The 552,165-nt window shown below is 40.0% G+C and overlaps 2 protein-coding genes across 13 annotated transcripts; one reads left to right on the top strand and one right to left on the bottom strand.

Annotated features, from left to right (window-relative positions):
- Positions 1-97,076: 97,076 nt before the first annotated feature.
- RUNX2 (RUNX family transcription factor 2) lies at positions 97,077-312,977 on the bottom strand. 8 transcript variants are annotated; one of them, XM_038132843.1, is made up of 8 exons: positions 312,836-312,977; positions 312,510-312,627; positions 253,629-253,912; positions 246,499-246,655; positions 240,385-240,489; positions 199,534-199,707; positions 190,571-190,732; positions 97,077-97,949 (listed from the first exon to the last, which is right to left on the bottom strand). In XM_038132843.1, exons 2-8 carry the CDS (start codon positions 312,565-312,567, stop codon positions 97,270-97,272), a joined length of 1,620 nt encoding a protein of 539 aa, XP_037988771.1. In that variant the 5' UTR covers positions 312,568-312,627; positions 312,836-312,977; the 3' UTR covers positions 97,077-97,269. The 8 variants fall into 8 exon arrangements, with proteins under 8 accessions (XP_037988771.1, XP_037988770.1, XP_037988774.1 ...); XM_038132842.1 differs by having other exon boundaries at positions 312,510-312,963; XM_038132845.1 differs by lacking the exons at positions 97,077-97,949; positions 312,836-312,977 and adding an exon at positions 162,070-165,234 and having other exon boundaries at positions 312,510-312,582.
- On the top strand, positions 273,185-529,261 carry SUPT3H (SPT3 homolog, SAGA and STAGA complex component). Of its 5 annotated transcripts, XM_038132856.1 has the most exons (13): positions 273,185-273,404; positions 283,509-283,603; positions 399,660-399,744; positions 442,934-443,020; positions 444,198-444,288; positions 445,953-446,089; positions 470,616-470,691; positions 473,338-473,450; positions 474,141-474,248; positions 474,721-474,909; positions 477,326-477,436; positions 525,355-525,440; positions 528,145-529,261. In XM_038132856.1, the coding sequence occupies exons 2-12, from the start codon at positions 283,509-283,511 to the stop codon at positions 525,394-525,396; spliced, it is 1,134 nt and encodes a 377-aa protein (XP_037988784.1). In that variant the 5' UTR covers positions 273,185-273,404; the 3' UTR covers positions 525,397-525,440; positions 528,145-529,261. The 5 variants fall into 5 exon arrangements, with proteins under 5 accessions (XP_037988784.1, XP_037988782.1, XP_037988779.1 ...); XM_038132854.1 differs by lacking the exon at positions 528,145-529,261 and having other exon boundaries at positions 525,355-527,097; XM_038132851.1 differs by lacking the exons at positions 525,355-525,440; positions 528,145-529,261 and adding an exon at positions 510,549-511,911.
- Positions 529,262-552,165: the final 22,904 nt, after the last annotated feature.

Raw genomic sequence — 552,165 nt, 5'->3', positions numbered from 1 at the left:
AGCAGGAAAATAAGAAAGTTACACCTCTGCTCCCAGTATACTTGAGAGTTGCATGTTTCATATCCTGCAGTACCAAGATTCCTTGTTTGGTACTTGCTTTCTCTTTCCCATCACTCAAGATCTTTGCAGCTTCAGAAGGAAAGATGTCTCATTTTGTTTTCCTCATAGCTACAAAACCAAAAGATTTCAGAGAAAAGGTGGAGCTCACTTTAAAAGAGGGTTAAAATTGTTCCCCCACAAAGGAGAAAGTATTGTGACATTTGAAAGATTATTCTTCCTGGGACTCAAGGTTTTTACCAGTGATCTACATCTGTAGCCTTTCCCAAAATACTCTGTCATCAAATGATTCAATGTCATCATCAAAGAATTTTTGGCTACTGACTTTCCTTTAATGACGGTTGAGAAATTTAATGAAAGGTCTGCAGAGATTTCTTCCTAAATTGGATGAAATCCTGCATTTTTTCTTTTTTCTTTTTCTTTTTGGTAATATTTCTGCTCAGAGAAAATTATAGCCTCTGGTGCCAGTGATGTGCTCTGTATGTTTTGTTTATTACAGTGGTTTTAACTGGAACCATGGGTGAGGGAGTATCATTATAAAATTCTTGATACCCCTCATATATTTGTGCAAACATAGTTGTGGGCACCGAAGGCAGTGGTGGAGATGCCAGTTCCAAAGCATTCTCTCCTTGTTTTAAAAATGTGGTGCATGCCCACATGCTCTCTAGGCAGGGAGAAACCCAGGTCCTGGCTCAGACCGGACGCCTGACCCCGCGTGTCCAACCCCGCCTGGGTGAAGCTGGGTTTCTGCAGCTGCCTCTCCAGCTGGGCCGTGGCTTGGTGGTGGCACCCAGTGGTCAACCCCTTCCTGGTGTTTGCCATCAGGAGCATCCTGAGGTGCTGTGTGGCTTCTCACAGAAGGGCAGCCTGGAGTGGTACTGACCAGGAGCTGCTGCATTTTGTAGTAAAAACATCTTGGCTGTGCAGGTTGCACACATGCAGTGGCTGAGAGGAGCAGGTGGTTACCCAGCTTTGTGAATAGCAAGTGCTGGGTCTCAGGGAGCTTCAAATTGATGCCATGTGTGCAGTACCAGTGAAGAGCTCTGAAAATAAGGCCTGCTGGTTCTTTCTTGGCAAGTATTTCTTTATTTACTACCTCCTAGCACTGAATTGCTTCCGACTCCCTGTAGGACTGCAAGAGGTGACAGCTGTAGAGGAGATAAACAAGAAACCATTTGAAATGCAAGGGCCTGGGTTTTCCAAAGATCCAGGAGTGAATTTATTGCCATTTGCTATCTACAGGCTGGGTCAGATTTTCCAATTAATTCAGCCAGCAGCACTGGATGTCTCCCACCCGGACAGTGGTATCCCACTCTGCAAAAAGCTTAAATCAGAAAGTTGTTAAACTGTCTTAGAAACTTTGTACCTGTGAATCACCAGTCTTCTAATTTATTTGTGTTACTTTGTTATCAAACCCTGGAACAGCCTGGCTAGGAAGTGATGGAGTCACCAGCCCTGGAGGGGTTTAAAAGACATGTAGGTGTGGTGCTGATAGAGGTGGTTTGGCAGTGCTGGGTTGATGGTTGGATTTAATGATCTTAGAGGTCTTTTCCAAGGTGAATGATTCTATTATTCTGTGAACCTTGAGAATCATTTAGTTAAGGGAGATGTGGAGCAGGAGGGGAACTAAGGTTTTCATTTATCTTTAGGAACTACCATATCAGTAAGGGCTCTGTGTGGCCTCTGCAGAGCCCAGTGCACCTTGGTGTGGCCCTGTTGAAATGAGTGCTCACACCAAAACCCTGGGGTGGGCTTGTCCTCATCTAACGTTGGCTACCTCACACCAAGGTGTATCTGCCATCAATGATGTGAAATGAGCACCCCCACAAAGCTGTTTGCCTTTCTTGTTGTAGAGATATTCCCCTAGGAAGGGAGGCTCTGTTCTTTTCCAGAGGAACATCTCAGGACCATCTCAGACTAGACATTTAGCTTTATGATGGATGGAGTTGAGTGAGAATTATCTCAGGTGCACACAAATGGGGGTAGGGGTGGCCTGAGCTGAAGTACTGGGGTCACAGGCTTTGCTGGATTGGGCAGTCAGCAGCTTTTACAGCCAACTCCCAGGAGTATCTGTGCTTCCACTCACTGAAACACCCTTCTAACAGGCACAAATTTTGCTCCAGTCCCCCAAAACCTCCTCTCATTGCAGTGCCATAGGCCAGTGATTAGGAGATAACTGATAACACATTTGTCCCTCCAGTGGCAGAGACAGCTGCCAGCAAAATGGGAAGAGTAGGAAGCAAACTGGGCAAGAGCTGTAGACATCCCCACTGGAGCCTGGAGAAAAGCTATCAGGGCTGAGCCAGATGAAAGCTGTGAAGAGAGAGCTCTGTGTTCTGTGAGGTTGTGTTGGTCTGCAACCAAGGAGTGGAATACTCTGTAGTCTACAAGAGCCTCCTGGGCAACACCAAGAAGAATTTTTCTTTCATCAGCATAACTGGAATTAATATGGGCTAGTCCTGGTGCAAAAAAAAAAAAAAAAAAACAACAACAACAAAAAATCATATTCACTCTGTAAAATTTCCCTTTTCTCTCCTTCCCCCACACCCTGAATATGCACTGAAAATAACTCCTGAGTTCTGAACTCAAGAAATTACAACTTATGATGCACATGCTGAGAGTGTTTGGGAAATGTTTATGCGGCAGGGTCGTCTGATACAAAGAGGAGATGGGGAGATAGAACAAAACTCTCATGAAGGGCAGGAAATCAATAAAAAATTGGTCATTCAACCCTGGAATAAATATAGAACAAATTAGTGAGAAAATACCTTGTTGACTCAAGGCATCCTGGTAGGAGGGGTTCTGAAAGCAAAATGTGGATGGAGCCCACAGTGTCTTGGGAAGCAGTAGCGGGTTTGGTTGATCCAGATTTTTATGTTGCTGGTACTATTGGTGGGATTTTTGTTTGTTTATTTCTTGTTTTGTTTTATTTTTTGGTTTGTTTGTGTTTGTTTGTTTTTAATGAGAGACTCAGTATCTTCACCTATTTTGACAGATTAACCAGTGCCAAGGAGCATTTCAAGTGCAGCCCCTTTGTTCTCTCTGCTGTTGAATTGCCTGAATTTTCCCCAACATGCTTCTGTCCTGATCCCAGCAGGGCCCAGGAGCTAACAGAGAGCTCAGACTGTTCCCAGCAGCTGCTCAGATGCAGCTTCCCACTTCTGGGGAGAATTTAGCAGTGTAGACATGGACATCCAGGGAAGCATTGCTTCCATATTTATGTACTAGTATAGGTGTCATCAGTGCGTTTGTGTTCAAAATAAAGAAAAATATTTAATCATATTATCCATCAATATTTATCCATCACAAAAACTATTGGCACATTTTTGTTGGTAGTGGGGTGGAATCCACGGGACAGCCAAGCACCAGGGTCCTGCAGTCCTGCACGTTCCCTTGGGTGGCTCCACTGCATATCCAATGTCTGTGTGGTAGCTGAGCCACCACTGTAAAATGGTAGGAAATGGCTAATTTCCACACTTTTTTGTTGGATGTATCTTTTGTTACTTTAATGAGCTGAGCTAGCTGAGCAAAAAGTCAGCAAAGAAGGCCTGAGACAAGAGCTACAAGGCTGAGGGTCAAGGAGAGAGGGCAGTGATCCAGCACAAGAGGGATTTTCAAGGGTCTCAATGGGCCTTGAGCCTGAACCATCAGTATCCCATTGATGCTGTTGAGATCCCACACACAGGCTTGCACACCTTCCTCCCCTGGGACTCGCCATCCAAGAGGTTCCTTTTGCTGTGTTTTGACTTTTCTCTTCCCTCTCACAACTTATATAATATTCCCTTCCCCCTGCTGTTCTCTGTTGGGCCTTTGCCTCTGTTTTCACAGGGAATGTGTGTATTCCATGAGTGTTCAGTCTTGAAAATGTGTTGTTCATGCTAAGTATGAGTCATTCTGTATCAGGAGCAGTCATTTATGGGGCAAGAAGAAGTCAAAACAAATTAATAGTAAACTCTGTCATTTGGCAGTGAGTTTTCAAAATCTTTGGATGCTGGGAGCATATAATTCATAGCAACAGCCTCAGACTCACCCCCATGAAGAAACCATGTTTTCATAAAATAAAAAAAACCCCTATTCTTAGGTTGCATCCTATGTATTTTAAGGGATTTTCTGTTCCAAAAGACCAATTATATAAAAAACAAAGGTAGGAAAAAATGCTTGTTGTCTGGTGTCTCATAGCCATTTCTTATCACAGTAATGATGGGGAAAGATAAGCACTTTTCATGACAAGTGACCAATTCAATGAAAAAATACTGGAAAGGGAAAAGCAAAATATGTTAACCCAAAACACAGACCTTATTCAACAGAAAAAAAATACTAGGAATAAACAAAACCAGGGAAATTACCAGAAACTTAAAAAAGTCTGTAAAAATATGGTTTAAAATCAAAGGGAAAAGAAAAAAAAATTATTTATTCCCTTTCAAACAACACCCAGTCCACTATTTTGCAGTGTTTTAGTCCTTTAGGGCATTCTTGAAAATTCAAATTAGACTTTCATGCACATTTACTAATGTTGAATAACACTTCTGTTTTGGAATTTGCTGAATAAACAGAGCTGATTAATTTTACTGTACTACCTTGTGTTGATAATACCTCAGGATGCATTAATGCTTAGGAATAAGGGACCTGAGGCACAGAGAAATATTAATAAAACAAGTCCTTAAATACAGACTATCTAGAATATATCTCCAGCTTCTTCATTGATGAAATCTCCATGGGACAACACCACCTACTTAAATTTACATGTTTAAGGAAACATCTTGTAAATGGATGTAGATGGAAAGTCACTGTCCTTCTCTTGTGCACTCCAAGTAAGTATTTGACTACTGTCAGAAGCTGAACAAATTTAAGTAAACAAATACAACTGTGCACTGTGGGAACAGCATGGCAATCATTTCATTTCCATAATCCATGTGATGTTGTTACTTATGCATTCAGCTGAAAAAGAGGATTTGTTTTCTTTGCCCAAGATATAATGTAAAATGAATATTCTCCTAGAAATTTAAAAAAAAATGTTGGAAGGCGGACAATGTCAGTCCAAATGTGGACTTAGGGGGATTTGGTCACTTAGGGGAATTTGGTTACTTAGGAAGCTCAAAATGTCATTCAGAGTCTTTTACTGTCATTTGGTAGATCTTGCTCTGCCCAGGGGGTTCTACCTTCTTCCTATCCTTCTCGATAGTTCCCTCCACACCAGGCACTAGTCTGTTATTTTTATGAAATAAATGCTTTTAATGAGCTTAGTGCCTTTGCTCTATGGATCCTCCAACAGAAGCATCCTGATTTTCTGTGTGTGTTAGGGAAAAAAGAACCATGAATTGATGTTCAGCATGAACATCAACAGAGATTAAAGATGAGGTAGCAGGGACACCTTCCGATAGATCAGTTGCTCCAAGCCCTGTACAGCCTAGCCTTGAACTCTTCCAGGGATGGGGCAGCCACAGCTTCTCTGGGCAACCTGTGCCAGGGCCTCACCACCCTCACAGTAAAGATCATCTACCTAACACCTAATCTAAATCTCTTTTCTTTTAGTTTAAAGCCATTCCCCCTTTGTCCTCTATCTTTCCAATTAAAAAGCCAGTCTCCCTCTTTTTTTTAGGCTCCCTTTAAGGACAAAAAAGCTCCAACAGGATCTCCCCATAGCCTTTGCTTCTCCGCATTGAACACACACAGGAGGGAAGGGTAAGGTCCATCCCCACCAACCTACTTTCAGTGGCCTTGTACTTAGACCTCTCAAAAAGCGTGGAATTAAAAGTTTTGGGAAGCGCGCTGTCTGCAGAGAGCGTGCAGTGCTCTGCGATGCCCAGCGCCTGTGGTTCTGGCACCAGGGGAGCTGACTGCTGCATTTTTACCAGCAGATCACTTAAGGCAATGGAGAATTCAATTCAGGGAGAATTCAGGGAAATTGCCTTTTTAATAACAGGGCAGGAGTGTTCACCCACCTCTTTCACCCTAGCCTGAGTGCTGCAGAGAGTAGTTATCTGTATGAATTGGCTTCCTCAGCCAGTCTGAGTAATTTTTCTGAGTCTTAAGTTTTAAGGGATTCTTTGTGGCTGCACATTGACTCTGTTTTCATCCCTGGCATCCCTACAGGAAACTCAGTCACACAGTTTTGGTGTCAGACTCAGCAAAACAGCCCTAGACTGAGTGGGAAGAGTTGGACCTTCTGGGAGAACAGAGCATGCAGAGGCAGGGTGAGGAGAGGTTGCCCTGCTGCCCTTGTTATTCTGGTTCTGTGGATAACCAGAAGGTTACAGCCTTCAGCACTTCTGCCAGTCAGAGCTATTTTTGATTAAATATAAAGCCAGGAAGTTTTTAATATGGGCAAACCAATAATGGGTTGTGTCACTGGCAAGTTCTAAAAATTATTATGCTGAGTCTTTGTTAGAAGACAGAAAAATTTGCCTATAGTTTTCTTTCTTTTTTTTTTAATATTATATCTGGTTTTTTTAGATTCATTCACAGGCTCAAATATTAAAAAATACCTTTCTTGATAACACATTACCTATAAACTTGTTTAGAAGCTGTCAGCTTGTTCTGGGACACTAATGCAACTCAGACTTTTAAGCATAAACTGAACATGGTCAGCAATATGTTCCACACTAAATAAGATTGTCCTGTTATTACAATGTGTTTGTATCTTGCTGTGTGCTCCCAAACCTCCACAAGAAGTCAGAATACATGTGGTGACTCATCAGTGATCAAACATGAACTAGCTGGAAGATCTGTAAGGAATCAGCTCAATAGAAAGAAATATTGAATGCCGTGAGAAAAGTTATGTGTTTGGCTGGAAGGAGGCTACTGGATCAGATTTTTTTTCCAAGTGTTATGTTTGTCACTGACCATTTCTTAAGAATGAGCACATTTAATATGGCCATTGATCATCTTAGCATAAAAACCTGTAAATCTCCCAGTCTGCTCTTGTGAGACTCCACCTGGAGTGCTGCATCCAGTTCTGGAGCCCTTAACACAAGGGGAGTGGGTACCTCTTGGAATGAGTCCAGAAGAAGCCATTAGGCTGATCACGGGGCTGGAGCTCCTTCTTTATGGAGACAAGCTGAGAGAGCTTGGGGCTGTTCAGCCTGGTGAAGGGAAAGCTCCACAGGAACATTAGAGCCTCTTCCAGTACCTGAAGGACCCTACAAGAGAGCTGGAGAGGGACTTTTCACAAGGGCATGGAGTGATAGAACAAGGGAAAATGGCTTTAAGCTGAAGAAGGGTATGTTTAGATTGGACATTAGGAAGAAATTCTGAGTTTGGCGAGGCTCTGAAGAGGTTCCCAGGGAAGCTGTAAATGCCCCATCCCTGGAAGTGTTCATGGCCAGGTTGAATGGGGCTTCGAGCAACCTGGTCCAGTGGAATGTGATCCTGTCCATGGCAGGGGCTCAGAACTGAATGGTGTCTAAGTTCCCTTCCTGCCCAAATCCTTCTATGATTCCATAATTCTATACTTTGCTGATGTCACAAAGAGAAGGGTTATCATGCAGAGAGATCTGATGTCCTGAGGGTGAGAAGAGCAGAAATAGTGCGATTTTCAGCAGAGCGAAACACAAGGATTTCACTTCAAAATTATTTTTTATTATTATTATTATTATTATCATCATCATCATCATCATCATCATATGCTTTAATATCAGACCTATCACCTGGAAGGAACTGAGACATGAAAGACATTAGTTTGTTAGCTGACAGCACATTTATTCAGAGCCACCAATGGAATGGAATCAGAATAGCACAAAAGTCTTCCCAAAATGGAAGATGTCCCCAGCAAGGAAGATGTTTTCCACTGCTGCAAAAGATCTGCAATATTGCCTAATGCCTGAGTCCCTGTTGTTGTGTGTCAAGACTGAGCAAACCAATCCTATGAGATCAGACTCAGGGATTTCACTAAATGGGCCTGGTTGGGGTGCTAACAAAGCCTCACCATATTTGCACAAAAATCTTTTCCAAGCCAAATTGGCTTTCACCTGGCACATGATGGGATCTGAAGTACCTCCTGCAGAGCCGTGAGAGCAAATCAGTCTCCTTGAAGGCTCCTCTCCATTAACACCTGGACATATGGCAGCACATTTCTGGTTCTGCTGCCCTGCAGCTGCCCAGGTCCATGTGCCAGCAGCCTCTTCTGAAACATCTGATACCAGTCACACTCTGAGATGAGGCCATGGTAAGATGAGCAGCTATTTCCAGTTTGGCAGCCTGGCAGTTCTTCTTTCCCTGGGAACTGGCAACTGCCCATATAAGCTGAGCCACTGTGTAAGAATCCATAATTAATGTCACATTTGCTCTACCATCAGTCTAGACACATTTGTCTAAACTATTGTTTTTAAAAAAGAAACAAAAATATAAAAAATGTCAATCCCCAACAGACAGAGAGTAGAGAGTAAATAAAGCCTGGCAGGCTCTTTTGCCTTTGATCACTTTTGCTACATTCCTAGTTGTCTTTTGAAAGAGTCTGGCACAAATTTGAAAAAGTGATTTCCTTTATCCTCTTTGACTTTACAGTTGCCCTGCATTAGTTGGCATCACATAACAGAAATGCTGTTGGAGTAAAACAAAGTAGACACCATTTTCAAGGTTTAACAGAGGTATGTTGTATATTATTTGGGCACCTTTTGCTGTTGTGTTTCCACATTTTCGTCAGCCTAAAAATGTCCAGAAACATTCAGAAATAGTTTTAGTTATCTCTGAAGTTTAGTCATTTGTGAAGTGTTATACTGAAGGAATAATATTACGGAGGCTTTTGGTTCAGAAGTATATCATTAAACATCCAGATGAAAGCACAGGAAAAAAATTCCATTTATAGGATCCTGATTTGATATCTTGCCTTATAGCACATTATGATTTGTTCTCTAAAAATGCCAGTAAAGATCACCATATAGTTTCTTAATACATCATGCTGTTTTCTAATAAAAAACCAAAAATTAATTTAATTTTCCCTTCCTTCCTTCCTTCCTTCCTTCCTTCCTTCCTTCCTTCCTTCCTTCCTTCCTTCCTTCCTTCCTTCCTTCCTTCCTTCCTTCCTTCCTTCCTTCCTTCCTTCCTTCCTTCCTTCCTTCCTTCCTTCCTTCCTTCCTTCCTTCCTTCCTTCCTTCCTTCCTTCCTTCCTTCCTTCCTTCCTTCCTTCCTTCCTTCCTTCCTTCCTTCCTTCCTTCCTTCCTTCCTTCCTTCCTTCCTTCCTTCCTTCCTTCCTTCCTTCCTTCCTTCCTTCCTTCCTTCTCTCCCTCCCCTCTTTTTCCCCCTCTTTCTCCTCCCATCCCTTTTCCCCATCCCCTCTCATCTCATTGAATTTGAGTCCTCTAAAGCTGTGTGGTTTGTGTAAATCACTCAAGCAGGTTTTTTCAGAATTTAGTGGAGTGTGACATCCTACCTGTTACTTTACAGTTACCTCTTAGAGTGAAATGAGGAGCAGTCCTCTCCATCTCTTACACAGGGAACATAGGAAAGCTACTTAGATGCCACCTTAACTCATCATTTCAGGTGTCTACATAAGTCAATATCTGCCAGTGAACTATTTGTCTTGACTCCCACTATAGTAAAAACCTTATTGCTCTGGTTAGAGGAACCTTGGGTAAAGAACTTCTGACCAGCTGTGAGTGCCTACAGCCAGATGAACCCCACTGACTGTTGGGGTGAAACCTGCTGAGACTAAAACAGAGGTCAGATGCCCAGCACAGGTCTAACTGTGTGCTGAAAGCACTTTGGATGTGATTCATCCCACCCTTCATGCCTACCTGTGGTACTGATCTGCCCCTCTGGAACAATGACCCCTCTTACTGTGCTAGCTGCTTGCCAAACGTTATGTGATCTGCAAATGTTGCCTGCAGTGAATTTTTTTCTTGAGATGGATGAGTTAGAATGACCTCAAACACATTCTTTAGAGATCCTATCTACCTATTTATAGCATTTCAAAGTTCTTATCAACATGATATCACCACAAAAGCCTTTTAACTGGAGACAGAGAAGAGCTGCATTTTGGGTTTAATGCATCCAAGCATTTATGCCATACTCATTCACATAGTTTCTGAGCATTTAACAGAAGGATGCAAACAGTCTGTATAATTACTGTCTCCAAGTTTTATCTCCTCTGACAAGAAATACAGATCTAGGAAGCAGTCCACAAAGCTCTCATAACTATACTCTTGTAAATACATGGTAGAATTAATATTGGATTAAAGAGAAGGGTACACCAACAGCAAGTGTCTTGCAAAAACTTGTCTTGAAGTGACAATAAGGCAAATAAAGTAAAATTAGGGGGAAATCTATCATAAACAAAGGTTGTGCCTGTTTTTCATGGCAATTTTTTTCATTTTGCTATGTGATGGCAGCCTTTCTATATTTCTGTCTGGGTGGAGGCAGTATAGAAAATAAACTATTATAAATTTTAGTAACTGACAAGGTGAAGGAAGAAAAGGCATAAGAGTGAGTGAATGGCAAGAAACAGTGTGAAGAGGTAACATTTTGTGATTCAAATAGTGCAGAGCACACCTAAAGAGAGGGTCAGCTGGAATAAATTAAGTTTTCCTTATTAGAGTAGAGGTTTTAATAAAAGCAATGATTCAGTTCTGTTCAAAATTTTTACTTTGACTGAAGAGCTCAGATTTCTTTAGACTCAAAGTCTGTTTGTAGATTTTTTGAGGCATTTTTTGGGGTAAAACACCCTCAGTGTGAGTGCAGTATCACATAACTGTTGCAAACAAGTGCTTGACATCACTTTTACACCATCTTTCCAAAAGCAGAGCTCAGAGAGTGTGCTGAAAGGCCTGGGCCTATCTTCTGAAGCTCAGTACAGCAAAAACCTACAGCTGTACACAACTTTCATCCAGGAATTTAAACATCTCCCCACTCTTCAGCCTCATGCACACATATGTGCTCTGGACTCCTGTTCCTTTATCCTGAGTGAACATCAACAATCAAACAATGACCTGCAAGGAATGAGACACACAATTAGCAGTGAAATACAAAACAGCTGGTGCAGCTGAATAGCTGTTATTCTGAGCACATGAACCTGAAAAGATACTGTTTAGCTTATAAGACAAACAAAATTTCCCTTCTGCTTGATCTCAGAGACCATCTACCATCGGGAGCTGTCCATTTTCATTTAGTCTTTCTGATGCCAGGGCCAACTGTGCAGGGTTATAAACAAAGAGCAGAAAGTATCACTTTCCTTGTTAATTTGACAGTAAACAGTACTAATTTGACCATGCAGCTGTTTATTGATACCACCCCCCAACAATTTATTATACAAAACAGTAGCCAGTGTGCTGAGACTGCACGGTTTACAAAATTCTAGGGGCCAGAATGGGCACAATCTCTTGCTGTAAAGCAGACATCAGGAGGGATTCCCATTTGTGCGTTTCACCTTGTGCCAGGGAAGGCTATGGAAATCACAGAATCATAGAATCATGGAATCACAAAATGCTTTGGGTTGGAGGGAACTTTAAGGATCATCTTGTTCCAATCCTGTGCCATGGGCGGGCCATTTTTCACTATACCAGGTTGCTCCAAGCCCCATCCAACCTGGCCTTGGACACTTCCATGGATGGAGAATCCACAGCTTCTCTGGGCAACAAATGTAAAAAATGCATTACTGAGAACAAGATGAGCAATGTTTTTCTTCATGGGTGTTTTCAAGATGGTGTTTCCAGAAGCATTTCTTATTAGTCTCTGATTTCTGTGAGGTCATCAGGAACACATTTACACTGCCATAGTGTCTGCTCAGCTTGCTCCAAGTGTGATGATGCTGAAAATAGATCTTAAATGCTTCTTTCTAAGACATTCTTAGTACTAAGTGATGAAATGCTGTATTACATGAAATAGTAACTGGAGACATCTACAAAGTGTAATATCCTCGTGTCTTTTTCATGCCCACCCCAACTTACCTGCCAGCTTTTTTCATTCATGCTTGCAGTTTTGACCTGCAGCTGCCAAATTCTGAGACAGATCATTGGCTTCTCCAGGGACAGAAGGGAGAAATTCTACAGCAATGCTATCTTACTGGTTTTATTTCTCAAGAATTGTCTAGGCATGGCTTTTATTCATATGACCAGAGCCCTGTGACACACTGCCAGGATGCAAAGTGTCCTGCTGAAAAGCTCATGAGCCCAGCCAGAGAATACTGAACCTACACAAGTCTGAGTAAACAACATCAGCTGACATATTTGAAGGGCAAGTACAGCAAAAACAAAGTTAACATTTTTCTTGCCCCATTTGCATGATTTTCAATAAGAACTTCTTGCTTTTGCCTTTTCTTGTACCTCTTTTGTTAATGCTTCCTGGGAGTGATGACTGATGCTGTATCAGCTTTTTTGGATGAAGGATTGTTTTAAATATTGTAATGAATGTTTGGAACAATTCATACCACTTGATTATGCCAAGTTTTGATTGGATCACTCTGACTTGGCAGAAATGGTGATATCAGCTTTGATTTTTATTTTTTAATCACAGTTACCCAATTTTCAAATTCAACTGAGTATTAATAAAAAAATACATGTATGGTTTTTATTGGGCTGAAAGGGATTTTAAGTGTGTAGATAACACATTTATGTGCATTGGTAATTCCAGGTGTAGCAGAGAGATGAAAACTGCTTGCCACAAAATACACAGAAATCATAAGAAAAATATGGGTGTACCCACAGCAGAAATTCTGTGGCTCCATTTGCTTTCAGATTTTACAAAGGATTTGAATAAAATAAAAGGCGTTCAATGTCCATATTTCCTCCTAAAATATCAATAAAGACCTAGATATTTGAAATGACATCCCAATACTCTTTTTGATTCTCACTGCATGCAAAATCAGGAGCTGCACATATCTGTGGTGCTCACAGCTGCCTCATGACAGGTAGCTACTGAGATGTTCCTGGGTTCTGTGTGGTCAGGATATTAAAACGTTGCCTCTTGTGACATAGTTGGTAGGAACTGCCAGTTCTCAGGGTGATGGAATGTTTGCAAACAAGTGGGGATGAACCTTGCACTATACACACGCTGGGCATGGTTTCCATAGTGGTGTAAAATCTACAAGTGCTGCTGGGAATTGTTCTCCCATATGGGCCTGAGAAATGTTGTTTCACTGAGCTCAAGGAAGCTCAGTTTGGGGAAATGCACTTCCTTCCTCTTCTGGGGTTTGTATTTGAGTGGTACCAACAGCAGCCATACTCAGTAAAGAATCCTGTGTCCAACACATCCTGAGCTGGCATGGAATCAGAATCTCAGAATGACAGAATGGTTTGGGTCAAAAGTGATCTTAAAGACCATGTCATTCCAACCCTCCTGCCATGGACAGGGACACTTTCTACCAGACCGCGTTGGTCCAAGTGACATCCAACCCAGCCTTGAACACTTCCAGGGATGGGACAGCCACAGCCTGCCAGGACAGCCTGTGCCAGGGCCCCACCACCCTCATATAAAGAATTTCTTCTTAATATCCAATCTAACCCTGCCCTCTTTCAGTTTAAAGTCATTCCCCCTTGTCCTATCACTACCTATCCTTGTAAAAAGTTCCTCTCTGACTTTCACTTGGCACCACCAAGTTAATTTTGTGGTTTTGTGTTTTCCCTATATGATACCACAACTTCAACAAGGGAGCTGTCTGAAAGGCAGAAAGTTGCCTACAGCCACAAGCTGCTGACTTGCTCTTTCATGTCACTTTGTGTGTCATTGTGCCTCTGCTGGGCTGAGGTAAGTTTAGTACCAGAAAAGCCAAGAAGCGGCTGTAGGTGGTCTGGTAGTGCATCTAAATAAATCCCTTGTGGATAGCAATTAATAAAAGTCGGCCTGAAAGAGTGGTACAGCGCTTCTCTGAGACAGTTGCAGAGCAGCCCTTGCACATCCCTTTCCCCTCGTTTTTTGTCTGTGTATGTTGGCCCCTCTGTTGGCTCCAGACACGAAAACCAGTGCTTGCACTTGGTGAACCTGGCTTGGGTTTGCTTTCTCTCCAAGTTTTCATAGAAGCCAAGGCCTCTTGAAGGTCTTAAAGATCCTTTCAAAGGATAAATGACATGCTTTGTTTCAGTGCTTTGTGGTCTTGAGCCCAGAACAAAGTTTGCAGGTTTCTTGAGTTCCTGTAGATGGCAACTTCAGGACAGTTGTCCCTGGCTCTAAAATAATGTCTTAATGGTGAGATTTAAGCTCAGGGACACAGAAACAGGAAGGGTCCTCCCAATTGAAACTAATTGGATCCATGCTCTGATATCCGTGCCTGTTTCCAAAAGGGTATAATGATTCCAGCCAGACTGTTTGCTCAGTGTCAGTCTGAATTTAACTTCATGCTACTTCGCTTTATTTTAATTTGACATTATTTTTGTATTTATTTTACCTAATAAGTGAATCATTTAACTATAAAAGACTCATTTTGGAGGGTTAAGGGTGGAATCTGGAATGGGTGAAGCTTGAAATAACCACTGACCTGCTCGATTATGCTGGAGTAGGGCATGAGCAATGATGTCACGTCAGGGAGGCAAGCCAGACACGCAGGGGTGAGCAGGCCTGCCATTCTCCCTTCCTCGTCATTGGAAATGTCAGCAGACTTGCTTGAAGGACAGATGTGGTTGAGTTTGTGATAAAGACACACTGAACACTCCACCAATCAGAAAACATTGATGTTATTGTTGAAATTTACTTTGACGAATTGATTCTAAGAGAAAACTGATGGCATTACTACCACAAAAACACCGTTTCACTCAATCTGCAATATCATGATGCAAATGAAATATGAGGGGTACACAGTCTGTGGTTCAAAAAGCACACAGTGAAACTGGGAAACTGTTTTTGAAAACTGGACTCTTTTATCATTTCTCAAACTATCTTCCAATATAAGTTGTCATTTTTTTAACAGTGAATTGAGGTATTCCTGATTTATGCGGTTCTGGAAGGATAATTTAGTATATGTTCATGTCTCATGACTTAGAGGGAATTGTTTCCTATGTTCTCACCTGAGGTGGGATTTACCTTGTATAACTTTAGAAAGCAACATTGAGGATGCTAACCCAGGCATCTACTATAAAGAAAGGAATGAAATAAGATCCTTTGGGGATTGGTTAATCTAGTCTGGTTTTGTCATCTATATATGGAAGAGATACATCATGGGTTTAAAATGCATCTCCCCCTGAGAGAGCTGTGGTGGTTCAGCTGGGAGAAGAGAAGGCTCCAACTTATTGTGTCCTTTCAGCATCTAAAGAGGGCTAATAAGAATAGTGGAGAAAGACATTACCAGTGTCTGTGGTGTGTCTACAAGGGGCAGTGGTTTTAAATTGAAAGAAGGGAGATTTAGATTGGACATAAGGAAGAATTTTTTTTTTTTGTGATGAAGGTGGTGAGAATCTGAGATCACTTGCCCAGAGAAGCTGTGGATGTTCCATCATTGGAGGTATTCAAGGCCAGGCTGGATGGGGCTTTGAGCAATCTATTCTAGTGGAAGATATCCCAGCCCAGGGAAAGAGTGTTGGTCTGGATGACCTTTGAGGGCCTTTTTCAACCCAAACCACTCCATAGTACTATGACTCTTTGATTATAAAGTCCAGAGTGACTACTTCTGTGCAGAAGTGTACACTTGTCATCAGATTAACTTGGTTCTTGTGATCCAAACCTGAAAATTTGGAAATAATGTGATCTGACCCACATCTTGCCTGGACAAATCGTAACTTTAATGTAACTACCTGTATGTTCTAGAAAATCATCCATTGCTGGTCTGGAGATCTTTTGCACTGTTTGAACCACTTATTTCTGGAGCTATACTTCCATTTGTACCTGCCAAAACATCTCTTGTTTGATTGGGATGAGGTTACTGACTGATCCAATTCATTCAGTATTGAGGCTTAGTCTTCATTTGTTATTTAGCCACCTGGAAAACTTTGTGCAATCTGAAAACTTTATGGACAGCAATATTTATACTTGTTCTCAGAACAATGATCAAAGCGCTGGATGACATGACACAATACCAACCCCTGTAGGAGCCCAGGGGGTGTACCCTATTAAAAACTAATTTCCTGTTGACATTCCTATTTCTAACATCTCTTAGCTAATAATTTCTTAATTCATTTTACTTCTGTGCTATTGAGACTGTGCAAAGTTCATGGTTGCAGGAGAGTGACGACACACCCAGCTGACCTTGCAAAAGCCTATGTACCTCATATATCTCAGAAGATATTTTTATAGACCAAATGTGTTTGTTCAAAAGAGAATCAGGTTAATTTGAACTTACTGAGTGGCCCCAATTACATGTTAGCTCTAAATTCTTTGCTTATTGAATCACTTTACTACATTCCTTTAATTTTGCCATGAATTAAGTCACCTCAGTCAGCCATCTGCATCATCTCACTTCTCTGCCTTGGAAAGCTTGCATAAGAATTTTGATCTTCAGGAATTTTGAGCTTCTGTGGCTATTAAAAATAAGTATGAACTTACCAAAATCTCTCTTGGGTAGTTTTTAGGTGCAAATTACCAAAATCTCTTAAATTAAAAATTGTTAATTCCTCAGATTTCCAGAGCATGTGTCTTGAAGGCAGTTAGGCTGGAATCCAAACTCTCTCCTCACCCACAAACCACCTGAGCACGAGGAGAACCTCTGTATGTGGGTTTCATGCAGGCCTTGGCTGAAACATGTGACTCTAAGATGAGACACATGAATAACTCTTAACAATATGCAGCACTTCTTATAGTAGTGAAGGTGACGTGAGAGGAGTACATTTGAGGAATGACTGACCATGAGATTGAGCTCCTGGAAAAAGAAATGCACAAAAAGACTGAGTAACTGACATGCACAAATCCATATCCTGACCATCTTTTTCCTGTTATCCCTACCTCTCAAGCACTGCATACTGAAATCCTTTTGTGGGCCAAGTAGCAGAAGGGCAAGTGCTGCCCTCATTAATACCAGTTCAAGCCCACAGAAACCATCAGGATTGGAAGCCAGCAGCCCACTGGCTGCTACTTTTAGCCCAACGCTGATGCTTTTCTGCTTGTGCAAAACCTCAGTGATGAGGTTTGGGATAACCAAAACCAAATGCAACCAATTTAAGAGAATGATGATGTTGTGGTCAAGGCATTGGAGTTGGGTATTGGAGACATAAATTCAGTTTCTGGTCATCTCATGGTTTTGCTCTTTGATCATGGGTAAGTAGCACTGTAAGAGTAATACAGTAATGGATGATACACAGGGGGCCTGATTAGCTCTGGATCATATTTTAATTGAGATAATGATGATCTAATTCAGCTAATTTAATTTAATACCTGTTACAGATCTGAAAGATAATTTCTTTTTACTGAAAAGAAGTTACTCAAAGGATAAAAAGGTAAAGAATATAAAGTATTAGAGCACTACTCTTGTCAGTACATGATACTCGAGTAATAAAGAGCTGAAAAATATTTAGTCATTCATAAAACATCTTTCTCACAAACATTTTTTGCAGTATTCTTTCATATTAATAGAAATATACTGTCTTAAGGCAAACAAAGATTTTGCTACAAGATTCATTCTGTTGAGCTGAAATACCACCATATAATTTTCTTGTTATTAAGAAACATTATTTTCTTATTGACAGGGAAATAAGGCTTTGTGCAATTGTACAACCTGTATCAAATAAACTGAGTTAGACAGATTTGTCTAAAGTTGCCTTGGACTCGCACCCTCTCTCCACCACAGTAATCTGATCCTGCAAAATTTCACAATGAGTTTTTGGCAATTGTTCCCCTAAGGTCCATGACTCTTCCGATAAAATCCTAGGCACTGATCAGAAAAAAACCCCTTCAAAGCTAGAGAGAGCACATTATTACAGTGGTTGACATAATGTCATCTGGAGGAAGACATTACCACTCAAAATTAACCATGGCCATGTGGTGAGCACTGTGGCTTCTCCTGACTTCAAAGCTCAACATGGTAGTTAACAGATGACAATACCCACTTCCTTGGGCCTTACTGAATTTACTTACTAGGCTTCTTGAAAATTATCTTCCCCACCACATGAGTGACCAAAAAGTAAACCTCTACAGAAAAAAAAGTCATGAACATCTGTACAATGGAGTCAAATGTGCCCATGTTGACATGGGGCTTTGATGTGTGTGAACAAGTGCTGACTCCAGATTTTGTAAATTTAGTATAATGCATCCCTAAATATTTTTAATGCAGTTTTTGGACACAGTGAGAATATGAAATCTGAGATCAGATATTTTGCAGGTCAAACAAAAGCATACCTCTGCTTGTGCTACATATTTAAGAGCTTTTATCTATTTCTTTGTCTCTCTTGCTGTTCTTCAATCTGTCCATCCAGGGAATCATTAAATGTCCACATGCTTAATTTGACTCCTGATATTTTTCTGCTGTGAGATGAGCAGCTGTTTTTGAGTCTGTCTAGCATAGAAGTCTGGGATTAGGTATACTCAGAAGTAGGAAGGAGACTGGGAGAAGTAAGAGAGGAAAGGGAAGAAGGAATGAGCCCTGGTTTTGTGCTCACTGCAGTCTGGATGACTCCCAGCATTTCTATTGCTCATTATTCCTTTGAAGTCAGTAAATGTCTGTGAAAATTGCTGGTGAAGTTTTCTCACCTCCACATAACTCTGGTAGAAGAGGACAGCTTAGTCTCACTGCTGCTTTCTCTTTTATCTTTAATAGAGGTTGGTCCACAGTCTGCGTCAATAGAGCCCAGTCCTTCCCACGTGAATGTTGGCATGGTGGCACCTAATGAGCCATGCAGGGGAAGGGAAAATGGGGTTTTTTGAGATCTAGGATATTACATTTCAAAATAAATAAATTAATAATCCAACCAACCTGAAAGAACATTTTATAGTTGTAGAATCAAATGCTTAAAAGCTGATAAATGGCGGAATTAAAGGTGTCAATCAAGGTCCAAATATTGCCTTCTGGCACTGTAAATTATGATAGTCTTTAGTTATCTAATCATATGCATTTTTTTTCTCAAGGTTCCTGTGTCTAGTACTGCACATGTAACATTAAGGAGTAGAAAAAGGAATGGAGGATTTTCTTATTAAGTTTGCATCAAATGAAGCAGAGTGCAGAAATGGAGCTGCAAAAAAAAAAAAAAGGAGCTAATAGCTGCAGAAGGGGAATCAAACCACTAATTCTGAGATCATAAATTTTTGACAATTATTATGATGTCTTCTTCATCTCTGTATCTGGGGAAGTGTTGACTCAGATTATAACCAACCATCTGAGCAGTCATCACTTTGACAAAGTGGTTCCTCTGAGGCATTACAGATTCTAGCTGGTTGTGAAACCATAAATGCAATCTTCACACACATTCAAATTTAGAATATTTATAGAGATGTACCAGAATTGCTATGGCAGCTTTACTGTTTTGACTGAAACAATAGTGATACATGATTAAACTTTCTAAAGATTTTACCCAGCAAACTGGTAAGTCCTTCAAGATTCTGTAATCTCATTTATTCCTCTCTTGCTGGTAGAAAAATAAAAATTAGAAGTTCTACTTTTGAAGGCATTTTATTTTAGACAGTCGAGCAAATCTGTGTTCTTACACATACAAGTTATGGACATAGTGTCTTCTTGACCTGTCCCAAAGCAGGCATACTCATGGTAGAACTGGTGATCCCTGCCTAAGCTCTGCTGAAGGAGACCCAAATCAAAGACTACTTAAGCAAAAGGTCTACAGCATCTCTTTGGTTTCTTTATATCATCAAACACCTCTGGTCTCACCATTATCAGCAAGGAGGTGCAGCACAATTTCACTTGTCTCAACTCCAAAACTGGTCTTCAATCCATCCCACTGTAAAATCCAGCGGAAAAACGCTGATTTGGCAGCACATCCAGAACAGTTGTTGGTAATGCACTGCAAAAGTCAGTTTACCCTTCAATTATCACTTAGGTCTGGAATAGAAAGACACGTGGTATTTAGTCCCCATGCCTGTCCTGTCCAGCCACAATGCCACTGCTCCTGATGAAAATGGCAGTCAGGCAACGATAATGCTGCTAGCCATCTCATCACTCCTGTGTGCAGGGGCAAAAGATAGGAAAAGCATAAATCCTAATTTCTATGAACATTTTGAAATCTGCTTTGTAACCTTACTGGCGTCTTTTTAATGTAGTTTTACATGTGTGCATGTGACACACCAGAATTAGAGGAATATTAAGGAAGTCAGGAAGTCTGGAAAAGACTTCATGAAGATGTTGAAGACATGAACATCATCCATGTTGTGCTCGACATTTTTGCATGTTCCAAAAAACAGCCTGTGATGACAAACTCAAATTCCTAAGCAGTACACTTTCTTATCTTTAAAAGGTTTATTCTCTAGTCAAATCTAAATTGTTCTTGTTGAATTTCAAGCTTATTGCTTCTTGTTTATCCTTCCTTGCTCCTTGTCTGCACCTTGTGTGTCCAAGCTCATAAAACTTCTGAACTGTCCAAAGTAAAGGTTTTAATTTCTCTGTCTCCCAAAGAAAGTTTTAACTCCAGTTATGTATCCCTGTCTAGGAAGATGCAGTTTAAAGGAATGGGATTTTCACTTTGACCTTTGACTATTATTTTGGTTTAACCTGGTTTTCTTCATTGAATCTCTAGAGGAAGCTTTGGTATTCTCCAGCTGTGGAAGAGCTTCTCTTACTCAGTAACTCAAAAAGCAGCCCTGCACAGCCTGGTGAGGAGCTGCTTTTGAGGCGAGGCAATGGTGCTACATTCCTCTCCCAATTACCAGGAGTGATTTTTGAACAAATCCTTTCACTAGGGATCTCAACAGGCAAGTCTATCTCACATGGTGTCCAACACAAAATCTTTTACCTTCACAATTAGGAAGGACTTCAGACACTGTGTCTTCTAGTGGTGAGAGATACTTACCTAGAAAACCACTAAAGTGAAATTCAAAGTGAATCCAGCCTTCTGCCACCCTATGTTACAACTATGTATAATAAATGTGTTCCCTTCAGGATTTGCTGAAAAATTTCAATTATGCCCATAATAAATTTTATGACATTTCAGACAGGTTTTTTCAGTTCTGTCTACTGTCCCCATTTCTAAAAATGCTTTTTCATTGCTTGATAGGTTTTCTTCTCTTTTTTTTTCATTTCCCATCTAATAACATTACTGAAAAGTGATGTGAAATAGATAAATCCGTCAGTTTCCTCTTTCATTCTCAGACTCACACACGTATGAACCAGAGGATGTGCATGAAGTACAGGAGATGGAATGAAAATTTAGAAAATCATGCGCATGCCTTTTTTACTTCTGTGGTGTACGAAAACCTGAAGACCTGAAGAATCAGAGTCCTGCAAGACTTGCAAGGCCAGCACACTGCTGCCAAGAACATGCTGTCATTTGTGGCTCCTCACACTTCCTTGACCACAAGAGAGCCTGGAGACAGGAATCCACCACTGAGGCTTTGAAAAACTGCATTAGGTTATTGAGCAACTGGATTCACAAAACTCTCCTTGATTTCCTTTTTGGGGTTTCTCTCGGCTTTGCAGCCCATAGCCAAATGCCAATTTCTGACAGCATTTTTTACCTAGGATATTGTACATTTTCACACCAGATAGTCTGGTGTCTGTTTTACTCCAGAAACAAATTAGCTGGGAAAAATGGGTATTACATACAAACACATGAATACATCTATCTATTCTTCAAGAGCTTTAGGTCTCAAAGGCAAGCAAGAAATTAGGAAAAGCCACAGTTTAGGTAGCTTTTACAGTTTTCTTTCCATGTGCAGAAGATCTATGCAGGTATTTAAAAGACATGTAGACTTGGTGATGTGGCTTAGTGATGGGCTTGGCATTGCTGGGTAAACTGCTGAATTCTAGGTTCTTAGAGGTTTTTAAAATCTATAGAATTCTATGACTCTATAATGAAATGATCATATCCTGTCTCCCAAAGCATCTTGGTCTCATCCAGTGCTCGGGATCAGAAGTCTCGGGACCCAGGAGATGCAAGGTGGCAGTCCCATAACTCTCAAGAGGATGTGGAGAAATGGAGTAAGGGACTACAGGGACAGAAAAGAGAGGCATAAGAGGCCCTATCTGCTTTCTTGCTGAGATCCCTGCTCTTGGTGCTGGGAACACTTGTGCTTACATCTCCCCATGCAATTAGAATTACTTCTTTTCATTCAGCTGACAGCATAAAAAGCTTGCACGGAAAGTACATTTTTCCTTTAAAAATCATGCAAATTGCCAATTTCAGTAATTGTGGGAAAAGCCTTAATGGACAACCCTTTTCCCTTGCCCTAGTTATACCCACACAGCTGGTGCTTTACCCATCTCCCTCCCCAGCAACCTCCCTCATGCTGCTCAGCTCCAGCAGGAGGAGCAATGGGAGCACACGAGAAGCATCCCCCGTCTCCGTGCTCCCCCAGCATTACCAGCATCCCTTCCACAGCCAAGAGCAGCAAATTATCTAGAAACTCATATTTGGCTCAGGACTGGAGGAAACTCCAAAGCTGTTAAACTTGAAAAAAAGTCTCTGTGGAGTGTGTGCGACCTCAGAGTTCCCAAAGGCTCATTTCATAGGATAATTTCACCGGGTAATTTCACCAGAGAAGGTTTTCGCAGGAAAAGGCATGTCTCTGACAGTAGGGTAAGCCCCTTGCTGAATTCCAAATCCCTGCTCTGGAGAAGAGGGACAGGAGAATTTTTTAATGAAACACCTATTTGTGTTCTATTGAGTTTTATGCTGTGAGACAATGGAACTTTTTTCCTTGGGCTCTGTTTTGTAAACAGGTGAACCACTTTTGCAAAACTTCAGCCCGAATGGTTAAGTTCACAAAGTTATGAAGATGTATAAAAGAAGTGTCATGATGGTGTGAAAGCCACATATAGGACAGTGTTGTCTGAAAATTAGTATGGAGTTAAGGTCTCATGCTGCTCTGCCGAGGGCTGTGCTCCTGCCAGCTCCTTCCCAGTGCTGTCACAGAGGGCATATCCCACATCAAATAGTGTTAAAGGAGAGCTAGAGTTTCCTTATTCACCTGTCCTCTCCACTGTTAAAAAGTTTCCTGGATAGATACAGCTGTACCCTTAAAAGGGGATTGGCAGCATTTAGAAATGACACACATGTTAGACTGTTTGCTTTTTAGCAGTGCCAGGAGGAAGGATTTGTGGCAAATGTAGGGAATACAGCTGATGGTGCCTTGGAGGCACCTCCAAAGTTAGGTGGGAGGTAATTCAGGGATTTGGATCTTAGAAGGATAATTAGGATAAGTTAAGCACCCAAGACTTTTTGTGGCTCTTGGCCCCAACATCTGTGCAATGAAGAGTATTGTAAATAATCACAAAATCACAGAATGGTTTGGGTTTGGAAGGGACCTTAAAAATCATCTGGTTCCAATCTCCCTGCCATGGGCATGGGCTTCCATTAGATCAGGCTGCTCCAAGCCCCATCCAACCTGGCTTTGGACACTACCAGAGATGGGGAATCCACAGCTTCTCTTGGCAACCTGTGTGAGGGCCTCACCACCCTCACAGAGAAGAATTTCTTCCTCACATCTAATCTAATTCTCTTCTATTTTAGTTCAAAACTATTTCCCCATTTCCTATCACTATCAGCCTCTGTAAAAAATTTATTTCCCTCTTTTTAATAAGTCCCCTTTAGAAATGGGGCATTTGAACTGGAAACCACTCTTAAGAAAGCCAAGAGAAAGGCCTTGAAAAACGCTGGAGAATACCAAGCTGTCAGAAAGTAAGAAAACACATTGGTGTTGTCCTCCTGGCTTTCCAGTGCTGTGTTTCATGGTGGAGCAGTACCATGCAGATGACAAGTCCATCCTCAATCTTGGTGCTGAGCGCGGCAAGAGGTCCATGATGGAGGGTGATCCAAAGTGCATGGCTCTCACCCTTCTGCAAGTACACTGCTATTCACCTAGAAAGCCACAAGGGCCAGCTGGTCATCAATTATCCAGAGATTCCTGAGGCTGGAAAAGGCTGACGGGGCTGAGATCGAAGAATGCACTGCGACTCTTCTCCCTGCTCCACTGGGAAAACAGCAAGATTGGCTTGGTACAAGCCACTGTGAAATGGCAGGACGTTCTTGTGGTTGGCTCCATTGTAATTTGCTTTGGAAATATTTTGGACATCTCTCTTCTTTGTTGAGCGGGGTAGGAAGAAGTGTTTGAACCTTTAAACCCAGTGTGTCTGGCTCTGTTCCTATTTACTGCTGTGTGAGAGGATGAAGGCAACACTTGAGCTTAGAAGATGAGTAGAGCTGGTTGAGTGTTTCCTACCTGCTAATTGCTTTTCTTAATTTATCTGTCTAAATTGTTTGTGCCTATGTGTTCCCTATTTCACTATCTCTGAGGAACAACAGTTCTTGGGATGGTTAAGCAGTTTAAAAAAGGCGAATTGCACTCCTAACTGATACTGCTCCATTTAAAAACTTATCCTGCTTTCTTTTCGCCTGCTTTTTTCTCTCACACAGCTTTGGGCACAAAACAATATTCCAATAGCAACTAATTGTTTTCTCTTCATCACAACTAGCCTGAATCCTTTATATCACACATAGAAGATATATACCCACGAATATCATACATAAAACATTGAAAAGTCATTGGAGTCTATAAAGACATGAATTTAGTATCCGCTCATCCAAAATGTGGATTTAGCACTGCCAAGAAGGCAGTCTGGTGTGCAGGGTGTTCAGATCTTTGACTGTGAGTCCTAATGCCAGAAATTTCACCTCTCTGTGCCTCGAATTATTATCCTATAAACTAGAGTCAATTTTACTTGTCACTTTGTAAAATACTTTGAGGAATATTGGCCAAAATTACCATCTAGGAAAAAAGTGTTATTAATGTTATTAGGATTGATGACACAAAGTTAAGCTGTTCCAATTTCATCCAACGGCCAAACACACGCTCAAGTTTTACAAATTACAGTATGGGCTATCCAGTTTCATGAGCACACTTGCCACTCGGTGCCACAGCTTTATACCTCTGGCTCCACAGTTAACATGAACTCAGCATAATCACCATAGAATTTATGTCAGTTTTGTGGAAATGTTATGATTATTCACAGCTGAGACTTCAAAGGCATCTTAAAGCACTTCACAGCCATAGAGCTTCCCGTCATGAATCTCAGGGGATCTACCTGCTGCACTCGCCACCGAGCCTGGAAATCTGCCCACCAAGCTTCAGCCTGTGCCCACACAGGGAGCCCGGCTCCTGCATTCATGGAGTGAGCCTGGGACAGGAACATTCACCTCTGCTTCCATTAATTGGCTCAAAAATGTGCATCTGTGTGCACAGATGTGCACAGATGCAGAAAATCTGTGATTTTCTGCATCTGTGCAGGGATGGACAGGGAATTGTCCATAGCTGAGGTATGGAAAAGGAAGCTCTCTGGATTATCAGTCTAGGATTATATTTTATTCAATAATGTAAACAAGCACAAATCCCCAAAAAGGTGAGAAACTGATCTTTGCTAAACCTCTGCACTGAAACTCAGCCTGTGCCAGGTGCTCACCTGGTCACTCAGCTGGTCTGTGCTGGCTGCTTCATGGTGTTCCTGAGAAGCACTGTAGGAAGTGACACATTGGACATTTTTGGGAATGAAGGAGAACATATCCTTCATTTGGGAATGAAGAATTTTTGGGAATGAAGGAGATTATATCCTTCATTTGGGAATGAAGGATATGATCTATGCTGTGCATCTGCTCTTAGGACCAGAGAAAGGGGCTTGACCCCATTTAATTTATTTTAAGAAATGTAACTGTTCTGAGCAGGATCCTTCAGCCTGTCTTGTAATGCACATCTTTAAAAAGCCATTTCCAGGATGGGAAAATTAGCAAATTGTTTAAAATTAGCAGAGTACCTGAAAACAATAGAGGGAATTGTCTCTCATGTGGATGTAGGCCATATTTTTAGAATCAGAAGTGTCATCATTAATATCTAGTCAATCATGTTTCCTACAGTGACCAAAATTTCTGTGCACAAACTCTTGAGATTGGATGACAAATATTTTTGTTAATTTGTTGGCAGAAATGAGATATTTTTAATTATTATTATAGATGTTGTATATTATATTATAGATGCTTAGGGACATAATTTGGGGGTGCACTTGACATTTTTGGGTTAATGGTTGGACTTGGTGATGTTAAAGGGTGAGTAAAATGGGCTGAGAACGCCTAAGATGTTAGAAAAAATGTTTCAAGACAAAGGCAGTGCTCATAAAATAATTAATCATATAATATATGTAATTTAGGTGAAACACTTTATGTTTGAGGAGTAGCTATTTGCTTTTGATACCATTTTACTACCTATATGAGAAATAAAAAGTGAAATTCTGTTGCATGGGAACTTGCCTAAAGTCTCAAAATAACTTTTTTTTCAGTTCCATGGCGAGGAAATGAGAGGTCTGAGTCAAAAATCAAGGTCTTCTTATAGTACATGTTGTACAGAAAGAGAGGAAGAAGCAGGCTCTGATGCTGAAAGATAACTGTCTGGAGAGATGAGATTACAGGCACCAAAATGCAACTACTGTTTTCCTGACATTATAAAAGGGGAACTAACAGCTACATGCATCACGCAGAGGTTTGCATATCAATTTCATCTGAGATGAGAAACTTCCAGCTTGGAAAGAAATCTGTTCCAAGGAACATCAACCTCTGTAGACTCTTGAGTACGATCTGATCTTGCACTGGAAGGTAGAGGGGTGGAGATGACCTTGTGGTTGTGCCCAGTCACTGACACTTTGATGCAAAAATGGCCATGGGCAGGGTTGACATCTTGTGGGTTTGAGGTTGACTTCCAGTTCTGGTCCAACACTCTGCTTTCACCTTCCTATGATGGAGAGGGAAGCAAGCAACCTGCTGGGATCTGTTTCCTCTTTTCCTTCCAAGCGTTTGCTCAGTGCTCCCTGCTGGCAGCAGCTGCTCCCTGGGGCTTGTAAAACTGAGGGTGCTGCTCCAGAAATGGAACAGAACAACCACCTTCGGGTCTGAAATCTGTGTGGAAACTGAGCTCCTCATCACCAGGGATTGCATTCCCCCTCTGCTTGGAGAGAGCTCGTCTGCAACAGAGGTCTGAGGCTTACAAGTGTCAGATGGGTCCTGCTTACCTGACACGTCAGGGTGCAACTCAGGAGACTCCAGAGCGCAAAGCTAGACCAGGAGTTGTAATAACTCATATCCTCTGTGGGCTGGTGGAAAGAGGACCTGAAACTCAGGGCCTTGCACCAGCCACACACGGTTTTCAGTGCCAAATTTTGGTCCTCATGCATCACTTGGGGTTTTGCATGAGAATTAAGGTTTGGTTCACTAAGCAAATAAAATTTCTACCTGTCGGGTCTTCACCTGCATTTTTTTACCATTTTTGAGCAGCAAAATCATGGCTTATGCATTTGCAGCTATGTAAGGCTTCAAGAATAGGTAAGCATGGTAATAACGTGTTATGGAAATGCAGTGACCACAACTCAAAGTCACAATGCAGGAGAATGCACATGGTTGGGGGTTAGGTTTATAAGAAATAAAGATCTGAATGGTGCTCTGCTTGAGAGTCACAGGCTTTGTGTTTTCTTAATGCCAGGAGTGATTTATTTCTTGTAAACAGCTTTGCTCAATTGGGGCATCCAGTTACTACAGACCTTGTTTGGTATAAAAACTAACGGCATAGAAAAATATTGCTCTAGCAAGGTTTAACTGGTCGTCAGCCCAAACATGTGGCTGAACATGAATTCCACTGCTTGAAATATCCTCTGGTCGCTCAGCAACATCTTAATGTCAAGAGGAGATTATAGTCAGCGTTCCCGTTGAGCCGTGACTCAGAGGTACTGTATGGAAAGAGGACATTTCCAGCAAAAGCGTGATATGGAAACTAAACACAGTGCTGGAAATCTTCCCTCCCATAGAAAAAAAGAAATGCGAAAGGCTAGCTCTTCTGAAGTGGAAGTTTGGCTGCTGCTGGGAACGTTATGAAAACACACATTACATGCCTGGTTCCTCATCTATAACTGTGTTTCACAGCACGCTTCATCATCCACCTTTGCCCTTCCTTTTTTAATTCAGAAAAGGTGCAGGAAGGTACTTTACTTCTCAACAAAAATAAGTGAAAAACTGTGTAAAGGTGACAGTTTTGCTAAGCAGGAACTCTGATAAGTTGAAATGGTGTCGTTTTGCTTGTGTTGCATAAAAGCTGGCTATTAACATACCTTAGATACTTCAAGAGGTATGGAAATATTTTAAAAAAACGTGGACTGAAGAGATTGGCCTCAGTGAAATTTACATTAAAAAACCCAAGGAGACACTTAAATATTCATAGTTTCCATTTCTAATCTTTCTCCACATAAGTTTCCTGACATACATAATTCTTAGCTATGTTTGTGAGAAGCCCAGCATCCTGAGGTCAGATGCATATTTCTTGTTGGGATCCAGATTGGTTTTTTTAAATGTTCTGATCCTGTGCAGACTTGCATACAAGAGTAACTATAAAATGATCAGGACTACGTGTAGTTTCAAAGCCAGCCACATAAATGTGATTATTTATATTTTTAAATCAATATATATACACACATATGTATTTTCAGGACTGTGTGATAGAAAATTTAGATCAGAAAAATAAAAGTAGCACTGTGCAGAAATGCTTGGTTGAAGGGGCTAGGGGGAAAGAAGGCAGAGCCAGTCTCATCTCATGGAGCCCAGTAAATGAAGAAAGGACAGTGAAACACAGCAAATTCCACTTAAACATAAGAGAAACCATTTCCACTGGGAGAGTGGTCATGCACAGGATCAAGTTTCCCAGGAAGGTTGTGGAATCTCCATCCCTGGACATATCTAAAACCCACCTGGAAAGAGTCTTGGGCAACTTGCTGCAGGTGACCCTGCTCTGAGCAAGGGCTTGGACTGGGCAATCTTCAGAGGTGCCTTCCAGACCCAGCAGCTCTGTGATTTTGCAATTCTGTTGAAGAGAACACAATTACTTGGATTTATCTGAAGAATGATTTCCTCACTTGCTTAACTTCATTAAAACCCATAAAAGTAAAACCCATAAATTTCTTTTTAGAGAAGTTGAATGATGGCTTTTGTTCCAGGATAGATCTGTCCTGCTCATATATAAGATTTCTTTAAAATCAATTATTTGTTTTAGATCCTCAGGTGTACTTGGTAATCTTATGTAAAAGTAATGAATTTTGCGGGCTCATCATTCAGTTTGTTAAAAAATTCTTTCCTGATGTTTGTTTGGAAAAACTTTGTTTCCATTTCCTTTATTCTTTTAGTTCCTTCATTATGAGGAAGAATACATAGCAAAACTTGATTTTGTGTTTTATCTCAAATATCCTCTTATGAAATAGTACCTGTGTAAAACCAGCATGTGATATATTTCACTAGCACTGGAATAAAAGTTGAAAAAAATAGGGTGAAGCAGCCCAAAGGGTTATGCATGAAGTATCTAGGTAGCAGCCTTTGCTGAAGGGGTTGTGCATTAGCACTTTTTTCAGTATATTTCTCTTCACTTGACAATTTTCCAGTTTTCTATGTGCAGTGATTCAGTTCCTAGCACTGAATGGCCTAGGTCCAGTTCTGACACTGGCCTTAGAAATGATTTGCCATGAGAATCTGAGCTGAATTTCACAACCAAGAACAAAGTTTATGGATGTTCAAATCCTGAACTGGATATGAATTTTGTGGTTGGGGTTGTCTGAAATATTTGTTGATGTTGCAGGAGATCTGGACCACACTGTTCTCACTGCATAAACTGCATTACAAGTGGTTTCTTCCACTTCAAAACTCAAAGTTTTTTAAAAAAAACCCCAATTTTCTGCATTCAAAAGCCAGCCATTAATTCAAATACTCTGAGACTGTTCACTCCTGAGTTGTGCCAATGCAGTGGGAGTGTCTGGTGTCTGGAGCTGGAATAAATCATCCAGTGGGATAGAGCTGACTACTGGCCACCCCCTGGATGAGAATAACCCAGCAGGTAGCCCTGGAGTAAAAGTCACTGAGGCATTGCTGGTCGGTATGATAAGGACTAGGATAAGATATTTTTTTCAAGTTGGTCATCTTTAGACAGTGTGGCAAAGGATGTGTTGAAGAAGGGAACCACAGTAATGAAAATAGGCAAAGTTTAGGGATATTTATGGTAAACATCTTCCAAACCCAAGGGGGAAAAAGGTGTGAATATATTAGGAAAAAACAGCAAATAGACAACAAAGATTAAATTCACAGGCAGCTCAGAGCCTCTACTTCCTACCAGGCAAGGAGGTGCATTGAAATGATGCTGACTCTTGGAGAACTGTAATTTGATTTGTTTTGCTGCAGTTCAGAGGAGAACCCAGGCTCTGGTTACTGTAGCTCTAAAGATCCTCTTACTGCTGGCGTAAACAGGAACCTCTTCCAAGTGCAGATAAGCAGCAAAGGATGTAATATTGAATTATTCTGCCAGTCTAGAGGTGACCCTTCTGCTTGGGCTTGGGGCCCACATGTGCATGGCAATGCAGTGAGGTATATCCCATTGCTGCTTTCACTGTGTCTTTTCTGTGGCTGGGAGGGTGCTTTGGTCCTCAGGGCTGTCAGCTGGGAGTCTTTCCTGAGCTCTACATTTATTTTAAGAAGTAAATATCACTGGGCTGATGTGTGCACTTAGCCTTGATGAAGTCATTAATGTGGTTTCCAGCATACTGTTCATAAAATTCATGGCTGTACTTAATTGGTACCATGTTCTTCCTCCTCACATATTCTTATATTAATAAGAAAAAATGTTGAAAGGCCTAATAAGCTGCACACAGTAGAGGAATGCTTGAACTGCTGTTAGCTGGTCACATCACCACAGACATGCAGGCCAGTTGTCAAACAGGGGATTATGTGTCACTGAGTAACAGCACAGCCAGCAAGGCAGCTCATCCCTGTTCTCCCAACCCAAGTGTTGCCAGCAGATGCACAATGCTGGGTCTGATGGGTGGGTGGGGAGAGGAGGAGGATGCTGCTTATTTACTCTTAGAGCTCTGTCACCCTTTTGGTTGGCAACTCCTGTGATGCTGAGCTGGGGGCTCACTGAAGAAGGCAACTCTGATATTCTAGGAAAAAATAGAGTTGACCCACTAGGGACAGCTTTTCTTCCTGAGAATTCCTGTGTGGTTTTTCTGAACTTATGTCTTTCCAAAGGGCCAGGAAATTGCCTGGGTTCTGCCCAACCTGCCTAATTTGGGGCTTTCTTTTAGGAAAAGGAGAAAAGGTGAGTAGGATGCTAACTAGTTGTTGAACGTATCAAACAATTTCAGATATCTTATCTAATTTTTTGCTTTTAGCTTGCTAGAGATTAAAAGAGTTGCTTTAGCTCTTTAAATGTTAAATTTATTTTCTAAACATGTTGTTTTTTGTGCTTTGTGGCTAGCACCTTCACAACTTATTAATCCCTCCTATTTAGGGATTTTATCCCTCAGTAACTTCTGCCTACTTCTGATGTTAAAGGTCTTTCCCAACCTAATGTTTCTATGATTCTAATCCCCCTCTGATCTTTTCCTCCTGTGTTCAGAAGGAGTCTCAATGGCTTGCCTGGGTTAGGTCACTAATTTTTGGAGGGTCAAAACTGAGATGAATCCCACTGCCTGTGATCAAATCCCAGCTCCCTAGCTGCTCCCTGGCCCCAGGCAGCATTGCAGGGAGGAGCTGTGCTGTGCAGGGTGGCAGTGCCTCACACTTTTAGTCCTGTTTCTCTAACCCAAGTCTCCAGAGAAAGTCTGAGCAATGACTCTCCACATCAGCATTTCAAGGGCATTGCCTTGATACCATGCCCAGTAGAGAACAAAATCTTTTCCTCTGTAGACAAATCACAACACAGTGAGGTCAGTGGAGTTACACCAAATAGGCATCCAACCTCAGCTACCTAATTTAGGCCAACACAGAGGTTGAAGGACTTGGTCAGGGTGGCAGGATCCTCCTGCAGCCGGGTGAGCTGCGCTGTGCTGCAGTGGACTGATGGCTGCAGAACTCAAACTGCCAGAGTGGTTTTCCTTTGAGCCAGCCTTTCACACTGGCCTGAGGTGTTGGCTCTGTGGACAGCCCACTCCTTAATGACTGGGGAATTTGCCACTCTAAGCTGCAGGAATTGTTAGGTCCACTACTGAAGTGTGCCTTGGGAAGCACCTGGGTGGTGTGCATTACAATATGTCCCACTTCCAGACAAGACTGGAATTGTGCTTTCCCACCGGCCACAGTGGGTGAAACAAGTTGCAAGCAGAGTATAAATATCCTGATCAGGATTTAGCCAGAAGATGGTGAATAGGACCTTCAATTTTAAGTGCCCTGGCTGTAGCAGAACCAGGAAAGAAGCCCCTTTTGTTCCCATCTTCCTGTAGAAACTGACATTCAAAGCTTAGGAAGAAGCATTGTCAAAATATTTGAGGGCTAAACGTATCACCATCTGGAAAGGGACTGCCAGAAAGAGAGTGAGAGAAAGACTCCTTTTTCACATGTAACTTGTTTAATAAAAATAAAATTCCTCTTGCGTTTCTGACATGGGACTGTAACCACTCCACCCTAACTCGCTTTGTCATGCTCAGATCTATGAAGTAAGAGGAAATTATGGAAATTTATCATGTCTGGGTTCTCAGGATTGATTATGACTCGCTGCTTTTATCTTCCAAACAGTCACTAAATCTAATTGCCTTGTTGTAATGGATTAACCCCTGTGGTCCACAGTAGCATTTATATTGTGTTCAAAGAGACTGTTACAGAGTTAGGGTACTTTTTTTCAACAATGTACTTTCATAACATGTAGGTGCTCTATGGACATAACTCACCCTTTGTGGGTCTTGGGGGTCTAATTGGCTCATTGTTCTGCCTTTCTGCAGGGGATGAATTTCACATCACTTTGGGAGCAGGTATAGATGGGTCAAAGGGCCTTCCACAGCATAACCATTTCTTTTAAATTACAATGCAAGCAGATTTTGAAACCCTGTGTTCAAACACCAGCATCTGCTTTGTAATCAAAAACATTCCCTTGCGGATATTTGTGGGATTAGTACTAATATTAGTCATTGTGCCTCAGCCCCTGAGGAACCTGAACTCTGGGGTCAGGTCCCCAACTAGGAGCTGTATAAATACAGACCCTGTGTTAATAAAGTTCCCACTTTAGATGTCTTACACCGTGTTTGCCAAGGGCTAATGGCTCACACACGGGCTCTCCTGGTGACTCAGTGAGCCCTGACGACTCTCCAAGTGTTGGTAACAAGGTCTTGTATGTGTGAGGCAAGGAACAAGAGGTGGCTGTGGACAGCAAGGGTGGGGTAAGGTGATGACTGCTGCTCAGCGTGACAATCAGCAAAGTGAGCTGGCCCCCTGAATCCTGACCAGTATCTCTGGAGGTGCAGTGGAAGAACGATGATTGAAAGAAGGATATGAAATGCAGTAAAATTGAAAAGAAAGTGAAAAATTTGGAGGTAAAAAGGACAGGATCTGACAAGGCACCATGTGGGGTAGGGCTGCCAGCGCTAAAGCAGGAACATATATGCCCCTGTTTGTATCAGAAAGAGGGAAGCAGAGTGCTCTGAGACAGAAAGAGAGCAAAAGAAATGGCACCAAAGACCAGAGGAAGGTGATGCTGCAACTTTAAAAGCACTGGGGAGATCTGACTACGTGAAAGTTTAAGAATGGAACTCCAAAGTGGAGATGGTGAGGCAAAAGTGCGGCAGAGGAAAACTGCACTGAAGGGTTTGGTAATACTATGATGTAGAGTTGTCTGGAAATAACTAAAAAATTTAGCTAGTCGACTAGCAGAATTACAGGAGAATATACTGGGTAAGAGAGAAATCGGGCAAATCCTGGCACGCCAAGAGTCTCTGTACCCAACAGGGGTGGTAGAGAAGCACGGGGGGTGAGTTCCATTTGTGGGAGGCAGGGCAGGCATGAAAAGAGAGAGGAGATACCAAAGTGAAGAGTAGGAGTGAGGAAGTTGGGGCAGAACCAACCACCACCAAATCAGAGACCAGCAACAGAGATGATCAGGAGAGTATGGACCATGCTTGAGGAATCCAGTTTAATGGGCAACTGCTGGTGGAGCAGGAATCTGACAAGGGGGGTCAGGACAGAGGATAGACATTGAGATATGCTTTTGTAAAACACCCTATAACTGAGACTTGAATTAGGTTTGAGGCTCATAAAAGGATTTTTAAAGGAATAATTTCAGATTCATTCTGGAGTGAATAGGAAGCAGTTGTGATCCAGGCTCCCCAGTCAGTAAATCTAATCTAACACATTTCATCACACCAGACATGATCGCAATCTCAGATCAGTGTAACTGAATGTTTAATAGCTTCAAGCAAAAGAGTAGAGCAGGTGAACAAATGTCTTTAAATTGCTTGCTTTAAAGAAGGGGAAGTTGTCTGGTACATTTTTGTGGGTGCACAATTGCCAATATTATTAGTTTTATTGGACTATTTACAAGATATGTCTAATTAAAAGTATTATGAAAATTCTTGTCTTAATCATTAGCAAAATAATTGCTTTTAGAAATCTTATTCTCAAGTTTGTTTTATACCCTGCTTGTCATACTGATAAGTGCTTAAATGAGTTGCTTCACAAAAATTGTCATAGAAAAATGGAATCTGTTTGAAAGCCGTTAAATGAAAATACTTTTTAATTAGAGAAATTGCTATGAAATGCTTTCCTGCTGTCTGTACAGCTTGAACAGCACAGTTTAGGTCATGCTGAAATGGCTCAAGATGAACTTTTGTTTCACCCCTGAATTTGGTAAAAGCGCTTCCAGAGGTTAGTTCAGGGGACTGAATTGCTGATCACTCACTTGACATCTTCTGACCCATCTTTAACTCTGATATTTTCCCACTGTAGCAAGTCATGAGGATTCACACAAGCAGGCTGAGATTCCTGTGTCTAGGGATACATTATTACTGTGGGTAAAACCATGACATCTTTGCAAACAACAAACCTTTCTTATCTGGGATGAGCTTAACTGTACTACTCAGAATCTGTATTGCAGAATAATTTATAGCAGTTCATTGGGACACAAGCTGATACAGAGAAGGAAAACAACGTTTGTACATTTTTATGCACAGTTTCTACAGGGAGATGTTGCTTTGGTTAACTGTTTCACTGCCTTTTAAGGCAATTTGTTAATGAGTATAGACTGTAGAAATTTGCCTGTAAGGAATGTAAATTCACTGCTGCTTTCCCTATGCACATATTTTTATGCAAGCTAAGGTACTTCTGGATGTTTCTGTGGTGTTCTTTAGCAGCCATATTTTGAATAGCACTGCCACCTTGGTTTCAATTCTGTCTAGTGGTGGTGAGTTCCCCAAATTAATTGTGTGTAGAGGCTTTTGGGACAGTGTTAGCCATGCTTGAGAAATCTGCTTTCTCTTCAGAGCCCAGGCAAGGGGGTTGTGGCCTCTCCACAGCCTCCCTAGAGAGAGTCTGGAGCCCTGTTCCAACCCTTTCAGGTGTGCTCCCACAGTGAAGGTGTTCACATCTAGACCTACAGGCTCATGGCCTGAGGACCTGACCTCCTCTTTGGCACGGGGCCACAATATTGTTTCATGATCATATACATGTGTGTGCGTTTCTGCATGTCACATGTAGAAGGCTGACTCCAGTGAAGAGAGTAAGAAGATTATTTTAAAAAATCAAGAATAAACCAGAACAACCCCACCAACAAAAAAAAAACAAAAAAAAAAACCAAAACCAACAAAACAAAATAAATGTCTACTCTCAAAATGAATTTGACATCAGAAATCTTCTCTCACGTTCAGACTTCTGCAGAAGGTCCAGGCACCAGCAAGATTAGGATTTAAGCAACAAACTAAATAGTACAATACTGTATTTATGAGGGAACAACATGACAGACTCCATTTAGGTTTTATACCAAACGCTTAACCTTTTGCAGTCTGTGGGTTTGAGCTGCACTAACAAGAAGCAATTACTGCGGTGCATTATTTTTTTTTGCTTATGGTGTACAGCCCCAGGCTTCTCAGTGTGGCTTTTCTCAGAGCTGGCACACAATAGCAGGGGTATATGCCAAAGCTGCTCTCACTTCTCCAAGGCAATGAATCAGAAAGGGCTGTGGTGTTCTAATCAGAGCACTTTTTTTTTTTTTCCTAGGCTGGGAGTCCATTGCTTTCTTAGAAACCAGGCAGACATAGCAATCCCTCCTGCTCTCTCTTCTGTTCCCCCATAGATAGCTCACTGGGGGCATATATGCACACATTTTGGCTGAGCAGCATGATGGATGAGGAGCCTGGTGACATACAAAGTGCAATTTTCTTTATTTAGATGTCTGCACCTCTCCCGTAGAGAGGGGATTACAAGGATGGGCAGAGCAATCCTTCCTTTCATGCTGGTTGTTGGCTCCCAAGATGTCTCAACACAGAAAACAGCTCCAAGCGCAGATTTAGGGAAAGAATAAAGGCCAGAGTTGACAGAAGTTCAGATTCAACAAGTTATTAAGAGCTGCTAAGTGTGTCTGGGCTCCTCACTTTCCCTTGCAGTCTCAGGGTTGACTGGGTGCCCTGAGATTTCATGATCTTCTGTCAACAATTAGCCAGAAAATTAAAACTCATAAGAGCGTAACTGCATGTCTTTACACGGCAGGGAAGTCTGCTTCCATGCCAAGAAACAGAACTGGGGATTCTGTGGGAACACTGCCATTTGGAGGCACCTGCCATAAAACTATTTATATGCACATGGATATGTGTGTGCACGTACCTGGCTCTGTGCATGCGTGCAAGTGTGTGTAGGTACACACATCTACCCATGAGGTGGGCTTGTGGGGATGCTTGCTACATTTGAGGCAAAACAATATATTTTCTTCTCCAGATTGTATCTTTGTTCAGTGTTTGCAATGCCCTGAGATGATTGGTTCAATGTATGTTTAAAAAAAATTCCCTTTTGTTTGGCTTCATTTCATGGATTGATCATGACCACAAGGTCTGATCTAATATTCCATCATAGGGAAGTTTTTCATTGGAGATATTGCCTAAAGACTAAGGGCCCTGGAATGCCAATAATCTGATTGTTGAATAGGTGAATGGGCAACACGTGGAGTCAGAGCTCTCTCATTCAGTAGCAACAGGGTAGCTGAAAAACATCAATAGAGGCTTGAATTGTTTTCACAAAGATAAAATCAGTTTGAACAGCTGGAATATTCACTATAGGTCAGGTCTATCCTAAGACTTATTTTCTAAGAAAATTAGTTTCTTTAATAAGATATATGTGCTATTTGCAGACTGCAAGCTAATAATTCACAAAAATATGTAACCAGTAAGTCCTATCTCATTTTTTATAATGCCCATAATTCCCTTGGAATTATTCCATATTAATGATTACTTATTAAACAATTTTTGCAAATTATTCTGAACTTACTGTTCAGTTATGGCCAGGTTTTTCAAAGGGAGTGTCCACAATTTACCCAGTTCAGAACATCTGTTTGCATACATTTTTACACTTTTCCCTGCATCAAATATTCTGCAATGAAAATGTATCTTTAGGGGTTTTTTTGGGCAGTTTAGGCTTTTTTTCCTGTCATGATTAGTATCTTTGCTTAGCACAACAGTAAGTATTGTAATGGCAGTGCACATGCTCTTGCAACCTTCACTTGTTTTACCCTCCCTGGTGCAGAGGAAATTCAATAAATAACAATTTTTTTCATGGCCAGAGAGCATGGAAGTCTGGTGTAGCTCAAATGCTACACTTATGAAAGAGGCTGAGTCCCAAAACCTCTTCTGTTGCCTATTCAGAAGGAAGCTTTTTCAGCTTCACTGAATCACAGTCTCTTTTAGGAAAGTATTATTTTCTTATAGTTAATTTTATGGCCCTAAGGATGAGCGGTTGCTATTTTGTGGAGCTGAATAGGCAATGGATCTGCATTTATAGCTCATACCTGACTACTTTCCTGCTATCTTACAAAATAAGAACTCCTGTAATTTAGCTGGGAAGACAGTGCTCTACAGGGGGAAGAAATCAAGTACATGTTGATGCCTAAACCCAGAGTATTTTGTACACAGCAGGCAGGGCCCAGCCAACTCCTCATCCAGAAGCTGCAAGGCAGCTGGCTGGGGAGAGCCCTGACCCGCTGGCTGACAGGTTTGGAGCTGTCTAAAGGCTTGAGATGAGGAGGTCAAAGCCAAATTTGGAGGATGCTGAGTGAGGAGGCACAGGACCCTATGGAACCCTGGGAGTTTTCACTTATGGGAGCAGAGGGAAATGTGTTCATATGTGGTGGCTAAAGTAGGAAAGTAAATATGTTCCATGGACATTGCATGTAAACAGGAATATATGGAAGATACCTTCAGGAGCTGCTGCAGGTTTATTGTCTTCTTAAAAATAGTTCTTTCATTTTTTTTTTCTCCCAGACCAGGTTTTCTAGCCCTTCTCCCATCCTCAGGTGAGTTTCTCTGCTGCCCTGGTCAGGGTATGCTCTTCCCTAAGAGATGTGTCAGAACTGGATGCTGTAATCAGCTGGGGACATACTGATACCGAAGAGAACAGGAGGGGCTTCATGGTCTTGTGTTTGCCTTTTTTTTTTTTTCTCAACAGCATGACAGCATTGATGCACCTTCACTCAGCCTCTGATCCACTGTAACACCTTGACACTCTCCAATAAAACTTTCAGTCCTCATCTTGTGTTTGTACAGTTGATTATTCATCCTTCAGTCTGGAATTTTGCATGTGCTGCTATTTGGTCTTTCAGACCATTTATCCACTTTGATCAGTTCATCCTGATCCAAATCCATTCCATACTGAAAGTCCAAGACCAGGGGAGAAGACCCCTCTGTAGGTTTTATCTACTTACACCTCAATTTTTATGGAGAAGTTAAAAGAATTACTGAGTTCAATAGCACTGAACAACCATCATGATTTCCTTAAAGAGATGCAGAGAGTTTAGCTGAAGACTGAGTGGATGTTGAAAGTGCAGAATAATTTAGAGCTGTACATGCTGCTGGACTGACAAATACTGCAAGAGAATGCACAGGAGCAAGATACCTCCGGGCATCTTCTCTTTTTTCTCTCCCTACCCATACACACTGCCTCTAAGTGACCAGATGTGTTCAGAACTTCATTTTGTGCCAAGATCTACTAGAATTTAGAAGCTGAGCCTCCAGATTCTTCATTGTTGCAAATCTGCAGCCTTTGACATTAACAAAGTTAAGCTGGAAACTGAATTTCTTCATGCAAACCCAGAGAGGTACCATATGTGACCTTGTCCTTCTGAGGATTTTTCTTATTTATGTGTCAGAAAGAATTAGGGAGGTCACTTTATGTAATAAAGTAGAAAATTTTCACCTGCAGTATTCTTCCTGGTTTGATCCTAATACACACTGTATAATTCAATTAAAACAAAAAAAAACAAACAAAACAAAACAAACCCAACAAAACAAACCCCAAAAAACCAAAACCAAACCATAACAAAAAAACCCCCAAAACCCCCAAAAAACCCAGGCTGTTAAGAGTGGTAGGGGGAGTATTTAGAGGGGAAAAAAATCTCCATTTTGGAAGTGAAATGGAAACTTCAAGTAAATGCTTAAGACCGCATTAAATGTGATCCTGAGAAACTTTCTATGAAAGTTGAAATCCTCGGAATTTTTAGAAACATGTTGATGCCTTGTAGCAAGTGATCAATGTAAAGTTATGAACATTAGTGTAAATAGGGTCTTTTAATGGTTAAAACCCCCTGCTACAGGAAAATTTACTATATTATATTTATATGTGTATTTGTGTATTTCATAAATGGTTCACTGTAACATGCAAATTCCTTGGCTCTAAACACAGCTTTTCACAGATGGTGAACTTTAGTCAGTTAAATAAGTAGAACACTTCACTTGAAAATTTTCCTTTTATCTTTCACCTTTCTCTGCTGTTTCCCTCCCATCTTTTCTGCCAGCTACTCCACAAAGAAGCCTGGGAATGACTGTAAGGCAGTCTCCTTAGATCCCTTAATATTCCTACTATGAAGACAGCCTGAATTCAAAGGCTCCATGTGAGGGACTGGGAAGATCTTAATTTCTCCCTTGGCAGTTCTTTCATGCTGATAAATCGCAGTTTGCTCCGCATGTTTCTGTTCAGAGGGAAGATCTGCACAGGCTGCCATTAACAGCCTTCTCCAGCAGCTGAAACCCCTTTCACCTCATTTGGGGCATCATATACATGAGCTGTATGAATCCTGCATCGACTTTTAAACTAGATACATGCAACTTACTTCAAATTTTAACACCATAATCATAGAATCACAGGATGCTTTGGGTCAAAAAGCATGTTAAAGACCATTTATTTCCAGACCCTTGTCATGGGCACGGACCTTCCACCAGACCTGGTTGCTCCAAGCCATGTTCAACCTGGCCTTCAATACTTCAGGGATGAGGCATCTCCACAACTTCTCTGACAAACTTGTTCCAGTGCCTCACCACCCTCAGCTGTGCCAAAGCACCACAACCATGTGCTCATTCTGCAAAGATTTGGTCTGTGGCTTCATAGATGTTCAAGGCTGGAACTGGGGACACCACAAGACTAATTTAGTCAGCAAATTTAGAGCCAGAAGGTGATGAAAAGACATTTAATATGGAGATGCATCTATCAGATTATCCAAACTAGCCTGGATAAATACTCCAATAACTTTTGTTCGATAAAGCCATAATATTGAATTGGTGAAAATATATCTTTGACAATTTTAGAGCCTATTGAGAAGTTCCTCAGGTGAATATATCATTGTTTTCCTTGTAGCTTGTAATTGTGAATAATCACTTCCATTGTCATATTTCTATTTTTAATTTTACAAATTTTAATGGGCTTCCATTCCCTTTACCCCTTTCTCTGATTGATTAAAGACTGATTGTGTGCTGTGGTTTTCCTCCTTGAGAGCATTTTCACAGATTTTCTAGTGAAAATTTCTAGTTGCATCACTGCTCAATTATCTTTATGATAAACGCCGTGGACTGAAGAATTTTAACTGAGATTGAATTCCTCACTGAAAGCCATTTCTAGTAATTTGAGTTTGCCTCCCAATTTTTCAAAATTTCATTAAATATGAAGTCATTAGGAACTTTTGTAGGAAATATTCCAGAATTTTGTGATCAAATCCAATGTGAAAATCTTTAACCTCACCTGTCAAAGCTGGAAACTTATCTCATTTCTAATAATAGTAACAGAAAAATAAATCTGTTTTGCTCTCTACTGTCAAGGGAATTTTAAATATAAATAGGCATAGGCTATAAGTTGTATCTAGATTTGGATGCAAACATTCATATGGCCTAAAATAATGGATGGAGAACTTACTCGGAGTCATCAGATGGTTCGTCCACCTCCACTGAGGTGGGACTGCCATAGAGCTGGAGGTGAAAGTCCAAGAGATCAATATGTCTAACTGCTGCTAGCCTGAGTGAGGCATCTGCCCGTTTCCTCTGCCCTGAGGAGGCCTTTATGTTAGTAAGCAATTTCTGTTTAGAGAAATAAATTTTTCTCATTTCCATTTTTTCCTTCTTTTTACAATAGCCTTGGGTATGTTTTCCTTTTTCTTTGGCCAATGGGTCCAACTCCTTTTCTTTTACTCCCCTGATTTCAATAGCCTGATTATTACCAGTTGTTTGGTACTCTAACGTGTATTGTTTTATCCCATATACTTTATTGAGCATGGGTTTTGAACTCCGGGTTTTGGGCTGGGACTGACCAGCAGAAAGAAAGGAAAGCAGGTCTGTTATTTCACGATGAAAAGATGAACTTTCCCAGGGCTGTGGGTTTTGTTTAAAAATATGCTCCCTCCTATGTGTGAAATTTACATTAAATTTAAAATCAAAGTCAAAAAGGAAAGATAGCAAATCAGTTTCTTTTATGATATCCTTTGCAATATTGCTGCTTTTTTTTTTTTCTTTCTCTGCCTCATGTTAATCCCACAGATGCTCAGTGCAATGGAAGACTCATAAGGTCTACTGATCCCTTCATTTGCCTTGTTGGAAAGAAGTGCACAGTGAGCGAGGTGCTAACCCTAATTCCTGCCCTTTCCTTTCTATTGTCCTCAGAGAAAAATGTTCATTTCATATTTCCCAATCAGATGTGGTATTTCCCTGCTTTTGGATCACTGTTTCTGTCAGTGAGCAGAACAGCAAGTCAGTGAAATGAAAAAATACTGCCCAGGTGAAAAGATGGCTGTTTGTGATTCATTATCACAAAATTTCCTTATCACCACATGCTGAAATTAGGCTAAAAGTGACAAAAGTTGCAGAAGGAGGCATGAGGCCTGGTTCATGCAACTACATAATGCCCAGGAATGCGACTTTCCACCAGTCTCTCTATCTTTGCTCTCAGGTTCCATCAAGACACACTCTGAACCACCTCACCCCAGAGTTCTTATTTTAATTGTTCTCGGTTTAATTTTTCACCAGTCTTGTTAAGGTTCTTGTCTGGTCTAAACTCCCCTCCAGTCACTCTCTCCTTGTTTTTCTTGACAGGAGTAAATATTTTTTCTGTGCTCTGTACTGGCAAGGGGATTAAATATTTTGATGACACTTCCAGAGAAACCCAGCTTGAAGGGCAATGAGTGGCGTGGAAAAAGTTCTGATAAATATTTATGGACAAACTGAATAATTACACAGGATCTTATGATGAAAATACCATGCAGCATTATGGTAAGCAGAACAACCCTACAAACCAGAAGTTAAAATCTGCTTTATAGGACTTATGGACGACAAGGTACATCTGACAGTAGTTGACAAGGTGGTGATTGGTCATATGTTGGGCTCAATGACCTCAGAGGTTTCTTCCAACCTAGTTGATTGTGTGATCTTCAGGAAATGCTGTACCCCTTCCTCCTTAACATCTTTTCTGCTATTGACAGAAAAAATGCTCAAAAGACCCTCAGGTGATCCCCCTCCAGCTACCTTCTTGGCCACCTAGAGTCCAATCTAGCTGTAGAAAGAGCTGAGAGAAACTCAAAACTCATGGACAAACTGAGACATGATCCTATCCAAGGTGGATTTTCAAATGCCAGAAGTCAACAAGTCCAAGGCAACTGCTGTGAAGCCAGTCTGCAGCTAATCTGCTTTAAGGGCTAATCTACTTTAGGTACTTTGAGAGATACTCTGGTGATGTGCCCCAACATAACACCCTCACACTGATAGCCAGAACTTTATAAATGATGAGAGCTGCACACTGCCCTGAGGTTAGCAGAAGTACAACATGCTCAGTTTTATTGATGTTGTGTTTCTTTTCTTTTCTTTTCCAGCAGTGAATACTGTTTAAATTACAGTAGAAATCTCTACCAGTCCTGATAATAGGGGCAGGGGATAAACCTGGCTTGTAGATCTGAGTAATATATACCCTTTACCCCAACATTGCATGATACTAGCTCAAGGCTTGTCAGCCTCTTGGGTTTTAATTAATGAAGTTCCTGTTAAGGACATTTTTTTCATCGCTTGCTCTATTCCAACACATTTCTTTCATTTGAAACCTGAGCATTCTGCCAAGCAGGCCCACAGTGTCGGGAGGGGAGGGAATGCCTGTCTAAACTACAGTTGTCTCTCTGTTCAACTTGATTCAATTTAGTAGAATTTCACTTTGTCGAATGACAAGATGCTGTATTTTGACATTTGTCTATTTATGCTAAAGTAGAGGAATAATAAAATCAGTTTGGCATCTGGCTTGCTCTATCTGTAGCTTTTACTTAAGAATGATAATACTTTTTTTTTTGACTGACATTACTGTTTAGTTTGTCATTTGTTGTATTGGACTGTTTACCCATGAACCTGTTGACTTTTGTTTTGGTTGGTGTTTGGTTGTTTTGTTGTTAAATAAAAGCTTTCCTAACAAACTGGCATTCTCTTCCTTGAACACACCCTTCCTCAGCTGCAGATCTAAAAAACGGAGACAGCTTTGTTAAAGGGAAGGAATTTCTTGTATATTTTTTTTCCTTTAAAGCTTATTGGAAAAAGTAAAATGCAACAACCAAAGAAAAATCATCTAGAGTTTTAGAGCAACAAATGCTGAGGCTGTGAGTAAGAGGCATCCTGTTACTGAGGCAGAATCCCCTTGTGGCTTTGGTATAAAGCTGGGGTGGTGCTGCGCTGGCAGACCCTGGAATAGTATGTTTGAATGTTTTTTGTGTTGGGCTCCTCACCATAATGCATGACCGCCTTCCAGGAGCCCACTGAGAGATGTGACTGGCATTTGTCATCTGTTCTGTGTCACCCCTTCCCTCCTTCCCCAGCCAACACCGGTGTGCAATAGGGGATTTTGCTTTCCCAAGGAATATTTTCAAGTCCCATGTCAGAGGGGGTACCACAGAGGTAGATGTCTTGCATTTCACCAGAGGACAGTGAGTCTTGTGATATTCATTAATTCCTGGGGAAATTCATTCCACAATTTCACCCAGGAAATAAAAAAATCTTTCTTACCCTTATCGCAGAAAATTCACTTGAGCCAGGAAAGTTGTTTCTTTGGATAGGGAACCCTAAGAACACAAAAACCCTGCAAGTCACACCTGACAGGATACACTAACAGCAATCATTTTCCTTCCCCCACATACCAATATTTCTGGCAGAAAAATGACACAGCCTTTGATCTCAAGCAAACCCTGGAACACTCTACATTGAGCCTCATCACAACATTTGCAATCCCAACTCAGTTTGTGGACTGAACTGCAGAGTACTTGTGTCAGAACATTTCTGTCATCCTCTCTCTACCTGAGGGTGGGAGGATTTTGAGAAGGAAGATTGAGTGACATTGGTTCTGGCTTAAGTCACAGCAAGACCTGCCGGATAATGAAGGTTTCCACAGGGTAGAACCCAGAAAGATGGACTGTTGAGGAGCTGTGCTGCTCTCTCCTTACATCTCTTACATGGAAAGCCAGGGCATTGGCCTGGGCACTGAGGCTCCAGTAGGCTCCTGCTCCTCACTCTAAGGGCATTGGCTTTAGTCTCAGCTGTCCTCAGTAGAACCAAGCTTTGTCCTGTACACACACAGAATGATTTTAAGGCATTTCTGCAATTCCATCCCTGTGTTATTCACACTGAAGGTAGTTTTGGATGTTGACCTTTCCTCTGGGACATTCTGAAGAATGTGTCTCGGTGTTGATGCACATCAAATACAAAAACAAAACAAAAAGCCAAATCAAAAGCAAAGTTGAAAACCCACATTTAAAGCCTATGATCAATAACCTGCTTTATTAAAAAAAAAAAGCCATGTTTTGTTATCAATATATGAATTCCACTGCAACACTGAATAAAGTTCAGTGAACTTTGTTCCTTCTGAAAAAAGTAGTTTGTCACAGCCCTAATTAATTATGGTCACCACAAACCCCTATCCATTCCTGGCTACCTCGTTGTCCCAGCTCTCATAATAAGATTTTCTTTCAAGCTGAGCACTCAGATGCAGCCCTGTCACATGGAGGGAGAACAAGAAATGGTCTCATGGTCTCCTGCTTGTTTTCATGCCAGCCATGAGGAGATCCCACCCTCCATCCTTGGCTCTGCTCTGAATTCTCCCTCTGCAGCAAGGGACAGCTCTTCCCCATGGATCAGTGTTGAAGCCCTTAACAGGATGGTGGCTGCTATAAACTGTAGTGGGAGCCTATAATTTCTTAAATATATCACCTATCTTCATTGAGCCCAGCATTAGAATCTCTTTAAATTTCTTGTTAGTTGTCATTTGTGCAGTTTGCCTTATGTTAGATGCATTTTTCCAAGAATTATGAAAACAATTTTAAGCTCTGACTTCAGGCTCAGCTATCTCGGGGGTGTCAGACTGCAGAGCATCACCTGGGTAACAGAATCTACTCCTCTGTGAGCAGATGTAGCAGATGCTTAAGCCTGGGAGGTCCCCCAAGGGCCTTTTCTCTGCACAAATACAAATACCATTGGCTACATTGCCCAACACTCAGGAAAAAAACAAGTTAAAAATTAACTCTATAGCACAAGAAAGGAAAACACCCTTAAAACTATAGTATTGAATGTCATGAGACCAGAACAGACTCAAATCATCACCACTGATTTTGGCACTTTCAATTGCAGGACACTGGCCAGGTGAAAATGCCCAAGGAATCCACCCAAAGCACAAAATTGTTGCAAATCTGATATGGAGAAGATTTTCCTGGCCCAGTAACTGATGAGCAGTTCAAACCTGAGCATGGGAGCAAAAAGAAATCAAGAAGGAAGAAGCAGTCCCCCTGACCTCATGTCCCATGTCAGAGTGCCGGCAATCTATGATGAATCTGAGTAAAATAGGGAAAAAATAAACACCAAAAATCAGCAGCCAAGTTGTTCATCAAAGGTGGGAAAAAAAATCTTCCTGGCTTCTCTAGGCCTCCAGTGGAAACCCTGAAGCATGGAATTAATTAAATACAAAGAAACATAATTAATTTAATTAAATGCAGTCCTTTTAGAAAGGGTTGCTCTGATTAATGCCTGCTCCTGCAAACATTTTTGAATATATTTAGCCCCATTCCCAAAGACAACATTTGCAGGATCTTGATTAGAGCAGCTAAGAGCTCACAAATATGAGTGCAAGTGGATGCCTTGCACTCATAGTGTGAAAACAGACACAAGAAATAAGTTTTAAACAACAGAGAGATCAAAACATCCCTTGGTTTAATATCTGCTGGAGCCAGGAGGCACCATTCAGATCACCTAGACTGACTCTCTGCATAATTCCAACCACAAAACCTCACCATGTGATTCTCATATTAGGTCCATCAGAATCTGATCCAGCCAGATCCTGCCACCCATTTCCATAACACAGCATTTGGTGGGGCTTTTTGGTGCATTGATTTTACCCTCTGATAGCACTTGGCAGTGGCTGAGCTCAAATTCATTAAGTCAAACCATTTCTCAATTAAGTGGCAGACCTTATCATATCATGGGTGTTGATCAGTTCCCACAAAACAAAACCCATGAAATAAAACATCCCAGCTGAAAGCTTTAGAAATGAGTCTCAGTCACCTCCAACAGAGTTTGGGAAACTAAGGCTCTGAGACAGACAGTTTATTACCATTGTGTGGTCATGTATTCCAGGATTTAGTAGAAGTGCTGTATTTTCTAACCTTCACAAATCTCATGGAAATAGTTGTTCTTTATTTTTTTCCCTGACAGATATCTTAGAGAGATGTTTTCCTAAAGACTGTAGCTCTTCCTTGGAGAGCTGTGTTAAGTTTTATGGAAGACTGATTAGCTTGTCACTAGTTATGTGTATTTCTGCTTTTACTATTCCTAGCTTGTCTCCTCAACACAGTGGATGTGCATCATCTGCTGCTCTCAGAACTTTACAGTTCTCTGCATCATCAGTTACAGGGCCAGGAAAGTTGTCTCCATGTCAGATTTGTCCACGCATTTGGGTGTTATTTTAGCTGTTGCAACCAGTAAATATTACTGGAGCAGAATTCTTAGCATTTCCCCACTTCACCACATTTAACAACAGGAATACTTTGAATTCTTTTTTTCTTTGAATGGGATTAATAAAGGTTTAAAGAATGAGCGTTGTGATTCTCTGGAAATATTGACAGTTTTATCAAGAGTTTACTTCTATGTAAGAGGTACTATAAATATGAGGAGATTTGTTATTTTTAATTCAGGTTTATATTTTTGGTGCTAATTCATCTTTTTTTTTATCATAGTCAAAAGTAAAACAAAGTTAATAACCACTATCTCCAGATAGGAAGCAGATGCAGGAGATCTTAGCTGTTCTTCCCAAGGCCTGTTACGAGTTTTGGCTCAAGTGTCAACACGAGTCAACGTTTTACTTTCAGTGACAGGGTGGTTCAGCTTCCCATTTAGTATTGGTTGAAACACTGCAAATCCCCCTTAGAGACAAAACATTGCCTCCTAAACAGAAAATTGTTCTAAAAGCCTTAGTGACATTTTCCAAAGTATTTTGTGTTTTCTCCCCATTTCCTTGAAATTGCAGTGAGAAGGAATTTTATCATCAAAGTGAGCAGAACTGGCAAGGCATGAATGAGCACAAACCAAAGAGGCTGCTGGTCGTGCCTGTCTTTGATGAGATCCATACCCTGCACCTTCACTCCGTCTGCAGGGAGATCCCAGCTGTCAGGAGAGTATTTCTTCTGCAGATTTCAATTTTTCAATTCCCACCTTTTTATGAAGCCCTTCTTTTTTGTTGTTGTTTTTTGGGGTTTTTTTTGGGTGGTTTTTTTTTTAGTTTGGGGGTTTTTTTTGGGGGGGGGTTTTTTGGGGTTTTTTTTGGGGTTTTTTTGTGGTTTTTTTTTTTTGGTTTTGTTTGTTTGTTTGTTTTTGTTTCCTACTGGCCATGTGAGCAGCTGTTGTTGTATGAGGACTAACATGTACATAGGTACTTCAACAGAAGGGCACTAACTCCAGTTAGGCAGATACAACTTTTTGATGAAAAAAAAAAAACAATTAAACAGATAGGAAACTTTCCAGAGAAATGGGAAAGTGCAGGTTCAAATCTTAATTGTGAAGTGGGCAGAGCATGGGTTTCAGCCCAGCTTTTGCACAGCTCAAGCCGTGGTGTGAGCACTGGACAAACATCAGTTGACTTCACCTATTTGTGGTCAAAAGGGACATACTTCTTCTACTAAAGCACTTTAATTTTTGAAGAGGCAGGACTTGCTGATGCAAAATATACTTGCTGAAAATGGATCAACCAAAAATCATGATTGATCAGCAAACCCTTGACCTCTGCTTGGCAGTGGGGAAAGGACTGAGTCCCTGATTCAGCCTACCCTGTGCTTGTCTCACCTGAACTAAGGTGGTACCAACTCCAGGTATTATCTCTAGGTATCAAACACATGACAAAATAACAACAGGCTCTAGAAACACCAAACAGGCCATTATAACCTTTCTTAGACATCTACATTTACAGGACACTGTGTAGTTACTACTGAGGCATGGAGAAATGCAGACTTCTGTCAGGTGGGCTCAGATGTGTGAACACCACAACACAAATTAATCCCATCAGTGAACTAATGCAAATTCCCTCTGCCCACATTTCTCCCGAGCTACATTTCATAATCTGTTGACTCCCTGATGCCAAAGGCAATTTTTTGCATATCTGCCCCTGCTATCTTGTTTCACTTTCCCCTCCCTCCAAATGGGTACCAAATACTGAACCCTGCTCTTCTAAGTTCAGGCATTCTTGGTGCTTCTTTCTGTCTCGTTTGTTCCAAAAGGACCTGGAAAATAGTGTAGAAGAATTATTTAATCAGTCAGCCTTTCCTATCCATGTGACAACAGGGACAGGGATTTTCTGGGTTGAGTCACCAAGGCCAACCTGAGCTGAGCATCCTCCATTAACACGGATGGGGAAGGAGATATGGGTGTGCCAGGTGTCCTTTCAGTCAGTGCAGGGTGCTCCTGGAATAGACTCTGGCATCATTCGCCTGCCCAAAGCCTTGAAGCTTCAATTCCTCAGATGAGAGACAGGCTTAAAAGAAAAGAGAAGTCATTTTCCATCTAGCTGTCAAAGTCCCACATAAACTTTCATTTCACAGGAAAAGCATTCTGTTCCTCTGCTGAATTTGATAAATTCTTATTCTTTTTCCAGAACTTCAGTGTTTAGTGAATTCTCTTCCTGGGTTTAAAAACAAAACAAGGCAGAAAGCAGGACATAGCTGTGACATAGGACAATAATTTCACAGAATATTGCAAGGACCATGATGTACTGTTTCACATAGGCACTGGAAATATCATATTTATAGCCAGACTTTGCCAACAGGATGGCAAGACCTTAATTTTGGACTCCAATGTACAACTGAATATTATCACAGCAAACAGCAGAGTGGTGAATGCAATTTATTTGCCCTTGCTATAAATTCAGAGGCTTCTCTGCACAGGGCAGCTGCTACGAAGCAAATTCAGGTGTGAGTTTACAGCACACGCTCCCTTTTGCCCTTCCATCCCATCCAGACACACTTCCCACAAAGCAGGTGTGGATCTGGTTGTTTTACTGCACTGGGCATTGGGAAGATACTTTCAAATCCCCAAAGGTTTTGAACAGCCATGATACTTGTGCATGCAAACTGCCTCGGGTTAGGCACCTCACTCTGTTTATGCCAATGAAAACCTGTTCCAAAATCTCAGCTCTATCCCTCCCTGATCCAGTGCTTTTTTAAGACAATGGAAACATGGGATAAACTGAATACACAGTATAAGGTTGCTGTAAAGACTGTACTGGGATTCAAAACTTGACATGCTTATGCTATATGAATAAAAATCAGATTTGCCATTGAATTGGCTGTGATGAAAATGCAAGAAAGCTTCTGAGAATATTTGGAAACTTTCCCTCACTAATATATAGCAAGCAGATACTGATTCCTAAATAATTACTGAGACGAGAGGTACTTTTCAGCTGGAAAGCACAAAGCATCTGACTGCAAATATGATACATGGGAAGAATGACTCACATACAAAAGGGGATGATTCAAAATGGAATTATTTACTCTTGAAAGTGTCTGTTTTTGGGATGACTTGAATGAAATATTGAAAGTAAGGATTATAATGCATTTAAGTGAGGCAGGAGGTTCAAGGACAGATGTTCGAAGGCAGAGGGGAAAGTATTACATAGGGGAGGGAAAGTGTTGTATTACTGCTATAAAATGGACTTGAAGTCCAGAGAACAAATAATGGCTCTGTTTGCTAAGGCCTTCCACTGCTAAGACTGTATATAGCTGTCTTTTGGGTAAAGAGAATTTTTTTTGCTCCATCTCAATTCCCCACTCTACCAAGTCAGAAACATAATAATTCTCTGTTTTCCAGGGTCATTGTGAGGTTTAATCCATCAGGTTTTGTAAGCACATCCTGAATGCCTCAGATGACATCAGCATAAGAATTGAAGGAGGCATTGTTTTAGGCAAAGAATAAATAGCCAGGGAGAATTTTGGTTCAAAGGATCTGGAGGCAAATAGTATGAGCATCCTTAAGCAAAATTTAGATGACTTCACTCCTGATGATAAGGGAGTATTCAATTGTTTTACTCTTGAGAGCAATCAATATGTTGGAGGAAGACAGGACTTTTTTATTAATCAGAAAACTGTGCTGGGTCAGTATTATAAATGAGAGTTAATTTTTGTAGAATTTGCATTTTAAAAAAGAGTGGGTGCCTTTCTCAAGCACAAAAATGTTCCATGTATTCCAGAGATGACAAGATCAGCATCAAGATATTGCAGCCCCAAACACCTGGCTCCTGGTCCCCATCCTACATAATCTTGTGTCCAGCATGAATACACATTTTCTTCCAGTGGAGAACAGCTTTCAAAAGAATCTTTTCCTTCTTACAGCTGGTAGAGAAGGTATTTAATTTATGGCAAGGGTTTTGCAAAAGGATAAGCCTTTAGAGGCAATACAGAAGCTAAAGACAATGGGTCTGAGATGTTATTTCTTATTTTAAACTACAGCATCTTTCATCTCTGGCCACGGTGGGATGTCATTTTCCCCCTTGGTCCTCCTTGTATCTGTTAAAGTATTAAACTAATCAAAATAGTAAATATTAACAAATCACAGGGGCTGTCATATCTTAAAGGCATTCACCACTAGGGAAGAGTTTCTTTCTATGATAAAATATTGCATGACTAGTAAAAGCATTACAAGCTCCTCCAGAGAATTCCTCTAAGTCTACTTCAGAGAGACAGTAGCATCTGTAGTGATTGCTGCCCCATCCCTGGAAGTGTTCCAGGCCAGGATGAATGGGCCTTTGAGCAGCCTGGTCTAGTGGAAGGTGTCCCTGCCCAGGGTAGGGGTTGGAACAAGGTCCTTCCAACTCGAACCATTCCGTGATTCCATTTCTCTCAGCTCCTAGTTGGGTTTTCAGTTGCACAGGTATTACATAGGTATGTCCATCCTACCTCTATGATGTGTTGTATGTAGGTATTCTCCTTCAATGTTTCCTAAATCATCTATAAAAGAGGAATAATCTGACAGCATCAGAGAGCCTGATCTAACTGCCTACATACCTCACCTTCACAGGCTTGAGGGTCAGGTGAGATGGTCTAGACCTATGAGCACTGGTTTAATGAAATTCTCACAAGGGGGGATATGTTCTGATAGGGCCTGATCCCATATTCAGCAAAGTCAGTGGAAAATGCCTGTGCTGACTTAAAAGCACAATCCCAAAGCCAGCAGGATCTACAGCCAATACCTAAGGCAAAACAGGGGGCATCAAAGTGGTGCTTATGAAAAACAGCAGCTGAACACCTCTAAGGTCTAGGAAGACACTCAAGGTGAGGTTCATTTTGGGGTAGCACATTCTGAACGATTTATTTTCTTTGAAATGTTGTTTCAATGCTTTCTGCTCTGTCCCAAAGGATATAGGGGATTCCTGCAACATGCTGCAATAACAGCCAAGGAAGATTTTGGTTTATCCTCCTGCTTTGTGGTATGCGTCCCAAAGATGAGGCTTTTCAATCCAACGAATTGTATGGAAAAATTTCTGCAAACATGGGGGAAAAAATCACCCTTATCTTTATTTCTTGAGATGATGTGTCATAGTCTTTCTAGTTAAAGTGCTTTCACTAGCAATTTGCTAAGGAAAATATGAATTGGAATATTAAAAAGTGGAAATTAGACATTTGCCTTTTTAGATACATATTAAACACTCAAACTTAATTAGTTTCAAAATGCATGCTAACTATAATCTACCAGTACTGCATCCAAAATGAAAAGAAAGCAGGGAAAAGATCTGCAGAGCAATGTGTTTGGCATCCACCCTGCTCCTCAGAGTCACTCCTCATAACTGCTCAGGGCAGGACATCTCTTTCTGTTTGCACAGCAATCAGTCACTCAAATATGCAAGCAGTCCTCAAGAGGAGAGGAAGTTAATTTATGGCATGAGCTCCAGATCACACAGAGAAGGACCATATTCAGCTCATCCAAGGAACATTGTCAGATACCAATGTTCAACTAAGACATATCTACATATATATATATATATATAAAGTATTTATATATGTACAATACTAAAGTCACTCCCTGTTTAATATTATAAAAATGCATTGCCTTTTGCATTCTATACTTCTGCCAAGGACTGCAAAAATCTTGGGGTACTTTGTCATGGTTTTGTCCTAGCTTGTGGGTTGAATCTTCTTTCTTCTGTAACTTATTATATTGACTTAGCTGCTCCGACACAATGAAATTTTCAAGTGTTCTCTATGAAATAAGTTGAATTTTCAAGACGAGAGACTGAAGGACTAAGCAATGTAATTAAAGACATGAACAGTATTATCCAGGAGCTAAAGCTATTCTTCTTAACTAGAATATTTTAGTGGAAGAGCTGTCTTAAGGGGGAAGGAGATGAAAAAATCCTTAGTCTTCATATAAAGTTGTTATTCAGGATAGTGGGGATTTTAAAAAATGACAATCATTTTCTGCTGACCCCCTCATGCTACTTTATGCCCTAGCTGATAGCTCACTAACCCATATAATTGGCTATATGAAAACCTGCACAGAAGAAATTTTTGAATCAAAGATACTTAGAAGTATAATACAATAACTTAGAGGATAACCAATTAAAATTTAAGGAAGATTATTGTGGAAAAAGAAGTATTTTAATCAAGTCACATGTTAGAGGTATAAATAAGGATATTAGAACTCTGCTCCATATTTACGGTGCTGTCGTTCACACATTACAGCTTATTCCCCTCTCAAAATTGTAAAAGGATGGAAGGAACCTTGGAAAGTCATCTAGTCTATTGTGGGAAACCATCCTTAGGTAAGTGATAGCTGTATTATTCCCAACAAATGCTTGTTTTACTTGTTCTTGAACACCTCCTGTACTGGAGATTCCACAGCCTTGCAAAACAATCCATCTCAGTACTTAATTACATTTATGTTTACATTTTTTCCCACAGGCTATCCTAAATCTTTCTTGTTGCAATTTAAACCTATTGCTTCTTGTTCTACCTGCACTAGGATGTAAGGATATTTTATTCCCTTCCTCTTTACCTTTAATTTCATATATGTGAAGAACCATATCATATCTGCCTGCAATCTTTCTATAAAGTAAAGTCTGCATAATCGTAATTCCTTTCACTTACATGTCACATTTTCTAGCCTTTTTACTGTTCTTGTTGGACTTTAGTGTGTCTTCTGCCACTGGACTACATCTCTCTTAAATTGAACAGAGTAATTCAATTTAAATTTAGCCAAACCAAGTAGAGCAGGAATATATCACATTTTATTAATAAGATTCCTTACTGTCCTTGTCAGATAACATCCTATTTTTTACCAGTCATTTCTTTATTTTGTGAACTTTATTTTAATTCTACTTTGGTCCTTGAATATACTTTCAGAATTCACTTTTGGATGCCTGCATAATTTATTAGCCTTGTACTTAATGAGTTTTCTCTCTCCTCTATCACCCTCTAATTCATGAGGGGATTGGATATTACCACAGGAGACTACTGCTCTTGACATATTTCTTGGGAGAGAGTGTAATATTGGCAGCCTTTAGTTTCTCAGCAATCTCTCCTCTCCAATTTATTATCCCTTTGACTTGATCCAAAAAATAGTGTTTAAAACAATATCAAAAGCTTATTAGAGGCAAGATAAAACATCTATGCTTCTCCCTTATCCAAAAGGTGTGTTGCTGTGCCAGAAAAAGTTTAGTTTGGTTTGGCAGGATTTCTTCTAAAAAAGTCCACAACAGCAATTTTTCCTCTCATGCTGTTTCACAGGCACTCAAATTCCCACTTAACAACTCTGGCCCACAGAGTTACCTGATTTTAGGATGTGATGGGAGACCTAAACACCCTGATTTCCGGAGGAAGGTCCTGAAGTGCACAGTTTCCTGTCCCTGCCTTATCCACCTGGGCTGTAGCAGTGTGGGCAGACTGGAAGCCTGTGTGCTCTCCTTATTTGTCTACAGACGATGATTTGGATGTTGTTTCAATATCAACTGCAGCCCAAGCTCAGAATCCCAAATGTGGGATTAAAAAAAGAGTATTTTTAGAGTTTATTTTCTGCTTTTCACCTAGACCTCAGTAATGTAGGGTTGGAAGCAGCATCTGTGCTATTGTTGCCCCAGCAGCTGACCTGGATTATGCATCACCTTGGATGCTGAGAACAAGGTGGCTCCTGTCCCTGCTCCCACTCCAGGAGCACCAGCTGTGGGGTTTTCTGCACGGGCTTCTACAGGCAGAGCTGCAGTGGCTCAGCTGGAGAGGAGCCAGCCCAGATTTGAAATCCGTGCCTTTGTTAGATCCTTAAGTGTGCTGAAAGTGCTGGGCTGTCCTCAGAGAGCCCCTTGCTGTTTTGGCATCAGAGCTGCTTCAGGCACAATCATTCTGGAGTCCTGCTGTCTGTGAGGGGCCATGCTGACAAGTTCACTTTGTAATGCATATTCTTCTCTTTGGAGACAAAAAAGGATCTGTACTCATCATTTCAGTACATTATAGAATCATAGAATCCTAGAACGGTTTGACATGGAAGGGACCTTAAAGCTCATCTCATTCCAACCATTTGTCCTGGGTAGAGACACCTTCCACTCAGAGCTCCATCCAATCTAGTCTTGAACACTCCCAGGGATGGGGCATTCACAGCTTCTCTGACCAACCTGTGCCAGTATCTCACAACTCTCACAATAAAGAATTTCTTCCTAATAATCCATCTAAATTTATACTCTTTCAGTTTAAAGCCATATGTAACAGGTCTATTTAAAGCTCTTTTTCTAATGTTATACTTTAGTGTTCCACACATCCTTTTAGGCAATCAAACAAGTGTTAAAATATTTTGGTTTTTTTTTTCCCTAACAAATGAAATCAGTGAAGGGAAGTAGGTCTTACATTGCAGGGTGATTTCCAGCTCTGATCTTTCATCAGCTACTCTACAACAGGCAACTGCTGGAATCTGGGAGAGACTGAGCTATTAGAATAACCCTGTGTGGTTGACAAGAAAAGGAGAAAGCAGAGGGAGACAGCCCAACTAGCCTGTAGATATGTGCAAACTGGGATACTCTTGGATTTAACCTATATTTAATGAGCACGCCCTAAAAGTCCATGTTACCCACCACAAACCCAGTACAATAAGCCATTCCTTTCCAAATATCTTGACCCAAAATCCCCAAAGAGCCACCAGATATTTATCACATACTTTAGAAAGCAGAAAGTACTTTCCAAAAGTCCTTTAGGAGGTGGAAAAGCCAATGGCTCCCAGATGTCCCAATTGCTTCCCTGCAGAACAATCTCGACTGGGTGCTCAGAGGGCTCTGGGGTAGTAATTTTGGGTCCCTTGGCATCAGTGTATGAAGGCAACTGCCCACCACATGCAAGGTAGAGGATCCTCACCTGGGAGCTTGCAAACTGCATGTAAATCAGTAGGCTGCCCTGCCACTAAGACATTGTGCAATGTGTCTCTTCACTCAGCATTATTGCTGAAAGTAACTCCCACTCTTTGTATTTTACATTCTCACCTCATATATTACTGCTTGACAAAGCCCAAGAACAGGAGGGTGAGAGGTTTGTGTCCATCCTGTAATGGCTACAGAGGTGGGTCTGTATTAAACTCATTATTATTAATCCTGGGATGACTCCTGTTTAATTCTCAGAATGTTAAAAACAAAGATTTAGTTCACGGTACATTTGCAAAAAAGCTCAGACTATACAAATAATCATCTTGCTGCAACTGCAAGTAGAGGCAAGTTCCAGAAAGAGAAAAAAATCCAGTCTGATGCATGTCATCTTGTGGTTTTTTGGTAGATTAATGAAAAGCCCACACAGCATAATTATGTTTACAATAAGCTTACAGGAGTTTTCCCACAAGGTAGAGGAGAGTCATAGAGGGATCAGGTTAAACCAATTATTTAACCTTTACAGAGCTAAACTTGCAAGCATTTCAGAGGTAGGGAAAATGAACTATCTTATTGGTTGCTTATAACCATGTATTAAAACAGTGGGGTCTTTCTTGTTTTTTAATACCATTACTTTTCAGGAGCACATCTTGGCAGATTCAATTCAGCTGACTGGGAAACAAATTGTTTGGTGCCTAGATGACTTAAATATTCCACTGCTAGCACAAGATTGCTCTTTAGTACCATGAATGATTCTCCTCACAAATAATCTAACAGTGTAGTAAGACTCTTCACAGAACGTGGCATCCAGATTGAGGGGTTGTAATTACAGAGTGACTAAATAAATCATCGAGCACCACTGGAAGATGTTGCATTCACTTACATCAAGATTTCCTTTTCTGGAGCTGGTCTTTAGGGCTTGAAGCAAGTGGGCAATGGTGGAAAGCACTGAAAAGAAAACAATATAGTATCATTTATCAGGCCTTTTGCAATGTCAGCTCTCCATTGTTCGTGCTTTAAAAAACCATACTTCTTGGATTTCCTAATCCATCAGAGAGACTGCAGTTGTTCTGGGTTAGACATTAGTATTTGTTTTGTTTATTCCAGTTCCAGTGGGCAAAAATCAGGTAAACCTGATTAATTTAGTGGTCTACCTATGTTTTTTCCAAAGGATATTGCAAGCTATGATATAGCAGAGCTTGAGAAACAGAGATAATAACACCCTAGGGGATAAATTCTATGGATGTTGTTGACAGAGCATCTATCCAAATGATCTCCCATCTAGTACTGGGCAAAATCAATTTTTTTTTTTTTGCTTGGCTTCAACTTGAAAACGTGGGGGGAAAAAACCCATTACTGCTCACAATTCAAATGCTTTGGCAAACTGCATCATGGGGAAAATATTCAGAACACTCGATGTGTTTAATCTGAATTTGTGAGTGTTTTATTTTCACCAAGATAAAAAAAAGAGATTTTGTAACAAATTCTCATTTATGTCACAAAATACCAAAAAGATTTCTTTAAAAAATGCCCTCTAACCACACCCAATTACCAGCCAGCTGCAGCCAACAACATGCTTTACATACCCAATAATAATCAGCTGGCATATGAGAACAATGTAAATGAAAGTAATACCCAAATGGTCAACCTGGGGCTCTCCAGCTACTCACTCCAAAGCCATTCCCAGGTGACTTCCATGCTGGCACTGCACACAGGTTTGGGAAAGCCACCCCTCCGGCTGCAGAGAAATCCAGCAGAGGCACCCCAGCCTGTGGTGGGATTGAGCACTGTGTTCAGAAACAAGCAACAGGACCCCACAGGGAGATGTTAACCTTTTCCACCTGCAAATACCTCCTGGCACTCCTCTGCTCCCTGCTGTGTCTGCTGTGTGCAGGTAGGTCTCATTTGTATGGTGATTTTGGCAGGCAGCTGACAGGGTAAGGGAGGTGCTGCACCTGGGCGTGCCTGGACTGATCCTTGCTCCGTGTCCTACAGCAGGTGACATTTGCTCTTTAAAGGAATCCTAGTGGCAACAACCGACAATGAATGAGCCCCTGACCTACCATAGAGCTGCCTGGCCAGGCATCAAAATGTACTTGAACTCCTGATTGGCTTTTGCGCAGTGTAGACAAGATAATGCCTTGAACATCTCAAAAACAGATCAAGCATTTATAGTCACGGTGTTTCCAGTTCAGCAACTCAACTCCTATTTGAGCAGCAAAGATGTGTGATTTTCTAGTTGTGCTAGTCAAATGTGAGGGAATTGTAATCTTTTCACACCTCTGAAAATTAAACCAATTACTAGAAACCATAAAGAAATTGGCTGACTCAAGGTCTCAGCCAGGAGTGGGAGTGGGAATAGATATAGTAATGATCTGAGGTTGTTGTTGAATGTACTCCCTCTTAACATTTTAACCAGACAAGCCAAAGTACCACAAAGTCAAGTAGAGATACTGAACCACCTGATAAATGCATCACATTTTCTGATTCATCTGCATTGCTTCAAGCAAACAAAGCACAGGTAAAAGATGTGACATATCACCTCTCAGGTTATGTCTTTCCACATGAAAGAAAAACTTACAAACATTCTCTGTCACAACAACTTTTATAATTGCACAACAAATACTATTAAATCAGTCTAATTTCCAATTATTTGTGTCTTGCCCAAGACTCTGTGTTGGGACCAAAATTTTCCATTTTGTTGTTAGTTTATATTTGATTTTTTTTTTCTTTTTTTTGGAGAAGTTTAGGGTGAAATAGCCATTTGCAAGAAGACTAAATTATTTTTTGGCAGTAAGTTCTGGACATAATTGCCTTTGATTTCTAATGGGAATCTCAACTTTTACAGCTGGCTGGCTGCTATGGTTGAGATGAGTCTTTTGCATTCCCTGTGAGAATCTGCCCAAAATTGGCAAAGTTTCAGGCTTTTGAAAACCACAATTCACACAGTTTTAAGACATTAAGCAACCTCCCCAAAGTCTCCCTCTGCCCAATTCTTCTGTTATCTCAAGTGAAGAAGTCCAAGAGGGTGCTAGAGAGGCTCCAGCCCTGCTGATGGCCCTTGTGGGTCCAGGAGCATAATTCCTTCAGACAAGTCGATTTTTTTTAAACCAGCTTCTTAAAAACTTAGGAAATATGACAGTAAATGTTAACTGCAGGATGATGCAAAGATTAGGAATCACTGAATTTTAATAGGTTTGCACAACTTCAGTTTGGTTTCTTGTGTCTAAGCGATGTTCATGCAGATTTTATTGGCTTAAGGACTTCCTGCATTTCTCACTGCCCTCTGCCTCAGTGCAAGGAAGGTCTGCTCTGGGACCTGGCATCCTGAATGATGGAGACATTTTCAGTCCTGCTCTCAGTCCTTTCAAAGCACAAAAAGGGTGAGAGAAGACTAGAAAATGAAGGGTGCAAGACAAGAATGGATGGTCTCTTGTTTAAATTAGTTGAGTTGGATTCACTTTTATCCCGGTGTTTGTTTAACCCATCTTTGGTCACTGAAGCCAAACTCTTCCTACAAGTCATTAACTTTGCATTTCTCATCTTCCAGGTATCTGATAAGATCATGGATTCTGACTTTGCAGCAGCAGCTGTCATTCCCAACTGCAGCCAAGATCAGGGCATGTGTCTCATACTCTGTCCCCCCTAAATCCCATTTTCTATCCCCCTGTGCTTTGTTTCTCCGACAGACCTGCAAGGATGACAGCATCCCCTCCTCTGTTTTGGGAAGAGATGAATGAATGTTTGTAAGTCTCTTGGATCCTGTGGTGATGAGCCCCACAGGAGAAGCCACAAGGAAATTAATAATTCTGTCTTCAGAATGAGATTTTTACTGTAAATAAGGCCTGGGGTCACACCTCAGATAATAAGCAGAGAACAAAATATTGAATTAGGAGAGCACCATCCACTCTGAATGAGGTGGTGGAAAACATACAAGCTGTTCATTTAATTAAAGAATTATATAATTCATGCACACAAGGAAAATGATTTAAGGTTCATTTTTGAGTTAAGAATTGATTTGCAACCTTAATAATGCTCTTTTAAAACAGTGTGTGGGTGGCATGTATGTTTGTTATAGCCTGCCAGCCAGGTAATTCAAGGAAAGAGGGAAGCTTTGAGCTTTCAGCCCCTGGTCATTTCCATGGGTAATACACTACCTGCACATCCTTCCTGGAAGCTGCTACATGTATGTTACTGATGGCTTATAAAAACAAAACAAAACCAGAAAGAGGTAATGCAATATTTATTTAAAATCCCTGTTTTGGGAAATCATTGAATCATGACTGTCTTGAGGCATTGTGGTTCCTTTTCTAAATACTTCTTACTGGAGATATTTCACCATGAAACAACCAGTCTTAGGGCTGCCCGTTCCAGGGCCAGAGAAGAATTGTTTGAAAAGCAACTTTGAGCCTTTCAAAATTAGAAATTCTTTGTTAGAACACCTTTTATTTTCTTTAAGATAAAACCCGCACTTTGTTTGAGAACACCAGTTATTATTGCAAGGGATTTAAAGAACATGTCCTGAGCAGACTAGTGTGGATCACTTGGGGCTTTACCTATGAGGGTGGGGTTTATTTTAATTATATCAGCAGGCATCTGGAGCCTGTCAGGGCTTTTACCTGAACCCAGCTACATCTGTCATGCTGACCGCCCTTCCACTTCAGACGTGGTCGGACACTATGGGAGCAGAAAATTCATGCTGCACTGAAGCTGGCATGCTGGGAAAATTTGTTGGCTGGAAATAGGTGGGTCCCATTTTAGGGACACCTACAAGGACTGTAACATTGATCAGAATGCTCAGGATTTAACCACTGAGGACATTTGGGGACAGGGCTGAGGGAAGCAGAGAAGGAAACCCTCACTGAAGGATTAAAACCTTACTTGTGTCACAGAAGGGAAGGGTCAGGTCAAGGCCACCAGAATGGGACTGCTTAAGATGAGCATATTTAGCCAATATCTGCTAGTCCAGGTGTCCAATTACCATCCCTGTATCGTGTGCTCTGTGTTATCTGCACAGTTCCAAGCCACTATGGGGTAGACACAGACAGCTGGGGCAGTAACAAAGCAATGGTTATTGCCATTCCCAATTCCTATAACTGCGCACATTTCAATGAAGAAAAATCCCCAAGAAGCACAAGTCAAGAGCATCTCTAGTGTAAGTGGCTGGAAGCCAATAAAATGAAACATGTTTTCACAGTAGTCAATCAATTTGTTTGGGGACAGGATTGGTGGGGTTTTGCAATCACTGGTGCCTCATGTCAAGCACGTACACCTCTTTTGTGAACATATAAAATTAGGGCAGCCTGACAAAGAAAAGGATGCAGCAGAAGTCACTAAAATTCAAGATCTGACCTGACAACCTTTGACTTTATCCACCCAGGTCTGTTTAATTTTCTCTACCAGGAAATTAACACTTTCTTGCCTTGGTGATGCAGTTTGAGATCTGGGGAAATTTTTTTCAACTGACAAATAAAAGAGTCAGAAGTCACATTAGTGAGGGGAAGAAGCTGGCTGCTCACCCAGACATAGTGCCCCCAAGTCCAAGAGCTCTGTCTTTCAGGAGGTGAGAGGGGAATTCTCATACTCCCTATTCACTCATTCTTGCCTCTTATCTTCTTTTTTGTCTCTCTCTTTTCCTCTTACTAAACAAAAGACAAGGTTGCTTTCCTGAACCTCACAGGAGACTTTAAAATAATCCTAAGAATGCCACCAGAAGGACTGTAAACATATTTCTCCCTGGGATTTAATTAGTAGAAAGAGCTGAACAACCACCAAAAGTGTATTTAAAGCAATCTAATAGCCAGTGCTGTTATGAAGTTTAACAAGCCAGTTTTTGTGTGAAAAAGAGAAGGGGTCTGAACAACACCTTCTCTGTCAAAAAAAAAAAAAATTCAGTGAAGGTAATAAATAATATTTCCTCTGTTACCAGCTCATCAGTTGTTATTTAACCAGCCAATGCAACAAAAGCTTAATGCAAACATGTATTGCAGTCTTCTTCTATCCTTCCCTCCCTCTTCTGCTCTCACTGTCCTCTCTCTCTCTGTCTCTCTCTCTCTCTCTCTCTCTCTCTCTCTCTGGGATTGGCTTATTTAAAAACTATATTTCTGCCTAGGCATTCAAAAATGCTGAATGCCTCAAGCAAACTAGTAGAATAAGCATGTTTCTCTACTGTTTCTTGGCAGGGTCCACCGCCTGAGTCCTGCTTTAAATTAAAGCACATGTGGCTTGAGTTTAACATTATCATGAAAATGAAATTACCACTTTAGAAAAGTCAAGTTATTTTGGAAGTGAAAACTGCAGGTCAGAGCCCACCAAAATTCCAAAACCTTGCTCAAAAAATGTCTTGTTGAAGGATCAGAGCTGCTGCTGTGGACAGTGCATCCTTCTGGATCCTGATTTATAATCTCCCCCTTCATGTTTTCCTATATTTGTTCCATGCTCTTGGGAAAACCTTACAGACTTTGGCTCTTTGTCACTGGCTCCCTCTGCAGCTCCTCCCCTGGAAAGGGGAGAGACATAAAAGTTATCTATCAGAAATCAGCTGCATTGACCCGAGGCTCATCCTCCTGTTTTGAAGTGCTTTTGAAAATTGCCCTGGCACTGATAAACACAACAAAGCCATGTTGAAGTGCTGCTTGTTTGCCCAGCTAAACACCCTCTGTACTATTAGACTCATTTTCTTGCCATCAGATGAAGTCTGTGTGGAGAGGAGGAAGGAGCCCAACACTCTCCCAGCTTGGAATGGGTTCTTCTGTGCTCCTTTTCATGCCCAGAGGTTTCAGTCGGTGGTAAATCTCATCTGCAACATGGTGGTTTGAACAGGCTTTGGAGTTTATGTTTAGAGTGCACATGTAAATCTCTATTTTACCTGTAACATAATATTTAGGTTAACTAGATATATATTTTTCTCTTCTGGGCTTGTTATCACACAAAACTAGATAAATCAAATAAAAAAAGCCCACAGGTATGTGTCAAGTCCCATGGCTGCTATTGAGAAGTGGGTATTGACTTGTCATGTTGTGGTAATAATGAGCCATCTACAAGCTGTCACTTGCCAGAACTTGAACTCTACCAAGTGTGCAGATTGTTAAAGAAATATCATCAGATGGGCTTGATTCTTCTGCTCCACAACAATGTTTTTTATTTTATTGTAATTCCATTGGCTTCAGTGTAGTGAAGCCAGTCTCTGGGATGTTTGGGAAAAAGGAGGAGTCAACCATCAACATGCCAAATATTGCAGCCGGGTTGGAATGGCCAGTGTGTTGTATAATCCTGTGGAAACATGTACAGTGATTGTGCAAATGGAGCTGGTGATCTGGCTAGGAAATCAAGCAACAATAACTCATCCTGTTTCCTACACACACAAGCATGGACACTCACACTCACAGAGAAAACCATGTCTGGAAGAAAATAATTCTTCAGCCAAAATTTAAGAGGAAGGACAGGAGAAGGGTGAGTGCCAAGAAAGTTTTCCCCAAGTTAAGAGTTAGTAACATTGCCTTGCCTGTTAAAGTTTGCCAACATGACTGGAATTGAGGGTGAAGTGACTACTGATTTTCAGAGAATTTGAAGCCAGCCTTCAATGGAACTTTTAGAATCAAATAAAAATGAATGGAATGGAATGGAACAGAAAAGAATAGAATGATTCTTTTGTAAGGGGTCTACACTGATCATTTAGTCCAGCACTGAAGACTTTTAGTAGGTACCTACTCCTGACTTAAAGTCAGCCCACCTACAGCCCAAAGAGCTGGTGTTTGGCCCAATGCCTACTGTGATTTGGGAAGCAATCATGAGCAGAGCCTCAGGCCCAAGTTTTTTTGTGTTGCACTGTGAGACTTTGCCCTTAGTCTCATCAGGTGATGCACAAGGAGCCAAGGATTGGTCCTGATGCTCCTGTAGACCTAAATTCAAACACATCTCTTTTTTCCTCCTACCTCTATCTCTTCCAGAAGGACTATTCATAAAAGCAGTCATGACCAGGCTTTCCAAGCCATCACAATGAGCAGAAGGGGGATTTTGTTTCTATGAAGACATCCAGGGCAAGAGGTATGGTTTTGTCAGTCACGGTGCCTCAGGGCCTGGGGGTGAAGAGAAAGGGACATTGATAGTTTGGGGTAGAGGACATGAATTCAAACCCACAAAGAAGTGCAGCAGCAGTTCTGGATCAACAGCAGGCTGGGAAGAAACTGACTGAGGCCGGAGGGTTCATGGAAAAGTGTTGATGGGCAAGTGGATTGTAGTGGATGTGGCAACCAACCCCACAGAAGCAAAGCATGGCTGTACTTGATTTTGATCAGATCCTATGGAAAACACCTCTTCAAGTTTAAAGGGGATGGGAAAGCAAGGGGTTTAGGCAAGGGGTCATTTCGGCAGGGTGAGGGTTGGCAGGGAGTGAGGATGCAGCTGCCCGTGAGGGGCTCTGAAAAGGGAGGAAGGAAACACAAGAAGCACAGTTTCATGAGGCAACTGGGATAAGTACAAGGTAAGGGAGAGACCAGAGGTTCACCACATTTCTTCCCTCCATCTTTCTTCCTGATCTTTTGTAATCAAACTTGAATTTGTACTCAAGATATGCTGGTGCTGCTATTCCTACAATTAATCCATATGGGACCCTTCCAACTCGAGATATGTTGTGATTCTCTGACTCTACCCCAACATGTCTCTAAACTCTCACACATGACTACCCCCTCCCATCCCATGTGCCAGCATATCCTAGAGTCAGCTGAACACATTTTGTACCCACTATGCAGCTTTCTAACACAGGTTAGTTCCAGGTAGGTGTCACAGATCTTTTACTGCCAACACAGAACTTCTGTCAATGCTCATAGGATACAAAATGTGCAGCAAGTGGACACCTCTCAGGTGTGCTTCCAACCAAGCACCCTGATTCTGCAACAAGGAAATAAATTAATTTTTAAGAAAGGGGCTTAATTTTTATATCTGAATATATGATTTTCACAGGTGAAGTAAGGCATCTGGTGAAAAATAAAGCAGTTCTTGGTGTTCATAAACAATAAGAGGCTCTAAACAGGCTATTGTTGACTCAAGAGAAAGCTCCTGGAGTCACTCTTTGAAAATATGAGCACAGGTGTCAGCAGTCTAAAATGCAAATAGTTATAGACAATTAGTTAGCAAAGAATAAATTATAAATCAGAAAAGTTACATTTTAATAATACTCATGTCCCTTGAGCCCATTTCTTGAAAATTGTGCCGATCTGCATAAAGCAGGGGATCAGGAATAGTGAAGAGAATAGTGGTCAATGACGATCAGATGTATGTATGATAAGGTATCTTTAAAAAGGGAAGTTAAAAAAGAGACAGCTGTCAGTGTTTGTAGAAATGGAGGGTTATGGAGAAAGTAAACAGAAACATTTGCTTTCCATTTTGTAGAAGATAGGCTGTGGAGAACACCATCATCAGTCTCCAGGTTTAGATCAAAATGAAGTATTTTTTAATCGAAAATGTAATTATGCAGAGGAACTCGTTGCAGGCCTGTCACAGTAGCCAGAAGTGTGAATAAGCTTAAGGTGAGACTCAAAAATCCAGGAATAATAATCTGTGTACCGGTGAACAGACTGTAGCCTCCAACCCCAAAAAAACCCTCTGCTGAACAGTCTGTGGGATAATGAGTGGGCACAATACAAAAACTACCCCTATTTTCACCTGCTAATCATGAGCCTTATCATTACTCTATCTCAGAAATTACGAGGGAGGACTTCCTTTAATATAATTATGCTTGGGTTGGTGCATTCGAGGTTAATGTGGAATGCCCCACATTTAAATCCCCTCCTTGGCTTTCGACCCAGACCTTTTTCTTTTCCTTCCTGCAGAATGCTACATATCTGCTGACCCATCCTCTTCCCTGAGTGCATCTGCACCATCATGTTGGCTCATGTCTCGAGTCTGTGCAGAACCCTGAGTTCTGATCATCAGTGCCAGTGTTAAGCTTGTTTTCTGACTCTCGTCTTCACTGAGCTAACTGGCTCTCCAGGCAGAGCAAATTCAGGAATCCAGAAGTGGGAAAGTAGGTGGGAGATGATCTCGTCTAGTGGTTAGCACATGCATTTGAAACACCTACTGCCAGTTCTGGCCCATGTATACACAGGAATAGATACAGTTTTATTTTCCTATAATACACACTCATATAACATAAACATGAGAAAGATTTGTGTTATATATTATTTCTTAAGTACATGTCTAACGAGAAGAGTAATAAACCTGAGGGAGGGCAAGAGAAGGAAATTCTGTCTGAATATCCTGTAGACCTTTTCTGCATCAAAAGAAAAGTGGTTCAGCTTTGGATTCTCATTACAGATTATGTAAAATGTCACTAAAACAAAAATAGACCCTAAACAGCCACACTGCAAAGCAGATTTTCAGCCTTATTTCCTTCTCCCACACTGACCTGACTCAAACTTCAAAGCCCCCATAAAGCCAGAAGGGAATCACTCAGCTGGTGAGAGTCAAGTTTTAGGCTACCACATGAATGTAGTTCATTGCCCAAAGATCTTGGGGTGTTCTAGAAGATTCTAGAAGGTAGCATGTCTGCCAGGATGTGGTGGAGGTTCAGAATAAGACTCATAATGTAAATGAGGACATCCTCATGTAAATAAGGATGAATACCTGCGAGTTGCTGTCTAAGCTCCAGGTGTACTTCATGAAGTTCTAGCTGGCAGAGCTAGAGAGGTCTTTACACTGATTCAGATGACCAGATTAAGGTGTCTGGACCTGCAAACTGCCTCCCATCCTGGCTTCCTGTGACAGTGAGAATCTACATTTCTGAAGGGAATATGTATATTTCTGGCACTAGATTTTCAGTAAGACGCTCAAGAATCTAGATTTTCTTTTGTAGACCCTAAAAATGCCAGTGGTGGCTCATTTATAGATCGAATGCTCTCTGTCCTCTTTGACTCTCTGTAATTCCCCTATTTTCAGAAGGTGAAAAGGTTACTTCCTTTTTTCTATAGGATATGGCAAAGATAAATATAGCAAAGGTTTTTAAGCTTTCACATACTGTACTTCACCACAAAATAATTTAACTAGATATATGCTAAGTAAATAGAGTGTATAGCAGTTCTCATTTACAAAGATAAGAAAAAGATTTTTTGTTTAAATTTTTTTATATATTGCTCAGAATTCCACTGCCCTATCTCCATACTTACTGTGAAAGTGTGAGAAAGAAATATGTGTTTAAAGACTCCAGTATCTCTTATTTGGTTAATGTCCTACAAGTATTTAAATGAGTCATTTGATGGCTCTGCACTTCATGATTGGTTAAGCTATTTAACATACTTTATTGCTTCTGTGATTTATTGCCTGATGAGGACACTCAAGAAAGTCTGAGAACCTCTTTGGGGTTTATTGAGCTGGTACATATTTTATGCTGATTTCAAATAAATCAATGTCTATTATAGCATAAAAAATGGGAACATTGGAAAGAACGTTGAAGAGAACTATTTCCGGAGCTTTGTGTTCTGCTTCATGCATAAAGCATGAGGGCTTCATTAGCATGGAAGTATGTGCATGTGAGCCTTTGGGTCCTTATTAATCATTTTGTGACTAATACATGAAGCTCAATGATTCCCATAAGCTTCCCTAAAAGAAACCATAACATACACACTGTGTGAGATGGTTCCCCAAAGGAGCGTGTAACTGTAATGTCTCAGACACCGCGTGTCGGAATCTCTTGATAGATGTGCTGCTCAACGTGTCCTTCCCTGCCCTACTCATTGCTTTTCAAACAAGACCATCTAGAAATACAGCAGAGCATCACCAGTCCTTGTTTTGTTCAGCTGGCACCTTGGTCATTCACAGCCCTCAGGAGCTCTGTCACTGATTAAATGAGAGCAGGGCTGAATCAGAAAAAATCCCCGACCATGTAAGTTTACTGACTGAGCGACATAAGTGCTCGTTTGGATGGAGTTGAGGTTTCAGGATGATTGAATCATGACTCTCTTGGCAGTTGTCTGTGGGCTGTGAGGTCTTCTTTGTGCACCATCCTGAAGCTGGAGAAAAACAAGACTCCTTGAGTCTTTGTGCTGTGCTAAATGAGAGTAGTGGGATAAACTAGAAGATTGGTCTCCCAATGTTTCCTAGGGTGGTAATTCCCAGTGGAGGACTAGAAGGACAATGTCATAGTAGTGCTGAATGGTAATTCTTTCAAGAAGTTTTTGTGGTCTCTTCCAGCCTCATGCCCTCTGCAATTTTAATATATCTACTCTCCACTTCATGAACTGACCTCTGTGAAAACTTTGTGACAAGTTGTATCTTCTGATTTTGGCAGATTTCTACCTGCTCACTGGATATAATAATTTGGTCAATTTTTCACCTAAACTAATTTCACCTGAACTGTGTATCTTTAGTTTGCTTATGAGAATGGCGAGTGAAAAAGCATCAATTGTGAAACTCTTCAACTTCCCCCAAACAGAAAGACCTGTTTTCCTCTTTTCAAAGAATACTAGATTGGTTTATTCTTGGCAAATTCTTACTGGCTGCTACTCATGTCCTTAGTATTTTCCAGGTGTAATAATTTGTTCACTTGTTCATTCCAGAGTTTTTCTGGGGCTATAATATAAACTCACTGGCCTACGGTTCCTTGGCTTCTTTTTCTGCCTCTTTTTATAATGGACACTATTTCCAGTTCCAGCTTTTCACCTTTCTGCCAAAGGCTTGTCAAAGATAATTGCTAACACTTGTAAGTCTGCTTTGCCCTGTTCTTCTAGGCTGTGTCTGTGCAACCATTGTGCTGCAAGGGCAGTGGATCAGTCCTAAGAAACATTTACTCTCAGTGACCACACTCTGCTTATTTGTTTTTTTTCCTCAGACTGGCTCTAGTTTGGTCCTAGGGACTTCATGCCTGTTAGCAGCTACCAATTAACACTCCCAAAGTGTGTCTTCCTGTTTAGTTTCATTCTGAGGTCTAAGCCTGTCTGTAAAGAAAACCAGAGCACATTAAATGGAGCTGATTAGGAGATCTTCTATAAAAGTGCGTTCCCCAACCAAACTCAAGGGATGTGGAGCTGCACTCTCAGCACCCTAGACCAGAGTCCATCAGTCTCAACCAATCTGAGAGCAAATAAATCATGGAGCCATTCATTGTTCATGATGTTGATCATTTTAGGTCTTTAAATGAAAACTTATTGAAAAAGGTGTTAAATGTATCCTTGTGTCAGCTTCGTCTGACAATAGCTCTTCCTCTGTTGGTAATAGGCCAGCTCTCCTTGGTTCTCTTCTTACTGCTGATGAATCTGTGGAATGATTTCTTCATACACTGTATGTTTATTGAAACTTTAATTCTATTTTGTGTTTTGGCTTCTCTGATTTTATTCCCTCATGTGTTTCTGCCCTTCCCATATACTCATCCTGGTAATCTGCCCCCTATGTTCACTCCCACTTCTTGTGCTTGAGATTCCAAGGGTTCATGCTTTAGCCAGGCAGCCTCCTGTGCTTCCTGGTTTTGCCTTGCACAGGTGAAGAGATAATATCAGAGCATAAGCTTGGACACAATAACCCCTTAAGATCTGAGAGGACAGGCTGAGAGAGCTGGGGTTGATCAGCCTGGAGCAGGGAGACCTTTTTGTGATCTTGCATTACTTAAAGAGAGCTTTTTAGAAAGTTGGGGACAAAGTTTTTATAAGAGCCTGTTGTGACAGGATGAAGGGTAATGCTTTTACCCTGAAGGATGGTCAATCTAGATTAGGTATAAGGAAGAATTTTTTTAAAGAGAGATTCAGGAAACACCGTCACAGCGTTGGAGTTGGTGGATGCCACATCCCTGGAAACATTCAAGGTCAGGTTGGAAAGGGCTCAGAGCAACCTGATCTAGTGGAAGGTGAAGCCCTCATGGCAGGGATATTGGAGTAGATGACCTTTAAAGATCCCTTTCAATCCAAGCCATTCTATGATTCATGATTCTGTGATCCCTTCCAGCCCCTTATTTACATGATGATATGACGTTTTTCTTTGTGATGCCATAGCAATAACTTATTAATATTGCTGGAACATTGCTCCTTGGAGAACCACAATCTGTTCCAGTAAGACTGTTGCTTCCATGCATAAGAAAGGAAGAAGAACATGACCTTTGTCCAGACCTGAAACCAAAGACTATCCAGGATTTTCAGGTCATTTGGGAAGAAGGTAGGATGGCACATACAGCCACAAAGCTGTGTTTGCAGAACAGCACTTCGTAGCAGGTCGTGAATAGACATGAGAGAAATTTAGCAACTGGTCTGGCTGAGGATTCAAATTTCTATGAGTCAACAGACTGGCTTTTAACCAGAGGCAGTCATGTCTAGCATCCTGCAGGAGTTGAAAACCTACTGTAGCCTTGTAAGTATCCAAAATGTTATGCAAAAGCAGTGACTTTTTTTGGTGGTGCTCTGTGTGTTTGGTTTCTTCTCTTTTCTTTTTCTTTTTTTTTTTTTTTTTTGCACAGAAGTTGTTCTGAGGACACAAAGTTCTCATCCAGAATCAAAAGTCATGGCTTGTGTTACAAGAGTACAGGAGAACTGGCAAGAAGCATGGAGCCCATGAGAACAAACTAGCAGCACAATGGATTTGTAATATTTAATCAAATTCTTGATGATCACAAATCTTGCAACACATTCCAAAACTACTAAAAATGCTATACAGAAACCAGCTGAGCCAATATTTAAAGCCTTTTTAATTTAACAGAACCCATTTTTTATAGTATCCAGGATATGTTTCTGGCTTTCCTACTTGTCACATGATCTCCTGTCCAGATGTGCTGGTGTATATCTAGTAGTGGACCAGCCAAACCACAGCTCTTTCCTCTTGCTTGTAGCATGTTACTGTAATTCAACCATACTTCTCCCAGCTACAGAAGCACTACATTAATATGTGGTGTAACAACAATAACACAGGAGGGGATAAAGCTAACCATAACTTTAACTACGTATCTAAAAATAATAATAATAATGGAGTGACCCTATTCAAAGAGGTTAATTTGTGTGCAGGGTATAAAATCCAAATATGCAGTTGTTTCACAAACTTTCCATTTTTCTCACCTGCAACAGAAGATTTGTGTTGAGGAGAAGATTTCCTGCAGTTTTCTACAGGAAATTAGCCTCCTCCTTTGTTTAGATCCCACAGATTGTGAGGTGTGCTCATGGGCAGCCAGCTCAGGTCTCCTACATTTTTGCTGCCTTTTTTTTCTCAGTGGTGGCTGCCACACAGAATAGGAGAAGGGAATTCCGGGCTTGTGGGTTAATTATTAACACGGTTAAGCCTGGCAGCATGCTCAGAATTAGAAAGGAAAAGCCTGAGGGCTGATTCTTCCCTCCCATTCACGGGATAACCCCACAGGGCTGACTGCGACCTCCCAAGGCAAGGGCCATATCCACACTCCCCCATGGAAAGTTAGTGGGATTCTTATGAATGGCTCCATTAGGAGCTGGGTGGGCTGGATGCCAAAGAAATCAGTGGAGTTGCTTCTGATTTACACGGGGATAAGCATGAGGGTGTATTAAATCCATAATCCTCGTCCCCACCGCAGCCAGGACACAGCAGCTGGGTCGTGCAAAGTGCCACAGAGAGCCCTCGGGTGTCACAGGGCACCGAGGGCCCCATCCATGGCAAAGAGCCTTGAGGGTGCTGATTCAGGGACATTTCAGGCATCTCAGGAGATATGAAAAGTGGGCTCAGCCAACTCAGTCCTAAACAGTGACTTCAGCTCTGGTGTCTGTTCAGTCTCCACCACTCCAGGACCCCAGGACTTCATCTTGCAGATCATTATTGTACCCTTGGAAGGTGGAGTTATTTTAGAGAAAATGAGGTCCAGGCTCTTCCTGCCTTGCTTGGCATGTGCAGCTTAGGTGGCAGATGAATCTAAATGAACCAGACATGACCTGCAGTCAGCACAGAAAGGAGGCCACCAAGACCTCACTGCCTTCTGAAGGTGACCTAGAGCAACTATGCTAATTTATGTCCCTTAATTTAGATGGCCTGGCTCTAGCCCAGAAACACAGTGGGCATATTTTAAGTGTTGTGAAGCATTTCTTGAAGAAGATTTAAGAACTAATTCCTGCTGAAAACTGAGTCAAACCCATTTGGGTGATGTTTCAAAGCCCAGTAAAGATTTCCTCACTCTTCCAGAGCTGCCTGCTTATAATCTGGCTCTGTCATGGGGGTGTCTGTGGCATACTGGGAGACTGAACAGAGCTCCCTGGACATCACCCTCACCAGTGACCTCTCCCTGCGTGATCACAAAAGACAACCAGTGGCTCCCACTGCTGCTGGGCCCAGAATTAACCCCACTGTACAAAAACTCCCCTCCCCGAGCCTGAGTCAGTCTAGCACCTCACTGGCTTTGGTGATCTTTCCACTTATTTCTGAAGCTGTCCTGACATGGACTTGAGCTTCTGCCTACTGAGCCAAGGAGCAGTAATATTGGAAAAGCTCTGGGTGTTTATTTCCCCACTAATACAAATGACATCTCATCACCAACAGAAAATATAAAGTTCTGCAAACCAGGGACCAAAGGCTTTCTAAGCCCCACATATCCAGAAATACACATCCACTCCCACATAGCATCTGTGTGCTTCATTTAACCTCTCCTCTCCTCTCCTCTCCTCTCCTCTCCTCTCCTCTCCTCTCCTCTCCTCTCCTCTCCTCTCCTCTCCTCTCCTCTCCTCTCCTCTCCTCTCCTCTCCTCTCCTCTCCTCTCCTCTCCTCTTTTATCACTGCCTCTTCATCTTTCCTGACTGAAATCCATCTGATATCCTAGTTCTTGATTATCAATAAGTTCCTGGCTGAGCACTGACAAGAGAAGATTTATTTCTCTGTTTTCCTGTGAGGAGGACTATTCTTAACATGGAGTTGTTTTCTAAAGGAGGAAAAAAAAAAAGAAAATAGGACAACAACTAGATAAAACAATGACTAGGTTTTCTGTTTGTTTGGGTTTTGTTTGTTTTTGTGAAGTGACTGACATTTGGACACCTCCTGGTTCCCATTTACTCCCTTAATAAAACAATTTTTAAGAGTCTTTCACTCACCACACAGCATTAAACTTCAAGAAGGAAGGGGACTGATTGCTTTTATTGTTTTCTAGTGTGGCCAGGCAGTTATTGCTGAGAGGGTGTGTGTGTAAATATACATTATAATCACATTACAAATCACTGCCAAGCAGAGCAAACGCAGACTAAAGGATGTTTGCAATCAAAAAAGGGATTACAGAGTGTGTTCCTGCAGCCCCAGAGTCAATGGGAAGGTACATTCAAATTGAATTTTTAATATGTTTTATGGAAAGGTGACAACTTTAAGGTCAATGTATCCTTGCCACTGTGCCAGCACAGTGATCCCTATCTAGCTGGTAAATTCATAGAGTCACAGAGTATGCTGAGTTGGAAGGGACCCATCAGGATCATTGAGTCCAACTCCTTGTCCCACACAGGACACCTCAAGAGTCACACCATGTGCCTGAGAGAATTGTCCAAACATTTCTAGAACTCTACCAGGGTTGGTGCTATGACCACTTCCCTGGGGAGCCTGTTCCAGTGCCCAGACACCCTCCAGGTGAAGAACCTCTTCCTAATATCCAACCTAAACCTCTCCTGACTCAGTGCCAGCCATTTCCTCAAGTCCTGTGATTGGTCATCACAGTGGAGAGATCAGTGCCTGTCCCTCCACTGCTCCTTGTGAGGATGTTGAAGACCCCAGTAAGGTCTCCCCTCCTCTCCTCCAGGCTGAACAAACCAACTGACCTCAGCTGCTCCTCATCCTGCTTCCACTCCAGAGCCTTCACCAACCTTGTGGCCTCTTTTGGATGTTTAAGCTGTATTGATAAAGAAATCTTTATTGTTGCATATATTACAGAAAGAACATTACCCTGGGAATGTAAACTGAGGCAAATCTTTCCTTGTGCATTGTCCAGTAAGAATTTAAATTCCTAAATCAGAGTCATGAAGTTGATGCCATCTGTGTAGGAGAGTCACAGAATGGTTTGAGTTGGAAGGGACCTTAAAGATCATCTTGTTCCAGCCCTCAGCCATTGGCAGGGACACCTTGCACTAGGCCAGGTTGCTCAGCCCCCCATCCAACCTTGGACACTTCCAGAGAAAGTGGCACAGTTATCTAGATATGGCCAGGTTGCTGGTACCTGGAGTCATGGGGGAGCACTGAGCTCTCCCAGCAATTCATCTTGGTTTCCTCTTGGTTTCGCCCACTTCAGCAAACATGAGATAATGCATCAGACCTTGCCAGTAAATGATTGTTATTTGCACAAGGAAAAACCTGGCAAGGCACCGTACCGACTCCACTGTTTGCTCAGCTCTAGATGGCAGAGAGTTAGGCAAAAATAAACACACACACCCCAAAAGCACATCAATATCTGTCTTCTTATCACATTTACATGCTTTTGAAGAAAGCTAATAATGCAAAAAGACACTTTCTACCCTACCTTTCTTTTCAGACAGAATGGATTTTTTAAATGATGGGAGTCACAGGGTTATTAATGAATATTTAACAATTTAAACACAATTTGTAATACCTTGCCTCAGTTCTCAGTGCTAAAATCAGTCTTTGTGCCTAGATGTCTTGTTCTAGATTTCTTTACATGGAACCATGATGCTAATAATCAGTATGCAACACCCATGGAAGCACATGTCTCTGCTCTGTCTAGGCTTCCTGAAGCCTGTTTTAATATCTCAGTTCATCTGAGCCATCTGTATTCTAAGATTGCTCATGTAAAAGGCAGCTGAAATGGAGATATGGGTGGTTCAGATGTGCAGAGCACATCTGGTTTCAGGTGCCAGTGAAGGAATTTGTCACTGAGAGCCAAGGCCATGATAAAAGATCTCTGTTGCTATTATGTAACAAGTGCTTCATAAAAATAGCTAAAAAGGCGGCTCTTTCCCCACACATGTCATGGTCCAAAATAGGATGTCCACCATAAATGTACATTAGGGGCAATGTACAGGGAAAAGAGACAGCAGTTAATAACATTTGAGACCCTGAACGCGTCTTTTATTCATAATTTGTGAAGAAACTGGAATTAAGGGTATTTTCGCATGACTACAGTAAGGGAAGGCAGCCTTTTCTGAGATTTTAGGAGGTCTTCAGCTCTGCAGAGTAGGGTATCTTGATATACCAGGGCTAGGAATAAGGGCAAAGCAAAGAGGCAGCCTGGGAAGCAGCGTCAGTGGAAGCCTGGATGTTGCTGTCATCTGCAGCTGCTTTGGTAAGATGAGGAGGTTACTTCAGAGAGAAAGCCAAAGACCTTCCTGTAGAAGTTGAAGATGATTTTTTCAGCTGTGATTTTTATTAGGATAACATTTGCTCATGAATTTAGACAAAGCAAGCATTTTATAAATTTGATCTAACAAAGTTACCTCTCATAAACACAAAAATAAACTCTCAGTGTGTTCCCTTTTCCCTTCTCATCCACATTCTCACCTCACTGTCTGCTCCAGATCCATCCCCGCTGATCTCACTGGACGTTGCTCAAATCACAGCATCTTTCTGACAGTGGGACACAGATAGTGATGCCTTCTCCTGGCAAAGCAGGCCCCTGCAAACAATGCTGCTTTTGTTAACACAATTTTAACTTCCTAGATCCTCTTAGTCTATAAAAGTGAAGATGGGCCCTAAAGGTATTTCAAAGACAGCAGTCCTTCAGAGGTATTTCCTTCTGCTGAATGAAGGATAGATCCAGCGAGGGTGTGAATGTGTTTTGAAGGGATTGAAGCAAGGAAGTTATGTAAGGCAGGGAAAAGGATACCCCCACAGGCTCCCTGGCTGTTCCCTGAAATTGCCAGAGACTCCAATCAAAGGAAGACATCTTAGTAGAAGATTTGGGAATATTTTATAAAACTTGACTTACTCATTTTAGATTTTTTTTTCCTTGTAGCTCAAACTACTTATGTGTGGTGATAAATGATCAACCAGTGTCTCAAAGTGACCTGAAAAATTACACAGGCTGGACTGGTCAGGCTTTCTGAACTGCTGAGTCTGTTTTGTTTGGGCACATGATTCAGATCCAGAAAAGAGAAAAAACAAGAGCAAGATCCCAGACCTGCCACGGTTTTGACTTCTGCAACTCTTTGCTCTCTGCAAGTTGTAAGACATGGGGGAATTGTGGCTGCCGGCAGACGATGCTCTGTTTTACCAATCCAACACAGAAACAGCAGCCCTTGCGAGTTTGTTTTTCTGTTTGTTGAAATCCTATCTGCTCAAACTTCTGAAAGATGTTTTTAAAGGGTTTTCACAAAGGCCTTTCGCATGGGAGTCATTTTGTATTTTGTGGGCATCATCACATTCAGAGGTATTTTCTTGATTAAGTGTAAGTTTTATTAAGCTCTCTCACTAAAGGATATTCCTTCTTCTTCCCCACATTTCTTTTGCACTATGATCTCACTTTAGATTACTAATGCAGCCAGATGCATCCTGGATAATTTGGCTCCATGCAAAGTGTCATTTCCCTGTGATCTCTCTGTTGATACAGTCGTTGCTACAGTTCAACATTATCCAATTATTAAACCAGGACCAAATAACATCTCTGCATTTGAGAAGGACAATTCTGCTATGAAGAGCCATCATGTACAAGAATGCCTCCATCATACTTGGTAGATACCCTGCTCTGATCTTGATGGCATTCCCAGTTCCCTTCAGGCATGCCCTCGAGATACTGGCTAAACCTGGCTGGAAAATCCTTCTTGACACAAGCACAGTTTGAGGAACTCAGTCCCACTGACTGTTCAGGGTGTTCAAAGCTTTGCTGTTGCATTGGCAGATGGTCCAGATAAAGTAGAATTTTTAAAAAGTGAAATGGAGTTGTCATAATGGTATGATTAAAAAAGAAACATAGGGAGAGGGGAAGTGGAAAGATTAGGAAGTGTTAATATCATGATATGGCATGGAGTTTCAGTAGGAATCAGAGATTCATGCTGCTGCATACAGGTGGACCACAAGCATGCCATCAGTTCTGACTCACATCTGCAGTGATCCATGTCTTATGCCAGAGTTTTTACCACTTGTGGTGAACAGAACAGTTGATACCACAGTGAAGCGACTGCGCAGTTTTTAAATGGCTCTTTTTTCCCTCCTCACTCTACATCATGGATTTGTCTGCAGCAAAAAGCACATGTTCTTTTAATTGAGTTCAAAGTGGGGAAGGAACCAGCAAAGGTTTAAATTACAAGTGGAAAGAGAGGAGTTTGCAAAGCGAGGCCAGTTCTGTGAACCACTCTCCCAAATCCCCCACTCACTCAAAAAAATGTTTGAGTTTTTCTTGCCCCAGACTTTGCAAAGTTCAGCCCTTCCTAATTTAATCACTTAAACCCTGGTAAACTGCAAACTCCAGCATGCTCACAGCTTTCTGTAGATAGCTATCACATCTCCCTCAGTCCTTGTTTAGCCAAGCTGCATACATTACATTCTTTTAATCCTTGTAAAATCAAGGCAAACCAAGCTATCAGTTTTGAATGTACACAGAAATGCATCTTCTCCCAAATCTGTCAGTGACCCACAACCATTTATTAGCTGCCTTAGCCATCTCCATAAATCCAGTAGAGGGAGGCATTACACAGATGTGGTTCTACAGCTGAGGAACTATCTCCAGATTTTGGGGTCAATAAAATGAAGCAAGGTCACAAACAACCAAAGCTCTGTCTGCTTTAGTGGCCAGGTAGATGTGAAAAAGAGAGGAGGTTTGTAAAGAAGGGGAAAGCTGTTTCCTGGGATGGCAAAAAATTAATCTCCCAGTGCTCAAGGTGTTTGAGAGAGAGATTAAATTACCCGGAAGGGAGGGCACTAGGGGAAAAACAATCTTTGAGTTAGATGTTCTAGAAAATATGTGGAATAAGGCTTTTCCATTAAATTAATGCATGAAATCCACAGTGTCTCATGTTGATTTAGCAACTGTATTATATGAGATGCAACTCATATAAATCCACGTGTTATTTTCTCATCCATTCAGCAGAGGCCTTAAAAAAATAAAACATAGCCTTGTTACCTATTTTGCATGTTCTTATTTCTGCTCTACCAGTTTAGCCACAACTGTGGTAGCAGGAAAAGTTGTTATAAGGCAGGACACTTACCCAGCAACTTGTATGCTCCCACTGGGAGCCCACAGAATCAAGTTCTCATTATGAACTCTATTTTCACCTCCCACATAGTGAGCACTAAAATAGAGGGGAAAAAAAGGCTTCTGGCATGTAAAAATATAGAATTTCTTCCTTAGGAGAAATGAATTGAAAACTAATTTTCAAGGAAGCAAAGCTTTCTATCAGCAGTACTGTTATTTCTTATTATTGGTTTGAATTGCTTTAGCACCTGGAACCTTCATCTATGCTGAGGATTGTGCATTGCTGCCTGCTACAGGTTAATCCAGGGGCAAAAATCCCTCTCTAAATCAGCAAAGGAAAGGAGCATGGTTTGCTCCCATTTTACAGATGGAGACCTGGTAAAAGAAGATGTAAAGGCATTTGTCCACGTTTATTCTGCCAGCAATGCAACCCAGATCTCTTGAGTTTGAGTCCAATACTTTAACCATAAAACTCTCCTCTTTCCAGTTTCAGTGTTTAATTAATGATGATGATGTCTGCAGCTTCCTCTTATCAAGCCATCCTTTCATCAACGATAGTATTGTGGTTATTTCCCTGCCATGTGTATGGCTGTCTTCCAGTTATTTTACCAGCTCCTGAAATCATGTTCACAAGTGTAGAATTTGCTAATCTTTCCCAAGTCCCTTCTTAAATGTGAAGCTGAACTCTGCTTTCGGAGCACACCAATTTTATGTTACTGATGAATGTAAAGCAGTGATGGTAAAAACCTTCTGGGATACACGGATTAGCTGAGGTTTCCAACACCATTTGTGCTGCCACCTGAAGTGGGAGGTATGGTTCTTTCTTCCTACCATCAGTAAGCACCTTAAATTATTTTACAAAGGAAACTGAACATCTTTAGAATAGCCTGTAAATATCATTAAAATGGTCCTTCATGCCATTTCTAGTTGAATTTGGAAACAAACATAACTTGGTCCTAGTTTTTCAGGAGTGGGGGCTTGAGGTTTTGTCCCCTCCTATGGCAAGCCCCCTTATTCCATGGTTCCATAATAGTTACCTTTCTCCTTCGTGAGCATCAAGGGAAGAGCTTTGAAGGGTTTATTTGCCACTAGCACCACTTTCCTCTTGTTGAAACAGGATTAGGTTCATGATGACCCAGAGCTGACTCAGGACCAGTTGTAGGCCCTTCCATCAGCTCTGCATCAAGCTGAATGAACTATACAGGATGTCAACAACATTATTTTTACTGATCTTGCTTGGAGGTGAGCAAAAGATATGGCATTATCATAAGTGGCTTTGTTTCATTGTCCACTTTATCTTATTTTAGCTGACCTTTTCTTGGATCAATCTGCATTCTGAGGATCTGGCAAGAACATGCCTCTGTCAGGCAGTTGGATTAGAAGGTTGCTGTAGATCCCTTCTAACTGAAATATTCTATTCTATTCCATTCCATTCTATTCTATTCTATTCTATTCTATTCTATTCTATTCTATTCTATTCTATTCTATTCTATTCTATTCCATTCCATTCCATTCCATTCTGTTCCATTCTATCATTTCTTGGTGAAATTAAAAATAAAAGGAGCAAGCATCATTCCCACTTATGATGTGTTTTCATAGGAATGTTTTAGCTTGTAGCTGACATTAACTTCACGTGCATCACCAAGATGTTATTCTCCATGTTCTGTGATCAAAAAGAAGCAGAAGAGGATTTAGAATTATTGAGTGAAGTCTCCACAGCTGCTCTATGAATAAAGAAAACAGGGCAGGACTCAAGTTCAGTGGAAGATGGCACAATGACACAACTCAACTTACATCCAGAGCAGGGTGGCCACATCCAGTCTCTTGGGACACATCCTTGATCCACACCAAGAGCTAGGCCTAAATGCTCCTTGGCACAATGCTAGGTGGCCTGGACAGAAGTAATTCTGCATTATACACTGAACAATTTATCAGTCTGAAAAGTCATAGGCCAGGGTTTCTGCCCATTCCCTGGCTCTTTCCAATTACTTTAAGGTTACATCTACCATGATCTAGGGAGATCTGGTTTATTGGCCATTGATGGTTAGTTTAGGCAGGTAACTCAGATGGAGCCATATGGATCATGTGCATTGCTGCCTTCGTGCCTGGATTACAGGTAGAGTGGAAGCAGCAAAATGTGTGATATCAACAATAAACCAAGATAGGGAGAAGTAAAGAGAGGGGGCAAGTAGCATCCTATGGAGACATTTGTCCTCTGGAGATGTTTGGATCCATTCTGTAGTCTCCTGGCCAAGTCAGTGGGAAATCCAGTTTTCTCTATCAACTCATGACTAGTAGGCTTTTTTTTCCCTTTTTTCCCCCCATAATTAAATGGAATTAATGCCATTTAATTATTAGATTCTCTGTTCATTAATGGGAAATACTGTCTAGGGTACCTGTAGAAGGTTTCTGAGCTATTTTTTCTGAGCAATTTTGTGTTGTAATTTTAAGAAAAAATAAGATACTTAGCCTGGCCTTCATTGCTGCCAACAACACCTGGCAGGTAACACACCCAGAAAGTCACATCTGTCATCAGTAAAATGTCAATCCTGCAGTCCATACTGGGGCAGAATTCCCACCCAAGGCATTATAAAACCCTCAGGAATAAGGAAGACTGAACTGGAATCTTGTTTTGTTCAGGTTCATCTCTTATTTTGTTTTGATTTTCATTCTTTTTGACAGAAAATAACATTCACTATAGTTGACCATTTGAGCATCAGGCTTTGTTTAGGTCTGAGACTGGCACACGCCCAATGTTTCAATCAAAGCCAGAAGACTAAAGGAGAGGGAGATAAAGAGCAGTCCTTGTAAAGACCCTGTCATCCAGTTTTGCAATGTTCCAGAGAAGGAAAAAGTTACTTACAGACACCCATGGTTACCAGCATATACCTTGAAGCATGACATTTTATTACCTTTCTCCTCTAACTGGTCATCAAGTAATCCTACTGTTTTTTCCCTTCACTTCTACAGAATGAATCCATCAGTCTTGCTTTGTCCTTCATATGGTTTTTTGCATATCTTTTTGCTTTTGTTAAGAGTCCCAGTTTAGCCTTAATGCGCTCCCGCTCAGCAGTGCTCACAACACTCGGACATGCATTAATTGATCTTTGGATGTGCTCTCCTTCCCTATCTGCTTCACTGGTTTGTTCCGTTCAATTTCATCCAACACGTCTCGCATCGAACTGTGCTGTAATTTCCTCTGCTGAATTTCAGCATCCTTTGTGTTTAACTTCTGGGTCTCTCCATAGTTCTAATTACAAACCTGGAGGATTTAGTTGGAATTTTAATGGCAATATAATAGTAAGCCTAGAGCCAAAACAAGTACTCAGTATTTTGGGACTGCCATGAGCTGAGAGGCAGACCAGGCAGCAGGCTTTAAACACAAATGTGCAAAAAACATTTAAGGAGACTTAACTTAAATTCCTTCTTTTCTCCTTGACCAACTCATTTTATTAGGGAAAGTTTAATTTGTTAAATTGAAATGCTCAGACATTTTAAAGAGAAAATACTCCAAAAATGTAGCATGTATTTCATGCCAAAATGTTATTCCAGAGTTTGCCACCCATTTGTGTTTCAGTAGAAATACTTGCCTCCTACTCCTTGGCACTGGCTCAAAACTCTTTTTCTCAAAGGAGGTGCTGAAAAAGCATCTGAGTATTAATTTGTCTTTTGTGGGAGGTTTTAGCGTTGTTATAAATCACTATAAATCACAAATCAGGCTTTAAATGGGATACTTCATAAGCCAGTCTCACAGAGTAAGGCTGTGAAAATGAAAAGCTTAAAGCAAATGTTATCTTGATATGTTGTATTTAAATCGCCTCTAATGGACTTAGTGGCCTGGTTTTGCCAGTGTCTGACCTGCTCTTCCAAATGGTGAAGGGAAATGTGGTGGGCACCTCCTCTTCCAGTGATTAATATGATTCAAAGCTCCATTTGTCAAAGGAAGCTTCTCCAGGTCCCACTTTTGAATTTGTGGACAGACTCTTCTCTAAGGATCTCATATCTTTGCAAGCATTACCGGTAACTTATCCAGTGCACAATCTGAATTTAAGATCTTAAGCACCAAGACAGCACTTCTTGTTCTGATAAAAAATAGATGTGATTCCATACGTACAGTTCTGAGTGTTTCAAAACCCCAGCCAGAGACTTAGTAACACCCTATATTTACATGACATTTTTCATGCTGAGGTATTTCTCTGAGTCTGGTACACCAACCATGTGTAGGTAATTATCAGTAATCATCGCTAATTGTTTTTACAATTCTTTTTCCATTTTGGCATCAACTTTGAAACGGCAGCTTAACATGAGCTCATCTAAAGGTAGGCTTTGAGAAGACAACATTTCTGAATAGGAGCTGTATAGGGAGTCCAACGAGACAAAGCATTCCAAGCTGGAGCGCGGCCAGGACACCAAAGTCATTGCTAGAAGTCATGGGATCACTAATGCCCACAAAGTGGTCAGGACCTCCACTGAGTTTTATGAGTGTAATGTCTCACCCTAAGAACAACTTCTTCAGCAGCACAGTACCCCATTGTACTGCCCTGCACTCCTTCATGTGCAAGGAGAAGAGTCCCATTCACTGAACCCCTCGTGCCAGCGCGCCCGGCTGACCAGACTGTCTTAGTGCGTCTCCCAGCCCAGCAGACCACCTGTCTTGGCTCACCACACGTGGCTGGGTGCCAGCGGGACATGGCAAAGCTCTCAGCATTCCCAGATAAAGACATTTTTGGGGCCTCATGGGATTTGTCCACGTCTACTGAATTTTCTTCATACCTTCGTGCTTCAGCTCAACAGTTTGCAAAGCAGAGGGGAATCAACTTGGAAAGCTCCTCCTTTGTGTCTGCAGCAGCCCGGATTGGTATCCCAGCGCTCCGGGCGGTCCAGTGAAAATAGGCTACTGAGAAAACTCACTGAATCCACACGTCCTAGCACTGCCCAGACCAAACTGCCTTTTACCACATGGGGACATACTTCAGGTGACTTAAATACTCTTGAAAAGCTGTTGAAATTGCAACTGCCTTCCCACCTTCTCTGGTAATGCAAATCCATCTCTTTCTGTCAATGTGTGGACCCTGCTGTGAGTTTAGCCAAGCAACGCTGAACAGGCACGATTTCCATACAACAAGAACTCTATGCAGCCCAGCAGAGATTAAAATATAGGCTTTTTCAGTTTCCTTTGCCATTTACAGTTAGCTACAGGACCCTGCTCCTTGGTCCTGTGGCTTTTGAACATTTCTCTGGCTTCATCGACCAGCCTTACAGCAGCTCTGTGCAGAAAAGAGGAAGACAAATTGAAACCTTTAGGTATGTGGGGAATCTGTTGAGTTGTTTTAGGATGCCAAGGCAACTGTAATAATTACATGACCAATTTCACCACTGAAAGTTCAACTCACTTTCCCAAGTCACTGCTCATGTAGCTTGTCTAGGCACACCATCCGTTGGTGGGACAAAGAGTGAAGGCTGGGCCATCATTTTCTGCAAACAACAGGGTTAAAGGTTACCTTTTATTTATTTGAATAAAAACAGCTTTTAAAGATTTCCTGGGGGATTACACAAAGGCTAGAGGCCTGTGTACATAACCAAGTTTTCACTAACACAGATCAGTCACAGGTCCTGAGAGCATGAATATCTGAGTAGCTGTAGCTAAAATCTAAGGAAGTTTCAGGCCAAAAAGGTGTGGACAGTAGAAGTAGAAAAAATAAGCAGATAGGATGCTAGCTTGGTCTGAAATTGGAATTTAGATATCTAAAGCTTACTGTGGTTGGGATTTAAACTGATCCAATCCTACCCAAAGAATATAAACATCATAAAACATGGATGGATCTGTCTTAGCAGGCATTGCTTCCACATAAGGTCTGGAAATCACAGAGAAACATCTGAACATGAGCTAACCATGATACAACACAACAAATAGACTCAGAGCTTGGATTTAAATAAGAAAATTGTGAGTAAGAATAGGAAGTGTACTTACTAGTTCATGGTACAAATCTTGCAGGTTGCCTTGGCTTTTTGTGTCTGTATCTGGTCTCCACCCTTTGATAGTGAAATAGAATTTCAAGAAATAATCATATGTGACAGGCAATTAGCTTTTAAGACCTGTGATGGGACTTCTTCACTGGAAAATCAACATTTGAGTATCATTTTTTTCAAAGAAAATCCTTACCTCAAATACAGGTCTGAATTAGAAAAACAACTAAAAACTCAAGGGGCACTATAGGCTGTAGAGATAATTTCACATTTCCATGTCTCCAAAGTCCATGGAAAAGAGAAATCTTGGCTTTTGCTCTGTTAGATGACTACAGAAGTTATGTATAAGTCTTTTGTATAGTCATGCACTTCACTAGTATGAAAAAGAGAATTCTTAATATGAAAAAGGGAATCTGCCTTGGACACACTGTCAGTGGTATGAAAACAAGTCCAAAATTATGGTTTCGCAGCATCAACTGAACATCCATGCTGCATGTCATCCATTTATCCAGTCATTTGGAAAGAAATCCTGGTAGTTGTGGAAAGGAGGGAGTAGAGAATAGAGAGAAGAAGGAAGGGAGGGAGGGAAGTAAAATAAGGTTGATTTTAATTTTTGCTATGGTTTGTTAATTTTGGCATGTGGGAGGTGGAATAGCTCCTGGCTTTTCTTTAATTGTGATTTTTAATGTTGGCAAACACACCTGGAGCTGACAATAGGCATTTTTCAGTAGCACATTGTTATGAATAAAACTAAAAATAAAACAATGAAGCTAAACAGAAAACTGAGTCTGTGTTTATCTTAAAGTGACACCCTAAGGCCTTACTGTTGTACTCTAAAACTGCATAAGCCTGTCACCCTGGCAACAAACAGATAAAAGAACAAAGATATAGATTTACCTCTTGGAAGGGGGGAAACCATTTGTAGGGCTAATTCCTGTGGTCTTTCTGCAGGTAGAAGTCCTGAGCAGTTTTATCTGAGTAGGATCTAAGTAAAGACATCAGGGTTTGGCCTGCCATTATATCCTGATTCTTTTCTTTCATCTACCACTTACAAAACAAGTCAAAATAAATGCCTATGGAATTATGATTGCCTAAAATAATGTACAGGAAGTAAGAGTGTAAAACAAGGAATGCTTTTGGTTGATAAATATGCTCTCGAATGGTACACATCAACTAAACACTGACATAGGTTACCTGTTCAGAGATACAACACTGAGGCTACTGTTTTTAATTCCATAAACTTATGTCTTTATAAGAAGTATTTGTGTAATAGTTGTCTATACTTTTATTCATATATTCATGCACACGCTAACATACACAAGCACGCACATTAATAAAATGTCATTCCTCAGAGGCTAAGGCATCTTTGCTTAAGGATTTTCAAAGGAAAAAACTCTGAGTGTTTAACCCATGGACAGATTCAAAAGCAAACTCAAAGACCACATTGTTTTTTGCACTGGTTTGTTAAAATCTATGGGTCTCAGTTGGTTATTTCATGGTAGTAACTCAAGAACCAAGACAAAACTGAGTGCATGTACTCATTGATTTGGAAGCTGTCCCAGACTTGATGAGTATAAAAGATGAAAGCGACTTTTCTTCTTGCTTTCTCTCAGATTACTATTTCTACAAAAATTCCAGGTTCACTCATAAGTCCCAAAGATGTGGGGGCACTTCATCTCAACAGACTCACATTGCATGGGCTGTGGCTGTGTGCAAGGGGTGAGTATTTTATTTGTGTGGTTAGAAGTTACATCTATGAGAATGGTGGATGAATGCAAATTACCAACTGCTGACTCTATGCCAGCTGTCTTTTCCAAGTGTGCAGGCTGTCACAATTTCATGTTTTCAGTCATTACTTCAGCAAATAATTCAGGATATGAAGAAAGGAGTTAGAGTGACACTAGAGATAGAAGTCAGTCTTCCACTGGACGTGCTTAGTCTTCTGAGTTTGGGTAGGCTTTATATAAGACAGAAAATGTGCCTGAATACACATTGATAAAGATGAATTTGAAAGTTATTTGACTCATGTTCAAACAAAAAAAAAAAATTACTACATGGTTTGTTTCCTTAAAATGAATTTTATTTCATTAGAGGTGAGTAACAGCAGTGATTATGTATCTGTGAAGGTAATAAATTTTAACATTTTGGGACTCCTGAAAGGTGGGCACTCATACTTTTGATATTTATCGCTTTCCTTAGGAAATTAATCCTGAACAAAGAGTGTCTGATTCCGAGCAATATCCTGAGTCAACCTCTATCTTCATATTCATTATTAGCAGGTGGCATCTGGCTCAAGACCACAGGAGAAGAATTTAGCAGGTGGTCTTTGAGGGGACTCATATCACTTCTGCTTTCTGTTTGTAAGAAGAGGGAGGGAGGTTCAGCAGAAGAACAGCTCCTACCTTGTTGGCTGTGCCAACAGGAAGCTGTACCAGCGGCTCAGTGGGTGGCACACTCTCCATCTGAGCTGGTGCTGCTCCCAGTCATCACCTCAACTGTGTAGAAGAGGCTGAGAAGTACAGATAGCATCTTTCAGACACAGATAGTAACCTGAGTCCTCATGATCTGTTTTCCTCTCATTATGATTTTTCATCTTATTTTACAATTAATTTTGGGAACTGATGCTTTCTAGACTTAAGATCACTGACAAAATCAAATTTAGCTACAGAATCTAGCAAGCTACACAGGGAACATCACAGAATCACAGGATGGTTTGGGTTGGAAAGGTCCTTAAAGATCACCTTTTTCTACAACCCTGCCATGGTCAGGGATGATCTTCCACTATCCCAGGTTGCTCCAAGTCCCATCCAACCTGGCCTCAGACACTTCCACGGAAGGGGCAGCCACAGCTTCTCTGGGCAACCTGTGCCAGTGTCTAACTCCTATCACAGTAAAGAATTTCCTCCTAAATCTGTTCTAAATTGTCTCTCTTTAAGTTTAGAGCCATTACTCCTTGTACTGTCATGACACGCCCTTTTAAATATCTTCAGCTAGACCAGGTTGCTCAAAAACCTGTCCACTCTGACCTTGAATGTTTCCAGGCACAAGACATCTACCATCTCTCTGGGCAAGCTGTTCACAGATATCCAGATATTCCTTTCTTTTCAAGAGGCCTCTACACTGTATCATGACTATTTACATATATATACACACCACAATGGAAAAATGAAAATATATCATTCAGAGCCTTGTTGAGATCTCTTACGAGGAGGAGATCATATTGAAATGTGTCTTTTCTCCTGCTCTTTTATTCCATTAATGGCTTTTCAATATCTAAAGGGGGCTTTAAAGAAAGATGGGGCAATAGCAATTCAAGGGGTAATGGTTATAAAATAGAAGACAGCAGATCCAAATTAGATATAAGAAAGAAATTTTTTATGAGAAGGGTGGCAAAACACCAAACAGACTGTCCAGAGAGGTGGACAGTCCCTGGAAACACTGAAGGTTGGGTTGGACAGGGCTCTGAGCAACCTGGTCTGGGTTAAGACACCTCTTGTTCATTGCAGGAGAAGAGTGAGTGTAAAAAAAAGCCTAAAGATGAAGTTTAAGACAAAATAGTCCTTTGCATGAACACAATAAAAAAAAAAAAAAATAGTACCCAATTAAAAAAAAAACACAAACATTTATATATATGAATTATTGTGCTGGAATATATCCAAACTGTTTTTTCTTTCCAGAATACATATCTGGGATATTTTTGTTCACCTATCTTTATAGTTTTTATTGGGCGATAATTTGTAGGCCAGCTGATGTCAGCATAATCAGAATTTAGTATGATTTCTTCTTCTTTTTGCTCAGCAGTGCTGTATTTATTTGCCTGTTAAGTTTCATTTCAGTGAGGTGCAGCCTGAGCCAAAGGAACATAACTTTGAAAAACTCTTGAAAACAGGGTCTCTCCCTGCACTTTAGACTCCCCTCATGCTTTATATTCTCATAATATATTAAAGGATTCTAGTGTCACCTTCCAAGAAATATCCAACATTTGTTCATAAATAATTTTTAGCAGTTTTGACTTTTCTAAATATTTGTGGGTTTTATTTTTTTTTTATTCCCACTTTGCCTGACAAAATGACAAGTTCAGGGGCAAAGCCTGATTGACTGCCCCACATTAGACATTTCACAACTGTCTAAGCATAGTTTAGATGTCACCAAACCCAGCTGAGAGGCCTCTACGGAGTTCAGCAGGTTATCATTTTCCTACTGTTTGATTTGTGGTTACTCTGCTTCAGTAACTGTAAAGAAATTAGTTCCCGGCTAGACAGGAACTGTTAAAACGAAAGTGGTGTTGATAGAGGTGTTACTGACATGGACAGGATTTTTCCCCTGTAAACGATATTTGTCCTGTCTTGTCCCAGTGCATTTTCTAAAATCATTACTTCTAATGTCTCCACTGGCTTTTTTTTTTTTTAACATCTATAGGTAATCACTTTGCCTAGAAGCTTTTAAGCTTCTTTCAGCCATTTATTCTTTGCATTTTCATATCTATTTTCATGGTCTGCAGTCAGCTCTCAGTGAATACAGAGCTGGTTTGCTCTTCTCTTGCCTGAAGCTGCTCTTTCATTGTTAGACATCCTTGCATTCACACACACACACCTCGCACAGAGAGGAAATAAATGTGAACTGAGGCTGCAGAGATAAAAACTGCTGAGGCTGACAAAAAGAAAAACTTAATCCAGCTTGCACAAATGAAGTCTGTGTCAGAAAGTTACACAGCTCCTCCAGCCTCATTCCAGCCTCATGGTACACTGAATTTGTCTTATAACAGGACTATTATTTTTTCAAAACATGTGTTTTCAGGGCCATATTTAAACTAAGAATAAATACAGGTTTTCCTGCAAAGGCACAGAAAAAAAGGCCTTTCATTATCTTGCCTATATTTTCAACCAATTCCTGCTCAAACAATAAATAAGCCAAAGAGGGAGGTATTTTTCTCTTCTATGAAAATGTTGACATTTTGAACTTTTTCAGGAGATAAAAATACTCAGACAAAGCTCACTGTAGTTTGGGCATATTAAACCATTCTTCTGAGAGGAAAAAAGCATCAGCTCCCTGAATTGTGGCAAGATTTCTTTTTGATTTACTCTAATTAGTTAAAATTTGAAAAGACAGCCTGCTTTTAAACCAAATCAGACCAAACAAAACCAAACCAGCCCAAACCAAACAAAACCAAACCAAAACACCCTTATGATATTGCATTTTAAAAAATGGCAAATGATGCCATTTGGAGTGTGAACACCTTGAAACTGTGGGCAAACTTGTAATGAAACTGGCCCTTCCTGCATAAATTTACGGCTGCCAGTGAATCAACTTTTTTTTTTTTTTAGAAGATTTATATAAAAACTTTGAAGAACTCTACCCAAAGACCACTGATATTAAAACATAAAGGATTCAAGGATAAGAATAATAATTCTTCCTCATTACTAGGAGTTACATTTGTTTTGACCAAAGTAAACCCTTTCATAGCATTCAACTATTCCTTGGCTCATCCAGACCAATTCAATTGGGAAAATGAGGACCTGAGAGTTGCATCATAAGCTGATTTGTCATCTAAAGTTCAGCTTATTGTTCTGAAGACTCCTGGTTTGGTGCTGGTGTCTGCTACTGTGACAGCTGTCACATAGGCATCACTGGGTGTTCACAAGATCCACCTCTGTGTCAGGTTTCTGTGTAGCTTGAGCTTGTCTCTGAAGAAACTTAGTGATTTCTGAGCACGAAAAGCTTTGTCATATAAGAGGAAGAAGTCAGGGGGAAAAAAGCAAAAAAACTGAAGTTGAAGAATGAAAAAAGTCCAGTCAAAAATGACCTGAGTCCATGCACCCTGTGGTCCCTTGGGCAGCCAAAGGCCCCAGCAAGAGCAGCCTATGCCTGGCAGACCTCAGTGGAAAAGCCTGGAGGTCAGAGCTCTGCTGTCCTTTGCATCCTGAGGACTGGCTCTGTGGGAAGTGCTCCCAAGAGCACTGATGTGGCAGAGAACAGGAGTCATATACTCTACACCGTACCCTTGCAGTGATTGAGTCAGAGAAATTGGAGATGGAAAATGCACTTAGGTCACTTGGTCCATTCCCCAACTGTTTAAAGGTTGCCCCCTACAATGTGTTCTTCATTGCTTTGTCTAGTCAGCTTCCCCCTTTTCCCTGGGGGTGCCATTCCACGTAGTAATAGACCTCGTTGTTAGGAAAATTTTCCTGATGTGCAGCCTAAATTTTCCTTGGCTCACGTTCATCCCACTACTTCAGTTAAAACCTCCTAGTCAGCTCTTAACTTCTCTCCACCTCAGGCCCTTTTCTTCCATCAGAGGAAACAAATGAGTCTGATGGAGTAAAGCCCTGTGTGTTTAAAAAATAATGACATCCTTACCTCCCAAGAGTGATAGTCCATACAGAATTAACATTAAATGTGCAAATTGCCTTATTTTATGCAGAGTAAATGAATGGGCCCCTGAAAGCTTTGATCACATCTCTGTTGGCATGGCTTGAAAAGTCCAATGTCTACTGCCATTTACTGAAACACATGGAGCCAGGTCCCACCTGGAACAGATCAATCTGCCCTGGTTGGTCAATCCAAGCTCAAAGTCCCACGGAAATTTGTATCAGCCAAAGCCCTGTGAGCTCCCTTCCCAGTCAAGGCTGGGAACAGAACCGTTTGCCACCTCACTGGTGACATATGTCATGGACTGTGGGACAACAGGCTGGTGTCACCAACACTTTCACTACTTTGAAGAATCTGGGAGAAACTGTGGGGTTTGCATTTTCACTCACAGATAGCCAAGTTAAGCTAAGAATCCTCTGTACTTTCCTAGCAGACCCACATGAGCATCTGATGTTTTGATTCTGCTGACAGGGAGAAGAAATGTCATTTTCTATCGACCCAAAATAAATACTGTCCAAAAAATTTGGGGAAATGGGTAAAGTAGCAATGCAGAAGAAGCAAAATGCTTCAATTGTTCCTTGAACTACTGGCATGGCTTGATATCTTTAATAAAATAGATATTTAGAAATAGAAACAGTCTTTGGCATTTTTCATACTTTTTCAGGACCCTCTTATTTTTGTTTTGTGACAAAAACAATTTGTTGCCATCACCATGAATCACCAAGGGCTTCAGTGGGTGGGGATCCACAATTTTCTGCTCAAAATATGTTTTGAATTACATTTATAAGCAGTAAGCTCTTCTAGAGGGCTGTTCCAGTAAGACCTGTCTCTGAATAAAATGAGATTTCAGCCAAAGTTCAAGATAAATGGGAAGCTAGGCTGAGTGGTAGATGGGAACGATGTGGATCAAATCAGATGTTGACATTACACGATGTACAGCAATTGTCTGGGAACCACTTCCACAAGAAAAAGCAGTAGTGAGAAGTTACTGTTTCATCCTGGCTTATTTTAGAGAGTCTGCAGCAGAACCTGGCAAAGGGTTGTGGTGCACTTCTGTCTTCAACTTCTACATAACTGAATTCCTCTTTGTTGAGAGGAAGATTTCGGTTTCATACGTCACTTGTTATTAATAATTACCTTGTGCTGTTACGGTGTTTAAAATCCCTTTCCATGCTAAGCTTTGCATGATGGTAGAACAAAAACCTACTCCTTGCTCTGAAAATGTAAAGGCTTAGTGTAAAATGGGAGGGACAGAGAACAATCAGTGTTATAGAGGAGCAGATGGACACCTTTGCTCAGTGCTGCAGTCCTGGCACGCCCAGGAGAAAGGACAGAGTCTCATCCCTTCATGCCAGGCTGGATGGGGCTCTGAGCAACCTGAACCCATGGAAGGTGTCCCTGCCCATGACATGGAATTGGAACTGGGTGATCTTTAAGGTCCCTTCCAAGCCAAACCATTCTGTGATTCTGTGACATCTGAAAGCCCAGAGTATGTCACATTTATTTCCTGTAAGACCAGTACTAACTGCCTAATGTACTACAGCCTAACTCTGGCTAAGCCAAGAGCAGGGTTTCAGTGTCTGTCAAGAGGAAGAAAAGTTCCATGTGGAAGATGACTGGAAACACCTGAGCAAGTACAAAATATGCTGCCTTTTAGCATTGAAAAGCAGTCTCCCAACCCAGACATGGCTGGGAAAGCCCTTAGGTCTAGCCTTATTTAGCTCCAGAGAACTTTGGGAGCAGTGCTGCCTGCCTTGGTGTTCCTCTGGCACAATGGGCTCCACAGCCAGCTGGGGGTGGGCAGACCCTGCATTTCTATTGCATCCTTGGGTGATGAGAGCAGAGGCTCCCCAGCCCATGGGATGAGAATGGAGTATGTGGCTTTGGTCCCTGGCTGTGTGACTCAGCTGTCGCCTCCCAAGCACAGCCATGACCCGCACAAACACTGCACACACAGCCCAGGACAGGGACAGTCAGGGCCACAGGGTATCCTTGCCCACACTGGTGGTGCAGCATCTTCTGCCCCGTGGCATCCAAAGAGGATCTTTCACCAGGCTGGCAGCTGTGGGCTCAGGATAAAGCCCTGTGGTTATGGGTGCCAGCCAATCCCTGGCACAGGTGTCCTGGTTAGTTGTTCATGGACTGAAACACTGAAGAGAAACCCAAAGAACTCTGCAAAATGCTGTAGTGAAAGGTTGGGGAGGAAGCTGGAGGCACAGTCCCTATGGCTTTGTGGGCAGAGTTGGGTGTCCACTGGGGCATGTGGCAGAGGGTACCCGCTTTGTGCTTCCCAGACAGAGCTGTGATGGAAAACCCTCTTGTCTGGAGGAGGGAGCTCAATCCCAGGCTCTGAGCTGCCAGCTCGCAGCTGGGCTAATGGGAAGGAATGCACTCCCCAGCAATGATTCTTTATAAATTATTTTTACTGGAAGATTTGAGTGTCGTTACGGTGATTGTGTGTACAAATATTGGAAGAACAATGTGTGCTAGGGAAAACAAAGTGAAAAACCACCCGGCTTCCTATTTCTCCTGGGTAAACCTGTGATTTCTCCCACCTTCTTGAGTTGCAGTCTAATACAATATTGTACAGCCTGCTGCCTCCTTAAATAATTCCTGCTGGAGTAGCAGACACTGAGTACATCACTCAAACCCCATGAAGTTGTTTAGCTTTCCGTTCCACATCCTGAGGAGTTAATTCTCTGGGAGAATGGAATGACCTGGATGTTCCTCTGGGTGCTCTCCTGGCACAGGATAACTCCTGGCATGGAGCTGGAACTGGATATTTTGGGGGGGCTTCCAGTTTTACTGTCAGTCCTATTCTCCTGAGTTCCCATTTCCCCTCTTCCTGTTCCTCACACTGCTATTGTGATTCAAATAAATGTGATATATTAATGTTTCACCGGTTTAAAATGAACTGCAATTACTAACAGAGGATTTATTTCATTTACTTCCAGCCACCTAGAAGTCAAGCATCTGGCTTACAGGAGTCATCTATAGTCTGGGGTGACCCATGGGCATTGCCAGAAGTCAAATGCCTTCCTACCTATTTTAAATACCTTTTTTTAGGCTGAGATGAAAGCCCATGGCTATAGAGGAACTACAAACCCAAGATTTAGACGATTCAGGTGTGGTGACTTGAAACCCACCTTCAATATTTGTTCAGAAACAAACTGTGAAAGATGAGATCAGTGTGTTTGGGATTTTGATAGGGAGGCCACAAGGGGCTGTGTTGATCACAATGCTGACTCTAACAAACTGGCCTCCAGCCTTTACATTTTCTCATCCAGAATGTTTAAGGGTGTTTCAGTAGAAAAGCAAAGCAGCATCTGCCAATTTTAAAGTAAATCTTTCCCCATAAATTCCTGACTTGGAAAATAACAAGGCTGTGGAAGAGGAAGAAGAAGAGGGAGCAATAGAAGATGTCACAAGAGAAAAAAGGCCAGCAGGGGATTTTTAATATTTTAACAGCCCCTGGAGTGTGAGATGAGGTTATTTCTACACAGGACTTTGAACACTCACCAAGGCACTGTAACTTTCAGCCCCTCATGCTTTGAGCTGAATCAAAATGAATAATTGAGAAAAGAAAGTCTCTTGAACTCTTTGCCATGGGTTGTGTGGATCTGTCACGTTGTCATTTCCACAGGTGCTGGGGAACTGTGAGGAGACAGGGCCAGCTCCATTGGAGTTTCAGTCTTTCTTCAGCCATTCTGCTGCCACTTTTAGGGGTTTTAGGGACCTTTTTGTGGAAAGCTGTGCTCTGGCTTTTGACTGGCAGCATAGCACATGTGGAGCAGCAGCTCTGCAGTGCCAGTAAAACTGCTGAGCACACACAAAGCAGCAGTGGGGCTGGGAGCACCAAGCTGGATGGGGATGGGGACAGATGAAAGCCAAGAAGAGCAAACAAAACCTGAGATAGAGTCAAACTTTTGCCAGCAAGGTGATGCTGTCAGAACAACCACTTGTTTCTTGCATGTTTAAGTGGTTTAATGAAGTTGAAGGAGTAATTCCCAAAGGACACGAGTGTTGAAGGCACTGAGTGGAGAATAATGCACTTTGTTGAATGAGGAGCATGTGGGCAGGACCCCTCTTAGCATGGCAGAGGAGCCCTTTTGGGCCATGGTGGTGCTGCCCAGATGTACCTGAGCTGGGTTTTAACTCACATGGGCTGGGCACACACCCTGCAGAAGACTCTGCAGATGAGGACCTGTGGCATTAGAAGAGCCCTGGCTGAGCTCAAGCTGGCTCGGGGTGCAGGGGCTGCCCCTGCCCACAGCCAGCCTCCGTCTGCCCCACTGGCCCCACCGCCAGCTGCTGTACCCTGTGAGGGCCAGCAGTAGTTACCAAGTCAATCCAAAAGCTGCTGCTTCTGGCTACAGGCTCTGGTCCTGCTTTGTTGTCAGGATGCTGCAGGACCAGACAGCTCGGAATCTAGACAGCAAAGGTGTTCAGCATCTAATAACGTTGGCTGTGACACCACAGAAATCTTGTTCCTTTAGGAAGAGACTCAGGAACAGCACTTTTACCTCCCTGCCAGCCAGATTATAGTCATAGCATCTTTGAGAACGAAGAACACTGCCTTCACAGCTAAATATAGACAACTTTTTTGGTCTAACCTTGGTTGGTAAAGCATCAGCTGCTGCACAGTAATACTTTCTGAACTTATAGCTGTGTGCCTTGCACGGATCTAGAAAACTCCAGTGACATTTTCATCAACATTAGGCCATGAAAGGTTACTACTGGAAAACAACAGGATCAATCAAGATAAACTATCAACAGTGAGAGAATATGCTATTTTTTACTACTTATGCTAAGATGCAAAAGGAAAGGTGGTAAAAAAGAAAATTATTCCTTTTAATTTTTTAATCTTGGAGCTTTTCCCTTTCTTTCCTGTCCTGTATTTCATAAGGAAAGGAGGAAAAGTGATAAACTGCCTTTATTTTTGCTTTTTTTAGTCTAAGGAAATTGTAATGGACAAATCAAAAACCAGAATGTTTTAAAGATACTCCTTTTATCTCCTTTAGTTGAAACACAAACTTAAAAGGTAGTGTAGGACATCTATGAAATGATTGGGGTTTTTTTTCACCTTTTTGCTAAACACAGCAGAGAAAAAAAAATGTCTGATCAGACTAGAAAAAAACCATGATTGAGCAGGACAATTCCATTGTCTTTCAGGCACAGACTCAAAAAATATGGATAGGTTTATATATAAATACATATGCAGTAACCAAAACCTCAAATTCAAATACACCTGAGCTTTGGGGAAGTTTGTATATTGATTCAATCTTTGTGGCTTAGGCTCATCTGTAACAGAAATATTTGCAAATAGACAGAATACTTCCTCTTTAATCTTATCTAGTGATCTGTCTGTCTGGGATTTTCCTAGAGATGGCCTCAGATCCTGATATCTGAGGGCTGTGTAGCTAAATTATGGCGAGATCATACGCAGCTTCACAGAGACCTTTACTTTCTTCTCTTTGCCATGAGCATGTGTTTTGTTTTAATCCACTGGGATGAAAGGCAGAGCAGCAGCATAGCCTGGCTCAGCCACCACCAGGATTGTGCTTGGCCCACATTTGGGAAAAGATATTTGGACTGCTGGTTCATAAAATCATAGAATGATTTGGGTTGCAAGGGACCTTAAAGATCAGGGACACCGTGGACAGGGACAACCTGGTCTGGTTGTTTGCACTATGGGCAGACTGCAGCTGAGATGCACAAAACAGCTCTGCAAGAGATGTTAGTTCTCTTTCCAGGGGCTCTTCCAGAGCTCCAAGCACATCCCAGTCTTCATCTCCAGTTCTGGTGCCTCCACCTGTCCAACTGTACCTCATCAGCTGCTCTACAGGTCAGATGTTTGGGAGGAGCAAATACTGGATTCATGTCCAAGAGGTTTTTCTCCATCTACCAAGAGGATTGTTTGAGGTTTCACACCTTCAATGTCACCTTTAGACAAGCTGCTGCACCTTGGCAATAGGGAAAGATTGTGCCTGGCTGATTGTTTTAAATTAGCTTGGTCTGTTTATGCCCTTGAAGAACCCTGGGCACCACTGGTAACTCAGACAGATAGACTTGAGCTAAGCACCTTCACTTCTCTCTCTTGGAGGGCAGGATGTGGATGAGGCTGTTTGGTAGCTGTTCAGCCCCACTGCTGCTTAGACAACTACCCTGCTTTATATTTTGAACAATTTATCATGGCTTGTACCTGTGCTGGTAGTTACAATTACCCTTGAGATTCAGCGCACTGGGAAGGGCTCCAGTTTCAACAGAGCTGTGCCATTCAACATAGATGAGGATAAACATGGAAATTTTTCAGAGTTTCATTGTGTCCTTTCCTTTCTGTGTCCCCCCACATTGCCCAGAGTGGTTTTGTCACCGCCTTGAGCATTTTCTCGTGGGTAACTTCTCACCACTTCAGATACCCAGCATTTTGTGTGTGAGACCTCACCGGCTCCTACCAGTGCTCGTGTGGTTTAATGGGTGAGAGGAGGGGAGTGAGCACATCCAAAAGGAACGCGAGAAACATAAACAATTTTATTAACAAGACCACAAAACTATTTTTTAATATATGCAGCCATTTACAAGGGGCAAACAAACAATCTGACAGAAAAACCCACTGGGGAGACATGGTTGATGTCTGTGACCGCAGCAAACTTGCTCCAGTGGTATGGGAAGGTTTGGGGAGGGTCCCTTTCCTCTGGCCAGCACCACTCCCTGTGAAATCTGGCACTAAGGAGGTGGGGGGCCACCAGCATCCTGCTGGGGTGCCAGGGTCGATGCCAGCTGGGTGAGGGCTCGGGCAATAGTGGAGAGGTGGCTGTTCATGGTCCGCAGCTCCGCCAGGATGTCGCTCACATTCGCTGCTGCCTCGGAACCCACGGGTGCAGCCTGAGCAGCCGGCGGTGGGGACGCAGTTCCCGGAGCTCTGCTTCCCATAGGTGCTGCCTGGGGATTTTCCTCTTGGGAAGAGTGTGGGGCTGGGCTGCTGCAGGGCTTCATGCCTTCCAGGGAGCCTGTGCTTATGGGCGGCTGGTCTTCCTCCTTGCCTTGGATGGTGGCAAGCGTTGCTGAGGCGAGGAAAGGCAGCCAGTTGATGAGGTGGGTGGCACCACTGGGTGGGACAACTGGCAGATAAATGCCAGGGTGCAGGGATGGAGTAGAGGCAGGTGGGGCAGGAAGAGAAGGAAGTCCAGGGTGAGCAGTGGCAGCAGAAGTGGATATTGATGGTGAAATAGGAGGTGGTTTTGGATGTAAGGCTGCAACACATGCGGGTAACGGTGGTGAAAATGATGCAGTGCCAGTGTCAGAGGAACAGGAGGGTGATGCTGGAGCTGTGAAAGGTCCTGGCTCTTCAGAAGTTGGTGGTGAGGTGGCAGCAGGTGGAGCATCAGGAGTGCAAGGATCTGAATCTGCAAGGAAGATACACCATGAGCCTTCATTCACACATGCACTTACATATAGACTGCTGCCTGCTGTCCCCTCAAGGGGACCTAGCCTTCTTTGATGAAAGGGGAAATTTCACCAGCTGGCAGTGGTACTCTCTGTAGGCCCATTAGAAAAGAACAGATGCAATCTAAGACAAGAGTCTATTGTAGGTAAGCATGAACTAAATATTATAAAGCTAAATTATCTTTCCACTCTAATTCTTCATAAAGCCTGTGGACAGGCCTGAACATTTTTTTGGTTGGCATCTCATAGCTATGAATTAGCTGGTGAATTACCTACTTGTTTTCCTGGCCAGCCATGGAACTGTGGTAATGTTCTAAGTGACTCAGATGTCCTGTGTAGATGAAAGGGCTGGACAGCCTCCTCCTGAGCTAAATCTGCTGCTTTACAGAGGGTCCCAGTTTTCAGCATTTTGGTTTGAACAGACAGCTAAACACCAGACAAAATAAGGGCTACCTAATGGCTTAGACTCTTCAATATTATTTTTTTTATGTGTGGAGACATGGCAGAGTTCACACAATCAAAGTTTGATGCATATCCCTGCCTAAATCCCTTCAGCAACTTCAGATATGAAAATCAAAAAGAAGAGACAGAAAGAAATTGTTGACACTGTGCATCCCTGGCTGACATTTGTGCCCTCTTGTAACTAGTTCACTGGACCTCATCTGATGTCCACTAAGGTCATTAGAAACCTTCTTGCTTGGACTGAGTTCCTCAGATACAGCATAGGAAGAAAAAGCAGCCTCTGGATGATATAGAGAGGCTTGGCGACTCACATGATAGTCTAAGGTGCTCTACCCACAATGCCCAGTTGCTAAATACCATATGGTAAGGATAATCCTATTTCTACAATCATTCTGAAAGCCAGAAGTATAATAGAAAATTTTACCTTTTCAAAGATTTGCATAGGTGGATTACAATTTCACACTGTACATCTTTATTTTAGCATTGGGAACACATTATACAAGAGGTGGTGAGATGCTACAGGAGAGGTCAGTGTAAAACAGATGGGTTTTAAAACTGCTTTTGCTGCAATTAAGTGCAAATTTTAAGGCACTGCTGTGGATAAAAAGACACAAATTAATAAATTTATCTAGGTTAAAACAACCTAGAGAAAGCCAAGTACTGAGGTGTTAACACTATGCTATTATTATTTCTGGCATCTAAAAAATCTGATGTGAGAATCCATTTTCATTGCTGGCTGCTTTGGTATTCCAGATAGTAAACTGAAATTCTGACTCAAAAGCAAAGGTTTTTCCCTGTCATTCCTAAAACCAAACCAGCTGGACATGCAGCCAGAAAAAGTCCATCTTTGTCCCACATGGGACTACTATGTTGTTCTTAACCAGACACACATGTTGCTTGGAGGGGATTATGGCACAAAATTGAGTCTGCCTTTATGTTCCTGAGATTTTTATGGAGAGTTACTGCAGGTTCCTTGAAATGGTTTCCTTTCTTTGTGTATTGGCTTTCTTCCCAATACGAGGTCCCTGCCTACACAGGCACTCAACCCCTGTCCACTGGAGGTGGGCTGAGGATGCTGGATTTTGGGCTTCCAAAGTGCTATTGATTTGCCTTTGGGTTTTCAAAACAAAAATAAAAATAAAGCACAGCTCAACTACAGGTTCCTTTTCCATCCAAACCACTGAAGTTTGCAAGGACTGAGATGAAAGTTTCAGGTTTGGCTGCACTGTGGTGTTAACCAGAACAGTGTTTATGGTCCATATATAGCATGGCTAATCCCTGTCCACACTACCCAAGCAAACCAAATTAAGTGTAATGTTTTTCCATACATTAGAGAGCAGAGAAAGCTTGACAAACCTTAATGTAATCTGTTTTATAATCTGTGGCAAACAACTGTCACAACTGATTCTTCAATAGCCAGAGATATGGAGGTTAATATACAAAGAGTAGCAACTTATACAGACAAAAACAGAGGCAAAAATCTGGACACCAAAGGCTCTTCCATTTGGCTGAAACCTTTCCAAGCAATGTGGTTTCCCTATCAGAAGCCACAGCTTTGTTATTCCCCTAATCCCCCTTTAAGATTTATTTATGCCATGTAGCCTTTAAGCACAACTTGCTCAGCTTGATCGGGCTCCCATACTTCCATCTAAGAAATTCCACATGGGTGTCTGGACACCTGCACACGGATCCTTGTGTATCCAGGACGTGTGGGAGCTGTTGCAATGCTCAGATCATAGAACACAGAGTGACTGATGGTTGGGGTGGGTCCGACCCAGCTGCTCAGCATCCAAAGACTGCAGAATCACAGCATCACTGAGGCTGGGAGGGACCCCTGCAGACTGCCCAGTCACAAACCCTGCCCAAAGTCATTTCTCCAAGGTCAGAATTGCTGGAGTGTGTTTGAGAAAGCCCAGTTATATGGGAATTCTGAGTAGGATGAAATCTGGAGCAAGCAACTACTGTTGTGTATGAGATACAACAGGATTATTCTCTTTATTTCCTTCCTCTCTAGTGCTGTTTTTTTTCTCTCATTACAACTCATCATAACTTTAGTGCCTGGTATTTCTACATTTTTTGTACAGCCCTCACAGAAAGAGAATCTTAACTGGAGCATCCAGGTGCACTGTCACTGCTGGGGGTGTTCGATCCACATCTAGACAGAGCTGGAGCTAAGGGGGGCTGAATGGATGCCTGCAGAGAAGAGAGATGTTGAACACAGAGTGCTCAGACAGGTACAGTTACCTTCCCTAAAGATGTCAGCCACCTGTTCCTGGTCATTCCCCCAGTACACCCAGTCCACAGAAGCTGGGTGGATGCTGCAGCCTACCCCCACATGCAAGGACTGACTGCTCAAGGCAAGCTTTAGCTTAGAATAAAACTTATATCAGCAGTTGGGGGAGTGAATCCAGGGCTGGGATCAACTTCATCTAAACAACTGAACTAAAAGTGCTTGGTGAAGAAATTCCTTGGAAGACCCTGCACTTCACATGTTGTGCATAGAGGGAAAGCCCCCTAAATGAAGGCTTAGACACATAAGAAGTATCTCTCTGAGCAACCTCAAGAGTCACTTCTTTTATATTGAGAGCACAGGCAGCTTTGCTGCTTCCTTCAGGAGGGCTGTTTTACTGAGATGGGATTCCAGTCACAGAATCACAGAATATCCAGAGTTGGAAGGGACCTACAAGGCTCATTGAGTCCAAGTCCTGGTCCTGAACAGATCCACCCCAAAAATCACACCATGTTTCTGAGAGTGTGTTGTAGTTTTTCTTGAGCTCTACCAGACTTGGTGCCATGACCACTTCTCTGGGGAGCCTGTTCCAGTGCCCAGCCACCCTCTGGGTGAAGAAACCTCTCCTAATATCCAACATAAACCTCCCCTGATACAGCTCCATACCATTCCCTCAAGTCACCTTTGGCTTGTCTGTCTATACACAGTCACAGCCTACAGCATATCTGTCTACATCGTGTCTAATTCCCAAGCCTTTCTTTGCATTCAGTAGATAAAATAAGTTGAGCATCACCTCTTTATTGCTAGAATGAGAGATATGTCTTCATCACTTTGCTGAGAATAATGTTGGATAACTAAATTGGATGTGAATGTCATGATCTGAAAAAGCCTACATAGCAAAAGAGAACTGTACCAGTGCATAAAAATGACTGCCCAGCTTAAAAACATCCGCTGCCCTCCTGATCTACTATGGATATCCCAAAAGGAAAGCCATTGTACATCCTTGTTGTACCTATTTGTAAGTAGGAGGGAACTCTTCTACTCTGCCACCTCCAAGAGGATCTCAGGGAGTCCCAAACTCATGGGACTGCAGATAGGGTAGGTAATTCAGTACTGAGAGGGACCAGAGGAGCACCTCCAGGAGGGGATTTCCTAGTACTTGTCCTGCTCATGATGATGGATGTCATCAAAAGATTAATGATCTGCCTTGTGAGAATGGCCAACTAAAATTATTTTAAATGCATTCAGCTGTATGAGAAGATCATGTACTTAATTTTTAAGTCAGCCTTGGCTATCTAAGCTGCTTTTGTTTGACTACTGATTTTGTCTGCCTTGCAGCTAAATTGCTGTAAACTCTGATTTCTTAGTCTATTGTCAACTAACAAGGGAAAGGTCTGTGAAGAAGAAACCTTGAGGGAAAAGCAGGAGCATGACTTTCCACAGATTCAGCTAATCTAACATTAGCCCTTTAGATGGCATCTAGAGTGAGGCAGTCGTCTTGGCTCCAGTCAAGAAAGAAGCACCTCAGGGATAAAGCCACTCCAAGTTATCAAGTCCCTAAGTGGGGTAAAGGATCGTGCTCTGAAGTGTCCCTGCCCACCCAGAACTTCAGTGGCTGAAGTTGGGTCAGCTGGATTTCTCACTTTATAGGTAGATGTAGCAAGAAATTTCACAGAATCACAGATTGGATCAGGCTGGAAGGGACCACAGAGGGTCATCTTGTCTATGCCCCCCATTTAAGCAGAGATATCCCAGAACACAGGGCATAGGATTTTGTCCAGACATTTCTGGAATATCTCAATGAGCAAACTCCCCACCCTCTCTGGACAGACTGCTCCAGTGCTTGGTTACTGCCCAGGAAAGAAGTTCTTCCTCATGGTCAGATAGAACTTCCTGGGCATCAGTTTCTGATTGTCACTTGTCCTATTGCTGGGCACCAGAGAGCAGAGCTTGGCTCTATCCTCTTGGCACCACCAATTTCCTATCAAATCTCAATAGCAGATGGGTAATGCTGCTTCTGTGTTCCTGTGGAAAGCACAAACCATAGAGATAAGGTTTAAGATACAGGAGAGTAGAACCTGAAGCCCCTAGAGTTCAAGGAACAAGCTTGTGGTTGAGAAGGTGATAATCTTTCAAGTGAGTCAGGACTGAACAAGCAATCTATTTCAATTGTGCCACTACTTTATTTATTTAAATAACCAGTGCTTCAAGGGGGCTTATAAAAGTGAGGCAGACCAACTTTTAAAGAGGAAAGATAGTCATAGAAAAGGGGGAATGATTTTAAACTAAAAGAAGAGAGATTCAGACTCAGCATCAGAAGAAAGTTTTTACTCAGAGGGTGGTGAGGCACTGGAACAGGTTGCTCAGAGAAAATGTGCCTTCCCTGGAAGTGTTCAAAGCCAGACTGCATGTGGCTTTGAGCAACCTTGTCTGGTGGAAGGTGTCCCTGCTATGACTAGAGAGGTTGGAATGAGAAAATCTTTAACATTCCTTCCATCCCAAAATGTTCTATGATGCTGTGATACTGTGATTCAATGATAAGGATATTGAGATGCTGAAATGAGTCTCTTTGGTGAGACAGTGACCTGCAGGAGGCCTCTGTGCTGTGTCCTTTCTGCTCAGGTTTATGCAGCTGCTCTAAAGCTGTCTGTGTCTGTGTGTGTGCTCGCGGGACCGAGTGCGTGTGCTCTCCCCTTGCATTTCACAGCTGCTTCCCAAGAAAGTCTAAATATACGTCTGCCTCCGCTTTCTGGTGAGAAGTGAAACTCAAGTCCCAACAGCTTGTGGTAAATGAAAGCCCAAGAGCAGCATGTGCGTCACTGAGGGCGGTGCTGCTTTTGCACGGACAAAATCCATCTTTGGGACCTGAATCTGAAGCCAACCCTCCTGCGCTGTTCAGGTGTGATTCAGATGGAGTGGCATTGCTTCCCACTGCCAGGCTAAGTGAAGTTTAGAAGGATTTCAAGCAAGTTTAGAAGGGATTAAGTCACCAGCTTGGGCGAAGAGGCCATGGGACATGACCCGTGGAGTAGGTCTGAACAGCGAGCACCCCAGGACTGGTGTTTGCATACATGTGATTTCAGAAACAGAATCTTGCTCTAGATATTATTTTGGCTCTAGTCTAGCCTTAGTTAATTAATTAATCAATCTAAACTAGCTCTGAACACTGGCTTTTGAGTGAGCAGCTTAGAAATGCATGGAAAATTTGTAAAAGTATTAGGCAAGCTTATTGTTAATCACTTTTTAGATAAAGCAAATCACATATGTGTCCTAGGAACCCACTCCTCTCTTCATAGGTAGAAAAATCACAGAATATTTTATATATCAAGATGCTGCTCCCTTTAATGACAGGAGTATTTTTATGTATTTAAATATGTCTGTTCAAGCCAGGAGTTTTGTGCAAAATACTGTTTTGAAAAAAAAAATAGATCACAGTATTCCAAATCATCCCTATTCCTCTGGTTTGTGGCTTATTTTTAAAGAGATTTTGCAAATAATTGCAAATAATTGTCGTTTGCGAGAACAATGCTGTAATGGAGCACATGGCAAAGTCTCTTCCAGGGTCCATGGCATTTCACCAAAAACACCCCAACTCTGTCTCTGTGCTGTCAAACTGGTTGAGTCATTTCAGGAAGGCTCCTTCCTCTGGCCTCTTGCTTTTTAAGCAGCCTAATAACAATTGAAGACCTACTCTACATAATTAATGTAAAAAATTTTCTGACTTCATAAACTTGTGCATCTCTTTGGAACTTGTTTCTTTTTTTTTTTTTTTTTTCAATTGTAGTCTGTTTTGGGGTCTGTTTCTCTTCTTTCAGGTACAGTACACCAGGCTTAGCTGGACTGAGCTTTATGTGACTAATCCCATTATGACTCCTGTGGAGTTGTGCTCTTTCAAAATTTCTTGAGTAATAGTCTGTTATGAGTACATACTTATTCCCATGTCATGCGAACAAATTCGTTCTCACAGTTTGTCATGGGCCATCTGCTTTTTCATCTTTGTCCCTGGCTTAATTTCAGTGAGATTTTATTCACTTCCTGACAAAAATGTGTGTTTTTACACTCATTTGGGACCAGATTTTCCAGGAACCTGAAGTCCTTCTTTGACACCTAAGGGACAGAGCCAGACTTTTTGAAGTGCTCTGCAGCTCCTGTGATTTCCAAAAACAGAAGAGTCCCTGAGGATGCCCTGACATCTCAGTGTAGGGAGGGAATGGGAAAAGAGGAGGTAGGCACGTCGGAGAGGTAATACTGTTGGGCAGCAGGCAATTCCTCATGACACCGCTCATTGCCCAACACATTTGTCCTGCTGTGCTCAAAGCACTGCACAGAGGAGTCCCACACTGGCTGCACTTTTTGGGGGCCAGACTGAAGCACATGAAAAATTAAATGCCTTGACAGACATCCATTACAGTGCCAGGAGCAAAGGCCACTCTCATCTTCCCCATCAACCAGCATTGTCAGTGATGGCTCCTTTGCTCAAAGCTTCTATTAACACAACTTCTTAAACGGGGGAAAAATTCTTTCCCTCCCCTTTGCAGTACAGAAAAAAGGCACAGCAGAAAAATCTGTTGTGTGTAAGGAGACTTCCAGCCCAGCCCTCCCATGGCCACACAAGAACATCTCCTCCACCCACATATGCTCCCTTCCCAGCAACTTAGTGAGGATGGCAAAGTGACGGGAGACTTTTTAGGTCTTCTGAAACTAAAATAAGACTGAAAACTACTTTGGGAGAGCCAAAAGAAACAGGAAGAAGAAGAAGAAAGTGGTATAATTGTTCAGACCATTTTGTTCAGACTGCCTTGTATTTTGCCTCTGTCAATGGTCAGTCAATGCTGCCTCCAAGGAAGTATCAAAAAATCTTCAATAACAACTATACCTCAGTCCATTGTAGGAAATTTTCCTGATGTTCCATTAATTAATCAGGTTTTTGGCCCAGGACACATGTTTACACTATCAACAATCACCTTTTATGAAGGCCAACAAATTTGATTTAAGATCAGGCTCAAAATGAACTGCAACTGCATGGACTTCAGCTGAAAGAGTTTGTGTGTAATTACCTCTCTGGATCTGGCCATTAGCTACACCAAAGGGTTTTTCCTGTTTTGAAACAGACAGCTTTTCCAACACGTGTAATTCTTCTGAGACTCTTGTTTTCTTTTCCTAATAAGTACTATTGTCTTTCTAAATGCCCCTATTATGGTCTTATTGGCATTGTAAACAACACATAATTTTTTTATTATTTTTCTTTTTCCTGTTTCTTTTTTCCATTTTTTTTTTCTCATCCTTTGGCAAGGTTTTGGCAATCAACTCCTACAGCAATGAGTTTCTCAGTTTGGTTTTGCATTGTGTGAGGAAATTTTTCGATTTATGAGGAAATTTTTGATACTGATCAGCCAAGAATATTTTCTCAAAACCACCTGTGTTCCTACTTTTTGTACCTTTCTCAATTGCACTTCCTGCCATGCATGGCCCTAGAAAAAAATCCATGATCCCATAACATTCAGCAGGAACGAAAAGATACAAAAGAGAGTAGAAAATATGTGTATCTTTTACCTTTAAACCAAAGGGTCATAGAATGATTAAGGTTAGAAAAGATCTCCAAAATCATCAGGTCCAACCATTAACCTAAATGTGTCTGGTCCATCTCTAAACCATGTCCCCAAGTGCCACATGTAAACATTTTTTGAATGCTTCCAGTGATGATGATTCCACCACTTCCTTGGGCAATGTTCCAATGCTGGACAACCCTTTCAGTGAAGAAATTTTTCATAATATCCAATCTAAACCTCCCCTGGCACAACTGAGGCCATTTCCTCTCATCTTACTCCTTGTTACCTGGAAGAGGAGGTCAATCCTCATTTGGCTAAAACCTATTTCAGACAGTTGCAGAGAATGAGAAGGCCCCACGGAGCCTCCTTTTCTCCTGGCTCAGACCCCCAGCTCCCTCAGCTATTCTTCATCAGACTTGTGCTCCAGACCCTTCACCAGCTCCGTTGTCCTTCTCTGGACATGCTCCAGCATCTCAGGATGAGGCAACCAGGAACATTCATAGAAACAAATCTTGATGGTCCAGATATTTTAGGTTTATTTTTCTTTGCTGGTTTGAGATTGGTTTAATTTCTTAACATATATTCTCTGAAGGCTTCAAAGGAGATTCAAATGTTAATTAACCAAAGATACATTTTCCTGCTGGTTTTTCCCCAGGAAAAATATGACACACACCATGCAATCTTATGGTTTTAGTAGCCAGTGAGTCAAGTCTGGAAATTTGGTTCACATGAGTCAATGAGATTTCAGGTTGCTACAGAGAGTCCAGCAAGGACAATGTCCAGCCAGCAGTGGACAGGCCTCCTTTGGAGACAGCATATGGCTTTTCTTGGGCTGATTCATGAAACAATCTACATCCAGGCTGGGTTACCTCGAACCTCTTTCATGTTCTGCTTTTGGGTGGTTTGTCTCTCTCAAAGGCTTGCCATAGTTGTGTTCCCCACTGAAACACAGGAACTCTGTATTTTCCTGGGTATTTGCCATCCAACTGCCCCAGCACAAGGCTTCTCCTAAGCCGTAGAGTCTACATAGCAGAGCAGTGGTCTAACAGTCCTTATCTTGTACCATCTTTCAAGCTGTGTAAACTCATTACTGAAATGGAAGAGACAGTGAGAAAGAGTGCAGAAAGTCTCCTGTCCCATCCAGAGCACAGCCAAGGTTGTTGGTTCTCCTCAGTGAGCAACTTTTAGGCGAAATAAAGGCTGAGTAGGAGGCCATGATTAGACACAACACAAAAGACTGTCTCTGCCAGATGAGCTTGGCTGTTGTTCTGCCTAAGAGTTTGAAGGCCAAAACCTGCTTGTCAAGCTAAAAGTGGACACCTTGACTGTACAATAAAGAGCCCCTCAGTGATCTGAGGATGATCTTGCCATAAGTATGCAAGAAAAGTCGGAACTAACTCTTGTAATTGATTAAATTTTCATATATTTCCAAGTATGTTTCATCCCCAGAGGCATGGTGCCTTTTTTAGGAAAATAATCTTGTAACAAAAATCCCCTGAACTGCACAACCTGAGGTGATTTTTATCATCTTCATGCACCAAGGAACCACAGAGACCATATCTGTTCTGCAGAGTTAATATGGGTGGGAGACAGTTGTATCTGAACACCTGAGCTATGCCAGTCTGGACATGAATTATTTCCCTGAATGACCCTATGACTTCTTTGCTGTCTGTGAACTTTCCTGAGTGTACCAGGACTTTCAGACTGGAGGAGGAATATCTCATGGTTTTTTGTGTTTAGATACTCTGGGATGTTTTCCCAATCTCTTGTGTCAGATGTGGGAGAACTTGTTTACTCCAAGGAAAGGCTTTCAGGAAAGCCCTGAAAGACTCAACTCATTTGTGATCAAATCTGAGTCCTTACTACAAAAAGGGTGAGTACCAGCCCATGGCCAGACAGGACCCAGGCTGCTTATCCCCTCCCTCAGAGCTCCCAGCCTGGACTGAAACCACTTCCCAAGCCTGAAAAAAGCTTCAAACTTCCATGGAGTCAATGCCTTGGAGATGTACCTTTTATCCTTTTTCACTTCAACTGCTCGATATGCCCAGGCAATTGTGGCAGGCATCATGGAAATGCTGTCTTCACAAAGACATTTTGTCTCCAATAACATTTTCATTTTACACCCAAGTCTAGCCGGAGGTGAATTCTTTTGTTTATTGAAGAGCCACAGCTCCTTTGGAACAAAATGTTCTCCTGTAAGCCGGGTGAGACGCTGGTTTTATTGAAGAACAGTCCTGCAGACCAAGACAATGCTGTACTTCACTACCCCTTTTGAATTACCACTCTGTCATTTCCCAGAGGAGCGTGATCGGCCGACCACTAAACTCTGCTTTAAGATCTTATGCCCGATCTAAATGAGACAGAATGAAGCCCTGGAGAGATTTCAACCCTTGCTTTGTTGAAACAACATTGCTTTGTTTGGAATGTATTTGCCTTTGTACTGGGGAATGAAAATGTAGCCCAGTGCCCAGTTTTGAAATACATAAATACAACATTTTTGGTAACGTAGCGTATGTAAAGAGATCCATAGCATATGCTTTTTCTTATGCATCCTTTTTCTGGGAGATCTTCAACCAGTTTTTAAACCATCAAATCCTGAGCTCTGTGACATCTCAGTGGAGGAGGAACATATAATGCCTGTGTTCCAGGCTAGCATGGTGACCCAGTTAGGAAATCTGTAGCAGACATGAAATGAAATCCAGACCTGTGCTTGCAACAATGAACTCAGCCTCCCCTTGTATCCAGTTGGATTACACAAGCTAGGAGCCACCCAAAAGTTCATGACACCCACTCACAGCTCCAGTCAGTGGTCACCACCATTTGTCTCCCAGGTCTTTCCTGGGCTTTATTTTAATACCCTTAGATTATAAAGAGATTTAGAGTTATGATCCAAATCATCCAGCCCAGGTTGAATCCTGAGCTGGAAACAGCGGGACAACTGAGACAGTTGGACTTTTTCCTACCCCTTTCTACAAATTCATTGTTACTTCAGTGCACCTTGGAGCAGAGATTTCATGAACACAGGCCCTTGCTGTACCATTAACTGGTTTACGAAACCACACCATCAGCAGCTGTGGAAGGGCAGTCAGAGAATTTGAGAGGTGTTGCATGTGATAAGAACAGAAGAGCTGCACTAGGGGGCTCCAAGGCCCTCATCCCTCCACCTATCCATCCTTCCCACCATGCGTCCTCCTGAATAACTTAATGGAGGAGGCATTTGGCCACTCTGAGAGCAAACAAACACGTCAGTGCTGCCCAAACAGAGGTGCTCTGTCTCTCCGTCTGAGTCCATGTCCTTTGATCACCATGGGCACCAATTCCTGTCTGATATTTTGGGCTGTGCAGGGTGGGCTTGTTCACTCGCTGGGCAGAGGGAAACACCTTGTTAGGATAGGAAGGAGTGATTCAGCCACTCCTCTCTCTGAGTCAATATTTACCCAGTGGCTCTGGGTTTGGGGGAGGGATGGTCTCTCTCCAGGGTCACATTCCCACCCTCCTGAGTGAGATGGCTGGAGCCACCAGTCTAAGAGGGTACTAGCAGCCTTCTCCTGGGAGCAGAACTGCTTTTTCTAGGCTGCATTTGGATGCAAACTGGCATGCTGTGGCTATGTCTCTTTTTCTTGTTTTTTTTCTAATTGTAGTCTGAAGCTTTCCTTAATGGGACAGAGAAGTCTTTGAGACTGGAAATGTGCTCTTCTCTTTGTTTCTGGTAAGACATAACACTGTCCTCATGGGACCGCACTCCAACAGGGATATTTTAGTTCTGCCTGGCTCCACTTCTTGCTGGCCCGCGGTCTGATTGCTGTTTGTCACTGGGACTACAACACTGGGGAACAGAGACTGCCCTCACTGCAGCTGCTCTAGTAGGCTGGAGCCCTGAATTTGGCTGGGCTTCCCAACCATTTCCACGAGGCAAATAGTAACACTAATTTCAGCTGGACACTGTATTCCTTGGGCCCATTCCTAAGGGGCCGTGTTGTGCTGCCTTTGCCTTTTCTCCATGTTAAATGCATTGTAGATTTCACCCTGGGGGTTGTTGTGTCCTGCTGGTGGATGAATATATTCCCCTATTTGAGACATTGAAGATGAAAGAGCAGTTTGAGATCCCTTTTGATAGATGGAGATACCCTTCTGCCCTAATATAATTTTGTGAAGATGTTGAATATGTCCCATCTTTCAGAACTTGGTCTCTTTTATACTGGTGTAAAACAGGAATAATTCCATTGGCACCAATGTCATTTACACCAGTGTAATCATGGGAGAAGGAGAAGAAATAGGCCTGCAGGGATTTTTTGTTTCTTTTGGGGGGAACCATGCTGACTGTAAAACCACAGCAAAATTATTTTTAAATGAGAAAAATTTCTTTAAGACAGATCAGCCTCTTAAAAAGAGAGACAAATGGAATGAAATGCTGCAGTTCAGAAAGTCCTGTGGTATTTGGGAAATGGGGCAGTTTGCTGTAAAGGGAGTAGTAAACAGCCAAAGCCAGGAGAGTTGCAAAAAGAGAAAGACACAGAAAATGCATCTGCTTATGGATTACATTATCAAAATTTCTCAGAGCACAAGAGATGAGATGGTAGAGGCAAGTTTATTCTCAGTAAATGCGTGGAAAAATGTAAACCTCAGTAAGAACCACTGAGTAAACCTGAGAAAAGAAAATGACTGTGCCTGGAAATGTTTGGGGGATGGTGTTTGTCAATTAATGAACTGAGAGGCCACCGTTTGCAGCTCACTACACAGCAAAGGCATGCACAAACTAAGCCCAAAGAAGGAGATTTTTTCTTTTTCCCCAATAAGAGGAATGCAGGGACATTTTACTCTGTGCTTCATCTGCAATTCGTTTGTTTCCTTTCATAAAACCTGGTGATTATTGAGTAGAGAAAGTTTGCTCCAAGTGGCTGGGCAAGGGGTAATGATTACTCACACCACCAGGTTCCCATTTGCCTTCAGGTTTGTTGATTTTGATGACAAGCCTTCACCACTCAGTTTCTCAGTTGTGTCAGCAGCTTCCCCAACAGCCCAGCGATGCTTTTTGTGTTAGGCTGTGCAGACAGCAGAGCGGCTCCAGCCAAAAAGTACACATCGAGTTTGTACTCCCTACTGTAAGGAACCTCAGAGTTTGACTAAGTTTAGATCCAGCCTCATGGCTTGTGCTCATCTCTAATAGAAATACACAGATATCCCCAACAACATGTTTAAATGGGAAGAGGAAGTTTTCCAAGGACGCAGTACAAGTACCTTGTTAGGGAACAGCTCTTCTGCTGGGCAAAAAGCTTCTCTCTATCCCAGGGGAAACCTGGCAGCATTGGGAATCTTCAGCATGCCAAAGGAAGAAATGCCAAAGGATCTGCTGCCTTGTAAAAGGAAGGCTGCTTGATTAACTTTATGGAAAGAAACTGAGCTGTAAAAAGACAGCATTTTGTCTTTAACACAGACTGCAAGTGGGAGCACAGCCAGCTGGGTAGTCTGAGCTGCACCAGGACTATCAGGAGACCAAGGTCAGAAGGACCCTGGATGCCACCAGGAATGCAAGAATAGAAAGGGTGGTGAAGGAGGGATGTGGAGGAGCCAAGGTGCAGCAGCTGAAATTCATAAATGACTCAACAGGGAAACAAACTCATGCAGGATCCTGAATTACAAGGGAAAGCATTAAGTCTTGCGAGGAAAAAACCCAAAACAAACCAACACAAAACCACTGTATGTCCATCTATACATCTGTTCCATAGGCTTAACTGAATCACCGCAGAGAAAGAAGCCCATTTCAAGACAGCATCTCTGCTCAGTCTTTCTGTACCTTGGGAAAGTGGTCATGCCATCAGAAATTATCAGAAGAATCCCAAATAATCTCTGCATAGCTCAGACTACAGGTAATGCTCTCATAACGGTAGCAGAGGCTTGGATTGAACTACACAGCCCAACACACTCTGTACAACATCAGAAAGAGGTACTGCACTTGGCCAGTCCTTGTGACATTGTAGTTAGAGATGGGACTTGAATCAGCACCCAAATGTGGAGTGGTGCTGTGAGTCAGGTGAGCTATGTCCACCAACATTGTCATTATTCTGAATTCTGTCATTTATAAAAAAATCCAAGCACTGCAATCTTCGGGGCATTCACAATTTAGTGGAGCGAATGCCCCACATTTGGTACTCATCTTGGTTCTCCAAGGCCCAAAATCAGTAAATTGTTAAAAGACATAGATGGGAGACATGTAATTTTGGGAGCTGCCTGGGTGAAAAAGCTGCCTGAAATTTTAGGACACCTGAAATGAGCACATGACCCTAGTTAAAGCATCACTAACTTATCCCTAATAAAAAATAATCAAAGGTCCATGTCTATCTCTGACTAGAGTGGGTCTGATAAGAGAAGGAAAGTTAATGTGTCACAGAAGAAAACCAAAAATCCAAACAGCAAATAAAAATCTCAAAGAGGAAACTGCTTAAAGTGATTTTAAAATACATGACTGCACCAGGACAGATGCCAGTGAAACCAAGCACTTTGAGGTAAGATCTGCCAGTCCTGTTGAGCACATCATGTATTAACAGCTCCCTTTTTCATGTTGCTGGAGTAATCCCTGAACAGCAACATGAGTTAAAGTGAGTTTTTAATTGTAATCTGAAATGTCCTGGTTCAAACTTCACAGCTTCTTACTCCAGGTCTAGCAGATCTTTGGGTTTGATGCTTTTCAGTGTAAGTAGGTGCATCAGCATTTGGCCCTTGCACTTCTTTATCCTGAATTTTGCCTCCTGCTTTGAACCCTCAACTCCAGCTGTTTTATGGACAAATTTGCAAGCACAGTTTTACCAACCTTTGCCAATATAGAATCTGCACAGGAGATCAGAGGAGCACACATTCCCACAATTCACACAATTAGATTCATTTAGAGAACTTCCAAGTCAATTTAAATGCTTAGTAAAATCTACAAAAAGATAGGTTTTTTTAATCCACTGTACAGTAGGAGTGGGATCAGCTGTTAAAATAACAAATTTTAAGAAAATCCTAAAAGATGTGTTGATCAAAGATGGACCCAAAAATTATCTTAGGACCAATAACCTGAAACAGTGGTGCTTTAGGTTGTGGGGACTAGTTTCTCCACTTACTAATGCAGTGAATAATCTTGACAACTCTACCATCATCTGCTGATTGATTAATAGCTCCATGGCCATACTTAGCCATCAACTACACTTGCAAGTTCAAAAAATGTGCTAGAAATACAGAAAGGTCAAATTCAACCAAGGGTCGATAAGACTGAGGGTAGCATTTGGCTTCTAGATGAAGGCAAAACATTTCCACAGAACACCGTGCATTGCCCAGGATTCATTCTCCCTGAAGAAGGAATGTGTGTTTCCATGAGTTTGAAGATAAATTCAGTTTCATCTTTCTGATGATGTGAAAATGCAGAAGGGTCATTTCTCTGTGTTGATTCACTTGTATTTTCTACAGAATAAAAAAAACAACTTAAAATCTGCTGCTGATACTCTGCTATAACAGAACCTCCTGCCCACTTGTAGTTCACTTAACTATGGTATATCATAGAATTGTAGAATGACAGAATAGTTTGAGTTGAAATGGGCCTTTTAAAGGTCATCTGGTCCAATCCCCCTGCAATGAGCAGGGACATCCTCACTAGATGAGGTTGCTCAGAGCCCTGTCCAACCTTTCTTTGAATGCTTCAGGGAGGGGATGGTGTTCATGCTATCTTACAGAGGAAATAGGATGCAGTATCCATTTATTCTGGAAGAAATAGTGAGGCTGACAGGTGGAAAATCTTGAGCTATTGTATACTTCAGTGCTTAAAAGGCAGATAAAAAGACAGTCAGGAATATTGATTTTAATTCCTGGCTGTCTAATTGATTTGGTTGGATGGTCTTCGATATCTCCATTGGAGCCAACGTCCTCAAGAGCTTTGTCTGAATGAGAATGGGGATTTGCTTCCTAATTTCACTGTCTTTCAAATTCTTCCTCTCAAGTACAGTAAGGATAATTGATAATTCTTCCCTCCCACTGGTATCACAATTCTTAAATCCATGTTTGCAAAACTCATTACAAGTTTTGGATGAAAGGTGTTTGAGGGGTGCAAAACAGACTTGACACCTTTTTTATATAGAGACCTTTTGAGGTTTCCTGTGATTGTCCATGTTTTTGAAGATTAGTCAGCTTTTCTACAGGATTATGCAAAGTGAAAGCCTGCAGCAGCAGGAGGTTGGGATTAGTGACCCAGAAGGCCCTTCCAGTCCCGTGGAGGATTTTCCAAGCTGTACCAAAGATGTTAAAGCCTACTTGTGTGGTCTGAACTTAACACCTTCAACACACAAGCCCCGCTGATATTTTTTGTTGCATCCTTTTAGCAGAGTGGATGCAGGGCTAGGGGGGGTCTCTGTGTGAAGGTAAGAGAAAGCACCTGCCACAACAATGATGGAGAGCACCTACAAGCTTACTAACAGCTCAGGATGGGAGGGATCAAGAAACACCTAAAGAGACACAAACAGCCTCATCTCTCCAGCCCTGAGATGCCACCTCTAGAACCACCACTTGTGTTACCACTGCCCAGGCACTGCTGGACCTCCCTTCTGAAACCCATAGCAGCTGGCAGCAGTTGTGACTGTGGTTTTGTGGTGCAGACACCTGTCCATGTGAAACTAATCTGGGACCACCAAGCTCATTTTCTTGGGGCAATTTACCAGCTTCCCATATGGTAATAATTTTTGGCAGTCATGGTCTTGGGCTGGAATAAAATCAGTGATCCAGTTGATGGAAGCTGCTTTGGTCATGCTCTTAGCCAAGACTGTATTTTACCTCACTGGAACGTGGGCAGTGGTGTTGCTTTCCCGTGTTGGGGCAGGTATGTGTTAGAGGTTAACTCAGATAGTCTCAACCCCCCACACCTCCAAGCCTTTCTGAGGAAACCAACAGTTTCTGATGTTCAAATGTTCTTTGCTAGCCAAATGTCAACCGCATGCCACCTCCAAGGCAGCCACAGTTCAGTGGTTGCACATCAGAGCCACTGGTCCATATTTATAAAGTGCTTTGATATCCCAGATGAAAGAACAGTATATAAATGCCCCATTCATTTAGGTGACATACAGGAGCAGCAAGCAGAAAAATCATAACCCACAGGTTTAGAAAGGCGTATTCCTGTTTATTAATTGAAGACCACATAAAGAATGCTTGGTTAAAGTGTTCCTCTTGGAGTGGACATTTTAGTGCTGGTCGAGTGAATGAAAATAATCCACATGGGCAAATGGCATAAAGATCAAGTTTGCACAACTCAAAACAAAATTCTCCTTAGAAATACAGCGAAAATCTTTTTATATGGAACTATCTTTATGCCTACAGACCAATGGGAAGTGAGACAATCAGTCCTTTGCCAGGTCAGGACTACAGTGAAATTATTATCCTAGCGAAAAATAATCTAAGTTAGAAAATGAATAATCATTACAATGTGAGCATAAGATGTTCTGCAGCTTACTATGTGTAAAATTAAACCACCTGTGGGTTCACCAGTTCTCTCTCTTTTATGCATATAACAGAGTCTTTGGATTTCTAGACCTGTATTCTTCACTTCTTTTTTTATCTTTGAGATACATGACCCCGTTGCTTCATTCAGAAAGTTATGTTAAATAAAACCTTTTCTGTCTGCCATCTCAGTATTCAAGTGCTGAGCAGATACCCATTCACAGTCCCTGGGAGCTTACAGAGTCTTTCATATATCATAACCATAAAAATAAATAAATTACAAAGCAGAAAGGAGATAAGGCACAGGTTTAGGCTGCCTTTTGAAGATTTATTAAAACAAACCGATATTTCTTATAATGTGCATGTAACCAGAATATATAATTGACAATGATAATCATTAACAGGTACTAATGTTATTTCAGAAGAGAGGATGGAACGAGACAGACTAAACCTCCATGCATGCAGTAGAGGAAATCCAAACTGTGATAATTAAATGCAAATAAAGCCTGGGGGCAAAAATTCCTGGTCTCTCTAAGATAAGAGAAATGTATTTCTACCATCTATAGTTCATTTATTTCTCTTGAAGACTCTAATTTGTTTTTAAGCTAATAGATCAAACATTCTTGTCACAGTTCGTACAACTGTCTCAAATATGTGAGAAGTACCCGCCAGGCGAGGACCACCAGCAATTTTTATGATTTCTTTACACTACAAATATTTGGCAGAACTGAAATCACCCAATAAAATAAACCTGTGGATTCATCTGCAGTTTTAGACTCTCTCCAAGTATTTTTTGGACTCCTTCCCAAAATAACTGATGCTCATGATATTCCAATATCAAATGAAAATATGTCCTAATTTTCATGTCTCACTACCACCATCTGTTATTAAAGAGAAAGTCGTCTTTTTCCTAGTGGGCCAGGTGGTTTGGAAACACCCATGCAGTGATGAGAAGAGCTCTCATCCAGCAGCTCTTCTGCTCCTTCACATTGCTGGGTTGGTGGGATTTGGACAGAACAAAGGGCAGAATGATGGAGCACTGTTGGTGGAATATAATTTCATCCAGTACCAGCACCATCTGTCAACTGGTTCCCAACGAGCACCATGACTCTCCATGTCTCCAGAGGAGAGGAAGATTGAATTTAATTGTGTGCAAGAATGCTGTAAGGGAAGGGTTCAGGATCCTCTTTGGGAAAGCCTTTAGCAAAAAGGAATAGATTAAAAATACCAGGTTTGAAAAGTCAGCTCAGCTGTACTGACATGGCAGACATCTCCAGTGAAAGCCACTCAGCAGTACACAAATTTTGCAGTCACTTCTGTGAGGCTGAGATGAGCTGACACTTCAGAAAATCAGTCACTGAGCTTTGTAGACATTCAGCCCTTCTAAACATTACATCCATGCTTCAAGCATAAAAGAGAAGTCTTCCTCCTCCAAAGATGAATTAAGTTATAAACCACCCCAACCTTCTGCCTCTACTGCTGCATTTGACAACCAAACCACATCACCGCTTATTCACCCCACCAAGGCATCCCAGAGAGCCGTTCCTAAACAGCTGACACTGCTCTTCCCCATTCCTGCAGATATTTTTCTTTCCAGACATCTTGAGCTGTAGTTTTAGCAAGTGCTACTTGCAGCATGTCTTGTAAATCCTGCAAACCACTATAAAATCACACAGTGTCAATTTTATGTGTCTTCCAAAGGAAAGATCCATGGTTTTTGTTTCTACCAGTCTCTCAACTGTACAGTGTCTTGTAAGTATTAATTTTTGGGGTCATCACCCACTCTGATTTTTGTAAAGCTCTCCAGTTTTACAAGGTTTGTCTCACATCATGCTAGACTAGCTGTCAGCTGGCTAATATTGACTAGGTGGTGGAAAACAAACCTCTTTATTATTGTAATGCTGAATTCAAGCACTGCTGTTTCTGTAGATTGAAATAATATTCTTTTAGATATAGTAGTGTAGCAAGTAGAACCACTGAGAAATTTCCATTTTATTTGTTTCTTTTTTAATGCCAAGTTTGTTTTTTACAGAGACAGAGTTGCCCCAGGAAAAGCTTGATTTTCCTGAATTGTTTCCATTTTCCCTCAGGAAAGCCAAAGCAAAGCACTCACTCAGGGTCAACACGATCTGAAAATTGTTCAGGTCAGGTCTAAACAAATTAAAACTGTTGTAGGTCAAGTCAGCCTGACATGGATCTGCTTTAGCTGGAGTTACACATACATGTTGGGATCTGCATATCTGCTGTGAAGCAATGGAGATTCTCTCTAACAAGGAAAGCCGGCCAGCAAGAAAATGACAGGAAGAAAACAACTTCACAAGGTGAATGGAGAAAAAACTGTAAATACAGCTGAGTGTTGAAACTGCCCAAAACCCCAAAATATTTCAAAATACTTCCCGCATTCACAATAAAATATTTTTCTACAAGTATCTCATTATACTGGAAGTTTCCAACAGTTCAGCTTGGGATCCAAATCCAAGATGAAAATGAGTCTTTAAAGGCAGGACACAAATCTAGTACTTTGTACGGACATGTCTGCTCAGAGACATAAAACTATTTTGTAAACTGGCAGAGAATACTGGATCACAGTGGGATTTGCTGTGTTTCATAATTCCATATGCATTATAAGATATCATATACTATCATTCCCATTCCACAGACAGGAAACTGGGACTGCGTGAACACTGCCACATGAGCAATACAGAAAACAGTACGAGGACATGGGAGGGTCTCTAACCATTAGAACGGAAAACCAATCAAGAAAAACTCCCTTTGAGGTAAGCTGTCCTCCAGAACAAGGCCACAAAGGCACCACATGAATCTACAAAGTGGAAAATTAGCAAAAAAAAAAAAAAAAAAAAAAAAAAAAAAAAAAAAAAAAAAAAAAAAAAAGAAAAGACACGGTTCTTCACAAAATATGTGGTCAGCCTGTGGGGCTTGTGCAGTGCAACGCTGCACAATAGAAAGTTTTACATGAGGTCAGAAAGCGATCAGCTATTGGCAGCTTGTGTAGGCAGGGGATGAAGAGGAAGGGGGACAATTTTTAAAACCAGGGTGTTCTTCATGATCCTCTGACTGAACAAAGATCTCTTCAGAGAGGGGAAGGCTGTCTGAGAATCCCATCTCTCTAGATCTGGCTATCTCACCGCTTCTGTGCTGTTCTTGACCCAGGCCACTGGCAGACAACGGAGTCTTTCTTGTTCTCCGTCTGTGACATGTTTCAGCTGCTAATCTTGATCATTAATTACAGGTCTGTGGATGGCTGTAGGGAGCTGGGAGAGGGGATGTGCTGTGGGCTGGGCCACAAACGTTCTGCAGACACATTTGGACTTACCACCAGTGTACATTTGCCTGTGATATGGAGGACTAGAAGTGATTAAATACTCTTTTCTAAATTTATATTTCTACTCTCCTGATCCCACAAATGCAATATTGTTCACAGAGGTCCACACCAGGACAGCACTTGCTGAAAAAAGGGCCCTTCTCAGGCCTGGCTAAATGTTGAAGGACCTGCTTCCTAGAGGATATTGTTTTTCAGGAAAAAAAAATCTCACTGTTCCCTCATCCACTGTCTACACAAGATGTCTGTGTTTTCTTCCCCATGTGACTCAAATAATATGTAACAGAAGTCTGACTCTACTGTATGCAAAAGCAAATGGCTTTATGATAGAGGAAAAGCTCAGCCATGAAGGGACAGTTCAGAAACACATGAAGAGCTGAGGAAAACTGAAGAAGTACAGAAAGGGACAGTATGAGCTGAGTATCCTGCAGGTCCAGAACAAAGCAAGCCTACACATTTCAAAACAACATCCCAGTTCCTCTACTGATTTTTGAGGAACATCATTTATTTCAGTGCCAGCACCAAGACAGACTTTTCTCCACAACACAGACATCACAGGTGAAGATATAACCACCAAGTACCCACCTGGACCAGCTCACTGAAGACTGGTCTCCTGCAGATTATCTGAAAAGGCAAAACCTGCTGTGTGGGAGTCAAGTCTCGTATCCTCGACATGGCTGCAGTAACCCACTCACCATTGGGTTAAGCTCCTATTGAACATGAGCAGAGCTCCTTACATGTTGTGCAACACAATGGAAAATTGAGACCATACCATAGATGAGGACATAGGAGTTACGTGGTTTGCCTGAGGCCACACAGTGAGTCAGCGGCTAAATTATAAACTTGGGAGTCCCTGGCTCCAAGTCACTTATTCAATCTATGCTGCCTCTAAGGCATATTACATTGGGGGTATTGTATGGAAATGACATTAACTTTAAAGAGCAGTGTACAGTAGAAACAAGCAAAATAAGTGGGCTTTATTGTGGGCTGATTTAAAAAAAAAAGTATGAAAAAAGTGACACGAGCAGTTTTGCAAGCATACAGTGTAAATTAATTTTGCACAATTTGATTTTGAAACCACCCTCCTGGATTAAAAACCTAAACACCAAGTTTCATCCCATAATGGAGTCTCCTTTTCCACTCTTTTAATTTTTTTCTTTTTCTGGCAATTCTGTTAACCCCTGAAAATAGTGGTTTAATATGGAAATGCTGACAGCTCCTTAAAGTAGAGCATCGCATTTGCAACACTGTAATTATGCCTACTTCAAAATGCTCCAAAGAAAACAAGATTTTCCTGTTCAAACAAATCTTGAATGGCTTTAGCCCCAGAACTAAATCATTCAGACCAAAAAGGGCCGTGTTAAGCATGCTGAACCAGGGCTGTACCAAGGACATGTGGAAAGAGATAAATGCAAACTGATTTTACAATATTTATGTAATTAGATCCACATCTCTGCTTTTCTCCACTGAATGAGTAAAGACCAGATTAACCTTATTATTATGATGTTTATTTGATTGACTTAGGAATTCCATCTGGATAAAAGAGCGCCTAGATGTCTTTCTCCATGCATGCCCAGCGTGAAGCCAATCAACATGCCTCTCTAAGTAACAAATTTGGTTTATGTCATCTATCAGCAAGATACTGTAATATTGGATATAGCTTTAGTTCAATGGATGACTGCTCCTTAAAGACCATGCAGCTTAGAGGTTTCCATCCTGCATTTTTATGTCCCCACAGAAAATTACTTGTCAGATTTTCCACTCTTGTGATGAGGGTGGTAGGGAAATGTGTGGTGCAGAACGCGTGCATGGCACATTTAAACAAGAATGCAACCAATAGCTCAGCGCTGCCTTTTTGGTGGAGGATGTTCGACTGTTTTGCAAGACTTCCTTGCATGCCTTTTCTGCCCTGTAGAACAAAGGCAAAGATGTGGTAGATACAGGATTCCTGCGCCAGTGATGAGAGAGCAAGAGAAAAGGGAAAGGTTTCCTCTACCGCTCATCACTTCAATTGTTAGGACTGCTTCATGCAAATTTTCCTTCCTTACAATATTTAATACATCTCCATTTGGCATAAGTAATATTAGACCAAAAACTGGGAGGAATTTGGTGTAAGTCTCATACGGGGAAAACAAAGTTTTGCGTTAATAGAAGTCCCTGCTGATGGATTCTTACTTCCTTTGAAAAGTATCCTACTGGCTAATTAAAAAGCGCTGTCAGGAACCTTCTTGTGGTAGGAAGCCTAACTTTCCAAACAAGAGAATAACACAGCAAGCTGAGGCTGGGACAGGTTGGATTTATTTTCCAGCTTTGCGTAACCACGACAGACCCACACAGTCAATCTTTACCATCTCCAACCATCAAAACAAAAATACTAATTTATTCTCCATTTTGTATCAGTCTTGTTTACTAAGGTTGCCATCATTTCTGGGCAGAGTCTTCTTTTGACTTCATGCAGGTACAACATCCAGAGTTCAGACTGCTCAGTGCAACTCAGGGGTGAGCAACTAATCCAAAGAGATCACAAAATCACAGAAGCACAGGATGGGTCAGATTGGAAGGAAACACAGTGAGTCATCTGGTCCAACATCCCTGCTCAAGCAAGGTCATCCCAGACCCCATGGCACAGACAGTTTGGAATATCCCCACTGAGTGAAACTGCACACCCTCCCTGGACAATCTGGACGCTTGAATCTGACCAAGAACTTTTCTGTCATCAAAGTGGCCATATTGTAACTGTAAATGGACATCTTGCAAATATTTCTGTTTTATCTGACTTCTCACTTCTTGCTGTAATAGACACACAGGAATTTGCCATCAGGCTGCAATCTGACACAGTTGGGGTACAGGAGACTCTGCCTGTTATCTCACTCACACCACACAGACTTGCTCTTGACTTCCTCCCGTGCATTATCACAACAGACTCCAACTTGTGCTTCACTTTTCTGTTGGGAAAAGATTGTGCAACCTCCAACACTCACCCAGAAACCCTTCCCCCACAGGGAAGGAAGCCTCCAGCCAAACGAAAGCTTTGATATTAAGAGCACAGTGATGTGTAAACCCATGATAATGCACTTGGATGGCAGCTCTCCTTCAGGAAAACAACAAAACAAAACACTTCCAATTAAGTAATTGGCTCGGAGGAGGTACCGAGTCCAAAATTATTTTGACTCCATATGGAATTTTTATGGAATGCAACATGCAATAAAAGCACCAGTGCACCCAGATGTGGATGCTCCCCAGCTGTCTGTCTGCCCCCTTTGATGGCAAGCTACAAAGATCATTCCTGACACAGCCATCTCTGTGGGAAGCAAGAGGTGACTCCTCCATCCTCTCATATCAAATTGAGCAGTGGAAGGGGCATTTTAGAAAGGGAAGGTTTAAGTTTACAAATATAGGTTACTCTCAGCTTGTCTTTTCTGTGTGTTCACAACAGTGGGCTCTTGAACTTGGTGATGCTTGTGGGTCCCTTCCAGCTCAGAATACTCTGTGATTCCGTGGTTCCTCCCAAACTCAGGGATAGGTCACACAATGCCAAGGGAAGCTTTTGGGAAGCACAGCCTGGGGATCCCCAGGGTTTCTGCTTGGGGCTGTGGATTAAGATGTTGTTTTTCCCTGCAGCTGTTGGGGGCAGTAGAAAATCAATCCTGGGCTTCTGTAATCTGTATGACCTGGGTGTGGATCACATATAGCCCTGGTGCCAAACAGATTTGCAAACCACCTGGCATGTCTGAGAATATAGGTAAAATGTAAGACCAGCCTTGAGAAATGGCTGTTTTGGTGGTCCTTGAGACTATTGTGCTCCTCATCAGGGCCAAATTCTGCTATCATAAATTGCAGTATGATTTAGCAAATGCCAATTGATTTTGGCTAGAATTTTCCCATTTGCATGCCATGAGTATACTTATTTTAGATGTAGCTGAATTTCCAAACAAGTTGCAGGAAATGAGTAGTTTAAGCCCAAGAGCCAGGAAAACAGATTTTCTTTGGACAGAGGCAGGAGGCAGATTACAGGCAGAGGCCAGCAAGACAAAATTTTGGAGGCTTTTTTTACACTAATGGTTACCAAAGGTCATGTTTTACCCAAACAGTCCCCTATACAGCCATAGGCATGCCGGGCATTGTTACTACCACAGCATGAACTAAGGTGCATGTTGGGCTGCATGATGTGGGAAGGCCACAGCACTACTTGGAGCTAAATGATCTTTAAGGTCCCTTCCAATCCCAGACATTCTGTGATCCTATGACATGCAGCAGGAGCAAGAAGCTGGGTTCAAATCAGCCATTAATTATTTAATATTTTAGCCCATTGTAGGATTCCCTTTTCTGCACTAATATGTCCTAACTTTTAAATAATTCAGAAGCCTGAAAACAGAATCTCCACCTTAGACCCCGGAAATGAAGAGCCTTGTCTCCATTATAAACTCTCAGTAATCCATGGGGAGGGGGGCAGCATCCTGATGGACAGCTCAACACAAAATCTGAGGGCGCCAGAAAAAGCAGCTTCTTTTTCTGAAGGACACCAGGCAACTTAAACAAATTTCCCTGGAAGAGTGGTTGGACACTGGAATAAGTTGCTCCAGGAGGTGGTAGAATCACTGTGCCTGGAATTTTTCAAGAGATGTCTGGATGTGGCCTTCAGGAGGATTATGGTGCTGATGGGTTTCTAGTTGAACTGAATGATCTTTAAGATCTCTTCCAACCTTGACAGTTTAGTGATTCTGTGATTCTGTTTGTGATGTTTCAGGCACTGCTTCTTCCAGCCAGCGAGCTTAACACAATGAACAGTGGGGATCCGCAGGGCAGCTGTAACAGGCTCTAGTTCAGGTTTACAGTCAGTGGGAAGAAACATGAACATTTAGGGTATAACTCAACTTTCCTAAAAGAAATGGCTAAAATAACTCAGGTTTCGTGAAATATTCATGGTTTGTAGGAAGCATTAAATCCATGTGCCTTGGCTTGACCCTCTGCACTCGCTTCTGTTGGAAAGCTCAGGGATGGGATTTTTATTTTTATCTCTAGGCTACTCCTATTCTGAAAAGTGAGTTCTCTGTGGCATAGTGGTCCCTGCCATACTGGCGAGCAGCCAGAACAGCTCCAGCTGCCTCCTGGCCTGGGTAGGGACAGGGAGGTAGCTGGTGCACATCAGGGTCTTTCCCCATATGGCACTGTGCCGTGGCCAGGTAATTGTAGATGTCTGGAACACCAGGTGTCAGAATGATCCTTTAATAAAAATCATTGCTTTTAGTAAGAATAAGGAGGAATGCCCAGTAGCTAAAAGGCTAAGCCTTGATCCTGAAAATACATGCTCCCATGCATAATTATGTGCACTTAGCAGTCCTCCTGCAGTGCTCTGAGAACTTCAGAATGGGCTGCTCCAGTTCCCATGGGCTGTAGCAGGAACAGGACACTGCTGATCTCACCACGGAGGAAGTGACAAGTGTTCCTAGGTGTACTGGGACCAGACCCCCTGCCAAGCTGTACCTCAGATATACCCCTTTTTCAGTAGCAAAAATGGAGTTTTGGCCCAAATCAGGATTTTATTAGTTAACAGGACATGGTTCAAGATTTTCACATCCTGCAGCTTCCCAGGTTTCACTGACCTGTGTGATGCTGTGAGGATCGGCTGTTTCTCAGGATATTTAACAGGGATTAGTGGTTCCCATGTTAGAGCTATAAACACAGTCCTGCCAATCACTTTCACCCTGCCTATTCATGCCAGGAGAATAATACAAGGTCCTGCTCACTTTCCTCTTAAGTTTCACATTCTCATTTAGAATATTTTTCTTTTTTGAAAGATCATCCAGGGATATGTAGATAGGGGATTATTTTAAGAACTGAGCTCCAATACTGGACCACTTACATTGCTTGTTTCCCACTGACCTTCTTTTTTACAACAGACTGAAATGGTTAATTAAAATTAGTAACATATGATATACCCAGGTGTTTCATACAGTGGCCATATTTTTTCCCCAGTAATTATTAGGTTACTACAAACAGCACTGAAACGGTTGAGTATCTGTATCAGAGAACTTTGAAGACTGGAGAGATTTGGCTGAAGGAAAATACTCTAACAAAGGTTTTCCTGTACAGGCAGTTGCCCTCTGACACTAACACAGCTCCTTATAACTTAACATTTTTAATGATGGTTTTGTGAGCAAAGCTAAGGAAATCTCCAGCCTGGAGAACTAATATTGTAGGGAAGCTCACAGGGTGGTTTCTCCGTTCCACCCTGGAGGTAGCTGCTTTTCCTCTCAGTGACTAAGTGGATGAAACATATTCAGAGCTAGAAAGGTTTATTTTTCCCTCTTACAATGTCAGAGGAATTCCTCAGCCTGCAGTGGAGGTACCAGAGAGTACAGGAGAGTAAGTGGCTCACAGTGGGTAAAGGACTTCTCTCTTGACTTAGTGAATACATATAATTATATATAGAAACATATGCTGCTGCCTGGTCCTTCTGTTTCTCTGCTAAACAGAATATTTTCATAATTCTCAGTCCTCGGGATGGTGACAAAACGGATGAGGGATGTGAGAACTTTTTGTGAGTTAAATGTACCCATCCTCTTATTCTCTCAGCTTGCTTAATAAAGAAAAACAGAACAAAATAAATCAAAAATCTCCAAGATGCTACAGAGTCTGAGGGGTGTTTGTGTAAGTGGAGGATGTGAGTTCATGGATTCCACCTCTCCTTTTCCTTATGCCTCAGGATGCTGAATGCTTGAGAGCAACCCAGATGGGCTCCAGCACAAGAAGACAACCTTTCCACTAGAATTAATGCTGCTGACTAAGTGAACAACAAATTTTCCTGCTAATTAGGGCCCAAGGTAAAAATTATCATATATTTTCATTACAAAAAGCAGAAACTCCTGGCTTATACCAGCTCTGCAGCACTGACAGAGAATTCCCCTGAACAGGCAGCTCATAGTAGCCACATTTCTTGCACACACACACACTTATCCATCTTATAATCAATACCAAGAACAAGTTGCCACTTTAAATCATTTCATTCCTATTTTCAGAGCTGCCCAGCATGAAGGATTTCTTAGGAACAGCAGACAGTGACCCCCATTGTTGCACTGCACTTGGAATCTCAGCAAGTGCTTTTGCAGCATCCCTTCCCCACGGGACTAAGCTCTCACCAGTGAGGGATGTTTGCTCTCAAGTGAGTACATTTGGGACAGATTTCCAGCTTGCTGCAACTCCCTTTGTAATTCATCATACCCTAGAGGTCTGCACACACGTCAGCATCCTGCTGAATGGGTGACTGCAATGGCCACATGCTTTTAAGATCCTTCAGCACAAATCACTTTAGGAGAAGTCTTGATATTTAGTAATATTTTTGTTTGGTTAGTTCCACCTGAGGATTCCTGCAGTGTTTCTAAGTCCTTCTTTGGCAAATATCCATTTCCACATGTCACTGCCTATTGATTTCGATTTGTGCCAACTGACACAAATATTACAGGTGTCAGAAAGGTACCTACAACTTAATTACATTGAGTGAAAGGAATAGGAATGGCCCCACTGCATATCCATTATCCAGTTTGGATTTTTTATACAGAATAAGTCTTTGTTTCTCTACCCATTCATATAATTTAGTTAGAATTGCTCTTCTTCCCATTTCTCTGCTCTTGGTGTCAAAATTACCATCAAAGAAGCTTTGGTTTACTTCCCAGCAGAGGTGTAGAAGGGCTGAGGAGAGAGGAAAAGGAAGTGACACAGACCAATATTTGCCCCTTAATATGAAGACTCAGGCCTGGGTGGTTGAGAAGATGCCTTCCAAGTCTGTGTTTCTGTGAAGAGCCAGCTATAAAGACATTGTTCTACCTCTGGACTTTACTCACAGATAAAGCCTAGAGGTAAGGGCTCAAACTGCTGTAGAAAGTCAGACCTACAAGGAGGGCCAAGCCCTTGTACTAGGGGCATTTTTTACTTTTGCATTTACTCTTCAAAATAAAAATGTCTTTTTCCACCATTTCATGGTGTACAGCCATTGCCTAGTCACTCTTAACCATCACTGTTCACTCTTTTAGAACATCAGTGGGCTTTTTTTTCAGATCCCTTACCCTCCTATTAAATATCTGGGTTTTGGATTATTCTTCTCAGAATTATTAGTTTGCCTTTTCCCAGACAGAATCTCATTCTATTTCCTGCTCATATTTCTAACCCCTGGTTCCATTAGTGTTATTTCTCTGTCTTCACTTGGTTTACACTTCTTTCCAGCACAGTGTCATGTGCAGATCTAGTTAATGTGCTTGGTTACACCTCCTTCCAGACCATTAATAAAAGTATTAAATAATGTTGCTGCTAGTACAAATCCATGAAGCACCCTGCTGTTCACCTCCATCATCCTCAAGACCACAGCCATCCATCATGAGCACCATTTATCACAGGCAAACACACTTTGCAAGCTAGAGCTGTTCTGTTTGAATTGTGTCGCTAGCTCTGGGTGAGGAAAAAAGGAAGAAATGTCAAGTGTTAGTGGTGGAAGGAGGTGGAACAAGGGCTGATGGTGTCACTCAAAGTCGCTCCTTTATCAAGGAAACCAAATGGACCAATGGAGAGAAACGTGATCCCTCTCTGTATCCTGCCATGTCCTGCAGCAGAGGTTTGCCTGATGCATTGGTCTGGCAGTACCAGAGACCACATACTTGAGGTAGGAACTATATATTATCCCAAGAGTTGCTCCACCAGCCAGTGCACAACAGGAATAGCAGTCGCTGGCAGAGGGGAGATACTCTGTTCCCACATAACTATGTCCGGTAAGAAATAATCCCCTATCCAGACATGAACTAAAACAAGGAGAATTTCAGAGTCCCTCTGCTTGCTGCTGGGAATCTATGACAAGCTGGTAAAGATGAATATCAAAAAAATTCAGGGCTGGAACAGGCAGTTGACTGAGGGCTTCTGGGCATCTACACCGAGAAGAAGGTTGCAAGGAAGGGAGGAGAGGTTTTTTCCATCCAGGCTTCCTCCTTAGAAGAGCAACCTATTCCCTGTGCGCCTGTCTAGACATGTGGCATGTACCGGAACATAGGTGTCGCCACACCAAATTGAAGATCTGAGGTCCAAGAAGCTCAAAATCCTGCCTCAGAGAGTGGCCAGCACCACGTTCCTCTGGGATGGGGTGATGTGAAGCACACAGAAGTGGCCCAACTCCTGAGAGCTACCCCAGTCCTCCTTGCAGGGATTCAAGAGGCTTCAAAGAGTAAAGACTGTTTTAATCCCTAAAGCATGAGGTGTTTGATGCAGCTGCAAGAACTCTGAATTCACCAACTAAAACAGAGAAATGTCCTAACCTCATGTGTAGGATAAGACCCCAGAAGTCCTGACAAAGGCAGGGGGAACAATGAGGGTAAAGCAAGTGAGAAAATCCCATCCAATGACAACACGAGTTAACTGGGATGGCTGCTCTGGCCTGACCAGTTAGTTCACATCTTGACTCCTGCACATCAGTTTCTATTAGAAGAAACTGTTCTGTTTCTCAAGTGGAATTCTGCTTAACTAAGAAATGGGCCCCCAAAAACCCTGTTTCACTCAATGCAGTAGGAAAAAAAAGGTAAAAGCATCTATTTTGCTTCAAAATACTCAAACCTGCTCCTGTAGATATATCTGTGTCCCCAAGCCCATTTTCCTCAAGAAATCATTTAACAAATGCAAGTGAAATAAAGAAGTGTATTAGGTAATGGAATTAGGTAATGGAATTTCACTTTGTCTGGACAACAGGTAGCAAAAAGCACTTAAAGGGAATACCAAGTGAAATTGTAGTTGAGCATACACACATCTTTAGCTGTTAAGTTGAATACACTGATGAATTTTAAAGGAATTGGCTCAGCAGCTTACCAAAGCACAGGGAGTTCAGTTTTGAGCAGTTATGGGAAATAGAAGTCATAGGACATTCACAAGTGGAAATAGGAGGGAAAATATTGTAATTATTGTGTATTTTTAATTAAAAATAACAGTTTGAACAACTTACAATTCACTGCTCAGATATTGTAATTATGGTTATAAGAAGCAAGTCTGAACAGAAAAGCAGAGTAGGATAGGTAGCAGAGCCTAAGGTTGAAAAGGGGATAATAAAAATATGAGCAATAGAGAACATAATTTCAGACAGAGAACAAGAGAATTTCTTCACTAAAACTTCAGAACTGCTGAGTACAGAGCTACAGTGACTAGAGTAAATATAATGAATTTTAGCACAACAGTTTCAAAGAAATAGATAATTTCCTGCAGCAGGTCAGACTCTTCAATTTACATTTGCACTGCTGAACCAGTTCTTGTTTCTTTCACAGTGTCAGGCCATCTGTCTGCTTGCAGATCCTGTGCTGTGATAACATCAGATCCCAGGGACTGATGTGCCACACTACTCACACTTCACTAGAAATCCTTATCCCACATGTGTATGAAGTGGCAGTCATCATCTGGAGTCTGCACGGAGCTTTTGTGCACCCCAGAATGGTGCTTCTGATGGCTCAGTGTTTTTGGATTGGGCATGATGGCTTAATAATCAAATAATAATTTTTATCTTTAAATATTTCCTTTGCTCACAATACTGACCAACAATTTAAAAAAAATAAATTGTTTCTTTCATAATTTTAGGTACTGAAACTACCTGTGAGAGAAAAGTTTTAAGTCTGATGTGCTGCCCATATTCCAGAGGCCCCTTCACCTGCCTGACAACTGCTTCCAATTGCTTGATGGCTAAATATGCCAAGGGAGCAAGTCACTCACTCAGCCCACCCTGGGATGCTGAAACATCGAGTGCCAAGAGCAGAGAGAAACATTTCGTCTTGTTTTTGCATAATACGAGCTTGTGGCTACGGTTTGCTGGTGCTGCTATCAATGATGGGCACAACAACAGCTCTTCAGGAGTGAAACTGCTGTGGAATTTAGATGCAAAAGTATTTGTTTGCATTAGGACAGACACCAGGGCTGGGCAGGCAGGGCAAAATGAGTAAGCGCTTCCTGTGTTTTCTGGTGCTTTTCTCTGTTTAAACAGGCCAGTACACAGGTGTGACAAACAACAGTGTTTTAACCACTAGCAAAAGGAAGCATTTACTGCTGCCCATCTGCCAGGGGTATGGTTTTCTTCCATGCAAAATTGTTTGCAAAATGTAATGTTTTGTGCAGGGAATCATGGATAAGTCCACTTCTTAATTCAAGTCATGCAAAGTGAGGTACAGATGTGTGTGAAAGGGCCCGGGCAGTTGTGTGAAGAGGAGAGAAGGTAAAATAGCATTTCCTAGAGCCAGGAGAAAATTACTGCAGTCCTCCAGCAAGGAAGCAGGGAAGCCAGGGACACCCTAATCATCCAAAATGAAAAGGTTGTTCAGACAGAAAGGTTATGTCCTGTTCAATCAACAGCCCAACGAGAGGAAATTGGATTTCTTTAACCAAAAAGCTGTCTGGACCTCTTCTCACTGTTAGGAAATGTAATGAAAGGTGTGAACACGCAATCTAATACAGAATTTCCTGCTCTTTTCTTTATTCCTAACTCCTTTCGGCAAAAGGCAGGGTTAAAATTATAAACTGAGAAACACCAAAATTTTACACTCTCTAGAGCAGCTGCAGCTGGATTGCACTACTGTGCATAAAAATTCTCATTTGCACAACTCACATTGAATTCACTGTGACTGTTCAGGAAAATTCATTAACAATGCATAAGATGCAAGATCTGGCTGCTGTGTAGGGTGTATGCTCCAGCATGTTCCAGTAAGAGTTACACAAGGTTATTTACAAATACACATTATAATTTCTAATCTTAAGATATACTGCCTTTGAAGTTTCAGAAGCTGCACAGGACCAGATCCAGAATTATGTGGGCACCTAATTCCCATTTAGATCCCAATTGATAAAACTGGAGCTCAATGCCTGGATGCTACTAAGGTATGAACCTTAATAGTAGTATTATAAATTTCATGGTAACAAATCATAGAATCACTGAGTCAGAGAGTCATTAAAGTTGGAAAAGCCCTCTAAGATCATCAAGTCCACCCATTAACCCAGCCCTGTCTATCCATACCTAAACCATGTCCCCAGGTACCACATCTAAATAACTTTTTAATACCTCCAGGGATGGTGACTTGAACAGATCCCTGGACAGCCTCTGCCAGTGTCTAAACACCCCTGCCATGAGCACATTTTTCCTAATATGCAATTTAAACCTCTCCTGGTGCAACATGACACCATTTTCTCTTATTTATTGCTTGTTACCTGGAAGCAGAGCTCGACCTCCACCTGGCTGCACCCTTCAGTCAGGGAGTTGTAGAGACTGATCAGTCACCCCTGAGCCTCCTTTTCTCTAGGTTGAGCCCCTCCCAGCTCCCTCAGCTGTTCCTGGTGCTCCAGACACACCACCAGCTCCACTGCCCTTCTCTGGACACACTGGGAGTGTAAATGTCATCTCACTGCAGTGCAATCTTTACCCCAGTCATCTTATACCCTTTTTAGTGGAAAGAAGCTGGCAATGCCCAATTTACCTAATCCTAAAGCAGATACCTACATTAGGTAGAAAATTCTATCCAAAAGTGATTGCTTTGTTCCACTGAATATTCAGGCAGCTTGGGATCACCAGCTCAGCTGTGCCCACCTGGGCACAGCCTCAACCCAGCATTTCCAGTTTCGTACCAACCCAGGACAGAAAAGATGGTTTTGGGGGAACAACAATGTCTTTAAATAGCTCCAGAAACAAACATGACACAAAAGGCTCCCAGAGTTACGTTTGTGGAAATGCAAGCATATGTTTCTGCATTTGTTTTCATATTAATGTTATTTTAGTATCTATTACATTACTAGCATTCAAAAGGACTTAATGATACACTGATAGCGCACATTACAGTCCTCCCACATGAATTGTTCCTGAACACAGCGATAATGCTCTTCCAGCACCATATGCATCAGAAATATTTATTCATTTGCCTTCATGGGAATATAAGGCAAAGCCTATTAAATCAATAGCTATGCAGAGGATTTTGTTTTTCCATTAAGTCTCCAAAATAAAACTGACAAACTGATTAAACGGATCACATCTTGCAGTTCCCAAAGTCTGCTTTATGGGCTGGTCCGTGATATTAATCAAAAGCTGTGCCAGAGGAAAACATTGATCAAACTCTTTTAGAGAATAATAGAGTCAGACCCTTCAGTGGTGTAAAAGGGAATAATCCAGTATCTCTATCTCAGTTTGTATTGGCCGAATGTCTAGTCTACAGGCTTTATGCCGACAGCTATTTTGAAAAAATCTGTGTATTAGACACAGTGTATTTTCACTTTTCAATTCACATCGTAGTAAAAGATTTAGACAGCAAGTTCTTTGAGGCAAAGATTTCCCCAGCTGTCCACCACAGGCTGTGTGAATATGTAACATCTATACATTGGAGGAGCAGGAGGTTTTCCCACCCCCAAAAAGGGTCATTCTTCCTGAAGAGTCCATGCACCTGCTTTCCATTGTGCTCTCAGCGCGAGGTGCTCATCGCTGACTGTAAAAACACAACTTTGGGCTCCTCAGAATGAAACTGCACCAGAGCTGTGGCTGGGGAGGAATTTCCCAGAGGTCACAATGATGGGGCTTTTTTTCTTTTCCTTTGTGGTAAGTGGCACGGTCTGCTTTGAGGATCACCTGAGATTTTGCTGATCTCACCAGCTCACAAGCACCTGCATTCACCCAGCTGCTGTTCCCACCACCCCTGGCTGTCCCCGACCACAGGGCATTTCCCCAAAGCCTAAAATATAGAATAAAACCCACAAATGCAATGCAACAACAGGAAGAAAATAAGAGATGCAAGGAGTCTAACAGGTAGGCTTTTTCAGTCATGCTTACTTTCATGCCATCTCATCAAACAGGATATCTATGTCCCTGATAAGCCTGTTATGTATAAAACCACAATCAGAACCAAAAAGTGGTTTGGGCTGGAAGGGTTCTTAAAGATCATCCAGTTCCCACCCCCTTAAAGATCATCCAGTTCCAACTCCCCCCACCTGCCATTGACTCCTTCCACTAGACCAGGGCAGACTGGAAATGCTGGTTGGGACCTGGCAGGGCACAGATGAGGGCAGCAGCCACGGTGAGAAAAGATTTTTGTCCCCTCAACTGGACATTGAATTTCAGGATGCGTGTAGCCTCATGCACAAAACCAAATCAATTACTGCCTCAAAAGGGTCCTGTGAGTAGTTTTACATAAACTAGTGCTTATTCTCTTATCTCAGCACAATAGGATACATCCAGCACAATAATTAGGAAGACAGATTCCCCTTGTAAACATTTTCTGCACTTGTGTATTTTTCCCTGTGGGACCATTAGCAACAGAGCAGTAAATCTACAAGATCTATTCCCCGTATGAGCACGAGTCTCTGCAGTTTGCCAGCTTACAAGAAATATAATTAGGACTCCTTTACCTGACAGATTAATGAGTTGAACAGCAAAGGCCAGATAGCAGTAAATTAAACACCTAAACACTGTAATCTCCGCATGTAATAGAATGGTGAAATAGCACATCTTTTGTAATGGCCTTGGCCATTTCAACACATAAATTCCTTATAACATATCAGTTTTATGGTACTTTTTTATTGTACGTTGGTATAAATATTTATACTTTTAGCTTGCCTTGCCAGTAAATATTTAGCATTTTGTTCTAAATGGTGACAGCCTTGGTTCGTCCACACAAAATGCTGCATGGATTTGTCACGTGAATGCATTTATTGAGCCACTGAGAATGTGCATTTGGCAATAATCACCTTTTAGAAGAACTAACAAATGCTCAACAAGCTGCTTGTTAAAGACAGAGCTTCCAATGTGGTGAGAACACAGATATCTGTCCGAGGCCAGCCTGTGTGATTAGATCAGATCAACACGTGCTTGGGGAGAAAAGAATAAGAGACAATGAAGAAACACATCTCTGCTAAAGTGTTTAATCCTGTTTCAACAAGAAGTAGTGGGATTATGCGATTTTAGAGGAAAATTAAATAATAAAAGCCTTGATCAAGTAATTTTCTACTTACAATGAGGTTTTTACCTATTGATGTCATTAGCAAAACTTAACTATTTTATTTGGGATTAGATTCAAAATTCTTGTTGTCTGTAGAAGTTAGGAAGAAAAAATGCTTATGGTTTAATTTTCATCATAATGATGCCAAAAGAACCAAGTCAGAGCAGTAGGTGAAAAACTGAGTTAGAGAACAAGTTGATTTCTCACATCTCTTAACATCCCCAAATATCTTACCATTTAGGTAAAAAATAAGATGCAACAATCTGACTCAGAGGATGATCAACAGCAAAGCTGCATGGTATGGCTAGAACAATGACAATACCAATAATACCAATACCAATAATAATAATAATAATAATATTTAAAAAAAATACTTGCTTGTAGCAGTCAGCTTTTCAGTCCTCATCATTCAGAGCGACCCAAAGATACCCCAGTGTGGTCACGCTCTGTGCGGGCAAGCTCTGTGCAAACATATACTCCAGCAACTCATTAGCTACCTCAATTTCCTCAGGGTGGGATTCATCTCACCTAATTAGCCATCCCCATGCCAGCAGTCTGCACAGACCCCTGTCTGCAGGCTCCCCCCCTGACACAGGAGAACCAAGGACCTCCAGAGAGCGATTTGTTTTGGCCGAAGACGGAGCAAACGCCCCCAAGAAGGTGCCTCCATCTCCCCGGGGTCATTAGTGGAAGGTCGAGTGATGGTTTTAGACCAGACACCTTGGCTTTAGACAGCTTAGGTGAGGTGAGAGAAACCCTACCCTGCACATGGGAGCTGATCCTGCTTCCCTGCGCGGCCACATTGTTCTGCTCAACAAAAGAGTCTTTCTTTGGGGTGAGGCTCAGAATGGAAGTCCCAATGAAGGGAGGCCAGGAGCACTTCCACTGGAAATTGTTTACAGGAAAAAGACCTTTTCCAGATTTCTCACGGCAAAAAAGTTCCCTTCAAACTTCTCCAAAAAAAACCCCAAGCTCAAGGTCAGCATTTAATTTCCCATCCACTCAGAGCCAGGTACTTCAGGGGCCTGAAAGCCCCAAGGGCTCCGTGAGAAAAAAGTGAATTGATGTTCCTCCACATACAAAGTTTCGTGGTTTACTGAGGTTTTCATGCATGTGGTGACAGTGTGTGTTGAGTAGAGCAAAGCAGTTCTTCAACTGTTCTGGTACTATTACCATAGATCACAGAATTAAAATACAGAAGTTCTAGTAAAAAGCAGGAGAGTTGCACTTGCGTCACCTCGGCATGGTATGAGCTGGCAAAGAATAGAATCACCAAATGATCTGGGTTGGAAGAAACCTTTTAAAAGAGCATCTTGTCTAACCTCCCTGCCATGGGCAGAAACATCTTCCACTAGATCAGGTGGTTCAGAGCCCCATCCAGCCTGGCCTGGAACACTTATGGGGATGGGGTATCCACAATTTCCCTGGGCAACATCAATGCTGTAATTGTAAAATAATTTATTCCTTATATCTAGTCTGAGTCAACTCTCAGTTTGGAATCATTATTCCTTGTTTTACTTCTACAGACCCTGCTAAAAATTCTGTTCCCATCTTTCTTATAAGCCCTTCAAGTGATGAAAGGCTGCAATAAGGTCTTCTCAGACCCTTCTCTTTCCCAGGCTGAACAACCTCAATTCTCTCCAACTGTTCTCACAGGAGAGGTGTTCAATTCATCTGATCATTTTCACGGCCCTTGTGTTGGCCAGCTCCAACAGGACAATATCCCTCCTGTGCTGAGATCCCAAAGCTGGATGCAGCACTGCAGGTGAGGGACTGTCACCAGAGAAGGGCAGAGGAACAGCATCTCCTCCCTGGACTTGTTGCCCACCTATTTTGGATGCAGCCTAGGAAACAATTGGCTTTCTGGGCAGTGCAACATGCACTGCCAACTCATATCATATCATATCATATCATATCATATCATATCATAATCGTATCACCATGTGTTATCAGCATAAAACCTCTGTAGGCCATTCTAGATCCAGGTTACCTCTAGCACAGCAGACAGAGAGTGTCACCCCAACAGTTAAAGTGACTGAAATAAAACCCCAAACCAGTCGAGATAAAAATACAATTCAGCAGTACAAGGCCAAACCAGGAACTCCATAGTTTTCATATCTGAATTTCCATCCAGACTTAATTCAATGTAGAAGATGCCTTTCCTCTTAAGGACATCAACTTTGGCCACTTCCTGCCCCCATGATGGGTACTCCTCTGCAGGAAAAAGAAATCAAACTAGATTCACAAAGCTTATGAGGCACCTTTGAAAGTGCCAGTGGAGGGGGACACTTAAAGCACATGTAATAAATTGTGTGTGTGTTTTTTGCCATTTGGAGGACTGTCCCTGCCATGCATTTGGAGCCCATGAAGCACTGCAGAAATGCTTTGAGGCATGCAAGGTTGTGGGGAGTGGATGGCTCAGAGCTGAATCCTCTCCAGTTCAGGGATGGACATGCCCCCATTCCCCACACAGCGAGGCACTGCACAGCCTCCTGGGTGTTTGCTGCACCCTTTCAGCTATAATTGGCACGTTGCTGAAACCCAGAATTCCACTTTTGGAGGTGTTTAGGTGCCTGCTGAGGTTGTCTAGTACAGAAAACACCTGTCTCCCTTTGATGCCACTGGGGTTAGCTCCCCACCTCCACTAACACTGGGTTCTGAGGGCAGCCTGAGGGAAGTGGGTTCCTGTTCCCGCTGCTGTGGGAAGTTCACTAACCACGAGCTGAACCATCTGCTGTAGCCCTCCCAGAGCCAGCAGCCACCACACCACAGGCCAGAAGCTGTAAATGGGGGTGAAAGGGCCCCCAAAGCCCTGGGAAGGGGAGAAAGAAGAGAAAAGCAAAACTGCAAGACAAACCCATTGTATATGTGAGCATTGTGGGTGGATGTCTGTAACAAGCATGTCTCCTGAGGAGCCCCTGAGGCAGGCAATGCTGGTGGGATGTGGCACCCTGCAGCCCAAGGGTGCTCCTGGGGCTGTGGCAATGCTGTGCCCTGATGTGCCTCCTCAGGGGAGTGCCAGTAAGGATGCGTCCAGAGGGATTCAGAGATTCCATGCCACACCTCGGGGTGCTCCCTCAGAGACACCGCAGCAGCTTACACTGCAGTGCTCTGCTGCTCATTGGCACCAGCAATGTTTTCTGAGCAAAGTGGTTGGAAAAGGATTAGACTATCCTGAGAAAGAACAGTGTGGGCACCAAACAGGACAGCATTGCTGCACCACATCCCTCACCTGCACCCGTGCACTGCAGAATCAGCAACAAGCATCCTCTGGCACGAAGTTCATTGGACTCCCCACAAACAAATGGGTGATTTTTATATCCACGACTGATGTATATAAGGCTCGCTTTAAAAACAGCCTCTTTATCCAGCTGCTGAAAGAGCAAAGGGTGACCACCAGCATTTTAACAATCCTGCAAAACCAGGTGTAGATGGAGTAGGATTTATTCTGCATTTTGCTGAGTTTTTGTGAAATAAAAGCAACCAATCCCCAGACAGAGGTGTAAAGGCTGGCTTTGCCAGCAGCTCCTGGAGGAGACCAGCCCTGCAAAACCCTGAGCAGCTCAGGTTGTGCTTTTCTCCCCTTTGATGCTGGGATGTCTGCAGGTCGTGGTGGCGGGGGGAGGACGTGTGAGACCTCGGGGACCTGTTTTGGCTACGTCCGCGTGGGCGACCGGCGGCGACCGTGGGTTTCGGTTTGTGTGAGCCCAGCCGGCGCTGGGCCCTGCTGGCGCAGAGGCTCTGGGGAGCGTGGGTGGCACAGAGTGCCTGTGTGTGACAGACTGCGTGGGTTTGTGCGGCTGCGGGACGGGCAAGCTTGTCTGCGAGCATGTCCCGTAAATGCTTTGACTGTTAAAGGGAACAGTTTCGTAACACCAAGAAAAAAGTAAATAATAATAATAATAATAATATGCATTGTCTGCTGAGACTTCAGGCTGGTGCCTAGGTTCTCCCCAGCCCAGACAGTGCAGCTGCAGAGGCAGAACATTCCCCAGCCATAAAGATGACCAGAAAGTGCAGTTGTTCCTCCCCAAACCAAAAGCTTGTGTTTGGAAACAACCAGCGCTTTGTTATATCATCTCAGCTTCTGACCTCAGACAGCTTTAAAGCAAATTAGTTAGTGTGCCTTTTTCCTTTTTTTAATGAAAAAAAAAAAATCAAATCATCCCATCCTTATTTTCATGAACGTGAAGAAGAATATCTTTTCCCCACTTTAGCCTGTTGTCATTTTCATGTAAATGTCAAAGCCAAGAGGGTTCCTTGGACATTCATCAGCACAACTGAGAGGTGAAGTTAAGCTTACTTCTCCTGGGCTTGAGGGCAATAAAACCTCTGTTGGCTCTGCTGAGTAAGGTGAAAGGGAGGAAGGAAATTTTTAATTTCACAGTGTGCCCAGCTGTTGGGATGGGATTGAGATGGATACAGAGAGGGGCAACACCTCTGAGATGCAAGTGGGCATACCAAGATTTTGAGGGATGGCTTATCCCTGACAAACCCTCCCAATGCTGGCCCTTTTATTCACCATGAATAAACTGGGAAACTGAGTTAATTCATAGGAGCTAATGCAGATCACTGAAAACCCGAGGACTGAAATACGCCTCATTAATCAGCCTATCTCTGTCTCTGTATGATCTACACGATAGGGATGAATATTAACTTCCTTTGAAGAAAATAAAGCGAAGCAGCCACATGTTTTACCTGGCAAACGTATGCAGGGGTGATTCATTCCAAGAATGCTCTGAAAAATCCCCACCTCACTTTTACCTCTAGGAAATTCCCTTTTCATGGGAATGAAAATCGCAGCTCCCACGCCCACAGATTGCAGGGCTTTGGCACTTCGAAAGGCAAGAGATGCTTCACCACAGCCTTGTTCATTGAGATCTCTCTGCAATGAGCAAAGCACTAGCAATGCTTTCCCTTAACCAGATCACATGTATATCTTTTTAAACAGCACATTTTTATGGTGGCTTTAAGCAGCTTCCTATGCTCCTGTTGTTGCTTTTAATTTTTTTCACAATTTTGGGTGAAACCCCTGCAGGGGGATGAAAAAAAATAAGAAGAGAGAAAGAATAAATAAATAATGAAGAAAATGTTTCTCTTTCCCTCTCAATGTCAGGAATGTATGGAAAGCTTTAGGCTGCAGCAGTATTTTGACACTGCGCACAGTATTGCTCCCCTCCCCTATTCCTTTGAGGTTCATCTTTCAGACCACAGCTCTGTTCCGCTGCCAACTCGTTGGAAGTGTTTAGTGACTGGAGAACTGTTGCCTGCTCTCTTCAGAACTTCACACTTCATTTTTCCAGATCCCTGCGAGCAGCAGCAAATATTTCACCAGCCTGGTTTGCTGGCTACCACCATAAATCAGACTTAGGACCCAAAAAAATATCCAGGCCTGTCAAGGCATTAGGCTTTTATTTTCAGGCTGGATCCAGTGGTAAATGAGGGCTTGTATTTTCATTTAAAACTGTAAAGGGATTTTAAGGATTGTCGTTGGACAATAGCCAGATTCAAAAGATACAATGCAGAGTGTAACTGGTTAGAGGAGATTTGAAAAAGTCTTAAGTATGAAAAATGGCTTTTCTTAAAGGTTTTTCAATGAAATGTGAAGCCAGACTTGAATTTCATAAAGGCTTTGGCACAGGCTGTTTATGAGAAAATCAATTGGGAAAGGGAAGAGGATGATGCTCCTGAGCATTTGAGTGGGTATTTGTCCCAGCCTGCCCATTCAGATTCACCAGGACGAGATCTGATGCAGATACTACAGGCACAACACCTAGGAAAAATTTGTTGAATGCTTATTGCTTTGATATGAATCACTTAAAAAATTAGAAATAAAATAGGAACCTGTATAACACTGTGGATTTGGGACTGTTTGCAATGCAAAGATGTTCAGAAAACTTGCCCTTCACTGCCCAGGCCAGAATTAGATTGCAGTAGGGTTTTTATAACAGCCCTCTTGAAGCAAACAACCCCAATCCCTCAGTCTGCTCTTCATTACCCTAAAGAAGCAATGAATAGGAACGAGGTGGGGAGCCCAGCAGCGGGGCTGGACTGCCAGCATTGTCACAGCCCTGCTCCGTGGCCTCGCGCCGCTGCAGTTCAGCGAGCCGGGAGCTGCGTGCAAACCCTCTTCTTTTTGCATGATAATAACGACCAGACTCATTTACACAATTTAGCTTTAAAACATGCCACAAAGCTCCAGGCAGAGCAAGGTGAACATTGGCAGAAATTACCAGCTGAGGCACCGACAAGCATCCTGTGCCTCAGTTTCCCTCACATCTGAGGAAAAAGGAGAAGAAGTGGTGCAGACAAAGTCATGATGAGGGGAAATGTTGCTTTTCCTAACTGCTCCCATCCCAAACCACTTTCTGACCTGGGGAGAGCAGAAGGCTGCTCCTATTTTTGTTGCTCCTATCTTTGCTGCATATTCCCAGGATTATCCAAAGCAGGTTGGTTTGGTATTCCTGCCCTGGAGGGAGAGTTGTGTCTTTCCCCATGTCCAGGTGTTTTAAGGACAAGCTGGTTGACTCCTGCTTGGTGACAAAGCCACACAAAACTGTCACTAACTCAGGCCTATTTGGGGTTCTTTTTTCCCCACTGGGCAAGTATCCTTTTCCCAGCCTCAACATTAGCCTACACCATCCCATTTTGCAGTTCCTGAGATAGAAACTCAGGCTCCTGGTCACAAATAAACCAAGGATAAGACAACAGCTTTTGTATATGGTGCTTCTTTGCCCCCCTTAGTACCTGCAGCATGGCTAAAGATGGGCACTTGGCATTCAAATATCAGCTGCTCAAGCCCCAGAAATGTCTTTCCTCTGAGAAATGGCAGCATCCTGCCCACGGTGTGGGCAGGAAAGGTTCAAACATGTAGGGGAGTGACAGTGGCTTAACAAATTGCCTCTCTGTCAGCTGAGCCTCTGTAACTGTCTGTGCATGTGCCCCTGGGCCACCTTGGAGGGGAATTAATGGGATTTAGTGTGTTAACCTGAATTAATGTGAATTAATTTAGTCAATTAATTCACTGTGGGTTGAGGCTGAATCTCCTCGCCATACAAGCCAGGCTGGATGGAAGAGCACTCAGGGATCATTCCCATCCACCAGCCAGCCGTGAATGGGAAGGGTTTGATGCCAGCACTGGATTGCATGTCTGAACCATCCCTCTGCACAACCAGGCTTATACAGAGACAAGGCCTGAAGAGAGCTAAAAAGAAGGATTTTAGTAAGTAAGGAATTGCCTTGGGATGTCGGTCCCCAGATACTTTAGAAGAACTGAACCATGATATATCAGGTTAGGATAAAGTTTTGGCATACTCTGACTACAGGCATACTCTGAGAGCTCTTTTTTATTCTGCAAAGATTCATAAAATGAGGGCAAAAGCATCAAAGCCATAGGAAAAAAAGCCATGATGGAGCTGTTCCCAGCCCTCTTTCCATTTTTTCTCAAAGGGACTGACTCCCAAGCAGATGGCATGCCTGAGATAAACTACATTATTTAAGATTTCTTTGCAGAGCAAAGATGTTGCTCTCTGCAGTCACAGGAGATGGTCCTTAGGGTGCTTTTTCATGTTCTGGCTCGAGGCAAGGGGCCCCTGGAGACCCCCCACCTCCCACAGCGAGCCAGGGGCATTCCAGCTACAAGCATTGCAGCTCCCCCAATAAATACCAAGGCCTCCCAAAGTCCCATTGCCTTGTCTCCCACGGCTGTGTCTAATCTGAATGGTTTCCTTTTACACTTCCCCACCAGCGCCCATATTCTGCTCTGCTTATTGCTCGCTACCTGTCTTGCAAAATTTCCCACCTCCTCTGACCTTGCTACCGCTGCATCTTGGGTGTTCTGCATTTGAGACAGCTTCAGCAGTAGGCTCTGAGTCAATTAATTTTCCAAATCACAGCTAACTCAGCAAGGCATTCATGAGTGGCAAGGTGGGGAGGCCAGCCGTACACCAGGGGAAAAAAAAAAGTTTAGTTTCCCAATTTAGCCTGGTGTGTAGCAGGGGTGGCCAGGAACTGGTGCTGGCTGCAAAGCGGGATAATTTTCCAGGTATGTCAAGAGCTCAGGCACCACGCTCAGAGAAAAACAGAAACAAAAGCTCCAGCCCTTTCCTCTGTGGCAGGATCAGACCCCCAGCAAAATTACTTCCTATTCTGGGAGCTGACATAAGACTCCACACTTCCAGGCAAATAAACACCTCTTCATTTCAGTGGCTATCTGACATGGGTGGAACAGAGGGCAGGGAAAAGCTTATGGCTCCTTTATATTTTTAATAGCTATGAACACACTGCTGGTGCTTGAGAAATGTGCTTGTTAATAAACGATGAGCGTTACAGGGCAGCTTGGTGGTTAAGGTTAGAGAACAGCTCCAGCCTTGCCTCTGCTGCAGCCTCCTAAAACAACCCAGGGGAAAGTCTCTTTGTATAAACAACTCCCCACAGGGTGGGCTGTAAGGGGAGATGTCATCTTTGCCATCCCAAGTGCATTCTTTGGCCTGCCAACACCCTGGGAGCAGAGGGCATGAGGACATGGTCCTAAACATGTCATCAGTACCTGGGGGAAACAACCACACACAGGTACAGATGGGGAGGAGAAAGATCCCTTGTTTGGCCTGCAGCAACTTTTTTTATGTGCCCACACTCCCAGCTGAGCACGGGTGTGGTTGTATCATGGATGGTGTATCTGCACTGGTTAGCACGGGTCAGACCCACAGTGAGGATGTGACAGCTCTGCCGTCACACTGGGAAGCTACGAGCTGATTCAAGAAACCTGCAAACACTACATGCTCCAGGTCAATGCCTCATCTTCACAATGTTCAACCTTGTTAACTTTCCTGGAGCTGGTTTGGTCAGACCATGCTGCTTTGTGTTGGTGTGCAGACACTTTCATCCACTTCTGTTCCCCTCCCTTCATTAATGTTAATGGCTCTCTCCTCCCTACCAGATGTGCTGCAAAGATAAACACATCACAGATTGGGAAGCATGCAGAGATGCTGAGGATAGGGTGCAGCTAAATGCTTTGGAAGGATAACAAAATGAATACACTTGGCCACAGGAAAAAAAAATTACCAGGGCCCATTCTTTGGACAGAAGGTCAACAGGCATGGCTTGGCCATGTTCACCATATTCAGTTTAGCCTCCAAATCACAGTGATCATATCCAGACTGTCCACTGGGAACAGTCTCTTGCCTGTCCTACCTTCTGAGCGCTGCCAAGCATTTTGCGGGAGAGCCCCAGCCAAAAGCTTGCCCAGGCCCCTCCCAGCGATTCTGTCGGGGCAAGTCCATGCTAATTACAGTAATCAATGTTTCCACTGAATTGTTTAATTTATTAGAATAAATGTCCCCTTTCAGATTGGCTTTCACTATTGAAATTCCTTTTCTTTGGATAACATCTTAAAAGTCATCTTTTCACTGCCCATCACTGATTTGTGCTATGAACATTTACAAGAAAATGCAACTCTGTGCTCATATGGCATCAATTACTTCTAGTAACCTCCACCTTCTCTCTCAGATGTACCACCTCTTTTCCCCTTCTCCTCATCTCCTTCCCTGCTCTGAGGAAAACAAGAGTGATTTTTAGTAGAGGATTTGAGACTGTGAACAGTTTTGCTCCACCTGATCATAGTGAAGTGGATATAAAACCAGAAGAACTGAGGTCTCCTTTGAGGGAGTGGCAAAATTCTGTACCACTGTGGCCCGTGGAAGTGGTGAGGAGCTTTAACTCTGCCCTTCTGATTTTGGGAGCCTCTGCACTGAGCCAGTTATCAGCCCAGGCCCAGAGCACGCCAGGTCCTTCATATCAGCCCCATTCACATCATTGTCACAGACCCCAAGTGGCTTGCTCAGGGACAAGACAAATTTTAACCTTATTTCCTCTAATTTTTGACACTGCATAAAGTGTAAATGAGGTTGAGAGCTGGAATTCTGTTTCCTCCTAATTTTCTTTTAAATTGGTTTGCTTGTTGAATGTAAATGCATTGAGTTCCTCTCACACACCCTGTGCTAGACACTCTGGTATAAATACTTGATTTGGAAGAATTTCCATTTGATTTCTGGGATGGGGTGGCATTGGTCAGCAGTTTTGTCGCAGTAGTAGGAAGCCCTAAGGTAGAAGCAGATCTGAAACTGGAAAATGATCCCCTGAAGATGTTTTCCTCTCAGAAACTGTGGTTTAAATAGACTTCCACTTTTTAAAATTCTTCTGAAAAGACAGTTTCCTGAAACAAAATAATTTCTATCAGAATTGCCTTTTTCAGAAGGCAAAATAGAAGAATTTTATGTCATACTACGCCTGTACTTTTCTCAATAATGTATTTGAGTAATTGATTTCCTAGTGCCTAATTGTATAAATAGAGCAGAGAGATGAAGTCATTTGATACTGTGGCAAGATGTCAAATAAGAACTGGTATAAGTAGATTAAACACCCTATTTATCTGTTGTCTATAATTTCATTTTAAAAACTAATAAACAAACAAAGAACCCCCCAAAACGTTAGAAGCAGCTGTTAGCATAAGCAGCAGAGCCTATCTTATTCCTTAAATAAAACTCTAGCCTTCTGGTGATGTCATACAACAGTTTGACTCTGACACGTAGCATTGGCATTTCCTGCTCAATGGAAATAATAAGAGTGTGGGTTTTGCTGAGCACTTCCTCCACACACATGTAGACACGTGTTTCTCCTCCTACATCCCCACTCTCTGTAGTCACTGCCCTGATGAAGTGTGACCAATCCAGAAAAAAAAAATACAGTGTGGGATGGTGAGCTCAATGGAAAATCATAATTTATTTTCTGCCCAGCAAAATCCTTTTTCTTCCCGTTCTTTGATAAGCCATGGTTTGTGTTCTCTTCAGAAGCCTCGACAATGGCAGACCATGCCTTTTCATCACTCAAGCACTTTTGCTTTTGGTCACTCTGGTATAAATAGGAAAGTCTTTGTTCTGGCTCTTTTGGATCACAGTCTCGGCCCATGGTGGACACTCCAGCCTTTCCATGCTTCCCAGTTGTTCTCCCGCGAGAAGGCGGCCACACAAACAAACAGGCTGCTCTGTTTGGACTTTCTCTGAAGTCGCAATTTCTTCCACTAAATGTTTACACATTCCAAAGGCAAGTGACTGGCCTCGCATCTTGGGAACCAGCGCTGGGGATTTGTGCTGCAGGAAGATTTGGAGATGTGTATTTGATGGCTTCAGTTAACAAGTTAATTAGCATCCTCTTTATGTTTTGTTTTTTGGTTTTTTTGTTTTTTTTTTAGCTTCTGCTAAAATCAAAACACAGCTAGCATTTATTTTGGTGCTAATGGGAACATTTTCATAAACTCCAAATTTAGAGCCAGAAGAAGGATACTGGCTCAGCACATTTTCAAAAGAAAGGCTTGATTCAAGGCTCTTTACAAAGTCATCTTCCCTCTGTTTCAGAAAGTTTGGAGTCAGCTGCTCAGTTTAGGTGTAAATGTAGAAGAGAGGCCAAACTCCCACTTAGGGTCCCCAGTGCCCTCAAGCCTGACCTTGAGGGTTTTTCTCTAGGATTCTGAGTCAATAATAATAATAATAATAATAATAATAATAATAATAATAATAATAATAATAATAATAATAATAATAATACTTTCAGTCCCTGATATCCTAGAACTGGATGATGGGCTGGGCATGAGCTATAGGCTGAGAGGAAAGGGAGCTACTGAGAATCCTGATGCCTGGTCATGACTGGCTTGGCCCAAGATTGAACTACAGAGCAAGAGGCAAAAAATCTGCTCTTCACAAGTGTCTTCCCAGCCTGGCCAGCCTCATCAGTTACTCATTTGTGAAGCTTTTCCCTTCCTTGCTTTTATTTCTCTGTCAGCTCAGCCTGTTTTGCTTCTATTTTTTTTTTTTTTTTTGGTACAAATGAACTAAATTCTCCAAATTCATCTGCATTGTTATCAGACATTGTTCTTTTAAAAAACCTTGGCATCATTTCTGAAGTTTCTCAATGTACACTTTCCTGTTCTTGTATTTCCATCATCCAGGTATCATCACTCAATAACCATACTGAGGCTGTAATGCTTTTCACATGGAAGGAATTGTGTTTTATTGATGGCAAATGTTGTAATGCACTTTCATGTCAAGATGAAAATCTGAAAAAGGAACTTTTTGTAGTGTATGCTACATGAAACCTCTACATTGAACCAGACTGGAGAAAGACTATGTTCCAGTACACATATGCTATGACTATATATAGTAAATTAAACAGTCCTGGCATGCAGGAATGAGCACAAGAACATATGCAAAATTTTTAGCACGGGCACAGTCAAGTAGCACTCTCCCAAGCCAATTTCAGGCACAGATCATGTGTTAGCAAAGCCAATGACACTCTGAATAGGCATTTTGGATGTGGCTCTTCCCTTTTAGGGGCTCTGGGTACTTAGTGTTGTGTACCTAATGAAAAAAAAAAAAGCCAAGTGGCTTCAGGACAAGAGGGTGAACCCAGGTTTGGTTCATGCAACCACAGTGGTCAAACCTACCATGGCTGTCTTGGATATGCCATTTTCTGACCTGCCGCCTGATTTCTGTGATCCAGACTCCATGTGGGTCACTTTGATGATGGTTTTATTTGCAAAGGGATGGCTGGTGAACACCATGCCCCTTACAGAGAGGAGGTTGGAGCAACCTGCTCCTCAGGGAGAAAGCTGCTTCCACAGAAGGAACAATTGTTTGGTGTGCAGGGAGAGGAAACAGGAAAGTAAAGCCAGAGCTTACACATCTACTGCTAGGTTCTTAGACCAGGGAGAAATCAGGATAACACTACCAAAAAACTCCAATAAATGAACAAAAAAATCTGCAAGTAAAATAAGATGGTTTTTGCTGGGGACTGCAGGAATCAGTGTCTGCAGCATTTGGAGGCTGGAGAAAATGCAAGGTCAGACAGGAGGCAGAGCCAGCTGTGAGGGTTTGCTGGTTCCCCAAAATCAGAGTTATCCCTTCCAGCAACTCCACCAGCACCACCTCAGCTCATTTCTGAGCACAGATGAAGGAAAAGCTTTTCCTGGAAGGCACATACACTGCCCTGGGGGGTGGGGACATGGGGGTGTGACACAGCCAGCCCATACAGACACCTGCTTGGCAACCAGGAACAGACTACACAACACAGATGGGGACAGCAGTGCCTCCAGGTAGTCATTACCCCACATCCAGTGGGACTCCTTGCACAGCTGGTGGATGCCCTTCCCTCCCAGTGCTGATGGAAACATACAGGCTGGCCAGAGCCTTGGGTGGATGCCACCTGTACCACAGCTGTGGCTTTTACTGCTGCCAACACTTCAATCTTTTTCTGGTTATTTTTTAGGTTCCCTCACTTCTGGGGATGTTGTGGCTGAAATGCAGAAGACTCATCCTCAGATTGTTTTTGTCTCAGTTCATACCCTGCTGCCACCTGCCATTGGACGCCCTCCAATTCCACCAACATGAGTGAGAGTTGAAATCCTGGAGTGATTTTAGCCCCATGAGAGCAGGAAGGTCCAGACACCTCTTCAGAAAAGCTTGTTGGGTGGTTTCCAAATTTTTTTTTTTTTTTTGTAGAGGCAACACTTTGGGAAAGTATCCAAGTCCATGGCTCCCTGCCTGAACGAGGCTTGAAGCTTTTTCAAGATCGAGTTGTCTCCTCAGCTCGGTTGCCATGTGTGCAGTGATGTTGGTGAGTTTGCATCCAATTTATGTACCAGAGAAACAAGATTACCGCCATCCCAAACAGGGATGAAATGGCCTTCTCTTTCTTTCTCATTTGATTCTGGGAGCTTTTTCTGTTTGCCACTAAGAACAAAACTAGAAAACCCAACTTAAAGCCCAGCAGCTATTGTGTCAGGTTTCAGGTGTTGCTCACTTCTGTCAGTCACTGAGACAAGTTTGAAGTCTTTCACTACTAACAGTGAGATTAGCTTCTGTGCCAGTGCATGAAGCTGACAATTTTTTGCAAAAACTCCAATTTTTGTTCAAAAATAAAGTGCTCTCGCTAATTTTGTGCGCAACCTTCAATTTAAAGAACTGAAAAATTCAGACTTCCACACCCAGAACTATTTTCCAGCCATGAGGCAAATGAAATCTGCTCGCAAACTGGCTCCAGGGATACAGGTTTTTGCACCTTTTCATGATCCAGATTTCAGGGCAGATGCTTCTGAGCTTCCTTTACAGGCAAGAAGGAGAAACATCTTTTTAAGGTATCTCACCCTAAAGTGGGCAACTCAACTGTTTCAGATCAAAGCACTATTTCCCCTCTATGGACCCTAAAGGGAGCAAACATAGGGTAACTATCTCAGATGTGGAAGTCTGGTTTAGGTGAGATAATGCCTATCCTGCTTCTCTAGGCTCCAGCACTGTTTTTCCCAAATTTGCAGCTGTTTTCCCAATTTGCAGCTGTTTTTCCCAAATAGCTCGTGCCCCGCTTGGGCCAGGGCTTGGGTGGGATGGCTGATATGTGTAAGCATTAATTAGTCAGGTCCTGGAAAGATTCATACCTGGCAAAATCAAGATGAAAATCACATTCCTGCCTCTTTCCAAGGGCACATCACTGTTTGTACATCTGCTCTCTTTCCACTTTATTTTCTTCCAGGCTTTATAACTCTAACTCTCCTTTCTGCCACCCAGCATCAGGTGTGGATGCTCCCATTTTCTCAGCTGGAGGGGAAAATCAGATTTATGCAAGCTCAGCTTTGCTAAGGCAAATGAGCTCTGAGTTAGGAGGTCAGTGCACCAGGGTGGGGGTCCAGGTAGATGTCAAAAGTGCAAAGGACAGGCCAAAATACGCCCAAAGTGTACAAACACCGAGACAGACAATCCTGATGCGGGAAAAGTCATCTGCAAACAAGTAGCAGATCCAGGAGGAAAGATCTGTTCTCACTCTATACTATTTTCCTATCTAGAAGTCTAGGCTACAGCAAAACCCTTGAGAAAATAGCCAAGCATACGTTGCTGTCAGTTGTTTTTCGTGGATGGAAAAAGAGAACTCGACCTTTTCTGTGAAAACACCCCCCGCTCAGGGTTCCTGGAAGAGGCTGAAGTCTCTGGTTTCTACAGTGGCTGCCTCAGTAAGAGGGCTCAGGCTCATGTATGACTCCTGTTTTAGCTCTGGACTGCAAATGATCTGAGACATAACCCCAGGACTAGGGCAGGGTGTGTATGGATTCACGCGTGGCTGCTGCTGGTCCAGGAGTATCGCATTCCCAATGATACGGAAAGTGGGAATCCAAATTGTTTTAAATGGAGCATCTTCCTATCTTGCTTCCACACTGCTGAGACTTTTCTTTTAAAATCTCAATTTTCTCCTTTTCTGGTTTCTAGGGCTTGAGTGAGAAGACTCATCCTCCTATTTTTTAGATGTTTATGTTCAACATCCTGAGTTTATTCATGGAGCAACAAGACTGTCTTTAAAAATAAGGGCCAAATCTAGGTCAAATATGATAAACATTTCATCCTTTGCTCTGCAGACTCAGAGGGCTCAGGCACTTGATTGTGTCACTGCAGGTCAGTGACTGACACCACATCACCAACAGGCCATGAAGGCCAAGCCCCAAAGGTGAGGCCAAACACTTCAAATTGAAATTTATTTCACTGGCTTTTCAGCAAATGCATTTCATGTCACATTTGCCAAGAGTCACCATCTGAGTTGCAGTATTTCAGTGTTTGTGAGACCAAAGTCTCTTCACAAACTCTTAGTTTTCTACACAAGAACATTTCTAGAGGTATTAAGAAGGGATTGTAGTGCAGCAGTCTTGGTTTTTCTCTTTGCTACAAAATAAAGGTGCTATCCAAACCAATGCTTGGACAGAAACATCTCTGCTATCCACAGAGACATAATCTTGAAATGTATTCAGTCATTTGGGGGTACTGCACTTCACTGACCATGAGACTGAAAAGCTACAGACAAACTTTGCCCTTGTGTCCACACACAGCACAATCCCAGTAGCTCTGTCCCATTCAAAAGGAAGTTAAAAATTAAAGTTAAATGCCCCCAAAATCCTAGGAAAATCCCTAAACTGAAAGAAAGACACTTGCAAAATCACTCACTTAGTCTGCCCCGTGGTTCATGCTCACAGAGCCACCTTATCCATGGAACAGCTCCAAGCAGCAGTGGCTGCTCATAGGAGTTGCTCCTTCATGGGTCAAACAAAGCAGACACAGGATGACAGAACCATAGAAGCATTAAGGTTGGAACAGGCCTCCAAGATCACTGAGTCCAGTCATTAACTCAGTTCTGCTAACTCACCACTAAACCATGTCCTTCAGCAGCACATCTACACATCTTTTAAATCTCTCCAGGGATGGTGACCCTACCACTTCCAGGACTAGTGTGTTGCAACGCTTGATTATGTTTTCAGTGAATAAATTTTTCCCAATAACCAACCTAGACCTCCCACGGCACAATTTGAGGCCATTTCCTCTCATCCTTACCCTTGTAATTCAGGAGAAAAGACCAAGCCCCACCTGGTTACAATCTGCTTTCAGGGACTTCTTAAGAGCAAAAAAAGTCCACCCTGAGGTTCCCTTTCTCTAGACTAAACACTCCCAACTTCCTGGACTTGAGCTGCAGGGCCTTCCCCAGCTCCGTTGCCCTTCTCTGGACGTAGACCAGCCTCTCAATGTCTTTCTCACATGAGAGGTACAAAACTGAACTCAGGATTTGAGTTGTGGCCTTACCAGTGTCCTCATGAGGCAGAAGGACAATCCCTGCACTGGTCCTGCTGCCACACTATTGCTGGTACTAACCAGGGGCTACTGGCCTTCTTGGTCACCTGGGCGCACTGCAATCAGGATGTGACAGCCCAGACAAGGTCAGAAAAAATTAAATGCAAATAATGAAACTAGATTCATGTGGTTCAACCCTTTTCCTCTGCACTCTTCAGCATATTTGCAACACCGTGGTGACGGCTGATAAGAAAACAGGGGGTCAAAGTGTCAAGAAAACAGGGGTTGTTTCCTTCGCATTAAATATGAAAAGCAATATTTCCCAGCTTTCTCATGGCTAAGCTCAAACCAGAGAGTGGCAAAACTTTATTCAGGTGGAGCTGAGAGGTGCTGGCTGCACAGCATCAGTACAACAACACATCGCACCTATTCATATGTTTCAAAGCCTGGGACATCTAATTTTCCCTGGATGCTTTTCTGCCTTGAGCAATAGCCCATGCACCATTTCCTTCACTCCAGGAAAATAATAAACAAAACCCAACCACTTGTCAATAATGATCAATGTGCCAGCTATGTCTTTGCAAGAAGAAGACCGATACAAGAGGAATTTGAGAAATGAAAATATTAACTGTACTAGAAAGCAATCATTATGGATACAATAGAAATATTGCTTTTATGGTACTTAATCTTCTCCCTCATCTCTTCCACTGCAAGGTCTCTCTCTGGTCTACTGTCTCATATAATTTATAAGATTACAGGAAACTTTGAGCAGTTTTTCCTAGTTTCTCCAAGTTGTTTTCTTTTATTATTTATTTATAGTCTTCAAATTTACTTGGCCAAGAACTTGTCATTTTTTTCCAGCTGTGTTGGATGGTCTAGCAAAGATACTCCTTTGTCTCACTTAGATCCAGTGGATTATCTCCAGCACCAGCACTGGAGTTACAGAGGGGCAGTGGGATCTGTTACAGCTTGAACGACCAAAGCACTGACTGAAGGAGAAGTCTTTCCCCATCTTCTGAAGACTTGAAAACTATATGAAAACCTTCAGATCAATCACACACACAATTTTGGGGCCAGGGAGTATGGTCTAGCTGGGACTCTGCACACAGGAGCAGCCCACTGAGCAACAAAGACTAAAAAAAAAAAAAAAACCTGTCATCATTGCCACTACTTTATTATCCAGATAACCTTCAAATCCAGAGGCCAAAATTCTTGGTTTTCCAAAACAGAAATCCTTTCTGCACAGAGAATGGCTCTTCCCATGCCAAATGAGAGGCAAATCCTACCTTTTCACTCATTCTCTCATCTTTTGCTTTCCTTGGGAGGGCCAATTTGCCCTGGCTCACACACACAGCTCCACAAACACACCCAGGTACAAGGTGCTGATCCATTCACATGCACAGAAAGCAAAGATCCCCAAAGCCAAAAGGAGAGTTTTAGAGTGCTTCTCCCAGCAAGGAAACTGGAATTTTCTTATGTTCCCCTTTAAAATATTTGAATATCATGTAATACAACAATAGTGCATAAATACATATATCAGGAGAAAAAAACCCAAACCAAAAAACCCTCAATAAACTATTGGCCCTAATCTTTAAATTTCAGGGAATTAGCTCCTGACTTAGGGAGATCACCTTTGAGAACATCTTTGGCTGAACTGTTTTCTCTTGGTCATCTGCATGGTGGGGGCTATCCCTTCTGACATCCAGCTTCACCGTCTGAATTAATTCTGTGTAACACTTCTTGTATAGTCTGTGAAGCCCTTTAATGACAGTTTAGGCATTAAGTTCCTGCTTTAGGAATGACTTAGCCATTGTCCCTAGACATTGGGTCACCAGGAGCTATGAGGAGTCATCAGGTGAGAAGTCACAAGCCATGGTATTCAAGGCTCTGCTTCTCATTCTACCTTTGCCTCAAACATTCAGATGGCTTTAATGGCTATAAAACGAAAACCAGCAGGATTAAATTCTACCCTTTATTACCTGAAACAAATCATTCCTTTGTATATCCTGCTAATAATGTTTTTAAACTGTTACTATGAGCCCAAAGAGAGCAAAGTAGAGCGCACATCTACAGCAGCTGTAGCAGAAAAAAAAAATCTCAAACTGCAACCCTCCTTTTCCTTTTAATTTGGATTGGTATTGACCTGCTAAGGTGAAATGTGTTTACTGACAAGGTACCGGACTTTTCTGGAAAAATGGCAATACAGCCTTTCAATTCCTTGAAAGTTTCCTCATCACAAATATTAACAAATGAGTACATATTTTATGAAGAAATACTGATTTCTTAACAACAACTGTAAAGCAGCCAAAAAACCCTTGGAAGAAAAACAGTTACTCCATTTTAAGCTATAAAAAAGCAACTAAATAAACCAGGAACTGCAGGATTCATAGCAAGATCAACTCCCTTGTTCCATGCATACTTTTACCCATTTCCAATACTATTTCCCATTGAATAATATTGACTCAACAAGGTGGCAAACACTGAGGAAAAATCATATTCGTATTCACGTTCATATCCCATACTTTCACCCGTGCCAATCTAAAGCCTGACACAAATTTTATTAAGTACCCATCTGTTCTGGACCCTTGAGAAGAGAGAGTTTAAGAAAGCATTCTCAGGAGTGAACTCCTTCTCATTCTGGGAGACAGCTGCAAATTTGGTTGCCCCTTTTCTCATATTGCACATGGGTGTGGATGTGTTTCTGAACTTCATGTCTTCCGTCTCTGAGGTTTGTTTTCTTATTTACAGTTGTTGTGGCAAAGAAGCACTGGAGAAATGACTTTGACACTTCATTTGCAAGGCCTGAGGTCTGTGGTCATTCTCATCTTTAGCACCAAACCTTTGCAAATTCAGTATTCTCCTTGCCTCTGTTGGGTGCACCTTTTCACATGTCACCAGGAGCAAGGGATGCCAGCCAGGCTGCTAGAGTTTTCCCTGATTTTGGTCCACAACCCCATTGTGGGGCTGAAAGGATGCAGTGGGATGGGAAAAGCCCTGCATGTACCAGTGATGAGGCCAGTTTTACACGTAGGGAAGGGATGGATCTCTTCATGGCAGCTCCTGTGGGTTTATGATTAAAATACTTTAACAGGGCAGTAACTGAAATGCCAAAGGGCCAATAGTGACATTACATCTGGCAGTGAATTCAGCAAATCTACACTTCCTCAAAGTGCAAACTGGTTCCAGTTTTAGCTCTGCTTTTTGAAAGAGCCAAATGTAAGATGTGCACACTGACCCTACACATTCAATACCTGCTTGGGGAGCTGGAAGAGGGGGAGGTTTCAGGGCCCTACTAATCCAGTGTAAAGCCAGGATCTGAGCATGGTGGTTTGCATCTGAGATAACTTTTGTTTATGGTGTGCATTCATTTGTCCATCTTCACCAGGACTTCACCCCTCAGCCCCACAGCAATGGACAGATGCAAGCCCCCAGTGACCTCACCTGAACAGCCCTGGGGAGGTGTCGTCTCCTGCACACCATGGTCAGTTCAAATACCAGTGGTTTGTGTTTCCTGTCTCTTGATTGTCACACTGCAGGTGACCTAAATTATCTCTCTCTATTTAAAATTTTCTCCAGATGGTGAGACCTGATACAGGCAGGTGTCTCTGATCAGGAGAACATGCCCTCAGTAATGAGTGGAGGATCCTCTTTCCATCCTTCACCAGATGCTGCCGACACAGTGTGGGTGCTAGGTCTGTCCCTCTGTGCCACACACTCCTGGCTCTGTAAATCCACAATAATCAGGTAATGCTGCAGAACATCAGCACATTATCTGTTGGTATTTTCTGGCATGGAGGAACTCATGCACTGCAGATGCTCACAATAAAATGCCACTCTTTACATGACCATCCCCAGAAAAACATCCTTTATAAACAAAAGCAGTGCACAGAAGAAAGAAAAGTCACTGTGCCTTGTAAAATTGAACAATCAAAATAAGTTCCCAGTAGTAAACTTATGAAAATAACAATTGGGGGGATCCTTTTGGTCAGGCAGAGACAGGGAGGTTTGAAATAGCACGTACCAAACCTATCCTTGTTGGCAAGGAAAGGGGTTGCACAAGCTCTTCATAAACAATTTTATCTGCAGTCATTAGGCAGCAATCCTAAACACTGAATGAGTTTTTCCCATCATTTCACAATAGGTTTTTTTCTGGTTTCTAGGAACTGTTTGTGAGGACTGCCACTCAGCATCTGAGAAAAATGTGTGGCAATGATACACAGTTAATTCATTTTCTTGGGCATTGCCCCATCACAGAAATACAAAATATCATGTCACCATGAACTCTGCTTTTCTCTAACACTTTCCATCCAATAACTATAAGCACATTACAAACATGAGTGATTTTACTATGATTTCAAGTGCCTGTGCTGAACATAAGGAAAAGAGGATTGAAGGGGCAGTGTGAAGAGAGACACAGGCATCTTCCTTAAAGCTCAACACAATGCCTTATGAAACCCCAATCCTGTATTTATCAAATACTTTGAATTAATGTCTTCCAGACAAATAAAAAATACTGAGAACAAAAACAGGACACAGGGGAAAGTACAAAAAAGATGGAACAAAAATGCCATTTTAAACCACTGGCCCCTACTCAGCATGGAGCAAGTCAAGCAAATTCCTTGTTGAATTGGTATTTTCTACAGCTCCCCAAAAGCTGTGAATTTTGCAGCTCTGTAATACAGAGGGTGAGATCCTTGCCAGCACAGATCCAAATCCCCAGACAGTGCAGGAATTCCTTCTCCACACGGGGTGACTGATCAGTGAAGGGACAGAAGCACAGGCTGGATTTTCAGTCCTGACCTTAAGATCCAGCTGCCAAGTGGCATTGCAAAGACCGACCTCTGGAGATTTCTCATACTTTTTTTGGCTCATTCTCCTGGTGTGTTCATCTTAACAGAAATCAGCTGTTTTCCTCACTTTTACAATATTTGCAGAAGAGGCTTTAGCATCTGGCCTGGCTGTTATTAAAAGATGAGAGCATCCTGCTTTTTTAGGAGAACACCACTACTGATAATAAATGGACAAAGATCCTTTGCATCCAGGTTTCCTGTGATCTGTCTGGATTACTGAGGGGTTTTTATCCCTTCTGCTGAGGCCTGTTCTTCCTATTTCCTCACGTTTGCCAACCAGCCTCACACATCTTGGAGCAGGGATAAAAATTGTGTTTTCCTGGAAGAAGCTGTCTCAGAGTGTTTGGATGTAGCAGCATCATTTTCAGCTACCAAGGACTTCTTTGGAAAACAAAAAGTAAACAAGCTGTGGGGGGTTGAGTAGCTGTTTTGTATTTAATAGTGCCCTAAAGTCATGAGCTGGAGGAATAATCACAGCACCTTCCAGTACCTAAAGGGGCTCCAAGAGAGGTGGAGAGGGACTTTGGACAAGGGCATGGAATGACAGGACATGGGAGAGTGGATTCCCACTGCCAGAGGGAGGGGTAGATGAGATATTAGGAATAGATTCTTTGCTGTGGAACAAGATGATTAAGGTCTCTTCCAACACAAACCATTCTGTGATTCTATGAACACAGCTGAGGGGGAAAGGAGAGGTCATCAAGCACTGGAGACCTATAGATGTGCAACAAGGTTTTAAACCCTGATTGCACCTTGTGTGCCCAAAGTCAGAGGCAGGGACAAACAAAACCCTAATGCAGAGGCTGGTGAAAAAGTCACCAGCTGCACTTTGGAAGGTTGGAGGTGGGCATCAGGAGAAGCCTGGGGATAGAATGCTCTGCTGAAGCCCTGTCTTTACCTCCATGCTTAGAAGACACCAAAACTTGCTGGGCACAGCCCTGCTGAGAGGATCTGAAGTCTGTGGTCCTGCATTGAACCTCCCTTGAGCCAGGAGACCAACAGAGACTCCTTCACTTCACTCAACAAGCACTCCAGTGACCCTTAATTGATTACACCCACACTTACGGGTAGGAAAATGCTGCATCCAAACTGCAGGACTATTAATAGAGGGACATCAGCTGACCTCTCCTGGCGTAATCACCATCTGAATTTGGCCTCGTGGCAAACATTAATCACTGGCAAGCTGCTGCGGTGTATCAACATTAACATGGGCTGTTTGCTTTTCTCCAAGTGTTGGGACATCCCACAAGATCCAGCTGCTCATCCAGAGCGAGCTGCCGGGAGGGAGCGGCCGAGGGCTGCCTCCACGGGCTGCAGAGATCTCTGCTTTTCTTCCTGCCCCACCGCAAATCCTGAGTAAATCTGTCGAGGCAGCACAACTTGGCCTTAGCTCCACATTGTTATTTGACCAGATCAGCAGTCTGGAAACTGGGTCATTTTCTTTCTAAACATGTGGTTTAGAATTGTGCTGCTTCAAAGGACACTATCCAATGGTGTGAGACCAAACACTGGATTTGTAGTAAAAAAGCTAAACAACAACAACAACCGTAACAACCAAAGTTCAAAGATCTTTGTAAACATGGAGCCTATAAGACACCCTGTCACAGTAGGGAAATAACAAAATCCCTGATCTATATTTAGGGTAATTGAGGCATTAAAAGAGGAGTCCCAAGCTGCCTGAAGAATCACAGATGATGCTGAAATTTCTCAGCTACAGAAGTAAAACTATTTTGTCTCACATTTAGAAGTTCTTGCAAATATACTTATGGGATTTTTAAAACTCTCACACAACTGGAATAGGGAAATTCAAGTCTGCTTGTTATTTAGGTAACACAGTCAACATTTGAAATGCAGGTTGCATGTACATTGAATAACATATACAATAAATGTGCACAGGAGTGGCAGGGCAGGCCTGAGAACTTCAATTTTAAATGATGTTGTACATCCCAAGTTATTTGTTTGTACTGCATCAGATCACCAGAAGCTTTTGGAAGACTGGGATTTGTTCTCTGTCTATCTCGTGGTTTTATCTGTTACTGGCACCAACAGTTTCCTATTCCCAGAGGGGTAAATGCTGAGATTTACCCCTCCAAAGTCTTACAAGTATCACAAAGAATCCTCATGGGAATATCTCCACACATCCCAGACTGACATTGCACCAGTAGATCTAAAGAGAAAAGATAATCACAGAAGGCCCAAGCTAAACATTTAATTCTTTGCTTTAAGCTTGTGCTAAAACTTTTCTCCAAGATGTTAAGACGAAACCTGCTCCCAGAATTTTATGTCAGAGTTGTCCCCATCACCTGTCCAAGGATTATGCATTTCTAAACAGATTTGTTTATAATTTTTAACCCATCCAGCAAATGTTTCTAGTGAATAATGCTATTGGGCTGTCCTCTGCAAGCATTCATCCAAGTGGTGAGTGTCTAAGCTGGACACCCTCACTGCACCCCTACCCAATACACGTTCTAGTGAGACCCCCCACATGCTGTAGAACACTGGTCATCTGTGAGAGGTTACCCAGGGGAGTGCTTTCACCCCAAAAATATCAATACATTTCCTCCTGATGGTGCAGAAGGTAACTAGGCAGTTCATGTCAATCCTTGGATATATAACTGAGGTTATTTCCTTCTTTTCCCCAATAAACAGCTTGATGAATGTTTTATTTGGTGTCAGAACAGGGTTTGGTGCTGAACCATAAAGTCAGACCCTGCTTCTTCTCACCCCCACCTCTCCCAAAGAGCTTGTTTTAGGCACAAAAAAGGCTGATTTAGGCCTGTGGCTGCTCTGAGCCCTTCCAGTGTTGCTCACAGCCACAGGAAATTAAAAAGTTAAAACCGAGGCCAGCAGGGAGAGGCAGTGTAGGACTGCAAGGCCAAACTCCAGCAAGGCCAGGCTCCAGCAATTCAGAGATGATGCTCAACCCTCACAACCCAAACCCAAGATACTATTAATGACACTGAAAGATGGGGAAAACAACAGTCACCACCCCTTGCAGGAAACGCCTCTAACTCTTGTCTCCTAAAGAAGTTTGGGTCTTATCTGCCCCAACACTCCACATGTCTCTGTTCAAGCTGTCCTCCACGATCACCAGTGGTGGTAACTTGCCTCCAAAGTGGTTGATTTCTTTGCTAAGGCAAAAGAGTTTCCTTCCTAAGCTGCAGGGTAAACAAATCCAAAAATCAAAACCAACATCCCCAGCATGGGTAAGTTCAGTGGAAAATGCTGTACTGGATCAGAGGGATGGTTCAGCTCTCTCAGGCCTTGTGCTGATCACATCTGCTGTAGATATCCCAGAGAAATGTGCAGAAACCAACAAAAACTGATCTCAAAGGTCTCTTTCAACCCAAACCATTCTATGATTCTATGAGAAGAGAGATCACTGTAACTCCTCAGTAACCTGCCTATGTATGAGTTTAGTCTTGTCCAACCTCTTTGCTCAGATTTCATTTAGCTGAATATGTGTTCTCTAGACAGTCACACAAGCAGTTTTTATCTCAGACAACAACCTATAGCAGGCAGCTCCCAACCTGCCTCACAGGCCCATGGGATAATTTGGGAAGGATCGTGGGAGGTCTCCAGATCAACCTCCTGCTCAAGCAACCTCAGCTTGGAGGTCAGACCAGGTTGTTCCACGCTTTACCATTTGGGTCCTGTAAATCTCCAGGAACAGAAGTGCCACAAACTCCCATGGCACCTGTTCCAGCACTTCACCATACAAAATGGAGACTTTTATTTCCATTGATGAGAATCCGGATTAAGGGACCATGAAAGCAAGACTATAATGAGGGTGGCTCTAGGCAGTGAGTAACTGGGATGGGTTAATCTGTGTGCCAGAGGGCAGCAGAAGCCTTAGCACTAATGCTTATAGCATGAATCCCCCACAAAACAATTTCTATAGTAACTACACCACAGAACATTGGTTGGTTTACTTGGTCCCTTACTCTTGGATCAAGCTTCCCTACAATCAGGACTTGGATTATGAGCTGAAATGAATCAGCCCTCGAGCTTTAACCACCACACAAGAAATGTGTAGGTCCATGGTAAAGCCAACAAGAGTTCCCAAAATCTGTACCAGTGACATTTAAACTTCAGAATAAAAGGTTTCTCTAAAGGAACAGAACCTCACATCTCTCTGTGCTACTATTTCTCTTCTGCAGACTCAAGAAATATCTAAAAAGGATAAGAACTTACTATGAAACCAGGCACAAGCTCGCACAAACCTCCTGTCCTCTACTCCTGCAGACAGCCTTGGGTGAACTTAACATCACCTTCATTAGCTGCATCTCCTCCTACACCTGACACTAAGCTGGAGGAAAAATAGCCTCCTCCCTCAGTCCCCTCCCAATCCATACATCTTCTGCTGCTTAAAACTATTCTTGCCTCAGGCCATGCAAATCAGACGATTATCTGGGACTGCCTTCCTCAGGTCTGACCAGGAAGAGGTGGTGATAGCTCAACCCCATCATGGAAAAGCATCACAAATCCAAATCCCTCCCTCCCAGTTTAGAAATCTATCCCAGTTTTCCCTGGGTATGTCCTGAGTCATGCCAGTTGTTCTGTTCCAGAGCTAGAAAGATGAACAAGAGCAGTTTGCACTCCTCTAAGAAACACAACTTTCAATAATTTGCAGGCTCAGGAAAAGAAGTGACATTGAGATCAGGTTTAGGAGGTCTCTTTCACCACCCAAGGGCCTGGAAACTTGCTTTTTATATTTAGTTGAAAACTGAAATGCTGCAGAATTGATGGGTCAGCCACAGATGGCCTGGTCCCATGTCCTACCATGTGTTTACTTTACCCTGCCTGGTGCCAAGAAGAGACAAGGAAGAAAAAGAAGCATAGAAGAACATTAACAAAAAAAAAAAAAGCCATTTTATTGAAAATGAAATTAAAACTTCAAATTAATATTACAATCATGAGAAAATGCCAAACAATTAAATTTACAGTTGCAACATACAATACAAATAGTCCCTTTGAAGTTGAAGTAAACTGATCCACAATCATCATCTGTGGCATAAAGCAGAGTGTTTGTACAATATGTGCATGAAAAGCAAATCTTGGGTGACAGCATTTGAAAAAATAAAAAATTAAAGCTTGTATTTACACAAAATGCTACAAATATTTTGTTCCAGCGGAAATTCAAGATTGGTAAAGCATATTTAACAACGAAAAAAAAACTGGAATGTCACTCATATTACCTAAAGTTACTGTAAAGGTATGGTTTTGGCTGATATACTTAAAAGTACTGCATTAAAAAAAAGCAAAGAGTTATCTGTAAACATGGAAGTAAACAAACATCTAAAAAAAGTTCTCAGAAAATGTTAAACTGAAATGCATTCTATTTAAAAACAACAAGAAATTCAGGGGGGCAGAGAATGGGACTTCTTGGAGCTCATGGCTCATCCAGGTTTAATTATTGCTTTTGGTCATGGCTTGCTGCTGTTGCTGCAGCCCAGCACGGGGCTGAGCCTTGCTTTGCTTAGGGTGAAAGTGCAAAAATTCTCCCCACTCCAGATGGTACCTGTGGAAACTGGTAAATCTTTGCTCAGGAGACTGCTGGCAACAAAGGTTCAATGCTAAGAAAGATGCAGCAGCTGGGCTTTTAAAGGAAACGATAAATGCCACATGAATGATGCTGTTGGATAAATAATTTCCTTTACTCTTCTGTCCCTACCCACTGCACCTGATCTGGTTACCCTTAGAAGGAGGGAGAGGAGGATTTATTCCTTCGTTCGGCAAAAGGGACATTGTGCCTGTTGTGCTGTAAGTAAGTCTTTGGTAGGATAAGAAGCTGAAAGGTAAAAAAAAGGCAATTTTTTTTTCTTTAAATCTATGACCGGTGCCAAAGATTGCCACTGCCCGAAGAGAAGGGCTGTCGTACCTTTGAGAAAACTCTGTTCTGCAATGCCAAGCACCTCACAAAAGCTCAGATAAATTGATATGATTCACTACACAGCACCGGTTGGGTCTGAAAATCTGATTCAAGAGCATTTCCAAGTGAACTTGAAAGCATTTTCTGAAAGCTCTGGTGAGCATCTCTGCCTCAGCCTGTACAACTCCCTCCATGACCAGCCTGATGTACTGGGACATGTTGTCTAAAGGCACCAGGAGGGCTCAGGAACATGGGGATCTACTGAAAGTCAAGGGGCTGGTGCTTCTCTGTCCACAGGTACTTAGACAATCCTTTCCTTCCTATCTCAAGCAGGCAGAGCCAGGTCAGACTAGGGCACTGATCTACTTGATCAGGCACGCGTGTCTGGACTGGGTGGAGAAAACGTTTTCAACGTTTGTCCCTAAAGGTCCAGTTGAAAAACCGCGGGGACACAAACAGAGTCCTGTTGGTATTGGGCAAAACAAAAGTCTGGTCTGTGCTGGATTTATCCAGAAACAAAAACCAAGTGCTTGAATTTTACAACAAAGTCTTAAGGAAAAAAAAAAAAAAAAGAAAATCTGGGTTGCTGCCTGCAGCCACTCTTAACAACATTTCAACACAAAAGCACCCTAAAAATTACTTAATATGCATACAGTAAACCTTAAAAAGCCCTTCTCAGCAATAACAAATAATGTACAAATATAGTACCTTTTATTAAATAGGAAACAGCTTGCACTGGCAGTACATCTCTTTTTCTCTTGCTTACTAAACAAAAAACAAAACTGAAATGTGTAACCAGACACTGGTTTTTTAAGTGCTGCTGAGACTAACAAACGTTACTTTACAGTTACAAATAAATGGACAGTGGTATGCTTCAAGCTACCACAAACCAACAATAAATAGAATCAATTACAGCTTCCATCTTTGAAGGAAAACTAAGTATTAGAAGAAAAACAAAGTGTCTTACTTATACTTTAAGCATACTTGGTATACAACCTTTAGAAGGCAAAGACTTTATTAATTATTATTTTTAAGAGCACGTCATCACGCAGATTGGAGGGCTGTACCATGCTAAAGGCAGCTCGTTTAACAGCTTCACTGCTAACGAGCAGTGACGGTGGTGTCCGGCTCTGTGTGGCTGTGCCCAACATTGATTTACTTGATTTTACTTTGGAAGTAGCCAAAGATCACCCAAGGAGCAGCTTGGAGGCTGCGGGCAGCGGTGACTGAGGCAGTGGAAGGAGGGAGCTTTGGCCAAGCCCACTGGCATGTGCTGAACATCCCACTAAGCCAGGCTTAACACCTGCCTGGGGGGAGCCTGGGGAGGATGACTCAGCTCCCACCACATCCAGCCAATGCCATGTCACCTCTCTGCTTGCCATGGCAGCCCTGGGCTGGGCAAAACTGGGGCTTCTCTGCAGGGTAGTTTGGCCACAGACAGGTTGGGGTTTGGGTGCAAGCTGCTCTGCTTGTACCACCCCTGGGAGCCCCAGGGTGGCTTTGAAGGTGAGTTTGTGGCTTCTGTGTGGGCAGAGGTGAGTATTGCTGCCCTTGTGCTCGTCTGTCTAACATGGCAATAGCCACATCAGCTTCAGAGCCACCATAGCATCTGCACAGCTCCAGCATTTAATGCTAACGGGTGGTGACTCGCTACCAGGCAGTTTCTGTCTCAAGTTTGAAACCTTTTAATTTCTGCCGAGTGGGCTGAAATTGCAAGGGGAGGGGAAAATGTTTCACCATTTCTCCCTTAATCCCAGTTCTGAGATATTTAACAATTCATCATTTGCAAAATATGGGCTTTGAAACGGTTTTGATTTTTCTTTGGGAAAAAAAAACCCCTGTTGAAATCCAAATTATGCTGTCAAAATAGACCATTTTAAATATGAATCTTCTCAAATTTTGAATTTCTGAGAAAAAAATCCTTGGAGAAGAAGAAATTAGGGGAAGGGTGGAAAATATTTCATCCTTCCTACCATTTTTCCAGTGTCTCCACAACTACTGATTAAAAGGCAAGACTGTGTTGAAGGCAACCAGACAGCTAATAAAAATATTTTAAACACAATATTTCCTTCATAAGTTATATAAAAAGATCCTACATCCAAAATCATTTGATGTGGATGCATTTAGGTTGGGTTTGTTGTTTTTAAGTCACATTGTAAACTGGTTCACACTGGTACTGCTTTTCAGAGTTGGGTAAAGGTCTGAGGTTTACACTATTGCAGAAATGTAATAAAAAAAACCCAAAAAAACTAAACAAAACAAAAACACTTTTAGAGACCGAAGTCAATATATCATTACATTAAGAAACGTTTAAAGGGTCCAAATGTCATTAAATAATTATAAATATTCTTTTAAACTTAAATGATGATTCATGTTAGCAAACAACCTCAAATTTTACACATTTATAATTTAAAAAAAATAAAAAAGAACATAGCCGAACACAAATACTATGTATACCATTTTGGCTCTAGTAATATATATTGCCATTCTCATATTTGCATAAGTGATAACATTTTGTTTTTTTGTTTTTCAAGGTTTTGGTTATTATTTTTGGTTTTTTTGGCTAATCAAAGGCAAAACTAACGGATACAAAAGCAAAAAGGAAACCCCGGGGATGGCTCACCTAACTTGAAAACTCATTCTCTTTAAGTACCCAAAAACAAACCAAGAAAGCAATGAACACAGAAATTCCAACCGTTATCCGCAGCAAGGCTCGGACAGAGTTTTTTGGGACAGCTGTTTTCATCTGAATGGATCATAGCAAAATGGAAGCAACTTGCTCTTTGCTTTCCTTTTTATGTGCACCAATACAAACCAGGTGAATTGCACTACAGGTGTGGAGAGGGTCCCATACGTTGTATGATTGCAACTGTATCTGGAGTTCATGGTTAGTTTTGGTTTTCTATTAAAATAAAAGGGAATGCAGCCTTTGCCTTGCATCACCATGTTTCTCCTGATAGCCAGGGAGTCCGTTCTCTCCTTGCTAGCAAAATTACTCACTAGTTATTACAAAACTCTAGGGGGAAAAAATAGAAGGAAAAAATTCCAAAAAAAAAAAGAGGGGGTGATTTTGTGTGTGTGTGTGTAGAAAGTACATTTTAAATATAAAACAAGGTAAAATGTTTCCAAGGGGAGAAAAGAAAAATATGTGATTTGATTCACATAATCTGAAACATGGGTTGTGGTATGTTGGTAACTCTTGTGTTATTTATGGCCATTATCATCCCATCTACACAGTTGCACATATTGGTAAAATCTGTTTTTTTTTTAAAAAAAAAAAGAAACAAAAAACAGGCACTTCGTAGTTAGTCGACCGTTTGGTGGTTTGGTGGATTTTTTTTTTTTGGCTTGCGGAGGTCGGGCCGGCTACAGAAGAAATCTCAGTACGGCCTCCAAACGGACTCATCCATCCTGCCACTAGAATTCAAGACGGTTGGGGAGCTGCTGTGGCTGCCATCCGCCTCCACCCCATCACTCTGGGTGGGCAAGTTAGGGTTTAGCAGTGTGCTGCCGTTGGACGTGGTGGTGCACGGCGGGAGCATCCTGGAAGGGGAGCGGTCCCCTCCCGGCACCATGGGGAACTGGTATGATCCTGACGAAGTGCCATAGTAGAGATATGGAGTGCTGCTGGTCTGGAAAGGTCCACTTTGGTTTTGGGAAGAGCCGGGGTAGGGTGGTGGTAGGTAGGTGTGGTAGTGAGTGGTTGCGGACATACCCAGTGACATGCCTGAGGTGACTGGCGGTGTATAGGTAAAGGTGGCTGGATAGTGCATTCGTGGGTTGGAGAAGCGGCTCTCAGTGAGGGATGAAATGCTTGTGAACTGCCTGGGATCTGAAAATGGGCCCAGCTCTGAAGCACCTAAAAAATTATAACAAAAGACGGGGGAAAACAATTCTGTAAATACCATTTTTTGTATCATGTGACGATAGAATTTTATTTTTCTAAGATAACCCACTTCTTTTGGCCCCCAAGAGAACAGCAGATCATATCAAGCAACACATTGCAAGGAACAGAATCATACATCTGTCTTCTGGAAGCGCTGGGCCGAACTCATCCCTAGTCTAACTCCACTGATGCCAATGGAGGGAGCAGCATTGCCAACCTGAAGTGCTCAAAGGTCATGCGTCAGGTTGAGGGGAAAAAAAAATCTAAAAAATCAAGAAGATTGAAAAAGTCCCAAAAAAGAAAGGGGACAATAATTTGCTAAAATCTAGAGATTAAAAAAGAGCCAAAAAAGAAAAGTGGACTTGAAGCTTATTTGCCTTCTGGTTTCAGGGTTTTGAGGGTCATGTGTCTCTGTTTTTTGCTCGAGCCTCTTGAGAAACTCAGGTCTGGTTGCACATGGAAGCTGAGATTTCCATCTCAGCACAGGCTGTCAGGAGCTGGGATTTTCAGAAAAGCAGAAATCACTTTGCAACTTGTAGTAAAGCTACAAGAGCTGGCTACACCAAGTTAACTGCACCACTGACACCAGGAGAGTTACACTGGGGGTGACTAAGACCCACTTCTTGCCTTAAACCAATTTATTTAGGTGAGAATCCACTCAGCTGCTTCCTTTGGCTAAAAAAAATTTGCTGCATCTGAAGGATGGACAAGGCCATAAAGCTGATAGAAAAAATGCAGATTTTACTCTTCAGAGAAGATGATGGAAAATTACAAGCCTAACACTCTTATTGCCATTGAAAAAAAATTTGTTTTCGTATGTAGTCTCTGCAGTCTGGTTGAAAAAAAAAGACCACACAGTTTATGACTACTGTGAACGTCTGGATGGTAACGCTGTGAATTGGAGTCTAACGCAAAACAGGGATGGGTAAACTCATTTTGCCTAATTTCTAATCCCACATCAAACACCCAAAGCTTTGGAGCAGAACTGGAAAGCAAACGTTAACTTGGTGATGTGCTTAGGAGATTGTGGGATGGACAGGAGCAGAAGACAAAGATGGTGAAAGCTTGTACTGAGAGCCAGAAGAGTGGAAAACAAAGAGGGTGTGGGAAAAGGACAGGGGGAAAGAGAGAAAGACTAATGAGGAAGTACAGAGCAGGAGGAGGCAAATGCAATGGCCAGTATGCAGCAGACACATATATTTATAGAGAGCTGAAAAGAGCAGGGTGTAAATAATGGGGGAAAATTATGAAATCAAATGGACCCTTCCTGCACTTCCTGCTGACACTCCTACAGCTTTACAGCCCTCCAGTTCCAAGGGTTCACTCACCTCTTTGTCAGTCTGCTGAACCTGACTCAACTAAAAGGAAAATATGGCATCTTCTAGATGCCAAACTGATGTGCTAAAGAGTGAAACGTTCTGTGTATCCTCAGTTTAAGATGAGGCAATGATTTTCCTTGTAGACAGGCTTCAGATCTGCCCTGCTGACATTGCTTTGTAAAAGGAAGGTCTGTTCAGCCTTTCTGTTCTTGGTCCAGTCTGCTGTAAGCAACAGACTCCACAGCCTCTGCCACCTTGTGTGGCACATTTTGGAATTTAGATCACTATTCTGGCCTGTTCTCCCAGCTCAGTGAACCCATGCCTACAATGACATTTAAATGCAGCAGTGGGGCAAAGCTCAGGCACAGTTTGGGTTCAGGCTGGAGGACCTGGCCCACAGCCAGCCAAGTCTCCAAATCAGCTTGAAATCGGGATTATAATCGTCCATCTCTAACAATATTGAGCACAGAGCTATAAGTGGGCAGTAAAAGCCCATTCCAAACTCTGATGACAATGTGATTACTATTATCTTTATCTGGGACTGGATCAGTGACCTATGGGTGAATGGGTCTGTCTCCATCATCAACCCCTCCAACCACAGCTCCCTGGAATGTAATATAACTTGTACCTTTACAGCAAACACTCTACTACTTGATGCAACTTCTTTCGTTCCCAACTGCAAACAATAGCCAGAGGCAATACCACCCAGATTCAAAGCTGTAATTTTGGAACACCATCCTTTATATTGTGAACAGGTCTGATACGTATCTGGAAATATAAGGTTAGAACATAATTTCCCCAGCTGCTCAAAATACTGAGTTTCAATCTGCTACTGCTTATTCTCTTTTCTTTTTTTCTTTTTCTTTTTTTTTTTAATTTATTGTTATTGCAACTCTCCCAGCATGAACAGAGTTGCTCTTGGTTTACCCTGATAGAAGCTAAACAAGGCTTTTACAATCAAAGGTGGAATTGGTGTGAGTCTAAGCGTGTAGAAGAACATTAGTTTTTTTGGTTTCTTTGCAACCAATACTCTTTTTTTTTTAATACCAAGGTCTCCACACCATTTTACACATTAAAAGGCAATCTCCCTTTCAGAGCTAGATCTGAATATTATCTGCATGGTGCTGCCAAGAGATTATGTCTGTGTGGAATGACTGGGAATGTGCACACCACACGTAGGCATTTCAAATGTGGGGCTGCAGACCTCCTTATGTACCCTAGTAAATCCACACTTGTTTGTTTTTACTGTTGCTTGTAAAGCACAGTCTTATTTACCCAAAGGCCAAACAACCATAACCCTGTCTTATCTCACTCATGGCTGTGTCTGCAAGCTCCTGCATACTCACTTCTCCAATTCCCCTTTTGCCCAAGTGCCTTTTGCTGTCTCCCTAACTCCCTGCACATGGCTGTGATTTGTTCCCAGCTTCATTGTATCTCCATTATGTAAAATCATTTTTAAAGATCGGGAAAAGTCCTCTGTTCTAAAGTCTCATTTCTAAGGGAAACTTACTAAAAGTCAGCTCTAAACCTCAGCTTCTTGCCACCCTCACTGCTGTTCAATCTTGTTGATGCATTTTCACTCTCCTCCTCCTCCTTTCTCTGTGCTGCCTCCTTATGTTAAGGTTGATTTTGGTTCGAACGTGGAAACCCCAGACTCCTATTCATTCATACATGTTAAGCTCTTTGCTGGGCTGGAAAGAGAAGTAGTTCTTACTGGGTATAGAACCCATCTTTGTATATCTAGCTGTGCACAAATAGTGATGTGGATCAGCAATATAGTAACATGACAGTGCAAGTATATAATTCATAATATAATAACTATATTATTATCATAATTTATTTATTCCTCTCCCCAGGAGGATTAAAGTTCTATGCTAATTTTTCCTCTGTCAGATCAAGAAAACCATTTGCATCTGTGAATTCCCGTGATAGCTTGCACTAAATGGGTGAAGCACAGACCCTCTGCTCTACATTGTGGGCACCACATTGCAAAACAATGCTTGTATAAAGAGAAGAAACTTTATTTTGTGCCACCAGAAAGAGGGACACGTCAAAGACCACAGCAAGTGATCTTCTCCTATACAGTCTCAGCAGCTGACTGGGCTTAACAACAACAAAAAATTAGAAAAAAGGTGTATTTTTGAAAAAAAAATCAAAACATTTTACATCTGAATGAGTCCAGGTTAAACTATTTTTAAATTTTCCAGGCTGATTCCTTCCTAACATAGCCTGGCACTCCAGTTTTCTGAGAGCTAAATGTTTAGAACAGAAAAGTGGTCATGTTAATATGCCAATATATATGCTAACATCCCAGATTCAAGAATACTGCTCCAGTGTGTTTCATATTTAGAATAAGAACAATTAAAATTCCATGTGGCTTCACTTATTTTGATGCAGAAGCCTCATTAAAAACCCTAGACCTGGGCATTTGCCAGCAGCCAGCTCAAATTGTTTTGCATTCGCGCTTAAAACCCAATTTTACCTGCTGCAGTTTTGCAGCTCCACCATTCACAGCTGCATGTTTGCCAAGGCCATTTCTCTTTTGCAGCTTACAGATGCGAGCTAGTGCCAATTAATGCTCAGGTCTCAATTAATAAGCTACGCTTGTGGTTTGCAGAAAATCAGGCAACAAATTTCTGTCAGGTTTACAGCACTTTGGTCAATCATTCCCAATTATTGAAGATCATAATGTACTGCGGACAGATTAACTCCTTGTAGGTACAGCCAGCTGACATCTACTTTAAAGACTTACAGGATATTTTTATAACTTAAAAATATTACAATTTGTTTTGTTATTTAATGCTATAAATGGTCACTAACAAGAAAAAAAGTCCCCTTGATTTATTGCATGTTTCATAGGGAAATTTCTAGCCCATCAAGTCAATACAGAATCTTTTGATGCATGAAGTCAGAGTAATGCTGTATTCACTGAACAGTCTGTCTCGAGGAAATTCAGCAACATATAGTTAAATTTATTTACCAGTAGCTAAATGATTCCCTTGTGTTTCAGGGAACTTCAGTGTTAAGACATTTGCTGAAGTCGAAACTAGGTTTTGTGGGGTCTTGTTCAACAGTTCAATTCAGGCTGGGACATTGTACTAATTGACCTATTAAAATAGTTTTTTTCCTTCCCAACATCTAGGTCTCTGAATTATAAGCACAGCCTGGATTACTTACAGCTGATAATATCGCCTTGGATGAAACATGCCACACACTTCACATGATGAGACGATTTCAGTCTCTTACAGCTTTGCCAAACTTTAAATGTTCTGGCTGAAGTTGTCCATGCTGGGCGTCTGTCTCAGGCTAAATTTTGATTTATGCATTTATTTGTTTTTAAAATTTCAGCTGAAACTCTTCTGCTGGGAAAAATACATTGTTTTACCAATCTTAAACTCTGAGGAGCCTTCCTTTGAAAAGCTGTACCAGTTCCATGCTTTGAAGTAAGGACTTGAACTTTGGAATAGGAGTGGCTTTTGTGTGAGAGATGTTGTCATGAAAATCCAGCCAAATATGAACAAATAATAAGCACTCTGACTAAAAATGGTCAGAAAAGTCTGTGCCCCTACAAAGACACTTGTCTAGAGACTGGAAAGAAATCCAGGAGTCACAAGTCCTAGCATTTTTTCTGCAAATATTGCTGAAACACAGGGACATTGCCACCTGTCCCCGTGCCAGCCTAAAAAGCATCAGTCCATCGACAGCTCCATTCTTTGGAATGGCAGACCCTGAGTGAAAGGAGACCATGTGGGTGTTCATATAACATTGCAAAGTAAAATTTGGGAAGGTGGGGTTATTTGGGGTTTGCTTTTTTTAGAAACTGAGGAACTATAAACATAATCAGAGGCAAACAAAGGGATATTATTAAGGTTACAATGTGAAGAGTGAGAAACTTTGGAAACACCAGCATTCAAGTTACTCCTCCAAATGCGCTATGATAAAGCGTTCAGCTACACAAGATGATATTCCTTTCTCATTAACCTGCCCAAGCTGGCCACCTCTGGAGATGCATCTGAGTTGAGGAAAAAAGAAGACCATTCCCCAGATCCACTGCTCCAAGAAATCAGAAGGGGTGAAGTGAACAAGGCGAGAGAGACCCAATTATTTCCTGAGTTAACTGGATTTTATATGTGTTTCTGCCACATGGCTCCTACATGACTCAGTTGAAATGTCTCCAAATCCCATTTTCACTTCCCTCATTTTCTGTGTGCAGCTAAGATGTTGGCTTCTGATTTGCACGTGCGCTAAACATTCCCAGCTGCAGCTGAAGCCAGCAGAATCACAGGTCTGAACACAAGGATACAGACAGTACTGAAATTGTGCTGTAGGTGACACACAGAGGGTGCACTGAACAACACAAGACCTTAAGGTCAGTCTCATTTCTCTTTCTAAGGAGGGTTCTTTTTTCCTTGGGAATATTGCACTGCAGTGAACTGTATACAAATGCTACGGCAGAAATATTAGAGCAAAGCCAAGCAAGAAATTAAGGATTCCTTCTTCAGAGCAGCACTTAATGCTCTGCAATAAACAAGGCCCGAGGAAATGCAAAGAACAAGAAGCAAACAAAATATTGAAGAGCTGCTCATTAAGTTAGCACTGTCCATCCTGTGCACTGAATGAGACAGGAATCCCGTGGGAAAAGTATCATGTGATGCTGTAATTAAAATTTGTAATATAATGCATAAGCAGAATGAGACTGATTTCAAGTTGCGCAGGCGATGTAAGTACTGAGATTTTCTAATTTCTGAGCTCCTGGTTTTGCCAGTCTGAAGGATTTTTTTGCAGTGTGTTTTAATGGGGGAGTGATTATTTTCCATCTGGATCTCTTTGGGTTTTCTCCCAACATTCTTTTTTATCAGGGGGACAGCGGTACTTTGCACTTGAATTCTTTTTGTTGAATTCTTGATTTGTTGAATTCTTCTTCCCTGTGTCTGCTAATAAGTGTTTATTGAAGCACACACAGCATCATCTTCCTGCTTACTTCCAGGCAAGCCTCTGTCTCTCCAAAGCTGCTGAACCACCTTCCCTCTGGAAAAATGGAGCTTGGGCCTGCAATTCTCAGGGATCCCAAAACACCTCCTCCTGTATCTATTCCTTGCTGTAGCTGCTAGGTTCTGATCTCACAAACCTACACTGGTGTTCAGCTTCGTGCAGGAGCTCAGGGACATTCCTCCCACACATCCAGCAACGAGTGTCTACGTGCTGGGAGGGCGAGGGCCATGCAGGACCACAGAAATGATGCACCGGGCTTCTCCCTCCCTCCCTGGTTTGCTTTCCGGATGGGGATGTGTCACCTGGATGTTTGGAACCATTTATCATAGGAAATTATATGTTTTTAAATGCTCTTTTCCCTCCCTTTAGTTCAGGAGAAAAGAAAGTAAAAAAGCATTATTTTTTTTCTCAACACCAACCCCCCTTCCCCCCCCCACCCAGGTCACCCCAGAAAGGTCTCCCGGCAAACAATAGCTGCAGAAAAGGTGCGAACTGCTCCCCCCTCCTCTTTTCTTCACCTCAACAAGGTGTTAACTTCAAGGCCTAGTTGGGACCATTTAAACTGCAACATTATTAAGCACAGCAGTCTCACAAAAGTCAGAGGGAGGAAGGAACACTTTAACCCTTTCAGAGCCTCACACACAGCAGGCAAGACCCTCATTCCACTGCATCCCTTCTCATAGTCCCTCAGTACCCCAGTTCACACAGAAAACTGCACGCTGGTGCCTCCTGGTATTTAGGTAACAGGTCTTTGGCACCTAAAATACCACAGATTAATTTGCAGATAGATGTTTTCATTGAATTTATGGTGCTGTACCTAAGCCCTTTGCTGGGAGAAACACCCCATAAATAACATAGTTAGTAGTGGCCATTAAAGTACCACTCGTGCAAATAAAGGAGAGCGTTTCTCAAACAGAGATGTTATATTGCTTAACACCAAAATTTGGAGTCTCTCTGCATTTCTTCAGCCTGGGCTCTGTCATTACCTGTCCTGCTCCCTCAACAGCACTTTTCTGCTGGATGAAGCTGCTTTCCTTAAGGCACTGAGGTCTTGCTGGGTGACATTAAGCACTGAAACACAGGTGGCTGCTCTCTGCCCTCCCAGAGATAGCTCATTGAAAATTTAGGGAACATCAATAGGTAGAAAAATGTAACAACCAACCCCTCCTAGATGGACTGTTGGGAGCAAAAATGAAACTGTGGAAGCTTCAGCCACCACCATCTCATTTATAGATGTTGCCTCACTTATACAGGATTTATAAACCTTCCTAATGAGAGCCACAGGAGGGGGACAAATGGTCACATTACAGAAATAGATCCTGGGTTGGTGGTTATGACCTGCCACCCGTGGATGCCTGTTGACCTGGTGTGATGGGGAGCCTCTGAACTACTCAGCCTTTGCTATCTCATCTCAGTGACTCCAGTCTGGAGCTGTCACGGGTGATTTGGGTGGAAAGGGACTGGCAGTGTATCAAAAGCCCCCCGCTTGTTTAAAGTCTCAGGCCATCTACGCGCTGCATTGGAACCAAACAGTAAATAAAGTTTCCTGGAAATGAGTCCAGGAGCTCTGCAACACCGCGTGGCACAAACACGCACACAAGAGCACAGCGCTCTCTGCTCACTTTTCTCCAACTTCTCCCTCCTGAATTTCAGCCGTCACTGCTTTTCGCCAGCCGAAAGGCATCAGCAGGAGCACTTGAGGCTTTTCTTGGAGAGCAACCTCAGAGTGTTGTATACAGCAAGGGGGTGAAACCACAGGGCTGCGGAGCAGGCACGGCGATGGAGAGCAGTGGGACAGGAACCCTGAGTAAATCCAGTGAATGGGAAGATAATATACATCATGGCTCACAGGCTACTTTATTCCTTCTTTTTTTTTTTCTTCTTTTCAGAAAAATGTGCCTTAACTGTCCAGTATAAATATTTGTTTCCAATGTTGTCATGAATTGTACTTTTCCACTGCATGCTACTAACTCAGAAATACCATCTGATCCTCAAGCAGACACAAAGGAACTATGTTTTGCAGGGACAGGGAAGGGGGGGAAGCCCTTGGCATTGCTCCATTATTTCACCCTTTAAACCCCTCCTTTTCCCTCCCCATCCAAATTTTCCTTTCGCATCTTATTCAACTAATGGACATCTCTCCCGAGGACTGAGGATTCCTTGCTGGTTCTTGATTAAGAGTTTTTAAGAAGCCGTGAAGGAAGATATTCTTTGAAACTGGATCTACTGTAGGATAGGAGCCAGCACACAGGACACCGTGTCTTTCAGAGAGGGCCACACACAGTGCCACTCCAGTCATATGACTTCTCTGTCACATCCTGAAGCCATTTCCAGCTCGTGTGCGAGTTTGTACTCCCATTTAGAAAAGGATGGGATATATTGGGAACACACATATGGAAACACTTTCAGGGAATCAGTTTCCATGAAATCCATAATAAGCCAAGTGGCTTCAGATGTGGCAGTGTGCCTCAGATTAGCCAAAAAAAAAAAAAAAAAAAAAAGAGGGGAAAAAAGAAGGAAAATTCTTCCTTTTCAGTCCTTATTTCAGTTTCAAGGAAGGAAAAAAAGGAAAAAAAAGAAAAAAGAAAATTAAATCCAACTAATGACTTATGGCTACCAAAACAGGGAGTCACAAAATAATACAACTAACGAGACCACTCCTCCTCCCCCAAATAAGGACACTACTATCAGCATTCCTGCAGCTCCCAAAAAGCTCTCCTGGCATCTGCCAAGCTCACATGGGGTCAGCAGAGCCGTGGTCCTGCTGTGCCAGCCTGCATGGGTTGGGCAGGTGCCCACTGTCTGGTAACCTGTGTGAGCAATTTTTTCCTTTCCTTACAAATTTTCCTTCCTTTCCTTTCCTTCCTGCCCGTCCAAAACCTACAACTCAGTGATAAACTGTCTATTAAGTTAATCTCCTGGAAAATGCTGGATTCAGGAGAGGATATGCCATGGATGGGGTTGGCTGTACCCAAGCCATACTAAAAGCAGGGTTTTTTTGTGGGATGGTGTATTTGGTTTGCCAGGCAGGGAATGGATATCACCTGCCTACTGTCCTTGGAGCCAAAGCTCAAGAGCAACTGCCAGGTGCACTCACTGATGGGTACCAGAGAGCAGAACAATCCCAAACAGCACAGAAAAGAACTGGAGGCCACGTCTGTGCCAGGCAGGAGGGAAGGACCCAGCTCATCAGAGCTACTGTGGAATAATCTTTGCCTGGGAGGAAGTGGGAAGAAGCACAGATCAAGTGGCAGGAGTTCAAATGGGAACTGGAGAGATGCTACGTGCATCTCTGCAACAGATACCCGCCTTTTTATCACGAGAAAATAACCAGGAATTTGGCTGCGAATTGAGGCTGTATCCTACAAACCCTACTTTTCCTGACAAACAAATGACTCCACAAATAGTCCCTCTGTTTCCAATAGGGTTATTTGCGGTGGGAGGGACCACCCAACACGAGAGGATCAGGCCCTCCATTCCCTTGCTCTGCCGCTTGCTTCAAACTTCCACAGCCAAATGTGAGCACAAAAAGAAATACCCACAAACAGCAAAGGCTTTTCCTCACTGCTGCTGGAAAAGCCCTGGACTAGGACGGCTGTGGAAAGGTCTCGTGTGCTATTAATATGATGCTCTTCCTGGCTTCCGCCGCCGAAACAGGGATTTGCCATTTGTTTCTCAGGCTGGTTCTTTCCACTCAAGCCCCGGCACAGTAACTAACTGAAAACTTCTGCATCAAGGAGAAGGTCTCTTTTAAAGTTTGGCTTGGCTTTGCTTTCAAAGAGTTGTCTGTATATTTTAGAATATGTAGAACTTGCCTTTGATTTAAACCTCGCTCTTAACAATAGACAAGAGACGATTTCTCTACTGAAAGATTTAAACAAAAACAAACATATTTTGGTTACTTGGCCTTGTTTCTCAAAATGCTCTGTTTTCTTTTTTTTTTCCCAGAGAAAAATCAAACCCTACAAATCGTTACACTTCTGGCCAAAAAAACTTAAATTCACAAATGTAGATAATTCATTTTTTTTGCCCTGAACAATATCATACACAGAGAAAGAAGAGCACCTCCCCAGCCCCCAGACATCCATAAAACACAAAACCCCCTCATCTAAACAATTAAAACCATACTTTTCTCCTCCAAAATAACTTCTGCCTTCAAAGGACTTTTTCAGGCTCGGTCCCTGTCCACAAGCAGGGCCATGATGTTGATTTCTAATCCTCCCCAGCACACAATCCCGTGTCCCCAGAGGGAGGGCAGCCGCCCCTGGTCCTGTGGGGGCAGCGGAAGGCGGCTGCTTGTGCTGGGAGCTGGGGCTGTGCGGGGCAGCCGCTCCGAGGCAACAAGGGCACTCAGCCCACGGGACTTCTTGCTGCTGGAGAAAGGAGAGGGGAGATACCAGGGAGGCATTTCCATCTTAAGTTGAAGATTTTAGCAGCAGGCGCAATAATGCTGTTGGAGTGAAAACAGTGGAAAATAACTCATCCAGTGACAGCCAGAATTTTTTCCCTTACAGTGAGAATACATTTCCCCCAAGTAACACAAACAGTAGGGACATTGGGCCCTGCGATGAAATGGTCAAACACTTCAGCGTGACTCAAGACTCACTGGCCACGGAAATTTCAGGAGGCACAGGGTGAGAGAGCCTCCTGTTGGGAGAGCCATAGGTGAGCACCAAGCTCAATCCTGCTCCCATGTCATGGGGCAGAGTGAGAACAGCTCGGGGATATCACAACCTTGGCATGGCAGGAGCGAAGCTGTGGCTCTATAGCCACAGAGCAGGACTTACAGGACCATCACCACGAGCTTCAGGAAGATGGAGGAAAACCTTGCATACAACTGCTGGTCTGTTTTCGCTGGAGCTGCTGCTCTCATAGCTAAGAGTCAAAAATACTGAGCTGTGTAAAGATCTACTGAGGTTTCAGTCCATGGATTTAAGCACTCAGTGCCTGTTTGGATACCAAGCTGCCACAAAATTCAGCAGAACACATCTAAACATAGCTGTACAGCAGGGCTAGAGGCACTGTATCCCTTCTTATGTTCACTGTAACAACATACAATTTTCAATCTCATTTAATAAAAGCTGTGTAAATCCTTCTGTATATTTTTTTCATTTCTTCCAGACCTAACCTGAGCTTCCTACTAAATTAAGGCAAAATACTGTAAGCAAAGTTTCAATCCATTATAAGATGGTCTACACAGCATCCCCATTCATCAGCTGAGCTGAAGCTTAAACCGGCCCAACTCTGAACACCTCTAAATAAATGCTTCTTCTCCATAGTGTAAAGTCTGAATATGTGTTTTATCCTCCCAGGAAGGGGGTGATGAGAAAAAGAAACAGACTTGAGTCTGTAACAGCTCACATCATAAACATGCTTGAGGCTGTTTGATGTACAGCCCCTTAGGCTATACCACTAGCAGCTCTTTAGACCATCAGTAGAGATTTATCTCAGATAGGGTATCTTGGATTTTAAGTTCAGATCAGCACTAGTGATTTGGAATAGAGATAGAAAGCCCAATTAACCATTAAAGCTGTTACAAGGGAAAATGTGATACAATGCTTTCTGGCTTTTGCTATTGATTTATTTTGTGAATTTGGGCAAATAATTTGATCTTTCCTGTGTAAATTTTGCTTATTATACAATGTGTATTTCAATACTTCATATTAGCCAAATGACAAAAATTAGTAGTACAGTTTAGAAAATGCTATGAAATCCTCTGTTGGAAAATGTTGTAAAGGTACAAAGATTAAAGGTAAAACTCAACAGACATTTTTTATAGGCTCTTCAATGGGTGAAGACAAAAAAAAGTGGAAGAGCAGAGCAAAGACAATTTTTCTCTTCAGGCAGAGCAAAGAGAACTTGACTTGAAATAATATTTCATATGCAATCCTGATTTCTGAGATAAAAAAGATGCATACAAACTGAGCCTGAATTAGCACCTTCAGTTGTCTTCATCGGCTTGAGAAAGCAGCAGCAGAATTGCTTTAAACCAAGCCTCCAGCGCATCTGCAGCACAGGCCAGTGAGAGCAGGAGCTGGCCCCACTGAGCACCAAGCGCCAGCTCCAGCCCCACTGTGGCTGGAATAGCTTACTCCATGGGCAAACAGCCTGTCCAAAAAACAGCTCCAAACCAGTCTGGCCCACCTACATGGGCCAGGCCAAATGAGGAATTGGTTGGGTTTGGACTACCCTTAAACCCAGCTTCCTATCTAATTTTGGAATCTAATACAGTGGCTCCCAATTCGGCTCTGGCACTGCTTAGATCCTCCCGCGCGCCTCTTCACCCATAAAAAAGAAAACAACACGGGTTGGCTTTTAGCAGGAAACGAAATGAAAACAAAAACAAACAAAAAATCCCTTTGGAGGGAGATATTTGAGAGAGGAAAAGGGAGAAAGGGGAAGAGAGGTGCCTTTTTCCCATTGCCAGGATTCCTCTGTGGCTCCTCCAGCCATGCCAGCATCCACATCACAGTTCCCGGGGACATCCTCTGAGCAGCTTCTGCAAGATGCCTCTTCCAATGAGCCATTTCATCTTGGTCTTATGTTGCAGAGATTTCGGGTCAGCAGCCCTCCTGGTGTTTTTGAGGCACTTGCCTCCCTTCTTATTTGGCCAGCCAGTTAACTTTGCAGAAGGTCTGTTTTTCAGTGGTCAGTCCCTAGACTGGATCCCAGGCCTTGAAATTTAGATACCTTTGAGGGTATCTAAATGTTTATGATCTTTTTCACAGAGGTCTCTATACTTTCAAGGCTGACAAACCCTGTCCAACTCTAGTCTTTTAACTGCACTCAAATTAGCTACTTCAACTGTAATTAATTTTTTTGGCTGGGATTCCTTCTTTGGGACATAGTTTTATTTTTGTTTTCAGTGGCAACAACACACATAACTAGTTGGCTCCACTCAACAAGAATCATCTGCAGATGTTTGATCCTATTTCTCCACACAGGAGCACAGTTCATGTGATCTCACAAGGTCTCTGTCAGTCCGATAAGACTGTGACACTACAGACCTACAGGAAATGCAATTGATCCAGCAGCTCCTTTGAGGTAATTCCCACCTACCCAAGGGTAAGCAGATTCACAGAGCTGTGTCAACAGCTATTAAATACAGTGACCCAGATAGAAACTTTCAGCAATATATATATATATTCTGATTTTGAGCTCCAGAGAAACTGAGAGACCACGTCTGGCCAAGCTGAGAAGGTGATGGGTCCTAGATGGTCCCTTGGCCTAACCTGACTGACACCATTTGCTTCTCATCACAAGTGTGACAAGAAGCTTTTTCTTTCTTTCCTGCTTGTTCTGAAGCCTGGAAGGAGATGAAGAGCCCCAGAGCTATCTCAGTACTCTCTTTACAATTTCATTTTTGCACTCCCTTCTGACCCACACTCACTACTACCGGGCTCTAGCAAGACTGCAGGCCCTGCCACTGCCTCACTGGTTGCCTTCATGTTACAATTCCCTCTTGTACTCCATTGCACATCTTGTAACCAGCTGTACAGTTTCCTAAGAGTGCAAATTCATAAGGCACAGGCTGATTTCCCTTTTTTCCTCCCCCTCTTTCACTGTAGAGTCCTTAGCACAAGGAGGATGAGACCTCCAGACACCATCACAACACAAACACTCTCTGCAGCCAGCAGTGATTCCAGCAGAGGTCCATTACTATTCCCAAATACAACTGCTACTTTGATCACTGAACTGCATTGCTTGCAGGAGCCAAACCTGGATGCTCCAGCTAAAGCCAAAACCTCAACTGATGCCTTGACAAGGGGACTGATCTCCAGTTTGTGGAATTTTTTCAATCCCACAATCAGCTTTCAACACAACACAAAACATCATTTCAGTGCGAAATTAAATATGGCAAGCTGTGTTTTTACAGACATCTATCCAATAAAAATGATGTGCCTCATAGATTTTCTCCTGTACCTGTGCTTCAAACTGGTTTTCCAAGCAAGCCCATTGTGAAGCCTAATTAATAAACTTAACCAAGATCTTTAGCTGCTGGCTTTATAATATTCTGCCAGTTCTAAACAGTACCTGTTTAATAGGAAAGGGCATTAAAAAGCAGTGATGCCTATGGATCAGACAGTGATAGCCCAGTTTAACATTAAAAATAACTAGTGGAAACCACACATGTGGCATCACTTGAGCTTGTGTAGGGGCTTTTCATCTCAGCTAAATGAAAGAGGCTTTGTGGGTATTGCTCCTAACCCAAGCATACCACCTTTCACTGCTCACTGCCAGAGATTTGTGATGTTAAGAGATGGAAAGATTGCCATGAGATGCCCTACCCCTCCATTTTGCTTTCAGAATTGATCCTTGGTTTAAAACCTTCAGGCTGTTTTCTCTGCCAATGCTTCCCTTTCTTACTACTGCTTCTCTTTCTCACTATTGCTTCTCTTTCTCACACAAGCCCAAGGAGGCTTCTTCTAGCTGCCTATCCCAGGACTCCCAAATTACAAAATAACATATTACAGCTAACACTCATGGCTACCACAGGATAAAAGATCAAATGGATGATCAGAGAGACTTTGGGGAACAAAAACTGGGAAGTTTGGAGATGACATGGCTCAGACAGTGCTGAGCACACAGCACATTGACTCTTCTCCTCCTCTAAATGCACCTTTAAACCACCACAAAATCCCCTGCATTAAGTGTATGATGGTATCTCTCTTGACAGAGCTAAACTTCTTCACATAATGAGAATATTGCCTGGTCCAAGTAATCCCAAGAGATTAACACAGTTTCAACTGTCTATTTGCAAATTTGCCTGTGGAATGATTAGGGTTGTGGATAGCAAAGAGGCTGCTTTGGCTGAGTGTCTGCTCCCCAACAGGGCCACAGCCTCAGCTTTGAGCTTTGTTTTTGACAATGGAAATGCAAACTAAACCTGGGAGGAAAAGCTCCCGTGATTATCATTTTGTTTCTTAAAATGGAAGATTAAACAGTGCAGAAAAACTAAGGGAGGACATGCATCCTACTGTTTTATTCCTTTATCTCCATCTAGGGTAGTGTCTGAGAAATTAAATTAATTTTGTTAGGACTTTTCAATTGGGCAAATACAAGGGCAGAAAAATTCCTACAGAAATTGCAGAAGCCCACAAAGTCAGTGAAAAATGCTTTCCCAGTCCGTTTTTTCAGGTGGGTCGGAAAAGTAGAGCGCCACTAGTAATTCAACCAAAAATAACACCTTTTCAGCAGATACAGTAGGAGTTTGGCTGATTAGGAAAGGGAACTTCCATGGTTTGATAGACTGTAGTAAATCCACAGCAAACTGAATTGACCAAAATATTTTTTCACAGTCCCCCTTCAGATTCCTTGCAAATCAAACCAGTTCTGACCTGCACCAGCCAGTTCCCTGTGGCTTCTGCCACCTCCCCGAGACCCACCACAGCCTCCTGTCCTACCCACCTCTCTGTACCTATCACCAACACAGGAACCCATGAGACCCTCAGAAATCAAAATCAGTGCTACATTCTGGCAGACAAAGTTGTAGCAAGTTCAAATGAGTGGAAACTAAAGTTAGACAAATTCAGACTGGTAATAAGACCCAAAGTTCAAAGCGAGGTTATATTAGCATCTGTAACCAAAGGCTTTGGTGGGTTTTGCTTCCCTGGAAATTTTTCAGTGAAGCCCAACTGAGTTTTTGGGCTTTCTTTTTTTCTCATAGGTTGCCCTCAAGTTCAAATGAGAGCTAATTTGGGGAAATCTTACACCTGGGTTCAAAGAAGATATTCACATGGTCTTCACTGCACAATAATCAATGAATTTATACATCCACGGAGATTTGCTTATGTCAAATTATTCTTCCCTGTGCCTCATAGATGAAGCTTCACCATTGCTAAAAATCCTCACACTCCACAAAAACTTCTTGGACACAGCAGTACCATCAAGCACCACGTAGGTACAGGGTTGGGTTCTCCCTGAGGGGCCATTCCACCACACGCACACTGCTCCTGCAGACATGGGGAAACTGTCCCAAGCTCAGGAATGAATCTCCTGCTTTTGATCCCTTTTCTCACTCTCTTTTGAGTCAGTCTGAAAGCAAATATTAAGAGATTTCCAGATTAGTGTCCCCACATACACTCCCTTTATGCATATGAAATAGTTCCTTCTCCCTTAATAACATCCCTCGTGACCCACGTCAAGGTGCGCTCCCTCATCTTATCTCATCCATCTTCGTCTTCTTCACTGCCTACATTGTTTGCTTTTGTACAACCACAGAAAAGCTGAGCCACTTGCATGGCTCTTGCCTTCCCTTTTGTACCAATATCAGCCCAGTATCACCAGTATCAAAGCTCTTTGAAATATGACAGCCAAGCTGGCAGGACACCAGGTTCTTTTCTGCTAAAACATCCATCAAGAGAGGAAGAGATTTGGTCATGAGTAAAATGGGGCCAACAACCATTACTAAACCACTTCAAAAAGGTGTTTTTGAAGCTCTGCTGGGATCTAACACTCCCTTGCTGACCAAATTCAGTGTGGTCAAATTCTGAGTGGCCAGAAATGAGGGGAAATTTCAATGAAAACTAAGGAAGCTCCATCTATGTCTACCAGCAGCAGTTTTTACCTATTGACTTGTAATTTTTAATGTAAAATTTGCAGAATTTAAACCATTCAGCTCCTGAAGGTTTGCCTTACCTTCTACCAAACACAGTCACAGTCTGTGACTTCTACCTTGCCTCCTTTGCCTTACCTTCTACCAAACACAGTCACAGTCTGAGAAGGACCAAATTCTCCAGCATTTTATGGAACCATTTAGTAAATTCATATTGGCCAATTAATCAAACCCAATTCAATGCAACAAAGACACAAGGCCATACAGACTTAAGGGCAACATCATAGAATCACAGAATGGTTTGGGTTGGACAGGGCCTTTTAAAAGTCACCTAGTCCAACCCTACAGCATTTTCAACTAGATCAGGTTGCTCAGAGTTCCATTCAACCTGGCCTTGAATGTTTCCAGGGATGGGTCATCCACCACCTCTCTGGGCAGCCTGTGTCAGTATTTTGCCATCCTCACAGCAATGATTTCTTCATGTCTGATCTAAATCAACTCTTTCAGTTTAAAGCCATTCCCCCCTTGCACTGTCACTCCATGCTCTTGTCAGAAGCCTCTCCCCAGCTTCCTTGTGGGCCTGTGAGGGGAGTGGGATAAATAAGTGGACCTGACCACCCTGTATGTACCAGAGAGCTTCACACATGAAGATCCATTTCCTCTCCACATCAGCACACATGTGAGCCTGCCTCGTCTGCCATTGCTGGCTCCATCCTAGGTAGAAAATTAACAGCAATTCCAGAAAGGGAAGGGAGAAATCATCAAACGCCTTTGCAGAAGGATGAAACAAAGAGCTTGATCCCACAGCCTTCCTGTTAGGGGCTTATTGACTTTATTGGGAACACACATCTAGGTAGTGGCTCAGGATCTGTCCCTTTGGAAGTCTGGAATTGAGGACCCAGTTGCCCCATTAACAATTAGCATTCTGTTTACAAAACCCAGCAGAGACAGTAAGAATAATCATTACAAAACATGCTCAGACTGTGATTCCGGTTTAAGTTAATATAATTTTAATGAGTTCTTCAGAAAAAGCCTGGCACTTATGGAAAATTTCCTTAATTAATATCAGACCCTAAATTAGTAATAAAAAAAAGCCCTGAATATCATTTGGTCTCAAGCTGGAACTAAAGTATGTTTTGGCATCATTACTAACTGTTAGCAGCAAGTTCTGGAAACAGATGCAAATCTTGATATGTGTCCTAAATATAAAACACATTGCAAAAAAAGCTCAGATAAAAATATATCTATACATCCACATATATTTGAGTGTGCTATTTCCTGCCTGTATCAGCAACAAATTTATTCCATTTCAAAACATTCCACTTGTTTCTTTTCAGTACTTTTTAAAATCCCTTATTTCAGGAATAAAACTCCTTCCCTCTGCCTTCATTTTTCCTGTTTATTTCCTCTCCCAACAGCCGTTCTAAGTAAATGAAAAGGGCTTAAAGACACGCATTGTAACATTCAAACATCTGAAAATCAGCCCACTTGTTTTACCACCTAAATATGGGCATAGGTGCCTAATTTGAGGCCACCCACGCTAGAAAAATTTGAGGTAGGGATCATGCAATGCATCTTCTGGACAATTACTCCAATGAAAGATTCAGCCCAGTGGAGAGGCTGCTACTGAAAGCCCACAGACGAGTGCCAAGGTGCTGAGATTCCCAGGTGGCACCAGTGGGCAGGAGACTAAAAATGGAAAACCTGCGGTAAACAAAATAAATAGAACCACTGAAAAATAATGAAAAAAAAAAAGAAAAAGGAAGGCGAGTTACAAGTTTAGGGAAGGCAGCAAAATGAGCGGGTTGTTTCTGAAGACCTGAGCTCCCTCAAGTTCTTTACTTTGCCTTGACTCAGTTTCACCTTGCAGGGACAGCTTTGAACATTAGCAAGGCGAAATGGAGACAGACACAACCTTGAGACTTTCAGCTTCCATTTAATTAAAAAAAAAAAAAAGAAGAAGAAGAAGAAGAAGACAGAGTGAAAATTGTTATAGTCACCAAGAAAAACATCCCAGCATAGCGAATGCACCAGAAACTGAGCTGGCTTCTTGGGTTTGCCAAGAGCCTGAGACAATATTGCTGAAGCGTGAACTGCTCATTCATTGCAGGGGCTGCTCACACCAAGGCCATGCTGGCAATAACCACAGCATTAACTGTTTCTCTGCTTCCCACAGCACATAAAGAAGAAAAGAATTGTATTTTGGAGAACACTAGTGCCTTCCCTTATGAAAGGTCCCGTCCTGAAATTTCCTTATTGCCCACAACATTTAATCAAGTTAGCAGGAATTAAGGGATGAAAGCACAGCTACTTCCATGGCCACAGTTTCTGCTTAGTTGCTGTAAAGATTTCTGAGCTCCTTAGGAGAAAATAAACAACCTTTATTTCAAAAAGTTGTTTCAAAGACCAAATTCCCCCAAAAAGGAAAAATCCTAGTTAAAAAAAAATCATGTGAGTACATGACACTAGCAAAATCCAAGGTAATTCACACACAGGGTGAGAAACCCAAGATGACAACCAGTACAGGACCCCAAGAAAAAAACAGCCGATCACAGTCAGCTTCTTTCTCATTAACATATAAATACTAAATCCAGAGGTTCAGCTGGGGCTGCTTCCATTCCATGCGGTTTTTTTATTATATGATTTTTAGACTAACAAGAATGAAAATTAAATTGTGTATAAAAACAGTATTGTCCCTGGTTAAGGCATGGCTGGCATTGCATTTATACTTGCCAGCCATTAGTGAGCTGGGAGAACAGGAAGGTTTCTTAAATTTCAGTTTGAGATGAGGGTCCAGGATGGCCCAAAACATTGTGGTGATTTATCTACAGAGTCAGACGAATTAATGGGAAAGTTTGGCTATACACAAACTAGCAAACAGGGTCAGGGCACATTCTCTGGCTCTAAATCCAGTCAGGATGATCTGGCCACAGATGTAATGTTAAATCTTGACTCCATAATCGGGTGGCTGACTCTGAGCTGCCCACAGGAGCAGGTTTGGGACTCTGCTCATTTCCAAACCACAGTTGGGACCTGTTTGTGACCATGCTGGCCAACCCCACTCAACACCAGCCTTGCTGACAGCTTAACAGTACTGGTATTTAACAGTCCAGCCCTACCACTGTGTAATTTATTGGTGAAGATACCACTTTCTGGCCATTTTAGTTCAGAGGGATGGGTCTGCAAACTTCTTTTGTTTAGGGAGATCCCAGCATCTCCCTCATCTATCTCAGCATGCCCCTACTCAATGACACAGTAAATATAAAGAACGCAAAGTTCACGCTGCATCCTGTGGAGAATCCAGCTAGAGAGACAGCAATATCTGGGCTTAGTGGCACATCCCCAGCTGACAATTACATAGGAAGGGTCGAGCGCAGGCCTGGAAATGGTGGGTTTGGTAATTTGTCCTGCTATTTAGATTCAGTTTTAATTTTCTCATTTGTCATATGGAACCTGTCAAACACAGACAGGATCTTCCACAGTCAGCACTGGACATGTTTGTGGTACACCTGCAGGACAGGTCCTCAGCATCTGAAGATCTTGACCCTGCAAGTCTCTCTCAATGGTGGAGCAAAAAGTAAGAGACTCAGGTTTAGGTAGAAGGGTGAGTAGATCCAGGAAAAGTATAGGGGAAGAAGAATCCTTCTCAGGATTCTCGAAATTAAAATCAAGCTCAAACCTTTCAACAGCGGAGAAGGTCGAGGTCAGGGTGAGGTAGGGTTAAACCAGGACTAGAGTGTAATTAGGCTGTGATATGGATATGTTTATGGGACAGTTAAACTGTCTCTTAAATCACCTCAGCAAAGGCAGACTATCAGATCATACGTGCCTGTACTTGAACTACTCACCTAGGCTCGCTTCAGAGACAAACAGGCTCTTCTCAGGCACTGCCAGGGACGAGCACAGCTCACCTGCAGCCCAGTCAAGTCCTAAAAATGCCAGTTTGTCCCCACTGAGTCAAAAGGGAGTTGGGGGAGAGTGTCTCAGGAATGGATGTCTGCCCTGGGGACATCTATACCCATCCCTCCCTCCATCACCTGCCTGGGAGCAGCCCTCGTTTGACTGCAAGAACAACCCGACCTGTACTCCCTGCTCTGAACCTTCCATGTGGGGAGGACTTGCTGGATCAGCCCCAAAGTGTTATGTAAAATGGTTGCAATGTGTATATTTATATGAATCATATACATTAATTACATAATAGTCACCCATGCTCCCCATCCCACATGCACTTCGGTTATGCATAGGACACAAAGACTGAGTGCATTCACTATGAATCATGCAATAAGACTACATCCCTCAGGCAAACTCTCTCTAAAATGACCCTTTTCTTATATTCCCATGGCTTCCACTACAATATTATTTAATTAAGAATATTAGTCTGCTGGGCCACCGACTTTCACTGTCTTCTGGGGAAGTCTGAACAGACAGACATTTTAATAAAATATCGGGAATCCTGCTCTTTTTATGATTGGAACCTTAAGGTAAGGCAATTTCATGGCCTCATGAACTTGTTTCTTTGTTTGTTCTTGATATGAATGTGAAACTTCTGGACCAGAAAGATAATTAGTTCAAAAGTTGCATGAGTGATGCCAGATAATCTTTTTTATGCTTTGCTTTTCAGCTCATGCTGTTGAATACTGCCTAAATACCTGGAATATATCATTGATTAGTTGTAGGTGCAAACAGAGCACTGGCCCCCAGTTGGAGAAGATGAACACTTGCAGTTTGGCAGCCATGGGCACACATGTGCACGTGTCTGCAGCATGCATGCAAACCCGCCAGTAGTGCAAAGAAACCATCTGAGACACTGACACGACCAGTTCAGCTGCATTGCAGCAGCTGCCTGAGGAGCTCCTCGGGGTTGCAGCCTGCTGCCCTTTTCTCCTCTCCCTTGGGATGAGGAACTGCATGCACTGCTATGGCAGTGCCCCACCACATCCTGTCCTGCAGCCCCAAACCTCTTCTGATGCTCAGCCTAATCTGAGGTTGAAACACAGGCAACCTTATCACCGAAATTCATGGAATCGTTAAGGTTGGAAAACACCATTGTGTCCAACCCAGCATCACCATGTTCAACATTAAACCATGTCCCTAAGGGCCACATCCATGTGCCTTTTGAACACTTCCAGGGATGGTGACTCCACCACTGCCTTGGGCAGCCTGTTCCAATGCCTGACCACCATTTCAGTGAAGAATTTTTTCCTAATATCCAATCTAAACCTCCTCTGGTGCAACTTGAGGCCATTTCCTCTCATCCTGTCATTTGTTACTTGGGAGCAGAGCCTGACCCTCACCTGTCTGCACCCTCCTGTCAGGGAGTTGCAGCGAGTGAGAAGGTCCCTCTGAGCCTCTTCTTCCCTAGTCTGAGCCTCCCCAGCTCCCTCAGCTGCTCCTCATCAGACCTGTGCTCCAGACCCTTCCCCACCTCAGTTCCCTTCTCTGGACACGCTCCAGCCCCTCAATGTCTTTCTTGTTTTGAGAGTCCCAAAACTGAGTAGAGGATTCAAGGTGTGGCCTCACCAGTGCCCAGCACAGGGGGATGGTCACTGTCCTGGTCCTGCAGCCACACCGCTGCTGATACAGGCCAGGTGCCTTTGGCCTTTTTGTCCACCTGGGCAAACTGCTGGCTCATGTATCCATCCCAAGATGGGGAAGAACACCACCCCTTTGGCTATAGGATGAGTGTGTTTTTGGTCAAAGGAAAATGATTAAAAGTAGCTCCTGAGGGCTGCCCCTGACAATAAAACCAGGAGCCACTTCTGCTTTATTGGATGGAATATTTTCAACATCTGGGTGAAAGCAACTTTAGCAGTTGTCCAGGTGAAGCCATGGAGGTTCGTGGAAAGGCGGGGTGATGTGAAATTAGGGCAGATGGGAAGTTCTGTGCCTGTAGGTGTGATAGCCAAGGCTAGGGGGGAGGTTTTACTCATTTTTCCTCCTGCATGATGTTAAGCAACAGGCAGTAAATATGGCATTCATTAAAATGACCTTGTATACCTTTAACAGCCTTGATAATCAGATTTCTGCCACTGTATCGGAAAGCGTCTTTTTTATTCAAGGCCTTATAAAAATCTAATTTCTCCCTCATGCTTTAAAAATGCCTGAAGTTTTCTAAGGATTTTAGTGTTTCTTTGCAGTAATTTTCTACCCTCTACAAAGTTCTGTTCTCTTCCTAAATATGTATTAAGTAACTGAGTGGAGATTTGCATTACTTTGAGTGTGAGGGATAAACTGCTTGCTGTACTGGGCAAATTAGAACTTTCATTTCTCTCTCTCTTTAGATATAGGAGGTGTTGGATGCTGCTCTCCCTCCCTGTGGCACTGCCAATGAAACCCTTGAGAGGCACTGTCAGATTTGCAGCTGAGGCTGCAATGTGCCTGCTTGCATCCTGAGCATCCGAGTGGGTCCTTCAGCCAGGAATGCCTCTCTCTAATTCTGAATAGACCATTTCTATTCTGAATTTCTATTTCTGTCAGCAAACACTGCACACAACCTCTGCCACTTGTGGAAGATCAAAGACCCCTTTTTCACTCTTGAATCTAACTGGAAGCAAGATCCCCATGCTGGAAAAAGGTCAGGGCATTCATTGCAGAGGCATCACTCGAGCCCTAGGTAGATGAAGGACAAGAAGCGCGAAGGCAACTGGCCATAGAGCATGGCAGGAAAGTTCAGTCCACGGCCACACAACGTACACAGCCAGGTCTTTTAGTCACTCTCTGCCTGTGCCCACATGCCAGGCGCTCACGTCTGAATACACACAGACAAGCAAGGGCTGCAGGGCAAGCATGCAGCGTGCAGCTGCCAGGTCCCAGCCGAGCCTCTCCTGCAGGTATTGCCGCGGGCACGATTGCAAAAATAACCCATTCGACAACACAGACCATCAGGAGGCTCTGACTCAAAGGGAACCTGTTTCAGGCCAAACAAAGCATTTCCTCAGCATCAAGCCCATCAAGTTTTTTGACCCAAGTCAGAGTGTTGCATGGAGAGCCCGCAGGAACCTGCTCCAAAACCCTCCAGCCCTCGGCCCACGTGGAGATCTTTAGCATCTCTGTGAAGGCAGAGTGCACTAGGGCTGCAGAGGGGTTTGCAGCTGGCTGTTTGAGAATAAAGCTTTCCTCCTCCAAGATGAAAGAAATCAAGGAGTCTATGCTAATCAAATCCTCCACGCCTGCTGGCTGCAGTTCAGCTTGTCAGGGATGCAGCTCAGTGGAGTGATCAACATTTCCAGTGCTATGAGCTTGGTGGAAGGGGAAAACACAACAGCAAGAAATTCACCTGGCTGCGAATCAAACAGGTGTATGGCAGCAGCATCCAAAATTATAATAATATCTTGCAAACATGCAAAAAATAGATGTAATAAGACTGATTCTTTGGTTTTCATTAATGAATCATAAAGGCTCTCTTTGCATTACACATGCTTTTTTGGCATACGCTGCTAATATTTCCACACTTGCAAGGTTGGAGTTTTAAGACTGAGCCTCCCTCCCCTAAGGTTCTTCATTTTTGGCAAGAAGTACAAGGTGACTGTGTGCCATGACAGGCTCTCTCTTACTTTGGGGCAATCAGATTACTTTACACAGATGGTTTTATCACTGAGACCATTAGAGGTGAATTGTGCAATATATAAATGTGCATTTGTTTGGTAAAAAAAGTCTCAGTTCCTCACTAATGTCTTGTCTATGTTCCTAAATGTATTTCCTCTCTTCTGCATCATTCCAAACCACTGTTTGTCCAATCTTTAAGTGACTCAGCTTGTTTCTGATAGGCTTCTTAAGCACATATTAACTAAGGAAACAGTCTTTCTTGAGCTACTGAACTGAAATACAGGAAAATGAACCTCAGCCATAACTACGGAAGAAATAAAGGCATCTATCTGGATGCCTAACAACACACATACCACAAAGGTAAAGCACCAAAAAATAGAGAGCATAACATTTACTTTAAAACACAGAACCACGGAATGGTTTGGGTTGGAGGGGACCTTAAGATCATCTTATTCCAACCCCCCTGCCATGTGCAGGGACACCTTCTACTAGACCAAGCCCCATCCATCCTGGCCTTCTACGCTTCCAGGGACTGGGCAGCCACAGCTTTTCTGGGAAACCTGTGCCAGTACCTAATTACATGCAAGTAAACATCCTTTTGTGGGGGAAATAAAAAAAAAAGAGAGAGAATTTGTTCAAAGAATCAGGTTCACAATTTAAAAATAATCTAATCCGAAATGGACCTAAAGTTATTCAAGAGAGACATGCTCAGAGCAACATAGCAGCTCTGCCACATTAAAAAAAAAAAGGGATTCTGAATCCTGCCTGCCATGCAGGAACCCTGGTACCACTGCTGAGGTTTGCTCTCCTTGCCAAGGTTTGTCTGAGGCCACAGAGGCAGCCGCTGCCAGTCCTGCTCCTCTCTGCATAATTGTTTTAGGCAAAACAGAGTCTTTACCTGAGAGGCGTCTGGGCACATCGGTAATGGCTGGAAGTCCCGTGCCTCGAGTGGAGGACAGGGGAGTTGTGGAGTGAATGGACGGTGAAGTCATCTGGCTCAAGTAGGATGGGTAAGACTGGTCATAGGACCATGGCGGGGATGACTGCGCCTGCCTGGGGTCTAGGGGGAAAATAAAAACAAACAAAACAAAAAAAAAAAAAAGTGAATTTTTTTTTTTAAAGGAAGAAAACTTTTAGGGTATCAACAGCCTAATTGAAAGAAGTGGGATTATTGAACATACACACATTAGTACTATGAAGAGTGAGAAAGTGATGAAACATCATTTGCTTCTCAACACTCGGCCCTTTCAAGTCTTGGTCTGCGCTTTTCCCTCCCAGAACAATTTCTGTGGGAAATGAACAGACCAGAGGTCTAGAAGATGGGATGCAAATTCCTGGTGTCTCTCTTCCAACATATTATACTAAGAGTTGCCAGTCCTCCAGGAATCAAAAGGAGAAGCAGACAACAAGAATGGGCCCCAGGTCTGATCTTAGGAAGTGGACTTCATGGAATGATGGAGTCATTATAGTTGGAAAGGACCTCTAAGACAACTGAGTCCAGCACTGGCAGGTCCACTGCTAAACCATGTCCCTAAGCATCACAGCTACAAGTTTTTTAAACACTTCCAGGGATGGTGACTCCACCACTTTCCTGGGCAGCCTGTTCCAACCTTTGAGTGAAGAAAATTTTCATAAGATCCAATCTAAATCTCCCCTGGCACAACGTAAGGCTGTTTCCTTCAGAGCTGGGCAGACTCTACAGTCAGCACTTGGCACGCCTGTCAAGCTCTTATCCAGTTCAAACATCACACAATAGTGTTTTCAGTGCTGAAAATACTAGCCAAGGAGAAAAATGCCATTAATCTTAGCAGCATCTGTCAAAAAAATGTCACATTTGGATGCTGTCCCAATTACTTACAGTACCCTTAATTACAAAATATGAAACCAAATGGTTTGGGACAACTATTGGAAGCTAATGATAACTGTTGATATATTTGCCACAGCTCACTATGGAAGAGATTATCTTTAGGATAAACACAGATCAATTTTTGCTGAAGCACTAGTAGAAGGAGACCTAATTTACTCACTGATGTTTGGATTTATAAACCATTTTCTCCCAGCTAATATCTGATGATAAAGATACCACTGCATACCTTATAAATGCTTTTTATGCTTTTTATTTCCTTACATCGACAAAACCAAAGCACTTTCAAACCCCAAAGTTTGTTTGAGGAACTGCATAATAAACAGAAAACTATCTCTGGAGTAGCTCACAGAAACTGTAGCACATCCCTTCAAGTCCTGCCCATTATTTTCAGGGAAGCACATCAAGTATACTTGATTTGGAGAACCCATTCTATCAGTACACTGTGCTAAAGCCCTGCTTTGCAGTCAGCAATATGACAGCCACATGCCATAAGCAAAGGCTCTTTTTCAGGAAATTCAACTTTTTCTTTTTTTAACTCCTTTCCCTGCTCTTCCACACAGCAAAACCTTGTTGTTTCAGCCACCTCTTGTTTATTTTGTTTATTATTTCTCTTCAGACATTATTTTTTTGAAGAAATGTCTGGAAAGCAGATACTTCCTTGAAGCAATATTACTATATATATATATATATATATATATATATATATATATAAACATCTTCCAATTTAATTTTAAGAGGATTTTCCTGGAGTTTGCCATTTATATTAGAGCTGAGTAACATAAATGGTTAACATAAACTTCTCAGAAATCTGAAGGACACTTGATCATTAAATGTAATGAACTTCTTTGTTTTAACAGTTTCAAGGCCAGGGTTGTATAGATTGGCACAGGTTCAAATCTGACTGACTGCTCATTGTTACATCTGATATTGACATATTTCTCTGCCTCATTCCACTACAATAATTCACCATACAGTCAATGGTAAATGATCTTTGAATGGGAACAGAAAGCCTAGGCTTGCTGGAAAAACAATCTTAAAATTAATGGTGTGTTAGGAGCACAATCTCAAATTCAAGATCCTTCAAACTCCAAGACCTTTTCAATCTCTGCTTCTGAATCAAAAATAGGGCCTCTCAAGTTTTGGGTTTAGGTCAGCTTCGATGCTAGGAGGAAATAACATAGCAGGTAAAGGCTGGGAAAAAAGTCACAGTAGAGGATGTTTTTACATCATTTTGGTCTAAGATGGTGGAAAGGTCAGAAAAAGAGGCACCTTTCTGGAGGCTCATGCTACTCCTGATAGTGTAATCTTCATGGCACAAGAACTTCTTGAGCATCTCTGGCACTCTCATCACTTTGAACACCCATGCTAGACTTGGTTTTATATTTAACACCCTTAATCTAGCAACTGTTAATGTCTGTGCGGGCACAAGAATGACAAATAGCAAAAAGTGGTCTTTCAAAGGCTCATGTGGTATTTCAAAACAGTATCTCATACTGCAATGTCAGAAGCAGGATATAGGGCTGGATGGACCATTACCTGACCCCAAAACATTTCACATAGTCTTTCAACATCTACCTCAAATACATCAGTCTTCCCAGGAAATAGGAAATAATGAAGAGGAAAATCTTTAACCAAATTGAACATTAGATGATTCATCAGAGCTCAATGACTGAGGAGGAGGTCACATTACCTCAGGCCAGAGGGTTACTGTGATTCCTCCACACCAAGGCATGGCTGAGGTCATGGTCGAGGCAGGGTGGGAAATATTGCCCTGGGGCTGACTGGTTCAAGGTATCTGTGACCCGTTAGGAAACCAGAAAGTGAAAATACAAGTCTCACCAGATCCCAGAGCAAATGCCCTAAAGCCAGCCCTTGCTGCCTGATGGCAGTCAAGGTTTGCGTGGATGTGAGAGAAGAAAGTGGTGAAACACTGTCGCCTTGCCAAGTCAAAGGTGACCTGTGAGCCCACAGGGCAAACATGGCTGCTCAGCAGCATTGCCCAATTCACAGTGAAAAATGCCACGAGGCAGAGCCCAAAGCTTCCCCAGATAGTCCCTGAAGGTGGACATGCAGCTCATGGGGCACCCTCCAGTTCACATGGTCCTTGCAATAGTGCTGGAGCATTGACTTCAGCCACTGAGGCCCACCAGACCATCTCTTCTGGTCCCACACACCATCAAACCTCCTGGGGGAAGGAGGGTGCTGGGGGCATCCCAGGGCTGTGCCAGCTGCTGCAACAGCACTTCCAGGGCAGATGCACACAGATGCTTCTGAGGCAAACATGAGGCCCTTAAGAGGGTGACCTCTTCCTTGCTCTGGCCCAGAAGAGGAAGGATGACTATTTAACACATACTGTTGGGGAAGAAGCTGTGAGGTGACTTGTGAGAGGTTTTCCTTGGCCTCCTACACCACAGGCCCGCTTCCCTGCTGTCTCTGGCTGGTGGGCTCCCACGTGTCCGAGGATCCCTGCTAGCCAGGGACTTTGCGCCATTACCCAAAGCACCACATGCTCTGCAGCCACGGCACATCTTCCCATCACAAAAAAAAGCCCAGAACAGAAGAGAAACCTTAAAGCTCTGAGTGCATGTGGATTCCTACCTAAAGGAATCCCTCCAAAACAAGGAAAGATACTTAATATAAAAATAAAAATTGACTGCCCAGGAGAAAGCCACCCTCATTTACATATGGCAGCCATGGGGAAGGGCTAACGGAGCATTCAACAACAATGAAGGAGTCAGAGGGCCACTCTGAGCTGGCATTTACACTCGAAAACTTTGGAATGATTACTAAGAGCAGTCCTCCTTTTGTAAACATTTCTGTTATGCCTGCATGGGTGTGAGGGGAAGTGCAGCTCTCAGCGTATTCCTGCACAGCAGGGCATATTGTGGGTATGCTGAGACAGCCTGGGCACAGTTCAGCTGAAACAAACCAGTGGGGTGAGGCCTAAACTAATGTGCAAACAGCTCCATCCTGTTTGTGCTTCCAGGTGAACCTCCACAAAGCAGGAAACATTGAATGTTGCATATTATTTTGTGTCTAGGTTTTGCTGTCACATTTATAGTCATGGGACATACGCAGGGCTCTTGACCTTTGTTGTCTCTGACTGACTGCATTAAATAGACGATGGATATTGATGCTTAATGGACAATAAGAGTCTTTAAAAATTAGTCCAAGAGTAGATGCACCACATAAAAATAAAATTATGAATGAAAAAAATGAAAAAGCTCATCCAGTGACCCATTCTCCCACCGGTGACATTGGCTTTCAAGTATCATAATTTCTCTTCTTCCAACAGAAATCATCATAGAATCATACAACAGTTTGGGTTGGAAGGAACCTTAAAAATCATCTAGTTCCAAACCCCCTGACATGGGAAGGGACATCTTCCATATTCTGAAGTGTCAATGGAGAGAAGCAAAAACATGCAAATATCCCTGAAGAACAATTTTTTCCACTACTTTGGCATTGGATTGTGAAGCACATTGATTTTCTATAGGAAAAAAAACAATTCCCCCTTTTCCAAGCTGAGTTACATGACCAGAGCATGATCACAGGCTGGCAGTTCCTTGGTGTACTGTCTCTAATACCCAGACATCACATGCATTCTACTCTCATTTAAATTCAGCCATCAGCTCTAGCTCTGGCTGCTGCTGGTTGGATTAGTGCTACTGCCAATAGTAAAAAACAAGCTGTCTGGAGCTATCTTTGGTAAACACTCAGAGCAAATATCCTCACATCTGATCTTAACAAAGCCAAGATGACTTTCTGCATGAGTAACCCAACTATTGTTGTAACACCAACCCCCTCAGCAAAACAACAACAGCAAAACACAACCTTCTTCTCTTCTCTAACTCTTTTTTAGGCATCCTTAAAAGCCCAGGATTTCATCTGGATTGCCCAGTTTAATCAACAAAGTCAAATCCAGTGGAGTTACACCCCAATGTACAGAAAAGTAATTGAGACCAGATTTTGGCCTGAAGAACCTCTAAATCCATTTCTCCTCCCACCCCTCCAAGTCACATTTTTGAAATTAAAAAAAAAAGATAAACTCAATGAATCATGCCAGTGGGCAGCTAAGTTTTAAAAGGGGGTAGAGGGAAATAAGAGTCAAAAGAATAATAGGAGGGGCCTAAGCTTTATGAAATGGAGGTGCACAATGGCAACTTGCCAGTCAACCAGAGGATGTAATCAATTTGCATAAAAACAGCAGGCTGCAGATTCAGTTTGCACTGTCCCTGAAATCAGTCCCTGTTTGTCAGTGAAGACCTATCCCCTCACTACCTTCCTGTTAAGCTGGCTCTGAAGACTTTAAATCTGCTTAAAAAATGATGAGAAATGGAAGCATAACACCCCTGAAGAGAAGGGGAAGAAGAAAAGGGAAGAAAGTGAAGGTTTCACAGGACTTGCCTTTGAGGGCTGTTATTTCAGTGATGAAAGTCAGAGGTTGCCTATAGATCAGCCAGTGCCACAGTGGTGATGGAGCATGAAGCCTCACTTAACTCCCACTTTGCTGTCCCCACAGCCCAGCCATGGGGTCCTCACACCGACCATATTCCTGCCATTACACCTGTGGCTTTTCCTGGCCTACAGAAGCTAATCCTCACCAGTTGCATCCTAAAAAAAAACAAGTTTTCCTTGTCTCATACTGGAACACTGATGCAACAGCTCAGTGTCTGAACGGGAATGTAATCGGATACAGGAACAAGTTGCATGAGCCCGTTAGGGAAAGGAGAAAAAAAATAAAAAAAGCAAATATACCAGTGAACAAATGTGAATGGACAGGATTCCTGATTTACGGGCAGCAAGCAGGGTTCAAATTAGATCTGCACTGCCTCAGCAAAGGCAGCTGCTTATTGGACCATTTGTTTTTTAATCACCCTTCGATGTAGCTTTTGCTGAATCCTAGTTAAAATGCCATGTTGAATAAGGGCAACTCTGTGCCTTGTCCTGCCACAGCCCAGTCTTGTGGTAGGTTAAGGACTGTGCTGTGATTTGTACAGCCTGTACTCTGATACTCCAGGAAAATAAACACAACCTAGACAGAGAAAAGAAATATAAGAGTGAACCCTAAAGTGTTGAGCTCTTTCAGACTCAGGTGTGGGTCAGCCAGGCTTTAAATAATATGTCTGTTTAATCATGCAATAGCTATGCAAGGCCTCAAGTGGAGTGAAGCAAAAAGTGCTTGCTAGCAATAATATGGATTTTTTGTAGGAAACCAGTATTTACTGTTCCAGTTATTAGAAATTTATTATTTTCCCTAAATAATAACTAGGTAAAGAGATAATGAAATCATGGTATTTCCAAAGGAATGCTTGGTTAATTCCAATAAAGGTAATTCAAAAATCCTGGTTTTCAGACAGAAGGATCTATTCCCCTTTTAACATATACCCAAGGCAGTGCTTATGTTCAGAAGCCAGTGGCATTGTGAGTATTCCACTACAACAAGGAAACTGGTGTTGAAGGACAGCCCAAGCACCTCACTCCCTACCACTGCACCAAGCAGGAAGATGTTCAGCAATTTCCCACTCAACACTGGACCAAAGGGTGCCTCGTCCATGGTATCACCTTTATCTCTCCTTGGCATGGTTTGTGTAGCAAAGAGTATCCATCCATCCCACAAGAAAGATCCTAGAATAGGGACTGTCTGCAAAAAAGCATCCCAGCACTTTGGTGGAACTTCAGAGCACATTGAGCTTTACAGATTACAATCAAGGTCCTGAAGAATGCCCAAAAGCCCAGTGGAAAGACAGTGCAATTCCAAGAGCTTGCACCCATGTAACACGCTCACACCAATCACCCAATTGAATGGGATAACCACCAGCAAGCAAATGGAGAGCTGGCTGTTGGACTTTTCTTTGGGTGGGAAACAACATCAGAAATACTGTATCAGACCACTTAATCACTACAGAGTCCTCACCATTATGGGGGATATCAGAGCAACTTGGGATTCTAATGTATCCCATAACCTTGAATTTATCCAACAATAAAAGCACATAATTCACCAGAGATGGGAAATCCAGCCTGCATCCCTCAGCTCACTTCTCTCTGCCCTACCAGCACTGCATCTTCCCTCTCTTGATGAAGTCTCAGCTGATGCTGCCTTAAATTTGCAGAGAAGGCCGGGAATGCCACACAACTTTGTTTCCAGTCAGGCTTATTGAAAGCTCATCTGAAGCTTTCATCTCCCAGATCTGTAAATGCTGCTGCTGCCTCATAACAAGGCAGAGAAGTAGTCTATTAATCAAAGCCAGCAGAACATTTTCTACAGGAGGCATTTATGTGAAGGAGAGCAGCATATGAGGTTACACTTAGTTAGGAAGAAAATTACAAGGGGATCTCAGTTCTTGTGCTTCAGGGCATAAGCTGATCACCAGATGGGGTCAGGAAGAATTTCACCCTCTTTCGTTCCTAGATATAGTGTTGCACAATAGGTAAACTATGGAGGCACAAGGAAGAAGGAAAAAAAAAAAAAAAACCTGCTTATAGCCTGGATTTCCCCCCTGCTTTCTTGGGAACTATGTCTACAAACACTGCCAGACAGAAGATTTGGTTAGAAAAAAATACTGTGTTTTAGTTCAGCAGTTCTTACCCAGAAAATGATATGCACGAGAGCCCTGACTTCACATGTCCAATGAACAAAATATGAAGCCTAGCCAAAAAAACCTGCTCTGGGAAGCTGGGGGGCAGCAGGTACCATGTAATGGGTATAATCAACATATTTAATATATTATAAACATTTTACACTAGTTAAAGTTAGACTTCTAGATCTGGGAGAACTTTGCCACAGCTCATGGGAACAATTTTTTTGTTGCAATTCCTTGAGTGCTTTGGGTTCAAATTAACTCACTTCTCATTCTTACTACAAATTAATAAACCGGTTGAACTTAAAAAAAGAAGGAAAAGACAGAAGAAGAAAGCCACAACACTTTGTTAAAACCACTGAGTTTCAGCTGGTATCATGTCAAAACCACTTGAAACATGAAACTAGAAATCTTCCTAGGTTGACTCAAAGACTATGTCTATACTAGGAGTGCTTTACCAGGAAAGGAATGCTGGTGTAAAATGCTGGCAAAGGACTCTGCTGTGGATGCAACTGTAGCAGCAGAAGTGAGTATTAAATCAGTCTAGGGATTTGAGCCAAGAGCTTTGCTGACAGACTTGCACCTAGGTGAAGTTCTCCAATAATTCTAGCAATTGGTCAGGGGTAACACCTCTTTACATCCTGGACAGACACAAACATGTCAGCACAAATTTAGAATCTAGAAATGCCCAAAGTTAGAAAGAAGTTGTTTTGAATCTCTTTTGAAAAATTTAACCAGCTCTGACTTTAGAAAAAAACAACACTGCTTTATTTTGTAGGCTTCATAGTTTTGCTGCAAACTTCTGGCATAGCTGCAGTTAAACATCTTATTTCAGCCTTCTAATCTGTGACACATGGTGGGTGCTTTATGATTTCTCTCAGCACAATGAAATCTGTCTCTCAGCATGCAATCATAAATGTTGCATACAACCCTCACGAGCAACCTTTGGAGATTTCTCCATAACCCAGTTCATTTATTGTAACCGTGGTCAGCACTGATGGTGGAAGGAAACCACCATGTGAGAAGATTGTATTATTATTCTGATAAAAAGACCATTAGTGTTGGCTGCTTCCCTTAACATGACTGCAAAATAACGAGGCTGAATAAAAATGTTCATGTACACTAAAGGTACTATTGCAACACAGAGAAGGCAGAGCTACGTGGCATTTAGAATTTCACCATATCCCTACTCAAATGACCTGGATTGACTATTTTAGATTTATGGCAAAAATATATTTAAAAAATTACATTTTCAGCTTCAAGCACTATAGAAAAATCCACTTCCCACCTAGCTTTGCTTGGAGAACATCCCCCACTCTGTAACAGCCTCTTTGACTGCAGCTGAGACACAAATATCCATAAGCAATTACTACCAATGCCTGTGCAAGTCAAACCTATGGTTCTGTCTCTTACCTGTAATCTGACTCTGTCCTTGTGGATTAAAAGGACTTGGTGCAGAGTTCAGAGAGGGCCGTGGGCTCTGGGTCGGGACCCCTACTCTCATACTGGGATGAGGAATGCGCCCTAAATCACTGAGGCGCTCAGAGAACAAACTAGGTTTAGAGTCATCAAGCTTCTGTCTGTGCCCTGGAAACAGCAAATCATAAAATAAAAGCGTTAATAACAAGATTTAGTAATTTAACACACCCCCAAAAAAACCCCAAAATGGCCTCTAAGGACCTGTTACTAGATATAATGGATTTACAGGTATCTCAGCTACCCCCAATAACAGAAACATTGTGAGGGGTTGTGCTTTGGACATGGTTGTGCTGGTGAAAGCCTTATCAAGCACTGCTGTGCCCATACATGTGTAACATATTACAATTTGGATCAAAATAAGCACTTATCAGGACACCCACACAAGGTCTTTTTTGTCTTTCTTTTTTTCTTTTTTTTTTTCTCCTTTCACTACCTAAGGTAGTTAAAGAGGTAAACTTTCCCTGCCAAAAGCAAACCTCATATGTACCTACAACTTATCAACTGGGACAATTACTCCATGTCTGGTTTAGATGTTGTGGACTTTTTGCTAAGAAAATGCAAACTTTTCTTCTCCCTTTATTCTGTCTTTTCTTTCTTTCTTTAACTCTGTTATAGTTAGTCATTATCTTTCATTCCTCTTGGAGATTTTCCAAAAAGTAATAAGTCCCTGTCAGTTGAGAAGAGCAGTATCCAAGGAAAACCTCCAAAGCTGCTGGCCAGGACAGGGCCCTACCCACACTTCCACAGTCAGCCTCCCTCAGTGCTCCAACTGCACTCACCCAAAACAGGCCAACTGCCCCAGGATATATTTGGAACACTCATTCAGGGGTGTTTTGCTGAAAAAATATGAAGGGGGAAAATGGCAAAAGCACTGGGATGCTCCCAGTGGTCCTGCTTATGTTGTCATTGAGATGTTTCAAGAACAAGGGCTTTGCTTCTCTAATGGTTGTATTTTTGCTCCTAGGTTTAATTTCTTTCCAAAGGATGCTCCCTGTCCAATGGTGCCTTTGAATGTGAGGTGCAGAAGGTGCTATTTCTATCATTCAGCATAGGGAGAAAAAGGCATGCATAGAGATTAAGGACAGGACTAATTTTACTTAACTTTAGCCATTCATAAATCAGGCATCTAGTCTAAACTCTTCTAATGTAGACTTCCTCTTCGGTTAATGGAAAGAAATAGCTACTTCCAGAGGGCAATTCATCTCATTTGTCTCTGACACTCGCCTTAAAACAGCATGATTCACCTCCTGAATTTGCTTTCTCTTCCTTCTCTGATCAGAGAGGGAGCACACATGACTGGTTTAATTAGACACCCTCGCCATTAGTCAACGTTAAATGGAATGAAGCCTACCCTAAGTTACAGATCAAGGTCATGCAAAAAGCCTCTGGCAGAGCTGAAAGGGGGGCCCAGACTCCTTGATTTCAACCCAGAACCACATCTGCCTCCACCCCTATCAGCAGTGCTGGGGCCCTGGCACAAGCAATAATTGGGGGGGATATTTTAATGCTTTTAACAATAGGAAGGGTATCTGGTATGGTTTGGGCTTGAACCCTTCCAAATAATCACCAGTAGCTTGAGATAATCTGTGTTGTCCCTCAGCACTATGAATACAGCCTTCTGTCTGGAGTCCACAAGGGTTCAGCTCTGCAGACATGGGAAGATTGTCCCATCAGTCTTTGGGCCACAGAACCAATTCCAGTACTGTTTAATCTATTTTAGAAGCAGAAATGAGGCCACTGAATCTTGAGATTGAACTATCAGGCTACAACTGCTAAAAAAAATGCTTTTTAATAGTAATTCTCATCACAGTCTGAGTACATGGGTTCATGCCATCTAATTGGTACCACAGTGCCAACAAGACACATAGGCAATGCAATATCCAAACTAAATAAATCCAGACTGGATTCAGAGAATTCATAGCTCTAGACAGAGAAGGATTCAGGTTGGGAGATGAGGGGAAACTTGGTGTGATTTAACTTTAGAGAAGCTTCTCTAACAATTTAAAAAAATGAATTAGTTGACCCATAATTTGGTACTTTGAAGTCTGGGTTTTCTCCCCAGTAATGACTCAGTCTAAAAGCATGGGGTAGGCAGGAGCCTTCTCCTTAGGGAGAAAGTGCTGCTCCATGTTAGAGCTGCCATGGGTGCCTACTCCTCTCTTCAGAAAGTATCAGTCATTTTAAATAGCGAATGATTTTTGGGCTTGCAAAAACTCCATAATAGCAGCTTAATTAACAGGGTCACATCCAAACTCTAGTCTTCAGCATTATTTTCTCAATCCTTTTGAACTAAGATTTGTACAAGTTGGGTGCTGCCAAATCTGAAGAAATTACTTTTACATACACATGCAGTCAGTATACTCTTGGGATTTCTCCCTCTTCTTTTCTTCCACAATTTTTATGCATTTGCTTTTCCCTTTGCTAGTCATATTTTCCACTATATTTTCTAAAGACATCTCCTTCCCCACCGTTTTTCTCTTCTGCTCATTCCTGATCATCCTTTGGCAAATTGAGCAACCTGGGATAGTGGAGCGTGTCCCTGCCCACGGCAGGGGTTTGGAGCAAGATGATCTTTAAGTCCCCTTTCAACCTAAATAATTCTGGGATTTTTTGAAATTCAATAGGTCTCAAAATAAGGCAAATGTCATAAGCCCATCTCCAGTCTCACACATGAGAGTCAATTTTAGCTGGGAATGAATTCACTCCCAAAGTGAATTTTATTTAGAATTTCTGTAGAAAAAACCCTGTGCTATGTTCATGTGGTGACCTTTTAACTAAAGAACCACTAACAAACTGGTGCATAATCTATTTCAACTGTCCTCAGGTAATTCAATAAATAACTTATGACAGAGGTCACCACCACTCCTGCACTAACCTGTGCCAGATAACCCTCAGCCTTATTTTCATCACATTCTGTTTGGTCATACACAGCTTTGTTAGAAGAGAGTTTATACTTAATTATGTGTATTATAGCAGAGCTCTGGCTAAGAGAGCACTTTAGGATGAGCAGGGAAAAAAAAAAGAAAAAAAGACAGGAAAAAAAGAAGGGGCATACAGGAAGAAGAAAAAAGATTTCTACATCTGGTTGAATTGAAATGATCTATAGATGTGTGGGTTTGGGTGTTGCTGCTTCACCCCCACCCACCCAAAAAAAAAAAAAAAAAAAAAGAAAAGTAGGGAAGAGAGAGCTCTATGCACATCTGGAAGACCCCAGGCATCAATGGAACTGCAAGTCCCCAGAAACCAGCAAGGGGCCAAAGGCAGACTTGCCTTCCCCTTCTGGACATTTAAAATTTAGGGTTGTAACACGGAGTCATGTTGTGACAAAGAGATCCACAGAAGGAGCCACAGACCCCGAGTGAAATATCCCAGGGAGACAAGATGACATTGCAGCTTTGCACATTATGGGTTTCTCAGCTTTGATAAAGGCTGAGACGTGCTCACACTGAAAGTAAGCAGGAAACTCAACAAAACCTTTGTATTCAGGAGGTGCTCACAAAGGCGTGTGGGCAATTTAAATAAATGTCCTGCCTTGATTTCTGTGCAGGAAAAAAAATCCTGTAAAGTATGGAGGAGTCATGAGGTATGGGCTGAAAACACTCTAAAAAGACCTTCTGAGTAGCACATAAGCAGCAGGAATGAAATATGTGATACATGTTTAAAACTCATTCCACAAGCTGCTTTTCATCTCTCATTGATATATGTGTCCGTTGACAGAGAAATTCCTGATCCCAGGGGAGTGTGCTAAGAAAAGCTGTATTCCTCAGTCTCAGTACTGAGGCGTAATTTTATTTCAGGAAAAAAGATTAGGGTAGCAAGTGTGGATAGCTGAGGCAGAATCCATGATCTGCTGCAGCAGTGAGCACATCAAAAAGCAATATAAAAGCTATGTGAAGAGTAGAATAAAATAGTGTTACAGCTATCCCAATGCCTGCAACACTTCATTTAGTGCCTGTTGCTCTGTTGTAAAGATGAATTTGTAGAATGGATTTGGCTTGGAGGGGAGAAAAAATACTTGTGGATTTAAGCAGTCTTGGATGTGAAATGTCATCAAAAATAAATGTAAGCTGACCCATGAGTCTCTGACTAAGGATGGGACCCAGTGGCCACTGGAAAAGATCAGGTCACCAGTGAGGAGAAGGGAAAGAGATGAGAAAAACTGAGAGTTCATAGTCAAGAGCTAAACAAGCTGTTCTGATTTGTCTGCTGGCACAGTACAAAACATCCTGGATATCAGAAATCCAGTGTTTGCTCCAAAATAACAAGAAATATTCTGGTCTTTCACCACTACTCAGCTGTTTCAAACAAAACACCAACCTGAGTATAAATTTCTGGAGACAGAAACATTGTCATTAATCCTCTCCAGTGCCAATTTTGGCCATTTTACATGAATCAAATCAGTACTGAGAGTGCTATAAGGTCAGTGAAAACTGCAGCCAGCCAGTCAGTGCCTGTGCTGCTGCTTCTGCTTGCCAGCCCAGCACAGCCTCAGTACATGTTCGTGTGGCCCATGGAAGCTGATGTTCAATTATCACATCCCAGGCATGGCAGAAGATGTGAGGAGTCTTCATCTCCAGCTTAATCATTTCAGTTTAAACTAAGCAAAGGACTGTCTTCCAGATCAAAGCAAGGCAATCTTGAGTCTGCTGGATGTGGTAACTGGAAAGGGACGTGAGCTTGTCTCTCATCACTGAACTTCCACCACTCTGCTGGAGGAGGCAAGATGTAAATCGGTCTGTGGAAGAGGCTGACTTGCAGAATGTAAATGTGGTGTTGATGCTTGAAGATTTTTACCTCCTCAGGGAGGAGGGGTGTGCGTTTTTATCTTTCAGCTTGTGGGTGTGGAACTGAAAACTAATCAGATTATGCTACACGTGGCCTTGCCAGATGCTGACACTCAGGGACTCCCTTTCTTTGTACCGTGTACACCACCCACCAGCTTTTTTGTGTGGTTTTTTTTTTTCCTGGTACCCAGGAGATCTGGTTACCAGATTTTCAGCAGATGCTTTTATCACTCTCCACTGGGCTAGCTATTTTCAGTCATTACCCAGTTCTATCTTTTTCTGCTTTTGCCTTAACAAGAAGTATTGTGGGAGTCAGGTGTCTCCAGAAAAGAGGCAAGGGATGGCAGAAAGGTCATGCAGTAAGAGCCTGGGCTGTCACCTGCTGGAGACACATTTTCTGGGACATCCTAAGGAGAATGGAGGGTGAGGACCCATTGTGAAATGCCGCCATGGCTTCTGTTAGCTCTATGTCACAAATGTGCTCAGCACCACATAGTGAAGTTTGGAGTCATTGCATGGAGTGACTACAACTGGAAAAGGTAGACAAAAATTCTTTGAACTCAAGGGCTAGTAACCAAGGATTTATACAGCTCTGGGTTCAGTGAACCAACAGGAAAAGGGATTTTCTTCAGGTTAAGGGGTGGCAGAAAGTAGAAGAATCACCCGGTTCATGACCTGTGAATTTGTAGTCTGTGCACCTCTGGCTTTGACTCCAAATGAAATGCAACAGAGATAAGAACCCAAGTTTTGATTATTCCCACTGTTATCCAAAGGTGAAGTGCTTTAAAAAGGTAAAGAGTGGGCATATTTTTTTTCCTACTAACACTGCATGTCTTTGAGACAAAGCCTCTGATTTTTTTCTCTTTTAACCCTGGAACACCAGCAGCATTCCAGTGTACTTTGTAGTGTCTACTCTTCTGCATACACATTGTAGAAGACAATTTCACACCACAAAAAAGACAAGCTACCTGTCCTCTGAACTTCATCACAAATTCTCCTTGAATTCTCTCTGCAGGTCTACCCGCATTTCATCCTGTTTGGTTTTGTGGAACAGGAGTAATTGGAAGGTACTGATCTGGGCTTGACTGAATTCAGCTACAGGCTGATAAAGCTGAAGTCAAGGGACCCATATTTATGCCACAGCAAAGGAGTTGAGACCTGATCCTAAGGCTTCCTAACAGCTGCTGTGCAGGAACTGAATAATGCTGAGCATTCACCATGAAGCAAAAATATTCACTGTTCTGTTACAAATTTCAGACAATACTTTGCTACAGCAAAATGTCACTCCAAAGCAGTGTCAATCTATGCACTGGAGGTAAAAATAAGGGAGCCATAAACCAGAAGCCCAGAAGATTAACATTAGCTCTTTGCAAGGAAAAAACCTCTGAAGAAAGTCATGAGAGTCCCTCTTGTGTCCCTTGTCTTGTGACAAATTGTCTTTGGACTGGTTTCTCCCCACCCAATACTACTGAATGCACCCAATCCAAAGTTCATGGAAAAAAACCCAAAACACAAGATCCAAACAATTTTTGCCCAGGAAAGGAGAAAGCTTGGAACCCTTCCAGTCTCTTAGGTAAAGACACAATTATGAGAAGAAAAATGTAATCCACCCAAGAGACATAATTACATAATTAGGCCATAGGCTGTGCATAGGAAAGGTTCTTATAGTTCATAAAACAAGGAGCTACATAGGTGCAGTAACTGTAGTTAATTCACTCAATGAAGAAAAAAAAAAAAAAGTTTGTTTTTTAAATAGCTAAGGGCACCAGTTTGCGTTAGACTGGGAGTTTAGTCTTCTGACTGTACACAGAGCCCTGTTCGTGCCAACAGGAGTCACTCAGGCGCAGGCAGAAAACAAGCCTCTGTCGCTTTTTGTTCTTAAAAAAGGTATATTTTTACTCAAAGCAGCTAAGGCCTGTACCTGAAACCACTGCAGAGAAAAGGAAATAATAAAGACAGACGAATGCACACTGTGGAGGGGCTCAGTTCCTGTGAAACAGATCTAATGAGTATCCATTTGCCAAAATCCTAATGAGCCGCCCCTCCCTGACCCCTGCTCTGCAGACTACTGGTATGGGTCCAAAAGGGCCAGGTCCAGATCCTGGGGGAAGCAGGGACATTAACATCTTCCCAGAGCTGTGGCTCCTACCCTGGGTGAGCAGAGGCAGAGGGAGGTTGGAACCTCAGCACTGAGGACAAGCCTATGGAGCATCTCTGGTGTCAGTGGTCATCTCCCCACTGATTTACTGGGAGCAAAGGAAATGTCCTCTCAGCTCATCCCGCCAGGACAAAAAGGGTAGGTTAGAGGGAGGAAGGGGCAGGAAGGGTGAGAAGAAATGACTCATGGAGGTGTAACCTCTGTCCCTTTGTACCTGTGGGAATGACTCTAAAACTTCGAGGATACAAAGTGCTTTCTAAACTTGGGGGCCGTGAAGAGCACAGACTCAGTTGAAAGGTAGACCCAGAGGCTGGGGGTTTTCAGCGAACTGAAACAGCTGCAAAGGAGCCTCCTGCTCACAGAATTTCTCTACACAGAGAGGTGAAAAATGCCTCCTTGGAGCAGGGCTCCAGGCTGCTTGTCTGGCAGCTGAGGGACTGATGGGGGCAGGTGGCAGGGGCTGAGCTGGTCAGACACTGCAAAGGGAAGGGTGTGTTAAAGCAGCAGAACTGGAAGATTTAACAAATGAAACCAAAACGGTACTTTGATAAAAAGGACAGACTGAGCAGGAAAGGGCTCGAGTGGGCTTGCTCTTGCACCAGTTCCCTCCTACCCTCCAACTCATCCAGAGCTGCAGGACTCGTGCAGCCCTCTGCTCTGACTCTGTACTCAAGGTGAATGAGCCAAGTGTGCCCTTGCTGCTGTGGTGGGGTTGTTCTTTTCTCTTTGCTTTTTGAAAAACTGTCTAATTCTGATTAGGATTTTGAAGCCTGATTTGAGCAACACACCATAGGATCATTGGCCCAAACAGGCCAGGTCAAGGAAGGAGCAGGTGGAACCCCCTTGCTCCACAAAGCTCTGCCTTCACCTTTATCCATCCTTGATGAAAATAAAGGAATCTGTGTTCACGTGAGCCAGGAAACCAGCTAAACATTGCTGGTATGGCTGCTTGTAGACATTAAAGACAACTCATATAAACAGAGACTGTCACGCAAGTCTCGGTCCCTGCCTTAGCTCCCTTTGCATGCTGGTATCTGTTACACTCTCCCCCTCCTCCTCCCCCTTTTTTCATCAGAAGCAGGGATGAGGGAAAACAAGGGCAGTCCCAAAAAGCTCAAGAGCTCCTCATTCTGATTTATCATCCTCATGAACACAGCAAAATCTTTGACAAGTAAAGTTTTCCCCCACCTCCCGCCAAGAAGGTAGCTACCCTGCAAACATCTCACCAATTTCTGCTGCTTGTTTGCTGCAGCACCAGGCAGTAAAGATCATAGCGAAGAAGGGGGTAAAGGAGGGGGAAAGAAAAAAAATCTCCTTGAACTGGCTTCCCTCCAGCTGGCAGGAGGGGATGGCTTTCTTAACGCTTGTGAAACCTGATTACTTTAAAAGAATAAGAAGGGGGGGGGGGGGGGGGCAGGGAAATGATGTAAACACAGCCATTAAACCAGACTTAAGGCGCTTAGTTTAAATCTAGTGTAGAGCTCTCGGATGCTGCACTGCTCTCTAGACATCAATAGGTGCATTTTCATTTCTGGTCTTGTTTTACACCCCCAAAACCAGGAGCACACACTGAATGCTGCGGCTACAGTGGGAATTCAGGCATGGAAGACACAACAGTTAAGCAATAATGGATGGATGCATGTGTGTTTGCTATCTTTCAACAGATTGTTTTGCTGTGTTAGAAAACTACTGTGTTTATATCCATGCAGCAGGTTTTAAGCAGACAGTTTAAACTTGAATAAAGTGGGATATTTCTAAAATAACCTTGCTAATACAATTCAGATGGCTAAAGAAATCTGAAAATGTGGTTAAAAAGAAAAAAAAGATGCCTTTTCAATCTATACTGGTGGGTAACATGATCTAAACTCTGAAAGAAAACAGTCTTTACAAGTTCAGCTTGAAGGATTATCTTGTGTATCAGCACCCTCTGTGGCAGAGTAGCATTTATCCACGTATCCACCCATGTTAATGCTGTTGCACAATTTACTACAGCCGTGATAGACAGATAATTGCTTTATCCACCCAAGTGTAATAAACGGAGTCTGCTATGTTAATCCTTGTGCTCTTATTGTCAGCAAATGCCAAGTAAGGGAGAGACGTACACTGAAAACTGTCCTCTCCTTCCAAAACTACTGGAGTTTACTCACCCTCAGACCTGCTAAAGTGTTCTTACTGCATTCCACTCCCCTGCTTGCAGTGCCAAGTATTTTGAGTAGTATCAAGTTATTGTTATATAAAGGGCACCTACACGCAGGCTATATGGAGGCAGAAGCCAGGATGTAAGCAGCCTTTAGGAAAAAAAAAAAAAACAACCACCCAACCAACCACCCTCAAACATCTTTTCCTACTCAGTAAGTAAAACAGGCCAAGTATTTTCTGTTCCTGGGCATAGCACAGAAAGTAATTACCTGTCCTTCTAAAACTGGACATCTATTCAGTTTGTGTGGAGTCTGTCTGACTGCTGAAAAATGTCATTGAGCTGCTGGCTGATCGGTGTTTCCACAAAAATCTATAAAGATTTTTTATTTTGAATGTCAAAAACAGGCGTATCCTTTAAAAGGTTTACAGATTCCTGGCTGCTCCATGAGCTTAGGTTTGTGGCATCAAATTTGTAATGACAGTTTGATGGATGCCTCCCTTTCTTCCTCCTGAAAGGTATAAGGAATTGGTGGTTTCCCAATAAAAATTATGCTTAACACTATTCTTTGCTCTTATTTTTACTCGCAAATGCGTAAAATGTCTGGTGCTGCTGGCAGTGAGTGGGTTCATGGGGCAACTTTCATGCTACACGAGGCATTCAACTTTCTGTGTACTCAGAGCTCTTGCACAAGCACCTACATGATGTGCAAGCTCTGAGGAAGGACAGCCTTAAGCAGCACATAAACACTGCAGCTGGGCTTAAGAGAAGAAACATTGGCCTGAAGATGTTGCCAACAATCCTGCAGGTGAGTCGCAGTTTTTAACCCTTGTTATGCTTCACCTCTCCCTGCCAATGCCAGCAGGGGCATTTCTGGCTCAGGTGGAGGCTGAAATGGATTAAATTCTGCTTTCAGGTCTTTGAGAGAAAGAAAAATGGTAGGTTTAGACTAGATATTAAGAAGAAATTCTTTACTGTGGGGGTGGTGAGATACCAGAAAAGGTTGCCCAGAGAAGCTGTGGCTGCCCCAGCCCTGGAAGTGTTCAAAACCAGGCTGGATGGGGCTTGGAGCAACCTGGGATAGTGGAATGTGTCCCTGCCCACAGGGGCAGGGGCTGTTGGAATTAGATTTTTAAAGGTTTTTAAGGTCCTTTTGAACAGGAACCATTCTATGATTCTATGATATAAAAGATAAAACACAGCCATAGAGGATGAATGGATGGGGGTTGGGTGTTGACCACTGACTATTACTGCTGATATTGAAATGGAAGGGGTTTTATGCATCTTCAGCCAATTAATAGCTTGTACTTCCTTTAATAACTTGGATGATGCAGTACAAAGCACAATTAGGAAATCTTTAGATGACTTACAGTAAGGTGGAATCTTCAGACTTGGAGAAATAGCTCAGAATTCAGAACGAACTTAGAAAGGAAGAGAAATTGTGCTTGACATGTCATTAGTAAGATGACATGCAGCAAAAGTTAAGTGCTTTGTGCTACACTTTGGAGCAAGAAGCCAAATGCACCACAATGACAAACCTATTAACCAGCAGCCCTGTAGAGGAGATCTGGGGGTGGCAGGGAGTTGCAAGTTGAATATGAGTCAATAATGGCATTCTGTTTGGGTTTTTTTTTTGTTTTGGTTTTTTTTTTTTTTTTTTCCCAAAAAAAATGAAGTAAATGCATTTCTGGGAAAGATTAATGGTCATGTTGCATACAAGACATAGGAGGTATCTATTACAGACTGCTCAGAAGTGGTGAGACATCAGCTGGACTGCTTTATCCAGTGTGGGACACCACCCTCTAAGAAAGATGCAGACAGATGAGAAAGAATCCAGAGAAGAGCAGCAGAAGCGATAAGAGATTCAGAAAGCATGAGCAACATGGAAAAGTTGAAGGAAATACATTTGTTTAGTCTAGAAAAGGGACGAGCAGGAAAGGACATGATAAGAGTAAAATGTTTTCTACAGAAAATGGTAATCGATTGATCTCTGTGTCAGCTGAGAACAGCACAAGAAAAAGCTGCCTTCAGCTGAGGTAGAGGAGATTTAAGAGATTAATGTACAGTATTAGCAAATTCCTTTTTAAGTATAAAGGGAAAAAAACACCACAAACTCCAGACTTGGTAAGTAAGTGGAAGGCTCAGTACTGGAGGATTTAAAATTTGGACAGAAGTCAGTGATGATCTAAGTATATCTAATACTTCCTCTCAGGAAAAATGGACTAGGCCGCCTGAGGTTTCTTTTTTAGCCCTACTGTTCTGGGGCTGAGTGATTGTCTGTGCTTGGTGAAGTCACGTACACAATACTTGGAACATGAGTCCATGCAGTCAGCAGCTCCTGCTAACTGAGGGCCTGATGCTGCAAAGGGCTCAGGACCTCGAGCTGCTATGAAAGGGCAGAGCAAAATGCAGGCAACGTCTGCTCAGCTATTCCTAACTACAGAGAACCTGTGGGGGTTTGGAAATGCTGGTCTTAAACCCTCTGTTCAAGGGCTTCCTACAGCTCTAACTTCAGAATAATTATCATTTCTTTGCCTCACAGTGGATATTACAAGATTGACCTCACCATTAATTTAGAGAACAGGACTCTGAGTGTCCACGAGTTTTTGAGGAATACACAACAAACTAAAACTAGAATTTCACACCCAGTCCTTAAGAGTATTCCTGCAACCCCCAGGGAAGGTCCAGATCTTAATCCATGATTGGTTTTGGTTTTTGCTTTCTTATCTGTGTGCCTGCTGGTTACTCAAAGAGAGATGGTCCCACAAAGAGTAGCCCTGGCCATTCTCTTGTTAAAATTTCTCTCCATGCCAGTGTGAAGAGCAAGAGACACCAAAACGACAAATTTCTTGGGGAAAAATCCCAAACACTAAACCTAGAAGAAAAGGACAAGCTATGTCTTCTATGAGAGTGTAAGAAACTCCTCAATGCAGTGGACTATAAAATCCTGGGATTTTCTTACAAGACAGCCTCATTATTTACATTATTTCTTCCTAAAAGTGTTTAATTCATAATTAGCTCTGTTGGGTTTTTGGGGTTTTTTTGGTTGAAAGGAAACAAAAGTTCCTTTCTGCTGTGAGCTACACAAACCCAACTCCCATCCTTGCTACAGAGACTCCATCCCTGCATACATTCATCTCACACCAACCCCCTGAGCCCTGAGAACGGCTGCATCACCCCCGACCAGCTGTTTATTAGCACCGTGCCCAAAAATCATGAGATGCACGTTGCAGACCAAAGTTAAACCTGTCCTTATGGGCTCTGCAGTTGCTAATTCCGTGCCTCAGCCAGGTGTTCAACCTGCTCAGGGGTGATGCCTCCTACAAAAGCCCCAGGGGGAGCAGAGGGGAGGGAGGGGAGTGACACAACAGCATTTGGCCGCGAGGAATGTGAGATTTTTGTGAAGGGCTCTGGCAGGGGGCTGACCCTTCTGCCGACAGTTGTTAAAGTTTGTTTAGTGACGGGGAGCCTCCCATGAACTTAAATACAATAGGAAAACAGAGTCCTGCAGAATAAATCTCGCCCCCTGCGCCGGCTGCCTGCGCGTTTGGCTACCAGAAGGTAACAAATCCCCAGGAATGCGGGCGGCGGGGGGATGCGCCCGTCAGGCGGAGCTGGAGGGTGGCCAACACAAGCAGCGGGTGATGCCATTCACAGAGCGGAGAACGGAGCAGATGAACACTGCGAAAAGCCTGGGAAAGGCTGCGGGTACTGCAGGAACGATGTGCCCTCCGACTGCTCCTGCAGGGAGCTCCTCAGGAGTTCATCCCAAAGAAACCCCAAATACCTCTTCTACTGCTTCCACCCATATCAGATTGAGTAGAAAGTGGGGGTCTCCTCAAAGCATGTCAAAGGAGATCAGTCCAAGAAGGACCTGGAGTTTATTTATGAATTCATGAATCTCTCCTGCCCACACACCAGGAGACCTCAAAGGGTTTTAACTTTTGGTCACCAGACAGGACACAGCACATGAGACAAGGAAACCACTGACTTGTCACCAGGCCTCTGACCTCAACTGGACTTTTTAAAGTAGATTATAGTTTACAGGTTGTACTTTTACCCTTCTGTAGCTACATAATTTTTTCACTGATAAACAGGATTCTGCTTGGGCATGACTGGAAAAGGGACTTTAGACAAAGGTGTGGAGTGATAGGACAAGCGGAAATGGCTTTAAACTGAAAAAAAAAAGAGAGTTAAATTATATTTTAGGGAGAAATTCTTTCCTGTGAGGGTGGTAAGGCCCCAGCCCAGAGAAGCTGTGGCAACCTGGTCTGGTGGAAGCTGTCCCTGCCCCATGGCAGGGGTTTGGAATGAGATGATCTTTAAGTTCCCTTCCAACCCAAACCAATCTGTGATTCTATGATGCTGTGGGTGCAATCCACTGGAAAAAAAAAATCCAAGAAATACAAGCTGTAAATCTGTAAATGCCTAGTTATAAAAAACACTATTTGTCCAAATGGGCAGCTGTGTAGTTGATGGCTTTCAAAGATATACACAAGCACATATATACAGCTGTGTGTGTATGTATATATATATCTATATCTATATCTAAATCATCTATATCTATATAAACATATACATATACATATATATATGCCTGCTTCCAGCTTGGAAAGATGTTAGAACATATTGGATAATCACTGGCAGGTGATATGAATAATTTCTATTTTATTAATATTTTGGTGCGTCATTCCGTTTGGACGCCTGCTACAGAGCACCAGTGGAAACCACCCCTGCAATGCAAGAGAGGCAAGGATATTTTATTCTGCTCTACTAAAGCAGGCAGAAATAACATTGAAGTACTTAAATTCTGGAAATACTCATTATCCCCGTGCTATTAATATCACCTCAATAGCTTGTTCTATTTAAAGCAAGTTTCTTTCTTTGGGTTTCATTGTGCGGGTGGCAAATCCTTATTTAATTCAGAGGATAAAAATGTATGACCCTACAATTGGAAAAATGGGACTGTCTGGGGCCCAAGCCATCTGCCAGAGCCATGAGCATAGGCTGTGCCACCACCTTCAGCTGGAGACAGCCTGGCCTTAAAGACTTTACAGCTTGTACAGATTCAAATTTTAGTATAAATAATATATCTGCTTCCACTGTAATGGTTACAGTTCTGTCTCTCCAGGACCAAAATTTGATCCCTCAGTTATGGAATTTAGGTACGAGCTCTATAGTCTACCTTTTAGCCCTACTGTTTGATTTTTTTATAAAAAGAAAATAAGGCATACTCCAGCCATTGGCTCCATGGAGTAGGGGACAACTCTTACATAGGAGAGTTTCCTTCCTCTGTAAGTACAACCCCAATTTAATTCCATCAAAGAATGACAGAAAATAGAAGGCAAAGTGTTCTTCCCTTTCGTCCAAGAAAAGTAAAATGAGCAACCCTGGTGATGTTGAAGAAATTTGATATCTTCTATTGGTGCCTTGCCTTGTTTTTTTTAATAAGCAAAACTCATCTGTCTTAACCAATTTAAATGAAGTAAAAAGGCAACAACAGCAAAGAGGGATGGAAAACTTTTTCCAGCTTCAACACAAACTCTGAGGAAGTCAAAGCTCAAAAAAAAAAAAGAGATTTTTTTACCAAAAGTCTGCAGAGAACTCAGCACTATGAAAAAGGAAGAAATCTGTTTTTTTAACTCTTCTCCAGGTAGGATGGATCATTCCTTGTCCTTTCACTCCAGCTTCCCACAAGGTCCATGGGATTACTCTCCTTTTGGCAGCACAAGGGAGTTTGGTTGTCAGTGTTCCCATCCTTGACCATTTTTGAAATCAAAATAAGTTATCCCTTCCTTGACAAAAGATTCCATGTGCTAACAATCCCCTTTCATCAAAGGACCAATATTAGACTAGGACTGAACCCAGTTTCTAATGCCTGATGGATTTAGATGGCCAAAATACTGCTAAGGGTATCTGCTGCCAAGTCTAACCCCCAGCATCAGGCAGCATTTCTGACATCACACTGGTTTAAAATTACATGTTTTGTAATATACACTCCCTTCTCCATGATGCTGATATTTCATGGCATCATTTGGACAGGACATCCATCCCCACCCTCACTCTCTCATCAGGTGTGGGGGTAATTTGCTTCCAGCACATCACTTGGATTTGAGACTGAAAGGTGGTTTATCCTGTTCTGCTTTTCTGGGATAAAGTTTCTTCATATGCATCTGAGAATGGCTGGTATTACTGTTTGTCATAATTTTGATTATATTTCTTGCTTTCTTGTTGATTGGGGTATAAATCCTCACTAAAATAAATAGATGCACACTGTTGCTGGTGAATTTAAAGTGAAGGTCATGGCTTATTCACTTGACAGTTAAGACAACTAAACTGCTACCAAACTCTGAGATTTTCACACCTTGGCATTTACAGAATCACAGAATCAACTAAGTTGGAAAAGACCTTTGAGATCATTGAGTGCAAATTATGACCTAGCACCACCTTGTCAACCAGATTATGACACTGAGAGCCAGGTCCAGTCTTTCCTTAAACACCTCGAGTGACAGTGACTCCATCACCTCCCTGGGCATCCCATTCCAATGTCCAATCACCTGTTCTGTGAAGAACTTCCTAATGTCCAGCCTAAATGTCTCCTGGGACAACTTAAGACCATGTCCTCTTGTCCTGTCTCTGGTTGCCTGGGAGAAAAGACTGACCCCCAGCTGGCTGCACCCTCCTGTCAGGGGGTTGTAGAGAACAAAAAGATCCCCCCTAAGCCTGCTTTTCTCCAGGCTGAGCCCCTTTCCCAGCTCCCTCAGCCCTCCTCACAAGACTTGTGCTCCAAGGTGCACTGTAATTAAAACCTGCCCTTTGCATTTCCCTTCGAGTGCGCATTAAGTGGCCTCCTTTAAAGCCAGGTAACATCCTTTCCATTGGTTGTGGTCTCTTAAAGTCCCGTTGCCTCTCCCAAGTTTAAGCATAACTCATTCTGGCGGCGTTTCTCAGTTACGCAGGTTGGCTGTGTACACATGACGGTACATTCCTTCCATGGCTCTAAGTTTGTTCCGAGGCAGTCCCAATTCTTGCTACTTCACCACACTGAAAGCAGGAGTACATGTGTGTGTGTGTGTATGCAAACAAACACACCAGCACCCTCACACGTGCTAAAAATGACATTTTTGTGTCTGCTCACAAGGAAAAAGGATTAATTATGCACAAACATAACAACTTTCTCCAGTTCTGCCTAGAGATGTGAAAGAGAAGTGGCCCTGTACTCACGTCTCTTCTGAGAATTCTGCCATATGGTTTTAACAGAGGTTTATTTCCTGCAGCAAGAGAGGGCTGCAGATTCTCAATCCAACCAAAATAATTATGCAGACAATTTCACTCCATTACTTGCAGTGGAACCCAAGCTGTGTGGTCCTCACATGCTTGCTGACACCTTTAAAGAGACATTAAACCATTTTTACATAAAATTCCCTTAATGGGTGGGATGTAGGATGAATTTCCTGGAAGATTAGCACCTGTCGTGTTGCATAAGGCTTGCATCTGACTGCTGCATTAATTCCTTTGGTTGGTAGACAGCAAAAATGCTATTGAAGCCTCCAGAACAGAGCAAAGAATCAAACAAATCTCTATGGAGGGAAATTTCTCCCCTTGCTGAGGTTTCCTGCACAATATTTTTACCTCCCACATTTGACCCTGAAATAGCACAGGACATAAGTACAATTGGGTGCCTCACATTAAGCACAAGGAAATGGAAATATGGCTTTACATTTCAGTGTTAGGTTGTGCTGCAAGAACAATGGAGAGAGTTTTCTGAGAATGTTTTTTTCAGAGCCACCCTGGGATGCAGATCTTTTCCCTCAACTAGTGAGATCGCAGTATAAAACTTCCAATCTTTCAATCAACAGTAGATAAAGAATCCAGGGAAAATGAAACTTCTTTGACTTGAAACAGTAAAATGTGTATTAAAACACCACCTATCCAACTCTGAATGTAAACCACAGGAATACTGTAAAAACAGGGATGTTAACCAAGACACATAGTGATTAAAGAACATTTTAAAGGGAGAAGAGAGACCACCCTTAAAGCATGGAAATATCCCTTTTGGACTAAAATGCAATCCGTTGTTTGTTTTGGTGGGGTTTTTTTTGGTTTTTTGGGGGTTTTTTTGTGTGGTTTTTTTTTTTTTTTTTTTGCTTTTGGGCAACTGTGCCTGATTTTTGTTACAGTAGCTCGTTTATGGAATTAGCAAACATACTACATTTCAGACAAGCAAATCCAATTAAATCAGAAGAAAGCACACACATACTTGTACTGTGCCAATCCGTCTATGGTGTCAGAAAGACACAATTCCAGGCAGCAAGGGGGGGTGAGGGAAGGGGAACAAGTTTTTCACTGAATTGCAGGACTTTCCATAGTGTAAAATGCTGATTACTTCAGATCAAAAAGGTCAATGCAAAGAAATAATCAACCAGGGCAATAAGAACAGAGCAGAAATCAGGTAAATAGCAGCAGCAAACCACAGGGCATGACCGAATGGTGCAGGAGGTTGTTTTCTTGATGGTTTGTAAATCTTGCTACTGCTGGAGGCCACTGCACGAGCACCTTCCTGTGCCAGGCACGGGAGCTCTGCAACGGTTAATGGCACACGCTGCATGTGTGTGGCCTGAGCAGCGAGGAAACCCAGCAGGAAACATGGTTCTAATCTTTTTCTAGTGGCAATTTCAACATTATGCTATAGATAAATTATGGTAATGTAAATAGTAAAATCCATTTCTCAGTTCTTCGGCTCGGCGCCTGCAACTGCCTCAGGTTTCTGCGGGCGGGATGGGCAGAGAACGCTCTGCTGTGAGGCAGAGGTTTTGTCTCAGCTCTTGACAGTGCCATAGGTAGGGCAGTCTCCTTTCTGCTTTCTTTGCCATGTTTTATCCCTTTGTGTTGTAAGTTCTGGGGAATTTTCTCCTATTTCAAGTCTGGGGAACATGGTAATGAAAAATCCCTTCCTAGCCATGGAGTCACAGAATCACAGGATGGTTTGACTTGGAAGGGACTTTAAAAATCACCCAGTTCCAACCCCCCTGCCATGGGCAGGGACACCTTCCACTACACCAGGTCACTTCACTCCAAGCCTTATCCATCCTGGTCTTGAACACTTCCAGGGATGGGGCTGTCACAGCTTCTCTGGGCCACCTGTGTCAGTGCCTCACTACCTTCTGAGTAAAGAATTTCTTCCTAACATGCAATCTACGTCTCCTCTCTTTCACTTAAAAACTGTTCTCCCTTGTCCTATCACTCTTTGCTTGTGTAAAATAGTCCATGTCCCTCTTTTTTACAACCCCCCTTTAAATGTCAGGTTGCAGTGAAGTCTCCCTGGAGCCTTCTCTTCTCCAGGATGAACAACCCATCCTGTCCTCACAGCAGACATACACCAGCCCTCTGAGTGCCCTCAACATGTCCATGCCCTTCTTATGATGTGCATCCCAGAGCTGGATGCAGTATTCCAGGCGGTCTCACAAGAGCAGAGTAGAGAAGAATCCTCTCCCTCACCTGCTGCCCACTCCTCCCCAGGAGAGAGCTGGATTTCTAGGTGTGAGTGCACACTGTTGCCTCGTGTCCAGCTGTTTGTTCACAGTCACACACCTTACTACAAAGCTATTGCAGCTCTGATAAAATTACAGAAGTTGTACTGACCATTATCAAGCGGTCCTTACTCATACAACCAAATAAGGTTCGTTTGTTAAGCTCACAGACTTTCTAGGTCCTCCATCTGAGAAAAATGCTCTGACTGAGCCTCTCAACACTGTGAAGAACCACTGAAGATGTCAGCGATGGCACAGTCTTTCTGTGGCACACTAAAAAAAGCTACAAATGTATTTTGATCCCAGCTGGATTTAACAATGCTCTCTTTCCCCCCAAATCCTCTGTTTTCAAAACAAAACTGAAATTTCAGGCCAACATTTCCTGTGGTGATCATTGTGGTTAAACACTATTTGTCAGTTTTTCATGCTTGATAAGGTCTCTCGGCTCAGTAGCGGAAGAATTGCTGTCAACTGAGCTGTGGCAACTGGAGACAGAGCTTTCACCCAGCAGGAAGGGCCAGATCCAGCTCTCCTCTGAGTTTATGGCAAAACTCCCACTTCAAGAGAAGCTAGATTTAGGCTGATACAGCTATTCCAGTTGGCCTTTGGTTTTGTGGAGAGAAGGGCAGCAGCTTGTGTTATTCGCCAAAACAGGAGGAAAATGTTTGAAAGGATAAGAGTGCCAGGGTTTGGCCAGCTGCACCTACTCTTCACACTACGCACCACAAATGTCTAAAGCCGATCTTGGGGGAATTACCCATCGTGGTTTTGAGGTTTTAAGGAAGGACAAAAAAAAAAAAAAAAAAGGCAAAAAAGCAAAAAAAGCAAAAATGCACTCAAAAGTTCACTGATTCACTCTATAAATTGATTTAACTTTCTGACAGGTTAATAGAAAGTTCAAAGATGCAACCTGGTTTGTCAAGATGCAGCTCTGCTTTGAAATCATTTAGCCAAAACAGGTCCCTTCTAACAACAGCCATGGTTCTATGAAATATCACCTTCTTCCTTGACAACTTTACATTGACAATTTTAGAGAGACAATGCTTTCTCCAAAAGCATTACTCATTACTTCTGAAGTATTATGAGTTAATGCACTTTCTCTCTGTCTGATATAGAGAAGTAAGACCAAACCTGCACAGAAACCTGCTCAATAGGCAAGGCCATGACTATCTAAAGAGATTCAATCTTAGTTTGGCACAAAAAACAAACACTCATGATTTAAAAACCACGGCAAGAATTGTTGTCCTCACCAATGAATCACATTAGGTAATTTGGGGACTTTGCATGGGAATTAGGAACTCATCAGTCAGATCAAAAGGTACTAATCACATGAAACAGCAGTGAAAACTCCTCCATGTAAGGTTGTACTGGCTGGCATTCACCACCCAATGTGAACATGCTGGTGAAAGTACAATGAGATCTCTGACCACAAATGATAACAGTCTTAGCTTTTGCCATGCCCTGGAGGCAAAACTCTGGGAAACGCCAGTGTTCCCTCCATCTTTTGTGTAATGGCACAGTCCGTTGGTTCCTTATCTTGATGGGGATTTCCACTCATCCTGCTTCTTTAAGATGGAACCTCTGAAGCTTTTTTCCCACGCTTGAACACACTGGATGCCTGTTTACCTGTGGTATTATATGCATGTTTGGACTTTCTTATCCATGTCAGATCATAAAGAAAGTGTGTTAAAGACAGAGAATCAGAATTGTTTAGGTTGGAAGGGACCTTAAAGACCATCATGTTCCAACCCCCTGCTATGGGCAGGGACACCCTCCACTATCCCAGGTTGCTCCAAGCCCCATCCAAGCTGGCCTTGGACACTTCCAAGGATGGGACAGGCACAGCTTCTCCGGGCAGCCTGTGCCAGGGCCTCACCACCCTCAATGGGAAGAATTTCTTCTTACATCACAGAATCACAGAATGATCTGAGTTGGAAGGGACCCACAAGGATCAGAAGTCCAATTTCTGGCCCTGAACAGGACCAGGAGTCACACCATCTGCCAAAGAGTATTGTCTGAACGCTTCTGGAACTCGGTCATGAACTACATGACTTGTAGCACTTCAAAATTACTGGTTAATGCTTCTGGAAAGCCAGAATCCTCTCAAGCAGGGAACAAAAAGTGTTTATCTGCTTTGTACTGAGGTCTACAGAAAATTATCAGCACTGAAAAAACCAATTTAATTGAACATTTCATCAGCTAATCTTGAAATTATGGGCTTGTTAGATATCAGTCTCTTTCCATCACCACTGCTCAGAATTTATTGTCAGGTTCTAGAGAACTTCAGGTTCTGCTCTGTCCCATGTCTTAGAAATGACTGAACTTAAATCAATGTGATCAAAACCATCATTCAAAACATGCTGGATCCTTTCACTGCCCTAACAGCACTAGACATTTAAGTCTACTTTCTCAAAAATTACAGTTTTAATAATGTGCTCTGCTTCTCTTGAACTGTAAGTCTTTAGAAATGGGGTTGTGGAGACATCAGTTACTGCTTGGCTGTACCAGGTACTCTTTATGGTTGCATCCTGGCCAACATATATGAAGCTGCAAGAGACAACTCCCCATTTCCACGTTTTTCTCTTCAATGTGGGCTTTTCTACACAATTTGAGTGAACAGGAGGAACGTTCTGGACAGTAACACAGAGAGCAGCACACCTGGCATCCCAAATTACTCCCATGTGTTCACTGCTGCTAATGAACGACGAGGTTAGCAAATATGAGAGGCTCCATTTCAGAAATATTTATATAGGCAGCATAGAGAAGTGACAGAAAATGAAGCTATTAATTACAAAAGACAACAAAAAATGTCATTGCAATACTGTGAGCCACAGTGAAATGGGATTTCACAGTGACCGCACTGGTACCTTGCATTCAGAAATGCATCGAGCCAAACTTTTCACAAACAACTTGACGATTTATTACTGTCTGTAATGTAGAAATGAAGTGGCCAAATACTGGCTAATAAAAAAAAAAGTTTTTCTCATTAATGTCAGGCTGCAGAATTCCAGATTAAAACAGCCTGGAGGCTTTCTGCCCTCTAATAGATCTCAATTATTTTTCCCCCGTAATGACCAACAAGGTCTTGAAGCACCAGGTTTATGGCCAGTACACTGTCAACTTTTCCAAGAACAGCCTCTGTTTTCAGAGATTTCTGACCCTGTTGTAGAGCTCACTCAGACTAAAATTTTTCTTTGCCTAACAAACTATAAATTTTTAAATAACACTTTAAAAAATAAATCTTGCTTAGGCACTCAGCTAATAGGAACTGACTTTTTTGGAACTCACTTTCCATTCCCAAAGCAGAAGCCGATCTCAGCAGGATGTTTAATGGAAAGCTGGTCAGTGTCCACTCCACAGCCCCTGCTATCCATCACAGAGCTCGGACATTCCGTCAGCCTGGGGGGGGGTAATGGAGTCCAGCACAGCCAGGGCTGTGTTCTCGTGGCCTTTCCAGGCTGCAGCTGTGCCAGCTGCCAGGGTTATCACACCCTGCCTCTCACTCACTCATCTTCCACTACAGCTACTGATGATTTGGAGGCCAGCTTGTTTTGACTGATGCTGATAGAGGAGCACTGGGAAGTGGTGAGATGCTGATGAGAAGAGCACTGGGGAGTGTTGTCCCCCACAGATAGCACAGCTGTACCTGGAAGAGAACACCCAAGCAGCCCTCATGTCCCCCAGCCCCTGGGATTCCTCCTGCTCGAGGATGTGCAAGGCAAAGCCATGTGCCTTCCCTGGCACAGTTTTACTGTCATGCCAGTCTACAGTCTCACAAATTTTCCAATATTTCTGGAGAGCTGAAGTGGGGACCCTGAGGCACTTATGGCAGATGCCTCCACTGTGACCCCCTCTGCCTTTCCTGTTGTATTTGCATTAGGTTCCAATGCCAGCTTCTCCCACTAGGCATGGCCTTGAGAAATCCTGAATGCAAAGTCCACCTGAGCTCAGGAAGGACCTGGCCTACCTTCTTCTCTTTTTTCTCCTTTACAAACATCTCATCTTCATCCACAGGAAAAAGTTGGGAGCTTTCCCATGGACATACATATTTATAAACAACCATGGACTGCCCATATTTACATATAATAAGAACCAAATGTCATTCAGGACACCAAAAATCACTTCAGGGACAGACACCACTTGCTAGACAACCACAGAGTAGAGAAAATACCCTGAGGATTAGGAGTTAAGGAACTGGAAATCCTGACTGTTCAAAGGGGCTGCACAAAGTGCAGAAAGCCATGGTAGAGGCCCTGGAACTAGATGATCTTTAAGGATGCTTCCAAACCAAACAATCCCATCGGTGGAAATTCTAAGTGGAAAATCCAAACTCACTACTTTCTCAAATCCATTGTCTAAGGAGGGTCATAACCTGTTAAGGAATAGCAGCTTAAGGGTATAAATCCAGAGGTTGCTATAAATCCAGAGGTGCAAGTTTAAATAAATTGCTCTGAGTTGAAACAACTGAATGAATCCTCATTCACACCAGAAGTCAGGAGCCAGGTCCACAGTCTGCCCTCACACACAGAGCTCAAGATCCTGCTCATTGCCTATGTCCTGGAGAAGTGTTGCAACTTCACCCTCCTCAGCAAGCAAAATAGGCCACAGGGGATTTAAAAGAAAATGTCTTAAATCAGCTGTTGATTGCTCTACACTCAATATTATATACTGTGGGAATTATGGAGCTGAAGGTAACCAATGCAAGCTATTTTTTTTTTTTTGTATCCAGAATATGTAAGCAGTAAAGATTGGTAAAATTTAGGGTCTAAAATACCTGCCAAAGTCTCTTTAAATAAGTCTGTTCGCAAGCAGGCTGAGAAATAAAATAATTTCTGTTTCAAATGAGACCCTCAAAACACCCTTTCCTGAGAGTAACAGTGTTGTAGGCTGCAGAGAGAACTAACAAACTGAGTTTATGGAAACAACAAACCCAGGGATTAAGAGGATTCAACAGGTAATTTTTAAAAGAAAATGTTAATATAAGTCCAAAAAATTGGCTTGGCAATCACCACTACAGGACCATACACACACACAGCCACTTCCCAGGGTGGAATGGGTTACCAAGTCCTGATCCTGGATGGTGAAGATCTGCACATGTACTCCCTGCCTTCGTGAATGTGCAGTGATTCTAGTTCTCTTAAGCCTCTTTTATTGAGGGGTAAGATAAATCAAATCCACTTACATTTATGGGGGCCAAGAACACCTTCCAGGCAGCTGCTGCAGCTCAGCTGACATGGAAACAGAGACATCCCGTGTAACCCAATCGTGCGACTAAGCCCTGAAATTTTCTTGGTATGGGCTCAACTGGAAGCTGAAATTAACTGCAATTTCAGATCTACAGATCTACTATTTCAGACTCAAGTGAGGCACAGGTCTAGTGTTAACACTTCACAGTAGGGCAAATTCCATGCATACATATCCCAGCTATAATGATTCTGTAAGTTAAATATAATATAAACAGCTTTGTTTGTGTTGAAATACTTGAACATCTACCTATGGGGTTAGGAGTCTGAATAAAAGAAGCGCACTACTGTACAGGAATGAAAGGATGATAACCATGACATCCTTTTTGACAACAAAAACTGGTGATAAGCTGTTTCATATGCATTCTGTACTATTATGTATATATATGCATATATAGGAAAATAACATAAGAAAAGAAAATGCAAAAAACTCAATATATTGGGGTTCAATAGAACCCCAATAAGAAAAATTTAAATGTTAAAAGTCTGTCTCATTGAATAAGTGAGGCTGTGGTTGGCAGTACAGCAACAGGCATTTATACAAGTCTTCAACATTTCAACCCTCTTTGCAACATAAAAACCAGCAAGAAAAAGGTACTTTCACAAAAAGGCCAAATTCAAAATGCAGAGAGTGCTCCTCCCCGTCAGGCAGTGTATTCATTATTATTTCACATGGGCTGTGTCTAAAAAGATATTAAAATATCTCAGCATCGTGTGCATCTTTTAATTCTGCATATACTCATTGTTCCATCAAGCACTGGATCAAAGGTTTTCTTTATGTGCAGGTGTGAAAGGTGTGTACAAATGAAGGAATATCTCCCTGGCTATTCAGTCTGTAGGAGTACATGAAAGAACTCAATTATGATAATCCAGGTGATTCATTTTTACTCTCAACCAGGATTCCTGGGCCACAGAGCTGCTTCTTCCCTCTCTGAATGGCCAAGACTCACAACGACTTCTGCAGGGTGGAAGTGATCCGTTCAAATATATGATTTTTTTTCATTTTAGGCGGGAAAATTGCCTTCCCCTGCAGTGTGAGGTTTGCCAAGGTTCATGCCCTCCCAGCTCCATATGGCAAAGACTTCAGGCAGATTTCTGGCCAGTAGTCTTAAGGCTGGGGTTAAACAAGCAGTTTGTTCCTCTCTTACATAAGCACCGAAAGACAATACTACATTTGAGCTCATAAAAATATTTTAATTGGTGATGATTTCCAGACAACTATGTCAAAATTAACTCAGAGTTGATGCCCACTTGCTTAAATTTCATTCATCTGGGTTCAAATTATTTGCTTAAAAGAAGAAACATTTCCTTTTATACACACTTTGGTTTCAACCTCCAAAACCATTGCTAGAAATTAGTCCCAACCACCCAGTCAGCTGCCTCAGAAACCAAGCTCAAATCCATCACTTTAATGACATCAATAACAAATACACAACTTTAAACCCTATTGTGAACAGTGGCATACCAAGAAGCATGTGTAGCTGTCATCTCGTTAGTCACTAGAAAAACACCAACGAAACCAAAAGAGCCTAACCATGACAAATTATTCAAGAGTTTAACCTGAGACATTAATGAGTGCTAAATAGCTTGTTTTCATGCTTGCTTAAGGAGATTTGTTTAAAATCCCACCAACCTCCCCTGAATGTCGCTTGGCGAAGCCGTTCATTCTAGTCAAGCTGGTTTTCCTATTCCAGCTAAAACAGCAGGTTCCAAATGTTTGGTTAAGGATGGCTGCCTTCCCCACCCCTCAAGACACGCGCGCGCCGGCGCCGCCGCACCGGCTGCGGAGCTTCCTCCCCTCAGCTGCACAAACGTGGCTGATTCACTTCCCCAAAGTCACAAAACATTCAGTTGGTAAAAGCTTGTGCACCTGAGAGCAGTCATTCAACAGTCAGTGGTATGAGACAAATGCAAGAAGAATATCTATCCATCCAGGAGTTTCAACTTTCCAGACTTTCTATCTTGTCTGGTTTTCACCTCTCCGGGCTGGAAAGCTCCTAAGGAGGCACTACAGGAGCCTGGTACCTGCTGTTCTCTGAAAGCAGCACCAGGTATTTAACTCTGATTAAGGGCTGGTTTAATGATAGATTTGCTCCTACAAGCCACCTCTACCTCCAGCAATTCCTCCAAGGAGTTAAAGGAATTAGGATCTGGAGCCTAAGAAAACTACCTTGTTCTGACACAGCAATATGGAGCAGCAGTGTATGGTGAGAACTCACAGCTAACAGAAAAGGAAAAACAAAACCCATTTCTTCCCATCTATGAAATGAAAAACACATATGTAAGGATGTTTCCGTTTATGAAAGGAAAGTGAAGCTTTCTGACTCATATTGTGATGTACTTTGGATGGGAATATGCCTTAAAAACACAACTTGAGTAAACAAACACCTTGATCTTCACCATGTTCTCATATTAATGTCATTCCTGGAGTAGGGTAGTGTTACTATTCATATTTCATACAGAACTGAAGCCAAGAGAAAGAGGTACCCAGTTTCCTCTGATATCAGCAAGTTTGGAAGGATTTCCAAATGCACTAACATCACAAAGATGTCAGAGACAACAGATGACAGACTTAAAGGACTCGTGTTGAATGTGTCAGCCACTGAACCACCCTCCTACATCCCTGCCTTACTCATGTGGCCATGGAGAGCTGGTCTTCCAAATTTCCTGACATGAGATTAAAGGATAGAAAACTGGCAAAGGTTAGGATTGTTTTGTTCTTTTTAAAAAGAAACATTTATTCTAACAAAGAGCCTTTATGCTGATGGTCCAAATTTGCTAACATTGCTTTTTGCTACATACACCCTAAATCATCATTCCAACAAGAAGTGAGCAGGCTTCCAAAACAGGAGCAGGCTCAGATGCACTCCAAAACAGTGTACTGCTCTCCAATGTAAAACTGTTCTTCAGTCCATATGGGAGATCTCAAGCATTTGCTGAGTCTGGCTTTACATTTAATGGAATTTATGTTGGAGGAACAATTTTATTTTGATCAGTGTGACTTTTATGCCAATTTTTTTTTTTTAAATTTTAAATTTTGGGCCAAATTTCACTTTCCTCTTTGAAGAGATGACCAAGTAGACACAATTGTTGCATGTTGCACATGAGCCCTAAAATCTAATCTCTCCCCAAACTGATGTCCTTATAGAAATGTGGAGCCTTCCCATAACTGTAAGTTGTTCAGCATACTGAACATCAATTAAGTGAGGGATTTTGAAATTTTTTAAGAACTCGTAAAGTTTGGAAATTTTCTGCGTGTATTCTGGAACTGAAGACTGAGATAAGCTAAACTAATTAAAAAATGTAAATGTAAAAAAGATATGACCCATAAGTGACAAATTAAAGGGGGAACATGAGCAGCTTTCAGAGCTCACTGCCCTCCACCACTGAGTGCTTGCACAGCCCAGCTACTCTGGGGTCAGCATTTTCTGGCAGCATCAGACAATAAAAAACGCATAAACTTGCAGTGCAGGGTAAAGCTACTGTGTCTGACATAACACTAACACAGGGGCCCAGGGAGGTGACTGAACCCTGGCTCCCAGCTGCATCAATCCCTATTTTAATCACCCTCCTGACAACACTTCTCTTTCAGCTCTCAAGCTGCTTGGCTCCCAAGGATGGGAACACCATGAGAGTAAAATACATGGGGAAAAGCTTAAATTAAGTTTCAGTAGTGAGGGGAATAAAACTGTGAAAGTGCCTTTAGCCCAGCACTAAAATCTGTCTCCAAAGAAAATTTTTTTCAACTTAATAAAAACCCAGGCAGCAGAACACACATCCCTGAGTCCAATTCCAGTGAATGGTTAAGGAGTCAACAAGGAAAACAGTCCTTGCAGCCTCATTTCAGGGGGCAGATTCAAATAAGAGAGTGTGTGTTGCACAGAGAAGGAGGGAAAGATTTCTGTGCAGGAGCCCATCTCAGGTAAAACTTGCAACACTGACAACAGTGTTCTGAACAGCTTTCAGACCTGTTAAAACTTTGGTTGCTGGTTTTTAATGGACCCAACACCTTGGGTCAAGCATTGGAACAGGATGCCCAGGAAAGTGGCGAGATCACTGTTCCTGGAAGCATTTGAAAAACAAATGGATATGGTACTTGAGGATATAGTTTGGGGGTGGGCCTGGCAGAGCTGGGTTAACTATTAGGCTTTATGATCTCAGAGGTCTTTTCCAATTTTAATGGTTCTGGGATTCTTCAGCAGCTCTGAGCCATGTAAAAGAGGAGAAGGTAACAACAAGTAAGTGTTTTTCCGCTGGCTAACATCAGAACACCTGAACATCCCCAGAAGGTGCCCCTGGGTCTCCTTCACCCAGTCCATTTTTGCAGAAGGTCACAGACTTTACAGGGCTCCACACTCTTGCCAGGAGGTTCTTAGGAGACTGAAGAGCCTTTTTTCCACCTTTCCACAATCAGTGACTCCAGCTGCAGCTCAGCAATGGGACTGGATCTGGATTGTGCCCACCATGAGGTTTGGATGATGCCTGGGACAGGCTGTGGCTGCCTCTCCTCTGAGCTGAAGAGGACTCAGGCAGGGTGCAAAGCCAACCCAGGGAGCTTTCAGGGTACAGTTTGGGGTGGTTTTATCAATGCTTATTTCCTGTGGTTGTGGCTCCTAAACACTTGGGGATGTTTTGCCTAAAAATACTCCTTATCAGCAGCAGCACTGACCTCACTGGCTCTGTCAGTGAGGCAAAGGGGCACTGAGGTGCAGGAGGGCTGGCAGTGAGGAGGCTCCGCACCTTGGACACGTTGAAGAGTCCCAAAATACATCCCAAACCTCTCTGGGCTCACACCCTGTCTGTGTGTGTGTGTGTGTGTGTGTGTGTGTGTGTGTGTGTGTGTGTTACAGCCTGCAGTGCCTGTGCAGACCGTGCCAATTCAGTTGGAGAGCACGCACCCCAAATTGCCCCTCTGGAGAGGCTGAGGGTGGGGAAGCAGAGCCCTGCCAAGCACTGGTGCCCGGGGCCACGCTGCCTTCTAACCCACAACGCCTCCAGAGGCCCTGCTGGCTGCTGTGGCCCCAGTTTCATCTTCTACAAAGGTTGTTGCCTCCTCCAGCACGTCCCCAGTGCACAGGCAGGAGTCACGTCCTGCTCTCCAGAGCTGCTGGAGATGGCCCCTCCCTTATCCCCTGCCTGTCACCAACCTGACCTGTTGACTCCAGAGCTGCCCAAGAAGGAGCCCCTGCCAGCTGCCAACTTAATTTCCTACGCAGGATTTCCACTGAAGCTCGTGGGTTATTTTTCAATTCAAATTAATAACACGTTAGATTGAATATGTTACAGTTGGAGCTGGTAGAACAGCCTATCATTCCTGTTACCCAACACTTCCCATTACAAAACCCAATTTTCAGTTGCTCCCAACTTTACTGAACTTTGACTGTTTGCATTCCATTTTTTTCTTGCATGAGTATGGAACACACTTCTTCAATTTCAACCAAAATGGTCTGACATTCCTGGAAATGAGTTAGCTCAGGGAAAACCTAGCACCTCGAAAAACATTTTTGGCAATCTTTTCTTGAAGGAGCTTTTTTTGTCACTCTGTTTTGGAGTGGAGTTTTCAAACTTGGCTCAGCAGATTGGCTCTTTTTTTTAGAACCTCCATGGAAATTCATCCAGATTTGGTAAAATTATGCAACTTTAAAAACTAAAATTTCATCAAATAAAAATTCCTTAGATTTTATCAGTTAAAAGCTTTGTTTACACCTTGGCAAAGGTAGCTGATGGCTGACCCAGATTTATGCTTCTGCCACACAATTTTTTGTAGTGACTGTAGTTAAGTCACTTAAAACAAGGTGTTCTTAGATCATATTCTCTGTGTGAAAAATAAGAGTAAGTGGGTGGATTCCATCCCACAGGATGTTGCTGTCCTATGGATAAACCAGCACATACTCCTACAGTGAAGGACTTTTTCTGTCTCTCACACACAACAGGCATGAATTAAAGCCGCACTGAAAACTCATTGGCATGTCCCAGTTCTGAGTGCTCAGATGTGGACTTTTCCTACTGTAAATTTTGTCTGCAGCATATACATAAAGTAAGATGCAGAGCTAGAGGTATCTGCTCTTTAATAAAAAAAAAATATTTTTGTTTTATGTCAACAAGCTATTATATATCTGATGTGTAAGTATTCCCTTTGTCATATACCTTAAATCTACTGGTTATTCCCTTTTACACCAAGTCACCAGAGAAAAACATTTCTCATTTAATTTGCATGACATGTATGCAGTTAGTGAGGTGTTTACTTTGCATCCCACATGGATGTAAACACACTTCCCAAAAAACTTCCTTCTTCTTTGAGCAGGGACTAAAAAAACAATCACTATTATCTGGATTTTGGAAGCACCAAGTCCTTCCTGCTCTCTCCTGTAATAAAGACTATCTCTACAAGCCAACTGTTATCAGGTTTCTCTTTTGCTGCCATCTTTCAGGAATAGCAAATATGAAGAAGAGTGTAACTAATAACACAGATCAGTACATCTGCACAGATGCAAAGAGCAGACCCTGCCTGAATACTGAGCTGCAGTATCCTTGGTGTGCTGTAATCCTGCTGCCCTGATTCCCAGGGAAGTTTATGGCAGTGTTCACACCACGGGCGATGAATATTGCTGTGTGAGCCTTCTTCAGGGCATTCACAGACATACCCTGGGCTCACTCTTGCACAGCAGAAGATAAAGACTAATTAAACTGTCTGACTCTGCTGTGGAGATGATGAGGATCACGTATAAGAGCCAGACTGCTGCTGAGATGCAGAGGACACAGCTTTTGGGAGAGGAGAGCACCATCAGTGTGGGGAAAGAGGTTTTAAAGCAGGGCAGACACTTCTGCACTGCGTGCCTAAGAGTTTTAACCAAGCAGGCACAGAAGGGGAAAACATGAAATTTATAAACCACACAGTGGTTATGTCTAACAAGGAGGGGGTCACAAACACCCTAAATTCTAATGTGTTTCAGAGAGAGGCCCTTCAATGTGGCTGCTGAGAAAGCAGACACTAAAGCTCCCTTTTAAAAGGTTTAAATAACAATTAGAAGGAGGATGAAGAAGTTCAGATCTGTGTGCTACTGCAGTTGGTGGTAAGCCAGCAGTTTGCTTAATCCCAGTTTAAGCACCTGCAGAGCCCACCCAGTGCCAGTCCAGTGGTCTGGGCTGCTTCATGTCCCCTCTCCCTCACTCACATCCACTGACACCTGTGGAGTCTTCGGATGGGATAAACCAGCTTCTAACTCACACATACAACTCCTCCTTGATCACAGTGGACAGGAGGTGCGTCACTGAGTCACCATATCAAACTTTTAGGCAGCTACAGTTAAGGAGAGTTAATCCATATGTCCCTTTACAAAAAGGATTTTTATTTGGACTGCTTAGCTGATGAACTGAAACACTGAATTATTTACATTCACGGTTCTACTGCTGAGCCCTCTTCTGTAGTCAACACTTCTGTTTACAGAGGTGATGATTTTACTGCAGTGATGGTTTTACAAACTATAGTTCAAAGACATCAAAAAAGGCCAAAAGTGGAAGGGGGCTCATAGTGCAGATCATCAAAGCCAAAAAGTATCCAGGATGAAAGAAAAATTCTGTTACACCAATCTAGAGTCTATGGTGGTAAGAGACCCAAGGAATGAAACATGAAATTATTACATTAAATTATTGTTGATTTAATTGATATTCTAGAAATGTGGAACCAACTCTATTAAACTTCACATGTCTACAGTGCTTTATAAATTCACTAGATAACTGAATTATTGAAGCACATTGCTTTATAAGAATCTGAATCTGGATCCTTGATTACACAAGCAAAAAACCCTTGAAAAGTATTCCACGTGTAATTCCCTCTGTACTGCTAACCTGTGGTTTGTATCACACAGCAACCCTGCGTTGTATTTACAGGTCTCTATTCCTTTCCAGCTTTCATACTGCTGAGAAACACAGGTCTGAATTTTCAAAACACCAGAAATTATTGTGAACACCATCCCTTTTCAAAGAGTAATCTCTGGCTTTTTGATCCATTTTAATACAATCATTTAAAATTGGGCTTATTTGCAAATCTAATCTGGGATTTCACATACAGAAACAAAACCAGACCTGGGACTACAATGACACCCGCATGTGCCTTTTTCTTTCCAAGAAAAAGCTGCACCAATGTGAAACGGCTGAAACTGAAGCGTCTATTTGTCTCATGACATCTAAAGGGATACTCCAGAATAAAATTAGTTAGATCCCTGTGTCTAGCAAATTAAATGCCAGATCTGGAATCATGCATTTCTTCCCCAACACACTTCTGTGGTGCTTCAGAGGTGATGATTTTCCTGTTGAGCTCTAAGAGCAATGAAACAAAACACCACCGAGTGCCTGACTGCACTGACACTGAAGACCATGTCTACTGCTTCAGGAATGCAAGAATGAGAAAGTGCACGAGGACTTAAGGAAGCAGACAACTAATTGGCATTACTCACATGGATTACAGACAGGCAGGAAGCAGATTCTGCACTTGTAAGCACCCTGATTAATACCTCCTTTGGCACCCTGAATTTAAATGAGCAGGGCTACTAAAGAAGCAGGGCATTAAGAAGTGGGAGTAAAGTTCACAAAATACAGTGGGAGAGTTTGAAGAGGGATGGAAGCATTAAACATTTATGCTGGCAATAATCAGGTGAAAGGGTTTGTCTTCCCACGCTGTGGGAAAGATTACATCTCAGAACCACAGGAGAATGGGCAGCATGTTAACTTTGGATAAGTGAGGAACAATTAATATGTTCTGTCATGAAGAAGAAACATTGGAATCATGGAGTATTTCCCAGTGTTAGGAAAATCTTCAAATACGTTCTCCAACATTCTTCACCTTTAGGCAATATCTGCAAAGTGAATTGTCACCTTTGTAATGTTTCTTATGTAGCTGCAACTGCAATGTGAGAACCTTACTCTGCCTACAGCTAAATAACATGAGTTTTAATCTCAGCAGTTCAGACAACCCAAGCTGAGTGGGGCCTGAGCAGTACCTGACTCCTGAAATCCTGCAGGAGGTGATAATGATGCCTTAGTAGATAGCATCATTTCTAAGGTATGTACACTGCACTCATTATGGCAGCTGTAGACATACTTCAAAGTCAGCTTTAAACAATTCCTTACGCTGTCAGAAAAGCAGCAGGGACTGTTCACCGTTCTACATCAGACCCAAGAAAGTGAGTGAACACTGGGTTAATCCAACACTGAGCTCCTGCTCCCTGTGACTGCACCCTGGGCTACCAGCCTTACAGCTAACTCGGGCTGTTAGAGCTACACGGCAGGCTTAGTACACTTTGGGACTACAATATCTGCTAATCTCATCTGATTCCAGCTATCTCCAAACCAGGGTGTCTAGTCTAGGCTAGTCATCAAGTCTCCATTCAGTGTCAATGGAAAGGGATGAGAGTCCAAAGGGCACTCCACTGCTCTCTAAGACAACATTAACATATGAATCACTCTCGGCAAGGGCCTGCGTCTCTTCATTCACTTCAGAGGAAACCTACTCTACAGGTCTGATTTTTGGAGAGCTGAAAGCCACCCACAGCACACAGTGAGCCACTATTGTGCTGAGTAAGCTGGTCTACTGTAGATGAGATTTATAATAGGGGATCTGAGCAGATATAGTCACTAAGGAACCCAGTTCTTCATCTGAGTAGGGATTCTGGCGTCCCAAATATACTGCAGCATGAGGTCATTACTCAGTTTCTTCCCCTGAAGTTTCAATTAAGTATGATATTCATCCTCATTTCCTCTTCTGCATTCCTTGTCTGGTTAAATCAGCATCTGTGTTTCACGTCTGGGATGACCATGTTTCAGTGGAGAATGAAGTTTATATGGAGAATAAAAATAAATTCTACAAAAACTTTAAACAGAGATTTGGAATAGAAAGTAAGCAAGTGCTATCTAAGTACTTCACTTACAATATTCTGATGCAAAGTTTCCAAATATATTCACCTTATTGCTCCTTATTTCCCAAACCACTTTGGAAAGTGAAGGGAGATGTATAAGAGGCACTATACTGAAGAGTAAGAAAAAAAAGCTGATATGAGTAGCTACAAGCTAAATGCATTTCAAAAGTGTCAATGTCCAGCAGTTCCCTTAGGAGAAAATTATTGCACAAAATGGTCTGTGGAAAGCTACTCTAATGCCTTTTTTAATATAATCTTCCTCCACAGGACCAACATGGAGTAGAGTCACAAAGTTATAAAAAGTCACTGTCCCTGGAGGTGTTTAAGGAAACACTGGATGTGGCACTCAGTGCCGTGGTCTGGCTGACATGGAGCTGGCTGCTTATAGACTGGACTTGATGATCTCAGAGGTCTTTCCCAATCTAACTGACTTTATGACTCTGCGAAATGGTCACCTCTTTTCCTCTCCTCCTAGTCATGCCCTGTGGAGATACAGAATGAACTCACTTCCACTGTTACTTCATTTGTTTGATTATAACCCCTTTTCTACCTCTCTATATTAAATGGAGATTACAAACAAGACTCTCTTATCATACAACTAAGCAGCACAACTACACAGAGGGGCCATGATTTTATTTGTAGCTTGGAGGGACACTTTGAATGCAAACAGCAATATGAAAAAATCACTGTGATGGCCAAATTACATGCCAAATGTACTAGGAATAGATTTGCTTGGAAGCAAGTGTTCCCTCTACAATGGGATGGAAACAATCTGTTCTGTTGACAAATACAAACCAAAACTGCTTTGCTGTTGGTGAGGACATTTTATGGAATGGTTTTATGCTCAGACTTGTGCTTTTGTTTTACATAATCTTGTCACCGTAACAGGGAATACATGGTCACTCTGTCACCTCTCTGGGCAGCAGTGTCCTTCTATGGAGAGAGCCCCAGTGCTGTCACATAGATTGCTGAGATTTCAGAACTCAGCAGTTCTAAGTTCTTACAGTGCATGAATTCAAGCTATGAGTGAACTAAGCAGATTTTGCTTTTGACTCACTCTATGCACTAAACCAGCAGAAAAAAAAGTCACAATCACCAGAAATTATTTTGTCTCACAGTCTGCTTCTCAGACAATGAGATTTTATGCACGAGTCCCTCTCTAGTCACAGTGGAAGAAACAAGAACGAGCTGGTCCTTGGGATGCAGCTACCACCCCAACTGTCCCAAGTCACCTTGTCACAGCAGCATGCATCATGGAATCAGAATCATGGAATCATAGAATCGTGGAATCATAGAATTGTAGAATCATAGAATTGTATGGGTCGGGAGGGACTTTAAAAATCATCAGTTTTCAAAGCCCCTGCCATGGGCAGAGAGACTTTCCACTATCCCAGGTCACTCCAAGCCCCATCCAACCAGGCCTTGAACACTTCCAGGGATGGGGCAGCCACAGCTTCTCTGGGTAACCTGTGCCTGTGCCTCACTACTGGCTGAGGTAACTGCAAGGAGCCCTGCTCTGTGGGTTGCACACTCATCTCAAAAGTAAACCTAAACCACTGGCATATGCAGTGTCTGTCACCTTTGATGGGAAACACTTGAATCATCACACCAGCCTCTTACAACCTCCGGGAACGCTCAGGACCTCCAGTCCCCACCTAGAACAGTTCTGTGAAATTACATATATGCAAAAAATAAACCAGCAGCAAATGATGGTGAGTGAAACTCTGTCTTGCCTTTTACACGGCAGTAAGGACCTGATGTTTACCACTGGAAACAGAAACACTGCAACTCCTTACTGGGGACCTGGTGACAAGGAAGTCAGGTCCCAGCCCGAAAGTGGACCATGCTCACGCTCAGATATGCTAATGATGGTCACAGAAAAGAACCTAAACCTCTATAAACCATGGCCCTGCTGAACATTTCTCTGGCTGTACAATCATTTTTTGCCTCCTTTCTTACACAGGAGCATTAGAGTGCATATATGAAGCTCTACAAAGTCACTTAGAGCAACTTTCGAACCCTGGACCGCCTACTCTGCCTTCCTCTGCTCCCTCAGCCACTGGGATAAATCCAGACCTACCCAGCCAAGCTCAGCAGAGATCTGTCACTCTGAAAGACACCAGAGAGAGCCACAGATTTTCTAACTTCGGTTTGGATGAAACCCCAAGACTCGCTCATCACATCTCGGGGTATTTAGCATTGACTTTAATTAAAAACCTCCCCATGCCAAACCACATGCAGATGCAAACCGACGCCTTCAGCGTCTGCAACGCATCGCCCAAAAAAGCTGCGCTGCTCCATTCAGTCTGAAGTAAATGCATGAAGTAGGAACCTGCCTGTAAAATTTCCTCTTGTTCTGTAAAGTCTCTCTCTCTCTCTCTCTCTCTCTGCACTGCCCCAGTTTACCACAGTGCAAAAAAAAACCCCACAGTCAAATAAATATATTCTTGGGAAGGAAGGGGGGCTGGTAGAGTGGTTTTTGAAGGCAGGCCAGAGACTATTAGAAACGGGGGACACACAGAGTGTTTTAACTGCTGTGATAATTCTGCATAAAGAGATGTTAAGGCTCCAACTCCTTGCTGTAGCATGCCATGTGTCCCTGAATAAAATTACTGCCATGCAGGCTGTTAGCAGAGGAATGCGTAAACAGACAATGTATCCTTGCATCAGTTCCACAAAATGTTGCACAACACAAATGCCTCTCGATGTGTCATTTCCTGCTTGGCCACCAGCCCAGCTCCTGACAGGCAGTCAACAAAAAAAAAGAAAAAAAAAAAAAAAAAAAGAAGAAAAAAGAAAAAAAAAGAAAAAAGAAAGAAAAAAGAAGAGAAAAAAAACAAAGGAAAGAAAAAAAGAGAAAATTTAAAAAAAGAAAGGCAAACTGAAAGATTTAAAGTTGTTCTACTCCAAAGCACATTCCACTCGCCTCAGACTGATCCCTCCACCCTCTCTGCCTTTGAAAGAAAAGAGGGAGAACTTCCTAAAAACTGTTATGGTTTTAAGTCAAGGAATCTCAAAAATCTCAATCACTTATCTGTGTTTTATAAGCCGGGTCGGCCAAACAGTTAATGTGGGGGCTGAGCAGAACCCCTGGCTGGCTCTCGCTGCCTTCTGCAGCGTGCACAGACAAAAAGGCGGTGTGATGTTTGCTCATACCTTTCATCACGTGTGCACCTTGCAAGCTGCGGCAGCAGAGAAACGCTCGGGAGCTGAATGAAGCGGGGCAGTTTTCTGCCCTGAAACGCTTCAGCTCAAAGCTCAAAGTTGCTTTTCCACTCACACTGATAAAGAAAGTTGGGGTCGGTGACTTAGGAGCCTACCTTTGATTAGAGACAAACTAAAGTTTCTGGAACTCAGGCAAAATATAAAAACATATAGACTTGTCCTCCCTCCTTCCTCATGATTCCCCCATGACTGGGTTTGTCCCAAAAGTGGCCAGAAAGGAGGATGTGCCTCCTATCTAAATGTACCACTATGGAAGGGCAAATCATTATTTCTGTAGTTGTAATGAGGTAAGGCAAAGGCATTAAAGGAGGGCTTAGGTAAAGATTTGTGTGGTTTCTATGCTCTTTTCTTTTTTTTTCTCCTTTGACTTCCTTTACAGTAATCTCTGGCTATCTGTCGGTCAGTTATGACCTCATGAAAACTTCTCTGGAAAACTTCTTTCAGCCCTCCCAGCTGGAAGGCAGCTCTGCTGGCTAAGATCTGCATGTGGCAGAGGTTTTATCCTGGTTATAAGGAGAGAAAAATATCTGCAGGATTTCCTGATGATTCCCAAAGATCTTATACAACCCTGTCTCTAGACTGCATCACTCAGAGTGCAAAGCACTGTCTCAATCCAGCATAGAAACTGCAACACAGAAGAAGTCCCTGGACAGTAATCTGGATAGACTGGAAGAGGTTAGGTAAAATTAAATAAATCTTTTCTGAGAAAAAAAAATCATCAGAAGACGTTTTCTTGTATAGAAACGGGCAAGTTTTCCTAACAGAGCAACCTGACATCACTGTCTCTATTAAAATATTTTCAAATAATAACAGAGAGGCAAGGCAGCAAGCTTCTACAAGCAGACGTTTAATACGACTAAATGGCACTTACATTTAAGAACCTGACTTTCTGAAGTGCTGAGCATCCAAAACATCAACTGGAGTCCCTGCATGCCACGACTGTTCAGCACTCCTGAAGTCGGGCTCTAAATGCCTGTGATGTCTGTCATGGCTTTGCTGCTGCTGCAGTTGCTGCTGGGAACCTCGCAGCTTTCGTTTGCTTGAGTCAACTTGCCAACAGAAGGTCAGAGTGCCTTGCCTATAAACAAGCCTTACAAATTCACGATCTAAAGCATGATGTCATGTCTTAAAATGATAAGCTGGCAACAAAGTAAATGACATTTTGTAAAGATGTGCATAATTTTATGTTTACACTCCTTAGAATGAAGGTTCTAATAAGTCATTGGTTGTGTTCCTTTAAAGGGAAGTTTTATAACTGAGATGAATCACAACTGCAAAAGATCAAAGTTAAAAAACATCAATGATGCCATGGGGTACTTTTTAATCTTGTAATGAATGATGATCATGTGCTCTTATGAAGTTGCTCCAACTGCCAACGCCAGATGTGTATATTAAGAAAAAAGTTGTTTGTGATGTGACAGCTCTGGTTGAGCTGCCAGAGAGAGGAAAACTAGGATAACATGCTTGGAACATTGAAGTGAAATACAGATCCTGGCAGAGAGGGGCACTATTTGCCGATACATAATTTTTAAGACAAACACATTTGCTATCAGAGCTGCTCCTTGAATTCCTTAGTGCCCCCAACCACCTAATTTTCCTTATGCCACATAAGTGCCAGGTACATTCATTGAATGATTGCTACCAAACTAATGTATCTACACACGTGCAGGGTCTCTAAGAAGGAAGCAAAACTTCAGTGAAATTCTCAGAGCTCACTGGAGCTACTCTTTCACTACAAATTCAAATTTAATGATGAGCCATTCCAGAGATGTATGAATCCTTTCAGAATTACTTGAAAGGATAAATTGCAGAATTCCACCAAAACACTAAAGTGCAAATGGACATTCAAGTTCAAATTCTGCCTTCTTGTTAAAAAAAAAAAAAAAAGGAAAAAAAGGGAAAAAAGAAAGAAAAGAAAAAGATTAAGAAGGACACAATAACTCCATGTAGGCCGTAAGAACTCAGTCACTGAGCATTTCTAGGCTCAGCTATTCAAAGACACCAGCAAATGGGTATCCACATACAGAGGCCTCTTAAGTCAAAAGTAAAAAATTCCAGCAGAATTAGGAGATCTTGTTAGATTCTATGAACAAAGACTCCCTTTCAATCCACGGATCACCAAAACTTCCCCACGTCAGGAGGATCCCTTTCTGTGCTGCACAGGGTAATCCACACTACTCTCCACACATCACTTTCCAACCTCTCTGCTCTTTCACCACGGTTGTGTCCTCTGCCAGGAGGTGCATCAATACATGGAAGCAGCCTCCAGATGGGAATGGCTAAATGATATATAACTTACTCCCTGCTTTTTACTCCATGAATGCAGCTTCCCCAGTGTCCCCCAAGTAAGTTACATGGAGCACCAGCTGCAAGTGAAATTTAAAAATGGGAACTGACTCACAGAGAGAAGACAGAACAAAAATCCCCCTGCTGTGACATCATGACACCTCAGCTGTGAGCAGGTAGCACCACAAGTATGTGCCTAAAGAAATATATCCAGAGCTATTTGCTTTTTCTTAGCTGTTCTTCAAGGTGAAACTGTCCAGCCTGGACAGTTCTTACAGGGAGCATTTCAGTTCCCACCTCGGTGTAAGTGGAGGTGACTCTGCAGCGTGTATTGGCACGAGAAACACTTAACTGCATGAATTCTGTCTACATCTTTCTACTTCTGTCTTTGTGGTATTTTAAACAAAACACCATGAAAGCTCCTTGAAGGTCGTGTTTGTATGTGCAGATCAAAGGCAAAATAATTATTTGAGATGCTTCCATTATAGGGATTCTTTTAATGTGGTTATTCATCAAATAATTCTTAATCTCTAAGTGTAATTTAAATAATGCTATACCTGGCTAATCCAATCAATTTAGAGTAATTTCTAGTTAGATTAAGAAAGAACTCCAGAACTGGCTCATCAGTGATACCCATATGATGTGAGACTGGTTACCAGCTAAATGTGCTAGACAGAGAGACAGCCAGATAAATCCTGATGGATTAAGCAGACTTGACTGTATCTAAAAATAAGTGCTACCCATAAAACTGCTAGGACATGACAAAACACAATTGTCATAAAAGTACAGCCATTGCAAAATAGATAAATCATGGCAAATAGATTCTTAGTGAGCTTGCATGGCTATGAGATAAACGAGCTGGGTGAAAATCTGCTGGACTATGTTTTAAAAATATGTATTTTCTGTGCACAAATAAGAAACAAAGACTGTTGATATACTGGGGTTTTTTTATCTTTCTTTGGCCCCTGGGGGTCCATGATGAGTCCATAGCTGAAAACCAACTTCAGGTATGATGAGATTAACCAGGTGCATTAATTATCTGATGGCAAAAGAATTTAAGGGCAAACAAAAAGTCACTATATTATATGTTTCCTCTCTATGCTAGGACTGATCCTGAAAGATCAGGTTCCTGTTTTCCTAAACGTCTTCAGCTGGAAGCTTACAGGAGTTCAGGAAATGCAGCACGATGCAGGATTGTATCTACTGTGTCTAAATCAGATTATATATAAATACACCGGGTTTAGTTCTCGTTTACACTGGCAGATAATGTATCAAGACCTTGATGTGAATGAGAATCAGGTTTGGGATTGCCCAAATTCAGCCAAGCACTTAAGTGAGTGTTTAACGCAAGTATGTGTGTGGTCCAAGAGACTCCAAATTAACCATGCACTCGCATATTTTGCTGAGCAAAAACCAGTGTTTGACAAAGATATACATATTTCATTTACAAGTTTCTGTTAAGCAAAATTAAGCAGGCATAAGAGCAAAAAGAAGGATATAATACTCACTTCTTGGCTCTCTTGGCCCATCCACCGTAACCTTTATAGCTCTGTGGTATGTAGCGACTTGGGGGGGATTTGTCAGGACAGTTATTGTCAAAGTAAAGCTCTTCCCTACAAAGGGAAAAAACAACAAGGAATGAGTGATTACAACATGAAAACAGTCACATGCATGTTCAGTAAAGAATCAGTTTAAAATTATTCCCTGTCGTTACCACAATCGTGAAAATTAAAAACATAACTGACCATAGGAGTTTCCTCCCCTTCAGTTTTACTCTATGTCAAGAATACGTCCATGTGTTGACAATCTAAATGTTTCTTATTTAATAATGGGTCATCATACAATGACAGAACAAAAGTGATTCACTGCTGAGGACAAGCCAAATTCTTTGCTGCATTGAAAGTGGTGTAAATCCAAAGCAAGTCGGATAATTTAAAAATTTACTCCAGTTTCGCAGCTGTGTGACAGAGAGCAGAATGTGACCACATGTTATTTACTTCACACAGTTTTATCATTTCATTTGTTTGACTTGACTACAATAAGATGAGGAAAGAATATATTTTCCTTCTGGGAGATGTTTTAACAGGGAGTCAGTGTCTCTGTCCTTCATATGCCAGGGCTAATATGATGATATCATTATTATGGAACACGCCTTTTTTCCCTACACAAATTCCATCTATGAAATACCAAGAAAGCCCCCAACTTTCCTGTGAGGGTGAGCAATGTCTGTGTGCACGTACTTTGCTATCGTCAGTCTTCATTGTTGGGGTTTTTTTGGGTTTTTTTTTTTACTTTTCAAAGCTTGAATTCTGGCAGAGATTGCACAAGACCATCTACAGCCTTCAGCTGAATGAAAACGTTAAAAAGAAATAAATAAAGGGAGCTGCCTTCATCTGAGCACACATTCTCACAGGCGCTGGCCCCCGTTTGGGAGACTCACTGACAGTTGTAATCTGTTAGATATGCAACGGTTACTCATGTCAGATAGTCAAAACTGAAAACTGTTTCAAGACAGGAAAAGGTGGGCGTACAACAGTGACTCAATAAAACAGTCAGCAATCTTTGGCCTTCATGCTCATTTAAGCTGCTACTTTACCAGACACTTAAAGCTCTTTTTTTTTTTTCCCCTCCTCCCTGGGTGTATTTGTGCATTTTTGCTGCTAGGGCTTTTCCTCTCGCTGAACTCTGAAGGCATTCAATCAAGGCACAAATCTTAAATGATATGTAACAGCACAAACTTAATGCAGTTTTTTTCAGGCCTAATACAGAACAGCTTATATATAAGGCATAATACAGAACAGAGCTTTGTCTGTCAAATCTAGTAATTGGTCTTTCTTTCTGGTCCAAGTCATATATCCCCCAAACCTGCCTGAGACATGCATCATTTATTATCAGGAGTGCAACTTCAAACTGTCTTGGCTATAATTTTCATGAACTAGAATGTGACATGGATTTTTTTTAAAGGAAATACAACTGTCATTTAGAGTAAAATGATTTTCCAGGTGAAGCTGTGCTCCAGCTGTGCCCAGCTCTCTGGGAGATACAGATTAGAGGGAAGGTCAGGACCCTGGCAAATAGAATTATAGAATGGTTTGGGTTGGAAGGGACCTTTAAAATCATCTTGTTCCAATCCCCCTGCCATGAACAGGGACACCTTCCACTAGACAAGGTTGCTCCAAGCGCTATCCAAGCCTGCCTTAAACACTTTCAGAGATGGAGCATCCAGAGCTCCTCTGGGCAACCCGTGCCAGTGAGTCACCTCCCTCACTATTTCTTCCTAATATCCAATTTAAACCTGCCCTCTGTCAGTTTAAGCATGCAAAAATCTCAGGATGCTGAATTCTGTCCTGCTGGCATGGCTGAAGGTGGCTTTTCCCATTTTCACTGGAAAAATGATTATTTCCTAAATCATCACAGGAGCAGAGTTAGGTGTATTTTGGGTGTCCAGTCTTTGTCCAGTCCTGCCCACCTGCTGTGCCAGAGGTGAACTGTGTGTCCTGTCAGCACAGGGTGTGGGCAGCCTTCACACACACAGCAGCAGCCCTGCAGTGCCTCCACACTGCTTGTTCAGGGCTGAAAAGTGTCTGTGCCTTTTATCCCTCTCCAAAGAGGAATTCAGCCCACTGCACAAATATATATATCGTTCTCCAGGCTCAGGTTTAAGGCTTCCTTTGGCACCAGCTTACCATGCCAAAAAGTTGTGACTATTAAACTGTATGCTGATGACATTCAGATCACAGTAACCCATAGATGATCAGTAGAATATTATTGGTAAGAAAGACATTGAAAGGAGCTTTTCTATACACCTTTGAATGAAGAATTTGGCCTTCTATGCTATTGTTCTCTTTATATAACAAATCCCTATAAATATCTATTATGACAAAAAAATTAGCAAAATATACTCTTTTTAAGAACCTGAAAAATCGTTCTGTAGAAAAGCACTGCAATATTTTCTACACTAAATATATCTCAACAGGATACAGTGGCTAGAAAAAAATGCATTCCTTAATAAAAAGAGCAACATTTGGACTTTGACAGTGAGAATTTCTGAATTGTCACCTCCCGGCCAGCCTGAGCTGAAGAGGTAAGCAGCTAATTTGAGAGGGAAATTGGTTTTGCCCCCTAACTGGTATTTTACAGACCAAAGTGTGGATGAAGTAACACTGACGAAGCCCCTTCACACTCCATAAACCACAGAGCCCTTCATTGTGGGGAGCTGTACGGCCCTGCCAGGGAACTCCAGAGCTTTCAAGAGATGATTTACATATTACAGGATTAAGAATGAAATAAATTTTTAAAGTCTCTGTTTCAGTGATGCTGATGCCTTCCACAGCTATTTCACAGCTATCCCTCCTTAGCTACGAAATCCTTTAATGCACTTTTTATCACCTTTCTTTATTGCCCTTAGTCATTTCAACTATCCACTTTCAGAGGCTATAGACTAATTGTAGCTCTCTTTTATTAAATTCCCCAGCCAAGCAGTCATCTGGCACTATTGCTTCAGTGTGTCTAAACTGTGCATTCTTTGTTATTCACACATGTGAGCCGAGCTGACACAGAGGAGGATGAGATGGACATATGCTGAAGCACAAGGCAAACCCCAGAAAGAAGCTTGAAAAGAGACTCGGCAGCTTGTGTGTGCGTGTTGCATATTTTTTCAGTTAGATGCTAATGTGATTAAAGTATCGGGACACAACAAAATTAAGGTTATGATCCTTTGCTTATTGAAGACAGGAATTCTTTCTTCTCTGTGCTGTGGATCGGGCTTGTAAAAGTGAGCTACCGCCTGAAAACCACATACAAACAACTGCTGCATTTGCATCAAACACTCCAGTTACTTACTCTCATGAATCCAAAAAAGGTGTTTAAGAGAAATTATGCAAACAGAAACGTGAAGCTTCTGTCAGGCAAACAATATGAATATGTATAAAAATCGGGTTTCTCCATTGAGCCATGGGAAGCAAGTAAAAACGTGGGAGAGGAGGTGAAGTGGTAAGTTGATGATTCAGACTTCACAATCAAATTTAGAGATACAGAGATCAAAGCACGAGCTGCTTAGAAAGATGTAAATCTCAAGTCAGGAACAGGTGTGGATTAGTTTCTTGCTGCCGAAAAATAATTTCTTTATTAGTTTATTTTTTCCTGTTCTACTTCAGGACTTGTATTCACAGATATTTCTCTATCTAAGGAGCTTTCTCACTTCTGTTTGCAACTACTGATTTCTTTTCCTTCTATTTTAAGCAGAGTTCTAAAAATCCATCATCAATGATAACTCTCCTTCTCTCCTTCTCTCTCGCTCTCTCTCTCTCTCCCCCCCTCTCTGTTCTAAGTCTGGAAGACAAGTCTGGACCAATTTCTCCATCCTGCCTCTGGCAGGAGAATGCAGCATTTCAGATCCTCCACCGAGTCCCGGCTGCTTCAAAGGAAAAGCCCTACTTTCTTCCGTTAAGATCATAAGAAATATAGGGGGAGGGGGTCAGCTCTGTTTGGACATAATTACACTTCATCAAAAGAAGCTTTCTTCATCTTCCATGCGTGAAAAGTCTGCAAGCAGTTAAGTCTGTCTTTTTTCTTCCTTTTTTTTTTTTTTACTTTTTCTTTTTTTTTTTTTTTTAAATATAAAAATTGCTACTTGGGAAACTAGCCAAAACTCAGAAAGCCAATATAGTAAAACAGTGCACACCCTTTGTTTTTCTTTGAAGTCTCTTAAATAAATATGTTGAGGGTTTGAAAAGTATACTATCATTTTTCCATAGATTCTACTCAGATTGATCAGAGCAAAAGTCTATTCCAAGTCTGCTAGATAAAAATATAAATTAAACTACTGGAACCAAATTTTGGAGCTCTGTGTTTGTGTCTGTATCTGTATCTACTGAGGCTTTAGGCCGTCTATTTCATTTCCTATGCTTTAATAAAAAGTGTATATCATAGGTTTGAAACGAAATCCTCAGATCAGAGGTAGTGCATCACATTTCAGTCCTTTTTCAGCACTACTGAAAGGCTGATACACTACTGAACTTCTAGTGTGAAGCAGTAGAGATGGAGCCAGAGAACTTTCAAACCTAATCCATCAGCAGAATAACAAAGCAAACTGATTATTTAAAGAAGACAAATGCAAGACATAGGCAACACCTTATTCACAGGGGGAATAAACACCATATTTATGTTGTATTACTGTTGGTAAAATTATTCTTTCTTTCAAGTTATTCTCTCTTATTAATTCTTTTCAAGTTCTAAAATGATAAAGAGAATTTTTGGCTTGGTAATTAAAATAAAGAATAGTCACTGTAAGTCATGCTCATGGACTCACCTTCACAAAGCACTTGTAAAAATGTGCTGACTGATTTGGACTATCTGGGCCTCTGTCATATGTTTAAACTTTTTTTGGACAAAAACTCTTTCGTTCTGTAGGATGAACTGCAACTGCTTTCTAAAGAATGCCACTGTAAAATTTGCCTTATTGCTGATTTCCCAGCACAAATATTCTGTATCTTTTGCTTTGTTTTTCCCCATGCAGCACTAATTTAGAAAAAAAAAAAGAATAATTACTTCAAACACATAAAGGAAAAAATATGTAGGTTGGATCAATGTCTGATACACCACTACTCTGAAGACTCCTGCAACAAGAACTGCAGTGCCAGCTTCCTTTGAGCTATCCTTTCAATCATTACCTGAAGTTTGAAAGCTGCTGTGCAACCCTTAAAGAGGAATTCTTGCAAATTTGCAATGATTACAAAAGCTTTCTATAAATGCAGTGCAGTTTTCAGATTATAGGAAACTCCTAAAGAGCTGGAAGACAATGACAGCACTCTACATCTTAAAAAAAAAAAAAAAAAAAAAAAAAAAAGAAGAAAAGAATGAAAAATGATTGAAAGTTACCAAGTCATTTAAAGTAAAGGTTCCATTTAGTTCATGCCCAAGGTTACCAGCAATTCATAAAAAGTCAACCAGCTTACTCAAAAGAAAAGTAGGGGTGATTTTCACAGGTTATCAACAGCTTGGTTTAAAGGGCAGAGAAGACACTAGCAAGCTTTCTACCAACAGCTGCTAAGCCTTGAAAGATTTGAGTCCCTAAAGAATACAACCTATAGAACATGTGATATGCAAAATCCCCCTAATTACAGGTCTTCTACAACAACTTCAGAAGCGGCTCTACTGCTAAAGGGAATTCTCCACCTCTCACTGCCATGGCCCAAAATGCACTCCCCTGACTCTGCATAACCTGGCTCACAGATATTCCCTTTTCCTTCCACCCTTCCTGTGTGATTCAAACAGGGAAGCAGGTACTCCCTGAATCGTTTTTCAAAACCTCTGTCTGATAAAAAGCTACAGAGACTCCTAACTTGTTTTGTGCAAATGCTGAAGTTTGACAATAAAATATGTGTACACCACTACAAAAAAAAAAACCTGACAACCTGAAAAACGTGGTCTAGTGGAAGGTGTCCCTGCTTATGGCAAGGGGTTGGAATCAGATGAGCTTTGAGGTCCCTTGCAAACCAAACTTTTCTGTGATTCTATGAACAATGGATTCATGGGTTAATCAGTATATCATTGTGAAGTAAGTTTGACATCTCGGCACCATTTTTCACATCATTACCAACACGTAAAAGGCAGTGGCCTACCTCTTCCACTTCTGCCCACAAATCGTAAGTCATTAAATCTGGCCACCTGGTTCTTCATCACGGCAGAAGCGTTTCGCAGCTCTGCAGAGTAGTTCTCATCATTTCCAGCCATGACGGTCACCACTGTCCCATCGGGCACTTCTCCTAAGGCCACCACCTGCAAAAACGGGGAGACAATCACGACTGGTGAAGCCACCCTTTGGAGGTGTGTGCTCCCCTCCCTGCTCTGCAGGCTGCCACGCTCGTGAAGAAGCTCTGTGGTGAGGGGTCTGGTATTCGCTGTGCACAGAACAAAGTGCCACATCAAACACAGAGACGTCGTGTGTTGTCTCATTTCTCACAGCTTCTTCATTGTTGCATTTCTTCAGAAACGCTCAACATCCTTACATTGAGTGCACACTTTAATGCTTTCTGAAGGACAACTTTGTTCTTAGCAAGCAGGGAGCAGAGAGAGAACACGAGGCAAGGCTTGTATCTATAAACTATGCACGGGAAAGCATTTAAAGAGAGCATTTAAAATGGAAAGCTAGAAATTAGTATTAGCAATCTTATGACCTGGATTCAGTTCTGTTCTGGTTGCACCCATCACCCTGACCCCTGAGCTCCTCAGACTTCAAGTCAGAGGGATCCGTGCATCCACCTGTCCCAGGAGTGGCACTCGGGGCACCAGTAGGCAAAGCTCTACGCCCAAAGCTGTATGCTCTACAATGGAGCCCTTTACGGCTGGAATTCAAACTCCTCATGTGCTATATAAAACAAAGCTGTATTTCCTTGCAGGCATGTAAATTTTCATAGTGCTTGCAAGAGTTGCATGTGGTTAGTGCTGATACCTCCCTCAAATTCCAGGATGGGTGAACAGAAAATATCAAAGTACTTCATTTCTCCTTGCGTTCCAGCTACCTGATAGTCTCCCTTTCATGCTTCAGTGGTTGTGCAGTGCTCCAACATCTGATTAAATAAATGTCATGGAGCAGACAGCTTCTGATTTGAAAACACCGGGAATACCTACAGTGTTAGTGCTCTGTGGCTTCTTAAAGCAAAAAAAAAAAAAAAAAAGTTACACAGGAATCCTAAGTTACTAGGAAGAAAATATACACACAGGGGGAAAATGTCCACAAAAGTATTAATAAAATAACCTCATTTTCCCCAGCTGGCTAATTCTGATGCTGAAAATAAATTTATAACAAGAAGAGATTCAGAAATATTGCATGGCTGAGCCAGAACTTGAAAAAATATCTTAAGCTACAAAGTGTCCTCCCTTGTAGTTATTACCATTTTACATGGTCAGATATGAGTTTTTATATTATTCAGAGTAATTTATTCTGTCTCCTGTAATATATATTACATTTTATCACATGGGCTTCCTGAAATGTCTTTGCCATAAATGATCCTGGCTGAAACTAATAATTGCAGGTGATATTAATTCAGTGGAAAGAATGAGGAGTTCTGGATATACAGGGAGAGCATTATGTGGTCCAGTGAACTGTACAAAGTTTCTCTAAAACAATAAAGAGGAATTACAATAATTTAGAAATAGGCCATATTACTGAAAACTATAGCTTATTTTATTTAAAAAAAAATTAAGAGAAAGAAGCAAGTGACGCTTAAACCCTGTTTGAAAAGAATTTACCTGCTTTTCTATTTTTGCATAAAACACCAGTTAATACCACCCAAAACTAAAAGCTAAAATTCGCCTCAAACTACTGTGAGGTCTTCATGTATCAAACAAAGATTTTACTTTCAAGTCCTATGAAAGTCCCTGAGCAGAAAAACAAAGGAACCACCATCGTGGCTAAGATCTGAGGTCCCAATAACTCTCTGCCTTGGGTCTGGCAGCAGCCAGGTCTAACAGCTTCAAAGCCAGGTGTAAGGAAAAATAAATAATAATCAAATAACAAATAATAATCTGGTGAACAGATTACAGAGCTGACTCTAACCATTAACAAATGGATACTAGCTTAAACTGTGAAGCATGGGGCTTGAGACTACTTATAAACCACTCCCTTCCCAATCTGCAACAGACTGTGTTATCTCTGGACGGTCTTGTCATGCCCATCAGCATCCCAGGGAGTTGCACCCTACGCCTTTTATACTTCACAAAACAACAACAAAAAATCACATTAACTCCAGAAATGCAAAGCACCTGAGAGTGCAGCAGGAAGCACAAGACTACCAGGGGCCTGGGAAGAGGGAGGGAGGTGCCTGAAGCCTCAGCTCACCTCTTTCTCCACAGGTACACGCAGACCATGGACAGGCAGTGCCATCATAGCCCCGTCTCAGTCCCAAACCCAGGTACAGCTTATAACGCCTGGCAGGAGGGAACAAAATCCCTTAAAAGGCTCCCCTCTGTCCTCTGTTGCTTTTCAGAGCTTTCCTTCCTGCCCTTTCCACTTGGTGTCAGTTCAATTTGTCAGCTTAGCCATCAGCCCAGAGCTGCATGTGCCGCTGCTGTCGCCAAGCGATCGCAACTAATCAAGAGCTGCATCTTTACTGAGAAGCCTTGGATGCAGTATCACTGTTCATCTCCTTCAGAGAGGACCAAAGGATAAGACAAACTCAAGTCAGAGATGAAAATAAAAACTTTGGCTCATAAAGTAAAGCCCTTTAACGTGGGAAGCTCCCCTGCCATGCACCAGGAGTAAAAGGCTCATTTTTTTCTTACTTTGATACTTTCTTACCACAAAACAGCCTAAGACTATTGCACAGGTATGTAGAAGTGCTGGGTAGAAAAAAGATTCACAAAACAAGTTTGAAACCTGGAGAAGTACCCGTCATTTTGAGAGTTTTCAAAAACTGAACGACTGCTGGCATACACCCTGATTTGGCAATACTATGCCATGCATGAATACAAAATTAAATACATATTCTTAGAAAGAGGATTGTAAATGCATTGTAAAATGAGTAAGGATTGTGTTAAAAATTAAAGACTAGAAATAGCCACAGTGCACATTCCTTACCTATTCTTTAACACTCAATATCTCTACTATTTCAAAATCTTTATTTTCCATATAAAGCTCCCTGGACATTTTGATGATTAAAAGTAGATTTTGCTTTTTTTTTTTTTTTTTTGTTTTCCTTTCAACTAGAGCTCAAAAAAGTATATGAATCCTCAAAATAAAACCAAAGCAATTCTTATAAGTTGAAAATAACTATGTGTTTTTTGCATAACACAATTCTGGTTAGGCAACCTGTTTGCCCAGTTTCGGTCCAGTGGGATTTGAACTGGCCAAAGTATGTAGCCTGAAGACGGAAGTTATAAGCACAAAGCAAAACTCCTATACAACAGCAGGTACTCAGACTTTCTGCAGAGTAAAATGCTTGTCTGAAAAAAAAAAATGGCCAACATTAGTGTACATGCTAACTAGTTCCTCTCAAACATTGATATCTGCCACTTCAAAAGCTTTCTTGCAAAACACTGAATTCAAACAACCTCTGCATGTAAAATCTTCTGTATTGAGAATGCTTTTCCCAGACATTGCCAAAAGAGCATCTGATACTATTAAAAACATTTCAGTGTCCTGTAACTTAAAACAGAATAACTGATTCGTGCTACTTTTTGTTTCAAATCTACATCTGGGCTGAAAATTTATACAGCAGGTTTCAGCTTGAAGCTATTTAAAACAGCTGAGTTATAAACTCCGAAAATTGGGGTTTGGAGGGAAATGCTGACAGACCCTGAACTACTGTGGTGCTACTGGGAAGATGTTTAAGACTCCACATCCCATTTTTCTCCTGCCTTTATGTATACTAAGACTCTCTGCTGCCATTAGCATCATAGAGAAGTCACTTCTAACCTCTAACGTGGCAATCTGGGTCTTTATGACTTGCAGTAAAAACTCCCAGAGAGGGGCCAAATTCTGATGACTCAAATAAAGTATTGGCTACTGAGATTAAGAAATGAATATGCTTTGGACCTGGGTGAACAATATCCATTTATTTTATGCTGGAATATTAACAGCTAGAGCTGTATTAACAAGTACTCATCAAATACTCTTCCCCACAGAACCAGTCTGCATTAACAATCTTCTCAGTGAGCACACGACAGGGACTCCCTCCCCAGTGTGTGCAGATATTAATACTGAAAATTCAAACCTAATGGTAAGCCAACACTATTTCAAAAAATTATAATCAAACCCAGCACTGTTTATAACATACTTCCTCTCCTGCATATGATTTATATCTGTTTTTTTAAATTAAAACAGTGCTATATCCAGTGTACGTTTTTGCTCGAGATCGTTGCGAGAGAATTATGACACACTTAACACACCACTCAAAACATTATCATCAACATATTATTTATTGCCAATAAAACTTCACAAAGTGTGTTGTCTGTGAGCTATTTCATTTTCAAGTTATTGTTTAGCTGAGGTTCCTATAGCTCAAATCTGTCTCTTTTTTCCCTTTCAGAGCTGATTCTCATTCTGTTGTAACACAACCAAGTGTTTCACTGTATGATACATGCAGCTCCTTTGGTCTAGAACTACTGGGCAGCTGCATGCAAACTGCATTTGAAAAATGAAATAGATCTTTTTTTAATGGTCAGAAGTATTTAAAGTGATTTTCAAATTGATATACAGGTAAAGAAGGGCATATGTAATTTTAGCATATTTTAAAAAGTGCATATTGCATATGAAAACACAGCTGCACCCACAGCAGCCGGGTACAAGGGGTAACGTGTGCCTCTGATGCATCTGAAAATCGGTCAGATCTGTACCTCCGTGTCAGCAATCAAACGCAAGACCCACATGTAAGATACATATAAATACATATATATGAACACAAAAAGATTGGGGAACAGTCTAATCCTTTGTCTACCTTTTTATCACATGTAAGCATTCTTATTGTAATAATATTCTAAATACTTTAATATTTAATTTAGATCTTTCCCTTATTCTAATGAGATGCGACCGCATCCTTTGAATTGCTGCGAGGTAGGAGAAGGCTCAGACACCTCAAATGAGAACAGCAATGTGAGCACGATAATGCAGCAGCTCCTGCATCCCTGCTTTAAAGAGTAACTCTAACACCAACTTAATCTAGCACTCAATTAAATTATAATCACAATTCTCTGAAAGCTCCTCCTCCTTACCCTGCAGACCCTCTGAATCAGAATCACTGTGATCCACATGTAGAGAGCCCCTGAGTGCTACACCAAGCCAAAAGACACCTCACTTTCCTGCCATTTCTGCTCAGTCCGACCATCGTGTCCTGCACAAGCAGGCCCTGTGCAAAGGGTTCCTCCCGCAATTCCAGCCTCTCCAAACTGTTCCCACACACACGAGCGCTTTAGCCAAGCCTCACCCGCACACCCGTAACATCTTCAAAGCAAACCTCCATCGTTATCACCACTCACTTTACCAGGGGCTCATTTAACCACGTTTACTATTTCTTCCCGAACAAACGGCCATGATAACACGGCTGGCAGTCGGGAAACACAAGAAAAAGGCGATGCTCTGGAACGCACTGGGTGAGACTGTTTCCAAACTTTTCTGTTTTTTCAGGGATTTCCAGGTGTGTTATTTTTCATTGGAAAATGTGGGTATGTTGGGACCCTCGAAGGGCCACCCCATCTCACCCTGACCCATGCCCTGCTCAGGAAGGCACCTGGGGACACCCCAGCCATTGTCGCCTCCCTACCAAAAGCCACGGGAAGGAAAACTCCAGGGGGAACACTTGGAAATATTGCTAGAGGAGGAAAAGAGCTTGCTTTAAAGCCCGTAATTATTGCTGTTATTATTACAGGTTTTTTTCTAAAATCGTTTCCTCTCATTAGCACGCCATAGGGATGGAGACAGAAAATTAAAAGCAGCATCCCCAGTGCAGAGCGGGGTGGGATTTATTATGGAAATGTGCGACCCTGCCAAGGAGAGCCTCTCTGGGCAGCCACTTCCTCGGTCGTCCACCAGGAGAAATGAAGGGGCCCCGTGTCTCTCCCTCCAGGTGCTCTGTGTCCCCCTTTCCCAGCCCCATCTCTGCCCGGGCTGTTGGAGGGCAAAGCCCCGATCCCACTCTGCCTCTCCAGCCTGACCCTCGGACTCCAGCCGCCCCCCGCACGCTTCACAGCCACCCCAAATCCTTCAGTCCCACTCCTGGGAGCGGAGAGGAGGAAGGGGCACTCCCGTGGGTCAGGGATTGGTTTCTCGAGGTGGAGGGGTGCCACACTGAGCTCCGGCCGAGAGCTGAATCCTTCCTTCCCCAGGGAGGGGAAAGTCGGTTTCTCAAAAAAAAAGCCCATGGAGAGAGACTGTGGGAGCAGGGGGTGTCTCCCGGGGGGATGCTGAAGGGGGCACAGGGTGCCCCTGGGTTGCGGGGGGAACAGGCCGGCAGTGCCCCGCGGGGATGGAGATAACGGGATGGCTCCGGGGGTGCAGGCCGTGCAGGGGGGGCTGGCAGAGCATGGGGGGCAGCGGGGCAGCAGCACGGGCGAGGGGGGCAGAGCTGGCGCACGGCGGGCACGGGGAGCGCGGCAGGACGGGGGCACGGCGGCCACCGCAGGACCGGGAGAGGGGGTGGGAGGCACTGCGGGGGCTGCACTCCCAACTCCGAGACATCGCGGGACGGGGGCACAGGAGGCACAGCAGGACGGTGACAGGATACAGAAGGCACTGCCAGACTTGAACGCTTGGAGGGGAGGGCGGGAACACAGGAGTCATTGCAGGACTGGGGGCCAGAGAAGCCCCCCGGGCCCGGGGGCACAGGAGGCGTTGCAGGATGGGGGTGCACGGGGAGGCATTGCAGGGCTTGGGGGCGTGAGGGGGGCCACAGGAGGCACTGCAGTCCGGGGGCCACCCGAGACATCGCGGGGGCCAGGGTGTCGGGAGGACACAGAAACCCCTGCGCGCCGGTGGGGCACTGAGATGCTGCAGGGAGGGAGGACGGGAGGGCACAGAAGTCCCTGCGGGCCGGGGGGGCACAGAAGGCACTGAAGGACGGGCCTGGGGGGATGGAACTGCGGGACACATAGAGAGAAATCCCTCCGGGCAGCGGGGCACAGAAGCTCCTGCAGAACGGGGATCACCGGGGACACTGCGGCCGGGGGGTGGGGGCACAGAAGCCCCTGCGGGAGGAAGGGCAGGGGGCGCGGGGGGAGCATCCCGGGCCGCGGCGGCCGCGGGAGGGGGGTGTCTCACCTTGAACGCCACCGGGAGGGTCTTGTTGCAGCGCCAGTGCGAGGGCAGGACGGAGCAGAGGAAGTTGGGGCTGTCGGTACGGACCAGCTCGGCGGGGTGGTCAGCGATGATCTCCACCATGGTGCGGTTATCGTGGGGGCGCAGCCGGGGCACGGCGGCCGCCGCGTCCTGTTGCTGCTGCTGCTGCTGCTGCTGCTGGGCTACCACCACCGGGCTGACCTCGCTCATCTTGCCGGGCTGCAGGCTGCTGGAGGGGGGGCTGAACCTCCGGCTGGTGCTGGGATCTACGGGAATACGCATCACAACAGCCACAAGTTAGCGAATTGGGGGGCGGGGGGGGGGGAGCGGTAGGGGGATCGCTGGTAGAGGAGGCGTGTAGTGGGGGTGGGGGTTGTAAAAAAATATATATCTAGCGAAAAAAGGGGTGAATGAAAAAGTGGAGGGGTGAGGATTAGGGGCAAAAAAGCAAATCAGACAAAAAATAGAAAAAAAAAAGGAGCGGATTAAACGCACGAAGAAAAAAAATCTCAGTCTGTTTTTGTTTTGTTTTGCTTTGTTTTTTAAAGAAAGATGGACGGGGCAAGGGGTGATGCCGGTCTGGGGGCGCCTGCAGCCTGGAGCAGCGAGGAGGCAGAGGCTGGCGGTGGGTCTGGGGCTGCCCCTCTCAGCACAGCCCGGCTGGAAACTGCATAGTCCCGGCTTCTGCCCAGCTGCAAAGCGCTGCCGCTTCTCCTCCTCCTTCCTTCCTTCCTTCTCGCACAGTCTCTCTGCTCTTTTCCCTCCTTCTAGCCACCGCTTCTTCCCTCAAGTGCTCGAGTTTCTTCCCTTTTTTCTTCCCCTCCCTCCACGTCTTCTTTTCCTTTTCGGATTTTCCAAAAATTGTCTTGGGAGAAGTAGAACTCGCTGCTGGTTCAGCTTCCTGGGCTGCTGCTGCTGGTGGCCGCCAGAATCGTAGCGTAACTCAGCCCCGGAGAGGAGCGGAGAGAAGAGGGGGGGTTCAGGGGAACGTCCCGGTTTCCTCCGAAGAAATCTTCCTCCTCCGGACACACACGCAGAAAAAAAAAAAAAAAAAAGAAAAAAAGAAAAAAAAGAGCAAACAAAAAGCCTCGCTGGGACAGAGGCGAGGAGCCTCTGGGTTCCCCCGCTTATTGCCTTTGGCTTCAGGAAGCGGGAGCTCGGGAAGGGGCTTGAGAAAAGTGGCTCCCCCCCTCCAAAAAAAAGGCGCTCCCGAAGCGATTTCGGCGGGGAAACAAAGTTACTGGGGTTGTTGGGGTGAAGAGGAAAGTCACAGGGCTGATAATTAAAAGAGACTTTTTACTAGTTCCTTTCGGAGGATCAGGACTTAAAAAAAGTTGAACTTTCGGATTCTCAGGGAAAAAGAAGCGGGGATCATAGTTGAGGAAAAAAAAACAACAAACAATCAACACAACAATAAAACACCCCTCCTTAGGCTGATTTCTAAAATATGACCAAGCAAATTCTAGGAAAAGGCAGCCTCGGTGCAGCCCGGTCCTTCACATGAAGTCGCTGCTGGATCCAAGTCCGTTGAGTTGAATAGGCGAACAAAAATCTTGGTTTTTTTTTTTTTTTCCGCCCTTGATGAACAACAGCAGCCAAAAAAAAATCATTAAAATGTCGCTTTCTTTGAGTTATTTTTCTTTCTGGAAAATCGGGTTAAAAATAATAATTATGAAAAAAAGCAACCAAAAGTTACAAACTTCTTTTGGGTCCCAAGAAGTTGAGGTCGGGGAAGATGAAGGAGCCGGAAAAAAAATAATAAACCCACGCCACAGTTTTTTTGTCCTGAATGTGGTTTTTGGAGGCTGGGATTTCTAATGATTAGGTTTTTGTGGTTTATATATACAGGACTCTCTGGCTAAGGCGATCATTATGCTGATGAGAGTCAGCAGCACGTGGTGCTTCAGTCCTCAGACTTTTGCAGCCTTCAAAATAAATAAACCAATGTGCATCCCCCCCAGGAGGAGAAACTCTCACCCACGGGGAGAGGGACGGAGAAGGGGGGGAGCAGGAGACGGTCTCCGATCTCCACTTCTCTCCGGGTTTTTTCCATTAACACTTTTGAGATTGTTTGTTTAAATTAAAAAAAAAAAAAAAAAAAAGTCATGAAAAATCCTGCTTGCAAAAAAAAAAAAAAAAAAAGAAAAGAAAAAAAAAGAAAAAAAGAGTAAGAATAATCTGGTGCCAAAGAGTTTTTTGCTAAGTCTCCGGTAGTCTAAAGCCTAAACCATTTCCTTGAATGAATGAAAGCTATAAAACCCCCTTCAGACTATTAAGGTAAAGGGAGTCTGGTTTGTTTTCTCCCTTAAAAAAAAAAAAAAAAGAAAAAAAGGGCAGATCTTATTAAAAACTATTTACATACCCAATGGTATGAAAGTGTCACCGCCTCCCCGTGCAGATAACAGCCTATCACAACCCGCCCTCTAATTTCTAAGGCTTTACTCCGACTTGCTACTTCCACCTTCTTGTAAAAAGTCGGCGCTGCGTGTGTGCTCCTTGCTCGCCGCCTGTGTGTGACTCGGGGCGCTGTGTCTGTGTGTCTGTTTGCGCTGGGGGGTGCGGGGACGTGGCCCCTCCAAAAGCCGTTCCGAGCCCCGAGCCCGGCACCCCGACCCAGCCGGGTTTGTCCCGCCGGACCCTGCGCCAAAAGCCGGGCGGAGCAGCCCCGGCGGAGCAGCCGCGTTCCCGGGCTCGGGCTGTCCGTGTGCGGCTGCCGGCGCCGGGGGCATCTCCGGGGCTGTCTCCGCACCCGCGGAGCCTCCGCGCCCTCCTCCTGCCGGGCGGCACCGCTGCCCCCGCGCCTTCGTGCCCCGCTACCCCCAATTTTTGCCCCTCCGGAGCAAAGCCCGGCTGTGCCCGGGGAAGGTGCGTGCGGAGGCGGCGGCTCCTGCCCCGCTCGGCTCCGGAGCAGAGAACAACCCGCAAGCTCCGCCGATCGGTCACAGGGGAGAGCTCTCGCTCCGCGCACCGCGGCTGCGGCTCCGCGCCCGCCGGGCGCCCACCCAGCCCCGCTCCGCAGCCGTGCCTCCATCCCTCCCTCCCTCCGCTCCGCGGCTTTCCCACGCCTGCCGCGGGGAGCGGCACCCCCGACCCACTGCCTCGCAGGGATCTGTGCCCTCCGCTTGTTCATTTCCTCAACGGTTGGTTATTTTTTTTTCCTTTTCTTTTGCCGGCCCAAGGTTGGAAGGGCTCTGAAAGTTTTCTATCCTGTTGAGAAGACGCGATCCATGCGGGTAACGCTGCAAACCCCTCCTGAGCTCGCCCTACTACTCCCGACAACCACAGGGATCTACTGTTCCCCAAAAGAGGCCACAGGCGTTTCCAAGGCACAATTACTCATCACCTATACGGATTAGTATATACACAGAAGCTCTGGGTTGCTGTGGTTGTGATACAGAATTTTTTTTTTTCATACTTATTTTGGCAAAATATTTATGTCCATAGATTCCTTTGGCTTCCTTCCCCCCTTTAGCTGGCTCTAATACATTCCCAAAGAGCCATTCCAAAGGCGCTAGAAAGAAGGCAAAGAGTTGTTTTAAATCCAAATGCTATATAAGCCTGACAATCATGATTTATTTCATTTCAAACAAGAAGATACCTTTCCACTTTTAATTAGTCACACTAAAAATTTTACAGTCACCTCTCTTCCTACTAAAATAAAATAAAAAGTTAATTAGGATAAACTAAAATAAGTCATTGGAAGCTACCAGTTTAAGGTCACTTAAAATAGTCCAGAGTTATTTATAATGTCAAAATAAAATTTTCCACTGAGTGCCCTAACAAAGTTTCAGGTATCTGGCACAGCTGATTTTCAGTCTCTGTGCAAAAATATCTTTCTGCTGAACATTTATACATTTAACAGGAACTTACTACAGTCTGGAACAGATCACGGCTCAGAGTTCTAGAATTTTATTTAAATGGTTATGGACAAATTAATAAAAGTACTAGTAATGTTTATGGACCTACATAAAAGCTGGATAGGATTTTTCAGAAGAAGTCATTCATGTTAAGATATATATAATCTGGAACGTTGGCTTGGATTTGGCTGGAATGGAGAGCAACCCTGCTGCTCGGCTTTCCTCGGGTTTTATTTCAGAACTTCTTGGAATTTTAGCACTGGTTGCAAAATGGGTCATATTTTAAGGTCTTAGAGAATTGTAGGAGGTTGGTGAAAAAATGTGCTTGCGCTGCAAGTTATATCTTAACAAACACCTTCAGATCCACTTTACAGTATTGAATTTTCATTAGTATGGCTGTGCTTGCTGCAATTTATATTGTTTTTTAGCTTTTTCACTTTTAACTGTGTTATGAATACAGCCATAATTAGACTGCTTTTGGACAAAAAGGTAATGTTTTAAAGAACACTGAGTTTGTTTACCATCACATTTCCAAAACATAGGCCCAGTATGCTCCTGTTGTAAGTACTGGGTGCTCCAGATGAAAAATAATTATCAGATATGAAAGATTCTAACCTGGATGATGTTACCTAAATAAATAGTTTTGATGCCAGTTTGCTGGGCTGGAATGTGCTGCAAATATGATGAATACAGAATTTATTTTGAGCCTCTCTGTGTATGTAAATAGCCTTTGTGAAACGGGAATAAATGAATGGGTTCACTGGGTTTGTTGTTGTATTTGATATTTTTAGCCAGGGCGACTACAGCAATGTCAGCAATTATTACTATAGTGAAAGAATTGCCAATGTTCTTGTTTCCAACATCTACCTTCCCCAAGTTTTTTATTCACTCGTGAAAGTGTGCATCAAGCCAAAATATGTGAACTTAAGTAAACTTAATGCTAGAGCAGGTTTTGCCCGAACTTCCATTCATTTCCATAGGGGCGAGATAAGCTCCAGTGTCTCTTGGCAGCGCTTTACTTTCGCTTTGGTTGGAAGTTGACTGTTTGCCCAGCTATTCTTTGCTTTTTCTTAAGTATGACAAATAGTACTCCAGATTAGCACGTTATTCGGTCTGCTAAGTAGGCGTGTGGTAATGAGTTCTGTAACTGCAGCATTCTTACTCAGACTATGGACTACTATGGTTTGTTTAATTGCTGTATCTCTGCCCCACTGATTTACAGCCCAGATAAAAGAAGATCCTTTGTGTCCTGAAATTAGTTGAAGCATTTAATATTTCAGCATCATGCACTGCTTTTTAGCATTTACAGTCCCTGATACAAACTAAAGCATAAAGATTTGATAGACAGACTACAAAATGACTGCATTAAAAAAAAAAAAAAAAATTACCAGAGAATTTTACTTTCCCCCCAGCATTTTCAGCAAGAAATGAGGACTGAGAGCTGAGACTCTTGTGCTTTGTCTCCTGATCTGATGCTGAATGTTCTGGGATCTCAGACAAGACCTTTAGCAAGTTTTCCTTCAGTATAGAATGCGGTCCTAACTGCTACCCATATACATTTTGAGATAGAAAAATATGTATATAAATTCTGAGAGGTCCAAAGATGAGCAGGGTTTGGCACCCATTAATACCAGGAAAAAAATTTGAAAATCTGGTAGGAAACCTGCCCTGGACTTGCTGAAAGACTGTTGGCTTTTCCACAGCACACAGCAAAACACGGGCTGTACAAACAACAAAGTTTACTGCTTCTGAACTTTTCCTAAATTATTTATTTTCTGCTTCTGTTAAGCAGGGACTGCAAGCCTATGATGTGGGTCTTACTGTAGAGTTCTCCCATTTCCCTCCCTGTCTGCAGCCTCTTATGCCCCATTGGGATTGCACATATTTCAGAGAGGTTTAAAGCAGCAAATGACAATGTCATCAGCATGAGGAGCAAGAAATGTCGGCCTACTTGTAACGGTGTTGGAAAGAGAAAGTATGACCTGTGCTTTCTGGCACTAAAAACCTGAAGGTGTAGTAGGACTAGAAAAATGTAAGCCTGTCTTTCTCAAATAATTTTTTTTTTTTATTGCAAAATGCAAGCTAAAAATTAGCTTTAGGAAGTTGCTAGGGTCCTCATAGTCAGGGGAAAACTGTCATTTTTCACAGCAAGACCAACTTTGTCCCTTTCCATTAATTCTCCTTCCAGCTTCAGTTTAACTAATTTCAGAGTGAGGAAAAGGTTTTGGTTTTTTTTTTTTCCCTTTGGATGAATTCATATGAAATCATTATATTGTGTTAGAGATATAAAGGCTAAAAAGTGATAACTTAATTTTTTTTCCCCTTATTTCAGCATATGTAAAAGCTGCATGAGCCAGAAACTTCACGGTTATTTTTTCTGTTGATCTTAGTGAAAACTGGTTCTCTGACTAACTGTAGGGAAAGTGGGTGGTATAGCTGTAATTAAAAAGTGTTTATACCTCTGGAACCTTGCAGAGTCCCTAAATTTGCATGCTGTTTTTAAAAGTCTAATGAAGTACTCTCTGGCCAGATACAAGCTCCATAAAGCTCACGCAGGAGATACTACAAGATGTAAATCAGTCTTAAGTGGGAGCAGGGTTTTTAGTGTTTCTAACCACAAGCACAGCACCAGATCCTTGCATTTACTCTCTCAGTGTTGCAGTGGTGACGATTCCCATTGTAAGTCTATTTTCAATAGCATGGATGGCAGGAAAAGATTTCTTTGTTAATAACAGAAGACTTGAAGCTGAATTATTAGAAAAACACTGAATAGTGACAGGCTTGTTCTAAAAAGGATGAAAACAGACAACTATGAAAGAGATGGTGCAGACTACAGGAGTGAAATAGGAGGAAGCATATGGTAATGGCAAATATTGAACAAGCATAACGGGCAAAGCAAACCACCTTTTTAAGGACCATAACAACTTTTTTGCATTTTCTTTCCTGAAAATTCACTCAGGCCAGACTAAGGCATCAAGAATAATCATATTCATGGTGTGACATAATGTAATCCTGAAAATGCTGACCATACATCTTAGCAGAAATATGTGTGTGCCCCACATCAGGTGTGGCCTTCAGCCCTTGAGTGTGGGGCAATCCCTTAAGTCAAGTGCTATGGAATTGGCAGCCAAGTCACAGGAGACAACAGTGCCAGTCCCAAAACAAGCCATAAGAACAGGTGACAAAACATTAGGCATCACATGAATGATTCTCTCTAGTAATAGAAGACAAAGATCTGGCAGAAAAAATGTTATAGGTGAAGCTGCCAGCAGTGTCTGCAGCTAAACTTGTCTACCACTTTCCAGTATAAGACCTTGTTTTCACTCACATAATGTTGCCAATTTTTAGCTGTTCAGGATGATCTTTTCAATCCACAGTCCGCCTCAAGCTGAATTTTTTGGAAACTTGCAGCAAAAATACTTTTGCTACTTCTATGATCGGCATTAAGAGAAAACACATTGTTTCACAACATTTTAAGATTTTAGGCCAATATCTATTTCAGAGCTGGGATGGGAAGTTTTACTGAGTAGGAGAGGAATAAGGAGGAAAAAGCAGATAAGTTCCTTTTGTTGTCCCTGACCAAAAGGATCCACCCGAACTTGGCTGAGTTAGAAGCTGCTGAAAATTGTTGAGGTTTTTCTTGCGCGTGCTCAGTACAGATGGAGGAGTTGGCAGCTGAATTTTGCAAAGCCTCCATGGCAGCACTGGGCTTGCTAGACTGGATTGGATCTGTAGTCAGTCAAGTCTGACCAATATTGTCCCTGACAGTAGGCTGCACTGTTTTTAGAGGAAAGGATAAGAAACTCTTGAGTCAGCAGATAGAGATGGGATCTATTCCTCCTTTAAGGTCTCATCCTAGTTAATAGTAGCTTGGAAAAAATATAATCAGAATGACTGTCAGCAGTTCAGTTTTAAATTGTGTCTTTTAGAAGTCTATAATTCAACCATAAAAATTCCTTACAGGCTGAAATCTGGCTTATACTCTTAGTTCAGAAGTCAAAGTTCTCTACAGATTTTTTTTTCAGTAGTCTGTTCTGAAGTGATAGAAAAAAATAGTTATGTACAAATTATGGACATTTCTTTCACAACACACTTCATCATTCAGTTATGATAAGCATGGTAAGTTCTAAACTATTTGTTTCAAATGCTGGTCTGGCCCTAGAAGGATCAAGAATAATTAAAATCTTCACCATTAACAGCAGACATTCAAATGTGAACAAGGTTCTCTGACCTTGGGATATTAGAAGCATTATGATATTAGGAGCTTCTGTGATGTAATACCAAAACCTGTTATTCTAGTTTACTATATAAATATTTATATAGTCTATTAAATGCACATATTGAAAAGCAAGGGAGAATCCTCTGTCTTCTCAAAAAACTCAACACAAAGACAGTCACTAAGGTGTTCTCCTATTTGAAATATAAGAAGAACGACATAAACTGGAAGTATTCAGGAGGAACAAGCAAGAGGTCCCCAGAGGGGGCACAGCAGATGCAACAACTTTCTTGGAAGACCAGAGCAGCTCTCATTACTACCAAGTTTCCCTTTGTAGTGGAGAAGATAGAGGAGTTCTTCCCATCCCTGGAATACTTTCAAAGATACTGTGCTTGGCACCCGGAGGTTAGCGCGATTTTTTGAGCAGATAAAAGCCCGTTACATGAAAAGGCAGATCCCACCCTCCTTTTTTTTTTCTTTTTTCTTTCTTTCTTTTTTTTTTTTTTTTTCTTTTTTAAAAAACTTGTTAAGAAAAGAGAGAAAATGCTTATTCTGTCTGCAGTTCCACTGATTTCAATGAGAGCCTTCATGGAATAAGGTACTGCTTCCTGTAAGAGAAGCAGAGGCAAGACTTCAGTTAACTTGCTGCTTCCAGTTATCCTTCCAGTTACCTTATCCTTTCATATTTCCATGTCCAAATGTCCATCTTGGTGATGAATATGTTAAGTCTTTCAGATCATTATTTCCACTATAATTTAGAGAGCTGGAATAATTTGTATTTTTAGGCACGAAAAAACCATCTTCCACTGTTTTTGACAATTGAAGAACATGGACGGAGGGAAGCAGAGGAAAGCTCTATTTACTAAACACCACATGTAGATTACCACTGATCGTTTTTCTAACGAAATTTATGATCTGTGTGGAGTAAATAAACACCCTTTTTGGTAAAGAATCTGCAGCCAATCATTCATGCTTTCTTAGAGACGTTACTGTTCATGTTGCTTTTATGTGGAAGCCTACAGTAAAGGGTGATGTTATGTCTAAAATAGACAGCTGGCAGCTAAAAATGAAAAAAAAAAAGCTATTTCTAACATTACTTATCATGAGATTCTTGCTAGATTATGGCACATTTACTCTGGTTCAGGAAAGAAAGAAAGATAATGATGGGACAATTATAATTCTTGTAACTAATATGTTATCTTCATGCACGCACTTGCATGCCCAGCTCCATTTACTGGCAAGTTATGGCATTTTACACATCTGAAATAAACAGAGAGCTCTCAGTGTGCTCAGAATGTTTAGTAAGTCTGAAAGCTGTTTGCTCTGTATCTCAGGGCAAATGAGAATGGGACAGACATTGCTTCTCCTGGTTGCCCACCCTGTATTCCCATCATCATGCTCCTTCCATGCTCCCCTGCCTCTCTGCATTTTATGTTCTGCGTCCAATAGAGACTATTTAATATAACTATTTAAGGCAGTCATGAAAACTAAGTGAGAAGAAGAAGTGAAAAGAAGAAGTAAGAAGAAGGTTTACCATATTTACAGAAATAGAGGTTTCTCATGCACAAGTATGAGAAACTCATGAGTGGCTGAAGGCCACTCTCAGTGGCCTTCAGCTCTCTCCCTCTTGATTTACATTGGTGCGAAAGGGGAACTGGGTTATTAAGTCTACCTGATTTAATAGATACACACAATGTGCTTGCTGATTTTCTTCCATCATATTTGAAATAATCAATGCAAACTTCATTAACTCCACATTCCACAACACAAGTATTTTGAATTTAAAATGAGTAAGTGCCTTTCTGAGGGATGAACCTCTGTCGTTAACTCACCCCACTGTACTTCAGCATGTGGGGTCTGTAATGATATTGGGGCTCTGCCTTCTCTAGAAAAATGACCTGTTTTTGATGAGGGGTGTCAAAAATAGTTTTCCACCCTCAGATCCATTCAACTACTAGTAAAAGTAGCTGCCTCACTGGTATGGACAAGGTCAGGTAAGTTTGTTCCTAACATAGCCCTGTTGAGGGCTACATGGGATTTGCCTTGCAGTGTACAGAAGAATTTGTTACAATAGGTGCTGAACTCACTGACTTTGTCCAGAGTGGATGAGCAGTTGTTTTCAACCCTGCTCCAAGATGTTTGGAGAGTGGGTGGGCGTTTTGACAGCAGTTGTCAAAAACACGTTGTTTCTCTGGGGCAGGTACATGCCTACCAAAATATCCATGCTCTAAAAGGCCCATAATCAGTAAACCTGGGATAGTACAAAGTCCCCTCTGACAGCATGGCCTGAGAATTTCTGTGCTGGTGTACACTTGCAGGATGTCAGATGATGAGCAGGACTTTTAATGTACAGTGCCTTATCATCTACAGCAATACAGAATTGAAGGCCACAAGCCAATAGCCAAAGATTATGCTAATTTAAAGAAAATACCCATGCTGTTAGTAAGTGATCAGAGCTCTCACTATGTGAGGCTGCTGACATAATGAATAATGCTGAATCTTGCAGGCTCTTCACACACTATGCACACTTCTGAGCCCATGTGAAAAAACACAAGAAACTATTCTGCCAAACTAGACTGGGTCGGGTATCTCTATTTCTTAGATGTTCGTTAATTGACCAGTTCTGTAGAAACATCATAGTAAAATCCCTAAGAAGTGGATTGTATGAGAGGTTTTCTTTTTCTATGGCATTTATTTTTGCAATTACGCAAAGAATAAGCTGGCATATGAGGAAGGAAACTGAAGCAGAAGTTATTTTTCAAGTGGATAAAAGAAGATGCTATTTTGTACAGAACAACTTCTAGTTGACCTTTGCAATAAATGCCATAAAATACTATTTTGGCCACAAATGGAGCAACACTTTTAGAAGGATTAATGTTTAATCTGTCTGTCTGTCTGTCTATCTGTGCAGGATTTTAGAAAGGCTGGAGGAACGTAGCAGTCCACTTTCACTTATAATTGCATCTGAAAATCTTTAAAACTGTGCAAGATCCTTCTCTGCTGTGCTGGATGCCATTAGTATTAGCATATTACCACAGAAAAGGAATCAAAGGTAGACAGTGAAATTCAGAATAAATCTTCCAAAAGCCTTCTATCCCCCAAAAACTTTAATTCCCAACAAGATCCTGACTGTCACAAAACCCACTAAAATATATGAACTGTTCAGTAGGCTCACCGAGTTGGTAACAGTTTGAGTATTTTTTGATAATGATAAAATACAAAACTATATTAGATTGGAGAGAGCAATTTTTGAAGAATTTTGAAATCCTGGAGAAATTTCAGAGGGGTCAATCACTACACTTGCAGGATTTTTTTTTCTTTCTTTTGAGTTTAGGGATGGTTTTTTGGTCATTGTCACTTTCTTTTTTGGCATTGGTAGAGGTTTCTGTCACACTGCACGTCCTGTCACACAATATTGCATGAGTACCATGCAGCCATTTCATGTCTTTCCTGGCCCTGGATGGTAGATGAATGTAAGCCTTAAAAAACCAACCAACCAACCAACCAACCAACCAACCAACCACAAAAACAAAAACAACCCCAAACCAAAACAAAAAAAAAACCCACTCAAAAATCTAAATACTTTACAAATACTTTTAAAAGGAGGGCTAAAAGAGGTAGCAAGCATCGGGAAAGAATCTCTCCTGATTCAAGAGCTCTGTTTGGCACTCTGTAGACATTTCCCAGTAAAAATGCTTTAGCTGATCCCAGCTGTAATACTGGCTCATTGGAAAGGTTGACTGGGTATGTCCTTTGGCTGATCTGAACACACTGTGTATAGTTTAAAATCAACATCCTGACTTTTTCATAATTTAAAAACCGTATCTAAATCATTAGTGTAAGAGTATTTTAAAGTGGCTCTGTATTTTCCATCATGATACTAAGTTGAAGCTGGCAGAATGGAAATTGGAGAGAAGTTGCAAAGAAATAAAGAAGTATCCTGCTCTGCTTCTCAGCTACAGGAATGGCCACAGCTGCCAGAGAAGCACCTTATACAAAAGGAAGACTGTCTGGGGAAGAGCTAAGGATATTCTCAGGACCCCTGTTGAAAGCAGTACTTCTTATCCAAAAGAAAGATGGAAATATGTAATTGTACCCTTTCTTTAAAACCAGGTCTTGCTGCTTTCCTGTGTGTTACAGATCACACGTTATTTTACATTGGAAGCTTGGTGCTAAAATCTAAAACCTAAGGGCCAAGTTCTGCCCTTAGATACACATGCACCAGTCCAATGAGCTCAAAGAGAGCTGTGTTCATATGTTTAGCAATGGAATTTGGCCCTAAATATTTAAATATTTATTCAGAGGGGAAAAAAAAAAGCTTCTCTGATACATTTGTATCTCATATCTAATGTACACAGATTACCACCACTGGGCACCCACCCTGAGAAGTAAGAAGTGTTAGAGAACCATAAACTCAGCATTCTACCTGCTCTGCATGGTCAAATAACATGAATTTGTTTCAGACTATTAAGGAAATTAAATCTTTAGCAACCTGTGGCTGATGTTATTTATTCTGCAGTCCAGTAGTAATTTGATGCAAATTGCTGGCGCTATTCCTACATCTCAAGAAATTACTGTTTTGAATGGACTGATTCTGGAAACTTTCATTATAGGTACATGCAATCCAGAAGGAAGTAATGTCCTCTGCTTTTATTTTTTTCTGCAGAAGAAAACTCAGTGCTCTGGCTAATTCTCACTTACCTTCCAAAGGCTTATGATTGGAGTCCATAATAATCTAACCATGTCATATGGATATGGTTAACCTGAGGATCCACCCTGCTCTCCCTGGCAAATGACCCAGGTGTGTTTTTGCTAAGGATAAAAAGGATGCAGAAACCTGCAAATTTTCCTCAAGCAATATAATACTCCAATTTGTATATCTCATGTTAAAGTGAAAAGTAACTACATATAACTGCTATTTTCCTTGGACAAATGACAGCTAGAGGAGAGCTGAGTTCCAGGTTCAGACACCTAAATTTGGTTGACTAAAAGTAACTGTTTATATTTATGCTAGCCATTTAAGCTACCATGATACTCAATAGCACCCTAAGACTCAATTCACTTGCCTAAAATTAAGCTTCCAATGCCATTACAGCTGCCTTGGGCTACTTAAAAAATCACCATGGATCTGGCACATCTGAGTCAGGATCTGTGTGAGGTGCTTTGGAAAGGCAGGTGGAGGGGAACAACATAGCCCAGAGGACTTGACATAGGATAGCTGAGATCAGCCCTCACAAATGCAGTCAGTGGCTTCTACAGAGCAAATCTAATGGCCAAACAAAGAGGTCTGCTTTTAGAGGAACTGGATTCTTGCCTGCATGGACCATGGGGACTGGGTTTCCATTGAAACCTACTCCTGATATCATACTTGCCAGAATAAATCCTGGTTTTAGAGTAATCAGTATGCTGCTGGTTCAGTCTGTCTTGAGCTACCTTGGTTGTGCATTTTGTGCAATACAGTGGTTCCAGTGAAATGCTGGCAGGCAGGACAGCCAGAGTGATGGCCAGGTGTGATTACAGAGATGATGAGGCTCTCCTGATGTTGTGCTTCAGGGAGCTCCTTGAGATCCATTTGGACATTTAGCCAACCCTGCTACGTGCCCCTTAGCTAGAGGAGTCTCTGGCTACTAAGTGTTGGCTCTTTACATTGTTGGCAGAATTGGCACTTCATCTGCTTTTACTGCTCTCATTTTTAGGTGACAAGGATATCCAGCATACTGCTGGAGATCTCTTTTCAAAGCTGCACAGTCAGTTTCATAAGAAAGACTCTTCACCAAATCTCATTTTCTGCTTTTAGAGTCCTTTTTTTCTGGAGCTCTCTAACCAGAGACGTCATACTTGAATGTCTCTGGCTATAGAGGTGCAATGCATGATGTTGCCCAAATGCTGTGACCTCTGTGGTAAGAACAAAAGCATGTTAAACTCATTAATAATCATGGCCAGTTGGGCCTTCTACCCAGGTCTTGCCTCAGTACTAACAAGGTGAGTGAAAAGTGATGCAGGAGCGAGAAATTCTTCACTGCTACAAATCGTGTTTTTGGTTTGCTCTGGTGGTTATCTTGGTTGAGATCAAACCTCAAGCACTACTTCAGATAACATACAACTATTAGCATATGCTTCCTTGATTGTGTGTGGCAACTCCCAGCCCCATTTGTGGAAGCCATGGTTTTGAAAAGGGCACAGCAAGCAAGTACTATTTACGGCATAGTCTTAGATAGGGCAGCTGACTGGACAGGCTGGAGGAGTCAGTGGCTGGGAGAAGGGCCCTCCTCAAGTAGTTTTTCTTCAAGTGCATTGATTCAGATCAGAACAAAACCCTGCTTTTATCTTGTTTTATGTTTAATTCATATGCTGCTTACTTAAGGGCGTGCCGATGGGGTTGGCTTCTGAGAGAAGTGTTAATACATGTCCAAAATGGCTACTACAGATTGAAGGTTTTGGTCACAACTGGATTACACAAAACAAAGCTGTGTCCTCAAGATCATGGTGCTACCTAATTCTGTCTCTCCAGGTCTTTAACTTCCAGCCATTGGAATTGCCTCAAATCCATTTTGGCACAGAATACGTAATTATTTTCATATTGTGCTAGTCTACTCTCCTGCTTTCATCCCCACGAGCCAGGAGTGAACAAGAGTTGGCAACTTTATACTCAACTATTATATTGCAGAGTACACTTTAATCAGCACCCTAATAAATAGCACACCCAATTAATTGGGATATTTGCCAGCATACCAATTACTTTCCCTGCACTTCAGTGGCTGTAAATGATGGATAAATAGCATTCTTGCTGTTGTCTGCAAGCATATTTGTTGTAATTAACAGGTATGAGTTGGTCTTTTCTGGCATGTGTTTCCTCAGTAAGTTGCTCCCTTTTTAGTAGGCTCCCTGTTCCATGCAGTTACTAAAAATAAATAACAGATTTCCCTTTCAGTATTTGCTTAAATCAAGGCAGCTCTTTGGTATTTTAAAAAAAAAAGTAATCTATCCATTACATTGCTATATGGTTTTGACAATTAAAAGTAATACTTTAATTAGCATATTTCTTCTTTAATTAGTATGGTAAAGAAGTCTTTGCCATACCATGAAATAATTTACAATAAAAGAGGGATTTCTGCTGCAGCTCTCTAAGGCTACTTTTTTTGACCAGGGGTTGCATGGTGGTTGGCTTTAAAGTGGTATTTCCTTGAGGGAGATCCTCAGAAGTACAATCTATTTTAATAAACCGGTATATGCTATGATTTACTGTAGACACGTGACAATTTCTCTTATTTGGACATCCTTTGCTGAAAAATGTAAATAAAAATGAACACGGTAAACTTTTCTAATCCCTGCATTCCTCACAGATTGCTTTAGTGGCAACTGAAAAAAATATTGGAAGTAAATAAATATGAAAAGGGAAATGGTACTGGAGAAATCTCAACAAGGGATCTTAAAAACCAGGATGGCTATGGATCAGCAAAGGGTAGAAACATTTGTGTAATTGAAGGAGAACATAATTTGTGGGTTATCTGAAAAAAAAAAAAAATTGTCCGGGTTGGCATTCACTTTGACTTGTTGGCAGGAGGAAAAGAAACCGCCCTGTACCACTGCATAAGGTTCCTTATTAGTTGTGGCTTCTGCAGAGGCTCCGTCTCCTCTTTGGAGCATGGAGGACTTCTTTCATTACATAATCAGGATTTTTTTTTTTTAAATAGATTGAATTTTTTTTTCTCCTGTGTGTGCAAATTCTCTTTGCCCCAATGCTTCTATACTGAGGTTATTATGGTGAAGGAATGCAAGCGTCTAGAGTAACAATGGTTCATTTTCCTTTAATGACTTTGTCGACAGGATGGAGACATTTTTGTGGTGTGATGAATTCACTCGGTCTCCCGTTGTGTTTTCTCCACATGCTTTGGAAACTCTCTCTCTCTCTCTCTGAGAATTGTGGCCATCCACTCCAGCAAGAGCTTCATTACTTTATATTCATTGTATTTAAATGACACCCCAGTGGTACTGACCTCCTGGGATGATTGATGTAAATTATATGCTATGTAGGGGGAAAATAAAATCTTTTTCTGACTTTTTATGTTCTGCAGAGAAATAAAAAGTGAAAACAAATGACAGAGAAAATCAGGCCTATTCAAAGTGAAACTTTGTAAGCATTATGGTTTGAGCAGACTCCAGTTTGTGAAAGTGCTGAGACAGTTCATAATGACCTCATGATCTGAAAGGTGACCTGAGAAGGGGGAAACAATTTTGTATGTGCCCTTTTTCGGTTCTGTATAATACATAACAAAACCCTGATCATGTCTTTTTTTCCCTCTTTGCAAGTATTGTAAGAATTCAGACTTGAGCAGAGGACAGCCTCTGCACTTTTACCAGCTAAACAAAGCCACAGTACTAGAAGGGACACCTCAGTGCTCTTTCCTCCTGTCTTCTAGCAGATTTTCTCGCATTCACTTTTTGTAGCCAGTAGGTATCTGTGTTGTTCAATTATTCTGCCAGGAGTCATTACCTATAGAAGTGGCAACAGAGAGAATGTTCTCTCATCAGCCCAACTCAACACTGGGCAGGAGCTTCAATCCCTCATGAGCAGGTAACCTCGCACTGAAGGCGAAAGGCTTCTGCACAGCAACACAATTTGTCAGGAAATGTTTCTGTCAGTGCTTTTTCAGGCACCTCACCAAGTCACACTGCCGCTATCCAAGCTCCTGGAAGTTATGCAGCTCACACTGGACATGCTCAACCATATTATCCCAGAAATTCCTGTATTAAAATCACCATTTGGAACTGGCATTGTAATTTCTCTGTTTTTTCTATGTTCTTATATTATTCCGTCCTACCAATTCTGAGATATCTAAAGATATGCATAGAAATGTCAATAATATGCTGCCTTGCCTGCCTCCCTCAGTTTAATGTAAGGTTCTGACAAATCACAGAATTTGGCTAAAAACTCGAATTGCCTTGAGTTTTTCTGCAGTACTTTTCATAACCTGACAGAATGTTTTGATTCTCCTTTTCGCCAGGAAAATGCTTATTGATAATCCTGCTTTGGCTGGAGTTGCCCAGATATTTTAAAACGTATAACAGGAAGGAACTGTTCAGGCCATCCTCCTCACAGCAACGACTTAAAACTTTGCTGTGCAGGCAAGAATCAGCAGAGTGAGGCCTCTCATTCTCCAGGATAATATCTTGGTGTTTTGCCCTGTTGCTGTCAGTGCTCAGGCTGGTATCAGCTTTACTTCCATAATGGTAAGCAGCAGCAGCAGAAGGGAGAGGGGCTGGCAGCACTCGGCAGCGAACTGCAGAATCACCTCGTCTTTCTGAGGCTGATGTGGGAGGTGGGAACAGGGAGGAAGCAATGCAGAGGGGACTGACAGAATGTTTATATGAAGTAGCAAGAAGGATGGGGAGTGAGTGGTAGCCAAAAAAAAAAAAAAAAAAGTAAGGGCAGCAGAAGTCAGCTAAGGGAAAAACAATGTAAGATTTCTTTCTACTAAACTGGAATTCAGATGGTCCCTAGAGTGTTAAGATCACTGCAGTGGTTGCCAGAGCTTTCTTCTTCCTCCTTTTCTTATCCAGACCCCCAAAGAAGCAAAATGCTGAGATTTACAGAAAATTACAAAGTATCTAAGCTGTCAGTTTCTTAGAATGAGTCCTAGTAAAATGATATGAATACTGCTTGGTGTGCAGGCAGGAATTTGAATTAAAAAGGGACGAAGGAGGGCAAAGTAAAAGAGCGTAACTTTTGAAGTTATACACCCCACAAACTTTTGAGAAAAGTAAGATTTTTTTTTTTCAAAGCACTAATGGTTACTCCATTTACCTCTGTTGGTCCCATTTATTAGTTCCTCTTTATACCATGGCATGTATCAGCCTGTCTCCCAACAAACCTGTATGTGATGAGCAGAGTGACCACACTAAACTCACAGAAACCTATGATTAGGAGGTATCCAAGGAAGAAAAGGTTGAAAGGAAAAAAGGAAAGGTGGGTTAATGCTCCAGCTCACCTAGTCATGCCCATCCCCATCAACTTTGTTGAGCTGGCAGGATACAGGAAGAGGAAAGCCACCATTGCCAGGAATCAAGAGAAATACACGGGTATGTAACCACACCAATGCACTGAATCAGCACAGCAAAGAACAGAATATTTCGGCAGGAAGGAACCTACAACAATCATCCGGTCTGACTGCCTGACCATGTCAGGACTGACCCAAAGTTAAATCATGACCAAAGTTAAAGATAATGATACTGTCTCAATGCCTCTTATACACTGACAGAAGTAGACCATCAACCACCTATCCATAAGCCTGTTCCAGTGTCTGACCACACCCTCAGTAAAGGGATGCTTCCTAATGTCCAGCCTAAATCTCCCTGGCTCAGATCTGAACTATTAATTCACTATTAATCTGAACTATTAATTCACTATTAATTCAAACTATTATTTATCATAGCTGAAATAGTACAACTGGGCATTGCTGTAGCAGGATCCATTGGTGCTTCCCAGGGTAAAGATGAACACAGGTCGCTGTTGTTTGCACTGCTATTTTTGAACACCTGTACAAGGATGTGGCTGCAGAGATGAGAGTGCGCTGGCACCTGTGCTGAGACCAGACACCTGTGTACGCCCACATCTCCCTGCTGCAGAGAGATCCAGCTGTCTCTCCCAAAAATCCCCTGGCTTTTTGGACTCACACCAGCCCTGAAGCCCCTTCCTGCTGCCCTCCAGCAATGCCTGGAGCTGAAGGGGAAGGGAAAGGTGGTCATGGCCTACCAGGCAGCATATGCAACACCAGCCACTGGATGTGGCACTGAGGGAAATGGTCTGGCTTACAAGGTGGTGACTGGTTCCTAGGCCGGACTTGACAGTCTCAGAGGTCTTTTCCAACCTGATTGTGTTATTCACAGAACTACAGAGTTGTTAGGGTTAGAAGGGATTCTGAGACCATCCAGCCCAATCCCGCTGCCAAGGCAGGATCACCTGGAGCAGGTGACACACGAACACGTCCAATTGGGTTTGGAATGTCTCCAGAGAGGGACAATCCACAAAATCCCCGGGCAGCCAGTGCTCTGTCACCCTCAACGTAAGTTAAGTTCTTACTCATGTCTAGGTGGAATTTGTGTTTCATTTTATATCCACTTCTCCTCGTCCTGTCGCTGGACACCACTGTAAAGAGCCAGGCACCATCCTCCTGGCACCCGCCTTTGAGATATTCACACGCACTGACACTAACCCCGGGCGATCGGGCGAGCGGCGGGCCGAGAGGCACGGCGGCGACGGCGGGGGCGGGGGCGGGAGGAAGCGGCGGCAGCCCCGCCTCGCCCCGGCTCCTCCCCGCGCCCTGGGAGGCGCCGCCGCCCCCGCCTCCATCTGCGGGGCGGCCGCTGTGGCGGAACCGGCTCCTCCCCGGCGCGGGCGGCGCCATTTTACCCCCCCTCCCTCAGCGGCCGTGGCGGCGGTGGCGGGCGGGGGGAGCAGCAGCAGCGCGAGGCTGTCGCCGCTTTTCCGTCCCCCTCGTTTCTCGCCTCGGTCCAGGCAACGCGTGGAGGGGAAGGACCGAGGTTCAGTGCCTGCCCCTCGCTTTCCCCTCTCGGCTGTCCGCACACGGGGTGGGGGGACCGGGCACCACAAGCTGCTCCCACCTTCCTTTCATCCTCCCCTGCACATCTCAGCCTCCTCATCTATCCATCCATCCATCCCCAGGGGTGAGCCTTTGAGTGAGTCACCAGAGAGAGCACGCAATTAGAGAGTGTGTTGCTATTAATTAACTTAGCGAGGCTGCTCGTTGTTGGGGCCTTCAGGAGCATTAACGGGGCGGTTCCTGCCCGCGGTACCTGCGGGGCGGGGGCGCGGGGGGCCCGGGGGCGCGGCGTTTTCTGGTGGCCTTCAGTGTTACGTTGGACCCTGTCCCGTCCTGTTCGTTTTGTGGTCTTGCAACTAATCTAGGAGGTGTTCCTAGGACTTTTTATTTTTTTAAATATGATTATTTTTTAATATTTTAATTTTTTAAAATACTCTTTAAGATTATGTGACAGCGGCCAAGCTGTGGCCTGCAATACAGTGTGTACTGCTGCGTGTTGTTAATTTCTTCGTGTCACTCTGATGTTGTGAAATGTGACTAGTTTGTAAATTTCATCTGGAGGAAATGGATTTTATTTATTTTGCTGGAACAGGTGTGGTGATTCACTAACTGGAATCCTGTGATAATCCTTATTTGGAATCCTGTGCGTTTGGCTGCTCATTCTTGATGAGAAATTTTGGATGAATACATTGATGCCATAACTTAATGGTATTCCTGATATGCCAGAATGTTCTCATAAGATCTATAGTGTTCCTTATAGAAAGTATTAGTCCTTACAGAAATTACTGGTAAATGTTAAAAGCCTAGGACTGACAGTCCAGAAGAATATTTCTCTGTGTTAACTATAAGGGATTTTTCCACTTTAGAATAGTTTTATACTTCCTGTTTACTGATCAACTTATTCTAAGCTCCTAGAAATTACACAGATGGATGATTTGCAGTCGATGACTGCAAAGCACGTATGCATGCAAAATATATATTACTGTGTTTATGAAATGGTAGCAGGAACCTGATGTTGCAGACAGTGCAAGTTTGCTGTATGGCATTAGTGTTAGTGATTTATTATGAGACACTTGATTTCCTACAGGTGAATCTGTTTCAAGGTTTGCAGCCGTGTTGGTGTTTCGCTAAAATTTTCTTTTGAAGTCTTTTATGTAACTCCCACATCAATCTCTTTCTTGATACAGGCCTCGCTTTTCCTTTGGCTTAAGACAGTAGTGCTTACTTGGCAGGATGCAGTGCAGCCACCCTCTCCCTTTTTGCATATCTTTCTTCACTGTTGGCTAGATCCAAGTGGAAGGCAGTGTTAGTCCTTTTGTTAATTTTGGTGGACTTTACACAGGATCCTATTTGCATGTTACTAATATACAAATCGTATTTGTATTTAGTTTGGTTCCTTTTTATCCTGTGTATTGTTGCTCTGTAGGTGCAAATATTGATGGCCAGAAGTAGCATTTCCAGCTGTAACAGGATAAAAATAAGTTTTTTTGAAAGCCCTATCTCTGCTTGTGGAAGTTCAAAAAAGTTAATTTTAAGTTAGATAAAGAGGTTCTTAGTTACGGATGATTCTGAAGAAAAGCTTGAGGTCTAACCAGAATATACTGAAACTGCAGGAGGAAAAGCTCAAAGTTGTGCCTCTGGGAAGTAAGCAAGAAATCCTTTAGTAGCATTTAACTTGTGATTTTTAAATCTATGGATTTGAAGACATTTCTTAAGGTTTCACAGGATTCTGTGGCCTTTAGAGCCTCTGACTGCCATAACCAGCTGAATTACTCTCCTGGGCTCTGTTCTGGGTTGCACAGAATGGAGCTGTTTGAAAGTTGATTAATCGATTAGCAGCTTGTCAGCATAAGCAAGCTGTAATTTAGCAAGCTACAAGAGTTTTAAGAATTGCCTACATTCAACAGCACAGAGCTGCCGTTGGTGCTGTTCTGCTGCGATGCCCTCGAGCAGTGAGAGCAGCTAGACAGTGTCTTTCTAGGTCATCACTGCAAGAGTATTCTAAGGCAGGAGGCCAAACCCAGGCAGCCTAATTATACCATAGAAAATAACTGAGTTAATGTTCTTGTTGCAATTGTGAAATACCCAAATGTGTAGATACACAAGCATGGAAACAAAAGGAAGTTAGTTAGGCCTGTGTTCTCATGGAACCATGCAGTGGTAACTCAGTTACGAGCTTATCTGGAGCTGATCAAAAAAAAGCTGCCTGTCAAAGGTACTGAAAGTGGTATTGATTTGATCTGCTATCTGTGTTTCAGGTACTTGGCATTTGTACGTGGAGTCATTATTAATTTAAAGTAATCTAGTAGTGTTCTTTTGCAAGCTATCACAGGTGAAATTTCTATTTATAAATAATCTTTGGCTTTTCTCTACCCCTGTATTTTGCATATGTTTGAAGTATCGTGTTTGATTACAATCAGACTTTCACAGAGTCAGCTGCAAAGTTTCTAGTTTGCACAGCTCCTTAAGCCATCACAGAAGTAGCAGTAATGGATAAAAGGGGCCAAGAGCTTGTTTGGAAGATGTGATTTCCAGTAGACTTTTGCTGAAATGTAGGCTTTTTAACTTGAAATGTCACTCAAGCATTTGGTTTTAAAAAGCACTTAACAATGAAGAGCTCTGTTGATAATTCTTCTGACTAAGCCCAGTACTGAGGTATACCTGGGAGAAATGTGTATTTTTGAGTAAAAAAGACTGCATTTTAGCAGGAACTTACTGGATATCATATGTGACTATAACATCTCTGAAAGGGGTTGGGTGGCCTGAATGTTACTGACACATTGTTAGACCAGCTTCTAAAGATCTAATTTTCATGCTTTGACCTTATATTAATAAGTCGTGGCTGTTTTTCCTGTAGTTTTACTTGAATTAGATGTTGAATAGATGAACAACAATGGAAGTAGACGTTTTCTCCTCCAGAGAATTTATACTTACAGTGGCAAGCACTGATTTCTGCAACAGGAACAGCCCCACAACAAGAATTTGATTTTTTTTTTAATAATCTTAGCTATAGATTTCACTGCTCATTCTTGATGAGGAATTTTAGATGCATATGTTGATGCCATAACTTGATCATATTCCTGATATGCTAGAATATTCAATTAAGGTCAGGGTGGAACTATATTATGAAAATATTTTAATTGTGTATCACATAGTGAATCAAACACAGCTCAGGGTGATATCAGAGGAGAAGGGTTGATGTAATCAGTGTGATAGGTTGGGAAGATGCCATTTTAAAAGGAGGTGAAGGTTTAGACAGAAAAGTTATACCAAGGAAAATACAGTTTAAAGCTAATGATAGCTTGGTTATGCTTCACAGAAAATCCACCTCTGTTAGTAAACCCTTAAATTTTTAATTTACTTTAAATGGGACTAAAGACAGATGGGGACCCATACTCACTAAAGGTGTTGCTTGCTGGCCAATGAGCAGTGAAACATATTGACAGGACTAACCTGACCTCTGCATATTAATACAAGAATGCTTTACTCGTTAGAAAAAGCAAAATACTGAGCAAGTCATAATTGGGCCTTGTTCATTCTTGCATGCTGAAATCAAGTGTGTAAGTCCTTGATGAGTTGGAAGCTTTTTATTATCACCAGACCTGTGAGCACACCTTGTTTGCTTCACTGGAAATCATCAGGGGTTCCCATGGGGAGGCCATGACCACTGAATTGCATCTCTAGACTATTGTTAAATCATTCATATAGAAGGTTTGTAATACCAGTGTATTAAGAAAAAAACAACTGCTAGTTGAAATAAATGCAGGGCTATAGAAGTCAGATTCTGGAAGCTGTGAGAACTTGGCTGTTAGTTTCAGGTTGTTTGGTCTTTACACTGTTTTCCTAAAGCATTTTTAGGAAGGAAGGAAAAAGTCATTTGTGCTTAATTTGCAGTGCTATTAACCGCCAGTGGGACACAAAGCTCTGCAAAAAAGTGTGCATATCCAGTTCAGAGGGAGGTGGGTGTATATATGAGATTCATATTGCCTGCTTCCTTGTTAAAAACAAATGTATCACTTCTGGAGAAGGACTGAGCTCTGATGAGACTGGAGTTGGAAACTCTAAGAAGTGTTTGTAAACTCCTCCAGATGGGAAGGCAGAGCTCTCATATGAAATTCTTCTCTGTATTTCCCAGTCTCAAATAAAACAGTCACATCTGTGTATTAATATTCTTTCAGCAGTCCAGACCATTCCGTGGTCTGGTTCAGAAGAAGCTGTAAGTAACTGTCATGTCTAACATGGGGATGGACAAATAGTAGCTTCAAATATGAGGACATGCAGAGTCACTTTGAATAAAACACAGCAGTTGTTGCACGTAGTGGAGTCAGAAGGTTTTATTTTAATCTGAGGTTGCTTTAGTGACTTTTCTTTCCTTGCTAAGTCAGTGAGAAAGTTGTGCTTGTTTACTGCTTTCATGTAAGGTCTTCAGTAATAGTAATGCACAAGGACACCAGGAAGGATTATTTCATCTTCAGGGATGGTGAACAGGATAGTTCTAAAGATAAAATCATCAGCATATGTGTTATTCTTTGGATGAAAATCTACACCTACATGTATTAGAAGATTTGTTTTACCTGTTGCTATCAGCCATGCATGTTTCTTCTCTAACTTCTACATGGGAATGAATGACTTAATTGCCTTTTAAATGGACGGGGGAAATTATGTTCAGTTGTATTCCTTGTATTCGTGTGGGCTTTCCAAGCACGTTCTGTTCCAAGAGAGTGTCATGGTTAAAGATGAGATGCTTATTTGTCTGGGTGGTGAAAGCTGGGCTGTGCATTGACAGCTATAAGATGAATTTTTCTTTCTGGTATTCGGTTTAAAATAAAACTACCCTAAGAATCTGGTCTATCAAGTAATAAATGGAAGCAGCAGCAGCAGATGTAATGTGTTATCCTTAGAATGAATAGTGCATGCATTCTGCTTTGTGGTACTTTGTTAATTAATTAAAAATGAATGAAAGCTGAGATTGCAGCCCGAGCTTTGAACAATATTCTTGTGTGCAGACCTGGTGCAGATGTGTCCCTGCCTGCCCGCAGATTGCTTCTAATCCTGTATTTGGTCTGACTGTTCCCTGAAAGTTTGTGTCTTTACTTTATCTGCTTGGCTTTTTAAGATGCTGTGCTTAGAGGATATGAAAGTTATTCATGCTGTTTCCTGTAAGCAAAAACATTTCTTAATTGTTGCCCAAAAAGCTGGTAGTTTTGACCTGAACAGGTTACAGGATGATAAAGTAATTTCATTGTATACTATCAGTCATTACTTTATTGTAAATCCTAGATCACACATTCACTGTGCTTATCTGAGACCCTTTAGAGTGTTTCTAGTTCCAGCCTGCTTGAACAGCTCAGGAGTACTTAAGGACTTCACACTTAGTCTTTTAATTTTCAGTTAATTTGTGCTACTGGGAGAGTGGGTGACAAGCAAAACAGTGTATATGCTCTTGCATTTGGTTATGGGGTATTGGGTTTTTTTTAACTTTCCCTTGTTTTTTGAAAGAGTTTTGAGCATACACTCAGTCAGTCTTGCATGTGTTGAGCAGGGTTATGGTGTGTTTTTGTTTTTCAAAAGAACTGCAGTGACAAAAATCTGTATTTCCTGTTGTTAATTAAGTTCTTACATCTCCAGTCCTAGAAGACTCTTATCCTCTACTCTCTTGTCAGCTGGTGAGGCCATGAAATTCTCAGTGGTAACAGACTAGTTAATCTAATTACTCTGAAGCAGAGGGTGTGGAAACAAAAGCATTAATTTTGATTTTGTGTTAATTCATAGTTATATTGGTTTTTCTTCCCTTCCTGTTTTGTTTGAGTTTATATAAATGAAAATTTGTCAGTCTTGTAATTTTTGCATGGTTTTGGGTTATATGCAAAGTGTGTTTATGAAAAGTGATAGCCATGTTAGATGTGTGCTTGATGAATTAAATAATTGTAATTGTAACTTCAACTCTGTGTTATTCAGTGGAAAAAATTTTGCAGGGATGCTGCTATTTTTTGTAATCTTGCACCTTTCTTTAGCCTATAAAGAGACATCAGAGAGAATCTCTGCAAATCTACATTTGTTTTAAACTGACCCAGTGCAAACTTAGGTATTTTTTTTCCTTGTGGTGAAGTGAAAACTGTATTGCTATTAACTTCTGCTCTTCCTGAGTGAGTTTAGATCAGCTGTCAGACCTTCTGTTAGAGGACTGTTCTGTAGTGACTGTTTGGGTGCATCTTTCTCCTCGATCTTCGTGTGACATTTCAGCAAGGGGGATTGGTGAAGGTGTCTGAGTAGTGTCTCAAAAGCCTTGACTGAGTCTCTGTTGTTCAGTCTGGAGAAGGGGAGACCTGACAGCACCTTCCAGTACCTAAAGGGGTTCCAAGAGAGCTGGAGAGGGTGTGCGCTGATGGGACAAGGGGGAATGGCTTGAAGCTGAAACAGGGAGGTTAAGATTAGAAAAAGAGAAGTTCTTTGTTGTGAAGGTGGTGAGGCACTGGAGCAGAGGAGTGATTTCAGCCCTGTCTCTGGAAGTGTTCAAGGCCAGCTTGGGTGGGGACCTCAGCAATCTGGTGTGAAGGAAGGTGTCCCTGTACATGGCAGGTGGTTTTTATATATGCATTTACGTGTTAATATAGTATAGGATATTGCCTTAATGTATAACCCTTACATCATGTTCTAGGAGCCCTGGAATTCCAATTTTTATGTCTTTCAGCTGGATCTTGAATAAATATATGGGTTATGCAGATCACTTATAGAAAAGTTAGTGTAAGTTAGTATTGCTTGGTAATTTCAGAGTGGATATGAATATGAAGGAGGGTTGTGAAACAGAAATCTACCCAGGTATCTTACTGTGGTGAGAGGGATGGGCCTAAACCTGATGAGAAATGACTTAAAATTTCTTTCCCTCATCTGATAACTTTTGTTCTGCTGAATCATGTGGAACAAGAAGTGTTTTCTGTTATGACTCTTCAATGTAAAAGACATAGAGATTACAGTGGTTCCTTTAAACATTTATATTAGTGTTTATATATACCTTTGAATGTGTGTATTTTACTATACATTTGGTTGCAATGTTTTATGTAGGAGAAAAGTATTTATAAAAGCTGAGCCTACTTGGATAGGAGTTCAAAATTACCAGTCCAAATAGTATTAATCAGAAGTTATCTTCTTGCTAGAGTTCATGATTAAAATGCAGCACATTGAAATAATCTGTGACTTAATCTGAACATCTGAATTCATTTTATAGAATATGGCAAACAGCTGCATTTCAGTTTGGAGCTAAAACAAATACAGTATATCGACCCATTGAAGATCACTGTGGGTTTTTCAGTTCCATGATAGCTGTACTTACTGAAGAAAATTTATTTGAGAGTGCTTCTGCTTTTGAATTATCTTTTATTTTATTTTATTTTAATGTCCGGAAGAAAGGAAATAGAACATACGGAGGATGGGACTTTGATGTGTAAAGAAGTTAATTATCTAAACCATCAAACAAAGTGTGGGCTGTGGAAGTAATTATTGTAAAGGGTCTGATGAAGCCTGACAAGCTGTTGGTTTTTTATGTCAAGAAAAGGCTGTACACCTGCTTGATTTGAAAGTTAAATTGTTTGGTTGCAATAAGAGGACCCAAGTTTGTAGTGAAGCAGTAGCTGATAAGCTTTCAGCTCTCAAACCACTGAGATGTAAAGCCCTTCAAATTTTTTTAATTGAACTGTTCTTGTCCACTTGGAGGGCAGGAATCTAAGAAAGGATTTGCTCTAGAATAGGACATGCATGAATCACAGGTCTTATGCTGTGAGGAGGCAGCTGTGGAATTGGGCCCCATGGTTTTTGGGAATTTTGGGGGTATGTTTCATAAATTAGCAGAACAGAACCTCATGGATGTTCAAAGAAAATAGTTATATGCTTCAAGTGATGTAATTAGATTTAAAAAGCTCTAAATTAAAAAAAAAAACCTCCTTAAATCTTTGAACGTTATTTACTTTTTAATTAATTCACTGTTAATTCTCTATTTAGGAATATTGGTACTGTGGTGTTGGCTATAAAAATATAGCTACTAAAATTAATCCTAATTAGTCCCAATGAAATGATGGACAATCAAATACATATCAATTTCTAAATCTTTAGGCTGTTTCTGCGATGATGGGTACAAAGGCAGCTTCCTCTTAACTCCCTTCCATGGATATGTAGAGCTTTCCTATAAATACTGGCACCTTTCTTTGTTAAAGAGGGTTTTTACTTGTTTTTTACTTTTTAAATTCACTATTTTGACTGTTTAGGTTAGATGACTGGTAACTGCTGATTATGGCAGGATCCTGACAACACTTTAGCCTCGTGTGTAACTACTCATGTGATTAAAATCAGACTTGAGTGGGAGTGAACTTGTGATTCAAGTTACACATGTGCGTAAGTGCTTGCAGGATGGGGACCTAAATTAGAATCTGCCTGAAGATGAACTGAAGTCTGATAATCTACATGAAAGCATTAATAAAAAAAATTAAACTTATGACACCAAGTTGGGTGGGGTAGGGAGGCTGTACAAAGGGAGCTGGAAGGGCTGGATTAATTGACCAAGGCCAGTTTTATGAGGTTCAACAAGTTCAAGTGCTGGATGCTGTACTTAAGTCACAAAAACCTGGTGCAGTGCTGCAGACTGGGGCAGATCTGGGGGTGCTGAGGACAGCAGCTGAACCTGAGCCAGCTGTGCCCAAGTGGCCAAGAAGGCCAAAGGCACCTGGCTTGCACCAGCAAAACTGGCCAGCAGGGCCCGGGCAGTGACTGTCCCCTGTGCTGGGCACTGCTGAGGTCACCTCGAGGGCTGTGCCCAGTTCTGGGCCCCTCAGTTCAGGAAGGACATTGAGGGGCTGGAGCGTGTCCAGGGAAGGGAACGGAGCTGGGGAAGGGGCTGGAGCACAGGTGTGATGAGGAGCAGCTGAGGGAGCTGGGAAAGGGGCTCAGCCTGGAGAAAAGGAGGCTCAGGGGGGATATTCTGGCTCTGCACAGCTCCCTGACAGGAGGGGGCAGCCAGGTGGGGTTCTGCTTTTTGCTTGTGTACAAAGCTGTAGGAGAAGAGGAAACAGCCTCAAATTGTGCCAAGGGAGGTTCAGATATTGGGAAAAGCTTCTTCACAGAAAGGGTGGTCAAACATTGGAACGGGCTGCCCTGCGAAGTGGTGGAGTGGATTTCTATTCTAGAAAACAGTCTTACCCTTTGAATTTTGAAATGGAGAGAGATAGAATCTCCTACAGCAGAGCAAGCTACAGCAGTATAAAGCTTTTATGGTCGCTACTACTAATAGTGCAAGAAATGAGCAGTACAACTCAGCTGTTATTAGTGTGTAGCAAACTAGAAGACTAAGAAATATAGTGAGAATATATCTTGTTTATCAGGGGAATTACACGGTATGCAGTTTTATATTAATTTTTTTAAAGGGAAAAATGAAACTCCCTTGTCCATATAATGGAGTTTTCCATAATAAAATTTTGCTTAGTCAGTCCTTTAGTAAATTAAATTATTTTTTAAAAATTAAATAGCTCAAAGCCATTTGACTTGCATAATATTGAAGAGGAAAATGTAGGTTTATTAATTACTTCATAGAATATAAGGAAAATTGTCCTGGATTTGCTTTGGAGTTCTTGAATGAGATATTTATATAGAAAAGCTGTAAAATACTTTGTGTAAAGATAGTACCTTCAGAGGTATGAGTATTGTGATAATGGTCGGGTCTCGATCTTTCTAATGCATTTCTGTTTTAAGAATTTGTGTGTGTGAAGGAGGTGTTTTATAATGGAAGTTTCTGATCTCTGTGCTCATAAAGTTTTAGCTGGCTTTTTGTGAGAATCTCTTTGGCCTTGCTGGAGATGGTGTAGGTATCATTTACTGGTGGTTAGGATATATGGGAATATAAGAGGATGATCGGGCAGCAGGGATTCTGGTGTCTGTCAATACCATCTATTCCAGAGTAGTGGTGTTTTTATCTTAATACTTTTAATCATTGGTACTTTTTAGGCTACTTCTAAATTGTTATTTTAGAAATAGTACATGTTTCCAATACTTTGGTTAGAGTAAACATCAACTCAAGCTTTCTGTTGCCTCACATAAGCTTCTTTTTTTGCGTGCAGACCCTTTACCTTCCATGTTACTCCAGATATCTTTTCTTCCTTTTTAATATCTAGTGTGAAGCATATATGTGCTCTCTTGGAAATGAAATACAAGTATTGTAAGTGCTGTTGTTTCTTTGTTTACCCAGATGAGCAGCACTGTGGCCAGCCCGATGTCGGCAGCTGCCTCTTCAAGCGGTGGAAGAAAATCAACAAGCTTTACACTGGAATTGCAGAGTATGATGTGAGTAGTCAGTCAAACTATCTGGCAGTGTCTGCATTGTGTATTTGTCTTTTAGCTGATTTCTTAGAATGTGTGAGTAAGGGTGATGGAGGGAAGAAAAGCAGGTGTTAGTGATGGAGCTGTTAGGGTTTTACTTCTGATTTGTAAAACATTCAGAGAATACTTGGGTAAACAAAACCCACATCCTCTATTGAAAGGAGAGTAAATGCTGCTGAGTAAAGAAATGTGTTTTTAATATTTGCTTTAGAAGTCTTTAGAGTCCTGTATTTCTCAGCCCTTCATCAAAGAAAGCTAAGCTTTCTGTTGTCATAGATATGTTTTTAAATAAATACTTTTTATTAACATCCTTCAGTGCTAATACAGAGAGATAAACTGCTGAGATCATAATATTGCCGATGAAATTATGATATGGAATGCTTGTTAATAACTGGGGTTTGCCAGACAGGAAGTATATTTGTTAAAAAAATAAGTTACTTATTCTTTTAAATGAACAGTGGATTCTCAGAAACGCAGGTTCAAGCTGTGATACTATATGATTTTGTGATTTGGTGGTGAGAGCAAAAGCTGTGCTGCTTCTAGTCATGTGTTGTATGTTTGCCTTCACTGTTGTTTAACAATTTCTCACCTGATTTGCTACATGGGCAGTAGATGCATAAGGAGTTACTTGTCTCCATTTAAATTCTACAAAGAGTTCCCCTTGCAAAAGTGAAAGATGCAATTTGTTTTCAGTTAAGTGTCTTTATGAGATCACTAGATTGTTGTCAGATGGATAATGAGATACCTTCCACTGAGAGTATTTTTCAGTGTAATGTAAATAAGAGTGTTTCCTTGTGCATTGAATCTTCTAATATAGATGAGTACATTGTGACAGACTTAGTGTTTTACTGTATTGAGTTTTCTTTGGATAGAATAATACTAATGCTCTCTCTTTTTCAAGAGAATTCTGTTTGCTATTTGTTCACATTTATTAAGGTAATCTATTCTGAAAAATACAACTGTTGTTACTGGTTGAGAAAAATAACTGTAACTGTATTTTAAAAAACAAAACTTCAGAGTTAAATCCTGTGTATTGGTTTGGATCAGTATCTGGGGAGCCTGCATTTTATTGGATTGTGGACTTCCTGATAAAGTGTTTTGAAGCTCCCCTTCCCCGCCAGTGTACACACGATTCTGTCAGAATGTAGAAGTTATTGTTGGCCATATAAATGGAAGTTATAGATATTTTCCTTTTGCTTCAGGACTGGTGCAGTTATCCTTTGAAAGCTGTGCAAACAGATCATCTGTGCTCCAGAGTAACATATTTCACAGCTTCATTAAACTAGTAGGAACTGAGGAAATTCTTTGACTGCAGTGAGCACATTGAAACTTAAATTTTTATTGTTTGCTGTGGAAAAAAAAGGAGACTTTTGAAAATGATAGAGTGCCAGGGATGAACCATGCAGAAAAAAAAAAGACAACTGTTTCCTTTGGCCAGGGCCATAAAATGAAGTTATAGCTGTAAAAGAACTTTCTGTGCTCTGACAGAAGCTGACATTTTTTATAAACGATGTGATTTAGGAAGTTACGGGTTCTCCTGTTTAGGCAATTTATAAGAAATTCTTGCTGACATCTTAAGATCCTGGGAAATAGCTAAGACTGGAGCAATGCAGTGCAAAAAAGGTAACATCTTCTTAAAGAAAAGAAAATAGAGGCTAACTCTGCCTAATTTCTTATTGTCAAGAGAAGGGTCACCTATTTGCTATAGTTTTCATGGAGTAATATGAAGAGTAACTTCAACTGGCTGGGCCTTTCTCAACAAAACATGTGCATCAAGAAGATGAACTTTTGAGAAATAAGTCATATAGAGACATTAAGTGCTAATCCAGAATGTCATGTAGTAGTTTGTTGCTTTTAAAAATGAGCTGTTGGATTTTAGGGATTTAAAAGGCAGAAAGAAGAGAAAGTCTTTTTTTGGAGTTAAATATCAAATCCTGTTGTAATCCAGTGGCAAGATCTGGAAATCTCTGGATAAGAACACTCATGGTCTGAAGATGGTATCTTTGATTAGTGTGTAATTTGCAGCACAGAAGTGTTGAGCCAGTGTTTGTTTCCATGAAATGCTTAAATGTACATGTAATGTTAAGCTTCTGAGTAATCACATTTAAGCTGAGGAGGTTATTCATATGCTGCATCTGTTACATACACTACACCTATTTTTGAACTATGTCATTGTAATGGAATGAACTGAATCCTGTTGTAGAATTGGGTTTTTATGATAAGCTCAGAAGGGTTTTTCTGATTTATTTGAGAAGGCAAGAAATACTTAGGAGTCTTGAAATCATAAAATACTGCAAAAAAAGCTGTCTCAAAATGTGTACAACTTTTCCACTGTATACGTCGATGCTTTACTAATGAAATGATTCTGTTTTTCCTTTAAGAATATTTAAGATATGTCCTAGGATTTGAAGAAATTTTTGTGTTTCTTGAGAAAAGAATCTGGTTGTATGATGCCTAAATAGTACTGTGTAATTGGTGACACTGCATGTGCTGATTACCTTAAGAAGAATGCTTCTTATTCAGATTGTCACAGATCATCCAAATACAAGTTAATTTGCAGTGCACTACCTTTTTAATAGTTATATTTGGCTTTTAATTGTTTAGACCTTGGCATTAAATTACATTTATCTTATACTAATTTAAAAGAGAAAAGTGCTATGTAGGGCTTGCTTCAACTTCTACATCCTTTATTTGTATTTGGAGTTTTTATTATGGTACCACGGAGTGTACAGCAGTAAGTGCTAATAATTTAAAAAAAGAATTTTCAGTATGTCTAGTGCATTTTGCTGAGGTTTGTTTTACTTAACTTTGGCTGATCTACAGCCTGTTTCCAAACTAACTGCTTGTGTTGGGTGGGTTATACTTAAATTACAGTTCTGCCCAGTAGATTCACAACCATGCTGATTTCACTGTAGCCATTAAAATTCATAATTTGGTAGAGCTCATCTATTTTCTAATATAAGCACTACTTGCAGAGTGAATGTCTGGAAACCATGACAGTCTAAAGAGTTATGTTGAGCAATTTGCAGCTACACAGGGAGGTTTTTATCTCCCCTCAGTAAAATGCCTTGGCTTCTCAAAGCTATCTTAGCTATTCACAAAAATTTTAATTTACTGAGATCGGAATTTTCTTAATTAGCTGTTGTGGTATGCTTCATACCAAAAATCAAAATTTGATGATACAGAGTTATAAGGATAAAATTTAATGGTGAAAGTATTGAGGAAAACAATGTTTTAATTTGGTTTAAGTCTTTCTGGTTATTGTCTGTATTTGCATATTGTATTAAAACAATAATATGCATTGCTATGATATCAAATTACTGCTCCTAATTGATTGTGTCGTTCCAGACAGTGGAAATGTGTTGAGGTATTTCAAATGCAGTTTCTACTAATCTTCCTCCAGCTTGTAGCTTACACTCACCTGTATTACACTTCTGTGTTGTACAAATTACACGCTGTAACACTGAGTTACAAATAAATTCTTCATATTCCCTTTTTCTTTATGAATATATTATAAATAATATATTTTTCATTTTTTTAACATTCAGCAAATTATGGAAGAGACTTGATAAGAACTGGGGCCAGTTCTTAGAGATTTACTTTTTTAAGACTCTGAACCTGTCTCCCTGGCTCTTGAGGTATTTACGTGATTCTGTTATTAAAGCATTTGAATGGTTTTGTTAATATTGTCAATAATATTTCTCATTTTAGACTGGGTAGTAAATAGTGGTTCTAGACCTCTGGTCACTCAAGTAGTATCTAGAATAAACATATTTTTATTTCAGACTTGCAAATACTGCATGGTATTGTTTTTTTCCTATGTAAGGCATGAGTTATAACATATACTATCTATTACCTGTTGCAACCTTCCAAACTTGTCAATCAAATAAATTGTCTTTAGGGGTTTTACTTATTTAGGGTTTCTCATCCATTCTGAGATGACAACATCTTAGGGAATATCATTCTAAATTTTTGAATGTGCAGTGAAATAACAGGAAGCATGGCCTCTGAACTGATCTGTTCTCCCACCAATGTATTAGGATAACCTCTGCTGACTTGTGTTGGATTACAGTTTGTTCATCACTGAATCCCTGGAAGATCTTGTTGATTTCTTCTAGTATCTGATGCTAAATTTATTTTCGTATGCAGAAATGAAAATTCTGTTTGATAACAGTAGTTCTTACGTGTGGTAAAACTTGTTTTCTTACCAGTTAGAAAGTTCAGGGAACTTGTTGCTCAGTGCTGAAGAAATGCTCACTGCACGTAGCAGTAAAGAAATGATGTGATTCAGGAGCTGTGCTTTGCTAGAGTGGTTTGAGTTTGTGTGTTAATCCAGTTGTGAATACCATAATCACCCCAAATACTTCCAGTTACTCACATTGCATGCTAACTACAAAAAAAAAGATAGGCATGCTAACTACATGCTGCTATTGCATGCTAACTACAAAAAAAGATAGGCAATACACATTTCGAGCTGTTTACAGGACCACTGAACATTTTACCCAGTGTTTCACTATGTGACTTAGTAAGATGGCTTTTAAAATACATTCTCTGATTTCTAGATACTGTACAAAATCTTCGCCATTCTTGCTAGCTGTTACGGTCAACTGGTTACAGGGTTTCTGATAAACATCTAATTTTGTTATCTAATCTTCAAGACACAAATGGCTTTCTTACATCTCTTTGTGACAATGGGTTTTGTTGCTTCAAGTCCAGTTTACATTTGTTAAACTATGTCCTTGATTATTTTGTGGTTTTATTCTTTTTTTTTTTTATATATATTACATCTAAATGTGTCAGCTTGACTCGCCCTGAGGCAGATACAAATGTGAGAACTGCCATTTCCCTCATGCTAGGTTCCTCATGAGGTTTCACCTCATGCCAGGTTCAGTTCTTCCCCAGGAAAACGTTTTTAGAGTGTTGGCTTTCATATGTCTTAGGTTTCATGGAATGCTGAGCTCATGCAGACCTTGAATCTACTTGAAACAAGTAAATTATTATAGAGACTAGGAAGTTATGCTGAATAGACAGTCTAGATGATTGTTTTTAATAAAATAGTCCAGAATTTATCAAGCACGAAACGAGTGTGTGCTTGAGCTGAATGTTAGTAATTCTTTATTATATCACACTGTATGATAAGATACGGTAGTATTCGCACTGCCCTGCTGTGACTGATACCTTATGGCTTCTTTTGGTTGTTTGTTTATCCATCTTTGCTTTGAAGTTGATCAGTAAAATCATCTGACTTTGGATAGTTCATTTGGCATGATGATGGAAGAAAACATCAGTAATGACCTGGCTGAGGGAGCGCTTTGGTTAACCAAACTGTAATTTGGGACTGTAAAGCATTTCTCTGTTCTGTCCCATACTTGTTTACCATATTTGAACCCAGAATTGTGCTGAGATTGCACTGTTTAAAAATAAATAACCAGTTTAGCCTACTGAGCTGAAACCCTTCCCTGCAAACACGCAGGGAGCGCTTTCCCCCTTGGGTAGAGATGATGGAAGGGCAGTGGCAGCAGATGTGGTATGTGGTTATCAGATCATGTGTGGCTGTTCCTATCTACCTCATTAAATACATGAGGCAAGAGCGGTATGAGATAGAAAACTAGGGCCAGAACTAGGTTTTCCTTTTATAGGTAGGATGAGATACAGGAAGGAAATTCATTAGAGAGAAATTACTACAGCTTTTTCTGACGCGGATGTGGTATTTTTGAGCTTTTAAAGGCAGAGTCTCTTCTTTGCACAGCGCTTAGCTCAACAGGATTTTGCTGAGGAGGCCTGATAGGGTTTGCAGAACTGGTAATAAAAGATGTAAGAGCTGAAATGGAGTGAGTTTCAAAAAAGCTATTTGAAAATTCATTTTTCAGGCTTCCACATTTCTGTAGTGCATTTACAGTGTAGTTTTTTTAGAACTCTCTTTTGTGATAGCGCATTTTCATTTTACCTTTTAGTAGCAGAGATCACTTGAAATACAACCTGAACTTGACCTTATTAGTATCAAACAGTCTGAAAAACACTCATTTTATCTCTTGCTTATTTCTCTTTGTTTTTGCTGAGTATCCTGTCCCTATTTATGAAAGAACAAGAGGTGATGGAGGATCTTAATGAACATATTGAGTAGTACACAGAGAGCAAAGAATTTGTTGAGTGTCTGTACAGAATTATAAAGGAACATTTCTGAGGCTAACTTAAAAATTACATTTGTACTCAGTCTGAAAAAGAAACACGAGAGGGATGTTTTTATGAGGGAAGACTGGAGATATTAATCTGGGTAACAGCTTTTTCTATAAACAGAATTAGCTGAAGTTTAGCATTAGTCTGGGTTATGTGTGTCTTGTGTTTCTGCTCTACTAGTACTTTATTTTTCTCTTGTCACTTCAAAGTTAATGTAAGTTTTACAGTTCATTTGTGAAATCAGTTTTGCTAAGTATGAGAACAGTTTCTCTAAGTTTACTGTGTCCTTGGTTCTACTCAGTTTGTTCGGAGTTGCATACAGCTTCTCAACCTTCCTCTGTTTGAAATTTTGTTTGAATTGAAATATTTTAAGATATATGGTTCCAGGATTTTGAGCTTAGATTCCTGAAACTTTCTGGTTTCAGGTTTTGACAGGTTGCTTTAAGGTATCATCTAGTACCTAAGTAAAAGATTATAAAATTTGGAAACGATTTACCCTACTTGAGTGAAGACATATATGTTGTAACCAAATACTGATTAAGCCATAAATTAATATGATAATTAAGTTCAGCATTTTAAAACTTTTTTTTATTTCCCCAGTGTAATAAATTGTAATACATTAGTTCTAGCAGACTGAACCTGAAAATCCAGTTTAGCTGTAACTGTGACCATAACTGGCAGATGCTGCTGAAGTCTTTCAATTGCAGCTTCTTTGCTTCATTTGCAATCTGTTTTAGTCACATTTAATTTGTCTCTACTGATTGTATGTAGCATGCAATATAGTTACAGTGTTCATTTATAGAGAACAGCAGCAAGGTGGATGTTACAGCTGTGCTTGGCTTTTTTATTCTTCTGAAGTCATTCTGCCCCATGCAATTATTTCCAGTTGGATTAGGTAATTAATTGAAAATGTACAGTTTGGATGTCCATAGTTGACCAGAGTTAGAAGAAGGAAGGTGCCAGTTGCTCCCTGTCCTAGGTGACTGACTCTGAGCGACTTCCCCATAGGAGCTATTTCTGGCTTGTTCACCTCTCAGCTCTGTGGCATTGGAGGCGACTGCTTGTCTTTTTAATTGTATATTTTTTTACTTTTTCCCCTAAAGCACAAAAGCTTTATTATCCTCCCCAGATTTTGCTGGAGTGATGCTGAAGTCTGTCCCCCTGGTATGTGTCCGTCTCTTCGGAGGTGCCTGACAACCCTGAGCAGTTACAGAAATGTGCTTGTTTCTCTCTATCATTGTGAGTTCAATGTAGTAATTTAGACTATGACGTTCTCCCTAAATTGGTCTGGAAGATGATTAGTTTATTCTTGGGTCCCACACTGGCTCTGGGACTTACAATGAACCAGCTAAATAATGGTAGATGGAATATTTATCCTTCTGCATAGATTCTAGTACTTTGAGTACATAACACCATCCATTTTTTAAAATGTATATGTATAAATAGCTTTATTGTACTCTTAATTTTCATCAGGTTAATCTTTCTGTGTTATTTGACTTTGTTACATGTATAAGAGATATGTAAAAAAAATCTATACTACATATTAAATGTCACTGTCTCTTTATATGATGTTTAATTTTAAATCCCATAGACCAGTATCTGATCTTTTCATGTGTTCCTCTAGGACCTTTTTTAATGACACGTGAAGGCATTGCATTGATTAGAAAGGCACCCACCTTCCCCTCCACAGCTCTCAGGGCTGTGAAGTAACTGAAGAGTGTTTCTTGCAGCTTGACTCTAGAAATGGTAAATAATAATTTCACAGTTGTGATAAAACTGGATGGCAGAAACCGCAGTAAGGACAGTGGCAAAGTGGGAAGTGGGTGGAGAAAGGACAACAAGGAGAATGGTCTAATATGTGCTAATTTATTATACAAAATAATATTGTCCATTTCTTTAAGATGTTAATGATGACCTGGTTTTAGTTTTAAGAAACACTACCAAGGACATGTAGTTTGTGATTAAAGTTCTTTTTGCTTTTGTAGAAAAAGCAAAACAAACAACTTACTTGCTCTCTTGACTTGGTGACTTTTTGCTTCTTCAGTTTTTGGACAAAAAGCTCTCAGGACTTTCTGGTGTTAAAAAGCAGCAGCTTCTGACCTAATGTACCCTTCTCTGAACGATAATGTTTCTTTGTTACTTATTTTTAGCTCAGATTGTTTTTCTCCCCTTTCCCCCAACATGATTTGTACAACCTTTAGAAAATTGAGTAGTTGTGGTTTTGAATCATCCTCCGTTTCTAGACTGAATGAATATTTCTGAAGCAGCACAGGATTGCTTGTGAGTGGGCCTTTTTCTTACTTAAAAAGGCAACAGCCATGACAGTTTTACCCCCTGAAAAAAAGCAGAAAATCTATAGACCCTTAATAGAATGCATTGTGACCCTGGAAAGGACAGCGCGTTAAGTATTTACTTAATTTTGTACCAATGGTATATTGCTAGCAGATGTCCTTTGTTTTGTTTTTACTATGATTCAGAGCCATTTGGATAAAACATTTTGAGGGAGTATATTTTGGTCCTGAAATAAAGTATGACCATCCATTTAGAAACTACAGTAATACTTCATTGTGTATCAGTCTATATTTGACTCCTTGTTTGGGTTTAAAGCCTTTAGAATATCAAGTACAAGTCTAAGTACTGTTATCTTGCTGTGCTTTTGGTGAAGCACAGCAAGATGGCATAAACAGCTGATGCATAAATACTGATTTTAAAAAAGTCTTACAGGAATAAATTTGAATTCCACAAAGTATAAATAAATGTGCTTGGTAGTTTTAAGTGTGGGAGAAAGCTAATGAATTTGATAGCAATTTTTTTTTCCTAATAAAGTAGTTAATACTTGTGTATTAAAAAATATCCCTGTTAATTCTGCAAATAAGGTAGCTCCCTTCTAAACTAATCCTGTAGCTTTTATATTCTGAATTAGTCACAGGCAATCAATAACCTGAGAGGTCAGCCTGTGCTGCTTATATTGTATGGATTTTCATTTACATGGGTACATACATACTCATTCACAGTGCCTTGCCAGTATTCTTGCACCAGTTAAATAATAATCCCATCAAATGGAATCATAGAAAAATTAAGGTTGGAAGGGATGTCTGGAGGTCATTTGGTCCAACCTACCAGATTCAAACATTAGGTCTCATTGCTCCACAACTATGTGAGAGAAATGTACTTTTATTTTATAGTCTACCTAGTTTAACTGCTATAGCTACAGTAGTAGACTGCTTTTTCCAATATAGCCAAGCTACTGTAATTATTCTGGAAATACTTTTAAATGTAGACTAGACTTTAATATTAAAGTAGTGTCTAAAATTACTAAATAAAATTAGATTTTGATTTTCTGGGAAGTCCCTTTCACTAGCCAAGTTAAGAAGAAAAAATACATACCTTCCATAAAGACTGTGTATCAATGTGGTTTAATATGTGACTCTGTACCTATGACTACTTTTTCTGTTAGACTGCAAAGCTCCTGCTATTATGTATTAAAAAATGTAGACATTGGAATAATTCTGCATATTTCCCTGAAAAAATATAATGTAATGTTAAATACCTCCCCACCCTCCTCTCCCCACAAACACTCTCTTATCTGTTTCTATTTTTTTTGAGAACCTGCACAAAAGAAGGGATAATTATAATTGTGCAGTTGTGCTTCTCAGTTATGATAAAATGTTTACAGTTACTGTTAAAAGCATAGTATGTTTTATATGACCACTGTAGTGCTAAAGGTTACCATGAAAGAATTTTTTGAAGTAAGGAGTTGGAGCAAACCTGGAGACTTGATAATGTATTGGAAAGGATGAAAAAATATCCCTCTATTCCTCTGTTTTTAGGAAAACAAGATATTCATGCTTTCTTTGAAATAAATTTTGTCTGTTTCTTTCTCTGCATGTGTATGTATAGGCTTATATACAAGCATAACACTTTGCTGATTTCCAGTTCATATGAATCTACTTGGCTATCTGAGAGGAAACATGGGAATAAATATGTTGGGAAGCAGGAAAAGGGTGATCTATGGAAATACATTTTCTTAACATCCTTCTACTCCTCTGCTGCTTAGTAACTTCCAACTGAATGTGTATGTGTGTAATTGGCAGATTCACTACAATCAGATCTTTCTCCTATCTTTTATCTAATAATTTGGTAAGGTAGTTCAGTCAATAACAGTGAAGGCAGACAAATAACTTTGTCTCTTTATTTAGAGTCTCAGTAATTCTAGTTTTGCTTTTGATAGATTAGTTGTAGAAATCAACGTCTGGGTAGGTCTGAAACACTTAATACAAATAATGCCATTAAAATTAGCTGTGTGTAAGTTTGCTTTAAAAACTGTAGAGTTATAAATGCTGATTGTCATTGCATGGGATGTGTTGGGAGAGTTGCAGAAGTAGTGTTGGTCCTGGACTAGGCCCTTTAAGGTCTGTTTGTGCCGACTGTGATGGAATTACAAGGAAATAGCCCTATGCAGTGAAAACTGAAAATCTACTCAACTGAACCAGCTTTAATACAAGTTAAACAGGGCTCGATGCATATCTGGTGACTTCAAGAGAAAAGCTCTGTAGAGGTTGGCAAACTTCTCTATTCTCTGTTTCCCTGTTAAATGCCAGTTTTATTCCTTCAAGAATGAAACTCTCTTATGGAAAGCAATATATTAAAACAAGCTCTGCCTGTGAGTTTGCACTGGCAGGATCTCCTGCTTTGCCTGCCCAGGTACGTTCACATACTGCTGCAGTTGTGTGCCCAGCGCTGACTTTAAAGTGACAACTCGGTATCTGTTGTGTCCTGTTATGGTTCAGATGACTGAAAAGATAAGTGATCTAGTTATAGAAGGAGAGATGAAACTCCAGGGGGTTCTTTCTAATGAATTATAGAATTATTTTTGAAAAAGCAGTGCAGTGTTTGAATAATCAAGTAAAGTATTTTTCTGGAGCCAGGATTGCGATGGTAATATTTATCTTTGAATTCTTAAGACAGATAAAAATCAAAAGCCCAAACCACCAGCTATTTTTCTTTAATGTTTAGATTAATCCAGAAAAACAGACCAAAATTTTGAAAATGGCTTATTTAAACACAGATTGATTGAACTGTTTAAGGGGCATTTAATTTCTTTCACAAAAAGGCTTCTCTCTATAGTGTCATACAGTTTTAGGGAAAGTTATTAATTGATTTATCATTATGATCCTTTTGATACAGGGAAGTTGTAACACTATTTTGTAAATTGCAAATTAAGGCCCTGGGCAGAAACTTCTGGACATCATTTAGTTTTAAATGGAGCCCTTTGTCTTCTCATCTGTTTTAATAAAGCTTTTCTGGTCTGATTGAAGTAGGTGATAGTGAAATGTGTTTGCTATCTGGAAGGACGTCTGATTTTTCTGTTGGCAATGCTGTTTCCTCCATTCACACACAAGTGAAGATAGTTGTCTTAATAAAAATAAAGTAGGAATTAGACTTTTTTTTTCTATCATCCTTTGCTACATATTAGCTTGCCATGTGGCTTTCCATGTGTGCCACATGTTTCTTGTATAAGCATCTACTATTAAACACAAGTGTTGGTAGCTCTATCACTAACAGTTCACATGCCCTACACTGAAAAGCCAACATCCTCTCCAGCTGATGAGAGCTGTTGCTGCTATTTTGGTAGTCTTTTGTTGCTTTAAGTGTGGGGTGATGAAAGCATGAAGAACAGCTGCTGCTACTTTAATCCTATAAGAGAGGTAATATTCATGTGTTTTTATTTGTGGTTGGTGAAAGACTCATTTCTTTCTTGTTGGAGCTGAAAACAAAGATGTTGGGGATGTTTCAGTGCTGATTATAAGAATGTAGCTGCCACTCCTGGAATTGAGAAATTCAAAAGTAGTCCACCTATTATAGTCAAGGGTGGAGAAAAATTTATTGCAATGAGTTTTTAACTTCAAAAAGCTTTCAGTGTGTTTGGACTGAGGGAATAAGTGTCAGCACGCTTTTAAACCTCTGCAGTTCAGGTTTTGCCTAGTGCAGTAGTTACAATTTAAATTACTGAAGTTATTCTGATATGCTTGCTTATAATTAATGTAACAGCATATACATGTAGTCTTTTTTTTTTTTTTCCAAATGGAAAGGTCGAAGATTTTTTTTATAAGGGTAATCATGAGTTTCACCATTGTGTCTCAGGTCTGGTCTCTTGAGACTGTTGGTAGAAGGAACTATGTGACTGTCTTCATATCTTCTTAACCTTAGGACTTGGCATGATCAGTCTTGGATTAAGAATTTGAATCACTTCTTCTATGTCTAGGTCAGCACCTCTACCCTTAAGTCACTCACTTGCTTTATCATCCAAAGGAAGGTGGCTGAAATTCAAATCTACTTAAGGTTGAAATACTAGAAAGCAATTTACCTGTAAAGGTGTCAGTTTTCAGAAATCTGAGCTACTCTGTGAAAATATTTAAGGGGTAGTCCTTTACCAAAGATGAAGCACACTTTTTTAGGAGTTTTTAAATTTATTTGAACCAGAACAAACAACTTTACAGCAATGACCATTAGTTGAGTCTTGTAGCCACTTTTGACATCCGATTGTAAAAAAAAATCTAGCCATAAACATGACTTACCTAGTTAGTTAAACTGACAGTTTAGGTTTTTTGTTACTGAAGCAGGACTGAGCCTACCAGGTAATTCAGCTGAGATTTTCTTATTTAGTCAAAATATTAGTGTATTCTTACAACTAGGACGTGCAATTTTAATTTTTTTTAATTTATCTTTTCCTGTACTTTAGTTTGTGGAATCAATATTTGTCAGCTCTAAATCTTGGCTGAAGTTATCTATCAGACATTTAAATATTACTCTCAACAAGAAAAAAAATAGTGGAGCTGATTCCTGTTCTTGTTTGACTTGTTTGAACACTAATGGTTCAACTCAAACTTGAATCTTTTCCAACCTAAATGCTTCTATGATTCTATGACTTCTTTTGTTGCAATTGCAAATTAAAAATGAGTTGTTACCAAATTCAGTAATAGAAACTGTAAGCATTTTATATGTACTTTGCATGGCGAGAACACCGTGTCAGCAGATTATTTGGATTATTTCAGATTTTGGAAAGGATAATAGCACTGACTTTGCGGGGAATGAGATACAAATAACTGTGTATTTACTTAAGCATTTTGCTGCATTAAGGCTCCTTTCTTTATAAATAAAACCTGTCACTGAAGCCTAGAGATAACAAAACTCATACTTCTTATTGCCAGATTTTGGGCATGCAGACAGATTCCCTGTAGATAAACTGGGATGTGATCTTGTACTGCTTTGTTCACTCTGTCACACTTGGATTTTTAACTGCTTTTTCCCATACGGAATGAAAAGTTGTTCATTCCTTTTTCATTCAAGGATATTATAACCAATTGAGTAAATGTGTACCTAAGCACATGGCTCGCAGCAGCTTGAGTCACTGCAATATTTCCATCCTATATTTTCATGTGGGAAGCTGATTATGTAACAAAGCCCTTACCTTTATCAGTGAGTGTTACTTGTTAGTCACTGAATACAAGAGGTACAGGGCTTGGTGGGAACTAAAGGAATCCACTTATTCATGAGTCACTGGGGCAGGATTCTGTACTACCACAACCTTCCTGACAGCCAGCTGTCTGCGCCAAAATCTCTAGTGAAGGAGAATTTTGGGCAATTTTCAGAGAACTTACTTGGTTTTTGGATAGTTACTCCTTTGTTTCTCTAGAGAAATGATGGCTGTAAAATATGATTTTGTGTTGTACGAGACTGTAAACAGAGTAGGACCAATGAGTGACTCTCGATATAATGTAAATTAGATTGGATGTGGAGGATGTATTTTACCAATTCATAATAGTTTAAAAAGAAAAAAGTAAATATCTGAAGTCACAAACAGGCTTTAAAAGATACATAGGTAGAATACAGACCCAACAGGTACCCAGATAATCCAAGATGGGAGTTTCTATTGTGGCATACGTGCCATAGCTGAAATCTGCCGTGGAATACTGAACTCCTTTGTTTCTGATTTGTTTTTGTCTTTTACCACAATACTGAGGAAAGAAGAGTTGCTCCCCATTCACTTTACAGTGATTTATTCATTTCCTTCAACCTTTTCACATTGATCATGGTTTCTAAAACTGTTGCTAACATCTTCTCTGTCAAAAATTCTGTGTTTTGGAATTTTCCACCCCCTGCCCTGACCTTCTCCCTTGAAAGGTAGTGTCGGCAACAGGAAAAAAAAAATTAAAAGTTCTTTTTGAAATCTCATCATTGAGATAGGCAGAAACTGTCTACTTATTTCTGTATATGGCAGGCCTGATAATATCTGTGACAATGAACTGAACACCTGCCGCCAATTTGATCTGTGAATATTGTTAATTAATCAATTGTAGTTGTCTTTTCACCTTGCTACACTGCATCTTCACAGGTTGACTATTTCAGTGTGTTCAGTCTCAGGTCTGGCAGTGGTTTCAGTGGAGGTTGTAGGTCTGTCAGGACCAGATGCAGGACAATACCATGCCTACCATGTAAGCTCTGCTTTTCAGAAGCTGGCTAAGAAAGAACACAGTGATCAACTCTTTTTCAGAATCCTGTATGGTGCTGTTGCTATAACCAAGGCAGTTGGTGAGTTTTTTAAAATGCTTTGAATTTTTTTAAATTTTTAGTTGCAGCCAAAACCAGTTTTTTAGTTGAAATACCTTTAGGTTCCAACCCAAAATAGGGAACAGCTATATTTGGTGATGGCACAGTTGTTAGCATTGCTTTTTTCAGATTTAAAATATGCTTACACAAAGAAAATGGAAGCGTTTTGCTGACAATATTTGCTAAGCACTTTCCCAGCAAGAACCAAAATTACCAAGTCCTGATGTTGTGAGTCATAAGTATGACTTTTTAATATTTATTTTTTTAAGAACAGTCTTCTCAATTATACATCAAAATAAGTTAACCTTGGAGACAACTTTACTTGGGGCTAGAATAAACACATACTCAGCAAGACCGAACTGATGATGCTGTTTGTAAACATTCTGCTATTGTGACTGATCTGTGTTGTCTTATAAAGGTCACACCTATGGATCAGTATTTTGTAGTAGGCACTAAACAAATGTATGACAAAACCATAACCTTCAGAATTCCTGTAAAAGAAGTGAAGGATTTAGGGTTTGTTCTTAAGATGTCTAGGATTTTTAGGTGGCTCTTGCTTCCATGTGGGGCCAGGAACTTGGAAAGGCATGCTAGATAACCATTGCCATGTAAAAATCAGACAGTTGCAAAATTTTTATTAAGGTGCTCATATTCTTTCTGATGATTTTTGAAAGTAGAAGAATCATATCTATGATCATTACAAGAGCTTCAGGTGAGTTTGCAATCAGCTTCTTGTGGGAACTGTGCCCTCTTCTATCAGAAAATGGATGAGATAGTGGGACAGTAGACAAATGTGGTGATGCTGAGAAGTACCCTTGAAAGAGAAGAGCAATGGCCAAGAACTGGCATTTGAAAATGGGACCAGACCTATGTTCCATATTTTCAAGACCTGAGACTGAGAAGATCAGAAGTATGAGAGATGAATGGCAGAGTGCTGAAAGACAAGTTTGCCAGAGTCAAATATTTGGCTGTGAAATGACATTCTCCTACTAATTTTACCATTACAAAATGTGTGAGAATCTTTAAACCAAACAAATTTGCAGGGAAATGTGAAAGAAGTATTAGAATTGCCATGAAAACAAGCTGTGTTACATGAATTACACATTGACAAAACGTGTGCATTGCCTGAGCCTTAGTGCTCCTGCCACCCTTGAGCCTTTGTGCATGTTATCAAGGACAAGTATTTTCTGGTGCTCCTCTCTTTGATGCATATTCCCAGTCTAAACTAGCTTTTTCTATGTGTTCAGTTTTCCTGCTGGAGTCCCTTATAAAACAGTCTTGCAAAATATATTCCCAGAGGCTGCTGTCCCCGGACTTTGTTCTCCCTTATTCCAAACTCTGAAATCAAGTTAGAGGTTCCTGAAGTATCACAGTTGCTTCTCTAATAGCATGCAGACTGGAGTAGTCAAGCTTGCTGCTTTTTACAGATGTGTATGGATATATGCTTGTGTATATATAAAACTGTAATGAAGTGAAAATCTGGAGGTAATTTTACTGTGGCAGACCGGTGTAGACAGAGTTACTCAGAGAGCTGCCACGGAGGGCAGCGCTCCTGAGGTGAACGTGCACAAGTTCTGTTCCATCGGAACAGAGCGAAAGGTTCCCTACGTGAGTTCTTGGAAAAGCTGTGGGTCTCCCCTGCTAGGACATTTGTTAGTACTCAGGAAAGGAAAGAGTTTACAGGTTAAGAGTATGAAGTAAGTTTTCCACCATCTGACCTTTCTCACATGCTAGCACAGAGCAGCTTTTCTGTAGCATCAAAAGATGTTATTGTTTGTCAGAATAACTTTGCTAATAAACCCTCTTGTACAAATGTATCTATTATGTTATAAAAAGAAGTGTGCTACTATAAGCAGTTGTATTGGTGTAACTGCATTTAGCTATGCCTTCTTCCATCATCGCTGTAAAAATTTGCATTCTTAACATACTCCACTGCTTTTCAGCATTACCTGGGTCCTTCATTAAGGTGTGCCAGAAAAGCAAGTGACAGCAGTTCTGTAAGGTGCCAGTGGAAGAGGGATACAGCTCTGGGCACTAGGTTAGTTACAAAGATGTTGGGATGTGTATCATCCAGTGGGGGTTTTTTTATTATTCTAGAATCTGTAAGTTTCTGTGTTTTCCTCTTGCTCCATGAGCAAGAACACTGTTATTCTACATGGAATGAAGCTGAAATCAACTATGATGTGATGGGCTTCAGTGAACTTTCTGGGATCTGGTCCGGAGTTATTCTTTATTAATGGATATTTTCCCTGGTCTGTGTGTGGTAACTGCTTGAATGCTCTCAGGCTGGGGTAGTACAAAGCAAACTGAGTTTGCATGAATGCAGGCACTTACCTGGTCACGTTCATCATGTGCACCATGAATGAAGGTAGAACTACTCTGCCCTTGGAGAAATCACTGCTGCACCTCACATTAAAGGCTTGATTTCATCTGGTTAAGGAAGTGTAAGGCTCATGCCAGGGGATATTTTATGTGTGGTTGTTGTGCGTTTTGGATACGGATTAATCTTTAGAATATTTCTTAGAAAAAGTGGATGAAGAAACAAACAGTGGTGTAAAACTTTGCAATAAAATTAGAGATGTAATAATCAAAAGCCAAACTCTTATTGAAAAGAGACAAAAGTAATCTCTGAGAATTGGCAGATACATGCTTTTCCATGTGCCATACATTACAGTTCACAGCTTTGATGCTAGTGCTTTTTGTACTAAGTTGTCCACCTTATTCCTTCTCACAAAGGAATTGTTTTTTTCTTTCTTTGTAGGATTGAGTCATATTTTTTTTCATAGATGAGAGAGAATATCAGTGATGTCTAGACATTGCTGTTTCCAGAAAGAAGGCAGAACTGAATCTTCCTAAACTTGGTGATTTGTGTTACAGCATATTGCCTGCTGAAACTGTGCTTGGCTGAGGTTCTTGCTGTTGTGAAGAGTAATGTACTAGAATTTCATGCTAGGAGCTATTTCTGTTTGTTTCTGCTTGAGTTTTGTTTTTGTTGTTTGTTTTTTCCTTTTTTAACCAAACACCTTTCACATAATTTTTTTTATAAGAAGTGTAATAAATGTGTTTTGTAACATAAATATATTTTCTGTTGTTTGACTGACTCTTCTGTCACTGTATTCACTTCTTCTTTACACTGAAGTTTACCATAATGAGCAGCTCGGAACAGTTTGCTTTCTGAAAAACAAGTGACTCCTGGTAATGCTCAAGTGTGGTTTGTAACATTCCAGACCCAGCAAATACTAAAATACACTATTTTTTCCAATCTGAGCTTCAAAATAATAGAATATGGATCTGGTATTGAGAAATACTTGTTTGAGATGTGTATGAAATAGATTTCTGATGAAGAGGGAATTTGAGAAATACTTCTTTAAGAATTCTGGTGAGATACACAAACCACCTTCTGTAAGCTCTCTGAACATAACTAACATGCTGCTCAGTTTATTCAAAAAAGGACTGTAAATTCTGGAAGTTTTAACTTGATATGTTTGCAGGTAACATGATTGATGTGTAACTCTAGAATGAAAGGAGTATTTAGAGTCTTGGCTATCAGTTCACCAGTTCTTATTCCTTAAACAAAGACAGGTCAGATATTAGTCTTGTCCTCTGTAAGTGTTACTTTCTGGCTTCATCCTATGAATACAGACATATGTAAACGCAGGAAATATCCTAACACTTGAATGTCTATTGATTACTAAATTGGGAAAAGCAGAATAGTGGAGGGGGGCTAGCCTATGTCACAAGATTTTTTTTTTTTCATAGCTTCTCAGAGGTATATCATATTATAAATGCATTAGAAATGTTTTGCTCTGAGGATATGTAGCATTCCTATAAAGGTTAAATCAATAAAAATGATTTGGCCACATTCCTAAGCATGGCTAGAACAGGTAGCCCGTTGTTTAAGGTACCCTTGAATTTCTGGATCAGATTATTATGGTGCAGCAAAAAGGCTTACTAAAGGCTTCTTACTGTCTGCAGACGTTCTGTGTTTCTATGTGAAGATATCGTCAGCCTAAAAAAACCTTCAGAATTTCTTTGCTACTGAAAAAAAAGAGCATTTTTATGTGTAGAGGTCTCAAATGTTGTGCTGTGTGTGCTGTAAGTTTTAAAGGAAGTTTTGCAACAAGAAGGGGTGAAGACACATCAGTAATTGGTAACAACCAGGTACGTAAAGAAGAGAAAGAGACATCTTTTAAATCAGTGTTCAGACTAGTAAAATTGCTGCCCATTTAAGTATCTTTTTTAGTTTGTTTAGATTATTCTTCTTTTATGCATATCTGCTGAAGGGGAATAGCCATTATATGATGTATATTTACTGTATCTAGCCAGTTCAGTAAGCAAGTAAGATTATGAAATGTAATGGTAGAAGACTTCAAACTGTTACTTCAAATTTGTCTAACTTTATACAAAGCTGATAAAAATTTAGTAGCTATTAAATAGTGTTTATTCCATACATCTGGTTGATTTAGTAGACAGAGCTGAAGTCTGACAGTAGACTGTTTTTATAGATTTAGTGCATTTTAAAATCTTTCAGGCACGTTGAAGAGCTACTGTATATTATTGTTACAGGGCAGATTTGTGTCTTACGGTGAGTGCATGTGCTATGCATCTATGCTCCTGACATTTTTATATAGGTTTTATGGAGCACAAGCTTACTGTAAGAACATGTCACTAAGATTAGAGTTCAGATTCTTATGGGCATTTTAAATTTATTTCTCTCAGTCTTACTGTGCCCTTTAAGAATGCTGGAGCTGAAACCAGTGCCTTTTTATCTTTGCTTCTTCCTTTTTAATATTTTTTTAAGTGTGTGACAGATTATATTATTTCTGAATTACATCATAAAATGTGAAATTAGGAAGAGTAATTCTGATGATAAAGCACAGAGCCCACACTACTGGTAACTGGGACTTTGTCTCAAGATGTTTTTCAGTTGTGAAAATTTGATCAGTGAATTAACCGCACATCCGGCTACACACATCTTTGATCGGAATTGGAACATTCCAGCTTGTGTGTGTGTCTATGTGAGCTGGCTCCCTCGAGTAGATTTTACACATGTGCACTACACATGTTTCTTGAAATTAGTTAGTAAATTAATATTATAATTCAAAGTCATAAAATTACACTTTTTCAAGCCTTTTTTTGTACCTGATGAGTATTATTATAATTTCTCTTTTTATCTGGGCAAGCTCAAGTCTTCATTTCTTTTAAGATGGATTAATACACAGTTAGCCCAGCTGTAATTAAGATTTTGCTTTTGCTTTTAAAGGTAATATTAAAATTTTACTTTAATGAGTGTAGAACTCCAAATTATTACAAGGTCGTGACTGAGTTAATTGCCATCCAGAATAACAGAGCATGATTTTAGGTCCTATTCCTGAAATGCTCTGAAATTAAAAGTTGTTCTGGCATTTACATATGCAATACACAGTGGTGCACTAGAATGAAACTGTTCTAGCTCCACTATGAAAATTATTTGCACTGTGGAAGACAACTTTTTTCCCATTTAAGGCTAATTAATTTTTTTGTTACTTAGATGCTATTTTTTATCCAGAAATGACTGGACTTTTTCTGAATGTTGATTTCTTTAATAAAATATAAAGAGTGTAACTTCTGAATTTTAGTGTTTCTGTTTATGCCGTTTAATCAGAAAGGGGGGGAAATAAAAATATACTGAATAGCAAGAAAAATACAGCACTTAGTTTTGAATGTACAGAGTTGGATGTAAGAGGGGTGGGAAGGAAGCAAAGTGAATGCCCTTTTTGCAGAAAATCCTTTTGGGAAAAGAGAACATTTTTACTGGTGTACACTAAGGTACGGCGCCTAAGTAAATAGTTGCTGCTTTCTGGTCCTGTCAGTTTTAAATAAACCATTCATTGTTATGGACTGGTTATTCCACAAATACCCAAACGCAGTGGAGTTAAACTTTGATACCACTGATTGGAAAAATGCAGATGATGAACTCTCTTAGTGTGGATTTATATGGATGGTCTTACTTAGAGGAAATAAGTTTTGCAGCTTGTGTTAGGAAGTAAATATACTGCAGGCTGTAAGTACTCTGTCACAAAGCTGCTCCTGTGCTCGAGTATTGTACAATAGCTGGTAGAATTAATTCATCAAACTCTTGTTAATATTGAGTCACTAAGCTAGACCAGATGTGTCTCTTCAGTGTTACAGAGCAAATGTGACACTTCTTTTTTTCCTAAAAGCTTTCTATTTAAAGGTGAATAGATGATGCATTTGAGTGAAAGTTACTCCTGGAATTTATACAGAAAATGCTGCAAGGACATAAATATCACGACAATTCAGTGTTATGGCTCATCTGAAAGGCTTTTGGAGACGTGTTAAATTAAAATAGCAAATTCTGACACTACAGTCCTCAAAATTTTATTTTTAAGTCATATCTTAAAATGCCTTTTAATTTCCATTGAATCCTGTTTAATTCATGTAAAATTATTCTTGCTGATTCGAGATGAAGATTTGTGCTCATAGTAAATTAATATATTGTATTATTACAAAAATTGCGTTGTGGATGATTATCAGCCCTTGGCAGAACAACTCTGCGTTTGTGTCAGGGATCTTTCCATGTCAATGTGGTTGTGCTGTTTTTTTTTTTTTTGTGAGCCCCTTCAGTGGAAATATATTGCACTGTGTCAGAAACACCAGCTGACCTACAAATAAGACTACTTTGGCTAAAATATGCTTTGACTTTGGGAGTTGAGGTGAGCTAAGTGGCCAGTCTGATGCCCACAGAAGCAGTTTCTCTCGTCGTTGGACTATGGGAAGGCGTTAGAGGGTACGAAGGGACTGACTCCAGACATGTCTCTCTCGTAATTTTTACCAAGTATTCTAAAACCAGTGCTTCTGGCATTTGTTATTTCACTACAAGCACTAACACTAAAAATTTATCTAGAACACTGTGGTAGCATTAATAAACCTAGCTTTTAACAGATATTAGTACAGGACCCTGGCAAGTTCCTCCAGGGCATGCTAGCAAGATACGTGAAGAGCGGCAAATGTTCTTGCGGTACTGCTGGGAAATCTGAATGCAGTAGCACGTTATCCTTTACGGCTTTAGTGCTAGGATGGAAAATATTGTACTGGTAGAGAAGTCTTCTAAATTATGCTGTTGCTAGTTTGACTTCTTTAACTTGAATTTCACAATTTTAGAGGTGTAAGTTAGGAATTAGAGGCTTGAACTGTATACATGTGTGTGTTTGCACATACACAGCTCATTAACATTTCTTAAAAGAAAGAATACCCTGTTCTAATACCACACACAGATACATTAAAATATTGTGTGTTTTTAACTCTGTCCTTTCTGATTTGTATTTATATGAATTACAGGTCTTTTGAGGTAGTCAATGTACTTAGGCATAGTTATTTATCTGTATTGTTTTTTCTTAATGAAATCGTAAGCAACCCTTTGCTTGTGTGTATAGGGTCAAATATATTAAATGTGTCTGACACAGAAATTCAGTTCAGTAATTACTAATGACATGTAACATCCCCCTGCTCCGATTTGTTCCAGCAGAGCCACTGCACACAGCATATGGTGCTTGATGTACATGTGTGCATCTGTGCATATAGATGCAAATGCATCTTGTTAATGTTAATTTTCATTGTGATCAAGGCCGGATCCTGTTCCTCTGAACAGTATTATATTATGTAACTGGCAGTGGCTCTGTCTTTCTGTTTCAGTAAACCACAGAGTAGATTTAGATCTAAGATATCTGACCATGAGGGATAAGTAAACAATGGTTTGGCACACTTAAGGTTCAAATAAATTCTGGGGAAAATAAATGTATGTAAGGTCATCAGCTTTTAACTTTCCTTAATCAAGAAAATGAATGATAATAAATTTTAAGTCATTATGAAATGCTAGCAACTTGGAGGAAATACAGTATGTAAAATAAGCTGTCTGTCAGAAATATAGTAATCATATTTGAATAAATTCCTGCCAAAAATTTTGCCATGGGGTTTTTAGCTATAACATATTAAAACTTAAAACTATTGTTAGTTCCAGAACTGCCTGACCTTAATAAATGTGGCATATTTAAGAGACAGACAGCAGAAGAAACTGTTTCTACCCTTAGCTGTAAGTATAAAGCTAGTTTTATTGGAGATGAAAAAATATTAAGGAAAACTATTATGAATACAGTGGATAATGTACAAAAGTACTTACTTTTTAAAGCATCCTATGTACTTAAAGGAGGATGTAGCCTTTTTGCTTTAATCTTTTGCTGTTCTAAAATTAATTTTTATGAATAAAAACATTTAATAAGGAGTAGGTTGGGCAGAATAATTTAATTGCTCTGATTAAAATGACTTCAGCAGTTCAAGAGGGTCAGGAGAAAACCTATGGCGTTTTTCCTCCTGGGGCAAGTTCCTACATGAAATAGGAAACTTAAAGCTACACGAAGAAGGCTAGAACAGTACACAGTATGGTAACAAGCGGAATAAAAAATATATCCAGGAAACAGATCTATGAATAATGGAGATTTTTTTTTTTTTTTTTCAATTGGAAGTGTTAAACTGCTTTATGATACAGTAACCTGAGGTTATTTTGTCCTTATGCTCATCTTTAAAATATTCTCTTTAGGGTGTGCTTTTCAGTATGTTAAGTGGCAGGTCTTATATTTATTTGTAGAAGAAAGCATGTTTATGTAAGGAAACGTGCTCTTAGATTTAGGCTTTATTAACTTAAAAACAAAAACACCTGAGAGCAGAAGATAGACCTCCTTAGCCTGTTTCCTATAAGAATTTAGAAGGCAGTTTGGAATGAAGATGTCTAATAGAAATGAAAGCTATTGTATGTAATGTGAGCACAAATGAATTTTGTTGATAGGAGTAGATATTAGTGGGGGTTCTGTTATGGAGGAGGTAGATGTTTTGTGGGTGACTTTTGTCTCCGCATGAAAATCTGTGGATAATTCCTAAGTCTGGCAAAATTTCCAAGAAAGCCTCATTGAAATGGCACACAGTCTATTAATTTACTTCTGTGTGTGCTTATCAGAATATATATTGCATTTATTCCATTTAGGCAAATTAATTTTTTTATCGTGGAAATAACAGTTGTTTGTTTTCCTGTTGCAGTTTCTTTACTGCTTGTATGAAACTTGGATTCTCCCAGTGCTGAATTGAAGACCCCAAAATGCTTCAGGTTTTACCATCTTAAACTCACTATTTATCTTGAGGCTGACTTAATTAAAATATTATATACTCTAGGGCATATTAAACATGGCAATTTATTGTAATTCTTATTAATGGAGTGTATTTAATGAGTTTTCAGAGCCAACTCCTTCCCCTACAACACACATATTGATTTTTATTGGGAACATAGAGGGAAGTATGCAGATAGTCTGATTTTCAGAATGTGTCCGGCACTGACAGCTGCCCTTGGCTCCTGTGGTATTCAGGCAGAGAAACGCTGCACCTTTGCAGCTTGGCAGGCATGGGATAATTCCTCCATTCCCTCCCTGCTTCAGTTTCCACAGAAGTGTGCTGGACTCAAGCATAAAATTATGCCAGATTCTTGTAGCTTCAGCTTTTTGCATTGTTGGAGTTCTAGCAAATATTTCTTAGTTGTTATTTGTGTTGTTCATTGATGGTGTCTGCCACAAGGTGTGACAGTACATAAACACAGTTATTATCTCTCTTGAACTGTCTGTACTGCCTAGTTGGTGTCTCTTGCCAGAATTGTTAGCTTCTTTTTCTTTTTTTTCCCTTTTTACTTTAATGGGTGCAGTATTAGATGTTTGTTAGTTACTTATGGCTGCTCTGAGCTTCTTGTTACTCATTAAAAAGCATGACTTTCTTCTGAAAGCAATTGGGAAAATAAAGCTATAAGGTGCAATTTTAAGATTAATATTAGTCTGACCATGACCAAGAAATCACACAGCTTGAGAGGAATTTCAGTATTATTGTTATACTCTTAATGTGGGGTGGCAGAGCCTTTAAATATTTCTGGTAGAGTAGTTAATACAGCATGGAAGTTTGATATTTGTACAGTTTGTAAAGGAATTTGAGGTGTTACCCTATTTTGACTTCAGTTTTCAAGTATGCACTGGTGCATCATTAATCATAGGAAATGCAAAAATAAATAATATAGTCCCTTTGGATTTTTCATGTGAATACTTACCTTTTCCTTTTTTTGTATATACAGTTGAGGTATTTAGGTAACCCCTAACCTTTTGCTTCAACAAGGAGGTACAGTATAAAAATATTACCACAGTCTTCATATGAGCAGTTCTCTCTAAGAAAACCTCTAGATGAATATTTATTGAAAAAAAGCAAAGTTGCAACACAGAATGACTTAGCTTGGCCTGAATATTATATTTTAGACCACCAGTGAATAAAATTAAAAGCACATGGATTTTGAATAACTAGAAAAGGTTGTAATTGATTAGCACTGCATGAAAGTATTGAAGTGGAGTGAGTTTTGATTTGTGAATGGTCCTATTCAATAGCGATTAATCCTGTATGTTTGATAAAATCTTAGTGCCACTAATAAGATAGGATATTTTTTCCTCTCCCAGTTTATTTAACCACCAGATACCCTCATATTCTCCTAACAAACTGGAACATTTTGATCTTACTGAATTTTACATCAGTGTAGTTGATTTAAACAATATTGGCTATTAATAGTTCATTTGAGGCCGCTAATTAAACAGATCAGTGCATTTTTCTGCCTGCAGACCTTGTAAGTGATGAAAAGCAATCCTGCAGGGTTTGGGGCTTTCAGATAATGGCAGCCTCCGTGTGAAGCTGCAGCTTTTTTAAGGCACGTGAGAATACTCATTCCTGAATAGTTTTCAGTATCATTATTTTTTTTTTTTTTAAATCCTGGTATTTTAAATTGTATTTTATGCAAAGAGCAGTGATTCCTGAGATTTTGCTTAGCATTCTCAATAGTGTGAATATGCTACACAGAGCTGGAACATACAGAAAACTGCTTTCTTACACAGATAATCAAAAAGGATTTGTTTTGCTCTTATCAGTCTGCTAATTAAAATTAAACAAACCCTTTAAGATTCCCTACCAAACAGTAAACCACATGAGAATTGAAATTTACAAAGGGTTTGCCATTTTTTTAATGAAGAAGATATTGAGGAGTATTTTTATACAAGCGGAACATGAAGACTTTAGATTTACTACTTTGCCATTGGGATCAGCTTCTAGAAATTATGTGTGAAGTAATTGATTGAATTATCAGCTAAACTGGGATCCTAGTTCCTTCTTTCATTGGATTCTTTCTCTGAAGATGCACAGAATATAGTTGAAGATGCCTTTTCCTATTTTAAAATTGTAATTGTTTTTGGAGGCATTTAAGAAGGTTTTCAGTCTCTGAAATACTTTGAATAAATGATGTTTTCCAAATTTTATACCAAATATGCTGTTTGATTTTTTTTTTTTTGCCTAGTGTTTATTAGGAGCCTTTTTTCCCCTTTAAATGTTATGGATGTAAATATAATAGCCTTTGCTGGTTGAAATGAATCCCATTTGATTTAAAAGCCTGAGAAGGTTTGCACAGGCTTGATGCAGTCAAAAGCTGTGGATAAGTGGCACAAGGTAGAGAAAATCTGGATGTGAAACCCGGAATGTAGTTAATTAAAATATACTTAATTGGAAAGGAATAGATGTGTTTGCATGAACTAGGAAAGAATCCTTCCAATTTGCTACTCTTGTTTTTCCCTTTCATATGAAGTCAAAAACATGTAGACAAAAATGAGTGGAATAAAAATTTCAGGAATATGGTTAATGGCACGGATTAGCAACCATGAGGGTTAATCATAGCTCTCTTTCCTGCCCTGTTATGACTTGTCATTATGTTTCATCAGTTCAGTCTTGAAGAGAAACAATTAAATGTAACAGTCCTGAAAAGAATAAGGTACAGATGGGAAGAGAAGGACAGTACAGAAAGGAAGAACAGATCATGCATTCTGAGGTGCTGCTGCATCACTGAACGGCACATTCATGAGCAGCTTGGGTATTCTGGCTTTTTAAAAACAATTAATTTTGCCTCCTTTTTTATAAAAGTGGGTTTTCCGAAATTTGGTTTTAGCTCAGGTTACACTGCTTACATATTGACAGAGCTGATGAGATTTTATAGTCCCTTGCACCTATTGTTTGTGCAAAGTTAAATTCAGGTATCCAGCCCTATTTAGTGAAGTTCAAGAAAAGTATTAAGCACAGTATCACAGTATTTCCCAGTGGCCTTAGGAATTATCAGAAGTAGGTGAATTAAGCAGTCAGACTTGGTGTTTTGATAATTTTAGCCAACTAAATTTCTTCTAATCTCTTTTGGAAGTAAAAGCAAAAGAAAGTCCCTATACATGTAAACTGTATTTCCTGTTGTAAACACTGGGATAATGTGGTCTGGCTATGCTTCTGCTGTGCTTTTCTCAGACACCAGTTTGGGTAGAAAAGCTGCTTTGCCGGGTCTGTGTTTGCATTTCAGCTCAATGTTCAGGGTATTACAGCGGCGTGACCAGCCACAGGTCATGTTATCTCATCTGGTATCTATAGGTCCTATATTAAATTGGTCACCCTCCTGTAAGAAGCAATTTCTTCATTTCTGTTCCTATACCCGGTCTCAGAGCTTCATGTGCTTAACTGGGAACCAGTCAAAGCGTGTGAAGTAGGAGGGGTAAAAGGCACCCCAGTCACTACAATAATGGGGATGTATGTATTGGAAATGCTTCTAGCATTGTTGTTTTTCATAGAAGGGGGGCAAGGGAGGGAAAGAAATAGGTTTAGCTACGGTCCCAACATAATTTCAACATGACGGACACCATTAAGAAAATCTTGTAAGTTTTCACTTTTTTTTTTTCCCTAAAGCTTTCAGAATTTTCAGTTAGTCTATCTGAACTGCCTCAGTAAAACATGCTTTGAAAAAAATTTGTTACTATACTTCTTGCAGTTCATCAAGTGTGACGATAATAAAGCATTTTCCAGTACAGTTTAAAATATAACTTCATTTTACTTGCAGATAAATCAGTTGAAGTCTTATTTGATTCTATTTAGTATTTGTGAGTGAGATGCTTTCTACTGATTTTAAGTTTCTGAGAGGATGAAGTTTTTCAAAGTAAGCAAAGGTAGAGGTGCAATTTTATAGTGTATTTATGAGTTTTATGAGCATTTATATGTACAGTGCATATAAATAATTACTGCAGTATATACATATATGATTTCTTAAAGGAATCTGTGTTTACAGTTCAGAATATTGAAGTAAATATTTGGCAGTGCTCTTCTACAGAGTTTTTTACATCCCACTTTGAATTAAACTTAAAATTCAGCAGCATGTTAGGTCATGTATTTTTATTTTATAGCTTAATATTTTCATGCATGTATGTTTTGCCTTGTTCATAATAAGTGTAATGAGCAGAATTTGCTTTTACAATTGAATATATTATCAAACAAGCTTTGCTGTGAAATGAGGGCAACTGAGGACTAGAAAACTGCAGATTTACACTGATAACTTCATCTGAGGTATATGCATAAAAATAAGATGCCTGGAACAACGATAGGGCAGTTTTGGGTAGGATAGGCTGCAGTATGCTACACACTACTCATTTTCATCAGGTTTAGAGGGCAAGCAGTCTGAACTCTGTGATTTAAGTCTTTTACAGTATCTTTTGTTAACCACTCATAGTGGATATATCTAAGTGTTACCAAAGTTCTTAATGAGATCTTCTGAGCTGCTGTTGATTAACTCACTAATTACTTTGTCTTTTGCCCTAAGGTAATATTAAACATTTTGCTAGATCCCATTAGGCTCTTTCAAATTTCATGCAGCTACACCTTGACCCCGGTGACAGCTGAGCACACCTGCTGTCAAACACTAAGGACTGAGACACCAACTTCCCTTTGCTCAGCTTGCCAGCTAACAAATTTGTTCTTATGTCCTCAGAAGCTATTTACAGTTATTTCCCCCTCCACAAAAAGCCCCAAACAACCAGGTATACTATTTCAACATTCTAACATCCCATTCAGCATTTTTTTTGCTTTGATAACTACAACCAGTATTGTTCAAAGTAAGAAAACTCTCGACAGTGAAAAACAGAAGCTCAAATATTGCAGCACTTACCCCAAAAGAAGTTTTGCTGACATGGTGTCACTGAACTGAACAGGCTGTTTGATGCCATAGTCCCTCGGTTCACGCAGAGCTTTCACCTTCTGGTGCAAATACTTCTTGGATCCTCAAACTGAAAACACAAACCATAGCCAAACCTTGTTTTAGTTTTACTGTGTCCCTGGATTGCAAAGACTTTATAGTTGGTTTTTTCTCTGTCAAAAAATTGTGTAGTGCTGGTAACATGTGAAAAGGAAGGCAACAAAACAAAAAAAAAGAGAATGAGCAAATATTTGAAGGACCTACTATTACTGCATAGACTGTGGTTAGAGAGCACTTACTGACTCTGTTGGTCTCAGTGGCTGGTAGTGACCTGCGGAGATTAACCATTTAAAAACCAGAGACTCCTTTCTGTCCTCCTGGAGAAAGTTTGCACCGCACTTGTGGTTCTGTGGTTGTTTGTGAGGCGAATGAAGCATTCACACAATCCAAAAAAGCAAAAGCTTTAAAACTCCTTTTTTTGCAAGCACTGTTACTGGAGCGAGCGAGTCATGTGGCTGTGACATCAGAGGACTCCAAGTAGGACTGCCTACACTGTGGCTTTTTCTTTCTCTCTCTCTCTTTTTTTTTTTTTTCTTTTCTTCTTTTTTTTTCCCTTTTAATTTTTTTTTAATTTTTTTTAATATTTTGACAAAAGGCCCGTGTAAGGCCCTTCCTGGCATTCAGAGGGACATAGCTTTTTAATTTTTGTGACTCATGAGGCTTTGGAGAGAGTACAATATGCTGTAAGAGCCCAAACTTCTGTACAGTTAAAGCATATGGACAGCAGAACTTTATTTGTACTCTCAGTTCAGGTTCCCCCCACTCTTCTTCCCCCTCCTTTTTTTTTTTCTTTTTTTTTTTTCTCCTCCCATTCCCTCTCCCTCCTTTATTATTGTGTCTGTGGAAAAGTGAGCAAAATTGGCACAAGTGGCTGTGTGAAATTCTGAACAACAGTGATGATTTACAATAATTTACATCTTTGGATTGTATCACGATCTTGGGTCTGCTTCATATTTGCTGGGTGGCTGGATTCCTTCTGTTTTACTTTTTCTCCTTGTCGTCTTATACTTGTGAATCTGTAACTCATTGTAAGAAACTTTACCTTTCCTAAGGTCTAGTAGCAGGCTGCTTATTGGGGTTGTGTTTTTCACTGTAATTGGCTGTCACAGAAGTGTTAGTCTGGGGATTCCTTTGCAAATCTTAAATCATGTCTGCCTTGCTTTGCATGCCTTCAAAACTACTTGGCAGTTTTATGTGATGCAAATTAAGGGCAATTATGTTTCTTTTATATTTGGGGCAAAATATGTCATTTGGATATCATAACTGGTTGTATGCTGCAGCCTGGGAGTGATGCTTTGGAACACCGGCATTGGGAGGATTTAACATGGACGTTGTGTAACAGAGTGAGCTGGGAGGGTTGGGAGGGTTTGGTTGTGCTTACATTAATTCCTTATTGTAGTTCTGGTGTTTAAGGGAAATATAACAGTCTTAAACTTTTGGGGAGACTATAAATAACTTCATTCACCAGTTAATGTTAACACTTAGTTTTAAAATGAAACATAAATTTGATGCATATGTAAAACTCAAATACTTAATATCATCTGTGTGCATGTGTGTGTGATATTTTTTTATGTACTTAATATATTGTAACTTTGATTGTGTAACATAAGCCCTGACTATACTGGTATGGAGTGGGTTAACAAAAGCAGTATTTTTTTGTTTATAATAGAGGCTTTGAAATAAATTGCAAAATGCTGTGTGTAGTAAGGAATAATGTGCACAGACAGTGTGTATTAGTAGTCTTGATTTGCTCACTCAGATTCAGAACAAAATTGGAAACATCTTTGAGAAAGTATCTCATTTTTTGCCTCTTTGGACATTATATCTAGAACTTTTCATATTATCCTGATTGTACCACAGATGCACTGTAATTTTAAGTTATAGCTGAATGAATTAGGGTTTTTTTTCCGTTTTTTGGTAATTTTTTTAGGGGAGCAGAAGAAACATGTAAAACATTTTCTAGATATCTTTTGGCTTTTATTTGTAAAATAAAATACATCTCTTTGATGCTGCCATCCCTCCTTGTTTGTTTTCCCCTTTGTCCTCAGCTTTCTTGGTTAGAAATTGGCCAGGAATTGTGTGATATGAATAGCTGGAGGTGTGGGTGGAAACCAGGTTCTCTGTTTTTTGGGGATGAGACAAATGAGAAGATTTTTCAGTTAAAAATTAGATTGTTTTGATTTTTGTTACGTAGTTATAAAAAAATCATTGACCTTTCTTCATAAAAACTTCTTTCATAATAATTATTGTGAGGTAAATTGCATTGCTCTTCATTCAATACTTTGAGAGTTATTACATGTTGCCAAACTTAGAGAATTCTACCATAAAATGAAAAAGGAATGTTCTACAAAAAACCCATTCCACTTAAAAAAAGGGTGATATTTAATTCTCCTATTCGTGAATTGCTTTTATTATTGTTTACTCTCTATGGTTAATAGCATCAATGAAAAAATCTTAAGCATATAAAAAGAATGGAAAGAATACTAATCTTTTAATATACAGATTATATTTGTATGCATTAAAGTTTTAATGAACTTATGATGCAGCAAAAGTTTTTGGAGGTTGCTGCCTCTTATTTGGGGAACTCTTAAATTTTAATTTTGGAGTTTTCAACTACAGTTACACAATGAAGATATTGATCAACTTGTATTTGATGGCAGGTATGCTCAGTATTTTTAAGTAATAGATAACTGTTGTCTTGACCTTAAATACTAATTTCCATTGATATGAAAAAAAAAGTTGTTTGATTTTTAAAACCCTGCACTTTATTTTTAGTTATATCTTTAGTATTAGAATATTGAGCTTCCTACAGAAGTCTGAATATAAAAATTTATTGCATTGAAATGCCTATCTTACAATTTCTCCAGAATAGCTTTTTCATGCTTTCACTTGTGTATGCAGAATTATTCTCTTTGTTGCTGTGCTTTGATCTGATACCTTTAATTTTTATTTATTTTTTACTTTTTCACCTGTTCAAATCAAGAGCACTACAAAGAAGTCTTCATCTGATAAAGCAAAAGCCATTAAAAACAGAAAAACAAATACTGTAACTGAGTAATCGAGATGTACTTTGTAAAAACTGTCACTGATGAAAATGCAGGGTTTTTTAATATAAAACATTATAAAGCAAAACTTTGGGACCAAATACCTGTGAAACTGGTGGTTTCTTTTGGTATAGTTTGTGCTTCTGATGACTCAGATGCGAGAATCCTGAAAATCCACTCTGTAAATCAGTGTCTTGATTGTAGACTAATGCTTGACAGGCTCTTGTTTAAAGGTAGATCTACAAAAATGGAAGTTCACTTCTGAGTTCCATGGGGGATGCTTTGAGTCCCAATTACACTTACAAAGGAAGTATTATGCTAAGGAATTTCTCTGGTAAAGTTTGAGCTTGATCTTTGATGACAAATGAAATCTGAAAGTCAATTGTAATGCAACACTAAAAGATAATTACGTCTTGAACTGTTCTTTGAATGTGTTTTGGAACTTTTAAGCTATGCTCTATTTCCAAACATTTTGCCTTATGTCACTCAAAAGTTCATCCAGTGTATAAACAGTGTGATGCCCTGCTGAAAGTTTATTTGTACTTAAATGTTTGCTTCTATGCTACAACTGGAATGATATAAATACTCTGCTTAGGGCAGTGTGATGACAAACTTGTTAGATTGCATTTCATTACAAGTTTTACAATATATACAATAACAAGATGCTGATTTTTATAATTTAGAAAGTCCTGGTGCTGTTTCCTCGGATGCAGGTATTCACTGTAGGTGTTGTTAACGTATCTGTTTCCACTAGAGCAGGTTTTTTTCTTTAACTGAAACCTCTTTGCTTGCCTGTGTTTTTCAAACTGAGGAGTAATTATAATTTTTAGAGGAAGAAAACTGTGTTTTCTGTAGGTTCACAGCCAGTACATTTAAAAGGCTGTTTGATTTCAAATACTTGCACGTTTTGGGAAACTTCTGTTGTTAGACTTGGTTATTTTGTAGACTTCTCTCTTCCATCATCTCTACAAGAGTAGAGTATGTTGATGCCACTTTATACTAGCCTTTTAAAGCAAAGACTAAAACTTCCAGTTGATGAAGAAAATTGCAACAGCAAGGATATTTTAGCATTCCTTCATTTAAAAATTATACTTACTGCAAGAGTAGCAGTGAGCATCTGAGTGTTACTGCTGCCTTTCTCTGCCTCAGAACCTTTCTCTAGGTAAGATAGGGTTTGAAGTGGATGGTGCCTGGGACCATTAATGTGGAGGGGGAACAACTGCTGTACCTTTCTAGGGTAAGCAAGTGTTGTCTGTTTTTTCTACAGTGCAATCAGGCTACTGAAGATCACATTAAACCTTAAACTGAACTGTTGTTTAAATTAAAAAGATGGTCATCTCTTAACCAGTGAGTACCTCATGGCATAACAAATAGTCAAAAATTGTTTTCATTCACTTTGAGTTGCCACTTTCTTCATATCATAGTGAAGTTCTCCAGTGAAATAATCTAACCCCTGTTCAGGCTTTGAATTAGGGGCTGCATCTTAATGATCAGATGTGTCTCATCTCGATTCTTCCTGCTCAGAATTTTTTTTTTTGACAAGCATTATTTTCCTTGTGTTCCTAGATCTTGTAGACTGTACAGCAACTGAGAAAAAAGTCCTTTTGGTTAGATGCACCCATTCTAAACAGTCAGTATATGGTGCTTAAGATCATCCTAACCTCCTAGTTATTTTCTCCTGTCTGTATTTTTTTCTTTTTTTTTAAAGTCAACTTGCAGAAAATATGGGAAACTTGTCTCATATAACAGCTGAGGATGTGGCTAGGTTAAGGCAGGAAACTGCTACCCACAATGCAATGTTACATACACTACCACTTAATAAAATTTATTTCAAACATGCTACTGACAAAACCAAAGAAAAATAATATCCTAACTATGCTAGTTAGTACACTAAATATATCTAGGGAAAAGTGAAAGTAATCTCTCTAGAGCCTTTCCTGCTTCTAGGATACAATGCTACTAGTAGTTAAACCAGAGCAGATCTCAGCAGTTAAAAGCAGTAACCTATTTTTAGAAAATATTCATATTTCTCTGGAAATTAATGATTATGTGCCTTCTAGTAACAGTCAAAGTTATTTTATACAAACAGAATTCAGATAAATTCTCTTCTTCATTTTTCTGGTTGGCAAAATATCCCCTTAGGTTGTTTTAAAACTTGCAACTTTTCGTGCTTCATCCCATTTTCACTGAATCTTACGTTTACTGTAACCAAGCAGCCTTTTACCTCTCCTTCCCACTTTTAATCTCTTTGTAGGTTAGTGTGAAAATTTTCCATGTTATTTGTGGGAAAGAAACTGAAAAGAGGAAAATCCACTTTCTTCAACCCTGAATATTTAGGAGTTCCAGTTATTTTATTTGATTGCCTGCAATTTGTGTAGTGTAGTAATTTGTGAGAGGTAAATAATTAGGTTAAATTCTAAAATAAATTTAATAGACTCAAATCTTCTGCAAATATTTCCGAATATCAGACAGAGATGCATATGAGATCACTGATGCTGTGCCACAAATGTCTTGAAAGTCTTGCTCTGGATATATTCTTGTTTCTGTTTGTTTTTAAATGCACGTATATTAAGGGCGATCCTCTTACAGAACGTTTTTGAAGCGCTTGCCTCTCTAGTTAGAGAACACTTATCAAGAACAGCTGCTGTAGTGCTGTGGATCCTATCCATGGACTCATGGTGGTCTGCTGAACAACGTTCTTCAAGTTTGACAGGTGAGACAGAGACTCTCCAGTGCCACTGCTTTTGGATGAATCTAGCTGTGGTTGGAGAAAGTGCATCTTGCCAAAATATATGGGTAAGACCACACACAGTCTTTAAAATAGTTATTGTAAGCTTATTTTTAGGCAGTATATGTCTTGACAGTTCTTTTATTTGCATGCCGGTTTCACTGCTGCTTATAGATTTTTCATTTATTTTAGTAATGGCAATTGCAGATTTAGATCCATGTTTGTAAAGTTTTCGCACAACATTTACACTGGAAAAATACAGACTTGCTACTTTCAAACCTCAGTCAAGATTAGAGAACAGATTTTAAAAGATATTAAGACAGAGTATTTAGGCTCTTGAGATTTGGTGTCATTGTTTTTATAGTCAACCCCATTTTCAGGGGCATAGTTCAGCAATAAAAATTTGCTTCTGGTTTTAAAGTTATACCAATTTTAGTAGCTTCTGTGCTTGTATAAGTCTGCAGCAATGTCAATTTAGGACATGAAATTAGTTCAGTAAGTAATAAAAATGAAATTTTTTTTTTAATTGCATATGTATTAAATACTCATTTTAGAATCTGTATTTTATATAACTCCTGAATAGTATTTTATGTATATTTTAATATGTAGAATATTCTTTGCATTCTAAGTGCCTACTTCAACAGTTGGCTCCATAATGTGTATTTAAAATATTGTGTGTTTAACTGACAGTGTGGAAGGGGGTTGCACCCTGTAGAATTTCTGAGTAAACAATACCCATTTGCTAACTTTCAGAGCAGATGTTTTTTCAATACTCCAAGAGAAATTAAATATAATACTGAAAAGTAATATCATAAATCATTCATTGGTTAGTGATGCTTAAAAGTTATGGATTCAGAACGTGTTTTTTCCCTATTTCTGTATTTTCCAGATTATCTTGCATAATTAATGCGTGACTATTTCTCAATAAAGCATTACTCATTTTTTATTACTAAATATTGCATAGGAGCATTGTTTATAGCACTGGACTTTACAGACAATTAAGGAAATAGTCCCTGCCCTGAGGAATATACAATTAAATATATGCAGCCAGCCATTTGAGAAAAGTATGAAAAACAGGGAGGGGAAAACCCCATTATAATGAACAGCAGTAAAAAATAAGTGAAGAACTTCATGAGTAAGGGCAAGCAGTTAGTTGTGATTTTATTATTAACTTTCTCCACATATTCTGCTATGAAGAGTATTAGTTATTTGTATTCAATTGGCTGGTCTTGTTTTCTGCTTGAACTTGTGCATGATGGCTGATCATCAGGGTCCCTTCTCTATATTTTGAAAAAAAAACCCAACCCCAAAACAATTCCTTATGCAGTGATTGCACAGGGAAATATTTCTCTGCTGTTTATGATTCTCACTTAAGTTTGAGATCCTCAGTCCTTTTTAGGACAGTGTTTTTTAGGAAAAAAAAAAAGAAGCAAAATCAGGTACTTCCATCCTGTCTCCTGTTTCTCTTCATGTGCTTTTTCTTTCCTTCTTTTCTTTAAAGTATTTAATACCTGGATTTGTTACTTTTTCACAGCTTGTCAACAGTCTAAGCTTTCCCTTGTAATTAAAAATGTGTTGTGGTTTTGTGTTGGAAGAGAGATCTGAGTATCATTCATGAGAGAAGAGAATTGAAAATAGGTTGAGAAGAGAATGGAGGAGATTTAAAAAGAGAGGAGGAGATTTAAAAAGAAACCCTTGGGTTTTTATCAGCTTTAACAGTATGGCTCTACTTTTGTACTGACTGAGGATGAGGAGAAATGAAGATACTGGAAGAGGATGAAGAACCAGAAGATGCAGCCCTTTTCCTGGAGACAGCAAACGTAGGAGAAAATTGCCCTCTGGTCTCCAAGTCCATGTGAATCCCAATTTGCTCTGAAATAGCCAGTTCAGAAGTGCCCAGCTGTGCTCAGTGTGGGGTTGAGCTTCTTTGGAGGGAATTGGGCTGTCTCTGCATAGTACTTAAAATGGCCTGTGGAGGTGTGCCTGAAGAATTCTAGAACCTGAGGGATGTTGGGAAGATTATGGGAGATGTTTTTATGAGATTTCCAGTGCCTGATATGTTGTGTCCTGGAGAGTTGGTTGATTTTTTCACTTCAGGAGGAGAAAGCAGGCAGCATTAATAGACAGTCTGTTCAATGTTGCCAGATAAGCAGGTGTCAGTTCTTTCTAATACACATTTTTTGTCATGGCCTGAGTAACAGACTGCTTTGTAACTAAAGGGTGGTTATGGAGAAGAAAAATAAAAATGAATTGCAATCATTCCTTCCACTCATACCTCTTCCTCCTCTGACCTTCCAACCTCAAAAGTGAGGAAGCTGGGCTGTTTTTAGAGCGACCCTGTGGTTTGGTTGCCAGAATCCAGACCTGTAGCCTGTAAGATAAATAATGCAAGCTTTGAGGAAATATTCTGTGTGGATAGGACAGTATATGTGTTGCTTATTAATACTTAGCTGTTTTATCACTTTAACCATTTACTTCTGTTCTCTTTAGATGGATAAATAATAATTTGTTTTTCGAAGATAAATCACTGTCTATATTTGTTGGCTCCATGAGGAAAGTGTCTGTCTGGAAAGCAATCCAAGGAATCAGGTCTGTGGAATATTGACAGATGTATGAGCAGGGTTCTTTTAATGTGGAGCCCCAGCCCATAATGAAAGTCAATTGTTACATTTCCATTTCAGAACACAGGTTCTGGGTCTGCTGCTTGGCTGTATTTAGTCTGAGGGGTCAGAGGTGCTAAGTAGAATGAAATTCTGTGTTTTGGCACAAAATGATGCAGATGGACTGTTGGTGTTGCCTATTTGAGGACAGGCTGCAGCTATCAAGGGGCATGGAGCACCTCAGTTCTTTTGGGAGCTGAATGGCCAAACTCCATTGGTGAGTGGAATAGGAGTATGTTGGAACAGGAGCACTTAAACCCAGTGTTGTTGGAAAATTCTGCAGTGTAGTCACAAGTTGATCCAGCCTGAAAAATAGGTAGTGTTTGCTTGTATTTTCTAAATTCTTTCCTGCAATCATTCTGCTTTTGGAGTGGTGTTTCAGTTGTTCCAGGCCTTGAAAGACTCTGGAATCAGGGTTATTACTGTGTGAAGATTAGTTCAAGAAACAAAGCAATCTCTGTTTCGTGTACCTGCATATCAGACATCACGTTAATTGGTTAATACTTTCATGGAATAATTTTGGCACGGCATTTTAAAGAAATCTTAATTTGAGGCATATGGGATCTGCATTCTAGATTACTTCCATTAACACTTATTTTGTACTAAAATCCATTAGATGAGGTTGGCTGCAAGAGTTCTGTCCTCTGTGACACTTGTCTTCTCTGGATTCTATAGTCTGTAATTGTTATGCCAGAGCAGCTCCTTGTAGCCAGACGCTTGGTGTATTTTGGGAACCCATGGGGATGTGAGGCTTGATGCTACCAGACTGTTGTTGCTTTGCCAAAACCAATGCTGAAGGAAATGTGGCTTTTCATGAGCCAGAGTTCATTCCCATGACACGGGCTTTGGGGTTGGGGCCCTTAAAAATAACTGTAATCTCTGAAAAGTGTAAAATGTAAAACATTTATCTTTCACAGTTTGTGCCTTTATGTCTACATAGTAGAGTATGTCTAATTTTAAGAACAAACTTCCATAATTGGGATATGGGAATACCACACAGTATTCAATTCATTTTGTCAACATTATCCTGCTCATTCCCCAAAATTACTAATTTTCCTTTCTTCAAAGTCTTTTATATTACCTTTTTTTTTTTTTAATGAACATCTAAATGTTTTGTTGCTTTTTAAGTCCAGTTCTGCCCAGTGTGAATTTGAAGCAGCTTTGCAGTTGAATGTTTGTATTTCAGTTTTGGGAAAAATTATACCAGTTTGTTCAGAAATGGAGTATTTGCAGTAGTAAGTGGCATCTTTACAAGCTAAACATAATGATTAAAGAGCCGAAGGAATAACAAATTTAGTTGTCTTTTGGACAAAATTACAATGCAATAGCCTTTGATTTGTCATTTAGCGTCAGCATAATTTATTTTTCTTCTCTTTTAATTGAAGAACAAATCCAATTCATAACTGAATGCAATTCAATCTTCTTATTTTCTGATGTGGGTAGAAAATATCCATTTTATCTGTGCATAGGAGCTACAGTAATTCAAGCTTTATTTTTCCTTTTGCATAACTGAAATAAAGTGCCAGACATGAGTATGCCCAATTTTTTAGAATTCATGAATTTTACAGAACAGTTACTTCTTGAGTGCTTTTCTGTTCTGCTCTCATCAGTAACTATTCCTGGATTGGACATGTGATGGATACACAGTGAAAATAATAAAGATTTTCTGTAAGATTGCCTAATTGTTTTGTGGTAGATTCTGAAGAACTTGCAAATAGAACTATTCCCAGCTAATAGGGTGGCTTTGGGTCTTTTTCTCGTTTATTTTGTTTTCTTTTGTTTACCTGTTTTTCCTTGTATTTGTCTTCCTCTGCTAAAACAGTAAGTTTAATTGAACTCTAGACGAAGAATAAGTTGAAGAAGTTAGCATAGAAAATCTCAAATTAGGGTTTCCAGTGACCATCCTTACAGCCCAACTGTATTTGGTGCATTATAATGGTGTTAATTGATTGCATTTTTTTTTTGTCATCTCTAGAACTCCCGACTCTTTGCATGGAAGGAATGCTGCTCACTTCTGAGTTGGTTACTCAGAGATTTTCTCGTTACTGATTGCTCATTCCATGGCTATTTGCCATCTTTCCTACACAGTATTCAAACTCTAGTATGGAGAATTACTAACTTTCATGTGCTCTGCTGGCTCATGTCACACTATGAGAATACTTAACAAATGTTAATTATGTTCTTCTCTTCACAGTCCTCTGGGGAGAAATATGTTGCTCTCTGTGTCAGATATATAGCCTGGTTGGGGCTATGCAGAGAATAAAATTAAAGGAAATAAAAGACAAATACAAACCCAAACTTCTCAGTCATTCTACAGCACACAGCTTGAGGGTACTTGTTGTGAAAATGCTTTATTGCTACATCTTTGTAAGTTTAACCGGTTCAGTTTGTCAGTGATGGATGTGTGAACTGCTAAAATCCAATACCATGGCAAAAACAAGGAGTGGATAGTTATTGATCACCTCTGAAAGGGGACTCAGGTGAATGGGGTGTTCTGGTCTACTATGATGTGTCTGTTTTCTTGTGCATAGATGAGCTTCATTGCTTGTGTTTTCCAAGCATAAAATTGGCAGTCTGGAGCTCAGCATATCCACAATTATGATCAAGAGCCTCTGCAACCTTTTATAGATTCCAGTGGAGACCAGATTTCATCATAATACTGGAAATGATTCATGGAGGCTACAAGTCTCCTGCACCTGAATACCAGTCTTTATGTGGCCTTAACTCCTGACACATTGACTATGTAGCTGTTGGGTAAGTTCCTGTTGAAAATACATGGTTTTGTTCAGCTCTTCATGTGCCCACAATTAAGTCATTGTTACACTCTAGCTCCATTTTAGGTAAAGAAAAACAAAACAAAAACCTGTTGATAGGAATAGGCATTATGTAGCATTAATAAATAAAGGCCTTTCTTAGTTGTCTGAACTTAGAATCAGAAAAATTTCAATCCAAGGTCTGACCAGTGGTTTGGTGGTTTTTGTTGGCTTTGGGTAGACACTTGAACTTGGCACGCATATGTCCTGGCTTGATTCTTTCCTTCATTTACCATAAATCAGGAATGACTATGCTGAAGTTATTGCAATTTTATGAAAGTAAGAGCTGTAAAAATCCAGAGACTTCTGTAGTGATAAAGGGCTGTGATCTGGTGCTTGAGAGGTGAGGTTAGACTCCTGTTGGAACCTTCAGGCCTTGAGGTAAATTGTTCTGTCTTTCAGTTGGTCATCTGTAAAAAAGTTTTTTTTTTCCTTAAACATCAACAAATTTAATTTTGAGGGCTGTTCAGATACCACTGATGAGGATCACAAGAACACCAAAATTAAATGAGTTTGACTCTGCTGCATTTGATAGACTTTTTAGTCCCCTATACCTCTGAGGAACAGAGAAGGCTGACTGATACTTTGCCAAGAAAGTGAAGATTTACAGTACTCAAATAGATGAAAAGCAAAGTAATACTATGTTGTTTTTTTGTTTTTTTGTTTTTTTTTTTTAATTTTGCCCACAATCAGCATTGAGGAGCATTTGTTTTCTAGAGTATTAGCATCTTTCAATTGATTTCAACCCCTTAATGGAATCTCTTACAAGTTTTCTGATGCATTTCTTCCCACTATCAGTCTTAATATCCTGGGAAATACTTGAGTTAGCTGAAGAAATTGCTAGTGGCTGTGGTACTGTTGTATTTGTGGATTTATGTTGCTACTGTGTCTGTGTCTCTAGGAGGTTTTTCAAATTTAAGAAGAGTGCAGAACATAAGCAAGTGTTCTACTTAACCTTGTCGTTTAAATATCACCATGGAGTCATCAGGGTACAGGCGCTGCCTGTCCCTCATGTGTCTCTCAGTATAACTCATATCTTTGTTAAGAAAAAAAAAATTGGGGCACTTAGAAATCTTGTGTAAAACTAGACATTTCAACCGAGAGCAACATTTTGTTGTTCAAAACAGGGTAACAGCTGTGACTTTGTAAGCTACTGTTAGTGGTTTTTAGAAGCTAATTTGTCAGCTTGCTGGCACGCTGAGCTCATTTGCTGAAAGAAGTTGATGTCATCTCCCATATCGTTCTTTGTCAGAGATCAGCGTCTCCTCTGCTTTAACCAGTGAATCTCAAATAGAACATTACAGACCAGGGCTGTTTGCCAGTGGCATTAGTTTTCTGTTTATGTAACTTCAATTTAGAGCTTTCATGACTAAACACAAAATTCAGCTGTCGTTTGAGAGTTGATCACCCCTTTTATTGGTATCCTCCATCCATGGTATGTGTCTCCTTTCTGTGTATTTTGAATTAAAAAAATATGCAAAGAGCAGAAATGTTTATTATTTTCAAGTAGTGCCACTTAATTTATTCAAACAGCATTCGGTATGGTTTATTACTGCTTGTTCCTCATCTAGCACAAAGTAAGGACTTATTAATGACCACAGCTATTGACTGAAAACAAGGTTTCTTGGAAGAATGAGTAACTGTCTAAATCAGTGCTTATCAATAAAATGTCAATACAGGACATTGTTTCAACACAAAAGTGTTTATAATTACTGTTGAACATTCTTGTCAAACTAGAAACTGACATATTTTCAGGTTCTGTCTTACTGCTAAGAAATAATTGTAACAATGTAAAGGAATTTTTAATGTCAGTTTGTCAGGTTTAATCTTCTGATAAATTACTCAGTGACTATTTAGTAGCCTCAGTAACTTTACAATATGTAGTGGGATATAAAGAAGAGATCCTTTTTTGTAAGATGCTGGCCAAATAAAAGGTGAGAATTGTGAGGGTAGGAATATTTAATTTTTGCACTAGAGCAAAGTCACTTGCAAGGTCTACCAAGGATCTTCATAGAATCATAAATTCTCCTGAGTTGATTGGGACCTACCAGGATCATCAAGTCCAACTACTTGCCCTGTACAGGACAGCCCCAAGAAATCCTCACTTCTCTGTCCTGGAGAAGCCAGAAAGCTAATGGCAAAGTTTTTTAGAGAGTGAAATGATGATTGTGCAGAGTCACCCAAAGATTGCACAGAATTGAGTGGGTGACAAAACAGGTGAAATCCGTTGCTGATAAACCCATATGAACTCTGCTGTTTATTGTCATAGAAAAAGATTCTCTAAAAGAGAGCCTTAATAAAAGGCTCTCAAAAATTGATTGGATTTTATAGAAATTGAGAGTATCTGATCATAACAGTGTTACTAATAGTTCTGATGTTGTATTCATCCAGTTATTAAAAACTATATTCTAGAACTGAATGAATTCTGTACAAGGAGGAGAAATTAAACTGGCAGGGTGCCTAAAAGCCTGGGAAGACACAACTGGGAGGGGAATGTGATAGAAATCTGGAATTATGAGCAATGCAGCGAGAGTGAATGGAAACAATTATTTCCCTTTTTCATAACAAAAAGTAGGGGCACCTAATTAAATTATCAGATGGCAGGCTTAAAAAGAATACAAGGAAGTAGTTTTTTAACAGTGCATAATTAAAGTGTTGAATTCGTCAACAAGGCACTGAAGAAGCCAAAAATTACTGTAGCTTGAAAAGGATTAAGAGGAGATCATGGAGGTGAAGTTTATCTATAGCTGTAAAACACAGTTGTCTCATCATAACCTCAGGCAACACTTTAGGTCTGTTGGAGGGAAAACCAAGGAGGGGTTTTCCCTGAGCATTCAGTAGTGGCCTTTATGGAGAGAACTTGATCTCTGTGCAGATCCCTGTCTCAAAGGGTTTGTGTATAGATGAGCTGCTAAAAGCTCTGAGATTATAGTGCTGCATGCTGTGTACCAGGGTGGGGAAAGTCACCAAATCTTCAAAGATTTGATCTAAGTGTGTAAATGAGGAAGTGCTGTAAAATCAGGATACAAGAACTTAAAAACTTTAAGTGCATATGTGTATAAAGGTGAGCTGTGCTTCTGTGGAAGTATTTTCAAAAGTATTTAACCTCAGTAGTATTCATCAGCTTTGTAATTTATTGATCATCCACATGTTAATATTTCACTGTGAATTTTAAAAACACTAAGGTGTTTCCCAGTTCTATTTTATCAGTTTGGTCACTCTGATTCGGTCTGATTTTCCCATTTAAACTCATCTTTATTTTGTTAATATTTTTAAGCCTGTTTCTTTGGTGATATTTTGTGCTCCGGTTGTTGATCTTCTAATGATTTTTCCTGGTCTTCCTGGAAGAATTGGCCTAATAAAAGCTGTATGACTGTCCTCAATGCAACTATCCTCTATGTGTTCTTAACCTGAGGATTCACATGTGACAAATTAGTACTTCAAAAAGTCTGGAAAATGCTGGTTTTAAGTAATCTGAACCTTAATCTTACAGAATGATGGAATGGTTTGGGTTATAAGGGACCTTAGAGAGCATCTTGTTCCAACCCCTGCCCTGGGCAGGGATACTTTGCACTAGACTAGGTTGCTCCAAGGCCTGTCCAATTTGGCCTTGAGCATTTCCAGGGATGGGGCAGACATAGCTTCTTGGGGCAACCTCTGCCAGTCCTTTTCTGCAGGATATAGCCCCATTAAAAATGTGTCAATACCTATGGTATTAAGGCTACTAAAATTCTGTTAATTAATCTAAAATGATTGACTTTTGGGAAGATAAATTTGTATATTTGGTATATCGTACTTATCTTTTCCTAAAAATGTGCTTTGATGAATCTGTCGGGCATAAATTTTGTTCCATGTCATCCTTGGGTATGAAAGAAGTTTAAGCCTTAAGGCGTGCTTAATAGTGAGAAAACTCCAGTAGCATTTTGAAACATAACATCATAGATGATAGTTTGTAATGTCTTAACATGCTGGACAGACAAAATGTGCTGAAATCATAATGTGTGTGTCTGTTTTTAAGCACCTAATTTGAGATTTTTCTTTTCTTTTGGTTTTGCATCCAGCATTTATCATTTTAGATTTCAACCACACACTTTTATATATGCCTGAGGGGTGGACTTTATACATCTCTTTATGGAGTAGAAACACAAAAAAATTATCACATTGTCACCTGGACTGATTTATCCTCATGTTGTCTCAGATTTATGATGATGCTATTCAAACGCTTAGTATTTACTTTGTCAGACATTTCAACACAGTAAACTTATAAATGTAGTTGAACTTCTGTTTTAAGATTGATCGGTGCAAATGTATCTAAGCTTACCTAAAACATATTCAGAACTCACTTCAAAAACGTTGGTGCCATGTTTGGGGTCGCAGAAGGACCATGCATCTTGTCAGTGGTTCTCTATTTGTTGCATAAAAAGCAGACCTGTTATTGCTGAATCTTGATTATTTCTGGTGTTAGTAGGTAAAAGTTTCTAACTTCCCCTTCCTCATTCTCATCCATTAAAGTGTAGCAGTTTTGTGGTCTGACTGTTTTCTGCATCACCAGGTGATCATGTAAAAGCCTTGTACTTGTCAGTTGCTAATGAGGTACTTGAGATGCTTTTCTCTTGTTCTTAGATGAAGAATGGAATATCTGTAGTAAAACAATCTTACCTGTGGGCTCTTCCTTCTTCTCCTTGTCCTGCCTATGAATGACCCCATCCCCAAAGAAGTTTTGAAGATGGTCTGTTGTTTTTTGTTTTTTTTTGTTTTTTTTCCACGTTTTATTTCACCAAGTGACATGGAAAATTCAGATCAGCACAAATGTATTTTTATATTTTTAATAAGGGCTCTAAGGCTGGATAGTAGGGTGAAATTTGTTGTATGATCACCTGCCTACTCACTGTATCTGCATGCTTATCTGTGAAGGTGATGGAGGAGGACATTAGAAATGAAATTGTTATTTTTTTCTTGGTGAAAAGGAAAATGACATTTATTTCGTTGCCTAGACTTTATGGGCTTTCTCAGTGTCTGATGTTACTGTAGTATATGAACTAATAGCAAATATAATCCTCTCTTAATCAGCAAATTAATTTTGATTTTGCCAGAAGTTGTTACATTTTTCATTTGCTTAATTGTTGGAGCAGTGTGAATATTTTGAAAGAATGTAAAATTGAAACCACTTCATCCAGATGTGCCTGCTGATTGCTGGAAAAGCCTGGAGTATGGGTTGAGCCAGAAATTAGCATAATATTGGCATATGTGGAGCATCGTTAGTAGTTCCAAGTAAGTGTCATGCAAATATATGTTTGGGGTTTTTCTCCCTAGAAGTAGCAAGTAAATAACTTCATTAAAATGTAAGCAAAGTGTTTAATTGGGAGGAATTTGTTGTGTTATAACAAACCCATATTGAGTCTCTTGTTAATGTATTTCAATATTTTGCCCATAGCAGGACCAGAACTGCTTACTTAAGGAGAAACTAAGAATTGTGCAAGGGGACAGCTGTGCAATTGCCGTCTCATATGAGGGGAAAAAGCCCACCTGACCATCATTCAGTGATTTGAATTTCTGACACACAAACATATTTCGTAAGTTATATATAACGGGACTTTAGGAATTCTTTAATTCAACTCTGAAGTCCTCCTGCTTTCCATCAGGGCCAGGACATAGAGCTGATGTACAACAATACTATATCTCATGGGTTTGATGCTATCCCCAAAAGATTCTGCAGTGACAGAGGGAATAGTTCTGTAACGCTTTGACTTACGGCCCTTCCATCTCATGTTGACTGAATGATTTTGTATTTTATTCACCACATTGTTGATTCACATTGATATCGACAAGGAGAGATTTGCTTTTAATGCCTGTACTGTGTTCGGTGTTTGAGAATACCCACAGATCAATGGTTTTTGCTGTGAATGCCAACAGAGATGTCTCCTTTGTAAGAGCAAAACCGAGTGCAGTCTTTCCACTGGATGAAGAGGAACATTTAGTGTTTTTTGCCTCTGAAACCTTCTGTTACTCAGAATATTTTTTAACCTCATGAAGTTGGATAGGGTTTTAGAAACACTGGGGCAGTTCCAGTTCCAAAACCTTTTGGGTCTGTTGCTGAGGGCTGCTCACTGCCTTCAGTTCCAGGACAGTGGATGTCTGAACCTTGCTGGTTCTCATTACAGTGTTCCCTGGATCAGAGGATGGGTCTTGTTAAAGCTCATCTCCCTCCTCGGTGATAAATCTCTCAGTGATGGCAGAAACTTCTGTTGTAACTTTTAAGTACATTTTATTTCTGGTGTTAACCAGGCATGAATCTCCTCTTCCTGTTCACTTATGGCTGCATAGTTGTAAGAGGGATTCATTTCATTAACTTCACATTTCTGCTTGTCAGCATATGCACCTGAGCGAGTAAGCATAACCTTTCTGTAGCCAGCAGCAAGAAACAAGCAATTTTAGGTAGCGATTCCCTTGAAAAGAAGGATCTAAAATCAGTCAGATGAATCATAACATGTTTCTCTCCACTGCCCTGGAAGGAAGCAGAGGCTGACTCAGACACAGGTATTTCGCCCCCCACCCAGAAACATCACCCACAGTGTCTGTGTTTCACACTGAAACTGAGGGAGAGCAGGGCCAGGAAGTGCAGTTTGGAACTTGGATGTTACCATCAGATGTTTTGCTATAAATGTGTGTTGCTGTCCTTATCACATGGTGTTTATCTCTGGAGTGGGTCTTTGAGTAGTTTTCCCACTCTTTTGTGTGAATGGTGCATTATAGTGTTATTGACTTCAAAGCTTCTTTTGTAAAGAAGTGTAGCTGGATCTTAATCTCAGATATGCTTGTTTTTTCTTTTTAAATGTGCTGACTTAATTTTTTTTTCTTAGGGTATGACCACTTTCTTATAGTTTAGTTAAAATGGAATTTATTCCTCTGTTCCATTTCCATACCATGTTAGTACCATTAAAGCTTCTTAAATAAATACAGCTAAGAATTTTAACTTTTGTTAGGGTAATCTGTGTCATCTTCCTTTTTCCTTTGGTAATTAAAAAAACCCCGAAGAAATGCAAATAATTCATCAGTCAATCCTAAGGCCTTAAGACATTCATCATGTTTCATCTCTGAAGCAGATCCTGCAGTAACTTTTGTAAATGAGCATCGTTGCTTGTGGAAGCAATTCAGTGAGGCTTGGCTGGAGAAGGAACATCTTCTGAGGTATTACTAATGTAAGGGCAGCCCATTAAAGAGACTCTTTCCCCAAGAGAGAAACTCTACCTGGCTTACAGCACTTTTTTAGTTTATTGGAACTTCTGACTTTGTGGTCAGATCCTTAGTTTTTTGATGTCTTTGGAGAATCTAATATTAGTGATGATTTTAGAATAGCTTACCTTTCCTCGTAAGCCTTTCCTCTCTTTCTGCCTGTGGATAGTATGTTCCCCCTTTACCAAGCTTGTGATTTAGATGTCATCCTTAATTTCTCAAAGATTTACCTCAGAGCAATTATGGCATATCTTGCTGCTAAACAATTTGCAAGATAACGGTATTTTCTTCAAACTTTTAAGTGAAAGTTTAATGTCTTATGATTTATTTTAATTAACTCTGAAAGAATTTAATTATTTTAGATTTTTTTTTCCTTTGGCATGTGTGCTCCTTTGGAAATGTGTTTGCACAGTTTCTTTGTACTCTGTGATTGGGTCATGAAAGTAATCTTGTGATTATAAAAATTAAAGGCCATTCCAAGAAGAATGAGAATAGTTTGTAAAATAAAATGCATAATCTAAATTCATTTTTGTTGGCAGATCGTAGTTAAGATGAGGAATTATTTTAGTGCAGATACTTATTTTTTCTGAGTTACTATTTCAAGCTGATTTTCATTGAAATTGTAATATTGCCTTCAGTAACAACTGATATTATCACTTATGTTAATTTTAGGAAGTTTATTTCTTCTTAAAAGAAAGTAGGTGATGTTAAATATTTTGTCATTTCAGGTTGAAGTAAAATAAAAAATATAAGCATATCTGAGCTCTTAAACTTTGAATAATATTGTTAAAAACCAGAAAACTCATATTGGGATAGCTCTAATCAGCAGAGCTACCTTCTGTTTAATGGAAAGGCTCTGTGAGTCCTGCTCAACCAAAGCTGCGAGCAATCACTACAGTCTGTGCTGCTTAAAAGGATGGTTTTCTTTCTTTCCTTTTTTTTTTTCCTCCTCTAAAGAGGAGGTTCATGTGGACTGAATTCCCTTGTACAAAGTGGGCATGTTTCCCAGGAAAAACATGATACTTCACTAATCAGGTTGGAGCCTTATCCTGCAATGGGACCTACATTTTGGTCTTTTCACCACATCATTGCTGTTTTCTACATGGACAAAAATAGATATAGAGTAAACCAACCCAAAAAAGTCAATTATAGGGTTTTATAGTGATGTACTGTGAAAAATTTGGTCATGTTTTTCATTATACAGAATGTTCTTTCCGAAGACATAAACAGAAAAAAAGCACATATGTTTGATTTTAAAAATAACTGTGCTTAGCTGTTTAAAAATGCTGGAGACATTTTGGATAGTTCTAAATTATCAGCATCATAATTATATGATAAAACTTCTGTGTAAAGAACTATCTGGTTTGTAATTATTTAACTGTTGGGATTTTGGGTCTCAAGAGGTATACTTTGAAAATATTTCTCATATGTATCTGAAAAGTCTGACTTATTCATCTTCCTCTCCTTTCTAATCAGGAAGTAACTGTTAAATCTGTGATGTCGGCTTAGGGGGAATGATTTAATTTAAAAAGTATTAACATGTGAAAGGAATATTGGAATGAATGAAAACAATTTGGTCCACTGACATTTAAACCAGTTATTATCCTAAGAAAGCGTAGTGCAGGAGAGATGCTGAGGTAATAACTGCAATTACAGTATCAAAGCAATAAAAATTAATATATAATAATAGAATTATAAATGAAAGCCCCATTTTTTTCAGTTGTGGGTGCCTGAAATTCAAGAGATAAATCCATATTTGGATATCCACAGAAATGTGGTAAGACTTTCATAGGTGTGGAGCTCTGGTAATGTCACGTGTCTCATGGCAAATTGCAAATGCTCAGCACTTCTGCAAATGAGATTAAGTCCATTTAGTTTTCTAAACATGAGCACTAATATTTGAAAAATCAGGATTGCAGATATTGGGAGTTACATGAATGAGAACAACTACTTTCTGAAAAATAAGAGACCGTTGGGTTTTTTAGATAATTTGTTACACTTAATTCTTGCTAAATTTAGAATCCTTGAATGATAGAATTGTTTGGGTTGGAAGGGACCTTAAAGACCATCAAGTTTCAACCCCTTGCCATGGACAGAGACACCTTCCACTGGACCAGATTGCTCCAAGCCCCATCCAGCCTGGCCTTGAACACAGGGGTAGGGCAGATAAGACTTCTCAACCCACTACATAGATTTATTCCATTGTCTCACCACCCTCACAGTTAAGGAATTTCTTCCTAATCTGTAATCTAAATCTTTCCTCCTCCAGCTTTGCTGTGTGCCCTTGTAAAAAGTCGCTCCCCAGTGTTCTTATAGGCCCCCTTTTGGTACTGGAAGATACTTTAAGGTATCTCTGAATCCTTTTAGATTGAGTCTGATACAGTTTCTAATAAATGTACAGGGAACTTTAGAAACTTTTATTTATGTGTATATTGCTAATATGTTTTCTTACTAAATTTGCTCATTGTTTTGCTTCACACTGAAACTATGTATGATGTTGTTTGCTTAGATTTATATGAAAACACCCTTCAATTTTAGGCTTTAAAGGAAAATAATTTATAAAAATTGCTGTTTCTTGAGATTTTTCCATATGCAAAATCACCAAATGTATAATTTAATAATAGAGATACTACATTGGTTACTAATTTTTTAATGATTTCCAAGCAGTCTGTTTCCTGTTTGCAAATATTTTGTGTTTCCTGTACAGTGACTAGTCATATAGTGCCCTCCTACTCCTCCCATTACCAGTCTGTATCATCTCTTATTTCTCCACAGAAAGCAGAACTTGCCACACCTTTTCACTGAGGTGCCACTGTTTATGAAAAGTGCTTTCATTAGAATACTGAGTCGTCTCTTGATGTTTTTTGCCAAGATGGAAAAGTTAGATTCTCCCTCTTTTGCTTTATTTTCTAGTCACTAACTTATTTGTTCTATCTGTTCAAGATGGATCCTGGGACTGGGACAATGATTTAAATATCCACTGCATGAATGGGGCATAGAGAAGTGGAAAAACTTTTCACTCTTACAGCTGATGACCACAAACATTTTTGACTTTCTGTGGTAGAGGGCACTCCTGATAAACTGAATTATCTGCACTAAATCTTAACTTCTGTTTGGTGGTACCCATTTTGCAGGTATGATATGTATTTTTCTCTGAAATATGTTGCTCCACTTTGAGATCTATATCCAACTGGTTTCCTTTTAATGCTGTCCTCTTTTTCCAGATAATCTGATTGTTTTAAATGACTTTCTTGTCCTGGATGATGCAGGAGCAGAAGCATCCCATTGTGGAGGCAGTGTGGACATGGGGGAAGGTCAGGCAGCTGTGTGAATGTTTAGCTGCCAGCTGGGATCAACCTACTACATCTTCAGGTATTTCAGTCTCCCAGCTTTCAACCCTTGGCAAAGGTTGAAACAGATGCATAGAAGTGTGTAGATGGAATAAGGTGAGAGTGAGGTTATAGGAGAGCAGAGGCTGATGGGAGAATGGAAGAATGGTAAGGAAGGCTGGGTGGAAAGGAAGAGGTGGATTAAATGTCAAGGGAATAGAAGGTGAAGAAGAGGAGGTGGAGAAGGAAGTTCCAAGAACAGCCATTACTCATTTTGCCTCATTTCTCAGCAAAACCAGACCAGAACGTGATGAGGTCTCAGTTTCAGCATTCCTCAAAACTCTGATGTGAGCAGAGATATTGGGAAAAACTCCTTTTCTTCTTTTAGCTAGGCTAAGTTGTCTCAGAAGTAGAACTGCATGAGAGGTCCTCAGGGTCAAGGTGGTGCAGGAATTCCAAAGACAAAGTAAATTATTCAGATGTATGCCCATATGTATCGCTTCTGGGCTTAATAGAATCAAACTGTGGTTACTATAAAGGGAACTTTGTTTACATTCTCTGGATCCATTTTATGTAGTTAAATCTAAGTAATGTTTCTTCTTAGGGATCATCACATACTTTAAACCAGGGCCCAGCAATGGAATGCAACAGAAAAAAAGAGTGTGATTAAAGTATCTGTGAAATTTACTGTTAAGTCTGTAGCCAACTCCTTTTAATTTCGTAAAAGTCACGGCTGCATTCACTAACACCATAAGTTATCCTGGCCACCTGCCTTAATATCAAACATTCTGTCAGGAAAAGATTTAATTTTCAGATTTCTTGTTGCTAGAGAAGGTTGATAATTTTTTTTTATTTGTGTTTTTTTTGGGAGGGGGTTATTCTTTTTTTGTTTTGGTTTTTTTGTTCATGGAAATGTGCTTTGAGATCAGAAAATAGGCTTCAGGCAGTGTATAGACTAAAATTAAATGATTCCTTTTTTATTTTGTACAAGTGAGAGGATGCTTTCTGATGCTGCATTTGAACAGGATGAGACATTACCTTCTAGAGATGATTACCTTTGTTTCTAGCTCTTTAAAATATTTTGTTCTTGACATGATGAAAGGTTGTGTCTATAGATTAGCATAGAAATTTATTTCAGACTGACACTTCCAGTTGCATGTGCTCACATTTCTCTGTAAAGGCATGTGAGGACTATTGTTAATGAAATGTTGGAGCAAAAGCAAGGGGCAAACCAACCTCCTAGAGAGGACATTTGAGGTGGCCTCTTGCTGTGAGACAATGTGGTAGAGATAAATCTCGTGAAGTGTAAAAAAGGACTCTTAAGTGTGACTTTTTTCTTTGCTGTTGAGAATTGCTCTCTTCTGATGCTTCCTGAGCAACACAGTTTTCAGGCATCATCTCCTCCAGTATTTTCTTAACATCAGGGTTTTTTTGGTCTAATTTTGAAATTCCTCTATAATGCCCAAAGTAGTTCTTGTTACTTGTTTTCTAGTTTGGATAATTCTTGGCTTTATAAGTAGATGCTGTGTATTAGCACTACTGGCCTTGTTTTATTCTGACACCATGGATTGAGAACTCGGAGGAGTTTGGGGAAGGAAGTAATCATCTGATCCAGGGACCAGCAGCATGTTCCCTGAAACATACCTTTTCCTGGGGATAGCTGCCCTAGCAAAGTACCATCAGACTGTAAACAGAACTGTTTGTGAAGTGAAATCCATTTGGAGTAACCCATGAGTTACATTTTAATTTTTCACTGATGACAGGCTCTATAGAAATTTGTTTAGATCAATTTCGCCATGAAGTTTCTGTTTACCTCCTTTCAGAGCAATGTGGGTTATGGTAGCAGAAAGCAGCTTAATTCCCAGAAACTGCACTGGACATACAGTACTTCAATTAATAATTTTTTCCCTTCATTTGAGTTTTTATTCTGAGATGCTGCTTGATGCAGCTCAGTGTTTGTTAACATTGTTAATTTGCCTTTAAATAAATTAAAATAAATTGGCAGATTTTGATGCTGGTTGTAGCATTCTGAGGTTCAGCAGACACCAGGACTGTTTTATGGTAGGGATTCTTTACTGCTGTGATAATCTTTCAGTCTGTAAGGATTGGTTATGAAGAGATTGGGAGAGAATGAAATTGAATACATGGATAAAAATATGCTTTTTCTTTGGTTATGATTTAAAGTTTCAGAGTTGCCTGTCTATTGCTTAGGATGTTTGCCAGTGAATGACCTTAACCTTGATAAGAAACTGGCCCATGAATGGTACTGTGGGTCAGTTAATGTTGGCACCTTTTGGTGCTAGCATCCGATGATCAAAATGTCTGTTATGACTTGATTTGAATAAAACTCAGATAACATCTCAGGTGAATAAATAGAACAACTTCTTACGTGTTGCCAGGAAATAAGCTACTGAATGGCAGTTACATACAGGAATGGAAGACAAGAGGAAAAGTGCCTCTAAGACTTTTTGGAATGACAACCTGTGATATTTTAGAAGTAAGGGACAGAGCAAGAAAAAGTGAAGCTCATCCATCTTTGTTCACACTGTGTTTCATTTTATTTCTTCTAATCTGGACACTTTAATCCTTCTCTGTACCTAAGGAATATTTTGAGGAGTTTATTCACTTGGGGAATGATCTGGTTCCCTTGAATGAATCTGGGTAATGGCTTTGGCTCCATAATTTTCCAAGGACTACCCAGTCTTTGTTTTGCGTGGAGCTCTGGGATAATCTGTTCACAGTATTGTGGTATTTGAAAATGGAAGCAAGATTGCTGGACATGTTCTTTTTTGAAATGTTTTTGATTTTCTGGTGACTCTAAGTCATTTAGATTTGAGTGAAACAGTGGAAAGGCACATGATTATGTTTATACTCAGTTTGCATTCTTTCTGCAGCATGTGTGAGGTGCAGGTTCATTGAAGCCAAACCCTTGGAGGCCAGTTGGTGACCACTGGCTTTGTAACACACGGATTATGGAAAAAAGAGCTTGAGGGAAAGAGGAAAAACCTGTAAAGAAGGAATTCGTAGGTCTCAGCAGAATAAAGGAGGGAGCATCCAATTCCGTCTTTAGGTATTCTTCATAATTTTTGTTTTCATAAACTAAACAATTACAGCTACAAATTATTTCTTTGGCAAAATGTTAACTATACAAAATCTGTATTAAAAAATCACAAAATTTGTATGTGTGGTATCTGTACCTTTGGACCTACAGCAACATGGATTGGTGATTTTAGAGTAGGCAGATCTATGGGCCCATCCAGTGGATTTTGAATGCAGAATTTGGAGAGAAAAAAAATCACTTATAAAAAGAACAGTATAAACTGCTGAGATTTATCTGACATACCAAGAAATATGTTTTAATCTTTGATATTTTGGGATCACCAGGCTGAGCAAAAGGAGTGAGCTTTTCCCTGTAAAGCAAATATATCTTTGTGTTTTGTCCCAAAATGGTGCTAGCAGTTGATGTTAATGTTTTTCTATTTGGTTTTCTGCATTCATAGGTGAAACTTTTTGGGTTAACTCTTGCCCTAACACTTTAAGAAAGTTTATGGCGGTAGTTGCTGCTAATTTCAGGAAGGCAGTATTAAATATTTATATTTATCTTGAAGAGCTTTTGATCACAGCTCCATCCCACTCCATCTCTGAAGCCAGCATTTTTCTCCCGTCTGTATCAACAGTCCCAACTTCTTAGAAGTTGGAGATCATAAATAAGTATTTAAAGATACCTGAAATCTATTTAGTTCCACAGATTCCTCTCTATTACCCGCCTCCATGCCACACACATACATGCAGAGGCAGAGCCTGGTGGCCCCATAAAAACTCAATATTGACCCTAAGGCCCTCTGAAAATCTGCTTTGAAATCTTGGTTTTATTTTCTTCAAGTTTTTAATGGGTAGAGTTCATATTCACAAGTATTTAAAAGGTGTGGATCAGCACCTTATTTGCAGTGTTATTTAAAGTCCTTGGTGTTCTCAAATCTGCTCTGAGGTTTTGATTTTTTTTTTTTTTCAATTGGGATAATTATAGTGGGATTTTATTTTTTTAATTGAAAAGTATTTCTTTGTCCTTATGCCTAAATCTTGAAAATTCCCATGAGAGAAATTTTCACATTCTGGAGTTTAGAACAGAATTTTGCAAGACGCCTACCGTGTTTGGCTATTTCCATCTTAATAAGAAGGGCTTTATGTCTACTAAACCACTATTTCTACATTTTTATGGAATTGGGCAGTGCCCAGTTCCATAAAAAGCCATTGTACCATAGCTGCAGCAGCAGCATTTCTGCTGATCTGCTACGTGATGGAGTTTGTAGTCATAGTAAAAGAAGTTAAAAATTGAATACATAAACTTCAGGAAAAATAACTTTTCTTGGACATGAAGAAAACCTGTAATTGGTCTAGTTTGTTTGTGATTTAACTGCAGTATTTTTCAGAGTCACTTTCACATCTCAGGCTGAGAAGATAAAGGAGAGAGGACAAAATTGCCTACTTGGAACTGTGAATTGCTTCAGTATTTTCTGAATCAGTATTGAAATCCTTAGGAGGGTATTTGTGTTCATGTAAATTGTTGCTTTATGTTCAGCATATCATCCTGAAGCTTACATCTGTGGCTTTTAAGGGTCGCTCTTCCCCCATCATTTAATAGCTTCTTATGTTTATACTGCTTTTATCCTGACCGTTTTAGTTAGGACTTAAGTAATAAAAAAGGGCTTTGTGATTCTATTTCAGTGCTGGGAAGTGGTAGTCAGGTAGAGCTTGATGTCTTAGGAGTCCCTTTGACATCTGTCAAATCAAAATTCTTCAGTGCTTAAAAACCTAAACTCAGTGGCATAGATAACTACCAATTTTGCTGATATGTGTGCCTAACTTTCAGCAGTACAGAAGATATTTAAAACTCATATAATCAAATAAATTTCTCTCTGAATAATCTAAAGATTTCTGAGGTGGTTTGAACTTCTCAATAGAAATTAGATGAATTAATATGAAAAAAGATTATAACTAGTGATTCTTCTTCAGCAGTTTTGTGTTCACTTTATAGTGCCCAGAAGAACGTCAGTCTACGGACAGAAACTACTCATGTATCAATGTAGTGGTTTTAAAAATATAACAAAAATGAGTCTGTTAAGACCAATTTGTTCTTTTGCAGGATTTTTGTGCATTACACATGTAATTTTGCAAGAAAGAAATTCTTGTAAAATCTGTTTTATGGAAGTTGGTTTCCTTTAAAAAATGTTTTTGATCTGGTTTTATAAATTGTGTTAGGGATAAATGCCATGTGTAGGACTGAAACATGAGGGTTTCAGGAAGATTTGAAGTTTGAAGCACTAATTAATAGTGTTTCAAATTCTCCATGTGAATTTATCTGCAAGTCTGTAGCAATGTACAGGCTCAGAGGAACGTAGAGTGGCTGTAGGGAGAATTGGCTGTGTTTGGTTCATATCCATGTCTTTGGAGTGGTCTGTTACACCTCTGGTGCACCCATGTGCCTTGTGGTGAGACCTGAGCAGGAGCTGGGCTTTCCAAGAGCTCTGGACAGGGAATGGTGTCTGTTTGGCCATGCACAACTTAGAATCCTCTGTGTGTTCAGAGACTTGCTGTTTCTTAAGGCTCACTGAGCTCCAGGTACACATTGCAAACTTGGCCAGAGGGTGTTTGTATCAGGAACCAAATAGACATTGCTAAAGATAGTTTAGTTTCTTCGCTTCATTGTACTTTCCATTGAATTCTATGACTTTGGTTTTTGTTAAGGATTATCCATTCACGATCATTTAAATACTGTTTGCTGGAAGAAATGACAGAAATGAACTAATTTTTCATGCCTTAACTTTGTGTGGCATTTCTTATTAACAAAGGCTGATACCAAATGCCAATTCCGTGTTTTAAAAAAACCCACGACATTCAAACATGCACTTGGTGAAAGGCAGATGATCACACATTATTTTTTTATTTCCACTCTTTGAGATGATATCAGACAGACCTCCTATCTCCTATAGCAGTTAGCCTGGAGAAAGTTATGGATATTTGCTGAAATGCTCCATGATGTTATTTTTGTTGGGATTTTTTTAGTTTTGTTTTGGGTTTTTTTTGGTTTTGTTTTGTTTTTAAACTCACAATCCTCTAACCATTGCTATTTTTTCAACTTAGGTAAGATGGAATGCATTTTTTTGATAATGTATTTTTTTCCTGGGGTACGAAAGTATTTTCCTACTTATGACAACAGGTAGAGATGCCGACATGCCTAAAGGGTCCTGTTGAGCTTAAAGAATTGGAGGGCATGTAATGAACTTTGGTCATTCTGGTGAATTTACTAACTGTTTTTCTATCAACTTGAATATTACTTAATTATTGCAAATCTGAGAAGAGAAACTGATGAAGATGAAAGGACAGCTTTTATGTATTTATGTCACTGGAGTGGGAGCCATACATTTCTGCATTTTTGATGTTCATCTGCACTTTTTAACTTTCGAGGGTGCTGCTGTTGAGCAGAGCAAGGCTGTGTAAAGTTATTTTAGATTTTCTAGATTGAAGGTGAGCTAACATCAAATGTGCTGTATTTTTGTTGCCTCTCTTTTGTGTCATAGGTAGTTGATAAATATTAGTGCTAATCAATGGAATTACAGCATTAGGAAAAACCAGAACACCTTTTAAATATATGAAAGGTATAACTCTTACTCCATTACTTTTATTGCAGGTATATACACTTGGGTTAATAAGCCTTTCTTGGGGAGTGGTAGGTTATTGCAATTCTTGCAGATGCAAGTGATTTTCTTTACATATTTGAATTGGCTAGGCCATTTTTCACTCAACTCTTGGGACAGGAATTTTTTTGGTCTGGTCTTCTTTCTTAAGTTTTCTTAAATGTTACTTTCTGTGCCTAGTAGGATACTTAATGGGCTGTATTCTGGTTTTTTCCCTACAAAGGTTTCTGTGCTTTAGAAAGCTTAGCAAGTGAAGGGTTTTTTTTTCCTTTTTTATTTTTTTGACCTTTTTGATACAAACTAGGGTTATTAATAACCCTAACTACTACTTGTTTAATTTGTGAGAACTTTGCAAAATAATCATTATTGCCCAGTATATAGGATATAGAGTGTGATGAATAATTATTTGGGGGGGAAAGAAACCCAACAAGCCAAAACCCCACCATTTTTATGGGATGTGCAAGTGGGATCACAAAAAAGTTGAAGTTGGAATCTCCAGAGGTCATCTGGCTCAACCAGCCTGTTCAGAGCAGGGCTGGGGCTCCAGTGAGTTTCTCAGGACTGTGTCCAGTTGTGTTTTTTAATATCACCAAGGATGGATGTTGCATCCCTAGCAACCTTTTAGAGAAGTTGACTACCCTCAAAATTAAAAAGATCTGTTTTCCTTATGTTTAAATGAAATTTTGTGTATTTCAGCCCATGCCCATTGTGAGACCAGATGGCTCCAGCTGGGCTTTGGCTTGTTGATTGAGCAATATGTCTCTGTTCCTCCTGGGTTGCCTCTCCCTACTTCCAGCTCTCCTGTGCTTTGGACAGCCTGGTCTACTGGAAGGTGCCCATGGCAAGAGGGTTGGAATGAAATTGTTTTCCCAAGCCATTCTATGATTCTTATTCTTCCTTCCTTTCTTTGCATTAAGTTTGGAGCTCCTTGCTCATCCAAACAGGTTTTTTGCCTCCTTTGCTTGATTAGCTGTGTGATGAGATGGGCCATTTTCTTGAACTTCAAGGAAGGAGGTCAGCCAGCTCTCCTGGACACCTCATCTCTCCAGATCTGTACCCTTTGGATACCTCTGTAGCCTTGTGTTTTTGAAAACAGTTTGTCATCATTGTCCTCACATTCTGTTCTTTGTCCCCAATATATTTTTAGTATTTCAGTTATAATTGGCAAGGTTTAAGCTTTCCTTGAATTTTTTTTCAATCACAAATAAGTTTTGTCTTGTTAAATTCATATTGTAAAACTAATGCTGTTTCCCAAGCCTTGGGGATATCCTGCCTGTGTAATTACAGATTTATACTGCAGCTATGCAGACGTGATTATTACCAATAGTCCGAATAATTGCTCTGCTTGGCTGGTTTGTGGTCAGGCACTGTCTCGTACCTCAGTGTGGAACAGTTAAAACAAAAAATAAAGCAGAATATTGCCAAAATGCTCATAAGCAATGCTTCTGATAGTTGTGCAGGTGTGATGAGATTTAGTTGACAATAAATCCTGTGAGGGGAGCATTATGCAGCTGCCTTAATAATTTGGAAGCAGTTCTTTGCCACCCCTTCTAGAAATAATGATTCAGGTAAAGAGAGGTAAATATGGAGCAGCATGTGCTATGTTTGAAGTTCTGGTTAAGAAAATACTTGGGAATAGAACTGATGATTAGATGAACATTAATATGTTTTATTGCCTTAAATTGTTTCAGGCTTTTTCTAATTTTTAAGAAGTGACTCAATTTTTTTACCCATCCTTCTGACAGAACTTGACTTCCTGAGCTTGGAACTGGATGTTGTGTTCTCCTCCTCCCCAGCTGTGACTGTGTAAAGATCTATCACCAACATATCACTGGAAAGCTTTAACTTCTGAGGTTTCCTTCACAGTCAGAAACTTGGTGAATGTAGGGAATTAGCTGAAAGAAGGATTAATACTAGTTAGGAAAGCTGTTCACTGTTAGTATGTCTTAGAAAGTTTTTTTAATTGATAATTTAAATTTATAAATAATACTTGAATGCCATTTAAACCTAGGTAATTGCTGTATTGGGGTAAATGACGTTTTGGAACATACTCTGTTTCCATGCAAATCATATGTTTAAATCCCAATTAGTACTGTGCTTATTGGCTAAGTAGGTAGTCACATCTCCCTGTGGCCAGGAGAGGAATGGCATTCCCAGTGTGGGAGAGTTAGTGATAAAAGCAAAGCTAAAATGCCTTTCTTGGCGTTGGATTGGATAGAGGGAAGGTGTTCAAAAAGAGAAGCAAAGGAAATGAATCTGTACAAATACAAGCCCAAAATCTTGGGATCTGCATAAACTGTTGCTTGACCACATAAATTGAGAGAAATCTTTGGAGCAAAAATAAGAAGCATTTATATGCTTGTCTTTCCTTTCTTTTTGGTTCCCTTGTTTATTTAATTTTCAAGTTTCCTTCCTGTATTTAGTTTCTTCAGGGTAAATGGTAAAAACCAGCACACACCCATGGATCCTGTTGCTGTAGGTCTCATGATCATGGTGAGATGGATACCAGTGTAAATGAGCACTGCCTGGTCTCCTGGTTATGTCGCTCTCAGGATGTTGCGATATCCATTCAAAGAATATTGAGTGTTTTCCCACTTCTCTGCACAGTTTAGTGCTGAAATGAACAGTTCAGAAAACCTATATGAGAAAAGTTTCTGATGGCTAGAGTTATTCATTCAAACTTCCTTGGAGGTTCAGCCTGTTGGGGAGACTATTTTAATTCAAAACATTGCTAGAAAATGTGGCACTATATGGAAAATCAGATGTGAAAATCATTATGTGATAAGGGAGAGGAATGGGGTTAAGAATGAGAAGAGCAAAGGTAAGTTAGTTCCTCTACAGTTTCAATAACTTGGAGTCAGCTTAATTCTGGAATAGTTTCAGTCCCATGGAAAACAGTCGTTTGTTCTTTTTCAAGCATTTGCTTTCTGTAGTGAGTCCTGCCGATGTAGCTCAACCAAGAGCAACAGAAGGACCTTTATTTATGAACTTCTGTAAGATGTTTCATGTTTGTATCTCTTATTGTTACAGAGTTTACCCTTGGTAAGGGAATTCACTGTTTCTAAAGAGGATTTGAGGACAGGAAACTGAGATGGAAAATGATTTCATAGATAATCAGGAAGGGAAGAACACAGCTAGTAAATTAAATGTGATGGTCTTGTGAAAATAAATGTAGTAACAAGTAGCCATCTTTTAATCTTCATTTTTGTGGTGTTATACTAGTCAGTGTTTTAAAAGTAATGTGAAAATCTCAGTTACACATGAATATTTAACTGATATGTGAGCTCTAAAGCTTTGGTTTGTGATTTGTCTCCAAAAATGGTACTTTGAAAGAAAGTATTCTGAAGTGGCAGCTCCCAAGTATGAGTTGAAGCTTAAAATGTTTTTCTTTGCCCTTAGTGGTGTTTTCTCATCAACTTTATATATATCATTAGTTGTTTTTTCTAGGGTTAATTCAATTTAACTTCGGGAGAGAACAGTTCTCTCTGAAATAGCAGCCACTTTCTCAGGGCTCAATTTTTTTTTTTTCTTATTTTAAAAGCAATTTTAAGATTCTATGACATGTTGATGCCACGTGAGAGCAGAGACCGCTGTTTTGCAGGTTCATGTGAGCACAAGGGAGAGGCAAAATGAGGTCAATCACATCAACATGCTCCTGCTGTAGTTGGCATAACCTGCTCCACGAGTATGGAGAATAAGGAGAAATTATTTAGTTAGACTAAATATGAATTGGGTTTTATTTTTCAATCTCTCACTTTTAAACCCTATATTGATACAATGGAGTACTAACCTATCCTTTATTAATGGCTTTTCTAATATATAGAATGATTTTTGTATTTAGTATGAAGAAGTCAGTTTAAACTATTTTTCCATAACTGGAGTGTAAATACTGTGAACTGCTGACAGTGGAATTAATTCCTTGTTTGACTCTGTAGCAGCTTTCAGACCTGCAGAGTGTCCCACCCTCAATGTGATCCTTTAGCCCACCTTTATCTTGCTCATCCCTGCCAGCTGGGCATCAGCCTCTGGGGCATTTGCAGGGTGCAGCAGTGCTGTCACTTCTCCTTTGCCCACAGACTGACATACAGGATCGTGCACTGAAGGAAAGGTGTCACTTTGGCATCTTTTCCAGCCATTGGTATCACACCACAGTCCTTTCCTGGCAGTCAGCTACGCATGGATTCAGTGAGTGGGTGTCCTAACCCCGGTGTTGGGATGTGCTGGCACATGTTTTGTAGATTTCACAGCATGGCTGGGGTTGGAAGGGAACTCTGGAGAAGCTCTACCTGGAGCAGATTCTACAGGATCATGTCCAGGCAAGTTTTGAATATCTCCAGAGGAGACTCCACAGCCTCTCTGGCCAATCTGTTCCAGTACTCTGTCACCTGCAAAGACATTTTCCCTTATATTCACGTGGAACTTCCTGTATTGCCCTTTGTGCCTGTTGCCCCTTTTCATGTTGGTGGGCACCACTGAGAAGATTTTGGCCCAATCCTCTTGATACCTGCCCTTCAAGGAGTATGTTTTCTCTTTCTCCCCATCCATAAGGATCCTAGATTTTGAACTTTGAGCTGGCAGATGCACCTGGAATCCTCAAAGGTCACTTTCTGGCATCTGCTGGCTTTTGTTTTTTAACACTAGAGCACGCTTTAAAATTGAGCAATGCCTTTGACTCAAATTTGTAAGATGCACGTCACAGTTGAGTTTATTTAGTAAGTAGAAGATTCAATAGTGTATTGCAGATAGAGAGTTTGGAAACATTTTAACAAATTGTTTTACAGTACAAAAGGGTTTCTGATGCTGCTTTATGGGGTTGGATTACTTTTGTGTCAGCTTCCAAAGCAACTTTAACATTTTCTTTGTGTAGTGTATTAGATTCTTCAAATGCTCAGTAAAGTATTTACCTAAAGTAATAAATATAAAGTTAAATTTTTGTTTGAGAAGGGAAGGCTCTGGTTTTGTGCTCTCATTTAAACAATTTGTTTGGTCATGCTGTAGTTCAAAACTTAGTGTTTTTAGGACATTTGAGAGTCTTAGCCAGTTTCCTTGCATATATTTGGGTATCAGACTAGAGTAAACTGGGAGACCTAAAGATACCTTGGGACAATGAGATTCAAATCTGAACTCCAAATTTTATCTGTTAATGAAAGTACATATTCCACAAAATTGGAAAATGTAAGCAAATCAGGTTCAAGACTTGGCTTCGGTGCTTTCATAATTTATTTTAAAAAGATGATAAGTACAAGGCAGGGACTAAATTACAAGACAAAACATAATGATAAATGAGCTTAAGTACACCAAGCTAAATCAAACACTGACTTATTCCTGTTTAGAAATATCACTAAATACCATAAAACAGTAGTGACCAATTACACAATTTTGGGAAAGCCATGTCAACTAGTGTTATACCTTGTGAGAAAAGAAATTATACCTTAATGATAGATTTTTGTTGTATATTAAAAGGTAGAATTAGAAATTTAAAGCTTTATTCCTGAGGTATCTACACTGTTAAACTTTGTACTGGGATTAGACCAAAGCTTCATTTAAGGTGTTGTCTCTAGTACTGGCTAACAGTGGACCTCAAGAAAGGTCTATAAGAGAAGGGGAAAAATAGAGGGATACTTCCACAGGATGCTTTCCTAACCTCTTGCTATGTGTAGTTCAGGCTTCCTGAGCTAGAGCTGTCTTTGTTTTTAGTAGCTGTCAGTGAATGTTTCTTCAATGAGTTTACCCAGCTGCTGCTTGAACCTATCTAAAATTTGAGGAGTAGCTTGCAGCAAGCCCTTTAGTTCTGTAGGTCTCCTCTTCCTGCTTACACAGCATGGGCATGGCTTGTAACAGTTATAAAAATTCCATGAGCTTTGAATAGGGGGAATGGTTGGAAGAGCTGATGGGTTTTATCTGTTATTTCTGTAAGACAGTCTAGAAACTGTAGTTGGTCTGTTTGGTGTGTGATAAACAAAGCAACCACAACTTGAGTGGGACAAAAAAAAAAAATCAATTTTTCTTTGTCCTGCATCAGTGGCTGATGAGTTGCAGAATCCCAGTCAAATGATGTCACTTTTCCATGAGTGTAATATCCATGTACTGACTCTTAGTGTGCTAATGCTGGGGAGTGTTTTCTGAACCAGGTCTGACTCATACCCACCTGCTTTTACCAGAGTAAGTGCATAACTTCCTATTCTTGTTAACGTAGATATGACTTTATTTCTCACTTTTTTTTTTTTTTTTTTTTTTTTTTTTTTTTTTTTTTTTTTTTTACAATGAAAAGGTCATCAGGCTCACACTGAGTAGGCGAAATCCAGAGGAATACACTCTGACAACTATGAATGAAAGTGTTCTGAGAGCTACTCAGTGCTTTTTGGTCCATGTGAAGAAACTACAGTATGACTCTCACAGTGGATCTGTGGGTCATCTTATGGAGATATTTTAAATTATGCAAATTGCATCAGCACTTGAGTCATGTTTTTAAAAATTGGAGCATGCTGGCAGTAAGCCAAGAAAAAGAGCATAATAGTTTACACTTAAGATATGTTCTTCTTACCTTCTAATGTATAAATTCCCTAAAAATGCCTGTAAAGCTCTGAAGCTCAGTGTTTATTTTCAAAATGCAATTAGCGTAAGAAAATGTATCTTTTTAAACTGTTCCTTAAACCTCACTTGCACACAAGAAAGTACCACTGTATGCACAAAATACTTACCTGCATTATAAAGTTGTTCAGTGCCCATCTACTTCCCCAAATGAAATTTAAGATGCTGTCTTATCAGTGGTTGACTTTATGGAATTTGGCTGGATTTTGAGCAAGTTAAGTTAATACTAATCACTCGTGTGGCACAGAATTCCACTTACTTTAGCTTTGAAAACAGTGAAATCAGGCAATTTTCTAATTGACTATGTCAAATGCTTAGAATATGCAAAGAGCGAAAGCTTTTGGAAACAAGTTGATTTTTTTTTTTTTCCAGCAGAACTTTCCAATTTTTGTGGAAGTGAAATAGGGCCTCTTACAGACTTCACCCAGTCACCCAGGTCTAGTGGGAGGAGTTGCCTACCCTTGGCAGGAGGTTGGATCTTGATGATCTGTAAGATTGTTTCCAACCCAAACCATTTTGTGCTTCTATGTCAGCTCTAATTTTCATTACTAAAATTCAATTAAGTAATTTAATTCATTTATCTCCTGCTCTATCGGATGACACTTGTTTTTAAGAGAAATAATAAGAGTTTTCTTTGCAGCAGAGTATTTAGTGTACAGGCCAGAAATACCTAAAAGGAAACAGAATTTGAAGTGCTTTGTCATTTAGTAGAAATGGCTGCATAAAATGCACAGTGGAAGAGCAACAAACTGTCAAATACAGGAGTGTCAGGCCTTTAGACTTCTATGAGCAATGGGTTTCTAAGTTTTGTACCTTTATAAGCTTTTCCCCCCCTTCATTCTTGGACAGCAGAAATGGTGATTAAAACAGAAAGGAATAAATTGATTACTGGGGCATCTCTATTAATGAATTTGGAAATAAGATTAGTTCTTAATCTCAGTACTTCTCTGCTTTCTTTTTAATAGTAGAAAAAAAATCTATTAAAATCCATAAAAAAACTTCAGAAGTAATAAATGACCTTTCATTTTTACGTGCAGCTGTGGTAACTCATTGATAGGCGATAATTTTTTGGCTCTAAGGATTCCAAAATTGCTCACGATTTATGCACACAGTAGTTTTTTGCCTTGAGATTAACATGTGTGTTTATTGCTTTTATTTTGGAAAAAAAAATTCTAAATGGGTTTTTATGCTGTGTGAAAAGATCATCAGTTTTGCAAACTGAAGCATAAAAATTAGGAAATAATACAGTAAAGATTATCTCTGTAACTGTGATTTATATCCTTGTGCAGTGAAGAACGAGCTGGCACTAATTGCTGCTTTATTTTATGGGGATGATGCCCTGCAAAGCTGGAGCAGTTCCTTAGCACTGATAATTCCTTCTCACTGACTGGCTTACCCAGACATCAGGCCTTCACTAAGGCCATTTATGGGATCAGTCATACTCTTGATAAGCTTGATATGTGTCTTTCCTCTCTCGAAGGATTTTGTGAATTATCTTCAAGCAGTCAGTTACTGGAATCATGTTTCATGTAGTTCTGCCAAATCTGGCACGTTAAATTAAAGTGTTGTGCCAAACAGTGAAATGCACTTGTTCTTATTATCTCATAGCATGCAAACAGTGAGGATTTATTCTAGTTCTTCAGACTGAACTTTTGCCAGAAACAGCTACCAAGAATAATGATGGGAATGGGATTTTTTTATTTTTTTTAAGAAACAATGCTGCGCTTCTTGTATCTGATTTGTCATCTCTCCCACTTTCTGACTTCAGAAAACTATGTTTTATTCTGGTAATACTTAATACCTTCTATTTAATAGTTAACTACTAGTGCAGATAAATCTGCCCCTGACCATTTTACTCTTTCGGTCCCAGGTTTTCCAGGTTCCTGTTCCAGTTTTGGTAGTGCTTGGTTGTTTTTCTCTGCTCAGTGTCTATTGACAAGAAATTCACCTTCCATCGCCATAGCAGATTCTTCTAAAGCAGCAGAGTTCTTACATTGCAAAGACTGGTTTGGCAAAGCATGTCCCAAATTCTCTGCTAACTGGAATCCATAACCCTGATTCTTTCTAATGGAGAAAACCATAAAAGAAATGATGGTTGCTATATCTTTACCACATCACTGATTAAGATGCTGTGTTGTATCAGGTGAAAACCACAAATGACGATGCAGAATTGATATTTATGTAAGCTAGGGGCCTTCAGTCCTTCCATACATGATAGAATGCTGTGGGGGATTTGTTGTTTTGTCATAAGTGGTTCACGTTCTCAATATTTGAATGAAAATTCCTGTTTGTGATCGTCAGTTCTTATCACATGCTCTCTAGAAATGTTTATATTGCACCGTTATTCTGTAGAGGAGTTTCTACAAAACTTTAAGCTTGATTGAACTTTCTAACCAGACATTGTTTATTTGAAAAAGTCTGAATAAAAGATCCTTTCTTGCAATGCTTCTCTTTGAAGACTGTGTAAAATTTGTTTTGCTTACTTCGGAGGCTTTATTTAGCATAGTTTGATTACGTTTTTCCATTCTTTTTGTACTGGCTGTTAGAGACCATTATATTTTATACATATCAACATGTTAGTATTTAAAGGCTTATTCAAAATTTCCATCCTTGGATCATTATGTGGAAAACCATTGCTACATTTCAGTTATTTACATTTTCCTATTCCTTAAATTTGGCATTCAATAAAGTCTTAACTAACCTGTAAATAGCCCTCATCAGGATATTTGGAAACCACCCTGTGAGCACTTTCAAGCTTTCTGTTCATTCTGCTAGTCTGAGATAATCAAGAGTGCCACTTTTATTTTTATAGTAGAGTTGCCTGTTTCTAGGCTGGAGTTTAAGTGGATAATAGTACACCACAGGTTGTTAGTTTTTCCCTTTCAGATGCTGAACACAGGAATATGTTGGTCAATAGCTGAGGGAAAGACCTCTTTGATCAAATTGTGTGTGTGGTGAATTTTAAGACAGAGACAATATCCTGAAGTAAGAGATTTTTCTTTCCTAAAAAGTTTCCTTCTTAAGATGTGAAATGAGTCTTGCTGATGAGTTGCATGATAATATTTAGTTTTTAATGTATAGCCTCCTCTGTGACAGAAATACTATACTTCATGACAGAGTATTGTACAGTAATTGGAAGTTCTGTGGCATGTTTGGGAAGACTGGAGATGGTTTTGATTAAGTATTTAATTAGGCAAACACTTAAGTGATCTTATATAATAATTTTTATTTTCAGCAAGTTTACTACATAGTGAGGATGAGTATGAATACCTGCTTGAAGTGAAAATCAGTACTTAACAGTGTTGATTGTTGGTTTTTTTGTTTGTTTTTTTTTTTTTTTTTTAATTAAATGAATCAGCATTCGCAGACTTGAGAAAATGACAAGTAAAAAATGAATTATGGCAAGTTTGCTTCTGTGAAACACTAGACAGGAAATGCTCCTAATTTTCAATACATTAATGCAGTTTCATGGGTGAAAGCTAAATATTCATAGTATTTTTTAAATGGGACACCTGCATTTCTAGTGGTTTTATTGAGGGCATTGTCCTATGATGGTAAAAGGAGATTTTTTCAATATAGCTTAGTTTTAATTAACACTTACAGGTATAGAGACAATGCTGACAAAAACAGGGTTTCTTTACACGCTTTCTGAGGGTCTTGGCCAATCCAGAAAACTATATGTGAGCCATAACAGTAGAAGTGTATTTTTGCTGTATTTTAATATGTACTGCAGGTAATACAAGACATTTCTGTGTATTAGAAAACCAATTCTAAACTAGAAACATACTCTTCTGGGCTTAAAATACAAATAAAATTATCCGCTTGCATGTAGTTAGTATAATATTGTTATAGGAAATATATATGGATGGAGAAGAAAATAAATATAGTCCTAACTTTCAAATTGCAAGTCTCAACAAAGTAAAAGAAGTCGTCTGCATATGTGCAGTTAAAGTACTAGTGAATTCCAACTTTGGTGTATTTTGTAGTACACTTACAGTACCATATTTTGGAAACAAATAGTATACAATATATATAATATAGATGTATTTTGTTTCATAGTACTATGTAAAACTATAACAAAATTTGAGTATTTAATTTATGCATTAAAATAGCTGAAGAATATGATTCTTTATTCTAGCAGGCATGTGTAGTGTATGTTAGAATTAGAATTTGCTAAAGACTTCTTGTTTAATCATAGAACGTATAAGATAATTTAATCTCCAGTATTTTCATGCTACCCTTCAATTTTACTTGTTTGCTCCTGTCACATACAGGTTTGTATTTAATGTAATACATAGATTTTAACATTGGAGAAATAAAGATTGCTATACAGTATTGGCCATTAAGTGCTTGGCATCCTATGAAAATGAAGGAAGATAAAGAATGATCACAACAGTCAGTGAAATTGTGGTTCTCCAAGAACCTTATTTCTACATAATGAAAGAAATGTAGATACAGGAACAGAAGTGTCTTGTGAAACAGATGAATGTTCCAAGATGTGCCAACCAAAAGAAAATATGTCTTTTGAAGTGCTAGAAAGCAGCAAAAAAAGGTGAGGAGCATGCATCTTTCTAAGCACAGCTCTTAGGGAATTTAAATTTCTTTTATCGTTCTAGCTGTAATGCCTACAGGCCACTGCTGAAATTAATTAGGCAGATAACAAGATGCGATTACTTCTTGATATTAGCAAATCTCCCTCTTTTACAATTATTCTCATCTACCAATCTGTCATCTTTTATGGGTGCTTCCTGTTATGATTTATCCTAAGCCTCTGTTTGCCTTTGTTCTTTTGTGAGCTTGCTGCTGTAGCCCCTCAGCCTGGAAGGCCAAGTGTATCCTGGGCTGCTCCAAGAGCAGCATGGGCAGGAGGGTGAGGAAGGGAATTCTGCCTCTCCACTCCACCAGGAGTGCTGTGTCCAGCTCTGGGCTCCTCAGCACAGGCAGACATGGACCTGTTGGAGCAATTCCAGACAAAGCCACCAAAAGACTCAAAAGGCTGGAGCACCTCTCCTTTGAAGACAGGCTGAGAGAGTTGGGCGTGTTCAGCCTGAGGAAGAGAAAGCTCCAGAGAAACTTTATTTGTGGCCTTTCAGTATTTGAGGGGGGCTAATAAGGAAGGTGAGAACAGGCTTTAGTAGGGCCTTTTGTGATAGCTCAAGGGGTAGTGGTTTTAAACTCGAAAAGAGTTGATTTAGATTGGATTTAAGGAAGAAGATTTATATGTTGAGGGTGGTGAGGCCCTGGTGCAGGTTGTTCAGAGAATTTCTGGATGCCCCATCCCTGAAAGTGTTTGGGCTTGGAGCAACCTGCTCTAGTAAAAGGTGTCCTGTGGCAGTGGGACTGGAGAGAGATGACCTTTAAGATCCCTTCCATTCTAAACCACTCTGTGATTCCATGGCTGAAAGCTCCCTTCCAACACCAGCTATTCTGATTTTGTAATTGCTTTAAGTCTTTGTGTTCTTACTCTAATAGAAAAAATCCGTACTTGGAGATGCTGTTTTAGGTCTCTCATGTAACAGATGGTACCTCTACCCGTGTAGCATTACTTCAATGCACTTTGAAGTTGATCTGCCTGACATATAGTTAGAATTCATATAATAACTACAGATTTCAAATTCACTTGTAATTAAATTTCATAATAACGTTCCAGTACTTTCAGTGAAGATTTCAATAAAAAGTGAGAAAGGGTTTATGTCACCCCCATGTTAATGTCACTTTCCTAGATGGCTTTTTCTACTCATATTTCAGGCTCTTGAATGTTATCAATTAGGATTTTTTAATACAACACATTTATAAACTTCCGTTTGCTTAAATTTTTAGACTATTTTTCTTAATATTTTTATTTTTTTGCCACACAGACTGTGTGTGTGGCCAGAAAGCTTTTAGGTTGTTGTAGGAAATACTTTACATGCTTCTAAACTTCCCTGTACTTGGGTGATTGTTGAGCAGCCAGATACTGTCACCCTGAGCCGTGCTGCTCATTTATACATAGCATTACTGATTGAAATCTCTTCCTGTCGTTAAGTGATCTCATTATATTGACATTTTTCAGATTTACAGATGTTTAGTTTTTAGGTTTATAAAGTTTCTTGCAATGTGTTCTTGTCATGCTTAAATTTGTTAAAGTACAGAGGAATGATGTTTAGTTTAAAGTATGGTTGGCAGTATGGTTTCCATGCGTCTTTTTGCAGCATCTTTTTATCAACCATGCTTTTCAAGTGATTAGCAAGGTTCAGAAAAATGTTGCACTGCTGTTTTGGATAGCAGTAGATCAGATTGGTATTTTAAATACATTGTTTTCCTGCTTGTAGATCTGTGGTCTAAAAACCAGTCTGAAAAGACCTTGACTTGCCTGCATACTCTGTTCCCTGCTAGGATGGATGTGGATGGTCTGGGGCACCTTTGCTGGTGTTTGAATTACCCAGTTTCCCCTGGAAGACAGATATATTGGTTTTTCTAAACACTTTGAAATTTTTGGTAGGATCTTCTTTGTGTTATATGATGTAGGACTTTCAGTTGAGCACATGTTGGGATTTTTGTATATGAACCTCTTTGGTAAGGTAAAGATCACCCTTTTCTGTTCATTTTAAGCCCCAGAATAACATGAAAAAAAAAAAAAGTAAAAAGTCTGGGATACTGTCATTATCTTCATGGAGTATTCTGTCTTAACCACTTTGGTTATTTATTACTGTTACTCATGTAGTTATTTTAAATAGTTAACTGGTAAAAATTGTCCAAAATAGGTGATAAAACCAAAGAAGAATTATCTGAGTAAGTCTGCCATTCATGGGAAGAGTAACATTCCATGGGCAGGAGATTCAGCAAGACTGAGAAATTGCAATCATCTGTACTTGGCCTTCCAAACAAAATTTTAAAAAATATTTTTATGAACAGGCAGTTTGAACCTGAGGGTATTGTGTAGGAATTGTCATGGAAATTGTGAGGTGAGAATGGACTAGGGAAGGAAGTGATAAAAAAATGAAGTACGGGAGAAAGAATAGGGCAGAAGGAAGGTATTGAGCAGGAGGAAATGAGTATCAAATTGTTGCAAGAGCATAGTTACAATGTGACAGTCAATTAAAGAAAATTTGGATGTGAAGGTGGGGGTAAATCATTGCTTAAAAGTTGCAATACCTGTGATGCTTTGAAGTGATAGAAATGTACAGTGATTTCATCAGCACTTGTAAAACTTGAAGAGAACCAGCCAGAAAAACATAAGGAGTTTTGGGGAAAATGAACTGCATATGGTTTGCTAGTAGGGATAAAGACAGATGGATTTTGGAATATACAAGTTGTTGCTATGCTCTATTAGAAATGAAGGTAGAGCATTTCAAATTGCAGCTGGCTTTATAGTTGATGTTTATTTGCAATGGCAAAGACACCCGAGTGTGCAAGTAAGAAGGTTTCCATTAATGGCCTTCATAGAGAATGCTTAAGGCAGAAATAAGGAAATTTCAATGTATCTGAACTTATGGATTTCATTAATGAAAAATTAAGTGCAGTATTAGAATTTAATCAGCCTGAACTGAAAATTGGACACTGAAATCTACCTAAGGCTCAGACAGCAAAAAGTCCTATAAGCTTTTGAAGACTTCCTGGTCTTTTATTTGTAAGTTACATACTTCATCATCCCCTGTGGAAATTTACACTGAATGATCGTTGGAGATCCCTTCCTACTCAAATTGTGCTATAGTTGTGTTTAGTTTGATGGTTTATAGCATACTTAGCTTCATTTCTTTAACATGTGCTCAAAAACGCCTGTTCTGGAAGGTGGGCAACTGTCTCCCACTTGTCTCCTACCTACTAACAGGTTTAGGAAGAGACACCTGAATTCTGGCCCTCTATTCCAGATAAAAGTTCAATGTAGAAAAGACTACTTTGTTATTAATGCCCATTTGTTTCAAGAGTGCTCTTGTGGAGTTCTGTGAGGAGTTGCAGCCTGGACTGCAGCCACCTGGATGGGTCTTGCATCCCAGGGATTTGCCCTGCATCCACAGGATGGGGATCAGGCTCCAGAGGCTGTTAAGGATTGCTCTGTTCCTTGATCCTATGGAGCTCGACCAAAGTACCACCAGGGACTTAAGTCCTCAGTAGCAAACTGAGAACCCGACCCTTCATGGCTTGTGTGTTTGTGGAGAGATGATGGGATTCTGGAGTTGTACCTATTCATAGAGATCTTTTTTATCCAACTGTGGTTTGAAAGTGAATATTCTTAGATTTGGTAGGAGGTGGTTTGGAAGCGGTTTGTACCCCCCTGCCAGAATGTCCCACACATCTATGGTGGCATGGGTTGGGAATAGTATTATCTTACTGGTGTGGAATCATCAGAGGGAAGAAAATTATTAGAGGCAAAGATAGAATAAATTTAATGAGCCAGTGTGACACTGGAAGACAAGAGGCCACTGTGAAGAATAAAGATTTTATTTTTTTGGTGGTTTAATTCTCCATAGAGTACTGGCTTCCTCTAAAAGCTGCTCCGTTGTTGTTAACTCAAATTTCCTTTGAGATGCTACAGTTTAAAATCATTGGGTAGTATGTTTCATAGTCAAACATAGTGTAATTAATGCCTTTAGTCCGATTTATAACAGCATGTATTTTTCATTTAATTTTAAGAGTTTACCTTGTGCATGGTATCTCTTTTTTCCTTTAAATACATGTTTCATTTAGTGTCTGCAGATCTTATTCAGTGCTGACTATGTGAAATCTTACGTGCTGTGATTTGAATTGTGGCATCATAAATTAAAGTACTGAGAGGTTACCAATTCTATTTTCCTGTCTGGGCAATGTACTGCCGAGAAAGTAAAACAAATTTAACAAATACAGAAATTTAAAATGCATAGGTTCCTGGGTTGTTAACATAATTTTTGAATGTGAGTATTGAAGTTGAGACCTTCTCTTCAGTATATTGATGTTGGAAAATGAAGAGACTGTGTGGTGGCTGAATTTCCATTGACACTTTTTTTGCCATTTCTAGCAGTACTTACTTTAAACATTGAACGTTTCGCCCCTGTTATTTCAACTGTTCCTTGAAAATGGCCATTTCAAATCAATATTAAAGCTACATGTCTCATGCTGGCCTGTCACATGATAATGTCATTTATTTTCACTTTTAAAGTTGCTGATCGCAGTGGAAAATAACTTTAAATACATTTTTAGCTACTTTATTATATCTGTAGGTATTTTTACAGCTTAACTCTCTTAAGAGGTGCAAAAGAAGAAACTGGTTTTTCAAGTACTGTTTTATTCCCTCCTTTCAAGTACTATTTTTCCCTTTGCTATTTATTTAAATAATAATGTTTAGTTCAGAAGTGCTACATCTGGGTTTCATGTATTTGTAAATAAAAAGTATTCAAAGGACGCTTCATAACAAAACCAAATTTTTTGTTTCATGATAAAAACATAGTTTAAAGATGGATTATGAATAGAGTCCATATAGATCCAAATTAAAAAATGTAATTGTTGCAACTTTGTTTTTGTAGCTCATGGAGGAGAAAAATGTTTAGTGACTATTCCAAGATAGTCAATCAGCATTAAGATGTAGCTTTTCTTTCTGTTACTTAACTGTGAATTTATATATTAATTAGTGTCATAATTTAGTAAATTGTAGGGAATTACTGGATACTTAAAATTACTGGGAAAAAAAGGCTCCTTCTTGGAGTAACTCCTTGGAATTTCAGTGTTTAAGCAATGTGGAATTTTCAGTGATTTGACTTCATTTAATTTATCTCAGCAAAGTACCCATGAAATAATTTTTAATAAATCAAATTCAAACATATGCTGGAACATTTGCCAAGATTATAGGGTAGTATGAGCTACTGCTACCTTAGAAATAATGCTAAAATTCAGAGAAGAAATTTTATATTATTTTTATTACAGCAGGAAAATATTTTTGTGGAAAATTAGTACTTAAGCAGCCTATTTTTCATTTTCTACAAATGTTGTCATGAAGGAGACATGTGAACTCACTGATCTTTCCATCATCATTCACCCGTTCTCACCCTTCCTACTCTCAGAAATTGATGCCATCTTAGGTTGTTCTTACAGAATTCCGAGTATTAAATGCTATTGCATGGGTACTGTGTGTCAAAAGGTGTTGATTCTGTTGCTGAAAGGAGTAGAGTTACTGTAAATACTATTTTATTGGAAATATATGAAGCTGAAATCTGAAAGCACTGTTAGAGTATTAGGCTGGTTTTGTTGTGGATTCTGAGAGGCAGGATCCTTCTGTTATTCCAAATGTAACTGGACAGAAGTCACTGCCTAATACGTACTCCCTTGTTCTGGCATCTAAACAGCAGCTTAATATGTATTCTGTTGCTTAAAATTATACAGAAAGTGGCAGGTCTAATTGAAATTAGAAATAAATTTAGCAAATAAAATTTTATAAAGATTCTATGGGTGAAATATCAGAAATGGGACGAATGGATAAAATAATTTAAAAATGTGGTTCTCTAGGGGCATTTTCCATTCACAAGATAGCAACAAAAGTTTGTTGAAGTTCTAACATTATTGAACTTAGTAAATAGTTGTGTAAATTTTTCAAATCAGAAATCGAAGGACTGAAGTGACTTCAGGCAGCTGCAGCTGTTTGGGGGAGTGTCCTTTGGTGCAGCCGAGAAGCAGCGCAGGAGTGTGCATGGAATAGCTGAGGAAGCAGCTCTGTTATTTTAATCTTAAAATAAGGTCACCTTGGAAATAATTTTATTCTTGTGCTTTAATTAAGTTTTTGGGTGGTTTTTTTTGGTTTTGTTCGTTTGGGTTTTTTTGGGTAGGTTAGAGGTGTAAATAATAAGAAGTTGATAATATTTTTAAAACTAAAATATATATCTAATATAGCCCTAGAAAAATATCACTGTTCAGGTCTGCATCTTTTAATATTTCCTGGGGTTGTTTATTATACTTTACGTGTTTAAATGTGATATAATTCAATCACTGTTTTCTTTGTTATTATAAAATTTTAAACATGGCTTTTGAAATAATAATTTTTGATATGAAGCAGAATGTCAGAACAGCGGAACTAAATCAGGACTTCTTTGAAATCTGAGGGCAATAAAGCTGCTTTTTGGGCAGTTGATTTCTCCTCTGGGGTTTCTGAGAGGCTGGGTGCTATGAGTAGGCATTTTTAGTCTGGGCATGTTGAGCTCAAACAACTTTCAGAGTAAAGTGTGCATTTTGAGGTATGTGAGGAATAGTTCATTTTCCATTGTGAACTGCCAGGCAAGTCAAATTCCGAAAGAAGAATGTTATAAGTTACACGTAATTTTAAAGTAGTCTGAAAAGCAGCAGCACATTTACATGATCTAGATGAGAGTATAAATATATGGCTCTAAGCAGTGTCCTTTTCTGAACAGAATTAAACCAAGAACCTGTAATCTGTTTTAAGTTCGGCTCAAGGCAGCTTGCTAGAAGTTAAATAACATTAATGTTTTGGTTGGAACTCGTGTAGAAGAGGTATTATTTTAAACAAAAATCAAGTCTACAGCTATCTGGTTGTTAATGTCTCTCAATTACAGTGGCGTCCGTGGATCTTGGAGCTGAATGAAGATTTGGCTAGAAATTCTCCACATCCTTAGTCTGTGTTTTCCTCTGAATAAGAAACAGCATGTGTGAATTACATTTGCTATAATCCACTCCATGCAGGAGGCTAAAAATTTATGTGAAAAATGATTATGTACGGTTGAAAACAATTCTGATTGAGGCAGATAGGTGCCTTTTTAGTTTAGCTAGTTAGGAGTTAGAGGTATTTTGAGACGTGCTGCCGAGTGGCCAACATTTTAATATTTAGCTAAACACAAACCTATGAATACGAAGTAACTCTGCCGTTGCAGACAATCACATTCCAACGGTGGTGTAACTTCCTGCATTTAACCGAACATGAAACATTATTCAGTGAAAAGGAAAAATACTCTTTTTCCTGAGTGTGCTACCCAAGCAATTAGAATGAATTGCTACTGCTGTAAAGTGGGGAGTTACTGAACGAGATAATCTGTATTTAAGCTTTCCATAATACAAGCCTACGGAATAAAAACATGTTCTCTTCTGCATCAATTTAAAATATTTTTACAGTTGTAGCTACCAGGTTTATAAAGAGTTCTCCTGCTTTCACAAAAACGGAACATTTTTGTGTGTTATAGAAATAAATTTCAGTTTAACTGCCGAAAGTGCTGCGATGCTCACAGTGTTTTTGAAGGAGTTGCGAGCTCCAAAGACATACGCAGGTCCTCACTTCCCTGTTTTAGTCAAAACAAAGAAACTTTTCCCCATTGCTGCACAAATACAAAAACTCCCAAACTGAAATGATGGTTGCGGGGCTTTTTCACGGAAAAAAAGTAAAGCTCAGTGGAAAATTATCCGTTTCTAAATCTTCTGAACTATGAGTAGTTTTGTAAAATGCAAAAACATTTGTAACTTCTAATACATTACTGATAGACTGGATTCAGAGTATAGTTAAGACAAAAAATTAATGCTACATATTTAGTGCCTCGTTTCCAGTTTCTCATTTGACCTTAATGTGGAAATTCAGTCAACTATTAGAATTAAAAATGACATTTTCTTGGTTTCTCATTTGGAACTGAGAGAAGGGACTGACTGCATCTTATAGAAGATAAGTAGTGTTCTGTATGCACAAAGTTTATCCTAATTTTATTTTTAAAATTAACATTATGAAAAAAATAATGGAATTATGCTGTATTCATAATTCCCATTTAAAAAAAATTATAAGAAGTGAATTTGTCTTCATTCATGGGAAACCAGTATGAGAAAGGTGAAATCAGTTTGAAAATGTCCAGTTTGAGTTGTTAGCTGAAGGAAAAGAAAGTACTGTTTAGCTTCAGATTCTAATTCATGCAGAAATGTTCCTTCTCAGATGTTCCTTTAGAATTAAAAAGGTTAAATTGCAGCTTTGACTGCAATTATCGGTACATCTTGGCTACTACATCAATGAAGGCTGTCATGGGTGAGAGACCACTATCTAAGATTTGGAAAACCTGTTGTGAATAAATCCTACACAAACTCATGTAAAAGAAAAGCAGAGAGAAAATATTCGTCCTAGTGAAAAAATATAATTTTCGAGGTGCTGTTTCCCTGTGTTTCAGCAAATTAGAGAGGTCAAAGTGCTGGCAGCTTGTAAAACAGAAACAGTTAGCCTATGGCCTCACATAAAAATGCAGCAAGTTATTGCTTATATTTCACCTTTGCATTTAAACCAAGAACTAACTGCTGTTTGTATTTTTAAAAATAGAAGTCTGTTTACTTTGATTAAGCAATCTTGTGAGCTGCAAATATTTTTGACCCTCCCACACCTCTCCCATATTTTTTTTCTTTTGTGTTGGGTAGAAGTAATGAATCTCATGGATTGCATCTGGACTGTCAGTGGGATATAATATAATTTACTTTACTGACTGATTCCCTTCCAGACGTCTACATGGTTTGAAAACTGGATTATGGTGTTTAAGATACAAACTGTCTGCCCTTACTTGTCACAGAAAAATACTTGTCAGTTAAGCCACAAACTCATATAAATAAGACTTTGGTCTTAGAGCAACATATTTTTTAACAGATCTTTGAAAGTATGAATTCAGAAGCTCAATTTTGCGGAAGTTCTGACTTACAAAAGCTCTATATGCCTAATAGGAAAAAGTATTTTTAATGGAATTTGTAAAGACAAATAGGAAAAGGGAAATGGGAGATGTGTTACTTCATTACTGAAAGAACAACTCTAGTGTAAGTGAGAAGAAATAAGAAATGAGTAAATGCATGAGGAATTAGTTGAGTACAGATTTTAGTATAGATGACATCGTTCCTAGTATTTAGTCAAAGTAGAGTTTACTTAGCATGTACTACATTAAAGCTGTGACTTTTAAATAATACAAAATATTGTCATACCTTATCTAGACATTTCTCTAAATGTTTTGTAAAAAACAGACAGAAATAGTATAGTTAAGTGATTGCATGTCGTTTTCACTCTTCTAGCTCTTTTATTTTTAAATACTAACTTCTGCTTGATTAGATCTGATCTATACTTTAACAGTGCATTAGGCATTAAATATGCCCTGCAATTTCTACCACCCTCAAGAAAGCAACAAACCCACCAGTTTGCTGACTGTACCAACATTTTAACAAAATACTTATTTCGGAATGTTTCTGCTATTGCATTTATTCCATGTCTCCATGGCACTCTCGCCTGTGTGGCAGAAAGATGCCCATGATTAAAAAACCAAGAAAATCAGCCAAATATTAATTTTGCTTCATCCTGTGAAATGTTTCTTGTCATTCACATTGGATTTTCTAGCATGTTCTTACTGACCTAAAAAATATGTGATTCAACCTCACTTGGGAAATTTATTTGTTTCTTTATTGATCTAAACCAGCAGGAATGCATCCATGTGTTAATCTAAATAACCCAGCCATGGTGTCAGGAAGACTTGGATCAGCACTGATGCCTGAATTAAGGTCCCTTGACCTGCTGTGGTTCTTTTGGTTCAGTAGCTCTGCCACCCTCCAACCATTTGAGTTGATATTTCCCATGAAGAGATGTCCTGAATAGCAGCTGATTGTGCCCACCCAGTGGAAGGGTGCAGCTGGGCAGTGCAGTGCTCAGTGTTTGATACCTCTAGAGGTTCTTGAGGTTCAGGCTCTTGGGTTGTTGCAGGGGCTTTTTCTGTCAGCTCAGAGAGTCTGTAAGTGACACCTCTTGGTGCTCCAGGACCAGGGAGGGGAGTTAAAATGGTTACCTTGATTAAAATAGAGATGTTATTAAAAGAAAGTGAGGGAAGGTATCTGCTGTATGAAGATTGGGACTGTGCTAAAGCACATATAGATCATAGCACACAAAGACTGTATATTAAGTTGCTGGATCGAAAAAATTGTTTTCAGCAGAACATTCTTCCATCCATTATGTGAAGGAAAAACCCAGGATTTTGGCTTAACCCTGGATTCTTAATTTTTTTTTTTTTTTTCCCCCTCCTGTGAGTGATTATTTGTGAAAGCTGGAAGTGCCTGGAAGGGATGAGAAGGGATGAGGCATGGATTGGTGGGACAAGGACCACACTTTGCTAAGTAAGGGGGGTAAAACCAAGATGGGAAGACAATGGCATGGCATCAGGGCCTTGTTGACCAGCTGACACAAGAGAGCATTGAAAGAGAAAATGTATGTGTCCTCTTAACACAAGCAGCCCATCTTCAGATTTACATTTCCAAAGTTATGAATGCAGGCTTTTGTGACTCTAAATGCTGTTTAATGCAGTTTTGGTGTGTAGTTTTATTTGTTTGTGTTGTGGTAGCACTCAAGGAGCCCAGTCATGGACATGGTGGCTTTATGCAGGTGGGAAGAGAGACCCTGTTCCACAAGGTTTGTACCCTGAGCCCTGGCATGGACCAAATGTTACGTGCAAAAGTAGTTCCTTTTTGAGAAGGTGGTTGAGCTTGCATGGCTCAAATTGAGCAAAATCAGATGAGTTAGCAGGGGTTTGTCCCTAAGAACAAGCTGAACTTCAACCCTTGGAGCTGTGCCAGTAAATTCTAATGGGCTTCTCCTTATTTGCTGTTACAGACCTGTGCTGGATTTGCAGGACTGGAGTCCAAATCGTTCTGCATTCGAGTTTGCTAGTGAGGAAGAGCTTTTTCGTTTTTAGGATAGCATCTTGTTAAAATTAGGAAATCCATGCCTGCTGCCTGTTGTTAGTGGCAGTGCTGTTTCCTGTCATACATCATGAATACAGGGAATGCACATTCAAGTGCATCATATTAAGGAAATAATTTTTTAGGCAGAAGTTATGGCAGTGTTCAGCACCAAAGAGCTCTTCAGTGCAATGTATGAATTTTATTTATTCAGCTTTTTTAGATTTAGCTGCAGAACTGTCCTGCTGCATGTCAAGAATCTGCTCAGGAAATTTTGAAAAATGTTCAAGGAAAACTATACAGCTTACTTTTTTAAACTGTAAATATTGCTGAGATACTGCATCCGGAAAAAGGACCTAATTCTTGCTTTTAAACAGGTGTATTTCTAGAAGCCAAATGTCTGACTATTCCTATACAAATTAAGATTTTTCTTAACTTTTTTTTTTTAATTGTTCAGGTTGATTTGAAGAAAGTAATTCAATTAAATATTTTATTTCTTAAAAAACAAAAAGAAAAAAATGAAACAAGACTGAAGTTCAAAAAAAGAAAAAATTCATTAAGAAACCTCCCTAGAAAAATGGACTGGGGAAGCCAATGGCTGCAGTGGTTCTACAACATAGTTTCTCCCCAACTTCCCACTAAGAAATAAGGCTTGAAACATTTTCCTTATTCCGTAATATTTCTGATGGCATCTCACTTCTTTACCCTTCTGCTGCATTATTTCTTCTAAGTAATATTTTTGTAGTTAAGATAAAGGTTTGGTGTTTCCTGCATGCACCCTCATATTATTTCGTGTGAGTTGTATAAATTTTTGCACTGTGCAGAGTGTATAATTTATTTAAATACAGATTGTAGACTAAAATATTTCGTTGCTCAGTACATTATGGTTAGAAGGATTGAACATCTCTTTCTCTGGGTTTGGTGGGCTTAGGCTGTATTTTTTACTATCTCTTTTTTTTTTTTTTTGATAATGTACAAGGTTGTGGTTTACAAATGCAGTTCATCCTTTAAACTCATATTAATGGATGAGCAAACCATTGATTCTGTGTTAACTTATTTTTGTTGGCCTTAGCCCTGAAGATGACCTTCAACAAAACCATCTATTTAAATATTATTCTTAATATAGGTGCAAAAGGCACTTAAATTCAGAACAGGTAGATATTAGTAACCTGGATGGAGGATGTATTTAAAAAGAAAATGAAATTATTCCTTTAAATAAATGCAATCAAATGTTTATTAGTACTCCTGCTATTATTTGCATCTCTCAAATAATTTTTTTTCCTTTAAAGTCTGTGCATAATATTGCAGAACGCTTTTGGGTGGCAGGTGCAGTTAACCACATCACAGTATTCCAGTTCTGTATTTACAGCAGGAGTTTTCCTAGTTAAAATTATACTTTGCAAATAGTTTAAATTTTAAACTAATATTTTGCTTCTAATGAGCAGTTGGGAAACTTTTCCATCACAAAGCATAATATCCAGTGAAAAACACCTGTGTAACACAAGGTTTCTGAAGCAAAGCAATTGCCAAGTGTCCCTGCTGCACCTCCAAGCAAAGAAATTGCTAATACTACAGATAGTTCTATAGAAATGCAGTGTGATGTGTACACCAGCTCATTCTTAATTATTAAGAAAAGGTTCTATAATTTATTTTAACTTATGCAGGACATAATTTTTGGTTGAAAGTATTAGATAGTTTAAAAAAACCCAACAAACTAGCCTTCATAGTACAACACTAAAAAATAAGATAAACTGTATAAGGCTCTCTTAATATAAAAGATCTTCAGGCTAAATAACAGACATTAGTGCCAATTGGTGATTTCATTTTAAATTGATTTAAACCAAGAGTACAAAATTGCTGTGGTGCCTTCTCAAAGTAAGGGTTGTGAGCTGCCCCCGTGGCTGTAGCCAGGAGCATTCACAGGCTCATGATCCCAAATTTGCTGCTGTACCCTCCTGAGCCTTCATCTCCAAGCCTGGGAATTCTTACTTGTGTCCCATAGCATTGGGGAATTCAGTACAAGAGCACTCTTACCCATTTCCAGCAAAAATGTATCTAAGACAGTATTTAACTTGTAGTTTTCATCCAGTGTGTTATGGTCTGTTGGACAAATTTTTATTTCATGGACTGGCTGTGTTTGTCTTATCTCCAGCTTGGTTTTTTTTTTATAATTTGCATGATAAAATCATGCATATATGTACATATGTGTCTGTGATTCCCTCAGTGTTATTAGGAAATACACAAAATCTCAAGGCAGGCAAAACTACAGAACTATGTGGAACTGTTGTAAAAAAAAATAAAAATATATATATATAATAATTAAATGTAAATAGATGGAAGTTTTACATATAAATATATGTAACTATGTTTATTTGTATATAATGTATAATATTATTTATAGTTTATAAATATAAATATATGTAAAAGTAAACATATGCCCATGGTGCCTCCAAACTGTGTGGTTAATAAAGCTTGTAGTAAGTTACCTCTGTAGCAAAAGAAATTCATCCCAAACTGAGTTGTATATATCCTAAAAACAAGTTCTGTATAGTTCAGGCTTCTTATTAGCTGCAAGGGAAAGAAAAGATAAAATATTTTTTCTCTCCATCCTTTATCTTTTATAAAACACTTACACATAAAAAAATGATGTGAACTCATGGACTACTGATTTATTATTATCATTAATTTTTTTTTTAAGGCTGTTGCATGGAAAGGTTCAGGTTTCTAGTGTTAAGCCACTGATAGAAACAGTCTATTGCTGTGGACCATATTTGATCAAAAGGAATTATTACCTGTTTCTACTTTTAGTTGCATTTATGTCAGGATAAAATAGTTCACAAATACCACTTGAAATAGATATTTTTCTTAGTGAGCTCACTTGAATTTGCACAGGCCAGGGCTGAAATCTCAGCTCCAGTAACTTTAAACTCCCATCAAATTCCTTGGGATCCAGAATTCTTTCAAGAGGTGTACTTCAGGCGAAAAAATATTGACATTTCCTTCAGGTTTCCAGACTTTTGATGTTCATTGAAAAAAAAATGTAATCACATTTGCTAACATGTCTACTGTTACCTTAAACTAGATGATACTTTGTCATGATGTCCTGTGTTTCTTGAAAGAAATCCATGTAAAAATATTATATTTTCAGACTGCTTTAGATTTTAATAGAAATATGTGCATAAAGCTTCAAATATGCAAAAGTAGAATTGTGAAGGGTTGGATTATTTTGAACTGACCTGTGAAAATGGGGGAGGGAAAGAATAATTTGTACATCTCATTTGCTGATTGCCATTAAAATAATTCTGTCCAAAGGTAATGTGCCTTAGAGTATTTGAAATGAAACACACTAATGCAAGAGGATATCTAAGGTGAAAGATGTTTGTGTAATGCTAAACATAACCAAAGAAGCTGTGGTTTGAGCAAAGGTACCATGCTCTATTTTATCAAGTGCCAGAAGTTGCATAATGAAAGTCTTTCAGCTAAAAAAAAAAAAAATATATAAGTAAAGAAAACACAAAAATGCCACCCAGCTGGTAGAGATCTTCCTAATTTTTACCTGATTGTATTTCTGAAGAAATATGGCAGGGCCCTCGTAAATTTTCAACATGAACTGCATTTTTGTTGCCAATTTCCATATCCTTTTAAAAGTGCTGAAGCGTGCATTTGCTATTTATGTTTGCAGTAGACTGAGTACACTTTTACTATTCGTGGTTTCAGAAATTGGAAACAACCAAACAGTGGTGCTATGGTCTAAAAAAATAAATTTTAAACAGCTGTGGGACAGTATTTTTAGAATGGTAGGAGTCCTTCTGAAGACAGACTGGTAACTGTGTCTCTGCACACAGGAAAGCTGCAGAGGGGATGGCAGCAAATCCAAATTGTGTTGACTTCACACCTTTGACAGCATTGTCTGGAATAATCAGTCTCTGGGACAAGTAGAGTTACTTGTAGGGATAACCTCATCATTGTATTTTCATGCTGCCCCTATGGAGTGATTTTAAACAGTTCTTGTATCATATTGTGTATATCCAGTTAACTTGTAAGTGTTACACAGGATAGATAATTAACTATAATCTTATCTGCAGAGATAATATAAGGTTGTGGAAGACAGAAAATCAGTGTTATAATTCTTGTTAATATTGGCATGCCAGTTCTATTTGTTCCCTAAATGTATCGTGTATAGTGAATTATTTATCCAGCTATAGCAATGTTTAATACTTTTAGTAATTTGATTAAAATAGATATGTGTAGTTGGCACTGGAATGGTGAATGAGGTCCTGCCACAGATAATACCACACTACTCTTTGGATATAGTGCTCTGAAAACAACCAGTCATTCCTGTTTGTCCCAGTTTACCAAAAAAACCTCCACCTTTTAATATTTTTGTATTGCAACATTTCAGAAATAGCAGAAGTTTTGCTTTTACTCATTCCAAGTCATTAATTAAATTACATAATTAGTTTAGATTATAAACCTGGAAAGTATCCAAAATGAACACGTGGTTTAACTCTCTGTGAAAGTGTGTCCTTGTAATGTGGCAGCCCCTTTGTGGAGGCTGATGAATTTGGTAACTTAATTCATAATGTGTACCATGGTTTGCTAATTTAATTAATTGCTACTTTTGATTTTAGCTGCAGCCAGTTGTTGGTCCTAGAGCTTTTGATCTAGCCTTTCATTGATGTTAAGTGTAATTAATATAAATTTAAAATCAAAGGAATTCTGACTTACAACAGGTTTTTTAAGTTCAATTCTTCCTAGAACTCAAATTGTAACTATATAACCATTTCAAATGTTGCAAAATCATTGTCCAATGAACAGAAGAAATACAGTTGCACTTCCAATCTCAGCGATGACATCGAGTTCTGTTCCTCTCATTCTGCTGTGCTGGTTGCTGGGAGCACTTTTTCCCCTCATCTTCCAGCCCCAGGGGTTATTTACTTTTTTTTTTGTTTGTAGCGCTGAGTTCTGTGAAGCTGTTGGCTTTTGGATCCAGCCTTCCTGCTTTGATTTCAGGTGAACATTATAGGATGGTTTGGGTTGAAAGGGACCTTAGAGATCATTTTCTCCAACCCCTGCCTTGGGCAGGGACATCTTCCCCTGGTTGCTCCAAGGCCCCGTCCGGCCTGGCCTTGGACACTGCTGAGGTGGGATATTTGCGTTTCAATGCAAGTTCTACATAAATAATTTATCTGAACATATGATCTTTCTGTTGTATTTTGGGATCCACTAGTAAATGGAGTAGTTTTTATGGCATAATTAAATTTAAATATACAAATAGCAAGTAGTGATTGTGTTGAAATGGTCTTGTCCATGATTTCTCTCAACCAGGAGTAAAAATATGACAGTTACTCTGTGAGGTTGTGAATTACCTTACTGTAATAAAATACAAAATACTCTACATAAAAAAAAAAAGTCTTTTTTTTTTTTTTTTTTTTTTTTTTTTTAATGTGCAGGTCAATTTAATATTAGTTTCAAATTCAGACTATGAATGGCACTTCATCTCAGGTCCAGGAGATACACTGTGTGTTCAATGAATATTTGCTGTCTGTACAAGATGAAAAGATCAGTGATTTTTTTTACCTCTTCTCTTTAAGAAGTAGAGGAATATACAGTACTCCCTCATCTGAGTTACAGCACTTTGATAAAGTGCTGAAAAGTTTCCCTCAGTACTTTCTTGGAGGTAACAATTCTATGTTCAAAAGTGTTTTAGATAGAAAGGGATAAACTGGGAGTAGGGTTAGGTAGTGTCTCATTTCCATCATAGTTTTATTACCCACACCACCACTTAACACTGATAGAATAGTGTTTCTTTCCACATGTCCCTCAGACAGTGCATGCATTCTTTGCATCTTCTATCAAAGAATCTCTATCTCATCTCTTATCAAAGAACTCTGCTGCCAAAAATAATGTTTTAGACATAAACTTGACAGTTTTGTGTTGAATTTGCTTTTTCAGCAAACCTGATTCAGGTGCATTGAGCCCTTATTGTTGTCCAAAAATAATTAAAATTTTAAAAAAGCCCTCATTTTTTTAAAGTATGTTATCTATCACAAGATAATCTATGTATGTATGTCTGTATATCTATGCAAATATGTATATATGTGCCACTGAGATGTAAATAATTTTAAATGAAAGGTGTTGTAACAGTACATTAGAAATAAAACATAAGGAATGCTTTAATTAAAAGAGAATATTAATTATTCACAAATAGAAAATAAATAATGAAAAGGATCCATAAAACCTTCTTGATAGTAGTTAATGTCAATAATGGTTTTCCATAAAGATGAAAACCATGTTTAGTATCAAGCAGGTATTTGCTGTACCAGCCTTAGAGCTGGTTTTGACAAAATGTTTTTGCTGCCTTTTCAGGAAATTTTGTTAATGCAACTTTCATGACGTTTCAGATGGTCAAATATAAAAATATAGATTTTGGGGAGATTAATTTCAGAACAGCTGTGTTTTGGCTGCTCTTTGAATTATGTTAATTTGTGCTCAGACTTGAATGCTAAAATCCAGACATTCTTGAATTCTGTGGACCGACAACTCAAGTTAGATCTTGAGTTAGAAACATCTTTTAAAAATGGCAGTGCTCCTCCTGTGTGAAAGGAATAGCTGTTAATTGATACTTTAAGGAAATAACTCTGTTTTTCAGTAAATTGGTATATGCCCTAGTTTAGAGGAAAAATTAAAAATTAAATATACTAAAATATAGCAAAACAAACTTTACTGTTGATGTAGCATTCCTGTTGTTAGGTTCTATTTGACAAGGTTTGTCATCTTGTACTCTGATTGTTTTATCATGTCACTGCTTCAAAAGAGAGATTTACACTAACTCAGCAGAATCTCTAGTACTGTTTACATAATATATTCTCTACTCCTAATTATAATTGCCAATTAGTTGCATAGCTCATATTTAGATTTCTGTCAGAGAAAAGTGATATTTTAATAGGATGTGTATATTTTAGATTAATGTATGAATATCAGTTATTATTCAAGGTAAAGTTTTTGACAAATGGATTTTATCCCATAATTGCAGATAAGGCAGAACTGCAGCAGTTTTCCAGATGTGTGATCCTGACAGTGACCCTTTCCTTGGATGAGGTGTTAAAATTTGACTCCCTTTGTTTGCCAATGAGGTGTTCTGATCCTGTGACTTAGCTCATCTGATTTGGTCTAGGTCTGCCTTCAGTTTAGGCACAAAAAGCTGACCCCTACTTCTCTCTTTGTAAGGATGAGAATTGTTGTGGTGAGTGAAAGTTGATTATCCCATATTGTGTTATATGCACATGGTTTTCAATATTGAAGCAAATCTTATCCCACATCCTGGTTTCGGTCCTAAGAGAGAAATTGCTTCTTTTTAGGGAATGTAATTTTAAAAAGAAAATATATAATTGCCTTTTTTCAGGGAATTTTAAGTTTGGATCTAGCAAGTCATGGTGATCTCAAAGTGGACCTTATTTGTGCATTTGTTCTGTGATCTGTAGTATGATTTTTGTCCTCTTCAAATGGGTAGATTCAGAAATGTGTTTTTTCTTGGCACAATCTGATGAGTGCTAATCTGTAGGGGAGTTAACCACAGTTTTTTAGGGCTTTTTAAGGGCCCTGTGTTGGTCCCTACTCAAAGATACTTTAATCTTGCATCTTAGAAAGGGTCTCAGCTTTAAGGACCTCAGTTAGACCCACCATCGTTTCTTCTGGAAGAAGTGCTGTTTTCTTTGGTCCAGAGGACTTCCTCTTTAAATTTCTGAGCTTTGACCAGTTAAAATGTCTTTGTGTGGTCTGATGCCTGAGGGTTTGGAGAAAAAAAAACCCAAAAAACCCCAAACCTTTGCCCTTTTTTTTTTTTTCATAGAAATAGCAACTATAAACATCCCTTTTTCATTCCCATCTTTTTACTTACTTGTATTTTTTACCCAGATGCGTGATCATAAATGGGAGTTTCAGGATAATTTTTCATGGCAAGCAATTCTTCTTGGCTTAAATGAGTACCTGGTATGATAACAACAAAAATGAGAGAAACCTTTAAAGCGCAGCAATGTTTGTATAGTTACATCAGAGCCTTGTTTGAATGTTTGAAACCAAATTGTAATTTGATTTGTGATTAGATCAGGTGAGATAGGGCCCTGTCTTCCTCAGTTCTAAAAGGCAGATGAACCAACCTCCCTGCCCAGCTCTCCCTCCTCCAAACATCTCACTGGTGAACACCCCTGAGCGTGGCTTGTGGTTTGGTGCTGGAGTGCAGGAGCAGAAATTACAGGATCTTTTAGCTTTGAAAAGACCTTTAAGTCCTCAAATCCAACCTCTAACCCAGCACTGCCAACTTTGTCACCGATGTCCCCAGTGCCTTGTGCAGGCTCCTGACCCTGCTCCCAACTTTCCATGGTGATCAGGCCACAGCCTTACACAAGTGCTAATTGATACACTGAGATAATTAGTGACAAAGGACAAGGTGGAACAAGTGAAAGGCCATATTCACATGGGAAGAAAGAGATTCAGGTCCCTGATCTTGGTCTTTGAAATATTTTTCCTACTAGGGTTTTCAAATAAAATAGAAATTGTGTGCTTCAGATCTCAGGTTAAGATGTCTGCACTTATCTGTCCTTGAGTAGGTGTCCCTATGTCAGCATTGCTGGTGATTTTTATAATTTTGACTAAATCTTTCAGCTGCGCTTGTCACACTTTGCCTGTTTCTCTGAAGTAGCTTTATATGAAAAGCACTACTTAAAAATTAGATGATGTGTGACACTCATGCTTTGTAACTTACAGAAAACATCAAAGTGTGATTAAGAGGCATAATTATTTACTTTTATTATTGAACATTGAAATTCTCTTTCATACAGGGTGGTTGTAAGTAAGGTTTTCCATTCTGGCATGGTGTGCTAGGAGGTGGAGATTATGCAGCTACGCTGTCTTAGTAATGGCAACTAAGGTCATTGACATATTTTAACCATATTTTACTTGTGCTAAGGAGGCAGGGTAGCACTTGGAAAAGTACAAATACTGGATCTTGCTCTGGATCTCTCGGAAGATCTTTATGGCAACAGATACTGCTGGGCACTAGAGCTGACAAGATGGGAATCACATTCATCTGCTTTGTAGCAGTGATGGTTTTAATCAGAACATTACTGAGGGTGAAAAATAAAAAAGAATGGTTACATAGCAGGAATGTAAAAGGAGTCTTAAGAATAGTTTGTGATTTTATACTGAATTTGGGGGTTTTTGCATCCCCTAATAGCCTTACTAATCAGTCACATGGCCCATTTCCAAAACTTTGATTGAAATAAATTAGGTGACTTGGGTGATTATTGAGTACTTCGAGAGGTTGATTTAGGTGAAGCAGGATTTGTATGGAGAAGTGATTTATTATAGATATACAGCTGATTACAAATGAGAAGCTTTTGAATGTTTAAGTTCTTCAGGCCTTCTCTGGGTGATGATACATGATGAGTGATGCTGATTATGGGCTGAGCATAAAGATCTCCTTGAAGAACTGTTCTGAGTTTATCAGTCTGGGATGAAGAATGTGAGCAACAGACTTCTATCCTTCTTTTCTCTGTTTCCCCCTTTAAAAATTTTGATGCTCTAATATTTGTCATTCCTTCAGGTGCAGCATGTTTTACGGATCTGCATCTACAAGACGAACTCATAGTTAGAAGGGTTACCATAAACAATTATGAAAAATTGCTCCAAATCCACATCTCTGAACTAAATCTCAGAGGCTCTTTAGGGCAACTCTCAGAGCTGAGGCTCCTGTGCTGCTCTGGCTGTGGTTGTGTGCCTGGAACAGCTCACCAGCACTTTCTTTATGACTCTCCCTTAAGACCCTGGCTTTGCTTCCTACCCTGCCACTGTTCCAGTTTTGCTGCTTTCCCTGCCGGGGAGGAGTTGTGCTTTCACAGCAGTGATTTGCTCCAGAGATGGAAATGGATCTGAGATGGCTGATGCACGATAGCTTCAACAGAATCATTTGTTGCCACCCTTGCAGCAATCAGAATCAATAAGGATGGTTGTGGACAAGCTTGGAAATTTTGTATTTTGATGCATATTGGCATTTGATCAGGAAAAGTACTCTCAAGCAATATTTTGTATTTTTTTGGGGTTTTTTTATCATTTTACCTCTACTGGAAATAATTTAATTAATCGTTTTAGCATTTGTGTGGTTTAATGAAAATGCCCTTCAAAACTTGACTCCTTGGAAGTCTTGCAATAGCTTCTGAAATAGTCCAGGGAGAAACTTCCTTCACTGCACAGAAATCAGCAGCCTTAGTAACTGTCACATTAACAGAGGAAGAAAAGGGAGATTAGCTCTAATCTGTGTGCAGATAACACTTTTAGCTTTGTAAGGACTTTGCTCAGGTGAAGTTTTATACAAAAGCATTGCCACTTTGAAATTTGGAATGGTCACCCATTGCTGGGGATGCACAGAGTCATTTCCAGGCAATCAATGCACCACCAGGAGTACAATCAGCACACCTCTCTAAGTATGGGTTTGCTTTGGGTGATTACATGGTTCTTAATGAAAGTTTACTTAGAGAAGAAAGTGTTGCTTTAAAGAAAATATTGAAATACGCTTAAAATACATTTAAATTTAAATTTAAATGCACTGTGAGATGAAAATGAGTAGAGCAGATGGATCTAAAACAATAGCATTGGGAATGTTATTTGAGAAAAGATAATTCTTGAAGCTGGGGGTAGACACAGTGTTTTTGAGGAACACCAAAATGTCTCCTCTGTAGTAAATCACACCTGTGATATCTCTCCCAAATGTCATTGTTCAAAATTATGATTTATTTTTATTTCCTCTGTTTACAAAAAAGTACATTGATTACTGATTGGTTTTTAGAATCTTAATGGCTCTCTGTGTTGTTTAAAATAGTGTCTTCATCAGAAAAGGAAATTTAATCTGACTTTCAGTCAAGCTTTTTACTGCATTTTGTATGTGAACTTTTCCACTAAGGGTGCTCAAGTCTTGGAAATGGTACAGAACCTCCCCCTTTGATTTGTAAATCTGTGATATTTATTAAGTACCAGTAGGAGTTTGCAATGAAGGAGCTCATAAGATGCAACTTCAGGGGTAGAGTGAATTGCTGGTGCCCCTCATGGGCAGCAGTGCAATGTGTGCAGTTCTATTGCCAGGGATCAACCGACCTAGTGAGGGGGGTCTGATGAGTTCTTATGTTCTCGTGAGCGATTATACATCACAAACTCTTTTGCTGAAAATAAGAGTGTGAAAAAGACCACTAAAATCTTATTGGTCTTGCATGGTCTACATGTGGCAGAAGAAAAATATTTTGGAAAATTGATGTTACTAGTAATCTATTCTGTTTTCCTTAGTTTTACATGATTGTTAAAAATAATTTCATTTAATTTTACAGTACGTATACTATTGTTCACCTCTAATAAGTGATTATCTTATTAAAAAAACCTGCAATTGAAATATTAGATACAATCATTACTATTTCCTGCTCTTTTAGAGGATGGGAAAGAAATTATTTTCAGTACACAGTCTTTTCAGTAAGAGGTAGTAGCTACCAAGAATTGTGAATTAAAATAAAAAACCCTCTCTCTAATGACAGACGGGCAATATAAAAATAAGAATTGTAGCATCATTTAGATGATGAAAAATCAAAGATTTAGAAACTGCATAATTCATAATTGTTCACCCATAGGCTGGTTCAGTTGAAATAACTGAAAGTTCTGTGCAGTGTACTTTGAACTTTTGAAATCTGTGGAAATCAAACAATTAAATGTAGGATTAGGGTTGGTAATAAAGACACGCTTGGCTTGGTTTTCTACAGCAGCATTTCCATAGCCTCTGTGCTGAAAAGGAATAAATTATTTTATCAGTAGTTGTTTTTCAGATAATTTGTCTTTTTCAGATAATTTTCAACCTCTCAGTTGACTTCTAAGAAATGCTGAAATCCCCTCTTCCCCAGGGAAAAAGAAGCCCAATGCAGAAAGACCCAAAAAGCTGTTCATTACTGAAGCTAAATTACAGGCAACAGGAAAACCCACCATAATTCACTTACATATGCAAAAAGTTTTGTTTTCACCACCTAAAATAATATTTTTAGTTTCCAGTTCTGCTATGCTCTGCAAAACCCACCAATTTTGTTCTCATCCATTTTATAGAAATGCTTTACATCAAGACTTTTGTTTATAGAAATCTGATTTTAGAGTAGATTAAAAGTGCACACTTGGATATGTGACTTTGCTCTCCTTTTTTTTCATTTGGTTTAGAACATTTAGTCTATGCTAAAAATGTAAAATTAGTTTAATTTTAAGTATACCAAGAACTGAATTTATGCTTACCAGGTCATTCTTGGTAAGGGAAGAAAAGCTTAGCACAGGGATAAGTAACTAACAGGCCTGTACAGTTTATTATTTAAAAGTAAAACCACAAACAAACAAATTTTCATAATTATTTAGGTTTACAGCATTTTTAGCATTGAATAGTTGGGTTCTTATAAGTGCAGTTTTTCAAATTAATTTCTAAAAATATTTCCAGTTCCTAGTAAGTTCTGATTTTCAAGCTCAATTTTGTTCTTCCAAACCTTCAGCTTACAGAGAAAATTTTGAAAAATTAGGCTGGTTCAGAAGTGATAGATATCATCTCTAGTGTGTACTTCTGCCAAGAAGTCTCACTCTTGAGAGATTTTACAGCTTCTCTGAAGGCAAATATAAAAATGAAAGGCCTATAGAGGCCAAGTAAGAAAGTTACTTGATAACATGAAACAAATACATTCATTTAATTGTTGTTATTACTAAATTATTATTTGCTCTCTGACCCAAACGACCTGAAGTAAAATAAAATTCAACCTTTCTTTGATTTCCTGAATGGCTTGGAAACTGATTCTTTGACTGTGTAACAAAGCGTGACACTTTGCCACGTTTTGTTTTTGCAAGGAAGTTAACAAAATACTATATATTTTTCAGTAAAATGTGTGAGAGCTGACAGAATTTGCCACCATGAAAACTATTTCTGGCAACTTCTGCTTATAGCCTTCAAAGTAAGAACTAATAACATACTTTATTTACAGAAGTTCTTCAATCAAGCTGATTAAAAACAGATTTCTTACTACTTGTGCATACTTGCCCTGTGCATTATTGACTGAAGGAAGATACAATTCTACTCTACAATTCTATTCTATTCTTTATAGCAGTGATTTTGTTTTTTGTCTTCTTGGGAGCAAGGAAGTAAATTCAGAAGTTACAGAGCAGTTAAAAATCAGCTACTTCAGTAGCAGACATGTTTAACTTTGCAGAAGATTGTTACATCATTTTTCAAGCCAGGTATGAAGAATAATTTATAATCACTCATTAGTGCTCCTAATAGTAAATTTCACTGCTGTATGTAAGGGTGGAAGGAGATATCATTTGTATTTCCTCTTTTACATACCCTTTTATCATGCATGAATACTCAAAGTCGTCTTGTCCCTTAGCTGTGTAATCAGAGTTGGAGGAAGAGAATAAAAGATGAACTTAAAGATCATCTTATTCCACCCTTTGCTGTGGGCAGGGACACCTTCCACTATCCCAGATTGCTCCAAGCCCCATCCAACCTGGCCTTGGACACTTCCAGGGATGGAACAGCCACAGCTTCTCTGGGTAACCTGTGCCAGGACCTCAGGACCCTCACAGGGAAGAATTTCTCCTTCATATCTAAACCTGCTCTCTTTCAGTTTAAAGGCATTCCCTCTTGTCCTGTCTTTCCATCCCTTGTCCAGAGTCCCTTCCCAGCTCTCTTGTACCCCCTTTAGAAGGTGCTCTGAGGTCACCATGGAGCCTTCCCTTTTCCATGCTGAACAACCCAAACTCTCTTAATAGGAAATAGGTTCCATCCCTTTAATAATTTCCATGGCCTCCTCTGGTCTTGCTCTAGAGCATCATGGAGTTTTAAGAGTATGTAGAGATTGAGAAGCGACACCATGAAGTGGTCATTTATCATTATTAAATCTATGCTGAAGCAGAGTAAGCAAAACTTGTGCCTTTACCCCCCTTGACAGTTTCCCTTTTCAAATTTGATGGTGAGGGCTGGGGAAGGAGCCACTCCATTTTTTGCATCGCTGTTGTTGTAGGAAAGGCCAGGAAGGATGTAGTAATTTTATTATTTAAAAACACTATCCAAATTTTGAGGATATCCACCTGACGTGGGTGAATTGAAAGCCCTTTGTCACCCTTGTGAAGAGTTCTCCCAGGTGCCTGCCAGCCTGCGGCTTAGGATGTGGGATATGAGGCAGGGGAAGCAGGCAGGGTATGCAAAATGGGCAGGCACTGGGGCTGCCTGTTGTCACCCTGTGGTCCTTGCATACATTTTGGGTGGGTGACCTCTGTGGCTTGTCCTCCAGTGACACGGCAACTCAATATTGTCAGTGCTGTTGGTGGCCAAAAGTGAATTCTCTAGGCCAGGTTATAGCAGAAGGTGTAAAGTCTTGGGTTTGAGACATTTCTAGAAGTCTTTCATCATGTTTAGTCTTATGAGTAGAAACCTCTTGGTTTTCTGTTCTTTTTCTTTTCTTTCACATTTGAGGTAGCTGTCTCTTGTGAGTCTCTTATTAACAATTAATAAGTAGTAACTGTATTACAAAAGGAATATGCTTCTGTAACATCTTCAAACAGCTTTTTCTAAAGTTTCAGTGACTTATTCCAGAATATAAGATAATAGGGCAAAACTTGTAGTAGATACCTAGTCACTTGCCATTTCAGCAGTTGGATATTTGAAGGCAGTTTTATTCTGATTACTCTGTTCCTCAGTGATTACTCTTTGCTTAAAGTGCTTTAGAGTGAAAGAACTGAAATGTAGTAAGGAAAAAACTGTTCTTCATCCTAGTCAGGGTGTAAACCTCTTAATGATCATAAAAAGGTTTTAGGCATTTGTAGTGGCATTTTCATGTTTGGTTGTTTTTTTTACCATGTGCCATGTAATTGGATTTGTGGAGTACCTGCTTATGAAAACAATTAAATTTCTGAACATTTCTGAACATTGTTTCAGGTGAAAAGAGGAGAAGGTTGAAATATGAAAGAAAAAGGAGAAAAAAGATAATGAATTTTGCTTTGCCTGAAAGTTGATTTTGAAAAGTTTAATCCTTGCAGGCAGTGTGAGCCCTGCTGGCTGATTGATTTGCTTCTGAGAATGGTGTCTGAGTCCCAGCAGTGCAAGGGGGTATTTTGGTGACAGGATTGCATCCTGTAGCTCTGGCTGGCACACAGAGGGCTTTCCAGTGGCATTTCCCACTTCCTTTCCCAAACTACAAATTTTCTCCTGCATTTCCTGAGAGGGCAGCACAGACTCCGTTGTCTCAATCCCAGCGATACCATTGCCTAAAAATCACATTACAGTTCACTTATTTTAGCAATGAGCATTCTGCAGATGAACATGGGTGAGACCACATGAGTTTCCCTGTGCAAAGGTTGTATTTTAAAGCAAAACAAAAATTTTGAATAATCTTAGGAATCTTCAGAAAGCTGAAAGGCACAGGGGGGGAGCTTCTTGTGCTGAGTAAAGACCAAGCACACACAAATGGTCTTCAGGGCATGTGTACTTAGTGTGTTCTTCACTGAGGGCTTTAAAAAAAGTTTCTCAAGAACTTATAACATCTCCTCTGAATCATATTTGATGCGAAGCTTTATGACAGTGCCCGTGCCTCCCTGGTGCTCCAGTAGAGCTCAGGCCTGTGGGTTGTCAGTGTGTTTCCTCTGGTGAAGTGATTATAGGCATTTACACTCTGTATTGAATATCTGTTCTTTATGGCTTTGGTCAGCAAGTTGGGATGATTCTTTTACAATGTTTTGCAGTGCCAGGCATGGGAACAAGGTGCTCATATGTTATAAACTCAAAATGATACAGTATTTTGTGCCAAGGTTTACTTTGTCAGGGCTTGTTGGTTTCTCATATCGAGCTTTTCAACTCATAGCACATGAAAGCCTCCCAGATATTCTAAACACCCTGGATCTCTGTAGGGATGCTAATGAGACAGGTAGTTAAGAGATTAAAGGCATTTGGAGTGTACCAGCTGGATGGAAACCAAGTCAAGAGAGGAGCTAAACAGTCCCCTTTGTATCCTCATCTAACCTGATTTGATTTTCCCTGTTGTAAAGGTCTGTGTGATATTTGGAGCTCATGCCTGCCTTGTTCCTGATAAGCATGAGAAGCCAAAACAGTAATTGCAAAACTTCAATAATTGAGACAGGTTTTTTTTCTCCTCCCCTGTATTTTCATTTTGGTAAAGTATATTTTTGGCAATGTTTAATCATAATTTCTGTGATGCTGCATTTTCGAATCTAGATTAATGCTGCTATTCCAGTTTTTCCAAGTTGTGTGCAAACATCTAACACTCAAGTATGACTACAGCAAGTTCATACATATTTTGATATCGCTGGATTTATACATGCATGGATTGAAGTTGCATTGGAGGTCATATTCTTGAAGACATGAGTTGATGTATTTTCAAACTGAGTCTATTTTTTGAGATGTAGAAACTCATCCATCTTAGATTGCAAGCACTGAGAGTAGGATCTGTAGTATCTGAAGTGACTGACTTAAAGGGGTACCCTCAATGTTAAGAATAGCTGACGCAATTTAGGAAAGGGAATTTAAAATATATGAGAACTGAGTTTGGAAAAAATAGGAAGTAGAGAAAAAAAATTTAGAACTATTGCTATACCAGCTAAAAACCAGTATAATAAGCTTCATTGTTTGTAAAAACATAATCTGTAGTGATTTTTTTTAAAGCCTTATGTATGAGAGCTTTAATTGATGATTCAAAACATTCTTTTATTGAACTGAAATTTCAGGGTTCCCCACGTTTAACATGATAATCTATGCCAGTCTTTCCTTTGGGTTTTCTGTCTTACCTGTGTGGCTGTTCCTTTAATTGGAATATAAGAATGCAATAGAAATACAGGGATGTGATTATATATTAATTGTGCTTGCACATTAATCAATCTCACCAGCAGTTCTCTTGTGGTTTTTTAGTTGGTGAAAAGCCATCTGAAGTCATATAACCATATTTCCTACATGGTGTTTTCCCAAGCAAAGTGCCCCTGCTTGTTTTATTATACAAAGAAATTCAGAATTAAAATCATATGTAAGGACAGTAAAAACTAAATGCTATTAGTTTTTGTTGAGTGTAGTAGCTTAAAGTATAAGTAGCAGACTAATTACATGAGATTTATTTTGAATCAAAAGTAATGGTAGGGGCAGTAGCAGATCTTGATCATTTGATGGGTGGACTTGTGTGAACTGTCTGTGTTTTAATCTAAATACTCCTGTCTGGCTTTTGGGCATAGAGGGGTATTGTGAAAACAGTGGCTGGAATGATTCCAAATCATACATAATTTCTTTTTATTCACTCACTGTGTGTTTTATGAAATAGAATGTCAGAAGGTGCTTGGCCACCATTAACATGGAAAGTTCAGGCCTGTAATCTCACAGAAAAAGGGTTCAAAAACAGTGTCCAATTCTCATACTGTAGAGGTCTAAAATCCTTTTGGAGTTTGTGCAGCTTAAAGATCTGGTCATTTAACTCTGGTATTGGCCCTACCCATATTGGTTAACTGAGCTGCTGTCAGGAATCCAGTGGCTGCACTGACTGGACCTCTTGATGAGTCACACAGTCTCCCACAAGTAGGACGGATACTGATTGGAAACTGAAGCAAGATAAATTAATATTAAAACCAAAGCATATTTTTAACAGTGAGATTGTCAATGGAATAGTTTAACAGGGAAGCAGTGGTGGCCTCTTCATCTGCTTAACCTTTGTGGTCAAATATGTCTAAGTCTATATGAAGTAGAGCTCAAAAAATGCTACCTGTGAGTATGAATTGATGTACTTCATGCAAAACTTCTGTCTTTACCAACTGGAGATGGGGCTGTTAGATAGAAGTGTTCCTGATTTTTGTTGGTCTTTCTGTCTTATCCATGTTACCATAAAAAGAGGAAGGATGAGTATGAAGGCCTCAAATTCATGGTGCAGGGTTTGTTTTTTTTTTGTCTCAGATGAACAGTTTCAATATTATCAATAATCTGGGCAAGGAGATCGAGCGCACAGCCAGCAAGTTTGCAGACAGCTCAAGCTGTATATGACTGTTGATCTACTGGAGGGCAGGAAGAGTCTACAGAGGGATCTAGACCAGCTGGATACACAGGCTGAGGCCAGTTACGGGAAGTTCAACAAGGCCAAATGTCACGTTCTGCACTTGGGTCACAACAACCCCTTGCAGTGCTGCAGAGTGGGGGAAGAGTGGCTGGAAAGTGCCCAGTGGAAAAGGAGCTGGGGGTGCTGGTGTGACAGCAGCTGAACATGACCCAGGTGTGCCCAGGTGGCCAAGAAGGCCAAAGGCACCTGGGCTGTACCAGCCATGGTGTGGCAGGAGCAGCAGGGCAGTGACTGTCCCCTGTGCTGTGTCCTGGTGAGGCCACACCTCAAATCAAGGATTCAGCTTCAGGCCCCTCATGACAAGACAGACATTGAGGGGCTGGAGCGTGTCCAGGGAAGGGAACGGAGCTGGGGAACGGTCTGGAGTGCAAGTCTGAGGAGCAGCTGAGTGAGAAGGGGAGGCTTAGCCTGGAGAAAAGGAGGCTTGAAGAGCTTCTTACTCTCTACAAATCCCTGTGAAAGGAAGTTGGAGCCAGGTAGGAGTTGACCTCCTCTCCCATGTAACTGATGGAACAAGAAGAAATGACCTCAGCTTGTGTTGGGGGAGGTTTAGATTGGATCTTAGGAAAAAGATCCACCACCACCCCTGGGGATTTTAATAGATGTGTAGATGTGGCACTTGGGGACATGGTTTAGTGGTGGGCTTGGCAGTGTTGGGTTAATGGCTGTACTCAATCTTTCCAACCTTAATGATTTCGTATTTCTAAATGGTGTCAGCAAGAGGAGAACAGCAACCTTGCTATTACCATACAAATCTATGATATCAAACCATGGAAAGACTTCAGGGTTAAGACAAATAACTCCTTGTTAAGGAGGCTCCATTCAGGTGTAGATGTTCGCATAACTCTGTTAGGCAGTTTCAGTGTAAGCCTCCACTGTAAAGATAAACCATGGCATTTTACAGTCTTTTGTCTTTGACAAGCCCATAAAAGAATCATGGTTTTGTCAGTGCAGAGTGTGGGAGGTTGTCTGTTTCTGGTAGTGTTAAAGCCTGCAATTTTTGGCAGAAATCTGTGTGTTTTTGTAAGCACCCCCTTTCCCTACAAATCCTTTTGAGCTTCCCTTGCTTGATCAGCAGCTCAACCAGGCTCCTAGAAAACAAACCCTAAGTCTCCCATTCCATCTCCACCCAAACAGGAGCAGAAAACTTCCTGCTGTCATTTGGTGAAGTGTCTGCAATACCAATAGCCCAGATCTTGACACTGCTTTGTGCTAACATGGGCTCTGTAATGCTGTGTAATGCACTTTTCCTTCACCCTCTCCTTGCTTGAGCTTCTATTTCCCTGGCTGGGCTTAGAGAAAAAGAGAAAGGATGCCAGGATTTGGCTGGAAAACTTGCTGATAGAAATCAGGAGAAGCAGAACTTGGGGAACTGTGTCTTTTTATTTTCCCTTTTATCCTGTAAGATGTGATGTTCACTTACTCTTGTGCCTTCTGGTTTCAATTCATTTGAATACTTGCATCCAATGGAAGTTTAAGCAGATAGTTTTCTACAGAAGAGGAGGACCTACTTGTATAATGTGGAGATCTTTCTGCTTCCATAAAATGATTTTGGGAGCTGTGGTTTACATGCACAAGCCATTCACACTCGTGCAGGAAGTTTTCTTGACTTTTGCTAACGACAGTAAAGTCAATGAAATTAGAGAATAAATGATTCGTTGTAAATATTTAGTGAACCGTGACTAAGCACCTTTTAATAGAAAGTGTCAGTGTTTTTTAGTTCCAGAGGCTAGACTGTTTATGAATAGTTATATTTTATAAGGTACTTTGTCATGGCTTGTGAGATATTTACAGCAAATCTTTTTTTAGCAATTTTTTTTTTCATTAAGAAAACTCATGAGAATTTCCTGAACATACAAAGCAGGCTCATGGTTGCACAGTATGTCCCTGAAAACAGCTTTCCTTGCAGTTTGCATTTCCTTCTATCTTAATGGGCTGAGGTTTCAAGACTGGTGTTATTCCACACCTACCTTTGTAGGTAATGGCTTTATGGGAAAGGAGAGGGAAAAAAGAGAAAGAATTCTTCGTGTACTTCTAAAATCATATTTATACTCCCTACTTTCCTTTAACTGTCTGGACAGATGCCAGAAAAAGTTCCTGCCAGTCAGGATATACATATACAAGCCAGTGGGGTTATTTTGAAAAGAAAGAAAAAACACCCCACCTTATTATTTTTGTTGCTTAATTCTTAAGCATTATGGTCTGCTCCCTGTCAAAGTGATCGAAGAACAGCAACCACTAGATGATGATTAAGCTTCTGGGGAAGAGAAGGGAGGAAAACCCTCATACATGGAAGTGATTTTCCATTCGGTTTCATGCAATTTTGTGTTTTATTCTGTCAGCCATTGATGAGCAAATTTAGTCTCTGTAAATCCTTCTTAAACTGAGGTTTAGGAAGGCCCTCAGTTGCAAAGTCTTGGAAAGAGATTCAGAGAGTCTGCTCTACTGAAATCTTACAGACATCTAAAGCCAATAAGGGATTTGGTGTTTTCCAGGCATCAGGCAAAAGCTCTAGAGAATTGTAAAAAAATACCCATCTTACTTGGAGGAAGCGAGAGATGTAAGGAGCCTGAACTCTGCTGCATTTCAAAGGAAGGCAAGGACACCTTTTAATACATAAAATCCCTGTCTCCAGGGACTGTTTTCCTAAATAAATTCCACTCATTCATAAGCATTGTTGTTTGCAGAATTCAGAAGCTGAATAACTTAAATTTGTATCTTCTCAATATTTGAATTTTTTCCCTTAAAGGTAATGTAAACTGTGCTTGCATGGTTAGGGACTGACTGCTCTCAGCTGGACCTTCATGAGCAAATTGAAGTCAGTGTAGTTTCATGGATAATTAAATAAGAATGAAAATTTTAAAAGTATACAAAGAGACTTTTCTTTCTTCATCAAATGTTCACCATTTAATATAGTATTATTTAAATTGTCTCCAACTGATTTGGTGAGTCTCTTTTGATTAGTCAAAGGCAAGATGAAAGTAAGTAAATATGAATTAAGGCAGTAGAGGCTAACAGGGTAATTTATTTAAATACTAGAAACATCTCAATTTTTTTTTTTCAAAAATGAACATTAAAACAGCACAATTCTGCTAGGTCATGGCCAAATCTATTTTGGAAGACATTTTTCTGCTTTTTAGATTGGTGAATTAACTGCAGAAATTTGTACTTTACCTCCAGGTGCTAAGATTTTAAAGAAATGTATGAATTGCAAGACTCAAGGTCAGAAATGCCACATATTTTTAAAACCATTTATACCTTGTTTGTCTCTTTTGTAAGGCTAAAAAGTGCAACTTGTTGGTTTGTTCCTGCCTCCTCAGTGATATTAATTAATGTGTCAGCAGAATGTTCTGAAAAAAGAACAATTAAATTGTTCACTTCAGTGAATGGAGAAATGGAGGTGTTAAGACCTCTTGGGTGGGTTTCCCCCACCTCCTAAGAAGGACTTTGTGCTTCTCCTCCCGTGCCCAGCTAAGGACCACCTCTTCTCCCCCTGGCAGCCAAATACCACTTCTGCTGCCATCCCTGGTAACCACACTAATTGCTTACATGGAAAAGGAATATTAGGAAAATATTAAGTTAGGCTAAAAATACATCAAATATGATATAGCAGCTGGAAACGGGGAAAGCCAGCACCTTCCACTGGCCAGATCTCCACAGACCACCAGCAGAGTGCTCGTGGGGCTGCTGCAGCCATGGACCACATAACGTGTGCTGGAACATTCATATCAAGTATCACCTCCCGCTTCTTACCTTGACCTCAGAAGACTTCCCCAGCAAGGGATAAACAATAAACTTACATAGTGTGCCCGAGAGACTTGGGCTCTAAATAAACTCTGTTTGATGCCACATTTCCGAGGAAGCAGAGCTTCCCTGGACCACACAGATCCCGACCACGAGCAGCGTCGCTGGGCTCCTGAGTGATGCCAAGCTGCAGCTCTAAGAAGCAACGACTGTGCCTTGATATAGAAGCACAGTCAGGGTGTTTTAAAGAGGAAAAATACCAGGGAATAGCTCAGTGTTTTGTGGCTGCCTCCTTTGTGGCACCTCGGATACCCTGGAATGCAGCTCGTGCTCTTTCCTCTCTGAAAGTGAAAGGAGGGAAATGAGGGGTGCTCAATAACTGCAGGATGGGGACATTAATTACTCTCCTGTAACAGATTGTTCTGATACCAAAGATTGCATTTGCTCTTGCCTCTGGAGTGTCCGATTCAGTGAAACCACAGGTTCTCTTGGAGAATTAGTTCTTTCCCTAAATCCAGTCACTGCTTCCTTGGCTCCTAAGGAGGAAGAAAAAGAAGGGGGAGATGGGATGCTGAACGTCATTCCTTTGAGGATGTCAACTCCTCAGTTTTATCCATAGAGATTAATTATTGTTTTGTAAGTTTGGTTCTTTTTAATAGCTTCTTGATACTGAGCATCTGCGGGTTTTGTTTAGGATGCTGTATTTAATATTTTCAAGAATTTTGTCTTCTGCAGTCATAGAAATGTGCAATAAGTAATTAAAAGTGTTACTTCGAATGACTTTTGGACTGTGGTATGGGGTTTTTTTTAAACTTTTTCAGCCTGGTTTGTCTGTTTTTATAAGTAAGGGATTTAGGATTTTATCTGTTATCATTTCACATTGTGTTTTGCAGATACAGATAAGAAAGCAAAAGACAATATCTGTGGTAATGATTAACTTATGTACTGGGCATAATGCTGGGTGAACTGTATATTAAAAAACCAAGAAAAAAAATTTAAACGAAAAGCCCCAACTTTTTAAATGCCTATATTTGATTGCTGATTTTGCCTTTATTTCAGCAGCCTGAAATTCTTAAATTAATAATTTATGTATTAATATTAATTCAATCCACCTGTAATGTTATCGTAAGTTCTCTCCAGATTTTCAGTTATTTAAATCTAAATGCTTGTCAATAAACACCAAGTCGTGCATGTTTCACGTGAATGAGCACAACTCATGTTTGTCTTTCTAGTTGAGGAAGCTCAGAAAATTCTATTTTTCAAAAGGCAAATTTAAATGGATGCCAACTTGTGCTTTACATTGACCCCTTTTAAACTGCTATCAATAAAGTGAAATAATTAACTGTGAATTTCTTCCCTGGAACATTCCTTTGAGCCCTATTTGTTCCCCTGTCTTGTCTGTTATTCTTGACTCATGTCAAACTGGGACTATAACTTCACATCCCTCTTTTAGTGTTATTGTATTATTATTAAATTGTATTATTATTAAATAATGTATTAAATGAAATTTATTAAAATGTATTATTATTAGGCAGTTAGTATTTTGTACTTTCAGGTTTGCTTCTTTACTTTGTAAACAAAATGCTTTTCATGTATTTCAGCATGAAATTTTTTAGTGAAGACTGTGAAGTGCTCTCACTTCAGTCCTAATTTGCTTATCCAAAAATATTTCTAAAGCCCATATATTGTCATCTTCCCCTTCCTGCTTTCCACTGAGCCACTTTTCATTGAAAAAAAAAAAAAGTTTATTTTGAGAATCTCAAGAAAGTTGTTTCTTATTGCCTTTTGTTCATCCCTGCACTCAAAGTGATTATTTAATAATTTTAGTTCAAAATAGGCCAGTCAGTGCAGCCTATTGTGTCTGTGTTTGTCCCTTTCTTGAAGCCACGGGGGGACCTGGGGTGAAAGCAGAGAGGACAAACATCTGCACTGTCCTTTGGACATAGGGCGAAAAAAGGTTGATCTATACATTGTGTGTACAGGAGTATTTTTGTGGATGGTGGGTTTTCTTCCTTTTTTTTTCTTTTTTTTTCCTTAATATCACATGTATTTATTTAAAAATATATTGTGCCGGTAACAAAATGAAAACAATAACTTGTGTTTTTAATGAGACATTAGTGTCTAAGTGATGATTTAGTGTCTTCTCAGTCTAGCTGCTAGACAGCTCATTTTGGACAAAATAAAAAACTGAAGTGTAATTAGTAGACATGGATGTGGTCATCTTCCAAAGTCCTTGCGTTTGTTTTTGTAGCAAGTAGATCGAGACTAGGGTGACTGTAAAACATCAATATTTTATAAATCTCGTCTTTTCTTGTTCCAAAAATTCTGCCAAATTGTGCTTAAATGAAGTCTTTGGAGGAAAAAGCCTGTAAGAGTTCTTTACTATAAATACATTTTTGTGATTTTAAGAAGAATGGGGTATTTATAATGGATTGAGCCAGAGCTTCTCTGCTCTGTGTTATCTTTATAATGTTTGCCATAAAGTGCTTCCAGGCGACATCTTGACTTCTGTAATTTTTTTCTTCCTTTTCATTGGTGCCTGGAACAGATTATTGTGGGTTATAACATTTTAAAACATCTAAGTAATCCATTTGAAAGCAGGAAAAAGAGCACACCATTGATATGAAATTGCCCTGACTTTCCAGAAAAGATTTTATCAGAGAACTTCCAGTTTCTTACTCTAGGGAGAAGGTTGCATAGTTCCATTTCTGAAATAAAATACGTTTTTAAAGCATTGTCCTATCCAGTAAAATTGATTTATCTTATGGTAGAATTTTACTCTCAGAAAAGTAAGAGTGTTGGTTTGCTCAGTAGTTCCTGAAGTTAAACCTAAATTCCTGAAGTTAAACCTAAATGAAACACAACTCTTTGAAAGAATTATTCTATATTTTAATTATTGTGTCTCTTTCCTTCTTAGTGGATGCATTTTACCTGTGCCTAGTGGGGAAATAGTTTCTGGTTTTGAGTCACAGGTTCACTTGTAACACAGAGTCGCCCCCCTGGCAGCTCACAGTGGGTTTGATTTTTGGTAATTGGGGGGTTGTGGTGCTTCATAGCTGTAGAAGGCTCTGCCCCAAAGTTGTTATCTGTAATTTAGAGCACAGATTTCCAAGCTAGGATCTCTGAATACTGTTGATCCAGAAGTTGTATTAAGTATTTTTAACTGGTTTTGTTATTTATAGAATAGATTTTTAAAATGTAAGTGTAGGCTACTGTGACTACTAATACCATAATTGGGTTTTGCCGTGTTCATGAGAAATGCTGATATTTTTAAGCCTCTTTTGGTCTCAAAAAGTTCCGTATTTTTAAGATAGGTTATCTTTTTTGACACCTTTTTCTACTTCTCCTCACTCTTATAGTGAGTACTGCAACAGTTCTCTCATACAAGTACTGCCACGTTGAATAACGAAAATACAGGCTCCCGGCATACATGGGTGGACTTTTTATAGCATTTTGTTTTACTATTAAAATTAAATTTAATTTGCTAATTTTCTATTAAAATAACTCTAATTTGCAAAGCCTGATTTGTCAGTAGAGCACTTGTTACCCCCCTGGCAATGGGAGTCCCAGGGGAAAACTTGCTTTTTCTGACAACGACCACAGTGGACAAGTTGCTTCCCTTCTCCAGGCACTGACTTCAGGAAGGGTAGTAAAATAGGAAAACTGATGTTATAAAACATGTTACCATCTGATAAGGAAGTGTGTTGTTTGAGAATTGGATATAATTACCATCATTCAACACCCACACATCTCATTCATAAAGTCATGACATGAATTTTTAAAACAATGAAAAATGGCCTTGATGTTTTGAAGAATATAAAAAAGAATAATATTATTTCTCTAAAAATTAGCATAAAGCATTCATCCTCATTTATGTTTTGTATCTTGTGGATTAGTTTAAATTGTCTTGTGGTTTTCATCTAGATTTAAAATAGTAAGGGGTTTCCACATTTGGTTAACACTTATAATATATATATACAATGAAATTGTGTTTTGACATCCTGCTCTCCTCATCACTGTTTTGCCCTGTCCTCTTGAGAGCAGGCTGAGAATTCATCTCCCTTGGCTTTGTAAATTCCAGTTGTATTTGGGTATTTTGTTGAGATGAACTTTTTCCTAGAGCAGAAGTGACTGATCATAGTCTGGTCTGCATGGTTGAGAAAGACAGTTGTCTCATTTGTTTCCTGAAAATCTGAAACCCTTTGTGAGTGACCAAATGGAACATACTATGTTATACAACTGGAATAAATTATATCTTTTTCTTTGGCCAGTCATAAGGATTTGTAAAATTAATTTAAGACACTTAACTGTTAGAGTTTTATGTATTTTGATGAGAACACAATGGCATTGAAAAAGGGGTCTTGCCCCAGTTTTGCGTTGGGACAAATTGCAGATTTTCAGCAGTTAGAAAGTATTTACTATAATATAAAGAAAAAAAAACAAAACCCAGGGGGTAAAGTCTATTGTTTTTCATTAATAACAGGACTTCTGAAAACACCTACATGATGTGATTGTCCAAATTCAAGCATTTACATATTTTACAAAATTGCACTGCTCCTCAGCCAGTGGATATTGTACATCCCACAGTTTACAAAGAGTAACCAAGTGAGTTCAGTGAAGACCATATGTAGAAAGATTATTCTGCAGAGCTTTCAGCAAAACTTTAGAAAATTAGGCTTGGATGGAATCTGTCCATATTCTCTCTGAAACACAGTTACCTATAAATAGTCTGTTGAAAGTAGACCTCTATAGCATCTTGCATCAAAATTGGCGACATTTTGCATATTGACCACGGGGAAGAAAAAAGTACTTAAAAAACATTTTACCCAAATGTATCTTCTAAGTTGTGTTTTTATATACATAAAATCATTTTTCATGTCTTAACAGTAGTCATAAAAGTTTAAGTACAGATAATCTTTCTGCGCTTTCTGATTGAAATCAGACTTTAATTTACATATTTGCTCTTCCAAAGACATAATATACAGGATTCTGCTTTGATTTTATGTATGATATTGCTTGTGAAGAGAGTCATGGCAACTGGGGGAAGTTCATTCCTGAGGTGTGGAAGGAAAAAAATTTCATTTCTATCCCCAAAATGAACAAGAAGGAGGATTTGGGAAACTGCAGACCAGTCATCCTCACATTGACCCCTGAGCAGGTCATCCCAGAAATAATTTCTGAGCCTGTTAAGGATTTGAAAGTGATTTAGAGTTGTCAGATTTATGAAGGGGAAATCATCTGTGACCAACCCGACAGCCTTCTATAATGAAATAAGTGCAGTGCATGAGGGGTGAGCAGGGAGTGCTGTTTGCCTTTACTTGAGCAAGGCTTTTGTCCCTCTCTCCTGTAGCATCCTCTTGTGCAAGCTGATGGAATGGATGATGGGATGGACAGAGGGCTGTGTTCATGGGGCTGTTACTGGCAGTGTAAAGTCCCTCTGGAGGGCTGTTGCTCCTGATGATCCCAGGGTTGATCCTCGGCTCAGCACTGTGTGATGTCTTCATTGTTGACCTGAGTGATGGGACACGACTGCACCCACAGCAGTTTGATGGGGATGCAAAACTAGGAGTGGCTGATGGACCCTGTCATGGTGCTGTCCTTCTCACCAGGCTGGAGAAATGTGCCAACAGGAGCCTCGTGAAGTGCTATGAGGGGGAATCCTAAGAAGTAATGCCCCAAGAAAGTAATAACCACAGGCACCTGAAAAGGCTAGAGGCAGCAGGGAAGGTGGACAGGTGGCAGCAATGTGCTCTTGGACAGCGCCCTGGGCTGCATGAGGCAGGTGGGGGATGTGATCCTTCCCTTCTGCACTGGACAGAACCATCTGGATCTCTGGGGCCACTGCTGGACTTCCCAGTACAAGAGAGACATAGAAATACTGGAACAAGTCCAGTGAGGGGCCACTAAGATGCTTAAGGGACTGGAGCATCTCATACAAGGGAGGCTTGTGAGAGCTGGGTCAGTTCTTCCTGGAGAAGGGAAGGATCAGGGAAATCTTATCAATGTCTATAAATACCTGATGGGAGGGAGTAACGCAGACAAAGCCAGGCTTCCTTCAGTGGTGGCCAGTGACTGGACAGGAGCACTGAGCACAGATTGAAATATGGGAGATTCCAGTTAAAATAAATATTTTTACTGTGGGGGTGGCCAAGCATGTAGGAACCTTGTACAGAGGGGTTGTGGAGTATCCATCACTGGAGAAGGTCAAAACTCGAGTGCATGCAGCCCTGAGGAAATTATTTGAGCGGGGGAATTGAATTGGGTGTCTCCACACATCCAACCTCAGCTGGTCTGTAATTCATGGAGTAGAAATGATGAAGTGGTATCTTCTTTTTTTCCCCCCTTTCCCCCCTATTCTGGCCTGCAAGAGTGTGATTTTGCAGTTTCGAAGATGAGTTTATTAAGGAAAAAAATTGGATAGACATTTCTTACTGCCTACTTTATAGTGTATGTAAGGGAATATTAACAAAAGTTGCCCTTTCTAAAGGGATTATGTAGGATATTATTTTGTTTCTGCAAGTTATTTAAGCATTCAAAATCAGCCTAAGAATATGATTCAGGAGGTTCATGCTTAAAACACTTAGTTGAGTCAAAACAGAATGACCTCCCATGGAGCTGGGAGACTTCAGCATCTCTGAAATTTATCCCTGAGGATTTTGTGTTATTCTTGATTTATGGTGGAGTCACTGAGGGCAGGGTTTGTCTTTTTGTGAGAAGAATTGGACTTTTCATTTGGCAGGATGTTAGGCATTGTTAATGCTGCTGCCTGGCAGACCTCACCATTTAAAAACTCAGGGTGTCAACAAACTACTTCCATTTTCAGGTAAACAAAGTTGCTCTAACAAAGGTCTTGCCTTGTTTAGGTCTTAACTCAGGGGAACAGTGATTTGTTTGGATGATGCTTTCCACCCTGGTAATCAAGAACTATCTGCAGGGAACCATTAAGAAAGCATTATAAAGTTTTCAATAAGCTCAAAATAATTGTTCATTATGTAGTCTTTTATTGGTTTCAGAATTTTAATTATTATAAGCATCAATGAAGTTTATTTCAGACTCCAAACATAGAGTTGCAAGTGATGTGCCATAATAGAATGGGGTTATATCTCTTTTTATATATATTTTATTTACATAATCAAGATTTCTTTTGTGTACTTGTTTAGCATCACAAGACCCCGCCCCAGTTCTTGGCTAAACTTAGTTTTTTATGTCTCCTGCAGTGAAGATTCTCTTCCTTCTGTGATGGTTACAGAGGGTTTTAATTCTTGTTTTCAGATGTTTTCCTTCTAATTTGTTCTAAATGTTCCTGTTCTAAATTTTATCCCTTTACGTGTCACTATGTACTTTTGAATAATTAAATGGTATTATGTAATGTTTCTCTTCTTGTTGTTTATGCTTTTCCAATATTTGCAGACATCACCACAGCTTAATTTTAGAGTGAAAAAGGCCCATTTTGTATCTGACATTTCAGGTTCTTCCTGTACTTGCCTTTCTCATTGTCATACATATTTGAGGATAAGTGTTTTCCTTTAGCTGAGTTTCTTGTAGTAAAGATTCAATAATTTAATAATTCAATTCTTTGAATTAATATTACAGCATTTAAATAAGGCAGTAAGATGTCTCCACTTGCTGCATAAATAGCTGGTAATTAATTTTTGTTACTTCCTGTAGCATCTCTAGTATTTGTAGAAGTAGGAAGAGTGGGGAGTTACTGCTGTTCACATCATCAGGGTGGTGAAATGTTTGACTCTACATATCATACTTGCACGAAATCCTGGTAAAGAACCATGCTCAGCATGTTGTGTGAAACCTCTGCAAACTTGATTTCATTAATCCGAGCAGATAAATATTTTAGCTATGAACTCTGATGGAATTATTACCTTTTCTTTCTAAAAGGGCTTTGGTGGAAGTTAACCTGATGAGCAGACAAACATATAAGTAGTGATATAAACTCCAGTGCTTTTTCAGGTACTGCTGTAGACATTCCTGGTTAGTTAGCATAACTCAGTGGTTTAGATTGTTCCCTTTTTTTCTTTAGCTTAGGCAATATAGCAAGCAAGATTATTTACTTTTTAAATTAATGTCTCAGTAACTTTGCAGATGGTATGAGGAGGGAGTGAAGTCTTAAAAATAGCAACCTCACCACTCTCTCTCTGATATAATGTATCTTAACATAAAGTGGAAATTATTTTGAGACTTCATTATTTATCTCTTTTTCCTCTATTGAAATCATCCTTTTACTCAGGGAAGTTTCTTCCTCCTGGATTTTGTTCTTTCCTCTTCCACTCGCCGTACAGTTTGTCCTCCTGTGTGTGTCTGATCAATTCTCTGGTTTGGCACCAGTCATCTCTTTCCTTTCAGTCTTTACTTCTGCCTAATTTGTTCAGTAGCAGCCACGGCAAAAAAAAAAAAAAAAAAAAAAAAAAAAAAAAAAAAAACCACAAAACAAAAACCAAAAAAACCCAAAAAAAAAAAACCAAAACAAAACCAAAGACAGGAGTCCTCTTCAGCTTTTGAGACTTTGAAAAAGGTACTATCCTTATGCTATTTTCTCTGGGTTGTGTTGCAATGACAGGCTCATTCTCATGCTCATTAGAGGAGTCCCCTAATTATCTGTCATCTAAGGGACCTGATCTCCACATTTTTATATTTGTCTTTGCTGTTGGCATCGTCTGGTATGAAAGTTAATTACTTCAAGATACTGTATTACTGACTTTCCAAAGCTTCTTTTTCCTGTTTTACAGTCATTTGCAGTTCTTATCCTTCAGGTGTTCAAATTGCTGGAAGTTTCTGGACATTTTTGTGCCCAGTACTGTAAAACTGATTTTCTTTGTCATGAACTGGCTGTCAGATTTCCAATATTTCATATATTTCAGAGAACACTTTCTTAAAATATGGAAGCATCTGTAAGCATTAATAAGCTGCATATTCCAAGTGCATTTCTGCCAAACAGCTGACAAAAGAGAAATTTGCTGTGTGTTCTTATAATACTGAGGAGATGTGAGCCCACATATTACCCAGTCCAAATGTATCTAGTAGCTGCTTTGCCCTGTGTGCTTTTATGGGATCCTTGCCTAGTTTTAGGTTTGATAACAGTGAATCAGCTGGTTCTGTACATGATGAGCGCTCACACCTTGGTCATTGCTAAATCCAGAAGTCTGAAGCTCAGTCATTGTGCTGGAGAGCTCAGTCCTCACCTGCAGAGACACACAAAGCAAGTGGGTATCACGAGCAAACCCCACAGCCTCCTCAGCAGCTGCTGTGGACCTTCTGGTCCCTCCAGTAGCCAACTCACAAACCCTCTGGTCTCTCCAATAAGCAGCCCAGATTTTTGTCCAGGTTGTTATGTGGATCGCAAACCTCTCATCGAGGTCATGGGCTACACTCCCACATGCACAGTGTGCACCCTTTCAGGTCACTGTGGCATGACAGGCACATGGATCCCTGTGATCCACAGTCCTAGTCTGGTTGTAGGCAGGAGCAAGTAAATACCTCTGTGTGAAGGACAGAAGTATTTGCTTGCCCTATGGCAGTTTGGATCATGGATTTATTCATCTTGGAAAAGACCCTCTAGCATTATTGAGTCCAAAAATTAACTCAGCTCTGCCAGGTCAGTCACTAAACCATGTTCCTCAGAATCACTTCTACAAGTCTTTTATATCTCTCCAGGATTGGTGACTCCACCACTGCTCTTAGCAGCCTATTCCAGTGCTTGACCAACACTTCTGTGAAGAAAATTATTCTACTAGCCTATCTAAACCTCCCCTGACACAGGTCGAGGCCATTTCCTCCCATCCTGTCCCTTGCTACCTGGGAGAACAGACTGACTCTCACCTGTCTGCACCCTCCTGTCAGGGAGTTGTAGAGGGTGAGAAGTTCCCCCCGAGCCTCCTTTTCTCCAGGCTGAGCCCCTTTCCCAGCTCCCTCAGCTGCTCCTCATCACACCTGTGCTCCAGACCCTTCCCCAGCTCCTTTGTCCTTCTCTGGACATGCTCCAGCCCCTCAGTGTCTTTCTTATTGTGAGGGGCCCAGAACTGGACACAGCCCTCGAGGTGTGGCCTCACCAGTGTCCAGCAGAGTGACAATCACTGCTCTGGTCCTGCTGGCCACACTACTGCTGACAGAGGCTAGGTGCCATTGGTGTTCTTGCCCACCTGGACACGTGCTCATCCTTTATGTAGAAACAGAAAAGGAGAGTTGTTAGGGATTTTTAGAAGAGGAAAAAAAAAAAGCAGCACATATTTCCCACCAAACTACCTGGCTGCTTTTATACTTTCCCTAGGCTGGATTCATCACATTTATTTGAGGTGGTAAATTCTGAATGCGTTGGGGCAGCCTTGTTATGGTGTGAACTCAGTAGAAACCCCAGTGAGGGAAACTGTTTATTCTAGCTCAGTGCACTCCCAGCCACCCTGGTTATAGTTCCTTTCTGGCCAGGACAGCTTTTCAAGGCAGTGGAGGACGGGAGGTTGCAACAGCTCTCTGTCTCCACAGTCTACTCTCCTGGTGGTCTGGCCACCTGGAGAGCTCTGCATCAGGGGGTTTGAACCAAGCCTGTGCCTTGCCTGCCCCAATACGTTTCTCAGGCACTTAAACCCCTGAAAATATAGCAGAAAGTGCTTTATCTATTTCTGTAGCTGCCCATTTTGAAGTTCTTATGAATGTCAGTCCCTGCACCATGAGCAGCAGTGGGACCTTAGCATGTGCCAAGTCTGAGCGTGTGTTTACACATAGTACCATGATACTTCATGTAGGCACTTAGTGGCTTGGACATTTACCCTTTTGAAGAGCCTGGAAACATCATTACAGGAACTTAAATAAATTAGAAATAGAAGCTAAAAGTAAACAATAAAAGCGCTGCAGCAGTCTTTTCTTTCTCCATGCTACTATTTTAATCCTCCTGTGAAAATCTGGGTAAGTTGATCCCCCCCTTGTAAAAATGTTTCCTTAAAACAGACAAACCTTTGAAATAGGATCTTCTAAGAAGGCTTTGTTATTGTAGGATATGTCTAATGGGTTGATGCTTCTATTACCAGGACTGTCTTCCATAATACTTTACTGCTTTGATGCCCTGCTAACGTTGTATTTTGATATATTTCCTCTTCAGTATTTACCTGTGGAGAAACAACTCTTTTTTTATTTTCAACAGAATTTTTATGTGTTTCATAGGAAGACTTATTAATATGTCTAGTGAATGGAAGGTTCTTTAAAAGACTCTTATGAACCATAAAAGCAAAGCACATGTGAAATGAAATTCATAACTTATATTAAAGCATCAAGTTCAGCTTCACTTCCCAGAAGCAAGGGCACCAAATTTGGGGGTCTTTTTTTTTTTAAAGTGTTTTCTTTTAGTTCTGAAACTGCTTTGTATTCTGCCACTTGGGAAAATCTGAACCACCTGACTTGTAGTTTAGTGTTTATTCTGCTGTGGAGAGGTACGATGCAAAAGTGAAGGAAAAAAAATGAAAGAGTTAAAGTAATAATCTACTTGTGCATTTCTAAATATTACCTCTGGTAGCAGAAAGACATAAAAAAAGGCTGTGTTTGGTATCTTAAAGAATGTTATCCTATAAGCATGTTAGAATCAAGAACCATATCAAATGCTATACAAATGCAATTAACAAATACAGAAGCTTTACTTTTATTTTAGTGTCTGAAAATCCTGGATCCATTGCAAAGGAAAAGGAAGCGGCTGTGGGTGGGTGTGGTGGTTTTTACTTTTTGCTGAAACCACCATGCCAGTATCTAGTTTTCTGTGTGTGGGAAAGAAGCTGGCAGAAGTTACATGGGAAAACAGTGAAGGCAAACTGAGATAGAAATAGCTTTGGAAGGTAGAAAGGATGGAAGTGACGGAGGAAGGAAGTAGGTGCATCTGGAACTTGATTTTCTATTCAGTCAAGAAATGCAGTTGACATTAACCTTTCTTCATGTCTCAGCATCAACTCTGTCTATCACAGAATCACAGGATGGTTTGGGTTGGAAAGGACCTTAAAGATTTTCTTGTTCCAAGTCCCTGCCATGGACAGGGACACCTTCCACTATCCCAGGTTGCTCCAAGCCCTGTCCCACCTGGCCTTGGACACTTCCAGGGATGGGGCAGCCACAGCTTCTCTGGGCAACCTGTGCCAGGGCCTCACCACCTTCACAGGGAAGAATTTCCTCTTGGTACCTTTCTAAATCTGTCCTCTTCCAGTTTGAAGCCATTGCCCCTTATCCTGAGTGGTCCATCAGAATGGATCAAAAAAGATTTGATGTTTGTCTCCTTTTGGATTGATGTGCTGCATCATGATTGCAAATCCTCTGCCCCTCCTGCTATTTGGGAAACTGTGAATTGCTTGTGAGAGAGATTTCTGAATGCAGATGAGGAAGGCAGCTCAATGAAGAGGCAGCGTCCTGCCTCAGAAACAAATTTTGGTTCTTGCACTTTGTTGTCTTTGGAAAAGAAACCCAAAGCCCTTTAATTTGTATATTTGGGGTGCTGAGTAAAACTGTGAACATGAGAAATGTATATCTAAGCTGATACTGTTGAACACCAGGTGTTTACTACTGTCTTGCATAGTTGATTTATTTTGTATTTGAAGCCTTAAAAAGAAAGAATAATTACCGGCAGTTAAGAATGAACAGTATATTATATTTGTGATAACTCTTCTGTTTAGTTTTATATGCCCTATGTGATTAAAACCAACTATTAATTGTCATTTTCATTTACTTACAATCCTTACTGTTAAAAAAAAGAAAAAATAAAAACTTGTGCTTTATCCTGTATGAGCAGTTTTTTGGAATCTGTGATGGTTTAAATACTGTTTAATCTGTACTATGATAATAAACATTTCTCTTTATATATATTTCCTATATCATGTCCATGTATTTGCAGTTTATAAGATATTTAATAGTCTCTGGATGGATTGCTGTGCTGTCCTTATAGTCCTAGGAAGTGCCTGACATTCTAATCCATGTGCATGTGCAGCCCTGCATAATGGAGAAAAAAAATTACTTGAGTTGTGCTCATTTTAGAACTGTACAACATCTTGTAAAACACAACTGTTGCTCTAAGATGCTGATAGTCCCAACAAGAGAGACAAATGATAAGGGACAAATACAGAGTGTACTTTCCTCATGCTATGACCGGTGTTGTACAGTGGATTATGCTCTGATTTTGCCTGAGTAGCTCTTGTTGTGCTCTTACACATATCAGGCTGAAATTTATTTATTTATTTATTATTAGAATTTGGAATGCTGTTTGCAGAACACTGGTAATAATTTCATTATTAGATAAAGGAAAAGGACCGTATTAGAGAGCTCTTTAGTTGTTTATAGATAAAATAGCATATTACTGTATTGCAAGGTAGACTAATACTTTTGTGAGGAAATAATTGATATATTCAGTTACCTATAAAGATTTGAGTCTTGCTTATAAATAAAATTTCACTCTTTTTGTAAGAAACTGTAGTCTTATTGTTGGCCTGTGCTGTTTAATTTACAATGAATGTATTTTACTATACAAGTTTTTGTATTTTAAAAATTCAACTTTAGGAGGAGAGAAAATGTTTTATTCTCAGAAATGTTCTGAGGAAATACTAAACAGCATAGGAGTTGTCTTTCTCTAGAATGATGTTTATTAGAGAAGAAGAAATAGCAGAACAAGAAGTATAAAAAAAGTAGGAAGAGGAAAAACTGCCTTCCAAAATCCATTGTCACAATTCCTCATTTTATGCTCCTTGCTGGCCTCACCTTGCCTTTTGTTTGTGATATTATATGAACACTATTATCTCTTTATGACCTCCTGCCATTTCATGTTGCAGTGTAGACTTTAGGAGCTTCACATCCATTATTATATATAAAAATGTTTATCCTTGATTTGTTTCTTCCACATCTTAGCACCAGCATTTAGATTTGGGATAAAAAAGCTGTTGGCATTTTACCTTTTCAAATAGTTATTTGGTAATTTTGTAAGCAAAGGGGGCTGCCAAATCAGAGTTAGTAGTGCACATGCTGCAGTTTTGCTTGCTCTTTCCTCACAGAATTATAGAATTATAGAATGTGTTGGGTTGGAAAGGACATTAAAGATCATCCAGAGAAATGTGTGAAGAGAGGTTGTCGGTGAAGACTGAGGCAAAAATCTCCTCATCCATTGTTGCAAGTTTACCAGTGTTGTTTATTGATGAGGGGTGTACACAAATGTTCCTACAAACTGGATTTTCCTCTGCTCCTTCAGTCTTTCAGTTTGTCTCCACATATGCTTTAGTGTACATCCCTGCAGCTCTTTTGTTCCACTAATCCCATGACTTTGGTTTATAATCCTTTCACCAGGCTGAGTGATCCATTTCCATACATACAGGTGTATTAACCCCATTGTATTATTCATATTTTCTTCTTTTAGTCCTTCAGGAGACCAATACTTGTTTTCTTTTTAACTAATTTCCATAACCTTGCAATAAACCTCTTTGTTTCAGGTTTTCCCTGGGAGATGCTCGCAGGCCGCTCCATGAAACTGCAATTCTGGTGGAAGACATCGTTCACACTCAGCTGATAAATTTGGTAAGAACATAACTGGCAAAATAGCCTGCACTCTAAAACTCCTTCAATCCATATGATGTTTCTGTGATCTAATGACTAATAGATTTTCAAGGGTTTAGGGACAAATAAAACATAGAAACTGATGCTCTGGTCTCAGTGATCTGTAGAACCAGATATGCAACCCCGCATAACCCTGGGAAGAAAGCTGATGGGTTTTTGTTAAAAAAACTTCTGATTGTTAGAAATGACTATTCTGCTGAAGACTGCTTTGCTGTCTTCTTTTTTTTTTTATTATTGTGTTCTATTATTTGTGTTAATGCATTATTTGCTTAGGATTTATATCTTAATATTCATTCCATGAGATGTTTTGATTTCTGTCAAAAAACCTGCCAAAATATGGAATATTTTAATATATTGAAAGCCAATGAAATAGTTATATTAATGAGGTTGTTTTGAATCAAATCTGTCAGAAACAACTCTAAATTTGAACCTCTCTATATTTTATTAAAGTTCAAGAGGTCCTCTTAAGAAATAAATCATAGCATTTCACCATGGCATGAATTTGCCGCCTGACAAATGACTATACCTTTGTATAGAAATGTATAATCTGACATGCCACCTGTGGCTTCATAAAAAGTGGGATTTTCTTATCATAGCCCTTATGTAGATGTGGCACTGAGGGACAGGGTTTAGTGGTCTTGGCAGTGCAGGGTTAATGGTTTGACTTCATAATCTCGAAAGTCTTTTCCAACCTTAATGATTCTGTGATTTGAATGAAATTACCAGCACGTGTGGTAATCGACATTATATGGAATTATATGAATACATATTATAACTAATATTTACATCTGGTGAGTCCTTGGATCAGTTAGAGATTTAAGCTGCAAGTTCCTACACCTCTTCTTTGTAATGAGCCCTTTTAGCAAGGACAAGGCTTTTTAATGAGCCCTTTTAGCAAGCCCTTTTAGCAAGGACAAGGCTTTTTAATGAGCCCTTTTAGCAAGGACAAGGCTTTTTAAATTTTCAGGTAGGTTCTGGTACTACATTAAGTAGAGCTAAACACTTCTGTAAAATGATGAAATTCAGAATGGGATACAGCACATATTATAAATATTACTGTGTGTATAAAATATATTTTATATATCTTTCTATATATTCATGCATATAAGACATTTATGTTTTTAATAGAAATATATTAAAATCAGACTTCCCCTTGCCCACTGTGTGCCTGCAACAGGTGTTTTCCTTCAGCTTTCCACCTAATCCAGCAGCCGTTCGGTAGTTTCCTGCATCTCAGCAAATACCTTGGCATCCCTTCCAGCTCCAGGCAGTTTCTTTCTTCTCATACAGCCCAAAAGTGTATCCCTGTCTCCACAGTCTCCTGGCATCTTTGTGGATTCTTTCCTTATTACACTTCTCTTGGGCTGTCCTGAACATGCCCCGTGGCTCCTTGGAGGGCAAAATGTCTCTCCCCTCTCTGTAGGTTTCCTACTGGTTAAACACTCTGTCCTGGGCATATATTTGTAGCTCTTATTCCATCTTTATCTCTGACAAAGTAACATTTTCTCTTTGTTAATGACCTCTGTAATTTATGCAAACCGATGGCTGCGGCTTCGCTCTTTCCTCAGCAGTAACATGCTGGAGTCTGGGCTGTTCTGTCCCACCAAGCTCAGCTGAGCTGAGCTTTACCAAACCCTGCAGCTGAGAAAGTGCAACCTGTGGCCATGTGGTCTTTGCACTTTAATCAAAGCTGGGAACTTACTCGGGGGCTGGATGTGACCCAGGGTTAACCCTGCGTGGGGCGCAGGAGCTTGTAGGATTTCCTGACAGAAGGAAGAATGGGAATGGAGCGGCAGATAAACAGCTTTTCTAACCTTTCCCCTCCCAGCCCAAGACAGCACTTTATTTCTGAGGAAGTGAAAGTATCTTTAATAGCTCATTGCTTTGACCTCTGACATTCACATGCCGGAACTCTTAAATCAGTAGCGTTTTACATGCCCCGGGCTTCTGATAGGGAATTTTACGCATTTGTCATCCTCAATTGCACATCCTTATTGAGCTTCTGTGCAGTTACATGAAATTTTCACTTTACTTGTAGGTGTTTTTGCTGGTATTTACTCAGTACTAGAAAAATGCTATTTTTATAAACAAAGCTGACTGCAGAAGTAAATTAGTTGCTTACCACCTGGATTTTGTCATATTGCTCATGTTAATGGACTATGCAGTTCTCACTATGTAATTTAATGATTTCTTGTTTAATTCATGTCCATTTTTCCATCCATAATACAGGTATAAAGCGAAACTGTAGAAATTACTTTTATACCTGCAATAAAGCTGGCACGTTGCACACATCTTTCATAGTAAGCATTTGTAAGAAGAGCTTGTTCTTGTTGATTAAGTCCAGGTTTGAGCCTCTGCATTAAAAAATAAGTTTCCAGCATGATTACCTTTGATTGGTTTACTTTCTATATCTTGCAGCTTTATAGTTCCAGCTTCCTATTTTCAGAGTTGATCTGAACTCTATTAAATCAAGGTCTGGTTTGGGCAGATTTATGCAGTCACTGCTTCAAACCACTGTGCACTTCATGAAGTCCGGCTGCTGTAGCAGATGAGTGCACTAACAAGGCAAAATCCTGGAAAGCAGATTTTTAAGAGTCTTCATCACATTTTATGATCCATTTTGGGGTGTTTTTTGAATAATATGCACACTACTTTGCATAAAGGGAAATTCTACTAAAAGTGTATAGCAATGTATAGGAGGAAATGAGCATCTCCAGAGGAAGATTCATTTTACCCTAAAATTACTTTCTGAGTTGAATGGGTTTGTATCTATGAAGGAATTTATATTCTCAGCTGACTAAGAAATGGATACTTTGACAGCTGGCTTGGGTTTGAGTATCTAGGAAACAGGCATGAAAGGTGAGAGATAAGTGCCATCATATTTGTGTCATGAGTTTGAATTTTTCATGCTTATATTGTAATTATTAAACCTTTTTTTTTGTATGTCAAGTAACAGAAAATCATAAAGCTCCTACACTAGAAAGTTCTGTACATTTTTTGGTCAAGCACAATGTATTTGATAAGCACAATGAATTTAAGTTTTAATTTGAAATCAAGTTCACTGTTGACTGATATTATTTGGTAACAGATCTAAGTGTTCATTTATAGGTAAATGTTTAAGGAATTTATAGATGCCTTCATGTTACCCTAAAACTGTTCTTCTTTATGTGGGCTAAGGCTAGAGATTCCAATCAAAGCTGTATTTTCTTTATGGTTAGGCGCAAGTAATACAAGGAAAGTTGTTCCTGCAAAAACAGTTCAACAGGGAATGCAAAAAGATGTTAATCAGAAGGGGACAAGCCTTTCAATTACTGACCATTTGAAGTGGAATAAGACCTCTTTTGCTTTATTCTTCCATCATGTCTGATAAAATCTCCATGTTCACTAAGAAGGTTTTGAAGCATTGTCTTCTATAATAACCTATTAATATCTACTCAGACCCTTAGAAAGGGAACTTGAAGAGCCTCCTTTAGGACAAATGTATATTATTCAACACTTTGTGTAAAAAAAACCAAACAAACCTGTAATTAAGAGGAATGGAATAGGAATTTTTGCTCATGATTAAACTACTATTTAGAGGTTTGCCATCAAAATAGCCTAAATCTTGAACATACACAGATATAAAAAAATTTGGAAATTGTTTTATATAATATTTCTGACAGAGAAAAAAATCCCTCTTCACCTTCACCAGCTCTCTCCAAAATTTTTATCATTCTGGGCTGGTTCATAAGAAAATGTAGTATTATTAGAATAACATTAAAAGCTAAATATTATTGGTATCTTCTCTTGATAGAGCCATAGCTCTTTGTTCATGCTTCAGATGGCATGGTCACGTTCAAAGGAAAACGGACAGTAAGATCATGATGCACTAATTAAATCAGAAGAGCTGCTAAGGAACTACTTTCCTTATGCTGACAATGTATCAGCTGGGTGTTTGTGTTTGTTATCAGGATGAAATACCAGCAGTTTATTCTCTAGGCACGCTGGGTATGGCAGGAGTAGTGCAGGCACCTGTTTTCACAGAGTTTGGTTATTCAGTGTAGCACTAGATTTGAAGTTCAGTCCTTTACATTTTGTTTCAGAAATATCAAATTGCTTTTGGGAAGAGATTAGATTTTTATTTTACAGAATGGAAGATATTTTAGCAGTAGGACAGAGTTCGACAAAGGAATAGGTAAATTACACATATGCACACCAAAAAATACAGGTAAGTAACCCTGTCTGTCCATGAAAGAGTGGCTGCTCAGAGGCCACAGCACATCACAACAGCCTTGGACTGCATCCTTTAAATGTTTTATCTGCTGTAATTCTTTGTAATGTGTGATAAGTCCTTATGGAGACAGTCATGAATGATAGAATTCATGTTAATAGAATTGTGGTTTGCTGCCTGTCAGCTAATGTGTGTCTGCTGGAAGATGGACTCTGTTCTCTCCAATTGATGTTAAATGATTGAAGTCAGACCCACTAGGTTGCCTTTTTTTAGAATTCAGTAGTGTCAGCTTAAAGGATCTTCAGTTGCCCAAAATCATATTGTACATGATACCTGTTGGAATTTCTTTTGTCATTTACTTTTATCTTCCTATGGTATTTAATTTCATACTTGTGCTGATACCTAAAGCTATTAATATTCTACTCTTTCTTCCTGTGTAGGAACATGATTTGGGTCCTGAGTTATGTATATGCATAAGTGAACACTTTGAGTGTACACATGGATTATTTTTTTTGTTGTTGTTTTTGCTGTTTGAAATAATTTTTCTCTTACACACACAACATTTAATTCAAGATCAGTCCTTTTGTCTCAACCAAAACACAAAGCACAGGTCAGCAGGTGAATAGTCTATTTTGGCATATAAAGATTATATTAAAATGCAGCAGTAATTCATAGGCAGAAAACTTAGAGTGAGATGCAAATATTCAGCAGTGTGCCTGACTTCTGAGTAGATCTGTGATAAATTCATCCTGTGGAATAAATTGCTTTTTATAGTGAGTTTAGTAAAGATTGTGTAGTCATTTACCACTTTTTCCTAGGGAAAGGAATGGTGAAAATACAGACAAGCATAAGTTTACTGATACAAAACACAGTTACTTATCATAAGCAGCATGAATTTTATGTTTTCAAAGGGCTGTATATTTTCTGGATCATGATGTACTTCCTTGTCTTCCCAGCTTTATTCCTGCAGCTGTTACTCTTTTATTGCAGTTTAAAACAAAAGAAGAAGGGAAAACTCACCTTCACTTGCCCTTCCAGGGAAAAAGACTATGACAATGGGAGAGGCAAGTAGGAAAAATTAGGATTTAAACAGAAGCAAGGATAAAGCTTTCTTGGTCCTTTGCAGGTTTTTTGCTTGTAGAGGTTCTTGGGTTTTTAAAATTAAATCACAGCTGATATTTGTTCACAGACTGGATCAGTCACTTTAACATGTGTAACCTCACACAGCTCCGGCTTTGTTTACTACCTTTTGGAACTGTTCGACTTGTAACCTTTGTATACATAATTGTAACATTTCTGATGTTCCTTTTAAAAAGGAAAGAATTGAAAGCAGCTCCTTCATGGGCAGGAATTGCCCACTGATTTCCCAAAGTTATGTGCAACTGTCACTTATGCCACCCCAGCAACAGGAAAAGTCCTTGTTTTATGAGTCTGTTTTAAAACACTAATAAAGCTTCCTGTGCAGGACATTAATTAAAGAGGTTATCAAAATAAGACAAACTAATATAATTTGTGATTGTACAAAATAAAGGAAGTTGAGGGTACCATAGGGACCTAATGAATCACAGGATGGAAACAATCTTCTGGCTAACTAAACATTCAGACTTAGTACAAAGTCACAGGGTGGATGTAGAGCCCGGCAAGCTGGAACATGCTGTGTGTTTACATGGATGGGATAAAGGGAGTTCACAAAAAAACATCTGGGAGAAATCCTTCCCCTGTTCATTCTATTCCTACTGTAGAGTCGAGTAAACAACATGCATACATTTGCAGCAAACACATGGCACACCTGCCCTGGAAGAAATCAAACTGGAAATTAAGTCTGTAGTATAAAAATTTCCCTGGGTACCAGCACTGTGAGTTTGTCTGCATTTCCCCATGTGAGATGGAAAAGGAGAGGTGGGCTTTATATCTAGCAAGTAGTTATTTGTTCCCTGTGCAATTGCAGCATTTAAATGTGGTCAGTATTTAGATTTATATGATAGATTTATATGGTAATTTATATGAAAGGACATGTCCTGAGTTTTCTGCTTAAAACATTGTCTGCCCCTTGTTCACCATATTCAGCTCTATTCTCAAGCACGGAATTTACTTCAGGAGATGATTCAGGAGTCCCAGTTAGGGATTCTGGGCTCTCTCTCTCTCTCTCTGCTTTCTCTTGAGACTGAGAATTTAGTGACTAGGTCAGATTTTATTTTTTTTTTTCCATGGATCTCTGTGCAGGGTCAGCATATGCTCTAACACAGGGCTGCTGCTTTTTACCTGGTCAAGTAGAGATGCTGCTCATCATCCAGTGGTGATGAACTTCACTGACTTACAAGTGGAAAGAGACTAAGATATTGTTATTAAACCCCTAAATTATCAAACAGAAATAAATTAATAATTATACCTACAAAGTTGTACTAGCATGTTCAGTAGTGAAGGAAAAGATCCAAAGCATTGACTAGATTAAATGGAAAACAAAAAGTCATCAGTGCTTAAAGATTGTGCTGTAACACATACAATATGGAGACTGAAAGTAGTGCAGGCAGCAATGATCCCAGTGTTTCCTGGGTTTCTGTATCAAACTGGGCCTTTAACAACAATATCATGGATTTATGTGTACTGTAAATGTATAGGAATATATGTCTCTATATTTACATGGTTGTTTTTACCACCCTTCACACATCAAATTCCTGTTTAGGCTGTTGGGCTAGAGGAATGAAGTAGGTATGAAATTTCACTCTTGGGGGCTTTGGAATCTGTGGCATTCCTAAATATATATGTACTCAATTTCCTTGGCTTCTGGAGCTCTTACGAAACAGTTGATGAACTCTCATGAAGCTGAACCCAGCCCATGTTTCCAAAACACAGATACATCCTTTATTTAATTTTTATGTAAAATTTTAGGAGAAGAGATTAACAGCTGTTGAGGCCTTGGATGAGCTGAGATGAGCAGGGACAGTCAGTGTACAGATGCAGTGTTCAGGGTCTTTGCCTACTTCTATTGATGTCGCTTACTAACAAATCAAGAATTTAAGACATTTAAGACTAATCATTAGATTTGTATTGCTCAATATGGTGAACTCTGGTAAATCAATACCCTGATTATGATTTTGAGGAACATAATTACATTAAAAGCTCCAGAAGCCAAATGGAAAGTTGATATTTAGGGTTTCATTCTTTCTTTAAATTCTTTGAATGGTATAAATAGAATATTATATGAAAATATGTGTAAAGTCCATTCTGCACACAAAGACCCATCTTGCCTAGTATTCTCATAAAAATTAGTACATTAAATGAAAAGAATCAGACATTTATTAATGGTAAAGCATAAAAGCAAACACATATGACAAACATGTTTTTCTAAAGCTGAGGTAATGACTCTAGATCATCTTTTGTGTCATGAGTGATAAATGGGCACTTGAAACATGTGCTTCTTCATATCCTAACATAGTTATTTAAAATTCTGGTCATGCATTTAAAATCTGGATTTCTTAAGTGCAGTGAGAGACATCTCACTCACCTCTCACCTCTGTGGCTTCAGGCTCTAGCTGTATTTCTGTTATAGGTATCTAGTTTTTCATTGATTCTGAGGGAAAAAAAATGCAAGCAACTTGTAAGCTTTTAGTTGTGAAAGACACAAACTGATTTATGGATATCTGTGGTGGAATAAGAGTAGGGTAAAACTCTGCATGGTCTTGAAGTGTAACTCATAAACCTTAAAGGTCATCTCAGAGTGGTTAACAGAGCAAATTCATTGTAATTTTTAGATCACCTTATCTGATTTGAAGCAAACCTGATAGTTTCAGAATAACATTTTTTAGGAAGATTGGCTTGTTAACAGTGTTACGGAGTTACAAGGAAATGTGGTCACAGCTGCTTCTGGTTTTTTAGCTAATCCACCTGATTGGAAACAACAGGTTTTTGATATTTTTCCATTTCTTACACTGACACCTAGTGTTCAGAGGTCCTGAGTTTCTAATATTGCACTTGGTTATTAATAGACAGCTGAGCTGTTGATACCGAAGTTCCCCACCTTTTTCAACATCTTCCAGTTCTGTTCTTCTGCAAAAGGAAACAGTAGCTGAAGGCAAAGGTGTTACCATCATTCAAAACTATTTTATTTTGGAAATAAAAATAGTGAGCAAGTACTGCAAAACTTGGCAGAAGCTGTTTTACTTCTTGAAGTGCTGCAAAATCTGTTTTCTTAAAATTTAAGTGCTTTAGTTTTGGCAAATGCAGCCCTTTTGTGTCTGTAAGTGTCACTGGCCAAGAAAAACAGTGATAAAAGCAGAAACCCTTAGATCAGTATTTATTTAATTGTGGGAGATGTCGATGCTTTTTATTTCTGTGTTCTTTTATCTTCAAGCCACGAGTTCTACCTGATAGGAGTGTTGATGGCTGCACAGTCCTTGAGTAGACAGAAAATAACTTACACACAAAAACTTGCACAAACAGTCTTTTATCTCAGACTAGCAAATAAACGGAGCAAAGCAAGTATGGGCTGTAACCCATTCCTGACAAATATGACAACTGAGGGTAAAATTAACTCTCTGCTTTACCTGGGATTTTGCTGTGTGTTAGAAGAAGAACTTTCCATTGCTTAAGATAATATATTAGGAATTTTGTAGGACTGTATCCAAAAGTATCAATGATTTTTTTACTCATGTGTTCCATAGAAAAATGAAAGTTATACAGGCATAGAGAATGCATATTAAACTTCACTTTAAATTGAGTATTCTTCCCTTTTGCTTTTAATACTTTTCTGGTAAATGCACCAAAAAATCATCTTTTGGGTGCCTCACCATTCTCACAGTAAAGAATTTATTTCCAATACCTAATCTAAACCCGTCTCTGTCTGTTCAAAGCCATTCCTTCTTGTGCTGTCACTACGTGCCCAACTGCCCATTTTGTTGTATCTTGAGTAAAGGCATTGTACCTCTGTGTGGGCACAATAGCATAGGAGGTACTTCAGTAAATTATTGGTTATCAATAGTTGATATTCCTCTGAATCAGATATTTCTGGGAATCCTGTGCTTATTGGAGAAATCAATACAATTGACAATAGACAATAGAGAGACAATAGAGAGAAATATTACTTGTAGGATACTATTTATTTTGCTTCTTTTAGACATTTAAATGTGAGGGTGGTGAGGCCCTGGCACAGGTTTCCCAGAGAAGCTGTGGCTGCCTCATCCCTGGAAGTGTCCAAGGCCAGGTGGGACAGGTCTTGGAGCAACCTGGGATAGTGGAAGGTGTCCCTGCCTGTGGCAGGGATGATCTTTAAGGCCCCTTTCCAAACCAATTATTGTTTCTGTGACTTATTTTCAGGCTGAGGTGAATTTGGACCCAGGAGGGTGTTTTTTTTGTCAAGTGACTATAAATTATGCCTTGGGTGACCAGCTCAGATGTAGATTTCTATGTTTAGTCAGAGCTCCCAACTGAGAGAGAACTTCCCCAAGGTAGAAGTCTTAAAGCAGTGCAAGAGGAAAGGAGGTAAACAGGAATTTCTCTGATGGCACAAAGAGATGTTAACAATGTTAAAAGCAGTAGAAAAAGTCAGAGAAAATAAAGACATACTGCAGGCTCAGGTTTCTGGCTAGGAAGAGGCACAGTGTCCCAAAAATGAACAGTTTTAAGGAATGGGATTTATGAAAAGCCATCTTGGAGTTGATGCAAGACAGTTAGAAGTCTGTGCATTAGCTGAAAACTTTGTGGTGTATGTTTTTTAATAGATGAAGAGAAAGAAACAAATCGAAAAAGATCTGGAGCTGGATTGAGATACGTTTTCTTTAAAAGAGAGGATAGACTGAGGTCATCTGTACTCAGTGAGGGAAAGTACCATAAAAAAAAAAAAAAAAAACAAAAAAACAAAAAAACAAAAAACTCAGTGGGCAGGATATGATGCAGCTACTGAGGTGGGTCAGAGTTGGAAAAAAGGCCAAAGATTTATGACAAGAGAAGGTGTTCAGGAACAAAAACTAAGAGCTGCTTTGTGGGAATGCTTAGTTTCTCTCCTGTAGCAGAAGAATTATGGAGCTTGAAGTGGAACCCATGTTGTGAATAAGGAATGCAAAGCCTGAGATTCAGCAAAGAGTTGTTTAAAGTAGGGGGATAAAGGAAGATAAAAACAACCTTGTATTTGAAAGAGTTCGGAAGAGCTTCCCATGACACTTTCTCAAAATATTCAGTAGCAAGAGAATGGGAGTAATTGAAATAAGAGGCAGGGGGGTTTGAAAGAGAAGCTGTGGCTAGCCTGCAGAAGGTCTGGTCTGGAGAATGAGTTTGGGAAGCAGCTTTACAGGACATTAAGTGCTGATGACAGAGAAGTCATCAAGAAGTAGTAAATGGAGTGAGAGGCAGCAGATGTGTTACTTCCAAATTGAATTTCAGATGAGGCCAGAGAAACTTAAGTGGATAATGATGGAACAGGTGGAATGGAGCTGTTGGTGTCTGTGTGTGAAGGAGAGCACAAGATGAGGAAGAAAGGGAGGGGGCAGATTCTACATTTTAGAAAAGAATTCATGGTAACACACAAAGTCTTATGACAAATGCTTCTTACATGGACAGCATCATACACATGGGGATGTGAATGCTGGCATCTCTGCACCATAACATGCAAGCAAATATATATCTTATATATAGGTCAATAATGAGCACTTGTATAGTGACACACAGCCTGATGCCAGTATATCAACTTCAATATACTCAGCAGATACTGTTACTAATAACCATTCTCACAATACTCAGCAACTACTTTTTTATCATCTCTAATTCTTGAGTGTGTTTTTACATTGTTTATCATTTTTGTCCTTGATGATCTTGTGCCAACATCAGCATTCCAAATTTGGAAAAAAAATGGATCATTTTACTGATGCGAAATGAAAGTACAAAGAAGACAAAGTGAATTTTCCTCAAGTAATGAAACAAATTAATGACAGAACTGAAAAAAATTGACTGGCTCTAGCAAGAGGGAAGCTGTGCAAAGCTATTTTATATTGACGGTCCGTGTCTCAGCCAATTGGATTTTTATTTGACAGTCCAAAGGTGTAATAACTTTTATTGTAAAAGGAAGAAAAATACATCAAGGCTAATATATAATGGAGGACCTACTAGGGATATGCATAAATGCATATCCTGTTCCTTGTGTATACAAGCTTAATTGTGTCTCTTTTAATTTTGCTGTTTGATTCAACAGGGTTGTCAGGTAATCGTCCTATTGAAAGTACAGGGGAGGATAAAATTTCAAATACCTTTGTTAATCTCTTTTGGCTGTTAAAAGAAAAGATTTATTGGTATCAAATTTTATTGCATTCTTAGAATTTAGGGATTGATTGGCTGCTAGTTTAGCTTATTGTCTCTTCCAGTTAGAAACCCAAACACAACAGAAGAAAGACATCGCATTGAAGCTGACGTGCAACAAGTGAGTGAAAGTTCACTTGGCTTTTCCTCTCAGCACCAGGTGCAAAAGTTGGCTAAAAGTGCTGTGGCAGGCAGTTATTTGAAAGCAGTTTCTGGTTTAGTGTTTTATCAAGCCCAGGAGTGAAATATTCTGCAACTACTGCAGTTTCACAAAGCTGCTTTTTAAGGTAGAACTCTGAATTGTTTCACTAATTAAAATGGCCCAGTACAAACATTAATCACACAGTAACCATTAATGGGAGGGGTTTGGGGATTAATGGAGGGCTATGGATGATAATTTAAAAGCATGGATCGTTTCTTTGTTTAATACACAATGCACTTGCAGTCTCTAACTATACCAGAGGTCATTGAAATCTTAAGGAGTATTTGTGATTTTCTACATCCCCTTGTATAAATGCTGGAAGAGGCATATTCATTTCTGATGTAAAGCAATTTAACAGTTTGCGACTTGACTAAATACTGTAGTTTTTTTCTTGAATAGCTGCCCCATTGCCTCGTTATATATGCTTTAAAATACTAGTTCTCTAAACTGCAGCTTTCTCAGAGTGGAAGGTGGAGGCTCAACGATGACATAAGCTCCAGAAGTGTAAAATTCAAGTGGTTTGCATGTGGGATTGCCAAATAACACGGGTTGGTTTGTTTTCATTTTATTACACCGATACTCCTCCCCAGATGTCTTGGATTTCTGTGGTACCCTCTTTGCTTTAGATTCTTGCTCCTTGTAACTAACCATTTTTATTAGTCATCCCACTAATACACAGCATTTTTACTCAGCACCTGTTTTCTTCAAAGCCCTTTGCAATAAGAACTGGTTAATGCTCACATTGGTTCTGAATTTCACTGTCATTCCTAGTCACAGGTAAAAAGTGAGCTCAATGACATGCCAAAAATTGTGTCATGGCTCTGACACCTCTATTAGGACTTTGCCTGTTCCATGTCCCCACTACCCAGACTGATCCTTGGCCTCTCCACACACTGAGTTTGTGGCATGCCAGTTATAAATTGGGCATTTCCTTTTGGTTAATGACACAATTTTTAACCCTAATTGCTCTGGAATTTTCATTCTGAACTGTGGAAGAACTATGCTGGAAGGAGCCTCAAGAGGTCATCTGAGCCATATCTCTGATCTCAAGCTAATTTTGGCCTTTGTTCAGGCAAGCTCTTATATATATACATATAAATGGGTGTGTACCTATGTGTATATATACAATTATTTATTAAATTAAGCCCCTTTTTTTTTTAAGAATTATGGGTAACTGCCTAATCAAAGTTTGATGTAAACTACCAGAAGTTGCTTGAAAATACTTGCACAGAATATCATGATTGATAATGCTGTGGAAAGTAAAACAAAATTATTTATACTGGAAAGGGCAATTATTGTTAAATCTAGTGCTGTGCCTTCTGAAAGTATTGCTTCCTTTGTTTTTATCTTCCTTTTTTCCTTTCTTCTAATCTTTTTTCCTATTTTTTATGGACCTGTAGCAAAAAATCTATTCACTACCCAAGTAAGGTGGTGATTTTGCTGCTATAATAAACCCTCAGCTAGTTTGACTATTCTTGGCCTGTCCATCTGAGAGCTACAACTTTATGGAAACAGAATGAAATAAAGTGTTCTCTACTATGTCACAAATCATAGTTAAAACTGGAAATCCAGTCTGACACTGTGGTCTTGATTTGTATGGTTTGCCTACCCCTTTTTGTTTCTGCAAGGCAGTGTATGTATTTGAAGGCTGGAGCCCCAGCCAGGATTTTCAGTCTTAACTGTGAATTTCCTTCCTTTAACAGGTTTAAAGCAAGCCTTTCAGATTGCTCCAGTATAGCTTTTAGGACTTGAATTTCCTTTGTGTTCATTTTGGGCCTTTTCCAGTATTTATCCATGCATTTGAAACTCCTTCAAATCCGTGAGTATGGGAGCAGTTACAATAGGAGGTACTGGCATTTCTATTATATTCCTGATAGACTTGATTCAAATGCTGCCTGATTTTCAGCTCAAGTACTGCAAGCCTAAAATTCAGACTCTTGGTCAAGCATTATAGGGTTCGTGTCCAGCTCAGAGGACTCTGTAATTACTGTGTTTGGCTGGAAAATAAAAATTCTGTTTCCTTGAAAAATTTAGAGGTTTCAACATTTGCTTTATTTTTTTCATCAGAACAAACCTAAAAGCTTATTTTTTGAAAGCGTAAAAATCTACTGAGATGAAGAAGAATCTTGTCTAGCTGGTAGTCCTGTGTATAGGACAGCAGCCTTGGAGAGGAGAGACCAATATTCAAGTTTCTACTTGTTGGAAGAATGTAAAGTTGAACCTGAGTATCCCCACATGCTGAGTGAGTGCCATAAATTAAGCTGTTGAATACATCTTTTAATGTTATTATTTTTCGGTATGATCACTGAAATACTGCTCAGTATTTACTTGCAAAATTGTTTATTTCAAGGGTTATGATTTTCCCAGTAGAAAGAAAATACCTATTTTTGAGGTTCTGTCCAGCACTCACGATTAAAGTATTAATATATTTCACATGTGCATTTAAACCGAAATAATCCTTAATAGTGGTTGTTTGTGGTTAAAAAATTCAGCTTAAATTTTATAAATCTATTGCTTCAGCTATAGCTGCAGGGTCTCATAAAAGCTTGACTGTTTCTGTTTATTCATTTTTAATGGTAATTAATTCATATCAGTGGTGAACTTCATTATTTACAAAAAGTGGTTTTAAATGTTTTGCAGGTTTAGCTCTATTACATTATTTTAATATAGCACCAAATGTAGTCAAGTGAACAAATTCAACATTAGATATATCCATCTATAGTCTGATTTAGTGATGGAAATTTTTTCTACTGATCCCTTCTAACTCAAACCATTCTGTGATTCTGTGAATTCAATTCTGAAGGGAAAAACAAATGTTCTTTGTTTAAAAAAAAAGAAACACCCAAACTTTAAAGACAGTGGACTTGTTGCATTAATGCTACACATTTACATCTTTTGTCACAATTCTCTTCTATATTGTTTCATAGAATCCTAGAACATCCTGAGTTAGAGGGTCATGAAGATCCAACTCCTGGTGGGTTGGTGACACACATATAAAAAATTATGTCAATCTTCCCTGTTAGAATTAAGTCAGTATTGTAAACTTTATTCTCTCCTATACATTTTTATGAAGAGAAGGCACTTTCTTTAATTTCAGAAACAAATACTGTCTTCTTCCAAATTCCAATTCCAGTTCCTAAACTTCCCATCTATCTTGGTATCTGCAAAAATGCTCATACCAGTTGAATTTTTGAGACTGTTACTGTCCACATTGCATGTTTTGTTTGTGTGTTTGTCACTTGCTATCTCTCAGCCTGGTGTGACAATGTCCTCTTTTTCCTGACTGTATGGTGGAAAACACTGCAGTTCCATGACTCACCAGTGTCAGTAGCATATAGCTGTATGCTAGAAATAACAAAAAAACCAGAATAGATATATAGCAAAAATGAATAATTAAGTGAAAAGGGGACTGACTGTATAATTTAATGCCTCTGAGGATAATAGAATTTCAAGTTAAGGACCTCAAATGACTCTATGCCCTCATTGGGATGTTTTGGCATAACTATGGTCTAGTAAAACTAAGCTGTCAAAGCTGCTTCAGACTCTCTCTTGCAGGACTGTGTGTGTTTGAATCAGCAGTTCAGGATCATGGAAGTGAAAGGTTTACACCTCGCCATTATCCATTTTGTGGGTAAAATGTGTGTTCTTGTACACATATTTTGTGTACAAATACCTGTTTTGGGGAGCAGGATTGGGATATTCTTTGTTCATAGATCTAATTAGTTATTTTGCTCTTCCTTGCAACTATAGGGCCTGCAGCCCTTTTTACCCCATACACACAAGTGATGGTTAGGAGTTACATCTTACTGGATTTCCATCTCAAGTTGTTCTTCATGACATAATTTTGGAGGTGTTTTTTGGAGGTGGTGGGTTTTCTTTTATTGAGCCGTTCGGCCCTCCAGCAGTTAATTTAACAAAGACTTAATGTTGTACAGAAGTTGTTACTCTGGTGGATTTCTGGAGGATGGTTAAGGCAGAGTTCACATTTCATATTCTGAGGGAAATGTAGTGCCGTTCCGCCGCCGTATGCCGTGCGTTTCATTAGCGCTGGAGACAGCAGGAGGCTATTTTGTGGAAATGTTTCTGTCACTGTCAGTAGAAACATGCCTGTCTGGTTGAAATATAGCCTGTGTCTTGCCAGTTCCCTGCTTCTAAGCAATTGCAGTAGGAGGATGTTAATCTTAACCTGTCACAAGCCATTTAAAATCCAAATTTTTATTAAACTTCCAAATGCTTCAGTAATACAAGTATGGGAGACAGGGCTGTTCATACACAAGAGCTGCTGCCCTTCTCAGGGGCAGGAAACACTTTAATTAGTGTTTATTAGTGCTTAGTAGTTAGATGTGCTGGAACTCCCAGCCAGGCTCTGCCAAGGCATGTGATCCCTCTAAGGTAGGCAGGAGTCAGCTCAGGAGTGCTGGATTGTGGATCTCATTTCTATTTTGCTGACTGTAGACCAGGAATTTCATGCACTGAAGGAAGAGATCTATAGCATATTTGTTGTAGATATCCACGTCTTTCTGCGCCACCCTGAGCACAGCTGCTCTTACAGTGATGCCAGGATCATTTCTGGGAAGATCTAATTGCCTGGTGGAAAATATAATTTCTTATGTCCTTGCTTTTTCTTTGAAAATGTATTTGTGTCAGAGGATTTTCCTGTGCTTCCATGTTCAGGGTTTTTTGGGGTTTGGTTTTTTTTTTTTTTTTTTTTTTTTTTTTTTGTGCTGTGCAAGCCTGGCCTGATGGTTATACTTGTGTTTGGTGGATGGGCAGTTGAAAAAAAATATTTGGAATTAGATACTTTATGTCCTGGATGACAGGAGAGGATCCGCATTTACGTGCCTCGGTTCCCCCCATGTTCCACTCAAGAGCTCCTGAGATGTTTGTGGGTGTGGACTAAGTCCTTACACTGGACAAATGACGGTCTCTGCCTGAGTTGTCTCTCTGGAAGGCTAAAGGAAGATTTTGTTTCCTTCCATTGCTCAGGTTACCAGAGAAAAGGGCTACAGGGTGCACTCCTGCAAGCATCCCTGGAGTTCTCTGGGAATTTCAGGGCTTTTCCCTTTCTAAGTCAGTAGTACCTGGATGAGGCACTGAGGTGATGAGGTTCAGCAGATGCATTAAGTGGTCTAACACAAAAATAATCTAATCACTTCACTGTGATTCCCAGCTGGAGACCTCCTCTCTCAGTCACGGCTGTTAACTCATGAGAGAAGAATGGATTTAAGGAGCTGGGATATTTTGCTCTTCCCTGCCAGCCAGCATCCAGCCAAGGGAAGCTCATTCTATGTTGCCAAGAAAGACATGCTTGCAGCATTCATTGCAGGAGTGTCTTCCTGATTAAATAGTGTATCCAGAGAAAATTCAGTATAGAATAGGACTGCAGGAATATTCTAGAGACCCAACAGCTGGGAAGTTGTACAATTTAACCAAAGGAAGAAGTTAAGAATTAAGATGCTATCACTACTGTATTTAGTATTTGCTAGAGCCCAGCAATCAACATAAAGCTGTCCGAACCCAAGACATTTTTATGCTGTATGTTTTGGGAGTTTTCCACAAGAAGTACTTCAGGCAAGCTGGAAAAGATGTGTCGTGGCACCGAATCCGAAATGACATTAGAGATGCTTTGCCAAGATGCTTTTTCTTCACAGCATATCCCTTATGTTATTCCCTATTCCTTGCGTTAGCAAGCACGATGTTCAGGGAACACATCCCATCTGGATAGCATTACCTGTAGGATGTGCAGCTTGTATGTATCTTCTGGAGGTTAGCTCTAATGTTAAACAAAGGAAGCTGATTAGGAACATCTGTAAGACATTTCCATAGTTCAGATTTTATACAGTGGGTATTGAATTACCTTGCACATGACTGCATGTCTGAACTAAAAATAATAAGGTAAATCTTTTCCTTTTATTAAAATTAGTATAATATTAATTTTATAGTTAAACTACATTTAACTGTTTCCCTCCTTGGCACTAGAATTTAATGCTGCTGACATCACTATGTATTTTACATGCCTCTGAGAAATAATTGTTCGTTTATTGATGCAGTATGCTACAATAAGTATGTTTTAGGTGCAGTCAAAATATAAACATTAGACTGAAATACATTTTCTTATGTAAAAGTGTGGCATTTATTGAATGCTAAAGGAGAGACTTGCCAGCTAAATGTGTAATGTTTCTGACCATTAAATATATTATGTGAAATAGTTATATAGTATATATAAAATTATTGTAGTACTGCCCACTTAGGTATTATGTAGATTTATGAATTTAGTTAGAGTCCCTAGTAAATACCAAAATTGCTGATTCTAGGTCAGTATTTATTAGGTTGGTAAATTTTATGGAGAGGAAGGATTTGTGCATCCCAGAACGGACAGAGAAAGGTGTTATTTATGCAGTTAGAGTGAGAATGCAATTGTAATTTCAGAGCTGAGCTGAAAGAGGTTATCTAGTTTCTTCATATTCTAAATTACTCTTAAAATAGCTTATAAAGCCATGCATATAACAATAGTAAATATTATTTAAAGATCTAAGAGTCTAATACTCAAGATTTACTGTTCAGTATCATAAGCAAGAAATTCTTACCTTTCCACAGTTTCCTGCAACAGCCTGACTCCAAGGCACGTATCAAAACAGAGAGAGGCAAACATTATTCTCTGGGAAAATATTTTGAAATTCAGCAAGTGTTTTGAAAACTATTATCATTATTGTTTATTGTAAGTGTTCTAAGATTGTGAAAATGAAGTGTTGCTCATAAATACCACGCAGGCTGAATGGCCAAGGGCGGTTCTCGTCTCTAACACGCAGACTCCTATCCAAAGCAGTTTCATCCAGTATGAGTACTTGCTTTTATAATGTTTTTACCCAAGTTCATAAAAACTGCTAGTGGAACAAACACTATGGTATGTATATACAGTTATTTTTATTCAAGGAGACTGGATCAGCACAAAAACATCTTTTAGAGCAGCATAACATGAACAGTTTCCATTTCATCAATTAGTGCCCTTATCCATGCTGAGAGGTATCTGTATCTTATCTGTGTGCTGAAAAGGCAATGAGGTGTTTTATCTTTTGAAAAATAAAAAGACGTTTTGTGCCATGGTAGTGAAATTTGCAGAGTTTATCTCACTATCCCACTTGGGAATGTATGTTTCAGCACTGATAGTGTGGCTTATTAAATAACTGAGAACAAATAATGCTCTATTTTAAATGTATCTTAAGAAAAAGTGTCTTGTGATCATTTCTTTTGCTCACTGAAAGCTTAATGGTTTTGCTTGTGCTGTTGCATGAGGAGTTTGGAGTTGATCTCGCAGCCTGAGAGGAAGAGAGGCTGCAGCTGCACATCCCCAGATCCTGCCTGTCCTGTTCTGTGATTAAGCGCTAGATCCCTCTATCAGCTTGGTTCACTGGTCTCATAATTTTGGAATGCACTAACAGGAGCGTAAGCAGATACTTACTTTTAAAAAATACAGTTGTCAAAGTTGTGATCAGTTAGTTATTGCATTTTGGGTTTGAAATTGTCTCACATTCCTGTCCTGTGAAGGCTTCAAAGGAAGGACTTTGGGGGTAGGTGAGGAAAAGCAATTTTCAGAGTGTTTGGAAGTGTATCAGTTCACCAAGTGTGCGTCTCTGCTGCGTAAATGATATTCCTCATCACATGCTGTACTGGGTGATTACTTCAGTTGGCATTTTTATGGCCAAAACCAGCAGCCTGGGGTTTCTGTGTCTTTATCACCAACTGTACTCCATGAAGTACAGAGCTGCAAAGTTTACTTGACAGTTTGAAGCCAGAGTAATTTACTTGTCTGAGACCTTAATGCAGCTCCTTGCAGTCCATCATCGCCGCTTGAGCAGGAGGGATGTGCTTTAAAGCAGGGATCAGAGCCGTTTGCCAGACGGGGCTCCAAACCAAATTTGAGATGAAGAATTGCTGTTGCTGGGTTTGCTTACTTTGAAATTGCAATGCATTGGGGATACTGGACGAACTGTTTAAGAATGTTGGAACACCTGCATATGGCACAGCACCTTTATTTTAACAACCCTATAGGTGCTCATGCAGCAAATTATCGCCCCAATGCATTCCCTTCATTTTCAGTTGAGTCTTTGCCAAAAAAAAGACTCAGCTGATAGAAAGCTGGCTGAGGCACAATTGATTTTGGATTAGAACCCTGACTTTAACAGCATGGGTCAATGGATGATTTTTTTTATTCTTGAAAGATGCCATGGTTACAAACCTGTGAAAATGGAATTAATTTAAGTTTATCAGATCTTTTGGAACTGTACTAGACTGATTCCACTCTTTTGGAACTTCATTGTTAGGCTGAAAATAAAATTAAAATATTAATGTAGAAAATAATATTAAAATTTTAATGTATTTTTTCCTGTACATGACTTTCATGTTATACTTTAGCTGTGGAGGGGTTGCCTTATTTCTTCATTTACAGGGCATTTTTATCTCTTTGTTTCTGAACTGTATAGCAGCCATATCACACATAAATCCAACTAGATAGTCTGGAGTCATTGCTCTATCTATTCTTCAAAGATAGCATCACTTACAAATCATGAGTGCTAATTAAAATGAATAATGTTTTTAATTAAAAATAAAATCTGTGCAGGCCCCAATAGAGGAAAGATATTACACATATGCTATGCTTCATCCCCACTGTCAGGTTTTTTTTCACTTTTTTTTTCTCTGTCATGAAATTCCCCATTATGTTCACCCTCCTTGCCATTGTCTCTGTTCATTATTTCTGGATTGACTGACAGTCTCATCCCTCAAGATGCTTGACTAAGTGTTGGCTTATGAAAAGACTTTGGTTTTGTCTCAAAATGCTGCATGAAAATTCTCAGATTTTAAATTCTTAAGATAGGGTAATTTTGCTTTATTTTTCCTTGGAAGTTCTGTATCTTTGGAACAATTGAATTTTTATAAAAGAACCACCAGCAAAACTATTTGAGCTATAATGGAGGGTGGAGGCAACTCGCCTGCCTATTGAAGTGCTTCTTTCATCATAAGAACAATAGCTGGTTCTTTTCCCTTGTCAACTGACCATCTTTTTCCTTTCACTAATTAGCTGAAGTCTTGAACAATTCATCCTTGGCCTTCCACTGCCTGTTCTGATAATCCCTCAGGATACTCAGGATAGGATGACAAATCACAAGAAAAGATGTTCTGATTTTTTTTCTTTGCCGATGGGAAGGTGCTGTGTCTCATATGTGTGGAGACAGAACCAATTTCCTGAGGTTTGCATTGGGTTTTGTGATTTATTGATTGTATGAGTCCACAAGTTACCCAGTGCCTCTGGGCTGCATTTTGCTGTCTTTGGAGAGGAATATTTCTATGTCTTTAAAACCATAAATAAAATCTAGATAAGTGCTAATTGGAAAGCATCTGTGTAGGAGGAGACACCCAACAGGTTTCTCCCACCAGTCTTGTCACTCTCGTGGCTGCTGAGGAGGCAGAAGGGGAGGCATTGAGAACATAAGAAAAAAACCTCATTCCCTCTTCATTTCATATGGCCAGCGTTACACAGAGCTGCCAGGGAGAGCTTTTAGAAGAAATTGTAGGGAAAATTCTGTTCAATATCCAGCCCTCTGGCTGCTGCAGATGGAAACTTTGTAGATTTTGCTTCTGAATTCTAAACAATTATCCATTGGCATGTGCAAATACAATTTTTTTCGTAAGTCCAATCAACCACATCTGGTGCTTGATTTTTCTCAGGTATTGCAAAACCCTTTTAATGAGTGCAACATTTTATTCAGCGGAATAAAGATGTTTATAATTCTGCAAAAATGAATACAAAGGTTTTATATATTTGCCAATTTTTTTCACTTAAACAATACTAGTAAAGTACTAAGCTATTTCTGCTGCACTTTATCTCAAGTTTTTTTTAAAGGAATCAAAATTACAGAAAGGAAATCAGACCTATGCTTAACTGCAGACATCCCTACCTCCATAGCCTGTAATTTTAACAGATGACAGATGATCCTTTTTGGGACGTCAGTTCAATGATTCATCATTCACATCTCTGCAACTGGAGGTGGTGAAGATCTTGAGAAAATAAAATTGAAGGTGGCAGTTATTTCTAAGAACCCAAGGAAGGTTTTGAGAACTGTCCAACCCATGCTGGTAAATGGGGGGATCTGGGACATGTGCCTATGGGTGTCATTTATTTCTGAGTACCAAATTTGCTGAATGTGCATTTCTTGATTCTTAGTGGGGAAAGATGATGCAGAAAAAGCTTCAGATGTGACTGAATGTGGGTGCATTGCTTATGTATGGCATTGTCTTAGCACTGAAGACTTACAGCCTGATTTATGAATCTTACCAGGCAAAATACTGCATTGCCTGCAGTATCTATGTTGTCTTGGACTATGACAATGTTAATTTTTGACTAAAATGGCTGTAGGAAAATTATTTATGTTCTGTGAATAACCTAAGAGAAATTAATTAATCCACTGACACTCAGTGACCATCAGGCCTGAAGTTTATAAGTTTCCAGAACAATAATTATTATAAAGCTTGAAAAGAGCTCTTTTCCTGTATTTGAATGACACTAAAATATTTTGAAGATTTCTTTCAAATACAGAAGAAAACCTCCTCTGCACCAGGGTTCAGTTCTCTGTGTAGCTGCCTGGAGTAGACAGGAGGTTGATACTTCAGTTTCTGCCCAGTTCAGGCAAGGGAATTTAACTCAAGCTTTCTCTCTTCTAGATGAGAGCCTCATTCTCCTTTGTGGTTTCTTTTTTGTTTATCTTTTTGTGAAGAATTAAATAAATGTCTATTGGCCAATCACGTATGATATGCTTTAAAAAATAAGAAAAAGATTTTTTCTGAGAAAAAAAAATTAAGAAGGTACTGATACAAACTTGTGTCCTTCAAAGAGAGAGTGAGAAATTGCTGGTGCTCCATGGTCAGGTTTTGGCATTTGGCAGTGATGGCTGCTATCAATCTCTGATATGTATTTCCTCTAAAAGAGTTTTAGAGGAGGAGTATTTTCAAAACAAAATGCATTTTGTCAGAAAATTGGTAGCAAATTCACCTTAATGTTACATGTGGCCTTTCTGCTTCCATGTGGCACTTGTGCATCCTCATGACAAAGTTCTTGTTTGTTGCAATTTTCCAGAACATCATGAGGCCAGCTGGGAACAGGCACTGGTGTGATACATGTGCTTATCCATGGTGTTCCCATTCTTTGTAAATTCATCAAAGCCTTGCATTTGGCTTTACATTCCTTCTTACTGACATGCCCTGGAGAGAGATCTCTATTTGTAGACGATTCTGAATTGAAGGTCACAGAAGCGAAGAATATCCTGAGTTGGAAGGGACCCACAAGGATCAAGTCCAACTCCTGGCCTGGCACAGGACAAGTGGAACAATCCCACCCTGTGCCTGAGAGGGATGTCCAAACACTTCTTGAGCTCTGCCAGTGTTGGTCCTGTGATCACTTCCCTGGGGGACCTGTTCCAGTGGGTGAAGAACCTTTTCCATATAGCCAACCTAAACTTCCCTTGAGTCAGCTCCAGCTTGACTTTCCTCAAGTCCCATCTCTGGTCCTGTCTCATCCTCTTCCCCTCATGAGGATGTTAAAGACCCCAGTGAGGTCTCCCCTCAGTCTCCTCTTTTGCAGACTGAACAAACCAAATCAACTCAGCTGCCCTTCATGAGGCTTCCCTTCCAGCCCCTTCACCATCTCCACGTCCCTCCTTCGGATGCTTTTTAATAGCTTTATGTCCTTCTTATATTGTGGGACCCAGAACTGCATACAGGACTTCAGGTGAGGCCACAAAGATGATTGAGAAGAGAATTGGTCATGCTGAAGCATTAGGAAAATGTCCACTCCTGAATGGATAGGAGATGGAGGTGCTTGAACCCACTAGCAGTGTGATTAAAAGAGTTAAGCATTATTTTACTGAAGAAGTACTGCTGTTTCTCTAAAAACCAATTTCATGTATTCATCTCTGTGATTTATGCATCTCTGTGCCTGCTTGTTTAACGCTCAAAATCCTGTGAATGGTGTGAGAGCTTTTCCTATTTTCTTGCCTTATTCTTTCCAGCAGTGGGCAAGAGTGGTATATGTCGTTTTTCCAGAGTGCCATATTTCACACTTCAATTTAATTTGGCTGATAATGATTTGTTAAACAAATATAAATATGTAGAGCACAGGCTGGGTCTCACACATGAAGTGTTCAACCACTTCAGCAGTTCCTTTAAAATCCCACTCCAGCCTCATAAAAGCTGCAGGTGCAAAACAGTTTGCCTCTGTACTACTTGAACAGAAGATAAAGGTAATGTGGAACTTTTTATATTCAGTACAATTCTTTGACAAGTGTAACATTGTAAGAAGAGGAGTGGGTTGGTGGTTTCCATCAGAAATACACATACTCATGAATGGGCTTACTCTTACTCTTTTACTGTTAAAGAGAAAGGACAAATGACCAGGGAGTGCCTCAGGTCTGGGACAAATACTGCACATTAGGAATGGAAAACACGGCTCTTCTTGCATTTGGAGCAAAGAACTATTTTTGAGGCTCTTTTGATCTCCAGTCCTCTAACTATGAAGTGATTCTCCTCACAGTGGTTACATCATTTTTAAATCTTGCTTTAAAGTAAAGGTTTTTTTTTCAGCCCAAGAGAAACACCATATTCTTCTAATCTTCCACTCCCTCCACTATGTAATTCAATGTATCTTTCAACAAAATTTTCTTACTTTCTTTGGGCATCCCACAAATTTCTGTTCTTACCCTGTTTCCTTTTCATCAGTGGGCTTTCAAGCCTCATCTGCTTTCAAGGATTCAATATCATCTTAGCACTGGTGTTTTGAATATTTCTCTCTCCACTCTCGACTCGTCTGTGTTTACTCAGGACTGCATTTTGGCATGTTTCCCTAGAAGTACTTTTTTATCCACTGAAATTCAGGGAGGACTAAACCAAGCTCCTTATCTTTCCCCCCTTAATCTGAGAGTTGCTTAAAGCCCTAATGTTCCCCAAGACCTTCTGCCCGTTTTTTTCTGTATCTTCCTTTGTGCCATACCTAAACTGTGCTGATTTTTAGAGTCACAGAATCATTAAGGATGGAAGAGCCCTCTAAGATCGTCGAGTCCAACTGTTAACCCAGCACTGCCAAGTCCATCCACCATACACCATGACCCTCAGCACCAGATCCATTTGTTTCTGGATACTTCAGTGAGGCAATTCTACCACTTCTCTGGGCAGGTTCCCCTTTATATGTTTTGAGTAGGATTTGAACCTTTTGAAGTTCAGGGAAAATATTAGTGTTGTGATCAAAATTGTACTTTCAGCTTAAGAATATTTGACATTTATTCTGCAGCTGTCTTCTAACCTCTTGACAAAACCAGGAAAACAGGCAAAAGTAAAATGGTAGAAAACCCCTTTTAAATTTGGATTAATCCTTGTTTATTTCTAACTTCATGGAACATTTATTAGATATTTTGTGAAGATATCTTCTTCCACACTGAAGATTGTCTTTTTTCAAAAGTCATTATTCGAGTACATAAATACTCCAGGCTTACGCCTTTTGAAGTAAGAAATTTATTTTTATCTTGTCTAACTTGAAAATTACCAAGTACATTTTTCTCACATATTCAAATCAGAATGTTATTCTTAAGTGAAATGGAGCATAGAACATGGCAAAACAAAGGCTAATTACAGATAAACAATAGTAAGTGAGAAAGGAATTTATAGTAAAATTTGGTTTTAAAAACTTAACAGTACATTTTGAAAAGTAAAGAGTTTTAGAATGCTGAAAAAACCCAACTTGATAGGGTATTCAAGTTCAGCTCTCACAAATCACAAGTCGCACATAGCTGGGTTTTTTTTTTTTTTCCTTTGAAAAGCAGGAGTATGAGATTATATTGAATAGAGATTGTGATTTACTAGCCAGCATTGGTGTCACTGGAAGAGATGTGTGGAGGAAATACTAAAAATATTTGAGAATATTGTAAAACACAGATGGACTTGAGAAAATTAGGATCTCTGCTTTGTGGAAACTTTGTGTTAGAAACCTGAAGAGCAAGAGGTGCAACTTGGACTTGGTAATTTGTGCTGTGCTTGTCTGCTCCTGAGCCTGTGAACATCAGGCAGCCACTGATGTTCACGTGCAGCTGTGGGCAGGGCATTTTGTGAGGTTGATGGCAGCTAAAGATCCAGTACTGATGTAAATTACAACTTTAGAGCGGGTTTGGATTGTTGTCCCAGTGATGGAAGGGAAGTGCACCACTCAGTTTTCCCCAACCCTGCTCAGTGCTGAAACAGCCACTGATGTGGGAGGTGGAGAGAAAAGAGGATAGGAGGTAGGAGAGAAAAGAGGATACATAAAAATATTTTGAAGGGGGAGTACTGTGATTCCCTATTCCCTCACAGAAGTGAACACTGTTTATATTATTTTCCATGACAGACAGCTAAACTGTGGCACATTATTTTTCAGGATCAGATGGGTGGCAAGTGTGGCACACTTGAAATTACAACATATAATTATAAAGTGGGTGTTCCAGCACACTGCTGGCTACACCATCATTACAAAGAGTGAACTTGCACTGAAGCGTAAATTTTCAGAAATAACACCTCTGTAAAATATTAGGGCAGAAAATAAATAGAAAATGGAGCACCAGGACAAGAAATCATTTCAGTTTTTTGTTTTGCTGGGACCAAGGAGATTGAATTTGTACCCAGTGAGTTCAAATGTTTTGCTCTTGCTGGTTTGTAGGAAGCCCCTTCTAATCTAAATAAAAAGCCTAAAAATGAAAGTAGTATTTCTACTTACTTTAATACTTGGCATTCACAGACTGGAAACAGGAGTTCAGGGAAATTTTGAGAATGAACACATTTATTTTCTAGGACTCACATGGCCATGATTGTACTGCAGCCAGAGATGCCATTGTATACTCTCAATAATTTGCTATTAGTAGAACCTACTTATTAATATTTAGGTGTGGAATTTGTCACTGTTAATCTAAGATAATATTACTTATATGATCAGATGCGCTGCTTTACTCTGTAGATGATACAATACAACACTATTTCTACTTAATTAAAACCCCTTTCATTATAAGAGGCTATTAACAAAAGTCTATCTTTCAAACATATAAATTCACTGAAATTAAGCTAGCTTTTCAAACTAGAGACTATTTCATCCCATGTTGGGATATAATTTATTTCAAAAGAATTGCCCATTACTGCCACAGCACTCAACTTTTTGTTTGGCCAAATCTATCAAAAGATCCTTCAGCCTTGCTTTGACTTTGTTTAATAAAGTCTTCTAGAGAATGAATTCAAATTCATTAGGCATCTGATGTGCATCTCAGACCAGTATCATGATGGATGATGCGTTTGCTGGAGCCACAGTATGTGAATTCTCCTGGTGATTCTGTTTGCATTGACTGTGGAAGCCTGAACTTCTGCAACTGACTGAAGGCTGGAGAAATGGGAGGCACCCAGATGCATTTTCTGTGCATTGCGAGATGGGAAATCTGCTCAGCAAATTATCTTTTTGTATCTAGTTTCTGACATTAAATGTTATTTAACAGAACATTCAGTACTCATCAACTGACATTAGATATCACTGAACTTACCATAGGACAACCAGACGTGGACATCACAGAGTGCTCTATAGAATTATTTGCACAGATTGCCATTGTACTGATTAGATTGCAGATGATTGGAGGGACATATCAAAAATACAGGTTGTCCCTGACATTGACAAACTGTGGATAAAAGTTATAAGTAATCCCCACTGGGTCATGGTCAAGAGAGGGTCAAATAGTGAAGTGATGACCTAGAATCAGTAGAATGTAAAGTGACCGTAGATGAATTGATTTTTGTTTCTGTGCATCAGGTATTAAGTTAGAAATATGGGCATAATGTTCCTTATAAAGTACTTCCAGACTGTTAAAAAGGGCACTGCAATATATACTTTTTCTGGTGTTGTCTGTTTATTAACAGCCTGAAATCTGTCCTGGTGGGGGGATCTCTGTGTCAGTTCCACTCTCTGCCACCAGTTTCACTGCTAGCATCTCTAAAAAGGAGAAACACTCTCTATGATGCTGCCATCTCATGAGACTCATCTCTTTCATTCATTAGCTAATGCATTACAGTTTATTACATCTGTAAGTTATAAAGGGAAGTCTATCTAAAGAGAATGTAAAAACTCCAGCAGCCTTAAGTTTATTAACAATAGTAACTCGACCCTAAATCACTGTGTACATGAACCCATTAAAAAGGCCTTGTGCATTAGATCTTTAGGCTTTAGCTTACAGGGTTTTAAGAAGGCAAATCTTAACTAGATGAAATTCTGAAGTTTACTGTGAGGCACGAGCTCAACCACTCTGCATTTTATTGTTGGTTGCAGCATGTGGTGAGTACCCAGCACAGAGATACTCACATCTGTAACAAATAACCATTTTTTTTCCTCCTAAGTGAAGCTCAAACACATATTAGCACAGCCTATTTATCTGAATGAACCAAGGCTGTAAATAATTAAGGAGTCTACTCTGGGAATACACCATCATGGAAACTGATTTTCATTCAAGTTGTATCAAAAGAAACCCCAATAACTTTGCTCAATTCATTTTACACACAACTGCCACTCTCAGCCTCAATGACTTGCTGTGACTAAGCCTGTTATTTTTATGCGTTCATTTGTTCTTACTGAAGGAAGCACCAAATTTCATCCTGTCCTACCTCTTGTTCAGTGCACAGTGGGATGCCTGGGGTGAAGGAGCAGACCTTTCTTTGGCTCCTTATTAACAGTGCCATTGCAGGCTTTTCCTCCTGGTAGATACTGGAGATATTGACAATTGTAGCAGCAATTCAAAAATGTTGTGAGGTTGTTCTCATCTCCATCTGTGTTGTCTCTTGCAGAGCCCTCAGGCTCTTTCTGCCTTTTGACTTTGTTGACACACTATTTTTGATCAGAGTTTTAATTTTGGTGTAGCAGTAGATAGGGAACTCTAACTCAGGAGAGGTGGTTGTTGTGCTGGAACCTGTAGGAACAGAAGTAATTTTCTCTCCTCAGAAACTCTGCAAGAATAAACAAAATGCAGTGAGACCCCCAGACATGTCTGATCCAACCCACTCAAATGAGGATCATCACTAGTACCAGATCTGCTCAGCCATGGCCTTGTCCAGCTCATGCTTTGGCAACTCCACTAAGGAATTTTTTCAGAGCTTCTCCTGTTTAACTGCTGAGCTGTTCTGTCCTTCCATGAGAGAGGTTTTCCTAATATCCTCCTCAATCCTTCCAAATGGCAATTTGTGGCTGTCATCCCTCATTAAATCATCTGACATTAACAAGAAGAATTTGAATCTATCATCTTTTTAATTGCTTTTCAATTATTCATAGGCAGCAGCCTATAATTATTTGATCCCTTCAGCTTCCCCAAACAAAGCTGATTTATTTGAATATTAATGCCAGCAGACATTGTTATGTTTACAGTTCATTCATATCAGAGATATCTGGTGCTGATGACTGGAGTGAATTAAAATCTTGGAGTTTTACTTCCATTCAGTACAGTAGGAATAATTTTATCCAATACATCTCTTCCATGAGTTTTGCAGCCTTTTTCCCATGCTCAGAACCTCAGTTCTTCTCAATGCTCAGTGAAAATGATTCTCCTGTTTTGGAACAATGTTTAGATTTTTCCATCTCTATTTCATTCAGCACAAATTATCTTTTTTTATACTGGTTTATGTCTGAAGCCTCCTTTGCTTTGCTTCTTAATTTGACTTGCAAACCTAATTAAGCCTTACTTTTGACAGTCCTTCATTCCTATGCTTCTTGACTTCTAATAGTGTGGCTTTCTTGCATGCTACAGATCCTATTCCTGCTCAAAAAGCCACTGATTGAAAAGTGACTTGTTATGAATATGAGTTTACTTTTCTAGTATTCCAGGTACAGATTTTGAACTGCAAAGTAGTTACTGTGTTGACATTGTTTATGCTACTGTCTCTTAGCTTTATAGTAAAATGACTGATACTGTTTGTAAAGCTTTATGGAGGTTTGCAGGTTTTTAGTTTAAATGTTTAGTTAGTTTTTGGTTTAAATGTCACTGAGAATTACGATTCTGTATGATATAAGACTGGCCTACTTACTCTAAATTAGAAGAGAAATGTATCGGGCACAGTTTTTATGCTCTGCATGTCTGCTAAATCACCTCTGCATTTCACAGCTTTAGCTTCTGGGAAATATTTATAGTTTTTGCTTAGCAGTGCATACAAGTTTAGATACAACAAACTCTAAATTTAAGCTCAGTAGAAGTTTGGTTGGCTTGGAGTTTTTATATATATATATTTCTGCATTATTTTGCAGCTGTTTCCTATTGCATGAGAGGTGAATCATTAGCAGTGAAGGAGTGCTGCTAATTGAATGGGGAGGGAGGCAAATGAAGGCAAATACCTGCCCACGTGTGGGGTGTGGTTCTCTGACTCCTTTCGCCTATTTGTAAAGTGGATGTAGAGCAGATATCACTGTCGTGTGAAAAATTCACATGGGTAACCTACCTTTTTCACAGTACAGGAGCCAGCCTTGACAGCAACCCAAAAGGGGAGTGAACTGTATTAATGGACAATTTTTTCTTGAGTGTTAAAAATCTTACCCCTACTTTCTTGACCTGTTAAATCCCCTCAATAATCAATGTTCCTTCTAAAATTTTACCCAGCCTTTATCTTTTCCAGGCTACTTCTTGATCAACACTCTACATTTCCCTTTGGATCCCTCCTTCCTCATGTCCTTCACAGAAGCATCATTGACTCTGTCATTGTGAGAACAGAGATTTCTTTCTTTCTTCGTGACACCTGTATTGGTTTCACTCACTCTTCACTCTTTTTGTTAAACATAATTAACAGTTTGTGACTAATATTTGAGTTCACCTTCTTATAAATGCATGAGAGAAATTGAATTGTCCTATTGTTTTTCAGAAATGAATGTACTTTTCCATTTATTTGTCGTGTGTTTTTGTATTTTTTTGTTTTGTGGGTTTTTTGTTTGTTGCACTTTACCATCTGTAGTCTTCCCTCTATTTCCATAAACACTGCAGAGAATATATCTGATAATCAGAGAAGAATGTCCTTTTATCACCCCTTTTAAACTGTGCACTTATGAAGAAACATAAAGATCTCTTCTTGTAGAAACATGTGTTACATTTTTTTTAGGAGATAAACATCAGAATCCTGGTGGTTGTGCTCAGGCTCAGCCTTTACCATGGACAGAATCACAGAATCAAGATGTTACTTTACATCCTTGCTTTTTTGCCCTGAGACCCTCATCTTCTCTTGAAAATTTCAGTGATGTTTCTCTGGATCTTAGACCTGCTGGCACTTTCCTTTGTGCCTCCCAAGGGATCAAGATAAAGGCTGGAAGCACTAATTTTCCTCCTCCCCACTGGCATCACTGGCATTATCTTCCGACTCCTCTGGCACAGTAATAGATATCCTGGCTTTGGGCTCAGCCTTCGTAACTTAACATGTGAGCAGTTTCAGTGGAGCTGCACTTAATTACAAGGCTGCAAAGTTGGATTCCCAAAGCAGAGTTCTAGAGTTTTCCTCAGGATATGGGGAATTTATTTGTCTTCTCTGCTTGGACCTTTTGCCAGTTTCCAGAGGTTTTTGCAAAATACCGAGTATTTTGTCTCTTGACATGAATCTCTACTTCCTCTGTTTTATCAGACTCCTGGCTCAGTCAGCTGGCAGTGGTTTGGATTGACTGGTTGACTGTGTGCCAAAGCCTTTCCAGTTCATACCAGTTAGAGAATATGCAAATTATGAAGCATTGGTAGGTAAAATATTCAAAAATACATTGAATGTGACCAAATTTCTCCAATGTCAGTTCAAGTCTGACAGTAGCCAATAACCTGAATTTCAAGAGAAGAATAAGAAATACACACAATGTTCAAGGAGGTTCATGGCCCATTTTCTGCTTTCCTGCATTCAACAGGTAAAGTCCAAGTTCTACCCATTAAGAGCAAGTAACCTCCTAAATTTTCCATTGAAGATTAAACTTCTTTAAATGATACAAGAGTCATGGGGTTCTGTAGTACTCTGTGTGACTAAAAGGGCTTTTTTTGTGACCACTTTGATGTAATTAGAAATTTGGATGTAGACCATGGACCAAATACTAGGAGGCCTCCATGAAAGTCTTTGATCTAGAAAATTTTTGCAAAGAGATATTTCTATCTTGTTTCCTTTATCCGTCTCAAAACCTCTCTGCATCTTTCCTTAAAAACTGTCATGTTTTACACTCATCCCTTTCATGTCATCCATCCTGCACTCCTGAGAAGTCAATCCAGTATCTGAACTAGGAAATCAGTCTGCTGCCTCCAGGATAACTTTTTTAAAGAAATATCTGTCTGCCATACCACCCTTGGGCTTAGGAGGAGCTTTTCTTCAAAGACACTTTCCATTGTTATTCAAATTATTTGTGAAATGCCCTCATATTTTAGTGTATTCTAACATTGAGAAAAGAGAGTGTATCCAGGAAAGGTAATTTCAGAGCATCTCCACCCAAGTGAAAGTGAATTTAAATTATATTGAAGATCACAGCATTTGCCCATTCATATTCCAGATGTGGGCTCTTCATCAGTTGCCAGGTGAACTATTCCAAGATTTTAGAATTCAGTCTATCTGTTCATTAGAGTTTAAAGCCCTCACAAATTTTCATGTCAAGAGCCTACTTAAGAAATGAAATGCTTTAACTATCCCAACAGTTGCATTCAATTTGAAGGATCTAGTAAACATTACGAAGCAGAGCTAAGGAAAATCCCACATGGCTAATAAAGTTTTGGTAGTAAGAGGAGATAAAATTTGAAGTTTTCATAATAGATTATCTAAATATCACCAATGCAAAGCATTAAACAAAGCAGCCCCAGAAGCTGTTGTATAGTTTTTAAACTGTCTTCAGAATCTGAATAAATGTAATAATTTTGAAACTATTGTTGTTCTGACAGAAATGTTACTACTCTTGTCCTGTGTTGTTATCACTATTTCTGTTCAGATTTGGGGAGTGCATTTTATGTGTTTCTTTATGTAGCAAAGTCTTTCTACCTCCCAGTAGTTTGATTTTAACCATTTTCACATTTTCATTAAAACTGTCTTTTTCTAAGAGGAAAAGTGTAGTAATTTATCCTTACAGGGATGTTGTGACTCAAACACTCCCTTCCTTTCCTGTTGCTTGATCCAATGTAATTAAATAATAGATTTCATTTCATAACTTTGCAGTAGCAATAAAGAGGAAATTATGTTCTGAAGGCATGTTTATTTTTTTTCCTCAGCCTTTTCATGGCTTAAAAGTGATTCTTTCTCTTCGTGCTAAAGTAATGTGAAACAGCCTTTTCAGACTTATGTCCTTGGGAAATGAATGTTAATTAAAGAATGAACATTAAATAGGAGTTAGGAAATCAGGGCCTTTTTCAGACATAAATATCTGTTGTTCAGATTTTACATTTATTCTCCTTTATGGTGCTTTCTTTTCTCTCTCTGAGCAAAACTCCCTCCTTTTTGCTTTCTTTGATTTTCCCAAGACAAAATCTGTCACATTCCTGCTGTTGATGCCAAGGGAGGCTATCTGGAGCAGAGGCTAGGCAAAGTTAAAGAATAAAAGAGGTATTTATTTAACGGCCTTCAAAGGATACACCTTGGGCAGTACAAGAGCTGTGCCATGGCTCTATCCAAGATGGATGCAAAATGGACAATTGGTCACAAGTTTTCACACTTTTATAAGTTTTGGTCCATTTACATATTGGGGTTAATTGTCCAATTACAGCTCCAGGTTATGAAGTCACATCCTCCCATATTGCTCTCCTCAGTTTGCTGCTGTTTTACTTTTTGAGCCTGAAGCTGCAACAGTGTCCTTGTTTCTCAGGCTGGAAAAGGATTGTTTTGTCTCACTAAACTTTGAAGAGAACTTGCTAACACTTTATATGAAGTTCAGAGTCACACACCAATACAGTACAGAATCTGAAAAATATAAAAGCTAAAACTTAAGGCATCACTCCTACCTGCACAATTTACCTTATTTGGTTTTCTGTAAGCTCTGAGAAATATAATTCATATCAATGAGTTAGAAAATACAGTAAAGTAACACATACTTTGAAAAAATTTTGACTTCCTTTCCTCACTTCTACATGAAAACGGGTATGCCTTGGGCTGGGACTATTGTTTTTCCTCTATTTTTTCCTTTCTGTTGGATTAGAAGATTCTTGGAAGAAAATAGTTACATTTAGAATATTGGAACCATTTTGAACTGTCCTGGAAAGTCATTTCTTGATATAAGACAAAAAAGTTCATAGAATTGCCTGTATTGAGGTACATTCGGATTATACTGTGTCCTCATTGACAGTAAAGATTACAGGACAGGATGAACCTTTCTCCAATGTCATAATGTACACTGCATATTTTGTGATTGAAAATGTATTAAAACTAAATGGTTTTGATTTTTTTTTTTCTACTGATAATTTGGATACATCTTGCAAGGTGACACCAGAGTGTCAAAATTCTGCAGGCAATATAATATACCTGGAGCCAAGACACCTGTACGGTCTCTCTGGCATCCAAAACCATTTAAACCCGTAGTCCTCTACATCTCTTATATGTCTCACTGTTTAATCTAAGAGGTCCTACAGCATTTACTTGAAGTCCCCATCCAGAGTGAGAAGCTCTCACTTGGTTAGTGTATGCACTTGAGTAGATGAGAATTAAAAAGTAAGGAGAAAGTCCAGTGTGAATAATTTCAGATAAAATCTTTTAACATACATAAAGTCTTCCATCATTACTATGGTCTTTCTTAGCATGAGCATGATTGCATATGTCTCCAGGGCTGTGAAAACTTCTAAAGCTAAGAGAAGATACTGGTATTTTTGTATTTTGTATTTTTGATGTTTGAATTTTTGTTTGAGCCTGAATCCTTTATTTCTCCTTTTGTTTCCAACTCTAAATCTTCAGAGCATTGTCTTGTGTGTGTTCTGAGATTTGATTTTTAAAGTACATTTTTATCCTTCCTTGCAACCTGGAGCAGAGCCTGAGCCCTGCTGTGAGCCCCCCCCTTCATCATCTTTGTAGCCTCTGCTGGACCCACTCCAAGAGCTCCATGTCTCTCTTGTCCTGAGGAGCCCAGAACTGGACACAGCACCCCAGATGTGCCTCCCAAGGCTGAGCAGAGGGGCAGGATCACCTTCCTAATATGCTGGGAATGCTCTTCCTGATGCCCCCAGGACACCATTGGCCTTGGCCTCAGGGCCCACGATGGCTCATGGACAGTTTGTTGTCCCCCAGGACCCCCAGGTCCTTCTGTGAAGAGCTGCTTTCCAGCAGGTCTGTCCCAGCCTGTACCAGTTGCAGGGGTTTTTCCTTCTTCCTGCATTTGCCTTTGTTGAATTTCAGACAGTTCTCTGCCCATCTCTCCAACCTGTCAAGGTTCCCTCTATTCAGAGCACTAATGGTTGCCAGCTCTTCATAGCAATACTACATTACCCTGAGGCTTCCTCTAAAAGCACTTTATCTCTGGGCTTGGAGTGGGTAAATACATGTCTTATTTTCCCTGTGTCAGACAGTGACGCCTGATTCCAATTTGCTGTCACATGGAAAGGAAGAGTATTTATTTAGTGTTCTGGTGAAACTAATATCGGGCAATGATTATTTTCCTGTGTGAGCAGTGTGAGGATACGTGATTTAAACAAATGGTACGCTCAACAGCAGTGGGAGAAAGAAACCTGTTTATATTAGATGGTCTCTCAATCAACAGAGAACAGGGGCTTTTCTGCTTGCAGCCTTGGAAGCTGTGTAAGAATAATCGTGAGTGGTGGTTTCTTCTGGGATTTGAAACCAAAGGACAGGAAGCTGAGGGATAATATAAACCTCTTCTGGTTTGCATGCCACAGTAATATTAGAGAAAGAAAAGAAATATAAATAATTGATAGATAGGAAATAAACTAATAAACTAAATATTCAGAAATAATGTTGTCTTCAGTTCTTAAGAATAGTAAATTCTAATAGATCTTTTTTTACTAAAGGAAATGTGAATGCATTTATTGATAAACAGTTTGCATGTTCTTATTTTTTTAAAAGTAACATTTAGTAGCATAAAGGTATTCAAAGATGTAACTTAGATGGAAATAGTAGTTATTATTGAGATTCTCCACTTGGAATATCTATAGTGATACTTCTGTGAAAAAGAAGCAGTCCCTTGGGAAAATTTCAGACCAAATCTTGTTAGTTTTATTTTAATTTGGACTAGATGACCTTTAAAATTCCTTCCAGCTCCAATTATTCAATGATTCTACAAATTTCCTCCAAAACTTCATAGTTTATGTAGTTTAGATACAGGAAAAATTAATGCCAGTGATTTACAATGGAATGGAACCACTTATCTCAGCATTTAGAATATCCTGACAATCCTAGAGCACAGACAATCAATAACAGAGGACATCTACACTCGTCTTCAGAAGTGGAGAAATCTTTTTGCAGAGGTTGGAGGCCTTTTGTCTGCGAGAATTTTTGAGTTTCAGGTTGGCTAATGAATCTTTCATATCTATAAAGTTCACACTTCACAAAGCTTTTTTCACAGTCTCTTGCTCATTCTAAAGAACACTACTCCATCATTTCCACTTGAATGATATTTTTCAAGCTTTTTTTTTCCTTCCTTGTAATAATAATAGATGCAGTCGAAGTTTCCGAGTTTGTTTTCTTGCCTGCTGTTACCACCAGCAGTGGGAGAGAACATCAGCTGTGGCCATCCCCAGTGACACACCAAATCTTGAATTAACACCTATGTAGCCAGTGAATAATTTGACCACATTAAAACTGAGTTCAGCGAGTCTGAATACTTTTCTGTACCTAGGGACTTTATGGTTTCAACGTTGCTGGAATAAATTCACTTAGTTTGGTCAGAGTTACCTGCTATAAATGTCAGGTGTGCAATAGGGTTTCTTTTGTTTCCTGGAGAGTAGAAGAATTACAGCTATAAAATGTTGGTCCAAAATGTTGATTTTGGAATTTGAATTGAAAGAAGGAAAAATAGAAAAAAGTCACGCCTGAAGTTTAAGTTGAAATATAGTTATTGTTCATAAATGCATTAAATTCTGTGTGTCACAAAACGGAAAAAAGCTCTAATTTAAGAAGTTAAGCTTAAATTATTTATATAGAAGAGATTTTTAAAAAAAAAACTTTCATTCAAGCTCATCTTTTACAAAATAGAGGTATTCATTTCGCTCTTTACATGATTTTTTTTCCTTAGTAATCTAATATAATTTTAAAGGAATTATTCTGTCTCCAATAGATAACAGAGCCCAGGAACATGGTGCATTTTCCAGTTGGCCCATTCCATTACACAGGCTGACTCCATGTAGTTTCTTAAAGGTTGTTAGATATTTCTGATTTTTTTTCTTCTTTTTCTTTGGTATTTTAAGAAAGATCTTGTTTGTAACATGAAGAACATAAAGTGTCCATGTTCTTCCTTTGCTGTTTCTGCTCCCTCTAAGTGTGTAGTGTCTTTTGTTGTATTTTTTCTACTCTGATTGTACTGAACATGTTACTAAAATGCATAAAGAACAAACCAAGGAAAACCCTCTGACCTTTTCTATGATCAGAAGTATGTGAATCAAATGAAGAGAAATGCTGATGTCTAAATTCATATTAAATGTTCAATTTAACAGATGGGAATACTCAGAAAATATATTTGTCATAGTGATCTATGACGGGGGGCTCTTCGATAGCAGTAGTGTGGTGAAAACCCTGTAGGCTGAGGTGTGGGGCTTTTATTTGGAGCTCCTGGGACTGACTTTCATCCAATTTCTGTCTGAAGGCAGCTGAAGGAGGGGCTGTTCTCTCCTGTGGCTGGAACAACTTGTGTTCTTAATTTTATATCAGCTGCTTGTCACCCTGACATTGAAACCATTGAGAATTGAACCTGTAGATGTGTTCTTTTTGCTTTTTAACCTGCTGATTGCCAAAGATGCTTTGGGGTTAATTCTTCTCCATCTGTGAGGAACTGGCTGCAGACTTCATATCTGTATCCAGATCCAGCTCTCTGGGCTGCCTGGACTTGAAGTCAAGAGAAGGTGAGGTGAAGCAGTCAGTCTTCTTCAGGGACTTGAGAGTACAATTTTCATAAAGGGGCAAATAATAGTAAATTTTGTCATTGAAACCAAGATCTCAGTAGAAGGCAGGGGCTAGGGGGTATGAACTTGTGTTTTCATATTCTCATGATCTGTATGGACTGAGGTTCACTCTATGTCCAACATAAAATAAAGCTTTTACCAGTCTCTACAGCTCCCTGAAAGGAGGTTGAAGGCAAGTGGGGATTGGTCTCTTCTCCCAGGTAACAAGTGGGAGGATAGGACAAGACAAAAGAGCCTCCAGTTGTGCCAAAGTAGGTTTGGATTGGATATTAGGAAAAATTTCTGCAGTGAAAGGGTGGTCAAACATTGGAACAGACTATACAGGGAAGTGGTGAAGTCACCAGCCCTGGAGGGATTTAGCAGATGTGTGGATGTGGCACTTGGGGACATGGCTTAGTGGTGGCATTGCAGTGCTGGGGGAATGGTTGGACTCAATGATCCTAAAAGTATTTTCCAACCTAAACAATTCTGTTTTCTAGTGCCTCAAAATGTGATACAGAGCTTCATCTTCTAGAGGTCACATATAATCAACTGGTGTTATATTAAATGGTCTTCAGTAAAAAAATACTTACATTTGAAACAAAGTACCTATTAAAAAGAAAATTTATTGTCTTTTAATCTGCAGATGGATGTTATTTTGTTTTAGACAGCTTGTGATGATTCAGTTATGCTGGTGAATGCTTGTGCAGTGATCCTGAATCATTACCTGTGAGGGTGCTCTAATGGGCTCCATAATGTAATTATCTCCCCAGCGTGTTCTAAGTGAATAAAGCACATCCCTTCGCTGAGTTTTGGAAACAAATTCAGTGTTTTCCCTCTCTGTCTGTTAGAATAAGAACCTCAGGTGTCACCATTAGTAGCATGTGAAATATTACATGGAAAGATTGATGTGAAAACCTGTATTTACCTTTTCTATTTAGTTGCCTTCATAAAAGTATCAGGATGTTCTGGAATGTATTTACAGGACTCTATCTTAATTCAGAATATCATTTGGTAATTTTATAGGAGTGTGGTTTTTACCGAGGAAGGTGAGAAAATAGGACATTTTAATTCTTATTTATTAACAAAACAACCTTTCTGCCTCTGAAAAAAAATTCACCCAGGTGAATTTTCTTGTATAATGAAAACAAAATCATAGCTCCTGCAGCATTATTCTTGGCTCCCAGCAGTTCCAAGGCATGCAAACATCACCATTCCAGCTCTGTCCTGCAGTTTAACTGGAAGGATTATGTCACAACACGGTATGTTTGTTTTCCAGCTTTTTGTCTGTTTGTCCATCAAGACGGTTTTGTAGAAGAAGTATCAGTGATTGTTGACTTTGGAGGTAGTGGAAGAAAAAATAATTCTGGAAGAAAGAAAAAAAAGCAGACAGTCCATTGAAGTAACTGTGCTTCTGTCACAGGAGAATGAATACTCCTTTCAACAAATCTATAATTTGCAGAAGTTGCAAAAAGAAAATAGCCGTAAGGTGACTGTTAACATACTTCAGTTCATCCTGCCAAGAAAGTTAACTTCATAAAGTCATTAAACCCATGATTACATTTTAAAATATTATTCCCCAGCCATTTCTTCTTAGGCTTTAAAATATAGTTACTGTATATACTACCTTCTTTGTAATGGGAAAAATTGTAAAATACACTTATTTTTCATAAACTCCTAATTATTAACAGAGCTATTTGCGCCCCTATAGTTAAAATCATTTCAACACTTCCGTTATTTAAACTTCACTTTTAGGGGTTCATAATTCTGCTGTAATAAAAAATATATTCAGACTCTGAGGTCTCAGACATTGTTTGCTGGTATTAGGGAATTTAGTCTGTTTTTCTTAAAAAAGCTGAGTAATTTAGATTGTTTGCTGTTCTTCAATAGCATCCCAAACAAAATATTTTGTACCGTGGACCTATTTTCAAAACTAAAAAAATTAAAGAGAAGTGAGTATGTTGGAACTGCTGCAGCCCCAAATTCTGTGACTGGCACTGAGGCTTGGAGAAGGGAAATGATGGGAAATTCTTGCCATAACTGCTCCATTGCTGTGTGTTAACCTCATGTATGAACAGTTCCTGCAGCATTTCCATCCCACCCCTCATTTGGAGGCACGGGCGGTGCTGCTCCCTGAATGAAACCCTCCATGCTCCCACTGCAGCCAGGGTTGAGGCACCTCCTGATTTCAGAGAGCTGAGAAGGCTTTTCTGGAATGACAAATGCTCGGGTGCTTGGAGATTGATCGGTTCTTTGGCACGGCTTCCTGAAATCCCCCTTCATCACATAATGACTCAACAGGGCCTTCAGCTCCAGAAATTCAGGAATTGGGCTTATTGCATATTAATGGCAACTCTGGGACAGTCAAATAAGACAGTTTGTTATAATACTAATTATAGCAAAGCACTCACGTTGTGGTTTGAATGAGTCAATTATGTGTGTGTTAAACTATAAATACATCTTCCCCCAGCCTCGGCTGTGTGGGACGTAATTTTTATTTAATTGCTTGGATACATATTTACCTGAGCATACCCTGGTTTCCCAGGTAAATACGTGTACCAATGCATAACTCATTATGGTCTGTTTGAATAAATAATCCATATTTTATAACTGTACAGGAAGTAATTATTTTCGTACTTTGCTTTCTTAAAGCCAAAGAAATTAAATGCTGTGTGTCCATTCCTTAAAATAAAATAGATGCAGAAGTCGAGGCAATACGAGAATAAAGTTTTCATTGTTTTGGTAGAAACTGAGAATATTATTCCAGATTTTGATCTTGTGTTTAGCCCAGAATAGCTCCGTTAAAGTAAACAGTGTTATTCAGGATTTACTTAGATGCAAATGAGACATGAATTTGGCCTTACTCTCCCTTCCTTCATCACAAGGTTCCTGCAAGCAGCTCGCACACAACCTTTGCTGTAAATGTCATTGTCACATGTTTATAATTTGAAAAAATAAGGTATTTCAGCTACACATGGAAATTAACATACCTGAACTTTATGTCTTAGAGAGTCATGGAATGGTTTGGATTGGAAGGGGCCAAGAGATCATCCTTGTGCACGTTTGGGAACTAGGGCGTGCTTTCCCTTTGGATATTTCTGCCATTGTTTTACATGATATTTGGGAAAGCTGTGTTGTGTTATCACCATGCTAAGGTCAGGTTTTCTAACACTTTTAAGCTCAGTGGGGCCAAAGTCAGCCTTGGCATAAATCCATTAGCTGCAATAGATTTACACCAGAGAGGAATATTGGCTCGTTCTTAGTAATTTTTTTTTTTTATCCAACTATTTATATTTTATGTTAGAAACATAAGTAGCTTGCGTGCCCTCAGACTAATCAGAATAAGAAACAGTTTTGCTTATGCCAAAAAACAGAGCTATCGTTTTTCACATTCTTACATTTTTCAAGTGAGATTATGTTACTGTGACTTCTGAATTCCTGAAATCTCTCTGGTCTCGGTGACTGCAAGAGCCAAGAGAGGGTTGCAAGGGGAAAATCTGAACCTCTTCACGCAGTATTTTTTGTGTTGTGCGTACCAGATACAGTTAATGTTTTGTGTGCATGTGATTAGTGTGGAAAAAAATTAATGCAGTCCAGTATTATGATTTATGGACTGAATCTTTTGCCCACTGAACACTTGCCAAACTCCCCTCCCCCCCCGCCAGCTCCTTTCCTCTTCTTTGGATATTAGAAACAGCTACTGTTTTTGTTGATCTTTTTAACTTCTGAATAGGCCTATTTCAAGTCATAGCAGCATGGGAGCTTAGATTAATAATATACTTATTCAGCCAGTGATACTGAGTGAAACCATTGCTAGTGTGAGTATGAAGGATAGGATTTCTTTAAATTATTTTCAGGTGCATTCATACATTTCTAAAGAAGAATATAGAGCTATTTGAACATAAATTAAATTGCTATGCATTGATCATGTTACAGGTGTGTATGAATTTTAGTATCAAGAATTTTTGAAGGTGTCTCTTCTTTTGATGACTTTTCTCCTGTGCTCACTGTCAGTTTTCCATCAGAGGGTAAACAAGGCTAAGGGCAAAATACCTTACAATTAAATCTAGCTTTTTGGATTATGTTTTTTAATTTAGAGGATAAAGTGTGAAACATCCCTTGTATCTCAGTCGATACAGCATTATGTTTTATGCTTGTCCACAGCGGTGATGGATTCCTCATCCCTGGAAAAAATCAAGGTCAGACTGGATGGAGCTCTGAGCAACCTGGTCTAGTTGAAGGTCCCTGGTTGTTAAAGGGGAGTTGGACTAGATGACCTTTAAAAATTCCTTCCAGCCCATTCTGTGATTCCTTGATGATGATGGGATTTGCTCCTTTCACCTCACAAGTCAGAACCAAAGGCTCGTGAGGTGAAGGGACCAAATCCCACTGTCTCTTTTTGCACATTTGGGTTGAACCTCCTTTGCCCAGTACTTTGATAAGCATCAGCTGTGCAGAGAACCCAGGTTACCAGGTTTCTAACCCTCTTCTGGTTTTGTGTAAAAACCCCAGTTTCCTGCACTTACTGAGAGCTTAGTCCTTTACAAAGAGATTTTTTTTTTCTCTTTACAGCGCAATTTGAGGCATTCAGGGCCTTTGTGGGCACTGTCACAGTGGATGTGAGGGCAGTCCATTGCTTCATACTCCTTTGGCCACCTCTTATCAGTTTTTGTGTCATTTCTTGCTCAGTCCCATCTTTATTACTTTCACAGCTGAATGGCCTGTTCTGTTCAAGGTTTTTCAATTCCTTCATTAATAGAGTCGGTGTTATAGAGCCTATCAATTCATTTTCTTTCTCCCAAATGAAATAAGAGCATTCCTAAAAAATTTCTTCATGTGAGTCTGGTTTGTACTAATGCTAAGTCAAGTAGGGGTAGAGTTTCTTTCAAAAAATACTTAGGTAAGCTGTTTAAAATTAATATTTGTTATTCTAAAAAATTGGGAGAGCGATCAGCCGCCTTTCCACAGTTGCAGATAAAGTGCTATGGCAAGAATTTGGCATTTTTACATTGCCTGAGAGAATTGTATGTTCATTTTCTGTGCTAAGAGAAGAAAAAAAAATGGCAGCAGGACTTTTTAAAAGCAATCATTTAAAATATAAACAAAAAAGCATTTTCTTGAGATTTGTCAAAGGTCTTCCAGGCTTTTCATAAAATTGTCATTCACTTCTTGGCAAACAAGACTCGAGTGAGTGACACCTTTGAGAGTCCCAGCTTGTGTTTTAGTGCACAGCTTGTATTTTGCTATGGACAGCGATGCAAAATATTATCTGAATTTATTTAAAACAAACCCCAGTGAATAAAGTTTTTAACACTGAAAAGGCCATCCTAATTTATTCATTTATTTTAGTTGCAGCAAGCAGCTGAAGTTTCTCAGATGAGAGGAGCTAGAGTCATCTCTGCTGAAGATCTCCTGTTCTTAATGCGCAAAGATAAGGTACAGTAGTTAGACAGAAGTTTCTTATTTTATGTAGTCACCTGCTTTTTGTGTTTTCAAGTGCCTTCTTAACCCATTTAAAGGAATCCATCACCATGAATAACTTTATTTTAAAATTATAGCTGCTCTGCAATTGTATGTGATCGAGCATGTTATAATCGTTCTGTAATATCTGACATAAAAATAGTTTTTTTCCTAAAGCTTCAATTATCAATTTTTTTTTCCCATAAAGCTTTAGGGTAGATAATGTAGATAAGGTAGATAAACCTTAGAGGTAAAAACAATTTCGTAATAAGATATGAATATTGCTCCCTATATTTTAGGTCCCTTTAATTAAAAATTAATCATTCTAATTTCCCCCTGGTTATGAAGGGTGTCAATGTGACATTTTACAATGCAACCCTTATATTTTTGTTATTTAGACTAAGTATAAATCCTCTTTATTTTATTTATAATATTTTCCTGTGCTTTATCCCACTAAAATCTCTAAATTTAGGTATAGCCTTGCTTTCTCTGAATAGTAAGTAGAACAGGTCAACAAGGGAAAAAAATAATTTTCTCTCCTCAAATTTAATAATTATTTTAAAAATTGTCAGCTATTTTTAATTACATTATTTACTCTCCCTTTATGTCCTTTTCTTCCTTATTTTCCCTCTTTCTCTCACCCTTTTTTCTCCTTTGTTTTCCTTTTCTCATTTGACAGGTGAAACAATAATGAACAAAACTATTTCAAAATAAAACCCCACTAAAACATGAAAATAAATTGCAGTTTCTTTTTCTGATAAAAGCTGTAAGGCTGTTCTGAAAACAGTGGTTGATATGGAGTCAAAGTTCATGGAAATGTACATTTCTAGCCTAGAGTTTCCAAAGTAAGCAAACATTTGGAGTTCCATAAAGCCCGATATCTGAATTTCTTCTTTCTGAAAGTCAAACTCATTTCTGTCTCACAGCAAAGTACCAAGGAGCTCAAATAAATAATATTAAATATGGATTTGCTACTGTCCTGAGGTACTTTCTATGTATGGATTTTCTACAGAATTTAAAATGACAAATATTTTAAAGTTTATATTTACTGAGTAATGTGCTACGTGTTTGTATGTTTGTGTGTTAAAAAGTTTATTAAATAAGAAATAACTATGTAATAGTCATTAATATAAATGTATTTTTTTTCTCATAGAAGAAGCTTCGAAGGCTACTTAAATACATGTTTTTTCGAGACTACAAATCTAAAATTGTCAAAGGAATAGAAGAAGATGACCTCATTGAAGGTAGAAAAAAAGAAATTCCTTAATTTGGGAGAGGCTTGATGTAAAATACTGAAAAAAATACTGAACAACTCAATGCAAAGTGTTAATGTCTTGCTTGATAGAGACACAAAAATAGTCTCTTTAGAGGAATTTTGCTGAAAATCTCTGCTTTTCCATTTGAAATATGTAAGCATTTGCATCTACCATCCAGAGGAACAGTAAGACTTTAATGTCAGAGCTCTGTTAAAGTAAGAAACTGGTCCTGATTAAAGGGCTTATTGATTTCAGCATCTCTATTTTAAATGCACCACCTGCAATTGAATGGACATTTGTTAAATTATTATCGAAAGGTTTTGCTACTGATATTTTTTACATGCTTTAAAAAATAAACCCTTATAATCTGAAGTTACTGAACACTAATATATGAGGTGGGTGATTTTTTCGGTGTGGTTTAACATTTTATACTTTAAATCTCTAGTTTAAATAATGGGAAACACTTTTGTTTCTGCATTCCACGAGGAAGTCACAGTTTTTATAACCAATGCATTTAAAGGAAAAGTGCTTTGGATTAAAAATATATTAATTTATGCCATATAGTTTCCTGGTTTAAAGTTTTGTTGATTTATATTGGTGTTAGAACTAACAATTCCGTTGTAAAAAGTTAAAACTTATCATGGCAAATCTAAACCTTACCATACTGTTATAACATCTAGCAATGTCCATACACAACTTTCTGTATTAAACTTCCTTCCTTTCTCAGAGCCTTTTATGGTTTTTTTTCCCATACAATGAATTCATTGTGTTTGGTTCCTCAGAACATCCACATTGATGCTAGGTAAACACTGTACTTCTTCCTTTGACTTCATCAAACTGTGAAGAAGTTTTTGTCAGCTCATTTGAGATTTGATTTGCCTGTGGCATTTTGTTTTCATGTTTTGTGTGTGCAAGCAATATGGCAGTACAGCTTCTTACCTGGCAGCTTTGGGGTTTTAATACTTTAGCGTGTGTCGCTACTTAAAGCAAATAAACAATTCCCTTAAGCCTTTTAGATGTTCATGAAAAGCTTCCTAAATGCAGTTTATCCTGGAATTAAAGAATGCCTTTTCTAGTAGGCTTTGATAATTACAGCCATTAATTTTCTTTTATGAATTTAATGCCTTTATACGTGCTCTGCTGTTTAGAACAACAGAGATCATCTTGCCAGCATTCTCCAGGTTTTGCTACAGAGCAATGGTCCATCATCTCTGGAATTGCATCTTAGTGGTCATGTTAGAGTTTGCTTGAGGCTGTAGGTAATGAGGATGTCCTGCATGTGTTCAGGGAAGAACATTTCCTCAATATATTCTGCTCTGTGACTCAAGTTCTTTCTACCAAAGAGGGGTTATTTCCTTTAGAGCTGTGTCCGCTGTGGATTCTTTGGTGAGAAGTAATGATATATAGGCAGCAGATTAGTTTTCTCTAGATATGAAAAGCTACATGGTTATACTAAAAAATACTAAAGATGTTTTGCTTCTACTGGAGCAAAGCAGTGACAACACCTTGTTCAGGTAGCACAGCTTGTGGAAGGGGCGCAATAAAGAACAGACCTTTTCTGCTCAGTGCTGGTTCTAAATCGTGTCACTCTGAGTGATGTTTGGAGAAGCCAAATAGGTTAAGTTTGTTGTTCTTTGCTTGTTTTTGTGAAGACAAATTCAACAGCAATAACACCAACAAACGGCAGAAGCTGGCCCAGGACTTTCTCAACTCCATTGACCAGACTGGAGAGCTCTTGGCCATGTTTGAAGATGATGAGATTGATGATGTCAAGCAGGAGCGCATGGAGGTAATTCTTTCCTTTTACTGATACCCAGCAGAGAAACTGTGAAACATTTAATACATCATGCTGGCCTGATGCCTTTTTCATGCTGCATTAAATCATTGTTACATGTTTTTTCTTTTGCCCATATGGTCTAAAGAAATCCTATTTCCATATTTTTCCTATTCCTTCAAATGTTTCTTGATATCTAAGCACACATGCTGGGAAGGAAGATTACAGAAGGGTAGTTATGGATCTTTCTGTCTGCTATGTATTTCTATTTCCTTCCTGTAGAAAGTAAATTCTATTTATAAACATTCCATGCACATTTTTCACAACAGTATTTTCCTTTCTTATTATTTATCTTCTTAGCAAATTGTTTAAATAGCATTTGAGGACTCTTCATATAACACAGCTTACAGATGAAATAAAAATACTCTGTGCAAAAATGCTTGAGTATAAACTCTTCTCTCCATCCTTTTGAGTCCTACTTTCTGTACTGTGTAGTTATGAAAAATTTTGTCTACATTAAAAAATGCAGTGCTACGTGACTCCAATAAAGCTAGATGGGATTGAGAAGCAGTGTAGCTGTGTCAGCATGGAAGTCTGTGTTTTTAACTAATTTTCTGTGGGTGGGCAGTACTACCCTGGTTTTTTGGTAATCTGGTCCACACTGAATGCAGAGAAGAGTCCTTCACCCTTCTTCGTGCTCAGCTGCTCAGTTCTTCCTCATGTTTTCTGTAGGCAACTGGATGCCAAGGGCAGAATTGTGCTGGGAGCACACTCACAATTCCAGAGAAGTATTTGAGCCAATTCCCACCCATTTTCCGACATCAACCTATTGGACAGGAGTGTTGGAAATTTGATATTTGTAGAGTGATTTCTGTACCCTTTCAGTGCTGGAAGATGGAGGGTTTGGTTTGAGTTCCCTTTCAATGCTGAGGTGGCTCATGTGTTTGGTAATATTTTTGTATTTAATATTTGACTATTAGGGCTTCATTTCACTTTCAGGATTTCATGGGAGATTCTAAAAAACAATGGAAATTTTGTTCTATGCTAGTTGTAATTCTACTTTCTTTCTTCTTAATGGAGCCTCTTTTCAGAACTCTGGCATTTCCAATCTGCTTTCAGCTCCTTTCAAGAAATCAAAACCTAGTGAAGAACCACTTCTCTCTAAGAATTTGGATAGGAACAAGTCCCATTTCCCCCCATCAGAGAATTTGTGTCATTGAACAGTTGTATCCAACCACTGTTTGTATTTTGGAAACTGGTGGTTTCTCTTCTTTAACCTCTTATTTATTTATGCAAAATGTTGTGTTTAGCATAAAGGCAGGCAAATCCTTTGAGCTTGTACACAATGAAATAGATAACAGCATTCTTCTGAATGAGTGGGTTATGTGCTTGACTTTGCACTCTCTTCTGTTCTTACAGTATAGTAGTTTTCAGGTCTAAAGAACTTCTCAAGTTGATAAAAGTATGAAGTTCTCTGTTGTAGACAGTGGCAAATCTGAATCTATGTTTGTCTGTCAAGGAATTTGTGTCTGTAATCAAATATTTGACTTTCATCTGACTATATGTTTTGGGTTTTGTCACTAGACTGTAATCCATGAACTGTAATGTGTGTATTAAATATAAAAAGTAATTCTTCTCTCTGTTGCTTGACTTCATTACATTTTGTGAACTCTTGACCTGTTTCTATGTTAAAAAAAAAAATAAAATCAAGGTCTTAATTTAGAATACATTAATGAATTATACACATGTATGAAGGCAGTACTATCTCTTTGCTTTCTTATTAGTCTCTAAATCTAATGACAAAACATGAAACACTGTTTGAAACATGCTACTCAAAATTTTTAACATATTTTTGGCTTTGTTTTGTTTGGGATTTTTTTGTCACTTTGAGGTGAGTGGAAAGGAAGCAAAGATAGTTGGAAATGTGATCCATTCCTAAAGGAAGAGCTCCTGTAATCTCCTGTAAGAAGTCCTTTCTTCAGTAAATTGCTTAATCCACACTAAATTCTTTATGAAATCCAATAGACAATTTAACAGGGTTTTTTAAGGAATTAGTGTACTTAAATCATGGACTTCAATCTAAGGGCAGTGTTCCTTTTAGGTATCAATTACCTCAGAACTGTGTGGTTATCTTGGTTTGGACAACCGTAAATGATTTCAGTTCCACTTTGCCTCAGGCCAAAATCATGCTAAGCTGTCCAGAGCAGATGATAAACATGTATTTCTGATGTCATTATGGGCTAAACAGGATATGATTGTTTAGCAGTATGGTTTCAGTTATGATACAAAATGCAAATATTGTTTATACTCATTCCTTCTAAAGCATTTCATAAAATTAAAGCTAAGCCTTCATGTTGTTGCCTGCAGTGCTGTGGGGTCCATTCCATGTCTGTACCACAGAGGAGTCAGGAAAGCTCTGAGACACTTTGGGATATTACCAAAGGAAACCAAACAATTCTACACTTCTTTGACTGAAATACAGCCACCAACACTGTCATAATAAAAGCAAAGGACACTCATCTAGGATTGTCTATAGAATTTACTGATGTATCCCATGACTTTAATTTGAAGCAAAGAGAATGTCTCTGGAACAGTAATACCAGCAGTGTGCAAAGGGACATTGATCCAAGGTGGAATACTCTTAAAATACTCTTTCTACAGGCAGAAATTAAGAACTTATTTCACACTACTTTGTCAAAACACATGATTATTTTATCAATACATTGTGATAAAATGACTTTTTATAAAAACTGCAATATTAGCATTAAGTAGAGGCAAACCAGCCAACTGTATTGGCAAAATCAAAACAAAATAAAAACTGGAATAGCACCTCTATCTCACTTCATAACAGTTCCTATCCTGCTCTCCTGAGACAGCTGTAAAGCACCAGTGACATGCTGCTCCTCAGAGTAAGAACGTTTATAGATGGAAAAAGTGATTCTCATTCCTGGATGTAACTGAACTGTGCATGGGAAGGAGAGATGGATCATAGAACTGGTTTGCATAATGTGTGCCAGTCTCTCGAGAATAACAGATGTGATGGCAATCTACCCACACTCCTTTTTTATTGCATAGGTTGGGCTGTGGAGTAGCCAGAGCTGGTGGTGCTCAGGAATTCAATTTCCCTTCCTTTGCCTATTCTACGACAGAATCCACAGTAACTGACACCTTGCAAGAGGATGGCTACTTGGCTTTCCTCTGTCTCTTAACAATCATTTAGAGAGGAGAGGTGGTATTCCTGTGGGATTTGTAAAAGCCCCTGTTCATTTAAAATCTTTGAATTTTTCCTTATTTTTCAGTTTGAGTAGACTTGGAGTTTTAGGTGCTTGTGTCCTTATGTTGCTCCTCTGAACCTCTCAGGTTCCTGACCATAGTTAAACCAACTGCAGGTTTGGCTGTGATTTTGTGAATGGTAACTTCAGTTCTGCTGCTTTTTTTCCTGTGAGAACCACTATCACATTCTCCATGTCATGCCATTAAATCAAATGTAGCTATTTAAAAACTTCAGTCAATGTCACTGCAAAGCTGACATCCCTCTCATTCTGTAAATACCCTTTTTTATAATTTGTTTTATAGCTTTAATGCTCTCTCCCTGCCAAGAAAAAGTCCTCTCATCAGAAGTCTGGACTGACACACAAAAGAATTCATAGAGCATCATGCTGTGAGTGCTCTGTTTCACTTCTGTTCCCATAGGATTAGGGGAAACACCATTCATCTGTCACTCTGACTGCTAGTTCAAGGATACATTTCCAACACTCACATATTATATGACAATAATTCAGTTGCAGTAGCTACCATGATGCTTCCATAGTACATTTCAAGTTTGAATAAACGGTGGAGGGAAGATAACTTCCCTACAAGAATAGATTACCTTAAAGCAGGCTTGAAGCCAGCAAAATGGTAAGAAACTAAGTTAAATCTCTAATTTCTGATTATTTTGCAGAGGGGCTGGAGCTAGATAATCTTTAGGGTTCTTTCCAACACAAACTATTCTATGATTCTGTGATTCTGTGATTTAAGGTCTATTGTCCTCTGAGTTGCTGAATTGATATTTAAACATAAATTCAATTGCTGAAGTGATATTTAAAAACTACAGATATCTATTTTTATTCTAGGAGGTTAATTGTGGATGTAATTTTTTAGTTCTGCTCACCAGTATTCTTGTCTTAGTGAGAAATCTCTAAATCTCACAGCAATGCAATGGGCTCTGTGCAAAAGATGGCATTAAAGTGTAGGTGGAATATATATATTTTACATTTTTTTAATTACTCCTGTTTAATTTTGTCATTTTTGAGACAGAGTTAATTTGTATTTACGCAAGACCTCTGAACACACCAAACTGCATCTTGAGGTACAAGTAATTGTGCTCTCGGAGTTCACTCTGTTTCAGTCTTTTTTACTTCCTTGCTGAAATCAGATTCATGTTGACAGAATCTATATTTTGGGACAGAATCTTTTGATTTAGTTGAGTGCTGGCTTCTGTTATCTCACAATATTGTGCCCAAATCAAATAAATTATTGCTTTTTAGAATCACAGTTTACTGACCTTAAACCTTCTTTGATTTTAACTGCTACACCTTAGGAAATAATACATCCTTGGGTAAGATTTGATAGTGTAATCCCTGCAGGGTTTTTGTGCTGTTCTTTACAAAACATTGCCAAATATGGTCAAAGGGATGCCAGTGGCAGGACAGAAGGACAAGCCATAACATTAAATCCCTTAAATCTTACATTTTTTATGGACTAAATCATTGCAGCCCTAAATGCAAACCAGTATCATCCTCACCCGTGAGTCCTGGCCAAGTAAGAGTAGAAAAGGATTTATAGTGGCTAAATAACATACTCAAAGGTCCTGTCCAAGGACACGATGGTCCTGGTACAGTGAGAAAAGCAAGACCAGGATCTCATTTTCCCATTCCCTTAAGCTGTTTTGAGAGCTTCGTTCATCACTTCCACAAGTTGGGCTGAATTTCACTTAGTGGTACCTGCCTAAAAGATTAAACATCCCAGAAACTTAGGCTGGCTTCTGTACTCAGAAATGAGAGGGAAACAATCCAGCGGGAAGTTAATTTCTTAGATCAGAGGTAGAAGTGGGTTTTTTTTCCAATTTTTATACCTAGAAACATTTAGGTTACATTTAAGTGTACTTCCTCAGATGTTAAGAACAGTACTTCCAGTGCCTCCAGGATGATTCTCTTTGGAGACTCAAGATCTGTGTGTGCTGTGGGAACTTGGTATAAAAAAACCTGTAATGATGATATAAAATAGACTTTAGGGGTCACACCAGCTCCCTATATACTGTCTACTGCTGAGATTAAGAACTTAGATGAAACATCAATCAACAAAAAAAACCCCTTCATTCTCTAGGCAGTGGGGTTTTTGTGATTTTTTTTTCCTACACTGCAAAATGGAAGTTAGGAATGCAAATATAGAAGGAATTCGTTCCACTGCATCAGTCCACCCAGTGTTTCCAGATGAGTGCAAAGCACAACTGGTAGCAACTCAACTCTAAATTTGCTGTTTCGGCATCAAAGTATCTGTAAGCATTATTTGGTATAAAAATAAGCCTGGTGGTATTAATGGTTTTTCTGATTACACATTGCTTGGGAATGTTTGGGATAGTGGGAAAGCGCTGTTTCTCTTGGGCAGTGATTGAATTGGTTAAAAGTAAACAGAAAATAAACAGGAACAGGTTTTCATTATTGTCTATATGTCTGTAAATATTGTGTCATTCTCTTTGGAATGAGAAAAAGCCCCTGAGTGGAAAAGATTTCTTGTCACAGCCAGTATCAATCAAATTTTTACACTGCTAAATCTAACATTATTGGCTTTTTCTCACATTGGGATTGCTTGCTATGGTGACTAGAGTGGCCTGTTTGTTTGGATCTTCAGTCGTGGGGTTTTTGAGCATTTAAGTGAATGTTGCTCATACTGCAAATCTAGGCAGCTTTGCTAGGAGGGCCAAGGTGTTATTTGCTTTTTTGTCTTTTAATTCTTTGAGTATTTTTTCTGCCACTGTTTGCTTTCTCTGAGGAAGAGGAAGATTCGGGGCTGTTGTAGTTTTGACACACAAATGACTGTGTCTCAAATTTTGGAAGGAAACTTTATATATATATTATTTATATCTGTGATTAAATGTAGGCACACATGCTTATAAACAGTATTTCCATGGAGCATTTGATTAGGAGCCAAATACAATACTAACAAAACCATCTCCTTCTGAGTGTATTTTAACATGTATAACATGTTGCTTAGCTCTACTAATCACCCTGTATTGGTACTCACAACAGAGGGGTTTTTTTATGTAAACTATGGAGAATTGGGGGTAAGGATTCATGCTGAAGTCTGACAAAGGTCCCACTGGTAGGAGGTTATTGAAACTCTTGTTGTAATTTAAAGTAGTTAAATTTGTGCTAATAGCCATTTGTATTTTTGAGGTTATTTAGAGGTGCAATAATGCAAATCTTGTCTACAAGACAGCTATAACTCAGATACTTTGGGGTGGAAGTTATTTTTTCAGGTCTTTGAATCTTTATGTAGCAAATTGCTATCTTTTATGCTCCACTAAGCCTAATATTGAGGTTCTTTCTAAATGAAGAGAAAACAACAACTGTTTATTTCATACAGTAAGGTGTTAACCAAGTCTACACTGAGAACAGTTCTGTCCTCTCAAGTTTTTGAGAAGGAACTCATCACTTGCATAAAACCATTTTCGAGACTGTTTTGCACAGGATTCACAAAACTTAAGAACCCATGGAGTTGTAACACAAGTTAAAATTATATAAGAATTTCAAACACAATATTATTCTGTAAGATTCCTACTTCTTATTTGTTGCAAGGAAGAGATTTTCGACACTGTTGCGAAGAGTGAGACTGAAGTCTTAGCACAGAACCCCTGTGTTTTTGGCAGAAATCTTCACAACCACTTGCTTCTCTCACTCCCATCTGGAAAACTGCATAGGCAGGAGCACCTTGGGTTGTCAGCCACTGCGTGATCAAGCTCCAGGACACCCCTGAATTTCTCTTCCCTTCCATTTTAAGTTTCAAATCACAAAAAACTTTCTGTGGAAGAAAATGATACCTTCTAACAAATGAAGACAATAGAGGAAGGCTCTCTATGGTGGGGAGTTGAGGGTGTTCTTCTGTTTCAACTGCTGCAGAAAAGAAGGGTCTGAGGTGTAACAGGCAAAGTCCTGGGTTTAACAGAGAGGGGAGAACATTCACAAGCCAATTTAAAGGAAATGAATTTTTTCTGTTTCACCCATAGGAGGCTGATGCAAGACCCTTGGCCTAAGGCTGTGTCAGGCTCATTTATCTGAAGGTTCATTTATCTGCTATTTCTAGACATCACAGGTCGAGCAGAGAAGCCCTTTTCCCTTTCCTTACCTTGTATATCCACTAGGGGATTAGCTGTCTTTCCCAGTATTAAACTCCAGCCAGGAACTAAAACCTGCTTTGAATCAGGCCCATGAGTTTATCCTGAAAATACCTCCCACAAAATGACTGAGAATCCTTTTCTTTCTAACTGGAATTTGCCCTCTAACAGCAGACTGAGCAAACTGTGTCATCAGAGCCTCTCCAGCCAGTCTGCAGCACACAGCACAGAGGAGCATTGGAAGTAGTTTTCAGGCCTGCACTCCAGCTAAATATAGCCAAAATGAGCTCAGATCTATTGAATTGCACCACTTAAAGGGGGGAGTAATCTATAGCGGGTTATTGAATACAAAGATGTTGCATTTGGTTAAAGTGCTTGAGCCACAGATCACTGGGTGCTGTATGACTGTTGAAGAAAATAATTATCATAAGCTAGTTTTGGAGTTATACTGATCATACCTTTCTACTGCTGGAACCTGGGCAAAACAGAGATTTGTTCTGTCTCTCCTTTTGTGTATTTTGCTGGTTCCTGGGCTATGTTGTCCATAGTATTTGATTTCATTCACATAGGATTTTGTGAATGTTACTATTTCATTGAAGTCAGAGAGGATTTCATGAACAGCAGGCATTTAAGCAAAAATTTGAGAATCACTTGATTCACTCAATAGTGAATTACCTATTAGCCAGTTACTGGAGTCAAATGTTGTCATTTTTTGTTCACTGTTCCAAAGCCATGAGGGGCCAAACCTTCCCACCTACATTCACACTCAAGTTCAGATATCATGAGGAAAGTCAAAGGATCTGTTGCTGAAGTGAAGGTCATTAAGGTAATCCAGCAGTAAACACATTGTTTTCTACGGAATGAGAAATACCAGCAATTTTTGTTTTAAAGGTCCTTCTGATAGGACTTGTAACTACAAGCTGCACTTGTAACCTGACAGACTATTCCTAAGATAGGACCCTATGGCAGATTTTTTCATAGGGGATGTGATTTTAGTACTGAGAATAAGAATAAGAATAAAGTTCAATGAAGAATACAAGGTGATTTTATTTTCATCAGTTTTCTATATAAATTAACAGGAAGGAGCTAAAGTAAGCACAGGACATTTCAGAACCAGAGTAGTTGCCTCCCCTTGTACTGCATTTTCTTGAAGCATAAACTGACAGAGGCGAGATTAAAGTTAGATATGAGAAAGAAAATTCTTTCCTGTGAGGGTGGTGAGACACTGGCACAGGTTGCCCAGAGAAGTCATCCCAATCCCTGGAAGTGTCCAAAGCCAGGTTGCATGTGGCTCTGAGCAATCTGGAATAGTGGAAGGTGTCCCTGCCCATGGCAGTGTGTTGGAACCAAGGGTCTTAAGGGTCTCTTTCAATCCAAACTATTCTGTGATTCTATGATTCTCTTTATGCATTCAACTCAGATGTGATTAGCTTCTGGATCTTACAAACTAAATAAAAGCAGTAATTCATTTCATGGCAAATAAATACTGAGTCATGATCCAGAGGAGTCAAATGTGTGGAAAGCAGGCCTGGCATTCACAAGGACCTTGTTGACAGGCTGGAGAAATAGGCTGACACATAGGTCAGCAATAGTAAATGTGGATGCTGTAACCCCACGCAAGGGGACAGCGTGTGGGGCAGCCACGTGCTAGGCTGTGTCAGCAGAGGTTACCAGCAGGTCAAGGGAAACAATGATTCCCCATGATCTGGCACTTGTGAGACCACATCTGGAATCTGTGGCCTAATTTGTGCTCACAAGTACAAGAAGGACTTTGAAATACTGAAGCAGAGGGTCACCAAGAAATATAGGGGGTATACATAATGAAAGACTGAGAGACAAACGCTTCCCAGCCTGAAAAAGAGGAGGCAAAAGGGAAATTTCATTGCTGTTTCCAACTAATGACAGCAGGAGATGGAGCCAGACCCAGCTTGGATGTGCATGGTGAAGGACAGAGCCTGAACTGATACCTAATAGGAGAAAAACTTCTGATCAAAGATTGGAACTGGTTGGCCAGAGAGGATGAGGAAGTCTCCATCTTTGGAGGTACCTCAAACTTGGCTGGTCAAGGTGCTGAACCACTTGATCTAATTAGACCTTTTTTGAGCAGGGTCAAACTAGAGATCTCTGGAAGGCCCAAAACATTTCTGGATTAAATTATTCTACCATCCTGTGATCCTGCACTGAAGTTATCCATTTCAGATATTAAAATGGCCAGTGGGGTGCAAATAGAAGAGCTTTTATAAAGCAAATAGATGACAAGCCATCTCAGATTTCTAAGAACTGTTTAAAAATCTAGGTAGCATATAATTGGACTTTCCAGCTTCTGCACTTTCTGTAATCTGTAGCTGCTGGTATTTCCTGGAATAGATGTTTTATGTACATAAGGAACAGGGTTTTCTGTCTTTCATTTTGCTCGGTCGCTGTGGTTTATTTTATCTATAATGTTGCTTGCTGTATTCTTCCGTAAGAATATGATCTGGCTGCTGTGCAAAATTGCACTTGGGGAGAGCTTCACACATCTGCTGGAGCAAAGGAACCAGAAGCAGCAACATTTAAGCTTCCTAAGTGTCTGTTGAAATGATAAAATACAATTAAGCTCTGCATGTCGCAAAATGGGAGATGCATCCACTCCCAATCCACCAGAAACAGGAACCACAACATTCCTGCAGAACAGCACAAGTAATATGCTGCCATAGTTTATTCACTTGACCCAAGGCAGCATGATTCCATTTGGGTCTTTAGCCCCTCAAACTTTGAATTTTGTCTTCTCTATTCTTTCTTTCTGCTCTCCCATCTTTGTAAAAATTGAGGGTACCTAGTCAGGTAAACGCTTTCATTAAATGGGTCAGAAAAGATTCTTCTAATTTGGATAATCAGGAAAAAAAGTAGCAGATCTCATTTTCAGATAGTTACCTTACATAAAGTCCTCATGGAATGCATATGCAGAGTTTATCCTTACAGACATTCTTGTAATCAGCATTTGGGCCTTTTAATAATCTGGGATTTGCATTAAAATAACTATAAAACATGACAAAAAGTAGCCATTGCTCCCTCTTTGGCTTGACAAAGAACATCTGCAACTAGACCTCAATTTTCTTGGAGGGCAAGACCGTAATATATTGTCACTAGCAAAAATACTGATTTTGGATAGAGAGGAAATTTTAGATAATATTTCATGTGAATTCAATAAGATCTTGTTGAAGTAGGGGACCACAGTTGAATGTGTGGTTTTATGTGTTTAGGGGTAACTCTTTTAACTTTTTTATGCAGGTAGTGGCAGGCTTTTGGAATTTCTTTGGCAGGAGGACGAGCACAGGATCTTTTTTGGTGTCTGTATCGTGCATTCCTGGTGTGCTATAAGCCATTTCTACAAGAAAGCAAACAAAGTGATCATACAAAAAAATACACTGATACATGTATCTTATTCTCAGATAATTCCTTAACATCTTTTCCACACTCTGCTTTTGAGTGGCACATGTGAGGGGCAGGGACAGGGACTCCTTGGTAGCAGTGTTTAAGTGCTGTTGAAACTTTGCCTCCGGCACTTCGGAAGCAATCATTAAGTTCGGGTTTCCATTTGATCAAACAAAAGAAGGACGAGTAGTCTCTGTCAGGGGGCTGGATTTTATTTCCCAAGGCTAACAGCCATTTCCAGGACTTTGTCAGACCTACTGAGAGTTTTTTCTCCCCCATTGTCAGATGGTATTATTTAAAATCAGTTCATCCACTTGTGTGGGATCCATATCCTATATCATACAGCGACTCTGACAAGAAGATGCTTTTACTGGGGGTGTTATTCAAAGCACTGTTGATTTTCTCAGGCTGCCGACATCTGCAGAAAAAGCTTGTAGAACATCCAGCATCTGGTATTGAGCCCTCGCTCCTTACACAGACCATATCAAACAGTCTGGAAACGGAACACGTTCCCTACATCCGCTTGGAAATAACTTTTTTTTTGTGTTTATTGTAGATGTATTAGCTGTCAGCTCGTATCATCAGCCAGTTATTTTATGTCTGAAAATTGTAATGGCATCCTCAGAAGTCAGGCAGATTTCCAGCTACTAATCACACCCTTCTTAAAAGGGGAGTTAACTCTTGACATACCTCAAGGTTGGAGATCTGATTTCTGCTTCCAGAATTTAGAGGAATGCATTGGTGAGATGGCTCTTGTGCCTTGCCAGCCTTGGTACCCTGAGTTGTATTTTAAAAAAAAGACACAAAAATGCTGCAGAGACATTGGCATCTTTGAGAAATGCTAAATTTGACTCCAAAAAAGTCAGAAACATTCAGAAACCCTGAGAAATTCGAGGTACCACCATTGAAGAGTAATTTTTCTCCAGGATGTGTGATGGCATGAGAGTCTGTAGCAACTTCTAACAGCATGGTCAAGTAATTGATGCCAGACCATGGCTGTTCGTGTTGCTACACCTTTAATTCTAAATTCAACCTTCCAAGCTGTGCCTCAGAATCTTGGTATTAAAGATACTATTCTTTGCATCCTAATGATGTTTAATTTTTAATTGCAATATTTTGAACTGAAAACATTTTTTGCATTTTTCTGAGTAGGACTGTGTTACTATTTAATTTTTTTCTATTTTTCTTCAATCTTTGATTCACTTTGGAAAGTCTCCACCTCCCTAAAACTACCTAATCCTCCATTTCAGTTAGTCTAGATAGCCAGGAAAAATCTAAATAGATATCAGAAATCCCTAGAAATGTGAACAGGTTTTGACATTTCAAAAACTAAATAATTTTTTTTCACATAAAATTTGCATAGCTTTCAGTGACCAGCAATAGGAATATCAATTTTTTTACTGTGGCATATATTATATAGCTCATTTTGAACAGGAATTGAAGCTGAGGCTTTTTTTTCAGGAGGAACTCTTGCAGAATTCTTGAATTCAAACCTTTCTACCTTTAAAAAACCAACTGTAGCATGAAAGTAGAACCAAAAAATAAAAAAGAAGAATTCTTTCTATATGGTGTCTCTTTTCCCCTTCTGGAATTGACTAAATATTTTGCGTGGTGAATTGAAAGGTGCTAACTCCTTTGGAACAGATTGTTTTCACTGCAAGCAATTTTAAGAATGTGTACAGGGAGTTGTATCCTGATGTTTATTTCTGTAACAGAGTCGTTGAATGAATATTATATTCAAGAGCCATTATTAATGCAGCATAAAAAATTGTGTATCAGACACTGCAAATTAGGAAGATGAAAACTAAAATTCCCTAGATTTCCTTTTTTTTTTTTTTTTCTGACACTCTTTATGTCACTTTTAATTGATGATTAGAAATGAAGCAGCGACTTCTCTCCTGTGATGGGGCTCAGAGGGACTGTGCTGATTTAGAAAAACTGAAAATCCCAGCAGTTAGTTTAATAGCTCATAATTAAATTTGCAAATCAGGTTTCAGTTAAATGAATTATTTTTAAGTGATTTAAATTTATATAATTCTACAGTGTGCAGTTACACTGAAGACTGGTGCTGTTGCTCTGAGTTTTATAACAGTATGGCAATTTAAAAATGTTTCCAGATATTTTCTAATTATGCATGTGCCTCCAAATGAGGTGAAATTAGGCAAAGCTTTTTCTTAAATTATGGAGTCATAGATAGAATGAATGAAAGGAATAGAATAAACTGTAGAATCATAAATAACTATTTTTAAATACTCTTAGTAGATCAGAATAGTCTACCTGAATTTTCATAATTATAGTTGTGATGCACTGGTAAAAGTTATTTTTGTGGGTATGTGCAGCTAATATGAATTCAAATTTAGAAAAAGGAAGGTCCAGTAGTTGTATATTTAGACAGTACATCAAAGTCCTTACCTTTGGAACTAAAACTAGCATCCCATAGGCAGCTCTATTTAATAATTAGTGCTGCGTTATTGAGTGTAGTTGAGAATTTCAGAGGTCATTGGCATTTCTGAGGGATATAAAGATCTGTCTTCACTGAATCAAGTCTTGTTGCAAACTAAAGGATGTTTAAAATAATCACACACATCTATGGAACAGTAGAAGTCTGCTGTAGGGTTGAGCTGAGGTGGCGTTAACATTAGCTCATTATGTCAATATTTGTAAGATTCAGATTCTCCAGGGCTGTTTCTTTGGAAAGCTGCATATATTCATTATCAGTTTAAACCATCAGCATAAGAACTGCCTTTGTCTTGGAAATATAAATAAAAACTTGTCAGTGGAAGATGAGGAGTCTTTCCCACCTTGCAAGTGATGGGAGTGTGGAACAAAGGCTGCAGAAGGCTGAAATTTCATCTGAAAGTATTACTTTCATGGCATGTCCAATACTAAAAAACTTTAAAATATTTCACAAAAAATTTACTTCTAATGTAACATTGGTTTAAATTCTATATTACTTAAGCAAATATTTAAATATTATATTAGTTTTTCTGCATACTTGACATGAGTATAATTCTACCTTCCTGCCAAGTATGTCAAAACCTAAATTCATTTCCATTTGCCAGGGTAAATGTTTATTTTGTTTTCCCACATAATGTGCTCTTTAAAGTGTCACCAGGATACCAAATCTGATCGCTTTTTAATAGAGACACGGTGGGGGTTTTTTGCTTTCATTAGGAAACAGGATAAACTATCAGTGAAGCTAATGGTAATGAACCCATATACAGTAGATGCTCTTTGATCTCCTTCCCCTCATCTCAGCACTTAAAACAAAAAAAGAAATTTGCATCAAAACTATTGTCATGGTACCTCATTTTTAATAAATGCATGAAGGGTCTGTAGTAGGAAGTGGTGCTGGGGTAGCAGAACAAGGACCAGGATATGCAGAACCATTTCTTCTCTCAAAGGTGAGCTGAGATGCCTCAGTGAGGCTCCCCAAACAACTCTTTTGGTTTGTTTTGCCATGAAATGGGTGAGATTATTTAGGGGGAATAATTCATTGGGAGGTCACTATTTAAAAGCTGTGCTTGCTTCTTTACTATTTGTGTTACAGAATGTCAGCCTACGCTTGTGTAGATTTTCACCATTCAGTGAGTTTTACTTTGACTTTCATCCTCCAGTCTTAGCCAAACTAACAGAATATGTGTTCATGAATTAAATTCTTGAATTTTCTGCTTTTAAGTAAGATATCACTAAAGTTCAATTGAAAAGCTTCAGTTCTGCTTCTGATGCAAAATGGAATGTAACTGATTTAAGTATTGCTGTGAAAATTTCATGCATTTAATTTTTTTTTTCTTTTAGTTTTTTTTCAAAAGAAAGGAATGGGGATGTTTAATAAGAGAACTCCTCTAGTGGCTTTGGATGGTGGGGATTGTTTTGAATTAATGAGAGCATATGTTTCTTTGGTTTTATGTAAACGCTTAATAATTTTGTGGTATGTTTATCAATGGGCATGGTATAAGGGACTAACTAAAGAGATTGTTCCAAATTAGTCATATTAGCTGACGGTTTAAATTAGCTTAATTCTAAATGCTAAATTATGTTGTTAAACCCCAGAATCTTCATGTTTTCCTTTTTCATCTCTAACATTAGAAGGAGAAAAGAGAAAGTAGAGTGAAAAAAAGAGAAGCATTTGCAAATTAAACAAACTGCCTTTGGGAAAATGATCTTATTATGATTCTATTTCTCATGTATATAGTGAAGATAATTCTCACAAGGCTACTATGAAGACAAATTTGTATTTAAAGAAATTAGGAAACAATAATGAGTAGCAGCGTAACATTTTCTGCATAGTTAAATAAATAACAATATTAAATATTCCAATTAACTTTTGACAAAGAAAATATTCACATCAGGCCAAGTTCTGTTCTCAGTGAAGGGAGTCCCAGTTAAGAGCAAAAAGAACATAATGCTTTTGTTTACTTCAGACAGCAGGGTTTTTTGTCTCCTTTCCTTACTCATCATACCTGGCACATTGTGAGGTTTGACTCTTCTTTTTTTTCTCCCCCAGCCTGTGCAAGCTGGGAACACACAACTACGGTGCATTGTGCACACACAAGCTTTGTGCTACTTTATGATCAATCACATAAAATGTCATCTTTGAAATGAGCCTTAATTATTATTAATTCAGGCTTAATTTGCACTCAGCCATGCTTGGATATCAAATTAGTAGCAGAACACAAGAAAGAGTTCTGAATTTTGAGTCTGGTTCTCTTTTAGGTCAGGAAGTTTGGACTGTTCAAAAGGCTGTTCAAAGAGCAGCCAATTTCAGCCAGTAGAGCTGAGAAATCTCTGTGTTATAAATTGCTTTGAGAAATCACAGAATCACAAAGATCTTCCATTTCCAACCCCCTGCCAGGGCAGGTACACCTTCCACTATCCCAGGTTGCTCCAAGGGCCATCCAACCTGGCCTTGGACACTTCTAGGGATGGGGCAGCCACAGCTTCTTTGGGCAGCCTGTGCCAGTGCCTCTCATAGGGAAGAATTCCATCCTAATATCCCATTTAAGCCTTAACTCTGGCAGTAGGAAGCCATTCCCCCTGTCCTGTCCATCCATCCCTTGTCCCAAGTCCCTCTCCAGCTCTCTTGGAGCCCCTTTAGGCTCTGGAAGAGGCTCTGAGGTCTCCCTTGAGCCTTCTCCTCTCCAGGCTGGATGCCCCCAGCTCTCCCAGCCTGGCTCCATAGGAAATGTGCTCCAGCCCTCTGAGCATCTTCATGTCGTCCTCTGGAACTGTTCCAGCAAGTCCACATCCTCCTTTTATTGGAGACATGCATATCTCAAGCAATTCCTCCTGGTCACTGTTTTTCTATAAGGGAAGCATTTCCTCTTTAGCTCAGTGTATGACTCATTCCCTGAATTTCGTGATGTGATTTTTATCTGGAGTTCCATGTCTTGCAATTATCAAATTAGAAAGGCTTTTCCAAAAGACTCCAGCCCCAACCACAGAATTAGAGTTAGTGGTGTAAATACCACAAGTTGAGAAATGTCTCTATGCTTCTGGTGTTAAGGAAGCAATACATTTCTGAGTACCACTCTGTATTATTCTCTGGTTACAGCAGACTCCACCACACAAAATAAATCCGAGAAATTTTGCATTCTGCAGTCATATGCCACGGAGACAATGTCTATGAGTATTTAGTGCCATGTGTTTTAGGTTTAATTAATTAATTTTTATGTTTTCCTCTCAGACATTCATGAATACACTTACACATTTTCATCATACAAGTTGATAGATTTGGATTTGTTATGGCAAATGGCTGAGCTAAACTGTTTATTCATGTAATTTAGGTGCAACCTTAAACTGGGGGAGGTGTTTGTAGGGTGGCATCCTACAGATATTGATGTTAATTGAAGCTTTGCAGGGGACACTACAGAATCAGGACTTCACCTCCAAGCTGCAAGACCCAGTCTTGACTTAACAAGTGGATTGCTGTACTGCACACCAAATTGCTTATAAGTATAGCAAAAACTTTGTGTCTTTTTTAATTTGTGTGTGTATGTTTTGCCATTATTTTGGAAATCAGTTTTTTTTTTTTAATTTCTAAGAAGCAACCTAACTCAAAAAACCCCATTAATTATAAACCTTTTTCATTCTCTGACTGAAAGAGCATCACCTGCCAAGCATGCCTGCGTGGATATGCCTGTAGCATTATATTGCTTGTGAATCTCCTGCACAAGAATAATTACAATTATTCAATAATTACAGTTATTCTTGTGCAGGATGACTAAAGAAAGGCAGGTACTGTGAGAACTGTCTGTTCAGCTGGGAATGAATACAAGACAAGTCTGTTTTATTAAGACCAAGGGAAAAGACATAATTATAATTATTAAAAATAAGGGGGTTCAAAAGAGTATTTTTCATATGGTCTGAAACTTACTCTGCTTTCTGCCACTCAAAATTTTCCTTGATCTTCTTATGATCCTCTTTTTAAAGTGAAGTTTCAGGAGGGCATTTCACAGTCTCTGTCAACAGACCTGATTAACAGAGTTAACCTTACAGGACAATGAATTTCATCACAAATGTTTCTTACTAGTATGTACCTTGGGTTCACTTCCTTTTCAACTTAGAGAGTGTAATAACAATTCTCTTGAAGACTTCCTTTCATTTCTCATTTAACATTAGTGAAACTATCAGAAGTCTTTTTAGAAAGATGTATTGATGGTGGCTATTAACAGTGCAGAGTTTTGCCATGCAATTTTTTTAAATTAGGTTTATTATTTTATTTGCATTTACCAGTTAAACCCAGTGAGTGAGAGAGGGCTGATTCCCAGCTGTTTGCAAACTTCCCTACTGCTCAGTTTGCAAACTTGACTGAATGTGTTTCTGAACAAATTGTGGCTCTAAATTGGGTAATTCTGGCCATGTTGTAGCTGGGTGAATAGATAGAATATGTGTGGGAATTGAGTTTCACTTAAGCTGGTATGTCTAGGATTGATTGCCAGGTTAACTTGGGGCTGAAACGACCCCCTTCACCTCCTGCCATTCCATTTGGATCACTAGGAGCAAGACTGGATCTCCCAAATCTCTCCAACACCCAGGATGGTGAGGAAGTGTGTGAGGTGTGTTTTGCCTGCATTTTGCCCCATAAACAGCCTTGGGGCAAAAGCCACTTCTTGAGTTTCTGGCCACAAGTCCGAACAGTGTGTCAGCTGAAGAAAATATTAAAAAAATAGAATGTGATGGCTGATTTTGACTGCCAGTAAGAGAAAAAAAATAAAGCTCAAGATGCAAAAGAGACTGCTTTGCTGTCTATGTCTCCCACGCTTTGCAGTGATCCCTGTTTTGATGACTGCAAGATTTACTGGTGAGGTGCTAAAGCTGTTTATATGAACCTCATTCATGAATGGATACAGAGTCAGGGTAAAGTTTCAGAGGAATGCTATCCAGAAGATATAAAGGTATCCTCATATTAACATGGTATGTAAAGTTTTTGATGTACAGCCAGATGGAAACCACAGCAAAGTGCTACAATGTCCTCAACCAGAAAAGTGAGGGAAGTCAGTAGTCTTGATATATTACTATACCTATATATCCCATGTAACTTTTTTCATTTGGTAGCATAGTTTATCCAAAATTATTTTATGTTTTTTGGAAAGCACTGACAGAAGATAGCCATAAATTTAACACTTAGTTTTACAAAATTCCTGATGATGCATATTATAGAAGAAAAAAATATTTTCCTGTAGAAATCAAAGGTATTCCGTGAAATGGAAATGTTTTGTTTCCAGGTTCCTGCTCCACATTTCAGACTATCAGTAATAAATTTAGAGAAGGAATTTGGATATGATATGGAACTGATTCATATAAATAGTGTGTATGTAGATTTTGCATATGTTCAAGGGAAAAGTATTACAGGGGCAGTGAGACCCTATCAGGAAGTCAGTTTTATTTATTCCTTAAGCAGTGAGATCATGACTGCTGGGAATTAATCCATTCATTTTGTTATTGTGTGTGCAATTTCATTTGCTTTCTTTCTTCATAATTCCCTTTAAATTTTTACATAATCTTAAATAGTCCTGCCAGCTCCCTTCCCCCTACTTATCCGCACATACTTTTCTGGATTACATGTTCCATAGTTCCAGGGAGATGAATGGAGTTAACTTTCAGCTGGGCACAAAGCTGCGCTTGTTTATTCTTGAATTGCTTGGAGATCAGAGCAGGAACTGAATTTACTGAGTCATTCTTTACTCTTGGCCCTTAAATGGAAGGTGTTTCCTTGTTGGTGCTGATGGTGCTCACCCCTCTCCCATCAAGGGAGGATTCCTTTGGCTTTCTGGGGATGCCTGAGCTGTGCGGAGTAGACCTAATCCAGCATCCCTTGTGCTCCATTGCTGATGGCTACAGCTGATGAACTTCAGACAGATTCTTAGATGTCATTCATTTGACATTTTAAACACTGAGTTCAGGATGAAGTTACCCACTGAAAGTGTCTAATGTATTTTTTTGCAATAAAAAGACTTTAGATGACTAATTAGGTCTTCAGTTCTTGAAGTGAATTTCATCTTTTGTCTCTGGACAGAAATTCTATAAAGATTATAATTTTAAGTATATTTCAATTAATAATTAATATTTAATAATTCACCATTTTCTTCTTGTCATTTAAAGTTGTAGATCCTTAAAATCTCTGTAACGGTTGAGATTTTTAAGTTTTTAAGGTCTTAAACTCTTTCTATTGCAGGGAATTATACTAATAATACTGTGAAGAAAAAAGCAAAACTATTTTTTCTGTGAAAATACATGAAAATTTAGATCAGCTTGGTTTACCAGAAGAAGACCTCATCTTTTCTTCTAATATTGGGAACATTGTTCTAATCACATGAGCACTCAAAGCCTTTATTAAATCAAAGGCCCTAAGCTGCTATGCAGATTTGTTCATCTTAATGGCTGCTACGGAATGTATGGTATGTTCTGTAAGAGGTGGATAAAAAACCCCCTGGATGTGTGTACTTTATAACCAAATCATTTATTACATTACAAAACCTATTGATCTTTCCCTGAATAACATTTTTATTTTCTTCATCAAACTCTGAGTAAGCTTAGACTTCAAAATGCTCACTCCTAACCCCCCTTTTTTTTTTCTTTGCTTACCAATTCAAGGGATTCTCAGAACAGTAAATACCTTTCTTCCTCTATGTAATGGAAGTCTTCAGATAGTGATAATCCTCAGATAATGTCAAAATTCAGAAGACTAAAAATGTGTTTTTAGCATATTTTGTAAATACTTCAATGTTGAGCTACCTTGTGCTTGATTTTTGTGATTTTCTGGTCGTTTTTTGGGGTTTTTTTTTGTTTTTTTTTTTTTTTTTGTTTTTTTTTTTTTTTTTATCTAGGTAATTTTTCACAGAATCACATAATGGTTTGGGTTGGAAGAAGCCTTAAAATAGCATCTCATTCCAACCCCCTGCCCATGACCAGGGACCTCTTCCCAGGCTACTCAACCTGGCCTTGGACACTTCCAGGAATGGGGCAGCCAGAGCTTCTCTGGGCACCCTGTGCCAGGGCCTCCCCCCCACCACAGGGAGGAGTTCCTTCCCAATATCCCATCTAACCCCTCCCTTTGCCTCTTGTCCTGTGACTCCATTCCTTGTCCCAAGTAGTTCTCCAGCTCTCTTGGAGCCCCTTTAGGCTCTGGAGAGGGCTCTAAGATCTCTCTGGATCCTTCTCTTCTCCAGGCTGAACACCCCCAGCGCTCTCATCCTGGCTCCATAGGAAATGTGCTCCTTTGGAGCATCTTCATTGCCCTACAACAATTCGGGCTTTGACCACCCTGCAGTTTTCATCCTCCCACCCCAGAGCTGTCAGGCCCAGCACATAGTGCCCTGTTATTCTCTAGTCTAAATAACAAATTAATTATTTAGCATTCTATTCTGACAATATTAATGCTTGCAGGGCAGCTTTGGTTTTCCCTGCGGTAGCAACCTGGCTCCTTTGAAACCCTGATAGGCCCACAATGAGAGTTCTTGAGCAGAGAGAATCAGGGAATCACTCCATAAGATGAGTATGTGAGGGTTTGGGAAGCCAGCACCTTCATCCCAACACTGTTGCCAAGCTCAGGAGTGTCCAGCCGTGCCACATACGTTTTTCAAATGTTCCAGCTTAGCAGCTCCTGGGCACAATTCCTCCAAACACAGAGCAGTCGGTGAGCAAGTTAACGCTTGGCCTCCTGCCTTCTTCCCCCCACACAAAGAGCTTTGTATGTCAAGTGTGAAAGCTTCAAAACGGAATAAAAATAAAATTATTTTTCATCCTGGATGGTAGGCGACAACGTGCAACTCTTTACCTTTTTCTTTCCTCTCCTTTTTTAGTTCTTTATGCTGAAAGAAAGATATAATGCACCACATTTTTGGAAGACTAAGCAGACGTTTACTGTGCCAGGTCCTATCTACTGCATCCTTCAGCATGTTCCAAGGAAAGCATGCAAAGTATTTTAACTCTGCTGTACAGCACATAACTCAGCTTCTTAACTTCTTAGAGTGACTAGTCCTACTAGAGAGGGAGTAAAAACTATCTATTTTTAATTCTTTTGATAAACCACAGTTGAGCAGTGTCATTGCTGCCATTTGTTGTATCTGCTTCATTTTTCAAAGCAGGGATGATACAGGAGAAAAAAAATTAAAATACTGCTTGTGGTCTTGAGAAATGAAGAGGAAAAGATGTTGTCTTTGGGTTGGTGTTTCCTTAAAGATGACCCAGCTGTGCCACTGATCTGTTCATTTCTGCTGCATTTGATGGTTATTTATAGACTATTCTAAAACTGGGAGGACTGAAGGAATGTCTGTCTCTATCCTTCAAACTGTGAGGTTCCATGCCATCATGTGAGGATTCTTTTGTTAAAGTGAATTAGGAAAAAAAGTAAAGTCCAGTTATTTATGACAAACACTATTTTGTTTGGTGGCGGCTTAGAGCATCACACTGGAATCCCTGTTTAAGAAAGATTTATTTTAAATAGAGAATTGAAGGAAGAAAATAATTCTATTTCACATATATGTAAGCAATTTTGCTAAATAAAAATATTTGTACATAGAGAAATCAATTGAAAGTGTTTATTTAGTATATAAGAATAACATTAAATCCAGTGTTTAGACAACTACTGTATGCAATTTCTAGAGATAAATTAAGTTCCTGTAGGAAAAATCCCTCAGCAGCACCTTTCTTTTAATAAACCTTTAAGATTCTTTACTTAAAAAGAAACTTGTAATACTTGTAATGAAACCTGTAGCCTTTGACAGTCTGCTTTTTCAGAGCTTTGTGGTCTATTTGCTGAGAGTAGCCATTGCTGAATCATTTAATTTGACACAACTGCTTTTGGGATTAACCTGGTTTTGCTGTTTCCATATTATATTATGGGATACCTGTGAAAGTTAAAGTATCCTTGTCAAATATCTACATGTTGGGGGTTTTTTATCATCTCAGGTAGGACTTTGAAGAATAATTGCTCACATTGCAATGTCATATGATTTTGTTTTTCCATGGCTTCCTTGTTTTTTCAAGGGTTTTAAAACCCTATGGGGGCTGGATGTGAAGGCTAATAGCCAATGGCTTAACACGTAGATAGCAACAGGAAAAAAAAAGTATTACAGAATTTAAACCGTGTTGCAAAAAAACCCCAGCTTTTAAAATTATTTGAAGAAGATATCTCTTAAATATGTGAAAAATTAAACCCCAAACTAGAGGCTTTTATAAAGCATAAAGTAAAATTATATGTGAAGTTCTAGGACTGCTGTTTCTAGGATGTATTATGTGAGAAGTGTCCTGTGCTATGCAGAAGCTCAGATTAGATTATCTCTGTGATGCCTTCTGTTTTCAAAAGTATAGCTGAATTAATTCAGGGGCAAAGTTGAGTTCTGTAATGGGTTGAAGTTACAACATGGATTGTGAAAATTATTTTAAAGGAATAAAAACTAAATTTACACTTAACATCTTGTTGGAATGGATTAACTGAAAATTTTTGCTAATATGAAATGGCAGCTCCTCAAAATATAGTCAGTTTGCCAGAGCTATGCATAGGAGAAGTGGAAAATGTTTGAGTAGAAAATTTTCTGCCATGGAGACTAAAGGTACAAATACAGTTGAAATTATTGACTGGGTAGAAAAGAAAAGAAAGGACAATCTGGGTGTATTCCTGGTCATCTTGTGGTTTAGTTTACAGCTAAATTGAATGTGTTGACTGTGAAGCCACTCTCATAAGTGAAGGGTTAGATGGTTGCAGGAGAGTGACCTAAAAGGCATAGAATAGAGGGAAGAACTGTGAATTTGAACTGCTAGTTTTATTTAATTGCTTTTCCCCTGATTTGAGAGCTGATAAAGCCAAATGCAGGTGGTATAGCATGGAGACATATATACATATATGTGTGTGTATATATATATATATATACATATATGTATACACACTTACCAATAGCCCTATTTTCTTCTATTAAATCAGATTGAAGATCTCTGCAATTTTGATTTCATCAGATGTAAAGTTGTTCAGGGTGTCAAAATTCGTGTCTGTGTGTGTTGTTTTTCCCTTGTTTTTTGTCCTTGGTGTGAGCACACCTGTACTTTTCATTCTTTGTGGGCGGTTTCTTGAGCTTCATGGGCTCATTGAACAAGCACAGTCTCAGTGCCATCAGCCCCTCCTGACACTATCTTTGTATCTGCAGTGATAGTTCAGGTGTGATGATTTATTCATTGAATTAATTCGGAAGACACTTTTTCCTTTCCTTGTTGTTTAAAACAATCTACTTGATTGAGAGATTGGACTAAGCTGTCTGCTTCTGACAGAGACAATCCTTCTTTTTAGTCTAACTACTGCTTCCTGCCTCTGATATGTGAAGGGTTTAATCTCTTGTGGAGACCAGATCTTGACCTTGTGAAAATCACCCCTGCTCTGTTGAAGTAAACACAATTCAAGCACCTGCTCAGACCTAACCATGGACTTCAGTGCTGCTTGAACCATGACTCAATTACAGCATCCTGTATATGTGGAGGGAAGGGTGTGCATAGTGTTTGTGGTTTTGTAACTTGACTCTTTTGAGATTCATTCTTTTGCTTGTCACTGGACTCCATGTGAAATACATTCTTAAATGAAGTAGTGAACATTTGAAGATATTTTTTCTTCCACAAGCTCTAATTCAATCTAATTTCCTTTCTTTTCCTGAAGTGTTCAGAAGTATAAAAATTGAAATGTAAATTGAGAGTGAAAAAAAAAAAGAAAGACACATGTACCATTTATTTATTACTGTGTATTGAGGGTGGGAAGAGACACTTCAATGCCCCTGTCTGTCTGACACATCAATGTGATGGAATTTATTAATTTCATAATTAATTTTATTAATTTCATAATTTAGAAGTGCACAGGTTCTGTTCAGTGCAGAACGTCTTGGCCTCGGTCCAGGAGAACATTTTGTTTTTCTGGTCATCTGTAAACACACAAGCAGAATACTCATGTACTTCAGTTTAAATGTGCATCTTGGTCAGGGCAGCAGTGCCCAGCACCTCTTTCCTCTTAGCCCTCACCACTGGGCTGGGTGAGCAGTGTGCAGGCAGGTTTTGAAAATAGGAATTGACACTCTCCTCTGGGAAATTTAACTCACAAGACTAATAACCCATCTGTGGTTTATATTTCTGCATCTTGACTTGTTCAATGCATGTTTAATTTGGGAGGGCTGCTTCAAGGTTGTGGCAAGGGCGCTTTGGTGCTATAATTTCTGTTGTGGAATGCAGTCTTGTTGGAATAAGGTACATCATGTACTTTTACTCTTTTGTCAGAGAGCAGAAAGACAAACACGAACCATGGACTCAGTCCAGTATGCAGAATTCTGTGAAAGTCGGCAATTGAGTTTTTGTAAGTATTATAATGGCTGCACTATATTAAGATGTTTGATTATTATTTCATTTAATAGAGAGCACACCAGAACCTCAAGTTTTTTGAAAGAACTTTTGTTTCATCCACAGTAATAAAACTTTAAATTCTTTGTCTGTGGAACTCCTGGGAACAGTTAATTTAACACCGTTTCAGGCCGTCAGGCAGAGTATTTTATTTGAATATTTACCAGACTTTCTATGTGCTCAAATACTGAGCTGGTGGGGATGACTGCAAAGACAGGACTGGTGAGGAGTTAATGGATTAAAACCACACTTGCCCAAAGTCTGTCGTGGTGGTGCTAAAGTCAGCGCATTAGCAAAGTTTCATGACTGCAGGTTTTTCGGAATGCCTCTAAAATTAGAGAAGAGCAGCAAGTTTTGCTTTTATTTCCCGATCCGCAGAGACACAAAGAACTTACTAAAGAGTCTTTTCTATTTTAAGCTGTAAGCTCCTGCTGTGGAATTTATTCACCATTAGCCAAGTTCATCAGTATACACCATTCCAACACTAATAACATGATGACAGAATTAGGGCTTTACTAGCACTGAAAACCAACTTACTAGAAGGACTTCTGGGCCACGACTATAATGAGCTGTAAATTAATGGGCTTGATCATGTAGTAAAACATCATTACAGAAGTGGTTAAGTGATGACTAAGGTTTTAGGTCAAATGTCAGAGAAAGGGAGGTGAAGGAGCCAGTAAAAATCATGACAAAACAGCACATGATCCTACAACACAGACTTGAACACAGTGGTGTCATTAAAGGAGACCTTATCTTGTTCTTCCTTTAAAATTCAAAGAAAAAGTGACTCATTTATGGCAAATAAATGACACATTTGTACTGTTCTCCATCAGCAAATGTCAGCAAACGTAGGAAAACATCTTTTGTAAGCATTTCTTTTTCTAATTCAATATGTTTTTTACATTTAGTTATAATTTGGCATCACACATCTGTGAACCATTAGATAAATGATACTTAAGATTAGGGTGACTTCAGGAAATGAGAGGTTTGTGATAAAGTCATTTTTAAAACCCCAAAATTGCCATCTAGAGACAGAACAAATAAAAATTTTAAATTTTCAAAATAAAATAAAATGTTGCTGACCAAGAGATTGTGATCTATAAAAATATCTCAGTGTTATTTTCACAGTGTTTTTAAATGACCATGTCTATACAGTTCTTTTTCACTGACATTTAATGTCATTAAAGAAAAAGAGAATTATAGTGGTTAAAAAATAGTACCAAGAGGGACATGGGCACGAATTCAATTGCACAAAATGAGCTCAATTAGACAGAATGTACTGAAGGCCATTCAGAACATTTGTCCAAAGGCTTTTTTTACTTGTTTATTTTGGTAAAAATTGATTGTGTTACTATGTTTAAAAAAGTGTATTGCTGTAATATAAGCACATAAAAACTGTGTCACAAGAGAATGAACCTGGAAGGGACTTCAAGAAACCTGTTCTAAAATTATATATAAATAATCACAACTCCAGAAATTTCTGCACTTTTAAAGACAGGCAAAAGAAAAGGTCCCTCAAAGGATCAAATACTATAGAATTGCAAACTTAAATTCTAGGGAACATTTTGTGATAATTTTATCACCTTTACACTTCTCGCTTTTTTTTTTGTTTGTTTGTTTTGTTTTTGTTTTTGTTTGTTTGGTTTTCTTTCTTTAGTGATGCAATGTAGCCTTCCATTGACCTTTTTTCTGTTTTAACACCTGACTTGTCTGTAGCTTTTTAGTCCTGATTGGAAACTGTTTTTAAAAGAGTTGTTTGCTCTTCCTTCAGATGATTTTTCCACCTTGTATTTACTTTGTTTTGGTTGTCCTGTCTCACAAACAGCCCTCATTAAGATCTCTGTCTCAGTAGCTCCTTTATGTCCACATATTTCCATGATCTTCTTGTCCACCACTGACCTAAGTAAGATCATCTTCTTTTTTCCCTCCTCTTACTCTCCAAGCAAATATTAAATTTCAGTATCCCATATTTTTGCTGCTCTTTTTCTGAATCGATCTCACTCAATACCGGTGTGAAGTTCTTGTATGAATGTTGATTTTACAGCTATCCTTATTTCTGTATATCCAAAGCACAATTAAAAAACACTCTTGTACAAGTAATTTTGGCTCACTCATCAGTACCTCAGCCCTGTAGAGTTAACACCAGGACTTCCAAGTTCTTATGTCCTTCATTCGTCTTTGCAATTGTTAATACAATTATATAAATTTTATCTGGACTCACATTTGTGTTGTATTCTTCTAGTGTTTTTTAATTCATCAAAGATGGGATGCAGTAATTTTATTTATTTTACAGTAATATATTCTAAAGCAAGTTTGTCTGGTCCACACTCCTCTGAGGTTGACCCTTCCTTGTTCTGAAATCTCCTGTGTGATCAATTATCTTGTTTTTTTTTTCTCTTTACTCCATGTGCTTATGGGCTTATGGGATATATGAAATAACAGTCTTTCCCCACTGGTTCCATTTTGATAATTCCTTCTTTGGCCAATCAAATCACACTCACACTAATTGCTTGAGTTTTGCAATATTTCTGTGACCCAAAAAAATGGATTATTTTGGCCTATCATTAACTTTTCTTTTTCCCCTTATGGTTTTAACTGACAGCAAAGAAGGCATCCAAGTTCCGTGACTGGCTGGACTGCAGCAGTATGGAAATAAAGCCAAATGCAGTTGCAATGGAGATTTTGGCATATTTAGCATATGAGACTGTGGCCCAGGTAAGGGACTGATGGAACTCTAGTGAAAAGGTATTAATTGCTCTTGGAGGTACTTCAGCTTCAGGTTCTGGGTTGTCAGCCCCTTCAGAAATACAGTCACTGCTCAACTCTCTAAGCTCACTGGATTCATGGAGTCATGGGATGGTTTGGGTTCTAAGGGATATTAAGGTTCATCCAGTTCCAGCCCCCAGCCATGGGCAGGGACACCTTCCACGAGACCAGCTCAAAAATCCAGGCTGTCTTTCAATTTGCTGTGTGACAGATGTGTGCTGTGCTGTGTTCATCCATCTCATGCACAAAGAGAAATGTTTTATAATGACTGCAGGAGAGAGGGGAGTCCAGCACGAACTTTTTTCAAGTCCAAACTGAAACCACACACTTTGCTATGTGACCTTTGGCAGTGCACTGAGGCTCATTCAATCCCATTGCACAACTGGATTAGAAAGAAGGATTTCCTGGAAAACAAAATGTTACCTTAGTGCCAAGCCGAGCCCTCTTGGGTAGATAGATTGCTCCATATATTTACAGAAGTGGGAGAGAAAGGCTCTTTAGGCTGAAATATGTGAATAACTTTAATTTCATCTGAGAAAGACTGAGAATATTTTGCTTCAACCCACAACCCTCACTCTCCCATTGTTACAATGGCATTTTAGTACCATGTCACTAACCCCACCTGTTTTACCCTTCCAGCTGGTGGACTTGGCCCTTTTGGTTAAACAGGACATGACTCCCAAAGCTGGTGACCCATTCAGTCATGCCATATCTGCCACCTTCATACAGTACCACAACTCTACTGAGGTAAAAGTTGCTTTTTCACATATTAATGCATTTTATGTTTTGCTTGTAAATTTATTTTCTTCCAAAGTTGTCATTATTGAATGTGGTATTGATACAGACTTCTGTTATGGAGTTTATGAACTTTGAAGTTATGGATTTAGATGGAAAGATATTAAATTATGATTCTAAATGTTAAATTCTTAGCAGTGCCTTTATAATTAAATAAAAATCCTCTTTTCTTGGGTGAAAATTTCTTCTCTGTGTTCAAGGCTCTGTAGCAGATTTGGAGATTAAAGTTTTCAAAATTGGCAAGTACACTAAGTACAGCGTTGCACGCATTGATATTACACAGATATTATAGTAACTTCTAGAATGAAAAAACCAAATTCTGTATTGCATCTCTTCCAGCAGAGAATCTGAGAAGGAAATAGATGGGGTGGGGTTTATTTGTGATTTGATTATCTTGTGGCTGTTTGACATCTTGCTTTTACAGCCACATCTCTTAGGGCAGTCTACAAGTGTGAAGACCAGTCTTGACTCCCCTGAGAACACACCACCCCCTACACCCACCCCGCCAGCCTCAGCAGGGCAGCAGCACCTTGGGAAAACCCCCTCAGGAGCCTTGGGGAACGGTGGAATTGGACAGGACTCCGCCAAATCCAAACAAAGGAAAAGAAAAAAGGTATTTGGTGCACAGTCCTGGGGAAGAAAAAAAAAAGAAAAAAGAAAAGACTCCAAAACATTCTCAGGAAATCATCACAGAATCACAGGTGTTTGGGTTGGAAGGGACCATAAAGATCATCCCACCCCCTAACATGGGCAAGGACACCTTCCACTATCCCAGGTTGCTCCAAGCCCCATCCAGCCTGGACTTGAACACTTCCAGGGATGGATATCTACAGCTTCTCTGGGCAACCTGTGCCAGGTCCTCACCACCCTCACAGTAAATAATGTGTCTTGTCTTAAAAATTAATTTAAACCTATATCACATATTAATGGCCATTGTTATTGTAGGGCCAAATGTGTGGTTTGGTGTTTTTTTTTCTTTTCTATCAGAATTATGCTAAATTTTTCTAATAATGTCTGCAAAATAAAAAATTTTGTTAAGGTGACAGCTGCTGCTTCTAAGATAACCTGCTCCTCTACAGGCACAGCATTTGTCACCACCCCAAATGATCATCCCCTTCTCTGACAGGGGCAGCAAGCACAGGTTTTAAGGGTCAAAATAGGCAAAGAGGTTCTTGTGATCTTCCTGATCCCAGCAGCCTGAGATGACTGCCACACTTGCTTTTAACAACTGTGCCTTAATTGCTTAATTTTTATACCAGTTGTTTGCATTCAAGCTAAATATTTGTTAGCTTTGCATAAAACAGGGATGTCTCATATTCCGAGTATGAAATATGTGTTACAATTCTTGTCTGCTCTTGCAGAGTCTGGGTGTTCTGAGAGGGTTATATGTACCTAAAACCCACAAGAGAAATCAATATGATTAAATAAACTGGATAGGAAAACTTGTGCTGGTCACTTGGGGCTGTTTTGAAGAATGTGATGGCAGTGCTCATTTTGCTGGAAAGCAGTGGAATGACTTGGGATTTTATCAAGTGTTTTATTATTAAAAATACTCACTTTTGAGGGTAAAACTGGTGATTTCTACAGTGATAAGGTAGAAAAAAAGTATTTTTTCCTTCTGGTGTCATCAGTGCTGTGGATAGTCCTGAAGTGTTCAACTTCCTCCTGTCCTTATTATACACGGGTTAGAAAGCTTTTAGTGAATCCTGGAAAGACTTCTGCTTTTTTCTGTTCCTTTTTTATGTTATATTTGATTATGTTTTGTTCCTGTGGCTGATTTTCATTATAATTCCTAGGAACAGAAATTTAGCTGGAGGTGTAGTTTTTGATGCATTATATTTTATTGATGCTGAGAGTTTAAGTTCTTAGTGTTTGACTAAATGCCTTTGAAAATAATTGTATTCCAAAAAGTGCACAGTTTTAATTAAATGTTCTCATGACTTACTCAATTTGCTTGGCTATCTACTGGATATAAATGTGTCAAACAAGTTAACTTGAAGAAAAATACTATTTTTAGGCCATGAAGGCCCAGTCCAGCAGAAAATATTTGAGTTTCATATTCCCTTTATGGATGTCAATCAGCAGGGGAAGAATAATTCTGTGTGTACTCACAGGATCCAGTGGACTCAGCGCTCTTGAAAATAAAACATTTTGTAAAAAACATCCCAAGTTTGAGAGCATTAGGATATGATGTGTATGTATGAGGGGGCCATGGATGTATGTGCATTAAACTTCAGTGTGTAATTAAAGTTTTTGTCATTCTTAGTGCACTCACTAATACAATTTTCATTCATTTATTGCCAAGCAGCCATCATTAGATAACTCATCTGAATTCTGGCAAGCAGCTGTGTCTAGGTGCAACCTAAATCAATATTTCAAGTTGGCTAGCATGGAGAAAAGAGTAACTTTTCCTTTTAAAATCCCAGGAAAATTACTGTAGAATCTGCCAACAGCAGTGAATTCTTATTTTTACATATTCAAGGTCCATAATCACTTGCAATTTTAAAACTTTCCAGTTTGAGGTAATTAAAAAATTTTTGCATCCTTCTAACACCCTCATGTCGCATGTTTCGGCTTCAAGTTGATACTATTCAATGGTGATTTTGGTGTCAGATTGCTTTCCACTTCAGGTGCTTGTTCAATATTTTCCCCACCCCTTGACATCATAATAAGAGCCTGAAATGTTTTAAAAATAGTTTCTGTGGTTATTGCAGTATGACTTATATGACCCTTTCATTTTAGTTTGAACATTTTCTGCTCTTTGCAATTGCAACATAGAGCAGCACTAGGTGAAAGATTTAAAAGGACTAACATGGTGTTCTTTGGGTCTCTTAAGCAAAGTTCATGTAAAAGTCCTCTTTAATTTGTTAATAGCTTTTTTTCTCTGATGTAGTGTGTGGCACCAATGATGTGTATCCTCAGGAAAAAAAAAAGGTCCATTTTATAAAGGTTTATTTTCATACTTTATGCACTGTAGGTCTGTTGTGTGTTTTTGATTTAGTAACAATTTATGTGTTTTTCTGTTGCAGAGCACTGCAGCCTGTGGGATGGAGGCTCAAAGTGATGCCATCCAGCCCAGCCACATCAGAGAGGCCATTCGACGCTACGGCCACAAGATTGGCCCCCTTTCCCCATTCACAGTACGTAATAACAGAGTTATAAAAAGTTATATTTATAATCTTAAAGAACTCTGATTTTCAAGTGGTCAAATGAAGAAGCTTTGGAATTGTTGAGAGCAATTTGTGGTGACTGTAATTTTCTTTATAAAAGTGGCATAATTCTCTTGGGAAATAAAACTTAGTAATTTCTGTCTCTTTTTGGAAAGACAAAAAAAAAGGGTTTTTTTCCTTTCAAATATTATTTTCTTTCAATTACAAATTATGCTTTTTTGTTAGTGCTTGAATTTTCTGTTTTTCCAAAGTTTAGGTTTACAGTTATTTTAAATTATATGTATTCCAATATGGTGAAGAGCACTTTATATTCTAAAATTAGTTTGGTGTCAGATTGGATGTTGAACTCTCAAGTGACACATTTACGGTTGGGGAAAGAAGAGAATGGGTTTTTTTAGACAACTTTGAACCTCCACTGAAATGTAATAGAACTGATCTTGTGGTAGAACACTGATGGGTTCTGAGGTTTTGCCATCATTTTTTTCTATGCAAATTGCAAATCCATTGTTCAGAGCAGCCAAATAAATTCTTTATTCTCAGCTGATGAAAATGCGAAAGCAGTCAATCTCCAATATCATAAATTGGGGTCATTTTCTTCTCATCTGCTGTTCTGTTTGGCATTTATCCTGCTTACCTCAGAATATGTGCATTTAGAAAATAATAAATGTCAAAGAAATCATTATAGAAAAAAAACAAACAAAATCCACCAAACAGGACCTCAGCTCCTAAAAATCAGGAAGAAATTGTCCAATTTCTGAGATATTTTAGGAAAGGACATTTATTCTGAATTTGGATTAATGAATTTACGTTAAAGCAGTGCAGAAGTATATGAAGGCCATAAGTATAAAGGAAATAGTGGGATTTCAGAAGCAAGGAACAAGAGAAGAGAAAAGTTATAATTTTATTACTTATAATTTTCCTAATGCCAAAACTAATCAGTGCTTTTATAGATGGCAGTGAAAGTTTGATTTATTAATGATAGTCAATACACAATTGCAATGAATTGTCTTTATGTAACTTTGCCTTTCTCTTTTGCCAGTCAAAAATGCTAGATTAATATAATGAAAAGTGTTGGATAGAATTTCCAGTCCAAAACAGAAAAAATGTCTTTAGCAGAAGTTTCCTAAGTAGTAGTGGTAGTTAATAATATGGCAATAGCTTCTGAAAGCAGAGAATGTATTTGACTTTATTTTTAAAAAGTAAAGAGCTCACATAAACAGCTGCAGAAAGGTGAATCTTCCCTCACTGACCCTCACTAAAAGTGCTTTGGTCAATTACTAACCAAAGTTCAAATTTTTTCTTCAACCACAAGGTATAATAAAATACCCTGGTTTGCGTTGGGGTTTTTTATGTCCTCCACTCTTGTGAACTTCCCAAACAGTGCAACTGAACAATTTAATTTGTTAACATTACCTACAGTCAACGTGGTTGATGAGAGGAGCAGATCTTGTTCCCTCTGAACAAGCCAAGAATAAGAGGGAATCTTGGGTCAGCTTCTGGATGCCTACAGATGTTGTAGAGCTGTAACATGATTCTGCTTTTAATGAGAAGGCTCAGGAAAAGTATTTTGAGAGGTATTGCAGAGTCTGCATTTAGGTGCTTTCTGCTGTGAGTGCCTTCATTGAAGTTTTGGGGAGAGACCTGGCAATGACAAGTGTCCGTGCAGCAAACAAACTCTGGGTCTTAATTTGACGCAAATGTGGTTGGAGCACTGAGTACCCTCTGTAATCTTCATTAATGCAGATTTCCAGCACAAATACAATTTAATGATGCCCAGATCTGGTGGTGTGTGTGTAACCAAACCTGAGGAAATGAATCAACAGAAGTGATGCAGATTTTTATGTAATCAGGCATGGCCATTTCCTCAGATCTCAGCAGCAGGACCTGTGTGACAGAGCCCATGTAGGCAGTGCAAAACCTTGGTAAAATATTAGAAGTCTGAGCAGTGTCTGAGGGGAAAATTGTATCAGAAGGATCTAAACCCTGCCTGAACTCTTTGAAGCAGCTAGAAGGGATGTTTTTATGGATCAGTGCAATAACCAACAGACTGGCAGTTGTTAAGGGGCTGCTGCATTCAGAAAGTTAAAATCTGAACCCAAACCCAGGGGATGGGTTTCTAACAGGAAAAATGAAATTTAACAGTTGTGTTGTTCTACACAAGGATGGATGATGTGGAAAGAGAGCTGCCAGTTGCTTCCCAGCAGTTCTTATGGAAAGCCACTTTTTAAAAAAGACAGTTGAGGAGTGAAAAAGCTTCATGATTTTTCAATCTACTGAATAACTCAGCCCCAAACATAGAATTTAGATTTAATTTCTGTAAGAGGAAAATATGGAAGAATGTTTTATTTTTTAAAAAGTACATATACTTCTGTTTTCTTAAGATAATAGTTATGTATTTGTAGAGCAGAAAGAGGGATATTTTTTAACATCTTTCCTTGTTTTGCTGTTTCATCATGATTGTCACTCTTTTCTATCTGATTTGGTGATAAGTGCTCCTAAGGAGTTAGTTTTGGAAGAAGAGTTAAGCTATACAATTTATTCTGTAGCAGCATTTGATGAATGTTGGTTTGGATGGAAACAGCACTTTTAAAGTTTTATAATCATATGGTAAATGAGAACTAACATTAAACCAGTGAAAATGATCCCTTTGCATTTATTTTGACCTTAATAGTTATGTCAGAATGACTAACATAATTAGAGCATTTAGGTTTTGTCTCCAAGTGCAAGCCACAATGGAAAGCAGCAAGTGTACTCTGGATTCTTCTGCATTGTATCATGTCTAAGGTAGTTTAGACATATGTTTTATCTAAATATTTTCTATAAACAGTATGGGGTGGTGCTCAGTGTTACCTACTTAAAAGCATGGTCTAGACTTGCAAAAATCAGAGAAATATTGAGCAATAGCACCATGTAATTTTGCAAGACAGGAATGGGAAGTATGGAGCTCTCCATCCTATGGGATAATGCAATTCCATGTGCTGGACCTTTGTGTATTTCCATGCACATTTAAGTTAAGGAAGTGCATAGTGAAATGATGTCCAGTCTTGACTGGGCCTGTAGGAATAATACTAATAGTCTTCCAAATAATAGTATTTATTATGCCAAGGTCTTCACAAAAATATTAGGTGGATATTTCTTACCTTGAACACAAGCATAATGTCTCTAGAGAAATCGTTTTAAGTTACTTGATTTGATTGTATTTCAGACAGGGTAGCAAAAAAATAATTATTTAAAGAGTATTTATTCTGTGAACAACACACAGTGTTTACCTGGAGTCTTGATAGGAGCAGCTGTAAGTGGTGCATGAACAGTCTGTAAGTAGTGCTTGTGACCACGAGAACAGCTGTAGCAAAGCAAACAGCTCTAGCAAAAAGGACAGCTGAGATCCTTTCTGAAATGAAAAGCAAAGTGGTCAGCTACAATAGTGGAAGACCACTGGCATAAAGAACAAGAAAATGTTTCCAAAGCAAATTCTTTGTCTTTAGTTTATGCCGACTCTGAAATGAAGTGCTTCAGATGTTTAGTTAAGAGAAACTGAGTTCACAAATGTAAATTGTAATCCTGCACAGGCTCATGGCAGACTGTGGCCATTATTCAGCAGCTTGTACCTGTGTAGATGGGGTGTATTGGATTAACAGGGGTATAACCAACATTTCCATGGGTATTTATGTTTTGGGGAGAATGCTCCTTCAGCCTCTCAGGCACTTCAGTATGAAAAGCATTGCTAGTCTAAACCTTCTCTTGTTAAATATTTCAGTCTCATAAAATTGCCTATGCAGCATAAAACAATGAGTATTTACAAACCTGTGTTTATAATATTGCTTGTGACATTCCCTGCATGAAGAACATGTAACAGCAAAGAATGTGTTTGGCAGAGACTTGGATTATTTGGGCCTTAGAGAGTCCTGCCCATACTCTTAGGGGTTCTTAAATAATAAATTCAAGTATCCCATGTGGACTTCAGTAGAGTACATGTTCATGGTAATCATAGTTTCACAATCAAATTATACATTTAGTCAAGGTCTTTTACTTCTGATGTTTTTAAAGTGCTTTTTATTGATCCTGATTGAGCTCAGCTTTTATGCAAATGCTTCAATCAATTTCTGTAGTGAAAAACACTGAGGTTCATCATGGAACGCATCTTTCATAATTTCAATATAATAAAGATGATTTTGACTCTAATAATTTTCCCTAAAATCTAAATCTGTGGAATAGCAGCTGATGACCTGGCAAAGCTGAGCTTATGAGAGACTAAACCAGCAGATTCAGGGAGTAGAAAGAAGAGAGGGAAGCTTTTAAAATACAAAGGATAATGTGGCAATATGATATTTGTAGAAGAGGACATTTTGGAAAGCAAGTATGGTTTAGGTGCCTTAAACTTCAAGAAAAATTCAGCTTCACATTCACTGAGTCTCAGAATGGGTCAGTTGCAAGGGACCAAGGGTCTTCTGGTCCAAGCTCCCTGCTCAAGCAGGGTCCCCCAGAGCCCAGGGCACAGGCTCATGTCCATGAGGCTTTTGAGTATCTCCAGAGAAGGAGGCTCCACAACCCAGAGTTGTTGCCCAGAGGTTTTGGTCTGCAACTTAGTCCTCTTACCTGAATAAAATTTATTTTTGCATGTTTCAGATCAAAGTAGTAGTGAGAAGTAGTTCTGGAATATAATCTTCAATAATTGCTTCAATAGACATAGACACAATGTGAATACAGTACAGCTGAATTTTTCTAAAGCACTTGAATGATAAAAAGTTTTGAATGCTGTTTCCGAAAGAAATTAGTTACATGGAAACCAAATAAAATATCTCTGATACTTAGGGTCCTGTAAAATATAGACTGCCCATATTGATATTCTGAATCAATTGATACTGATTTTGAAGAAGTCAGGATTTCATTCTTAATCACTTCTCAAAAATGAAATGTATGTATTTATGTCAAAAGGCATTTGAAAACTTTCCCTTCTGTTACACATTCAGTTTCTGATATAGAAAGAGTCACATTGACATTTTCATGCTTTCTTCTCATTTTGAAAGTAAAAAAAAAGGCATTTTATTTCATTAGTTACATATTTATGATGCCTTTGTCTGTACTTCAAGCTGTTGTCTGCAGTTATTTGTAATTCTACAGTGTTAACACTTTGTGTTTGAAAAAGATGAGTTATTATTCTATAAAACCAGTAGGAAGTCAAATCTCAGTTTGGAAATCTTGTTCCCTTCTCTACCAACCCCCATCCCAAGGTTCCTCCTTTCAGATTTATGAAAGAAAACATTTCTTTCTGTAAAAGGTTTTTGTATGCCAGCATCTGGAAGTGTTTATTTCAGTGGCGTGTAATCTATCTGTGGATTTAGTTAGCACCAGACCCCCTTTTGTGTACTCCTGACTTAAAATTTTTATAAATGATCTTGTTGAATTTGTGCCAGTGTGCACATGGTTTGGCTGATTGCTGCATATATCCTTTACCTGCCAGTCACCTTTGATTTATATTCCTTCCCTTCTGCTTTTGCCTCCAAAAATGGTGCCACTGAACTGTCCTCTAAATCATCTTATTGGATAAATTGCTCCAAGATGAGATGGCACAGTTTTGGCTGACTCCTCAACAGAAGGCATTCCTATAATCCATGCTCGCCTGCTCTCTGTAGGGCCATTCAAAAAAGAGAAGGAACAGGGGAAATGGGGCTCCCTCTTTGATTCCAGCACTATTTCTTCCAGTGCTTTTCAGAAATATAAAATGGGACATTTGATTATATTGCTCTTAATGCCATCGGAAGACCCATGAACTGATTGAGAATCTTTCACATCTCCTCTCCTGAACTGAACTTCTTCATTAGATAAATTTAATCCTGATAATATGTTTAATCGGGTTTTCTCTCAGAAATGTTAAAATGTTAAAGAATAGCATATTCAAGAACATATTAAAGCATTTCATTTGGAATAGATTATATAATATATATGACAGTTCTTTCCATTATAAAAATCCCTGTTGGTTTCCTTAAACTAAACAGCTAATACTCCTTCAGAATAACAACAGTTCTGTAAGCTTTGCTTAATGACATTACTAATTTGGAGAGTTTTATGAAGTTTCTTGGAGAAAAGCAGGTGGCTTGGCAATAATTTAAAAGGTTCCCAATTTGTGGTAGCAGTTTCAGGAGGTTTCATGTTTCTAAAGAGGGAGACCAAGCTGCATAATGCTTAAGAGTGTCTGACACAATGATGTATCATTTTAGAGTGTTTCCAGAAGTTCATTGGTCATTAAATGTGCTGCTTGACTTTATATTGCAGTTTCCTAGCTGTCCCTACTGGGGGTAGTCTTAACGCTCCAACAGAATTTATTAATGAGGGCACAAGCTCACAGACTGATGAAGCAGTAAGTTGCCCAGATGATTTTATTGAACAGGAACATAGATTTTTAGATAAGACAAAAATATCATTGAAGTAGATTTGAAATGAACTGACTCCCTTTCTGCAGAGCACTAGGAAAGTATTTACAAACGGTCTGGATAGTATTTGATATCCTGTGGGGATATTTAAAATTCTTGGATAGCACATACATCAGTGTCCTAGCACACAACACTGTGCATGAATTGCTGCAAGCAGCACGTGAGGCTTTCAGGCAGCATAGATGTGGTTCTGTTGAGGCAGGAGACACTGGCATGGAGTGACTCTGCTGATGCAGTTTGTACAACCCTGTGGAGGGTTGTGCTCCATTGTGTCACCGCCTGTTCAAACCTGCTATGCTGGAAGTGCTGAACAAAACCTGTCTTGCTCAACATAGGAGCTCACACTGCAAAATTTTATCATTTTTTTCATATCTAATGGTTTAAAAAATCTGATTTGTCAAATTTTCTATCTCTCTTAGTGAGAAGATAAGTGAAGTATAAGGTTTGCAATCACCTGAGTCTGTCATACAAACCAAAGCAACTCCTAGTCTCATAAACCTTATATAATTTTTTTTTTCTAACTGTATGGCCAGATTCAAATACACAGTAGAGGCATTTCAAACACAGTTGTACTGATGTAAAAGTACCTGAGGGTTAGAATATGTTACTTTCTAAAACTGTATGTTCTTATGTGCCTCCTGAGAGGCTTAAAAAACTTTAGTATGGATGAGAATCTGACTTCTGGTACTTTGCTCAAGGCAATCTAATGTGTAATACATAAATAAGTATTGCAAGGTTAAGGTGGGAACTATAATTCTAGAGCAGAGACTGGGACAAAAAGGTAACTTAATTTAGTACTCCAAGATATTTCACAAAAATAAATATGTCCTTCTTGCATAATTTGCATTAATTTTTGTAAAGACAGAGGCATTGCATCCATGCAGCAGGTGTATTCTGGTACAAAAGTTACTAAATAGAAACTTGTTTATTGAAGAATCCTAAGAACAAAATGAAAGAATCCTGAAAGGGAAGTCTATTTTTTTTACTTGTCTTTGCACAAATTACAGTAGAGCTCCCTGATAGTATTCATGTTTTTGTGATTTTGTTAGATAATGGACAAGATCATGTACATATACCATTATATAATGCAAGATCAGTTGCAGTTGTATCTTAAACCATTCTTTCAGATTTCCCTCGAACATTAGCATTCATTCACATTTTTCTTCTTGAAAGATTTGAAAATGCTTTATGAGCTGGAGCTGCTCATAGCTGTCAGCTCACTCTCAGTGCTGCTCTGAGCCAGCTCAGACTGAGATGCAGCAGCTGTGATTCAGCAGCAGGGCTGCCCAGCTCTGTAGCACAGGATGTGAGCTGTCTGGATGTAACATTATGAGAACTTCAGGACCATGTAATAAGGCTGTTTGACTTGGAATTAACCTACAGTTGGAGAAAAATAACATGAAATGTAATTTCTTGTAAGCAGGATCTTCATTTTAGGTGCTGCTCGTACAACTGATGCTTGACAGGTGTGTCCTGTTGCATTGAGCTTGGATAGAAGGACAGGCTGGATGGGGCTTGGAGCAAACTGGTCTAGTGGCTGGTGACCCTGCCTGTAGAGATGGAACCAGATGGTCTCAAAGGCCCCTTATAACCCAAACCATTCTGGGATTCTGAGATTCCCTGATAGAAGCTCTTACCCATGGACATCTTTGGCATCCCTGACTTGTCACTTTGCAAATAAAGAATGTAGAACCTCTAGAATAGAGTAAATCTGGAAAGGGGCAGATAATAGTATGGGAGCACCAAAACCAAGTGGAGATATTTTTTTATAACTTTTATCTGTTATTTTCCATTTTAGTTACCTACTCTTGTTCCTTAAGTCCTATAATAGTACTCAAACTCAAATACTCGTTCAGCTTGGCAGACGAAAAGACAAAAGATTCCTGAATAACAGCTGGGATTTTGTGCTTTGTTTATCATGCCCCACACAGTGAGGTGTCACTTCTCATTTAAATCTTTGATAGCACTAACAACAAAAAAGTTATTGAATGTGCAGAAGTACAAATGATGTTTGATTGCCTCTCATTTTTGTCCCCTGTCCTCTGCATGCCCTGAGGCAAAGGTGCTCATTCTCCCCTCATCCTTCTGATACATCTCCAGGCATCGAAAGGCAACACTGATTTAGTTGCTAGAAAATCTCTTTAACACTAAAGTTTTGCTTTTCTCCAAACCAGACCCATTTCAGGGAGCCTGGCTGCACACTTGGTACTGCTTGGAAATATTTCTCTAGGAAACTCAAGTGAAAGCACCAGGCTTGAGCAACCAATCACATTTTATTAATGTAATTTTGGGGTTTTTGTGTTTCTTCCCTGAGGTTTTGTATTATTCCAGCTTTCTGACTTTAGCTTCAAGGTTGTGTAAGCCTCAGTTCAGCAAAGCAGCCATCTGCTTAATTTTTAAACTATACCTACAGTCTGACAAAAGCATGGGCTAAATTGAGGCTTCTGGTATTACTAGTAATGTGAGTTTTGATTCATGTGTTATTTCAGTTTTGGTTTTGTTTTTGTTTTTTTTTTTAATTTATTGCACATAGGAGAAAAGGAGATACTTGTAGGAAATTAAATGGGATGAAATTAAGATCAGATTATTTTTCTCACCTTGTTACATTTGCACACTGGGAAGTTTTGGAAGATATTTAAAAACTTTAAACTTAAATAAGATACAGGACTTGTCAATATTTTGAAGTTAGCAGAGCTAAGGAAAAAAAATCACAAAATTCTGGAAGGAAAATTCTAGAAAGGGATATCAGACTTCAGAAAATGAAAACAGTTAAACAAGTTCCAGTCATTTGTTTAGTGCTGTGTGCTGCTGTACTTATATTTGTGACTGTAGTTTCCAGTTTAGGATTAAACTTCAACCAGGGCTTTCTGGTACATCTCTTGTATCTGCTGTTCTACAGTGAAAAAATTTCACAATCAAGATGGTTTTCTTGCTTTTAAACCAAACCTTTTCCTCCCAGTTACATCCCCCTGGTTAATTCAGTTCCCTTCACAGCAATTAAATCCTTTAGCTGCTTATTGGTAGAAGTTACACCCTTTCTTCCATGAGGAAGAAGGTAGAAGTTGGTAGAAGTTACACCTTTTCTTCCATTTCTTCCCTCTTCTTCAGGAGAGGGGATATGAGAAGGGATTTTTCCTTGGTAAGACACTTTTCTATCTCTGGGGGTATTTATGATGCTTAATATTCACATGGATAAAAATATAAGATATTGGGCTTTCATTACGACCCTGAGCTTTTCTGCAAAGCCCTGAGAACATGTATGAAATGAGTGGTTTCCTTCAGGCTTCAATTACAGAATGACCATGGAATCTGGAGTATACCTGAGTGATTAAAAAGCATCCAGTTCTGTTTTACTAATTTGGAATGAATTCCACAGCCAGGAGCTGCCTAAGAATTAAATGCCTCTAATTTCACATAATTTAAATTCCAGTAATGCTAGGAGAAAAATAAGAATAGGTAACAGTAAGAAATAATAAGGGAAAAATCCCAATAAAAAGAAGAAAAATCACATAATAAAGATTTGCATAGGGTCCTAACACTGGCTGGTGGGGAAAAGGTTGGTATCCAACCTGGAGGAATTGTACTAATGTGATATTCCAGGCTGTGTACTGGCACAGGTCAGTCTTAAAATGTGTTGATGTGCTGACAGGATTGTCATTTTTGATGGCAAAGAATTGGGACAACAGGAAAAAAATAAGACTCTCCAGAGATCCACATGTGTTAGTTTTACTGCAGAAGGTGCTAAAACTGCTGGAAGCAAGCAGTCTCTGTGCAGAATTATTGCAATGCAAACGGCCTGGAAGTGAGAAACAGTAATTTCATGAGGTAATTTTGTCAGTGGTGAAGGGTTTGGGGTTTGGGTATTTTTTTTTCCTTGCAAGAAGGACAGGTTATTAATATTTACCATCAAGAAAACTCTAGTTCTAATTGGTGTTTAGATATGATGCTTAAATTACTCTCAGAAGATATAGTGGAGGTTTGGGGTGTGGATTAAGTGCTTCTGAGAAAAAGCATTCAGCTGTTTCTGCATCTGTTAACAAGAAAGTTAAAACAATCTCACCATTGTGCATGGAGGGTTTTTTTTTTTTAAAAAAGGAGCAGATGGTACAGAAGGAAGGTATATGCTTGTTGCCACATTAGGAAGCTTGGGATTTTTTTATCCCATGGGCTAGATGAGGCCCATCTTTGTCCATAATTTACTACAGTCATATTTAGGTGATACAAACAGTTAACTAGGCACAAAGAAAAGAAATTAAATAGCTCAACAAATAGATATAAAGCTCCTAATTACGGCTCTTTAGAATATGTTGAAAGCCTTTCATGGGATCAAGAAAGACTAATTCTGAGACAATTTTATAGCCAGTTCTAAGTCATCAGAAGTAATGAGACATTTTGAATGCCAAACCTGATATACATAAAAGAATGCTGGGTTTTATTGTAGTTTTTTTAAGGTGCATGATACCATTTCTTTAAAATGGGATTTTTTTTCTGGAGTGTCTACTTCCATAACAAAAGTAAACTGTCATTTAAATTTTAAAAAGGGGGTAAGCAATCTAATTAGTAATGCTTTTCAGTGTAAGAACATGAGTCAAGATCCAGGATTCCTATTTTCTGTATTATTCATCTTACATGAATGCAGAACAGAAGTTAACAGCTCAATAGATTTTGCAATATAGAGACATGACAAATTATAAGATTCGATAAGATAAACAGAAGAGTGTAAGGAGATAGTGTTGTTTAGCTGGTGAGGAAGTGGTCTCAGTATATAAATTATTCAGTCAGTAAGAGATTTTTTCCTGTAGGAGTCAAAGCACAGAAGAGATTTAAGAATGAAGTGACAATGGGTGATGATGTTCATCTGCTGTTTGATTTTTCCTACCAAAAAGATGCTGCAGGAGATGTGCTGCTGTGAATGTTTGGTGTGTGCACAGCAGAGAGTGGCAAGTGAGGTGATCCAGGTTGGAATCTGACATTTGATGGGAGATATGCTGCTGCACAGGAGGAGGATGTGTCACGAGGGGAAATGGAAAGAAGCTTCTGACGCATGTGGCTGAGAGGAAAATCAAAGTGATGGGTGGGAGAAATGAGCTTGGCAGGATTCTTATGACTTGGTACAAACAAGAAAATGTTTTTTGAAGCTAGATTGCTCAGTGTTTCTGTGACTTCTGCAGATTGGAATCTGGATGGAGGGTAAGGAGGGCTGTTACGTGCCACTAGGATTGTTATCAGGAAACAAAAATATAAAATGCAGCTGGAATCGCAGAGTGAACAGAGTATCCAATCTCAGAGATAAAATCCATGTTACACTGCTTGGGGATGGTGGGGTACACAAGGTTGTTGATGAACAGAAATGGAGGATTTGGACTAGGTGGGAGATGAGGAATTCCAGTTTATCCACATTCAGCCTGAGCTGGCAGCTTGACATGAGAGCTCTCAGAGGGACATAAAAATCTAACTAGTCCTGAGTTATTTGGCCTGGAACCTTTATAGGTTGTACTTTAGGGTAAGGAACACCTACAGCCATGTCTGTGAGCAAAGGTTACAATGCAGAGTATTATTTGCTTCCCCTAATTTATTACATATTTCCCAATTAATCAAAGAACAATTTCCTTTTAGGTTGCTGAAGCAAACCCTTATATTTCTTATTTTTTCATGTAAAGAATTCATTCCCAACTTCATAAAGTTTATTTTCAAGAAATTATGGGTTAAAATTTTCTACTAATGTCTTTTTCCAGAAAAAAGTAATATTTTACATTAAAGTGATGTGGCACCATTCAGCTGCCTGAAGTCAGCAGCAACTCTTTGGCTTTAGTACTTACTGACATAAATGCCAAGAATATCCCTAGATAACTGGGAAGTTCTGCCTGTCACCATTTTAACTGAGGCTGCCTTTGTAACTCCAATATAAAGGCAATAAAAGGGGACCTTACCCCTCTCTAAAATTCCCTGAAAGGAGGTTGTGGCCAGGTGAGAGTCGGGCTCTTCTCCCAGGTAACAAGTGACAGGACAAAAGGAAATGGCCTCAAAGTACACCAGGGAAGGTTGAGGTTGAACATGGGCAAACTTTTTTTGCTGAAGGGGTGGTCGGGCATTGGAGCAAGCTGCCCAGGGCAGTGGTGGAATCACCATCCCTGGAAGTGTTGAATAAATGTGTGGATGTGGCACCTGGGGACATGGTGAGTGCTGCGTTAATGGTTGGACATGATGATCTCAGAGGTCTTTTCCAGCCTAAATAATTCCAAGATTGTATGAATGAGGCTTTGCTGGTTGCTCTGAGAAATCCCCTATGCTGCTGTATTTTATGATATAGGCAGAGTGGCTGGAGCTCTGCTTTCATAGTGAGTGTTGCAGGTTTGGAAAATTTACATTGCAAACTCTTCAACTTTCCATTTCTCCAAAAATAGTTTACTCAGAGTCTAGTTTCCTTGTCAAATATTTTTGGAGTGAAGTTAATTGAGGATTGTAAAATAATGAAGAGGACAAGGTAGTGACAAAGAGTTACTGAGTTACCGTTTGATAAATGAAGTGTAAGCAAGTTCTTTTCGTTCCAGAGGAGCCAGATGTTAAGTATTTCATCTGCAAATTAAGCAAATGGGCAACGTTTACAGTCTCTGGGGCTGTATCTTGCAAAGTAGGGATTTTAAAAGTGTCCTGGAGTCTTGAGGAGTCACTTGAATGCAATAGGGCCAATCCAGTACTGTAGCTGAAGGGGCTGAGGCAGTCCTCGGACAGTCCTTGGATGGGCAGGAAGGGGAACAGGAATTTGAAGTTTTCTGCTGTACTGGGGCAAGCACAGATAAAACGTATGCTTGTGTTTTAGTGAGAAACTCAACAACCAGGTGAAATATTAGAAAATACCGACACAGAGACAGGAGTGCATCAGACTGGAGAATGTGTTGTGCAGCCAGTCATTAAGGACCCATAAAAAAGAAAAATGTAATGTGTTAGGGTTTTTCAGTCCTTGCATGCAAACCTATAAGGATATTCAGGGTGGGATTCTTCCGGATAGATACAAATGTTTGTATCTGAGCACAGTGACAAACACCTATGAGCACAACTAGACAGGTTTCCCAGAAAAGCTGTGGCTGCCCCATCCCTGGAATTGTTCAAAGCCAGTTTGGACAGGGCTTGGAGCAAATTGGGATAGCAGAAGGTGTCCCTGCCAGTGACAGAGGTTGGAATGAGATGGTTTTTAAGATCCCTTCCAATGCAAACCACTCCATGATTCTATGATTTCCTTTATAGTCAATTGAGAGGAACAAGCATTTCTGGGCTGTAATTTATCTCTTCCTAAGGTAGCTGTTTAAGAGGGGTCAAATGGACCATGCTGTGGAAGTGCCTTTTTCTCTACCTTGACAGGATGATGTGTGTGAGGAGTCCTTCTAGTGCAGCTTGACATTTGAGCAAGAAAAATTCAAACTAGAAATAAGGCATATATATTTATAACAACATAACTAAGTGCTGAAATAACTTAGCCAATGATTGTGACAGATTATCCATGACTGGAAAATTTAAAATCAAGAGGAGATGTTTCTGTAAAAGCCATGCTTAAGTTCAACCACAGCTATTGGTTCTGGAGAGCCAATTCAAGAAAATTGTGTGGGCTGTGTTATGAGCACTGTGAGGTTAGATGGTCCTTTCCATCCCCAAGAGCTATGAATCATCCTTTGCTGGTGCTTTGGTAAACTGTAAATGTGAAAATCCACTTTGAATGAAGGTCAGCAGCTTATTTGGTTTGAATTCCTGATGTTCACATTAATAGTTTCAAAGGAAAAAAGTCAAAATTTACCTTCCTAAATATAGCAATTTCACTTCAGAGTTTCAATTTTCAATATCTTTTCATTAGTTTTGTGTTACACAACATAGTCAGATCTTTTTTTCTGAAAGGAAAAAGAAACATCCCAAAAATGTAACATAAGGTTTTGGAAAGTAGATATTGATTTTGTAATTTTTGACATTTGTTTTTAGAAATAAACTTTTGGTAATTATTTATTAAAACAGGTAGATTAGAAAGAAAAAATCACAATTGCTTTTAAAAGCCAATGGAATAACCCTTTTTTAGAACCCTCCAAAAGTTTGGGTCATTATTTCTGTATGTGGCATCTCTATACATTTTTATAAATATTTGTATTACTCCTTTATTATGAATAAAATGGGCTAAATACACCACCTTAATTAGAGGAGTGGAAATAAGAAGTTATTTCCATTCTTTGAATGTCTTTGGCAAATTTCCATTTTGTCAACATAATTAAGATATATTAATATTAATCTGGTAAGTACTGTAACTTTACATAGTGGAAAAATAAAATAAAATGGACCATGAGAACATTTTTCAATATCAGTTTCAATTTTAATACTTTATATTCTTGTGAAAAGTTATAAAAATGTGTTATTAGTTTATTACCCCATTAAGAAAACAATGCAGCAACAGATGCTTGTTACCCCGATTTTCTCAGTCTGTTTATGGGGATGTTTTATCAAAATGGGTCTTTTAAAAGTTATAAAGATGTAATACTCTCCTAAATTAGGTCATAAATGCCTAATGTGGAAAACTAATACATTTTATTATTTTTCAAGTATGAGTTTATGTATATTAAAATATGCAGCTGTTAGGAAGTCTGGAGTGTGTATAACAGAAACATATTGCATTACAAGATGTTAGTGTCTCTCTGAGTATGTGCATTCTTTATGCACATGCCCACACGAGTTTTTGGCACATGGAAGAGACCACATTAACATTTTGGCTCAGTATTATTTTCTAATATACATTATTATTTTATGAATAGATGGAAATGCTGAATATACTGAGCATGTACATTCATTTTTACTGTGACAAAAAGTCCAAATCCTGACAGCAGCCACTTACACAAATTGAGGATCTAAAGTGCAGATATGAACACCATTCAGTTGCAACATCAGCAGTTGTGTGCTGTGTTTCTGCACAAATTGTAGGAATTTCTGTACAAGGAGCAGTAACAAGACAATGTCTTTCTTTAAACCTCATTTTGTCTTCATGCTAATCATGCTGGAATGCATTCGTACTAGCAGAGGAGGAGGAGAAATTCAAGCATCTGCTTTTTGAAGGCAGCATAGTGACCATGGCTGCTTTAGGAAATCACAGAACCTCAGAATGGTTCAGGTTGGAGGGAGCACCTACAAGTGGATCATCTACTCCCACCTCCCTGATCAAGCAGAATTACCCAGAGCACATGGCACACATGGCATGGGATTGTGTCCAGACAGATCTGGAATGTCTCCAGTGAGAGAGACTCCATACTCTCTGGACAATCTGTCCAGTGCTCAGTCACTGAGCAGGAAATAAGTTCTTCTCCTGTCCAGGTGGAACTTGCTGGGATCAGCTCCTGCCCGTTCCTCTGGTGCCATTGCTGGGCCCTGGAGCAGAACCTGGGCCCTGCTCTGAGCCCTCCCTGCACACAGGGACACCCAGGGATGAGGGCCCCTCTCAGCTGTGTCTCCTCTCCAGGCTGAACAGCCCCAGCTCCCTCAGCCTTTCCCTGTCAGGGAGATGCTCCAGTCCCTCCATAATCTTCGTCCCCTCTGCTGAACCCATTCCAGTACTTCCATGTCTGTTTTGTCCTGAGGTCCCCAGAAATGGTACATCCAGAAGGATTTTGCCAACCTAAATGATTCTGTGATTTGCAAAATTTCCCATAATTTGAGGTGGATACACCAGTTGTCAAAGATGTTGCTGAACCTCAGACTCCATGTCTCCATTGATGGAAGTCTTTAATGGACACAAAAATGTGCATAAAGTGTAGACCAAATGTGTGGCAATGATGGGAGTGAATTAATAGAGACCTCTTTCACACATACACATACCCCTCCTTGAATAATTTATCTATATAGGAAATTGTATGTGTGGTATTATTTTGGTATATAAGGGAGACAGGATTGCATAGATTTTTTTGTGTTTTATTCTGGCAATTATTGTGGCATTATTTGGGCATTTGTCTGAGTGGACGCATCCCTCAGCAACCTGCTCAGGTGGGATTAAACAATTTCTAGAAGGGCCTTCCAGCCCCAGTGAGTATGAGATTCACAGTGCTGTTGGGTGCCTATTTAGGGATTGTGTAAATTCAGGTTTTCTGTCTTCTCACCATTCCCTGGATTCAAGACTTGCATTGCAAAGGCTTTATAGATGTATCCATTATAGTCAAAAATTGTGCTGTGGCATATTTATTTCCCTTCTAACCATGTTAGGAATTGTGCGTGGAGCCTGCATGCCATGTAGTTTTAATTAACCTAATTGGTCCCAGTGGCTGTGCTGCCAGCCTCCAAAATGTTGATAGGACTTCTCCGGAAGCTCAGCCAGTCTGTCATCATCTGGTCTCAAAATGTACTAAAGATGATCCTCCCCTTCCTGAACTGTAGGTTTTTATGAAGCCTGAAATTCGAACAGATGTCCGAGAGGCAGAATTTGCTGTCATATTCTGCTTTTCAAGTTACTGGAGTGTCCTGGATGTCATTCATATTGATGAAGTAGATTCTATAGAGGCAGCACGAAATCTACCATGATTTCAATACCAGGGATCCATGGGCAGCGAGGAGTTTAGTTGGGGAGTTTGTGCTTCAGAAAAGGTCAGTCACAAAGTAGGCTTTACAAAACTAAAAGCTATAGATATTTTTCTGAGAGTGTTTCATAGGAAAACAAGCCTTTACAAAACTAAAAGCTGGAGACATGTTTTTCTGAGAGGGTTTCATATGAGGTTGTTGTTCCTGGTGGCAAGATATGCCTGTTTTTGCCCTAAAACCCGATAACGTATCTTATGGACTGTGCCTTGTTGAGGCGCTTTCTTAATTTAGCACCGACTCAAAGTGTTCATAACAAAGTGAAGCAAGCCCTGGTAAACAGTTATTTTATGAGTTCAAGGTTATTTTTTGAGATACAATTTCCCGGATTAAATATTTCAGGACCAGTTTGGTTATCTGCTTGTCGCTTCTTTCTGAACCAAACTAAAAGGCTTTAACACTTCGTTGTGCACTTTTCTGGGCAGAGTGTTTGTTAATGAAATATATCTTGTGTGTCTGCCCTTCCCAGAAAAATGGATTTTAAAAAAATTAAAATTGTAATAATGACCCCATATTACTTCTACTATCACTATTACTGTTATTATTATTGATTCTATCTGAACACTACTTTTCTCTGCTGCAAAGCCAGGTTAATTTTTTCCCTTTACACCCTCCTAATGCCAGTGCTAGGACTGGCAGAGGAGAATGCTGAAAAGGGAACTTTAAGGTGTGTTCCTTATCCTGCAAAGGCACAAGACACATCACTGGGTGATGCAGAGAGGAGTGTCCTGAACTGGACCAGGCTGCAGGGCCACCCAGCTGCTGTCACCCAGCAGGGACCCAGGTGGCTGTGGCTGTACCAGATGTCTTCTGGTGTAGGAGGGCATCTCATGCTGCAGCTCATTAAAATCTTACATATGTTTATAAATACAACAGTATTTGGGGGTTGGCGAGTATTGTGGGGTGCACTTGCAGCTGATACAGTCCAGTGCCTCAGCTGAATATACTGCGGTGGTGGAGTCACAAGGATGGCTCTCTGAATCATCATTATAGCCTCAGATTTTATAAATGTAATGATTTTGTCATCCTACATATTAATGAAGGGTGTTTTTTTCTGAACTGTTCACTTTCCAGTTTATAAGGAGTATAAATTCATAACAGTTCATACTCTGGGACCTGAATTCCTCTTGTTTGTAAAAATAGATCAGTGCAGTCTTGTTTCCATATGAGGAACTCCTGTCTTTAAGGTGCAGCAAGCTGGAAGGGCTGTTTGAAAAGTCAAGAATTACAGAGTAATGTAATGGTTTGGGTTTGAAGGGACCTTAAAGACCATTTCATTCCAACCTCCCTGCCATGGGCAGGGACACCTTCCCCTATCCCAGATTGCTCGACACCTCAACCAACCTGGCCTTGAACTTTTCAAGGGGTGGGGCAGCCACAGCTTCTCTGGGCAACCTGTGCCAGGGCCTCACCACCCTCACAGGGAAGGATTTCTGTCTAATGCCTAAACAAAACCTGCCCTCGGTCAGTCATTGAAAAAACAGGAACTGCAATTCCAGGCGTTTCCATTAACATTCTGATTTGCTGACAACTGGCTTGATATTTAAAGGAAAACAGTAATAATGTATCATTTGAGGAAAGTGTTCATGATTAGCCACTCTTTTTTCAGCAAGCTCAACTTCATAGGGTTAACAGGGTTCAAATAACATCTATAACCAAATAAATTGTGGAGTTTCTTGTGGTTAAAATAAAGAAGTTCAGATTTTCCAGAAAAATGAGTTTGGATTTCATCTTGCCAAATGCAGGCATGTAGAAGAGGAGATCTGAATACAGAGAGCATCTGTATTCAGATCTGCATATCCTTCTCAACAAGATGTTTCTCAGCACTGACTGTAAGTGGAGGGGGGTGATTTAGCTCACACTGAGAGCTGTCTGTGGTCAAAACTGAAAAACGTTAATTGTATCAATGCACATTAAATAAGTGAAAAAGATTTTGGAATGTCTTAATTTTATTTGATATAGAATGTGATGTTAGACAGCGCTGTAAGGTATTAGTGATAGGATGGCTAGATACAGTACAAATTTTGTTTTATGAAGCCTAAAATACTTATAATGCAAGTCCTTTTTGTATTTAAAATACTACTTTCAGATTTTTTGTTTCATACGTCAGTGACTGTAAGTAATTTGAAAAGTGAGTTTGGTATCTGTTCTGGCTCTGCATTTCCTTACTAATTTTCTAATCCTATTTTGTTAATTAGATGAATATATTTTCTTTATTTCAGTTGCAGTTATGGGAACTCTCACTTATAAAAGTAATTAGTAAAAATACTTTTAGGTAAAAGTTGATTTTTTTCTGTTGGGCTTTTCCATCTCACGTTAGTAGTAACTGTTGAAAACTCTACACAGAATATTTTTTTTCTAAGTATTTTGTATGGATTCTTTTTTTTTTTAATGTAATGTTATTACATCCTAGGCCTTTAAACAAGTTATGTGTCAAGAATTAGACAGACTAATAGATAAAAATTAGATAGTATGTTTTATAGGAATTGGATTCAGTGTTATGGATCAACAGGTATTTACTTTCACCACAACTACCCAAATATAGGAAAATGTGGTTTTTGAAAATCCATGGTACTGTTGGTGATTTCTCTCATTTGTTGTCACGTTTGTTAAAATCACACCCCAAGGCCCTTGGTTACAACCTGAAGCCTCACTGAGCTGAGTAGAGTATGAATGCAGCTCTCATCTGAGGTGTGTGAAGTGGGTTAAAAGGAGAAATATTTGGTTGGAGCTGCTAAGGATGGTGATGGAGAGGGAGGCTCAGGCAGAAGAGAGGAGTGAGCAGTCTGAAGACAGCTGTAGGCACTATTGATACACATGTCACTAGGTAAAGCCAGCACAGAAACTACATAAAAATAGATAAGTAGAAGAAGACTGAAGTGTTGTAGACCGCAGGAAAAAAAAAAAACAACAACAATTGAAGAAGCAAGTTTTTTTAAAGCAAAATCCTAAAGGGAAGTGGCTGGTCAGTGGGGGAGAGGAGACAGTCACAGCTGCTAAAGGGGGCTGGGGTTTCAGGATGCATAATCATAGAATGGTTTTGTGTGGAAAGGAACCTTTAAAGGTTATCTAGTCCAAACTTCTGCAATGAGCAGGGACACCTTCCCCTGTACCAGGTTGCTCTGAGCCCTTTCACTCCTGACCCTGGGTGTTTACAGGGATGGATCATCCAAACCTGTGACATTGTTTTATTACCTTCATTGTGAAAAACTTCTGCCTTATATCTAATCTAAATTGACCCTCTTTTACTTTCAAACAAATAGAAAAGTTTGTTTTGTCCTATCACTTGGCCTATCACAACAGGCTCTCATAAAGTTTGTTCCATATATAATTGACGAAATCCAAAGCAGCTGAATACTATGAGTAAAACTTATTAAATACACAGACAAACTTTTGGGTTTTATGCATATAATATGACATTGTGTAGTAGCTGTAAGACAATCCAGAGCATTTCCAAGGGATTATTGCACATCTCAGGTATTTCAATTGATCCAGCTTTTGGCTTCATGCCTTAAAACGCTACCAGAGACATGTTATAATTGTCCAGAAATGCCCTGCCTGTTGCGAATTACAGCTTAAACCAAAATATTCAGTACATTACACATATACTCAAAATAGACGATTTAACCAGGTTATGTGATGTGCATGTTTAAAAAGAAAAAAAAAATCTAAATGTGGAGTTCAATATGCTCTTCCACAAGCCAGAGAGAGAATTTGCCACTCATCCAGAATGGCTCCAGAAAGTCTTTGGTAGCTTGAAATGGCATTTGCTTCTGTGTTTAGTGATCTTATTATCATGATCTTTGACTTTTCTCTCTTTTCCCTTCTTTTTGGCACGGTGTTGTATCCCAGAAGTGCCTCTTATGCTTTGATACACTCAGATAGGGGATGTGAATATAGCAGTGAAGTGTAAAGAATGTCACTCATAGCATTTGAGACTGAACAGAGAAAATAGAAGAATAAATAATGATTAAAAGTCTACCATCATCTCTGTGATTTTCCTCTAAGTTATACTTGCCAGGAAGAGTTTTTTGTGTAACAGAACTCTATCTGATTGAAGTATTCATGTATTAAACTTTCTCAGTGATAACATTAATTAATTAATACAAAGATGCAAGGGGCCTGGAACAACTCTTAGGAGAAGAGTCTGCAGGAGCTGGGCCTGATTGGTCTGGAAAAGAAAAGACTTAGAGGGATTTCAGCAATCCATATAAATATCTCCAAGGAGGGTGTCAGAGGGTGGTGCCAGACTCTTTTCAGTCGTGCCCAGTAACAGGATGGGGAGCAATGGCCATCAAGTGAAACACAAGAAGTTTAGCTTCCAGCCTGAGGAAGAACTTCTTTCCATTGAGGATGGCAGAGAACTGGGACAGCTGCCCAGGGAGGTTGTGGAGTGTCCCTTTGGAAACATTCCAAACACACCTGGACAAGTTCCTGTGTCACCTGCTCCAGGTGACCCTGCCTTGGCAGGATTGTTGGACTGGATAATCTTTAGAGGTTCCTTCCATCCCTAAAAACTCTGTGATTCTGTGAAATGTCATTATCAATTTTTTTTTCCTGTCTTCTCTTGTATGAAAGATGAAACAATAGATCCCTGTTTACCTTCTCTTTAACTTTTGGTTCTCTTCCCTCTAGACTCTGCCATGCTGGGCTCTTCTCTGTCTCATCCTGATGAACAGTTATCTTAGCCCAATGTTTTTGTTGTTCCTGTCCTTATCAGCCCTGTGATAGTTTGCTCTGAATGAAGCGGAGCATTCCCTGCTAGACAGGCCAAAGGAGCAGCCAACAGCCAGGGACACCTTCTGTTGTTTCTTTTTCCTCAGCTGCCTTGTTTTTGTCAGATGAAATTGTAAGCAAAAAGCAAATTATAGTGTTTTCTGATATGAATTGTAATATTATGTCTTCTGCCTTGTAGGCAGTTTAGCCCAAGCTGGCTGGCTGCCCATCCTGAGGCACAAGGACACTGCTTTCCTGGGAGGCTGTGTCAGATAAAGCCCTTAGCTTTTCTGGAAATGCAGGCTATTTTTTCCCCATCATTAGTGAAACAAGACCTTATCAGCATAGAAACACAGCCTGCATGGCAACACAAAGATACCTGTTTTGCCTCACATTCAACTCCCACTCCAAAGCATATTTCTAGTATGGCTATTAAAATAAAAGCTTTTAAGGTAGAAAGTCTGCTGGCTGACACTGTGATTATTAGCCACTCAGTTAGGACACTTCTCCAGCTATCTGGGCTGAGGTTTTTCAGAGGAGCTGACTGCATAAAGCTATGTCTGTACCAGGTGATTAACTGTGTCTGTGCTCTCTGACACACAGGCTAACAAGCATGGCATTACCCATGCTCATATTATTCCATTTTCTTATTCTCCAAAATAGGGTGGCCATCTCCAGGCTGTCTTTTGAGAATGGCTTCTGGCCTCCAAATACCTTTGAACTCTGTCCTAGCATTGGGAAATGGTAGTTGCATTCCTGGGGCTAGTAAAATGGTTTAAGTGTAAAGGGTTTTTTTCAGGGTCCAGGAATATTCCCCGAGACTGTTTGAACTTGAGGTCAAGTCTTAATATGTTGACTGCTCTAAAGCTGAAGTCTTAAACCCTGGCCCTCAGAGAAGCCACAGAGTTGGTTTCATGGGGTTACTACATGCTGTTTGAGCTATGAAAAAAGGTACCTTTGCTTCAGTGGCTTTATGGGGTCGATTCTATTTTATAAATAAGTCATTCTTAACTACTGAAATACAGAAATTCCAGTTGTCTTGAAGAACTGGCATGCCAGATGCTCTTCAACAGCATTCAGTCCCTAATGCATCTTGTTATATAGAATCACAGAATTGTTGATGTTGGAAAAAGCTATATCATCTAATCCAACTGTCCACCTACCAGCATGACCATTTTCAACATTAAACCATGTCCTCAAGTGTCATAGCCACACATTTTTTTGAAGACTTCCAGGGATGGTAATTGCATCATTTACCTGAGCAGCCTGTTCCACAACCCTTTCTGTGAAGAGTTTTTTCCTAGCATCTAAACTTCTCCTGGCACAACTTGAGTCCATTTCCACATGATGCTTATTAATAATAGTAGTTACTGCACACTGCAGATATCAGAGCTGCTTAACTCAGGGTTGTCTGAACTGCAGATGTTGATGATACTTTTTTTTTTCCATTTTGCTTTCCTCTAAGAACATCTTTTGTCTTCTTTAATTTCATTAAAGGCCAGGTTGATGGGGCCCTGAGCAACCTGATCTAGTGGAAGGTGTCTCTGCCCATGGCAGAGGTTGGAAATTCATGACCTTTAAGGTCCCTCCCAACCCAAATCATTCTGTGATTCCATGAGTGGGAGGATTGATGTCAAACTATACTTTGAGATGCTCTGATCAAGTACTGTGTGGCTGCAGTGGTTGTTCTTGTGTGCCCCAGTGTGGTCTCGATGTTTGTTATATGTTCCTGATGGCCAGAGACCTGCTCCAAAGCTCCTGTTGGCTTTTGGTCCAGGCACTGGATATCTCTTGTGTCGACTGGTAATTTTTTCACACAGTCCTTCTGTGGTCTGGATACCTACAGTGAAGTCACAGCACTTGCTGTTTGACATCAAAGCCTGTCCCAGTGAGAATGAACATAATGAGCAAATAATGATCTCATTGTGTGTGTTCACAAGGAAAAGAGAAGGGAAGTTATGAAGCAGAAACACTTTCATTTGTGCAGCAGTGTTTTAATAACAGCAGATTTTGGGGAAAGGGCTGAAAAAATAGTAAAATGATAAATGGACTTATGTTTCAAAGTTGAGATTTTTTTTAACAAATACAAAAGTTCATTTTGACATATTAAAATAAAAAAATACCCTCAATTTTTAGGCAAGATCCTGAGAGAGCTATCAGGATTCCCAGTCAATGCTTGTCATGATATTTTATTTTTTCTTTTCCCCCCAGTCCTTCCATGCTACTACTAATATGAGCCTTCTAGCTGCACACTTGGAGCAGCCCAGTGTGATAGCTTTACCACAAAGGGCTCCTGTGTATTCCAGGAGTCAGGATATAGCACTCTTCTAACAGAAAATGCCCTGTAATGAAGGTGAAGCTCAGACATTATTTATTCCAAATACAGGATCTTTCCATCTGTGAGTTTATAGAGGCTGAGGAATTGTTGAATTTGGAGATTTGCAAATAGAAATTACAAGCTCGACTCTGAAAATATTCCCTCCTGGAAAACAAGTCCTATTCCCTCTTGTGAGCATTATCCTCATGCAGCATTAGATGGGCACAGAAGGAATTTTGAAGGTGGACAGTTTTGCTCATAAAGACACAGCACCGTCCGCTCCTGGAATGAAGCAGCTGATCCTGAGCTCGGGTACGTGGAGAGAACAGACCATCACTTGTGTAGAATTATGTGGAATATTTTTTGTGTGTTTCTTCACCAGGTCCGCTTTTTAGGCTGCAGCAGGTTAAAGTTAGAGCTGTGCAAATTTTGAGAAGCCTACATCCAAATTAAGGCTGGATCGCTTCCAGAAATGGCTGGAGCTGGCAAATTTAAATCATTTTCAAGTTGGAGCTGGGTTTTTTTCTGGGTTTTATGTCATCACTTATGAGTTAAAACTGAGGAAAAACCTGGCTTGTGACCGATTTAACCTCTTTTTGCCTCCTGCCTTGGTCTAGAATATTTTTTCTGTATGTGTGACTTGTTTGTTGAGAACTAACCACTGATGGGATTATACAGTGTGTCAAGTCTCTGGAATTGCCCTTCTAATAAAGCAGGAGATTTTTTTAAGGCTTTTATTTCATATCTTTAAAGAACATCAGTTGCTGACATATCTAGTGGTTCTTAAAAGATTTTCTTAAAAATAAATTATTTTTCCACTCTGTATTTTTATGCAATTCAGATATTGAATGGCAGTTTTAAAATCAACTGGCATTAGCAACACCTTGGGAGGTGGCACTTCTGCTTCAGTGATGAATTAAAAGTTTCTTAGCATGTAGTTTTTCTGAATTATTTTTGTGGCAAGGGGATGATTTATATACTTGACTTTACAGGTGAGATCACTCTTAAGTCCTAGATCAGTGCATAACTTTGTCTGTGCCTAAGACAGAGTGACTGGAATGAGATGATCTTCAGGGTCCCTTCCAACCCAAACCATTCTGTGATTTATGCATGTGGATGGTTATTCTGAAGTGATCTGAGAAGCTCTGGAGAAGGTGCTGTGATCATATCATGGGAATCTGAGGAAACAGTTTACTTCAGTAAAATACAGGTGCCTGGTTAGAACTTGACCTTTTGAAGAGCTGTCCAAACATTTACTCACTCTCACAACACCCTCGTGAAGTAGAGGATAAATATTATCTCAATTTTATGGACAAGAAGGTGAGCACCAAGAGAGTCTGGATTAAAAGTTAGGAATTTGTGGCATGCAGTTGCTTGCTTAATCCATTAGACCATGGTGTTTGGTTTGTCAATAGTCCCATGCTTTATAAACTGGACAAAACCTTTAAAATACTAACTAGTTTAGATAGGCAGGAGTTCAGTTCTCCCTGCATAAAAAAGAGATGAAGCCATGTCACATCATCATAGCCAGACTTGGGGATTTTTTTCCATATTTTTCCATGTTTGTCTGAAAGTGCTCTTGAAGGTGGCAGTGTATTCAGAAAACCTTCTGGAGGAAGAGCAGCTCAGAAAAAAAAAAAAAAAAAGGATGGTATTTCCCTTTGAAATTAAGTTGATAATCTCTTTAACATGAATTTACCAAAGCACATTGTTAGGGAAGCCATGCTGTACCTGTAAATATCTCGGTGAATGGTGCTACCATGTTTGCATACAATGAATTCACATTTGGTTTATGCAATTTTTAAAGCATTTTTGTTGTCTATGCCAACTCCTTGGGATGTTTCATGTCACCCACCCATTGAAACAAGGCTGAAAAGCACAGCAGAAATGACAAAGGCTGCCATCATCATCTCTTTCAAACTGCCATGGAACTGAAATGATACAGGACAAGAGGGCAAATGTTGAGAACTGGAAAAGCAGAAAAACAGAGCAGCATGAAATGTCAAACCACATTTTTAAGGCGCTTTTTACTATATTTCCATAAATGCATGAGGGAATTATGTTGCGAATACTTGAAACTGTTTATTTTCATTTTTGGCTTGATTTTCTAGCATTGAAAAAACCATGTCTAATGATCTTGAGTATTCTTAAAGAAAAAAATTATATTTTACATAATGGTTTGCATGTGTGAGTTCCCTCTGGCAGGAGGGCTATAATTAGCCTGTCGTCTCTCAGAGAAGAGACTATCTGTCTTAAAGATGCAGCAGTGAGTCTTGGCTGCTAGAGCTAGGAGCAGAACATTGTGATTTTGTTAAAAGATAAACATTATCCCTTTTCACTTATTCATCTTTCTCCTCTTCCTGCTTCTTTGGCTCAAAGTTAGCCTGGAGAGGCAAAGGACAGCTGAGCACAAACAGTTTCTTCCTTCCTCATTCAGCAAGGCGTGGCGAAAGATCTTGGCTTCTTGACATCAATAACTTTGCTTCGACTCAACTTGGAACTGTTTGGGCAGTCTTTCAAAAATAAAAAGGTATGATAAAAGGGGACTGAACTTCCTGTTATAGTCATAAGGAAGCAGATTCAGCTAATGCATACTTTTCTTTGGAATTGTCCATGTACTGCCTGGGAGAGTCAAAGAATCATTTCCATTGGAAAAGACCCCAAAAATAATTGAGTCCAACCAGGAGCCCAGTACTGTCAGTCCATCACTAAAGCATGTTCCTCAGTGCCACGTCTACACTTCTTTTAAATACGTCCGGGGTGGTGACTCCACCACAGCCCTGGGCAGCCTGCTCCAGTACTTTGCACTTTCGATGACGAAATTTTTCCTAATGTCCAAGCTAAATCTTCCCTGGTGCAACTCGAGGCCATTTCCTTTTGTCCTGTCACTTATTACCTGGCAGAAGAGCCCAACCCTCACCTGGCTCCACTCTCCTGTCAGGGAGTTGTAGAGAGCAAGAACGTCTCCCCTGAGCCTCCTTTTCTCCAGGCTAAGCCCCTCCAGCTCCCTCAGCTGCTCCTCATCAGACTTGTGCTCCTCCAGACCCTTCCCCAGTGAGTTGAGGATGTGGAATATTATTCCTTTGCACAACGTTATTGTAGCTATTAAAAGACAATCAGCCAGGGTAGGGTGGTGGCAGACAGTGTTGTGTGTGTTTCAGCCTTTTGTGGTCTCGTTACTAAAGAAGAGTAATTTTGGTAGAAAGGCTTTGCTGCTTTTGGGTATCCATGTGTGTCCTTGATCAGAGGAGGTGGAAGGAGAGAAGAAAAACTCAAAACCACCACAGAGTCAGAAAAATGTAACTGGTTTGAGCTGGCATAGATGTGCTGGTGTGTGTTAACTCTTGGTATTATCGTGCCTGAGGTTTCATTTCCAGCATTAACAAAGAAAGCTGTAATGCGGGAGATGATCACACATGGCATCCTTCCAGATCCTTCCAGACCAACTGGTTGCATTAGCAGCGAGTGGGTAAGAAGGTGAGGTTTCCAGTGGCAACAGGAGTATATTGAATTTCATTTTGAAGACTACCATTACGTGTGCCAGTCCATCAGACAATATGTTGATCTGCGGGTGAAAATGTAACTGCAGTGGCAGGGGCATTTCTCCATGGGTAATGATATGTGGACCAGGATCCCTGAATGTGCTCGTTGTCAAATTAATTGATTTGTGCCACATCCGTTTATTCCTGAGCTTTCTTTGTAATCCTTCAGCTGCTGTCCTGCCCCTCTTCTATTTTGTGTAATTAGTCTGAACAGTATAATTTTCTTTTCTTATTCCATGCAACCTTTATTCTCCACCCCTCTGCTTTCCTGTTACTTTTCTTTGCCAAATAGTCAGAGATTTCTCTCAGTACTGAGTTCCTATGTAAGCTATAATTTTATTCTATTATGAGTGAGCACTGCTACTGCAGGCCTGGAACTGATTACTGTTTGCATATATCCAGCATCACCAGCCAAAGAGTCAAAGACCAAAGAGACTTCTCGGAACCTTCCAAGGATTTCAAAATCACCTTGTTATTCTTTTCAGATTCCCCATTTTGTTGGGAATTTCTTTTTTCTTTCAGTTGTATCAGTATTCAAAGGCCAAGTTTATATTTTGAAAAGTAGTTGTAGATGTTAATTACCTTCACAGACAGTCCAAAACATAAAATCTCATTTTAAATTAGCACTTATTTCCTGTCCTGGATATCCCAAAAAGTCCTTGATTAGATCAGCATGAACTCTATTTGCACTTATCTGACGTGTATTTCAGACTTGGGGATTGACAGACCTTTGTTGGGAGGCTAAGAGCAAATCTTTTGTGTGTTTTGTCTTGGTACATGGCCCTAGCTGGAACAAGTACTATCATTGTTTTTGGAATATTTCAATTCTTTATTTCTTCATCGCAGAAAGGAGAAATCCCAAAATAAAAGAAATGAGAGAGAGATCAATAATTTGGAAAGTTAAAAATATTAGAAGAAAATAGAACATTTTTCTTTTTTTATAAAGTTTTTGAGAGGTTGTGCTATTCTATAAATGCGAGCTGAAATTTTCTATTGATTTTCTTTATAGAAGTTATATATTATTATTGTGTTCTGAAAAGATGGAATAATTAGGAATTGAGATATAAAAGGGGTCATACTGGCCAGTCTGGTACCTCTTCTGCCTTTCAATTCTTGCAAAGAAATACTTACAAATTGTGATTTGAAAAATGGAGAAAACTGTGGTGAACTAAGACTTACTTCTGCTGTGCCAATCACGTCCCTCAAGAGCTCCATTATAAATCTTGGTTTGCCATGGTCACTCATGCATTGGCTTTTATACTCTCTCCAGAATGTTTGATCAACAAAAATTAAAAAAATATTTTGAAGGCCATTGATCTGTCCATCTTCTTGCTGCTCTTAGATCATTTCTTGGTAGTTTCTGCCCCACGCAGGAATGCTTATTGCTGACAATAGCACTGCTGGTCTGGCAGCCACAAAAAACAACTTCTTTAAGTGGTCTTGTGTGGAATTGCATGTCTCATTTTAAGCCTCTCTTAGCATAAAGTGCTTAATTGGCCTGTGTCTCTGGACTGGGTAAATTAATGCAAGTTCTGAAGATGTTACTTTGTTCTTCCCTTGGAGAGTATATTGAAGGTAATTGACTGGTAACAAACAGTTAGAACAACTAGCCAAATTATTTCTAAAATATTGTGGAATAACCATTTCTGAATCATGAATTCTGTGATTTATTAGGTCAGATTTGTTGTCCTCTTTCTATGTCAGTGTCTCCCATTATCTTTTCCTGGTGGTCCTCCTAGAACTCCTTAGTTTTTGACTTGATCTTTTCAGGATAAGCCAGGTGAATTTGTCTACAATCTTTGTTATTTTCTAGCAGTAAGGATACCACTGGAAAAATAAGAAGAAACTCTGTTGACTGTAATACTTTTTGATCATTGCCATTGTTCTTCAGATTATGGATTAATACCCAGCTATTGTTCAGCAAAATCAATTCCACCAGTTACTGTTCTGAAATCATTTGCTAAATCTTGATTTTTTTATTCTCTGCTGCTACTGACATGAGGTTCCTTAAAGTTGAGGGGAATTAGATTTTGACTGCTTTAGGAATTTCAGGAGTCAGGCTGTGACTGAGTGATCTGATCTAGTGGAAGGTATTCTTGCCTGTGGCAGAGGGGTTGGAACTTTAAAGTAATTTCCATGCCAAGCCAGTCTATGATTCCATGATTCTGTGCTTTTACCGGCAGTACAAGTAGGAGCAGATGTGTAGAAGACAAATAGTTGGTGCTCACCCTCCATGCACACAATGAGCATTTCAGTGAGGGGTACTTTCAGTCTAGCACTAGGTCCAGTCTGGCCTCGTTGACTGAATGCCTGTTTGGAGTGCATCTTTTGATTTGCTTTTACCCAAAAAAAGACCAGGTAGCATGCTCTGAAATCATTCTACAGTAGAAAATTATGTGCAGTAAGTGAGGATGAAGGGGAAATTTGTTTCAAAAGCACATCCCTGATCCAAACTAAAGTATTCCCACAGATGGATCCTTTTGTACTTGGTTCAGACATTTCAGTAAATCCAATAATGGGCTCATCTGGATCAGCTGCTACGTAAATATTTTTGTGCATGTGGCCAAAATGCTTCTTAGCATCCCACTTGGACATGCTCTTTTCACATTAATGTCACCATTATTGTGGAGACAGTTGTAATTGCTGTTCTTGAAACTTGTATTTGTGTAGAAACATAATACCAGAGAAATTCAACTTAGAAATAAGGCACAAGCCAATTAACAGTGGAACAAAGTACCAAGTGAAGTTCTGCATTGTCTCGTTCTTGATGACTCCAAGTGGAGGTCAAATGAATTTCTGGAATATACGCTTTTGTTAAACTGGTTACTGGCCCAAAATAAGGGCAACTGGCTGAAATTCTGTGGTCTGTGGTATGTGGGAGGTCAGACTAGATGATCTAATTTTCCCTTCTGACTTTAAACTGTATGAACTGAATGTGAGCAATTCCCCTGATTACAGGACACTTCTGGCTGTTGAAATCTGCAGGATCTGTCAGTTACCAGTAAAGAACATTTGCTATTTTGCCAGCAAATCAAGGAATTAATTTTAGGATATCACATTGTTGTATCCTGCTTTATGATGTGTATAAGCAAGAAAAAAAATCCCCCTCACCTATAGCATGATTCAGATTAGGCCAAAGGTGTATTGTAAACTATGCCTTTGGTATTGCTTATCACAAGTGAGATTCAAAATCAGAGCTTGAAACAGGACTTGGTTTTAGAGTTTCAGTGTCAGGGAGGTTAACGGGATATTGACAGCTTTAGGAATGAAATGCCAGGGAGGAAGTTAGAGCAAACATGCATCATGAGCCAGCACACAGCATGGCTGGTTTCAATAGAGGCAACAGATCCTCTGTAGAAATGCCCCCACTAATAGTGGTGTTATCACTGCTTCCAGATGGCGTCAACAGAAACGCTCAGAGCTCTTGCAGGGACCTATAATTTTTCCTGATCCCTTCCTCCTCTGGGTTCACCCAGAAGGAAGGCAAGTGGTACCACAGCCAACTCTGACTGTTTTCTTTTTTTCTTTTTTCTTTTTTTTTTTTTTTTCTTGCCAGAAAGTGTGGGGTAGGGCAGGATCATATCTGGGGGTCCCTGGAGCCCACCAACAGTGACTGCTCTGAGTCTTGGAATAGGTGCATCCATGGCTCTTCTTACCCACTTGTTCTGATTTCACTGTCACTTGTATTGGGCTGGTCCATGCCCCAAATCAGAAGGCAAATTGCAGCTCCTTTACCCTCCTTTTAGCTCCTCAATCTGCCCTTCCATTTTTTTCTTTTTATTGTTAAATCAACAAGCAGCCTGGTCTAGTGGAAGGTGTCCCTGCCCATGGCAAGGGGCTGGAATGAGATCATCTTTAAGGTCCTTTCCAACCCAAACCATTAGTTGATTCTATGATTTTATTACCTAAGTGCATGTGCATTCTAAATGAGTTTTACTCAAGCCCTGAAAAAAAATCATCATTTTATCACAGATAAAAACTTAGAAAACTAAGAAATGGAAGATATTTCTAACTGTATTCTTGGAAAAGCATGTTCCTTGAAAAAATGGATAAACTGTGTTAGTCTTCACAGTAAATACAGATTCAAACACATTTAAGAAGTTGATAAATAAGGTGTGTCTCCTAAAGAAGAAAACTGCAACAAAATTAGTATTTGTGTACTAATATGAAGATGCAACACAGTGAAAAAGAATGTCTCCAAATATACTGAGGTGATGGAAAGTTATTTTCAGAAAGCTCAGATCTTAATGTTTCTCGAACGTAGGAAATACAGACGGCAATTCTAAAAAATTTCCTCTTCATGAAATGCATTAAGAACTTTTGCACTTCTCAGTTTAAATCTCTGGGTTACCTCAGCAAATATATATGTTTTAAAAGGTACCTACTTTTCACATTTAAGTGGATAAAAAAGGAACAGCATGCATTACCAGTGTGTATTTCTTTGCCACGTCTGTCTTACACATTTTGGAGGAAGAAGTGGGAAAAGAAAGAAGAATCCAGTTGCTGCTAAGCTCTATTTGGTTTTGAACTGTTTGGGTGTTTCCAAAAGCCAACTCTGGCGCCTTAAATTTTGCTTTCATAAAGAACATGGTAATTCAAAATAGCTAGCTGAGTTTCGGTTAGGGTAGCAGCAGGTCTCTTCATTTTTTTTATTTTTTTTTGTAAGTAAACACCCATGATTTATAGAATATTTTGTTTCAATTATTTTGACTTTGCCTTTCACCTCTTTGACCTAGAAAATTGAGAGCGCTTTAATATCCAGTGTCCTTGTTAGAAACTTATTATGTGGCTCTTTCTGGAACAGCAAGTCAAGTTATGTGGCACAGAATAAGGAATTGCAATGTAATTTGTTTAGAGAGGCTGTTGCTTGACAAACCTTTTCTGAACAGGCTACATGGTAAATGAGAAATTGGAAGTCTCAGGGCTGGGAAGGATAATGAACAATAGATGCTTTCACTTCTGGTGCCTGTTCAAGTCCAATCTGTCAAAGACTGAAAGTTGTTCCCTTTTCAGACTGGGCAAGTGGCCTGTGAGTAATTGGTTGGTTGACTCTGCCTAGTGCCTGATAAAATTTGCCCACAAGTCAAAAATGTCCCCCCGTTTGGCTTCCTGGCCAAACATTTCAAAAGCCAAAGCTTAATCTGCAGCTGCCTTTTCTTCTAGATCAGGACAAAGATGTTTAAATCGTCTATCCTTTTATCTATTAATTTGTTTATTTGTTATATTTTGTTGTCCCCTTGTTTTCCTCTCTAACACCTGTTGGAAGTACCACATGGAACACAGCAAAAAAAAAAAGGGTAGTTTTCTTGAGGATGAAAGAATTGCCTCCCTCAAAAGAGATCAATAGTTCACAGTGTGTCAGGATCAATGATTCACCCCATCAACAGCATCCCTGGAGGAATAAATATCCCCCCAAAACCCCTCTGCTGCAATATCTCTTCATTTACTAAGGGCTCTTGAGAGTGAGACTCAGTTATGCTTTCCAGGTGAATCATGCCCAGCTGAAGACAGATGAAGGAAATATGGAGCAATTAAGTGACAGTAAGTTACACCAATTTATCAAGAATAAATAAAAGTGTGGTGGTAAAGATGGCTTGCGAGTTCATTCAGTCTCAGCAAGCCTCGTGTCACCATTTCTGGGATAGAAAGCCCAGCCTTTCAGCAGGAGAATGTTCCCACAAAGGTGAAGTAGTTTTTAGAAATTTCTTCAATGGACTGGACACCAGCAGGTGTCTGGCACCAAGGTGGCAAGTGGCCCTGTTTTGTTTTTTTTTCTTCTTCTTACTTTTTTCCCCTTAAGCAAACTGAATAATTACAGAGAAAAAAATAAAAAAGAGAGAGAGAGAAAAATATATGCTTAATTCATATTTAATATCCAAGATTGGACTTTAGCTTGTGGGAAGTATGAAAGCTCCCCCATGCTTTTGAGGGCTCTGTTGTGCCCTGAGTGACAACTGCTGGCTGGTCCAAATTGTGTTTAGGATTCTCCTGCTCCTATTCCCAAGCACTGAATTTCTCTCTTGTGTGGGCAATGCTCTCTTTGGTAATGCCAAAATTCTTCATGGTCCTACAACAAGAAGTAGATCTGTTTTTCTACAGTTTCTGCAACAACTGCAGATGTATTTGTAAACCCCTAATGTGGTTGGGAGAGGATGAAGTAAATTTTGGATGGAATTATTTTAAGACACAGAAGCCCTTCGTTTCTGTACAAAGGAGATGATGTTGGTAAGAGACAAGGATCTGCAGAAATCAGGTTGGAAAGAAAACCAGCAGAGACAGAGATAGGCTGGTCAAAAGGGATGGGAAATAATGAGTTATGGAAAGACAGGAGAATGGGCTGGAAACCAAAAGGTGGATAAGCTGAACTGGAGGGCAAAGACAGATAAATAGAAGGATAGATTTAATTAAAATTAAGCAGAGTTGGTAATAAAGAACTAGGAAAAATGCTGTTGTGAGGAACAGCAAAAGGTGAACAGGAAAATATGATGAGAGAAAAAATGAAAATTATTCAGTTTATTGGGGAATATCTTGTAGTTTCTAAGAAATCTAAGAAATTATTTAATAGTGGTGCACCTTTTAGAAAGCTGAGAAGGAAGTAATAGTGAAAAAGCAATGAAGAAACGTTTAACTAGATATTATTTAAAGTTTATTTCTTAGTCTGTGTAAGGTTTTAGCCACATAGATACTGGTGAAATAGCCAGCTAAGATCAGTAGTGGGTTTAAATATCTCAGCATTAAAGTTTATTTTGTAGAAATGCTAGATATTATGTTATTATTGTACAATAATATATAATAACCAATGGCAAAATATACCAACTAGTATGTATGTATGTTACTAAGATTGGTTGGCATGAAAAAACAATGATCCATTATAAATTAAATGCAGACTTGCCCAGATGGTCCCATACCTTCTCCAAAACCAAAGGCATAGGGAAACAGGCAAAAAGGATTTTTTTTTTTTCATCACAAACTTTGTGTGTGTTCAGGTTCTTGTTTACTTTGAAGTTTACTTTTAAAATAAGATAACTTTATGGTTTGGGAAATGGGTGGATGAGAAGACAAAATCTCTCAATTACACATTAAACTCTTAGGAAGTCACACCTGCATTCAAGACTTGAGTGTTAGAATAGCTTCAGTATCCGATAAAGTATTGGGATTTATGAACATCTTAAGTACAGCTAGGGTGTTGGATTCCTTCGCAAAATATTGGGCAACAGGCCAATTCTCCAATGGCTGTCTGTTCTCAAGAACTACCTATGAATCTGTGTGTGCGACCATGTCCCAGTGTCCAAAAAATAGATCTTAGCCCCACTGAAGTGCCTCAGATTCTTCTTCCCTAAAAATAATGATCTTATGTTAGAAAGAATTTTTCTTCCCACCCATTAGGATTTGAGACAGAAGGTGTTGAGCCCACCAGCTGGTACAGGATGATAATCCTCAGTAATCTCTACTGATTCAATCTATCATCTCCATTTCATCATTTTAGCATCTCAAACCTAGTCTGGTTTCTCTTGTCCACTTCAGGGTTTTTGTGCCATGCACTGATGAAACAGGAAGCCGAGGAGTCAAATGCTCCCCATCAATGGGCTGCAATGGAGTGTATTCATGCCCTGACAATGAAAATCAGCTCCTTCCTTGGCAGTACGTGGTGCTGGAGGCTTCTGTGCGGTGTCATTTACAGCCGTGTTGTCTTTGTAGATTCCTGCTACAATGTGAGAACACTGATGAGTGGAGGGGGGAAGGGACCAACCTTCCCCTTGCCTCATGGGAAACATCTGTAATGGGCAGCAGGCCTCTCTCTAAAGAAATGTGTTGTCATTTCATAGTTTCTTCAAAGTGTTACATAGACAAAAGGTATCGACTTGAATTTTTACCAGCCTTGACTGTCCCAGCCTCTGAAGCAGGGCATTCACTGTAAAGCCAAACTATTCTTTTAAATGAGACAGTCAGTAATGTTTTAAACTGTCTCACAGAAAAAAAATGTAACATCCACTGGAAAAGTATAGAGTAGTCAAAGTGCTCCAAAAATAAAACAAAAGAAACAATATCATGCCTTTTTATTGTGGCCCCTTAACTCTAGTCCTCTGAGAGCAGTGCTGATGGATGTTAGTGATGCAACCTAAAAATTCATGTCAATTACCCAAAACAAAATGCACATGAGTGACTTCAGGGTCTGATTTCAGTCCGCAAAAGCCAGAAAATTCAGAGCTACTGAAGAGACAAAAACCTGGATTTCACATTCCCATCTTACCAACAGCCATTCTGCTGGGGGGAAAAAGGAGAAACAAAGGAAAAAGGAGTTACACCATTACAATAAATAATGTGATGGAGACAACAGTTCTCTCTTTGCCAAATCCTGAATCCACTGGGTCCCATTAGCTTTAAATCCAGGAACTGCAATGTGTTCTAGGTTTGGGGCTCAGTTATTTCCCTACCACCTTTGTGCTTTTTTAAAAAATATAAACTCCTTTATTGTTTTAGTTAACAATAACATTTAATGAGACCTATCTAACTCTTCATTTACGGTAATTATTTAGTGTTCTTTCACTTCCAGCCACTGAAGTGGAGGTATTGCTGTAGCCCATGGTATCTCTTTGATGGAATAATTGCACATCCAAATGGGATCGACCTCGCACTCTCTGATAAACGAACATGCAGTAATCGAGATGTTCTGGTGTCAGCATGCAAACAAATCAAAATGTTCTAACATCAAAGAAGTACATATGAAAAAACTTCCATACAGGATTTAAATATTCCTCGATGTTATTAAAAAAATATGGGCTGTGATATCATGAAATGCCCGTGGTGGGGTTACAAGCAAGTAATCCATCTCCCTATTCCTAAACCCATATTTAGTGACTGAACAATGGCAATCAGCCAGAAGAATATCTTGGCCTGGCCAGTTTGTTTTCAGATGAGTATCACTTTTATTGATGTGCATATAAATGTGTGTATCTTAAACTGGATACAAGGAAAAAAGATGAGATGTGGTAAAGAAGAAAAGAGCGTTTGATGTGATGGGTCAGACCACTGAGATATTGTTGATGGCATTGTTCTGTCCTTGCACTTCAAAATAAGTTTCATTTAAGTAACATGTGCCATAAGAAGTGACATGTAAAATTAGGTCTGTGGAGGGGGGGCTATAGCATGAAGGTTCTGAGTCTGCCGAGTTATTTCATTTGCTTCACAAAGTAAATATTATTTACCTACCCAACACCCACAACCAATCAGTTAGAAACTACCAAAAGGAATTTTTAGTCACTTCTAGGAAGGACATTTTGAAATCCTGTTATTCTCAGCAGCCATCCAGTGTCCCTGGGATGATCCATTTGCCCAAGACATTAGGCAGGTAAGAAGCAGATGGACAGAAAGACATTTAATAAGATTAAAGATAACTTGAGGTGTGCATTAGACAGATTTGAAATCTATGTCCACTTGTGAACCAGCTTTTCCAACATATGATTGTGAATGTAATGTCATTTTAAAAGTATAATGTAATGGAAAGCTTTCCTTTCCTTGGGATCCCAAGTTCCTTGGCCCATTCTTGCAGCTCATAACTTGCCCACAACTCTCTGAAAGTGCAATGAGGGCTCTCCTCTGTGCAGGCTGCCCAGCCCAGGGGCCTGCAAGGCTTTGGGCAGCGTTCCCACACTCCCAATGTGCCACTGGTATGGTTTGTGCTCTTCAGACCCTGCTAAACACAGGAAGGAGTTTGTTTCTCCTGCAGGTAGGAAGTGCTGGGGAAAGCAGGACCCAGGCCATGCAGTGTGAGTGGTGGCCAGGAGGGCACTGCCCTCTTCCCGTGTCCCAAGTCACTCCTTTACAAACAAAGCCATCCCCAAGTCCAGCTCCTCATGTGCTCAGCATATTTCAGCCCTGAGGTCAAATTGCAGGACATAGTGAGCAGGGCCACTATCACCCAGACCCAGTCGGGATCTGGTGTTTCTCACAAATCATAGAATCCTTTAGGTTGGAAAAGCTCTCTAAGATCATTGAATCCAATTGAATCCATTAACCCAGCACTGCCAAGCCCAGCACTAAAACCCCAAGTGCCACATCTACATATTGACTACTTCATTCTTGTGAATGACTCTCATTTTTTCTTCTTCTATTTGCTTTGCATATGTTGAAGAAATCAGTCATTCATACTCCTTTCTTTTCCAAATCCTCATGCTTAAGTCTGGCTTGAATGGGATAAATATGTCATTACTTTGCTGAGACTGGCCCAATACTTAAATGGGTTGTGGCTTAAGGGAGAAGCATCCTTCTGTGATTATCACCAATTACTAATGAAGTGTTAACTGTCCAAAGCAATTAACTGCTCTGCTTTGTATTTTTTACAGGCATATTGCATTCTTTGCATAAGGAGTGGGACATCCTGCATGTAATTAAAGAATAAGCTTTAATTTCCTAAATGATAAATGCTTGCCATCATCAAAAATCAAATACCTGTATAAATACATGCCTGGAATAATGTTCTAATTAAGGATGGAGCTTTGTTTTGAAGGATAGGGGCATTTGGCTTTCATACTTAGTGAATCATTTTTTAAGTTTGGATTTGATCCTGAATTTCAGAAGTTCAGGAGGGACCAGGAAACCTATTTTGATTCAGGGCTATTTCTAATATAAATGTCATAAAACCTGGTAGTGTGTAATAATTTATTCTGCTGCTAAAATATTGGTTTAACTGGTTAAACTGCCTCAGCACTTGGATTTTTTTCTCCAGCGTGTTGCAGAAATACATGTGAAAGATCGATTGGATGCCATTCTACAGCATAATCCTTGGTAATTTATTCAGTTTTACCTGAGAGAAAGGTCCAAATATATATATTCTTCTGGTTTTAATCAGTCTAACTACAATTGATTCAACTTTTGCCTGAATAAGGAGTGAGTAAAAACTGAGCAAGAGCCTCAAGATTTGGCTCTTATTCATTAACCTCAGGGCAGACTTCATTTTGTGTGATTTTTAAGCTATTAAAATGTTGGTTGGCTTCCATTTGAGCTCAAATTCCTAATATCACCAAATAATTATGTGTAGATGATGAAATGAAAAAACAGGCATGTAGTCTCCAAACACGTTTCAGTCTGGGTGGCTGAAATGGCTCATAACATTCAATGCATGAAAATGGGGTGGATTGAATAAATTAGCAGAATCACAAAAGGAAACCACTATAGGAAATAGTTTTACATGTGTAATCACTGAAATACTCTAGTGAATGTGTCAATCTGTACTAAATAAATATATTTGTTTATAGACATGTTCTGTATTAGCTTCCACTCTTTCACAGCACTTTGCCAAGCAAAATCCCACTAGAAGTAGGATGTTCGCACCCGAGTAGGAGTTTCTTGGATAAATATTTTTTCTATATTGAGACCAAAACCACTTCTACAAATTTCAGACTTTGATTGAAATAGTATATTTCTTTTGCCTCTTTTTTTTTCTCTTCCACCCCCCCCCCCCCCAGCCCCCTCTTCCCATCTCCTTCACTGACAACCACTGATGCATTACCTTAATTCCTCCTGCCTCCCACTGCTCCTGTGCGCCAGTGCCCCTCTGCAGACAGAGCACATCAGTCAGGGCTGAGCAGGGCAAGAAGTGGCCACACCCCAGTGCTGCCACCAGCAAAGGGCCTAGGTGCCTAAGAAAATTCCTCCCTTTACAGACCTGAGCTGTTGGTTGGGCTCTCGTTTCCCCACTGAAATGCTCTGTTGAATCTGAGAAAGCAGGGGTGCTGTGCCCTCTGCAGAGAGCGTTTGCAAGATGCTTTCAGGAGGTGGGGGAGAAGTATGTTGTAAAAATTCATTAGATGCTGCTTTTTGTTACAATTTCAGCAGTTTTAAGGGGAAAATGTAAGTGAACTCTGTTGGTTTACCCAAATAATTTAATTTCAGAGTAATGCCCACTCCTCCTATGCAATAGCTGCCAAATTCAGCATCCTTTTCGATACATCTAGTATTTTAGCCATTACAATGGAAGATAAAATGCAATGAAAATAATAACTATGGCATAGTATACAATGTATTCAAAGTGTTGTGTATTAGCCCTGTAATCAAGCAATCCTCAAAAAAAGGTTTTTAGTGAGTGATAGTATTTCTGTTTCAAAGGCAGGGGAAATGGAAGCTCAGAGGCATTAAGTGGTTTGTCTGAGGCCACACAGCAAGTAAGTGTCAGAGCTGGGAGCAGAGCCCAGCCCTGGCTCCTGCCCTTGTACTCAGAGACTGTACCACACCATATTGTTTCCAAATAAATTTGCTCTTTAGCTCCTATGCTGAGGTCATGAGCAGTGGAGACACAGAGGAGGAATTTAACCTCTTCTGTCACTTCCTACAGAAAAAATCCCTGAGTTTCTACAGCAGTAGAAGAAAACCTTAAAAGGTCAAATAATGTCATCCCTGGAGACAAGGAGCCATCCAGGTTATTTGGTGCTGAATTGCTCTCAGGCTGAATGAGTTTTTAGTGTTAGTGGTATATTTTCACATGGAAGTGCTGTGACTGTGCAGTGCCCTGAGTCATAAACCAGAAGTTTCAGTGTCCAGTCATACCTAAAGTCTCAAGACTTCCGGTTTTAACTTAATTCTCAGACATAATAAAGTTGCCTGTGTACATTATTGTTACCATGCAGCTAAAGCAGCGAGTTGAGGCACATCAGGAAAGGAGAGTTTGACCCTTGAGCAGCTCCAGGTGTTTTGACCAGTTTGACGTGAGGCAGTAAAAATACAATTGAGCTAATTGCACTGCTCATGAGGAGATCAGGGACACTCAGGAACCACTGCATTTGCAGTGGGTGAGGGGATTGAGCTCTCCTAATTATGCTGGATTCCAACAGGTCATATCCACCGAGGTCTGGTGCCTTGTGGAGACCTGCTGGGTGCTTTGCCAGCAGGGCAGACAGTTATGGGCCATTAGATCCACAGCAAGAGGAACTTGCCGGATTTCAACTTTCTTCACAGGAGAAGCAGCTGATGCTCTCCAGGGAAGAGGGGTGATGGAACCCTGCTACAGGTTATGTAGCCTGGGGGCAGGGATTCCTCTCCCTGCCTGTGAGTGGAGAGCAGTGTGTGGTTGAAGTAGGGCTCAGAAAAGGAATTTGTATCAGTGCACAAAGCAGCGTCGCCTTTCCTCTGACAATTAAAAAGGGTTTCTTGCTCTCGGACAAATAAAACCCATTAAAGCTGGTGGCAGTGATGGGAAAGACTTTGCGAAAATATGTTTGTTTTGCAAAGCTGGCTGCCAAGTATTGTTTTATAGTTCCGGTTTTTCCTTCTTTCTCCACTGTTTACAGTACCCTCTGAGAGACTTAAAATGATCCCTCTCTCCCCACCAATTTTGTTCTTTTTTCTCTTGGCAGACATTGGTACCCCACTCCCACACCCCAGTTCTTGCTGCAACAGAAGCCATGATCCTTTTGCCTTGTTTTTCATTTTTACACTACCAGTCCAGCCCTGAGAGCAGCATTTTCTGGTTAACTGCAGCACTGCAGTTTTGGCCAAATACACTGGAGGACAGCAGTACAAGCCCCAGATTTTGTTCTCCAACCCCTGGTGATACTGCACAGGGTGTCTGAGAAATTAATTTGGTCCTTTTTTCTAGTGATCCTACATTTCCATCAGCCTTGAGAATGTAATTTATCCCAGAAGCAGAAAACAACAATAAAAAAGTTGGATAGTTGAGATCTGCACTCCATGTTCTTTAACAGACTTGGATGATATATCCTGGATATGTCCCATTCCTGTACACAGCAGCCCAGTGTTACAAAATTATTTAAAATTTTTATGCCACTGGCAGATAAAAGGTGAACCAAAGCCCAGAGCTGACTTTGCTGGGAAGCATTTTGTTGATGGGTGGTTTATTGGAGTATTGCTTTTATCAATGTGGGGTGTTCATGGGCGCCTACATGAAGCGTTCTTGTGATCTCCAGCCCCTTCCTGAGGGCAGGGACTCTTGGCATGGACACTGCTGCTGTCCCTGGTGTGTCACCAGGCTGAGGACTCAGGGAACAGACCTGAGGAATGCAGCTGTTGGTGTTTCTTACAGCTGGTACAGTGAAAGTCAAGGGACAGATAGACTCAAGGCAAGAACAGTAGTAAAGACATAATGTTTGGTCACTCTGACTGTTCTGACAAAGGAAGATGAAACAAGGGCTTTGCTGGTGAAAGAGATAACAAAGGACATTACTAGTGTCAGAAGAATAATCAGAATATTGTGTTTCTAAAGGGGACCGGGACAAAGGGGTTGGAGTGGATTTTTTTTTTTTTAACATAGTGACGTATAAATACTGATTAAACTGGTGTAATAAACTGGCTCTGCTTTGCTGGCATAAGCAGAGTCCGTGCCACTCAATCCTCACAAATGGTTTCCTGGGATCTAGTGTAAGCACCAAAGTGGTTGTGTTTCCAGGGGGACTGTTATGGTATGGATAAATGGATGCTGTAGCTCTCAGCCCATTGGTCTGGCCTCATCATAAATGAAATCCATGAGATTTCATGGCGACAGCAGGGCAGATCAGCCAGAGCATCTTACAAGTAGGTCTGTGCGACAGCAGGGCAGATCAGCCAGAGCATCTTACAAGTAGGTCTGTAACATGCTAAACCTGGGTGTCCATAGATACATATTTGGGGTGTGTTATTCATTACTTACCATGTACAAGACATTACTTATATGAAGAGCTCCCTCATTCTTTGAATTATATCCGATATCTGTGCTTTGGCTACTGATTAAAGATGGGTTTGTGGAATTAGAGCCTTCAGTGCTATTGTTGTAAATTGGAGGGAGAATTATCCATTATATTTCTTTTGTAACATGGATGCACTTTTGATAAAGAGAGTTTATATCCACACAAATTTATTTAAACTTAAACAGAAGCAATTCATTCTAAACAACACATGGATTTTCTTTTTCAAACAATGTTGCTTGTACTTTGCCTCTTAAACTAATTATTATTTTAATCTCTAAATAAGCTGACACTTTGCATGTGGCCTGTCTGTTCAGGCTGGGATAAATTAGAGGAGCAACCTTTTAATCACAGGGGTTTTAATCTAAATGTTTTTATGTACAAAGAGTTATGAATCTGTCTGAGGTGACCTGTTTGGTATTATGGCAAGCTAATGAAATTTCAAAGTTAACATTTCCCAAATAAAATGGAAAGAAGAGACAGGGAGAAAAGAGCAGATTCAAAATTAGAGAATATTGGTAGTTTATGGGTTCCAGGTTATTTGGAATGGAATGAAAGTTAATGCTACATTCTTTTTTCCATCCTGCCAGCCAGTGTCTGATCCAAGAATGTCTCTTATTTAAAGAGCAGGGCTCCCTCCACTGTTCTTAAATAAAGGCTCTCACTGTCTGCAATCCAACCCTCCCCAGTTTTCACAGTGACATTGTAAGGCTGCATGAAGAGAATTATTTGATGGAAAGAAGTTTTGCATATGATTCCCCTATCACAAACCTGCTCAAGTCATATGGTTTGATTTACATTTATGCAAATGTTGGAGAATAGAGTAAAATTACCCAAGGCAGAAAGGACTGTGGCATGTCACAAACAGAATGTGCCTATTTGCATTTATGTTTGCTAATGAAGTTCAGCCAGGCCTTGCTCTTTGATTTGGATGTCTTTGTCTGCTGTTCCATTTCATGCACTGTAATTAAACCACTTGCCCACACACATACAAGAGGACACCAAGAAAGGGAGACTTTGAGTTTTATAAATGCTGTTCTGTAACTCTCTTACACAGAGCTTATAATTCAGGATTTAACATCTCTAAGTGATACAACAGGCCTGAAGTGTGACATTGGGCTTAACTTTATTGCAAGGAGACCTGCAGACTTAAACCAATGTAGGATTTGGCCCAATAAACTTTGGTGTCTCGGGTGCCCGCTGGAGATATTTTACCCCAGACTTTCCAAATTTTATCCCAAATAAAAATTAAGCCTCAGCCCACTCAAAAATCACAGCTGTTTCTTTTTCCTGCCAAAATTATTCTTTCTCATCATGCTACAGCTATGAAATCACGCACTAGTGTAAATTGTTAACTGGAAACCATTTCTAGCTGAGGTGCCTATTCAGAAGTCTTGGGATTCTAATCTGCTCTGTTCTCTCATTGAGGAGTACTCACACATCTTCATGTTTTGCTGGGACTTGTTTCTGTAAATCATAGAATCCCAGGCTGGTGTGGGTTGGAAGGGACCTTAAACGTCATTCAGTTCCCACCGCCTAACATGGGCAGGGACACCTTCCACTGTCCCAGGTTGCTCCAAGCCCCATCCAACCTGGCCTTGGACACTTCCAGGGATGGAGCAACCATTACTTCTGTAGTGGTTGGATGGTGGGCAAGCTGTGCCAGGGCCTCACAACCCTCACAGGGAGCAATGTCTTCCTAATATCCAATCTAAACTTACTCTCTTTCAGTTTAAAGCAACTTTCCTAGTCCTAAATTGCTAATAAACACAATTATCTGTCCCTTAAATTGTCCTATGAGCTCTTCAGTAAGCTGTCCCATTTCATGGGACCTACTGTGAAGATAGGAATTCTGCTACCATTTTCATGGAGTGGTTCTTTTTGGTCCTTCATAATGACACTACAGGGCTACCACAACAGGAGGGAAATGAGACCAAAAACAAAGGGAGTAGTCATGAAATTTGAGGATTTGTTTGGCCAAGTTCCCTTGTTCCATGCTGACTTTTTAAGTTGTTAGTTTTTCCTTCTTTCACCAAACTAAGGGCAAAGCAAGATGTTGCTTTTAGGCCACTGATAGCAGTGAACACTGCCCATCTTTTCTGCTTCATTGTGCCTCCTTTCAGATTGCTGGAAAAATTCCTGCCTTCATTGATTAAATAATGATAGTGTTGCCAGAGAGGATCCGGTGTTAGAGTCCAAAGTGCTTTGACAACTTGAAGGACCAACATTTCCAAGTGAGCATTCCTATAGAGAGGATGCCTGAGCAGGTTCTTCACAAAATGCCTTCATGGGGTAGAATTGTGGAATGGTTGGGGTTAGAAGAGGTGTTAAAGATCTGGTTCTAACCCCACTGCCATGGGCAGGGATGGACCCACTAGATCAGGGTAGGTGTGGGAAGTGAGGACCAAGAAAAAAAATCATCACAACTCTGCCCTGAATGGGAGCAGGTGGTGAGAGTGGCCTGGACAGGATGAAGGTCATGTTTCTGCTTTCACATTGACACAACCTGTGCAGCGTTTGGCTCTGGTTGGCAGCAATCTGTCCTTCTACCTTCAAGGAGGTCAGAGAAGAGGAAGAAAAATCTTGTCGTGTAATATCAAGGAGCAGGAAGAGTTTCTGTGAGAGTTAGATTAGCCAGATAAGGTCAGATCAACCTTTCAGGGCATGGAAGCTATTCTGAGAAGGCAAACTGTCTAATTTGTGCCAGGTTAGGTGATTTCCTATGTCTGAAAGTTGGTCTCTTGACCACTTCTGCAATACCAATATTGGGTACAGCAACAGTCTTACAGAACTTCAACCACAGCAGGAAAAGTCAAAGCATAGCCTGGTAGTAAATTCTAAGAGAGAACACACAGAAAATTTGGATGCAGTAGACACTTTTCCAAAAAGGGCTCCAGGAGGAACCATGGGCTTATGTTGTCTCTTTACGGCAAGACAAATCCAGTAAAATGGATACAGCTATTTTAATCCCACATCAAGAGCCTGCATCATCCTCTATCTGTAATTCTGAGCCAAATAATCATATTTTTAAAAAAATTAAATGTGGATGCTGCCAAAGTGGCATAAAGCACCCAGAAGTGTCATCCAAACCCTCTAAATTATCTCCAACCACATTAAATGTCTGCCACATACATCTAACTCTTGCAAGGGCACATGCACATGTGAGTTTTATGGAAAACATCTTGCTGTTTCTCTTCATGATTCTTGGCATGTAAAGATCTGTCTTTCAGTATCACAAATTCAGCTGTATAGATCTTAAAGATATCTGGTATAACTCAGAAAGATGGGATGTCTGTAAAATACTTTTGCTCGGCATAAAAGCATTTTGGAGGTTAACCTTTATTATCTAGTAATGTATCAAAATGAGAACGAAGTGTTATCTTGTTATGGAATGGGATGAATCAAACTCCCTCCTCTGAAATACTGATTTTCAAAACAGTTACCTTTATACTGAGGTTGAAGGTATGAATAGTTTCTGGGTGAAATGGTTCAATTTATGGCTAAATTCCATAACGAAACATACATATATCAGAATCACTTTGTCTGGCTTGGAAAGGAAAAAAAAAGTGTTGTTTTCATTATATCTGAACTTCATAATGGCTTCAGGAATTTTTTTTGGTCGTTTCCAAAAAAGTGAACTTCAGGCAGAGATTAAAGCGGAGGAAATTTCAGCCCAAGGGCAAATGTTTCAGAAAGTTTAAAGTATGTGAAAGGGGGAGTGAAGTAGGAAATAGTTTTCAATCCTAACTATAGCCACACTTGTTATAATATATCACTAAATATAGACCAGTGGGTGTGCCCAACTCTCCAAAGGTGTTATCCTGCCTGCCATGAACTGGCTTCTGAAATGACCTTTGCAGGGATGTAACTGACTGTACAACACTGCCCATGTTGGAAAATGTTAAACTTCATTATTTCCCAGGTGAACCCAGCCAAGCCCAACTTTGCTTCACAACCAAATTCCTTTCGCAAAATTCAACCTTTTATCTTTCATGTAGATCCAGCTTTGTACTCAGGATCATTTGTCTCCAAGCAAACTACACTGTAGTCCTGAATGTTTTGTTTATGTGTTAAAGGTTGTCACTTGGGTTATAAAGCCCTGTGAAATTATCGGGGTCAAGCAACTAAAAGCATTACTTTTGCATCGGCTTCCAAATGCCAGCCATAATGGTTTGGGCAAGCTGAACATCCAAACTGCCTTGGACTTTGTGCTTGTGGTTGTGGGAATATATTGGATCCTTTCAAAATTATTGGCTAGTCTGTCTTGGGCATTTCATGTTTGGGTATAGAGTCTTGGATTTATTTTGTGTTTTGTTTGTGGTGATACTGTCATGTCTTGGCTGTATGTCCCAGAGCTGATGTTCTGCTCTTTGACTTCAATGCCATATGCTGCTAGATCTCCAGACTGAAGTGTGGTGTTAATGTAAAGGATGCAGTAATGAACATCTTGTACATATTTCCTTCTGCATATTCACTGTCTGTAAAATGTCTCTCTGAATACATCCTTGCTGGTTTTGAAATGGCTTCTTTATAGTTCAGTATAAATGCTATTTATATCCAAAGTTGTTTGAGGTTATCCTTTACTCCTAATGTTACTCGAATTCTAGTTTAAGAGAGGAGAAATTGATCTGGCTGAAATTAATTAGGAAATTGGTAAAGCCTCTAAAAAATGGTGGTTATATATGGCACTTCCTAAAGTAGTGACTGAAAAGGTATGAAATAAATCTGACGAAGCACTAACTGTAATGAAATAGATGACTGAATTTTCATTTTTAAAACAGGATGGCTGCTGAAGGTAAACCAAATAAAGCAAAACTATTTAAATTCCTTTGCTTTTTTAAAGATAATGTAAATAGAAAAAAACAACTATTTTTTAAACTGAGAATATCTCCTTACATTATAGGGTTTTTAGTGGCATTAAAAGGTATAGTTTCCTATATTGATTTAGAAAGAGCTGTTAAAAATGCATGAAAAGTATTTTAGGGAGATAATGTCACAGGATCTTTTAAAATTATTTTCTCAAGTGCCACTTAACTCTTGTGCTTCTTTACCTTTGGAAGGAAACACATCATCCTAGGTTACAATATACGGGATATCTAATTATTTCCTACTGACCAGAGAGTCTTTAAGATTAATTTGGTTTGCAGTGTTGGGGATTATACCAGTGTCTGTTTATATAACTTAAGACTCAGACTATAAATTAAATTTGGAAAACTTTAATTATTCAATAATTTATATAGTATTCAGGCAGTTTAGAAATGTTTCTTGAACACGGTCAATAGAGAATACATTCTTATAAAGGACAAATAGATTCAGCATAATGGTGTATTTTTGGCCTCATCTATTTTGCAGGCAATTAACAAAGGAGGATGTTACATTTTTGCCTATCTCTTGCTCTCCTGAAATAGAGTCACTAACCACTTGTTAACCACACTGATTTTTTAATAGACAAAGTGGTTGCTTACAGCTTCCCCACCAGAAATGTTCAGATTAAGCACTCTATTAGATTGCAGCCAGAATAGCCTACAAAACAGGAAAAAAGCCTTGCCTTTCTCTCTGCCTCCTTCCCTTGTTTAAGCTGATGTGATAATTCACTGCAGATTTTCTCTTTCCCTGACAGAGTGCCTACCGCAGGAACGGGATGACTTTTCTCGCCTGCTAATGTGGATGTGGCTGCAGCAACAGGAAAGACAGTTTTATATTAAGGTGATTTTCTTTTCCCCTCCATGGAAGGAAAAAAAATACAAGCTCCAATGTCTCCATGTACCAGTGAGTGGGCTGGTTTGTTGTGACTATCTGCTGGCTGTCTCTGTCTCTTTTTCCAGCCCCCTCAATCATTATTCTTGTTTACTAGCTGGAACATTTAGCTAATTAATGGCAGGATGTTTGGAATAGGGTGTAGGTGGACAAGAATGCAGCTCAGACAATGCTGAAGTTTGCAGGGGACTTTCTGACTGCCATGTCATTTGTATTTAAGTGTCTGGAAGTCTGTGTGTTCTCCAAAAGATGTTTTTTTTGTAAAGCAGGATAGGGCAGGAAAGGCCAGAGATAGACTGGCTTATTAGGTTGTATAAAGGTTATGTAGTTTTCTTTGCAATTTTTATAAAAAAATTTCCCTCTATTTTCTACTAATTCCCACTTGTTTCTCTCAATTAATGTAAGTGTTCACAGAGTATAAACCAGTTTAATCCAGTGAGGCGATTTTGATGACAGGCATACCAAGTCTGGATGCAAAGATACTCAGGAAAAGTTCAGGTAAACTAAACTTCACCAGTTAGAGACTTGGTTTTTAGCAGGCCCAATGATGGGCTAAGTGTTCACGCCCAAATTTTCAATATTGGTATCTCCTAAGGTTTGAGCCGTCATTGTCCAATATCAAAGGAAGCCTTTGCAGCAACTTGGCAATGGATTGGGCCCCCATTTGGAAAAATACATTCTAAAGTGTTTCAATAACTGTGTCTGTCTCGGTGGTTGTAGGCAAGGGCTTAATGTTGTGTACTTGCTCAGCGTTTGCCGCAGGAAGCAGATGTTGTCCCTGTTGTTGACAAAGGCAGCATTACTGTTGGATTTGGTTAAAGAAGAAACCAGCTTTTTGCCTTTTTTTTTAAATATATTTTAGCTAACGTTGTTTGTTTTCAAGATTTTTTTTTTTTAAATCTCAGTCCCTGCCTGTGTGCTTGTTCCCATCCCTTTGCCTCTCCAGCCTTTGCTGGCCTCACAAACACATTCATTTCTTCCCATAAAACTGTACAAATATAGAGCTAACCGCGATGATGCTTGAGCAGAGAAAAGGGCTCCTGCTTCAGCCTGTCACCAGGATCTGCTGGCACATGCTGCTGGTGTCCCTGTGGTACCCACAGGTCAGGGGTCTTCTTCAGCTGCCCAGAGCTCAGGCTTGGAATCCAGCTTAAGCCTCAAGTTAATACAGAACACTCAAGGGATCAAGGGGAGAACAGCAAAGTATTTTATATAGTGCAGCCATCCTCCTCCTTTGTGCTTATTGTGTGAGGTCTTCATTTTCACTCCTGCTCTGTGCTCTTGTGGTAGTTTGTAGGTGATTTTGTTGTCCTGCTCTCCTGGACCTGCTTGCAAAAACTTTAAATATATGTATATTTTTTTAATAAATTGAAAAATGTCTTTTTGCCACCAAAATATTGTAAAAGTGAATGTTGTACGTCCAATATTGCTGCCTTCATAAATTGCCTTTTTCTTTTATCTGCTTTCGCTTCTGTTTTCTGGAAATTTTCTGTGTGTAAAGGACTAAAAGCAATGTGTAAAATGTATTAAATGAGGGAAAGGGGAAGTTTTCTGATGTTCCATTTGTGCTTTTTGAAATATATGATTAAACTTTTCTTTTTATCATCACTCTTTATTTTTGTTGGCATCCTTAATCATGGAAAATTATATGCTTGCTGTAAACATCCAGACTTTTTTAAAAGGACACCAGCATTTATTGTATTTAGTTTCGATCTGCAGGGATATAGACAGAAGAAACCATTTCAGGCACTGGGTACTGGAATCAAAATTCCTTCTGTTGCTGTCTCTCTCACAGATTTTACATTTTAAAATATGCATAAGCAGGAAAAATACTGGCACTTATTTTTTACTGGTCTCCTTAAAGTCACAGAGAATGAAGACTCAACATACATTTCTCTCAGAAATATGACAGATCATGTTTTTGTTGGTCTGCTGTGTGTTTGTCTATCTTGAACAGCCTGACAGGCAATTATTTATAAAATCTGGGTTTGCCCAGTAAACCCATACAAAAACCTTTCACTTCTCTGCACAAGTCAGGGAGCTGAATTTAGAGTCAAACAAGGTATGTTATGTCTCCCTATCTTGGTTTAACCCAGTTTATTCTTATTTTGGGAAGTAATCACTTTTTTTCTCATCCTCAGAGTTTTCTTTAACTCCGTTTAAAACAAAAATGCAACCAGTAATACTTGAGTTGCACTTGGAGTGTTTCTTAACTCCACTTCCCATGCTGTAGAAACAGAGATGTATGCTTAGGCTGGTACTACACATTTTTATTATATATATAAAATGCAGCTTGAGATTCAGTTAATGGCTGCATATGAATAGCCTTACACTTCTGTTATTTCAACTTGCAGATCATTTCTATTCTTAGCCAGGATTTATAGGTACTGAATCAGGTTGTGTTGATTATTTCACGTTAGTTATCTGAAGAAGGGAAACTTCAGTTTCAGTAGGAATATGACTGTATATCATATACAGTAGTGTGACTTTTGCTCTCAGCTCAGTGCCTGCCTTGCTCTGTGGTTATACTACCTATTTTTTTCAGTTTTTCTTCCAGCCATTGACAAAACATTGATAATAATTCAGCTTAAAACTCATCAGAGGTGAGGGAGCCATAACACAAATTTCTAGCTTAGCTTCATCTCATTTCCAGGTCCATCCTCTGTCAAGTCTTTCCTCTGAGAAAATCAAATGCTTTAAAAGACTTCTGTCTTTGTCTGGAAATTGGGAGAAGCTGACAGTGCTCCAGATGTTTCTCCAGAGACACTCAGGACCCTCCAAAATGTGCCCTGCCCTGGGTTTTCAGGGCACCCTTCTCTTTGTCCAGTGTCCATCTCACTGAGGGGGGAAATCTGAAAAATGTGTTCTGGCATTTCTTGGGTGTGGATGAACCTTTGTGTTGCATTAAGGTTCTGCCATCAACCATGTGTAGATCTCATAAAATGGTTTATAGTTTCCCGTCCAGCTCATAGAGAATGTTTCATGGTACATAAACACTTGTAATCATAAATTCAGAATAAATAGATAATGACATTAGTCACAAGTCCAACTCTAGCTGAAACTTAAACAGTTACAGGGTTTGGGGTGTTCTTGCCTGAATGAATCATCTTGTCCAAAGTTGGGCTTTTTATACCTCCACTTTTTATACCTCTGCTATATATCTACCCCGGGCAGCAGTGTAGCCAGGGAAATGCAGTGGTGGCATGCATTAAATCCAGGTTTATTCAGAGGGCACAGAGCCAGCACAAAGCAGCAAAGCCATCCCTGAAGGAATTGAATGTAAATTTGATGGTTTAAATAAGGCCAGATGCCTTAAAAATTATTTTGAAAGCTGTATCTTTAATGTAGCTCAACTTTTTTTTCTTTTTTTTGCTTGAGATAATGACGTTTCCCTTACAAAATAATAAGAAAAAATAGTTCTCATCTCTTGTGGGGAGACAAAAATCAGATACTTTGGCTTCTATAAATCCCTGAAATCTTGGCAACTACTGAAACAAAGTTTTAGAAGGCAGATGGCTGCAAATTTGAAGGAAATCTTCATATTTTACTGTTAAAAGCTTTTCAACTATCTAGAGTGCTCTGAGACACTACATTAATAGCCATTCTCAGTAATCAAGCTCCACTATACTTATATATTATTTTTCTTAAACAAGATAGATTAGTAGTGAGAGATAGAAAGATAAATAAAGAAAATAAAGAACTAAAATTATAATAATACAGTTTCATTTTACATTTTATAGCTCTCCTCAATATTTGTGATTGATAATTCATCTTAATTCCTATCAGACAAAAATATTGGAACAAGAATCCTATATCAATGTCTCTGTGTTTCTGGACTTGTCTTCATCCAGATGCTTTGCAAATTTCTCTTTCTGGTTTGGTGAAGATGTGATCTGTCAATTCTTTGGTCCTCATATGACTTTGATTACTGTAATGTCTGAGTGCCTCACAGGTTCCCATGTGTTTATGTCCACTGCACAACTTTAAAATAATGTGTTGTTAGCTCCGTTTCTTCTGGGGAAAGGCCTAGTGATGGGCCACATGTTGTGAAACCTGGAATGGTTCAGAAACCTGGATTTCTCAAATCCATAATGATGCTCTCAGTTCTGAAATATCTCCCCTCTGCAGTGAAAGCAGTAGGTATGTCAGAGAGCGCATAACCCAGCCCTGCAGACCTGGGGAGAAAGAGCCAAAGGCAGTATCCAACTGGATCCACGAGCGGAACTGGACATGGAAGAATGCAACCACTCAATCTGGATCCAATCCAGGGCTCAAGACTTTGAAAACTTCTGGCTGAGATGTGCCACGGGCACTTGGTGACCCCCTACTGAAATATAAAAGTTAAGTTTTCACCATAACATGGACTATGGGACACCTTCCTTCCTCCAAACTATGCTGGACTTCCGAAATCACCATAGGGACATACTCATTAGAGAAATGCTGCTTTGACAGTGCCAGAGCATTCTCACCTTCATCTCCTCCCAACCTGCCTTTGCAGAGTGCATCAGAGCACAAAGAAATGAGAGGAGAAACCCAATTAAGAAATGTAAATGCCCTCTTTTAAATGGGGCAGCAGCTGCGATGGGTGTTGACAAAGATAAAGTAAAATGTTAATTTTTAGTAGATAAACTGGGTCTGAACCCAATAAAATGGCACTGGAGTGTGGTGGCTGATCCTCATTCTGTAACCAGACCTGGAAGAAGAGAAGGTGTAAGATATCAGAAGCTGTAGTGAGATTCAGATAGTCAGCAGTCAATAACTGGCTCAAACCAGTTCTGTTTAGCTCTCATTTCCATAAGTATTTAATTAATCTACAAAACAAAAAAACTCCAAAGAAACTATTGCCTTTCTTGTACTGACACGATTTCTTCAGATCTGCAAATGAAATGGCAGCAACTGCATGTCAAGCTGAGGTGAAAACAAATCTGAAGCATCACTGCAGGAGGAGAAGGAAGGTGTTTAGAGGAGAGAGGCTCCAGCTGAGCTTCCCCCTGAACTCCCTTGCTCAGATCATTGTCTTCTGCTGATCAGCAGTGCCTAAGTTTGCTGCTTATGCACAAATTTTGTTGTAGCTTCAACTGAACGATTTTAGCAAACTAGACATGATCTGTCTATTGTTCTCCATGTCAGCTTGCCCTTACTTTAATAAAAAGAATTTACACTCTTCTGTTTTGGAATGGTATCAGCACAGTCCTAAATTTTCACTGCTCAGAAGTTTTTTGTGTAGACAGAACACAACTAAATGGAAATAATTATTAAGGAATGCTTTGAGCACCTGGGAAAGGGTCTTTAACAGTCAGTTTCTCCATGGAAAGTGCTGCTTTTATTCATCTTCCCTGGGATGGTGGCAAAACTGATACATGGCTCCTATAGGGCTTGAACTTCTACAACAAACAGTTGAGGTCAACCTTGAGGTCTCACTCAAACTCATGAGCATCCCACTTGTCTCCTCACTGTGTAAATCAGGCATAAGCACAAGAGGAAAAACATGACAGATTCTTCCATTGGAAATCAGGTACCACCACACTGAATATTCCAAGGTAAGGCAGAATAAAATAACTTTGGTCCGACTGGGCTCAGCAGCAGGTCGCTTCAGAAAAATCTCTTTTTTTTTTCTTCTCTGTTTGACAATTACATCATGATTATTTCCACACTTTGGTGATCAGAACTTCGTCAGTGAAATATTTGAGAATAGTTAATTCTCAAGTACATTCAACTTTCAGAGCTCTCTGTCCTTCTGCAGCTGTTGTTTTTTGACTAGTGGGTTAAAAACCTCACATTTTAAGGGAACACATATTTTGGGGCAGAGTCTGAGTTGGTTGCTTTTATTCACAATACCCAAATAATTAAGTGCAGCCATCTAAGCTAGTCCACCTTGCTCCATTAGCTACCCTTGCAGATTACAGTTTTCCCAAAGTTATGGAAGTGAAGATAAAATTTGGTATAAGCAGCCAAACTTTTGAATTTTTGGCCAATGTTCAAACCTCCCCAGTTTTTTCCACAACTGGTTTTAAAGGTGCTTTTTTTACAGTGTTGAAGTTGGGCTTATAGATGATGCTGGATTCATTTTTATTTTGTTGAGGCTTGTTTTATTTGCACTTAGGTATGTAGTTGTGGTGCATGCTCTGAAGGGATTTTGCATCTTAGTTGGTTTCTTTGGTGGTCTTGAAGGAAGGGAAAAATTAATGCAGCACTTAAAGAGCCTGTTATTAAAACTTTATTCATAGGTGAGCAGGAGGAGCATAGAAAATGTATTAATTTATATGCATATATATTAAATAAATATGAATATATGTGTAGTAATATTTTTCATGATGACTGAATTCCAAAAATCAACTCTGCTTTTTAAAGCCTTAAGCAAACATAACCCTCTTTTGATACCTCCCTCTCTCTGCAATGAAAGTGTTTTATTCTTGAAAAGATTTTTACTTTGTGGAAGTAACATGACTGTAACCTTTGGTTTCTTTGCTGTCTGTCATTTTTCTCTTGCCCAAAGTTTAATGTCATACTGTGAATCTTTAAGAAATTGTGAAACCTCCTGAAGTTTTAGAAAAAAACACCTTTGACCTGTATAAAAAAGGCATTTCTGAATCTGCAAATTGTTGGGTTTGTTTTTCCTTTGGTAATAGTTTGTTGGGGGTTTTGAAAATACAACAGAATGTTGTTTGAGAGGGAGAGATCTCAAGGAGCCGGGACAGAGTTGTCAGAGCCAGACACTGCAGAAATACCTCTTGCTACCTTAAATTGTTCTGAAATGTCCTTATATTTTACAGTACATGAGTTGTGCTCTTGGCTGCCATTTCCTTCCTGCAGCCTCCCAAAGGTAAGTGGATTGTGCCCTCTGGGGGCTCTCCACTGCTTTAACTTAGATTTAAGTGTGGTTTAAGTGTTTTTTCTTTTCTTTCTCTCATTCTTTCTTTTTCTCTTTCTTTAGCTTTAAATGTCTCATTGATTTTCCCCCTCTCCTTATGTCTTACGAGAGAAGAAATTTATGGCCTTTTTACATCAGGAAGTCTAGCTTTTCCTGACGTTTTATTGCTTTGAATATTTGAAACATTTCAATCCCAGACAATAAATATTACATGATTATTGTTTTCATATGGATAGGCTATTTCTCCCTGTTTTTCCTGTCCAACGTTTTACTAGCAAGTGACACCCAAAAATTTATGGATACTGAAACCATTACTATTCAACTTCGCTGGGAAAGTCAGAGATAATTCCTCAATTTGCATGTAGTGTATATATATTTTTTTAAAAAAGAAAAAGTTTAAATCATCTCATATGTTTTGAATCCTATAATGATACAAACTTACACCAGAAAAGAAGGTATGATTTTTTTTCCTTAAAAAAAGTACTCATGGGTCAAACCTTGTTTTCACTGAATTAAATGACAGCTCTTGAAGCTTAGGGGGAAAAAGCAGTGAGCCCCAGTGGAATATTTCCCAGGTCAGCAACTGGCAGCCTGCAGGTGCAGAGCTTGGGAGTTTTTGGGAGTTGGTGGGATGGTTTATTCCAGTCTGTAACTCAGAGTGTAGGTTTTCTGCTCACCCAGGTTTCCTTGCCAAGTGGGACCCACAGAACCCAGTCTGAGGTTACACTTTTTGATGGTCTGTTTGGAGAAGGCAGCTGGCTCCTCACTGTGTGTGTGCTGCACCAGCTCTGCAGCACCAGCTGTGGCAACCGATCATGCAGCCCCAGGTTTGATCTGACAACCAGCAGATAAAGCAGTGTAGGAAATCTCTGGTCAAGTAACTAAAATAGTCAGATTAAAAGAGGCACAGGTTCTGCTCAGAAGCTCTAGATGACTATTTTAATTTTTTTTTTATATTGACTGTTTTTCATGGATACCATGCAGGACCCTGCTGCTTGTGTTCCATTAACCTTCACAGAATCACAGAATGGTTTGGGTGGGAAGGGACTTCAAAGATCATCTCATTCCACCCCCTGCCATGGGCAGGGACACCTTCCATTATCCCAGGTTGCTCCAAGCCCCATCCAACCTGGCCTTGAGCACTTCCAGGGATGGACCAGCCACAGCTTCTCTGTGAAACCTGTGCCAGAGCCTCACCACCCTCACAGGGAAAAATTTCTTCCTAATACCTGATCTAACTCTACCCTCTTTCAGTTTAAAGGCATTCCCCATTGCCCCGTCACTCTATGCACTAGTAAAAAGTCCCTCTCCAATTCTGTTCTTGATTAGAAGGGAAGTTCTCCCAGGAGCCTTCTCTTCTCCAGGCAGAACAACCCAAATTCTTTCAGCCTGTCAAGAGAATTATTACAACATTTCAATGATTTTGTCATGATCTAGCTTGCAGAACTGTATCCTAGATAACCAAGAAATCTCCCTCTTTCTGTCAGTTCCTGATAAATTGTTTTGTCCAAATTCAGTCTGTCTATATAACTATGAGGAGAGGAATCCTGCTGTGTTTACAGAAGAGGAAAACTGTCAGGTTGTGGGGACAGTAAAGCTGAATACATGTCTTTGGGACACAAGCAAGATCAGACCCCTCTCAGACTGGGTAAAGGTTTGCAACATGGAAAAGGAAAAATACAAAACCTGTCAAAAATTTTCCACTGCAACAACATTCATGATCTGGTGGCTCTTTCTCTTCTTGCCTTGTGCAGACAAAGGGAGCCAGAGTCTAAATCCATTCAAAAAGAAACACTAGTAAGTACTTGTTTAAAGTCTTTTTTAAGTGTTGTTGTGTCTTTACCCTCTCTCCTGTCTCATCCTCTTTTGGGAATGTTGAAAATAACATTCAGCTCTGTGCTGCCTTTGTCTGTCCTTTTCCATGTGGTAAACATGGACTTTTCCCTCCCTTTTCCTTACAGACTTTCAGCCAACTCAGCTTTTCCTGTTTACCTCCTCGTCCAAGGTGTCATTGGTGATATCACTCCAAGTCTAGAAATGAGGGGGTTTGCTGCTTTTCCTAACTAGCTTCTGCTCCCTTTGGTATTACATTGATTTTGCATCATATCAGATTTGGCACATTTACCAATTCATTTTTGTTTTAAAGAAAGCAGATGCTTCCCTCACACGCCCCTTGCCAACACATGCTGAAGGTGAAGGCACTGAAATGGTTTTCTGGAGACCTGGGCGCCCATCCAGACCTCTCAGTACCTCAGTTCATTATCACTGTATCAATGAATTTCTAGACCCAGTCTTGTAAAAATAGTACTGATAATAATGATAAGAAGAGCACGGTAGGTCCCAAAATTCAAATTAAAAATGGTGGTAGGGAAGCTGCAGTAGCTCTGTGGCTGAAAAACGGACCACAACAGCTTTGTAAAATCAGTTTTGTTCTTGCACAGAGAGAGATGAATCCGGCACAGCAGCTGCTTTATCAAGTGCTGTGTTTGTTTCTTCTGATTTGGAAATCCCAAACATATTAGTGCCTCAGGAAGACACTGAGTCCTGATAAAGGCAGCTGCTGGCTTAGAGTTCCCGCTATGGTTTGGACACAATTCTTCTATTCTACACAATATAAAACCAAAAAATTGAAGTGTGATGTCATGTGAACCCTTGTAATTATCAAAACAGACCCTGGTTTGATCTATGCAGGTCTGTTATCTTTTGCTGAACAGTAACAGCACCACACATAAGGAAATATTTGAGTTTTCTTTACCAATGATATTTGTAAATGTACAACAACCTCCTCATGGAAGGAGCAGCTTCATGCCTGAAATCAGAATTTCAGGCTTTCGTTTAAGAAAAGAAGATATTGCTTTCAGAGCACCACTTAAACCTGTACATAACTAATTTACTGAGGTCTGCCTTACACCATTGTCATCTTGGAGGAACATCTCTGAGTGAAGAAAGTGATCCATTTTTCCACCTACTTCTCCATGAAACCTACTCAGAAGAACTTACATTGCTAAGTTTGTAGAGTCATAGAATCATGGAATTATTTGGGTTGGAAGAAACCTTAAAGATCATCCAGTTTCAACTCCCTGCCATGCACAGGGACATCTTCCACTACCTCAGGTTGCTCCAGGCCCCATCCTGGCCTTGGACACTTCCAGGGATGAGGCATTTGCCACAATCGCTGCATTTTCAAGGACCAGCAGCAGCATCTGCCCCCCCATCTGACCTGAAACTGTCTTGATATTTGGTGTAATTAGAGCACACTCTTAAAGGAAGACTTGAAATAATAATGTTCTCCTGAATTGAAATCTGTTTAATCAGAAAAAGAAAAATTAAAAAAAAAAATAATAAAAGCCTGTGGACATCTAGGAAGGACAATAAGTCTGAGGTCTGTTGTGTGGTTCAGAAGGTGCAGCTGCACTGTTGGGAGGGTGATCTGCAGCCGCCAGCAAGTCGTGGCCTCAGCTAATACCTGTACCCTGGGGTCCTTCACCATTTTATTGCTGCTCTGGAACAGGATGTGCAACTGCTCTGCATTAATACGTTATTACAGGTTGGCCAGTGTAAACTCCAGGTGTTGAGAACATGATTTATTCCATTAGTATAAAAAGGTGTTTTCTATGGCTGTATTAAAAATTATACTAACTGTTGGGCTTGCCACTGCGCTGTGTGTGGCACATGCCAATTTAAACCTGTCATTTCCTCTAATTTAAGGATATGTCCTCAGAAGATCATTAATTGGGGGTGGAGTTGGGGATCACAGTACAGCTGTGGCCTGTTAACCCCCATCTGGCTGTTAATCCTTGCAAAGCACCTTCCCCAAAGATGTCAGCTGCTACCACGCGGTCACTGAAGCAGAGACATTACATTTTTGGATCTATTTTATATTTAAATCTATTTTACATTACAACTTTAATTTAGGGTGAATTGTAGTGTGATGTATGAACCCAGTGGCTTTATTTGTAGTGAGTTCACTGTTGAGCGGACCAAACAATTCCAAGGAGCAGTAGCAGAGGCCACAATGTTTCCTGTGTCCCTTTGGGCTAATCCCAAAGCAGCACCAGCCCTGAACACTGCTGGGATGAGCAGTCACAGGCTGATGTTCCTCCTCACTGGGCTCCCCTCTGCCAGTGCTAGATTCAAGGTCCTGGTCACTCACTGGACTGCGCAGATGGAGATCCAGTCTGAGGCTTCAATATTTTGTGTGTGTGTGAAGGCAGTGCAGTGATTTCAGTCCCATATGGTTGCCAAAACTCTGAATTTACCCATCGGAAAACCTCCAAACCATGAGAGTGGTGAGGCCGTGGCACAAGGTGCCCAGAGAAGCTGTGGCTGCCCCAGCCCTGGAAATGTCCAAGGCCAGGTTGGATGGCCCTTGGAGCAACCTGGGATAGTGGGAGGTGTCCCTGCCCATGGCAGGGGGTGGAACAAGGTGATCTTTGAGGTCCCTTCCAACACAAACTATTCCATGATTCTCTGATTCGATGATTTTTGTGCTCTCTCCCCTCTGAGTGTTTCTTGGGGGAATTTTTCCATTTTCCTTTTTAACTCTCCAATGCTGCTAGCTTAACTGGGCATTACACTCAGGCCCAGTAAGCCAAAGACTCAGCCTAAATTCCTAATGCAAACCAGCAAAGGTCAAAGTATTTTTTTTTCAGAAATCCACAGCAGTTGACCTGCTAAAAGATAAGAGCAGAGGGGCTGGGTCAGGAATGTGACATCAGGCACAGGGTGGGTTGCAATAATTGCCTCCTTTTTATGTGGTTTTACAGTATTTCATGTCTATGCCTTCATGTCCACACAGCTTAGATCCAAGTTCTGGTTCCAGAGCTGGTTTGAGATAACCTTGGGGAAATCCCAGAGAAAAGGCTCAGGTGTGCATGTGACCCAGGCTTGTGCCCTTGGCTAAACTGCACCTTTTTTCCTGGCTGCCATTTCAGTAGCCTCACACAACCACAGTGTCTCCTAGAAAAGCTCCAATCTTGCCTGGTGTAAAATAAGCTTCTATTTTTTAGGCAGCTTGAGAGTGGATTATCTCTGTGTGCTCCACTGAGCTACCAGCAACCTGTACCCAAGGGATGCTGGTGCACAAAGCCTGGCCAGAAGCACATCAAGCCTCAGGGCATTATTCAAATGCACACAGAAAGCCCTTAGCAGCCCTGCCTATCTTAAGCAGAGTCCCTTAAACCTGTTTTTCCTGGCAAAGGTTTATCTAGCCTGTGTTTAAAGACCCCCAAGGATAGAGATTTCACAGTCTTGAGTCTACTAATGTTATAGATCCTCATAAATTTTTTTTCCTATCTGGTTTGAATTTTTTCCTTTTTTTGCAGCAATGTAAAGGCTTTCCTTATCCTAACGGTGAGGACAGATTGTAGCTGTGTGCTCTGGAACAGCCTTTTCTGTGCTCAAAGGCACTTACATCCCACCAAGGCTCTCTTTTGGCTAATAAATGTAACTCAATCAATCTGTCCTCCCAGGCTGCACTTTCTGGCTTTCCAGCACAGCTTTCTGTTCTGACAATGAGCCATTGATAACTGCTCTCTGGGTGCACATATCTGCAGCCTTGTCCCCACTCTCTAGCAACTTTATCTAGACCCATGTTTCCCTCACCTGATTAGGAAAGTGAATATGAGACAGTGTCAGAAGACTGCAAGTGCCAGTGATGAATCTATTGCCTTTTCCTTTACCCTAAGTCTTGTCACCTGTCACAGATATCCCACAACAAGGGTTCAAATAGCCACCAAAAGTCACACTTTGTGTAGAGTCAAAGGGTAGACAAAAGATTAGTTAAAAGCAAGGATTATTCAGCCTGGTGGTGAACTGGGCAACAGAAGCACTGAGGTGCTGGAGTCATGAAGAGGAACACCCTGACCTCCAAGACGTGGACCATGTCTTTTCAGTATGCCACTTTCCCATTTTCACACCTGTGACAGGTCAGTGAATGCTGACAGCATTTGCACTTGCAGCATCTGACCTGATTCGCACTGTGAATGACCTGTTTTTGTCATGCTGATTACCAGGTATTTTCCCTGACTTTGCCCAGCAGGTGAACTGGAAAGAATATCGCTGACAGTAAGGTTAAATTAATTTGTAGTGAATATCTCATGGCTTTTTAAATTTTATCTCAGGTTTTAAGGTTTGAGTGTGTTGTTAATACATGCATGGAGAGAGCCAGAGTGCTCTCATCATGTGGTCCTCCTCCTGACCCAGTTAAAAGAGCTTCAGCAGTTTTATTTCCAGGTTTTAATTTCTTGCATCCTACTCCTCGGAAGACCAGGGACTAAAAGGAGTTCCATCCCTCACAGCACATATGGGAATGGGATTCATGGCTCCTGGGCTTCTTTTCCAGCTCTCTCTCCAACTTCATCAGTGTTACATTCACCTCTGCTCACCTCAGTGACCCTACCTGGAATCTTACCATCTTGCTTGGTTCATCCCTTGCTCTCAAGGCAGCTTTCAAATGGTGAAGAAATCATCATCCCAGTTTGATAGATGGAGAAACTGAGGCCCAGCGAAGGGAATGACTGCCATTCTTGTCTCCATGCTCAGGGGCTTGTCCACCAGACCAGACAAGTGGAAATAAATATTCCTCCTGATGACTGTGGTCTCTGTGGTCAGGGCTGAGGGTCGAAACGTTCGCACAAGGCCTGCACGCAGAAACCACAGAATCCCCCACAGCTCCACTGCACTTTATTAAAAGTCACTGCTTCTGTGAAAAATGGGGTTTGTAAGAGTTAGGTGCCTTAATTATAAAGTCATGTGTGTTTGAATGACTTCTTCCCTGCTAACCATTTGTGACAGCCTACAAATGTGAAAAGTATTACCAAGCCTATTTTTAACGTGGCTATGGAGAGGCTGTAGTAGGGGAAAACCAAATGCTACAGGATTCTAGTGAGAAAGACAAGTGATTCCTTAAATATGGTTAAGGTTGCCTGAGTTTAGCACTGATGCTGATACTATCAAAAAGACAGGAGATGTGTGAGTCTTGTGGAAGCAACTGGGTGTTAAATAAGTGATAGGAGCAGGGGGTAAATTTTCCCTTGGTAAGTAGCTGAATGGTCAGTGTATGAAGATAAAAAAATCTATTCAGAGGTGTGCTGGCCCAAGTTACAGTGTGCAGGTTCTACATGTGTTTCCTGCAGAGCAGTCACCTTCAAGAATTCATTCCATCCTATTCTTTATCAAATAATTTGCCTTCTAATGGGGAACACAAATTGCTCAATGCTTTGTAGAACTGAGCCCTTAATGCTGCTTCTCCAAGGGTTGTGGCAAACTCAGGACTTGGAGCATCATCTTTGTCACCAACCTTTAGCCATAGGCTCTTCAGGGGAAGAGGAAAACACACAAGATCCCTCTGGCAGACTCATCCCTGCATCCAGTAACAAGGGTTTCACCTTATAGGAGGGAGAGGCGCTAGAGAACAGGCCAAAAGCAACATTAATGTTGGAGCAGTAAGTGTCACACTTGGTTTGAAAGGAAATGACAGTGATGGAAAGGAAATATTCCACATAGGAGGGGACAGAGAGAATGATGCTCTTTGTTGGTGGAAAAGTAAAGAATAAGGTGTGGAAGATGGATAAAAAGATGACATACCTATGGATAAAAGTTTTATTGTGGGTTAGGTTTAAGGTTGATGGACACCATTGTGGGAATTTCCTCTGATCAAATATATAATAGTTTTAACTCTAGGCCTATGATTCTTTCTCCTTCCACGATTTTGTATGGGATTACACAGACCTTAATCTTTGTGTAAAGTCTGCAAAAAGTACTTCTTCATGGCTGGATAAATCATCTAAGTGCTAATCAGCAATACAAAATTTACACCTTCCTTTAACTGTGTTTTATCCCCATTTCTCCACCACTGTATTTTGTCAGTTCTGAGTGACAAATTATTTATGCCTCCCTACCACAGTATCATGAGTATTCTGTGCATATAGCCTGTAATTTAGTTGCTTCTTTACCATTTTTTAAATCAATAAAAGACTCTATTTCCTAGGCCAAGGCAGATTTTACAGACTTAGAACTGTCACATTATTTAAAATACTTTAAAGATAAGGATTGAATCTGATGGTCATGAGATACTTCACACCACAGAACTAGGAGCAGAAATAGAAAAAAAAATTATGTGGCTTGTTTTGTTCAAGAGTTTTCGATTTCTTTATTTGGGTACCATGAATGTGCATCTGAAAAGAACTTTTTTTCTTTGTAATGCAGACTGAGGCTGAAGCACATCTTATTCCTTGAAATAGCCATTGTTACCAAGCTGTTATGGCACTACCGGCAGCCAGACAGAGCAGAATTAAAATGTTAGAACTTCATGTAATGTTTCTGCAGGTGGGCTTTCACCAGAGCTCAGTAGCTATAATGTAACTTCCACCTAAACATTGTTTTTGATAAAAACATGGGACAATTTTCTCATTGTTATATTAAAATGTACTTATATTGTGATTAAACCAATCCCAGAGTCATGAGGCTCTGACATGTTAAGGCTTAATACTGAAGTCTGGAGTAATTTTTTTCTGTTTTCTCTCATGACAAATGTTGAACCCAGATCTTCACTGTAATCACACTTGTCTGAATCAGGATTCTGAGTCAGCAGTTTGAAATCTTTGTCGTGGCAAAATCTGCAATGCATCTGGGGACTTGAGGGCTCAGGGAGATTGCATGCTTAAAGAGGTGTAATTGGAAATAATAGGGAAATTTGGAAAAGGAGATGGGAAATCATGTTTTTTCTAATACATAGCTTCCCTGGTTATGTAGATTTTTGTTGTTGTTGTTGTTTCTTTGGTTTTTTAAACCTAATAGAAAATATTTTCCAGTCTTAACTGTGGGTGAGACAGAAAAAAAACTTCTCTGTGTAGGTGAACCACTGGCCATAAACAGTGTTGTCTCACTTAGAAACTGTCTGTGATTATAAGGTTGTGTTTACTATGGAGGAGTCGAATTCAAGTTGGTTGTGGCTCTTCACTGGGGATATCACTCTCTAGAGTGACTTTTACATTTGAGAGATTGACCTGGAAATCTTAAATCTGGCTCCCTCCTCACTGTGAAGCTGCAACAAAGAGATACAACTGCCTTTCCCTGCATTAAAACACATCAGGAAAGAACTTGTGATTCAGATAAAATTATGAAAAAAATAATTTGGCAAAATTATTTTTGCAGAGAATGTGTCTGGCTGCAGAAACCAGCAAGTATTTGTCAGCTGCAGTACAGTTATTTACACTTCCTTACCAGTTTGCCTGCCACAATCTGCAGCTCCTGTGGGAGTAAGGATAAAAGGACTTCAGTGTGTCCTCAGTGTATCTTTTGACCACCTGAGACAATAGTAAGGTGCTGAGGGTTTTTTGTCAGAGGAAGACAGACTGTGAATCCATGCTGGTCCCCAATCCCTTGATTTTTACAAGAGGTGTTTGTTGTCACAGGGTCAGCTCTAGATAAACACGAGAGAGGAGCTCACAGTCCTACACAGGCAAGGCAAGCAAAGGGTAGAAGAGGAGCAGGAGACAAATTGGCTGGATTCAGGCAGGCAGAGCATGGGCATCAGGCTGAGACAGGCTCGGAGTCACGTTTCCTGACTTGTCACAGTCTGTGCCGTCTTCAGTGATGTAACACTTCCTGTGGCTCTTTCTGAAAATATTTTCATAAGCTTTGGGTGATATGCACTCTGCTAAGGAATTGCCTAATACTGTGATCCCATGAGGGTTTGGAGCTTTAATGTTTTAAATCGCTTCTAGCTGGATTAATTTCCTCAGATTCATATCATACAGAATCAGCTATTATTGGTTTATCCTCATTACAGCTTCTACAACTGCACATTCTTACCTGGCTAACAAATATCAGAGGAGTTTGTTTTATTAGCTTTAGCTAATGGTTGTGTACTGAAACCCAAGTAAGATGATATTACTGCAGAAGTGGAGGGGTTTGTGCTGAGCTGGTTCACATGCACCTGTGTTTTCCCAAGAAATCTTGGAAAGTTTGGTTGTCCCAGACTGCTCAGGTTTGATCACATCATGAGCTTTCTAATTTTTAGCTACTTCTGATTCCTTATTCCAATCAAAATGAGGGAATAGATGAACTTTTAGTGTGGAGTTCATCCCACCCAACATTCACACCTCAGCTCCTTGTCAGACTCCCCTTCCAGCCTGTGTAAATCAGATGCTTTCAGGGAGTGATCAATCTGACCTATTTTAATTGCCTGATCCAATTTTAGATGAATTACACCCTAAAGACAGCTGTTTCTTTGTACTGAGTACAAAAAGAGAGTAAATGTAGTAGTCAGCATTGCAGCTGTATGCACTTGATCAGATGAATGCTGCCTGCCCTTCAAGCCATGTTTAAACTTATTTATGATGGGATGCATCTGACAGATGATGCATGTCTAGGTGTAACCTGGCTGTGTAAAATTTCTTCATAGTCAGAGCATATAAACAGACTTTTAGCATGGAATCCATCCCACATGTTGGTAAATATCTGAAGCAGCTACTTGCACTGTTATTGACTACAAGAGGGAGCGCTGGAGGGATGACTGGAATTTAATTTTGTGGTTGATAGGTACACCTATAAAGACACATGAGACTAAATAGAGCCCAAAGAAGGATACCTGACCTTTTTTTTATAGTGCAGAGCATCCCACAGCTCTGTCTGCATATTGGATAAACATGTTACTCATTTGCATGTGTAAAGATTGAGTCAGGATTCTACCTGGGCACTCACACCAGGGAACCTGGGCTTTCAGTCATGTTTTTATCATCTGTTCTTGTTTGCAGTGCTATTGGTATTAATGTCAAAATCTAGAAAAAAAAGAAAGAAAATCTGAAAAAAATTAAGTCTCCATCCCCTTACTCATAAGATTTGTTTCTCAGAGCCTCAACTCATGGAGAAGGTTGTGAAGTCAGTGTGTTACCAAATAGAACTAGAAATACAACTAGAAATATGTCTTCACACATGTTATAATTTGCAGGATTTTTCATTCCAGGGCATTATCAACACAGTCATAAGAAGAATAAAGAATGGGGGAGTGAAGAGTGGAGGGAAGAGTAATAAACCTTTGGCATTAACCAAGGATCATCACCAGATTGATTCCTTCCTTCATTACATTGAGGTTCATGCAGAAGAAACTGGGGAAATTCTACCATACAATATGGAGATTATCCCAAATTGCAACTGCATCCAGCTAAGTGTCTGGGACAAACCTGCTGTACCTTTCTTTCTAGAAGACTGTGCCAGACTTACTTAAAGCCAAGGAAATGGACATGCTGTTTCCAGTTATTCTCCTTGTGATTGATTCTATTAGGATCTGGTTTAGGTCTGCTGATGAAAAAAATTTTATTTCTTTTAAACAGCTGTAGGCCAAAATTTGAGTGCAGCTGGGCCAGTTTATGGCTACAGATGAGCACTGTGCAAAACCTGGAACCAGGCAGAACACATTGACTTTGGCTTTGCTGAGAGTTACAGTGTTTGTAGGAAACCAAAAATCCTAAGGGGATAAGCCCACACAACCCAAAGCAAAAGCAGGGACTTGCATGAGAGCCTTCAGGCTGAACCTGCCCATTGGGTGAGTCACCCCACACCTCACCTCCCCTCAGCTCAGGCATTCCCAGCCGTGGGGTGGCTTTCTGGGTGTGCCATCCAAGTGTTCCCCACTTTGAGCTTTCATTTACTTGGACAAAAGAATACAACCAGCTTCTCCAGGTGAAGTGCCTTTTTGAGTCTCATTTTGCTCTGTGTCTCTGTTTCTCCTCACTTTTACTGCTCTGATCTTTGTAGCACTTGATACCTTGACTCTGGTCTGACACACAGACAGAAGCTGTAGAAAGGCTCCTGCATTCTCTTAACATTGCTGCTGCCAGCACATGGTAAAGGCATTTGTGTCTAAGCTTCCACACAAGCCTGCTTTAAAGGACTTAGGAGATAAATGCCCCATCCCTGGAGGTGTTCAAGGCCAGGCTGGATGTGGCTTCGAACAGCCTGATCTGCTGAAAGGTGTCCCTGCCCATGGTGGGGGGTTGGGATTGATGAGATGATGATGGAGATGATCTTTAAAGGTCCCTTCCACCCCAAACCATTCTGTTATTATTTGAAAATTGCTACAGACTGATGCCATGTTAAGTTCTTATATTCCACAAGACAACAAATCACAAAACTCTTCTAACAGTGGTGAGCCTCACTCAGCATAGTGCTATTCCTTGTATTTCTGGTTTTTCCCCCAGAGCTATTCAAGAATAACTTTAAAAATATTTTTCATTATTCAATTTCTCTGTAAGATTTGCTTTTGTTTGCAGCATCTTTGGAGCGAACATTAGCTACAATCTGCATTTGTCAGATAATCGTAGTCATTAAAAGTAATGTCTAATTGTTGTTTCCAGCCACAGCAAATGAAGTGAAGATACAATATGGAAAAGAGAATTTTCTCATGTATGCTACATAAAAATCAGGATGGAATTATGATGACTACAGCTAATGGAATAATTCACCACAAATAATTTATTCAAATGTAGCCTTTTTTCCTGCTGAGGGAATAGCTCTGAGCTAAGTGCAGTTTCTTACACTGTACTTGCTTGGACAAATATAATTATGAACTTTTTTGCCCTCTGGCTTATTCATAAATAACAAAATTTAAGATGTGTTGGTCAAGCCAATCACATGGTTCTTTTCATGCCTATATCATTGAAGTATTGCTGCAAGTATCTTCCTGTACCAACATCCAGGTGCACACATTTAAAGTTCTGTTACTCTCAATGCTCTTCCATTCAACCCTGAAATGTCCTATCCTTGCATGTTTAGGCCTCTGAAATTCACTCAAAGGAATGTCCAGATGGAAGCTGAACCCAGTTCCTTAGAAAAAAAAAAAAGAAATATTCACTTAATAAAAAATATAATCCAAAACTCAGCAACTTCTATATGTGGGAGCTGCCACACCTCATACTTGTCATTGAACCAAAGTATGTGATGTCAAGTCAATCACCAGTGCCCAAATTTTACTCCTTACTTTGACAGGAAAGTTGAATTCCTTCCTTAATTCATTTTGTTGTGATGGGCATAGTCTGATGTTGTACACACAGACCAGATGGGCTCTAACACCGACCTTTGCCAGGGAGGAATTAATGGTGCTGCAGCTACTTAACTGTGAAATTTCCAGTCTGATATCATCCATCACCAGTGAGTTACAACGCAGGCTGCAGACAGGCCTGGTTCCCTATTGTTGAGGTTGTCTGACACTTCCCATTACCAGAGCCTGTGTTCAGTTGCTCAGAGCTTTGCCAAGCTTTAACCATTTGGATTTAAATTCTTCATGCTGAGTGTGTGCCTCAGGCTGAATTCATTTTAGAAAATGTCAGCCAAAATCAGACAATATATGCATAAAAAAATCTGACAACCTGTATGTGAATGGTTCTTTTGCTCCCTGTACTTTGCAGGAAGGGTTTGACATCTGGCAGGCTGACCTTTGTGTCAGGGATGAACACGCACTGAATGCAGGAAAGCTCTCAGAAGCGCAAACTTGCTGAAGTCTCCAGCCTTTGGCCAAGGTGCAAGGCCCAAATGAGGCTTTGGTGCCCCCCACAATGGATGTGCTCTTGCCTGGGAGGCTTCTGCTGCCATGGAATCCAAGAATGTTCTTCATCTGCGCAACTGAAAACAAAAGGAAAATCCTAATATCCTATTAATCCTGATAATCTTCAGTCATTCTTTGGTCTGTCTGTACCTCATATTTTCTCTATTTCATTTATCCAGTGTTTAAGAAGTGCTTGGAAAATGCTCTCAAGGACATGATGGGATTTTTGGAGTTGTCCTATGCATGGCCTGGAGTTGGATGCCAGTGATCCTTGTGGGTCCCTTCCGACTTAGGATATTCTATGACTCTACAATTCTATCATTGTTTTCTCTCCACCCATGTGGCTAAAGAGAAACATTTTTATTATCTGTAGTATTAATCCTTTGAGATGACCCACATCTCACTTCCACCTCTCACTTTATATCTGCATTTCTGGATTATTAATCTACAGCTGCTGGCACTCCATTCTTCTCTGTGATAGTTTCTAACTCCTAATAGTCAAGGCTGATGATCTAAGTTCACTCCTGGCAATGCTATTCAGTTTTCAGTCCTGACAGTGAAACTCAGTGGAGTAGAATCCACTAATGGGACCCCTGTATTAGTTAGCATAGCACTTCCTAAAATGCTTAATTTGTATTAATTGTCCTGAAGGCACTTGAGGTAAATGGGATAAAGAACAAGAAATTGTAGTGGTAACCAGCTTAAGTGGCCTTCTTGTAAGTGGTATTTTGGCTGAAGAAAAGGATTTCATTCTTTGCCATGTGCAAAATTGTTATACTCCAGAGATACCCTTTGATATTCCAGATCATGCATTTCCTCATGAACTTCAATATTGAGTTCAACATTTTCATGTAAATCTCTGAGCTGGACAAATTGCAAGTGAAGGAGGTAAAAGACTCCCAGGAATCTGTTGTGAAAGGCTGATGATTGCAGCTGAGATTCCTCCTGGATGAGAAAACCATCCCTTGGCTGACGGCATGGCTGCATCTTGGAACATCACGCGAGGTCTTTATGTAAATCTGAGTGTTCTTCTGCTTGTTCTGCTGCAAAAGCCAATCTCACTGGGACACAGAAGGAAATCCAGTGAGACAAGGTAATAGAGATGGAAGGATGCTAATGGAAAGATTAGGTCTCTGGGCTGTCAGACTTGTCTCTCCTAAGCACATGTTTATGCTTTAAGTTAAATAATACAACATGTTTATGTATGTGAGTATATATATGCTGCATATGTATCTGAATGTATGAATGGTAAGATGCTGTTCTGTGCAAGAAAGTCATGGCAGAGAATAGTTCCACATTTATATATATTAAATTACATTTCATTACATCTATAATACAATGTAAAAGGTTTCTCCCTTTCTCTGGAGAACACCATCTTAACATTCATGTACTTGTGTGCAACAAGCCTGCACACATACAGGATCTTGGAGAACAAGCTGGTTTGGATGTTACTAGAATTTTCTTACCCTGCAGATGGTTTCTGTGACTCCTAGCTCTGGATAAAATGTGTCCTTTTTGTTGGAATGAATGCTGCAATGCTGAACTCAAGTCCTGCTGAGGGAATCAGTGGGTGAGGATTCCCAGTACTCCAGGTGTCCTCGTCCTTTTGTTCCATAAAAACATTTTTGTATGTTTCGGTCTTTGAACTTTAAAAAAACATAAGAAAATCCAAAACAATCCATTGCCTATTCTACTTTACCAAGTCTTTTTTTCCCTGCCCTTTGCTGTCCTTGAGATTACTTCCTGCAACCTGTGCTTGGTGCAATGTAACTGCACTTAGAGACAGGTCTCTCCATGTGTCTCTGTGGAGTAAGAGATTATTTACTTATTTGTGTCTGATAACTCTGGGACTGAAACACCTCTGTGTGTTTATTTTACATGACAGTCTTCGTAGAGCTCTTTGGAGACATCTTATAATCTTTGAACATAATGGAAAGGGAGGGGACAGAGTTAATTTTGCTTCATCTTCTTCCTCATTGTCCTCCCACTTCTTTTTTTCCACCTTGAGGGGACGAGAGGATGCTGATGAGAGGGTCCATGCCTTCCACTGAAGCCTTTACCTGAAATGTGCCACATCTGGTGGCTATTTGTGGAAGCAAAGCATGTCAGCAGTTTGCAAGATCACAGTCCTGGAGGAACTGGCTGAGGAAATGGCTGAGTTTAGATGTCCTGATTTTATTGTCTATTTTGGATAAGATGATAAATACTGACACAAGAAGCCAGCAAGTCGATTTATTGATTTCAATTCTGCTTGTTGCTCTTTTCAGCCCTTCATATGTATTTTTGGATGATGAAGCAGAGTTGGAGACAAAAGAGAAATTCCTCCTCTGCTTTTGGCAGAATGGAACTAACTAAAAACCTGCTTGAAAAATATACAGGAAATGTCCAACTCAATATAAGCTGTTTTTAGATTTAAGGATCCCTGTGGTGGTTGCTGCCAGCTGGGGGCAAAAATTGTCTGTTTTGCTGCTTCCTCCAGCAGTGCAATGCACTTCTCACTCCAGCACTGCCAATCCTGTCTCCCTTGCAGCAACCTTAGACTAAACTCCATCAGACCAATGATAGGAACTGATAGGTAAAGGGACAATTTTCCTTGACATTTGTATTGACTGTAAGTGAATTAATCACAGTCAACACTGTCCAGCAGTGTCAAAGGCTTAAAAAAAAAGACTACAAAGTTCATCAGAAAACAGTTTGCATCTGAGTAATTACTGCTTTGATACTACTGTCATTACTTGTGGTATTACAGTGAGCAGTATTTTGACTTTCAGAGGTTGCTGGCTGGCTGAGGCACATGGGGATTCAATGTGGGCAGGATAACCCAAATGGGGATCCATCAATCAGAGCACAGCAAAGCCCAGGAGCTCTAAAAGACATCCAAATTGGCCTGCTCAATGCCCAGCAGTGTTTTTACAAAGGAAGGTGAAGCTGGGGAGTTTGGAAGAGCCCAGTTTGCCTTTGTATTTGACGAGAAAAATAACTGGGATTGTACTTGGAAGTGGTGAAAGAAAGCTCCACAGGGGTTGTGGGTTCGTTCTTGCTGGAAATAAAGTTTTTTTAGAAAAGTGAGGGATGCAATCAAAGTCAGAGGTTGGGTTTGTTCCACTGAAATTGGGTTGCAATCCCTGCTTGCTTGAGGAACTTTATTGATGTGAGTAGTCCCATTGAGAGTATGAGTATTTATGTAGCTGAGAGAAGCTAATGAAATGAACTCAAGTGAAAAAAGGATTGTTCACATGCCCAAGAATTGTATGACAAGGGCCCTAATCCAACCATTGTGGTTTAGGGATTTGCAAAATTACTTATTTTTGCTATGAATCTGTGTCAGTTTTGCTAACTCTTCACACATTCCAGGCTCTCTCCTGAAATCTACCTTGTTTGCTCTGAAATTTCTCATTCCAGGACAGACATAGCAATGTCCTGACCTAATTCTTCAGGTTGTGCAGCTGTGTACTCACTATTTTAAGAGATAAATGAATAACAGTCTCTCCGTTCTCCAGTGTAAATTGACCAAAGCCTCCTCATGTCAGTGAAGCCACACGAAGTTGTGAAAACTGGGTGTCTGGGACTAAATGTCAGCTGGAGAAAGAAAAGGTAGCCACTGCATCATGTTCTGAAAACTATTGTGACCATACCACATTTTCAAGTAAAAATGGTGATCTATTTAAAAAACAAACAAACAAACAAGCAAAACCCTTATATCTCTGATGAAAGGACTGTGTTCACTGGGGTATTACAACACAGATCTTATGGTGCCCAAGGTTATCACATTGTTCAAACTGATTTTTCTCAGAAGAGATGTTTTCTGCCTTTTCAGCTATTCTTTTTTTTTTTTTTTTTTTAATCAGGGTTATATTTTTGAAGGTGTCTGCACTCTTGTTGGCTGCTGGACAGCTGTATCACAAGGATTTCCCTCTGGTATAAAACACAGAGCTCTTCTGTATCAGTGTGGAATGCAGTAGCAAATCACTGTACAGTGGCCCATAAGGATACCAGCTACCCTTATAAACTTTTTATAACTTAGGAAAATAAACATGTGGTTTCAGGGCTCTGCATAGTCAGTACTAGCTGACTTGGAGCCTGCTTTACAAAACTAAGAAAAAAAATATTGGTAGAGCTAATAAATTTCTGAGGGAATCAGCAAATAGTATTCTGAAAGGCCTGAAACATTTGATGGTTTATGGATAACTTTGTATTTTATCTCTCAAAACATCATCCAAGTTGTGCACTAAAGTGTAGTGTTCTCCATAATGAGTGCTGTGATCTGGGAGCTCCTGTGGGACGCCAGCCTCACGTCAAGTTATCCATGGAAAGACCTGCTAATCCAGGGGATCTGATGTGCTCTCTGCAAGGCCAGCAGATGTGTCTCTCTCACTTAGGGAGAAAATAACTGGTTGTAGCAGCAGCAAGAAAGCAACCAGCTCTGTGCAGTTACCTGGCCACTCCTTTTATTTTAAATAGCCTAATTTATTTTTAAAAATTGAGGATGATCATAATTGAGAGATACAGCTTATGATAATGGTTATCTTTCCATCAGGCTGTGTTCATTGTTATTTTCCAGCACCCCAACCTCTCTTTAGATGCTGTGTGAGCCAGTTCCTCCTATAGGAAAAGGGTGCTCAGGAGGCATCTTTGAAACACAGAGAGCAGAAACCAGGAGTGTGAGAACTGAGGCCCAGGTTCCATCCCACCAACTCCCCAGATTCTAATAGTAAACTAGTACAGAAAAAATTAAACAGTTGTCAAGCTGAATGAGGATATGGGAGGCTCCAGTTCATCTCATTTTCATAGGCTAGGGACAGACAGACACCTTCAGTGCTGACTGCCAGGTGGGTTTCAAACACTGCCTCCACACATGGCAAAAATTGCATGTGACAAACCTGTTGTTTGTTCTGAGCTGCAGGACAAATCATGCTCTGGCTTTTGGAAGCCCTTCCTGGTGATGCCTTCACTCTTTATCTCAGATAAATGTTGCAGTGTGTCCTGCTGTGACCAGCCCCTGTGAATTGCTGGTGAACTTCATGCAGAAGGAAGAATTTTGCTTTAGGATGCACAACTGCTCATTGTGTTCATGTGAACTGCTGACTCTGGTGCTCCTATGAACAGCCTGGCCTTGAACACTACTAGGGATGGGTATCTTTCTTGCCCCAGAGACAAGAATGGCAAGGAACTAAAGAATAAAATATTTTTATTTATTCCATCAGATGGGAAATTGAGGCAGAGAAGGATTACGTGACTTGCATATAGGCAGACTATGGCAGAGCATGGAATAAATCACAGATGTCTGACTCCCAGTTTAGTGCCTTAACCACAAAATCACACCTTCCTCACATAAGAGCATCCTTTGTCACCACAAGCTGAGGGTCACAAGTGGTGGGGACAGAAGAGCTGGAGGTCACAGGAGTAAGAACATGCATTTAGGTAAATTCACTTCCTGATAACACCATTCAAAATATCAGTGTTTTCACCTGAATGTGAAAGGTTCTGCATTCTCACTGTCAGTCCCTTGGGTCTCTGTATAATTCCTTTGAAAAGCCAAAGCAGGAGAGTTACAAGAAAAATAACATTCATTAAAAAAGCAATAATAATAGAGCTACAGTACAAGAAGGAGGTGAAATTAAGTCTGGATTTGTAGCCTGCAAATGGCCGTGTGAATGCTAAAACATTAACTCTGTTGTTTAGCTCAGATAAAATTGTTTTGGTGCCAGTAGAAAATACCTTTCTTTGGGAAAGTCTTCTGGGCTCTAATTTGGAAATTCCAAAAGGCTCATATGTATCCAGTTGTGCACTTGTAAAGAGGTGAGAGACCTGCCAATAAGTGATTTACAGTATGTTTTCCCATGTTTTACATTTTGGTAATTTCATGTTGCAACTCAATACCTAATAATGTAAAATCCAGCTCCTCCAGCTAAGCCAGGAATGAACTCATGGAGGAGTGTTCCATAGGGAAGGGCATATTCTACATTACGTGTCCATGTGCCAGCACCGGAGATGCAAAAACAGCTCCGTGGAGATTTGTCTTGCAAGGCCAACATCCAGAGCTGAAAGGGTTGGCTGAATTCACCTCTTGCTACTGACTGGCTGCAATTCCCAAGGCTCAGACATCAGCACAGAGCCTGCTGAGGTCAGGATGCTGAACCTTGGGCTCAGATGTGCTTTTAGATGAAACTACCCGTGAACCACAACTCAAGAGAAACCTGATGGAAATTTGGAGAAATGCACAATTCATATGTCAGCATGATCTGGAGAGCACAGAT

This window comes from Motacilla alba, chromosome 3 (genome assembly GCF_015832195.1).
Source record: "Motacilla alba alba isolate MOTALB_02 chromosome 3, Motacilla_alba_V1.0_pri, whole genome shotgun sequence".
NCBI lineage: Eukaryota > Metazoa > Chordata > Aves > Passeriformes > Motacillidae > Motacilla > Motacilla alba.
This window is presented reverse-complemented; position numbering and strand designations above follow the sequence as displayed.

Excerpts from the sequence above, each read along its gene's own strand:
- SUPT3H (XM_038132851.1), top strand. The coding sequence starts at position 283,509 with ATGAGCAGCACTGTGGCCAGCCCGATGTCGGCAGCTGCCTCTTCAAGC. Across the intron at positions 399,745-442,933 it reads ACACTCAGCTGATAAATTTG|TTGCAGCAAGCAGCTGAAGT; the intron begins GTAAGAACATAA and ends CATTTATTTTAG. Across the intron at positions 470,692-473,337 it reads AAGTCGGCAATTGAGTTTTT|CAAAGAAGGCATCCAAGTTC; the intron begins GTAAGTATTATA and ends TTTAACTGACAG.
- RUNX2 (XM_038132843.1), bottom strand. The coding sequence starts at position 312,567 with ATGGCATCAAACAGCCTGTTCAGTTCAGTGACACCATGTCAGCAAAAC. Across the intron at positions 253,913-312,509 it reads TCAGCAAAACTTCTTTTGGG|ATCCCAGCACCAGCCGGAGG; the intron begins GTAAGTGCTGCA and ends GTATTCCCGTAG. Across the intron at positions 97,950-190,570 it reads TGTGCCCAGACGCCTCTCAG|ATTCAGATCCTTGCACTCCT; the intron begins GTAAAGACTCTG and ends TCTTCCTTGCAG.